Source organism: Natator depressus, chromosome 3 (assembly GCF_965152275.1).
Source record: "Natator depressus isolate rNatDep1 chromosome 3, rNatDep2.hap1, whole genome shotgun sequence".
Taxonomy (NCBI): domain Eukaryota; kingdom Metazoa; phylum Chordata; order Testudines; family Cheloniidae; genus Natator; species Natator depressus.
The window spans coordinates 145,893,349-146,420,425 of NC_134236.1; the positions used below are offsets into that span (position 1 = coordinate 145,893,349).

Sequence of the window (527,077 nt, forward strand, 5' to 3'; positions counted from 1 at the left end):
AGGCCACAGAATCTCACCCACCCACTCCTGCGATAAACCTCTCACCTATGTCTGAGCTATTGAAGTCCTCAAATCACGGTTTAAAGACTTCAAGGAGCAGAGAATCCTCCAGCAAGTGACCCATGCCCCATGCTACAGAGGAAGGCAAAAAACCTCCAGGGCCTCTTCCAATCTGCCCTGGAGGAAAATTCCTTCCTGACCCCAAATATGGCAATCAGCTGAACCCTGAGCATATGGGCAAGATTCACCAGCCAGATACCCAGGGAAGAATTCAGTCCTTACTTAGAATTTAACTCAATTTGGCCTGAGTGAGGACTGTAAGATCTCTGAATGTCGGGTTTTAAACAAAGGGTATGAAATATGTAGAATTGCAGAAAACAACCTGACTCTTCTGTCACCAACATACATCTTTCACTTTTTGGGCCAAATTGTCCATGTAGATGCGTAGGCTTGTACCCAAGAAATAGCAGAAAACAGCCCCCACCCACACCTATCTTCTCCACTCACTGCTTCAGAATCCCTCCCTGTTGAAAAGGGCCTGAAGAAGAACTCTGTGTAAACTCAAAACTTCTCACCAAAAGAAGTTGGTCCAATAAAACACTGATTTTCAACCTTTTTTCATTGGCAGACCCCTAAAAAAATTTGAATGAGGTGAAGACCCTTGGAAATCTTAGATATGGTCTGCAGACCAAGAGTCTGTGGACCACAGGTTGAAAACCACTGTTCTATGGTAACAAGAACCTTTTGCGGATCCCTTAGATATGGTCTGCAGACCATGGGTGGAAAACCACTGCAATAAAAGATATTACCTCATCCACCTAGTCTCAAAGGACTCAATCTTGCAAGTTGCAAAACACTTCCAATGAGATGGTAATTCAACTACCACTGAATTAATGGCATTTACTCCACCTCTCAGAGCAGAGTCAGGCCCTGCCAGTTTCCAGTTGTCAAGTGAATCCCCTTGAATATGGTGGAGGTGTTTCCTATAACCATATCTGACAGGGTGTGGGGGGGGACAGAGGGAAGAGAGAAGTATCGCAGTAGTTATACAATTTTAAAAAGTTATTTCCCAGTGCAAGTCCACCCTTGGGCAGCACCAATGACAGTGGGCTCAGTCTGCTATCTGTATACCACATTTCAAATCTGTTAAATCAAAACGACACACACTTTCCCCTGAAAGCAGTACAAAATGTACTTGTGTTATCATTTTGTACTGAGTTTCTCCAATATCAGCTACAAGGGAAATTTTAGGGATTGCCTGTGTTCCTTCATCCCAGTTTTGGTCATCTGTCCAGAGATATCCTCCCAGGTCTTGGTCTAACAAGAGATCCCGTTTCATGTAATATTTTGCTTGTGGCAGATGTTCATCCTTTTAAAGGGCTTAGGGCATTTCAGATAGATTCAAGGAATGAAAGCCTTACAGAATTACCTCTCAAATGTGATTGAATAAAATTCGACAGTCGGAGAAAGGTGAAGAAATGGGATCTAAGAAATGCTTCCTTCTTTTGTAAATGTATAAAAGCACAGACCTTAAAAGCCAAATACATCTGCCAGACACAGTGGGAGTTTGCAAAACACCTAGGCAGGTTTGGGAATTAGGGTCCAGAACCACCAAGGGACTAAGGCTACAAGTGTCATATCATCTAACTTTTAGGCACCTAGAAAGTTACAGGAACCAACACTGCAAGCCACACAGCCTGAGTTAGGAGCCTCAACTTCTATACAATGAGTGGGGAGAGAAAGGCAATTTGATCCAGAGCCAGCATGCTAGGTGGGAGCCACCTAAACTAGCCAATGAGAGATGCTGACCGCAGGGGTGTGTGCTAATCCTCATTCCTGTCACAGAGATAGGCACCTAAATTTGGAATCCAAATAGGGAGGCACCTAGCTCTGTTTATGATCCACCAACCAGGGGAAAATAGGCAGGCAAACACCTAAGTCATGTGCAGGGCCCAGAACAAAAAGTGGGGGAGCAGGATGACTTCCCTTTATAACCTTCAGCCTACTGGCAAGGCTATTCAGCCAGGAGGTGGGAGACCCCTAGTACCAGAGGTGACGTGTGGGGGGTGGGACATGCAAGGTCACATGCCCCCCACCCCCAGATTTGCTGCTTGGCTTGTACTGAGCATGCTCACAGACTGAGCATCTCTCAGTAACATCTGCCGAACCCTCTGCCCACAATCTGCCCTCCCCATTGGTAGGTATGGGTCATCTCTGCCTGGTACAAGTCCCCCTGCCTCCAGGAGAGACGGGATTTCAACAGGGATCAGTCACTGCTCAGGTAAGGACACTAACCATGAGGCTAGTGGTTCTAGCTCTTTCACCAGCCCAGTTTAAATTTAATTAGTAAATTTAAAGTGGAACAACTTCAACAGGAGAGATTGAGGGAGCCCCACATCAGCCTATCCCATAGCCTAGTGGTTAGGGCAATCACTGAGCAGTGCTGACCCTATTCAAATCCCTTCTCCCCCTCAAGAGGAGGGGGGGATGTGAACAGGGGGGTCTCCTACTTCAGGGGTTCTCAACATTTTTCTTTGAGCTATAAAAATTCCTCAGCCCACCTGTGCCACAACAACTGTTTTTCTGCATATCCAGTAGATTAAAAGCCAGGGCTGGCATTAGGGGGTAGCAAGCAGGGCAATTGCCCAGGGCCCCACGCCACAGGTGGCCCCGCAAAGCTAAGTTGCTCAGGCTTTGGCTTCTACCCTGGGCGGCGGGACTCGGGCTTCAGTTTTCTGCCCTGGGCTCCAGCTCTAATACTTGCCCTGCTCTCTGGTTTATTTTGGTGGACACCCTGAAACCTGCTTGCCTCCCCCCGGGACGCCCCAGAGCCCTGGCTTAGAACCATTGTCCTACATCCTGTAGGATTACCCTAACTACTAGTCTAATGGTTATAAGGGAAGTCCTCCCTCTTTCCCATCCCAGCTATGTTTTGTGTGGACTCGTCTGAGGGACCCGATCTGGGAGGTGTGCTCAGAGGATGCTTACTGGAGTGGGCACCTACATGCAACGTAGGCAGCTGAATGCCTATGTTTCCCAATTTGTGAATTGCTCTGGGGTGAAGGCAGGAGGTAGGCAGCCGGACATCTATCCTGAGGCAGCAGTGTGAATGCTCAGGCAGGAGATAGGCGCCTGAATGCCCTGAGTGAGTTTAGGCACCTACAGTGCCAGGCAGCAGCCAACAGGAGATTTTGTGGTAAACACTGCAATGGTGCCAATTGGGCAGAGGGTAAATACCCTCCCCACTGTTTTTTCGTTTTCTCAAAGTTCCATAATCCACAAAGTCAGAGGGCCATGGCCTTGACCACTTTCAAGCAGTGGTCATGTACTAATTCAGTACAACTGCCACCAGAGTAGTCTGGAGAGTCACTCTGGCTGCATGGTTGCCATGTCACTGAAATCTGACCCAGCCACCTCTCCATACAGAGAGCTAGTCGGGCCAGATTTCAGTGAGTAATGTTGTGACTTGATGTATGGGGAGTCTGTTTCTGTACAGCAGAGCACAGGGGAGTCCACAGAGAACTTGACTCCTGGTGACAGCAGCTCATGCATGGTGTGGGTAAGAGAGAGGAGACTCCTTGGCTGAGGGAGACCCAGGGTCCCTGCAGGAGGCCAGCAAGGATGAGCAGAATCTAGAACAAGGTCCCTGTGAGAGGTGAGGCAGGGACAGGAATTTGTCCCCAACCCATCAAGAAATGTCTGAATTGGCACCACTGTCATGGTGGTGTCTAAAAATGGGATTTAGATGCCTAAGTACCTTCATGGATCACATCCTAGGTGCCAGACCTGATTAGGCACTGTTGAAAATATTACAGTTAGGGCCTGATCCAAAGTTTATTAAAGGCAATAGATATGCTTCCATGATTTTAATGGGTATTGGATCAGGCCCTTAATGCCAGCTGCTCTCCATACCTTGATCAAAATGGCTGGGCTAGGTTGAAATAGAGTAATTCAAGTAGTGTTAAGAAGGATTAGAATCACCTGACTACTGATGAATAAATCAGTGGATTGTTTTAATAATCTGAAGATCTAAAGGTCCATAGATACTGTGAGTAGAAAACTGTCAGGATATTCCACTAAACCATTAGCAGAGTGGTTCAGTGACTGTGCAGTTTACTTTCTTAAACATATCTAGAATGAACTAGCCTCCTAGGATAAACCATTAAAAGACGTCTTCCAACTAAACAGGAATGAGCCATAATTTATCTTTGAGTGAATGACCTAGCAATGACAAAGGCTGTGTTTTTACACCTCAATTTTTCAGGCTGATCCTGAAGATCAGGTCAAGAGGATGTCTACCTGTATGCATAAAGCCAAAAACCACTTGGGAAAACCCCTGGTTGTCTTAAAGATCATGAAGCTCCACCAGATCCTGTGTGTCTGCAAAATTGGGCTGGACTCACTTTAGAAGGGTCTTTCCTCAAAGAATTCTGGCTTTCCTTACTTCCTTAAATACCACAAGAATAGCCTTTGTTGCAATATTTCAGATTTTCTGCTTCTGAGCCTGGCCAGAACCAGGAAGTTCAAAGCATGCAAAAATGAAAATCTATGTAAGAAAAATCTAAACATATTTAGACCTCAAAAAAGTTAGATTCAGGGGCCAATTCTCATTTCATACTGATTTGCCCAGCCCTGCTTAATGCCTATTGCTTCCTACTCATCTTTAGGAATCTGATAAGTAAGAATACAACAGAGTGGTAAAACTAGGAGTAATGGTTCAGAAAAAGTAAATTTAAGACTACTAAGGAAACTTTCCTAACAACTTGGTTGATGACAGTAGGTAGAATCCCCATGACTTTAGTCATTTAAACATATGTTCTATAGGAAATATTTTTGCTTTAGAAGATGGGTGTGCTGAATGACCCAACTGCTCATTTCTGTTTCTAATTATTTACTTCTGTGATGATTCAATGACAAGAAGCAGCTCTATTACTGTGGAAATGTTTCTATAAGCAGCATATAATAGACAAAAAGTCCTCCAAAAGTTATTAGCTATCTCTTTATATAAGCACCAAACAATGAATAGCTTTCAGTTAAAGATTCCAGTCCCCAAACATGATCTACTAGCACAGACCCTTACACAAATACAGAATCCTAATTAAAATCACATGAGCATAACTAGGATTTATATATATTATGGCAGCATTGGTGCATAAGGATGTATGTTTGTCATGCTCAAGACTTCCATGACAAAAGTGACTTTTGATATTTCAATAGAAAGTCATGATCTTTATCATAGGAGACAGCCTGCTACTGAGCAAGACTGTCGTGAATTTTTACAAATTTGGCTCTTATGTCGGATGTCATGGATTGTGGGATCATAAAGTAATTACTAGTTATATTACTATAATTTATTATAATTAATATTTAGATTGTAAAATCTTTGGCACGGGGCCATCATTTTATACACCGCCTAGTATAATCAGGTCCTAATCCATGACTGGGGATCCTAGATGCTAGCACACTACAAATATATAATAAATGGTTGTAAAGAATTAGCTAAATATCAAATGGTGCTAAAATCTTTTCAGTGTAAAATAAAGGCAATTTGACTTCTCATTTCCCTTGCCAATGAATTTCAGATTTAAAATTTTCAGTGCTCTGACTTTTCCTTCTCTTTTTTTTTTAATTTTAACTACAATTATGAAGTTTGCATTTTTGTTCCATAACAAAGCCATGTCATTTCTCATTGTTTGTCAGACTGACCAGCCAGCCTTACTAATCACACACTTAAGACTTTCTCCAGTGAGTGGCATTTGTGTTATGCTGATAACAATTTAATACTGCACATCTGGATTATGGCAAGTACTGAGGCGGAATTAGCAAGATGCAGTTATTTATCAAAGATACTTCTGGGACTAAATGAGTCAAGTTTTAGTGACAACATTTCTTATTTTCAGTTTGTTTGTTTGTTTTTAAAAAATCAATTCACTTACAAACACAGTCCTTGTATTAAAACTATGTATCATGGAAGATCCTCAGATCTCATGATGATACTTATTGATAAGTCTAGCCTTAAAATCCTAACTTTAATAGCTCTTTGCACCCCCAAAGCCTTGTTTATTGAAGGTTTCCATTTTTCTTTTGATCTTTCTTTTGAAGAAAGAGCTACTTAAATCAGAGAGACCATGTTTGCCCTTCTCATCTGCCAGGCTAACTTGTTCATCATGCTTGATATTGTGAATCATAAACTGATATTATGGCAATTCACTGCATCTTATAATTTCATGTAAATGAGCCAACTCCACAGTTTCTAGCATTATCAGTTCCCTTGACCTGAGCAAGCATCTTCGATGCAGGAGGAAGGCCAAGTAGTAGAGTCAATCCAATGTGATTGGGGCAGAAAGAGGAGGAAATGGAAGGAAAAGCTCAGCTTTCCTCCACATAAGCTATCACTGGGTTCTAGGGACCTGTGCAAATTTATTGGATTGCTTTCCCTGTTAGAACAATTGGTCAGCCATGCTTCCTTTAAAGCGCTGATTAACTTTATTGACCTTGTCTACTCCACTGGAACAATTAAAGGAGGAGAACAAAGCAAGCCATGTTTGACACCCATTGTCCAAAACTATTGAAAGTTCTAGTGTGGACAGTCTGAGTTCATCTACACTTTCATTATACCAATGTCAGCTGAAGGGGTTTCAAGTCAACACAATTTTACAATGCATCAGGAAAAATGGTTACAAGAAGTTTTTAACTAGCCAGTGTTGACAGAATCAAACAGTGTTTAAAAAAACATTTAAAAACCACCAGGAGTGGCTGGATGTACACAGAGCCCACAATCTGTGTTGGAATTAGTGCAGAGCTACACTGTCCTGGGATGAAAAGGAGAAGTGGTTAGTTTAACTCCCTTTGAAAGGTTGTAACAGATGATCCCATCCTTGTAGATCCTGGTCTGCTAACCTGTGTGGAGGTGGGGGAATGATGCCATGGCCCCCGCTCTCTTCCTGCCTCTTCCCTTTGAAGAATTTAGAACATCTGAAGTCACTAGAGTTACATGGTCCTTGAACTCCCTGAATACAAGGACTGCAATTGTACCTAGCACCTGCACCTATGTAAGAACAGAAAGGCTTCTAGTACCCCTCTCCACCCTGCACTCTCACATGTGCAGGACCAGGTATAAGCTGGCCCACAATATATATTTGTTTCTTCAAAATGTTGGTTAAAAAAAAATGTGTTACCAGAGGAACAAATATGACACAATAGCTCTGATAGTCTGAGCTCTGACATTAAACAGAGTCAAGCCTAGTCAGTAATTGCAAGGGATACCTCAATGGAACAAAGCAGCTGCTGCAAGGAGTGATGCTAGGTGTACAGCATTATAACACTCTGAAACAGTACTGAACCAAGTCCCTTACCGTCTTTCAGATGAAAGACATTCCGACTTCCAGTGGTCATGAAAGAACCTATGGCACATTTTGAATGAAAAGAGGTCTCTGTCCTGGCCAAATTCCAGATCAGGTAGTTACATTCTGAACTAAAGTGTCCATGCTTCCTTGGACAAACTTGTGTAGCAGTTTTACCATGCACTGTTAAACAATTGCTGCATTTCACCCAAAGTTGGTTACACTTCAATGATGGTGTAACAGCAGCATTCCACCGCCCCCATCCTCTTCCCTGCAGAAATCACACAGACCCCACCCTGCATGCTCTGAGTGACACTTTATTTCGATTCCCCTTCTCCAATATCACCCATGCTCCCACTGATTTACTATATTTGCTGAGCTCTAGGCCCTCTCAACAGACCTGAGGGGCACAGAGGTCTCCCTACTCTGAGGTCTCCATACGACTAGTCTCAGTAGTCCTATTCCTCCTCCTCTCTCCCTTTCACTACCTCCCGGTGCCTCTTTTATCAGCCCTCAGCTGATGGGGCCAACTGATTTTTTACCCCGACCCAGCTCACCAGCCTGATCAGATAATTACCCCCATTAGCACCTCCTGGGCCACTAATTAGCATCTAGGAAACCGGAGTGCAGGCTCACATACTCATTCCAGGCACTTTGTCACAGATGGGTAAAATAATTTTTACCTATGGAGCCTGATTGTGCCTGACCCTTCTCCAGTTGCTCATGTTGGGGAGAAACAAGGCATAAGGAATTTACCCACGGTTAATTTTTTTTAAGATGCTGTGCAAATTCCAGCACATGGAAGTGTATATTATATGCTAAGCTAGGTGTCAGAATTGTATATTTTACGTTAGCTGTTTGCTGCTACCGTTGATGGGTTTTGTTTTTTTTTCAAATGAGCTACCTAGCGGTACGTGTTCTGTAGAGTTACACTAAATAGGAATAAAATGTGACGGTGCTACTGCACGACTTGCCTTCTGCAAATAACACTTTTTCTTGCTTACTGCTGTCTGATTACTTCTTGGACATTCTGTACTTTTTCTTCAAGCCTGATCTGATTTGTAAACACACTGCGTTGTTTAGAACACTTTCTGGAATACTCTCTGAGCCAATAAGTGTTTTTATAATAATTATATTTTTGCAAAGGGCATCAGCAGTATGAACAACACTAATGAACATCTCTATTCAGCTACAGGGAGGTGAGAGGGAATCTTTATTCAAGCTAAACTCAGGCATTTTTTCCCCAATACCTTGACCCTTAGTAAAAAAGCATTTTGTCTAGAATTTCACACACACAACATGAGAAGAGTGTAAGTACAAAAGCTCCAATACAGAGGTCTTCAACCTGGGATCCACAGACTATGTCTAAGATTTCCAAAGGGGTCTGCACCTCCATTTGTAATTTTTTAGGGGTCTGCAAATGAAAAAAAGGTTGAAAACCACTAACGAGCAGAAATAATGGAGAAATGTTCTGAATAGTGTAGTTTCTCTTAAAGAAAAGGAGTACTTGTGGCACCTTAGAGACTAACCAATTTATTTGAGCATGAGCTTTCGTGAGCTACAGCTCACTTCATTGGATGCATACTGTGGAAACTGCAGAAGACATTATATACACACAGAGACCATGAAACAATACCTCCTCCCACCCCGCTCTGCTGCTGGTAATAGCTTATCTAAAGTGATCATCAAGTTGGGCCATTTCCAGCACAAATCCAGGTTTTCTCACCCTCCGCCCCCCCACACACAAACTCACTCTCCTGCTGGTAATAGCCCATCCAAAGTGACCACTCTCTTCACAATGTGTATGATAATCAAGGTGGGCCATTTCCTGCACAAATCCAGGTTCTCTCACACCCTCACCCCCCTCCAAAAACCACACACACAAACTCACTCTCCTGCTGGTAATAGCCTATCCAAAGTGACCACTCTCCTTACAACGTGCATGAAAATCAAGGTGGGACATTTCCAGCACAAATACAGGTTCTCACCCCCCCCTTTTTTTTCCCAAAACACACACACACACACAAACTCACTCTCCTGCTGGTAATAGCTTATCCAAAGTGACCACTCTCCCTACAATGTGCATGATAATCAAGGTGGGCCATTTCCAGCACAAATCCAGGTTTTCTCACACACACCCCCCAACACACACACAAACTCACTCTCCTGCTGGCAATAGCTCATCCAAACTGACCACTCTCCCCACAATGTGCATGACAATCAAGGTGGGCCATTTCCAGCATAAATGCAAGTTTAACCAGAACGTCCGGGGGGGGGGGGGGTAGGAAAAAACAAGGGGAAATAGGCTACCCTGCATAATGACTTAGCCACTCCCAGTCTCTATTTAAGCCTAAATTAATAGTATCCAATTTGCAAATGAATTCCAATTCAGCAGTTTCTCGCTGGAGTCTGGATTTGAAGTTTTTTTGTTGTAAGATAGCGACCAAGCTCATGCTCAAATAAATTGGTTAGTCTCTAAGGTGCCACAAGTACTCCTTTTCTTTTTGCGAATACAGACTAACACAGCTGTTACTCTGAAACCTGTAGTTTCTCTTGACACTTCATCTATCAAAAGTAACATTTTCTGAGTAATTTTCTGGGATAATTCTATAGGATGGTTTAAAAATTCTGTAAAATTGTATAGGATTTTCCAAAGTTAATGTGCTTGATGGTCTTTGGATAGCTCCTCATTAACATTTGTCAACAACATTCAAATTTTTCCCCATAAATTTGGGGACTTTAAGTGCTCCATGAAGAGACAATAACATGGGTTTGAACCAGGCATAAAGTAGACAGAGGAGTTGGTGAAGTTATGGTTAAATTGCAACATGGACCTACAACACTCCTGCTGTTCTAATACCTGCAACAGTCTCAAGCAGTAAGGGACTAAAAGGACTAAAATTTAATCCCATTGAAGACACAAGCAAAATTCTTACTGAAGTCATTGGAATCCAGATTTGGGCAAGAACTGTATTTTAATTTTGTGCCAAACTGTGTGTTAATTTTCTGATGCTGACAAATCTGACCTAGGAATAACATGTAGGTGTCCCGCCACACTTCACAATGGAAACATATTGTAGAATTTAATAAAGAATGTTAGCTTCTCTAGAGAATTTTTTAACCTATTTATAGAAACCTACAGCATGGATATAATTCTGTACTAAATTCTTCAAGCAGAAGGTTGTATTCCCACCCTATTCTTTCTGACACATGCAGGCTGAATATGGTCCAAATTCATCTCCCTCCTGGCATTTCCTTTATTGTTAAATTAACCAATTGCAAACATAATTGTCAACCTAAGTACAGTTGTTCCCAGCTTTCTTCCCAACCTTCCCCCTTCTGTCCCTGCCTCTAGTTTGCTCTTGCCTCAGAAAAACTCTCCAGCTTTTGTACTCTGTGGTTGGAGCCAATGAAACCCATTCCATCTGGTGACAAGAGTGAGTCAACAGAAGAGCTCTGCACCTCTAGGCAGCATTTCAGAAGTTGACTTATACTAGTCAACTAGTAGTAAAAGTTGAAAATACTATAGGATGTATTTTCTCAAATTGTATAGGCTTTTAAGACCAATTCCTATAGAACCCTATTTGTTTAATCTCTGTAGGGCTTTTCCCTAAGTAGCCCTGTGACAGGGTCACAACTCACCACCGCTGGCACCTCCTGCTCGTTGCTCTGGGAATTAGTTCCTGTCAGCTGCGGAGCACCCTCGGCGTGTGGTGTCTCGCCTGTTGTCTGCTCTGTTGCCTTGGGACCCGCATTGCTCCCCACTCGGCGGTGTCCTCTTCAGGACACTGTCCCCCGACAGTGCCCACTACTCCAGTCTCACCCCCTTCAGGGGGAGCAGGGGTTAACAGCAGTCTTTCACCTTGCACCTGCCTCAGTAGCCAGCCACAACCCCAAAGTCTAGCCCCTCAGCTCAGGGGCAAGTTGCAGTCTGTCTCGCCACACTCCTCTATGGCCAGATGCAGTATAAGGGGGGAAAGGGGGGGACCCAGACCCACCTGCTACTCTGGGTCCTGACCCAGCGACCCTCTAGCAGCAGGCTCTCCACCCTCCTTCTCTCCCCTCGTATCTGCCTATCTTCACTGGGCCACTTCCCCTTTTGGCCCTGTGCACCTTCTCAACCCTTCTTAGCAGGGCCACAGCCAGGCAGGTAACTGGGCCAGAGCTCTCCTCTGCTCCCCAGAGCTTGTCCAGCAATGCTCTGTCCAAGGTGCTAGCTCCTTTCCTCAGGAGCCAGTCCTTCTCCATTGCTAGCTAGGGAGAGACTGCCTTCTCCTCTACTAGGCAGCCCTTATATAGGGCCCAGCCCGGCCCTGCTTGGCTCTCCACAGGCCTTTGTCGATTGGCTGCTGGTCTGTGCAGCCTCTCTGGCCTGTTCTAGCTCTTTTTCTCACGGGGTGGGGCTGCTGCCCCACCACAGGCCCCAAGATAAATTTGAAGTTAAGACATGAAAAGCTATATTACTAAAACCACTATGGCACTCAGCTTCCCTTCTCCCAGTCACATGTTCTTGGAAAATTGTTGTTAATTCCCTTATTTTTCTTCGCTCTGCATCCCTGAGTTGTAGAACCTGGCAAGTAAAAATGATACATGGCAAGCATGTAGTTTGACTAATAATGGATATCTTTACAGTGTTGTGTTTTTCTCTTAGTAATCAGAAGTGCTCTTAAAGTATGAGGACTTTACAGATGTATTATATCCAGCACAATTATTTTCCAGGGTTTGACACATTATTAGGTATTGATCTAAAGAACACAGCTTGCTTTCCCCCTGCAGATGGGATTTGCAGATACTTGTAAAGAAACCTCTAGTTTCAGACCCCAGTTACAGAACAATGATGCAGTTTTCTTCAGCAACATCACTCTGAAGTATAACAATTTGATGAATTTTTAAAACCTTTCCTGCTGATTGCTGCTGCAGCTGCGTGGCAGTGGGCTTTCCGTGCACTCCTTGAAGAACTGATGTTCCACTAGAAAGCCAGCATTTTAAAAGGATGAATTGCATACATTAGGCTAAACTGGACATGCATTTTGAATCATATACCTCAATGCTATGCAGAAGACCAGTGGCTAAATGGGTTAAGAAAAACTGATTGTAACCGGCTCAAACATGGACACTGAAATATTTGAGGTAATTGTTGTGCTGTTCTGCATTGCTTTACTGCCAACTCGCAAATGACCTAGAACCTTATTATACCAATTTAGTTTGCTTTCATCTAGTATAACTGAGTAATGCACATCGGTTTCCCACGGTGAGGATAAGTGTGAGATTATTAGTCTTTTATTTACAATATCTAGGTTGCATCTCAGGACCTAATGAGTTTTTTCCCAATAGCACTTACATTTAGTAAAGCAGGAAGAAAGAATAGAAGTTTGGGGACATGTTCTCCCCAGAGTGCCAGATTGTAGCGTAGGAATAAATATAGAGTGTAGACTTTTAAAATATATGCATTTAAAAATATGAGGCTAGGTATTAGGTCCATCCAAACTCTGCTTGTTTCAGGACCTGGGAGCTGGGGAAAAGGTGATGTATACTAAAGCAGACTCAGGGCTGTTCTAATTTGCTCCTGGCTGCAATAGTTCCATGGGCCATTTAAGCAATGAAGGGTCACCAGACCACAGCAGATGTTTGGCCACACCCTTGACTTTCCCACCATGCCAACGGCTCCCAGGGGTTAGTGCAGGGCCAGCTACTGGCTAATAGAAGAGTGACAGACATGGCAATTTTCTTGCAGTATCTTTGGATACCTTATTGTATTAAGTCTGTGTATCATTGTGGGCCAGGGATTGTATGTAATTCCATGGGGGAAGCTGACCACAGCCCCTCCAGGAGCTGAGAACAGTGTAGGGTGATTAGGAAAATTCACTCCATTGTAATTCCTCCATAGAGGTACTACCTCCTGGGGATGCTCACATATACTAGTTCAACCTAGATTCTCCAGAGAACAACAGACAGAGAAAGGACTTTTGAATAAATAGCCTGAATTTAAACCAACTCAGGGCCTTCTTTCTGATTCAACAAATAGACGGGACCTTCTGTCCAAGGAGGGCCCCAATACTTTCTGGGAAGGTTGGAAGGACTTGGCTCAGTCTGTGTTCTTCTTCTAAGCAAGAGAGGGTATGAATTTGTAACCACAGAAAAACCCCTGGGTGGAGTTTGAAGGACTTTTCTCCAGCCAGAGTCTCTTTTGGAATCGGGAGTGATCTCTCATAAACTTATTAGCAGGCATGTATGTTCTTTTTATCTTTTACTGAATTTTCTCTATAATGCTTAGAAAGAGCTGTGTAGTTACTTACCTGTGACAGTTACACTGTTTACTGTCTCTGAAGGGAAAAAGTAAAGCAGGCCTGGTTAGGTAGTTTGACTTTGCTGGGGAATTCACAGTGTTGGCAGAGAGCTGTGCAGCCTAGAGAGATCCTGGTCTGGGGCAGAGAGATGTGGATCTTTGCCCAGGAAAGGTAAATGCCGAGGAGCTTTAAGCCTAGTGGCAGCGTGCAATCTAGACCAGTAAAGGGTTGTGTTACCACTTGCACTGCAAACCTTGGTGCTTTACAATGCTTTGCTGTTGTCACTCCCAGCCTGGGACACTTACAGCCAGCCTACTGCATGCAGGTTACACCCTGAGTGTCTGTGTGCTAGGTAGCCAGCCCTGTTTCAACAGCTCTAACCTCAGCAGCCTCTCTACAGTCCCACAGCCCCACTGGCTTCCATCAGCCTGGGTTACAAACCACAAGGTGACCTCAACACACTCCCAGTCCCAAATTTTCCCCAAACCATGTGTTCTGTAATGTCCAGCCTCCCCTGGAGAGTTCGGAGAAATAATAAGGTTTGTTTGTTCCTCTAACGGCACAAAAACACATCACAGCTTATTCTTAATTGGAATAAATACATGCCTCCAAACAAAGAACTGAGTTGGTTTATAGTAAAAAAAACAACAACAAATGTATTAACAACAGGACATAGTGATGCCAAGTACAAGGAATAATAAAGTTAGAAAGGATCACAAGCAAATAAAAGTGAAAACACACATCTAAGAGTCTGGCTTTGTTCAAGATGGTTTTTCTTCTCACCTATATTCAGTTCCAAAAGATTTCAATGTCCCCGCTGGTTGAAGGACTCATCTTTCACAGCTTGCAAGAGCTTTGTTCCCTTGTGTCTGTCTAGAGATGGATGCCAGAGACATAGGTGCTGATTCCATGCGTGCTCCGGGGCTGGAGCACCCACAGGAAAAAATTGATGGGTGCTCTGCACCCACCAGCAGCCAAGCTCCCCGCCCCACCGCGAGAGGGGGCGAGGCAGGGGTGGAGTTGGGGCGGGGCGGGGGGGGGGTCGAGCACCCACCGGCGCCAGGAGAAGTTGGCGCCTATGGCCAGAGACGGTTTCTGTCTTTGCTTATATCTTCCAGAGTTCAATGACTTTGTTTCAAGAGGCAGGATGACCTCATGTTGTTCTTCCCTTCCTGTGGGCTTCTCATCCCCCTGTTGATTTTTATGTAATGGAGCTCCATTGTTTCTGGTTCTTGCCTAATTTCATTGGAGACAGGTAGATAAGTACCCTCACTCCAATCCGAGAGAAAGCCTGTTTCTCCTTTTGTTTGGTCACAGACTGGAAAGCCTAATATCAATGAGTACCATAATTCCTTATGTAGTGCTAATACATACAATTCACAATGATGTTAATTACCAATGTGCCATAGGCATTCAGAAAAGACCTCATTCTATGTAATTTTATAGAATCATAATATTGTATACAATCAGTTGATTCCACTGCTTATCATTTGAGGTTCAGACCCCTTGTCTTTATAGACCAGGAAATGGATTCTTCTGAGGGTTTACCTCTCAAAGTAAAGTTTATTCAAGCTGTGAGGAAGGCGGCACTGAGTCTGGTGGTGAAGGCAGCTCCATGCTCTTTCTTCCACCACTTGTTATCTTAATAGCTTTGTTTACCTAATATGTACAAAATGGACCTTCATTGTCTTTGCATGAAGATCGGATGGGTCAGAGAATCAAATACTCATTCATTTGTCTAAGGCAGACCTGTTTACCAACTCCCCCTGGTTTAAACACACTTTAGTCATCATTCCAGCATATATCCATCACTCTTAATACCCACCACGTACATACATCACAATATTAATGATCAGTGAGTTATTAGTTTTCAATTAATACCTCACAAAGCATATTTTGTACAAAGATTACTATAATAGTGTGTAGGGTGTGAATACAGGGTGCTTAGGGTCACAGGATGCCCTTGCTGGAGCGCGGAGGGGGAAATACATAATTGCCCTGAATTATGGCAAGAGAATTTATCCATGCAAGAGGAATCCTCAGCTGATCACATCTGCTTTGCACCCCATATCAGTAGGTTTTTGTAGATAAAAATGACCTTATATGGGATCAGTCTATTGATAAATCACCAAAAGTTCTGATAGTTTGGTTTTAACTGAGTTTAATTAAAAATTATTTTTTAAATACTTGAGTCTCTCATTTTTGTTTTTCCTTGTAGTGACACCATGAGGAAAAAAAGAAAAAGGAAAAATTCTAATGTGCCTTTAAAAATCAGTTTCATCCCCTTTAGGACTACAAACACTAAACTGCTTAATCATAGAATCATAGAATCGTAGGACTGGAAGGGACCTCGAGAGGTCATCTAGTCCAGTCCCCTGCACTCATGGCAGGACTAAGTATTATCTAGACCATCCCCGACAGGTGCTCTTTAAAATCTCCAATGATAGAGATTCCACAATCTCGCTAGGCAATTTATTCCAGTGCTTAACCACCCGAACAGTTAGGAAGTCCCATGATTATTGCTTGGTGTCACTACAGGGTAGAGTTAACATTATTTGGGTGCCCTATGCATTTCCATACTTTTAAGTGTTTGAATTTGAGCTCTGAATTTCCTGGTTTGCTTTTTAAGATCTTTACTTTTGAGATTCACACATGAAAAGCACTATTTAAGAGCTAGGTATTATTTATTATAAGTATTATTATTTTTCTTTTGATAATTACAGCCCTGAATCCTGTTAATTTTTTCCCCTAAACGTAATGTATTTTCCCTAAATTACTAATAGGTACTTTCAACCTTGACTTGGCGCCTTTTTCTAATTAAGCTAATGGAACCACTGTTGGCACAATTAGGCTGTTATGCTATATGTGGGCCAGCCCCTAGAGGTGAGTAATGACATGCACTTTGCCACTGGGTTTCACAGCTGTTTTTGAGACAGCAATGGAATGATTCCTGGGTTTATTCCTGACTCTGGGAGGGAAGTGTAATCTAGTGCTTAGAGTATCGGTCAAAGGCAGGACAGCCAAACACATATATATGGCACAATTGTTCTGAAAGACAGTGTGACTGAGTGGATGAGACCTAGTTTTGCTGCAGTAAAGACCTGGGTTCTATTTCCATCTCTTGCTAAAGTGACCTTGTGCAACCCATCATTACATAAGGAGGAATGTAGATTTAGGGATATGAGGCTCTGGTCAGTTTTAAGAGCTGTAAATGTCTCCTGGCTCTAAGCCTTGTGCCTCTTCCCCTACTCCAACGGAAAAAATCCCTCTGGCCCCCTAATAAAAAATCTACTTGAGATGTGGGCAGGCACAACAGGGCTATCAAATACAAGAATGTCACATGACATGTATTACACTTGACAAGTCTGTTAACTCTATCGTGGTGGACCATGAATGTGGTTTTAAACCTCTGAGGTGGTTTTAAATACACCTGTCCTACTTTAAACTGAGTGCTAAAGTATGTTTAACCTGTGAGCAACACATTGTAATAGGATGTTATTTCCAAGTGTAGACAAGTTCTGTGAGACAACAGGATGATTTGGCAAAGAAAATTGTTATGGAGTCAGAGAGAGGCAATCACAAGCTGTGAGGGAGGCAGACATAGCATGAATTTATGCCTTGAGAATTTGTTTCCCTAGCGGATACAGAATGTATTCCTTACTGTTTCGAGGTCTAACTTTCAGGGATATTACAGATGTTTTCTTGGGTAACTGACTCTACAATTATTAGAGTCAAACATGTAATTCAACTTCTATATCATATATGTCATCCTCACATCTGTACAGATGACCTTAGTTGTCATTGAGATTTATAGATTCCGAGGCCAGAAAGGACCCTTGTGATCGTTTAGTCTGAGCTCCTGTATAACACAGGCCACAGAAACTTCTACAAAATAATTCCTAGAGCATGTCTTTTAGGAAAAACATCCAATCTTCATTTAAATATTGCTAATGATGGAGAATCCACCATGATCATTGGTAAATTATTCCAATAGTTAAGTACCCTCACTGTTATAAATGTATGCCTTATTTCTAGTCTGAATTTACCTAGCTTCAACTTCCAGCCATTGGATCATGTTATACCTTTCTCTGTTAGATTGAAGAGCCCATTATCAAATATTTGTTCCCCATGTAAGTACTTACAGACTGTGATCAAGTCACCACTTAGCCTTTCCTTTGATAAGCTAAATAAGTTGAGCTCCTTGAGTCTATCACTATGAGGCATGTTTTCTAGTCCTTTAATCATTCTCATGACTCTTCTCTGAAAATTCTCCAATTTATCCACACCATTTTGAATTGTGGACACCAGAACTGGACACTATCCCCAAGGGGTCATACCAGTACCAAATACAGAAACAAATAACCTCTCTACTCCTACTCAAGTTTCCCCTGTTTTTGCACTGAAGGATCACATTGCCAATTTTGGCCACAGCATCACGCTGGGAGCTTTTGTTTAGCTGATTATCCACCAGAACTCCCACATCTTTTTCAGGGTCACTGTTTTCCAAGATAGTCACCAATTCTGTAAGTATGGCCTGCATTCTTTGTTCTGAGATATGTACATTTACATATAGCAGCATTAAAACACATATTGTTTTCTTGCACCCAGCTTGCCAGGTGGTCCAGATCACTCTCTGTCAATGACCTGTTCTCTCCATTGTTTACCACTCCCCCAATTTTTGTATCACCTGAAAACTATATCAAGTGATTATGTTATGTTTTCTTATTGGTCACTGATAAAAATGTTAACTAGCAGAGGGCCAAGAACTGATCCCTGCCAGATGCCACTAGAAACACACCTGTCTGATGCTAATTCCCCATTTACAGTTACATTTTTGAGACCTATCAGTTAGCCAGTTTTTCATCTATTTAATGTATGCCAAGATAATTTTATATTGTTCTAGTTTTTTAATCAAAATGTTGCATGGTATCGACACCTTACAGAAGTCTAAGTATATTATATCAGCACTATTATCTTTAACTTGTAATCTCATCCAAAAAGAGGTGTGAAGTTAGTTTGACAGGATCTATTTTCCTATAAAGAGATCCTCGATAAATAGATAGATGCTCCTTTGCCCCATGCCCCACTGCAGCTTGCTGTGACCTCAATATGCCTGTCTGTGGTCCCTGCAAGAGTTCACATTTAAGAGCAGACTCACTAGACTATTTTCTCCTTCCCTCTTGGCCCATTGAGTTTTCAGCATGTATTTAAACAGCAAAATTAGCAAACAGGTCTCCTGCTGGAGTTGTGAGTATTACTGATGCAGAGGGAGAAATGTTTTTGGCCTGAGCTGTAGAAAAACTGCAGCATTTCCTTTTAAATATCCATAGCCAATTTTTAAAATGAAATGCTGTGGTTGCTGCATAACTGTCTTTGGCTCTAATTGGAAACAGCTGAGCAAAGCCAAATGCTCAGCTGTTTCTGAAAAGAGATTAGCACCTGTTGAAGATGGAATAAACTATGTGACAGAGTTTAACAGTAAATATTAAAAGATCATTACTGTAAAACTAACAGTAACACCAGTGACTGAACACATCCACACTTTCTCTTGCTACAGTGCTCCGGGGACGGAGGAAAAAGCACATTAACACATCCACACTGCATGGGCAATATGTGTACACTTACGCTGCTACTTCTCCATCAACAGCTGGGGGAACAGCTCCTTGACTCCCATCATCTACTGAAAACCCACAGAGAGTATCAGTTCAGTGTGAAATAGTGTCAACCGTTACCCACTGCATGCATCCGATGAAGTGAGCTGTAGCTCACGAAAGCTTATGCTCAGATAAATTTGTTAGTCTCTAAGATGCCACAAGTCCTCCTTTTCTCCAAGCATACAGTGTATACAAGTGATGGAGACCATTATTATAATACTTGCTGACACTCTGTTTGGCCCAGGAGGAATGTCTTTAATGGGTGATTTCCTGAATTAAATTTTCTCTGCAATGCAGGGTCTAGAAGAGTGTGTTTCAGCTATCCGTCTGTTGGTCCAACGTGAGCCTCCTACACTCCCATGCACCAGTACTACACCTTCACACCAAAGCAGATGTGAGTGGTGACTGCAGAGGATACTGGCATGCCACTTTTCCTAACAACAAAGTATCTACCCGACAAAGGCAGACAATAGAAGTGGAAGAAAAGAGAAGTCACTGGGTTGCATTGACAGGAGAGGAAAGACGCTGTCAGCTATTCTTGGTGCGGTCTCTCTAGGGTTCCCAGCTTTCTCCTAACCGGTCCCCTTCAATCCACCTACAATTAGACCGGTCCATACATTCTTAACCTGAATTGAGTCTATCAGCCCTTACACTCCAGGGCTCACAGTTATCTTTTTTCTGCTTGTCAGTTTCTTAGAGGCAGCCTTACATTGCGCTATTGTCCGTCTTCTATTCCAAGCCTTTCTGCCTCTTTTATAGCTGAGCTTATTCTCTTTATTGATCACAGCTCTGGGTGCATGCCTCCATCCCTGTCAGTTCTGGCGGTTGTGTGAGGATGTGATCAGCCTGACTGCCTGTAAAGCCCATAACTGACACTTCCACATGCTCTTTCAAGGCCTGAGCCAGCACAGCACTTAAGTGTGTGCTAATCTTTGAGCATGTGGGTAGCCCCATTGACTTTAGTCACCAGGGGTTCAGTGGGGCTACTCATGCTTAAAGTCAAGCATGTGCTTCGGTGCTTTGCTGCATCGGGACCTTACTCTTTATTAAACATTACATGCTGTGTTTGTATTTTAGACATCAATTAGAGGGTTGATTTTCATATGTGAATTTTCCCATTAGCAGGCTGAAATGCTGAGACTATTGTTTATTATATTCAAGTTCCTGGGTGCAAGGCAGTGGGGGCCAGACTCCTCCAACCCAGACCTCTAATCTAAGGGGTTAGGTTTAGCCCGTTAGCTGAAGCTCCATTGTGGCGGTTCAATGACAAGACAGAACACAGCTTTTAGCAAGCAAGCAGGCTGGTCTCTAACGGGCTTCTGCCTGTCAGCTTTCCACCTTCCCCTTTATTCTCTCTCTCTCCCCCCGCGCATTACATTCTCCAACAGATAAAAGGAATACATTGGCTTTGTTTAACATTCTTATTTACCAATTTCTATCTACCGCATTCCTTGCTCTCGGGCCTTGAGCCCAGTCCTGGGAGGCTTCCCATGGTTCATATCATCTTGGCGAGATTCCAAGGTTGATGCCCTTGAAAGGAGCTGTGTGTGCACTACTCCTACACAACACTCCGGGTGTGCCCTGAATGTTGCCAAGCGCATAAACCTTTATGAATCCTACATCCCCTCCTTTTTTGTTTATTTGTGCTCGGCCATCTCATGGTAGCCATCAATTTGCATTTGCAAGCCAATTAACTCCCGGACAGACAAGGTCATAACTCGTGGAGCCTGCCAGGGCGGGTCTCGACAAAGCCTTAACAAAAAGGAATACATTGTACACAGCAGCAACAAAAAATAAGCTTAAGAAGGTAAAGTGTGATTGGCCTGGCCCCGATTAGCCATGCTAGAGTACTGGGAAGAGAGGTTCGAGTAAGCAGCGAGCATCATCTCATTCCCAGTTTCCTCAGGGTGATGACATACTGAAATAAGGCACATACCTAACAATTCTTCAGCTGCTACAAAATCAAATAAACAAAAGTGGGTAACATTTGCTATTGAAGCCAATCTTTCCCATAGGTTATATGTCATTCGGGCCCATAACGGAGGAGGCGCTCCTGAGTCAACCCCTCCAGAAAATAGCAGGCACAAAAGGCATACAATCAATACAGAATTAGCAATAATTTGGGCGAGAATCGCCACAAACAAAGTCTCAGGAGTCTCTGGCTGTTGGTTTGCTGCCAGTCTTCGTTGAGCTGCGGCGACCAATGCTTTTACTGCTCCCCATGTCACGGGCTGGCTTGTCACGGCCTAGCTTGGGATGCTACGTCTCCTCCGTCTCCGTCTTGCCGTTGTCGACCCGGGAGGCACCGCGTTCTCCTCCAAGGTCAGCTGAAACTCCGGTATGGGGTTCGACAGCCCTGGTGCCACGCCATGCTGTTTCAGTGCCGGTCGCACACACCAGGCCGGAGCCCACAACGGTCCTGCAGGGAGAAACACAGCAGCATATCCCCGACCCCAAGTGATTAAAGGCACTGGGCCCAACCATTGCGGATCGGGCAGCTGATGGTAATAGACACGCGGTCTTTCCATTTGTGAAAATGCCGATCCGCGGGGGTCTGCTGATCTGCGTTCAGCGTTAAATTATTTAAAGTAAACAAAAGGATATGCAGTTGTTGCTGAATGTCTCCTAAAATTCGGAGACGCAGCTCCCCTTGCTTTAATTGTTTGTCAAGCAAGGTTTTTAGCGTGCGATTTGCACGTTCAACAATGGCTTGGCCTGTGGAATTATAAGGGATCCCGTGTTTGAGATGGACGTCCCATTGGGCACAAAAGGTGAAAAGTGCTGTGGAGCAATAGGCTGGGGCATTATCCGTTTTTATCTGGCTCGGGTGACCCATAACAGCAAAACAGGCTAGCAAATGGTGAATAACTTTAGCAGTGGCTTCCCCACGCCGTGGGGTTGCCCACAGAAACCCCGAATAAGTATCAACAGAAACATGTAAAAAGGAATAGGGGCGGAATTGTGGCACATGAGTGACATCCATTTGCCATAGCTGATTTGCTGCGGTACCTCTGGGGTTAACAGCATAAAAAAAGGTAGGGGCAGCAGCGGCACAGTGGGGGCAGGAACGAACAATAGAACGTGCATGATCAGCAGGAATATGAAATTGTCGGGCCAAAACAGAGGCAGACTGATGAAAAAAGGAATGGCTTTCAGTGGGGTCAGAAAAAAGGGAATTTACCTGACCACGTAACGCGCGATCGGCACGCGCATTGCCTTCAATGAGTAGCCCAAGCAGAGGGGTATGACTGCGAATATGAGCAACAAAATAAGGGAAATTACGAGTGGTGATGAAATACTGTAAGGACAAAAACAGGCCAAGAAGGTCCGCATCGACCTGAGGGGTAATGAGGGCAAGGGGTAAATAATCAATTACCTGATAAACATAATGCGTGTCCACGATCAAATTAAAGGGACAATCAGCAAAAAATTGAAAGGCCAAAATAACAGCAGCTAATTCCAAGGACTAGTAAAGCTCTCCAAGCGCTGTGCATGCAAATATTGTTGTACAAGTGAATGAAGCGCTTTCAGCTTTTCTAGAGGGAGGGGCCACTGGTCAATCCATATGGGCTCTAAGGATTGCCATACCAATGGTAATGCGGATGGCAAGGTGGGTGAGGGAGGATTTTGGGCCATTATATATTAATATCGAGGGTGGTGTCCAGCTTTGTAAGTAAATCACGGCCCCAAATATTGAGGTGGACAGGGAGTACAAAAGGGCGGATTGTAGCAAGGGCACAGCCTCCTGGTTTAGAGACCGTGACCCAAGACAAACTTTGGCGCCCGGGTTTGCTACCCCCGATCCCCCACAACTCTTTAGAAGGAACTGTTGGCCAACCGACTGGCCACTCCGGATCACGAATCACCGTAACGTCAGCTCCAGTGTCCACCAACCCTGTAAAAGGAACATTATTTAAGAGAAGTGTTAACTGAGGTTTTGAGGGGCAGACCGACATTGTCAGAGCAACAAGTGGAGAGGACGTATTGTGAGACGGTGACTGAGACAGCGTCGATCCAAAGCCGTTCCCGCCCCGGGTTCGATCCTCTGCGGCTGGCACCTGATAGGGGACTAAAATCAATTGTGCAATTGACCGTCCACGCGGGAGCGATTGCGGAAGATGGGTCCACACCTGAACCTTAATAACACCAGTGTAATCAGCATCGATGACTCCTGGGATGACAAAAAAACCCTGTTTCCCAGCGTGTGAGCGAGGGAGAACCAGACCCACAAATCCAGCAGGGAGAGGTCCCGTCACCTGTGTAGGTATGGCGCAAACCTCCCCTGGCAACTGAAAATCAGCGTCCTCCTGCATAATCAAATCAAGCCCTGCACTTCCGGCAGTCGCCGCCCTCATGGAGTCTATGGATTTTAAGGCAGAGGAACAGTTGTCTGAGTGGGAAACACCCCCGTTTGGCCCTGGGTTCGGGGGGGACCCGTTGTGCGGTTTCCCGACCCGCTACGACACTGATTAGCCCAGTGATAGCCCTTCCGACACTTGGGGCACTTCTTTGAGGGGCGGGCGGGCGCCGTCGATGAGCGGCACTCCCGCTGAAAGTGACCCTCCTTACCACAGCGGTAACAACGCTTCCCCTCCTTCCCGGTTTTTCGCAGGGCGGCAGCCAGAACTCCAGCCTTATGTGCTTGGGTTCCGATGTTTTGGCACGCCCGCAGCATGTCCGACAGCTCTAGAATTCCAGAGGCTTGTGCAGCCTGGAGAGCACGGCGGCAATCCTCGTTCGCATTTTCAACCGCCATTTTTAACAGGATCTCCTGAGCTGCCACAGGGTTATCCACCTGTCGGAGGATAGCCTCCTGCAATCTGTTGGTAAAATCCATAAAGGACTCTGATGCACCCTGACGGATACTGGCAAAGCTTTTGGTAGGCTTGCCCGAATCCGGGACCTTCCGGAAAGCATGCTGGGCGCAGGTGGAAATAATGGGGAAGACGGCCTGAGGGAGTTGAGACTGCAGCTGAACAGTAGCAAACTGGCCCTCCCCTGCCAAGTGCTCATAAATGACACCTTGCTCTCTATATACCTGGGCTTGGCGTTCCGCCATCTGCCGATACTCACTAAGCCAAATAACATACTGACTGGGCGTCAGCATCATGCGCAACAGCGCCTTCCAATCTTCAGGGATCAGGGAGTACCCACTACCTAGCCCTTCAATGAGACCACGCACATACGTGCTAGTCAGGCCGAACTCGCGAATTGCTTTCTTTACCTCTCTGATCACCGAGGAAGGCAAACTGACCCAGTCTGCAACCTGGTTGCCCTGGCCATCATCCTGCCAGGTCACAGGACAAACTGAGACCAGATCAGCCAGCTCCTCTGCTGTAAGATCTGAGCGAGTCTTCGCTGCGTGAACCATTTGTTGCACCAGCGAAAGCCTCTGAGCAGACGCAGACGACCCCCCGGGGGGCCCCGGAGCATGGGGCCCCACGGGCGGAGGGCGATCACACACCGGCTCCGGTGGGGAAGGCCAGGGAGGCGGTGGTAATAGAGGCACTGGGGGCGAAGCAGGGGGAGGGATGGTTGCAGGAGCGGACGGGGGTGGTGGGATTGGCAGTCCCTCTATTGGCGCAGGAGAGGGTCTTTCTGAGGCGACACACTGTTTCGCATTGTCAGGAGGGGGGATGGCTGCAGGAGCGGACGGGCGTGGCGAGATCACCAGCCTCGCGAGGGAGGGCCTGTCCGAGGCGACACACTGTATTGCGTTGCGGCAGAGGTGCCAGGCATGTAAAGCCTGCACGGACGCCCGAGGCTCTTTGTGCAATGTCTGGCCCAACCGCTCCCAGTCCGCTAGCTTAAGGGTTCCGGCTTCAGGGTACCACGGGCATTGGGCACTCACCTCCTGTAGCAGGAGAGTGAGTTCTCGAGTGGGGCAGTCATGATGAGCCTTATGCAGCAAATACTGTAGCTCATTGCGGTGTTGCACTTGCAAAGCAGAGAGGGAGCTTCCCATACTTACCACAACGAAAAATACTCACCGGGATCCACGAAGCGGATGAGTGACGCGTCTGAAACCCTTGCCGGGCGAGGTGAGTGCTGAGGGCCCCACGTTTGGGCGCCAGTTGTGGCGGTTCAATGACAAGACAGAACACAGCTTTTAGCAAGCAAGCAGGCTGGTCTCTAACGGGCTTCTGCCTGTCAGCTTTCCACCTTCCCCTTTATTCTCTCTCTCTCCCCCCGCGCATTACATTCTCCAACAGATAAAAGGAATACATTGGCTTTGTTTAACATTCTTATTTACCAATTTCTATCTACCGCATTCCTTGCTCTCGGGCCTTGAGCCCAGTCCTGGGAGGCTTCCCATGGTTCATATCATCTTGGCGAGATTCCAAGGTTGATGCCCTTGAAAGGAGCTGTGTGTGCACTACTCCTACACAACACTCCGGGTGTGCCCTGAATGTTGCCAAGCGCATAAACCTTTATGAATCCTACACTCCATCACTATACAAATGTCAAGTCATGTAAGAGTTAATAGAGATGAGCATTATTTTCCTCAGTTACTGTATTCAGTGTGTTATTATTGTAGACAAAAATGGCAATAAAAATATTGACCGTCCTTTGTACAGTGCTTTAGGATCTAATGATGAAAAGCACTATAGAAGACCTAGATGTTGTAATTAATGAACTGTGTCTTGTTTTTATCGTGCAGATCTATTGCTCTGCAGACTGCTTCCAGATGAATGGAGTTGTAAGTGGCTACTTCGAATGCACATTACTGTCCAGATCCTCAGTCACTGACTTCAACAGCGCTACACAGATTTATTTCAACTGAAGTTATGGCTCTATTTTCCTCCAGTGCTAATTTACTTTTATTTCAGAGCCATGAATCACAGAAAAGTCTCTTTTTGTTATGTATTTTTTAGTATTCTCTGGTCAATTAATATATCTAGGTTTATTTCTTTATTTTTAATTTCTGGACCCAGCTGTAGATTTTCATATTTGCAAATGCTGGGATCTAAATTAACTGTCACTACTCAGGAAAAAGACATCAATGTCATTGCATGTTGTTAAATAAACACCTCTGCCTAACGCACAGTGGCAGTCATAAAAGCATACAAATGTGAGATGTATAAAGAATGGGATGAAAATAAAGCTGACAATGTTATAATGTCATTATATAAATCACTGTTAGACCTGGAACGCTCTGCTTCTCGTGTTATCTCAAAAAAAAAAAAAAAAAAAGCAGAGATAGAGGAGTTCAAAAACAGATTGAAAGTATGGGAAAAAATCCATATGAAGAGAGTTTTTAAAGATTGGATCTGTTTAATTTAGAGAGGAGAGTGAATAAGAGGAGACATAAGAAGTATGTACAATAATGAATGGTAAGGAGAAGGTAAGTCAGGAATTTCTATTTACTATCTCTCAGAATGCAAAAGCAAGGAGACATTGCCACAAGACACCATGGGGGACAACAACTTAGTAGAGGATTTGGAAAAAGATTAGATGTTTGTACAGACAGTGAGAACATCCACAACGACATTATATAGGATTAAAAATAATTAAGGATACAAACCCATTTGCTTACGGCACAAGCCAATCACTAAATGATAAATTAGTTTATTAGGTCTATTTATTAAATTGTCTATTATGAGGTTTCTTGCGTCTTCTTCTGAAGTATCTGGTACTGCCCACTTTCAAAGACAAGGTACTAATCTGATAGGGTATGGCAATTCCTATTTTCCTTTGTTTGTGTTGCAATCCTGATACACAAGGAGGCAGAGTTACAGTTTTATATGTAACCTTAAATATGACATTTCCTTACTTTAGTACTTCACTTAACAAATATCATTTGAACAGTGTTTTTGTATGGAATATAATATATTCCATTTTAATGCAAATCTACAATAATAGGGAAAACAGGGATGGCACAGATAAAAAATTACAATTCTTTTCTTTCACATTAACAGCTAACAGGAAGACTGTGTAAGGGCAAACTTGATTGTTTAAATAGGCCCCCCATGTCATTTACTATAAAGTACAGTTCCAAAGGTTTTAAATCTTTGACTGCAAGGTGAATTTCCTGAGGCCTAACAATCAGGCCATGTTTGTGGTAGTTGCGTAGTGCATTACTTGCACTCACAAAGTATGTCAATCTCCGTTAAACACACAAAAAGAACAATTGGCTTCCACAGAATTAGGGCAGGATATTAAGGGAAAACCCATGCAACTTCCTCTGCCGCTGTGGGCAATGAAAAACTTATCACATGGCAGCAATCGTTAATCTTTCTAACATTAAGGATGCACTAAGTTACTTAAAAGCTAACAATAGTTTCAGATTCAGGTGTAAAATCTGTTCATAGTAGATTCAGAAGAAATATCCAATATTTATTTCAAATACTATAGTTGGTAAAATAAGTGCCTTGTCACATGGAATAAGCTATTCTCTGAAAGAGTATCCATAATCTGAGCTCTTTGAATTTTTAGTTTTTCTACATTTTTTTCAGTTTGTTCAGAGCAGAAAACAAAACTGTCAGGTCTGGTAATTATAGGTTGTGCGCTTTTGGAAGTACTATATCTCTCTCTGAATAGTGACAGCTGAATATAAAAGCCAACATGTTTAAACAATTCCCAGCCTGCTGCCAGAGAATGGATAATTTCCACCCTCTTGGGATGTTGCATATTACTCTAATTACGAAGTATTAAATAAATACAATGAAACGGTTAATAGGAACACTGTCATGTCCCATTAACTCCTGATTTTAGGGTTTGTTTCACCCAGCTTGTACAAAACAGAAGGCCAATAGAAATGTTTCCTTATAATTAAAAAATTAAGATGGAAACAGCTTTTTAAGGGAAAAGAAGAATTTGCTTGCAACGCCAGCAACCCAAGCATTGCGGCATTATGCAGGTGCATGAGATACACGTGCTATTTGTCCTCCAGGACATGTAGAGATGCCACACTTCATGTACATTCTTCACTCAGTGTTTGGGTTTCCTGGGACACACTTCCTGCTGGGGAGCAGAAACAAAGGAAACCAGGACTGGGCAGTTGCAGGCTGCAGCCAGGAAGTAGTAGGACATTTTGTTACCGTATTTCTGTACATAAACCCTTTCACTAGGAACGGAAACTGTGTTGAAACTGGTCTGTGCCGCAGCAAGATACTAAAACGTGGGGAGTGATGCTAACTTAGGGTGACCAGACAGCAACTGTGAAAAATAGGGACAGGGGATGGGGGGTAATAGGCACTGTAGCGAGGCGGTCTGATTCCCCGCCGCCCCAGAGAGGGACGAGCCTCTCTGGACGCCAAAGTGGGCGGAGCCAGCAAACCCTGCACCCGCCCCTCAGAGGTCAAGGTGCAGGACCGGAAGTATAAAAGCTCAACCCCAGAGCTCAGTTGAAACACAGCCACCGGAGAGGCCAGACACATGTGGCGGAGCTCCCATCTGGGAGACCATGGCGATCGGCGGCTGACCCGAGGACTGGCCAGACCAGACTAGCCTGATGCTAGCCCGAACCCAGAGACGCCGCCAAGCTTGCCATTCACCAGTTACCCTGAGGAGCCGCCAAGCCAACCAAGCGCCAGTTACCCCGAAGAGCCCATGGTGTGTGATCCCTTAGAGGACGCCAGCCAGACCCAGGTACCTCTGGAGGGGGAGGTAGGAGGTAGCCCGGGGGCAGCCGACCCTAGTCAGGCTGCAACACCGCCAGAGCCTTTGTCAGTGTGTTGCGGCCAGGAACCCCACTGACACAGCAGTGGGTCTTCTGCCGCTGCTAGAGTCCTGGACTGGGACGCAGTGGAGTGGGTGGGCCTGCATCCCCCCTGCCACCCATCTTGCGGGTGGCAGTCTCCCCCTCTCCCAGGCCGTTCGGAGCCAGGAGCCTGGGTTTGCTATTGAACTTTGCTCAGCCCCTGCCCGAGGGCCTTGAGCTACTGACTGTTTGTTGCCCTGCCCTGACCCAGGGCCGGGGCTTTGCTATTGAACTCTTTGCTCAGGCAGGCTAGTTCCCCGACACACCTGACAGAAGTAGCAAGGCGGTCTGGTTCCCCGCTGCCCCGGAGAGTGACGGCCCTGGCCGGACGCGCCTACAGGCGCCGATGGAAGAAAATGCCCCAAATATCAGGACAGTCCCTATACAATAGGGACATCTGATCACTCCACTCTAACTAGACACAAAAGTGAAAATAGGGCTATCTGTACCCTACAAGCCAGGCACGGAATTCCCCTGCTCATGTACAGATACTCGCATCAGCTCTCATAGTGGGAGTGGGAGTGTAAACAGCAGTACAGTCATGGGAGCATGAGTAGCAGCAGCAGAGGGGCGGCTGAGCCATGTCAAGTACCTGTCCGTGGCTTTCAGGCAGGTTTGTATCGACAGGGCTCAGCTGTGCCTCCACCGGCAGTGCCGGTGCCACCCCAGCTACTCTGCTATTTAATGAGCTATACTTTGGTAAATCGTTTGCGAAAGAAGCCTATATGTGTGCAGACGTATATGACTTCTCAAAGTCTAGCTTTGCAGATTTGTATCACAATGTTCCAGGCTTGTTGAACCCATTCAGACATGGAGGGATAGGCAGGGATTTGCCATTTTTTGGAAATAACTGGCTGAGCAGCCACCAATAAAAAACTGAGTTAGCATCCCATTATCTCTATCACCGTCGTTAAAGTTCAAATAACCCAGGAGACAAGGTTCTGAAGTATTGGGCACTGATTCCGGAGAAGAACATGTGACCTTTTGTAGATGCTTTCATTCTTGCTGTGCAGCAGGACAATGCACTAGGAGCGCAACACAAAAGGGAGGCAAAAATAAATGCTAGCACAGGCGTGACATATGCAACACATTCATCACTAGCCTGACTCTCTGACTCAGCCAGCTTGTTTTCATAGACATCAGCAGTGAGGCAAACTCAGCTATTATGTGCAGTTTTGATAATATATAATTAGCCAGTATTTTAACATCAGTGAAAAAAAATGCCAGTAATCATGCCGGGGTGAGGTGAGGGGTGAAATGCCACATAAAGCAGCTGAATTAGCCAGTGTGCCTGGTAATTTTTTGCTCTCATTGAGTAGTTTGTCAGTCTGTAACAATAGATGTAATTTTACGAATCGGAGCAGTTCATAAAGTGACAGTAGCATTCGCTGACATCTATGACCCAAACAAGAAGATGTTCATGAATTTGGTGTGTAAACTTTTCTTAAAGGGATATTGAGAAAAACCGTTGTGAGAATCTTTTGTCATTCTTTAAAATATGATCAGAAGGATCTGAGAACCATCTATATAGCATGGGATAAAATGAAGTATGAGATGACCAGACTTGCTTCACTTGTAATTCTGGGAAAGATTCAAAACAGTTTGATCAAAGGATGCTTGTCTTGAAATGCTCCTTAAACTGAATGTATAAGTAGGGGCATAGCGAGCAGATCGAGGGACGTGATCGTTCCCCTCTATTCGACACTGGTGAGGCCTCATCTGGAGTACTGTGTCCAGTTTTGGGCCCCACACTACAAGAAGGATGTGGATAAATTGGAGAGAGTCCAGCGAAGGGCAACAAAAATGATTAGGGGTCTAGAGCACATGACTTATGAGGAGAGGCTGAGGGAGCTGGGATTGTTTAGTCTACAGAAGAGAAGAATGAGGGGGGATTTGATAGCTGCTTTCAACTACCTGAAAGGGGGTTCCAAAGAGGATGGCTCTAGACTGTTCTCAATGGTAGCAGATGACAGAACGAGGAGTAATGGTCTCAAGTTGCAATGGGGGAGGTTTAGATTGGATATTAGGAAAAACTTTTTCACTAAGAGGGTGGTGAAACACTGGAATGCGTTACCTAGGGAGGTGGTAGAATCTCCTTCCTTAGAGGTTTTTAAGGTCAGGCTTGACAAAGCCCTGGCTGGGATGATTTAACTGGGAATTGGTCCTGCTTCGAGCAGGGGGTTGGACTAGATGACCTTCTGGGGTCCCTTCCAACCCTGATATTCTATGATTCTATGAATGGGGGAAGAAATATCTCAATAGTGAAAATCAAGGGCCCAATCTTGCTTCTACAGAAGTCAATAGGAGTTCTGCCATTCACTTCAATGCATCAGGCACTTGTATTGCAATAAACATCTGCAGAAATCTGGTGATTAAAATTATTGGAATTATTGTTTTGATGGAAAGAAAGCATTCTAAGTAGTCTTCACAGTCATAGGAGGCAGCTGCTATTGTGATTTAGCAGTTATTAAAACAGGTTACATAAATATAATTACAGAAAAAGAGTCTCAAATCAGTAGTTATTAGAAAATGAAAGCCTTACAAGATACCTTTTTGTTGTTGTTAGGTTACAAAAAACGTTAAAACATATTTCTTTTCAATGTGTTGCCTTTTTTATTGATCAGCAACCCCTTTATGTCACTTTGGAAAAGAGTATTACACTAATAATAACTATACATTTCCCAGAAGGTGGACAGATGATCTGGTTAATTATTATATCTATCTCTCTGTCCATTGTAGGGTTTACACTGTTACCCATCCGTGTAGTATCCAAGCATCTTCCATGTAAATTGGAAACATAAGTAAAATCCTCCTGGACTGCATGGAATTACTGGCATGTCTACTTTTTTGAGTAAAAGTCTGCTTAAAGTAGAGAGGTTGGTTGTTAGTTACATCAAAAACAGAAAAGGAAAGTTAAATAAGCAAATACAGGAACATCTCACTTTTACAACTGAATAGTCACATTTATGGAAAAGGAAAGATATGGGTGGATATAGTAAAATGTTGATGTTATATGAACTTTGTCCTATTTTGTGTGTGCATATGATATAATATAGATGCATATAACCGGGGTTGATTCTACGCCACATACTTAACAGGAAAAGTATTTTAGAGAGTTGTTTAAAAAGAGAGGATTATTTTTTGTATCCCCCTGTCTAAAAAGCCAGATTGCTTTTGTATGACAAATCCAACTGTACAGTGATCAGCGGAAGAGCAGAAATGTACCTTAATAAAAAATTGTAATACAATTTCTAATACATTTTAGAAATCTCTGAAAATAAAGTAGCTATTCTATGCATTTAAATGATATACTTTGTAAGTCCAGGTATGTTCAGAGAAGTGGAAGAAAGTGTTATGTGTTCCTTTGGAAAAGCCATAATATCCTCTGTCTAAGGGCTGAACTCACATTTCTATCCAAGAAGACACATAAGATATTGGACCTTAATCTATCACTGGAATGGGGCTGTTGTCAGGAATCTAGTCTCAAACCAAAGCCCTTTAGAAGCTCAGAAAACAGCCTTACCCATCACACCACAGCCATGCACCAGGCTATGGGGGACTTCACAGAGTTGAGTGGGTCAGCATCCAGGGTTTTGCAGCCTGCTCCCTGATTGGCCACATGATCTTGACCCTGATTGGCTAGTGACCAGATATAAACTTCCTGCTTCCTTCCTGTCCTTGTCTGACCAACAAGCCATTGCCTGCTCGTTGCTACTTGGACCCTTCTGCTGCCTTGCTGAACCATCCCCTTGGATTGGATCTCCAGGTTATCAGATCTTACATGAACTCTGACCTCTGCACTGTGCTTTGATCTGCCTCATCCATGGGAATTACAGCTGTGTAAGGCCCATCCTTGATCGTGGACCAGTGTAACTTTTGCAGAGGAGGGGGTGAAGAATCCACACTTGAGGGAAAGAGCGATGCATTTTTCTGTAAGATCTTTTTTAATCTTTGAAAGTTCCACTGTTTAATCAAACATTGTGTGAAAAAGTATTTCCTTTTATCGGTTTTAAATTTCATGTCCTTTAATTGCAGTGAATGGCTCTGTGTTCTGAGTAATGAGACTGGGAGAACAGAAGTTCCCAAATGTACCTTCTCTAAACCATTCATTGTATTATATACTTTTCTCATATTTCCTTTCTAAATAAACCATCCCAATCTTTTCAATCTCTCCACAGATGAGTTTTTCCAGGCGCTTTATTATCATTTGTCACTCTTCTCTGAACTGCCTGTAATTCTGCAACAGGAGAAATATAATCAAGAAATGATGAGCTTAAGTCTCAAATTTAACTCTTTCCCCTCAGACTTATATTTAAGTATTGTCCCTTATAGAATTCTAGTTATTTTAAAAATTAATATGATTCACAGCTGAAATTTCTTATACTTGCATACAGTAAATCACAGTGTAGTACTTATAACCTTCAGCCTTGCTTGTTTTTTCAATTATATCTACAAAACAAGCCAAATGTGAAGAAAATCAGTTCAGTACTTTTAAAGTAATGAAGTTTCAAATTGATGGCCTGGAGTTTGAGCTGGTCCCAGATTTGAGCTGGTCCATAGATTGTAATAATCTCAGAGGTTTTTTTATGTGTTCCAGTTTCAGTTGCTCTCCCACTGGAGAAGTTATTTAAATGATCCAGAGTTTGAGGCAATCCCGAATTTCAGATGTGCTAGAGTTCGAAACTGTCCAATGTTCTACCCCACACTAGTTTTGATTCAATCTTAAATGAAATTAAGCAAGTTGAAATATTTAATGTAAAATGTTCATATAATTAATGTTAGTTATATGATTTCCTTGAAGGTAGGCTTGCCTTTTACAGGCTTGACCTTAACTGAGGCATTGTCATGTGAAAATGGTAAAGTACATCTTTTTAACACTGAAAAAGGAACTTTATTAGACTGAGTGTTATTCCCTGAAACTATTCTGTCTTTCTGGTTCACTGTAGAGCTTTTCCTACAAACTTCCCAGGGCCCTTTCCTTCTGGCTTCCTGCTACAGTTTTAAAGAAACATTACACATATCCTCACTAAGATAAATTTATCATCTAATATTTTTGAATTCATTACTTTGAATGTTGTACTTGTATAGCATCTTGAATCAGAGGATTTCAGAGGGATTTGCAAATATTAAGAAAGTAAGCTTTGAAGTACGGCTGTGGATAAGTAAATATTGTTGTACTTGTTAGACAGCGAGAGGACACTGAGTCAAATATGCTAAATAACTTGCCCAACGTCAAACAGAAAGCTTGTGGCCAGAAGTATGACTATAAGCATGGTGTGGGTGGGTGTTACGTACTCCCAACGTTAGGTGTGTTGACACCTCAATCCATTGATACACAAAAATCATCCAGTCACAGAATAAAATAAATTTTAAAATTGTGTTGTACACCTTGGAATTTTTTAATCAATCTATATTTGAAGTGGTGTGTAGAATTATTATTCTGCAAACAAGAATCAGGATTATTTTTGTTTTTTCCTGTTCCTCTGACAATGACTCTGACACACACAAACTTTCTGATCAAGGGGATAAAAAATAGAGTTCCTGAAACTACAAAATGGAAAAATCACAGGACTGGAATACAGTTGTGAGAAGAATAGCTTCATGGGTATACTTACCTTAAATTTCATATAAAGGTATTTATGTTTTAGATGGGTTTCATCTTCAGAGGCTTTACAATAACTTTTATCCTTCAAGATGAAGATTGCAGAAGACAAGCTGTTTGACTTATAGCCCAGTTCTTAAATAGAAATGAGGCATTTACTCTATTCTTTCTGAGAAACTGAAGGGATGAAATTGATTTATTTGTTTGAACTTATTTTTAATTTTACTGATGGATGAATGTTGAGTGACTGTTAGGGTGTTTTGTTTTTGTTTGGTTTTTTCAGTCAAATATTTTTAAAGGATTTTGTTGTTGAACTTTCCTTAAACTGATAACACAATGTCCTCTTAAGAACTTTCACACAGATAAGACAGTGCCAGCTTATTCAAAAGTGGTCTCATGTAATTGAATTTATTATATTTTGAGGGGATGTGTCACAGACATCAGTTGAAGAGTTTGCAAAGCTTCTGTTAAGTATTTTGTTTTTCTTTTCTGAATATTTTTGTAGCTGGGAGACATAGAAGCCTTTTTATATTCTTTTTAACGTTAGAGTTTGAAAGCGTGGTTGTGTACATGTGTGGGTATGAATAAACATAAAGTCCACCTCAGAAAGGTGACAGAAAGTTCTCTGTTTAGTAGCTTAAAATATTGTCTCATAAAATTATTCACTAAAGTGTGTTCTGTGGTTGTTTGTCTTAAGAGACTTGAGATCGTCATCTGTAATTTCTGGTAAATAAGAGTTGTCTAACTTCTGCTTAAGTAGTCTGCTAAACTCTAGACCATAATATCTCTGATGGGAAGAGGGAGGAAAGGGTTACCCATCACACAGGAATAGAATTCTAAGGAAGTTTTATAATTGGCTCTGAGGTTATGCCTTAGGCCATGTCTACACTACAAAATTATGCCAACCTAATTTACATCAGCATACACCCCCTGCACTTTTAAATCACATGTGCGTGCGTGTGTGTATGTGTGCATACACTTGGCTCCTTGTGTCGGTGGTGCGTGTCCTCACTAGGAGTGCTGGTATTGATTGTATTGCCAATGTGGGGCATTGTGGGACAGCTCCTGAAAGCCAATAATAGTCAATGTAAGCAACGCAGTGTCTACACTGTCTTTGTGTTGACCTAGTTACATCAACTGGAGCTCTACACCACTTGGGGAGGTGATGTTACTAAATCAGTGCAGAGAGGCACTTACATCAATGGGAGCCAAATTTAAGTGAAGACACTTCCACAGCTAGGTTGATGCAAGGCAGCTGATGTTGACCTAACCATGTAGTGTAGACCAGGCCTTAGACATTAGATAACTTGTTTTCAGTATCAATCCTGTGACCAGCTGTAAATCATAGATTTGATTAACTTTGGTAAAATTCTTTAGTTGGGTTTTATAACTAAACAGACAGCTACCTACTTAAAATCCTCTTTAGAATTGATTATGTTGATTACATTTGGTATTAAGTGGATTAATTTTATGACTTTTATTTATATGATTATTTAATTTCAATCAAATCTTGAGACTAATTTGCCAATTTGATTTTAATTCAGTTTTTGTAATGTTCTGTTTTTACTTTAGTTTAACATTAATAATAGCTTGGTTTTGGTGATATGTTTTCTTGATTTTTATATTAGTTCAAGTGTTTTATATAAAACTGATACAGTTAGTGGGGTTTTCAAAAGTGCCTGGGCACCTCACACCCAATGGGGATTAGGTATGTAGGTGCTCTTGAAAACCCCACTATGAATCTCATTTCTTTAAATAACCAGTGTAGGGTCACAATCTTTGAAGAGTTGGGGGCAAAACAGCCAATCAACATAAAAGCGTGATTAGTCCCCTCATTAGTCTTGGTTCTCACATGATGTTTGCTGTGGAACAAGGAATTTGATAAGTATAGAAGTAAGTATAGTGAAAGTTAAAGATAACATGTGTGAAAGGCATTTTTTTAAGTTTGTTCTTTTCTCTGCAAGTGGAACACTGTTCCTCTGACATTCTCTGAGACTAAGCAGAAGCGTCTTTCCTGAGTTTGATTAAATTTTTAATTAGAACATTTGTGTTTGGAGAGTGGTTGGGGTTTTTTTGTTTTTGTTTTTGTTTTGTTTTTTTGAGTAACAATGGTATTTTTGTGACTTTTACTGAGGTGGAGAAGACAGTTTTATATTGGGCCTGGGAGGCGCTGCTCTTTCTTTGCTCCATGATGGACTTTGAAAAGTCATTGAAAGTACACATTTCTCTCTATGGTATATCAATTTTATAAGCAAAGTATGCTCACCCCCTTGTCTATGGGTGAGCTGGTAGTGGAACTCTCATTTCCTAGCTTAGTGCCACGACTTCACCAAAAGTCAATCTTTTCTCCTCTTTTGCACTTAATTCTGAAGCATCCAACAGCTAAAGTAAGACTCATTCAAACCTAAGACCTTTCACAGCCTTCAACATGCTAGGTTTCAGTAGATATTTTTAAAAAATAGCAGTTGCGAAATGTAAATGTTCATAACCTTGAGACTGTTTCAAATTTTCCCTTCCCTCAGCTCAATAGTCCTTCAGCTCTCTCCAGGCTCAACAGTCTCTTACACCCCTGAAACAAAGCTAAGCAATTCCCTCACAGGCTTAATAATCTCTTGCCCTGTGAAAGCACTGCTAAACCGTATCTTGACCCTCTCCAGGATAAACAGTTCCTTCCTTGTCCCATCCTGGGCTACAGTTTCGCTGCAATTGTTGCAGGGAGAATAACAAAGGACTTCTTCCAAACACTCTGGATAAAAAGTATCCTCACATCTTTGTCTCTAGCTGAGCTGGCAACAGAACTCTGGAAACTCCAGCCTGGTGCCCCTGAACAATCATACATGCTAACACCAGGCTTCAAGCGAGCACCATTATTGTGATGCCCCAAGATCTTTCCTTCAAGTGTTTATTACTCTTCCTTGGAGGTCCTTTTTCTTCCCCCTGCTTATCTGTAGACCTCCTCCTGAGTTTCTTCATAGGCCTTTTCACCACAGGCCCGACCCCACAGGCTGCCTTCCTTTGGAGGAGAGCCCTTTTCCTATTTTGCCTTATCCCTGATATCTCTAAAATCAGTTTTCAGAAGTGGTAGCCGTGTTAGTCTGTATCAGCAAAAACAACAAGGAGAAAATACAGTAGCAGGTATATAAACACAGTACATGAAAAGATGGGAGTTGCCTTACCAAGTGGGGGTCAGTACTAACAAGACAATTCAATTAACAGTCACACGTTCTTGTCAACTGTTTGAAATGGGCCATCCTCATTACCACTACAAAAGTGATTTTTCCTCCCTTGGTATTCTACTGTTAATTGAATTATCTCGTTAGTACTGACCCCCCACTTGGTAAGGCAACTCCCATCTTTTCATGTACTGTGTATATATACCTGCTACTGTATTTTCCACTCCATGCATCTGATGAAGTGGGTTCTAGCCCACGAAAGCTTATGCCCAAATAAATTTGTTAGTCTCTAAGGTGCCAGAAGGACTCCTCTAAAATCAGTGTTGCCACACCAACAACTTTATTTTTAGCTCCTAAGGCCAAATGATTTTGAGAACCTCAGCTTTACTTTCTTAAAAAAATAAGTTTCTAGCGCTTATGATGGCAGAGAAGCTTTAATGTGAATCAAGTGTGTACCCAAAAACTCCGGAATCAGATAGCACATAAAAAGCACCCAAACCTTTTCTTTTTTTAGTTTAAAATTGAGCTTTAAGCTTGTGGGATTTGGGGTTGGAGGGCTCGGTTTTTTTTTCAGGGCTTGAGTCATGATTTTTAAATGCTTGGGGTTGGCAATACTGCAAGTTGACCAAACAGCTTGCTTTATATGGTCTGCAACCACCTGATCTCAGTCACATACTCCTCGCACAACAATTTCCATCAGTCCCTGCAGACAGCATCCCCCAAGATACCCAAGCATCTGATCTGCACAAGCAATACATGCCTACCCTATAGGCTCTTGTAAAGAGCCAGTGTACCGTGTGAACCTTTGTCTTGCCATGGGTCTTTGGAAACGTTGATAAATATGTTGGCTTAACACAGTGGGTCCCATCGAGCTTAACACAGTGGATCATCAAGTAAGTGAGGGCATCTGGAAGTGGGAGAAAGAGGTGGGACCAAATTCATGGGTTTTTTTTCCTTGAGGGGCATGGACTCAGCCCTCCCTAGTAAAATCTTGCTTACTTGCTTTTCCTATACGAACAAACAGTTCCGGGTGCTCCTGATAACCTGGCAGTTGCGCATAACCCCAAGCTGATTTTTTTTTAAGTAAGAATGTTTTGTTGTTTCTATACATAACAGAGCCAGATTAAAGCCTTGGATAAAAGACTCCCTCATCAAAAGACTTTTGTTTTCCTGCTGAACATGACAATCCTTGCCAGCTGCTTACACCAGGGGAAGAAGTTGCAGGGGCGTTGGAAGTAGGGATACTGGAGTGATACTGGGGCAGCACCCCTTGGCATGAAGTACTAGCCATTGTATACAGGGCTTTCAGCATGCCCACTACAGAAGTTCCAACGCCACTGAGAAGGTGTCTCATGCCACTGTTAGGTTCCATTGTCATGCTCGGTGGAAGAGACTGCCTCCATTATTTTCTCTGTAGGTCCTGTAGCCACCTCATGTTTTACAGTCTCATAGACTTTTTTTCTCTCTACTCCCTGAGAAGATTATTATACTGACTTATGACCACTCCTGCCAACTGGGAAACCTCTCATATTTGTAGTGGTAAGTGTATGTTTTGTAAGCCTGCTGCAGATTCTAACTATGGAAAAATAATGGACAAGATGATGATTTATACCAGAATTCAGTGCTGGTGTTAAGAACTACATCACCATTACCCCTTGCCCTGCTTTTTATGAGAACTGCGAATGTCCTCATTCTTAATAGCTCAATTGATGACTTCAGTAGTGATGCACAAGTTGTTGCCAGGTGTTAGATAAAAATAGCTAAATATGTTTAGTCACAACAGTGCTGATCAGTGGCTCATGGTGAAGTCTTTTTAAAAAAGATTTTAAACTGTGGTCTGCTGAGTGTTAGCTGATTAACTTTCTGTGTTTTCAATCAAGTTGATCAGCAGAACAACCTGTAAATACTCAATAATATTCTTTTATTCTGCTCAGAATCTTGTAGGTTGTGATAAATAATCCATTACTGTGGGAGAAAAATATATACATAAAATTATTTATTATTCAATAGCCCAATATATCAGCACTGATGATAAAGTCCTAGAACTAGGATGTGGAGACTGCAGAGTAAAATCAGTATGAGGACTGTGGTTATGATGTTTTTGGTTGTTGGATAAATAGCAAGTTACTTTAAAACCTGCTACAGTTATCAATGAAATGGAACAGCAGCAGACCAGTAGCTCCTGGGCGCAAGTTGCTGCTGGGATGTAAGGATTGTGGGGGGTACACTTTTAAAGCAGTCCTTACCTCCTTCTCTGAACGTTGGTTGGAAGGCTCTCCCATCAGAAAGACAGGACTCTTGATCCGATCTCCAGTATTGGATGGGATGGTTCAAGTGTGCAAGTTAACCGATAATAAAAGCGCTGATAGTGCTGCTAGCACACGTGAACAATATGCTAGGTTTGTAATACTGAACAGAGTAAGCTACAAATGTGTTCCTCTGTTCTGAAATATAAACTACAGTGACTCTCTCCTGGCCTTTGCTGCTGCGGTTCTGATATGAAAGTGGGAACAAACAGAAATCTTCTCACAGCTACATGTAGGCCGCTGTTCAGCAAATCATTAAGCATCTGTGTAAGGCCCGTTGACATCAAGGAGAATTAAGCACATGCTTATGTGCTTGGCTGAATTGAGATGGAATCAGACTGAATCAGAGGCAGGCCCCTAAAGAAGGCAAAAAGCTTTAGAGAGTAATGAGACTGCAGTCTGCTCCTGATGTTGCTTGATCTCTGAAGACTGGCACGTTTGCTAGGGTTTTTAAGACTAGGATTGAAATTTAGCGATTATTGCATTTTGTCTGTCACTACTCCTTAGATTAATTACTTCACTTTTATTTCCGTATTTGAACAAATGGTGCTATCACAAGCCTCTCCTCGTAACCAATGAAGTGGTTTGTTTTGGTTGCTAACTGTACAGTATATCCCACAGGCTAGACAATAAGTCTTGAAAAGAATAAAAGCCTCTATTGTTATATGAACTGCAAAGTGAAAAGTTTATAAGCAAAACACTGCTTTCAAAACACAACTTTTGCAAAGCTTTTATTTCCTCTGTCAACATATTTGAGGCCAATATTTTCAAAAACAGGTATCTGAAGTGGCCTGACTTTTTGAAAGATTCTGAGCCCCAGCATGGACTCCAGTGGAAATGACTGGGTGTTCAGCCCTTTAGAAAATCAAGCCTAAATTTAGGCGTCCATTTTTTTAAAATCTTGGTGCGAGTTCCCAAGCAGTAAATTAATACTAATACATGAGACACCAAAACCGTACTACAAAGAATTGTCAACAAGACACTAAACTTTAGAAAGGTATATTTCAAACAATAAGGAAGCTAGTCAAAACGTCTCTATAGACAACTACAAAGAAATTAAAAGCCTTAGAATTACTATGGCGGTCACGTAAGTACTGCAAAATAGTCACAGAAGGTACATGCATACCTTTTAAAAAGAAAGGAAGCAGAAAGGCAAGAAAAAAAAGTGTAGCTGAATGGCAAAGCCCAAGTGACTGTTCTAGCCAAACAGGCTTCAGAAAATGGAAATCTAGCTTAAATGAAGGTAATAGAAAGGATCGGGTAAGAAGATGAAAAAGTATAGTACTGATGGAATTTGTGGAGCAAGAAGCCAAAGTTATAAAAATAAATAAAAAATAAAAAAAAAATGTCAGTACAATAGAAGCAGGAAAGTTGTAAGGAAACCAGTAGGTTTGCTGGACTATCCATAATTAAGGAGAATAATGGCATTGCAGGAAGATAAAGGATTTATTTGTATCCATTTTCACAACAGAGGCTACTGTTGTGGGGAATACCTTCCTCAAACCTATTCTTAGCAGTAATAAAGATGAGGTATTGTCTAAGTTGGAGGTTCTGACACAAGAGATGCTGAGAGGAAAAGATATCAATAGATTTAAGACCACAATGGACTCCTACAAAGAAAGCGTCTATAAAGAAATATTGTGACTCATCTAGGTAATTCTTTGAGCATGTCAGCAAAATAGCTAGTAAAGGAGAGTGAGATGACCTTTTATTTGAACTTTCAAAAAGCCTTTGACACAGTGCCTCACCCGCGTGAGAAAATACTAAGGAAACTAAGTAATTACAGAATGAGAGGTGAAAATATTGTGCAGATGCTAAGATAAAAAAAAGAGTAGGATTAAATGATCAACTTTCAATTTGTCCAAAGATTAACAGAGATGCCCCGAGATTCTGTACTAAAAGTGGTCTTAATGATCTGGAAAAGAGGGTTAAAAGTGAGGTGAAAAATGTTCAGTTGACCCAAAATGATTCAGGTTAGAGAAGACTGAGAAACTTCAGAGGGACCTAGCCAAGCTAAATTAAAGGACAGCATGATAGAAGCTAAAATTCTATGTTAACAAATGCAAGGTAGTTCACATTGGAAAGAATAATTTAAATAATTACTGGGTTCTACATTCATTTCAACCACTCTGGATAAAGACCAAAGTGGTGGTGTGAACAGCTAGACTAAAACCTCTGCTCAATGTGCAAGGGCTGCTGAAACAGCAAACACTATGTAAGAATTCATAAGGAACATAATACTGAAGCTATGGTAATACTGTTTTACAAATCATTAGTACACCCCCTTGAACAAATGAATGAAATCCTGGTCCCATTGAAGTCAATAATAGACTTCCCATTGATTTCAACTGGGCCAGGATTTCACCCATTATATTCATTTCTCATCACCCTGTCTTAAAAAAAATAATCAGAAATGGTGTGGGGAGGCTCAGAGATGAGCAACATAAATGATTAGAAGCTTAGAAAGATTTCAACAGGAAGAGAGCCTGAAAATCTGGATTTAAATTAAAAATTATTTTACATGAATAAGTGGATATGATAGAGGTATAAAATAATTAAATGTACAGAGAAGATAGAGTGCTTTTATTTGACTCCTCTCTAACAGAACAAGGGACACTCAATGAAATTGTAAGGGGATAAATGTAACTTTATCAAAGGAAATACGTTTTTACACCATGCAAAACTAAACTGTAAAACTCATTGCCACTAGATATCATAAGACCAAGAGTTTCAATAACATTCAGAGAGGTATATGTTACCCCATAATACTCAAGGGGTAGAGGGGAGTCCCACTCCCTGTAAGCTCTGAATGGCTGAGTTCCTGTTGGAATGGTTATTTTGATGATGCTGGGATTACTGTTGTCACAAATATAAAGAGAAGGGTAACCACCTTTCTGTATACAGTGCTATAAAATCCCTCCTGGCCAGAGGCTAAACCCTTTCACCTGTAAAGGGTTAAGAAGCTAAGGTAACCCCACTGGCACCTGACCCAAAATGGCCAATGAGGGGACAAGATTCTTTCAAATCTGGAGGAGGGGGGACAAAGGTTTTGGTCTGTCTGTGTGATGCTTTTGCCGGGAACAGATCAGGAATGCAGCCTTACAACTCCTAGAAAGTTAGTATGTAATCTAGCTAGAAAATGCATTAGATTTTCTTTTGTTTAATGGCTGATAAAATAAGCTGTGCTGGATGGAATGTATATTCCTGTTTTTGTGTCTTTTGTAACTTAAGGTTTTGCCTAGAGGGATTCTCTGTTTTGAATCTGATTACCCTGTAAGGTATTTACCATCCTGATTTTACAGAGGTAATTCTTTTACCTTTTCTTTAGTTAAAATTCTTCTTTTAGGAACCTGATTGATTTTTCATTGTTCTTAAGATCCAAGGGTTTGGATCTGTGTTCACCTGTACAAATTGGTAATGATTCTTATCAAGCCTTCCCCAGGAAAGGGGGTGTAGGGCTTGGAGGGATATTTTGGGGGGAAAACGTCTCCAAGTGGGCTCTTTCCCTTTTCTTTGTTTAAAATGCTTGGTGATGGCAGCATACGGTTCAAGGACAAGGCAAAGTTTGTACCTTGGGGAAGTTTTTAACCTAAGCTGGTAAGAATAAGCTTAGGGGGTCTTTCATGCAGGTCCCCACATCTGTACCCTAGAGTTCAGAGTGGGGAAGGAACCTTGACAACTGTATTATATAGTTAATGTGCTAAGGTGCCCAGAGTCTTAGATATGTCCTTTTTATCAGCTTATATGAAACAAATAAAAATAAATATATTTGCAATGGAAGCATCTATAATTGCATTATGTAAGGTTATTTTTAAGAGAGAAACTCTTCTACCTCCTGAGAATAAAACATCTAACTGATGGGTCTTATGAAGAAATTTCAGTAGGTAGCTTATCCCATAATTGTCCACTATGGGTTTTTTGCACCTTATTCAGAAGCATTAAGTTCTAGACTTTGCTAGAGACAGGATACAAGACTAGATGGACCAATGGTCAATCCAATAGGTTTATTACTCTGCAAGTTATTCTTTGCTAGACTCATGTCTTCAAATATGCATCCTACACAAATGTGTCGTGAGTAGGTGTTCAGTGAAAATATACAGTATTACAAATATATTGAGCTGTTTGCCTGGATTCGTTAATCTGTCACTCAATTTTGGTGACAGGATATGCCTATTCATTATTTATTTTTGAACTTTAATGAATAGTTTTCGTGGCATTTGCCATATTTCTATAGTTCTGTAAGACTGGCATATTTATAAATGTATAGTTTGATATTTATCAAGTGTTTTTTTCTATAAATACAGAAATTTAATAGCTGTTATAAACACTTACAGTTTGAAAGTGAATAGCAGTAGCTGTTTTAAATTATTTTTTAAATTCCATCTTACCCAGATAAGACCAATAGACTACATATGGGATTAGACACACATCGGTTAAGTAATTTGAATTAACCAATTATCCATATCCTAATTTTCATGGCTGTTTGTTTGGTTAATCCAATCTAAAGTACAGACTCAAAAATTCTTCTAAATTTATAAATCTTGTTAAACAAAATATTACAGTGCTAAGTTAAAGAATGGAAAATAAAAATAGTTAAATGAGTGTTTATAGAGTTTTAAAATAATGAATGGAATATGAAGTACTAGAACTTTATGTAGACTCCATAAACATTTTATCACAAACCTTTTGAGATAGCAGTACCTTCTTGCAGCTAAAACATAACCTATTCAGGTAAGTAATTTCAATATCAATATAAAATCATGGATCCTTAATACAAGTCCTTTTCTAATTTGCCACTCCAATTTAATATGCCAGTTCCAAGCTATGGCCCTTCTTTGCGCCAAGTCAGCCAAATAATTCCAAAGAAGCTTAGGTCTCCATTCTGCAATTTGGTGCACATGGGCTGACCTGTGCCCCACTGACATCAGTGGGGCTCCATGTGGGCTCCAGAATCTGCCCACAAGCAACAAGTTGAAGAACTGAGGTCTCAAGCCAATAACTTATTTACTGAAGATGCCAATTCAATTCAAAACTACCTCTCCAGAGTACAATAGTCATTGCTGACACTTATCACACAAAGTCCAATTATGGCATTGGTGATCTAAATAAATCTTTCTTATAAATATGCACAGGAATACATCTGGAAAACACTTAACTTCAATTAATTGAGCCATTACTCAAAAGAAAATGAATTAACAATGTCTCTGGTACTTATTAGGTAGATGCCTCATGGAGCTGGATTCCCCAGCTCAGTTTGACAGCTGGCAGTGACTAGGTCTTCAGATAGGGAAGGACAGTTCAAGTTTCTTCCTCAATGATATGTATAACTGTGTTGTTCCTGGATCTTGGCAGGGGAGTTCTCTTGAAACAGGCCTCTGAGAGATGGAATGTTAAATGCTTCATAGATCGTTTGGTCCTTGCAAGTTGGACAGCCTTTTATGTCCTATCTCCAATTTCTTTCTCAAACTCAGGTGTGAGTTGGCTCAGAAGTACTAGTGTGGCTGTAGACCAGATCCTAAATTCTGGTTTCGGATGCAGTGTTTTACATTGGAAGCAGCCATTCTCTATGAGGATCTGTTGCTCCTCCCACTTGCACCTCCTCCAGGGTCCCTCGATGAATCAAGCTTGAGCTCAATTTCAAGTCATTTGACACAATCAAACGCAGCCCATTTTCCTAACAGTTATGGGTCTCCCCAATTGGCAGGCCCAGTGAGCACATCTCAGTATTTCACCAGTCATGAGCGTTTGTAACATTTCTGGGGCTAGACATGATAAATATCTTCAGAAGCCCATCCTAATATTCCCAATTAAGTATTCCAGTAAATCATTAGGTTAATGTCCATTACTCCAGTAAATTGTTTGGTTTACGTTGGGGCCTATGTCTTGGTTCAACAGACAGTGTCTAGCATGGTTCTGTACCAAAGTCAATGGAACCGTTTCACTTCCCTATTTTAAATAACTTGTTACTCTAATATGCATTTTAGCTGTTCCCAAAACTGGATGAAAGATTATGCACTTTAACTCAATACTAAAAATGTGATGTTGCACATTAATAATCATTATTAATATATCCCATTTTTGGTGACACTCACCTTGTTCTTGCAGCCTTCAAGGAATCTAACCCATTTTATTAGATTGGTTTTGATGCATCTAAAATATGTAATGAAAGCGGAAATGACCCGTTTAAAGGCATTTACTTTATCAAAATAAACCTAGGGATTTATCTAAACCTAGTTTGAAAGCCAGAAAATGCCTCCTGATAAGTTCACATGAACATCAGAGGTATATTTCAGTATAAACAGCTGGTGTCAACTGTCTAGTTCCATTGACTTCAAGACAATTTACATCAGCTGAGGACCTGCACATCACAATAGAAGCATTTTTTTCCCCTTGATAGATGGTGGCTCCTGCAAGTAAGTCTTCAGTCACAAAACTGAGACATTTATGAGATAACCGGAATGACCTAGATTGTCAAATTCAAGATATCTCAGCAAAACGAGAGAAAGGCTTAATGCAATTTTATCAATATCTCCTTCAGTCATCTGGATAACATTGCTTTTAATACAGGAAAATACCCTTAAACTTGAATAATGTAATTGTACAGACTCACAACCCTCAGCTGACAGACGAAAACTATCAATTTTCTTGTTTGATTTGAATTTACCTTACATGTCCATATTCCACATTCCCTGTGTGAAACCCTAACACTTAAAAGCAAGACCTAGAAGCTACTTCAATATAGCTGTTGGTGGCTAACATAGCCCCCCTAAAATCAGAGCCCCAGGATGTAAGATTCCCCTTTTACTTGAGCTCATAAAAGCAAACAGTTGCTTGAAAGCAGATGAGGACACCTTAAACACAAGTGAAGGGCAGGCCAAACCCTGAACTTCCCCCTGACAGAAGAATTCATAAACTCCGAAGAGAACCTCGTAGTTTTCCTTTACCCTGGCTGCTGTCGGTGGGTTTTTTCACAATTGGGAACAATAAACCTAAACTGGACCTGAATTAAGGAGTTGATTTAGGGATCTCGTTTCACTCATACAAATTTAGGAAAGAGGAGAGTGGGGAAAGAGGTGGAAAGCTGTGGTTTGGCACAAGAAGCCAGCTGGCGATGAAGAGAATTGTAAGTTTTGGCAGCCTTTGTAACATTTTAAAAGGGAAACTCCCATCACCCACAAAGTTAAATGATAGTGGAAAGGAAATGGAGGGTGAGGAGAATAGAGAGAAAAATCTTTCCCCATAGTTTATTCTTTGTACCCCTTTCAGCATTCCAGGTAGAGAGATTCTTGTCTTTGTGGTGATGAGGTCCCATCTGTGCACAGCTGTGCGATCTCCAGAAAGGACCAGGAGGCCGGTATAGATTTGGATATTATGTTCTACAGACTGCAGTGGGTATTTTGCAAAATTCTACTTGCATCCCCCTCAGAAGTGAAGCACAGATAAGAGATTTTTTTTAAAGTCAATAAGTAAAAATATAGATGTTGTTCTCTAGTGCTCCGTTCCTTGTGTAGGAAATTAACCCTGTGAAAAGTTAATGTAAAATAGATATACAATACCACAAAATGAAAATGGTGGTGGTTTATACCCAATTTGAGGTCACTTTGCATAGGGGTAAATGACTACACAAAATGCAATGAAGAATCCGACCCTGTATTTTATGTTCATTCAGCCTCACCGTTGTGACAGGCATGATCCATGTTACATTCAGGAGGCAGCCATGTTGGATCCTTCTATAGTAGGCATCCTTTGAGTTACATAACACTGTCACCACTGGAGGACACTCTTGCACTAACAGAACATTGCTTTATGCTGCTTACTGTTCTATCTCTACCACTGAAGAGCAGTGTAAGAATTCAAACCAAATGTATTTTTCTTTTTTTCTTGAGTGAAAGTACCACTCTTTATATATTCACTGTAACAAAGGTATATTTAGAGAGAATACATGGTGAGATGGCATAAAGGCTTTTCTAGATGGCCAGCTTACACACATGGTGAAGGTGTGAGTTCTGCAGCTCATCCCAAATAAAGTGGTCATTGTATTAGAGTCTTTTATAGTGTGTTTGGAGGTTTTGGAAGTAGAAGATTGCTGCATTCCAACAGGGGTATGAGAGACATTGCTAATTATCCTCTGGCTTCACTTCAAAATAATTTCTTGGGCAGATTCCCTTTTGAAACCTATAGTCCTTGAGCCATACATTTCCACTGTCTTGCGGGAGACTTCATTCCTTTTAGTGTGAATTTCACTGAATAACATTAAGTTAAAAAAACCTCTTACTGCAAGTCAAGTGGAATTTCAGGGCTCCGGGGGCCTGATTTACACCAGTTTTACACTCATGAATTAGAGAAATGTAAATTAATAAATATAAATTTAAGGGCTAAAGCAGTGTTTTTCAAACTGGGAGTCCTGACCCAAAAGGTGGTCACAAACCTATTGTAGGGGGATCACGGTATTGCCACCCTTCCTTCTGTGCGGCCTTCAGAGCTGGGTGGCCAGAGAGCAGCAGCTGCTGGGCTGGGCACCCAGCTCTGAAGGCGCCGCCACCAGCAGCGGCATAGAAGCAAGGGTGGCATGGTGGTAGGGGATGTCATCACAACCCGAAACATTTTCAAAGGGGGTTCCAGCAAAACAGGCTTGAGAACCCCTGGGCTAAAGCATGTTGCTGGGGTGGGGGGTTAAGTTTTGTTTTTGTTTTCACTACTGGAATCTCACTTTGCAATTGGCTTACATTCAGTTGCTTCAGGCACTAGGCAAAATAATATGATAATTTGGGCTGGGTGGGTCTTCTGTCACCTGATTGTGAGAAGTTCTGAGCCTCAGGATCTAGCCCCTCAGGAGTTCTCCAGTCCATCTGCCTGCATTGTGATAGGAGTTATTTAATTAATCCTTAATCATCCTCAGTAGATGGTTATGAAGACTAAACTTGAATAGTCAGTGATGTTGATTCTGCAATATCCCCTGCATGACTAATATTTATACTCTTTTTTTTCTTTGTATTTAACCTAATTTGCTGCAGACTAACCCCTTTACATTTTGGTCTGTTGACAAATGAGAGACTGCTCCCTGTACGCGTTATAGCTCTCCATGGAGCCATAGATGATGATTGTCTTTTCTCCCTTTCATTAACCACTGCTGCATAAATACATCTGTTAGTCTTCTCCTTTTTAGTGAAGATAAAAGCAAATTCCAGGTGAGCAGATATTCTAGTGATAAACGCTATAGACAGGTCTTGGAACAAATTCCATATTTCCCCCTCGTCTTTCTATGCCTGGTCAAGCCCCCACTGGAGAATGAGAACGCAAGGGGTATATCTATTAATAGGTTAATATCAAGAGGTATTCTGACTCTATATTTTTAAAAATTGCTGCAACTGTATATAAAGCCTCAAGAGCAAAGATAGAGAAGAACCCAACTGCAGCGTACAAGGTACAGCACTATTTTCCCTTTCCAACAGCAGAGACCTGAGAACTTTTAAAGTAGGGGAGAGGCTTGTTTTTGTTTCAAAACTAAGTGGCACCAACTGCACTTTCTGATAGCTGTTGAACTCCATTTTAGGTCATGTGATGGAGCATCTGATTGCTTCTATTTATACCCTAATATAGCACCATCAAATGCTAGGAATGCAGCAGGAAAATGTGAAGGGGGCTTGCTGGCTGAAGCAAAACGAAGGAGTCGAGTAAGTATACAGCTAGTCTCCAGCATCTAGGAAATCAGCCTAGATGGCGATTGGAACCTTGGCTCAGGTTAGAATTTAGCTAGCTGCATTCTGCATGCTTATTAAATTGGGTCTTCTGGGTCTTCTAGAGGCAGCTCTTCTGCCAGGTGGTATCAGCAACAACAAAGGCCAGGTTCAATATTCAGAAGTTCCTCTTAACATTACAAAACAGAACTGGCTCGAGCCTCACTCAATCTGGGAAAACTTACCACCACCCTAGGCACCTCTAAGAAGTGAAAGTTCTCCACTTATAAGCACTGAATCTGTGTACAACACAAGAAAACTTGTATTAAAAGGAAGGGGGAATTCAGCATTAATTTGGGAAAACAGCACAACAATGATGCAAAAGTATGCAAACCACAAATCAACACCCCACCGTGTGTTAGTCTCCTTTGCCTCAGTTTCCCCCCCTTGTAGTACAAAAGTCTGAGGGACAAATGACCCTTTATCATACTATTCCTTTCCCCTCCACTGCGCTCTGCTCAGAGTTGGTTGTCTGTAGTCAGTGAAGTCCCAGCATTCAGGGATGTGTTCATGTGGGTTCACCTCCCACATCTCAAAGGGAAGGTCTAGCAATCCCTCTGTAGTTGCCACTGCCCACTGTCCCTGCTGCCACCTTTGCCACTGCTGGCACTGCTTGTTGCCTCTGTGATAACGTTTTCTGGGGCTCCATCACCTAGCCCTGTTCTTAGTGACTTCACCACGGAGCGGGGAACCTCTCTGCAACTGAAACCTCTGCATTCTCTTTCACTCCAACACTGTCCTCATACCAAGTCAAAGACTTAGCTCCCAGACCCGGTCACCAGTGACTTCAGCTCTAGTCATCACTGAGCAGAAACTAAGACTCTTAAATGAGTATGATCAGCTTTGTCTTTAAACATAGAGGGGGAGGTTCAAATGGTGTCTATGACTCTGTTTAAAGAGCCTACACCCCCAGGTAGGAACACCTGTCCCCAACCCCACTGCTTTGCTACCTGGTGCAATCATTAAGCACTCCAATCATTAAGAACTGGGCTAAATAGTGGAACCTCAGAACACAGCACCCTTACCCCCTGCTTAGTGAGTGAGGTTAAATTTAGGATCAACCAGGGCATGTTAAGTACCTTTACTCATACAATCAGGATAACATTTCTGTGTCCCAGGGAGCCCCTCAATGCTCACTTGCAGAGGATACCCTATAATGCTCATCAGGCCTAGCACATTCGTTGCCCCAACTCTCTGTTGTCATCTGTATCTATAACATGCCATGGAAGGTGTCCCATGCAAACTGGTAATATACTGGCCATTAATATTAGCGCATGATGTATGTACCGGAAGTGTATAAAGAATTACAGATGTGTGCTGGAAATATGTTCCTCAAATGTGTTTGGCATGCAGTATCTAAGCACAGCCTGTCCTAGGCAAAGGAATGCTTCACAGGCTTGAGTGTGGCTCCAATGTAAATTCCGTAACGTGTGACCAAAGACCATGAAAAGCACATTTATGTGCAAGGTTAGACAAAGCCATCAGGCAAGTAAGTAGGGGAACACAACCACTTAACAATGTTGGTGGGGGATGGAGACTGCACCCCCGCACCCACCTCCCCAAGGATGCTTTCCTGCTTCTTGAAACAGGGTCAATGGACTTTGGAAGATATAAGTAGAGGGGAAAAGCCATTTGTCATCGTTCCCCTGAGAAGACCAAGAAATGAAGTGTTTTAGGCTCCATGTTGGATCCTGGCTAAAGACTGGCCAGTCATGCTGGAAGAATGACTGTGGTGAGCAAACTACTTTGAATAAAAATCTAAAGTGTAAGTTAGATTTTAGCCTTAGAATCCTTATTTTTACTTGTTTGTAACCACTTCTATCCCTATTCTTTCTACTTGGTATCTCTTAAATCCAGGTTCTGTTGGTAATAAACTTGTTTTACCTTTTACAAAACTATCTCAGTGTTGTATGTTAAACTAAAGGGTAAAATCCTCAGCTAATCTAGCAGGCTGGTGTGTATTCTTTCCCTTTGGAGGCAGCTAACTGGATAACTTCTGTGAGGGTCCAGTGAGAGGGACTGGATACTACCAGGGAGATGGTTTTGGGGTAACTCGGGACTGGAGGGGCAGTTGGTGTGTTGCTGGAAGCTGCTGGGTGAGGTCATTGTACTGTGAGCAGGCTACTGTGAAGCTGCACAGCACAGAAATAGTCAGGGTTACTGAGCAGGTGGTGACACAAACTCTTACTGGTCTGGGTGAAACCCCAAAGCATCACAATTTTATTACCCCTGCACTCAATACTGAAGTGAATTTTAACCCAAAACTCATCACTCTGGCAAAGCAGGTCTGTCTGTCTGAACACCTAGGCAGAGCAGGAGTGTCTATGCAGAGTAGGAGTATCTGCTCCTGAAGTCTTTCCCCAGTTCATCACTAGATGTCAGGGGAGAGCTCATTCAGGCCCTGCTTATGTAAGGATACCAGATTTTGTTGTTGAAATTTCATATTACAAATGGATACATTTCCCATGGGCCTTTTAATTAAGAAAAAAAACCTTGTTATTTACCTCAAAAATGGACACCTGATATTTTTCTACTCTTTTTCTCTTTACCGATTGAGTCTGACTCACTTCTACCAGTATAGCAAGGCACTCTTTAATTAAAATTTCTGTGGTTTGCTTTAATTATCAACTATGGACTCCTATTGGCAGAATGATCCCAGGTATATTCTCTGCTTCCCTTTTTGTTTTTTCTCATTCACATGATTCATATTCAGGGTGTATTTTCCATTTCTTTTGTTGGCGTTAATCTAACAATGATTAAATGCATAATTAATATTTTAAAAGTAACGGAAATGATTTATGCCACGTGCTCAGTATGCCATTTCCAAACTTGGAACCTGATCCTGGACCATAATATGCCATGGATATTTGAAGTAGAATACCTCAATAAAATCAATGGGAAATTCTGTGTAACATTCAATGGCATGATGTGGCTACATGAGACGTACTGAATACCTGTAACTCCCACTGAAGCCAAAACACCTAGTAAGAGGATTTCTAGTTATATAAACCAGTGGCCTCCAACCTTTTTACTCACAAGATCACTTTTTGAATTTAAGTGCAACCCAGGATCTACCCTGCCCCGCTCACTCCCCTTTGTTTTCCCCCGCCCCCATCCTCACTCACTTTCACTGGGCTGCGGCCAAGCGGCTCAAGAGTTTGGGAGGGGGCTCCTGGCTGAGCCTGGGGTAGGGATGCAAGTTCTGGGAGGGAGTTTGGGTGCCGGAGGGGGTGCGGGGTGAAGGCTCTGGGAGGGGGCTCAGGATTAGGGTGTGGGCTCCCGCCAGGCGGCACTTACCTCAGACAGCTCCCAGGTGGTGGCACAGGGGGGCTAAGGCAGATTTCCTGCCTTCCCTGTCCCCACGCCACTCCCAGAACCAGCCAGCATGCTCCTGTGTCCCCTGGGGAAGGGTATGTAGCTCCACACGCTGCTCCTGCCTGCAAGCACCACCCCCGCAGCTCCCATTGGCCACAGTTTCAATAAGGAATTATGAGGTTGGACTGCCCAGGTGGATGGGAAAGAGAAAATCTAGGCATTGTCCAAAAACTAAATGACTACTTTGACTCAGTTTGCAATAAGGATGATAATATAGAACATGAACATGAAGGCAGGATAGCTGATGGAAATGTGCACAGAAATGGCAATGCTCACATCTGAGATGAGAAAAAAACGTAGTTTAATGTGTTCAAATAAATCGCACAATTAACACACAAATTAATGGTGATTTAAAAAATTATTTGTGATTAATTGCAGATTTAATCGCACTGTCAAACAATATAATACCAATTGAAATTTATTAAATATTTTTGGATGTTTTTCTACATTTTCAAATATGTTGATTTCAATTACAATACAGAAAATAAAGTGTACAGTGCTCACTTTATATTACAATTTAAATGTAAACTTGGGTAAACTTTACATAATACTGTAAACAGTATTGGGTCTATTAAACAATTGGGTCTACAGTATCATGTGTTACAGTTGGGTCTTTTTTTACAGTGCAAATATTTTTTATAAAAAATATAAAGTGAGCACTGTACACTTTGTATTCTGTGTTGTAACTGAAATCAATATATTTGAAAATGTAAAAAGCATCCAAAAATAATTAAATAGGTGGTATTCTATTATTGTTTAATGCCACAGTTAATCGTGATAAAAAATTTTAATTGAGTGATTAATTGCAATGTTTTTAATTGCTTGACAGCCCTAAAAAGAACCACTCTGAGCACAAGAATCACACTTTACTTCCAATACTGCAGGCTGGGAACATGCTGCTTTATTCAACTATACACAAAAAGAGTGGGGTAAAACACCCACTAACTCAACAGGAGGTAAGGGAGGGGATAGAGCGTGGCTCCAACCCATAATGCTCTGAGTAACCCAGTTAAGTCCTTGATGACCACTTAGCTACATTGCTCACCTTTCAATCTGCAGCCCTGAGTTAGTCTTCTAAAAAACTTGGGACTATTCTCTTTTACACATGGTAGTGCCTCTCCATGGCAGCCATGGCCTTTTCTAGGGGCAGAGACCCACTGCCTCCAGTCTCCTGCTCCAGCAGTTTTGCAAATACCCTCATCTTGAGATCTCCGGCATTCCTGGCAAAACTGCATCCTCTCTTGGCTTCAGCTCCTCCAGGCTCATCACCCAAGAGCAAAGGCTCTGGCACCCACATGTCACTCTGCAAACGGATATCATTCAATGCCATCTTATGACTCAAACATCACTTAAACTGACTTTAAAAGACAAGGGGGCAGTTTGCTCTAGGACAGTACCTGGAATCCATGTTGGCTGATCACTATTGAAACCTTTAGGATAGACCAGGTCCTTTGGGCCCAAGTCTCTGTCTCTGGATCATAGTCATGGTTTTGGGTTCTGAAAAGCATGGCGGACGTGGACCTGGGGAGTTTATGAAGCATTTCTCTGGATGCACCAAGACTGCCAGAGGCTCCAGAACTACAATCTAAACTGATCTGTTAGTAAGTGTTTTAATTTTAAGTACTGCCACCCTGCTTGAGCCTGTTAGAAGATGTTTGGGGGTCATTTGTCTTCATGAACAGGCTAATTTATTTTTCAATAAAAATTTTGAAATGGGGATGTACTAAAAGTGAGGAATTCAAACTTCATCTACATGGTTCTTTCTGGCCCAAAACTGTTGCTTTTCAAAGAAGTAGAGGATCATCATCAGAGACAGCAATTGCATCAATGGAGGAGTCGGTTACAGAATTTACCACGTCCCTAGAGATCAAAAGTAAATTGAAATGAACTCACAGAGAGGGAAAAAGTATGAATAGTCCCCATCTGTTAGGCATATGAGCTGCCAGATATCGTACATCTTGCAGGGAGGAGAGCTGTCTCTTGCACTTCCAGTACGTGGAATGTAAAGCTGCCAGGATTTGAGAACCCCCAGTGAGACGGGTGACACAGCAGGATCTGCCACTGGCACCAATTTTAAAAAGTGGAACCAGAGCCATCAAATTTCTACAGAGCAACAGGAGCTGCACCACCCTCTGGTGATTCCTTTAGTGTATGTCAGTACCTAGCTAATATACAGACCTTTATATAATCGAAAACACATAGAAGGTGTTCTGCCTTGATAATGATGTTGTCAAATGTTTCATCAGTTCCCCCAACACAAATACAGAAGCAAAGGCACTTAATCTTGCTCATACATCATTCTGATGATATTAGTTTGAGATGAGGTATTCCCTCAACTCCCCTGCTAGGGTGTTTCACATTCAGCCATTTGAGAATTGATCTACATGTCCCAAAAGTTGAGAGTAAAAGCTTGCAGCAAAAGATAACCCAAGTAAGTTCGTCCCAGTCACTAGACAAGCTTATGTATCCGAGTAGGGCAGACATAACAAATAAGAAGTAAACTTGTTGTAAAACAGAACTACTACTCAGTTCACTGCAGGCTATTTAAAAACATTCTGCTTCTTGGGGCTCTTGGAACAGATGCACTTTCTCACCTTGACAGGGAACTGAGCTGTAAATTTCATAAAATATTTGAGCCCTCAGTGCTTGGCAAGTACCCTTGCTCTTCTGAAGGCTGATCTCTGTTCAACCACATCTTTTGCACAATCTTGAAGAATCATTATCTTATGGTCTCCCCCAAACAGTTTTTTCCCCACAAACTAGCTGTAGTATTTTTATTCTACAGTAAATCTGAGAAAATTGACAATCTACGTGTGAGATTTGGCATTTGAGGTGGGCTTAGGAGCGAGGGACCTATGTGCTCTCTCTAAATCAAATTTAAAATCATCCGGCAGACTGAGCACTTCTGCAAGGAGATGGGAAACAAATTCTCTCTCTCTCTTTCAGGTACTTCTATAATGCCCAAATCATTGCAGCAAGACCTCTGCTCAATGTCTGCCACTTTTGATTTAAGAGAAGATTAGTCTGTGAGGCTTCTCTGCACCTGGGCAGAGAGCCCTTGTACCTGAATTTCCACCGTTGATATTCACCCTTCTGTTTCATTCATGCATCCTGTCAGCGCTTCCAGAGAGGAGTCAATTGAAGTAAGTCAGCTGTGCTATGGCCTTGATATCTGATGTGTCTGCAGTGCCCATATCAGCCATCTTGTTCGGAGGGGAGAGGGAGATAGAGTCGGGTCTCCGTTCTCCTTGTCTTTTGGCCACTTGCAAAGCTCACAGCAGTCAAATATTTATTTACTTACATTCCAGATATTTTCAGGTACTTGTTCCTTTACTGGGGGTGGTCAGTCTGGGGCCCTAGATGCCAGATGGAAATGCATATTAGTGGATGGCAGGCTGTGGAGGGCAGTGAATGTGCTCCTCCATACCGACTGGAGCTCCATGAATCCGTTCTAATCCATCCTATTACCCAGGTGCATCACTTCCGGTCTTACAAAAAAGCACTTACTTTGTTTTAAGTGAAGTCCTGTTGCCTCCAATCTGAAGCACTTTCTCTGGTGTTGACAGATGCTCAGCATCACTTCCAACTATGATGAGGATGTCATTGATCCTCACTACAACATGTGGGTTCAACAAATTTTTATAGCCCTCTGGAAAATTCCAGGTGCTGCTAATATTCCATATGATAACTGATGGTACTGATATAATCCCTTGAGTGTTTTATAGTGGTACTTTTTTTCTTTTCTTTTCTTTCTTTCTTTTTTTTTTACAGTCCTCCTTCAGCCTCATCTTCTGGTAAGCCTGCAACATTTCTAACTTACTAAATTTTTCAACCCCCACCTAACACTGCCAGTAAGTCCTCTGTCCTTGGAATGGAGTAATTGTCTAACCTGGAGACCTGATTCACCATGGCTGGTTTAGTGTGCAGTTTCTGAGTGGTGTTGGAGGTTTATGATCAATTCAGACTGAATGAGTTGGTGGCCCCTTCTGGCCTTAGGCTTTGACTCTGACAGCTAGAGTTGCTGATGTTTTTTTAAAAAATCAGGTTTTTTTAAACTTAGAAAATATCATGAGAATCCCATGCACATCCATGGTGCAAACAAGGCTGCTTGGATAGCAAGGGTAGTCCAGTGACCTCAGGAGACATTGGTTCAGTTCCCAGTTCAACCACTGACTTCCTGTGTGATCTTGGGGAAGACACTTAACCTACCCTGGGCCTTAATTCTCCATTGGTAAAATGGAGATAATACCACTCTACCTCATCGCATTGTTGTGACTATAAAATATATTAATTTTGAGGCGCTCAGATACTAGTGATGAGGGCCATGTTAATCAGTGTTAGATTTGTGAGTATTCTGAGTACAAAATGTCAAGAAAAATTAAAACAAGTTACCACATGAACTTATTTTTTCACCTTTGTTCCCCCTACCTCACATGCCAGTAATCATTTGTGTTTGCCATCTCCTACTGTCGCCATAACACAAGCCCCGATCCTGCAAACACTTAGACAAGAACATAACTTTAAGTAGTTCCATGCAGGTCAATGTGCAAACAAATGTTTGCAGGCTTGGGACTTATAAGCTTCTCAGGATAGGGGTTTCATCCTACTTTGTTTCATAAAGCATCATGCACTTCTGTTATATATGTAACACACAATCAGTATAACAAAACTTATTTCACAATCACAAAACTCAAAAATAGCTGAAAACCTATTCTGTTCAAACTTAAAAAAAAAAATCATTTCCGGGCTGAAACTAAGCATGAGAAATTTCAGCCCCAAAGTCATATTTTTAGCATTTTATTAGTACCTCATATGAAGATTTTGGATAGGATATAAATCACAATTAGAGAATTGCTATTAGGAAGGTTATTGTGCAAATTCTGTTGAAGTTAAAAGAAAAAAATAATTCAAGCCAAGCCTATTTATTTAATTTTATCCTTCTCAGCCTCAATCTTGCAATCATTTATGCATGTGAATAACCCCACTGAAGTCAACAGAATTACTCATGTGAGTAAAATAGTCACATACATCAGAGTCTACAGGATTAGACTCAATACATTCAGATTAAATGTTAGGGCCAACAGCACAAGCTGTTATTAGCATTATTGTAATAATTGCATCATTTCTTTTTAATCAGGACTAGAAATAGGAAATGTAATGGTGCCATTTTGCATGATCAGAGTTCCATATACCATGTAAATTTTTAGAACATTGCAAGTATCTTGCAAATGCAAAGAAAAAGAACAGTTTACCATCAAATTAGGGAACAAATAGTAGCATATTATAAGTCTTGCTCTACAGGGCAGAACACAACTATGTTCATCACTATATATTTAAATGTGGCAGATTTACTCTATCATAATTTAATAATTCAGAAGGCGTAAGAAGACACAGCCAATTAGCTGCAGTAATTTGCATTTTTATGCTTCTTCATTATTTTCCAAGTTCTTGTCTGCTATTATAGCACTACAAATACCATCTTTCAAAGGTGAATAGCCAACCTGTTATATTTTTTTTGAATGGTAATCAGTCCCCTTTAATTATTGAAAGACAAAACAAATTAATAAATTCCAAATAAAATGCTTTGTTGTTTTTTTAAGTTAGTCATGAAACACCCTTTGTCAATGTAGTTTGTTTTCATTTGGTGCAGAGAGCTGTGCCTGTTCTCAAGTGTTCATTAGGGCTGTGATTCATAGGAGTTCTTAAACTCATGCCTAATTTTAATCATGAGAGTAGTCCCACTAAATGCAAGGGAACTACTCACACACTTTAAGTTAATCATATGTGCAAGTACCTTCTAGATTCAAGGCCTAGGTTTGGACAAATGGCTCCACACAAGATGAGATTGCTTCCCAAGTATGGGAAGCATTCTCCCTGATGCAAGAATAATTACAAAGAGGAGTTATGAATTTTCCCAGCCTTATGCAGGAGGAAGAGTGGGATTTAATCCCCTTGCCAAAGATATCACTACTAAATACTGGATCTCCCACAGGAACTGTGCCACAAGAAGCTCTTTTACAACTGTTCCAGGAACCTTCTTCACAATGGGGATTCTAAACCACATTAGAGCCAGTGTATAAATTACTACAAACTCTGGTCCCGATCCTGCAAACAGGCACACATTTACTTAATTTTATGCACATGAAAAATGCCATTGAAGTCAATGAGCTCACTCGTAAGCATAAAGTTATGTGCATGAGTGTTTGCAGGATTGGGGCCTCTCCCACTAAATTGCTGTGCAAATAGATTATACTATGCAGGCCCCAATCTTCCTCTGCAGGGTACATGTTATGCAAGCCCAAATAGGGAAAGAACAGGTTAAAGAATATTAAGATAAGTTAAGTGTATTCAAGCTGGCAGGGCCTGATGAAATTCATCCTAGGGTACTTAGGGAAATAGCTGAAGCAATCTTGAAACCATGAGCAATTACCTTCAAGAACTCTCAGAGGACAGACGAGATCTCAGAGGACTGGATAAGGGCAGGTGTATTATCTATTTTAAAAAAAGAGAACAAAGAAGACCCAGGGAATTATAGACCAGTCAGCCTAACTTCGATACCTGGAAAGATACTGAAACAAATTATTATACAATCAATTTGTAAGCCCCTAGCAAATCAGTGTTTATGAAGAGTAGCCAGCATGGATTTGTTAAGAACAAATCATTCCAAACCAACTTAATTTCCGTCTTTGATTTATCTTGATTTTAGTAAGTCTCTGACATCATTCCACATGACATTTTCATAAGCAAACTAGGGAAATGTGGTCTAGATGAAATTACTATAAGGTAGGGATACATCTGGTTGAAAAAGTAGTTCAAAGAGTAGTTATCTCTCTGGCTGTCACAATGGGAGATGTATCAAGTGGAGTCCCAGAGGGGTCAGTCCTACGTCCAGTGCTAGTCAATATTTTCATTAATGACTTGGATAATGAAGTGGAGAGTGGAGGATGTCACCTGGGAGGGATTACAAGCACTGTGCAGGACAGGACTAGAATTCAAAATGACCTTGACAGATTAAAGAATGGGTCTGAAATTCAAGAAAGACAAATGCAAAGTATTTTACTTAGGAAGGAAAAACTAAATCCACAAATACAAAATGGGGAATAACAAACTGTATGGTAGTACTGCTGAAAAGGATCTGGGAGCTATAGTGGATAACAGGTTGAATGAGTCAACAATGGGATGCAGTTGCAAAAAAGGCTAATATTCTGCTGTGTATTATCAAGAGTGTCGTAGGTAAGATATGGGCGGAATTGTCCCGCTCTACTCAGCACTGATGAGGCCTCAGCTGGAGTACTGTGTCCAATTCTGGGCTCTCCAATTTAGGAAAGATGTGGACAAATTGAAGAGAGTTCAGAGGAGATGAACAAAAATGATAAAAGGTTTAGAAAACCTATGAGGAAATGTTAAAAACTGGGCCTATTTCGTCTTGAGAAAGGAAGACTGAGGTGGGACGTTACAAAGAGGACAGTGATCAACTGCTCTCCATGTCCACTGAAGGTAGGACAAGAAGTAATGGGCTTAATCTGCAACAAGGGCGATTTAGGTTAGATAGCATGAAAAACTTTCTAAATATAAGGACATTTAGGCTTCCAAAGGAGTTTGTAGAATCCCCATCATGGGAAGTTTTTTAACAACAGGTTGGACAAACACCTGCCAGGGATGGAGCTATACTGGAGATCCAGAGCATGATCAGAGATGCCAGAGCTGTTGATGGGCTGCTGGAGATTGAATGTACTGTTTGGACTGTGCTGGGGAATTCGGGATTATTGTTGTGGGACTTTGGTACTAGCCCCACAAAGGGCTATTTATGCTCAGAAAGTTTGCTTGGAGTGAGTGGGGGAGTCTGGAAGAAGGAAATTGAAAAAGAGGCCTCTTGCAGGGCCACCGTGAGGCCATGAGGGGTTGTCCCTGGAGGTAACCACCCTATGTTAGTCCCATAAAGTTAACAGATATTAAACCAATAGGGGTCTATAGAAATGTAAGCATTCTGTAAGAATTACTCTAAAATGGTAGTTTTCAATTTTTTTCATTTGCGGAACCCCTAAAACTATTCACATGGAGGTGCAAACCCCTTTGGAAATCTTAGACATAGTCTGTGGACCCCCAGGGGGTCCACAGATCACAAGTTGAAAACCACTGCTCTAAAAAACTATAGAATTCACATCCTTCCTATGTGTTTTCGAAACCAAACAGTACAATTTTGTAACAGGGACATCATTCTCCATTATGGTCTCCAGAATGGTTCAAGAAGCTATAGAAAGCTTATCATTTGCTATTCAATTCTTTTGGATATTTCCATAATGGTAAACTGTGGTGGTGCACCCCATTGAGGCCTCTGACTTTTCTTGCAAATCCACCACAACCCATTCCTCACTACCACTCAGTAATCTTGTGGGGTTCATTAAACTGAAGTATACAGAGTACATAGAACAACTCTGATTTTCTGGCAGCAAATTAGGGTTCAAGAGTGGGAATGATTTCTGCAATTGTACTGAAGCAGCTATAGAAACTGCACTTTGTCAGAAGTGAAAGACTGAAAATAAGAGCTTCTTGGTGTGCTGTTTTTTTAAGCCAGTCTCCCTCTTTTTTTTTTTAAGCGCTGTGTGGAGTCTGGGTGTGAAGACAAGGTTTTGAGTCTTTCTTGGTAAAGACGGGGACACAGCTGAATTAGGTATAATAGCCACAACCCAGCAACCCCTGAGAATAGCAAGAAAAATTGTCGTAGCAGGAGAAACAGAAATGGCTTGATGTTAACAAATGCCAATAAGTAGAGACATCACCTGACGTCAAAAATACCCAGAAGACTAAAGAATGGCTACTGAAAATAGTCCATTCTGCAAGAAAAGCAGTATTTCTACTGCTATATGTTGACTGGGGTGAGATTTTGTGCTGCGCTATTAGGAGTACCAAGGGCCATGCCCCTGGCTTGCCCCCTACACCAGGGCCTGCAAAGGGGTTCTCAGGACAACCTGAGGCTGCACCAGGGCAGTCCTCCCACAGCTGGATCAGAGGTTCTTAGAGCCCCATTTACTCTACTCTGGACCCTTTACCCAATGTACAGGGACCAGGGTAATAATCTCTCTTCAGGAATGCTATCTCCACTATACAGACACTGGTAGTCACATCATTGTTCAGGCAGAGTTCTGTTTGGCACCTCAATCAGAGAATTCCACCTCTTTGTTATGTCTGAGAAACCATACATTACCCTCCCCAAATTTACAGCACTTAGTCTTCGAGGGAAGAATTAATTTTCTGAGAATTCACAAATTTGTTAATTAGCCTATAAATCAAACTTAATTACAAACTGGGCCCTTTAAGAAATTGACCATGTGTTGCAGTCTTTGTATAAAATGATCTCAACAATGGAATAATGTGGACTTAATTTTTCAACTTAATTAAAATTAATTCATAAATTCATAGATTTTTTTTAAGCCCAAAGGAAACACTGTGATTGTCTAATCTGACCTCCTGTACAACAAGCTCTGGGACTCACCTGAATTAATTCCTGTCCCATGCCCAATAGCTGCGGTTGAACTAGGACATATATTTCCAAAAAAAAAAAATCCAATTTTGATTTTAAAATTTCTGGTGATGAAGAATCCACAACAACCCTTTGTAAGTTGTTTCATGGGTAAATTATCCTCACTGTTAAAAATATGAGCCTTATGTTTTGAATTTACCTAGCTTCAACTTCCAGCCATTGTATCTTGATATTCCTTTGTCTGCTAAACTAAAGAGCCCTTTACTGTCAAATTTCTGTTCTTCATCAAGGTACCTATTCATTTCAAAGGTTCACGTGGACTATAAAAGAGAGAGACAAGGTGGATGAGGTAGTATCTTTTATTGGACCAACTTCTGCTGATGAGAGAGTCAAGCTTTTAAGCTGAAGAACAGCTCTATGTAAGGTTGAAAGCTTGTCTCTCTCACCAATAGAAGTCCGTGCATCCACCTTGTCTCTCTAATATCCTGGGCTACAACAACACTGCACATAAAAGAGGGGGGCAGAAAACCTCACACAGTCTCTCTTTCACCTAAAACAACACATCTTTGGGCCTCTGGGAGAGATCCTGACCAAGGAAAGGGACAGTCATAATCTTGCCCGGAAGACTGTGACTGAGAAAGTCCCTCTTGAACAAAACCTTGAACCAAAACTTGCTATATTGTTTTAGACTTCTAGATGCATGTTTTTACTTCTATTTGCTTAAAACCATTTCTAATTTTCTCTCTTATCTGTGAGTTAATTTAAATCCTATCTTCTTTTGTTTTGTTTGTTTGTTTTTTAATCTAGACCAATCCAGTGCTGTGTTTAAACTGAACTGTTTGGCAACTCCAGTTAAAACTGTTGAATAATTACTTTGTACAAGAGCAATGAACCTTAATATCTGAACTGTTCAGGAGAGGGTTGGACATTGCAGAGCCCATGTTTTGGGGAAAATTCAGGACTGGGAGTATGGTAGGGTCACCCTGCAAGTAGTAACCAAGGCTGGTGGAAGCCGGAGTGTGGCTGGCATGTTACTGACAGGCTGTTGGGGTCAGAGATACTAGACCAGGGCTGAAGCAACATAGAAACACTCAGGGTGTGTCCTGCATGCTGGTAGGCTAGTTGAGAGCAGCCCAGTGGGGGAGCTACAACAGCAAAGCATTGTGAGGGACCCAAGGCTGCAGGGCAGGCAGTGACACAACCCCTCTCTGGTCTGGACTGCACCCTGGAATGTGACTGTATGTCTCTCAGATTAGTCTCCCAAGATATTGCAGATGCTTCTCCTATATACTATAGGTAGGCTTATCAGCTCCTTAAGCACATTCTTTTGTGTGATCAGGTAGGTAGATCACATTCTCTTGCATGATAAGGTGTGACCTCTTCACTTTCTCTTTGAGTTAAATAGATTGAGCTGCTCAAGTCTCTCACTATAAGGTATGTTTTCCAATCTTTTAATCATTCTCATGGCTCTTCTCTGAACCCTTTCCAGTTTATCAACACCCTTCGTGAATTGAGTACACCAGAACTGGACACAGTATTCCAGTAGTGGTTGCACCAATGCTAAATACAAAGGTAATATAACCTGCTTACTCTTGCTTGATGTTCCTTTGTTTAGACAGCTAAGGATCAGATTAGCCCAATTAGCCACAGCATTACACTGGGCGCTCATGTTCAGCTGATTATCCACCATGATCCGCAAGTCTTTTTCAGAGTAACTGCTTCCCACATTAGAATCCCCCATCCTATAAGTATTCCCTATGTTCTGTGTTCTGAGATGTATGAGCTCATATTTGGCCATATTAAAAACCTATTGTTTGTATCAATTTTACAGAGCAATCTGGATTGCTCTGTTCAGTGACCTATTGTCTTCATTATTCACCACTCCCCCATCTTTGTGTCCTCTGCAAATGTCATTAGTGACAATTTTGTTTTATTCCAGGTCATTATCAAAAATGTTAAATAGTGTCGGGCCAAGATCCAATCTCTGCTGGTCCCATCTAGAGAAACAAGCTCAATGGCATTGCCTTGTTTACAATTATATTTTGAAACACATAAATTAGCCAGTTTTGAATACATTTAATTTGTCATGTGGATTTTCTACTGTTCTAATTTCCTAATCAAAATGTTGTGTGGTATCAAGTCAAATGCCTTAGAAGTCTAAGTATATTACCTCAACAAAATATTAGCTTTACCAAACATATCTGAAATCTTTGACAAGATTTATTTTCCATAAACTCATGTTGGTTGGCCTTGATTATATTGCCGTCCTTTAATTCTTTATTAAGAGTCTTGTATCCACCATTTCATTATTTTATTTGGGATTAAGCACAAAATGGGGGTTCTTAATCCATTAGAACAACGATTCATAAGCATTCATAATTATTTGCTTCTGAGTTGTCAGTGACGTGGAAACAGGTAATACCACTTTTGACATAGATTGTCATTCCCCCTCCTCCTCTGCCTGTTCAGTCCTTCCTAAATAGGTTGTATTTCTTTATTTTAACATTCCAGTCATGCAAATATTCCCACCAGATTTCAGGAATACCAACTAGGTTTAATTGCTCATAAATGAGCAATTCCAATTCCAAATGAGCAAATGAAATGAGCAAATGAAATGTTGCAAGTAGGCTGTATTTGAAGACATTAGATAGTAATAAAGCTAAGGGCTTGTCTACGCTGCCCCACAATTTGGACAATGAGAGTGTGAATAGCAGTATGTGCCGAAGTGCTGTGCTGTAAATCCCCCATATGGACACTGCCATGATATAAAAGGTTCCTAGTTCACATTAATGTAATCTGGTTTGAAGAGAACTATGTTAATATGAACTAGGAACCTTTAGATATAGCCTAAGTTATGAATTATTATTGTATCTATTTGTTGTTGTCATATAGTCTATCCTCAACATCAGATCAACAGCTCGGGTAGTGGAGGCCACTGTGGCTTTAGCGGTAACTCAATCACTCCCCACCTTTCCTCTGCAGCAAATTTCCACACAACACTTCTGTTAGTTGTAATAAACCTGGGGTATAAGTGAGTCTGGAGTATGTGTCAAAGGCTCTCTTTGGTAGATTACTTGCCCTGGCTGTCAGTGGTTGTATGCTAATTTGGACAACACCAGATATCCGTGGTTCTCTGTAGCACCGTTACCTTGCCTCCACTGCACATCTCCAAGCAACCGTGAATGCAACAGTAGAAATCAATTTACTCTATTGTGGGACTACAAACATTAAAATACCCTAATCGTAATCGTATGGTTATTGCATGGCTTTACCATACGGCAGAGTTAAAGTTGTTTGGTTGCCTTACATTCACATTTCCATTCCTTATCATATTTGAATTTCTTTTAAGTGTAAACTTAACTGTTATCTTTCTAAGTTTCTAATACTTAGTTTGGGAATAACTACAGCATTCCTGTAACCTTTTTTTTCTTCTCCTTTTTTTTAACCTTTCAGATACAGATACAGCATTTTAACAGTCTTTTATCTTGGACTATGCAGAAAATTCAGACCAGTTTCATTTTGGTGAAAAAACCAAACGGTGTTGCAAAACTGCTTTCCTGGTTGTTCTCAGTGACTTAAGCTAAGTCAGATGATTCATGGAGGAAATTGCCATCAGAGACCATACAGATTGAGACCCCTGAGGGGAGAGTTATGGAAGATGCTAAAGGAAGACTAAAGAATGTGTCAATTAACAAGATTAGTAAGAACAGCAGAAGGGAAAAATTAATAGGACCATTCAGCCTAGACACATGCAATAGATATTCTGCTGGTACAAGAAAGAGGTGGTGGCAACTGAGAATAGGCTGAAGAGAAACAGTAGGTCAACAAGGGAACAAGAATAAAATGCTAAGTGGGAGAAGGAAGGAAAAGAAAACTAGTGATCCTGTTCAGTAGGGACAGCCTTTGGTGTTTTGCTGTCCAGGGTCGAAAACATTTTCATTGCCTCCTGAGCAGCCAGGTTTTAAAAAAACACAAAACAAAACTAACAAACAAAAAGCAGCCAACTGATGTGGTTCCCTCCTTGGAAGTTGGTGCCCAGGATAACCACCCTAATTGCCCACCCCGAAGGCCAGTAGGGTAAACTTACTTCATTTCCAATTAAACAGAAGGGGTATTATCCTCCTAAGTTCAAAAGCGACTAAGCTAGTTAGGTGGTAGTTACATTAGGTAGAAGAAAGGAAAGTTTTGCCTAAATTCAAATAATCACGCATGTACTTCCAACATTCAAAATAATACAAAATGGATTTTTCCTGTCAGAAAAGGATTACTCTACTATCTACACATATGCACAGAATATGAGAAATAAGCACCAAGAACTAGAAGTGTTTACTGAATAGCTATGATTATATTGAGAAACTATATAGCTACAGATTAGAGATGGGAGAAGCAGGATGTAAATTTGGTTTTAGTTTTATTTTTGCAAATACTCCATCCTAATGTTTTGGTTTTGCAAACTCAAGCCCAAAACCCCCCTGGTGTTTTAGTTTTGGATTTCAGGACTATGGGAATACAGAATCTTTTATACTTTCTCAGTTTCTTCTCTTCATTTGTCACACTTGAACAGAAATAAGCTCTTTTTCCCCTTTTAAAAGAATCTTGCTTTGCTTCAAGGATTGTGAAGAGAATAAATTTTAAAACTTACATACACAGTGTTGATATTGCCAAAATACATGCATGAGACACTATTAAACCAATTTCAATATGGACAAATAAATATATACAACGTATAGACTCATTGACTTTAAGGACAGAAGGGACCATCATGATCATCAAATTAGTGAACGATTGGAGAACCTCAAAAGGACAGCTGTGTAAAATGTTCCACTCAAAATTAAAAACACTTGGGACCTAATTCTCCTTTCACCTACTATTCATTGGTATAAACCAGGAATAACTGCATTGAAATCAATGGAGTTACAGTGCTTTAACAGTGGCATTGCTGGAATTATAATAGCACTCACCAGAATAGTTCAGGAAATATATACGAGATCTGAATACACAGGACTCCAATGAGAGAGTGGCATGAAGAGTCCCTCCCCGGCATGTATTCTGACCATGCTGATCAGTCTTTTTTCACAGCCTGTAGCTCTTTCTCCCTCCCTTTCCTTTAGACTTTAAAGTTTCAGGGATCTCTCTATAGCAAAGTCAATACAGGTATTGGTCAAACATTGCATCAAGGAGAAACCACTCAGCACAAGCTTTAAGAGGCAAACTGATGGCCGTGCTTCAACTGAAAACCAAAAGCAAAGCATCACAATCAAAATACTGTTGATCCAATCATGCTTAAGGCTTTCAGTGTAGAAGATTTGAACACCTGGTAATTATATTTTCTAATAGGCTGAGATCACACTGAAAGGATAAGTCTAGATAGTAAGGTTTGGTAAAACAATTTAGGGAGAACTTCAAATAAGCTGACTTAGGATTAATGGTCAAACAGCAATGAAGACATGAGGCAAAGTTTATTCCTGAATGCAAGTTTGACCTGCTTACAGCAAAGCTAAATTTAGTCCATGGTCCTTAAGAAGCATTTGACATTTGAACCAATAAACTGCGTGGACAGTTTATAAGTCTAGTGTGCTCCAGATAAAGATTTATGAGCTTAACTAGTGAATTCCCCCAATAAAGAAGTAAGATATCACCTTTTGTCTCATGGAAGTGAGGAAAAAATCTTCTCAGTGTAATTACCTGATCTGTAGCTTCACTTTCCCCATAACGATCTTACATGAAATATTCCTGTTGTGATTTGAAAGAGAACAGAACAAAACATCCTCAGCTGGTGAAAATTGGTTGAGCTCCATTGTAGTGTGTACTGAATAAACAGGCCCATATACAATGGAAGGACAAGTAGAGATGGATCCCTGGAAGAGATGTGTGTCTTACAGTGGGTAAGACATCTTTCTGCATCTCCCTGTCATATAGGGAAATGAGAACTTTTTTCATTCGCAAAGACCACATCTAACTGTGTGACCCAGAGTTTGAAAATAGTTAGCAGTACCATCTTTCAAAACTAAGCCTGGGATTTTCAAAAGCACCTAAGTGATTTAGGAGCACAAAGTATGGTACTTGTGCTTCTAAATCATGTAGGTGTTTTGAAAATCCCATTCTAAATTAATAGGAAACCTGTTACAATATGCAAAAGTACTGCTTACACAGTAATATGTTGCCTTTAGTAAATATAGTCTGTGAAATACAACGTTAATCATAAAGTGGTGGGGTTCAACCCCTTTGGGAGTGCCTAAGAAGTGAAGAGAGGGTTTGGGGAAAGGGTGTTTTGTTTTGTATTAATTCAACTTCTTAAAAAGAGAAGCCATATCAACACAACTATAGTGGATAAAATGCTAATATCTGAAAGCTTAAAAGAAGAAATAACCTCCTGATTAATCTACCCCAGCCCAGGATACAAAAGCATTTTACTTATGAAAGGATTGCGTTTGTTCATAGAATCTCTCAACCATTTCACAAAGAATAGCCTCAGAGATTGGGCACATATGAAAATATTTCTGCTCAGCAGTTAAAACCATATGCATATTTTGTATGGGAATCTTTTAATAAGTGTGGCTCAGAATTCATACCAGCAAAGCTGTGAAAATCTCCTCTGTACATATCTGATCTGAAGCTAAAATGTATTGTAGAATAACAGCCCCAAAGTGACTGATCCCTACAGGAAAGGGTGGATCAGCCATTAAAGTATAAAGGTCTCTTATCCTGAAGGCTGAAATGTGCCCCAAAACAAAACACACAAATTAAGATTAATCAGTGCAAAACAAAGTCCAGTAAGTCCTCTGTATAAACAGAACTGCCTGAAAGGACAGTTTCAGATGTAATATGCCCTTAAGGTTCTGAGCAGTAAGGGCTGAATAAGATTAAAAACAATGAAGAAATTAGTAAAATTTTTGTAATAGAATTTGACAAGTCAGAAACTGTGTATAGGTAACTTGTAAAGAAGGGTGTCTGTTACACATCGTAATTTTAATTACTGTATCATAATGCATTTGGGCTTGGGAGCAGAGAAATGGCTGTGTATGCATTTCCTCATTTTTGAGTGCTTAACTATGTAACTAACTTTCTGTACACATTGTGGCTGCATGCAGTTACCAGCAGGGAATTAAACTAAGGACGTTCAGCATCAAAAGCACTAGCTTTGATTGACTTTAAAGGTTCATTTATTGACTTTAAAGTCCATTAGTGCAAGTGATAGATGTCTCGGCTGGAGAGCTCAAGACTCTAGGCTTGAGCCCTGATGATGACCACTCTGGAGGGTTGTTACCATCACACATAACAGCATTTGTATTTTTTGTTTGTTTGTTTGTTTTGTTTTTAATTAGGAAATGACATACAAAAAAACCTGTCTTTAATTTGAGTTACAGAGCTCTATTTTCACACTGTTTCATAGAAGGTTAGGGTTGGAAGGGACCTCAGGAGGTCATCTAGTCCAACTGCCTGCTTGAAGCAGGACCAATCCCCAATTTTTGCCCCAGATCCCTAAATGGCCTCCTCAAGGGTTGAACTCACAACCCTGGGTTTAGCAGGCCAATGCTCAAACCACTGAGCTATCCCTCCCTCCATTTCATCTTCCATACCCCACACTCAGGGCATTTTTATGACTATAAATACTGCTGGTGAAAGAGTAAGAATCATGCCATTATGTTTTAAATCATCATTCTGTCTTATACTGTCTTGCTACATAACTACGGTATTGTATTATATCACACAGACATCGCATTCACAGTTAGTTGAAAATATTTGTTGTATTGTAATACAAATATTATCCTTATATTAGAGGTCCATATTCTGTCTACTATATCTATGTACAACTGCCACCCAATTGACCACACATCTGCAATGGCCTTAGGCCACTGTCATAAAACAACTAGCCCTCTACACTACAAGTCAAAAATCCTGAATAGGATTTGCAGAGAAGAAAATTAAGATAGTTAAAATTAGAACAATTCTTCATTAAGAAAACATAAAAAGTGCCTGTAATGCAAATGCCTATTGCTTGAACTGCGAGAATGAGTTTCTTGGGCCTACTCTGTGTAACTTTCTGCTAAATTTGCAGCATGTAGGTTTCTCTGTACATTACGTATTTGTTACACAATTTTGTTTTTATAATTGCCAACTTAGTTGTTTATAAAACAAGAATAAATGATTCTGGAAATTTTAAAGACGTCAGCATTGTCCTTTAAAGATAAGGTCCCAGGAGAACTAATTAGTCAATATTCAATCTCTCTGACCAACATTGTTTCATGCTCTCATTTTGTTCTTTGTATATTAAAACAAGATGTTTGTTTTAAAAGTTTGTTTTACCAGGAAAAAAAGCAAAATCTTTTTCTATTATTTTCCAAGTATAAAATTAGTACTGAAAATAGCCAATGTATAGGAATGCTATAGTCCTAGTCTGCTTTGGTACAAGACATATGTTTTGTATTTCTAGATTTACACTAGCAGGGTAAAAAGAAGACAACCATCAACTGCAGATATTTCCAGCTTTCATATTAATGCTGTAAGGAAGACAATTGGCCCTGTATAATTGTATAATAACTGGGAAGCATCATTACACATGACTTATATTGTATTTTATTATGAATGAACATTCAGGGAATGTTTCCATTGTTTGTTTTTCCTGAGATAAAAGGCTTGTTTGATACTGTTGTGTTCTCTCTAGGGCAGTGGTTCCCAAACTTGTTCCGCCGCTCATGCAGGGAAAGCCCCTGGTGGGCCAGGCCAATTTGTTTACCTGCCACGTCTGCAGGTTCGGCTGATCGCGGCTCCCAGTGGCCACGGTTCACTGCTCCAGGCCAACAGGAGCCGCTGGAAGCGGCGGCCAGTACATCCCTCAGCCCGCGCCGCTTCCAGCAGCTCCCATTGGCCTGGAGCAGCAAACCACGGCCACTGGGAGCCGCGATCGGCCGAACCTGTGGACTCAGCAGGTAAACAAACCAGCCCGACCCACCAGGGCCTTTCCCTGCACAAGTGGCAGAACAAGTTTGGGAACTACTGCTCTACAGCATAGCCGTACAGCAATACCAACAGGGAAGATAAATTAATTTTTAAAAGGTAGTACATTTCCTGATACAACACACAGTATATTTAGGCCACTTTTCAGCTTTCAGAGGTTTATTCTATGATGGCTGTCTTTCCCTTTATAAGACCTGACAAAGAAGCAGAGATGACTACTTTGCCTATTTATCAGTTTTTAGATGTCGCACAGCCATCTCAAATGATGGGCCTGGCCTGGCTTGCACCTTGCTTGTGTGTCATTTACCCTTGTAAAGCAGGCAGAAAATACTATCAAATCAGAACCTAAACCTAAAATCAAAGAAATTAAGTTTAATTGATCAGAAACGATAAATCTTACAATGCCCATCTGATAAACCAATTACTGACATCAAGTATAAGGTATCATGCAGCTCAACAGCCTTTACTCTTATCCCAAAAAAACGCTTTCACCAGTGATCTCAAAATATCCTTATGCTATAAAACTTATAAAAAGAAACACAAAGTTATATACATATCCAAATTAATGACACTGTGTGCGTATCATTATTTTGAACATATATGGGCTACATTTTCAAAAGTGACTAGTGATTTTGGGTTCACAAACAGAGACATCCTAAAGGAGCCCAAAATAAGTAGTGATGAATGTTCAATTAATTTTTGAAAATCTAGGCCATATCACTTGATGATTCTTTTTTGAAAGAATTTGGTATTGTGGTTATGTTTTGACATTACTGGTGAAAGAATAAATAATGCATCTCAGAGGACTTCAGAGATTGTGAGTTTAAAAAAACATATACCACTCTGATAATGTTTGATGACCATCTAGTACAGACTTTGATGCTTCAACTATGAACAACTTAAAACTCCAAAAATTTACAAAGATCTTCCAAGACCATGCCAACAATCTAAATACATGTATTGCTTAGGGACAATTACAACAAATAGTAGTGTAGAGAACAAAAGTAACTGCCTAGAAGCCAGCTGTGTACATGTTCATATCTCTAAAACAGCTGCTGCACTTGCCCATGCTGCTGAGAGAGAGATTGAGTCTCCTCATTTCCCACTGGCCACTATAATAAGTAGCTTGCTGAAATTGCTGCATAGCACTTGGCAGTTGGATACATGGTAACATTTAGTATTAATAAAAGTAGAAAGTGTTCTCACAGTTACATGTGTTAAACCTATCACGTTTAATGTGGGCAAACTGGACTTCTACAGAAAGGATTATGTGAGATCAAGATACAACAAATATTTGCAACGAAGTGTGAATGCTGTAGCCATGTGACCAATATAACACATGAAGTCAAGTGGTTATGTAGCAAGAAAACATATAGCCAGAGCGATGACTTGAAATATGGCCATGTTTCTTTCCTATTCTTTGGAAGGCCTAGTGCTTTGGTAGTAAAAATGTATAAATCTCTACAAGCCTGTGATTAATTTAAATATGAATACATTACTTGCATTTAAAATAATGAGGCCATAAATATATTTAGATGTATTTCTCTTAATATCTTCTTCTGCAGCTAGGGATTAATCGCAGCAGCTAGTATATCCTTCTATCTGTACCTGTCTAGTCCCAAAATATCAGAACAAATATTTAAGGAGCTTTTGGAGTGACAGAATTAAAGGTCAAGAGCAGCTTGTGGAGGAGGGGGATTTGTATTTCACTAAGTGATTTCTTCTTCCATTTCTTTTTTATAACCTCCAGATAAACAAACCTCTCTAATTTCAAACAAGCTTTTTTTAAATTCTGCAGCAAAGTCAGTTCTAAAAAGATATCTTCCAAAATAAATGTTTGTCTTGGCTCATACATCAGCTGTTCTATCTCTTTTCTTCTAGTATAGCTATAGAGGTGTGTGTACATAAATATATAAATCACCATAGTGCCTATTCAGCTTTTCTTATTCATGCATTGCTTAGGCAAAACTCCTATTGACTTCAAGAGTTTTGCCAGATTAAGGAGTGCTGAATAAAGAGCTAAATAAGTAAATACAGCTCTAGTAAGAGAAAAAATAATAATCATAAATCTGAATCCATGCCATTAAAATACTCATTAATAAGACCAGGGTTATTTGTTTTACCTGATCAGTTGGGTATATGGGACTAATGTAGGTAAGAGTCAATCACTCTCAACTCCCATTGATTCCAGTGGAAGCTAAGGATACTCTGCATTTTTGAAAGTCAGACCACTTATTTTGACATCCAAATGGAGGACAATTCTCCTAATTACCTCTTTTAAGTACCACTGCTATAACAGACTCTCAGGTTCTTTTAATTTATTTTTTAAAATAGGATTTAGATTATAAATTGATTAATTGGATGGGGGAGAGGACAGTCCAGCACCTATCAAGAAATCATCCTTTTCTAAGACCAAAGCAGAACCACAGATTTTTTTAAAATTTATAATGTGAAGTGTAAATTAAGTCTTTCTTACTTTTTGTATTTTGGCATGCAGTCATGTACTGGTTTCAACTGAAATACCACAATAACATTCACTCTCAGTATATATGACCCTACTAAAAACACAAGGAGCCTAATTCTCATTTTTCTTGCTCCTGGAGGAGTCAGTCACACCTGGGCAAAGTGAAGATGTACTGAGTGTAAAACACTACTGTTATGATCTAGAAGAATTTTACACCCAACTAGTACAAGTATAAATGACTGCCACACAAGCAGCAGCAGGTGGCACCAAATTCCTCTCTCCCTATGTATGATACAGACCTCAGGATAGAAACTTGACTCTCCCACAGGCAGAAGGGGGAGGGGCGGGTTCTGGTTGTGAAAGAGAGGAAGACAGAGAATTAGGCTCCTTGTGTTTTTAGTCTGGACAAATATACCAAAAGAGAGTGCTGAATGAGGAAGTAGATGAAGGAGAAAGAGTATGTAATAGGGTGGTCTGCCCCTTTATGGGGTGGGGAACAAGGGAGTAGCCAGTCCTCTACTGGAGATGAGCACAGCGGACAGGTGCTGGGAATCATCTCATACGGCTGGACAGCATCAAGCAATTAGGTCGATGCTTCCCAGATATAAATGGGGGCTCTGGGCCCATGGGGGAGGCTGGGAACAGAGAAGGCTGGGAACATGCTCTTCTAGGTTATATAGGCAGTCAGACTAGAGGATCACAATTGTCCTTTCTGACCTTGGAATCTGTTACTCTGTGGCTACAACAGAAGACTGCAAGAAAGTGAGCAGGCCATATGAGGAGCTTCCCCCCCGCCCCCCAAGCTGGGGAAGGTCCTGACCATTAAACTGCTGGAGGTCAGATGGTCCTACAGGCTAAGCTGGGAACAAAACTGTCACTTGCTGTTATTGTTTCAGATTGCTTTTGCTGTTGCATGTTGAAGAATAAACAGGGCCTTGAGGTAAGGGCTTCAAACTGAACTGAGCTTGGCTAATTGTTTGTCCCAAGCTAGTGACTAGGTCCACTACTTACACATAGCAGAGGCTGCTGGCCACCCAGGGACATGCATAGATCCCAAAGCACTAATAAAAACAAATGGGAGAGTAACAGCTGCTGTAGCAGATCTTGATGCAGCCACAGAAATGGCAGCGGCAGCAGCAGCAGTTCCAGCAAAACCAGCAGGAAAACTCTCAACAGTTTATGCTTCACCTTCTGGCCCATGATGACTAGGACCCATAGTCAGTCTGATGCTGTGGTTACCTGTGGGGAAGGAGGACTCTTTACTAAGATGGAGACAGAAGATGACCTTGAGGCCTTAGAAACCTTTGATCAGATGGACCTGGGAGGCTTAGGCCATCAAGATAGCTCCCTATCTAACAGCAGAATACCAAGCTGCATACCGTGCTCCAGGTATGACTGCAGGAAAAGACTATGGGGCACTCAAAGCCACCACACTGGATTGACTGGGCCTTAGCAAAGAAAACTACCTCCAGCAATTCAAATGGGAACCATTTACCCCAGGTTTTCAGCCTACGGCACTCTCCCAGCAGCTCCAGGACTTTTATACTCATTGAAACCAGAAACACGCAACTCAATGGAAATTGTCAAGCTGGTGACCTTAGAACAGTTCTTCTGGATCCTCCTGACAGGGTTCAAGGAGTGGGTCTATCGCCACCAGGTGATTTGCCTAGAGCAGGTAGTATATTTTATGGAAAATGTTCTAGAAGCAGAATTAGACTGTGAGCCAACAGAAGAACTTGAGAAACCAGAGTTCACTGTGTCTGGGCCCAACAGGGGGTGGATGTGGGCTACAAGACTCCCTCCAGGAAGGGTCTCAATGGGCCATGGATTATATCCGTGATCCCCCAAGAGACTAAGACCCACAACAACCTCTGTAGCAGGCTATCTATGACGAGAGGGGTTGGCAGCAGAGGGGTCCTCTAATTTGTTTCACCTGGGGACAGGAAGGCCCTGGGGACAAAGACTGCCCCCATATGTAGTGCAAATATGCCCATACCTGTGACTCAGAAGCTCAACTGGATTTCCTTGTCCTGAAAGGATATTAAATAACTTGTCCCAGTTATTAAAGATGGAAACAAGGTGTTGGATCTAGTGGATTTGGGTTAAGGACAGACATTCATGCATTAGCAATTGATAGGTCCCCAGGATTTGCAAGATGAAAACTGGGTGTAGGGGGGCTGTATTTATGAGGATGTCCGACACTACCCTACAATCAAGCTTAGTTGGTCCCAGGAGGTCAAAATAACTGTGGACATGGTCTGGCACCTAATTTACGCAGTGGGATTGAGCCAAGACTGGTGCCCTGTAGCCAATGTTTTGAGGGCAGCTGTTAAGGCAGAACCAGATCCCAACCTCAGCACCCAGGAGGATAAGCTAGAAGAAGTTTTTCCCTCTTCCAGTCTCAGACTGTTGGCTTCCTAGCCGATGTCACACTAGGAACAGCATCAAGGCAGGTGGAAGGCGCTCAGGGTCCAAGGGATACCCGGGAATTAAATCAGGAAAGGGTATTGGCATGCACTGCAACATGGGTTCCCTGTGGCATGCTCACCAGAATGGGCTCCCCATAGCCCACCTCCTGGGGAAGATATGCCAGCCTTAGCTAGGGGTCCCTATTTGATCCAAAGTCAGAGAAAGGACCCAGCATTCAGCCCATTGGTTGCCTAGGGCAAATGGGGTATTGGGTGACCCTGCCCAGGCCTCTCAGTATCCCATTTTGAACTGAAAGGTAACTTCTTGGTGAGGGTGCTCTGAGACAACACACCAGGGCCCACCAAACCCATGTCCTGGCACTAGAACCAAGTGTTAAATTGGCCCATAATGTACCATGCTTCAGCCAGTTGGGGTGAAGAAAACTCAGGAGTGTGTGCTGGTTTGATTATTGAGCCATTAAGAATTATTGTGTGTCCTGCTTGGAGTGCCAGTTGGGTCCAAGGGCTCCCTTAGACCCTCTCTGTCTAGTGGGCACCCCATTCAAGTGGATTAGGGTATACCTCCTAGGACTCCTAAAGCCTAGTGGAAGTGGGTGCCGATTTATGCTAGTGATTGTAGAATATGCCACTTGGTATCCAGTCTTGTGCTCTGTGTCAGCACATTCTGTAATAATCAATGTATAAGCACTTGGAGGCTAATAGGGTTATAAGAAATAGCTAGCATAGATTTGTCAAGAACAAATCATGCCAAACGAACCTAATTTCCTCCTTTGACAGGTTTATTGGCCTAGAGGATAGGGAGGAAGCAGTAGATTTTTAGTAAGGCTTTCGACACAGTCCCACTTGACATTATCATAAGCAAACTAGGGAAATGTGGTCTAGATGAAATTACTATAAGGTGGGTGCAGAACTGGTTGACAGATCAGTTATCAATGGTTCACTGTTAAACAGGGAGGGCCTATCTAGTGGGGTTGCACAGGGGTCAGTCCTGGGTCCAGTATTGGTTAATATTTTCATTAATGACTTGTATAATGGAGTGACTAGTATGCTTTTAACATTTGTTGACGATGCCAAGCTGGGAGGGGTTGCAAGCACATTGGAGGACAGGTTTAGAATATAAAATGATCTTGACAAATTAGGGAACTGGTCTGTAAATCAACAAGCTGAAATTCAATAAGGACAAATGCAATGTACTACACTTAGGAAGGAAAAATGAAATGCACAACTACAAACTGGGGAATAACTGGCTAGATGGTAGTACAGCTGAAAAGGATGTGGGGATTATAGTGGATCATAAATTGAATATGAGTCAACAATGTGATGCAGTTGTAAAAAAGGCTAATATTCTGGGGTGTATTAACAGGAATGTTGTATGTAAGACATTGGAGGTAACTATCCCACTCTACTCAGTACTAGTGAGGCCTCAGCTGGAGTACTGTATCCAATTCTGGGTGCCACACTTTAGGAAAGATGTGGACAAACTGGAGAGAGTCCAGAGGAGAGCAACAAAAGGTTTAGAAAACCTGATATATGAGGACAAGTTAAAAACACTGGTCATGTTTAGTTTTGAGAAGAGAAGACTGGGGGGGGGGGGCTGATAAATCTTTAAAGGTGTTAAGGGCTTCTTATAAAGAGGACAATCAATTGTTTGTTCTCCATGTCCACTGAAAGTAGGACAAGAAGTAATGGCCTTAATCTGGACAGTATCAAGTGGTTCAGTCTGATGCTTCCTAGCTAAGGGATATAAATGAGGGCTCCAGCTCCACAAAGGAGTCTGGGACCAAGAGAGGGCTAGGAGTACACAGTCCTGTGGTTGCAGCAGAAGTCTGTGAGAGGGCAAGCAGGCCCCACGGACCCCTCTGGGCTGTAGAAGGGCCTGACTATTCAGCTACCAGAGGCCATAATCTAGGTTGGAATCTAAACTGTCACTGGATGTTGTTGTTCACATTTCCATTTTTGTGTGTCGAAGAATAAACAAGGCCCTGAGGTAAGGGCTGCAAACTGAACTTGGCATGGCCAATTGTTTGTCTCATCAGGTCCACCAGTCTACGTGGTGCTGTGCACCAGATTCTTCAATGATCAGATAAGAGATGCTCTTGGACTTTGCTGATGGTCTCACCTGCTCACTATCCTGAGCTGAATTCGCTATTTGGCTGACTGGTGACTGCCACTATCCCAGTCACAGATGCTGGAGCTAGGGTGCTGGGGGAACTGCCGCACCCCCTGGCTTAAAGTGGTTTCTGTTATATACAGGCTTTATGGGTTGGTTCAATAGCTCTCAGCACCCCCCACTATACAAATTGTTCCAGCACTCCGATCCCAGTTACCTCACCTAGAGAATTAGCCTATAAAGTCTGTTTTTAAAAATAAAAATATTAAAGAACACTAATTAAACACTCTTAAAATGTAAGAATAAGGATAGGATGTCAGAGCAGATGAAGTGGGGAATATAGTGTTTGTGTGTGCCTGGTTGTGGTTAGCTAATAGGGGAAGCCTCACTCTCACTTTCTGCCCTGAGTCCCATAAATTCTGATGGTGTCTCTGCTGCTTAAGAACCATAACATGTGGTAATACAGGTCTGGTTAGTTAGTGTTGTTATATCTTTGTAAATTCATGTTCGCTCTAGTGTCAATATCATAGTCACTTTCCGCCCACTTATTTTCATCAAGACAATAAAATAGGTCACTCTATAGGTCATGGTTAACTTTTTTTTTTCCATTTTTCTTAATGGATCATCCAGATTTTTACCTCAGATCACCAGACTTAATGGATGTCACTTGTACTGGTGTAAATTAGGAGTAAGTCTGCTGAAGTCAAATGAGTCACAGTGGAGTGAAGCTGGTGAAAGAGAAGAATCAGGCCCAAGTGTTCAATGATTAAGGAAAAGATTGTTCCTGACCCATATATGAGTGCATCAAATGTGGAGAGAGTACAAACAGCCTTCTTCCACCCACACCCATCTACCCCATGTAAATACTCACTCTGTTTACTTTGTGATGGGAGAGGGAACACAGGAATGTTCCTTTTCTGTTTTCAAATTTATAAGTGAGTTTAGTACTTGTGAAACACACTGGATGGATGCCCTGGAGACTGAAGTCATCTAACAGGTACAGTGCAAGCTTCCACATACCCCCACCTTCAGACTGTCTGGAAAAATCCCTCACTAAAAACTAAGAGGGAATCTGTCTGCATGCCCATGCAACCCCTATTTTTTCTGATGACGCTATTGATAAGAATGACAGTAACAATGATGGTTTCATGAAAAGGCCCTTTATCTACTAGGAACTAGAGTAAAACCTTCAAATCTGTAAAGCCCTGGGACTGGCCTACCTGAAGGACACCTCTCACCTCAGGCCATGCTGCCACAGCTGTCATCAGCACAGGCACCCAAGAAGGATCCCTCGCATAAAAGATGGGGTAGTTGGCAGGGCGTTCTCTGGGAGGGCTCAAAGACGGTGGAACTTGCTTCCCCCCACCCCTTTGGTCTGAAATAATAAGAATTTGGTGACCTTCTGGTCACATTGCAAAAGACACCTGTATGATAGGGAGATTTGGAGAAGGCTGAGAAGGTGGAAGTCATAATGATGAAGGGCAGGAAAGGAATTTCTGTAAGTGTCTGGCTGAGTTCCTGTTGAACTGATCATTTTAATGCTGCAGAGATTTCACTGGAATGTTAATGGTGTATTAAGCCACCTAGAGCCAAGGATAGGCCTCTTTTGTTGTTGTTTAAATCTAAATAAATTAATAAACTCACTTCTACAGCTGGATCAATTATTCATATCAGTTACATTTTTGTTTCATATGTAATTTATTATTAGGGTGATTGTGAGAATGTTTCACTGCAAATCTTTGCAGATTTTTCACATCTTGAGATGCCTTGGTTTCATTGGTTAGTACTGGTTCTGGTTACCCAATTGGCTACCATATGTGGTGAAGAGAGATAGCGGAAGCCATTTTGACTCCCCTCCCCAGGAGTGAGCTCTGTTTGTGTTCTGAGACAATAAGGGGGCTGGGGGAACTATTATCAGTCACAGAGTTATTCTGCAGTGCTCCAATGGAGGGGGTGGGTGGGAAGGACTACTTAGCATGCACAAAGACTGTTCATAATTTTATGGAGGCAGTGACCCTTTCTTGCCCCTCAAAGATACTGGAGTGGAGGGAATAGTTCATCCACAAAAGACACTGGATGGGATGGGTAACAGGCCATCAGTCATCATCTGCAAGAGGATAACTCCAGATATGGTTGAAAAGTGACTGTGTGAGGACTGAATGGCATGGCAGGTACTCCATAGGTTCAGACTGACGGGATAAGCAACCAAACTTTGAACTTTCTCAGATTTCCCCAGCTCTAGATACATATATAATTTGGCCATGTTGACACTGGTTTACTACATGCAGTTTGGTTATGCCTGGTTAAATCCTTAACTGTGCGTTTAGTTAGCTGTGTGCTTTAACATGCAGTCTGCTTATGTTAAGGCTTAGGTTTGCAATTTTTTTATTTTTATTTACCGTGGAGTGGTAGGGCCAGATACTCAGCTGGAGTAAATTTCCATAGCTCCATTAGCATAAGGGGCCATAACAGTACAGAGTGCTTCTGGTACATCATGTGGAAATTGGCTGGCTTTATTCACTTCCACATCATACCAATTCCAATGGTAAATATGCTTTCAGCATCAAAAGCACTTCCTTTGCACTGATCATCCAAAATTCTTATATACAGTCCTATGTCTCTTCAGCTGCCACGAGGTGGACCCATTACAGATCCCCATTCTCCATCTGGAGATGGAGCCAGAATTTCTTGACCCCTTCAGTCTTGACTTGACTGGCCTGGATTCTTTCCTTCCCCTCCCCAAGATGGGCATGTGGAGGAAACTTACCATGTAAGGCTCTCCCCATGCTGCCATCTGAATAAGGTCAGCAGCCTCCATGGCACAATCTGAGCTCTGGCAGAGGCCACTTTGCGGGCTGGGGGAAGGAATGTATTGGCCAGGAGTGCAGCCAGAGGGGGCATCTATTATCCTCATTCTGGCCCTGTGGAGAGTCTTAAAAAAAAAAGATAAAATTTCCCCTCTGTACTATCTCTTCTAATGATCCCTTCCACCAATGGGCTGCCATGGCCTGGGGGAAACCTGGGTAGCAAAGCTTCAATGCAGCTTTGTAGCCAGGGTGAAGGTGCTGCCAGAAAGCAAACCTAATGCAGATGCATCTGACCTGAACTGATGGATCCCCACGAGGTTGCCCTAGGATTGGCATGGATCCCTGTAGATCTGCCAGGTTTAGGGGTGGTCTTCATAAGCGTTTTCCACAGCGTAGATACTGTGAGAGGATCTTTAAGTTGTCCTTCCCTAGAGCACTCTCCCACAGCTGATTTTCTGATAGAGGATGATGATTATACATCTGAAAATATATGCGTGTGTATTCTGTGGTGACTTACATTCCCCATGCTAATACTTCATGGCTTCAGCTTGTCACCCACAAGGTCAGTAAGTGATTTTTTTTTTTATCTCCCACAAGTGTATTCTGGAGGGGTTTTTTGGTCTCCTTCCTCTGAAGCGTCAGGGATGGCCATGACTGAAGATAGAACATTGGGACGGGGTGGGCCAGGGCTTTGAGGTGGCACTGAGCATTCTCTCTCTTGGGTGTTTGGCTGACTGGTTCTTGCTCACATGCTCAAGGTCTGACTGACGGTGTGGGATCAGGAAGGAATTTTCCCCAGATCCGATTGGCAATGACCTTGGAGGGTTTCTACCTTCCTCTGCAGCATGAAGTGTGGGTCACTTGCCAGGATTAGCTGGGTATATCTTACTTAGTCAATTCCCTGCCATTACTGGGGCCTCAGGCATTGATGCAGCTCAGTCCCTCCTATTCTCTGACTGTGGTACATAATAGTCTAGTTTTCTGAGGGCTGTAATACTTTGGTTTAATTTTGGTTGTTGGGTTTGGTGTGTGGCTGCTGGGTTGTGTTGGTGACCTGTGATAAAAGGGAGGTCAGACTAGATGATCTGGTGGTCCCTTCTGAGCTTAAACTCTGACCCTGTATGTTTTCTCTCTCCAAGTCATTGTCAAAGATGGCTGCTCTAGTAATTTTGTGAGAAATTGCGAATTCATGCAATTTGGGGCTAGAATTGACTTCTAATAGTTCAACTGTACATTTTTTTAAATAGGCATGGCGGGGCTTCCAATTTTCATGGAAAATGAAACTGTGAGACTCAAACATCTTAAATTATGAAATTTTTAATTATAATTTTTGCAGAAGAAATTGGTCATTAATATCAACCAACCTCATTTCATAACCTTACTTATCATATGATAATCATCTGGTGGCAGCAACTTCAAGTCATTCTTGATCTGGGTTATTTTTAAAGCTGTGATCTAAATGTGAACATTTTCTCCCAGCTCCTTAACAATTCCTGGAGCCATCCGGTTTCCTTTTTTTTTTTTTTAAATCTATTTCTTTGTCTTTGTATCATCATGTATTATTAAGGGGATACCTTCTGCGTTGTCAGCTCATTCTCCCAATTTTTTTAAAAATGTCATTCACAATACATCCAAACAATCATCACAACAGAGATATTATTGGTGGTACGTCTTACCCAGCACCCCTCCCCACTTCTTTTAATCAAAACAATTGTTTACCATAGCAACTTTTTCTGGCTACTTATTCACTCCAGTAAGTTGTGAGAAGCAAACACTGGACAAGGCTGATCAGACTGAACTGTCCCTGTGCCAAATCAAAAGCCAACTCCTTTTTTGGAACAATAAACTCAGTTGCAAAGTTACAGGATGAAGCTGTTTGAGCTCTCTCAGAAAGCTCGTACTCTTTAGGAAACTACTGAACACTGACTAGTTGGCTGTGCCAAAAACATAGACATTTTAGAAATAACTGTGGGGAGCAACTCCTCCCTATGCCTTGTGATTTGTGATAGGAAAGGAAGAGCTATAAAAATGAAAACGTCTTACAAAACTGGTAAAGGAAAACATTCAGCTCAGACAAGCATTGCAGATACGGAGCAAAAGGTGCGAAATATCGTCTTGTTTCTAACAATATATAAGTCACTGCCAGTTTGGCACTGTTGACATCAAATTTTAGAGAAAATGTGAGAATAACAGATTTTTTTGCCGGAGGAGGTTGTGAAGGCCTATAACACGGTTTAAAAGAGAACTGGATAAATTCATGGAGGTTAAGTCCATTAATGTAAGGAATGGGTAAAGAATGGTGTCCCTAGCCTCTGTTTGTCAGAGGGTGGAGATGGATGGCAGGAGAGAGATCACTTGATAATTACCTGTTAGGTTCACTCCCTCTGGGGCACTTGGCATTGGCCACTGTCGGTAGACAAGATACTGGACTGGATGGACCTTTGGTCTGATCCAGTATGCCCATTCTTATGTTCTTTTAATGAAGGTTATTACTTTAGTTATCTGGTAAAAACCTCACTGCCGTTACACATGCTTTTTCTTCGTAAAGTGTTGTAATACTATATTTTTTCCCAGCAAGTGTTTGTTCAGGAATTTATTCCAGTATTTAAGGTTCATATGCCCTCCATCATATTGGTGAAGAAAATAACATTTTAAATACTCTGGTTCATAGGTTCTCATGGAGACAGACTTCTTGAAAGTTAACCAGACAAGGAAGGAGCTTTGTGCTTTGTTGGATTATTAGAAAATGGTCAAGGGAGTATTTATCAATTAATTTTATCAAAGCAGCAGCACTGAGAAATTCAATAAGCTGCTGCTTTACTTTAAAATTAACATGTACAAAATAGTTTTCAATCAAATACACAATAGGAGACATTCTCCTAAGCATTAGTTCTATTATTCTAGGGTCACATCCCAGCAGCTTAAAAATTTCATTTTTTGAGCTTGCTACTTTATAATGTGGACAGCACATAAGAGAGAATTTGTCCCCGAGAGATTATCTGTAGTTGGTAGAATTGGGTGATGCTACTAAAATTCCAAGAATATAACATTTCAGTGAAGCCTAAAGTCTGTAGGAGTTGCTAAACACTGAGAATTTTTGAAACAGGAGTAGCTACATTGTAACTGTAAACAGCGCTACCGTGTAAACATTAAGCACCTGAGAAATAAAGCTGCAGTAATAAATTTAATTACTGGAATATTCTTAACAATTCTGTTTATCGAGTAATTTCACTAAGGTTTAACATGCTATTGGAATTCTTTTAAGACTGGATTTTGGCTCTTGTTGCCAGGGGGTCACTTGTGATGGGGAGGGGAGAAAAGCAATAGCGGCAAAGTTATATCATAAGGATGGTGCAGCAGGCATGCTCCCCCTGCCTGGCTGACACTCAAATCCCCCTTGTGGTCCTTTTATGGCAGCCTGCCTCTACACCACCCCCACATGGGTCAGCAGCTAAAAGCTTCAATTGAGCTCTAGTCCTGGACCTAAAGAGGAGCACCTATATTGTTCCTTTTCCCTTCTCCTGTCTTCTTTTTTATGTTTTTTAATCTCTGTGTTTGGTTAGGGAAACTGACAAGACAAAATCTGCAGCTTTGTAAGGAAGGTCTTGTCTAAATGGGAAGTTAGTGTGCAGTAAGCTAGGATGTGAATTTACAATGCACTAGCTACTCCACAATACTTCTGTGTGGATGCTCTTGCTGTGCACTCAAGTGTACAAAGCTAAACTGTTCGAGAGCACTTTTAGTGTTCAGCTGGAGTGGCCACAAGGGGAGTTAGTTTGGAGTAGCTAGTGTGCTATACATTCTATGTGGTTATGAAGAAGCCAGTCTCAGAAAATATGCCTCTCCATGAGAAGGTGGCTTGTGAATTTCATAATTTCTCTGAATTGTATGTAATGTGGAAAGAATGGGACTTAGATGCTTTTTTGTTGCCCATAGAAGTGGGGCCACTAACCCAAGGCAAAAGACTATACTTTGCTTTTGCAGAAATGATAAATCAATTGTGTATAATTATCTGTAGCTGTTGCTTACCCCAGATGACCAGAACTATGACCAGTACGCATGACAACCACTTTGGCTGTCAAAAACATCAAGGCAGTATGAAATGTGGTTTTGGTGGGGCTGGGTGATGGTGGTGGTTTTTTGCTTATGGATTACCTGAATAATTTTTTTGGTAACTGTCCACAATTTGCTTTGGATAAATTCCAGATATTTCTCAGGAAAAATTCAATAAAGCACACTAGAACTACTAGACCACACCACACGATCCATTGTCTACAGCCAAGCTCTACGATACGACCGCATTTGCTCCAACCCCTCAGACAGAGACAAACACCTACAAGATCTCCATCAAGGATTCTTACAACTACAATACCCACCTGCTGAAGTGAAGAAACAGATTGACAGAGCCAAAGAGTACCCAGAAGTCACCTACTACAGGAAAGGCCCAACAAAGAAAATAACAGAACGCCACTAGCCATCACCTTCAGCCCCCAACTAAAACCTCTCCAACGCATCATCAAGGATCTACAACCTATCCTGAAAGATGACCCAACACTCTCACAGATCTTGGGAGACAGGCAAGTCCTTGCCTACAGACAGCCCCCCAACCTGAAGCAAATACTCACCAGCAGCCACACACCACACAACTTAAGTGATCACTCTTGTTACAGTGTGTATGGTAACACCCACTGTTTCATGTTCTCTATGTATATAAATCTCCCCACTGTATTTTCCACTGAATGCATCCAATGAAGTGAGCTGTAGTTCACAAAAGCTTATGCTCAAATAAATTTTAGTCTCTAAGGTGCCACAAGTACTCCTTTTCTTTTTGCGAATACAGACTAACACGGCTGCTACTCTGAAACTAGAACTATTGTTTACTCCCCAGTATCAAATGGAGTAGCAGAAGGCTTTGTGCAGATGCTTGAAAGAACATTAGAAAAAAATGAAAGTAGATTCTTGTGTTGCAAATTCTGTTAGGTCTTCTACACAGTCTGCCCTCCTGAAGATTGCAATAGGGATGTTTTAAGTGTAAATTATGATTGACTGTGGTTGTGATTTATTTAGACCAGATTTAGCAAAGGAACTGGGTGAACACAATACAAAATAAGGATCTACAATATATACCTCTGAGTATTTTTGCCTGCACTAGAAGGATCTGGTATGAAATTACAGGAGAAGAAGAAAATAGGAAAATATTTTCAGGAAGGTATTGGGAGCACTGATATAGCTGGTTGAAGTAATAGGGACTATAATGAGGAAATATATTGACCAGCTGTTATCAGACAAAGGCTCAGGAAGAGAAACGTGTGGTGAAATTAAAGCTGAATGCCATGCAGTTACTAGGAAGGAAAATGATTATGCTTTTTATTGGCCTGAAGGGGACATAAATGAAAATGTTACCATAGAATGTGAATCTTTTAATACAAATGAAGAACTGAGAGAGAGCAAGTGCCATGTGCCTTTCCTGACAAGCACCTTCAGCCACAATGTAAATACAAACATCCATAAAATTAAACTTATTTAAAAACATTTAGAAACAAGAATGTGGTGCAATTAGCTATGTCACTTATGGGGGTGTCATAATATGACAGTAATGGATGCATATAAGAACCTCGCCCCTGATTCAGGAAACAGTATGTGTTTAAATTAAATGTTTTAAATTCCATTGACTTCAATAGGAATTAAACAAGTATGTAGTTAACACTAGGCACATAAGTGCTTTCCTGATGTGGGGCTTTAGGTAGGTAATCTTATTTTCTGTCATTCTTTAAAGTTCTAGGAATCCACTATCTGCAAAAGCAGCTGCCATTTTGTGAGGCAGAGTCAATACAGTATATGACAGAAGAGACACACACTGTGCTCTCTCATAGAGCCTATTTGTTTGTCCCTACATTTTGTTCCCCGACCCAATTTAAAGGTAGTTCATGCCGAAAGTACAGTCTTGGTATTCTCGTTGTGTACTGAAAACAGAACAAGAATCTATTCTTTTGATCATGAAATGATAGCTAATCGTCATTACAAGTAATGGACAATACAACCAAATTCCACTCTTCATGGTTATGCAACAGTGATCATTACTGTTTTAAAAATTTGCTGCTTGTCCTATGTTCAGTAGACATGGAGAACAACTAATCATCATCCTCCTTATAACAGCCCTTAACATTCTTCATATATGTTATCGGGTCCCCTGTGTCTTTTTTTCTCAACACTAAACTTGCCCAGTGTTTTTAACCTTTCCTCATTGGTTGTGTTTTCTAAACTTTTTATCATGCTGAGATTCTATAATAGTTGAGCACTGGATTAGGCTTCCAAGGGAGATTATAGAATTGCTATTACGGGATGCTTTTAAGAACACCTGTCAGGCATGGTCTAGGTGTACGAGGAGACATTATAGACTAGTGGTTCCCAAACTTGTTCTGCCGCTTGTGCAGGGAAAGCCCCTGGCGGGCCGGGCCGGTTTGTTTACCTGCCGTGTCCGCAGGTTCGGCTGATCGCGGCTCCCAGTGGCTGTGGTTCGCTGCTCCAGGCCAATGGGAGCTGCGGACACGGCGGGTAAACAAACCGTCCCGGCCCACCAGGGGCTTTCCCCGCACAAGCAGCGGAACAAGTTTGGGAACCAGTGCTATAGACGGTAAATGAGCACTGCCTGTGAGACACTCACAACTAACCCAGTACCAGCATCTTCCAGAATCCTTTTAGGTCATGGCATACTCAGGAGTGCCGATTGCGGGTGAAGTTCCCAGTCACCCCAGTTCTAGCATTTCACAGCAGATGGTACTGTGGGAATGGGGCGGAAACTCCCCACAAAGCCAGGGTTGTTAGCTCATCGAGGCCCAACCTCTTTGAAGAGGAATTGCTCCAGGATGCTCTTCATTGATTTTTCCCCACACCCCCCCTCTTCCCTAGGGATAACTCTTATGGAAGGCTTAACCTGGACCTGATGGAAGTGAAAGGCTTGGAAAGTTTTAACAGGCTATGGAATCTGTCCATCCCCTGTCACTCAGAGCTGAACCCCCACTTCCCCATAATGTAGGGGATATACTGAAAGGATGAAGTCAGCTGGAAGAATTACAAGGAGCAGGTGAGAAAAAGGGCATGGAGTAGCACTGCATCCTTGCCAAAAAATGTATGTCCAAAATGCTTTCAGAAAAGCTGTCTCTTTTGGACAGCCAGGGGAAGAATTGAGATGCAGAGGAGAAAAGAGACGTTTTCTCCTGAGATAGGAAATGAGATGGCAAGCCAATAAGTCAGAAGGAGAGCAGGAGACTGTTTCAGACATCAGAAGCTGCAGAAGAGAAGGCTCTGCTGTGATTATATGAATTACTTATGTGGTTACTTTTGTAGCATATGGCTGGGACCTAACTTTTCATGGTTCTTTCTCATAGTCTCAGGCATGTCTTCTCACTAACCACACATGATGTTAAAATCTTCTTACTTAATCTCAGTGTGCAAGAAATTGTAAAATGCCAGGCTATCTTTGATTTCTGAAAAAAATGGTAACAATGGAAAGTTATTCTAGTGGTCCATACTTTTCACTATTAGTGACTTCTCCTTGGTATGTTATATTCTGTACTGTGTGACAGATCCAGGCAGCATTTCAGTTCTGAATACTGCTACTGCATGGTATCTTGTTGAAGAAACACTGCTCAGGTTGATGTGATGTTTCCAAGCAGTAGAAACCTGATCAGAGCTGTTGGTATGGTGCAGGCTGTAGTGAAACATGTTATCTTTTCTGCATGTGGACTAGGCCCTTCTTCCTGCACATGGCAAATTAGCAGAGATGCTTCCTTGAATCATAGAGTATTTTCCTTTGTGTGCCCAAATACTAAGCGTGTGACTGCAGCACATGTAGACATATGCAAGCTAGCTTTGATCTAGCTCAGCAGTTCTCAAACTATGGGATGTGGCTGACCAGGGAGGACTGGGAATATGTCAAGGGAGGTGTGAGCTTTGTTTCTTTTTGTTGTTGTTGTTTTTAAGAATTCTGGCTGTCAGCCCCACATGGCTGGGGTTCATACAGAAGGGCTGTGCACACCCGCAAGGCAGGGATAAAGGGGACAGCTGAAGCCCTGCCACCCAAGCTCAGGCTCTCCTTCCCCCCCTCCCAATCCCTCCCCGGGAGGCTCTCCTCCCCCTGCTCCCTCGATCCCTCACCGGAAGGCAGCCAGGCTCGGGCTCTCCTTCTCCCCCAAGTCCCTCACCTGGAGGTGGTGGGGCTCCAGCTCTCAGAAACAGCACCACAGTAAGGATGTGACAATGAGGCACTATCACTTTTTACATTGTCTCCTTTACTTCTGTGCTGCTGGCACAGCACTGCCTCCAGAGCGGGGCATCCGGCCGGCAGCCATCGCTCTCCATTCTGCCTTCAGAGCTGGGTGGCAGTATATGTACTTGGGGAATGGGGGGCAAATGACTACAGACACAAAGAAGGGGCAGCAATCAAATAAGTTTGAGAACTACTGATCTAGCTAGCTCAGGTAACAATAGCAGTGAAGCTGCGGCAGCACAGGTGAGCGGCTCGAATACATACAACTGCCTAGGAATTAAGAGGCTTTCTCCTTCTGCTTGGTATCTTAGGTTTCATGTAGCACACTTGCTTTTGGCACTGTAATGGTGCATCTTCACCTAAAGTAGCACCCCTATGTACCAGGATGCAATGTTGCCAGGGTCCTCATCTCTGGCACACACAACCCCAGGTGGTCACTTCCTTGGCCCTGCAAGACAGCAAAGTTCTTCTGGTTCTTCTGTGGCCTGGCCTTCTGGCCAAGTCACAAATACTAGGTCCAACTGGAAAGTCCTAAACTAATAGTTCTTCCACCCCTCTCAAGCTCTCTGCTTATTGACTCTTCTCCTGGCCCCAGTAGAGCTTCTCTTATCTTGGTTCCTACCAGTAGGATTTCCCTACTGCATCCCTTTCTCAGGGACTCTGGCAGCTTCCCTTAGGGATCTCCCTGCTCCTTGTAGGTCTTATCTCAGGGCGCCTTCATAGTAGCCTACTCTGCTCTCTGAGGGTCTCTTCCATTCCGCTTCTGCAACACCAGCTTCAGGATTGTCTCCCTAGCCACCTGGCCCCTTGTTCCTGGGCCTCTTCCAAGGAATTAGATGAAGTGAGCTGTAACTCACGAAAGCTCATGCTCAAATAAATTGGTTAGTCTCTATGGTGCCACAAGTACTCCTTTTCTTTTTGCGAATACAGACTAACACGGCTGTTACTCTGAAAACAGCTCTACTTCAGTGGCTCAGCTCTCTATCTATAGCTAACCCCAAACTGCTGGGTTTTTCCCACTTTTAAGAGAGTCCTGCTTCCTCTAGACTCCCCCCATAGACTGAATTCCTAGCTCTATTTAAGTAACCCTTTTTGATTCCCAGCAGCTGGGTCATTAATTAACGTTAAGTTGCCATATCACCATCAGCTGGGGCTAATTGGTCGCTTACAGGCAAGACTGAGCCCAGCTTGCCTTAAAGGGCCAGCCAGCCTGTGACAGGCACATTGTGCTTTTTAAGCAATTCTGTTAAGTTCTCTACATTGTCTCTAATCTCTACATTGTTACTTTTCACACCAGTGTTAGAAATACTGCTTTCCCCCTACACACACACTTTTTTCAATATTCTTTGAGTGAAAATACTGGTAGTCTCCAAACATAACCTTAAAACACTATGTCATTCTAATTAAACTGCACACCTTCCATATTTCCCTAGGTTGCCATTTTATATTTTCTATTATTATATTTACTACTTTGCTGTCTCATAACTCTTTGTAGCATTTCAACGTCATCCTTTTCACTGATTTTTCTTGGTTTTACATTATACAAATAGCACAGTGTGTATTTCCACTCTAGATTAAGGAAAACAACAAACAATAAAAGATCAAATCTCTATGAAAGAGAAAAGATTGTCCCTTAGTCTAATCCTATATCTTGAGTCCCCTCACAGCCCAATCCCCAAGCAGGTAGGCAGGCAGACTTCTTGCATTTAACAGTGCAGGACACGGGGAAAAATCATAGCTGCATACAGTACAAGTATTATTTATTAATTTAGGCCTCGATTCAGCAAAGCACTTAAGGAAGTGCTTAATCTTAAACACTTCAATGAAATACTCACTTGCTTAGACATGCATAATAGCTTACATGATTCACTAAATCAAGGTCTTAATTAGCATGCTCTTTACCCCCTGTTCTACTTAATGAAAATATATAATAAGACCAAATCATATACGGATTATTGCAGTATTCTACTTACAGTCTGAGAAATGAAGTGATATGTAAAGATTTGGGAGAAAGGGAAAAAGGCTAACATATAATTTTTATATATATACCCATGTATAGAATAAAACTGGCCAAGAACAGCCACTCATGGGAGTTAGCAAAAGTGGCCTCTTATAAGAGGTGGTCTCTCTTCAAAGTTTTGCTGTAAAATTAGCACTTTTACAATGTACAGAAAGGCTACTATTGTTACTGATGTTTCATGTTTAATTTTGACCGCCTTTTAAATGAACATTACATACAGTATACAAATACAGAACTGTAATGCATTTAAAATATCTTGGTGGGTTTATTAATACAGTACAGTATTGAAATTTAGAAGTTTTAATTCTTCAGGTTACTGAGATACATAATTTTTGTTCAAAAATTTTCATTTTTTTTTGTTTCAAAAATGATTTTCAATATTTTTTTCTCTTTTATCTCTTTTTTCCTCGTTCTTCTTTCCCCATTTTCTACAGTTTGCCACTGGATAGGTTGAGGGGCAATGGAAAAAAAAGAAGGGGGAAAAATGAGAACCCAGAAAACTGAAATAAAAAAAATAAGAACAAAACCTGTTGTTCATTTTCTAATTTTGTGAGGTTTTTTTTTTTTAAAAAAAAATGAGAATTTCTGATTTGGATAAAAACAATATTTTTAAACAAAATGTACTTTACTCAAAAAGTTTCCTCAACTCTGCTATATAATAATCCAGCTAGCTAGCTAACCCCATTACCACCATGTCTCAGTCTCTGCATTTCTCCAATAGATATAAGAGGGAATGCCAGGATGGGGAAATATTCTGAGATACATTGTAGCTTTTGCACAAGTGTATAAACAGAAGTCCATACGTGCAAGTCACTTGGAATTCATTTGACACCAGGCCATTTATATTACAGTATATTTAAACATATTTCATTCTCATAAAAACAGGGAAAAGATCATGGAATTGAAGAAATAGACCACAAATACAAGGAAGCTGATGGTACTTATAATTTGATAGCTATCACTAGGCTGCCAACAGCTGGTGATTACTCTTATCATGTACGCTGCTTAAAAAGGGTAAGAGAAATGAGGCCTAATTAGGCCACAGTTATATACATGAATCGTGATTGATTCCAATGGTGGTTTGTGTATGAGAGAGTAGAATTTGGCCCTTTATAAATGCAATGTCTGACTAATCTATGATACATCGTTTGAAGTCTTCTATTTTATTTTATTTTTTGGCCAATTCTAATTTAGTACAGTAGCTATTATCACCATTCTCCAGAGAGGTTAAATGACTTGCCCAAAGGTCACACAGGAAAGCCTGGGGCAGAGCTAGAATCTCTTGACTCCAAGCCCTGTTCTTTAAATACAAAACCATCTGAGACATAGGTTTCGGGGTCTCTCAATCACTTGTATTTCATAGTAAGGGAAAGAGGGTAAGAAAGATTTATACTGAGGAAAATACAATTTCCCTCTTTTGAGGGGTCAATATCCAAACAGGATATAGTTGGAGAAGGTGAACTCCCACCTATAGCCAAGCACAATGGACACTCCAATCAGAAACTCAATCACTTTGACAGAGAAAAATCAAAGTAATCTTTGAAATGCTGGACATGGAGCCAGAAAAGTGAGGGGGACCTTGCCAGAGCTAGAAAAGGGGGATGTTGTTAGAACAAGGAAGCCAAAAATCATTCTGAGTGAACAGAGACTTTTCAGTTCTCCAAAATGTGAAACTGGGCCTAGTGGAAATGCTGATATGATGATCAACTCTAACAGCTGGGAGGTGACCTGGAACAATGGCTTGAAGAGCAGGCCGTAGAGGGACAGAGATCTCTGACACAGAGAAAGAGAGAGTCTCGGGTCGTCCTGATAAAAAGGGTGTCAGTAAATGGACATTGACGTCAAAAGATATAAGATTTTATTTTCTCTAAATTTAAAGCCTTTTCTATATGGGAAAGTTATACTGGTCAAGGCATGAATTTAAACCAATATAGTACTGCTGGTATAACATATGGACACTCTTATTCTGGAATGAATGTCCTTTTCAGTTTAGTTTATGTCACTTGGAAAAACTAAAGCAAAAAAAGCTTTTCTTTACCGGAATATGTGTATCCACACAAGGAAAAGGGTATGTATGTAGCGCTGGTATAGTTATACTGGAAGTTAGGTGCCTAGATGCTTTTGAAAAATCCCACTAGGTTCCAATCTGCTTCTTTTGGTGCAAAAACTGTGTTTAGATGCCTATCAAGTAAGCCCGCCAATAACACATGAAATCATGGCAGCAATAAAAAACCTTCTGAATGGAAAAGCACTAGATTGTGATGGAATACTGACTGAATTGTTTAAAAGTATAGAGAAGGAAGGCTTGAAAGCCCTGTCAGAAGTAATGAAGAATATGTTTGAGGCCAGGGAATTGCCAGAAGATTTTACAACCTCACTGTGTATCCAAATCCCCAAAAATGCAATCCACAGTGGTGTTCAAGACTTTAGAGAAATCAGCCTAGTATCTCATGCTCCTAAGATGTTTTTGCATGTAGCTAAAGACCAAATACAAAGAAAGATTGATAAGGAATAAGCAAACAACAATCTGGCTTCAAACACAGAAATGGAACAATAAACACCATTATGAACTTGAAGCTCATATTAGAAAGATCAATTGAAATGGAGAAAACAATATACTCGTGTTTCATTGACTTCCAAAAAGCATTTGACAATCTATCACTACAAATTGTGCAATATATTAATATCTGGAGGGACTGATGGATCTATAGTAGTAAAATAATTATACGGGAATTACAAGGCGATTATAATGGGAGATGAAAATGAAAATCTAATAGAGATCAAGAGAAGATGAGACAAGGTTGTATAATGTTACTGACTTTATTCAACATTTATAGTGAATGTTTAATTTAATTAATCAAAGAAACAGAAAAAGGTATTAAGATGAATGGAAAATATGTGAATAACATTCGCTATACAAATGACAGTGCTGTTGGCTGATTCAGAAGAAGGGCTGATGGAATTAGTGGAGATTACATACGAAAATAGTCTAGAGTTGCATGTGGACAATACAAAAACAATGGTGGTATGCAAGGATCCCGGGAAAACACACAAGATTCCAGTGGGTGACACAACTGTACAGCAAGTGAGGAACTATTGCTATAGAAGATGGAAGATTTGATGCTGACTTCAGCACCAGAATAGCAAGAGTGAAAAACACTCTGGAAGAATAAACACCTGATGAGAAGGGACAAAAATCTGAAGACTACATTCCAACTCTTAAAAAACTTACATTTGGTCTGTGTTTAAATTATGGCTGTGAAGCATGGACATTCAAATAATCTATAATAAAATGACAATCCTTCAAATTATAGTGTTATAAAAATTCTGATATCATGGCTAGATCAGGTAACTAATGAAAAAGTATTGAAAACTATTGGAACTTAGTGAATGCTCGTCAGAGATCTTCTGAAAAGAGATTTCATTTGCAGGGCCCATTTTAAGAGGCTCAGCAGGCAGTGAATATTTACATGCACTGGAAGGGAAAGTTGATGGCAGAAGAACATGAGCCAGAAAAAGATGTGGTATCTTGGCTGGATCGAAAGGACTATTCATCCACAAAGAGATTAGCAGAGGATTGACGACCATGCAAACCTTACCACATAGGAAGATACCACATAGGAAGATATTTGCATTTTTTAAAATATCATTATAATAAACCTAAAGTAAATGTTACCTATCGCTATCTTCCTCTCAATCTAGCAATCATTAATAGAAATGGCTGATTTCCTATAAGCACCATAGCAGAGGTGAGTCTTGAGGGGAGATTTGGAGAAAGAGAGAATAGTGGCCCCCTGGATCAATTCAGGGAGGGCTCTCTATGCATGCAGGGCAGCATGGAATAGAGCACAGACATTTGTGTCAGAAGCTAACAACTGAGCAAATGAGGCTGGCATTGTTGGTGGAGCAGAGAATGTCAGGCTGCTGCAACAAAAGACAAAAGGTCAAGCATGGAGTGGGGAAGTTGTGAGCGGCCTTGAAGGGGAGGACAAATAACATTACATTGATACAATGGAACAGAGGACCTAGAGGAAGAATTTGGTTGGGGGGGATGGTGAGGTGATCAGAATGATAGGCAAGGAAGATGATCTTAGCAACTTTATGCTGAATGGACTGAAGGATTATGGAATCATAGGACTGGAAGGGACCTCGAGAGGTCATCTAGTCTAGTCCCTTGCACTCAGGGCAGAACTAAGTATTATCTAGACCATCTCTGACAGGTGTTTGTCTAACCTGCTCTTAGAAATCTCCAATGATGGAGATTCCACAACCTCTTTAGGCAATTTATTTCTATGTCCAATTTATTCCTGTGCCCAATTTACTCCTGTATTAGTTTTTCCTAATGTTCAACCTAAACCGCCCTTGCTGCAATTTAAGCCCATTGCTTCCTGTCCTATCCTCAGAGGTTAAGGAGAACAATTTTTCTCCTTCTTCCTGGTAACAACTTTTTATGTACTTGAATGGATGCTAGGTAGAGGGTTCTCCCAGGCTTATACGCCTTATTGATAGGGTAGTCAGGTCCTCTTCCTCATCTATGTCAGTGCCAGCTTGGCTCTCCCTCTCTTCCTCACCTACCTTACTATATAGAAAGGAATCACATCTGTGTCTACAGTGCAACAGGTGTACTGTGCAGCAGCCCCCAGCAAGATCAGAATAACCACTCAGAAACATCCTCGGCCCTTCTTGCCTTTCCGCTAGAGGGATGCTCAAACCCCCTTCGGCAGAGTTCAAAAGCACATATAAATTCCAACTTTCTTTGTCTCTCACCCAGGCTCTCTTTCTGTCTGTCTTTTGTTTGTCTCTGTCCATCCCATGATATCCTGCATATTTGTTGGTCTTAACCAATGTGGAATAGTGTCTCTGGATCTGCTGCCTCTGTGTGAGGCAGAACACTGGTAATGTGTGTGCTGGGTTTTTTTTTTTTATTATTTGTACCTATTGAGTTAGTTGTGCCTTAGGCATAACCAGAGCAGCAGCACCTGTTTGGGTATTAGACCCAGCTTTAGGTTTTTGGAAGTGCAGATGAACAACCATGCCCCTAAGTACAGCCCACAGCCTGCCCCTCTGTTCCCCATACCTACCTGGCACTCAGACATTTAGGGCTACTTATATTCCCTTGTGGAAAATGCCAAAACCGCCTTTTAGCTAACCAAACTACTGGTGCATAATCTTTGGGAAAAATTTGCCCTAAACTTGTTCTATCCACCTTACCCCACCCCCACCCCCAAATCCAATTTGTCTGGTAAAATCTATTCTTTTTAAACTCATGCTGATTATTGCTCATGGTTCTATTCCCCTCTTGTCATTTAGGCTATACCTGCTAGCTAAGCTGCAAAGAGCTTCTACCTGTTGATTCATTCACACATCTTTGCATATCCCAGCACTGCAGGCAAACTCCTTAGTGGTCTCTCTCAAAAATTGACTTAATACCTTAGCTCTGCAGTCATACATTTGGAGCTGGCAGTGAGCTTCTTCGCTAACTTTATGCCTTTGGCTTTCTTTCTGTGTAATATATAAGTTTAACTGTTTTTAATTATGAATTTCAAACCTAGTTGCATTCGTTGTCTCTAATATCTTTGGACCTTGCCCTTTGCTTATCCAAGTTTAATGTTAAACTTGAATTTTCAAATTAGACTGAATTCCCTAGAAATTGGACTCTGTACTTAGTATTTTGTTCTCCTCTTGGATTTGAAGACAGTGGTAATGCATCTGTCATACACCCGCCTGGATCTTTTAGGGCCTGATCCAAAGCCAATGAAAGTCTTTACAGTTGACTTCAGTGGTCTTTAGATTATGCCTTTAGCAATACGGCTAACATCCTTTTCCATCCCCAAAAATCTGGCACTTCAGCTCTGCAAAGATAAAGCACAATTTGCAATTCAAAATCCATTTTTGATTAATAGTCCGCCTTAAGTCATCCTTTTTGCAAGTGTTCACACTAATACAGCTCATTCATACGAATATTCACAGAAAAGAACACAAAAAAGGGGCCAGAACACAGGGAGGCTTCACAAGGCAGGATTCGGTGGTTAGCATGCCCCAAACCCTGTTATACACTCTGGTAGAAAAAATGCTTGTAGTAGTGAGAAGGCATTCCTCAGCCATCACTAGTGCTGAGTATAAAAAAAAAAGCAAAATAACATATTTTATAGGGAACATTTTCTATATAACTGGCCACTGCAACGCATGGTTTCATAAAAGATTGCTTCTCTGTTTAACTGTAATAATTATTTGAGGGACTGTCTGAGAAAATAAAATAAAAAATCCTTTATTATAGCCGACTGGAAAGATACCACATTTATTCATGATTAAAATCATAAAGGCCACACAGACAAAGTCCTTTTCTTTTCTGGGTCTGCCATCTGCAGAAGACTCATCTACGGCTCTCCCAGTAGCTCTGAAAATAGTTCTTTGCATTTGAATATAGATGCAGGTGATTCTGGCAGGCAGGTGCAGAGCTCTTCTCAAGCAGCCATCTGCTTTGAAGTCCTCCCAGAAGCCCCTGAAGTACTTTCTTGAGTAATGTCTGCTTGCATTGCCTTAAAGCTTTCAATAAATAGTTAACTTTGAGTGGTAACGTCTTCCCTTTTGCGGAAAAGGGAACAAAGAAACACTAAATGAAGTGAGTGCATCTGATGCCTTCTAGGCCTTCAAACTGCAGAGAGAAATTAAAAAGAGGGGAGATCACTTAAGGAAAAGAGGATGGGGATCTTGTGACTATGTATGGAATCTGGATGTACAGCTTATGGATTCTGTTTGATATTGAGGGCTCTTTATATGTCTCTGTCAGACTCCATTTTGGATATTGAGGTTCTTTACCTCCCTGTTGTCCTGTTACCTCTGTTGGTCTGGAATTCCAGACACTGTTGGCAAAGGACTAACAACAGAGGTTCATCAACATAGGTGCTCTCCCATTGAAATAGAATTGCTCTAAACAACTGGCTGGCTCTTACCTAGGAGAACTGCTTTATGAGGAGAGAGATCAAGTAGCAATAAAGTCACCTGATCAGGATCTGGGATCACCTGAAGAGGCCGAGTCAGGAGGCACCTGACTAAGGGTCTGAAAGTTATAAAAGGGGAAAGACTGAGAGAGCCACACAGGAGGTTTTCGGGGCAGGAGAGGGGAATGGACTGGCCAAGGATTAGAGAAAGCAAGCTGGAGGGATAATGCTCCGTGTATCAGAACTGCAGGCACTGCAGCAGAAGGACTTGGGATGGTCCCAGAGGACCCTGACCCCAGCTCAAAAATGCTTTGGAGTGCTGAGAAACTTGAGGCAGGGTAGGGTTGTTATTATGCATGTAGGGTTTCTTATTTTTCTATAGATCTCTCTTTCTTGCACACGTGCAATTAAATAAAGAGCAATGTTTTTAGAATCCTGTGCAGGTTCTGTTTGTGAATTGCTACGCTATTCATGTGCCCCTTGAAGAAGTAAACTGTAGACTCAGAACATTCACATGGCTGAAGTTCTGGGAGAGGATGCATTTAAGCTACCAGGGGAGTCTGAGTAGTCACCGCTAGTTCCTGGGACTGGACCCTGGGCCACGTGGTTACAGCTCCCCGGAGGGGTTGCTAGATGGAAGGTCTGCACTCTGAGCATGTGTAGGGATCTCAAGGTGGCAGTAGCAGTGCCTGGACTCTGTTCAGACTCTGGAGGGTTAAAACGCCTGGGTTTTCAGCAACTAGATCCCCTCATAGCAATCTGGTGAATAGTCAAGAGGGGCGTTTGACTGGACCTGAGGTAGGTGTGGGGCTCCTGAGCAAAAGCAAGTGACTATGCCAGTAAGCAATGTATCGAGGGCTGCTGTTGGTCCAGGGCCCTGAAGGCCATACCACATTAGGTGCATGGGACATTAGCCAAAACGCTAAGTGAAGTGGTTGAGATCGTAGACTTTAAAGGCCTGTATATTTCACTGGGGACTTAAAAGAAAAGGAAAGAGATGGAAGAGAGGAGTCTAAGCAAAACTAACCCAGTACATGATTGTTCCTAGCACCATTCATCTGGATTCAGCTCTGGTAGTGTATTAGCATTTGCGGCAGCTACTCTCCCAAAACTCCTTCATGGTTTAAAACAGAGTAACTCAGACAGCAAAGTAAAACTCTGTCACAGGCTTACAGCAGGTTACAGGTGGCAGTAGCTATCCCAGCAGCTGACAAGGAGCAGCTTAATTCCTTCTCAGTATCTCCTAGGAGAGCAAAGTGAAGAGTTCATTTGGGCTTTGATCTTCCTGTCCGCTTCAATTACTTCTAGCCATCTGTGTCCTCAAATTTAGGTCTTGTCTATATTCAAGCCACTGATTTGCACCATTGCAAACCCTAAGTGTAGACCTAACACACTGATGCTGTTTCACCTATCAGGGTAATCAAGACATACCGGTATATAAATCGAACCTACACTTGGGATTTGCACTGAGGCAGCTACTGGTAGAAATCCCAGTGTGGGAAAGGCCTAATCCAGCTTGATTGTTAACATTCCTGGACAGCCTAGATCTACCCCTAATCCCATCACAGTATTGACTCAGGAGTTATAGGTTTCAGTAGAAATTAATTATTTTAGCAGTAAACAAAACATGCTTGAGAGGTCTTCCACCCGTTTCTAAGTTTATCTTGCTCTCCTGGACCAAATCCCTGTTCTGCATACTAATGTCAGGCTGTGGTCTACCTGAAGTCACTCTGCCAGTTTCAAGATGCATAGCTAGGATACTAATACAGATATTCACATTGTGTCTTAGGACATTTAATTTTTATGTAGCACTGAAGATATGTGGGAACAGCCACCTCTGATCACTCTCACAATAGCACTTGCATTCTGGAAGAGAGTACAGAGTACAGGTTTTAGAAACCATGACCACCTCAGTGCTTGAGAGATTTTGCTACACAAAAGGTTAGAAATAAATTAAACTAGACTAGCCAGTGGAAAAATCCCATAGTGGCAGGGGAATTTGCCATGATGACTTTCTTGGTCCACAAAAATGAAAGGCCAATAACATTTTCTACAGGCTATTTATGAGAGAGAGTGTTCAAATCAGAATAGTATCTTTCCCAACGTCACATATTTGAGGTACAATAAACAGGAAGACGTGCTAGTGGCTGACTCCACTCCAGTAATCAAAGGAAGTCACCAAGGTAGCACTGTCTGAGTTTGCAATAAAGGTCACATGTTTGCTCTCAGTCAATTCTGGCATGACATGCACACAGGGTTCACAATTGCCACCTAGTGGCTGCTAATAAATACATGACAGTGATAAAATTGCTTCAATAATGGAGACAGAACCTGAGGCATGTGACCGGCTACCACTGAATGAACTAATGAGTCAAAACATCAACTGGTATAAATCAGAAAAGCTCAAGTAAATTCAATAGAGCGAGGCCCATTTTCATCAGCTGAGCATGTAGCCTGATTTTTTTTTAATATTACTCCCTCTAATCTTCACAAAGCCCGTGTGAAGTAGGGATGAATGTATGTCAAACTCTCCCCATTTTACAGTTCGTGAAACTGATATAAAGAGAGTTTAACTTATCCAATGAGTCAATAAAAGTGAGGATGAAAATTCTAGAGCACCTGATTATTAGTCCTGTGCTTAGTCCACTAGACTAATGCTCCCTCAGTATATATGCTTGGGTAGCTTTTCTCTATGAAGAAAGTGGGGTTTGGTGAATTTCCAAAAGTGTAGTTGGCTAGTTTCAGACAAGGTGACTGATACACTGTCCAGTGAAATCTCTTGATGGAGTATTAATCTTATTCTGGTAGAAATCTTGTTCCAGAAATGCTGGGCTTTAACACAGTCCTACCGTACACTGTAAAAATGTACCTTGATGATATGGCACTTACTTACCATAAGGGGCATATTAAGAATTCTTATTGGAGTCCAATATACTTTATGAAGGATTTTGGCTCACATGGCCTGTGACCTCAGACCACAGAGGCTTTCAAAATATTATGTATTATTTCCTATTGTGGCTGGGAAAGTCCATATGTGATATTAATGTTGAGACCCATATGTGAGTTATTTGATTTGTATGTACTAGAGAGAGAACAGTTGGATTTAAGTAACAATATTATGTTTCCATATGAGCATGATAAGGGGTGCATTTATCTATATTTCTTTATTGGTTTCAAAGATTCCTGCTTCATATTCTGAGTAACATTCAAGAGGGTAGACAACATTGTTAGTGTGTTAATCTTAGCAATCAAATGCCAGGATAAGTTTTTAAATGATTATTTAACCCCTCGGGAGGCAGCCTGCCCCTCTTCTCTTTTAAATCCTTTTTTTACAATTCCTGATAGCCTGGATTCAGAAGGACATAGCAAAGGACACAGAACCTGCTGAAACTTTATGAACCCAGAAATGTATTCTCTGTGATAAACAAAAACAAACAAACAACAAAAACCTCTCTAAGGGCTGAGCAATTCATAAGGCTTTTACCATCTGGCACACAGTCCTTAAACCCAAGTGGTATCTCCTTTATGAACAGTAATACATAAAACCCATATGCCACAGGCTCTTGGAGGTAACCACTTTAAGTTGTGGAAAGTGCTTTGCATTAAAACACTGGAAGACTTTATATGAAGAGAAACCAATCATGACATTTGAGAAGGGAAAAGTTACATTATCTCCAAAAACATGACTGTATAGATGCCTGTCACTTAGACAGCTTTTAGTTACAGAGCCATTGCCACGGATCCACAGGATCAGTGCTATGCCCCCAGCCATCAGAGGCACATAATGGAGCCTGAGGGAGGCTAAGCCTCCACAAAGCTCGTGTCACTGGGGGGGCAGTGGCAGATTTGGGGCCCCTGGAAAAATCTCCTCCCGCCACGGCCCCAGGGCTGGAGGAGCTCCCACTCCCCACTGCAGACCCGGTACCGCAGCGGGGGGATAGAGGTTTTCTGGTCTCGGGGGCTGCAATGGGGGGTGGGGCCTCAGGGGGAAAGAGGCGAAGTGGAGGCAGAATGGGGGCAGGGCCGCAGTAGAAGGGGCAGAATGGGGTGATGCCATGGACAGGGCTATGGGCAGAAAGGGCGGAATGGGGGAAAAACTCTGGGCTCAGAGCTCCACCCAAGGCCAAGAGCTCCACCGCAATCCTGACTGAGGCTGAGAGCATGACCCCGGCTGAGGCCGGGGCCATGGGGGGTGGGGGGAGAAGTGCTCAGAGCAGCGAGAGGGGGCATGGCTTTGGCTGGAAGAGACAGGGCCTCGGCCAGAAGAGGTGGGGCAGAGGAACTGTATATTTTGCTGACCCTCGTTTTTGTAAAAAAAGTAGGGGGTCAGGATGAGAAAATGGCCAGTCCTGCTCTATTTTTTTATATCTATTTTTATGCTAATTATGGTTATTTAGGGACATCTAGTAGTCTGACTTTTTTCTTTCCTTTTCACATATAGAAGTACTTCTGCTCAGGTAGGTTTGTACATCATAGTCTATCCATCTATCCATGTGTTTGTACCAGATTCATTACCATGATGTTCTAGATATGCTTGGTACTGCCACAGCACGGGGGGATGGATTAGATGTCCTCTCGAGGTTTCATCCAGCCCTACATATCTATGATACAGAATCTGAGTGCCCAGACGTCAGGGACCAGAGCCAGCTACAGTAGTAGCAACTGGGAAAGCAGTAATCAAGAAGAAAGGGCTGCAGCTTCAAAGAATGGCAGCCTAAAGACCAATGGGAAGAGAGGAGCACCTATGTTTTCCCCAAATAAGATGAAATACAGAGGCTAGGAACCCCCTAGCCTTAGACATGGGAGACACAGCAAAGAGGAGGAAGTAGTACCTATGCCCCTCCTCCGGAAATGCTTGACAGCTCACCCAGTGAAAAATATACACATACAAAAATGTTACTGGGCTAAGGGGGTGGGGAACCAATGTGTAGTGGGAGGTGTAGGAGTGGCATTGTAGGGGAGTTCAGCTGACTGATTATAGGGAGGCTGATCCTAAATGCTGAGCTCCTTGTTTCTCCCACTATTGTCTCAATTGCTGCCAGGGGGCCCATCTTCATAGACTCAACTATTGTAATGCCACCAAGGACCATTAGATCATATAATGTGACCTATTGTATAGTGCAGGCCATACAGTTTTATCCAATTCCTGTTTGTATTTTCATTTGTACTCCATTTTCAGCAGCCCTTTGGTCCACTGCTTGGAGAATGGGGAGAGAAAACAAGGTTTGCATTGTGTCTCACCCACAATACACCACCCCCTTTTTTAAACTGGAGAAGAGATAGATATGGTGAGGGTGAATACATACAAGCTGTGTACTTCAGAACACAGATTCTCCCCCAGTCTCTCCTATGTGTGGCAATAGAAGTGTATATCTCCCAAGTCAACTCCAAAAGACTGGCCCAGATGCTTTGGGGTCACAGAGGTGTTCTTTTCTGCCCTCTCTGATGACCTTTGGTTTCCTACACTTTGAAGCACCAGCACTTCCTTCAGCTGCTGCATCTATAACCAGTTTCACCCATACTGTGATTGTTAAACCTACATGAGGGTACAGGGCTTCTACTTGTAAAAAGAAAGGGAAAGAATAGGGTCAGTTAAGTGACCTTAAACTAATATGTACATACTTGTGTGTGTGAGAGAGAGAAAGAGAGACACAAAGAGAGAGAAAAGATGATGCATTAATTGAAATCTCTCCCTAGCACAAATCCATCTAGGCAACAGCAGCTCTATCCTGTTTCTCAAGGCCACAATGATTGCAGCACCATAAATAGAAGTGACCCAGATATGTGAAACCAAAGACAGTACAAAAGGAAGGACAGACAGCAAGAGAGAGAGCACCTTTCCCTACACAACAAGCAGCACCATCTAGTGGCAATAATTGAAAAAATTTCCCAATGTATATACAATCACCACTTACATCACATCACTCATTTATAGCATTCTTGCTAGATCTTTAGGATACCTGGAGCTCCTAGGATTGTTGTAACATTTTTTCATTAGGCAAGTTAAACATATTTTTTTAATTGGAAAGCACTGGCATGTGTACAGTTCCAGTTTAACACAACAGCAATAATGGCAGAGGATAAGTGCATTTCTTGTCATTTTATTGTTGTACTAACAGAATATTATTATTATTTATTGTTTGTATTACCATAGTGTCTTGGAGCCCTACTCATGAACTGGGACCCCAATTAGGCTTGACGCTGTGCAGACAGAACAAGAAGATGGTCCTTGCCCCAAAGATCTTATAATCTAAGTATAAAACAAGAGACAACACATGGATAAAGACAGGCCAACTAGGGAGTACAAGGAAACAAAGAGATAATACTGGTCAGCATGATAAGCAGTGATCTCAGCACACCAATGGCCTAACCGTTGTCAAGTTTTTGTAGGCATCACAGCAAAGGAGAGTTTTTTAAGAAGGGATTTTAAGAAGGATGATGAGGTAGCTTTGCAGATGTTTACGGGGTGCAATACAAAAGTGTGTGGAATGGCATGAGAGAAAGTTTGAAAGTGCTTGTTGAAAATTTAACAAGTGGATGATGGAGGCTAGCATCATGGGCCACTCAGAGGTAGGAGTCAACATCTTCATAGTGAATGAGAGATTATGGGAATAGTGAAGATAGGTTGTGAAGGGTCGTGAAAGTCAAGAAAAGGACTTGATGTTTGATGAGATAAAGACGAGGGAGCCATGAAGGGATGCAAGAAAAGGGGTGCCATGGTCCAAGTCACTGGCTAAGAAAATGATCTTTTCATCAGCATTCTGAATGGATATGAGTGAAGCAAGATTGCATTTGTCAAGGGCAGAGAAAAGGATGTTGCAGTAATTGAGATGTGAAATGATGAGAGCCTGGACAAGGATTTTAGTTGTGTAGATGGCTAGGCCAGGCCATATCTTAGAGATCTTATGCAGAAAGAATAGGAAAGATTTAGACATAACCTGGATGTGAGGAACTAGAGAGGCTCAAGTTGAAGATGTCCACTCTTAGGTTACAGCCCTAAGTGACAGAGAGAATGGTGGTGGTATCCACAGTGATAAAGAAAAAGAGGTAGTAAGGAGGGCTTGGAGGAAAGATTAAGAGCTCAGTTTTAGACATGTTGAGCTTGAGTTGAAGGCTAGACATCAATGAAGAGATATCAGAGAGAATAGTGAAGATTTTAGCTTGGACAGAAGGAGACCGGTCTGGAGTAGATAGGTAGATCAACATAGAGACAGTTGTTAAATTTGTGTTTGTGGATAAGATTACTCAGAGATAAGATGTAGAGGAAAAAAGAGAAGGGGACAAAGGAAAGAGCCCCTCAGAAAGTTGGAGGGGGATTAAGAGGATCCTCCAAAGGAGGCGCTGAAGGAGCAGTTAGAGAAATAGGAGGAGAACCAGGAAAGGACAGTTACAGAAGTTAAGGAAAGACAAGATTTCAAGAAAAAGAGTATGGGCTGACAGTGTCAACGGTGGCTTAGACGAGAAGGAGGATGGAGCTTTGTCTAGGAAGAGGTCATTAGAGACTTCAGCAAGAGCAGTTTCAGTGGAGTCGCTTTCTCTAAATTGTACTGAAGTATGATTTGTGATATAAACAAGGAGAAACATACACAAGCAAAATATTGCATGGGGATATATCAGTTTCATGTTGTGATAGTCACCAATGAAATAAGATGCAGCACCTTGGCAACATGTGTTACTAGAAACAGGGGAAGCGACACAGGAAGCAACAGTTGAATATGACTCTGAAAGTTCATCTTTCGTGTATTGTGTTACTAAAGATTTAAAGGTCAAATACTAATATTTCAGGGATACTGTATACTATTCAAGGACACAGTATACTAACAGTCAAGGCTATTGTATAAAGGCCCCATTTACAGCAGGTCAAAAAATTTCAATTAAACTTTTTAAAATGTTTTGCCAATTATTGTTTTCTTACAGAGCTTATATCCATCTTATGGAGTGGTCAGCACCTTTCAAAAATTAAAAATGTTGATAATTTTTATGAAAGATTTGAAATTTTTCACAAATGTTTTTTTCTGCATTTTCCCACCAGGCCTAGCCCTGACTCCAGTGGCTTAAAGTTAGGTATGTGCTTAAGCACCTTGCTGAATCAGGGCATATCGTAGCTTTGTCTCAGCTTCCTCTAATCAAAACTGAACTAAAACATTCAGCTACCATAATACTGTTTTCCCCCTTTTCATTTATTCGCAGGAATAGTGTAACATAATATTCATCTGAAAATTTCAGTTTGATTCACATGTTCATGGTATTACAAAATCTACCAAGATACCTGAATTTATTATTAGTTCTTTTGGGGCATTTTTTTCCAATAATGATCTGATTCATGCTACTGGAAAGAAAGAAAGAAAGAAAGAAAGAAAGAAAGAAAGAATCTAGGGTAATATTGCAAAAAAACCAACAAATATTGGATCACATTTTTTTTTTAAATGTGCTTTGGCAAACATTCTCTATGAATATTCAGGCAACTGTATTTTATTGACATTAGTGTCTATGGAAAGTGCTTTTCAATATTGCATGTTTGAGGGTTTGTAGAAATGGAATTATGCTTTTGGAATCTTGCATCAGAAGTGCTTACATACTCATCTAACCATGGAACAGAAATAATACCATTTGATTTAAGTGTCCAATCACAACAAAGCAAAACTGATTATATTTTGAATATCAAGTACAGAATACTTGCCACAAACTGTTGGTGACCAATCTATAGAGGAAAAAAATGTATTTTTAAATGTGTTGGATATATTCCAGTGACATACATACCCTGGAAACTGTGATCTGCTTGGAGATAAATCTCAAGCAGAAAAAGAGTCTAAGTTTGTCAGATAAATTATTCATTGTGAATTAATTGCTCCTCTCTAGTGCAGACTCTGGTAGAGAAAGTGCCTATTGAGCCTATTATAGGTTAGATCCCTGGGCTTAATTGGGAAAGGATTGTCCTTTGAGACTTAATACATTGTCTTTGATTGTTTTTATCACTACCTCTCTATTCTTTGTTCACTTCTGTCTGTTTTCATTTCCTATCCTCTCTTTTTTTCAAGACCTGAAATTTGTTGCTCACAGTTTGCATTCCCCGTTTCATGTCAACAGATCTTAACCTGCAGAGAGAGGCTCGTATAAGCAACACTATCTAAGGGAAAAAGGCAAACTAAATCAACAAAGAAGAGTTGATAAAAGCCATCAAGTACTTTTGGAGCACTGTTTTGACTTGAAGCTGTGTAACAGGTCCATAGCTCACCTTTACAAAGTGTTGGCAGATGTTAGCGGAGGATAAATTGCCATGACATAATGATACAAAATAGATTTCTCTGTGATAGGAATCCATACACTATTGTATTTTAGATTAACACGCTTAATCCTGTTATTGACACCTCCACTGTTTACAAATGCATGTGGAATTTAATCTTTTTTAAAATGGAGTGTTCAGCCCTGAAGTAATTAAATAAATGTTCTGTGAAGCAATTAAATAAATACTCGGCAATGAAGAAAGGGGTAAAATACAGAAATACCGAAACTAAAAAGTTCAAACTTACATCAAGATGAAACATTAAAGATTGTGCCCAGCACTGTGAGGGCTCATAAGTGGTGAAGAGCGAGAGGGGGAAAAAACTAACAAATGCTGTAGAAAGACCAGGCACAATTACAGCCCTAGCATTTCCTTCATCTCAAGGATTGCATGAAAATAGCTCTGTCAGTGGTGCAAGACTCTCCAAAGGGGACAGGTAAGAATTGATCCCGGGTCCTTATTATTAATTAAGCTTATTACGGTAGTACCTAAGTACCGACCAAGAATGGGGCCCCATTGTGCTAGGCACTGTGCAAACACAGTAGCAGATGGCTCCTGCCCTGAAGAGCTTACAGTCAAAATAGACCTGACAGACACAGGATGAGGGAAGGGGTAGAACACATAAGCAGAGTGAACAATGTGATGGCAGCAAACATTATGCTAGTTTCACGGATTTTATTTTTATGTTTTGGGTGGTGTGATCGGCAGGGGTGAAAGTAATAATAGATTCTTACTGGTACGGGAGCCGGCTCTGGCCCCCAGAAGGAGCGGAGCCTCAGGCAGAAGGGGCGGGGCTGGCAGGGTCAGCCTTCCCAGCCAGCCCATCTGCGTTGCCTAGCCCCCACCACCTGGGTCTTCAGCAGCGATTTGAAAGGGCCCAGGGCTCCAGCCACTGCTGCAGTAGTGATGGCGGTGGCCGGGAGCCCCTGGCCCTTTTAAATCGCCGGCCCTGGGGCAACTGCCCTTTTGCCCCACCCTGTCGGCGTCCTGGGGGAGGGGCAAAAGGGGCAACAATGTTAAAGCCCTGTGGCAGCACTTTAACGTTGTTGCCCCGTTTGCTTCCCCTGTTGGCGGCCCTGCTGGTACGGACCCTACCAGCAGGGCCGCCGATGTGGGAGGCAAAAGGGGCAGGGACGTTAAAACGCTGCCGTGGCAACGCTTTAATGTGGGCTGCATACAGGCTGGTACTGGCTTCTTACTGGTACACCGTACCGGCCCGTACCGACTCACTTTCACCCCTGGTGATGGGGAGTAGAAACCCCACACTGTGGCAGCCGCTAAGGGGTTAATGTGCAGATAGTTACTTTCCCCAGCTGTGGCTAAGTGGCTGACCAGCAACAGCTGAGAGAGAGAGAGACAGAGAGAGGAAGAAGTCTCTAGATGAGACCTCCCATGGAATAGAGCTTAGGAAGAGACACCCAGGTGGCTGGACAAGGCGCAGCTTGCCAGGGAACCTCTGGAGACTGCATAAACTTGAAGGTAGGATGTGGTACAGGAAAACAGCAGCGAGTTTTTGGAAGCAGACTCTAGCTGCTTAATACAGGGTCCCTGGGCTGGAGCCTAGAGGAGGAGGGCCTGAGTTCCCCTACTGACATCCCCCCCCGCCCCCACACACACACACACACAAAGAAGAGAAGGTAAAAACCCCTGATGCAAAGCAGGACAAGCACTGTTGAGCCTGGGGTGTGACTGAAGGCCTGGGATAGGGTCACTAGACTCTGTTTTAGTGGACTTCTTATTAGCCTGGAAAGGGTATGTCTACATGACATTTTGGAGTGAGCAGGAATGAGCCTGTCAGCCTGGGTTGACAGATGTGGGCTAGCAGGGCTTGTGCTAGTGCTTTGAAAATAGCTTTATAGACAGCACTTTGACACTTCAGCCAGAACCACAACGTCAAAGTCCTGCCTGTACAGCTATCTGAGAGGGCTAGACCCGCACTAGTGTCAGCCCAGGTTGGGAGGCTTGCTCTTGCTCATTATCTCTTGCTCATTGTCTTATCTGTTTGGTTTATTTCAGCTGTAAGCAAGTTGAGGCAAGAACTGTCTTTACTGTGTGTATGTACAGCATCTAGCACAAGAATAATAAAACTGATTCAGAAAGGTACTTGAGCATGTGCTTAATTTTAAGCATGTGCATAGTCCCACTGAGCAATCTCCAATAGGCTCTGTTCCTGCAAAGACATAGCACGTCTCACAGCGTACAAAGATAACCATGTGCATAAGTTTTTGCATGAATTATTTTTAAGGATCCACTTTTTTGAGAAGGGACATGGTGCTAGCTCCCAACTCATCCAGTCTGCTGAATGAGCAGAACAATAGAAAAAGTTTTGTTGTACTGTACTCTGACATTCTGAATCAGGACCTAGTCTTAGATCAGTTCTAAAGTAACTTTTCCTAAACTTCAGATGTATTTCCCTTCACATGTCAATTAGACCTAATTCTGTTATATGGTTAAACATTTTGGAACTGGTAAGTCTGCCCTGGGAAGGGTTTTGTATTTATACTCATATACTTACTTAAAACAGCTATATTCTCCACCTCCAAAGAAATCTCTAGCGTCAGAAGAAAAAATCATGATTTTCCTTAGGAGTCTCCCGTACAAACCCATCAGTGCTTCCATTATCATTATTGATATATTTTATTTATCTACCAAGATTAGGGTTGCCAACCCTCCAGGATTGGCCTGAAGTCTCCAGGTAATTAAAGATTAATCTTTACTTAAAGATTGTCATGTGATGAATCCTCCAGGAATTTGTCCAAGCAGAGTTGGCAAACCAAGCTAAGATTTACATACACACACACACAGAAGAGAGCCTGTTACGAGATCTATGCACCCTTGCCCTTGATTAAAAATCTAATATAAAAATCATTACATGAATGAAAACCAAAACAGCAGCACATTATTTATTTATAAACACACATGTGCACACCAGGCAGTGAAAACATAGGCTCATATTGAAATCTCCCCACCTCTCAATGCCTAAATAAGGCCACCTCAGCCCTCCTCAAATGCCTGTAGCATGTCCTGAAGAACAAAAAATATATTTGGGCTATTTTGGACTGAAGGGGAGAGTGAATTCTAAAGTGAGGGAGCCCTTGCAGAGAACAACCTGGCAGCAGCTCTTTCTCTTATACACAGAAGTTTGAGTGTGTCTGCTGATCTCAACTAGGGCTGTGTTTTAAACTTTTCTGTTTCCCCTTTTTCATGTGACCATTTCCCCTCCCAATAAATATCTGTGAAAACACCTGTTCCACCCAGATTCCCGTAGCTTTTTCATATGCTGAAGCAGATCTGTGCATTTCATATAATAAAATGCAATTTGGCATTTTAATTTCTTGAGAAAATTAGCCCTTTTTCCTTTTAATAGTGGGGAATAAATTATACCCATTCGGTGGAGATTTCACACTGCAAGTTGAAACAATATACATTGTTGAGTTTGATTATTATGAAAATGTAATAATTCTTTTCTCATTTAAGTCAATCTTATTTCAGTGGAAGGAAAATATACCCTTGCCCCATGTAATAAATAGAGAATACGTTCAAGAGCTTTTTTTTTTTTTTAAGGCCCTTTGCCTTCTGATATATTATACTCTTAGTAGGTGGTGAGTCGTCATGGTCTTTGAATGTTTAAGGGGAGTAACAGTATCTGTCAACATTAAGTTTGACCGCAATACCAGATATGAATATAACTCTCTCACTGAGCAGGCATTAAAAGGTTGTCCTCTCTGGTTCCATCTGAACCATATGTAGGTTAGATTCTTAATAAAAATTCCATGAACTTTGGTTGAAACAAAAATAACAAAACTATATACAGTTTGTTACAGTTGCAACCAGCTTGACCTTGTCCCATTTTTAGCTTTGTTTCCTTTTTCTGTGAGGCTTCCAATTTGAGCCTATTTTGAAAAGAAATCTCTTTGGAGGATCAAATCCTACAGTTCTTACTCAGCCAAAACCTCCACAGAGTTTTGCCTGAGAAAGAGTTAATTAAAGACTGCCGAGTTTTCCCTCTCCACTTGCCCTGTGTCTTGAATGGCTTTTGTTTGCTGAAGCAATAAGAAACAGGCAGAAATAAGGCTATCTCAAACATGACCAAAGTAATGTACCAGTCAGAGACTGTTAGTGAAGAAGAGTGAGAATTGCACCAGGGAGATGCTCAAGGAAGTTGGGGGTGGGGGTGGCAGGAGAATTCTATTTTAAAAATCATAAATACATGGATTAACTCCCATGAGTTAATAACTAATAAGTCATACAGATGCAGATTTCTGTTCCCTTTTCCCCCAGCAACATTTAACTTACATTGACGCTAAGTCTGTGGTTCCAAACTCCTTCTCAGGATTACCGGGAGGTCCAGGAATAATCTCAGGCCAAACTCCCATTTAGGCTGCTAGGTAAGAAATTGTAGTCCAGGACCTCCATGGTAGCATTCTCTGAAATGCTTCCAGTTCCACGCACAGGGCCAGCTGGACAGGCAGAACTGCAGGGTCTCAATGTGTGGATGAGATGGTTTAGATTTATTAGGAACTGGGGAAACTTTTGGGAAAGGAGGAGCCTATACAGGAAGGATGGGCTCCACTTAAACCAAAATGGAACCAGATTCCTGGTGCTTAAAATTAAAAAGGTCATAGAGCAGTTTTTAAACAAAGGGACAGTGAGGAGGAGCATGTGGTTTGGACATCCCTTAGGAGAGGATCTATAAATGGAGATTCCCTATGCCCTAATAAGGAGGAGAGGATGGAAGATGATAAAATACAGGTAGGATCTGATGTGAAACAGTCAAATGAAAAAAAGTCCCATTCAATTACATCATGTAATGCCAGGCAGTTAAAAAGTGACACATTTTTAAAGTGCTTATATATCAATGCTAGAAGTCTAAATAATACGATGGGTGAACTAGAGCACCTCATATTAAATGAGGATATTGATATAATAGGCATCACAGAAACTTGGTGGAATGAGGATAATCAATAGGACACAGTAATACCAGGGTACAAAATATATCGGAAGGACAGAACAGGTCGTGCTGGTGCAGGAGTGGCAATATATGTGAAAGAAAATGTAGAATCAGATGAAGTGAAAATCTTAAATGAACCAAACTGTAATATAGAATCTCTATGGATAGTAATTCAATGCTTGAATAATAAGAATATAGCAGTAAGGATATATTACAGACCACCCGACCGGGATGGTGATAGTGACTGTGAAATGATTAGGGAGATTAGAGAGGCTATTAAAATTAAAAACTCAATAATAATGGGGGATTTAAACTATCCCCATATTGACTGGGTACATATCTCCTCAGGAAGGGATGTAGAGATACAGTTTCTTGACAGCTTAAATGACTGCTTCCTGGAACCCAGAAGAGGTGAGGCAATTCTTGATTTAGTCCTAAGTGGAGCACAGGCTCAGGTCCAAGAGGTGAATATAGCTGGACGTTTGGTAATAGTGACCATAATATAATTAAATGTAACATCCCTGTGGTGGGGAAAACACCACAGCAGCCCACCACTGTAGCATTTAATTTCAGAAAGGGGAACTACACAAAAATGAGGAGGTTAGTAAAACAGAAATTAAAAGAACAGGAGTACTTGTGGCACCTTAGAGACTAACAAATTTATTTGAGCATAAGCTTTCGTGGGCTACAGCCCACTTCATCAGATGCATAGAATGGAACATATAGTAAGAAGATATTTATACATACAGAGAACATAAAAAGGTGGAAGTACCTATACCAACTGTAAGAGGTTAATTAATTAAGAGGAGCTATTGTCAGCAGGGGAAAAAAAACTTTTGAAGTGATAATCAAGATGGCCCATTTCGGACAGTTGACACGAAGGTGTGAGGATACTTAACATGGGGAAATAGATTCAATTAGTGTAATGACCGAGCCAATCCCAGTCTCTCTTCAAACCTAAGTTAATGGTATCTAGTTTGCATATTAATTCAAGTTCAGCAGCTTCTCATTGGAGTCTGTTTTTGAAGCTTTTCTGTTGCAAAATTGCCACCTTTAAGTCTGTCAAACCGGACAGTCTCTACACAAAAGAATAAACAAATCTGACATCAGGAATCATAACATTCAAAAACCAGTAGGAGAGCACTTCAACTTCTCTAATCACTCAGTGACAGGGGTTCCCCAGGGGTCTCTACTGGGCCCAGTCCTATCTCACATATTCCTATGTCCTATTTAACATATTCATAAATGATCTGGAAAAAAGGGTAAACAGTGAAGTAGCAAAATTTGCAGATGATACAAAACTAATCAAGTTAAGTCCCAGGCAGAATGCAAAGAGCTACAAAAGGATCTCTCAAAACTGGGTGACTGGGCAACAAAACGGCAGATGAAATTCAGCATTGATAAATGCAAAGTAATGCACATTGGAAAACATAATCCCAACTATAAGGAAGTCTAAATTAGCTGTTGCCACTCAAGAAAGAGATCTTGGAGTCATTGTGGATAGCTCTCTGAAAACATCCGCTCAATGTGCAGTGACAGTCAAAAAAGCGAACAGAATGTTGGGAATCATTAAGAAAGGGATAGATAATAAGACAGAAAATATCATATTGCCTCTACAGAAATCCATGGGTATGCCCACATCTTGAACACTGCATGCAGATGTGGTCGCCCCATCTCAAAAAAGATAAATTTGACTTGGAAATGGTTCAGAAAAGGGCAACAAAAATTATTAGGGGTATGGAATGGCTGCCGTATGAGGACAGATGAATAAGACTGGGACTTTTCAGCTTGGAAAAGAGATGACTAAGAGGGGATATGATAGAGGTCTATAAAATCATGACTTGTGGAGAAAGTAAATAAGGAAGTGTTATTTACTCCTTCTCGTAACACAAGAACTAGGGGTCACCAAATGAAATTAATAGGCATTAGGTTTAAAAGAAACAAAAGGAAGTAATTTTTCACACAACGCACAGTCAACCTGTCGAACTCCTTGCCAGAGGATGTTGTGAAGGCCAAGACAATAACAGGCTTCAAAAAAGAACAAGATAAATTCATGGAGGATAGGTCCCGCAATGGCTATTAGCCAGGGTAGGCAGGGATGGTGTCCCTAGCCTCTGTTTTCCAGAAGCTGGGAATGGGCAACAGGGGATGGATCACTTGATGATTACCTGTTCTGTTCATTCGCTCTGGGGCACTTGGCATTGGCCACTGTCAGAAGACAGGATACTGGGCTAGATGGACCTTTGGTCTGACTCAATATGGCCACTCTTATGTTCTTACGTTCCCATTTTTTATTCTCGCCAAAGGCAATGTAAACACAAACGGTAATAATAAGCATAACCAAGCACGTGATCTCTCTGTGGAGTCAGAGCCATCCCTATAACTTCTGTTAAAAGGCAACTTATTTAACTAACAGGGTCCATTTTTACCAAATAATTAACTGTCATAACACAGCCTAATAGTGCTGCCATTTGAGGCATACAGCACTGTTAATAATAAATAATGCGTTATACCTCCAAAATCAAGGATTTTTTTAAAAGAAATTGATGGACAAAATAAAGTAGACCAACCTCCAACCAAGAAAGGAAAGAGCAGCCAGTCCTCTGTGGTAAAATCATAACTAGGGCCTTACCAAATTCACAGCCGTGAAAACATGTCACGGACTGTGAAATCTGGTCTCCCCCGTTAAATCTGGTATTTTTGTGTACTTTTATCCTATACTATGCAGATTTCAGGGGGAGACCAGAGTTTCTCAAACTAGGGGTCCCAATCCAAAAAATGGTTGTGGGGGACGGGGCCATGGTATTGCCACCTTTACTTCTGTGGTGCCTTCAGAGCTGGGTGGCTGGAGAGTGGCAGATTCTGGCCAACAGCCCAGATCGGAAGGCAGTGATGCAGCCAGCAGCAGTGCAGAAGTAAAGGTGGCAACACCATACTATGACACCTTCTTTCTGCGCTGCTGCTGGCTGCATCGCTGCCTTCAGAGCTGGGCTCCCAGCCAACAGTCAGAGCTTCCTGCAGCCGGGGGAAGTTCCTAGAGGTGAGTCTGACCCAGTCCTGAGAGTGGCCCCTGCAGGGGAAGAGGAAATCCTGTCCCTCACCAACCCGGCCAGGACCAGCAGTTGAAGCCTGGTGTACAGTAGGAGCCCTCAGCAAGGGCACCCCCAACCCTGCTCCTCCCCGACTCCAGGCCCAGCACCCCAGCACTCAGGAATTAAAGAGGCCTTGGACTGGCTGTGGGGGAGGAGGTGACCATGAAAACCCCTCCCGCAACTGCAATGCCCTGGGCAGTTGCCCACATTGCCCACCTGTCCCCCCCCAAAAGTGAGGACCTCCCCATACCATGCCACCCTCTCTCCTGCACTGTTGCTGGTGGCTGTGCTGCCGTCAGAGCTTGGAGCCTAGCCAGCAGCTGCTGATCTCTGGCCGCCCAGCTCTGAAGGCAGTGCCGCAGCCAGCAACAGCGCAGAAGTAAGGGTGGCAATACCCTGACCCCCTACAATAGCCTTGCGACCCCCCCATGGCCCTCTTTTGGGTTGGGACCCCCAAGGTTACAACACATGACATTTCAGATTTAAGTATCTGAAACAGAAATTTATTATTTTTAAAATCCTATGACCATGAAATTGACCAAAATCAAGGCATAAATTTGATAGGGTCCTAATCATAAAATGGGATAAGGTCTAGATTTTGCCTTTGAGGTACTGCCAATAGTAAAGAGGAATACAGTGCAGCCCCATCTCAGGGTGAGCACCAGAAGGCATTGGGTCAGAGGAAGTTGGAATGACACCCAGAGTTGCCTGCCATGCAGGGGAGTGCACATTGCTGCTACACACTGTTATAGGTGCTACACATTTGGTCCATTGATCCTGTTCTGCATGCTACTGCAGAATGGGAGCTTGCCTCCTCCCTGCCCTTTCCTCCCCTTCTGTGGTGTTGGGGACTGTGCCTGAACTTCCATGATAGAAAGTTGGGGGATGAGGGAGCGGAAGCTCATGTTGCTTTGCACTGTGAAGCCTGTTAGACTCGGAGGAGGAGCCTTAAAAAGGGGAAGCCCATTTCAGAAGGATTAGTCCTGGAGAGGTGAACAGCCCTTTCCTTACTAGCTCCCGGAAAGAGCACTGTGGAGGGTTCACATGAACGCTGCATGACAGATCTGAGGGTGCTAAACTGGGCCACAGTTCATCAGGTATCGCCTGAAAGGAGGAGGATGGGCACATTTGGACTATTTGTGTGTTATTCCTTTCCTTTGTTACCTTTCTTCTGAGGCCTGTAGAAGGCCTAGAGGCTGAGCACAGTAGGAAGAAGTCCAGGAAGGAAGCAGGAAGTCTAAAGAGGCAGACCTTAATCACCTGCTACAACGGCCTTGGGCTGGAACTCAGGGTAGAGGGTGGGATTGGGTCATCAAGGAAAGGTCTGGCGAAGGCCCCCAGATAAGGACTAGAGGGGCTAGAGTTGGGCTGGAGATTTGGCACAAGGCTGCCAGACTATTATTGGAGTGGACGCTGACTTACCCCCAAAGGGATAGGACTAAGCATGATCAGCCAGGTGAACTGAGTCACAGGTTAGAGAGGATCACCAGGAGACCTGAACTGCTAGCCGGCAGAGTGACATAAATAAAAAAAACCCACCATTGTCACTGGCTTGGCAATTCTCTCTAGAAATACCTACAGATATATCAATCCAAGCACAGTTAATAGACACGTTATTCTGATCCCTTCATCAGGAGTTCATGGGCATTATTCTGTACAAAAGCAATGTTTTTTTAAAAAGTTGTTTTTAATTACTTTTTTTTTTCATAGAGCATCTTATTTATTTATTTTTTAGATAAATTCTCCCTGATTATCTTTCAGGCTACACAGGGTCATATAGGTATAATGATCCCAGGCTGTAGGTTCAACTTTATCTTACCTCAAACTAAAACATTGGGATACCTAGAAAAAATAAAAAATGGTTATGTACTGTAATAGTCAGTACCTTAGTGCTACAACACCACATGTAGGTTCAAGAATGCTGACTACATTTTCTCCCCTATAAAATAAGATGTCTGATACAATAGGTTAACATTAAATTTTAAGAGTCTGATTCTTATTTACAACAAAGCCCTTTATGCTTCTCTGGCAGAGTTAAAGGGTCTTAAAGCTTAAAGTGTAAAATGGTATTAAGGTGGGATCCATTTTAAGAATACCCTACACTGCTGGCGCATTGTAAAGGGCTTTTAGTGTAAAACAAATGTGCATAATTTGTACATGTAATTACAATGATTGTACAAAGAAAAGGAGGACTTGTGGCACCTTAGAGACTAACCAATTTATTTGAGCATGAGCTTTCGTGAGCTACAGCTCACTTCAGAGCTGTAGCTCACGAAAGCTCATGCTCAAATAAATTGGTTAGTCTCTAAGGTGCCACAAGTACTCCTTTTCTTTTTGCGAATACAGACTAACACGGCTGTTACTCTGAAACCAATGATTGTACATAATTGGGTTAGTTCCATGTTCAAAAAGACAGACATTGATCATTTCCCCACAGAACTACCAAAATTGCATAAGCAGTCAATAATCGAGCATGCTAATTTCATATGTGCAGTTTTAACTGTTTGGAGATATATTTGCAATATTTTATTATAATTAATCTCATAAAGCCAAATCCTGGAATTCAGCTTGCTGTCAGTAACTGAGCTGTGCACTAGCGATCTCAATGCAGGCTAGTGAGGAAGCAATCCTCTACATCCAGACCAAGTAGCTGCGAAATAAGCACTTCACAGCTGTGGCCGCAGCCTGTAGCTGCATAGTGGAGAAGGCAGAATAATCTCAGATTTGCCAGCCACTCCTGCCCTTGGCTAAATTGGCTGTGTGCTGAGGTACAGCAAACCAGTGCCGGGTAGGACTCTGAACTGTGTCTGAGATGTAGAATCTATGCACAGATCCCGTCTCCATATATTTCATGGTGAAAACACATTAGTTCCAAAGGGAAAGAGTTCTCTAAGGACAAGTGGGTAGATTTTGCCTCCCTGATGACCTTGCTCACACTAGTAGTTTAATTTAATTCAGTGAAAATAATAACATGATTTAAAAAAAAGCAGGATCTGGATTCTGTATGTACTGTTCTATTTTGGTGAAGGAAGTACATTGTGTTCTTTTCTTCTGGTTAGATAGCTGTTTAAATGGTTCGAGAATGTCAACAAATTAGGGACCGGATCCTGCTCCCATTGAAATAAATGTTAATACTCCCATTAGGAGAACAGGTGCTGAGAACTAGGGAAACAGGTGCTGTCAAAAATATAGCCAAATTAGGAAGAGACTTCTGGACACCACCTACACAGGCATGACAGACCACATAGGATTGATTTCAAACTACTTAGGCATTGATGTTGTGGAAACAACATGAATTTGAGGATAGTCTGCAAAGGGATAGATACTCAGTCACAGAATTATGTGAGCTAGCAGAATATACTCCTTAGAAGAATAACGCAATTATTTTCCTTCTATGCAATTTCTTATTGTTTAGCTATCTGTCGAAGAAGAATCTGTAAAATAAACTTTAAGCCGTATTGTGTAGCCAACAAAATAAAGAGGTCCCTGACAAAAGCATTGCACATTTCAATGCCCTTCAAAGGACAATGATTAATTTATCAAATACTGTATTAATCACAAGTAAGCTACATTTTATATTAATTGAAATAGTAAGTCACGTTTTGATCATAAGGAAATAGAACACATTTATAATCTCACACAAAAATCATGTTAAAAGAATGGTAAGTTAGCAAAGCCAAGCACTCGGAAGTTAGGAAATGCAAGAATTAAGGTACTTTCATTTGTTTTCCTTGCATGTATGCATTAGGATAGCCTTGCTTAACATCATGTAGGAAACTTGTGGCAAACTAAGGGATAGAACTCCACTCTCCTAGGTCCCACTCCTATATCTTAAACACAACAGAATATCCTTACTCGTGCAACCCTCTGCCTCAGGCACCATCCATCTTGTGCACTGGAGGAGGGAGGAGGTCTTATAGAGGAAATAATGTGATCATGTAGTTAAAAGATATATCATGAATCATATACACAAGGTAGTCAAATTAATAATGTGTGGACTATTAAGTGCACAGAATTAATATAAATCATTGGATGATCTGAGGCTAGAAGTGACAGTCTCTGCCTGGCTCCCAGTATTAATTATTTTTAAAAGTTCAAAAAACTATTGCCAAATTCCTCCCTGAAGTAACTCTACTGTAGTCAACAGAGTTATGCCAGGGGCAAGTTTTGCCCACTATGCTTTATTACTATTTCCTCAACATCAGATTGTGTCCTGTCCTTTTGCAGATGCACAGTTGTGGGAGGAGGAGAAAAGCAAGATTTGGTATCATGGACCATTCCCTCCCTTTGTGTGGTTCATTTAAGGACCAGGCACAGTTGAAGCCCTTGTGATTAGGGGTAGGGTTGCCACCTGTCCAGGTTTTCCTACAATCACCCTTTTTTTGAGGTAGCTGTCCTGGGAAATCTGTCTTCCTGGGACATTAAAAGACCTGTTTTTTGTCACTTCCCATTCCGTGGCCCTCAGCCTACTTTTCCCTCCAGATTTCCCCTCCATACAAGGGACTGCTCTTGGTTTGATCCCCTGGTTAGTCTGTGCCCTGGGGGAAGGAGAGCACATGGCCTGCTTCTGAATGGGAGGAAAGGGGATGCTGCCTTGGGGGAGGACAGGGCTGAGAAGACCTGGTCATTCTCTTCAGGCCTGGCTCAAAGGAGGGATGCAGGGCCAATTGATGGCTTGGCATGCCAAACTGAGGCCCATCGATGGTTTGGTGTTCTCCCCTTAGGTTCCTCAGTGTGTTGCCATTTTAAATGGTAGAACATGTGGGTCACAGAGGGAACAAGCAGCATTGAGCTGCACCAGTCCAGACTGCCCACTCCGAAGTCCTGGTTTGTTTGTTTTTTACCTCAAAGATGGCAACACTACTCAGGAGAATGCAGTGAATGCTCCTCTGAGTGCTCCAAAAGAAAGCAGCAAAGTCATGGCCTGCTTCCGTTCTGCATTGGCCTATGGAGCAGGAGTAGTTCATGGAGGTAGAATTCTGCTTTTCAAGAAGGGATGTTGCAATATCATACCAATGTAATATACGTCCTGTGTGCTAGGGAGCTCCAGAATGCATTCTGCCTCCCTGAAACAGAATGCTTCTGGTGTTCCCCCAGAAGCAGTGCAGTTTCCTACTCTAATACTGGGCTGTGCCTTAAAGACATAATTGAGCATTCAGTGATTGTTATTAAAACTCAGGTTATTTCTTGCTCCTATTAAATCTACTCTTCCTTTGATATGTTATCAGAGTTTGAAGATACAAAGTCTGATATATGCAATCTTTTAGTTTTCAGATAATATATCACCTTGGAAATTCTTAAGTTAATACTATCCTTGACAATTTCTAGAATGTAACATTTTAAATAAAGGAATGCTAACATCTTTGGGCACTAATGTATACGAACAACAAGATGTAAGAGGAGTCTTTCCATTGACTTTAGTGGAAGTTGGATCAGGCCCATTAGGACAGAATGCACCCCTGTATTCACACCCTACACACTCTTGTAATAATCTTTGTACAAACATGCCTTGTAATGTATCATTTGAAAACTAATATGTTGCTGGTCAATAATATCATGATGAAATGTATGTAGCAACATTATATGTAAAGTTATGAACATAGGCTGAAATCATGGCTGAAGTGTGTTTACCAATCAAGTTTAGGAAGTGGGTAAACCTGTTTCTCAAAGACAATGGACAAGTTGACACCCCTAGCCAGGTGTCATCAAAGCTGATGGGCCATCACCTATCAAGTGGCCATTCTTTGGCATGGAAGGGCAGGGGAGTGGGAAGGAGGCAAGAGACAAGACAGATCTGCATTTCAGAATACACAGGTGAAAAGAAATGCCAAGGAACTTCCTCCATCAGACTCCATATCTCCTTGCTCCCAGCTAGATAGAACTTTATCTAGAGGTCACTCTCAAGAAAATGCATTTCAAAAGGTGACTATAAAAGTGAGGGCAAAAACACCCCAAGTTATCTCCCCCTACCCATCTCTTTTGTTTCTCCTAAGACAAAAGAAACAGCTGTTGAACTTTGGGATCAGATCCTGGCCTGAGAGTTTGGTCAGCAATGTAATGAAAATATGTTGGATGGGACTTCACTTTGAATGAATTTGTTAAGTTTAGAAAGCATTTTATCTTTGTTTTTCTAAAATCATTTCTGATTTTAATACCTCATTACTTGCACTCACTTAAAATCTCTCTTTCTAGTTAAGGCTGCAAGTTTGTCAAGTGACTTCTGCAGTGGCCAGTGCAGCTGGCTCCAGGGCAGAACCTGGGCCAGTCGCACCGGCTGCTGCTGGGGAAGTCTCGGGCCACCGCCGCACAGCAGCTGGAGGAGTTTGGGTGTGGGAGGGGGCTCAGGGCTGGGGGTTGGGAGGCGGGAGTGGGTGTGGGCTCTGGGTGGCACTTACCATGGGGGGGGGCTCCCCGGAAGCGGCAACATGTCCCTCCCTCAGCTCCTAGCTCTGCGTGCTGCCTCCACCTGTAGGCACTGCTCCCCCAGCTCCCATTGGCCACTGCTCCTGGCCAATGGGAGCTGCAGAGCTGGCAGCGCATGGAGCTAGGAGCTGAAGGAGGGACATGTTGCTGCTTCCAAGAAGCCGGGTGGGGAGCCTGCCAGCCCCACCATCTCCCACCCCCAGCATCCACGGGGGTCCCAGCTGCTCACACCTGAGCACCTGTGGTGCCCCCACACAGCCCCTCTGAGCATTCGCTGTGCCCCCTGGATCCCCCCATGCACTTGCAGTGCTCCCTGGACTGCCCCCCCCCAGCATGTGTGGCTGCACCCACAGCGCCCCCTGGGCCACCCCGTGAGACAGGTCATGGGCTGTGAATTTTTGTTTACTCCCCGTGACCTGTCAATGATTTTTACTAAAAATACCTATGACTAAAACATACCAACAGACCAAGTATATCTGGACTGTCCAGGAAAGGGCTGGATGCTTCAGAACAAATGTTTTTGGGGGAAAATCTGGGACTAGGAGTGTGTTGGAGTCACCCTGCGTGTAGTAACCAAGGCTGCTGGAAGTCAGAGTGTGGCGGATGTTTGCTAACAGGTTGCTGGGGTCAGAGGTCCTGGACCAGGTCTACTGCTATACACAGGCACTCAGGTTTGACCTGCATGATGTCTGGCTGTTTGTGAGGAGCCCAGGTTGGGAACTACAGCAGCAAAGCATTGTGAGGTACCCCAGGTTTAATGGCAGGGGTGACACAGCCCCTCACTGGTCTGGACTACACCCTGGAATGCATTACCCTGTATAGCATTATATACCCATGGACATTTTGTAAAAAAAACAGTATTGAAATGTATTAATAGTTATTTTTACAAAACAGTCAAAAGCAGCAGCAAAAAAGATTTTTTTTTAAATGCCTGGTAGATTAGTTTAGTACAAATAGAAGCATAATGGGAAAACATAAATGAGTGTACCATAAATGCAAGGAATGTTCACATCTTTCACTACTCCAGAAACTATTATATTTTGGAAATAAAACTTTCCATTATGCCAGTTCTTGCTCAGTCACATTCTGCTTACAGAGGCAGTTTTCACTGAAGTGCATGATGGCCAAACTTATTCTGTTGGATGGAAAAGTAATATATAAGAGGTATGGAATTCCATGACTCTTTTTAAAATATCCATTTAAATTACCATGAAAAAAAATTTGGTAGACCTGACTTTCATAGATTCAGGAAAGTTCTGCAGAGGCTTTAGTAAATATCTCTACTGAGAAAATACTTCATATCCTCCAGTACTCTGCTATTTTGAGCCACACACAATATCATTTTATAGGCTTGAGTCAACATTAAAAGCACAGTTAAGAAATCTTTATTGTCCAGATCATTCCCTGTCTAGGAAAATCCTGCACAGAGAACTAGAAATTCCATGAAATTCTTTCAAAAAGATTCTTCTGTATTGTTCCTTTAGAGCAGGGGTAGGCAAATACAGCCTGCGGGCTGTGTCCAACCTGTAAAACCTTTTAATCTGGCCCTCGAGCTCCATTGCCCTGCTCCGGTGGGAAGTAAAGTCGGGGACTTGCCCCTCTCTGGCGCTTCAGCCGGGGAGCGGAGTCAGGGACTTGCCCTGCTCTGGCACTCCAGCAGAGAGTGGGGTCGGGGGCTTGCCCCACTCCGCCCACCTGGTGCTCCTGCGTGTTCAGGACCTGCATGACAGGCGTGAGGGCACACATGTTACTCCAGCTACACAACCCAAACGCACCTCACACGCCATCGGAGCCTGCTACTTGTTGGCTTGTTGAGGATAAAACAAAGAGTAGTAGGCCAGGGAGTGCTCAGTGGCAGTTTTCACATGGGAGGAGATTTCTGAGAGCAGGGGGCTAGTGAATCTCAATTAGTTCCAGTGACTGGAAGCTGACGCCCGACAAAGTCAGGCTAGAGAGAAAGAGCATGGAAAGGGGGTAAGTTTGGTTTAATTGTTGTAATACATTGTTATGATGTTATATGTATAATATTAAGTAAGGTTTTATGTTTATTTCCACTAAAATGTATCTTTATTAAATAAAGTTTATTTGAATATATCTGAATTGTTAATTTTGTGAGCATTCATGACCTATCATACAATTTCCATACCCAGATGCGGCCCTCAGTTTAAAAAGTTTGTCCACCCCTGCTTTAGAGGGTGGAGGGAGCTTTAATCCTCACAGAGTGGGCAAGAGTTACCATTCAAATTGATCTTGGGGAATCTGCCAGAATTCAAGGTCATCTGTGAAGAACTCCTGTGCCTCCATACCGCCTGTGGGGTCCCCATCTCCTCTTGGTTAATCTCCAGTAGAACTGCATTGTCAGGGAGTCTCCTGCTAGCTGCTGCCTTCCTGGAATCACCCGTGGGTGGTCAAGGAAGTTTATTTAACATAAGTGTGCGTATGCCAAAGTTAATACCAACTCAGACATTATCAACCGTGTTGTAGAATCTCTGCTGGGAGCCTGAGTCCCTAGTCTTATTCACTCCCCACAACAGATCTATAACCCCAAAACTGAGCTTCCGGAGGAAAGGCAGGATGAGACTGCAGTCACCACACTCTCTATATGGGGTACCCATGGGGTTTTTATCCCTCTCACCCATGGAAACAGATGAAACAATTTAAGCCCATGTAAAGCTAATAATTATAGTTTCAGAATGTATGCATTTCTTACCAAATATACCTGAAGTAAAAAATCTTAAAATGCCTAAGTCCTATTTTCAAAGGTGAGTTAGGCATTTAGGATTAGATCCATAAAGGGAATTAGGTTTCTAAATGCCACTTTAGGTTCCTAAATCCAAAATATGGATCCTCATAACCCCTGCAGGTGCCTTAATTCCCAAGGCACTTAAGTTTCTATTGGTAAAGTCCCCATGGCACCTAAATTTCTTCTGGTGGGTATGAACTGAGCCGCCTCAGTGCTGATGCCCTGTTCACATCTAAGCCTTGACAGGATTCACAAACTAGGTGTTCCCCTGCCTATCTCACCTGTGACGTCTGATCCAATCAATGTTCTCGGAGCATGGCTACCAACTGGGCCCCAACAAACACAGCTCCCACCCCCGACTCTATAACTGAATAGTTAGAGCACGCCCTGAGGGCATAGGAGGCCCAGGTTCAAATCTCCACTCTCCCTGATTTGGAGCAGGGTTTTGAACCTCTTCTCTGCTAGCTGAGTGACCTAACAACCAGGCTGTGGGATATCTTAGGGTGGGTCTCTCTTTGTGTAAAATACTTAAATGTTTATTGATGCAGGAACTGAAACCCAGATTTCCCAGAAGAGTGCACTAACCACTAGACTACAGAGTCATTGTCTTTTTCTGGCCCAGTGAATATTTGTTTCATATAAACATAAGAACTCTAGCAGGAGATTCTGAGAGCAGCCCTGTCCAGAAGTTAGTGCACTCAGCAGGGGACCTGAATGCAAATCCCCATTCCATGGCAACTAGAGTAGGGATTTGAACTTAGGTCTCCTATTTGCTGGCTAAGTGCTCTAACTATCAGGCTATTAGGTATAGAGGGACTAAGGCCTTCTTCAGCTGTGTTTTTTTCCCTCCCCGTCAAGAAAGGGCTGGCATGGCTTAGGCATCTAACTCCAGGATATGGTTCACAGCTGTGAATCCAGAGTAGCGGGATGCACCTCCTGTTAGATGCCTAAGTCCCTTTGAGGCTGGGGCTTAGGCCACACCCCTCTCCTCAGCATTTCCTCTGGTTAGCTTATGTGGCTCCCCGCTCCACATGTTGGCCACATGTTGGCTTTTGTGAGCCCTACTCTTAGGCACCTAACTCAAATCATGCATTATACAGAGAGTCTGGTCACCTAATTTAGGATTGTGAATCCCACTAGGTAGCAGGGTGTCTAAAAATTAGGTGTTGCAATGCTGAGTCCAAACCCCGTTTGTGGATGTAATCCTTAGGAGTTAAGGCCCAGATTTGTAAAGCTATTTAGGTGCCTAACTTCCACTGATTTCCATGGGAGTTAGGTGCCTAAATACCTTTCAAATCTGGGTCTATGTCTCATTGAAAGTTAATGGGACTTCAGCTCCTAAGAACCTGAGACATTTTTTAATATGGGATTTAGGTGCTTTTGAACATTTTATCCATTGTTTCGTCATTTATTTATTGGGATAGTTTCATATTATACAAATTTGATACATTGGGATAGTTTCATATGATACAAACAATACATTGTTTCGTTATTTATTTATTGGGATAGTTTCATATGATACAAATGGCAGTTTTTTGAGGTTCTCAAAAGACAGCAATTACATAATCTTGGGCTCTAAATGTGCTCCCATTGACAACAATAAAGATTTTGCCATTAATTTAAATGGGAGCCAGTGTGGGCCCTAGAAACAATAAAATGCAGAATCCTCAATATAAAATAGCAGACAACATTGATCATCCACAACTTCAATTCTTATAATGACAAGGAGTCTTCTGAAAGATCAGCTTTTCCTCAAAACTAAAAAGGCTGGTTCCTGTTTTATTAAACCACAGTTTATTCTAGCTATTTAGGGCTTACATCCTGTAACAAATTTTTACTTTATACACTTTAAAATAATAAATAAATGCCATATTTGCAGCTTGGATAAGACATCTCATTTTCATACTAGAGCTAGTGAATTTACTTCTTGTCTCTTACCTTTTTTTCACTTGTACGTAACAATCTATTGTGGTGCTGAGCATTTTAAAATGATTGTCTAGGAAGTCTGAGTGCATCCTTGAAGTCCCTCCAGTTTCAAATAGAATATGATTTTTTAAAATGTGTTAACCTTAAAACTAAAACATTAAAAGATTTGTCCATACAATGCTATCTTTCACTTGGCAACCACGTTTGGATGCAGGAATGAAAGTATCAAAAATACTACATTTGTTAATTTCTTGCAGTAAAATCAAAAATTGATTTTTTTCAAAAGTTAGCCAGACAAGCTTGACTTGCAGAATGTTGTTCACTCTCAGCTCCATTGAAGGTTAGCTTCCAACCTGCTAAAAGTCAAGTGTGAAAGGTAACTGTTTTAATATTCTTTGCACCACATAAAGGAAAAAATGAGGAAATGAATGAACTGTTTCCAGACATTCCTATATGCTCTATAATGGTCCTTCTGGCTATAAATTTGTTTACTAATTTGCATACCACGGCACTCAAGTAGCTGGTATATATGTGAGACACTAATGTTCATTTCAATTTAAAATATTTACAGTCAGGTTATTTTGTTAGTCTAATATAAATTATGTATTTGGGGAGGATGTGTTGTTAAAGTGAACTGGTCACCCTAACTTGCAGAAGACTGCATGAGGATGGTGTACTGGCCAGCATTATGATAGGAAGCAGAGTATGATAGTTGGAAATAACTGAAACAGACCACATTTGACCTGAGGAGCTATGTTGGACTGGACTGGACTGGACCTGACCCGACCCGACCTGACCCGACCCACCCAAAGGCGGAAAAAGAAATTGGATCAGACTATGCCAGCTGGTTGTAGAGTAACAAAACTGCACTTGGGAAACAGAGGAAGCGACAAAGCCATGAAAGGTCTGTCCACAAGCAACTCGCAAGAAATCCATTGGGACTATCTATCTGTTTCTGAAGGAAGAGAAGAAAGCATTCATGCTGTATAATCCAATCTGATTTTGAGGTTTTATGCTTTATGGGTTCCAGTGCTGTTCTGGTTCCCACTAATACCTGTAAAAGTTGTCTTACTGTTGTAGTAAGAGAATGAACAGAATTTCTAGGGAGCTGATAGCTCGAGGAGGCTTTTGGTTTTAGGTTAGGTTGACAGATTGGTTTGTGTTAAGATGCTCTGTATATATATTAACTCTGTATCTAATAAAGATTGCTATTAGGTTACTAGTAATGATTTGTTATTAAGACTAATGGATTACTTGAATATATAACACAATAGTGAAAGGGACTTTACCAGAAATATAAGATTGTATAGCTGTAATGTTTTTGCATTGCTTCAGAAATGTATGGGCTTTAGGTTTTCTTTAAATGTCTGTTTTAGTATAAGTAATTCAGAATGTATCCATGTAGTCAGGAGTGGCTTCATGGTAAAGGATTTTGCTCTGAGTAGGGAATGATGAGGCCACCAGTACAGAAAGCCCTTGCCCAAGGGAACAGAGGTAGGCATCGCCTCCTAAGTAAACTTGATTTGAAATGGTGCTGAATATTGATTTAATGTAGTAATGTAGAAAGTTGATGTAATGTTGTAATATTTTGAATTGTCAAGAATCTGTATGATGATATAATAGTCATTTGGAGAAAAGCGAAATTTTCAGAAGTCTCATTTGTGTTGCTTCTGATATGAAAATTGCACTAGCTTCCTGTAAGTTATCCATTGACGTTTGCCCATGTATGGTCACTAAGGCACAATATGTTCATTGTAACTCTACATCTCACTATTTAGGAAAATGCTATTTCTACATTTTGTGCTTCTTGATATTAGCTTCTGCAATTCAGAGATATATGTAACTTTTTAAGCACAAATGCCTTTATTTCCAAGAATCTGGAAAAATAATTATATTGTCTACTATAATACGAGTTTCATAGCAAAAGCATAATTTAAACAAATGATTATAATTAACACTACTATTTTTGAGGCACTATAATATCTTTTTCTTCCAAACATAATCTTTCACTTTTGTCTGATGTGACATGGAGACACTTAATATCACAGGATCCTTCATTATATTCACTGTCACTTAAGTCATCTGATGACATCAATTCTGGATCTTTTCTGTCCTCTAGATGTTTGGAGTTGGAGAATGATGTGCTCCAAACTTCATCTTCAGTTTTCATAGTCTGTGCCATTGCACTCCCTTCCTCTACTCCTATGTCATATTCTATGTCCGTTGTCAGTCATTCCACGTTCTTTATTGAGGCTACAGTGAATGCTTTATGAACACATTATGCATTTTTGTACTTTGCATATCTTAAAGCTCAATTAGAGTTTGTGGCTCGGTATTCACATATACTGAAAAATCAAAAGTTCATCCAAATAAATGTATCTTTCATTGTGCTCTGAAGCTTGTAAGACTGGTGTTCTGGCAAACTTTTAAGGGAAATTAATTTCAAAGGGGTGAATGTGAAGGTGGGCATCGATTGAGAGAGCCCTACCACTGATGCTAGAGAGTTTTATCCTGTTAGTAACAGCTTCCAAGACCATTTTAACTGGCATGATGATATATAAAGGAAAAGCTGGTTCCTTAAATAGCCAGGGCCTATTGGGGGCCTTAAACGTTATCACTGGCAAAGAAAATCACATCCAGAAGTGAATTCATTTAAATATTCAGAATATCTGTGGAAAAAAATGTCTACTATTCAACCAGCTCTAATATCAATTCAACTTCAATTCCATATTATTGTCTGAACCAAGATAGAGATCTAGGAAATATGTGTAATCCATGTGCATTTAGACTCGGCCCATCACCAATCTCTTCATAACCTTTCTTAAGAAAGTGAGATTCAAGCCAAGAGTGTGAAGAAGGGTAGAGAAAGAAATTAGAGGGTTTAAGGTGGGAGGTAGAATACTAGACAGATATCATATGTGCTGGTGGGGTCACCACACCTCCTGGCTTGAAGTAATAATAACAACTCAAATACATGGTTTCTGCCTTTAGCACCCCCACGATAAAAATTGCTCCAGCACCACAGAGTGTCATGCAGCTATTTATAGACATTTCCCTGAAAGTGCAAGTCCCAGTGAGTGGGGTTTCCTTGTGCTTAGAGCGTCTCTGCCCATATTTAGTAGGGATTCCCTCAGAACATAAGAAGACTCCACCTACAGAAGGGTGGGGTTTCCCGGGGCCCTATTCAGTGAAGTGAAGTTGGAAACCATGATTTGACTCCTTTTAATACTGGCCAATTGACCTTTATATTTATAAACCTGTTGGTGGTCTTGTGTGTCAGAAGAGAGAAAGGAAGAGGAAATATAGAGGTCAGGCCTCATCTTAAGCCACAGAATGCTCAGTGCAACTGTAGGGTGCAGGGAAAGGCTGCTTTATACAATCTTGGGTAGTCGAACCCTGGCCATTGCAGGACTATTTAAAGTTGGAGCCACCAATGGAACATTTCACCAGTTGGGAATTGCCTCGACCCAAACACAAGGGGCTGCAAAGAAGAATGCTGCAGAGTCTTTCACACCAGCTCTGCGCTACCCAGGAATCCCCTGTGCCGGGGAATCCACAGGAAGTCAGCTAAGATAGCTTTATAGCCCTTTTGCATTGCTGTAGTGGCTTAAAGGGGCCAAAGATCTGATCCATAATGTGTAGGAGCAGAAAGTGATGAAAACAGGTACAGTTAAAAATAACATTTTGGAGTGAATAGTAAATTTTGCAAAAGATAGTATGCCTAATTCCCCCACTGCTTTGTACTTCATGCAATCATTTCATTTGCACAGGTGTAATGTAAATGGGTATAAAATTCTTCCAAATCAGACTGGAAGTATTTTGTCACTTACCTGTGCAAAGTGTATGTAAAATTAGGTACAAGGTAGTGGAGAATCAGTCCCAGTTGTTTTAAGTGATAAAGTCTCTTTGTGGGATTAAATACAAAATTGGAGAGAAATTTTGAGAGAGAGGATTCAAGTCCACATTATTCCCAAAGAAGCCTAAGGTCTCCCCCACCAGGAGGATTAGATTAAGATATACATTTAAGAAAAGAGAGCTTAAAAGACTGACAGTCGGGTTTAATGTCTTATACCTGGGGCATGACAGTTATGTGAATGAGCATGTCGACACACAATCTTATAAAAAGAAAAATAAGAAAGAAAAAATTGACCTCAGTTTAGTTCAGTAGAATCACTAAAGCTTGAACAGAAATATAAGTAGACTGAGGGTCTTCATATTATACACCCTTCCTAGAGTACTTTTAAATAAGGAAACAATTGCCAAGTTAATAAGTATTTGTATTATAGTAGCACCTAAAGCCCCAAATGAGATCACAACTCCATTGTGCTAGGCACTGAGCTTACACATAGTGTAAAATGCCTGCCCTTAAATGCTTACCACCTGAATAGTTAAGTCAAAGAATGAGAGGAAAAAGAGTTGAAGTGACTTGCCTAAAGTCATGCATCAGATCACTGGCAGAGCCAGGTATAATCGAGGTCTCCTGTGTCTCCACCTAATGCCCTATACATTGGACCACATTATATATTAGATTAGGGAATAGAGCTCCAATGCTACAATGTGCTACATAACTTTGAGGAGACTGAGCACCTCCAACTCCATTTGAAGTCAATGGCAACTTTGGGCACTTAGCATCTTTCAGGAAGCACTTAGAACTTCACAAGGTCATGTCTAATATCTTTCAAAATAAGAAATAAAATTAAAACTACAGCATATTGCAGGAATGTTTGTGAACTGTAAATAGCATGTTAACCATACGTAGCTTTGACAATTCCAGGTTAAATATGCAAGTGTATCTCTTTATTCTGCATAGGCATATTAATAGTGGTGTGGTTATAGTTGTGTCGAAGTGAGAATTTTCTTTAATATTGTTATGCTTATGCATGCCTCAGCTTCCCTCAGTACTTTGCATTGCTACCCAGTGGGTACAAAAGGTTTAAAAGAGTGGCTCTGGGAGCACTCCTGGAGACATGAGGTGTTTTCTCATGTACCTGTCTTTGGTGGAAAGAATGGGTCATTCAAGAAAGGAATTAATCCCATATCAACTGCCAGGATGTTCACTTGTAGGAACCAAGACAAAGAGGAAGGAGATTTTTCCCCATTTCTCGGCGAGGAAGCAGAGCAAAGGTCCTAGCTCAAGGACGATAGACCAAAAGGGGTCAGGATACTGGGATATGAGTTGGCTGTTGCAGAAAGTCAGGCGCTCTTACCTAGGACTGACAGAGATGGCAAGAAAGAGACTGAAATGGATTCCATAACAGCTTGGCTGGCTGATTGCACTGGCTTGGCCAGAATAGACCTTGTCTTAATGTCTAATTTAAGGACATTCAGATTCTGTACTCCAGATGACTAATAAATTGTTACCTTTTTTTGAAAAGGCTGCCAGGTGTCACTGCAAATACTCAATGAAAACATTATGCCCTGAAGGAGTACAGTACAAGCCTTCCACAGGAGTCTTGCTTCTCTGGATCTGCTGCAGGGAGCCATTGTGAGCGATAGAAATTGCTGGCATCTGAAGGCCCAGTTTTTCTCATTAATGAATTATGTCTCACAATATACTTGTGAGGGAGGGAAGAATTATCACCATGTAATCTGCTCCTCTCACTGCTGTTTATCTTGGTGACAGTCTTCACCTCCCACCCCTTTTTGGAGACTGCTCACCTGGTTTAATCTGTTTAGGTTAGAAGTTTTATATCAAGGATATACAGTGCTACAGGGGAGGCACAAATCATACCTCTCAGCCTGCCAAAGCATAAACATGGGATATAATATATGACAAAGACAAAATGAGGGGTACAAAAATTATTCATGCAGGAAACTTACATACGATCCATTCTGCTAATCCAAATAACTCTTTGCATACATTTATTTTCATGATCCTTTATTTCTGCTGTAAATGATAACAATAAATGAGAGGGGACCCTAAATTTGTGTGGAAAATAGGTAAATTTGGAACTAAAATGAGTGATATCCCTCAACATGAAAAGCATTTTGGAAGAATTAGATGAACCATTGATATGATATACAAGCAGAATTGGAACAAATTTTAGAATAAAAAATAACAGTTTGAGATAGATTTTATTCAGATTTTCAATAAATAATGCAATTGAAACTCAGTATTTTGTAATTAAAAAAGTGTCCTCACCAAGCCTAAACAATATATATGATAAAATCAGCTAAAATATCTCCAAAGCACTGAAAATGAATATCAGACCACTAAGAGGGCATGATTTTCTGCTCCACTCCACTGAAGTTACACTAGTGAAAAAGCAATGTCAGTGGAGAAACAAGCCCAGAAGCTTAAGCTGCTGTGAATGTGGCAGCCTATTTGTCAAAAAATGTTTTGGGCTTGTTTGGGTTTTTTGTTTGTTTGTTTGGTGATAATGTTTAGTGATCTTCATTGTGTGCTAGTCTATTTCTAGTGCAATTTAGGCGTTTGGGGTGAGATAATCTGAGACACTTGGACCAAGAGACCTCTGACTGAATCAGGTGGGGGCAAGAGGAAGTGAATTTTCAGTGAGTGGACCTGACAGTGAAATTCAGTTTCCTTTTGTAAATTAGTCAAAGTCTGAATTTGTTGACTTTCAAGTCACACCTCGGTGTCCCTTTCTACTTTAAGGATTTTCTACTTATATAATTCTTTGTTGATGGTACTCTATTATAGTAAGTTTTTTGAAAATCAAAAATAATTTTACTGTTTAAATTACCATTGCACTACAATGTCTTCTCTATGCCAGGCACTGAAACACAGCCACATTTGTATTTAAACACTTTTTATTGGCTGTCCTCCAGAGCCTGAGTTTGCTGGCCTTTAGCACCCTATGCAAGACTTGTCTTTTCAGCTAACTGTTTGCTTGACTTTATTAAACTGAGACTCTGGAGATTTTTTCTTTGATGTACTGGTGTGTTTGATTTCTCCATATATATATATATATATAAATAATATGATGGCTTGTTTATTTAATGTATGTAATGCAATCAGACACCATGGCAATGGATGCATCATACATTATTAAAATATAGATAGCTGAAGTCTTTATTTGTAATATGTACAAATCCAACCTTAGCATCTTTGACAGGGATGTGGAAGAATTTTTTTTACTACTTATCCTTCCCCAAATATAAGACACAAGTCCACCACTGAATGCATCCGATGAAGTGAGCTGTAGCTCACGAAAGCTTATGCTCAAATAAATTTGTTAGTCTCTAAGGTGCCACAAGTACTCCTTTTCTTTTTGCGAATACAGACTAACACGGCTGCTACTCTGAAAAAAGTCCATCATGATCACTCCATTTTACACAGAGTCAACCTGAGGATTTTGGAGAGATTTAGTGAGATTATTTTTTTGGAATTACTAGACTCATTGTACATTTTAAAAAAAAAAAATGTGTGCATTGGAAGTCTCCATTCCACTTTCTGCTGAAGGAATGGATCCTGGTTGCTTGGGCTGGTTTTTGTGCGCAGTTGTAATCCATTCAACAAGATTTTGAAAGGGAGAATTGCCCAAACAAAATAGGTAACTGTGACCCATGAGAACTCCAGTCATCAAAGGGTGTTGTATGTATTTTAGTAAATATTATAGCCTTTTACACAGGTCAAGATTTATGCACTTAGGGTCTAATAATAAGAATTTCCACTACAAGCTGGGGGCTCTTCAGTTGAAAGCGACAGAAGAGGAGAGTTGGGTGTGTTGACTGTTCACAAGATGAATAGGAAGCTTGCAGCTGCAAAAAGGGCAAATGCTAGGATGTATCAGATGCGGCATTTCCGGTAGACCGAGAAGGCAATGGTAAGGCCTCATTTGGAATACAGCGTACAATTCTGGTCACCCATGTTCAAGAATTCAGAATGAAACAGGCACAGAGAGGAGCTACTAGAATGACAAGGGAAATGGAGAGCCTATCTTTTGACAAAAAGAAAAGGAGTACTCCTTTTCTTTTTGCGAATACAGACTAACACGGCTGTTACTCTGAAACCTATCTTTTGACAGAAGACTGGAAAAGCTTGGCTTGTTTACCCTAGCAAAAAGGAAGCTGAGAGGATATATGAATACTCTCTGTAAATACATCAGAGGGGAAAACACCAGGGAGGGTGAAGAGCTATTTAAGCTGAATAATAATGTTGGCACAAGAAAAGGGTATGAACTGGTCATGATCAAACTCAGGCTAGAAATCAGAAGGTTTCTAACCATCAGAAGGGTGAGGTTTTGGAACAGCCTCACAATAGGAGTTGTAGGGGCAAACAATTTAATTAGTTTTGAGAGAGAGAGCTGGACAAATTTATAAATGCGATTGTATAATGGGGTTGCTTGTGATAGTGTGGGGCAGAGCTTGGCAACCTTGTGGATCTCCTTCTGGTTTATGTCTTATGTTTCTAAAATCACGTTTCAGGGCTTCAGCTGGTCACCTGCAGGGATCAGGAAGGGATCTTGCAACCCTCCTGTGCAATCTGCTTTTTTTTTCTCTCCTTACTTTGAAGCATCAGAGATGGTCATGGCTGAAAATTGGACACTGGACACCAAGGGTCAATGCGCTAATGAGGCATGGGACATTCTCTCTTTCTCTCTCTCCTGTACTTAGGTGGCTGTTTCTTGCTCATATGCCCAGGGTCTAACTGATCACCATATGGAGGGTCAAGAAGGAATTTTTCCCAGTTCAGATTGGCAGTGACTTTAAGGGTTTTTCACCTTCCTCTGTAGTACGGACTGTGGTTAACTTGCTAGAATTAAATGGGTATATTTTACTTAATCAATTCCCTTGGGCAATGAGTGCACCTTGGTTCCTCTTACTCTCTGCTTGTGGCACATAATTAGGGCCCTATCAAATTCACAGTCCATTTTGGTCTATTTTACCACCATAGGATTTTTAAAATAGTCTATTTCAGATATTTATATCTGAAATTTCAGGGTGTTGTAACTGTGGGGGTCTTGACCCAAAAGAGGGCTGGGAGGGCTCACAAAGCTGTTGTAGGGAGGGTCACAGGACTTCCATCTTCACTTCTGTGCTGTCCTCAGAGCTGGGCTGAAGGCAGTGCAGCCAAGGAGCTTCCTACAGCCAGGGGAGGTACCCAGAGGTGGGTCTGATCTTTCCCTAGAGAGCAGCTGTGCAGGGGAAGGGGCAGTCCCATCCTGGCCAGGACTAGCAGCTGGAGCCTGCTGTACAGTAGGAGCTCCAGGCTGGGGCTCCTCCAGCCCTGCCCCTCCTCCCGCAAACAGCTAGATTTCATCGTGTGGTTGATCCAGTTGTGCTGGAACAATCTGTATAGTGGGGGTGCTAAGAGGCACTGAACCAAACAGTAAACACTGTATATGATGGAAACCACTTCAAGCCAGGGGGTGAGGCCACACCCCCAGCACCCTTAGTTCCCGCACCTAATGGGAGTTTTCACCTAATGTGTTTTTCACAGCCATGAATTTGGTAGGGTCCTACACATAATAGTGTAATCTCCTGTGAGCTTTAATACTTTGACCTGTTTTGGTTGTTGGGTTTATGTGTGGGTGCTGGTTGCCATTGGTGGCCTGTGATATACAGGTCAGAGTAGATGATCTGGTGGTCCCTTCCGGCCTTACATGCTATGACTCAGTCAAGGTGCAGCCTTGTATTGTCAGTCCACCAGTACAAGGACAGCCTATTCAGAGTAGCAGTGCAGGTAAGCTATAAAGATAAACTCTCTCACTGTTTTCATGTACTCTTCCATCTGTCTGTCCTTATTCATCTGCTGTTTCTTGTCTTATATTTAGATTGTAAAATTTTTGATTTAGGGGTGGCATTTCTGTTCTGTGTTTCCTGCATAAAATGCCAATGAACGCAAGCATCTTGGGCCTGTTTCTCTTTCTGATACCAGTTTTAACATTGGCTTTAATGGAGCTACTCCTGACATATTTTGGGAAAAGAGAATCAGTCTTTCCTCTGTACAACTTCTCAACGACAGATTCATAGCTTTTTGAGGCCAGAAGGGAGCATTAGGTCATATTGTCTGACCTGTATAAGAGAAACCTAGAATTGCACCTATTACCCCTGTGTTGAGCCCAATAACTTGTTTACATAAAGCATATCTTCTAAAAAGGCATACATTCGTGATATGAAGTCAACAAGAGATGGAGAATCCACTGCTTGCTTCCATAGTTTGTTCCAGTTGCCAGTTCCAATACCCTCACTGTTAAAAATTTGTGGGTTATTTCTAATTTAAATTTTTCTGGCTTTAATATCTCTCTGTTCCCCCCATTCACAGCAAGCTTCCGTGTCTCTCCCAGATATACTTAAAACTCTTGTTCTAATTGTCCTTAACCCTGCCAGCCATGGAGTTTTCCCTGGGGTCTTTAGTCTTGAGCTTATAATTGAGATGTTAATCCCTGCTATGAAGCTGGGCTTGTATATGGAACTGGAAAAATCATAAAGGGCATATATAGACTTCTTTCTAATAACCTATATTTAGTTTTCAGAACCTTTGTCCTAGCTATAATTCCTATATCATTGGCACCAATTTGTGCAACCAAAGACTTCCCCATTTCAGCCTTGTAAGGGCTGCCACAGTCACACTCACTGACCAAGTTACCTTATTCTCACAGTCATCACATATTCTATCATCAGAAATGTACAAAGTTCAGTAACATTACAGCCTATTTAGTACCTTTAGAATGTCTTGATCTGTGCACACTGATTCTCCTTTTTTGTCACTACCGAAGGACTAATTTTTTGTAATGGACAGTGTCCCTTTGTTCCTCTTTGGTCACCTCTGTCAGGGTACAGGCTTCCTCAGTTGGAGAACTGATGCAGGTAGTTTTGAGGTGGGCTTACTGTACTATATTCCTATAAGCCACATCATTATTTTTCCCCCTTCCCCTTCATCAGGTTGGCATGCATAGCTTCATAAACACTGTACTCACCTTGTACCTGTGGCACTCTGCAACCTACTAGGTATACCAACCCCTACCCCAGTCTAAAGAGCTGCTGGCCTTCTGACTAAAGGGTTTCTGGCTTGTCAGTTAGCTGGCTACTTTCCCTACACTTTACTGAGAGCAAAGCAAACTATTTATTTATTTATTTGTAATTCCCACCTCTATTACTCAATGTTCTCTGTTCCTCCACTGGGATGTAGTTCAGCTATTTAATTCAATGAGTCCCTCGCTCCCACATACTCGGTCTCCTGCTTAATTATTTCATATCCCTGTGTTTCTTTTGAGGAATGCTCTTCTGTTTTCAGTCAGGGAAGGGCAGCCGTTTGACAGGGAGATTTACTGATAAGTGGGAAAGCTTAATATTTTTGCTCCAGGGGAGACCGATAACATGCCTGGGGTCTACATTTTAAGCGCTACACTTTACACACAAGCTGTAAGCTCTGGGTTTCTCATGTTGTTTGTAAGTGGAAGTGAAAAGCTCAGGATTTTAAACTGATGGGAGCAATGGAGGCTTTCCCCTGGGTGGGAGCGGGGGGGAAGGAAAGACCGGGATTCATCTCCTGCCCGGGATGGGAGAGCACCCAGGCCTTTTGGCGAGGTGTTGTCAGCGCTGTTACGCTTCCCAGCTCGCCAGATGTTTATATCACGCTCATCCCTGTAGGAAGCCAGAAAAGCTTAAATCGCAGCACCGCGCCGGGCACCTCCACCTCAGTCCTACAGGCAGGAGCTGCTCCTCGGTGCGTTGCTGGGAGCCCAGCAATACCCCCACGCTCGGGGCTCCGTGGGCCTGGGCTGAGGAGAGCCACTGAGCCAGCAAAGGGGGGAGAGTCTTGTCCCGGGTCCTGTGGCCCCGGGAAGAGGAGGAGGCTCCTTGAGCTCCGCCCGGGCGCGGAGCGCTGCCTGTCCCGGCTCCAGGCTGCTGCCTTCTCGGCCCGGGCGGGGCCCCACGGGCACGGAGCTCCGGCCCGCACGGCGACACGGATCGGCCCACCCCGGCCTCGCTCCGCTCCGCCTCCGCCCGGGCGAGGCAAGGGCGGAGGGAGACGGCCGTCGCCGTGGGGCCCAAGCGGCTGCCGCTGCGCCTCTAGCTCCCGGAGCTGGGGCTGAGGAGGAGGAGAAGGCGGTGGAGCCCTCGAGTCAGTTAGCCAATGAGCTGGGCGGACGGAGAGGCGGGGCGGGGCGATCGCGATCGCCGCCCAATGGGGAACTGGGAGGGGTCGCGTGCAGAGCTGGGAGAGTCGCAGGCAGCCGAAGGCTGGAGTCCGGGCTCAGGCACCGAGCGGGGTAGAGCCAAGCGCCACTGCCGCACTCGCTCCGCCAGGACCCGCCGCAGCCACAGCAGCCGCCCAGCGCGCCCGCAGCTAAGCGAGCGAGGAGCCGGCGGCGCAGGGGAAGCCGCGGAGCCCGCAGCGGGGAGGCGAGGGACGGACGGACGCTGCCTCCCGGAGGGGAGCGGGCGGAGTCGCCGCCGTTTGGAGCAGAAGTTTGGCTGGCGCCGCAGAGAGGAAACTTTTCTCCGGGGGCCGGAGGCGGGGGCGGCGGACAGGAGCCGGCGCTGGGCTGGTTCGGGCCGGACTCTGGGATCCGTGACCTAGCGCGGGGGCTTCTGCGCGGCTCCCCCGGGCCGGGCCGGGCTGCGGCGGCCGGGATGTACCTGGCAGCGGTCTTGGCGGGGAGGAGGCGCCCGGGCGGCGGCGGCGGCTGGCACCTGGGGGCGGGGTGGCTGCTCCTGGTGCTGCTGGGCGAGTCCGGGACCCGGGCGCTCGTCTGCCTCCCCTGCGACGAGTCCAAGTGTGAGGAGCCCAAGAGCTGCCCCGGCAGCATCGTGCTGGGCATCTGCGGCTGCTGTTTCATGTGCGCCCGGCAGCGCAACGAGAGCTGCGGGGGCGTCTACGGGCTGCACGGAGCCTGCGACCGCGGGCTGCGCTGTGTCATCCGGCCGCCGCTCAACGGGGACTCCATCACCGAGTACGAAGTGGGCGTCTGCGAAGGTAAGGGCAGCGCGGCCCCTTCCCTGCTCCTGTCAGGGCTGCCCTCGCCCCGCCGCCGGGCTCGCCCTGCCCGGTGCCTCCCCGCTCCCCTCCCTCTCTCTGTGAAGTTTTAGCTCCTTTGCCGGGAGCGCAAGGGTCGCTGCGGCCCCCTCTCGTTCCCCAGCTGAAGGGCTGGCCAAAGGGGTCCCGTCGCCTTCTGACTGGATTGCTTCCCCCCACTCGTCCAGTGCAGAGTCGGTGTGAGCTGCGGGGGCTTTAAATGCGAATTGCTTTGAATAGGAGCATGTCTGTCTGCTAGGTGTCAGCTCTGGCCCGGGGGAGTCGTGGGGCGACGACTCTGCACGAGCATATAAGGCTGGCTGGTGGGACCTTGTTCTCGATGGAGTTTGCCTGGGCTTTTCTGCTCCTCTTCCCTTCCCCCTCCCAGTTAAATCTCCGTGCAGCTCGAACGGGAGCAACACATGATTATTTCCCAACCCTTCCACTGATCATGGGCAGGTGCCCTCTTTTGTATTTATTTGCAGCTCTGGGGAGTTGTTACACTTATTCCCTCACCTGCGTTTGTCTAAAAATCAATTGCGATTGTTTAAATTTGAATGAGGAATTCACTAATTGTTTTGGTGGGGCACCGGGACCGAGCTCTTCCCTCCTGGCAGCGTTTGGTATCAGGTAGTAGCCTAGGCTTTCTCTTTCTGTTAGCCTTGTTGCTTTCTTCAACATTAGTCATGGTTGTGCTCCTGCCAGCCATACCACTTCTTCTTACGTGAGGCTGTCTGGTTCTCGCAATCTGGAGAGGAAAATTAGACCAGTAGTAATCGTGTTGTGGTAGCAACTAACTTTTTTTGCCTTCACGCTAACTTTCGGACAGGATTTAACTGAATGCTGCTGAGGAAAACCCATGTTTTGAAACGTTGACTTAAGTTTGGTAGTTTGAAGTAGTTTGTTATACATTCCAAAACGGTTGCAATCTCGAATCCCTTTTCATTAGTAGATCATGTTAACTAGTATCAATCAATTCGGCCAACTACTGATGTCCCTGCCAGATTTCTTGATAAGATTTAAAGCGCTTGGAACAACAGCCTGGCAGTTTGCCCTCATGCAATAAACAGATAAATAATACACGTGATGCTTATTCCGGATTCCTTCTGTGGAAGGAAACACAAAGGCTGATCGTCTGTGGCAAACTTCTCCTTCCTGTTCCTGTCACTTAACACCTTCCCCCCCCTCCCCCCCATGATGAAATGCGTCTTTTCCCCTTTCTTACACAGGAAAAATCCGTATGGCAGTAACTCTTCTCCAACCCGCCAGTCTCACTTTTCCTGCTTTATATGTGGTGAACATGACTAGATAGAGGAAATGCAGGGATATTTTCCCCTGTAGTTTACTTGCTTACAAGTGGCAGGAAGGAGTCCTGGAGTCTCTCATTTGTCAGGTTGCTGAGGAAGGGAAAGCTTAAAATGTAAGAAAGTAAAATACATCGTGATGGTAAGAGATTAGAAATAGTTCAATGTGGAAAATGCATAGTTTTATTTGGTGGGTTTTTTGAAGACCGACTGGACAATTCTGGAAAGTAAGAGGAGCGGGTGTTCTTTGCTTTAAGGCTAGAGGGCAGTAAAGAGTTCGGAAATATCTTTTGAGGAGGAGGCACTCCTCCAAAAGCTGTTTGAAAACAACACACAAACCCATTAAAATAAAACTACCATCCTGACAAAACTGCCATTCTTCTCAATATGTTCGTTGCTGGTAAACATATCATTTTAGTATCCAATACTAATTTATAACTGATATGATCCACAAGTTAACTGTAAACCACAACATAAAAATATGAGGGAAGTTGGTGTGTCCTGCTTTACAAAAACAAATAGAATAACATTCTTCCCCCAGGATTCGTTCAGTGGGGTTGCATAGGCATGGCTGAAGTGAAGAAAGCAGAACTGGGTTGAGTATTTTAATGAATTAATACATAGTTCTGAACTAATTTTTCAAGAGGCTTCCTTGATTCATTCTGTGTTGCGTTGGTTTTTCTTTCCCACATACATAGAAACAAATATACATATATAGAAAGATATCATGATTAAAATATCTTTCAGTTGTTTGGATAATGGTTCCTCTGCTTGCATGTTCTAAGTATAAACATAGCTTGATCTGGAGAGTGGAATAATGAAAGCCTACAATAATTAAATGTCTTGACAAGCCAGCTCTCTTCATGTATCACAATGTGGACTTCTCTGGCAGTTTAGACACATTTCATTCTTTTTGAAGTGATGCAGTATGAACTTTGCATGATTTCAACTAATAACCTCCCATATACTCTCTTAAAAATGGTATGAAGCTTCTGTTGGCAAGATTATATTTCAATCAGTGCTCTTTGGCTAGAAACTAGTTCCAGTTGTTCCTGTAGCAATCATCAAGGAGATAATTTAGGCGCTGTTATTCTCAAATAAAAGAAACAACTGCTTAAACTGTTACCAAATCTAGAAGATATTACTAGGATAAATGTTGGTTTATGTAAGGTTCTACCTATAATTTTCTTAAACTATGAAACTGTTCGGTATGTAACTGGCCTAATTTTATTGTTTGGGGTGGAAGAAATTTGAATGTTTTATCTCTAAACCAATAAAAGGATTTATTTTCAACTAATCAGACAGTTTAGATCTATAACTTGCAGGTAGAAGTATGACAGGGTAGGTTGTCTGCCTTATTGCTAGCTTTTAACACTATATGTAATATTCTCTTCACAGGCTAACAGGATAAAAAAAATTATTACTGTATGTCATGTTTATTGCAGTGCATGCTGCTGTTCTATAACAGATGTGCTTGAATAAAAGTGAAATTCACTAGCTAAGGAAACAGTGTATATAACTATGTGAATAGAAACTGATATCGTTTACTTTTTTCTGTCCCTTTCATTGCAATTTTTACACTGAAATGACCCCTACTGGTTACAACTATAAGTGTAGAATTTTTTTGTGTGGCTTCATAAATGGCTTAGCTGAGACAAAGCTGACATAGACCCTTTCTGACATAGAAAAAGTTAATGTTTTCAGGATCCTACGGTTCTCTTCAGAGACTGATGTTGTTTATACCTGCTGCAATTACAGCTACTTCAGTTGATGTCATTTTCTCAAAAACACAGAATCAATGTGATCTGCACTTTTGGTGGGACAAAGTAGTTTTGTGGTGTCTCTTCCAATGGAGGAATCTCTATTCAGAACTTGCCTCTAATCCTGAAGTGTGCTGCTACCAGTAGTATTGGTACTTTAGGAAGTGGATTCTTCTGTATGAATTTGTGCTGAACCAATACATCAGCATAGTGTGAAAATAACCTGTTACCTCAAGGCATCACTATTTTTGCTGGTTTAAATTTAAAAATCACACTTTTTAGGTTGAGGTTAATGCATGTTAGTTAATGCTATTTTTCCTAATGAAAGCAAAGCCTAGGGGAAGAAAATGAGAATTCTGTATTTATTTCAGAAAGGGACCAGGTATCTAAATTTAATCTTTGGACAAAAATGTCTTATGGAGAGTAATTTCTTGCATCCTCTGTAAATGATAACATTAGTCTGTTTATGGCCTTTTAGCACATAAACAAGAGATTGTAAATCTTGGTGTATAATTTTCTTATATATTACTATATCAACATATTCATATTTTAAAATACTGAGAAATTACTGTTTCTTGAGAAGTTAATTGGACACAATTCAAATATGAATTTGATCAACCCACTATAGATTCTTCAGACTGAAAAAGGGGGGAAAAAAGGTATCACCAATGAAAAATCTTATTGTAACTCTTCCTTTTGATGCCCTAAGATTAATTTGCTAGTTTAGTGAGAACAATTATTGAAAACATTTTGTAATATGTAAGGGAATGAGCAATTGTCTATTTTGATTAAACTAGAGACTCATTTGCTATACACAAGTAATGTAATTGATGCATTAATTATGTTTTCCATTTGGTGCATTTACTTTGGGGAAACAGACTTCTCATACTCTGATATTTGTTTAATATTAGAAATCTATGTAGATTGTTTGTTTTTTTTTTTTGTTTGTTTTTTGAAAGTGATCTTAGGAAATTTTTGGTCAACTCAACTCGGATTATTCTGCTCAGATTGTTATATGGTGCTCATCACTGTAGTATCTGACAGGTTTCAGAGTAGCAGCCATGTTAGTCTGTATTCACAAAAATAAAAGGAGTACTCGTGGCACCTTAGAGACTAACCAATTTATTTGAGCATAAGCTTTTGTGAGCTACAGCTCACTTCATTGGATGCATATGCTCAAATAAATTGGTTAGTCTCTAAGGTGCCACAAGTACTCCTTTTATTTTTACTGTAGTATCTGAATGCCTTCCATTAGTGCATTAAATGATGTGATTAGCGTCTGTCATGTGTTGTTCACTATCTCCCCAGTGGTAGAAATGTGTGCAATGGAGTGTCTGTTCTGGTGGTGGTTGTGGGTTTACATTTATACATGTTATGCATATATTCAAGGAAGCCAGGTCAAAGAAAAAGCCTAATGCCAACTACCCCAAACATATGTTTAAGTACTTAATTATCAAGTGGTTTGCTCTCCAGAGATGAACACCTGCAACTTCCAGTGACTTAACTGGAAGTTGTGGGTACCCTAGACTCTAAATATAAGGGTACTGCTTAAATATAAAACTAGGTGCCCAGACTTAAAACACCTGAGCTTTAAAATGTGGCCTTTGTTTTCTGACTTCAGAATTGTAAAGCATTTTTTTTTTTTTAATTTGAAGAACTTGAAAATGTTTGTCATGAAATTTTTCTCCATTTAGCTCCTAATGGAGGGGTGTTCATACCCACAAACCACTATTAAGTTTTTGTGGTAAGAGTTCAGGGTTTTTTTTATTTTTATTTTTATTTTTTAAATTTTTTTTAGCATGGTTGATTTCTGCTATTCCAAGTGAGAACACATGAGCAGCTTGGGGAAGCTTGAACTGCTGCCATTACTGAACTACTTAGTGAGTGTGCATATTCTTTCTTCCTATGGCTATCAGCCTCTCTCCTTTCATAAGGACTGCATTCACTAGCTGGATATGTGGATAGACTTATCAGGTTGTTTTGTTAACCAGAGGTGGTTGGAGTCCTCCAGTTCTGTTTTGGGACAGCTCTATGGCAGGAGTCTCTTGCAGTGAATGGAGTTTGAGTTAGGGATGAGGGAGCTGGACTACTTTCATTACTCTTGCTTATCAGTGGTCAGGGCATCTTCCCCCTCCCCCCCCCCCCATACTTTTTGCCTTTGGCTTGTAGACACCTTTTTTTCTTACAAACTTAATCTTTTGAACTTTGTCTTAACTCCCACTGTTCTCCTTCCTAGAGAGAGGTTCTGATCACTTTGAAGAAGTGTCTTAAAGTAAATAGGTGGAAACTTACGTGGCGGCAGCATACTAAATAAGTAATTTGTCTGTGGATTTGCAATTGCTTTCATGGTTTGTTTTTAGAGATGATTGTATTAACTTGTTGCAGTTGCTGAAGTGGTCTTGAAATAACCAAACTAGTGAAGTGTCTTACCATATCTTCTAGTCCTTCATAAGAATATGCCCAAGCATACCATGCCCTTTTGGTAGCCAGGGAAGTTCTGCTTAGATGATAAGGTACTGGAGCAGAAATGACAAATGGGGAATACTTCACCTTATCAATTTCGTGTCCATTAATCTGTGTTAATGATCTTTGAATCACATATGCTGAACGCTTCAGCCTGATGTGTTGTTCATTTTAACCTGTCTAGTTTTTTTACTGAATGTAGAGAAAGCTTTTGAGTGCGGTCTGTAGCTTGTTTCATATTACATGAGGTAGTGCTCTGTTGGGGTTAGGAGATGAATCTTCACCTAGGCAACTGTGTAATACATGTATAGATACAGCATGTTAATATGTACATTAGGTTATATTTTTTTTCTTTTGAGGAAGACTTTGTACAAATCTGGTACATCACCATCAGGGGTGGTGTCCTGTACCTCCTACAGGATTTAATTACATCTTTCTAGAGGCTAAGAATTACTGCCTAGTCTTCAGTCATGTTGGTCAGTTTGGCTCTTGGGAAACTGTCACGTGACTGAGCAGTAGGAAACCTATGATTCTATAAAAGTTTCATATGAAATACTGAAACTCCTTAGTTTAGAGAGAAGACATGACAGAAATGTATCATACTTCTGGTGTAGCAGAGGATAAATAAGTGTACCTGGCTTACCTGTCTCAAAATACAAGAAGGATTGTACAATACAAGAATACAATAGCAAAATTGAAATACAGCAAATCTAAAATTGATAAAGGAAATTAAATTGTATAGATTTCTGCCACAAAGTCTAAGTGACACACCACTGAGTAAGACTGAAGAAAGGATTAAACTGTGGATGTTTTTTGTTGTGTTTTTTGCTAGACTAAAACAGAGTTCTTGTTCATTTTCTTGTCTGAAATGAAGGCAGTGTTGCTTCTGGGGACTGCTTTTAGGGTTTTCTTCAGCATTATTAGTGTTACAGTTTTAATGTTGAGGGAATTTTTGTCTAAGTAGCTATACAATGTGCATCTCTTAAAGCTTTAAAGATTCCATTACTTAGCATATGGTGTAGGTGCTGCCTGTAGGAAGAGGGGTCCATGGAATCATCTTCACAAATGTAAAACTTGTTTCTGTAACTTCTAGTGGGTTTCTCTTGAGGAGCGAGCTATTTTACAGTAAAGGTGAATATCCCTGTTTCTCCTCTCTGTTCAATCCTTGTCTGTGGCATTGCTCTATCTTCAGGTGTCTATTTGGGCCCAGTGCTGTATAGTTTTCAGATAAAATGGTTACAAAAGCTTCTCAGTTATTTGGGAGCCGGAGTCCCACTTTCAAAAATGACTTGTCTCTGAAATTCCTTTGGGAAATGGCTATTGAAAATTTTACTCTTGATCTTATGGTGTTAGGTAGCTGAGTTCAGGGCATACTCAAAAATATGCACCCAGATTAGGTCTCCCCCCCCCTTTTTTTTTTTTTAAGAGTACAGATGTGGTGACGGAAACTACTGCTGTGGCACAACCGTTGCAGTTCTTGTTTGCATGAACATATTTTTTTGTGTATGTTGAACAAGTCTAAAAGTTACCATGGATGTGGGAAAGGAGCTGCCAAATTTTCCACTCCTCCCAAATTAAAGAAAGCTAACCAGGAGAAGACAGGCCATCTAACTCATCCTCTGACTTTTTTTTTTTTTTTAACAAGTACTGTACCCATCTGTAGGAATTAGGTTTTCAGTACTTCCTTTTGGAGACAAGTCCCTCTAATTACCCATATGTTAAGAAGCTTATTTTGCTGGTATCTAGCCAAAACTTTTTTGCTAAATCTTCTTACTCCGGCCTCATTTTTTTAAAATTCTCCATTATAAGAATCCGTTCAAATAACTCCAGACTAAGCAAATAGCCAAATTGTCTAGTTATCTCTGTATTTTTCCACATTCAATAATGTTTGTTTGTTCTTTAAATCCTCTTCAGCTTGTCCAGTGTGGTTGCATTGGTAACTTCTTTGTGTGTGACACTTTGTTTCTGTTGCTGAAATAGTATTTGACTTGCATGGCACCATATGAAGTTGAGATATATAGCTCATTACTGTAGACCAAAGACCTCTTACCAAGTTGTGCAGCATTGTTAATGTTGACTTTAGTTTGGGTATTCCATTTTTACCTCCCACCACCACCACCTTTTATTTTACTTAACTAAAATTTGGACTGAAGGCTTTCATTCTTGGTCTCTACCTGAAGCTAAAGAACTTAAGTTTGAACAAAATCAATTAAAACACTTCTTTAGTTGACTCTTTGAATATTTTCAAAAAGTACAAAAACTTTATTCTCTTTACACAGGATCAAAGAGGAGATTGAGTAGTGGTATTTTTCCCAAGTTCTGCCCCTTGAGGTGCCATGAAACACGAGTCACGCTAGCTTGTGAAAATTGTGTGACTAGCCCTCTCCTTTCTTGGGTATGTTGATCAGCTATGAAATACTGTAGCTAATTTCAACACTTAATGCTAATCTACTCTACAAAGCCTCCTAGTGGAGATGCAGCTTATACTGGCAAAAGGAGTTACTTTGCTAGTGTAGTTAACCCATCTCCCCAAATGACATAAGCTATATCAGCAGAAGCAATCTTTTGGTCATATAGAATCATAGAATATCAGGGTTGGAAGGGACCCCAGAAGGTCATCTAGTCCAACCCCCTGCTCGAAGCAGGACCAATTCCCAGTTAAATCATCCCAGCCAGGGCTTTGTCAAGCCTGACCTTAAAAACCTCTGAGGAAGGAGATTCTACCACCTCCCTAGGTAACGCATTCCAGTGTTTCACCACCCTCTTAGTGAAAAAGTTTTTCCTAATATCCAATCTAAACCTCCCCCATTGCAACTTGAGACCATTACTCCTCGTTCTGTCATCTGCTACCATTGAGAACAGTCTAGAGCCATCCTCTTTGGAACCCCCTTTCAGGTAGTTGAAAGCAGCTATCAAATCCCCCCTCATTCTTCTCTTCTGCAGACTAAACAATCCCAGCTCCCTCAGCCTCTCCTCATAAGTCATGTGCTCTAGACCCCTAATCATTTTTGTTGCCCTTCGCTGGACTCTCTCCAATTTATCCACATCCTTCTTGTAGTGTGGGGCCCAAAACTGGACACAGTACTCCAGATGAGGCCTCACCAGTGTCGAATAGAGGGGAACGATCACATCCCTCGATCTGCTGGCTATGCCCCTACTTATACATCCCAAAATGCCATTGGCCTTCTTGGCAACAAGGGCACACTGTTGACTCATATCCAGCTTCTCGTCCACTGTCACCCCTAGGTCCTTTTCCGCAGAACTGCTGCCTAGCCATTCGGTCCATTCGGCCATATAAGCTGTCTGCGCATGCTTTTTCATTCCTAATTGACACTATGCCAAGGAGGTAATGTATAGTGTAAACCTGGCTTTAAGGCTTGCAGGGGAGGGGTGGGGGACTAGCCTCCCGGGCCAGGTGCTCAGAGGCCAGGCAGGAGGGTCCCACACACGTGGGCCGTAGTTTGCTCACCTCTGCTCTAAGAGATGTAATTAAGCTAACCTAAGCCACAGTGTAGGCAGCACTAGGCTGACAGAAGAATTCTTCCACCGGCCTAGCTATTGCCTTTCAGAGGTGGATTTACTGCAGCAGCAGCAGAACTCCTTCTGTCACTGTAGTTAGTGTCTACACTGCAGCTGTGCTGCTTTAGCATTTCTAGTGTAGACATACCCCGTAGTTCACAAATTTGAGTGTTACTCATGACCACAGGGGCTAGAGTTTTAAGCTTTAATTAAAGGAAAAAAAAGAGCGGGGAGGGGGAAGAGTACTGGCTCATCAAGCCTCTGAGGTTCCCCTAAAACTTGACCCCCTCCTTCTGAAATGTTAAGCTTTGAATATGGCAAGCTCAAATGTAGAGATAGTGGCTCTTCTTTTTATTTTTAAATTCCACAGTGTATATCTCTAACTTAATTTTATCCATCAATCAATTTATCCATCAGGCCTTTCTGCTAGGTCACTCATCCCTAGAACAAGTGAAATATCCTGAACTTTGCCCACCCTATCAAGTTAGCAGAAAAGCTCATAAACTTGCTGTTTCTCATTGATACCTTCTGAAGGAATCTGATAGACTATGTTCAAAAGTGGGGTCATCCAAGCATAGGTTCATTAACCACACAGGATCGTGTGAAATGTTCTCTCTTAATAGAATAGAGAAGTTAGCAAAGCTGACATCCGCCTTCCTGTTAGTCTGGGGTGGGGTTGGGTTGGGACGAACAAACGTTCTCTGTTTACTTAATTTGACCTCTTGGCCTACAGTCTGCACACTACTTAATGAATTTGTCTAGGATGTATTTTGTGTGGATAATCTAGGATGTATCTTGTTTTTAATTTTAATTGTACACCCTTCTGAAGGTATGCTTTCTTTTACACTTAAACTCCAAAGGTGAATCTAAATAAGTCCTATAGCTGGTATCCTTTGTGACTGAGCACAGAAGGGAAGGCATTGCATACTTGCACAGTATGACAGACCCATATCTTCTACAAGCAATGATAGTTCATTAGCTTGATCTACTTGCACATTGCTCTGCATAGTGGTCTTCAAGACAAGTTTGCAAGGGGCATTAAGTGGGTGGTAGAAGGAGGATTCAATGGAAAAAGTACTTTTTTTTTTTTTAAAGTGAGAGTTTGCCCCAGGCAGTAAAGAAGCCGTGTACAGTAAAACCTCAGTTATGAACATCTCAGGAATGGAGGTTGTTTGTAACTGAAATGTTTGTAATTCTGAGCAAAACGTTATGGTGGTTCTTTCAAAAGTTTACAGCAGAACATTGACTTACTACAGCTTTGATACTTAACTATGCAGAAGAAAAATGCTGCTTTTCCTTTTTTTAGTAGTTTAACACGGTACTGTACTGTATTTCCTTTTTATTTATTTTCCTCTGCTGCTGCCTGATTGTGTACTTCTGTTTGCAAGTGATGGGTGTGGTTGGATGGTCAATTCGTAGCTCTGGTGTTTGTAACTTTGAGGTTCTACTGTAGATGACTTCACTCATAGAAGAATACTTATGTTTTTCACAAGGAGGAACTGTTGTATGACCCTTCTGAAAGGTTTGGGCCCAAAGGGGCTTTCAGTATAGGGCATGTACATTCTTCCCCTACCCTGCCATGCAAACCTATAGCTTCTGTGTTTAAAAAAAAAAACAAAACTGTTACTCAGTACAAAGAAAATCCTCTCCTGTTCTTTGAGGACTTCATTTGAGTATTTCAGCATACTCCATATCGCTCTCGTAGAACAACTTGATAGTATTTAGTCAATTTGCAACAATAATTCAGGGATGAAAATTGCTTGAAGATCCAGAATGTGAACTTTATTAACAGTACTGAATATTCTGATTTCTTGAGCAGTAAATCTGTGGTGCTGTGACCTTCTGTTGCTATTCTTAAGCAAAATACTAGAGACGGCAACATTTTTGGTAACAAAACTGGCAGGAAGCATGTAGGAGACTGCTAAAGTAGATTGCCTTTCATTTCACTGCAAACTAATACGGGTTAGGCTTTTGTATGTGGGTGTTTTTGTGCTTGAGTGTCATGTGTAATGTACTGTTGAGAACCAAATAAACTAGTTGGGGTTTCAGAAAAGTTAACAGTAAGAGGCATTTGTTTTGTTAGGAAGACTTCTTAACAACTTTTAAGATAACTAGGGTGTTCTGAATCCAAATATGGTTGGTACCAAGCTGTGTGTGTATAAAGGCTATATTTATTTGCAAGTTTGAGGGTCTAAACTTGAAAATTCAACTTGGTAACCATTTTTGAATTCAGCAGGTTCAGGGTGGATTTGATTTAAATCAGATTGATTTAAATCACTACTCAGACTCAATTTAATCATGGATTTCTACATAAAAGTGCATTCTTGTTGGTTGTTATAATCTTAATACATATTCTTCACAACTCAGAGGATAGGTGAGACCCAAACTGGGTCTCTTTTATGGCCTACTGCCATAGAAGGTTTTCCCTTCTACTGAGAGAATGGTATGGTAGATCTCAAATCAATGAAGGCTACACTCAGAAAGACCTCAAGACTTCTGGAATATGCTGCTCAAACAGATTCACTTTTGTTTCTACTGTCTGTCCCTCCCTTCTGACATTTATCTCCAGACTTCTTCTCCTTGTCCAGATCTATCCCATCCCCAACAATATTCTATTCATTGAACTTTTTTAAACTTTGCACTTTTAGAGAGAGGTAAGGGATTGACTCCGTGTGCACAAATTTGCAGAGGGACAATAAGGTTGAAGTCTGTTGTTTCTCACCTCTATATATTAATTTATTTTAAAACATTTTTGTTAACCAGCATGTTATGTCTGGAGACACGAATCCACAGTTTGAGAACTGCAAAACTAAGCATCTCTGATAGTATCTTCTAGACTTAGCATTGAGTCCCATTGGGTGGGTAGATAGATTTAACCTAAATCTATACAGAAGCCCCCATAAGATTGGGTCCCTAATCCATGAACTATTGGAACTCATTTACAAAACTTTTCTTAAACATTACATGCATATATTGTCTCATACTGTAAAATTAAAATTTTATAATACCTAGTCCATGATGAGATATCTTTGAGCTATAATGTATCTTTAGATAGGTTCTTCCCCTCAAAAAGCATTATCAAAAAATCTGATTTTTTTTAAATAAAAAAAAATCAGTGATTTTTATCCACCTTGAGCAGATTCAAATTATGTTTACAAATTGGTGGTAACTTTTTTTCTGACAAATTCCTCTAGACCCTTAGAAATCTCAGAATCAATCCTCTTTCTAATCTGTAAGTGACTTTAGAGTTTGAGCCCGGCTTGGAAGACTGCTCGAAAGGCTCCACTCCTTCTTACAGTTTCATCTCCCCATACATCAGTTTTCCTGGAGTTAGAGTAAGCAAGAAAAATTATTAGGGCAGTTGAAATTCCAAGCCATGTGCATTCCATGCTCCCCTCTAGTATAAGTGAGGGGTCTCATTTGCATAATGGAACACTGGAAAAGGTTCTCTTACTTGGACTGTCCTCCATGAAGGACTGGCGTAATGTAGTGCTGCCAACCCCACATAGTCAAAAAATAAATTGGTTTAAATCATGAGCTGTAAACAAAAAAAATAATTTTGGGCTCTTTATCTGACTCTGGCTTTTGAGCTTTCAAGGGTCACATTTCCAAGCTTTTCTCTGAAACCATGGGGATTAGAAACTTTATTTAAAAAAAATAGGCAAGTAGAGATTATCACATAAAGTTCCAACTCCTGGAGTCATTAAGAAATAACAAATACGAAGACCCCTCCCCCACTCCGAATTGCAGTACTATATAAGGACTAATAGGCTTGGCTTTGCACAGATCTGTCAGATGCTTGAGGACAGTGCTAGGGTTGACTTCTGTGGGGAGTCCAGCCCTGTGACGGGGGGGTGTACTTCCCCTGCACTGGAGCAGAAGGGTTTAAGGCAGCACTCTTAGGAGAGGAAACCATGGCCCCTCGATCCTGTTGGGCATGCTCCAACTGCAGCTGCAGTATAAAAGGGAGCAGCCTACCTCAGTCTGGGCTGACTGGTGAGGATGAAGGACGTACCTCGCTGTCTCCACCCAAGGAGCAGCCAAGATCCTGGACTGCTGGAGCAGGAGATGCTGAGGCCTAGGCAAGTGCCCAGTACCTGTGGAGCCCCCAAGGAGCTTGCAGTTGCCACCCGAGGAGCCCAAAGACTCCGAAGACACCCCGACTTCAACTGCAGGAGTCACGGTAGGAAGTAGCTCGGGGAGGGACTAGCCAGTTTGTGAAGAATTTCAAAAAGATCTCACAAAACTAAGTGATTGGGCAACAAAATGACAAATGAAATTTAATGTGGATAAATGTAAAGTAATGCACATTGGGGAAAAAATAACCCCAATTATACTTACAATATGATGGGGGGCTAACTTAGCTACAACTAATCAGGAGAAAGATCTTGGAGTCATCGTGGATAGTTCTCTGAAGACATCCATGCAGTATGCAGCAGCTGTCAAAAAAGCAAATGGGATGTTAGGAATCATTTAAAAAAAGGATAGAGAATAAGACGGAGAATATCTTATTGCCCTTCTATAAATCCATGGTACGCCCACATCTTGAATACTGCGTACAGATGTGGTCCCCTCATATCAAAAAAGATATACTGACATTAGAAAAGGTTCAGAAAAGGGCAACTAAAATGATTAGGGGTTTGGAACGGGTCCCATATGAGGAGAGATTAAAGGGGCTAGGACTTTTCAACTTGGAAAAGAGGAGACTAAGGGGGGATATGATCATGAGTGGTGTGGAGAAAGTGAATAAGGAAAAGTTATTTACTTGCTCCCATAATATAAGAACTAGGGGCCACCAAATGAAATTAATGGGTTACAGGTTTAAAATATCTAAAAGGAAGTTCTTCTTTACTCAGTGCACAGTCAACCTGTGGAACTCCTTGCCTGAGGAGGTTGTGAAGGCTAGGACTATAACAGGGTTTAAAAGAGAACTGGATAAATTCCTGGAGGTTAAGTCCATTAATGGCTATTAGCCAGGATGGGTAAGGAATGGTGTCCCTAGTCTCTGCTTGTCAGAGGGTGGAGATGGATGGCAGGAGACAGATCACTAATCATTACCTGTTAGGTTCACTCCCTCTGAGGCACCTGGCGTTGGCCACTGTCGGTAGACAGGATACTGGGCTGGTTGGACCTTTGATCTGACCCACTATGCCCATTCTTATGTTCAGTGTCCCTGCAGCAGTCGGTGTGTTGTGGGCAGATTCCCTGCCGACTTGGTGGCGAACCCATTCGCCACTACCAGGGCCCTGGGCTGGGACCTAGTGGAACAGGGAGGGCCTGGGTCCCCCATCCCAGCCACACCTTTTTGGGGGTGGCCCACCAAACACCCTCCTGTTGACTCTGGCTATTGGATGAGGCCGTGCTTCCCTGCATCTGAGGGAAGTCCTGTTGACTCTGGCCATTAGGCTGCACTTCCCTGCAGACAAGGGGAGTCCTATTGATGTCAGTCATTGGGCCATGCAGCCCTGAGGCTGAGGGTAGCCATATTGACTTAACTGTGGGACTACCACACCCTTGTCGCACCCCCAGGGTGACAGGTGTACTTGCCCAGTGACAAGCCCCAGCAGAAAGGCGTTCTGTCAGGCACAGTCTGACATATTTGTGACGTGGGGGCTTCCAGCAGTGAGTCCTTAGCCATGGGTGGGTAGTTGTATATAGTATGACTGTTTAGCCTCATCCCTGGTCCCTGTTGAGGGTGACTGCAGGTGTCCCAGAGGAGGCAGCACAAGCTGACAGGGCCTGGAAGTAAGCCCTGCTAGAATAGGATGCATAAGTAAGCTCTTCCGGGCCATCATCAGACATTCACTTACAGAGCAGCAGTCTAGGAATGAAAAGGAAAGAATGAGGCTATATCTACACAGCATTTTGGAGACTGAGTGTGAGCCTCCCAAGCCAGGTCAACAGATTTGCTAGACTTCAGAACCTGAGCTCCAACCAAGCTGCAACTTTGAAGCGCTGTCTACGCTGCTCTTTTTGCCAAAGTCTGTTCACCCAATGTGGGAAGCTTGCTTCTGTGGTCTCCAAAATGCTGTGTAGACATACCCCGAGTGGCATCTGGTGCTCTTTTATAGGTGTGAAGAGGTGGGACCTAGGTAATAATTCTAGGGAAGAGTCTGTCTTGAGTAAAAACCCTGCTGAACAATCTGTTCCACCTTGTATTTAGCTGTGACACTAACACTTCGTTTCCCAGATGTGAAGAAGAGCTATGTGTAAGCTTGGATCTTTTGCCAACAGAAGTTGGTCCAATAAAAGAGATTACCTCACCCACCTTGCTTCTCTAATATCTAATAGACACAGCTACAACAACGCTGCAAACAACAAATTGTAGTAATCTTTCCTGGGGCCTCTGCAGTGTGGTGTTACTGGCCCTTATCTTGACACAGCCCCTGGTAGCAAGTGCCATGTGCACCACGGATGAGGCAACTAGTGCTTTAGTTCAGCTCTGTTGGCCCTAACACTTGGTGGGTTTCAATGCAGTTCCTCAGCTCATCAAATACCATTCTCCTTTCAGGACTCCAGATATCCTGCCTTTTTGATCCACTTCTTTGAACTGCTGCAGAATCTTCTGCTTTTGGCAACTCATCACTTTCCTGAACAGAAGGAAAAGAGCCTCAGCAGATACACCAACATACACTCTGCTTATCACTCTGCTTATCTCTTGAAATTTTTGTGACACCCAACTCTTGCCCCAGCCAATAATCCAAACAACTCTAACAGGAAAAAATGACCCTCTAGCCTGGTGCTTAAGGCACTAACTGGAAATGTGGGAGGCCCAGCGTGACGGGTTGGGTCATAGAAACCCCCTTGGGACTGCCACTTGAGCCCATTTTCCCTGGCAGCTTGGGACTTTAGTACCTTGCCTGGTTGTGCCAGACACTCTAGTCTGCTACCGACACAGACCCTGGTCTGAACCACATCCCCCCAAAAGCTGCAGGCTTAACTGAAAACAGCTTAAGAAGTGCTCCTGTCTCCAACACCCAGATACCCAGTTCCCAATGGGATCCAAACCTTGAATAAATCCGTTTTACTCTGTATAAAGCTTATACAGGGTTAATTAATAAGTAAAAAGTGATTTCATTAAATATAAAAAATAGGATTTAAGTAGTTCCAAGTAATGGCAGACAGAACTAATAAATTACCAAGCAAAATAAAACAAACACGCAAGTCTAAGTCTACTGCAGTAAGAAACTAAATGCAGGTAAATCTCACCCTCAGATGTTCCAATAAGCTTCTTTTACAGACTAGACTTCCTCCTAGACTTCCTGGGTCCAGCAATCACTCACATCCCTGTAGTTACGTCCTTCGTTCCAGTTTCTTTCAGGCATCTCTTTGGGGTGGAGATGCTCTCTCTTGGGCCAGCTGAAGACAAAATGGAGGGGTTTCTAGGGGCTGGTTTAGTCTCTTTTGTGGGTGAAAACCTCTTTCCCCCTGTGTGGAATTACAGCTACAAGATGGAGTTTTGGAGTCACATGGGCAAGTCACATGTCCATGCATGACTTGGTGCTCTGCAGGTCGACGCCATTGCCCACATGTTAGCCCGAACGTTCCCAGGAAAGTTCAGATGTGGATTGGCATCTATCAAGGTTCGTTGTTAGCCAAGTACTTCCATTTACTTGAATAATCCCTTCACGCTATGTTGACCAAATCTGCCTTAGGTGCTTCTACAGCAAACACTTTAAATACAAGCATAGAGCCAATGCTCAAACTTCAGATATAAAAATGATACATGCGTATGAATAGGATGAATACATGCAGTAGAATATAACCTTTTCAAAGATATGTTACATGGCATATCTAGCATAAAACAGTTGTCATATTTGCAGTCATAAGCATATTTCTATACAGCATTATGGGGTGCAATGTCACACTCAGGTTCAAGGCTCTGCTCCAAATCAGGCAGAACAGGGACTTGAATCTGGGGTTCAACATACCAGGTGAGTGACTCAAACAATGAATTCTTGACTATTCTAGGGTGGATGGATCTCTCTGGTTTTGGCCAGAAATTTCGTCTTGGATCTGGGAAACATACCTGACTAAAGTGTAGGGGGGTGTGTGGTGTTTTTTTTCTTGTAAAACTAGATGCTTTCCTGCAGAAAGTTTGTTTCAACAAGTCAGCATTTTTCAGCAAACACTTTATTGAAAAATTAATGACTGGCTCCAATCTCTGGTTCATGACTTCAGTGGAGGTGTGCTGCTCGGGGACTACATCCAGTCTAGAAGCACAAGCTTCCTTCATGAATAGCCCTATCTTTTGTGACTTCCCTAGGTTTGGCGCTGGCCCTGCATCTACTTAAAAGGTGGATAGTAAATTCTATACCTCTCCCCATTTGACTTTCCTTTCCAGGGTGTCGTCCTCTTTTAGAGCCAGAAGCCAAAGGGCTGTCTGCAGTAGCCATTCCTTCAACCCACTTAACTTTAGAACTTCTGCAGGATCGCTTCTGTCAGTCCCAAGTGTTTTCAGTGATTCATAGCAAACTAGTGGCTATTCCAGTGCACAGCTGTATTTATTCCATTCATGTGCAGCACATTTTTCCTTAGGGCTGCACTTCGCAAGTTTAGCAATATTTAATGGCCGGTCTCAAACTTAGTTTTGATTTGACTGTTATAAGCCTTCAAAAATCTACTTCCTCTGGAACAGGACAAGGCTCCCTCAGTGAAGGCTATTTTTATGCCACTTTCTTATTCCATCCCTCGGTTCTTTCAGCTGTGGAACTGAGGGGTCAGATGAGAAAATAAGTCAAAGACTTCATTTAAAATAACACCCCCCCCCCCCCTTTTTCATGCTCAAATCACAGAATCACATTTTTTTTTTCAACTCCCTGCATGCTGCTTCTCTTCTCTTGCTCTCCCCCAGAAATCCACCTTCAGTCATCTAAAAGTCAACTCGAAGGTGACCATTTCAGAAGTACAACTTCAGCTACAGTGTTTGCTAACATTTTCACAATACACTGGAAACTCCCGTACATCTTTTATCTAAAGATAAAGTATATTAAGGAGGGTGCAAAGTTGATCTTTCAACCTTGACGCTTATTTGTAGTCACACATGCATGCGCGCACACACGTACGTTTTTCTTTTGTTAGCTTGATAGAGATTGAGTGTGGAAAAATACGACGCTGGCTATGTAGCAGTAGTGTATGTTCACAAGGATATTGTCTGAGAAGGAAAGAGGCTGGGATGTAAAAAGAGATTCAGTGGGAGGAAGGAGTGCCTGAAATAGTATGCAGGAAAAAAAGGAAAACAAAGTACAGGAAAAAGGTTTGGTGACGGGAGGAGGGGAATGGAGGGGCAGGAAGGTTAGTATCAGTGTAGTAAAGCTTTTCTTTAATCTTAGTGCACCAACTTTGAGTCAAATATTTTCATACTGTGTAACATTTCACTGTCCTTTCAGCAGCAATATATTCTTCCCTGACATAGTTACTTTCTCATCACTTGTACATTACATGCATGTGTGCCTTTTTAAAACAAAGGTGGAGCTTCAGGTTAGCGTCTAACACAATCACACTTTTTGTCTCTAGAAACAAGTGTATCTAACTCTTGTAATGCAGGGTAGTGTAATCCAGACATTTCCTATACTATAATTAGAACAAATGCTACAATGGTGTTCAGTAAAGTACCTTATTAACTGCTTTTATATTGTGAAGAGGTCAGGAAAGAGACATTTCACCATCATGTAACACTTTCCTGAGGCTGTACTTCTAGGAGTTAGTGTTCATCTCCACATGGAACTGTTCTGGAATAGATGTTCTGCTTTAAATTCACACACTACTTCAATCCAGATTGTATTTCAGGTCTAGATAAGCCCTGAAAACGAAGTACCAATTTTCAGAAAATCATCAATGATGTATCAAAGTCTTAATTACTTGGTCTGAGTAAAAGTCAATAATACAGCCGTTCTTCTGAAGACTGTCCCCCTTAATTCAAGCATTTGATGGAAATAAACTGAGGGAATAGCTCAGTGGATTTCTGTATAGTACGTGTGAATTGCTGAGCACTGCCTACTTTCCCGGACCAGCAGTAGTGTGAAAATAACTTTTGTGGAGATGGGCATACTTGTCCATGTTTGGTAATACTTATGTTGTTGCCACCGGTAGCCCGATATACAGTGTGCCACACACACTCAGTATGACACGCTCTTACTTGTTCAGATTCTGATAGCACTTCAATCTCTGTTCTGAGTTGGGGGTCTAGCACCGTCGATGGTGCTAGTTGCTCTGCTGCATGATTCTTCTGCTACCTGATTCTGCACTGTAACTGTTCCTCAGGTTCCACTCCAGAGCCACCTTGGAGTGCCTTCAGTTTCTTTGGAGAAAAGCTTGCAGGATCCTCTGAATAGCCTTTGGGGCATTGCACTCCTTTCCTGACTTGGTATCCTTCTGGAGTCTGGAGCCATGCCAGGGCTCACTCCAGCTGCTTGTGACTCTATATATAGAGCTCCATGAAGACTCTCTCTTTTGGAAGCCACAAAATCATCTCTAGTACAGAGCACTGTGCCAGGCACCATGCCTTCCCTTGACGCTGATCCCTTATCTAGTGCTGACAGATCACTGGAATCCTAGGAGAAAATCAGACCTCCCATTGGAGGGTAGCGGCTTCCCTAGTGACAAGGCGCTGTAGAATATTTAGGCTGCTGCCCACCCTCTGGAATTAACTTCCTCCGAGTTGAAGAAGAAGCCTCTCTTCTATCAGTGTTATACCTTCAGGAGCAGTCTCCCTTACAACATCAAGGGATGGAGTTTCATAGGCATCTTCTAAACCTTCTGCTGGCAAACATCCTCAGCAGTACAGAAGTAGGATTCCTCACAGTATCTTACTCCAAGCAGCAATTTTGAGGGTACAGTTGAGAGCCATATACCAATTGCACCATATCTCCAATCACCCTCTCTTCATTCCCTCCTTTCTAACCCAGTCTCTCCTATAGAACATGCAGATGCATGATTACTTCTGATTTCTGGACACCATCTGCAATGGATACAAATCTACCCAATTCTGCATCAGGCCACATGGCCATCTCCCCCTTTCCTCTCCCCCTCCTCTCTTTATATTAAAACAAACAAAAAACCATCTCACTAGAAAGGCCTGTAGGTCAAGAAGAGAGTCGTAGAGAAGGCTCTATGGGAACATTGGAAGAGCAGTTATCTGAAATCTGTCCTCAACCTCAGAAACACCAGCAGGCACATATGAGCATTCAAGTTCAGGATGCACAACCTAGGAGGCCTTATCCCTCTTTTATCCCAAGGAGACTGTTATGTGGCTCTCAACTTAAAGGACATGCTTCCTTTCATGACAGTCTCATCAAGTGCTTGAGGTTTTGCATGATGACAAAACATTACCAGTTCAGAGTACTTCCATTGTAGTCTATTCAGTCACAGTAATAGAGATCTTTGCCTCCAAACAAAACACCAAATGCCAAGTGCAGGGGGGGCAAAAGCTTCCTCCTGCATATATTTTACGGCCAGTAGCCAACACTGTCTGTATACCTTGTCTCCCAGATACCCAAGGTCATAAAGATCATGTTGGGCAGAGATGTATTAATAGCTTTAAAGTTGTCTCATGAGTACTGGTGCCCTGTGTATTCTGCAGCTGGCCAGAAAGCCACATTACCTGCTGCCTCTTTGGGCATCTTGTCTCAACAGCAAGGGGGGATTCTGTATCCAGCCTAGAGACGTTCCACCTTGCAACATGGAGGATCACCTTTTGACTAATGTGGACTCCCCCCACCCCTCAGCGTCCAAGCCATCTGACTGCAATCCAGGAAAGGTTCCAGCCTGAGTTGCTATAAAGAGAAAAGGCTATGGTTCACCATCTGGGTCACTAGTAAAGGACTAACTCAATATTAGGCTAGGATCACTGCAGTCCTGGAGTCCCATCTAAACCTTAGATTTTGGGGTTTAGGTATGGCTTCCTTAAAAGTCCACCTTGTAAGAATAGCAGCTCATTAGGTTTGTCCTTAAAATGTGTATGCCTTCTCACCCTATAGTCCTCAAGCTCCTCAACAGCACGGTAAATGTCTTCTCCTTCCCCTCTCCCCCACTATCATTGAAGCTAAATCTTGTCCTAACAAAGCTAATAAACCCTCCTTATGAGCCATCTCATTTAAGCTTTTCTAGAGCATTTATTGATCAAATCAGACTTCCTCAAAGTGATTACATCTACTAAGAAGGCAAGTGAGTTTAATACGTTGATGACCATGCCACTTTTGTACTGTGGTCTCTAAAGACACTGACCAGTGATGCCTCATTCCGGCCTAAGGTGGCCTCAGATTTTCACCTGTCCAGTGCATTTCCCTGTGTTCTTCCTGAGACCTTTCACATTCTGGGGAAACATATCTCCATATAATAGATGTGAAAAGAGTACTCCATTCATATCTGGAAAAGACCAAGCCCTTTAGAAATTCAAGCAGGCAGTTTGTATCATAGGGACATATACCTGTGAAAACACATTTCTGGACACTTTCCTGCTGGATGCGATGTTACATCTTAGCTAGGAAACCAGTACCTCCTGGTTTAAATACCCACAGCAGCACCATCAGTGGTATACATTAAACATGTTCCTCTGGTGGAGATATGTGAAGAAGTAATCTAGAATTCAGTGCACACTTTCACCAGACACTACTCTTTGGCTTTATCATCATGCTCTAACATCCAGTTAGTCCAGAAGTGACTCTTGCTCAGAGTTACTGGTGAGTAATCTCTTTAAGGGAAGAAAGTGTTTTATTTTCCATGATGTTTGAAACTCACTTGCACTTCCTTGTCCTGCTGCCTAGTCTCATTATGTCTTTTAAAGCAACTACAGTTTGCCATGATCTTTAAAACTATCTTCAACTTTATTGGAAACGGCACTGGTCCTGCAAAGCAAAGGATGCTAGTTTTGCTCTTTAGGTGCATTGGTAAAATAAGATTTTCATGAATCCTTGTTTGTGTCATTAATAGGATTTGATTGTTAACAACTTCAGACTGTTTCCTAGCAACAGAGGATTTGCCAGGCTGAATCAAACACTGTCCCCTCTAGTCCAGCATCCCACATTTGGCAGTGACTAACGTGATTTTTTTTTGTTTAATCTCTCACTACCTGTGCAACAATTGTGCATAGTGTACTAAGCCTGTTTGTATAGTTCTCTTGTGGGGGGCTTCTGGGGCATTTGTGCTTTATGGCACATGTTGATCATTATAGTATTCAGGAAAGACATGTAATTCTCCCTAGCCACATATTTAGTTAATGATAGTATCTTACACCATAGCTATGTGAACTTCAGTGACTGTGGATGGAACTTAATCTTTTTTCAAAAGTACAGTCTTATCACTAAGAGAAGCTCCTTAGCAGTTGGCAGCGAAGAGCCTGTGAGACAGTAGAGCAGTTTTTCCTAGTATAATGATGGGTGCTTGCATACACTAGAAAGGCCACTGTTGTTATCAGACCTCTCTTAAATTCACTATAGTATTTGACTCAGACCTCTTGCAGAAGTTAATTCCACAGATTGACTACATATAGGACCTACTGCACGCAATAACTTCTGTTAATTTCCAATGTCTCCTCATTATCTCACTCAGTAAAGCAATTTTACCTCTTCCCTGTATAATCCTGATTATTCAGATTCTCTCCAGCAAATCATTCTAATTTCAAGTAGTTTGCTAAAGGTATTGCAGTTTGCACAAGTGAGAGTGCTGCTTTTTTGCGTTTTTCCCATGCACTTGATCTCACTGCATGCAAATTATTTCCTCAGTATTAATACTAATATCAGAATAGGGAAATGTAACAATCTAGTATTCAGCATTCATACTGTCTGAATTAATATTTCTGAATAAATAAAATTGCTACATGTGGCCCTCATATTTTATATATACAAAAGTGGCATAAGAAGCATAGGGTGTCCAGTTTATAATAGCACTTAATTTTTTTAAATAGGGGAAAAAAACAAAGCTTGTTGAGTGCGCCTAATGTTGGCACCTTTGTGGGCAACTTTAAGTCAGTTAAGTGGACTTGAGTGAAAATACAGTAAACATAGTGACTTCATTTTTGTTTTTTCAGATGAAAATTGGGATGATGATCAGCTGCTTGGATTTGAACCTTGCAATGAAAACCTTGTAACCGGTTGCAACATAATCAATGGGAAATGTGAATGTGACACCATTCGCACTTGTAGTAATCCATTTGAGTTTCCAAGCCAGGATACTTGCCTGTCAGCTTTAAAAAGGATTGAAGGTAAGCACTTGATTTTTAGTAATTTTCAACTTGTAATTCCTTATTGTGTATCTTTCACTAGGGCCTATCACTAGATGATGATGATACTTGATCTGTAAAACAACGTAAGTGGTTTCAGGGACTAACTGCCTTTAACTTCCAAAAAGAACAGGAGTGATTTTTTTAAGTCTTAAAGAATAATATTAGCACTGTGGAGTTTAAGGAAGATGTGGTTTATCCAGTTTGACTCTCAAGACACCTCAATTTGAAAATGGATGAGACTGATATTGTCTGTCTTTGTGCTAAGTGTCTTTTTAAAAAGTGCATTTCACTGTTGACAAGGACAAAACTAACAAATTGTTTGTGTCCTCTTTTGACCTTTGTGCAGCTTCACAAATGCTTAGAGTCGTGGAAAAGCAAGTTGTTCAAAATTACATTGTTATATTTAAAGTGATAGATGAAAAAATGTTGGGACTTTAAATATCCTAAATAAAGAGCAAAAATCTTAAGGTGTTCTTGGTTGCCTTGACTCTCAATGTTTTGCATGATGATGGAATTGCTATTCCTTTTTCAGAAGTATATAACGTACAATTACTTTAATACTAGTACTTCTCAATTGCTTGTTTTCCCTTTGTTTTAGCTCACTTTAGATCAACACTTTTGTGTATACTTATCCTCATACTCACATTTGGTGTCATAGCACTTAGGACATTGCTATATTACATGCTACTTAACAAAGCAGTCCTAAATTCAGCCAAAGAGTCAGTTCAGGGATATTGTGTTGCAATCAAACCTGCATGAAGTACTTTCTTAAAAGTTCTCTGAGCTGGGATGGAAAATGTTGTGGTTCTTGACAGCTGTCTATGCAATTTTACTTTGTCATAACATTTATTTTCCAACACATCCTAAGAATTTACAAGGAGATTATTTCAGATATGTAAATGAGTGATTGGACTCAACTAAAAGTCCACAGCTGTAGCTTCACGTGGTGACTCAATGCAGTGTTAAACTTAAATGTTCTAAAAGAATACTAGTCATGTTGGTCTGAGTTATGAGGGTAGTTTAAATAAGTAAACTAACAAGTTCCCAGGAAAACAAAATGTTTTGAGACTTGCCGAAGTGTGTGTGAATCTTAATTAAGCAATGGAAAATGACAGTAATTTGAAAACCTGCTAAAGTTCTCATACAATAAACTAGAAAAATATGGAATAATAATAATAAGGTGAAAGTGAATATTCCTCTGTGCTGGGTCTGATCTGTTAGAAGCTTACCCACAGTAGGGGCTTGTACTGCTAGTTTATTGGATATCATACCCCTAACTGAAAAAGTTTAAAATTGATCTAGAAGTGTAGTAGTACCAAGGGATGTCTCTGAAGTACAAAAGGCAGTAAAGAAACTAACACTTCAAGTTTGCGCCTTGTTTTAAAATTTTTGTCTGCAGTTTTTTTCCACAGTTCATGACTTAAAGTGATAGATATGTTGTCTAATGCTGTGAGAAAGGAGTGCTGAATTCTGATCCTGACTCTGACAAAGACAGCATCTGTGGTCTTAGAGAAACAGACAGAGAAGCTGTAACTTGCCTGTCTCAGAAAATGAGTTTACAATATTGATCTGGCTCCTGAACAAGAGTGTTCTGAGGATTAATGTTGTAAAGTACTTGGATAAAAGTCAAGTACCATTACAGATATCTAATTTATAATACTGTAGGTTAGTAATGTTAGACTATTTGTGTTTCTGGGAGATAATATACTTGCTGTGTATATCTTAACGAGCTTCAAATGATGTCTGCTGTCCTGAGTAATTTATTTCTAAGTGATTTAGCCTGTACTCTTCTATCTACTTTGTACTGCTTGTGAAGCCCTTCAGTTATGAAACTATAGAAAAATTCTTTGAAGCCACATTAAACCATTAAATACTTTAACGGTCAACAGAAGATAAGTTTGGTCTTTCACTGGTTTTTGCTCTACTTGTTTTTGTTTTTCAACAGCGAATACTTTGAGAAAATAAAAATATTCAGGTTTCCTTCCTTCCTCTCCCCCTTCTCCCCCCACCCCCCAACACTGAAAGCCTAGTTAACATGTAAGTCATTGTCACTTCATGACAAAGCTCTAATACAATTTTCTTCTCTAAGAGGTTCCAGCTACACTCCTAACTATTCAAAGTATTCTACAGAACAGGACTTACAGCATCAGACTTTCCACAGATTAAACCTATTTTTCTGAATTAGTAGCAAAAGGGAAGGGAGAGAAAAGCATAACCACAACAGATTTTCTTGAATATGACAGAGGATATTTAAATTACAGCATAAAGCATACTTTTTTAGCAGAAGTGTTCCCCCATTTATAAGCAGAGAAACATTTAAAAAAACAAAATAAAAAGGACATGCACAAAAAACTCCATGTGCATTACTACCCATTACAGCAGTGAAACAAAGGCCATGTTATGTATGCTGCCAAATACACTTATGATTGAAATAAAAATGTGCTTTACCTTGTAAGTACTTATTCTCATAAATACACAGGGAGAAGCTATACTGGTATGACTACATCCACGCTGGGGAGTTGTACTTGTTAAATTGTATTGGTTTCTAAAGTGGTACAAAAACTCTGGAGACAAGCCATGTCAACACTATAAAATTGTCAACTTTATTTATGTTGGCATACAGCCACCATAGTTGTTAAATTGCTTGTGTGTCTGCCCACTTGGCTCCTGGTGTTTGGTGGTGCACCTCCTCGCCATGAACATTTGTATTGGGGGGGGGGGTATTGTGGGATGGCTTGTCAACAGTTGACAAGAAGGGATGAATATCAAGAGAGGGGAAAAGTACTTTTGTAGTGCTAACAAGGCCAATGCAATCAAGGTGGACATCTCCCATTCTCAACAGTTGACAAGAAATCTGGGAGTGGATAGGTCACTACAAAAAGTAATTTTCCCTCTGCTGATACTCACACATTCTTGTCAACTGTTGGGAATGGGACGTCCACCTTGATTACATTGGCCTTGTTAGCACTACAAAAGTAATTTTCCCTCTGATATTCACCCCTTCTTGTCAACTGTTGAGAATAGGTTTCAGAGTAACAGCCGTGTTAGTCTGTATTCTCAACAAGAAAAGGAGTACTTGTGGCACCTTAGAGACTAACCAATTTATTTGAGCATAAGCTTTCGTGAGCTACAGCTCACTTCATCGGATGCATGCTGTGGAAAATACAGAAGATGTTTGTTTTTATACACACAAATCACTACAAAAGGTTCTCTCTCCCCCCACCCCACTCTCCTGCTGGTAATAGCTTATGTAAAGTGATCACTCTCCTTATACACATTGTAAGGAGAGTGATCACTTTACATAAGCTATTACCAGCAGGAGAGTGGGGTGGGGGGAGAGAGAACCTTTTGTAGTGATTTGTGTGTGTAAAAACAAACATCTTCTGTATTTTCCACAGCATGCATCCGATGAAGTGAGCTGTAGCTCACGAAAGCTTATGCTCAAATAAATTGGTTAGTCTCTAAGGTGCCACAAGTCCTCCTTTTCTTGTTGAGAATAGGCCACTTCCATCTTAATTGAATTGGCCTCGTTAGCACTGACCCCCCCCCCACCCCCACTTGGTAAGGCAGCTCTCATCTTTTCATGTGCTGTAATATATGTACTGCTTACTGTAATTTTTCACTCCATGAATCTGATGAAGTGGGTTTTAGCCCACAAAAGCTTATGTCCAAATAAATTTGTTAGTCTCTAAGGTGTCACAAGGACTCCTTGTTTTTGCTGATACAGACTAACACGGCTACCACTCTGAAACCACTCCCAAGGAACAGGTCAGGAACACTGTGATGCACAAATAACTGTTTTCTTGATGTTTCTAACTTCAGCTGGTTAATGACATGGGAACATTTTTCTTTGTAACAATTAGGAAACTAAGTAAATAAGTACACATTAATTGAAGATTATAAAAATAAATTGCTTGCAACATTCAAGTAGCTGTTCAATATTTTGTTTTATCCTCACTGTTCAATGTGTAATCCCAGGCCTCATTTACTGGAAACCATTCAAACCCTGCTCTGAAGACAGAATTGTTAATTTTTTTTTCTCCTTGACTTTCCGATGGCACTTATCACTGAAGTATCTTAGTGTTTCACAGACATTTAATGAATTTATTTTCACAACACTCCTATGAGATAAAAGTGTAGGTATGACATGTATGCATATGGTCACGTAGACATCGAGTAGGAACTAAGTGGTTATATTTTTAATAAGTTGGTTTATTGATTTTAATAAGTAGCTTTGAACAGCTTGACTGAGCCTTGATACTGGGTGTAAGATTATTTCACTGTATCCCAGGTGTGAGAGTTTGGCAAATTTTTATTTGAGGCCTTGTGTCTCTTGAAGTTTAAATATGGGCAAGGAATTACTTTTGTAAGTCAAGACAATGGGTCTTAAGTAATGACCAGGAAGACAACAGGCCCCAATAACCAAGAAGTCATTGATGAGAGTTTCTGCTGTTGATCTCAACCCCTTGTATTTAAGTAATCTTGGTAGTCATCACTTCTTGTTATTCCATCAGTGTTGCTTGTTTGGGACAAACATAGACTTATGGGATTCTCCTTTTAGAACACTGTTTTTAGTCACATCCATAAGTGGATCAAGAGTCAGAATGGCATTGCCTGATCTGGAATGGACAATGCATTTGAGGTGAGAAACCTGGGATTTCCCCTGATTTTGATCAGAAGATCATCTGAGAGGTCGCGTGGGATGTAGTTATACTGACAGAGTTGGTAGTATAGACCAAGCCAAGGACATCAGATGTCAGCTGACCTGAGAGTGACCCCCCCCCCCCCACTAGTGTAATGGTACTTGCAATAGAAAATGTTGCCTGGTTCCCTAGACTGCAGTTCCTGAATGACTCTGAAGCTCCACAAGGCAAGCAAGGTAAAGAGCAGATACTTTTTCTCTTTGGGTATGTCTACATTGAAATTAGACACCCACAGCTGGCTTGTGCCTGCTGACTTGGACTGTGAGGCCGTTTCATTGCAGTATAGACTTCTGGGCTTGGGCTGGAGCCCAGGCTCTAGGACCCTGCAAGGTGAGAGGGACTCAGGCTTCAGCCTGAGCCCAGAGGTCTGTGCTGCCATGAATCAGCCCTGTAGCCTGAGCCCGGTGAGCCCGAGTCAGCTGGCACAGGCCACCTGCAGGTTTTTAGTTGTAGTGTAGACATACCCTGCCTATTTAACAGGACTGTGCGGGGATGCCTGCCATGAGACACCTATCCTAGCCTTGTGTGTGTGGCTGGCCAGTAACAGTAATAGCATGGGTGTTTAAGTATATAGTACACGTTTTTTTTACTTTTGGGTATTAACTAACCTAGATTTAAAGCAAATCTTATTGATCTGAGCCACCTGGATTACCTAAAGATTTAAACCTGAACCCATTTTTTCCACAAGGGAAAAATAAGTTACTAAATAAACCACATAAGAATAGAAAGATTAAATAAATCCTTTAATAATGTTAATTTTGTGATTTGATTATTGGTTGTGCTCATGCAGTAACTTCACCAATTGTTGGTCTTAAGCTGTTCTCTTTGTAGTTACTCAGTTAAGTTGTATTGTTAACTCCTTGATTTAACTCAATTTACAAGGTAATTTCATTATTATCTTGTTGTTTAATACTTCACGGAAATAGAAGAAACTATATAACTTTGTAGTTAGTGCTCTTGAACAAAAATTGTAATATACCGAAATTAGTTTTTTCTGATCAACTGGTGATGAGGTAAAAACAACCCTAAGTTAAAGGGAATTTAATTATTCTTAGAGCATTGGCCTCAGGTCCTAACAAAACCCATATTATTACAAGCTGTATTATATCCATTTTCAGATGGGTAGCTGAGGCACAGAAATTGTCAAAGTATCCAGTAATTTTAGGTGCCCAATTTGAAGCACCTAAAACCTGACTTTGTCAGAATACTTTGCGTAATATAGCATGGAATATGTTCAAAGCACAGTTCCTGTTGACTTCAGTTGCAGCTGAGGGTTCTAGGCACTTCTGCATGTCAGACCACAAGATACCAAGTTAGGCTTTCAGAAATTGAGGAACTCTCAATTAGTGATTACCTGTAAAAAGGTTGGTTTAAGTGATTTGCCCAGCATCACATAAGAACTCTGTGGCAGAGGTGGGGGGTAGAATCCAGCTCTTTTATGCCTTAACCTTAAGTTTTTCCTTTCTCTTCCTGTGATGCCCTGACTCATTCGTTACACTTCCAAGTTCTGTAACCAATGAAGCAGGGATCCTACAGGCAGGTCTCTCTGTTTATAACACAGTCCTGATTCATCCCTAAAGCAAGTCCATCTGATGTACCGAATGAGGCAGAGTTCCTGTGGGGAAAATCAGTGTTTGATCATCATAACGCATGCACAGTGGGGCTGAATAAAGCTTGATTCTGGCACTTTCTAACTTTTGATTGCTTGACTTTACAACCTTAATGTTCTTTTAATATAGGTGTGTACATGTGTAATTGCCTAGGTTTTTAAAAAGCAAACTGAAAAAAAAATACCATCATGTGGCATTATTAATACACAGGTTAGTTAATTAGTAAAGCTGGAATGTTTAGATTCTCAACCACCTGGGCTAATGGGATAACTCATAGCAATAGTAGGTTATCCCCTGTGAACCAACATGAAAGTGGGATGAGATGCTTTCTACCATTGGGTTTACCAGAGGAATGGTGAGACCTAGATCTTGGGTCCATTCCAGGCTGTGGAGGGAAGTATGCTTTAGTGGGCATACTCTCTCTTGCCCATTTTCCTGCAAGGTTGACCCTTTTTGCCCTGTCTCCCTACTAGTTCTGTCTCTTCTCCACCCCTGACTTCTTGTCACAGTCTCAATGTCTTGGTCTTCTCATCCTATTCCTAGTCTTCTCTCCAGGCTTGCTGTACAAGTTCCAGTCTGCCACTCCCCACACCCTGTTTCCCTGCCCAGCCAGTCCTTCCCAGCTCCTCATCTGGTCTGTCTCTTCCCACTTCCCCCTACTGGCTCCCAGATTTGATCTCCCTCCCTGGGCTCTTCATCCAGTCTCAATTTCCTGCCCTTCCCGCTTCCTCCCTCACTCTGTCCCGATTTCTCCCTGCAGCCCAGCTCCTTGTCAGGTGAGTCCCCCTTCCCCTCACTGGTTCCTAGTCCCAGTCTTTTTGTTCAGACAGTCACCTAGTTCCTCATCCAATCTGTGTTTCCCTTCTACTCTCTGCCAGCTGACTCCTAGCCCCAGGTTCTTTGCACAACTTCCCCTTCCCTCCAAGCCCTTCTCACCTGCTCAGTCTTTCACTAGACTCCTCCTTCTCACATTCTACCCCTTTTCTACCACCCTAGCCTGCTTTTGTCTTCTCTGCACTCAAATCTGCCTACTTTCTCCTCTTCTGAGTGCCAGCAGGGGGAGGAGCATTGAAAGCGCAGGGGAGACAGGCTCTCTAACCTCCGTTTCAGTGTCTTGTACCACCTCAGCCTGAAGCAGCTGGAAGCTGCCTTTAGCTGTAGACTTGGGCTTAAGCATGCTCATTTTGTTTTGTGGGGAAGAGACATGCAGAGTCCAGTCACAGGGAAGATTCGTGAGAGCTTTCGGAATAATTCAGCCTGCGGTTGATACCCAACATGGAAAAATTCTGTCTGAATGGTTGGCTGTGCAAAGTTATGCACAGCTGAAAACTGGATCTATCATGGGAAGTGTCTGGCAACCAGCCCAACTTTGGAGTGTTCACATTAGCTATGGTTAAACATTTAATGGTCATAAACCTTCATGTTTCAGGGCATGAGACAATGAATAAATTTGAGGCTAGGAAAAAACATATACGAGCAAGTTATGTAAATATATATTATAGGGGTTTCTTGAACCTTCCTATGAAGGAAGGAAGCATCAGATACTGGGTTATGGTAATCAGGATACAAGACTTGATGGATGACTGGCCTGCTTTGGTGCAGGAATTCCCATGTTCTTGAGCTCCAGGAAGTAAGGGTGGCTATTTTCAGCTTCTGAAGGATCTATTGATGGCAGTTTGATCCAATAACTGGGAAGTTGACAGACCTGGACCATGGGTGGGGGTTTCCAGAGGCTGAATCTGGGAAGAGTCAAGTCTGTGAGTATGAAAGCATCAGATGGCTCTCAAGAACTTTTCTAGAAGAAAAGGAGAAGTTCTTAGCAGATGGGCTAAGCTAAAGTGTAGTCCTGGAAGATTGCCTCCCCCTCCTATTTTCCTAAACATTCATGGAACTACTAATAGGGCCTAACTTTCAGAGATGCAGAAACCCTACATCTTTCACTAACTTCAAATGATATGGGTGCTCAGTACCTCAGAAAATCTGGCGTTGAGGTTATAAGTGGGGAATTTTTCAAGGCTTGTTCTCATCAGCTGCGAAAACGCATTGTAGTGTTGTCCAGCTAAAGGACTCACTAAAAATTTTGGAGAGATTCTCTGAGTTGCTGAGGGAGAGGTGTATTCTGAGTTTATCCTTCAGCAGTCTGGTGCATTCCAAAGGAGAAAAAAATCCTCAGATATTCTGATTAGACTGCAGCTCTCTGTGTCAAGCATTAATAGGCCCTGATTCTGATCTGGGCTTGAGTACTGCTGTAACACATGTACAGACTCAGGATTAGGAAGCAATGGTTTAGTAATCTACAGAGAGCAATGAGTGTGCCACCAGATGCAAAGAAATCTTTCCCAAACTCTTAACTTAAATGCTCCTAAACGCCATTTCCATCAAGCTTATAATAAAACACACACAGTGACAATTTAAATGTGAAAATTAAAACTATTTATTTTTTGCCGGTTTGGGGGCAAATTTTTGTTTAGAAATTATGTACTTGGTCAAGTAAATGTACACTATCTCTGCAGCAGACATTATGTTCTGGTAGAAAATTTGGTCAAACTGCACTCGAGAACAAATACAGTTCTTCACACAGTTTTTGGTCTGGACATAAAAATGTGTCCTTTAATTTCATAAACCTCTTATTGTGTTGAGGAAGAGGGATTCGTATTGTCTTCCTCTCTCTCTCCTCCTTCCCCACCCCATTTTTATTTTAAAGTTCCTGAGATTTGCTGATTATGAAGATGGTTGAAGTTATTTGAAACATACTTTTTGCATTCCATTATTCTTACACGTAGTTGAATAACTCTAAAGCTGGTCCAACAGGTATTACAGCATTTTCCTATATTGAACATTAAATTTGAGAAGGCAGCTTCATTCTAAATATTAGCCTTCAGTTCATAAATTTGACTTCTTTTGGGCTGAAACTTCACCTGTGTGGTCTGAAAGGTTGATAATTCATGAGAATTAGAGCTAAATAAGTTGAATTTTTATTGAATTATATTAGTGTTGGAATAAATCTTCTACTTTCAAAAAAAAATCATGTATGTTTTTGCTCCAATAACTCAAATGGTTGAACTTTAAAACTTGGCATCTATCTTCAGTCAGGAATGTGATCCTGGCAAAGGGCCAAATTTTGCCCTTGAATGTGCTTATGTTGCCTGTTACCTATGTTTGGCTCCCATTTTAGTTATTTGAAGGCAGAATTTAGCCCAAACTCTGGGGCAAATTGTTTTAGTAGTTTTAAACCTTTTATTAATGTTTGTGCATGCCAGACTTATACCTTTTAAGCTGTTCAAAAGCATGCACCATAGTCTGAGGAGAGAACAGTCTGCAGTTTAAATTGCTTCTGCCAGTATTCTCAATTTTTTGTGCAAAAAGGGAACTGGAATTAAATCAATAACAAACACGATTTAATTAAAAGTACCACCTTTGCACAAGAACCATCTGTGAGCGCAGATGACTGCACAAAATGTTTAACTGCATAATTAAAGTCTATTCTAGCCGATAAGAGTTTTGTAAATAAGTATTTAACTACGGTTCCACAAGAGAAATTAATTCTGCTCAAGGCACCCTCAGTCAGGGATTAGTGGTGTATTCCTCCTCATCTTCTCTATCTCTAGACAATGCCCTGTGTATATTGTAGCAAGTTGGTTCTAAATTCCATGGCAAAGTCTGACAGTTTGGAAATTCTGCAGCAGCTTTCAGGTAGATTAAAAAACTGAAGCTTTTATTTTATTAAACATGAAAATTGATGTTGGTACAGTATTCCTTTTTTGTTCAGTTTAACTTATTTTAATATTGTGCTTACATTCTTAGGTGTTGCAGCTGAATTTTATTGATGGTGCATAACTTCATTGTATAAGTTGTTAGGGAGGGGTGGAAAGGGAAAGCCAGAAGCTCAAGCATCTGGCTAGGGGACATTTGGAACCTTTGGTACTCAGGAAGTCATGGGGTTTGGATTGGGATTGTAGGAGAGGCACATTCTGCCAAAATAATTAGCAGTGAAATAATATTGACATTCAACTTCTCATCTTTAGATTCAGCGTTAACACCCCATGGAGACAAATGGGTGCTGATCATATCTCACTTTCAGCTATTTGAAGCTGTCATTGGCAGGCATCCATGCCATCTGATGCTTAAGGGCTTCTGTTCAGATACTATGGATTGTCCTGGACTCAGAGTGAAAACATAGGATAGCTGAGAGCAACCTATCATTACAACTTGCTGCCTGCATTATTCAAACATATCTTAATGCCTGGTCGTCGTCTTTTCCTGCCCAGCCACAACTGCGTTTCCTACCTGGACAACTTTGTCTTCTTTTTATATGTAGTGACAAGTTGCAAGTTCTAAAGCAAATGTTGTGAGACATAACAAGTTTCTCTTCCCTCAAACTGGAGCAAAACTGCATTTAAACTTTACTTTCAGGGCGGTTGCCCTGGCAAAGCCTTTTGAAGGAGGCTGTAGAAGCTACTGCTGGGATCAGAAGTTCTCACTCTCTGTGCTTTACCCCCGGGGGCGGGAGGGAGTCTGGCTGGAGTTCCTAAAGGTTGCTATTTGGCCTGAGCATTGGGATGGAGGTGTGGGCTTGCCCATGGCCACTTTTCTGGGCAAAGGCAGATAATGTAGATCTTGTATTTAAATATGTAGTAGGTAATGCTGACCGATTATCAACTTTGTCTTTTATATGAGAATTTACCATGTACAAAGTGTCAGCTATCTACTGGGCTAGAACGACAGTGAAATTAGTGTAAGTAAAAAAAAAAAAAAAGCTGCAAATTCACACTTACTGAGGGTTATAGAAGATACTGTGAATTGTAATATTGGGAAAATAACATGCTCATTTGATTGGACAGTATTGCGATTAATACTAACTAGCGAGTTTGGTTATTCAAACTGAAATCTGGAATTCTGGCTTTTGAATGTTAAAATGTGCAAGCTTTAATACTGTGTGAATGTAGGTTTGGTTTAATTTTATTTAATACTTTTAGAGGATGGTATGTAAAAATTTACATATCTATATCTATAATATGATATTTTAGAATATTTAATCACTTGAAGCTAGAACTGGGTTTCTGTTTTGTGGAGTATTTTGGAAATATTGGTTTTGTTTAGATTTGGATTGCCCTGGAGCAGCAGACCCTTGATGCCCTGGGGTCCCCAGCAGCTTGCCAGGTGAGGTGTCAGGAAATAAAGCTGGTGTCTGACATAAAGGTCTCCATGAAACATTTTGATTTTAATAAATTGACAGTTTTCAGACACAACTTTTCATCAATTGTTTGGAAAATGTAAACCATTTTTAAATATTGTGGAAACTGATTTTTCTCTGTCCATTGTTACCTGTTCTAATATGGGAGCTGTGTACATTTAACTGTAATAAAGGTGTATCCTTTTGTTGAAATATTTTGAAACTTAGAGCTACAGTATTCTCAGTGAATCTGAGCCGCTATCGCTATGGTTCCCAATCTAGTTCTTTATCTTCATTTTTCTATGAGTGGAAAAACATTGATTGCTGTGCTTAATCAGAGCAGTGACCCTTTCTACTGAAAGCTAATAAGTCTTACTATTAATGTAGGCCTAAAAATAAGAGCTGACAAGAACCATCTGGATTGTAGTGAAGCCATTTATATTGTCTCATAAAATCCTATACTCAAAATTAATTCAAATTTGGTTGGATAAAATCTGCACATGAATTGAAAACAGACTTAAGGCCTTTAGCAAAGGGTAATTGATAAATTGCTAAGTATGGTTGGGGAGACATTTAGTGGGATTTTGCAGGGATCAGTGGAGGGAGTAAACAGTAATTTAATGAAAATAGAGGATGATATTAAAGTGGGGAAGTGTTGTGACAGTTACAAATGCAAATATAGCTATGCAGTAGAAACACGAGCAAGAAATAAAATGAGAATCAACTTGAAAAAATGCAAACTAATATTGTACGTGTAAGCAATTATAATCCAGCACAGATTCAATAATTGGGTGAAACCTGAAAAACAGTGATGTCAGCATAAGCTTGCGTGTAAGGCAAATAATGATATATTGAAGAGTGGCTGGCTAGTGCAACTTTTAGCTGCATAGACACAGAACCTCAAACTGGTGTTTGTACCTGATACATTTGGAAAGATGCTGGATTCTGGTTGCAGGCTCTGGGGCCTGCAGCTAGAAGCCAGCTGGTTGTCAAAGATGGAAGATCTACAGGGGTTGCTCCCCTCCTATGTTTTGCTCAGAGACCTGGAGGAAAGGGGAAAAGGTGGGGAGAAGATGCAGGGAGACTAACAGTGTCATGCCTCAGAACTGACTATATGCTGGAGAAATTCCTCAGCTAGGGAGTAGGGAACCAGCTACGAGGCATGTACCCTTGAGCTTCCTGTCTTCTGTATGTTTGTGACTGTAATCAGTACAGAATCAGCTGTGGAAAGTTTGATTAAGAAATGTCTCAAAATACAGATATAAGGCTCACCGCTCCCTCTGGTCTTTTCTAAATCTGAGGAAGGGGCCAACGGAATACAGATTTCAAAATCTAAGTTGGAGGAGCTGCTGGGCTAATGCCCAGGACCCTCGTCAAAGTATTTTCCATGTTCCCTGAACTTCACTCTGTGTGTGTGTGTGTGTGTGTGTGTGAGAGAGAGAGAGAGAGATACTCTAAGAAAGTAGTAGGTTTCCCCTTATACAGTGTATTATTGTAGATAAATGTATTATTGGTGAGATGTTTTTGACTGGCTTCAAAGTGATCCTTCAGTTTTATGCATGGGAGTAGTTTACATTCTCCCTCAGAAGCATTTTGACATGAGGTAGTTGATTCCCTGCTCCTCCCTTCTTTCCACCTGCTGTCAGTCCATGAAGTCTCTTGACTTTAGGGCAGGGGTGGCCAACCTGTGGCTTCGGAGCCACATGCGACTCTTCAGAAGTTAATATGCGGCTCCTTGTATAGGCACCGACTCGGGGGCTGGAGCTCCAGGTGCCAACTTTCCAATGTGCTGGGGGGTGCTCACTGCTCAACCTCTGGCTCTGCCCCCACTCCACCCCTTCCTGTCCCCTCCCCTAAGCCTGCAGTGCCCTCACTCCTCCCGCCTTAGCCTCCTGCATGCCATGAAACAGCTGATTGGGAGATGTGGGGTGGGGAGGGAGGGGGAGGCGCTGATTGACAGGGCTGCTGTTGGGTGGGAGGCGCTGGGGGGGGAGCTGATTGGGGGTGCTGCTGATGTATTACTGTGGCTCTGGCTCTCTCTCAGGCTCAGGTTGGCCACCCCTGCTGTAGGGAACTACCCATGCACATAAAACTAAGCATGTAATTGTTTGCAGGATCAGCAGGTAAGTGTGTTTAAGGATTGTGTGTATATACACAAGTACATACACATAGAGTAGAATTTGATTGCCTTTAAAACATTACTCTCAATTTAATATTTTTAACTTAACCCTTACAGCTTTGTTCTTGAGTACTTATATGTTAAGGCAAGTGCTGTTTAAATTATAGTCTGTGAGGGGTTTTCCCTGGGTTAGTTACCTTGCCTCTTCATTATGACTGATTATTTATCAATATGATTATTATTAATAATCATAATCAAAATAATTTGCATTACAATGGTCCTAGAGGTTCTAATCAAGATCAGGGCCCCACTGTGCAAATCACCATACAAGAACAGTAAGAAACAGTTCTGTTCTGAAAAGTTTATAATCTAAATAGACAAGACCAACAAATCAGGATAAAACAATTATCCCCATTTTACAGATGAGGAACAGAGATAAGTGGTTTTTGCTGAAGATATCACAGAAGTAGTCTCCTGAGTCCCAAAGCAGTGCTGTAGCAAGACCATCCTTCCCCTCTAAGAACTCCATTTTGCACTCTTCCACCTATGATTTATCCCAAGACTTCTTTACTTTTTTGGGTAGCCTTGGTGCCAATATGGAATTCAGACATACCTCGTTTCAGAGATTTTTCTTTTAAAAGCAGTGCTGCTGACCAAATGTTTCCCATCTCCTTATGCACTATATATTATACTATCCAGAAAATACCTGTAGTCTTTGAGTTTTGTGCTGTACTGTCAAATAGCTAGAGTCTAGCTACGTTAGATCAGTCTGTGTTAAATCATGTTAATTTTAACTTTCAACACAGAAACTAAACAAAGCATTCCAGGTTAAGAGCTATAAAGATTCTTTGGAAGAGAACAAAATAGTGAGCTTTTATAGTCAAGTGGGTTTATGGCTGGCTTTGTAAACTTGAGTTTTATGCACATGTAAAATAGTTGTCATAGTGACAAACCAATCCACATTAATTTAAGGTGCTGGAATTTAAATGATTTGTAAAATATACATGCCAAAAATTTTAGCTTCTAAAATATTAATTAATTCGACATGTTAAATGTTAGTTAAACATGCTTGGCACTGGCACATAACTCTGGAAAGGCAAAGAAAATATTCATCCTAGGTTAAAAAATACTGAAGTTCTTAAAATGTTCATTTGACCTTTGGCTAATGGATACAGTCACATTGTAGCAAAGGAAATGCCTAACATTCTAGCATCTGGGTTTGAGTCTTCATACTACTTGGCACAGTTACATCAGTAGGTCTCTTCTCTTTTTCCACAGTAGTCACTGCAGACTTTTTGCAGAAGTGGATAAGGGACAGTAGTAATGCCAAAAGCTACATGTCTTTTCTGTCTGCTCAAGGCAGGGTTATAATTGAATGGCTTGTTTCATAGGGTGTCTTGGACAAAAAAGGAGAAGAAACAAAGCTATTGGAAGTCAGGCTGGAATTTTGTTTCAGTAGTGCACCCAGATGCTACGATTTAAAAATTTCAGTAGAGCTTCCAGATTTATTTTTGGAAAGAATAGCCCACCTTTTAAAGGAAAAAAAAAAATGTAAAGCTTTTCAATAGCCTTGTTTTTCACATATCACAGTGAATGCTGTATAAGAACAAAGATAGTAAAGAGAAAAAATCAGCATTGCATTTTCTTCAAAGTTAGATTCCCCTATCTGTCAGGGGTTTAACTGATGTCCCCTGTCTGAGGCATACTGGGTGGTATTGTTGTGACAGATTGGTGATATAGCTGTGTCAAATCCATTTTATTTTGTGAATACCATTTCTTTTCAGGGGCTCCACTTTGTATTGCAATCTTCATTGTGGGCTAGACTAAAACATCCATTCTGTGTGATGTTAACAGGTTGGGCATCTCTCAAAGAGCGCAGAGTTAAGGTTGGGTTGCAGGGCTAGCATGTACCTTAACTTTGTATTTCCTGGTTTTGAGGGATTGAAGTTAACCCCTCTCTACATTCTAGAAGGTTGAGGCACTACTGGGCAACATTCACTCCCTCTCTTAATGATGTTTGGACTCCTTATTGCTTATTAAATGCCCCCAGAGTGACCATATCCAAAGAGGCATATAAGGAGTTGGGATATTATGTGGAGGTTAGCCAAAACCTACTTAACCATCTACTTATGATCCATTGGGGAGTCTAGATTCAAAGCCTGGCACCAAAATGGTTTAAGTCCATTAAGGCCATGTGTATACCCACCAAAACAGGGTTTGTAGAACAGAAGGGAACTGCTCTAGTCATTATAGCTCCCTGCAAGCCACTACAGTCCTGCTTCTAACCCCATTATTGTAGGAGCACTGCAAGAAGAGTTTTTACCATCAGGTAGGAGACGAATCTAGCCCATAGAAAATGCAACTGGCAGTCCTGTGTGGCAGGACCATAGCTCCCAGCCAAGGGGTGGCGCTAACTGCAACAATGTAACAAGGAGAAGCAGACCTGATTTCATACTGGTGGGCACTGTGCAAAAAGGAGGTCTAGTGTCATTTGTAATTTCAACAGATCTATAGTTTATGCTAACTAGGGTGGGTTCAGTTTACTCAATATTTGTTTGTAGAAGGTATATCCCTGCACTTGGTCTATTCTTAAATACAACTTAAATGTGCAGAAATGTAACAGTAGCAGCTGGATATTCACGAGAATTTTAATAAGGATTTCATACTGTTTTTACATTGCGAAGGGTTTAAGTTTTCTCATCTCCTGGGTCTCTGAAGTTCTCTCACTGGCAGACTTATTTCTCTTGCTGAATCTCACAACCTGGCCCAGTCTACTGCTCTGGATGGACTCCAATCTATGATGCGTAGACTCCACTACTGGATCCCATGTTCTTCCAAGAACTCCAGTTTTGGGGTCCAAGTAGTGGTTAATCACTGCCAAGTGCTAGGAACTCTGGCACCAACCAAGTGTGAATCCCATGCCTGACACCCTTCTTGGGCAGCAAGACTCTGCAGCCACCTAGGCCCCAGAACCAGGGTCTCAGCCCTCCTGCACCCAAAGCTGCTTATATCCACATCTGCAGAGTTCCACCTTGCTGTGGGCACTTAGCTACTTGATTAATCTCTTCAGGGACAATGTGGTAGGCAAGTACATTAGACACAGAATTAAAGGAATTTCTTAATCACAAACAATTTACTCTTAAACAGCATCAGAGTTACAGATCTTTGAAAAACAAACAGCCCTGAGACTCACATCTATGAGTGTCGTCTCACCCTTTTCTCTGTGTGAAGTCTGGTTAGTGTTTCAGGAAAGGCAGACCCCCTCATGTCTTCTCTGTTCTTAGCATGAACTTCTGGCATGTGGCCATGAACTGGCCTCTTGCTCAAAAAAGCAACTACATTTTTTTTTAAGGTGATGGGGGGGTCTTTATCCCAAAGCTGAAGGCCCAACCAGTAGCAAACCATTTGTTCCAGCAGAAAAGAGTCTGTTAATGTTGATGGCCCTTGCTTGCTCTGTGCCAGCTTCTTAGGCATTCAAATGTGTGTCAAACACCTACCTACGCAAGAGGACTCTACCCTCACAGATACTACAGAAACCTTTGGGAATACAACACATGAGCACTGCAGGATGAAGTGTGAACACTTTCTCTGTGTGTAGACAAAACTCATGTTTAGGTCAGGGTGTTTGTAAACAGCGGTTTACCTACATCTGGTCTACATTCAAACAGAGGCTGCTCCATGCAAACCATCCTGGACTTGCTAAATGTTACCACCCCTTCCCCCTTACCCTGCGAATTCCTTCTGAGGTGTCTTCACTTACATTCATTAAGCCCTGCTACCAGTCTGACAATCTCCAGCACAAGAAGACACCCTAGTGCCCTTCTGACACAACCTACAAAACTCAGTGCTGAAATAAGGCCTACTTGATCTTCACAGGTACATTTAGCATCTGTCCTTATATTATAGTAATGGCTCTGACAAGCTGTTCTGCCTAATCCCTCTCCCATTCAATATAGCTACACCTAACACTGCGAATGTATCTGGGATGCATGAAGATAAATGCTGGAATTTAGCACAATGCTATGTTCTCTTAGGAGAGAGAACTATTTATTTACTGTAGATTTAAGGCCAAGATGAACTATAGATCATCTAGTTTGACTTCCTGTATGACACAGGCCAGAGAACTTAATTGTTCCTTCATACATTGAGCCTAATAGCTTGTGCTTGATTAAAGCAGCTTCTAATAGGGCAACCAGTCTTGAACTGAAGATATCAAGAGATGGAAAATCAGTCTCTTCTTTTGGTGGTTTGATCTTTACACCATCCTTACCCATTCCAGTGGCTGTTGCCACTCCAGTGTGGATAGAATTAAAGTTGTTTCAGGGCTTGGGGGGCATGTTTTAGCATCACATTTCCTTTTTTCCCAGAGGTTGAAGTTAGCCACTCTTCACATTCCAGAAAGCAGTGAGGGACTGCTGTATGTTAGTAACGCTATGTTAATAAAGCATTGGGGTATTTAATTTTTAATTTGCTACTTTTTTTTTTAAGTCCAACACTGCATATACTATATAGCTCAGCTTTCCTCTTTTACTGCTTTGGCAATGATTACCCTGTTCGCAGAGGGCACTGCATCATCTCCTTGGCTCCAGTCTGTCTATCCAGCAGTCTTTCTCTCCTCTCCCTCTTCCCCCACCCCCCCAATGGAGCGGTAAGCATCAGCATGGGACCTGCAGGTTGAGCTGGGGGGAGTATGCGGGGATTAACGTGGAGTCAGTATGGAAGCATTTTTTTAAAGTGAGAACCACGTGGGGTGGGAGGGCGATCAGTAGAAGGGATGATCCAGTGGTTAGGACCATGGACTTGGAAGAACTGGGTTCAACTTGCTGCTCTGCTAACAGACTTTGTGACCTTGGGCAAGTCCCTTAATCTGTCTCTCAGTTCCTGATCTGTAACAGGAGGATAATAGTACTTTCCTACCTCACAGGAGTGAGGAGTATTGAGGATAACCATCTTAAAGGTGCTCAGATGCTATGGTGATTGTGGCCACGTTAAGTAGCTGTCCTTTGCAGATATTGGGGCTTTTGGGGACAGAACAGAAGCCCCTGAACCTCTCCCACCACACAGTTCTGACCCCTGACTTTATACCCACTTTTCCCTGTTCCAAAACCCCTCGCTGCTCTGACTCCCTCCATATTTCCCTCACAGCTTAGATTCACCTGCTGCTACTCTGACAATGCTCCAGTTCCTCCAACCATCATAGAATTTAGGGTCATAAGGGACCCCCTGATGACCTAGTCTGACTTCCTGTATATCACACTCCACCAGTACACAAAACACAACAGTCATGCCAGTCATTGCCCGCACCATGCCTGTTGCTTTGACCTCTTCCACATGGCTCCACTGTGAGCGGTGAAATTGACAAGAAAGTGGCCTCTGGGCTCCCCTGCTGGGCTGCTGCCAGGTCTCCACTCCAAGCTGGGCGCTCAGCTCAGGCTGCTGCCTGGGCTCCCTGCTTCAATCTGGGCTGCTGCCTGGGTTCTTCAGCTCCCTGCTCCCCACCAAGAGCATGGTAGCTGACCAGCCTCTGAGCACGGACCTCCCCACTAGAAGCCCGGCTGCCTCCCCCACCCCGGGCTTCTCAGCTACTTGCTCTCTGCCAGGAACAGGGCAACTGCCCCAAGCTTCTCGGCTCCCCACTGGGCACAGCCATGCTCCCGATTTGGAGATCTGCACCCTCAGTCCGGTTGGCTGCTGTGCCTCTGGCAAGGAGTGGGGAGCCGAGAAGCCCGGGGCGACTGCCCCATCCCTACAGTGCCTGTAAGTCAACCTGACATAGGTCAATTTAAGTTTATAGTGTAACTTAAGTTTGTGTTTGAAACCAGAAGATTTTTTTTTTTAATGTGCATTGGACCACCTCTGCATCCCTCTCCTTTGTTCTGGGAACTGAGTGTATAAGGTGCAATGCAGACTGACTGCCTCCCTAGTTCTTTTCTACTGTCTGTGGTCTGAGATGGAACCAGCGTCTACAGCGTTAGCTAGTTTCTTGTGCTTATTATCTGTAAATAGATTTTAAATAGTAGTTTTCTTAGCCAATTAAGTGTAATCTAGTGCTGGGACCTTGGGGGGTGTCTTGCATGCCTTCTTTCCCCCTCTGCCCCCAAAATGGGGTGACAACTGTGTCCAGGGTCCTGAGATTCAAGAACTGTGTATCCTGCCCTCAGGCCTTCCCAGGCAGTGATGCTTGGTTCAAGTGCCTCTGCTTCCTCGGAGAAGATTACAGCCCCTCAAACTGAATACAGGCTTTGTAGATTCCTGATGGATTGGGCTGTGAGGCCCAGGTCTGACTCTGGTCCATCAGACCCTCCTGTACATCTGGCAGAGGTATAGAGAAGCACCCTTCTAAGCACAGTGACCTTCAGCTCTGGGATAGGAGTTAGAGCAAAGGACTCCTTCAAACAGGGGCATGAGAAGGGTGGGAAACCATTATAAAAAGCAAGAGAAATCCCCCTTCATCCAAGAAGAAGGCCACTTCTCTGACAGTCTCTAAGTCTGGTGAGAGACTGGGAGCAGCAGGAGCTCACAAGGGATACAGTATCGTTCTCCCAGCTTTCAGGGGAAATAACGCTCTGAAACCATTGTTAATCGCAGGAACAGGATTATCCCCGGTATCAGTGAGAAAAACAAAAGCGGACACCACCTACACAGATGGTACCAACTCGACATAAGAAGTTGACTGACAAGATTGACATTGCTGGTACCACAGTACAAAAGAAGCCCAGTCTGCACCCTTGCGTTAGGGAAATAGATACGCTGCCATCTGCACAGACCCAGAATCCCTGATCCTGTCAGAATGGATTCTCACCAGGGATATTAACTACACTATTGGTCCAGGGTATGCAAAGAGTGTCACTTACCAGTACCATCTACCTGCAGGGGCGTAAGGCCCGCAGAGCTGACTGCACTACCCATGAAATTTGAAGCCACTGACACTTCTGGGTCAGATGTTAGTGGGAGGGCATAAACACTCCCATCAAGACAATAGTTCAGTCTAGACATGAGATCCAGAGTTTCCCAGGGGTCATTGGTATCAGACTGCCAGAGTACTTTTCTGTTCTCAAGCACTTCTCCAGAAGAATTGTCTGTAGGTGGTGTCGTGGATCAGTTATCCGCCCTGGAAGGCTTTTCCCATTTTAGTTGTAGGTGCTCAATCCAGCCATGTATCTAGGTATCTAGCTTTGGCACCCAAATTCAAAAATATATTACATCTGGATGCTTCAGTGGCTGAGAACACTTCCACCTACCCACAACACGTAGTCCTGGTTTAGTATCTTCTTGTTTTGCATAGGCTGTTTCCCTTTTCTGCTTGTTTGATCACATTTGAGTGAAGGTCCAAATTTGGCCCTCTTAAGCCATCTCCTTGGCTAGCAGGGGGGAGAATTTTAGCATTATTTTAACTCTGATGTTTCAGCTATATATAAATACAGATAACATGAGCTTGATTTTCAGAACCACAGTCATGTAATTTTGCACCTTCATTTCTTATATGAAAAATGGTGATAGTACTTCCCTACCTCACAGGGTGTTTAGTGTAAGGATAAAATTAAAGATTGCAAGGCGCTTAGGTACTATGATGATGGCCATATAAGTATATAAATACAGTTTTGTATCCATTTCTAAAATTGAGATTACTAGATATATCTTGGAATTTTAATAAAATCTTTGAGTTTTGTATAAGTAACAAATGAGACAAGATCACATTATATCTCTTTCAGATAGGAAGTACTGCTTCTTTCAGAAAGAAATACATACATTTAACATTTGGAGAAACAAAAGAGAAGTGAGCTGAGCTCTTTGAGAGTAGGGATGGCTAACTGGTAACCAGGTAACTTGTGATATTTAGGCTATGTCTACATTGTGCTGCAGTGCAAGTACAAGATGTGAATCGTAGAGTGCACCATTAAGTGTTGCACTCAAACTGCCCTGTGTGGGTGCTGCTGGCACAAACTAGAAGGTAACTACTTTGCATTAATGTAGTCCTTTTTGAAAGAGGACTATGTTAACAAACAAGGTATCGTTTCATTCGCACCAGTAGTGTTGTCACAGGGCAGTTAAAAGCACAACACTTTGTGCTGTGCAGTTCACACCCTTGTAAGCATTGTACTGTGGTACAGTGTAGACAAGCCCTAAGTCACTAACAGTATGTCTACACTGTAACTGGTAGTGTGCTTCCCAGCACAGGTAGACAGGCACACACTAGCGGTGCTTTAGCTTGTGCACTAAAAATACAAATGTAGCCAGGGATAGCACAAGCAATGGCTCTGGCTAGCTGCCTGAGTGTATAGCCAGATGTCTGGGTGGATTTGTACTCAGGTTGCTAGCCTCAACTGCTGCCCTTGATACCCCTGGCTACACTGAGTGTGTGTCTAGCCTCTCTGGGAAGCATGCTCACAGCTGTAGACATGCCCAAAGTCATCTGGGTTACTATGTCAATAAAGAGGAACCTTAAAAATATAAATCATGTATCTTTTGTGAGGAGCTAGAAAAACGTGTGTTGGTAACGTTCTGAAAATAGTGCAAAAAGATTCCCCCAGCTATGCAAGACCTGTGCGTTCAGGAAGGTAGTGATTGAGTTAGTTTAGTGCTTTCCCAGTACACAGGTGAGTGCAGTGGTGAGGGAGGAAAAAAAAATACCACTCTGATCATGTTTTCCCCTGGTGAGGACACTGGTAGGACTTTCATATGGTAAATTTTTATTAAGGGAGAAGAGTTGAAAACCCACAATGATGAAACGGTGCAGACTGGGAGTATCCCTGGGCTATTATTGACAGTTCTCCAAAGTAAGCTTTATACAAAATGTACTCCATGTTTGTGCGGTTGACTGAAATGTTTCTGTGAAGAGACATAGGATGGGCTTCAAACATTACATTTTGTCTTTGAGTTTCAATTTGTACAGTTTTTACTTATCAAGGCTTGGGCTTTCCTGAAAAAGCTTATTTTTGAATTTATAGAAAGTTCTTTGGGTCAGCTGAATTCCTAGAGACCTCTCTGGGGCTAAACCATTATGAAATTATAGACAAAAAGGATTTGTGGTATTCTTTGTCCTGCGTGTCAGTTGAGATGTTGGGTGTATTCCGCTACCAGTCTATGGAGATAAGAAATCAAAAGGACTTTGTGATGACACCTTTATAAGGTTTGATTTCTGCTGGGCAATCATTTTTCCCCCCAGTCCTGACTAAGCTGTACCTAGCTGTTTTAATTTTCCTTCCTGAAATACCTTTTTAAACTGCTAGGACATAGCTAGATGCTATCTACTGTCAGATCTTTTTTACCCCCCTTGTTCCAGAGAATGCTTTTGGGGGAACAGTGTGTGGTCAGCTATGTGTCATTCCCCTCCTTTTTAATGACTGGGAACACCTTGTGATGTTGCAGCTCTTTAGTTTGATTTCTCACTTGTCTTTGCCCAGCCCAGAAGCTGGAGTCTAAAGTAATGTGTGTGTTTTCTCAGTGTGCTGCTACCTCCTCCTTAAAGTGGATTATTAAACTCAGGGTATGCAGCTCATGGTTCTTACCAGCTCCAGCATGATCCTTTTTAGCAGGTGGATTAAGAATCGCCCAACTCTGCAGCCCATGGCTTCCATCAGGTTTGCTGTGGATTCGTTGACACTGGAGAAGGTAAGTCCCTGAAGGGATTTTTCTTTTGAATGAAAGCAACCACTTTCAAATATTGTCTGGGGGAATGAATTATGCCAGTATCTAGAAAGAACTTGAACTTCTTATGCCATGTGCTCTTAGTTCTTAGGAAAGATGATTTTTACCCAGGCTAGGATCTGAAGTCCCCTTTCCTTGGATGATTCTCCAATAGCCCTGTGTCTTATACCTCATGACCATGACACACACACCCTCCCCTCCACCCCCCCCCCCCAAGGTGTGTGTAATATCCAGGGTTACAAGCCTGTCTCAAGGAGCCACGGAGATGATGGCAGAATTCTTTGACTCCCTCAAGCATGAGCTCACTGAAAGTGTTAGCTTGCCTATCCCACTTGTAGTTAGCCCTCCACTTGGTCTGCGTTTGCAGCTGTCTTATTTATGAGGAAGAACTTGACATACCTTAGTTCAGGCTGTTTAGGAGAACCCCCACAAAATACCCACAATGACAGTCACTGTAGAATAGATCTTGATTTTAAAAACAGCGTGATTAAAAGGTGGAGGGACACCTATTCTCTCTCAGGCTGAAGGCTAGGTATTTGTACTTCTTCTCCAACCCTCATCCTACAAATGGTCCTTATGTTTATGGTAAGCCTACTGGTTTGGCAGCCTGCCAGGAAGAAAAGAATATAAGTGCACCAACCCACCCACTTCCTCCTCAGATTTCTTTTCCTACACCCTGGAATCATGGAGTGCAGCCATATCTTAATTTTCAGCTCCTTCTAACACTTCTGTTTTACAGCTTGAAAGAGAACATGTGAAGAAAATAATTACAGAATAAGAATTGAGGATTTTGAGATGCGGAAATGGCTGTTGAAATATTGCACTGACTGGCCTTCAAGCCATGCATAAAGAGCCTGCAGGTCTTTGCTTTTCATGGAGTTCTGTGTGCTTCTCCTCCAAAGTGTTGATTTCGCTGGATATCCTCCTTTCTGCTTGGAGAATCTATACTGAACCCTGTCCACCTGTGGGCATTGAGCTTATATAGCTCCTACTGTATTTCTGCAGAAAATATGAGATTGTCAGGATCTGTGATTTCTGTTGGCTTGGGAGAACTGACTTGGCAGTTTCGTTCCTGCCACCCAATTCAGAAATCTATTTTTCTGTCAGTAGGGGCATATCAATCTACTGCTCCTTCCCATTCTGTTTGTATTCCTTACACTTTCTCCCACTAGGTGGAGTCTTACCACCATGGGAGTGTTTGTGAAGGAATCTACCTTATCTCTCATGAGAGAGAGCTTTGTATTCTCCTGGGTACTCTTTCAAGTGATGTCAGCTGTGCTTGCCTCCCACCAGTATGGGGAGGCTCACGTTCTCCATAATTAATTCACTTTCTGTTTCTGTACTTGAAATGCCAACTTCATTCTGTTTCATGATCTCTTCCTACTGGTTTCCCTTAATGACAATGAGATGGACCCAGTTTACTGTTGTATCAGGGTTGAATTAGTCCCTATTACTGGTGGTGTGCTGCACCTGCAATGGGAACTTCTGTTGCAGTTCAGAATGCTGTTGTCACTTCTGCACTTGCCAGCTCAAGCAAGTTGCTATGTTCAACACCAGAGTTTTCTCCCAAGCAATAAATATAGGAGCATGAGGAGTCTGTCTTGTGTGCTTTTAAGTCTGTGTATGAAATGATTTTTACTAGGAAAAAATAGTGTCACCTAGTATAGCTGTGAAGAACATTTAATAGCTTATGTAAATTTCTAGTATTGGTTAAGGGTGGGGGAGAACCTATGTTGTGCACCTATATCATGCCTAGCACTATATTGTGTTTCCATCTCCTATGTAAGATGGAGACAGAGACTAAACTGTGTCTCATACCACGTACTCTGTTCTATCACAGTTGTGTTTAGTATTTCAGCTGCTGAACTGTCTGGCCTTCCACAGGACTAGTAGATTTTTATAAAATAAAAATTTTGCGTTTTCCTTACTGGCATTTTAAAGAGCTATATCGTTGTAGTTGTATAATATGCAAATAAATCACCAATGTAGTAATACACAGAACTTTGAGGCTCAAGGAGAATTTGACTTTCTCAAATACTCCTTAACCTTTTGGCATTACAGAAATTTCTGTAGTTCCAACTATTGGCACAATGGAAGGCTCATTCTGGAAGTTCCCCAGCACTTCAAAACTTTTATTAAAATCAATAAAATAAACATCAACAGTCGAGAGAGCTTGGCCAGTTTTTACATTTTGGGTGCAAGTTATCTAATCCTGCAGATTTATCTTTTTTAGCTTTAGAAGATGCTGTTTAACATCCTTCCTAGTTACTCTTGGTGTAGAAAATATTTCATTATTGCTGTAAGATATGAACACATCTTCCATATTCTTTCCAAATACAGAACTAAAATAATTTAGTGAACACTTGTCATTTGACAATTTTACCATCTCATCTAGTACACGTATAGCATTGTTAGGGTTCCTTTTGTTCCTGATATGTATTTAAAAAAAAATCCTTTTTGTCCTTACAGGTGTAAGTTCACTTAAAACAATGTGCCCCTGCTATTTTGCCATTTCTTACCTTTTTGGTACTTGATAAAGATTCTGTATTACTCAAATTGGGAATTTCCCTATTACTTTCTTCATAAACACATTTCAAATTTACCCAGTCTTTGGGAAGATCTATTGACTTGTGTGTGTTGCCAATTTCTGTTCTTGAAATAGACTTCCAAAATATAAATTTTCTTGAAAGCACACTTTAAATAGTATGTAGTGAATGGATTAAAAAAAAAATCTGTTTCCTTGCTATGTGTAGAAGGGTGCACTTGAAAGCAACATCAAACTGCTTGGGCTCTCCTTCCTGTTTGTGCAATTACTGTTTGCTAGCTCTTCATTTCAGTGCTGCTGAAGAGCTTGGGGAAGAGCATGCACATGAGCTCCCTTCAGCAATTCAGAAGGGAAGTGCAACTGACAATCTGTGAATCAGTGAAACTTGCTATACAAGTGCTGACAAATGCAGAAACATTACCGAACATTTTGTTTTAATTTTACTCTCAATTTAGTAACAGTGTAATATGGCCACAGGGTTTAGATGAAAATATAATTTTTCACATTAATGGTGTCACTTAAATCATCCTGTTTAATTTTTCTCTTCCTTTAACTTGGATCCTAAAGGTAAACTTCATCCTTTTCAAGTAAGCCAAGACATTACTTTTCCTAGGCTGCTGCTGCTTGAGTATGGCTTACTTGTGTATGGCGCAGAGCTCTTTGTGTTTTTACTTTGAATAAAACAGATCACACATCTTGCTTGCTTTATTCATGGGTCTTAAAGCACAGATTCTTTTCAGTTAGGTACTATCACCTTGTGTGCTGTATCCTTAATCTATATAATCATCATGTCTGTTACTTGCTGGCTTCCAGTATGACCTTTTTATTATGTTTGGCTTATAGGTAAGCTCTTTTTATATCATTCTAGGTTCAGGTTTACTTTTCTTTTAGTTTCACTGAAAGTATTGTAACATTAAAAGCAGAGTGGTAGTATCCATCCATCTAACTGATGCTGTCTTGTTGGACTTCTCTTATGGTACATTGTGCTTTACTATCTTTGTTGTGCCAATAAATATAAAATCTGTGCTCTCAAGCTTCCTCTTACATATGCAAAGTAGTGCAGTTCTTATTTGTTCTCTTACTAACTTCTCTCTGGAAAAGTGGGCCCTGGACTTTCATTATATTTTACATGCACTTCATCAAGTGCTGGGTGTTGCTTTGTGTCTTACTATCACAGACTGAGTCCACGTTCACCTTTTTCAAAGAGTCTTTCTGTTTCTTCAGACAAATTTTTATGGTCTTCCAGTGTTAACTCCATGTGTTTACACCTTTAAACCACATGATTGCTTATAAAATCAGGGAAGCTTTTTTTTATAATTACAGGGTCCCAATAAAACACTGAATATTCATACACTTCTGTTCTTTTAGAGAAGGGTATAGACCTGTTTTTCCATGTATGGAATCTAAACTATTCTAAACCGTCCTTTGGAAAACTCAGACATGTATGTGTATATCAATTGTATGAGCCCCTGTATTGTTAGTAAGGCCATATTTGCTCATACCAGTGGTTTTAATACATTGGCTTTTAACCTTAATAAAAATAGCTATTTGAATGTCAGTTGTCCATATTTCCTGTAACTTTCCAGGATTATTGGCATCATTTGTGTTAGCTCTGTTTATTCTTTTAACTTCTGACCTGTTGTCATTCCTTCCGTCAAAATTGCTCCAGTCTCTCTTTAAAAAGTAAGCAAAGTGAAGAACTTCTTGAAGGCAGTGAGAACTTAGAACTGGTTCTTACAGAGGCTAGTCTTAACTGGCACCCTCTGTGTGAAACAGCAGTAGAAGAATACTTTGCTTTGAAATGGCTGACCACATACAAACATGTTTCTCAGTTATGCTTGTTTTTCTTAAAACATTAATACAAAGGGATTGAAAGTAAAGTAGGGGAGGTGAGGAACCCAAAGCTGCCAACTCATAGGGAATTCTGATTTAAAAAATGTATGTCATATGACGACCCAAATTCATCTTCTTTAAGATGCAGTTGGAGCTGAAAGAGGGGAAGGGGGAATACAGAAAAAGAAAGAGGGGTGTAAAGTGACTGCTATGGGGGGGAGGAAACCAGTGAATGAGGTGAGACCATGTGAAACAGGGGAAGAGGTGGTGTTAAGTTGTCTGCAGATGACCGTTTATAAGAACAGAGAAATGGAGATGAGATGTGGAGAGTTGAAGAGGGAAGAAAAGATGGAAAATGATTTGAAGAAAGCAGTGGGTGGGAGAGAGAAACCTAGAAGTCATGGTGCTAAACTGAAATAAATCAGGGCTGACGGGAAGGCTGCAGACAGTTTGTTGCTTCCCAGGAGCATTTTGAAGGGGGTATTAGTTCACATCACTAATGATGGAAGAGAAGGCAATGTGTTTTTTTTTTTTTCCTTTGTGGAAGGATTGCTGTCAGGTATCTGAGGAGATGATGGTAGATGACTCAGTGCACAGGAGTTGGGTTGGGTGCTGTTAAGTAGAGAGCCCAGCCCATGCGTGGGAACTTCTGTCTGCTCTACTACACCAAGAACAGCTCAATGGTGCCATCCAAGAGAACTAAATGGTATCACCAGTACTTGGGGGGGATGGGTATTGCAGTGCAGTATGCCTGTGGAAGTGCTTTTGGCAGTCTAACATTTGTCAGGCGTGTCCAGAGAACATAACAGATGCTGTATGGTATTTAGTTGTCATGAAGAATCACTATTCATGTTTCTCTTTATGGGTTACATTGTCCCAAGTTCACACATCTGCTGTTAATGAATAGATGCTCGCTGATAATGTTAATGGCATGTAGCTGGTATCAGGATTTGTACGGGAAGGAGGAAAGGGAATGCCCAAAAGGGGTTGGTAATAAGGTTTTTCTTTACTAGCCTTTGAAGAATATGTTCTGTATGGCTTCTTATTGGCTGCACATACATTCTATGATCTCTGCCTGGTGCTTGTAGGATCAAACTTCCGTATATGCAGTGCTCTTTGACAGCCCTTTCTATTTGAGCATTTATAAGCATCTAGATATTTGGTTTCAATGTGCTTTCCCTTAGTTGATGTGAAACAGTCATATAAAGTATTACCTTAAGATTTTGTTTGTATGTGTTGCAGAATCACTGAGTAACTCTTCTACAATGCTTTTATTCTTGTTCATTCCATCAGCAGAGGTAAAAAATAAAGCCTAATTTCTAGCCTAGGTGAACCTGACTGGTTTTAAACATTGACCATTAGTGCACAGGACTAGAAGAGCAGATATACTTGCATGACTATAGTGGATAGTTATACCTGTGGGCTACTATCTGGCAAATTTCAGGAAGTTAAACTATTTGCCCCTCCTCCCCCTTTTCATCTATCTTTGTTCCCTTGGAGCAAATATTTCTCCATCCCAGCCTAGAGAAATGAATAGGTTGGTTAGCTGTGTTCTTAGGGTTAGTTTACAGCCTCAAGTTACTGTCATGCTGTGGAAAGACAAGAATATAATTTATCCATGAAAAGGTGCCTCTATATAGAATGCTATATGCTTGAATTATGGCTCGATGTAGCTATATGTCAAGTATAGAGACCTTTCTAAACTACAAAATCAGTTTTCCTAGGTTCCAGAATTAATAGTGATGTTCCTTTATATTGATGTCAACATAGATCCTATCCTCTGTTCATCTAAGAGATTTTGTAAGGGTCTTATCTCTGATTCCTCCGTAAGATAGTTTCTCTTTGTTGCTGTTTTTGGACAGGCTACTCTGGATAAAGACTTCCCATTGCCTGTTTGAGTTTAATGCTTCATATGTAATGCCAAATGAAATCATGTTTGCTACCTTGGAAGAGGCTCTTACCATTTTTTAAAATAAAAAAGGCTTCTGGGACACGTACATATGGATAACTGTCTTGGGGAGCTTGAGGAGGTGTTAACTCTGAAAGTTCTCAGTCTGAGGATCTTCCAGTTTCAAGGGCTCATTCCATGGTCTTTTCTGTAACCTTCGCTTCTGTTCCTGAAAGTATCCAGGCTTCTTAGGACTCCAGCATTTTTTTTAAAAGGGAGGAAGGGGGACAGTATGTTTTGTTTCTCCCCTTTCATACAGGCTAGATACCAGTTTTCTCCTTTCCAACTTAAAATTCCTCTTTGCCTTCCATTTGCAGAAAATATTGCTGGTGTAGCGCTATCTGATAAAGACTTAACTAGAGCACAGTTGGAAAGAAATGCTGTTAGTACATGTATATTCCTTTCTATTTTGTAGAGGACTTCCACTCCTTTTTCACTGGGGCTATGTTGCTCTCTCCTCCTTTTTGAGAATACTTTGAGAGCTCTCTGAGAATAACCTTCATTCCAGAAAATGTCTTTTCTGGGAATATGGTGCAATCTTTGCCATGCTTACTTCATACTTTAGTGCCACTATCAGATGTCCCAAATCCATGGTTTCCTGTGCGAACATTGCTCCATTGGAATGTTCTCTATGTTATATGGTGCCATAGCAGTTTTCTATGGTTTTTGTATACATGAATATTTTTCCATTACCTCTTTTTAACTGATGTGGCCATACCTGCCAGTCTTTGTTGGTCTACATCCCATGTTATGCTGCACAGAACAAAAATAGCAGGTGTTCAGATGCTGTTTCCTCTTGAACTTCCTGACTTGGGGGAATAGCTTCTGCATATAATACAGTTAGTAGAATGTGGCCAGTCTTGGGCATCTGAATGCCACTTTAGGTCAAAGGGATAAGTTCTGATTATCTGGTCTCTGGCAGAAAAAATTGCAAAGGGTCTTTACGGAGAAACTTCCTTGCAAGGAACAATTCCTCTCTCTCTCTCTCTCTCTCTCTCTGTGGCTATGAACCTCCGGGGATGGTGACTCTTTGCTGAGAAGAGGATCTTGTACTTGTTTTCTGTCTGCATCTTATCACTTTATGTACCATCACATCTTGCCTCTCCTCTTTAGGTAAGAGTTTTATGACCATGTATTCTGACTGAATTCAACAGAAATTCAGATTTTGATATCTGGTGATAATTTCGAGGTTGGGATGTAGGATTTCGTTTTACATCTAAGTCTTAGAATTATTGTCATTAAAACTGTTAGTTAAAGAGACACTATAAATATTCAGGATTACACTGCACTTAAGACATGAACACTTACTTTGTCCTTGTGCAATAGGTGTCTTCATTTTAGCCTGGGAAAATGAGCACAGAAGTTGTCTTGCAAAAGGTCGTACAGCGAGCCAGGAATAGTTCCCAGCTACTCTGATTCCCACAGCCTTTGTTTAACCAATAGATTATGCTTCCTCCTTTGTCAGAGACTAGGAATAAGTATCTTTTTTTTTTTTTTTACCTCAGTCCTAATTTTTGTGACGTCTTGGCTGCATGCAATTAAACTATGCACTTTATACCCAACTATGCAGGGTGAGAATAGGTCTAAATTGAGGTTTGCTATTCATGGATCCTCTGTAAAATTCTTTTTCTTTCCTCATCTGAAAATTACTTGATTGGGGGACAAACACAAAAGCTCTTTCATATCTTGGGTATGCCCTCAGGATTTCACATAACTAAACTTAAAAGTTGCTTGAGATGGTGGCATATTCTTTTATCAAAGTAGAGGAAACAGTGAGTATCTGCAACTGAGTGGAAGTCCTGTTCTCATACACTGAAACATGGTAAGCTCCTAGATAGGTTTTGGTTGCTCTCTTACTAGATATGCTACACAGATTTGGAAGCAGCCTTTAGGCAGAAGTTTGGCTTTCCAGTAACTATAGTAACTCTTCTCCTATTGATTTGCTTATAAGCTCTTTATTTTAGCCCAGGGGAAGAGATGTGTGGCAAGGAGGAAAACTACTATAACCAGCCTTTTCTCCCAAACCCTGTAACAAATCCCTGCTTTCCTTCTCTGTCACCTTATTGTGGTCCAGTGGTGAGGTTTTTCTCTAAGTATCTATCTATGTGGTGTGTAGGTATCCATGGTGTAGAAAATTTTTAACTGAATGGAAGTGGGCAGGCTGGTATGTCTGTAATGTCCTTGATTGACAATTCTTTTGCTTCCTGGTAGGTGGAGCCATAACGCTTAGTATAAGGACTCTTATAGGCTGAAGGAAGAGGAAGACTACAATAGACAGAACTGCTGGTAAGTTTTTATTCCCCCATCGCTTTCCATTGTACACATCTTGCAAAAGAATTACTGTTTCTGATTAAAAGGCACCAATTTCTAAGGTGTCTTTAGGAATTGACATGAAGTCTCCTAGGACAATTATGAGATGCTTTGTTTCTCCGGAGGTAGATTTCCAGATAGTAGGAGTAGCTGAGAGGGAGTTACAGTAAAGGACTTCTCAGGGACCCTTGGGCACCTGAGACAGTTCTGTCGAAAAACCCTAGGATTTATCTCCATAGGTCTATTGTACAGGATGCAATTTGTGGGTCATATGGGACCAGGACAACCCTAAAATGGATACAGAAGCTGTTCTAGGTGGAATGAGAAACTTGCTTTCCAGCAAGTTGTTGGACAAAATCAGTGGAAAGGATAAATCCTCCTGGCTAGCTGAAAACAGATAAGGGTACTTGTGGCCATTGCTGCAGTTTGGATGTTTTGTATTCTGACATTACACACAGTCTTGACAGAGATCATAGGTCCCACCCATCAATTGAAATGCTTATGGTATGCCTTCCTGTCTAGATCACCACCGCCATCTTACCTACACAGTACTTGAGCTGCTCTGCTTACTTCAAATTCTTGTTTTAGTGTCTTTGAGAGTGAGGGGTAATGACATTATCTGCTCTAAAGGGAGTAAGGTGGTTACCATTAGCTTATTGATTTTTGGTTAAACCCATATGGGCTTGGTGGATCTTAATGTTCAAGATGCAGTTTGAGGGCAAGGAGACTAAATGGAAAATATAATGATTTCACAGATGAGAGCTCTTGGAGAAGAACTTTCCCTATCATGACTCTCTGGATATGAGAAGAATGACTGAAGCCATCTAATATAGCTTCTGTCACCCCTGTGAAGGTCTTTGTAGAATTGGTCAGCCACACCATGCTTCCAATAAAAGTTACCAATTTTAAATCTAACATTAACAACAAAGATGTCATCCAGCGCTCATGGCTCTGAAGACAAGCACCAGTGAGGTCTCTTTGCCAAGACTCTGACCAGTTCTAATACTTGATTGGAAAGAGTGGAAGAATCTTGGATATCGGTGTTGCTGGAGTTGGGTTGCCACTAGTCCTTTCATAACCTTGCCTTAGAAATTAGTTGGCAAGATTTTATAGGAAATGATGGTACACGGGAGTGGATGTTTCACGGGTTACTACCACAGCACTAAACTTTAAATAGTAATCCAGGGTTGGTAATCTTAAAAGCAGGACACTCGGAGATCATTCACAGTAAGTGTTCACAGTACTTCAAAACTTCAGTAGCTTGTGCCCACTGTAAAGGATGCTGAAGAAAATTCTTTATCGTTCAACCTTCAAGAGCTAACTAAACATCTGGATTGTGTTGACAAGATGAGGTGAAATCTACCTGAGGAGGTAAAATTATGCCTCTTTTGGTGAAATCTGCATGATGATCAAGAAGACATTGTGGACAAAGCAAAGACACCAGTTTTCCTGAAGAATTGCAATATGCTAGTCCGGGGGTATATTTTTTATTAGAGAACAACAAAGATCTGGTTATTAAATCTGTTTCCTTTGCTATTTATACTCTGCAGCATGGTCGTATTACAGGTCTGAATCAGAAACATTGATTACGAGTAATTGTTTTGGACTTAAATTCACAAATGCAAAATAAAAGGCACTCAACATAAATTAGTTTTTGATGGGTGAAAATATCTATCTTGACTTTCAACTATATAAAATACTGAACAACATCTACCATCATAGAGCCCCTGAGGTATTTCCATTAAACGCATTGGAGTATGTGGACTCCAAGAATACTACTTGAGTAGTGTGGTGTTTGCTGTTGCCTGGTTTTGCGCATGTCTGATTTTGCCTGCAACAGTCAATGCAAAGTAACTTGCATTACCTCTTTTTTCATTCTTGTTTTCCAAAACATTCATTTTGGTGGTACTAAGACTTTCCCTGCTTAGTCTGGGGTTTTGAGGAGTATGGTCTGATGGTTGGCAAGTGTCAAATTGAACACCATGATTTCTCCTCAAGTCTCTGACTCCCTCCTGAGCTATGTGCAAATAACTTAATCTCTCTACCCCAACTTCCTTATGTAAAATGGTTAACTACCTCAGAGTGATTTGGTGAAGACCGAGCACTTTTAGCATGGAAAGCTGCTGTATGTTCTCATACTAACAGAAGTGGATGAAACCTATGGGGAAAAGGAGGTAGAAGGCTCAAATGTGTCACTCAGTGCTGGCAATGTGCAGTTTTTTTCACTTTGAATCGTGGTGGGAAATTCCATTTGAGCAAAGACCCAAAAGTGAAAAGACAATGAGCATATGCTACAGAGGAAGACTGAAGTGGGGAGTTCATGAAATAGCTCTAGAACTGTTCAAAACCACAGGGGACTGTACTTGCATGCAACTCCAGTTACCTGGATATATGTCTGACTGTATGTTACACATGTATCATAACAAAAGTTCTTCGAATAGTGTCTCTGGATACTCCACATCAGGATGTGCATGCAGAATGATGAGAGAGTTTTGTCATCAGTGTCTGTGGATCAAGGCAAACTTGTGCTGTGGTATGAGGGTATACAGGGAGCAACTCCTTGCAGCTTGAGTCAATGAAGGCCCAGTGCAAAGAGCAGAGCACTGGAATGATGTGCTTATGGATATGTGTTTTTTGTTTATAAACAGGCTGCTGTGTTGTATCTGTTGCAGCTTTTTCAGGGTATGTAGATTTATTCCTAGGTGTTAGTTTCAATAATCAAGTGTAGAAGTTACAAATGCTTGCATCTTTGTGATCTGGCCTGTCTCTTAAGACAGGGCATTTGGAGATGGAAGTGGTTGTGTTTTGCTGCCATGGCTATTTAGGTATCTGGTAGTATTGTGGAGTTCAAAATGATCCCAAGCTACAAACCAACCTAGCAATCTGTGGGTAAATAAACTCCATATTTGGGGAAGAGGCGAGGGGGGGAGAGAAAAAAGTTCAAGGAAGAAATTACTTGGGAGGGGGAAGACCCATTAATACTAAGGAGAATTAAGTTGTTGATGCAACAAAAGATAAGATCTATAGTCACACAGAAGACTGGCATAATTGGAAGATCATGAAGACTTTTGCAAAATAATTATTGATAACAGGGAAAGGTATATGAAAATATGAATGTAAACAATTCAGGGGTCCAGATTATATGCACCCTTAAATTATGTATTTACCGAGCTACCTTAGAAATCTGACAGTTTTGTCTGAGAAAACTAAATTTGAGAGGTACCCAGAGGATTTGAAAAAATACAATGTTTCAGGGAAAAGTGACCCTGAAGTCTATAATTCAGAAATCTATTTTTCAATCCCTAGTATAATATTTGAATAAATATTCAGGGAAGAAATTATGAAACACCAAAATACAAGGGAACTCCTGAGCAATAAACTGAATGGGATCATAGACGATAAAATAGTCTTGACTGTTACTGAATTCTAAAAAAAAAAAAAAAAAAAAAGTAAATGAAGGAATGCGTAGTAAACTTTATATCATAGGAGTCATATTATCATTCTGATCTTAATTCCAAAACTTAATTCGATTAGATAAGAGCATAGTCTCATGATTGGGGTGCGCAAGAGAGAAAATAATGCTAAATGTTGTGTTATGTGTAGTTGTATAAGTGCGTGTTACAAGAATCAGTAATAGTTCAAATCATGTAGAATTTTTCTGCTCATTTGGAAGAGGGTTAAAGAGCATACTAACAAAATTGTGAGGTGATGCAAAATGAGATGTGATTTGAAAGATGTAAGCTGCTACGTCTTTGGGCTAAACTACCTGTGACAAACATCTACAGAAAAGAGACACCAAGAAAGCTTTAATGCAGAAAAAGACTTGGTATTGTAGATAGAAAATCAGCATTACTAATAAGATAAACATTATATGATCTTTTTTGATACAGGAATAGAATTGGTCTCTCTCTCTCTCTCAGGATCAAACAAATAGCTGTTTGTATATACTAACTGGTTAACTAAAATCTGTTCCGTTTACTCTGCAGTAAGTGTTACAAAATCATCTTGAACCTTCTGCTTTTCTTATGAAGATTCTAGAAGGGTCGAACTGAACGTTTTTGGTGCGTAATGGGTTTGAAGTGTCTCTGAGATCTTCTTGCTGTTGAAAATCTGTTTAATGCTGATCCTGTATGTTTGAAAGTGAATGGGTGTGTAAGTCGTATTATATGGAGGATCCTCAAACACTTGAGAAACTTACAGACCATCTGGGATCCTGACAGAGCAGCTTGATGGCTGTGCCTTACGCTTGCTTTCTCAGCCAGGTAGTGGTACTGGGTTGTTTTACAGGGTCAGTAACACTTCTAAAAGGTTAATATGTATGAATAGTTCAGTTACTAAAAGCTCCATGGGACCTCCTTCCTCTCTAGTGTTTTACAATGTCTGTTGGATTTGTGGAAGATGCAGTTGAGTTGTATAAAAGATAGGGTGACTGACACTTTCATGGCTAAAATTGCTTTCCAAGCTCTGTCAAATTCTAAGAGAAGCTATTCTTGCCAGAAATGCTGTGTTGCTAGCTTAACTAGTAATATGAATGAATGCAACCAGATTGGTTTGACTGTGTGATTCAGTTGAACCAAATGGCTTGTCTAGTTTTAATTTTATATTATATTTTTTTAAAAACCTACAGTGAGACTAATTATGAGAGGTGCTTAATATGTTCTAGGCATATGTTAATTTATGTATGAACTTTGATGGCTGTTAGTAAAAATATAATGCTGTAGTACACCACTGCTCCTTTCAGTATAGAAAAATAGAGTCCATTTGTGTACTGGATATCTGCATGCTTGTTGTGGTGGTAGTGGTGTCTCTGACAGCTTTGCAGGGTGTACAGGCAAGATATTTAGTAGTTCAGTTCCTAATAAATTTCTATATTTGCTCCAGACTGATTCAACAAATTCTAATGATATGTTTAAAATCCTTATCCTGACTGATAACTATTCTGGCTATACTTACCATGTAGGGATTTCCCCATTTTCTTCAGGTCATAGGGTGTGGCAATCAGGCAAGGTACTAACAAACTTCAACAGGACTTTAAAAAATAAAGTGGAAACCTCTTTACCAAGCTGCTGCTGCACCCTCGGTAGCTCTCACTCTGCCTCCTCAACTCCCCCCCACCCTTCCTGTTTCCTGTCCTTTCAGACTCTCAACAGTCAGTGCTCCCAGTTCTAATAATTACAAGCAGCATCTAAACACCACATTCCCCCCTCTCTTAAGAAACTCTCCCAATTAAAATAAACGTTCTAACCACAGGAACAAATATGAAACAAGACACTATACAGTTGGCAGAAATATTACACTGAAAACACTGTAGATACTACATATCATAGTCTCTAGTCCAGACAGATGGTCGTCTGGGTCTGACAGGCTGTCTCTCAAGCCCCGGTTCCAGTGCAATGTCTTGTTGTGTTGATACTACGGTGAAGTCATCCAATGCAGACTGGGTGTTGGCATAATCTCCTCTTGGTGCATAGGCAGGTGCAAGATAAGAAGCATTCCGTACCTGCCCATCAGAAAGTCGATAGGTATAAGGTCCCTTCTTCTCTATGATTTTAAGAGGAGCTGTGAATTTATGGTCCCCTTTGCATAAAATTCCAGGTTTTTGTATCCTAACGAAGGAACCACACTGAAACTTTGGTTCCTTAGCACCCCACCGCTTGTCTGTGAAATCCTTATACTTTGCTTGGTTCTGTTCAACTGTTTTTCTCACATCATCCTCGTTTGAGGCATCAGGTCGTGCCTTTAACAATCCAGCAAAGTTCAGTTTAGTATTCATCTGTTTCCCATGCAGTAACTCTGCGGATGATCTTTGTGTTGTGGCATGTCGTGTAGCCTGGTATACTTGCAAGAAATCAGTAGTGAAGGTTATCCACAATTGCCCTTCCAGTTTAGCCGTTTGCAAACTCTCTTTCAAACTTCTGTTAAACCGTTCAGTTTCCCCATTGGCTTGAAGGTAATATAGGGATGACCACTGTGTAAAATGTTCCTCTCTGCTAGAAAAGTTTCAAACTCCAGGGAAGCAAATTGACTACCATTATCTGAAACCAGTTCTTTCGAGTTACCTTCCCTGCTAAAAACTGAAGAAAGGAGCTTAATTACTGTAGCAGACCGTAACTTCTGTCGTACAGGCATCACATTATTCTGCATTTTAACTTTATGCAGAAACCCATAAGCACAGCCGAGTTTCTCCTCAACCTGGTGTTGGGTCCCAGCTGAAACTGGTGTGTACCGCAAGAGTGCTTTGCTGAGGAAGATCAATTAGTCCATTTAACTACCCTGAGATTTAAAGCAGCAAATAAATCTCTGCCAAGGATAGGAGTGCCTTTGTGGACAACGTAGAACTCTGCAGTTACACAGCAATCACCAAAAGTAACTATTGCTGGCAGGCAGCCATGTACTAGAATATGGTTTTTTCAAATAGCACACCAAGTGAAATTTGCGTTCAGTAAGAGGCACATCTTTAAAGTAATACAAATAGGTGGAATCAGGTAGTATAGATACTGCTGAGCCAGTGTCCAACATTAGCTGAATAGAGTGTGGTTTGCCTGAGGGTATGGCTGAAATGTTTACAGTGCACTTTATTTGTTCTGGAATATGTGCAGTAGTGATTTTGTCCATGCTCAGCACAGTTACATCTGGTATTGTAACTGCATGCACCTGTTGATTGAACTGGCTGCTGCGACATACTTTAGCAAAATGCCCAATCTTTTTGCAATGATTGCACTGAGCTACTTTTGCCGGACATTCTGTGTAGCTTGCAAGGTGGTGTGGGGATCCACAGAGAAAGCATGCTTTTACTGTATTTTGAATTTGCTGATTTGGTAGTTTTTTCCATTAGTTTTCCTCTTGTAATCGTTTGTCTGCAGCGATAGTGAGCTTTTCTGCAAAGGAGTCACAGCCTGGACTGTGCCTCCTGTATCCATGCTCATTATTTTGGCTTCAGCTGTAGCTGACTCAGTCTGAGTAGCAATGGTTATTGCTTTTTCTAGTGTAAATTGTGGTTCTCTTACACGAAGCATGGTGGTTTTCTCAATGAGCTGGTCTCTAATCATCTCATCTGACATATTCCCAAAGTCACAAGTTACAATCAGACTCCTCAGGGAAGCAATATACTGCATTATAGTCTCCCCTGTTTTCTGCTCACGCTGGCAAAATCTGTAGTGATTAGCTACTACGTTCACTTTTGGCACAAAAAAGTTCTTTAGTGCAGTGAGTGCAGTCTCATATTTATTATCTGTAAGGGGAAAAGTGTAAAATATACTCTGCCCTTCTGCTCCAAGGCAGTGGATTAGCAGAGCACGCTTTCTTACTTCAGAAATCTCTGTAGCAGTGATTGCAAGGAGATAAGTCTCAAATGTATGGATCCAGACAGTAAAAGCAATTGGAGGCTCACCTGGGCTTTGCAGAAAGGGTGCAGGTGGGTTCAGAGGCAGAAGATCCATCCTTGTTGCCAAAATGTTGTAGCAACCAGGCAAGGTACTAACAAACTTCAACAGGACTTTATTTTTTAAAGTGGAAACCTCTTTACCAAGCTGCTGCTGCACCCTGGGTAGCTCTCACTCTGCCTCCTCAACTCCCCCCCCCCCTTCCTGTTTCCTGTCCTTTCAGACTCCCAATAGTCAGTGCTCCCAGTTCTAATAATTACAAGCAGCATCTAAACACCACATTGGGTCTATGTGTTGGTGGCATATAAGAGAGTGAAAGTCATTTTCCTTTGACATCTGCGTCAGTAACTCTCCCTGACTGTAGATGGTTCTTGAAAAGCCCCTTGGAAAAGATACTTTTTGCATATATGAAGATAATACAACTTTTTATATTCTCCCTTTCTCACAGATAGTATCTCTGTTTGCCTGTTTCTTGCTCTAAAGGGTTGTTTTTAATTATTTTGGTATTTTTTGTTGGCTATACTTTGGGAAGGATGTGTGTGTGTGTACTTGAAAAATGTTTAACTTTAAAATATATTCATTGTTAAACTGTCAGACTCGGTAACTTTTTTTTGTCCTCATTGCTTCTCCTAGATTTTTAACTCATTTGCATGTATTGTTCATGGGGTAAAAAATAGGAGAATGTTAGAAAAGGAGCCTGTTTGGAATGAGGTGTTGTGCATCAGAAATGTTAGTTATCTAGGAGTTTCTGTGGTCTAGTTTCTTCAGGTCAAGACACAAAGAATCCATGAGTATTACCATGTTGTTTCCTTCGAATGCTCTAACAAGTCCTTTTGATGTGCTTGGGATATGGATCTTTGTGCTAGCCTCACTTTCAGCCACAGACATATTCTTAAAATTTGAGCAGGCCCAGTGAAGTTGACTGGTCCTGACCTCTTTAAAAATAAATTTACATTTTATATTTTGTTTTTGTTCTTTTGTTTTTGTTTGTAGGTCTTCTCCCCTCCCCAACTTCCTGGTTTCAGAGTGGGGTTTCTCCCACTCTGCTGATGACGTCTGAGCTGGATCCGCTGGGGGAGGAGCAACATCAACAGTTCTGAGGGTGAGTAGAGGCCGTCAGGGCTGGGGCCTGGACACCAGTGCCTCTCTTCCCCCTGCTCTTCCTCCATCCTTCCCAGGAAGTGCGTGCCTCCCCTCAGTGCGTTAAAAAAAATGGCATGCAGCCATGTTCAGTATTTCCCTCATCCTTGTAAGCACAGTAGAGGACACTGACACTTGTCTCTGTCAGGAAAGAAATGTGTAGTGGCCTTTCGATTCTGTGGCAAGTGAGCAGTACCCCTTCTGCAACTAATGGTTAGTCTGGTAGTTGCTTTGTTCTCCTCGGCACCAACAAAAGGAGCCTCCATTAGTATCCCCATTGACCTTTTTTCCCTGACCTATCAGTCCCCCATTGATCCTGATCGCAAAGATGGGAGCCCTTTGAATGTTTCAGACTGTTGCTGGAACATATTCTCGAATATGCTCATCTCGCTTCCTGTTCTCAGCGGATCCGGCTCAGATGTCATCAGCAGAGTGGGCAAGGTCTTTCTTTGCAACTAGGAATTAGAGGGTGGGGATACAGTTTAATACACTTAAATTTACCTTTTAAAAAAAAAGGTAACTTTTTTTTTCTTTGAAATTGATTGATTTCTTACAGTACTTCACAGGGCTCTCTCAAAGTTTGTATGGTTAGGAGGGCTACCTACACTGTGAATCATGGAATAAAATAGATTGCTCTATGTATATTTTTTCCTTCCTTGTAGCCTACAGCACCACCTACTCTTTATCTCTGATATCTGAAGACCAACATGGTGCTTCTTGATTGGTCATGCAGTTTTTTCAGTTTTTTTCTGCTAGTTGGAAGTACTGCTTGAGATATAATGGATAGCTCTTGGACCACCAGAATTCAGCAATTCAGAAACTACTTTCCCATGCATAAACAAGAGTCCCCTGCTTCCTTATCAAGTGGGATTCACAGAATCCTCACATTGAGCTATCCTTAGTTCTGTGGTAGTTCCACTTGCTATTCACATGTTTTAATTAGGGAAGGGACAAAGCCTTTAAACAAAACAACCCCCCCAAAAAACCCCCACAAAAAACATTGGATCAAATATGAGAGAGTAGCCACCAGTAGTTGCTGAATGTCCTGCGAGCCCAATAAAATCATGATCCAACAACAATTTTAGTGTTGCAGTCATCAATAAATGGGTCCTCAGGTACGCGGAGTCTGTGATGTGCATGTGGTCCATAACATTTGCACGTGGCTGTAAAAATGCCTAGATCAGAGTCTGGATAGCAGTAATTGAAAAAGACCATCCTTAATCACCTCCACCAAAGACTTAGAACGTAGCACCTTATGCCGGAGAAGAGCAGTGGAAGTCTGAAGTTTTACAGGAGGGTGTTATTCTAAACATGTCAGAATGTTTGAAAAATGTTTTTAGTTTGTGTGAGAATAGGGTTCGATGAAGGAAGGTTTGGTGGGAATTTTGAGATGGGGAAAGGGTTGGTATCTATTATAATAGGGTTTGGGCATAACCAAACACTGTGGGGTGGTTTGTATATTCTGTGGAGGTTTTATCTTGTGGCAGGGATCGGTGTGTATTTTTGGTAATTTTAAGATTGGCTGTTTTTGTTCGATTCATTTTTCCTCAATTGTGTAAGATAATCTAATTGCTGGATTCTGAATTTGATGGCATACCATGTTATAAATGCGGTAAATTCTTTGAAGGGGCATTCTAAATTAATTTGTCTTAGTCTTTTGATTTAAAAACAAATACTGGGTTTAAAAATAATTGTACAGATTTAAATTCAGGGTGAACTGAGGGTTTGTCTCATTCTTAGTTGTAATTGTGAAAAAGGCCTTAGGTTCACAGCTTCATATAGCATACATCTTTTCTTCAATTCCATATCAAAATGACATTTGAAGTCAAAATGAAAATTTCATTTAGAAAATTTCTATATTAAAATTTTTTTTCATTCTTGTAGACATTTCCAAGGTAGGGGGAGGGAGGGTGGGGGGGGGGGTAAATCTCATTTTGCAACTGCCTCTACCTAATGTCTTTACTGCTATCTTATTCATGATCAGACTTTCTATTTCTTAGGTAATTGATCCAATTAGTCACCTTTATCTTTTTTTCTCTTCAGCATAGGCCCATCAATCTTAAAATTGCAGCTCTACGATTTAACCTAACAAGTTTCAGCTGTACCATCAGGTCTTTCATACCATCATTTAGTATTTTCCATTTTCAGTGTGTATAGAAGCACATTAATTTTAATATTTACATTCTTTTATCGAAAATCTTCTTTATTCCCAAAACTTAATATAAAAATTGCTCCTCTACCGCATCCTTTCCAAAGAAAGTTAATAAGCTGGGGTAGTTTTGAACCCAGGAATCATAGAAATGTAGGGCTGGAAGGGACATTGAGAGGTCATCAAGTCTACCTCCCTGTGTAGAGACAGAACCAAGTATAGACCATCCCTGACAAGTGTTTGTCCAGCCTGTTGTTAAAAATCTCCAATGATGGTGATTTCACAACCTCCCATGGAAGCCTATTCCAGACCTTATCTACTCTTTCACTTAGAAAGTTTTTTGTAATAGCTAACCTAAATCTTCCTGTCTGCAGATGAAGCCCATTACTATTTGTCCCACCTTCAATGGACATGGAGAACAATTCATTCCTGTCCTCTTTATAATAGCCCTTAACATATTTGGAGACTGTTATCAGGTCCCCCTTCAATTTTTTTCTCAAGACTAGACATTCCCAGATTTTAAACCTTTTTTTCATAAGTCAGGTCTGATCTGCCAGAGTAGAATATCTAATTGAAATAACTGCCTCCCAAGAAGAGCACTATGTAAGCTTGAAAGCTTCTCTTTCACCCCCAGAAGTTGGTCCAATAAAATATATTACCTCACCCATCTTGTCTCTCTGATGTTTTGGGACCAACATGGCTACACCAGCACTGCAGACTTCAATCAGAGAGCATTACAGCGTCTCATAATTCTGTATTCTTTATTGGCCCCATCTATCACATGATTACCAATGCCAGTCCTTTACTTTCTGCACTTATGCTTGGCACTAGAAGAAGTGCTAAGATGACTTTCATTGGCCCAGTCTTAGTTTTCTTTCTCAGTCCTTGAAGCAAATCACAACTCACTTTGTTAAATCTTGCTTCACTTGTTACTAATTCAAATTAAGCAATTGATTACATTTTTGAGAGCGAAAGAGCACTTCAGGTAAGAGTGTGTGCTGCAACTGGTTCAGCTTACAATTGAATTGAGAATTCTTGAATCTAAAGGCAAAAACTGTTCAAATTAGAGAAAAAGAAATGTAATTTTTTTTTTACATTTTTAGAGGGAAATTCCACATCATTACCATCTAAAAACAATATCTCGAACATTGCCATAAATAGAAATGTTCAAGCTATTTCAGAGGATAAGGAAATAGATTTTATTTTTATTCTTCTCTGATTTACCAAGGTAGAATTTCTTGTAGCTGGGGGAACCTTTTTTCCACCTTAGAGAGTCGTAGGTTTGGCGAAACCTTCGGTAGGCTATATTTCTTTTTGTTGTGGGCCGATATCTTCAGGAAGAATAATTTTCCCACTGACACTATATATTGTTTAAAAAAAAAAAAAAAAAAAAAAAAAAAAAAGCCCTGTGTGGAAACCAGGGCATAAACATTGAAAGGCTAAAAAATATTGGCTGAGATTGCTTAGCTAAAGTAATTTGACAAAGTAGTTTTCTTAAGTGTTTCTTCCTGAAGAGGAATAAAATGCACAATAAAACTGGCCCTGTTATACTATTGTTGTTGTTGAATACATAATATGTTGTTGAACCAAGCTGGCATGATTTCAATTTTGAATACAAAATGTTTTGCATAAATGGGTGGAATTTATTTTGTTTCTGCTGTGTGATTTGAATATAAATTTTTTTTAGCAGTGGTATTGTTGACACGCAAAGACACAAAGTTTTCACTATTAGCTATTTACAAATTACTGCCTCTAATACTGTGCTATCGTTCTGTTTCTTTCCTGACACCTCTGGATATGTCTTTGTCACCATTGTTACTTGCATTCATTGGAGTTTGGGTATTATATTATGTCTGTCTTAAGCCACAGACCCTCATACTTTTTTTATTTTTTTTCCTTGAAATTTTTGGATGGTACTATTCTCAGGCAGTTATGAAAACTTTCCCTTGTTATAATGAATTTTTTTTTCAGGATATGAAGTTTATGCTTAATCATATTCCTAATAAGATTGTCCATTAATTCTGATTATAAATTCATCTCCTAGAATAGTTTTCAAAAATAATGTATAACACAAAATACTTAGTTGCTTATGTTAATAGCTGTAATTTTTAAAAAGTTCTTCTATGTTCACAAACACTTCTGCTTGTTGTTTTCATAGCTAACAAACTGTGACAACTAGTCACTGTAGTTTAAAAGAAATTCACCAGTTCTACAAGTCTGTAGAAGTTGTACTGAAAATGTTCAAATTTTGCAATGAACACATGTTGTACTAACATGGGGTTTCTTTTTTGAGAAAGGCATGCTGCGTTCTTTTGTGTGGTGTTTGTCTGATGCCAAAAATCTTAATTGGGTGAATCTTAAGCCTAGGACTGTGCTTTCTGAACCTTCTATACTTGTGAGTTTTATAGTCTATGAAATCTAGAATTTCATATTTGTTATTGAAGTGTTCTTGTTTGACTGTGGAGGTTGGAAAAGTTATTAAGCCAAATGATGTCAGCTGTATAAATATAAACACCACCGGTATCTCTGTTGCAGATTTCTGTAATTACTACATAGTCTCTGCATCCAGTATTAAAACTCAATGGACTCATACTAAAACATTTGGGTGGAAACTGTTAGTCATAAAATTAGCTAATTTATAGTGGCTTTAATGGTTTGTACAAATATCTTATCTATTTTTAGAGCAAATTAATGGCCCTTTTCACTTTGTGTATGTTATACTGGCTGGACAAAGTTGGTGGCTTCATTAAATAATTGAAGAAAATTTAGTTTTGTGAAATGCACTTGTACTTACGCAGTTGTTAAAACTCAAGTTTTCCTTGAATTGCTCCAGTCATATATTCTCCAGTCAGATTTATGAATATTGCCACCAATCAAGATAGGTGTTCAAGTTTTGCTGAGTTTGTTTTCCTTTTTAAATATGATTTTAGCAGTCCGATTTTGTTACAAGAGTATTTGAAAGAATGATCTGTTGGTTTCTTCTCATCCCTAAACCCTCCTCAGACAACTTTAATAGATTATTCAGCTTCTCTCAACAAGCCTACTGTATAAAGATTCTTCTATCACTTAAGCAGGGACACTGATAGGTATTTTCCCAGTGGACTGTAATCTCATTAGTAAAATCAAAAGTGTTTCATAAATATTCTCAATAAACAGCTCACTGCTTTAACACTGCTTATTTTAAAAAATGCATGATCTTAGAAGGGTGGTACATTTCTTGTCTTCAGACAAGTTTGAGAAGAATTACTACTTTCAGAAAAAAAATTGATGGTACTCTTGCTGTTTCAGGAAACAGTTTTTATAAAATGTCTGGATGAAATTAAGGGCTTAATAGAGTATATAAAAATAGACTTAAATACATATTACGTTGAAGCCATTTGATAACACCATACTTGGCTATGTGAATCACCATGTAAAAGAGAACAGTCCCCCATAACTAATAAGGCCCCAGTCATGCAAACATTTACATATGTGAGCAATATTACTAATTAGAGTAATTCCAATGAAGTATAAGGGACTAGTAATGTGACTAAAGTTAATGACATAACTATTACAGGATTGGGCCATTAAGACAGAATTCCAGGCAGTCTGTATAACACACATTGCCAGTACTGAAAACTGTATATACATGGGCATTTAATTACCATTTAATGTATGCTATAATGAAGTCTGGGCCATACTTCTGTCAATTTCTGTAGGTTCAACTTTTAAATTAACAACATGGAGAGAATTCATATGAATTGAATTAAAATTCTTTCAGATTAATTGAGGCCTTACCAACCATATCAAGCTATGGTTGATATTTGGCTCCTTTGCTCGTTGGTTTTGAGCGCTTTTTTGGGGGGGGGGGTAGACTGATGTCATGCTTGCTCCTTTGCATATATGCTTTTAAAAATGAGTAAATACACCACTTATGGCATCATGTTAACAAAGTTGACCTTTTCTGTCCTATAGTAAACTTACAAAGGTTATCAAAATCTGCTTTGGCAGAATAGTAGCTGCCATATTTTATCTTGGTTTCCTTATTTTATTGTGTCGTATAGGACAGGTAGCACTGGTTATTGTGAAGATTATCGAACACTTCCCATTATAAAACCCTGTATTTACTTGCTTAATGTTTGGTAAAGTTAGAATTGTCCAGGCTAAAATTTTCCATACAGGATATCTACCTCTGGTCGAATATTTTCAGCCCAAACTGTTCCACTATTTCTGAAAATAAGCATAAGGAAAAAACGCATGGTCTTTCCCACATTAACAAATTCTGGCAACATTTTCGTTGAAAAGCTCTGGCCCAGGGACTTGAAATTTGGCAGGGGGTGGCTCTTATATTAGGGATGTGCCTTTCACTGACCCATGAAAATCTGCCCAAATTTGTCCTAGTCATAAGGCTTTTACAAATGACAGTTTGCACATGCTCAATAGATACTTCTTTGAAGTAGCTTAATTGCCTGAAGATTCCTTCAACCACAGGGTTGCAGGGTCCTGAACTGGACTTTGCCTCCAATTGTAGCTCTGGGCTGCTGAGGGCTGTACTAAGTTTGGGTCCAGGCACTGGAAATGTTAGCTGGGAGACTCTCTTCTGTGCTCTGACTGCTCCCTCTGGAGGCACCCCGGAAGCCTGGAGGCACCCAGGAAGCATGGCTAGGAAGCTGTCTGAATCAAATGCCAAAGGGGATAATGGTTGAACTAGGGGTGGGCAGAGATTGGATTGGGACAAGGAGCCTGGAGTGCAGGGAGGAGTGGGATTGGCTGGGCAAGGATCCTGCAATGGGAGCCAGTAGGCAGGTGAGGAAATAGATGGAAGGGAAAGGGGAGACAGATCTGGCAAGGAGCCAGAGTATGGAGCAAGAATTGGGACTGGGACTGGGGAGAAAAAGTATGAGACACGGAGCCATGTGTGCATGCAGCAGTGGCATTGAGGAGCATGGGAGGGAAGGGTGACTGGGATTTGGAGCCAAAGAGTACAAGGAATGTGGGATGACTGTGTGGGTGGTGGAGGGGCACAGATTAAACAAGCAGGGAACTGGGAATGGCTGGGAAGGGGATTGATATTGGGATGAGAAGTCTGAGGAGTGGAGACTGACTGGGTAGGTGAGGAGAAGGAGACTGGGATTATGAGTTGATGATACAGGAGTAGGGATGCCAACCCTCCAGGACTGGTCTGGAGTCTCCAGGAATTAAAGATTGTCATGTGATGAAATCTCCAGGAATTCATCCAACCAAAGTTGGCAGCCCTAGTCAGGAATGGGGAAGTGACAGGACTGGAACAGGTTAGAGAGAGGGGGGCAAATGGGATCAAGCTTGGGGGAAATGGGCAGAAGTCTGTGCTCACTACAGCACACTCCTCCTCAGTGCTAAACCAGAGATTCCTGAATCTCACTATTCCTTTGCTGTAAACCTTTATCTGTGAAACCCACTGGTAATGTGTCTTGTCCCCATCTAGTGCCAGCCCACATAAGGAATTAATAATACGTCTGTTATTTACTGTATAAGATCAATTGGCAGAGGTCTGTGCAATGGATCTAAAAGTTCTATCCGTGCTAATGAACAGTTTGTGGGGTATGATGCCATATGCTAGAAATTGTTTTTCACTTTGCTTTTTAAAAAAAATCTTGGGAATTACACACACACACAGTATTAAGGTTACAAAGTTTAGCACTCAAAAGTTATGAAATGGCACAATTAAGGTTGACTAATATTATGGGAAGTTGGGGGAAGTTGCTACTTGGATCTCCTTTCAAGAAGTGGGAGTTTAGTTCTGCAGGACCAAAATTTATTCTAGAGTTTGAACCACTACAGGAGTGACAATACAGAATAGTGACTGAAGGTATAGCCTTTTAAAAGCCATCTCTTGGGATGAAAATGCTGACTATGTAGAGGTCCAGCAAAACTTAAATTCTGCTTAAGACCTGTTTTGAGGACTTAAATGATGGATTTAAGGCTGTCTGCATGGGGGTGAATTTCACCTTGAACTAGTAATGGCCTGTGTTCAAAGACCTGCCACCTTTTCTGTTTTCCTCATCTCTATCTCTGGTTATTTATTTATTTTAAGGCCCCAGTTGCATTTGTGCTAGGCCCTGGTATCTGGCGTGTGTTTTCAGTGGTTTTGTGCTCCTGAGTCTAGAGCACTGTAAATCATGAGCTCTGACCTCTTTTATCAGACAGTGATTCTCAAAAAGTTTAATCACCCTTTAGCACGATATGTACTAAAAAATAACCTGCACATTTTAACAATGCTGTTACTTACCTGTACCTCTTTAAGGGACACCTGTATGTATTAGATTTTGCTTGCCATGCAAAGTAGTTCTTTTAATTCAACAGGATTCTAGTGTCCTGACAGTCTGTACTGAGTGCATTACCTAGTCAAACACAAATTCTTCAGCTTATGTGATATTTCAAGTCAGTAATGCCAGGAAAAAGGTACTATGTCCATTTTTATTGTAGAGGTTCCACGGCTTTATTTTTCTTTAGGAGAAAAATACATTTAATTAATATTCTTGCTTGGTGAGCAGATTTTAATTTGCACATTTTATATTGCATGTGTTTTTTTTAAAATCATGACTAAATTAATCTCTTCAAGAAACAGACTTGTTGTTTTGCAAATGACTTTCTGGAAAGTTATTTTCATCTTCCACCGTATGCAAAGCAGGTCTTTGGTTTTATTTAACTTTAACATGATTGAGATCCTGGAGCACAGACGTTAGAGTTATTACTCTGTTTGAGCCATGATGGCACAATAAATACTGCTCAGTTACCTTGGGCTACAAAGTGCTTAAATGACTTAAATTCACGTTTACAAACACAGGGATTTATCTCCATACGTGTCTCAAAAGGTCAGTGAACTGATGTCTTGTGTATTCAACAATATTCCTTCCTGGAAAATGCCGTAACGTGATAAATGTCACAGGAAAAAATCAGAACTGTGTGGTCTTTGGCAGGGGAGCAGCTAGTTTTATAGTTCAGTGAAAGCAAAACAGTTGGATAATAAAAGCCAATGCTTCAAGACAGAAGTAATTGACTTCTTACTGTACCAAATACGGGATTTTAGGCCTGCGGGTGTCTTAGCTTCAGCCCAGGCATTGTAAAACATTAATAGGTAAGTGATAAGCATGCATATAAGTAATTATTCAGTTGAAAGCATCTGGCACTATTACCTGGCAGTAGTACATATGGCAAAATCACCAGCTCAACTTGAAGGAAGGCTTCTGTTAAATTAACTCTGGTTGGTAGTTAGTTATAAGTGGGTGTGTATGTGAAAGAATGTAACCTGTTACGTCAGGGATTGGTATGTTAGGACATGCCTTATACTTGACCTGTGTAAACAAGGTCTGTAGTGTTTCAGATTTCTCTGAACAAGGTGCTTTCCTTAAAGAGGGGTTAAACTGACCTGGAATAAGACTGATTTGTTAGGGCTAGTTGCTTGGAGCTGTGTGGTTTCTTGCTGATTTTAAAATTATAGAAACATAGGGACAGAAATTGGCACCTAGACTAACAAGGAGTAACCACTCCTAATCTGTAGTAATCTGTATATATAAAAACCCCACAGATATTAGAAACAGAAACATCAGGATGGAAACAAAGGTCCACCTTGTTCAACCCAAGACTTCTGGCAGAATCATCTCCTACTCATTTGATATCTGTAATTGATGATGGAAATGTATCAGCTTTTTAGACTGGAAGATTATTTGCACATTTGTATCCTTATGGCCCCACTTTACCTAAACAACTAGGGCTGCCAACTTTCTACTCACATAAAACTGAACACCCTTGACAGGCCCTCCTCAGAGGCCCCTCCCCTTGCCCTGCCCCTTCTGAGGCCCTGTCCCGACTCATTCCACCACCACCACCACTACCCCCCCCCCCCCGGTCACTTGCTCTCCCCATGCTCACTCACTTGCTCATTTTCACTGGGCTGGCTCAGGGCACTGGGGTGCGGGAGGGGGTGAGGGTTCCAGCTGGAGATGCGGGCTCTGGGGTGGGGCCAGAGATGAGGAGTTGAGAGTGCGGGAGGGGGCTCCAGGCTGAGGCAGTGGATTGAGATATGAGAAGGGGTGAGAGCTCCAGCTGGGGGTGCAGGAGGGATTGAGGGCTATGGTTGGGGGTGTGGGCTCTGGGGTAGGGCTAGGGATGAGGGGTTTGGGGTGCAGGAGGGGGCACTTCTGGTAAACATTAATATTTATTTGCATTGTGGTGGTGCCTAGAGCTGTAACTGGCTTGAATATTCTTTAAACATTATGAAAATGTTTTTTCTTGTCTTCAGAGCAAATCTGTTGATTTTAAAACTAAACCAATTTTCCAAACAAAAGACTTGTGTGGGTCATAAAACAAGACTTTCTAATGGGAGGTGACTGCAACCCTAATTGTGGAGAGGCTGCTGCCTTTCTTTAATATATTATGTTTTAATTGTTATGGTTTCTTGATAGCTACATAAAAATATAACACTTAGTTCATGGATCCATCTTTCATCAAAGGGAGTTAATATAATATCACAAGTGCCCTATAAAATTAAGCTTAATTACATAATCAAGTAGAATCCATTAAGATTTGTATCTGCATCCTAAGATTTATTAAAGTGAAGAAAAGTCTGAGGGGGGGAAAAAGCTGTATTTTAAAAAGGGGTGGGAAAGTTAATTTACAAATACATTTATTATGCAAGATCATACAAAAAGCAATTACTTCAGTTGCAGTTTTATGCAAAATCAGTAAGCTGTGCTCCTGGCTCAGTTTTCTAGCTGAGGTACACCCAATATACACATGACCTTTTTAAAGTTCTATTAATTATAAAGATAAACAATGTGCTTTGTTTTGCAATCTACATTCTTAAGCATTTTTTGTGACTAATTTAAAGTAACGTATTAAAAGCCTAACCCTGTTCCCATTGATGTCCGTGCGAAAACTCCCATCATAGCTATTGGCCCAGTAATTAATTAGTAAATCATTGTTTGATAGCACTTATAACTCCAGCTTTTAAACTGTAAGTTTAAAGGTCATTTAAGTTTGTCATATTTCCTTCTCTTCTGCAGACTCTAAGGCCGTCTGTCTTGTTGCATAATCATGTGATGTCAGCTGTGGCCTGTATATAGGATTGTGAGTCAGGAGGTATGGGTTACATTTAGGCCTGGCAGAATTCAGTTTTAGAAGTTTATTTTAGCTTATAATGTTTACTTTTAAGCACTTTTTTAGATGTGTAATTTAAATTTTTATAATGGTGAAATTATGGAGGGGTGTTTCACACAATAGGGGATGAGACAATAAATACAGTAGACACTGAGATTCAAAAAGTTAAAGCATTATAACCATTAAAATACAAATTGTCAAGATCACATGTCAAAATATTCAAAGTAAATATCTTTAAATCACATGGAGTTTCTTGAGCATTATTTTTCTTTCTTTGCCTATCTGAATTTTGATAATTATTGATGGAAATGTTATTTTGTCGGTTTGTATATGTGTGGGGAAATGTATCAACATTTACTGATAAAAATCTAATCCTTCCAAGCGTAGCGATATTCCTAGATCAGCCACTGATTAACCTTGTGCAAATCACTGAATTTCTCTGTGCTCACTTACTCTAAAATAAATAGTGCTTATCTACTCTTGTAGAGCACTTTGAGATCTACAGTATAGTTGAAAAGAGAATTGTATTTAAGATAATATTTAAGCACCTGTTTCACAAGGGTGTTGGGAGTGTTTATTGGAAGTAAAGTTAATATCTATGTAGTGCTTTAAACATATGAACTCTCTATAAATGCTTATTATTAGGCCTATTCTTGAGCACATAAGTTTTGAAGGAAAAATAAAGGGGAAGGGAGAACAAATGAAGAATGCAAAGTAGCTGACCTTTCTCTGCTGAAATAGGTGACAGGTTTCAGAGTAGCAGCCGTGTTAGTCTGTATCCGCAAAAAGAAAAGGAGTACTTGTGGCACCTTAGAGACTAACAAATTTATTTGAGCATAATGCATCCGATGAAGTGAGCTGTAGCTCACGAAAGGTTATGCTCAAATAAATTTGTTAGTCTCTAAGGTGCCACAAGTACTCCTTTTCTTTTTTTGAAATAGGTGAAGATGTCTTTCATTGTGTTCTTTTGTTAATCAGTATAACTAAGAAAGTGACCTTCAGAGGAGTTAGTTTAAAACTGGATGAAGGCTTTTCATGTTATCAAAAATCTTACTTAATTTAACCATTTAGTTGCTACATAAGGATAAATATTGCAGAGATTTGGTCTTGATCCAGAGTTCTGTGAAAGCAGGTATTAAAAGTCTTTTGGGAAACTCCATACATAACACATCTTATTGGAAATACTGAGGCAGAATGATTAGACTATTCGTCAGCAAAAATATAGAGATGGCATGTTGTATAACTTTTTTACATTGTCTTTTTAATAGCACAATGACATGCTTTCTTAAAATATCTATTTTATGCTTTTCTGAGGACTCCATGTTTAAAGTTTTGATATGTTCTTACTCCACCAGCGCCAGTGCCATCTACTCCATTCTTTCTGCCTGTTTTTATTTGCAGATTTGAGGTGGATTACACTAGCTGTTTGAAATATGTAAATTTTAAAAAACTGGATAATACATTTTTATTTGCTCACCCTTTCCTATGATTTTTTGTTTTTTTATTTTAAAAATTCCCCTTGCCGAGGTGTAAGGATTTTTATTTTAAAAGGTTGATCTCCTCCAGACCATTTTCTAACTTTGAAAATTTGCATCTAGTAGACTTTTGAAATTAAGATCAAAGATTGTAAATTGATATCTAATAATAGGGTCATTGTGTTTGATCAAAATAAACTAAATTTCCTTACTTGGAATTATGGTGGATATTGTGTAACAATCTAATGTTTTAAATTAGAGAGAAAGGTGTACAGTAGGTAAGGCATATTACTAAACTTGTTTAGGTATAGGTAGCTAATGTGAGCATGCATAATATTTTACAGTAAAAAAGAAACAATTTTTTTCCCATGTAAAATCCTATTTTGTTGAAGCATTTGTTGTGCTCTTTGACAATAATTGCTGACCGGATGCAGAAGAATTTATCTTACCAAAAGAAATGTAGGTGCTGTCAGAAAATAATTTGAAAAAATTCTTTGCAAGAGTCTGTTTGCCTATTTAGTTTCTAAGGATCGTTCTCTTTGCTCTGAATGCCCGTTCTACTTCAGTTGCTGTTGGTTTGTGTGTGGAATGTGTGGATTGCTCTTTAATGACAGGTGTGTGGTGGGGGAGGGATTTTAAGGAACACCTGAGGTACCTTGTCTTGGTCTAAACTTGCAAAATACCAAAGTTATCCTCTCTCTTTTTCTAGCCATCTGAAAAAAATGAGTGCTTGTTAAAATGTGACACAGATTACTACAAAATAGCATAGATTGGCTTTTTCAAACATTTAACCCATTTTCAATATGACTGGCCATTTAGTGTTGATCTAAACTCCTGCTGAAGTCAATGGAAAAGGTACCACCGACTTCAGTGGAAGTTGGATCAAGCTTAGAGTACACCTCAGCAAAATGGCTTTGTATATGTTTTTATTGTTCATTGTGATCAAAATATCTCAAACCAAAAAGCCAATAAATCACAGTTTATTCCTCTTATCGGATTTGGAGTGAAAATGCAAAACAGTTTAAAATGGCCCAGTAATGCAGACGCTGCATTTAGTGTTGGACTGGGGAGGTCAGGGCCTCTGGGTAAAGAAGAGGGGGTCTTTGATGGTAATCTCTGTAATGGTGGTTTATGCTGTCTGAACACCACATCTCTAGGACCCAGTGGATGGGGGATAGTATGTATGGATGGATGCATATATTTATTTTTATTTCAGAGGAGCAGGTTAGAAACAGGATTCTTGCTACTCCATGTTATGATTACCTAGTTGGACCAAATGCTTCCATGCTTGTCTGTCATGCTCATTCCCTGTTGCTACTTACTTGTGTGTAAAGTTGATGCTACCATGCCATGTATTAAGCATCTTACTTTGTGCCTCAATACATAACATGGTCATGTGCTCATTTGAAATGCAAGAGGCAAATGGGAGCAAGGATCAAAGTCAATCATAGAATCATAGAATATCAGGGTTGGAAGGGACCTCAGGAGGTCATCTAGTCCAACCCCCTGCTCAAAGCAGGACCAATCCCCAATTAAATCATCCCAGCCAGGGCTTTGTCAAGCCTGACCTTAAAAACTTCTAAGGAAGGAGATTCTACCACCTCCCTAGGTAACGCATTCCAGTGTTTCACCACCCTCCTAGTGAAAAAGTTTTTCCTAATATCCAACCTAAACCTCCCCCACTGCAACTTGAGACCATTACTCCTTGTCCTGTCATCTTCTACCACTGAGAATAGTCTAGAACCATCCTCTCTGGAACCACCTCTCAGGTAGTTAAAAGCAGCTATCAAATCCCCCCTCATTCTTCTCTTCTGCAGACTAAACAATCCCAGTTCCCTCAGCCTCTCCTCATAAGTCACGTGTTCCAGACCCCTAATCATTTTTGTTGCCCTTCGCTGGACTCTCTCCAATTTATCCACATCCTTCTTGTAGTGTGGGGCCCAAAACTGGACACAGTACTCCAGATGAGGCCTCACCAATGTCGAATAGAGGGGAACGATCACGTCCCCTGATCTGCTGGCTAGGCCCCTACTTATACATCCCAAAATGCCATTGGCCTTCTTGGCAACAAGGGGACACTGCTGACTCATATCCAGCTTCTCGTCCACTGTAACCCCTAGGTCCTTTTCCGCAGAACTGCTGCCTAGCCATTCGGTCCCTAGTCTGTAGCTGTGCATTGGGTTCTTCCGTCTTAAGTGCAGGACCCTGCACTTATCCTTATTGAACCTCATCAGGTTTCTTTTGGCCCAATCCTCCAATTTGTCTAGGTCCTTCTGTATCCTATCCCTCCCCTCTAGCGTATCTACCACTCCTCCCAGTTTAGTATCATCCGCAAATTTGCTGAGAGTGCAATCCACACCATCCTCCAGATCATTTATGAAGATATTGAACAAAACTGGCCCCAGGACCGACCCCTGGGGCACTCCACTTGACACCGGCTGCCAACTAGACATGGAGCCATTGATCACTACCCGTTGAGCCCGACAACCTAGCCAACTTTCTACCCACCTTATAGTGCATTCATCCAGCCCATACTTCTTTAACTTGCTGACAAGAATACTATGGGAGACCATGTCAAAAGCTTTGCTAAAGTCAAGAAACAATACATCCACTGCTTTCCCTTCACACAGAATCAGTAATCTCATCATAGAAGGCGATTAGATTAGTCAGGCATGACCTTCCCTTGGTGAATCCATGCTGACTGTTCCTGATCACTTTACTCTCGTGTAAGTGCTTCAGGATTGATTCCTTGAGGACCTGCTCCATGATTTTTCCGGGGACTGAGGTGAGGCTGACTGGCCTGTAGTTCCCAGGATCCTCCTTCCCTTTTTTAAAGATTGGCACTACATTAGCCTTTTTCCAGTCATCTGGGACTTCCCCCGTTCGCCACGAGTTTTCAAAGATAATGGCCAATGGCTCTGCAATCACATCCGCCAATTCCTTTAGCACTCTCGGATGCAACTCGTCCGGCCCCATGGACTTGTGCACGTCCAGCTTTTCTAAATAGTCCCTAACCACCTCTTTCTCCACAGGGGGCTGGCCATCTACTCCCCATGTTGCGATGCCCAGCGCAGCAGTCTGGGAGCTGTCCTTGTTAGTGAAGACAGAGGCAAAAAAGGCATTGAGCACATTAGCTTTTTCCACATCCTCTGTCACTAGGTTGCCTCCCTCATTCAGTAAGGGGCCCACACTTTCCTTGGCTTTCTTCTTGTTGCCAACATACCTGAAGAAACCCTTCTTGTTACTCTTGACATCTCTTGCTAGCTGCAGCTCCAGGTGCGATTTGGCCCTCCTGATTTCATTCCTACATGCCCGAGCAATATTTTTATACTTTTCCCTGGTCATATGTCCAACCTTCCACTTCTTGTGAGCTTCTTTTTTATGTTTAAGATCCGCTAGGATTTCACCATTAAGCCAAGCTGGTCGCCTGCCATATTTACTATTCTTTCGACTCATCGGGATGGTTTGTCCCTGTAACCTCAACAGGGATTCCTTGAAATACAGCCAGCTCTCCTGGACTCCTTTCCCCTTCATGTTAGTCCCCCAGGGGATCCTACCCATCCGCTCCCTGAGGGAGTCGAAGTCTGCTTTCCTGAAGTCCAGGGTCCGTATCCTTTCTTCCCTGTGTCAGGATCCTGAACTCGACCATCTCATGGTCACTGCCTCCCAGATTCCCATCCACTTTTGCTTCCCCCACTAATTCTTCCCTGTTTGTGAGCAGCAAGTCAAGAAAAGCTCCCCCCCAGTTGGCTCGTCTAGCACTTGCACCAGGAAATTGTCCCCTACGCTTTCCAAAAACTTCCTGGATTGTCTATGCACCGCTGTATTGCTCTCCCAGCAAATATCAGGAAAATTAAAGTCACCCATGAGAACCAGGGCGTGCGATCTAGTAGCTTCTGCGAGTTGCCGGAAGAAAGCCTCATCCACCTCATCCCCCTGGTCCGGTGGTCTGTAGCAGACTCCCACCACTACATCACTCTTATTACTCACACTTCTAAACTTAATCCAGAGACACTCAGGTTTTTCTGCAGTTTCGTACCGGAGCTCTGAGCAGTCATACTGCTCCCTTACGTACAGTGCTACTCCCCCACCTTTTCTGCCCTGCCTGTCCTTCCTGATCAGTTTATAACCATCCATGACAGTACTCCAGTCATGTGAGTTATCCCACCAAGTCTCTGTTATTCCAATCACGTCATAATTCCCTGACATCACCAGGACCTCCAGTTCTCCCTGCTTGTTTCCAAGGCTTTGTGCATTCGTATATAAGCACTTGAGAGAACCTGCTGATCACCCCTCATTCTCAGTATGAGGCAGGAGCCCTCCCCTCACAGACGTTCCTGCCTGTGCTTCCTCCCGGTATCCCATTTTCCCACTTACCTCAGGGCTTTGGTCTCCTTCCCCCGGTGAACCTAGTTTAAAGCCCTCCTTACTAGGTTAGCCAGCCTGCTCGCAAAGATGCTCTTCCCTCTCTTCATAAGATGGAGCCCGTCTCTGCCCAGCACTCCTCCTTCATGGAACACCATCCCATGGAGAAAGAATCCAAAGCCTTCTCTCCGACACCACCTGCGTAGCCATTTGTTGACTTCCACGATTCGACGGTCCCTGCCCTGGCCTTTTCCTTCCACGGGGAGGATGGACGAGAACACCACTTGCGCCTCAAACTCCTTTATCCTTCTTCCCAGAGCCACGTAGTCCCCATCTGAATCGCCAACTATTGTACCTTGTGACCCCACTCTTCTTCAGCCATGGTCCCTTTCAGATGGATTAATGGTTTGAAGATGTGTTTGGCCTTCTATCAGACACTACTATGATCCATGGATGGGATCTGTGTTTAATTTGCAGCTGTTTAGAGGCGTTTTGGGGGGCTTCCAAGACAGAGATTTCTGGGGATCTTCCCCGTGGTGCTTGAGGCCAGTCTGGGTCTGAATATTTATATAGTACATGGAGACATACTTGTTTCTTATGACTTTTTAAGTATACACTCTTCCTGGTTTGCAGTATGTGTGTGTTCTGACTCTCTTTCCCAATGGTTTTTATTATCATCTTTCTATTTTTATTTTCATTATCTGTTTAATCATTGGGTTTTTGCATAATCTCCAGTATGCTGGAGGGCTTGCCAAATGGCTTACATCAATAATGAAGAGTCTTCCACAGAAATTGAGACTTGTTATACATTTTCTGCTGTCACTCTAATTCCTAACAGTAGCCTAACTCATTAAATACTAACTGATGCCTATTTAGTGCACAGAGCACTAATATTCTCAACACAAAGTGAAAAAACTGTCTTAGATGTCTTTTTTCACTAAATTTATTTTGAAAAAGGAAATTCTTTTTACTTCCTTTCCAGTTCAGTGCTCATTTGTATTAGGAAAAGTGAGCTGTTTGCTATTTGACATAAGCACAGGAATTCATGTTTAGACGTAATGCTGCCTGGAAGTACTGAGCCCATTTTCATACTAATGAGGGGAAAAAAAAAAGTAAGACAGTCCATTAATGAGGCTTCTCCAGTTTGATGCTTTTCATGCTCACAAGTCTCCAATTATTCTGTTCCTATTCTATTAATTTTTAAGTTAGTCTCGCATAGTACTTACACTATTTTCGTAGTATTATGCCATTATGTTGGTTACTGTTATGCAATGAAAAATGTAGTATTTGAACTGTACTGATACTTAAAAATGCATTTGATATTATGTATATAGTCTATATAATGGGAAGTGTTGGACAGTGTACCAGCCTTGCCTGTAATACACATGTGGAGATAATATCCAAGAGACCTATACATTGCAGAATCATGTCATTAGTGTATTACTTACCTTGACTATGTCCGTTTCCCCTCATCCCATTAATTATATTCCTGCTATTTATTTTAGTATTTCAAACCACTGAGCAGCTTCATACAGCTGCTTTTTCTTAATTTTTTCCTGCCGGAGATGAGCTTATTTTCCTGCCCAAGTCCCAGGATAGGTAAGAGTCAGTGAGAGACTTTCAATATCAAAGGATATTGTTGTGTTAAACTTCAATTTCTCTTGTTCTCACAGGAATAGAGTTTTATACCATTGGGAAGGAGAAATTGTTAACTTCCTGATGCTACATAAATGGTATTCCCTTGTGTGTAGAAGGGCAAGAGATATAAATACCATTTAGGCCATTTTTAAAGTATCGTACGTGTATTTAATTTCTCTTCTGTTGAGGCATTGTGCAGCTGGATTCAGAGTAGCTAATGCAAATGCCCTTGCAGACAGAGGAATACGAGAAATAGTCTCATATTTTATAAAACCCTCTCAAAATATTTCTAAAATAGTTTTCTGTAAAATCTTATTTTATGCAACAAATGATGTGATGCGCCACATAGGTTAAACTAGCATTCTTTTGGGTTGATCTCCATAATGTACCTTTGTCTTCACCAGTAGTGAACAGTATGATCATCACAATCTCTTGGTGGGGGGGAAACCCACACATAGTCATGAATCTAGATCTAAAATTATATTACAAAAATAAAATACATTAAGAGAACATTAAGGTTACAAAATTAAGCACTCAAATTAGGAAATGCCAGAATAAAGGCTGCCTGTGCATATGTATTAGGATTTAGTCTTTAATTACATGACCACATACTGTTTTTCCCACAAGGTCCCTGCCTCATTCAGTGCTCAGGTTGGACTGTGTTCACTGAATGAGCATCTGTTAAATATCTTGTATTATCTTCATTGTTCAGTGTGCGACCCCATAGTTTTATTTATTACACACTATTCAAGTCCTTCTCTTAGTACAGAATTATTTTCTTCATGGGGTTTTCTATGGCTCTTACCCCTATATTATATTTATATCTGGGTGCTTCAGAAACACGAATGAATTTATTTTCACAACACCTGGTGAGGCTAGGCAGTATTATCCCCATTTTTAAAGACGAGGAACTGAGGCACAGAAATGAAGATTTTAAAAAAATAATCCCCTTATTTTCGGTGTCCAGATGCCCTGTCGTTTGATTTTTTTGGAGAACTTATCATTATACAGTACTTCTATATGTTCAAACTACAGCTCCCTTTGACTTCAGTTGCAGCCGTGAGTGCTCAGCCCTTCTATAAATCAGATCCAGGGGTCTCTAATGCTAACAAATCTCAACCGAGCATGTGCAAAGTAATATTTTTTTCCAAAGACTTATAACGTGACCAATCTGGGGAGTTTTGCACAGTAACAACAAAAAAGCATATCCCTTGACACCAAGGCTACATTCCTTTTGAATTTTAAGTCCCTGCTCCAAAGCGTGCAAGAGATTCCCTTTTAAAATGGACAAAAGTGTCCCCCACCCCATCTCTAAAGCAGCTGAAACATTTTTTTTTTTCTGGAACTTTCAGAAGCATCAGAGTGAAGCAGGTACCTGACATGGGTGAAACTCTGAACTCAAGGGCATTTTGAATGTGGAACATCCATTAAGTTATGTGTACCAGCAGAAAACATGATCAGCCAAATTATTCTTCAGCACTGGAGAGGAAGGGGTAGTCTGAAATTTTTTTAAAGCAAAATATACACATGAATAACATGTATCAACATAGAACATACTCATGGAAGTAAATGGCATACAAGACAGCAAGTTGGAGGGGAAAGGGCTGCTGCTCTGATTTTATAAGAAGGGCAAGCTATTTGTTTTTTAAAAAGGGGGAAATAAGCAATGAGAAGATTAAATGGATTTGAAGAAACGAGAGAGAAGGACACTGAAGTAGAGAAGAATAAAGAAAAAGGTTAAAGAAGTCAAAGCTTTGAATTAGTGAATTCTTAACACATTTCCTTTTGTTTTATTTGATTTCCCTGTCAGACCAACAATGTTGTAAGTTTGGGGAAGAATGTCACTAATGGCAAAATCTTTCTGCTTATTATAGCTACTCAGCATATAACTAGGTTAATGGAGCACATATGCCTTTTAAATATATATGTCACAGGCGGGACTTTTTTTTTTTTTTTTTTTGCAGACTACAGTTCATGGTTTCCCATGGAAAACTTAGCATCCTAGCTGGTTTGTATTGTGCTGCATAGTTCAAACAGTAGTGTAGAAATGAAGTCTACAATTAAATAAAAGTAGCAGCCAAAAACATTGTTGAGGTATTTGATAGTTGGGCATAGGAACATTGTTCTCTTTCAGGCCCACTGCCTTTTGTTCTGTGTAAAAGCTGTTGGTGTCCACATACAGGGGTCCAAATTTAATGACTGTACTCCAGACTCAGCAAAATTCTTGCATTAGTGTTTACAGAAACTCAGTGCTGTGTAAGCTCTAACTCCCTGCTTTTGTGCGATTATGGCCTTTAATTCCCTCTTCATATGATGATACATCTTTTCTTGCTTTGAGATAGAGTAAAGAATTCCATGAGATGGCATGTTAAATCCAGGGGCACATTACACATGGTGCAGTGTTAAAAAATTTTTTTTTTTTTTTTTTGCTTTAATTAGATTGGTTTGACAGAAACAGAGCATGGAGCGACCCATCTCCCCCGTGTCACTCTCAAGGCACAATAATACTTTCCTTGTATGATGTATTGCTGTGCTATAATTGGTTACTTTTTTTTGTCAGAAGCCTTTGTGATCATGTCTGAATGTACATATGTTTGGAGTGCATACTGCTGCAGCTATGAGTGTGTGGAGATTCGATACATGCTCACATTTCTGGCAATGTAATGTCTATATTTCAATTTGTTAACAGAAGAGTGTGTGTAAATAACTGGACCGATCCCTTTTCCAGTTTGTTACTTAAGGCAATTCTAATTCTACGCTAAGCACTGTTTCTATGACATAACTATAGTGCAGTAACTTATCTTGATCAAACAGCTTTTTGGAAAATGTCTTCTGTACTATTCTTAGGAAGCTTAAAAATTGGAGAGGGCTTATTGAGTAAATTAAAGTATTGGTGGTGCTTCTTCCAGTAGCTTGTATTTTTGAGAATGTGCCATGATAAACGCATATTGGCCACTACTAAAAACAAACTTTGAATCTAATAATGAGACCCTAGGGCCTTGTCTACACCTATGGGGTAAGTTGACCTAAGTTACACAACGTGAATAATGTAGCTGAAGTCAACATAGCTTAGGTCGATTTACTGTGGTGTCTATGGGAGACACTCTCCCGTCAACTTACTGTATGCTTCTCGTTCTGGTGGAGTATCAGAGTCGACGGGAGAGCAAGCTGCAGTCAGTTTAGTGGATCTTCACTAGACCTGCAAAATCGATCCCCGGTGCATCGATCGCCGCAGCTAAATCCCCATTGATCCCTTGTAAGTGTAGACATGCCCTAAGAGAGTAAACAGTGCTTATGGGCCATTTCAAATGCTTCCTTTTTGCACTAGAGTTTCACAAGTGTGCTTATTTCTGTCTTCAGCATGGCCGGCACCCATAATTATTTTTTTTAAATTCTACCTCCTTTTTATAACATTCGGTACAGGAAACTGCTTGTTATATAAGATATCAGGTTACCAGTTAGAACATGTTATTGCCTTTGTGTTTCTAGGGTACAGCTTTTCTTGTACAAATATATTGTGCTCATAGTACAGGTGTCAATGATAAAATAAAATTAATTGTGATTAATCACGAGATTAAAAAATTGTGATAAATCAGTTTTAATCGCACTGTTAATAGAACATCATTTATTTAAATATTTTTGGATGTTTTCTAAATTTTCAAATCTATTGATTTCAGTTTCAACACAGAATAGAACATGTACAGCGCTCTTTCTATTTTTGATTTTTTTACAGTGCAAATATTTGTAAACAAGTATTTTTCAATTCACCTCATACAAGTACTGTAGTGCAATCTCTTTCTCGTGAAAGTGCAACTTACAAATGTAGAATTGTTTTTTACATAACTGCACTCAAAACAATGTAAAACTTTAGGGCCTTCAAGTCCACTCAGTCCTACTTCTTGTTCAGCCAATTGCTAAGACATACACGTTTGTTTGCATTCATGGGAGATAATGCTGCTTATTTCTTTTATACATTGTCACCTGAAAATGAAAACAGGCATTCACAAGGTTACATGCCAGATACACCGTATGCCCCTTCATACTTTGACCATCATTCCAGAGGACATGCTTCCACGCTGATGATGCTAGTTATTAAAAAAAAAAAAAAAAAGTGTTTAATTGAAATTATGACTGAACTCCTTGGGGAAGAATTGTATGTGTCCCGCATTCTGCCATATATTTTGTGTTATGGCAATCTCAGATGACCCAGCATGCATTGTTTGATTTAAGAATATTTTCAGTGCAGATTTGACACAATGCAAAGAAGATACCAATGTGAGATTTCTAAAGATAGCTACAGCACTTTCAACCCAAGGTGTAAGTATCTGAAGTGCTTTCCAAGGGACATACTTTGTCCCTCTCAAATGGTATGTATCCAGTTGTCATGAAGGAACTTCAGAATGATGCAGATGAGCGGCTAACAAATGTAATTTCCAATTGTCAATTTTTCGAGTCCTTGAAATCCCAACATCAGAATTGGTGGAAGTCGTAATTAACTTTTCAAAAGGAATTTAGGTGTGACACAAAGGCCCGTTGGTGCCAACTGGTAAAAGGTTTACTATTCTTTACAAACAACTTCTGTCTCAGGCCTGACAGACTCATACACATAATACATCACTTCATGGTATTTATCCATGAAGGGTAGCATGTGACATGTCTACAGAAGGCTTGTAACTTATCAATAGTCGTCATTATTGTGAGATGTGTGTACAGATAGTATTTAAGGAATAATTTAACTATTTCAAACTATGCTATATTGACTTAGAGTAAAAGTTAGTCACCGGGGAATCGTATGTCTCAGTGATGGCCCATTCAAATGGGAATTGTCATGACTCCATGGTCAGCCTGTGGTGTAACGCAAGATTTGATAGTCTTACCCTTACCCCATCCCAGAAAATTCAATGGATAACCATCAAAGACAACTGCAGACAGCCAAAACCGCTTGGAGGTAAAAAGAAACATTATCCGAGACAAGGGAATAAAGACAGAAGACTGAGTCAGTATGTCAGAGAGTGGAGAAAGATACTCTGTATCCATTCACAGAGGAGACATTTTGTTGAGCAGGTGTATTTCATGAAAGATTGGGTCCTGGTTCCTGTCAAGCCACTCCCCTCTGCAACAGACTGAATCTTTGGGTGGGGGAAATCTATTTTATTAGATAGGAAGGGTAACTATTAAGTGTAGGCCCTAGTTCACGTTTTATTATTCTGTTTTGTATTGTAAACATTTGTGTCCATCACTCTTGTTTCTCGTGGAATCTTTTTCTTAAATAAGTCTATGGTTTTATTAAAAGCACTTAAGTGCTGTGCATTCTAAAGAAGCAGTGATTTAGGGGAAAACTGGTAAACAGTTCCTTTGGAAGCAGAGGTTCTGGGATTTTTGTGAATAGGCAGTGTCGGGTTGTATATCACAGCGGAACATTTCAAAGGGACTCTGGGACTGGGGTGCACCTCTTTTTAATCTACAAGGCAAAGACAGGGCTGGCATAGCCAGAGGAGACTGCTTGAGTGGTAGAGAGACTCGTGGTGTTAAGGAGCTAACACCTAGCTACTATGGGTGGCAAAACTCCCTCTCGCTGAGATGGAGGCTAACAAGGTGACTCCTAGTCCTGGGTATCCTGAGAACAGTCACAGTAGGCTCCAAAGTCACTTAAGCACTTGACATTTTTACCACAATTGCAAAACCAAAAAAAAAAAAAAAATCGAAGTGAAGGGGTTCAGAGGCTGGTGATGAAAATTAGACTTGGGAAGAATTCCATATGAAGAGACTGAAAAGCTTGCATTGTTTTAGTTCAGGAAAAAGTAAAGTGGGGACATAAAAATAAAAAACAAATGATATAAGGAAGGTAATTGGGCACTCCTGTTTGCCCTTAATCCTAATACAAGAACAAGTGGTTATTTAATGAAATAGAAGGCCAACAAATTAAACTGATACAAGGTTTTTACATAGCACCCAACGTAGGTATAGAAAAAGAGGTATAGAAACCTAGGATGCTATAATTAAGGTGAAGTGGAGAACTGTTCCACTGGAAAAGAAGAATGAAAGAAGCAACAAGCAGTGTGGCCTCACTGGCATGTTTATCTGCTGAAACCAAAGATTATGTGAATGGAGTAAAAAGAGAATAATCCCAATTTATGCTCAAGTGCTGCTGAGTTGTGCCAAAACATTTTCTCATTTGCACACTTATCTGGGAAAATCTGATCTCTTCAAAATTTGGGATAAGTTTTTATTCCTGTGATGCTGGAGCTGTGTTTTAACAGGAGATGCAGATTGATTAATGCCGTTCGACCTGTCAAATCAGTACCTTTTTCTGTAGGCAGTTGTGTACTAATTCAGAAATGTGGTTTGGGTGCACTTGCAATATGGATTTCTCAGCAATTGAGAGTACCAGGAAATCTAATACAAGAGATTATAGGCCTCTTGGTGGTATTAGAATTCTTTCAGTGTCTAATGTTATCTAATTAATGTCCTTTGTTCTTCATTGCTTTATTTAAGAAGATACAATGTAGTGCTGATGGATCTGTGTACAGTGGAATCTGTTACCATCTTGTTTTTCTACATATTTGTATTCTCATTTCTTTTTAATTTTTAATGCAGATTTATTGAGTTTCTGACTAGTATGCACATTTTATTCTGGGTAATTAGATTTATTTTTGGAAGATGGTCATCAGGACCCAACATGAGGACTTCAGAAACACCATTGTGGGTATAGTTTTATGCTAGAATAAATAGCTTTGTAGTCTTTACAGTCCTAAATTGCCTTGTTTTCTTCTTTTGCTAGTGCATTAGTTGGATGGTCCAATCAAATTCCCTTTTCCCTATCACCTTACTAGGTAGTTTTTTACATTGATACTTTAAAAATATATTTAATTAAAAGGATATTTGCTTCAGATTCATTCTCCATATGCATATTAACTTGCATTTTTCTTAAAGTACACACAGATTTGTTCCAGTTACCCTTTATTATCAGTTTGTTACACCTACAGAATTCCCTTTTGGATCTCAGTTACTTACTGCTTTGCAATAAAGGCTACTTTCTGCTCCATCAGTTTCCTTTAGTCAAATGTACTACTGGTGTAAATTGATGCAACTCCATTGAAGTGAATACAGTAGTGCCCACTTAATCAGTGATGAATTTAACCTCTTAATTCTTGGTATATTTCCATGTTTTCTGACATACCTTAGTTAAGGTCTTCAGCTGTCTAGCTGCGACAGATTAACCGCTATATACACACTCCCTTTTGGCTATGAGACTTGCAGACTGATTGCTCCTGACAGTAGCAGCTGTTGCCCAAAATTTCTCCAATGTAGAGGAATTGGCACCCACTGTACCCTCCTAATTCTTTATAGTAGGTAAGATACATTATATTATAGTAGAGAAACCCAGATGATGATGATTCTTCACTGTTCCTCATACACATTCGTAGGTGCAATTTTTACTATGTCTTTTAATACAAGACCATGTATAAAGTAGTGATCCACCTGGAATGGTAACTTAGCTACAAATTTAGGTGGTCTGTGGTGGCTAAGTTTATTTGGGCTTCTTAACCCCTTACAGGTAAAGCGATTTAATACAGCTGCCAAGGAGGGATTTTATGCTACCCTTCTCTTTATATTTATGACAACTCTGTTGCAAGATAATGCAAGGTCTGGCAAGCCCCAAACTTGTACTGCTGTTTGCACCTGGGGGACACTTACATGTGCAGATGTAATGTTTTACAGACAGTTGTCAATGTGGGTTCACTTTGGGGGGAACAGTCTCCAATTTGCACAGTAGTAATGTTTCAGGGTGTCAACCATAAAATAAAAACTCTCTATGCTGGTAATAACAAGTACTATGTGGTGGCTAAAAAAGGACCACTTCTGGTATGAACCCAGGGAATGTTATTTTAATGAGGCTGTGGTCTTTCACACCTAAATTTCCTGTAATAATAGATAACAGGGCTGTCAATCGCTGTTAACTCATGCGATTAACTCAAACATTAATCGCGATTAAAAACCATCATGATTTTAATTGCACTGTTACATTTCGATTGGTGTTCTATTTGTTAAATATTTTTGGATGTTTTCTGCATTTTCAAATATATTGATTTCAGTTACAACACAGAATACTAAGTGTACAGTGCTCACTTTATATTATTTTTTCTTACAAATATTTGCACTGTAAAAATGACAAAAGCTGTTTGGAAAACAATCAAATTGAGTGTTTCAGTAATCTTCATGACTTCCTGGCAGAACATAAACTTCAGTTGGATCAGTGCACTAAAACCAATATAATTGCACACCTAAAAGGACTTTGCACAACTTTTAGGGAACACTTTCCAGTTATGTCAGGCACTAATGACTGGGTTTGCAACCCTTTTGATGATACTACTTTCTCAACGCAGATATTGAACACAGAGGAAAAAGAGAAATTGATTGAGATCTGTGATTATGAACTGAAAAGGAGTTTCAGAAATCTGTCATTGATCAACTTTTGGCTGAGTTTAAGAAACGAGTACCTCCTTGTGGCAGAAAAAGCTGCTGCAGTTTTGTTACCATTTTCAACAACATACTTATGTGAGAAAGCGTTTTGCTCATATGCACATCTGAAAACCAAATACAGAAACAGACTTGATGTCGAACCAGACCTGAGACTTTCTTTCTCCAGTGGTTCCGGACTTCCAAGAGCCATGTAGAGCAAAGCAAGCGCATCCATCACACTGAGGAAATTTAAACTTAAATCCCTGGAAATATTCATTTTTTTTAGGAGGGGGTTCATGAGATATCACAATTTAGTGAAAGGGGTTCGTGGGCTGTTAAAGTTTGGGAACCACTGCTCTAAAGTTTTCCATTGTTTTGGTTTTGAATGTAGTTATTTTTTGTACATAATTCCTGATTTGTAAGTTCAACTTTCGTGATAGAGATTGCCCTACAGTACTTGTATTAGGTGAATTGAAAAATACTATCTTTGTTTTTTACAGTGCAAATATTTGTAATAAAAAATATAAAGTGAGCACTGTACACTTTGTATTCTGTGTTGTAATTGAAATCAATATATTTGAAAATGTAGAAAACATTCAAAAGTATTTAAATAAATGGTATTCTATTATTAACAGCACAATTAATCACAATTTTTTTAATCGTGCGAAAGCCCCAATAAATATTTAGGTACTTTGTACCAGTTTTAATGATATAATTGAAGTAAAAGCAAATGTAAAATTACAGAAGGATGCCTTAAAGGAAGGCAAGCTTATAATATGCATAAGTGCCTTCATTTTCCGTTTTAATCCATTTTTACCAAAAAATATCCTGGGTTTTACAAAAAGTATTATTCATTTTATCTGGTTTTCACGCTACTTTTGTATCATTCAACTATGTACAAATAACTTGTTTTATTAGAAAAATATAATAGATTGCATGAGCTATATATATTACAATAATGTTAGTCTGTGTATATGCAAAGCTGCCTGTTGAAGTAAAAGATACATGCAATAAAGAGGCACGCAAGCTCTGAAGTGCATGTGCATCTGAAAGTACTGATGAATCGCATGCCCACCATTTACACATTTCAAGCTGTTAGCAGATAACGGTTTAAAGATCTGACACACTAAAATTGGAAGAAAGCAAAAATCTGTATCAGAATACATTTCAGAACACAAGGATTTTAAAGTTTTTAAAAAACTGGAGAAGAGATTAAGTTGAGTATATGCGCTGTAAATGGTGTGGACCAATTATTAAATCGAACTATTAGCCTATAAATATTTTCAAGTCCAAAACAGTAAACGGTTTATTCAAATGAAAAGTTTTATTTGGGGATTAGAGATATATTGTTTTCTTAGACTCAGAAGTGGCATTGTGTTTTGAGTTCTGTTTTATTTCTGCAGCAAACGACACTGAATTCTATTAATCAAAGTATTAATCTACTGATTACTTTTTCCCCTGTCCTTCCATCCACCAAAATAAATGCTGATATTTAGCCGAAAAATGTTTTCCACTGATTTTTCACCTGTTTTTGTTGTAGTAATAAACACCAGTAAATTCCCAGGAAAAATTAAAATAAAAACTGACAAACAAAGGGCCCTACATATGAAGTAACACCTGGGTGGGCTGTACCATAGGAGGTGATCTTGCATCCCCCCCCTGCCTTGTTCATACGTTAAGCCTAGTATTTTTGGTGGTTCAAATAATTACAACTACTGTGGTCTTGAAAATATGTTGCTAGATAATAAACCTAAAAAGAAGGCACAACACCCCCCCTGCAAAAAAAATAAAATAATGGAAATAAAACATAAGTATGTAGAAAAGAAAAAAGAGGGGGCTGGCTTGACATGTGTAATAAACACGGGGGAGGCTTCCTTCTTGGAAGATAGGGCTAGGGAGGTAACTTATTCATCAGGCTGAGAACAGAAGTTTGTGCTAAGTAAGATAAGTAAAACTTCTGTTCTCAGCCTGATGATTCGTGTGTGCAGTGTATCATAAATGCAATAAGATGTGTAATATACATAAAGGGACAGGGTTTCTGTCTAACTTTGCAACTGTGATGTACCATGCATCCACCCTCCTGCATTTGTATTTAATCTACAAAATGTAGCATTGCTGTATGCCAAATAATACCTAAGTAAAAAATCTAAAGTCAAACTAAGTTCTTGGGAAGCCAAGTGAAAAGAAGTCATGGGTGCAATCTCAATACTCCTCTGTCATTCACATCCAGATACCAATCGGCAGTCGCTCCTCTATTTGTGGATCTCCAGAATCCTGTCTGTCATCTTATTTATAGGCTGTATGAACCTATTGAGCTAAATAACATCTAGCTCTACAGCTTTTACATAAAATTTGAACAGCACCACTTCCACGCCCTCTGCATTTTTATCCAAAATTAGCACATGGATGAAGAGCAGATGATTGAAGCTGTACTGTAGACAGATAGAGTTGATGTTGATGTGAAGAGGAAGGAGCTTTGAAGAACTAACTTTCTGCATAACCTGTCCACTTTTTTGAGAGCAGTGCCCTCAGATTGTCAGTTTTTTCAGCCTTGGATTCCTTTTCAACTCATCACTGCTGTTGAATGTCCAAATAGCCACAGCTGCAAATTTCTTATTCTGCAGCTGACCGGAAGACTCTGCCCTATACTGTTGAACACAGATCTGACCATGATGGTCCATGCGTTCATGATCTCTAGTCTTGATGATTACCTGGGTTTTTTATTAAATAATTCATACATAAAATGAACCTGCACATTCCCAAAAAAGCTCCAGGTTTTACAGACTACAGCATCAAGGCTCCTGAGAAACACAAGTCGTTAGGAGGATTTTGCACTGGTGCTCTGATCTCTACTAATAGGACCAAAGTCCTATTCTAGGTCTTTGGCAGGCCTTGAATACTGAGACAGGGGTTTGTCCAAGATGCTTGAGATTGCCTCTCCCTCTGTGACCATGATTATCAATTACAACAATGCTCCATTGGAATGGTAACATTTGTTCTTCGGTGGGGGAAATGGAAGTTCCACAAACTTTTGAGTTTCTGTTAATGGGCATCTTCCCATCGCCAGTGATTAAATTACTTAAGGGCCCAGTTCTGCTTTCCCATCTCACATTGAGTTAGTGCCTTACTTCAATGAGACTCCCAAGAGATTCCCCTATAAATGATCTTTAAAAGATTTTTTTTTTTAGTTTGTCAAAAAAAATCCACTCTTGTTCCCACTGTGAGTAAGCGTGTATAAAATAAGAAAATGAGAACTTTTTTTACCAGTCCCATCATGCTAAGTCCTCAATGGCCAGATCTTTAAGCCTTGCTGAAAGGAGTCTGTTCAACTCCATGAATATCCTGTCTATAATTAGGCCTTTGTGGGTGTTTCAGTGGTGTTAATTCCTTCTGAAGTTAGATGAGGAGATGAGCTGATAGCCACTTAAAGCCAGATTTACAAAGGTATTTAGGTGCCTCAAGATGCAAGTAGGTGCCTGGTGGGATTTACAAAAGCATCTAAAGATCATAATTTTTTGCTTTTAGAAAACTCTAGGTTACATCAAATAGAACCTACTGTTAAAACCTGGAGCTGGGTGGGAAAGTGTTTTACCATCACGAGAACTTTTGAGATTTTGACAAAATATTTCATCCTGAATCATGATGAAAAGTTGAAATCTTGAAATTTTTCATGAATGATAATCCAAAAAAAAAGCTTTTGATTGGATCAATCAAAACATTGTTTCAAACTTTTGAAATGTTTGTTTCACTTAGATTTTGACCTTTTATGTTTATAAACTTTTAATGTTAATTTAACTACATTTTAAAAAGTTTTGAACCAAAAGAATGAAGTTTTTCATTTTGAAATTGTTGAAATGGAACATTTGATCTCTTTTTTCCAAAAAATTTTGAATTCGAAAATTCATCGAAATTTACCCTTTCTTGTGAAAAAAGTTTTGGTTTTGACAAATTGGGATTTTCCAGCAGAAAAAAGTTTTGGCAAAAAATTCTGTCCCAGCTCTGTCAAAATCCTCTCCTGGGAGAAAATATCCTTGGACCTAGACCAGGCTGGATCTCCCTTCTTCTCTTTTTCTGTTTTGAACACTTTGCTGTTCTGTTTTATATTTTTTTCCTATACTGAGTATGTTAAGATTCAAGCAATCTCACATAATGGACTAATGAGAGCTGGGTGATTTAAATCTGTAAACTTTTTTTGGTGAAAAATGCGGATTTGGATTGACTGGAACATTTCATGAATTTGTGTAGGAAATCAGAAAAAATCTAAATTTTTTGTTTTTGAAACAATTTTGATTTTCTGATACAAAAATTTTAGCTTTAAAATTGTCCTTAACTTTATTTAGAAAAACTAAAAAAACATTAAGCTTGAAATCAAAATGAAAAATTCAGTTTGAAACTTTTTTATTTACTTTTTGATTTGAATTTTTAAAACTTTTTTTAACTTCTTTAAAATTTTTTTTCAAAACTGCCACAGACCCAACTAACTAATACATGTGCTTACAAAGTGTCATTATTGTCTTCCTTAGTTATGACTTGGATTCTGTGTTAATTGGGAAGACAGGTGACTCTCCACAGTGATGTGATACATATTTTTTCCTGTGCTGGTACACGCAGTTGTTCCTAACTTCAAAATCAAAATGTTGACAAGTCTGTAGATATGTCAGGCAGGAGGATTTTGATTTCTGCTGCCCTGCGTGTATTTTGACAGGATAGATCTTCAGTAGTATGACTCGTAGCATGACTGTCTTTCCTTTGCCCTGTCAGTTCTGTAAATGGCAGGCTGCAACACACATGCAACAAGAAAATCGGGCTTCAAAAATAGCCCAGACATTTTCTTTATTATATGGGATGTAAACCCAGGAGTGTCAACATGGTATTGGAGAGCCATGTGAAAGATCATTTAAAAAAGCAGATCTGAATGTAAATAAAGTTCAAGTTTAGTCTGAGGTTTAGGTGAAGGTTCAGGCTCTAGTTCCTTTATTCTCTGAACCAGTTCAACTGTATACAATACTGTACATACTGTGTGTGTAAGATAATCTCATTTTTGAAGCTATTAAAAACTGTCCTTTTGATTCTTGAAAATCCTTTTGAGTATTTTGCATTCCTGTATGGATCCCTGTCTGTCTGACTGCTTCAGCTGGGTAATCATTTTTCTTGTTTATTCTTAATCCTTTTAATATTTCCTTCCTGCCACTGTATAACTGTACAGTATGCCTATTGTTTGGAGTCTGTTTCAATGACAGCTGTAAGATTGTCAAGTGAAAGGAAAGTAGCTGTATTTTAGTCTGGATTTCACAAAAGTGATATAAAACCAACTGAAAATCTAAAACTGCATAGCATGCATTTTAAAAGCCATGATTACAAAGAATACTGTCATAATTTTGTTGGTACTCTTAAAATCTGTGTGACAAAGCAAAATGATGTAATAAAAGAGCACACTAAATGAACCGTACTCTAGTTTGAACAAGAACCATTTTTTTCTGTGACATGTATGGACTCTAATTTAGGCATCTTTAAAATTGTTCTCATTCACAGTATTGTTCTTGGGGTATGAAGGGAAAAATACATATATCACTTAAACATGTTTTTAAAAGAGCAGCTGTAGAATAGTTTAAGTATCTCCACGGAAACATTAGGACCTGGGTCTTCTATAGTTCACTTTAACCTTTTACTTTCATGAAAACAGTCTGTCCTTTGTTTCTATGGAAACCAAGTAAAGGCATCTCTGGCCGCATCTGAGGTTCTGACAGGATGACAAGTCATTCTTCAGAAAAGTTTCCAAAGCAGTAGAGATCTTTTCATTTGTAGGTAAAAGGCAGAATCATATAAAGCTCCAGTTCCCAACTCTTTCCTCTGTGTACACATACGCTGTTTTATATCCTGAGATAGCTGCACTGTACTAACCAAGCTTCAGCTGTTCTGCTTTTCTCATTAGCTAAACTTGGCATATACTTTCTCTACGTGACAATGCAAAGCATGCAAAACATAATGAAGGAAAAGAGCTTGATGTGGAGGTGAAAACTACATTTTTAATATGTACTTAAAATAAAAATGAACTTGCATAAACCACTCTGATTTCCATGCAGATATAGTACTAGTCAAGACACTCTTATTACCGCTTTTGTGTTTTAAGAAGGAATGAAAACTACATTGGGCCCAAGATCTAGGGCCATGTCTACACTACCACTTATATCAGCAAAACGTTTGTTGCTTAGGGGTGTGAAAAAAACACCCCTCCCCCCCGAGAAACGTAAGTTTTGCAGGCATAAGTGGTAGTGTGCACAGCGCTATGTTGGTGGGAGAACTTCTCCTGCCAACCTAGTGACAGCCACTCATTGGGGGTGATTTAATTATGTCTGTGGGAGAGCTCTTTCCCATTGGCATAGAGCAACTACACGCGAGAACTTACTGCAGCATAGCTGCATTGGTACAGCTCTGCTGCTGTAATGTCTCCAGTGCAGACATAGCCTAGGACTTTCTATGTTCAGTCCTGAACCAAAGCTGAAGAAGCACTGGTAAACCAAGGGACCAGTGACAATGTAATGTGCAGTGTCACGTGAGCCATTGGGGAACCTAAGAAAACAAATACCCAGAAAATGCCATAAATACCATTTAAAAAAACATGGATTTTTTTTTTTTAAAAATTGCAACTTCCTTTAATATGTGGAATCTGTATTAAACTAAAATAGTTCTGGCCTCCAGCTTATTTTCTTATCCCAAAAACCTCTAGCCCCGTCTCGATAACATTAGTGTAACACTTTTTTAAAAAAAAGCAGTTATCTTATTTTCTTGATTTTTTTCGCCATGTCCCCTACTCTCCTCCATTTTCATACACTTTAATATAAATTTGCAGTGTTTTCCATTAAAAAGCCAGTTTGCAAAGCCATCATGCTATTGGAGATAACATAGCTTTATTTTATACTTTTAAAAAGAGATTATTTTAGTAAATGTGTGCTCTTTGTTAGCAAATGCTGACTTTTTAAACGATGAACTATCTCTGTACGTGGTTTCTTGAAGATGTGTTTTAATTCAAGGCCCTCAGTTATCCTTGATATTTACATAATTTATTAGTGCACATGCTGTCCCTGTACAGTGGCATGTTTCTTTGGGGGCTAACTGCCAAGTATCCACTCGCAAGTAATATGCTACATACATTAGTAATATGCATTATGTATAATATATAGGTCCAATGTTCTACTGGTTTAGCTTAAACTTTAAATCTATGGAACTGATAGCCAGTCAAACACACTATCAGCCATTATTTGTCTTTCTGTAGTAATGATCACTGAAGTCAGAACTTCAAGGCGACAACTGTGTAGTCATCATTGTTTATGCACGTAGCTCCAGTTCATCACCTAGAGAAGCCTAGGGCTACATGAGTAAAGTTACTCAAGTGTGTTTGCAAGGATTTGATGCCTATATAGATTTTTTTTCAAAATGAGGCTGAAATTGTCCTGTTTAAAGTTTGCTCATTTCATTAAAATAGACTGAATAACTTCTGTTCAAATTTCTAAAATACATTGATCATAAATAAGGCCCTACTTAACTTGCAATACTGCGAAGATTGCAGATTCCTCAATATTAGGCTTCTACTGAAATTTTGACAGAGTCCCGGGCTTCCACTCTCAGCCACAGGCCGTTGACAGCGAAAAATTGCAGAAAATTAATAATGGATGTTATTACTGCAAATAAAAAGGTTTATTATTACTTTTCTGTAATTTTCCATGGCTTGCCCGCAACTCAGCTGCAATTTTTTTAACAATCATCCTGCAATTCAAGTAGGGACTTATTTATACATGTTAATCCTGTGGTGGGAAGAAGAGCTCAACACTGGCATTTAATTTCAGAAAGGGGAACTGTGCAAAAATAAGGAGGTTAGTTAAACAGAAATTAAAAGGTGTACAGTGACTAGAGTGAAATCCCTGCAAGCTGCATGGACGCTTTTCAAAGACACCATAATAGAGGCTCAACTTAAATGTATACCCCAAATTAAAAAACACAGTAAAAGAACTAAAAAAGAGCAGCCGTGTCTTAACCATGTAAAAGAACCAGTGAGAGATAAAAAGGCATCTTTTAAAAAGTGGAAGTCAAATCCTAGTGAGGTAAATAGAAAGAAACAGAAACATAAACACTGCCAAAGTGTAAAAAATGTAATAAGAAAAGCCAAAAAGGAGTTTGAAGAACAGCTAGCCAAAAACTCAAAAGGTAATAAACATTTTGTTAAGTACCTCAGAAGCAGGAAGCCTGCTAAACAACCAGTGGGGCCCCTGGACAATCAAGATACAAAAGGAGCACTTAAAGACGATAAAGTCATTGAGGAGAAACTCAATTAATTCTTTGCTTCAGTCTTCATGGCTGCAGATGTTAGGGAAATTCCCAAACCCGAGCAGTCTTTTGTAGCTGACAAATCTGAGGAATTGTCACAGATTGAAGTGTCACGAGAGGTGGTTTTGGAATTAATTGAGAAACTTAACAGTAACAAGTCACTGGAACGAGATGGCATTCACCCAAGAGTTCTGAAAACTCAAATGTGAAATTGCGGAACTATTAACTATGGTTTGTTACCTGTCCTTTAAATCAGCTTCTGTACCCAGTGACTGGAAGATAGTTAATGTAACACCAATATTTAAAAATGACTCTAGAGGTGATCGTGGCAATTAAAGACCGGTAAGTGTAATGTTAGTACCGGGCAAATTAGTTGAAACAGTCGTAAAGAATAAAATTGTGAGACACATAGAAGAACATAAATTGTTGGGCAAAAGTCAGCATGGTTTCTGTAAAGGGAAATCGTGTCTTACTAATCTATTATGTTTGTTGGCCCCCCTCAAAGAACTCTGTGGACAAGGGGGATCCAGTGGACATAGTGCACTTAGATTTCCAGAAAGCCTTTGGCAAGGTCCCTCACCAAAGTCTCTTACTAAATTAAGTTGTCATGGGATATGAGGGAAGATCCTTTCATGGATTGAGAACTGGTTAAAAGACCGGGAACAAAGGGTCGGAATAAATGGTAAATTTTCAGAATGGAGAGGGATAACTAATGGTATTCCCCAAAGGTCAGTCAGAGGACCAGTCCTATTCAACTTATTCATAAATGATCTGGAGAAAGGGGTAAACGGTGAGGTGGCAAAGTTTGCAGGTGATACTAAACTGCTCAAGATAGTTAAGACCAAAGCAGACTGTGCAGAACTTCAAAAAGATCTCACAAAACTAAGTGATTGGGCAACAAAATGGCAAATGAAATTTAATGTGGATAAATGTAAAGTAATGCACATTGGAGGAAAAATAACCCCAACTATACATACAATATAATGGGGGCTAATTTAGCTACATCTAATCAGGAGAAAGATCTTGGCGTTACCCTGGACAGTTCTCTGAAGACGTCTACGCAGTGTGCAGCAGCAATCAAAAAAGCAAATGGGATGTTAGGAATCATTAAAAAAGGGACAGAGAATAAGACAGAGAATATCTTATTTCCCTTCTATAAATCCATGGTACGCCCACATCTTGAATACTGTATACAGATGTGGTCCCCTCATCTCAAAAAAAATATACTGGCATTCGAAAAGGTTGAGAAAAGGGCAACTAAAATGATTAGGGGTTTGGAACGGGTCCCATATGAGGAGAGATTAAAGAGGCTAGGACTTTTCACCTTGGAAAAGAGGAGACTAAGGGGGGATATGATAGTGGTATATAAAATCATGAGTAGTGTGGAGAAAGTGAATAAGGAAAAGTTATTTACTTGTTCCCATAATATAATAACTAGGGGCCACCAAATGAAATTAATGGGCAGCACGTTTAAAATAAATAAAAGGAAGTTCTTCACTCAGTGCACAGTCAACCTGTAGAACTCCTTGCCTGAGGAGGTTGTGACAGGTAGGACTATAACAGGGTTTAAAAAAGAACTGGATAAATTCCTGGAGGTTAAGTCCATTAATGGCTATTAGCCAGGATGGGTAAGGAATGGTGTCTCTAGCCTCTGCTTGTCAGAGGATGGAGATGGATGGCAGGAGAGAGAGAGATCACTTGATCATGACCTGTTAGGTTCACCCCCTCTGGGGCATCTGGCATTGGCCACTGTTGGTAGACAGGATACTGGGCTGGATGGACCTTTGGCTTGACCCAGTATGGCCATTCTTATGTTCTTATATTCACATTAGTTCTGTCTGCATGTATGTTCCTGACTGGAACCACGAATAAATATTTCTTCTCTCCCAAAGATATCCCAGTCATACTGAGAAGATTCATTGGGCCTGGATAGTCTAGTAAACTCAAGTGGCTTCCAGATTGTTTCACAGTCTTCTAATCTTGATCTTTCTATTCTTGTCTCTGCCAAAGACTTCCTGTCTGACCTGGGGCAAGTCACATATCCCAATAGACATTCGGAGATGTTGAGCACTTGCAGTGCCCATTAACTTCCAAGAGAGTTTACAGACACTCAACAGCTCTGAAAAATCAGGCCCAGTATGTGTTCTTGGCAAGATCTGCAGAAGGGACTTAAACTCAGCATTGCAATGCCTAGCATTTAGGCACCCTCCTGCCTAGTGGAATCTATAGCTCCAGGTTAGGTACCCAGCCTACTTAAGAGTTAGGCATCCGATGAAGTGAGCTGTAGCTCACGAAAGCTTATGCTCAAATTGGTTAGTGTCTAAGGTGCCACTAGTACTCCTTTTCTTTTTGCGAATACAGACTAACACAGCTGCTACTCTGAAACCTGCACTTAAGAATGGGATTCACAAAAGCCAGCAAGATGAGTGGGGAGCTGCTTAAGCTATCCAGTTGGAAATGCGAAAGAGAGGTGTATGGCCTCAGTTTTGCCCTCAAGGTTTGTTAGACACCTAACTCCGGGATGGGGAGAGGTGCCTTCGTCCACTTGGAATTCACAGCTGTGGGCCTCTCTTTTTGTTAGCTGCCTAAACCAGGTCAGCCCTTCTTCATGACAAACCATGATAGAAGTGTTGGGTGCTGCATCTTTGTGGATCTAATCCCTCTGTTCTTCAAATTCCTCTCACATAAAAGGGAAATAATGCTTATATCATGACTTTGAGACTTTAAGGATAAATTGAAATGTTGTTGTTATTGAGGGAGCTTCCTGCAAGCTCAGGTCTTCTCCACTCTCTAGCTGCCTACAGATTTCTCAAAATACTCTTCTAGTATACCCCTGCAAGAACTCATTCCAGGTGTCTGACCCTATCTTGAAAGCTCACATTTATCTGCTTATCTAATTGTTTTATCATTCTTTCCGTACCATCAGGTATAGAAGGCAGAAGTGAAATGCGACCAGTCATCTCTGTTGTTGGCTCATTTTTTCAGGTCTCTTATATTCAGATGTAATAATGCTGCTTCAGCCATTATTGTGCTATGGAGTGTGCCTCCAGGCCAGATTCTCTGTCGCTTGCAGTGGAGTTGCCCCCCCCCCCCCCCCCCAAAAAAAATGCTTGTTTAGGTGGCCTATTATCGGGCATTCTTAAAAGAGGCCCCAAACAGGTCTCCTCTTCTGTACTATTACTGTTGTAGGTAGTTGTGATCATTCTAGGACCTGTTTGTTCCTTATTCTATCAGTCCATTTTACTATGAAAAGTCTATGTAGACCTCTGCTTTGAAAGCTGTTCTATTTGCATTGTGTGGACTTACTGTTTTTTCAGGGCTCCGCTTCTGATAGAAGGACTCTTAGGTGGTCGTTTCTAAAATCTTAAGTTTGGTGTTTTTGCTAACGTTGAACTTCCATACTGTTTTAAGTTTTTGAAATACAGCACTTGCTTTATCTATTCTCGACTTTACATCAAATATGTCATCGCCAGTATTGTGAAATGATGCTACCTAGATAAGTAAATTTAAGTACTATCAAGGATTCATCTTCCAAGTAGATAAAAGCATTGTTAGGTAAATTAATTTTCATAACTCCCATCTTTGATTTAATGATTAGACCTATTTGCTTGGTAGAAATTGCAAATTGTCTTTGCTGCTTATTTTCAACAGATTATTTATAAAACAGTTGTCTCCAGAATCTGTCTCCAACTTCACCATCTGTCCATCCAATGCCCATTTCCATACTTAACCGTCTGTCACATAAAAGTCAGTAGCAACTCCAGACAAGATGGAGGGATCGAGTAACAATCTTGCATGATGTCAGTATTAACATTAAACTGGTCCATTAGCTCCTGGTTTCTCTTAACTGCACACTTTGCATTCTGATGCAAATTTTTAATACGTTGTATAATTTTGTTGGGGACTTCATGAATTTGTATTTTCAGACACAGTAATTCATCATCTATGCTATCAAGTGGATGCCTTTTGGAAATCCATAACATTCAGAACCACTGGCAGCCACCATTTATTGCTTTGCTCTACAATATTATGCAGGATGATGATCTGATCTACACAAAATGAGTTTGGGTGAAAACCAACTTGTTCTCAGATCTATTTAGGGTGGTTATACAGAAGATTTCTCCTGGGATAAAAAGAAGCATAATCCTGTGCCAGTTGTTACAATCACTCAAATCTTTTTTGTGGAATTGGATTATAATCCCTCTTTCCCATTCTTCAGGGGTGTACTAAATTTAAGAACCATAGCAAGGTTTTCGTGTTGCCCTCTCTACTTTCTTTGACTAGTTCTGCTGTGACTTGATCTTCATATGTTTATTGTTCTTTAATCTTTCAGCGGGTACTTTAAATTCATCTAGAGTAAATTCCTCATAGAAAACATCAATGTAATTGTTTACTTTACCAAAAAATACAAATTAAAAATTCTATGAAATAGCTAATTTACAATATAGAAGTATTTCTGCAACATCATTTATTCAAGAATCCTCAAATTTACCTACCTCAGAATGGGTGTTGTGAAGGTAAATTAACATTTGTAAAGGTCTTTGGGATCTTTAGTACTACAGAAATGTAAAGTATTACTTATTAACTTAAACTTGGAAATCCTGTCTTGAAACTGACTTTTTAAATTGCTTCTCTGTTAGTATTAGAAAATTAAAATATGGTAGGACGAAATGTGCAACAGCTAACTTGTATTCGTGCATGTAAAGGAATGCTCAGCTATTTATCGTATCATTCTTGCATATTTTTAGAAGTATGAGACTTGTGTATAGACTGGAACACCAGTTTCTTCAAATCTTTTTTGCTGGTCTTCCCGACATGAAGCTCCTGGCATGCAGAACCGGCTCTAGGCACCAGCAAAGCAAGCATATGCTTGGGGCTGCACAATTCCAAGGGTGGCATTCCGGCTATCCTTTTTTTTCCCCCCATCGACAGTTGCGCTCTTGGAACTTGTGGCAGCAAAAAACCTAGAGCCGGCCTTGCTGGCATGTATTGCTGCTCAACCTGCGGATCATACTGTGCTTTCCCTTTCCATCTTCTTTCTTTTTTAATTTCAAAAAAAATGTAATTGCTGCCTCTTAATTCTAAAACGTTGGCAGCGAATAATGGCATTGTTAAGAAAGTGGCATCACGTGCAGTTATAATGTTTGTTAGTCCCTAGTACTGGTTCTGACATTTTCTTCTTTAAAAAGTACAATCCAGTCTTCAGCACTGGCAAAAACAAACGGACAAACAAAAAAAGGCAGCTTGTATGCCTCTCGAGTCTGCCATGATGGAGAAAGCGTTTTGAGTATTGTGGAATTTAATGTGAAGAGTATTGTAGGGGTCTTACACTAAATACCACTTTCATTTTTTTTCATTGTCTAGAATATGCTACAATTACAGCTCCTATTCTAACTTGAGGAATAACAGTAAAAGTCTGAAGTGATTACTGAAACATTGCTATCTATCACAAGAACAGACTGGAGGCATTCGAGCAGAAATCTCCCTGGGTTTATTGGATGTAGTTGCTACATGGTTTATATGAGAGAGAGGTCACTGAAACTGACCTGGTGCCTGCCAGGTATCTGCCTTATTTAATGAGACCAGGTGGGTGAGGTAATATCTTTTATTGGACCAACTTCTGTTGGTGAGAGAGAGAAGCTTTTGAGCTACATAGAGCTCTCTACTATCCAGGGACCAACACAGCTATAACAACACTACATTCTTTAATGATTTTCACCAGACAATGTCTCATTATTGCCTGTGGAATAATTTTGTGCATTTTTATCTCAGAAGAAACTATTCATTATAGTATGTAGTCATGAAGAGCAATAGCTACAAATTAAAGAAAGAAATGTTATTAGGGCTGTTGCTTTCACAGGTGATTTTGATTCTTCTAACTTTTAGACAGTGCTCTGTCTATAGATGTCATCCTCCTGAACCTTCTTGTGGGGGGGAGGGGAAATATCCCCTGCAAGCCAACTGATAGTTTCTCATTTGTGTGGTCATTATAACCACTGATTTCTCTTTAAGTACAGGTTCTTCTTCGAGTAGTATCCCAATGGGTGCTCCATTGTCGGTGTATGTGTGCCCCTGTGCCTCTAATTGGAGATTTTTGGTAGCAGTGTACATTGAGCCCGCACATGTGCTCTCCCTCCCTCGTGGTCTGCCTTGAAGCTATTTAACGCTGTGCGGGCGAAACCATCTCTTCCCCCTCCCCCCCCCCCCGCAGTTCCTTCTCTACCACAGAGCCCTTATGGAGAACTCCAAAGTAGAGGGGAGATGGGCGGGTTGTGGCGCACCCATAGGGGTACACATCTCGAAGAATTATCATTACTGCACAAGGTGAGTAACTTCCTTTTCTTCTTCGAGTAGTGTACCTATGGGTGTTCCACTGTGGGTGACTCCCGAGCAGTACCCACCACTGGAGGCTGGGACTTCGGAGTGGAGTCTGTTACTAGAGAGAGTACCATGTACTCAAAAATGGCATCAGAGGCTGAATTTCCAGTGATCGCATAATGCCAGGTGTCTGGTTTTTAACTGGAACACCTGGTTAAAAGTCTGGTTGGTGCAGGGCTGGCAGGCTCCCTACCTGGCTCCGTGCAGCTCCCCAGAAGCGGCAACAGGTCTCTCGGACCCTAGGTGGAGGGACAACCATGGGGCTTCTGCACAGTGCCCCACCCTGTCCTGAGCACTGGCTCTGCAGCTACCAGTGCCCTCACCCCAACCTCCTTCCCCAGCCCTGAGCCCCCTCCTGCACCCAAACTCCCTCCCGGAATCTGCACACTGTACTCCCTCCTGCACTCCAGTCCCCTGCCTCAGCCCTTAGCCCCCTCCTGCACCCAAATTCCCTCCTGGAGCCCATCTCCTGCCCCAGCTTGGAACTCCCTCCTGCGTTCCGAACCCCTCAACCCCAGTCTGGAGCACCCTGCTGCTCCCCAAATACCCCCTGTGTCGGCCTAGAGCCTCCTCCCACACTCTGAACCCCTCAGCCCCAACCACCAGCCCGGAGCTCCCTCCTGCACCCAAAACTCCTCATCTCCAGCCTTACCCCAGAGCCTGCACCTCTGGCCCCAGCCCAGTGAAAATTAATTAGTGAGGTGGGGAAGAGCAAGCAACAGAGGGACAGGGATGGAGTGAGCAGGGGTGGGGCCTTGCAGAAGGGGCAAGGGTGTTTGGTTTTGTGCAATTAGAAAATTGGCAACCCTAATGTGTGGATATGGTAAACCAGTAATTGAGCTTCTAGTGGCTCATCTCTGGTCTGGCAGATGGAGAAAACCATCTTAGAACACAGTATACATTGAGCATGTACACACACATTTGGGTACATAACAAGGGGAGTGTATTTGTTTTGTGCTTCATAGCAAAAACGTAGCACTGAGCCGGTTTAGTAACAGTTTAGTAACCGTTATTGCTCAGCAGTGAAGTCTGCCATTGTTAATTATACTTTCCTTCCCTTCAAGTCTTTGAAGGTGCCAAGTTGATTACCAGACCTTTAATTATTCTGCCCTAGGAGGTGTTTACAATTTACTACTTTCATAAATCACTTTGGTCTGGTTATTTATAAAAATGAGACGCAAGAGACCCATTTTGTCTTGGCAGCTGATTTACACAAAAAATATTCTACCTTGTTGCCCTTTTTTGGAGCGAACAGTGGAAAGGTCAACAGTTAGGTTTTGTATACTAACTCTTAGAAATATTATTTTTCTACAGAATGTGAGATTCCTGTAAATCAGAAAAAGTAAATACCAGTGCAAATGTCAAATCAGCTGGGGGTAAAAATAAGGCTCTTAACCAATATTTTTTAAAAATCGGTGACTAAAGGTGGGCTTAAGTCCATATTTAGGCACTTAATTAAATGGCCTGATCTTCAAAAGTTCTGAGCACCCACCAGTTCTCATTGATGTGCAATAGGTTCTTGCTAGCCCATGCTGTCATATGGATTTAATTTGTAAAGTGTAAAAAAGCAGAGTATGGCTGAAAACTTAAAAACTGGATGATAAAAACTGCCAATCCTGGTGGTGATTGAATATGGTGATATCCTAAAGAAAAAGAGCTTTCAGCTGTTCTTGTATCTGTTTCCATTGTTTCACTCTGAATCCACAGACATTCTAAGCTTCAGAGTGAGAAATAGACAATTCTATAATCTTATTATGCATTATAGTAGCATCAGGATATTGTATTAACATATAACAGAGATAGTTTATGTATTTTAGTTAACACTTCAGTGGCTTTATTTTCAGAAATGGTGGGTATGGATTCAAGAGTATAACTTCAGGTGTCCATTTTTAATTATGGTGGCTCATATCACCTAGGCCTTCTATATCAATATAGGAAAACTGCATCAAAGTCAATGACTGTGATCTGATAATCTGAACAAAACAATAGTAATTATTACCTTCATTTCTAGTGTGATCTAGAGTTAGGGCACGTGACCAGCTGCTGATTTACTGACCTGGTACTGACTTGCTGTATGACCTTGAGCAGTCTAACTTTCCTATCACTCAGTTCTCTCAGCTGTAGAATGGCTATGGTTGCAAGTGCTGGACTCAGTGCTGGTTGCTTCGCCAGTTCTGGTTCTGGGACTGGATCCATTATGGCTGTTGCAGTCATTGGCGGGGATCCGGTTCCATCACCTCCATCGGGATCTCTGGTAACACCCATGGGGCCCTGGTGGAAGGCTCAGGAACAGGGATAGGTGTAAAAGCTTGCTTAGCCCAGCTGTGGGTGACAATTCCCACCCTCTGGGCTAGCTTCACATGGTTGGCCAAGTCTTCCCCCAGCAGCATGGGAAAATTCACAAGCTAAAACCAAAAAATAATCTAACGTGCCTTGCCTTATTTACTTACTCTTTTTGCAATATTGAGACTCATTTTAGGAGGAGTTTTCTGACTTGATGCTTCTCTCCTTCCCCCAAGAAGACAGAGCACAAACAAAGCCTTCCCACCCCTTCCTCCTGATTTGAAAGGATCTTCTTTCCCCATTGGTCCTTTTGGTCAGGTGCCAACCAGGTTATTTCAGCATCTTAACCCCTTACAGATAAGGAAGAATTCTAGGTTACCCTTAGCTGTATGTTTATGACAGTGGCTATAATAATTAACCACTTTTGTCTATCACTTGAGATCCTTGGATGGAAAATATTATTAATGTAGTAGTAGGTCTCCCTCCAGTCCATGAAGTCCAACCACAGAAGTGAATCCTGCACAGTAAACCATTCTCCCTGTTGAGTGAAATCTCTTTTGGTGACCATTAACTCCCTGTTCAAGATAGGGATGTAAAATATTAAATGGTTAACTGATAAGTATTAGTCTTACCGTTAATATATTGCAGTTAATGTTTAAAACAGATTGCCCCTTTCCCCACATCCGAGCACACTATGTGTATTAGCAAATCTCCCTCTTACCTATCTGTATCCTGCTCCCTACTCAGCGGCAGCGCCCAGGGCAGGACAAGCTGAAATTCCCTTGCACGGCGCTGGCTCGGGAGCCTGGAACAGTGGGGACTGGGGGCGGTTGAAAGATGATGTGCTCTCAGGCTGTCAGTGCTGGCTCCCAGGGCTGGGTGCCTCGCTCCCCACCAGGAGCCAGCACAGGGACCCTGGCCAGGCACATACCCTCCCCCATAGACAAGGATCCCCTGTCTGGGGAGCAGCTGCCCCAGCCCCATGGGAGACTGGGCCGAGCCCCTGCACAGACTCCTACCATGAGGGCAGCCGCTTGGGGCCCAGGCTGCGGCAGCAGGTGGCGTTGGTCACTAAGTCCAGCCACTGCTGGATTGCTATTAGGGTGGTCTTGCTGCCTCCTGGCCCATGGGGCAACCAGGGAGCTGGGAAGCAAGGGGCACATGACTGGAGCTAGCCAAAGTCCTGCAAGGCACTGAAGGAGACTGGGTCATGTGACGGGGGAGACTTGTGTTGCTATGACACCTCCCAGTCATATGATAGGTTCTCCTGACCACCATAACTCTCCCCCACCCCTCCCGTTGCCATAATAGTGTGCAGGAGGGGGTGTTGATGGGGTACCAACTAGGGATATAAAATAGTAAACAGTTAACCAATATAATTTTAATAGTTTAAACACACAATTTTTTAAAATTATATTTACATCCCTAGTTCAGGACCTAACTCTAAAAATTGGTGCGATGATGGCTGTTTATGATAAACCATTTTCATCTTGTGTCAAATACAGACTTTCAACAGGCTCCAGTGCTTGGAGCCCATGTATATGCAATCATTTTTAACCATACTCTATTCCTTCCACTTATAAGGCTTTAATAAGGGAAAAGAATGAACAAAGGTTAATGATAAAGCATTGTTTAATACATTTTGCAAAATATATGGACTAACATCAGTATAAAACATAGATTAATGTCTCTTAGTGCGTGGGAAGTAAGTGCTAGCAGAGGTGAGTGATAGTGCATTGGGGCTTTATTACGTGTGTGTGTTTATATAAAGGCCATACTTTAAAAAAAATTCAGACTATAAACACCCCAGGATTCTAGTGGTACAAGCATTTCATCATTATAATTGCTTTTCTGTGAATTTGACTCATTTCATAACTGATTCATCTCAACTAATTCTCTGCACAGTTGATCTATAGCATAATTAACTCTTGGGATAATTTTCATACAATAGAAGATGATTAATCATGTCCAGGAAGTACTTACCTGTGCTTCTCGCTATATCCATTCCCCTGAGTCTTCCTCTCCACCACTTCTTCTAAGTGTATTTTATGCTCACTTACTCCCTTTTCTCCAATTCCTGTATCTGTCGTTCACAACTTCTTCTGTCTCCTCTTCGTTGCTTTTGGTGACATCTGTCCTAGCCCTTCTACCCTGTTGTACACTTGCTCACAAATCTCATGAGCATCTGTATGCTTCCCATTTCCCTTCTTGTGCTTCCTCTGGAATGCCCACTCTATCTCAAAGTTTTTGTTCTCTGCTATTGATGATCTCCTGCTCCTTCTATAGCAATAGTGGGCAACCTGCGGCCCATCAGGGTAATCTGATGGCGGGCCATAAGACATTTTGCTGACTTTGGCCCCTCACAGCTCCCAATAGCCGCGGTTTGCTGTTCCCAGCCAATGGAAGCTGTAGGAAGCGGCAGCCGGCACATCCCTACGGCCCGTCACTTCCCACAGCTCCCATTGGCCAGGAATGGCAAACCACGTCTACTGGGAGCAGCGGGAGGCTCTGCCTGTGGATGGTCAAAATCAGCCAAATGTCTCATGACCCACAATCAGATAACCCTGCTGGGCTGCAGGTTACCCACCACTGGTTTAGAAGTTTAGCTATGTTTGTTTTTGAAAAAGAAATGCCAAAAAAAAAATTGGGTCAAAATACTTTATTCAGTACAGAATAATCTCTTTAGTTTTTCATTTTGCTGAGGGGGGAAAAAAGAATTTCAGGTATAGTTTGAAATGAGCCAGTTTTTTCCCAAAATTTTCAGTACCTCCACCAAACTGAAAGATCAATTATTTGCTCAGCTCTAGTTCTCTGTTGACCCAGGGCTCCTGGAGGAGCCTTTCTATTCCCTACAGCTCTCCAGCTCAGTTAAACTATTTGTTGGGTTTTTTTTTTGAGGGCCGAGTGATCTTCAAGCTTTCACTGGCTCCTGTGACAGTGTTTCTTTTGGAAGGTTCTCCTCCTCCCCTTTTCCCATTACTTGTGAGGGGATCACAGATTTACTTCTTGACTCTTGAACAATCTCTTGCTATCCAGTCCCACATCTTGATCTGTGTGTCTAACATCTTGCAGTTAAACGTAAATTTAGCATGGTTGGAACAGTCATTAGGATGTTACGAGGCTCTTACTAACACCTGTGCCCAGCCTCTTCAGTCATTGACATTCTGTATGATAAAAACTTATGTTCAATGTCATATTTAAATCACTAATGTGATACAAGTTGCAGTCAGCATGATAAAAGGAACTAGGGTAAGCATGACAATGGTGGGGGGGATAGGTGACAGAAACAGTCACTTATGTGGTTGTCAGTGGGCAACTGAACCACTTAGAGTGGCAAAAGGAAAGTATATGCTTGAGTTAATCTACAATTAGTGTTTAGATTGTAGTTGTATTTCCACAAGACAGGATCTCCATCAAATACCAAAACTAGTATATTGACTCGCAAATAAGGCTGTTCACAATATATGCCTTTTTGTAATTTGTCCTGGTCACTCACTAATGTTCAATATGACCATGTGTTTAGTATAAGGGGTTATATAAGATTAGACATGCAGGTTCAGTTTGAAGGACTTTCATTACTAAATAGTTGGAGGTAATATTTGAATGTGCAGTAACAGCAGTTTTGTCAGACATTATCTGTCTTTTATTTTGGGGGGGGGGGGGGGGGCAAAAGACTATCAAATGAGACATTACATTTTTTCTTGTTTACAGAAAAAAATTCATAAAATGTGAATGTTGTTCTAGTCTGGCAAAGTGCATTATTGCCTCTGCTTTGCTTCATTTTGACAATTTAAAAAAAGCTTTGTATGTCATCATTTTTCAAATACTGATACTAGACCTAAGTAAAAATTTTAAAGGTAACTAAATGACTTTAGAACCTAAGTCATGTTGCCTTTTGGTGAGACTTAGAATCCTAAAATCACGTAGGCAATTTTGAAAATTGAATCCTTGTACACTCTGTCACCGTGACTCCATGTATCAAAGCTGAGAATACCAAATTCAGGACAAACTGTTGAGAAATAGGGCAGATGCCTCAAAAACTGGTAGTTATTCTCAATAAGATGTACCAAGCCAGCAACAAAAGTAAAGTTCTGTTTGAAACGGGAAGTCAGAAAAAGCAGTTTTCATAGGCATTCCAGTCCTTGTATCACCACTAAAAACACTAGAGATTTACAGAGGAGTAGTTCTTTAAGACCAATATCAAATAAAATGTTGTTCTGACCCCAAAGGATCACACACCCAGGTCAATATATAACTCAGACCTTACCCATTAATCACACTGTTGCCAATCATTTAGTATCTAAAAGTTTATTTAGAAAAACGAAAGGTGAGACTTAAAGCTGGTTAAAGGAATCAAATACAATAAATGCAAAGTTGTTGGATCAGGCTTGTAGCAGGGATTAAATAAATTGCTGTCTTAAGTCAAGTCTGTTTGCTTCTAACTCACTGGAAGGTTCTCAGTACCTTGGTTAGAATGCTCCCATTAGTGTAAATCCATAGTCCAGAGGCTGGAGCAGGAAAGAGGCAAAATGGAGATATTTCCAGTGCCTTCTATAGCTTCTGCCCTGTGGAGGGAAATCCATGGTTTCAAACAAAGCCCTCAGCACAGCTAGTGGAAAATTACAGGTAGCAAGATGGTGTTTGGAGTCACATGGGCAAGTCATATGTCCATGCATGACTTCATTTAGTTCTAGCAAGAAAGTCCATTATCACAGGAGTCTCCCATGGTCCATTGTGAGGTAAGTGTCCTTGATGAGCCACTTAATTTGAGTAGTCCCTCCACAATGTGCAGGCTAAATATGTTGTGGGCATCACCTCTGGAACAAACATTTGAAATCCAGGTATAGAGCCAGTACTCATAACTTCAAATACAAAAATGATACATGCATACAAATGCATAATCATCTCGCAAATTATAACCTTTCCATAGACATCTTACATGGTACATTTTGTACAAGATTTGTTGCAATTATACAACTGGTAGCAACAATGATCTTCATGGTCATAGTTTAATCAGATAATGTCACATAACCAAAACAATGTTAGTTGAGCTTCAACACTTCATGGGGACACTAAAATCCAAACTATTGTCACTAAAATTAAAATATGAAAACAAGGTTGCAAATCTTTTAAAATTTATACCCATTCAAACCATATACCTCAATCAATTTTTAGGCAAAATGACAAAAAAGAAACAATGGAAAGGAAATCCAGCTAATAAACCAGATATACAGTTTAACTGGTACATCAGTCAGGTTTCCTCTATTCTCCAGTCATCTCTTTTTTTCATCTTCTTTGGCATCTGGTAAAACCCAGTTGAGTCTTCAGGTTCGCTGATACAATTATTTCTACTTGCATTGCATTGTTGCCGATAAAGGAAAGGTAAAGTAGTTTAGTTTATAAAATGTTTCAAGCCTATTGAATTAACTGTAGTTTTTTCAGAGAAATACTAGTGTTCTCTGAATCCACAAATGGAAGAGAATTTTCTAAAGCTTCAAGGGCAGCCTGTAGCCATGGTGTTTTTGTTAAAAAGGAAAAGAATAAAGATAAAAAGGGAGGACAGAGAGCAGAATGGAAGTGACTTTTGTGGAACCTTGGGAAAGAATATATACATTGAACTACAGGGGTGCAGGGATAGTTTCGGTAGTGGAGGTGCTGAGAGCTTTGAACCAAACTGTAAACCCTGTATATGATGGAAACCACTTCAAGCCAGGGGGTTCAGCTGTCCCCCTAGCATCCCTATTTCCAGCACCTATATCAAACTGTTTATTTACATGATTTAGGCTGTATTACAAGCTTGTTTATCTTTCGCTATTCACAGATAGAACACTAACACAGAGTTAGTTAATGTTACCTCATAGTATCTCAAACTTCTGAAAACCAGGAAATGAAGAGTTACAATACATTCCTATCCAGTCTTACCTCCTGAAGCTGGTAATAGTCTCTGGGGATTATCTGCATACATACCAGCTGTGTTCACTGTATTCTATGTAGCTGTATTGAATGATGGCGGTGTAGCGAAGCGAGGACTCACCAGAGCGGAGCCTCCTGCTGGTCATCTGGGAATTAGCTCTTTTCAGCCTTGGAGTGCCCCCAGCTGGCCCATGTCTCGCCTGCCTCAGGCCGTGTCCCTCCTGGACCCCGGTGCCCTTTAACTTTGGGGTTCTGCCCCAGCAGTACCCCCACACTCTGGGTCTCCCCTCCTAGGGGAACCCCCAACCCTCTAAACCCATCTTGCCTCAGTGGTTACTGCCAGTCATCATCTTGCCCCCGCTCACTGGGGCAGACTGAAGGAATTGGCGGCTGTGATTGCAGAGCCCTTGGCCATTATCTTTGAAAACTCGTGGCGAACGGGGGAAGTCCCGGATGACTGGAAAAAGGCTAATGTAGTGCCAATCTTTAAAAAAGGGAAGAAGGAGGATCCTGGGAACTACAGGCCGGTCAGCCTCACCTCAGTCCCTGGAAAAATCATGGAGCAGGTCCTCAAAGAATCAATCCTGAAGCACTTACATGAGAGGAAAGTGATCAGGAACAGTCAGCATGGATTCACCAAGGGAAGGTCATGCCTGACTAATCTAATCGCCTTTTATGATGAGATTACTGGTTCTGTGGATGAAGGGAAAGCAGTGGATGTATTGTTTCTTGACTTTAGCAAAGCTTTTGACACGGTCTCCCACAGTATTCTTGTCAGCAAGTTAAAGAAGTATGGGCTGGATGAATGCACTATAAGGTGGGTAGAAAGCTGGCTAGATTGTCGGGCTCAACGGGTAGTGATAAATGGCTCCATGTCTAGATGGCAGCCGGTGTCAAGTGGAGTGCCCCAGGGGTCGGTCCTGGGGCCGATTTTGTTCAATATCTTCATAAATGATCTGGAGGATGGTGTGGATTGCACTCTCAGCAAATTTGCAGATGATACTAAACTGGGAGGAGTGGTAGATACGCTGGAGGGGAGGGATAGGATACAGAAGGACCTAGACAAATTGGAGGATTGGGCCAAAAGAAATCTGATGAGGTTCAATAAGGATAAGTGCAGGGTCCTGCACTTAGGATGGAAGAATCCAATGCACCGCTACAGACTAGGGACCGAATGGCTAGGCAGCAGTTCTGCGGAAAAGGACCTAGGGGTGACAGTGGACGAGAAGCTGGATATGAGTCAACAGTGTGCCCTTGTTGCCAAGAAGGCCAATGGCATTTTGGGATGTATAAGTAGGGGCATAGCCAGCAGATCGAGGGATGTGATCGTTCCCCTCTATTCGACACTGGTGAGGCCTCATCTGGAGTACTGTGTCCAGTTTTGGGCCCCACACTACAAGAAGGATGTGGATAAATTGGAGAGAGTCCAGCGAAGGGCAACAAAAATGATTAGGGGTCTAGAGCACATGACTTATGAGGAGAGGCTGAGGGAGCTGGGATTGTTTAGTCTGCAGAAGAGAAGAATGAGGGGGGATTTGATAGCTGCTTTCAACTACCTGAAAGGGGGTTCCAAAGAGGATGGCTCTAGACTGTTCTCAATGGTAGCAGATGACAGAACGAGGAGTAATGGTCTCAAGTTGCAATGGGGGAGGTTTAGATTGGATATTAGGAAAAACTTTTTCACTAAGAGGGTGGTGAAACACTGGAATGCGTTACCTAGGGAGGTGGTGGAATCTCCTTCCTTAGAGGTTTTTAAGGTCAGGCTTGACAAAGCCCTGGCTGGGATGATTTAACTGGGAATTGGTCCTGCTTCGAGCAGGGGGTTGGACTAGATGACCTTCTGGGGTCCCTTCCAACCCTGATATTCTATGATTCTATGGCCACTCATCATTGGCATGGGGTTAGGACCTGCTGCCTTTGCCTAGCCTCAGGCTGCCCCTCTACAGCCCCAGGACCTTTTCATAGGCCTTCCTTAAGGCCTGCAGCCTGGGGGTTTACCAGGCTTGCGCTGCGCTGAGGCAGCTAGCCCTTCCCACTCTAGGGCTAGCATGAGACTCCCTTCTCACAGCCCTTTTATAGTGCCAGCTGTGGCCTAATTGGGCGTGGCCCCAGCTGTGACTGCTTCCCCACTCAGCCTAGCTTTTCCCAGCTGCAACCCTCTCCAGGGCTGCTTTTATCCCCTGTTCTGCAGGAGTGGGGAAGCCACCCCACTACAGAGGGATTAGTTGGAGCAATTTGGCAGAGCTGTGATTGTGATATGAGGTAATCTGAGAGGGAGGTGTGTGTGTGAGAGAGAGGGTATCTTGAGAGTTCCAGTATGATTCATTTCTGTGCTGGTTTGTGGGAGTTACATCAGTAGCAGGGCACAGAAGACTTCTTGCCATGGGGATTATGGAACTGAGTATGGTCTGTGGGTGTAATGAAGGGAAAGTGAAAGTATAGATGGCATCGGGTGCATAAAGATGAAAGGGTTGCAGATGTGGTCTTCTTTCTGTGGATTAGGTTAAGTTTTTGAGTTTTGGGTAGGTAAGGTAGCTCCTGTAGGGTACAGTGCACAGGCAGTGTGTGAGGAAGTTCATTATGAGCATATTGAAGCATCATTCAAAGATAACGATTCAGTGGCTGTACACCTTAACTCTGTATTTCCTTGTTTTCGGAAGTTTGAGTTTTGCAGAATTTAACATTCTGAAAGGGCATGAGATATCAGTGGGCAACAACCTTAACTCTGCTTGAATCAATTTTTTTTAATCGCAAAGAGAAATGGTGTTAGTAGAAGTAAGTGCTTATTTAGGCAGTTGTATTTATCTCGAAGGTTTGCAGTTGAGATTATATGGGCAGATAATTATAATAATACCGAGCTCTTACATAGCACTCTTCAGCAGTAGATCTCAGAGCATTTTACTAAGGAGGAAAACATCATCCCCATTATACTGATAGGGAAAATGAGGCACAGATAGGTGAAGTGACTTGGCTAGTGTCACCTGGAAGATCAGTAGCAGAGCTGGGAATAGAGCCCAGATTTTCTGAGTCCTAGTCTACTGTTCTTTCCACTTAGGCCATTAGGTTGTTCTGAGATTTCCAAGTGCTCCCTCGCACCTGGTATACTTTGTTACAGTGGAATAGGGATAATGGTCATGCTTTGAAATGTTTGAAGTTGCTCCCAGGGCCACTGAGGGAAATCTCAGCATAATCTAGGCCCCCAAATCTTGACAGTTTTATTTCACGATGGTTTCAGTAACTTTGAGCATCTGAAGAAGACCCAGCCTGCAAATCACCCACCTCCTCCACCATCCTCCAACATGTACCCTCCTCCTCAGTGACCAGTCCCATTAACCATTTAGCATGTTAGGAGCCAGATTTGCACAAAAACAGTTGAATCTGTAAACTTTAAGAAAAACTGTTTGGTTTTTTCCCCCAGGGGGCTGTATCTTGGGAACCCCCCTGGTCAGTCCCCCTCAGAGTTACAGGGCCATATCCTGGCTTATGTTGGGTGTAGGGAGAGAGGCTCAGATATCCCACAGGGACAGCCTCTCCCTGGATCCTGTCACATGAACAGAATGTAGAGAGAGGGGTTCAGATCCACCCAGAAGGCAAGGACCCCCCAGATTCTACATTGGGGGTGGGGGGGAAGAAGGGCTTAGACATCCTGAGGGGGTGAGGTCCCACAGAATCCAGCTCATGTGAGGGGGACTGAGAGAATGGCCCAGACCCTTGAGTAGGGCAAGGATCCCCCTGGATCCAATGTGGGAGCAGGAAAAGGAGGTTCAGACCTTCCCTAAGGACAGGGCCTCCTAGATGCCATATGGGGGAGCAGGAAGAGAGGCTGAAATCTCAAAAGTCAGGAAATACTACTATCCCAGGTAACCATAACTTTCTTTCAATGTACTGTTAAATATATAATTGCCTAGTTTCAATTTAAAAAACCCACTGAAATACCAGTGTCTGGAATGATACTGAGTCATCAGCAAAGTTGGATTCACAGTATAGACTTCTTCCGCTTGAGTTAATGGAGTAACTGATCTAAGTAGCAGGCTGTTAGTCTCTTTGTAGACCAGCCATTACAGGTGGGTGAGATGCAGGCTTTGCCAGTGGGTTTCATTATTTTCTAGACAGCAGAAAAGTGTTGAGACTCTGGAATCTTTGCTTCCCAGGTTTTGGGAAAGGGTGTGCGCTACTGGTTAAAGACCCGTCTGTATCCACCCAGCTTGCCCCTAGGAGCGCTCACAGTCTATCTTTGTCTTACTCCTCTACCCTCATAATCTTTTTCAGCCATTCACCTTCCCCTACCAAGCTTATATTTGTCTCCTTTCTAGCCCATTTCCTCTAGCTTGTATCTGCCTCACTTTTTGTTACCCCCTCAACCCCACATTTTTCCCTACCTCACCTTCCAAGATTGTCTGTGCCTTCTGCCCCTCACCTCTCTGCATTCCACTGAGGCCGCTTCCTCTTCCTGGGCACTAGCAGGGGTACTGTTGCGGGTGCAGGAGGGTCTCCATGGCCCTAGCTGTGTTAGGAAGAGTGGATGCAGGACGAGTCCTTCTCATATACTGCAGCCCGGGGTGGAAGCAGGTCTAATGCAGAAGGAATCTTCAGAGAACATAGCTGCCAAACTCTACAAGTCTCTTCTGAACATTTATGAATTGCTGTTTTTTGGAGGCTTATAACTTGGCTAAATGTGAGTGGATTTTCATGGGGACAGCAAAAGGCACATCCCTGATACCAGAATGACCCCTCTTCCCCCAGCCAAATTTCAGGTCTCTGCTCCAAAGCATGTAGGCTTCAGAGCTTCTTAATGAAACAGTCTGTACAAATTTTTTAAAATTTTCCCTATCTCATTCTTGGAAATAGCTGAACTGGTTTTGCTGAAACTTAAAAATTAACCTGAGACAGACACCAGCATGGGAAATTTCAGTTCAAACAGCTGAAATTTACAGAGTTATAAGCTACTGAATACCAGCTTTTAGTATGGAAAGACTTAGACAACATTAAAGCCAGGCATTTTTACCAGGTTCATCTATAGTTAGAGAGAGAGGGGTTGTATTTTTTTTTAAAAGCAGAGCCAAATAAACATTTAGCTTCACTACATTCTGCAGTACTAAAGAATTTTAAAAAAGGCAAATAAAGTTTTAGTAAAATATATTGAACATACATTTATCATCTTCTCTCTATCTATATTACTACTTTTGTAGATCCCAGTGCTGCTGTTAAGCTTGGTTGATGTTAGCCAATCCTTATTTTTCTTGTGGCACATCACCTGCAAGGGTAATAGCCTCCAGGCTTGTCAAAGCAGTGTTGTGGAGCTTAAACATCCGGACAGTGTTTTACTAACATACGCAGTATGCTGATTTCTCTCTCCTTTTCAGAAGAGAAACCTGACTGCTCCAAGGCCCGCTGTGAGGTCCAGTTTTCTCCTCGCTGTCCAGAAGATTCCATTTTGATTGAAGGTTATGCTCCTCCAGGGGAATGCTGTCCACTTCCAAGCCGCTGTGTGTGCAACCCTGCAGGTTGCTTGAGGAAAGTTTGCCAGCCAGGCTACTTGAATATATTGGTTTCTAAAGCATCAGGGAAGCCAGGGGAGTGCTGTGATCTCTACGAATGTAAACCAGGTAAAAATGGGTGCCATTTTTTTTGTTGAAATTTTCCCCGTCACCTATCTCTAAGAAGCACAATGTATAATAAAATAATTTCCAGTACAGACTATACTGTAAGCAATGTAAAATCTTCTGAATATCCTATTACAGGTATTATTATCATCAGTAACTGTGTACTGCACATCACTGGAACAACATCCATTTAAAACCCCCCAAAACTTATTTAAACAAATATTTTTCTTGGCTGAGATAAACTTAAATGGGGGCAGGGGGGCTATAAGAGAGGGTGATGTATACGACCATAGATATTTTTGCAAAAACAACTTATCTGATATTCAGGGTAAGCGGAACATGTGCAACTTCCAAGAAGTTCCTTTCTTACTGGGAGGACTGCACTTACTATTTAATTAAGCCATCAATTTGCAGACAGCTAGAAGAGAATAAGGTGATAAGTAACAGTCAGCATGGATTTGTCAAGAACAAATCATGTCAAACCAACCTAATAGCTGTCTTTGACAGGGTAAAAAGCCTTGTGGATGTGGGGACGCGGTAGATGTGATAATCTTGACTTTAGTGAGGCTTTTGATACTGTCTCACATGACCTTCTCATAAACAAACTAGGGAAATACAACCTAGATGGAGCTACTAGAAGGTGGGTGCATAACTTGGAAAACCATTCCCACAGAGTAGTTATCAGTGGTTCACATTCATGCTGGAAGGGCAAATTGAGTGGGGTCCCACAGGAATCAGTTCTGAGTCCAATTCTGTTAAATATCTTCAACAATGATTTAGATAATGGTATAGAGAGTACACTTATAAAGTTTGCGGACAATACCAAGCTGGGAGGGGTTGCGAGAGTTTTGGAACATAAGATTAAAATTCAAAACGATCTGGACAAACTGGAGAAATGGTCTGAAGTAAATAGGATGAAATTCAATAAGGACAAATGCAAAGTACTCCACTTAGGAAGGAAGGAACAATCAATTGCACACACAAAATGGGAAATGACTGCTTAGGAAGGGGTACTGCAGAAAAGGATCTGGGGGTCATTGATTACAAACTAAATATGAGTCAACAGTGTAACACTTGCAAAAAAAGCAAACATCAATCTGGGATGTATTAGCAGGAGTGTTGTAAGCAAGACACAAGAAATAATTCTTCTGCTCTACTCCACATTGATTAGGCCTCAACTGGAGTATTGTGTCCAGTTCTGGGTGCCACATTGCAAGAAAGATGTGGACAAATTGAAGAAAGTCCAGAGAAGAAAAACAAAAAAGATTTAAAGGTCTAGAAAACATGACCTATAAGAGAAGATGTGGCGGGGGAGGGGAAATGGGTTTGTTTAGTCTGGAGAAGAGAACACTGAAAGGGGATATAAGTTTTCAAATACATAAAAGGTTGTTACAAGGAGGAGGGAGAAAAATTGTTCTCTTTAACCTCTGAGGATAGGACAAGAAGCAATGGACTTAAATTGCAGCAAGGGTGATTTAGGTTGGACATTAGGAAAAAATTCCTAAGTGTCAGGGTGGTTAAGCACTGGAATAAATTTCCTAGAGAGGTTGTGGAATCTCCATCATTGGAGATTTTTTAAGAGAGTTTAGACACGTGTCAGGGATGTTCTTATACTTAGTTCTGCCTTGCGTGTAAGGGTCTGGACTAGGTACCCTCTCGAGTTCCCTTCCAGTCCTACGAGTCTATGATTCTGTATATAGCAAGGGGTAAGAAAGATACTTCCTAAGTGTGAAGATTTTCAGAGGCCATAAAATGAGGATCTGGCAAACTTAAAAGAAGTACACAATCATTACATATGAGTCAAAGGAACACTCAGAGAGCTGGGCAACATGTTCAACCTTTGTCCATTTCCCACTTCGTATGAACACACAAATAACTCTCACTTATGAGGTGCTACTCCCATTGAAATCAAAGGTGAAACTCAGCACCCTGCATCATCAGTACTTGGAATAGGCTCAACAGCCGTGGGGCTGACTTCTAGTTTATGTCCTGTGATCCCAAAGCTCATGCTTTAGGGTTTCAGCCAGCCACCGACAGGTCAGGAGGGGATTCCCTCCCTCCCCACCTTGTATTCTGAGAGGATTTGTTTTTAATGTCCTTCCTCTGAATAATCAGGAGATGGCCATGGCTTCAGATGGGACATTGGAAGGGTGGGCCAGGGCTCTGAGGTGGCACTGTGCATTTTCTCTCTCGGGTGTGTGGCTGGCCAGTTCTTGCTCGCATGCTCAGGGTCTAATTAATTGTCTTATGAGTGGTCGGGAAGAAATTTCCCCCCAGATCAGATTTGCAGTGAGCTCTGTGGGTTTTCGCCTTCTTGTGCAGCAGGTGAGTGTGCATCATTTGCTATGTAGCCTTTTATTTTTATTTAAAGTAAGTTTAGTGATCTTGTATTACAATAGCTGTGGTTTCAGCTCTGGTGTCTACAGTATCAAATTCAACAGAGTTACCTCTGCCTGTTGTTTCAAATCTAGAGCACATAGGAACACATGGAGGCCAAGGAAAGTAGCATATACAATCACAAGAACAAGTGCTAATATCTCATCAGTTTTATTAAAGTTACCAGCACAGTTATGAGTATCACATCATATATAAATCCTACATATATCCACCCACAAATTCTAGCTACAGTCATACTCACATCCTCCTAGTTACTTTTAGGGTCTGATGGGTCTTTCATGGATTGGTCATCAGCAGAGGGATAGTTCCTGCTGGAGTTTCCCATAGGGAGCTGAGTTTTCCCAATCTGGGCACCCCCTTTTTATAATGTGATTTTTTTTTTTTTTTACTATACCTGTGCTCTGCAGATGTATAGGAAAGTGTCAACCCTCTTTTTCCTTATTGGTCTGGTGTCCCCAAAACTTGAGGTACCCCGTTTTCTATAGGTTGTGTATAGTTCCTTTTATTCTCATTAGCATTGATGCAAAACCTGTACCCTGTGGTTAAGGCAGGTGTTAGAGAGAAATGTGACTCTACAGCATTTTTGCCATCTAAAATTAATCTTTCTAATTTTTCACGATTTCACCTGTTGGTACATCTTTTCCCATAATCTTATGGTATAGGTTATTCTTTGGTCACTTACTTATGTCAATATTTCTTATCTCTAAGGCCTAAAATAGCTAAGCTAAAATCTTATAGGCCTTTGCCTGGAGGTCTTGCACTTCAGCCCTACTTACTTAGATACCTAATACATAATCATCCCTTCTAACTACTGATCAGTCTCAGGCTTGGTCTACGCTACAGAGTTAGGTTGATCTAACTTATGTCGACTTAACTATGTCAGTGTCTATACTAGAGTCTTGCTTCCGCTGATGTAAGTGCCCTACTACACCGGCATAACGCCATTTCCACAAGAGATGTAGGGCTTATCTCGGTATATTTAGGACAACACAGTGTCCATGTAGACATTGCGTTACTTACTTTGGCTGTTGATTAAAATTCTTGTCAATTTCACAGCTCCAGTGTGGATCTGTGAAATTGACAAGAAAGGCTAGTAGGTTTCCTACTGTGAAATCTGCACTTGGTTCACTGGGGCTGTCACCCCAAGGCAAGTGTGGGGCTCCAACTAGAGCCTGGTTGCCTGGTTCCCGGCTACTTGCTCCCAGCAGTCTGCTGCCTTGGCTCTCCTTTCCTTGCTGGGAGCCCCACTGCTGTCCAGGCTCCCTTTTCTGAGCCCAGCTGCCCTTCCTTGAGAGCCTGGGCTCCCAGCTCCTCCCAGAGCTGTCAGAGTGGGCATGCTCTGAGCAGAGCCAATGGCAGAATGAAATTGGCAAGAATGTCAATTTCACTCTTGCTAGGCTCTGTGCTGTGAAATTGAGTTTGTGTGGGGCTCACAGCTGGGGCTGTCAACCCAGGGTGGATCAGGGGCTTCAGCTGTGAGCCCTGCGTAGCTATCAGTGCCCCACATTTGGCTGTCAGTGCCCCACAATGCCCCACTTCAGTTAGTTTAAGTGCTTCTGGTGAGGATGCATTTCACAGGCAGAAGGAGGGTAGTATAGACACCAACAGCCAATTGAATTACTGCAGTGGCTGTAGGTTGACCTAAATTAAGTTGACCTAATTTTGTAGTGTAAACAAGTCCTTATACTTCTATAATCCTACAATTTAACTCTATTTAGGATACAATGGTTATATAGAACATAGCATTATACAATAAATTAAAATCATTGGCTAAAACTAGGATCATCTGGGTATATCTCACTTAATCATTTCCCTGCTTGTGCAGGGTCCTCAGGCATTGGTGTGCCTCGGGCCCTTCTATTCTCTGCTGTTGCTCATAATAGTCTAGTCTTTTGTGCGTTGTAATACTTTGGTCTCATTTCAGTTGTTGGGTTAGTGTGTGGGTGGTGGTGGTGGTCTCTGCTATAAAGGAGGTCAGACCAGATAATCTAGTGGTCTCTCGAGACTTAAATTCTATGACTCTGTCACTATTTGACAGGGTAGGCAATCACAGAGGAAACTACTAGGTGGGGCCAAATACATCAATACAAGACTTACGAACAGGGAAATGACCAAACCATTGTTGTGATACATGGGCAAAATATATATTCAGTATAGGGCAGATACTTTATTTCTTTGTGGCTTACACGTGCTGATAAGTGATTGTGTATTTCAAATGGAAATTGTATGGGGCCTGTAGTTTGGGGATTTTCAGAGGGACCCGACATTGAAAGATTCTGGAAGTTACATTTACAGAAACAACACAATGTGCACTAACAATCTATACAAAAACAGTAGGAGATTTGGGGGTAAAAGTAGACCTCACTGTCACAAAGGCATCAGGTCTGTTGTTGCTGTGCTATGCTTGGTACACACATGCCTATATTGGTAGAATCAATGCTAGATCAGACCAGTGGTCCCTGTAGTCCAGTATCCTGTTGCTCACAGTGGCCAGTACCAGAAGCTGTGGAAGAAACCCCACAGTGGACATGTTGGTTTTTTTTTTTTTAAATGAGGGTATATCTTCCTTCTCATTTTTTTTTCTCGTATTTAATATACTATAGTTTTTTTTTCATTATCCCTATAAATGTCTAATCCTTTCTTGAATCCTAAGGTCTTGGCTTCAATACTATCAAGCGGCAAAGAGTTTCACAGGTTAATTACATGTTAAATAAAAAAGCAAATGTTTTCTTCTATCAATTTCAAATTTTTGCCTTTCAGTTTTATTGAATGTCCCCTTGTGAAGAGCCTGATTTTGTGTTCTGTATACTATTCATTATGTTGAATTTCAATCTAGATTGGCCTCTTAATAAAGATAATCATAATGGTCCCTTCTGAGCGTAAAATGTATGATTTCTCATAGGTTGTACTGGGGTAGAATGGCAAGAATAGCTCCCCATTGTGCTGGATACTGTACAGGCACATAAGAAGAGAGAGTCCCTGACCTAAAGAGCTTAAAACTTAAATAGACAAGGTGATAAAAGGGTCAAAGTGTTATCCTCTTTCATAGAGGGGGAGCTGAGAAGGAGCAAAAGTGCTTTACCCAAAGTTGCACTCTGTGGTAGAGTCAGGAATTGAACCCAGATCTTTGGAGTCCAGCTCAAGGTGTTAACCACAGGACTATTCTCCTAGAGACTATCCCTTCGCCTTTTATTTATCTCCTCTTTGAACAGTTTCACTGTACTCTGTATCTTTTTATACAGTAGTCTTTCTATGCCTATAATTATTTTTATCACTTATCTCTGAACTCCTGTTCCTTATAATGTACGCTGCCCTGTATTTGTACCTCAGAAGTTCTCCTTCAAGTGATTGTGTACATATACATTCCATTGTAGATGCATATGCTCCCAATGCACTTGAGTTGGAAACTTTTGCCAGTAATACCATTAGGCAACGTCCATGCTTTCCGTGTGTGTCAACCCAAGGGCATAAAAGGGGCCTCCCTCTCCATTCCTTCTCACCACCCGTGGCAAGAGTTGGAGCTTCCCATAGCTGTTTAGCTTTGGTTTTTCAGTGTCTGCAAAGAGTTCATCTTACTGTATATGGTTTTTAATTCTAGTTTATTTTTAGTATAGTTAAATAGTATAGTTCAAGATCTGGTGGATTTAACATGAAAAAATTCTCAGGGTTTAAGCAGTGTGCCACGGTCGCTGTTATGGATAGACACAAAAGCTGTTTGAATTGTCTAGATTAGTTATAGGTTCGATTTTTACCTCTTTTCCTATCAGCACAAATAAACGAGGGATTTTCACCTCTAAGTCTACCTTTCGGAGGAGGAAATGTGTCCCTCTTTAGAACTGGATCCCAATCACGAGAAGGCAGACTTTTTGTCCATGAAGAGCACCCGCCCCAGCTCCAAAGCCCAAATCGAGAATGAAACACCCCTTCTCATTGTCCCCGATAGCCATCTCAAAGAACTCAAAGCCCTCCTCCTCCTCCAAATCTCAGAAACGGTCAAAGTCCCATTCTTTGCATCACAAAGAAAGCTCTGTGATATCAAGTTGAGGTCTGGTCTCAGGCACCAATGCTCACCAGCCTCATCAGATGTGGCATCGTGGACTCCTGTTCCTCCAGGACCATCAAGAGTGGTGTCTTCATAATTACCGGGTCCTTCCTTTCCAGTACTGTTAACTCCACAGGGCTTCTGTGCAGTGAGGGACCTAGTGTGTCTGCCAGTACCAGACTTTTCTTTGTTACACCATCTAGCACTGATGGTGTTGGTGATTCCAGCATGGCTTTCCTTAGCTTCTTCGTTTTGGACATTGACCAGTTCCCTCAACACCAACCTATCTGTTGGCATTTTAGCTGCCTTGCCCACTGCTGCTACCTCACTTCAATGCTTCTTTTATGTCAGTGACATTAGGGCAGTACCAGTTTTCTCTAACACTGAAACTCCAAACACCAACTGGAACTGCTCCTCCATTTACTGAGGAGAATTGTATCTCCTCTTCAGACTCAGACCATGAGAGACCAGTTTCCCTTCCAAGGTCTTTTAGGTCATCTCACGGACCTCATTCCAGGGATACCGAATCTAAAAATCATGTCTGGTATTCTTACAAGGAATCCTCAGAATGGGGCCCACCACTTTTGGCAGTTCAAAGGGTAGAATACTCCCCCCATGGCCTTTACCGGTCATCTTGGACTGACTGCTCTGAGATTTTCAAGATTTCCTAAAGTCCCAGTCTAGAAGGAGGTTGCCTTCATCCATAGCAGGGATCTTTAGGGAAGACTCTTCTGTCATCCCACATCATCTTTGTCTCCCCTTCGTCTGTAGTCTCCAACAATGGGGGAACCTGTAGGTGCCGCCCTTGCCATATTTCATCATCTTCTGTTGAAGCCTGAAGTTAAAATCTCCTCCAGAAGAGTGTAAAGTGTTTCAGGACCTTATGAGAAGGGTTGCCACATCTCTGGGAGTGCAGGCGGAGGTTGTACAAGATAGGAAACACTTGAAACAAGTATTTTTGCCAGGATCATGAGTACAAGTTGAGCAATCCTGTCTTTTGCAAGATGTCTCACGCAGATCCCCCCAGCAATAGATCTATTTGCAACAGCTTGAAGCACAAAATGCTATCACTTCTGATGAAGGAGGGGACTGAGAACTCCTTGGGAGATGCCCACCTTATTCTTTGGCCTTGGTTTGTCTGTATGTCTACTCTCCAACGCCATTGCTCTTCAGAGTCCTGAACAAGCTGAAACATGAGAAAGCAGTACTTGTCCTCATAGCTCCAACATGGCTGAGACAGGTATGGTTCCCAGACCTGATATGTCCGAGGCCACCTCTTATCCCTTCTTTGGTGTCCGACCTTATGACACAGGGGTCAGGCAGACAATCTCACTCTTACACACCTCTATTCATGGCTCCTTGATAGCTCTTGGACTTGAAGCAAGGTTGTTCTCTCAAGGTACAGTCTGTGCTGCGAAACAGTAGGAAACATACCTTCAAAAGTGGAAGGCTTTCCAGCTGTGATGCACACAGTGGTCGTTGTCTCCTTTGGAGGCCCACTTCTCCATCGGACTTGATTATCTGTTAAATTTTGAAAAGCCTACACTTATCATTCATCTCTGTTAAAGTCCACTTAGCTGCCCCTACAGCCTTTCACCAATCAGCCCAAGGTCATCAGTTTTTACAAACACTACCACTAAAAGATTCTTAAAGGGAGTAACCAACCTCTTCCCTCACGTAAGACAACCCACTATACCTTGGCACCTTAATTTAGTTCAGTGCCTTGAGAAAACCACCCTTTGAGCCCTTGGGGAGCTATTTCCTTCTTCGCTTATCCTACAAAACTGTGTTTTTTGTAGCCATGACTTCAGACAGAACAATAATTGAGCTGAGAGTGCTTGTAGCTGATCTATCATACACTGTGTTCTACTGAGACAAAATATCTCTTCATCCTCCATCCTACCTAAAGTCTCTTCAGATTTTCACCTCAACCAGGACATTCAAATTCCATTTTTTCACCCCAATCCTCAAGCTTCTTCAAGGGAAGAGGTCAGTCTTAATACTCTAGGCATAAGAGCCTTTGCCTTCTAGCTCAATGGGACCAAACCCTTCAGACCCTCTCCTCGACTCTTAGTCCTTTCAGTTTCTCTGCAATGGAGACATTCTCTTTCCATACAAAGACTACCTAAATGGGTTTCAGGATGCATTTTAGCACGTTAAGAAGCGCTGGGGTGCACCCTGTGCCTAGAGTGATGGCTCATTCCACCAGAGCTCAACCATTTATGTAGCACTGCTCAAAAATGCATCTCTTTTAGACATTTGCAAGGCCGCAACCTTGGTTGTTAATGCTCACCGCTTTCATGGCATTATGCTGTCATTCATGCCTCCAAATCAGATGCTGCTGTTGGTGAGACTCTCCTAACCATTCTGAACTTCTCTCTTCAGCACCATCCTCCATAATTTGGGTACTGTTCAGGAGTCCTCTAATGTGGAACACCCACAGGAACAATCACTTGAAGAAGGAGAAGTAACTCGCCTTTGTGTATAGTAACTGGAGTTTTGAGATGTTTTGTCCCTGTGCATTCTCCACTATCCATCCTCCTTCCCCTCTGCTTCTGAGTTCTTGCGATTAGACTTTGTTGTTGAGAAGGAGCTGAAATGATGGTGGGTCTGCCTCTCCCTATATAACCTCGGTCCAAAACATGAGGGTGTGTAGGGCTCAGCCACAGATCCACAGGCACTGCTGAAGAAAAATGTCTGGTTAAAGGTGCATGGGTGCACATGTGCCTAACATGGAGGACCCATCAGGACAGAACATCTTGAGAAACTCTGCTGCTGTCTGAGGGTTTAATGTCAGCAAGGAATCCAGGAGCACTCTTAAACTGTGGACTGACTTGTCCAGTTGTGTTTGAGTATCTTCAGCTACAGGAGACTTCACTATATCTCCACATTTCTTAGTGTTTTCTTCTACCAACAAGCATAATGTCCATTTAACTCACCTTTAGCTTCAAGCGACTCTTATTCAATTCATGAGCTGAACTTGGCAAAACACTGAACTCACTGGCTGACAGTTGTGGTAATGTATATTTTGAAGGATAGATAGAACTGAGTGTCATCTGCATACTGTTGGCACTTGTGCCTATTATGTCTTACCTCCTAGTTGTTGCATGAGAATATTGAATAGTAACAAAGGGGGTTGGTATTTGAGAAACTCCATAGGTGCAGAGATGGTGGAAGTGCTGTTTCCCATCATTACCACTGGATGAGTCTCTCCAGGAAGGAGTCAGACCATTTGAGTGTATTCCTTTGGAATCCTGCCATGTCCCTCAGCTGTGACATTTGACTTTTTTTCAAATACTGCAGAGAGCTCCCAGAGTATAAGACCTTTTTCTTCCCCTTAGCTGTGCTAATGGAATGTATGGGAGATGCACCAATTTGCTGTAGCCATTGAAAGACATGAAAACCAGTTAGCCAGAAAGGATTCTCAGAAGTGCTGGGTGAGGTCATTGCTTTGTGAATTCCCTGTTTTCCTTCTCCATGAATGTGATCGGATATGGGAAGATTTTGTGACCATTTTTGAGATGGAAAAGCTTCTTGGAATAGCTTGGAATAGCTCAGTGGCTGCTGGACTTCAGGAAATATGGCTAGTTGAAGACCAAGATATTAGACACTGATTGTTGTTTAGTGTAACAGAAACAGAGAAATATCATCATTTTACATTAGCTATTATGGGACAAAATGGTTAAATTTAGGTTCTTATTGGATACATTGGAAAGTCAGCCATTAGTATTGTAGTGGAAGAAATAAACATATGATTCATTAAAATACCTAAAACATTTAATTTGAGTGATAACTCTGCTTTTTTAAAAAAAAAAATCTTAATGTTAAAGATATTCAAAAAAATCTGACCGGTATCTTACTGTCTGTATTACAAAGTGATATGCAAACTTTGAGGTGAATTGTAGTTTTATAAGTTCATCCTGTAATGCTGTAATTAAGTGTAGATTAGTAAATGGAATTTTTTCCTTTAAATTCAGAATTGCTCATATTTTAAAGATTTCTGTAGATTGTTTAACTCCATACTGTGTAGCTAATTCTGTGTATTTGTCAATAAAATTCTGCTTATATGTGGCTGGCTGCTGTGCTGGTTATTTATAGTGGCTTAAAGCTTCTGCTTCCATTTGTTCCCCACATAAATTGGAAATACATTCTGAATTTCCATTACAACGAATAGCCATGTGGATACTACGCAAGTTAATAGTTTAAGCACTGGATTAGAGGACAAGAATTTCTGAATTCTAAACCTAGTTCTGTTGGTGCTAGATGTGGCTTGGGGCAAGTCACTTGCCCCCAAAATATTTAAAGGGTCCATTAAACTTGATTACAGCAATTTCTAGGCATCCTTCTTGAAATACTCAGGGTGTCATTTTTTTCTGAGACTGAGAGCTTGCAGCTCCTTGAAGTCAATTGGAGCTGTTAGTGCTCAACATTTCTGAAGATCATGCCATAGGGAATGCAAAAATGAAGCTTCAGACATTTAGAATTTAATCTCACTGTCTGTTCTCTTATAATTGAAGAAGGCATTATGAATAATGAATTATCACACACCCTTATAAGCAGCCACTTCAGGTGATACCAACCCAGTTTTATCAAGCATTGCTTGTTGTTTTGTGTAATGGTCAGTACTGTAAAATTCTACTCACCTTATCGTTTATATGAGCATTTTTTTAAAAAACAGGCAACTAAATTTCATTAGGCTTTTCATTACTATACTGGTAGTAAGGAAGAACAAATAGGTTTTTGTCTAGACTGGTAACTTTCATGACAGTTTTGTAAGGCTGCAATAAAATTTACTTAGACATAGTATATTTAGGATTAAATAAGAAAAAGCAGATTTCAACTTCTTGACCATATATTATAGGGCTAACCACATTTCAACATACATTTTGCTTCCTCAGTCATCTGACACTCCGTAAAAAGAAGTTGTTTATTTTTGTTTGTCCAAAGGAGGAAAAGCAGCAGTAATAGGCAGCTGAACTATCTGTCATGTTCAAACCCCTGAACATCACAGCTTGATGGAATGTCCATTAAAAATACAACTGATGATGGACATCAGGTATTTCCAGGCATAAACATAAGTACCTCTATTTCATTTTTTCACTAGTTTAACCCCAGACATTTTAACTTTTAATACATAGGCTTCACTTTTCACCAATAAAATAAAATAGGTTTATTAGGTTCTTATTTTAATACAGTTTTTTTAGAAAAAACTACTGTTTCTAAATATACTTTTATACTCCAAAAATGTCAGGCATTTGCGTTTTCAGCTTTCAGTATTCTCAATGTCCTACCACCCATGTTCATGTAATGATTATTCCCCTTTGTATGAATTTTCAAACTTGAATTTAAGAGTTGTCTGGGTGGCTTTATTAATTTTTAATTGAGTAATATTTGGTCAGTCAGTTCTTGACCCTGCAGATGCAACAGAAGTCAGAGTTAGTATCATTATTTTTTAGTATGTTAATTAGTGAAGCAACTTTTCTGACCTTGATAAAGAGTTAATAAGTTGGCTCTTCACCATGGTGTCTTTCACACAAGACTTTCTGTAGCAAGAGTAAAGCAAAGTTTAATTTTTTTCTTTTTTTCCTCCTCCCTCTTCAGTTTTCAGTGTGGATTGCAGCACAGTGGAATGCCCTCCCCTTCAACAAGTTGTTTGTCCATTGGATAGCTATGAAACCCAAGTCAGGCTGACAGCTGATGGCTGCTGTACTCTTCCCACAAGGTTTGTTTCTGGTTTTGATTTGTTAAATATTTTTTCAATGTCTCATTTTATACAGTGTGTGGCATGAAATTCTCAACTTCCGAAATGTAGGAAGAGACTGAAGTTACTGTAGGTACCTAGGTGGTGAATGTTTAGTACAATGGCCACAGTATATATGTATCTTATGCCAGTTAGGGGAAACCGTTTAAAAAGTTAAATCATCACTTTTATGAAACAGCTAACATCTAATCAACTTTCTGAAACTGAAAATTCTTCTCAAATGTGCACAAATACATAAAATGGAGTGTTGTTAGATGTATTAATTTGTTTTCATACCTGTCAGAATTTTCAGATTGACGGTCTAGTCAGAATTTGGTTGACAAAGGACAAATCATTTTGTGAAACTGTGGAAAAATTCCCTGATCAGATGATGGGGAAGTAGTGTGCTTGGGACATCCCTATATGTGCTGTTAAAGAATAAATCCAGTCCTATTAATGAATGAAAATTATATGTGTACTGAGTTATGCAGGTATTGTTAACTATACAACCCCGTGGTCAGACAAAAGTAGGGAGGATGTCAGGAGCTGAGACAGCAGAGGTTTTTTTCTTTTGGAAATGTTCAGATATGAGGTGCAATTTACTACCTTTTAGAATATTGAAGTATTTCAGAACAAACAGTTCATGCAGAACAGTTATCTGGCATTTTCCTGGAATTCTGTACTATATGATATTGTCTGCATCAAGTTATATCCCATTAAAATACTGATACAGATACCAGAAAAACAGGATCCCAAACGTACTCACCAATTTTCCACTCAAAAAGCCAGTATCAAACTCTGTTTAAAAAACCAAAACACAAAGCAGGTAATTCTCCCCGTAAGCATAGGATCTTTTCAATATTAAGCCAAGCTAACGAAGCTCTCATACCGTACTACATTGACATATGCCAAAACATATTCTGAGATTGTAAATAAAATTAAATCTTATTTTGTGGGGATAGAGAGTAATCTGTAAAAATTTTGGCACCAAAAGTTCTACGAAAAATGCTCCTTACAAAAAATTGCATTAAGGGAATTTAAGATTACTAAGTGAACCACTCAGAAGTTAGGAAATGCCAGAGGTAAGGTTACACAAGCAACCATAACTCTTACCCTTAGATACGTATGTTAAAATCCATTATTTAATTATGTAACCATGTACTATTCTGTCCATGGGACACCAGCCTCGCTCATTGTGCCAATGAATAAGAAAAAGGTATAACATTTTTTAGAGGAAACTTGTGAAAACACAAATGAAGAGGAAGACTGTAGTACCGTTACTATTGGTCTACCAAAAATTTGTTTTAAAGTATTTTCTGGAAAATTTATTAATTATGCTTTCATAAGCTGAGTTGGAGGGTGAGATTTCATGGCCTGTGCTGTGCAGGAGGTCAGACCAGACGATCATAATGGTCCCTTCTGACCTTAAAGTCTATGATTCTATGATAAGCCATTTAAAATAAATATCAAATGAATTATTTGTAAATGTTATTTTTTTAATAAATTATTTTATCCTCATATCTGATTATTTTGCTAGCCTCAAAACTGAGGGCCAAATTTGGTTATAAGAGTGTGAACTTGAATCGTGCACTTATGCTGGATTTACATTATTACAATTACAAACAGATTTTGGCCCACATTAAAATTTGGATTCACAGGACTGTGCTCCTTTAGGCTGTGTGGCATAATACATAGAGCACTGCACTGGGATTCAGGAGATCTGGGTTCTGTTCCTGACTACCATTGGCCTACTGGGCAAGTCATTTCACTTCTGTGTCTCAGCTTCCCCATCTGTAAAATGGGATGCTGACACCTGACCTCCTTTGAGATCTATGATGAGAAATGCTCTATAAAAGCCAGGTATTATTATTATTTATTAACAGCCTTCCTACCTGCTATGCACAGACCAGAACACACCAAAGCAAAACTAGACTTTAGCAGAACAATAGATGCAAAACCTGTGGACATATCTCCACTGCTACCGTGATCAACACCCCTCACAACACATCTTTCAAGATCCATGGGTCCTACACATGCCTATCACAGCATTTGGTGTACCTCATTCAGTGCATTAAATGCCCCAATAACAACTTTGTGGGTAAAACCGGTCACTACACTCTCTCAACTAAACTCACACAGGAAAATGATAAAAGATAAAAACACGGTATCACCTGTGAGTGAACACTTTTCACAACACGACCATTCTGTCTGTTCTGTCAGTCCTCATCCTCAAAGAAAACATGCATAACATTTTCAAAAGACAAGCCTGGAAACTTAAATTTGTAACTTTGCTAGATACAAAAAATCATGAACTGAATAGACACTGGATTTGACTTCTTACAACAACCTGCAACCCACTAATAATCCCTCCAGTGGCCTTTCTCTACATACCCTCTTTCCTTTCTCCCCTACAACAGGAAGGGTGTTAACTGGCCACTTCACCTTGAATGGTACCTTGAAATATGTGTTGACTACTTATGCTATACAATCTAATCCACCTTGAATTTAACTTTGACTCACTGAGTACATTTCCCAGACATGAAGAGGAGCTCTGTAAGCTCGAAAGCTTGTCTCGCACCAACAGAAGTTGGTACAATAAAAGAGATTACCTCAACCACCTTGTCTGTCAACCTGCTGTGCAGTTATTTTCAACATCACTACCTTGAGTGTGGGGGAATTATACAATAACCTCCATAGAGGAGTGCCCCAGCTGCTCCACGTCTGGGATGGGGCAGGATTTGACCCCCTTCCAAATCAACCAAGTGCCTGTTGTGCTGTGTTTGTCAGTTTTGCTAGATGACAAACACCAGACAAATAAAGTGAAGTGATTTTTTGTGAACAAAACCTTATGTAACCCGTGTATCAAGTTGTCAGTGATGCATGTTTCAATACTTACATGTAAAAAGTTGTGAAGACAAGGGCCTGATTAGTGAAGCACCTGTAGAGGTTTGCCAGAGAGAGGCCCAGCCTCAAAAACCTTTTCAATCCATTGGACTAATACTCCTGCTACAGAAGCTTAATGTGCCCAAAGCAGCTAGGATGAGATGCTGTCAAGGGCTGTAATCAAGGAAGTAGCATGTGCAGAGGCTGCGGAGCCTGCCTGGACAGTGGAACCACGGAGGCAACATCCGAGAGTGGAAGTTCTCTTAGATAGTCCAGTACTCTGTCAGCCCTTCTAGCAAAAAGAAATAATACAGTTGTAGTGCTTAATCTAATAAAACACATGCTTAACTTGCATGGAAGTCTGTGGGATGTAACTACAGGGATAGAGTTAAGCTTGTGTTTTGGTTTGCTGGGAGCCATGGTGAAGAGGCCAAGTATCTTTCTTTATTTGTTTGTTTTATTGTGTTTTTCTTAAAAATGCTGTGTTTGGATTTTCTGTAGGCTTAATCTGTATGCAAAATTTTGTGTATGATTTATGTAATTGTGATATTTTAGGAGCTTGAAAAAAACCTTATTTCTGTGGAATTCTCAAGAAGGAATTACTTAAAATATAGAATTTTATCAAGAAATGCCAAAGGTACCTAGAAAACAAAGTGTTCATTTTCTTCTAAGGTCTTGTCTATACAGGCCCATTAGTGCATGATAGACTGGTGCAGATTACAATTTACACCCCACTGGTGTGGACTAATGTACCATGTAGACTAGCCCTAAGTGATTATTACACCATGCTTTAAATGGAACACTCAATACAAACGGTGTAACTGGTATCGGTTTGAGCCTGCAGACAGCCTGAAATGATAGCTCCAAAGTGTTTGAGCTACCCTTTACATTTTAACTCTGAAACCTTCTGCCACTGGGATGAGGGTGGGGGTGGGGCCATGAGGATCCTCAGGGGGAATAAAAAAATAACAAGAAAGGAAAAGATAAACTGGAGTAAAATTATGAAGTCTTTGAAAGTAAAAAAAATAAGGAGCTTGATTTTGAAATACAAGTTGAGAAAGGGATTTGAAAAGGCATGGGAGATGACTTCAAACATTTTTTTCAGCTTCTCAGAATATCCTATATAAAGATTTTTGCATTACAAAATCCAGGAAGAAGGAAGAGCAACATGCAGAGATTTCTCTATGTAGGCATGAACATATATTCGGGGCAGAGGAGGTAGTTTCCACAGGTTTGCAATTTTTTAATAAAATCACAAACAAATATTAGCAATAAGTCAGCTGCAGTTCACCTTAGATTGCCATGATCCATTTCAAAATTAGCCAACTTTTGTGTCAAGTTTATCAGTTTCAAAAAATCTGATATTTTAATGGAACTAGTAATTTCTTTTTGATTTCTAGAAGCCAATACATATCATTCATTCCCCCCCCCCCAAAAAAAAAGCCTTAATGTTTTAGCAACAATTAATAAATGCTAAGTAACAGTACAGCTATAAGGGCACTTGGGAGTACTGAACCTAGGGAATTAATAGAGAGATGAATTCTAAGTTACTGACTTCACAGACAGCTGACACATTATGTGGAAGGAGAGAGGCTTCAGTTTCGCATGTGATTTTTTTCAGTTGGTCAGAAAAGGTTTATGGCCTGCTTTTTTGGGAACCAGAAACCTGTCTGCCTCCCAGGAGCACTGTTAGTCTATTTCAGGAGAGGAGATGGCACGCATCTCAAAGCTGTACTTAAGAGTACCTTTTGACATTTGTTAACTGATTGTGCGTGCCTGCAAAGTAACTAAATGAAGGGGATCTCTTTACCTTCCTGACATACAGCAAAAACTACCAGTAGTTAACATCTCTCTTTATTCCATCTAAAATAGTCTTCAGACACATCCCTTGGAAAAGCAGTTAATGGTAGACAATTATCTGAATAAAGAATAAGAGAATGTTTGTAAACCTTGTGCTTGATATCATATTAATTTATAGTGAGAAACCACAAACATAGTTGCCAATTGTGAATTGGATCAGCATTAGTATTGAAATGGAAAGTAGCGTCAGTTTTTCCACCCTGGAATGAAATACCCAGTGTGACTCTCTAGATATTTTATTTAAGCGATACTTTGAGCTCTGTGAGACACAGGTAAGGACAGTCTCTTCTCTGAAGACCTTGTTGAATAAGAATATATGTTAAAGAAAAAACTTACAGGGAACACATTCTTATTAGGATAACTTGATTTTCTTTCATTAGCAAGATAAGTGAAATAAATTAGGACTGTGGGAGCAAGTTGAGGAAGATCTAATGTTTGCAGCTTTATCTCCCCTATTAGCTGGGAATATTTTCTCCACGCTTGCCGATCTCTCAGAAAGGTTTTTGTATGGATGTGGGATACTTGGCCAGTGTTTTTGTGCGATTCTAGCAGGAGGCAGAACGGAATGTGAGGAGTGCTGGTTTCTTTCTTTGCAATTCACAGGTTTGGGAAGGCAAAGTCCCTTCATTCTTCTGCACGTTCTCCTTGAGGTGAGAATTTGAGGGTAAAACAACATGTCAAAAATGCAAACAAAGTGGAAGGAAAGAAATTAACAAAATATAATACTATTAAAACCAAAAATGATTTATGTCCCCTGCATCTGCTTAATGAGTTGCATTGTCACAAATCCAATGTGGGGAATACTCTGACTTAGATCAGTCATAGGCGTAAAGTTCAGTATCTCATGACACTTCAGGACTACAGGTGGAGCTTTGTATCACCGGAAAGACTTCAAATTTTCCAGTGGGATCACCTGCCTTCAGCAGTAGTGAGTGTTCTTATGCCTGCTTTTACAATGGCTATCTATCAAAAGCCATGTAGACTGTAAATTGATACTGTTGACTTTTAAAACCATTAACAGTGCAGACTCCATCTACATTCATATCCACCTCCAAGAGCCTTGTCCTGATGTGTCTGTTTTTGAACATCACCTGCTTTTGCAGAATCCTATAATTATACATTAGAGCAGCTGATCCATCATGCTTTGCTTTGCTGAGCACCGGGTGTGGAACTTGCTCCTCTTTGAATAGTCTCTTTTCTCTTTATATTTTAGAAAAATACCTAAAACTTTTTCCCCCTAAAAAAGGTATTTTTGGAATGACTACCTTTGGCTTCATATTAAATGTTTTGAAAACATATTAGTTGCTGGATGCCCAGTGGTGGTATGTAGAGCTATGCAGGAACTGAGATTTTTGTTTTACGGGAAATTCTGTGATTTCAAAATTTTGTTTTTGTTCTGAATTGGAATGAAAATAAAGAATTTTGAATGTTTCCTTAAAACAATTTTTTGGGGAAAAAATTGGTTCGTATCTATGGAAATGTTTTGATTTTGACTTTAATTTCCCATTTCACAGTGACTGTTTGTAAGGAGAGTGATCACTTTACATAAGCTATTCCCAGCAGGAGAGTGGGGTCGGGGGAGAGAGAACCTTTTGTAGTGATAAACACCCATTTTTTCATGATTTGTGTGTATAAAAACAAACATCTTCTGCATTTTCCACAGTATGCATCTGATGAAGTGAGCTGTAGCTCACGAAAGCTTATGCTCAAATGAATTGGTTAGTCTCTAAGGTGCCACAAGTACTCCTTTTCTTTTTGCGAATACAGACTAACACGGCTGTTACTCTGAAAAATGACTGTTTAGAAATTTATTTTATATTGTATTTTTTTTAAAAAAGTAAACAGTCTGTTCCAAAAGCAGCCACATGCTTTTTTCAGTTATTTTTCAAACTCAACACATTTCCTCAAAATTTGTTTTAACAGAGCAGCATTTTCCAGCTGAAAATGTTGGATGAGCTCTAGATCGGTGATGTTCTGTTGAGAGATCTTGTTCCATTGCTGTCATCACATGGCTGTCATTTGACAGAGCTGACACCCAAATAATAAATGCTTTATTTAAACAGTCCAGTGGGTCTGCGTTGACTGTTTTGTGAAGTCCTTTCATTCCTCTCTACATTCACCTAGTTGCTCTAGGGCAGGGGTTCTCAAACTTCATTGCACTGCAACCGCCTTCTGACAACAAAAATTACTATATGACCCCAGGCGTGGGGTACTGAATCCTGAGCCAAAGTCCGATCCCTGCTGCCCCAGGTGGGTGGCCAAAGCCCAACCCCCACTGCCCCGGGCGGGGAGGCCAAAGCTGAAGCCCAAGGGCTTCAGCCCCAGTAGGGAGCCTGTAACCTGAGCCCTGCCACTCAGGGCTGAAGCCCTCAGGCTTCGGCTCTGGATGGTGGGTTTCGGCTCTGGCTCCGGACTCCAGCAAGCCTAAACCAGCCCTGGTGACCCACTACTCTAGGGTACTCTCTCATACTTCACTTTTGGTGGCTCTGAGTATTTTCATTTGCTCTAGTCTTCACTCTTGCCTTGCTGTCCCTTCTTACAACTCTGGTATCTCCACACCTCCTTCTGTTATCTTGACTCTTTGAGCTCTCTCACTGCTTTTGAGCTTTCATCTCATTTACCATTCCAATCTTTCCTCTCTCACCTTTGATCCTATCTCACAAAATGGCATCTCTTGTTTTATACTACCTCTCACAGGGTTAACATAGATCAATGGAAATTTGTCTTCATCCTAAATATATGTAATATTAAGGAAAACTATTTTCCTTGTCTTTTCTCCAGTATCTGTAGGAAAGTAAAGTCACAAAGGTAGTGCTGGGTCAATATCCAACTCCTTTATCTACTTAATAGCTCCTGCAGTGTCTGCTCACTGACAAACATCCTGCTGATAAAGTAGCTGTAACATTGGAAGGGATATAGATAAGAAGCTAGTCAGTACATTTCAGTGTATCTCAGAAAACAATAATTTGCTTGATTCATTATTTTTAAAAAGAATATGAGAGGAAGCAGTGTCTGGCCTGAAGAAGGACTCAGAAATAGCTACTAGACACCCGTACACTGAACCCTGTACTATCTTGTTCTGTACACTGAACCAAGGTACTGTCTTGTTCTACAGAATCTCAACTTTCATTTAAAAAAGAAAAAAGAAAAGCAAGTTTCTAGCTCTTAAGAGTGAAAAGAAAACCTCTAAAAATGTGAACCAAGTGCAATCAAAGTAGATGGGAGCCTGGAATTTTAGCACTGAAAGGTGTGAACTGGCCCACTAATCCCAGTGCAGGATATCTGTTTCCCAGTGGTGATGATTTAGATGTCAACATTATCTGTTTAATTTTTCATATAAGAGAGAAGAGTGTGACAGATCTGCACAACTTATTTTGAGTGATGTCTCATTTTTCTGCCACAAGTAGTGTGATATTTGGGAGATGCCATCCCTACTTTCTTTTCCCCAGTCAAGAAGGAGCCAACACCAAGTAGCCCTGCAAAGCCCATAGTCTTATTCAAGTCCCAGGGAGGAGTAGCCAAGCTAAAGGAGCCCTGTGGAGTCAAACAGTACTTGTAACCATATTTTGAATATCTGCATAGTTTAAAGTTTGCATTGATTTGGATTGGGGGAATTTATTTTGTGATACCATGCCTAACTACCATTGAAAATCTGGTCCCGTGATGTTCTTCAGGTTTTTAGAATGGGTAGATTTCATGCTCTGTCGCCTGGTTTTTATTCCTATATTGGAGGAGGAAGACAAGCTTTCCTACTTTCTCAACTTTGTATGACCTATTCCAAGAGAAGAAAATATTCTCTCAGCATCATCTAGCTAAACTGAAATCAAAATAATTACGTCAAAAGCATTTCTGCACAACCAAAATGGAAAATATTTATGTTTGGAAAAATATAAATACCAGAGTTCGCTCCATGGTAAAGACTGAAAGTAAAAGATATTTAATGAAGTACATGACATTGACATATTTATAAAGCTTGAGAGGACCTCAAAAGTTAGATGTTCCCCTTGAATCTGTATATAATTACAGTAGCTTTTTTTTAACTCTCTAAAATTTGATTAGGGCTTATTGATGCAACATATTTTATTTATTTCCACCTAATTTCCTTCTTTGACAGGGTTAGTGGCCTAGTGGAGGGGGGAACCTGTAGATATGTCTCGATTTAAGTAAGGCTTCCAAGTTCCATTTTCATAAGCAAATTAGAGAAATGTGGGTCTATATCAATAAGCAAATTAGAGAAATGTGGGTCTGTATGAATAAGATGGGTGCACTACTGGTTGAAAGACCATACTCAGAATAGTTATCAAAGGTTGGCTGTCAAACTAGGAGGATATATCTAGTGGGGTCCCACAGGGGTCTGTCCTTGGTCCAGTACTACTCAGTGTTTTCACTAGTGAATTGGATAATGAAGTGGTGAGTAGGCTGATAAATTTGTGTGACAAGCTGAGTGAGGTATTATATTTTAGTGAACCAAATCCTGTTGATGAGAGACAAGCTCTCGAGATTTATTTTTTTTTAAGATATTATCCCACCCACCTTGTCTCTCTAATATCCTGGGACAAACTATAGAATCGTAAGACTGGAAGAGGGATCTCGAGAGGTCATCTAGTCCAATCCTCTGCACTATTGGCAGGACTAAGTATTATCTAGACCATCACTGACAGGTGTTTGTCTAATCTGCTCTTAAAAATCTCCAATGGTGGAGATTCCACAACTTCCCTGAGCAATTTATTCCAGTGCTTAATCACCCAGCCAGTTAGGAAATTTTTTCTTATGTCCAACCTAAACCGCCCTTGCTGCAATTTAAGCCTATTGCTTCTTGTCCTATCCTCAGAGGTTAAGGAGAACAATTTTTCTCCCTCCTCCTTGTAACAACCTTTTATGTACTTGAGAACGGTTATCAGGTCCCCTCTGTCTTCTCTTCTGCTGACTAAACATACCCAATTTTTTCAATCTTCCCTCAAAGTCATAGGACATGTTTTCTAGACCTTTAATCACCTTTTGCTCCTCTCTAGACTTTCTCCAGTTTTTCCACATCTTTTATGAAATGTGGCGCCCTGAACTGGACACAATGCCTAATCAGCGTGGAGTAGAGCATTTCTTGCTTACAGCATTTCTGTTAATACGTCCCAGAATGATGCTTGCATATCTACCACAACTCTCTGTATAAACTTTTCAGAAGATATCAAGCTGGGAGGAGTTGCAAGCACTTTGGACATTCGTATTAGAATTCAAAACAACCTTGATGAATTGGAGAAATGATCTGAAATGAACAAAATGAAATTCAGTAAAGACAAGTACAAAGTACCACACTTAGAAAGGAAAATTAAATACACAACTACAAAATGGGAACCTTAGGCAGTAGTACAGCTGAAAAGGATCTGGGAGTTATAGGGATCACAAACTGAATATGAATCAACAACATGATGCAGTTGTGAAAAAGCTAAATTCATTTTGGGATGTACTACCAAGAGTGTTGTATATAAGACACAGGAGGTAATTGTCCTGCTCTACTTGGCACCGGTAATGTCTCTGTTGGAGTACTGTGGCCGGTTCTGCAGGCCTTGCTTCAAGAAAGAATTGGACAACTTGGAAAGAGTCCAGAGAAGAGCTACAAAAATAATTTAAAAAAAAATTAGAAAACCTGACCTCTGAGGAAAGGTTAAAACAACTGGCACTATTTAGTATTGAGAAAAAAAGACTGAGGAGGGACCTGATAGGCTTCAAATATAGAATAGTAGAATCATACAAAGTTAGGGCTGAAAGGGAATTTGAGAAGTTATCAAGTCCAACACCTTATGTTGAGGTTGGTCCAAGAAAATCTAGACCATCGCTGACAGGTGTTTGTCCAGATGTTCTTAAATCCACCAGTGATGGCGATTGCACAACCTCCTTTGGAAGCCTAGTCCAGATTAACAGATTAAAATATATGAAATATTGTCACCTTGAGCCATCACCAGCACTTTTTCTTCTTTTTATACCTGATTTTAGAAAGGTTCCAGATTCCAATAATACTAATGAGTGTTTTAGTCTGGAAAAGCCTGAGATGAGAGAGAGTCCTGAAAGTATACTTAATGATATGCTGCAGTTTCTCTAGTTTCTCACTTTCCCTTAAATCAGTGATTACAGGAATATCGTAATGAGCTTAACCTTTGGAGGAATCATTTATAACACTCAGTTTTGTGAGTAATTTCTGGGTAGACAAGCATGTTGGAGCTGGGATCCATTTGGGTGAAGATTAGATTTCATACTACTTGATAAGAAGGACTTCATGTGGGAAATAATAAATTATTCCTCATGAAAAAGGAAAGGAAATGGACACCTGAGATATAGCTATATAATATTTTGTATACCTGTGTGATGTCCTTGTACAATATTTTAATCTTTAGTTCTGAAACATAGTTTTCCCATAAGACTGTATATGGGAAGCTGAGAAGGTCAAAAATGGCAAGGAAAAGCTGAATGACACCATGTGGGGGCAAGCAGTAGAGACTTCTTCAAGGAATAGAAAGATTGAAGCAGGTGGGGGGAAAATACAAAGCATGGCAAAAAAAAAAAAGTTGTAATTGTTTCTAATTTAAACCAGCCAAGTTAATGAACAGGCTGTTGGGATTCCGCTGAAACCTCTTCTACTTGGCTCCCTGAGACCTTGGTTCGACTCCACTCTTGTCACTTGGGTTGTTTGCAAGCATTAGGGGGTGGGTATAGGGCATACGATAAATCCACATTTCAGAGTGGTAGCCATGTTAGTCTGTATCAGCAAAAACAACGAGGAGTCCTTGTGGCACCTTAGAGACTAACAAATTTATTTGGGCATAAGCTTTCGTGGGCTAAAACCCACTTCATCAGATGCATGGAGTGAAAAATTCAGTAAGCAAGTGAGTAAATAATTACAGTATTATAATAATACAGTAAGCAGTAGAGTAAGCTGTACTGTTTATATTGTTTACTGTATTTTTCACTCCATGCATCTGATGAAGTGGGTTTTAGCCCACGAAAGCTTATGCCCAAATAAATTTGTTAGTCTCTAAAGTGCCACAAGGACTCCTCGTTTATACATCCAGAGTTACGCAGCAAACCTCTTCCTTTATATAATTTACATGTTATGTTGCATCACATGTTTTGGGATTGGCTTGGTTACTTTGTAGGACCAAGTCCCTGCACAGCATGCTCACTCTGTCCATACACTTTTTATGTACGACTTACTCTTTACCTCATCTTTATGTTCCCAGTTTATCTTATCCATTGTTATATTGTCCACTGTAAATGGTTCCCTGGCTGTTCCACCTTGTCTTAGCCGGGGAATAAGGGGTAGTGGGAGAGCCAGCCACCCTTTCCTCTTTAAGACTTACAGTCTGAAAGAGCCAGATTTTTCACTACTCCTCTGGGAGTACTGTCTTCTCACTACATAGGTGGGTTGATTTGGGGCAGGGAATTCATTGTATGCCTATTTTAAAATATATTATAAAGGCAACCAGGAGATTTTCAATCCTCAGTTGCTTTAAAATGTATTTATAGGGCCTGTTCCCTCTGCTTTGAAATTCATGTTCATCCATGAGGTGGTAAATTAATCTATACATCTTTCATAAAACTTGTATCTACACACTCAGAAAAAGAAATATCTTTTGAAGAAATATCTTTTCTGTGAAGCTTCTCAGCTGTAATAACCACTATCCTCTGTGTGTTCATTTTGTCTTGTATTTTATTGTATTCTGACTGCTCACACCTTAAAATGTAAGCTCTTCTGGGCGCAAGCTGCTAAATGTCTGGCACACATGATCTTTTGCACAGCTCAGTGTGTGTTGATATCACTGTATAAACAATATTAATAATGTCTTTACATTCCATGCATCACAAATAAATGGAACTCCCCTTTCTCTGAGTTTTTTTTTAAGCAGGGAAATTAGGTAGAAACCATCTCAGACTCCTACTTATCAGGATTTTATGCTTTCCATCTCTAAACTTTTCTCTAAAAATCACCCTATGCTTTGTGAAAAAGACTGTGCCTATGGTAGTGATCCACTATCCAAACCTAAACAAAACATTTCATACACTGGGAGTCCAGTTTTTCCACTGCCTTTGCTCCTCATGTAATCATTTGCACCTCTGCAAAATGCGAATAAACCACTAACAAGTCAGAATGGTACTGTTTTGTACTTAGTTTGCACAGGTATAAATAACTACCCAAGATGTCAAGGCAGTAGATATCAAGCATGATTTCTCTTCCTTTCTCCCCATATAACCCAGTTAAGATAGATCTGGAGAGTGAATGGTGAGGGACTACAGTGTTCCATATATTGAGTAGGGGTGGGTGCTGCTGTTAGTTTTTACCAATCTACATTATTCTCAAACACGTTTTGAGGGTAAACCCATGTTAGACAATCTTAAAATTATTCTGTGTCTGCTGCTTTCTGAACCTGAACCTGTACCTGTATGTATATTGCTTGGAAAAGTTATGGGTGTAGCACAGGATCTGAAAACCCTCCACCTGTCCCTCCTTCTGATTGCATGACTACCTAGCATTTAAGCCCCTAGCACAAAAGCTCAGAGAGTTAATTCATCTAAATAATAGTTTTTGTTAAACCTGATAGTGTGTTAATAAAAGGTCATTTAAAAATATTTGTATAATTCCTTAACAGCAGGAATTCTGTTGTTGCAGCACGCTATTTCACCTTGCTATGCTTTCCTCTGATATGTGGCTTCATTTACTTATGGAGTTTCCCCTTTCTTGTCTTTGGTTTCAGATGCGAGTGTCTCTCTGGTTTATGTGGTTTCCCCATGTGTGAGGCAGGCTCCATTCCCCAAATAGTCTCACGTGGAGACGGAACACCCGGCAAGTGCTGTGATGTCTTTGAATGTGTCAACGGTATGTGAAGTTATTATTGTACCTGGAGAGGATGATTTTATGTGTCTGTGGGAGGTGTGGGTGTTTGAACATGCTGTCCAGGGATTTGGAAAATAATTGCCTTAAGTATTGCTCAAGATAAAAACTCATCTGGAAACTTTGAAGATGCTGTAATGGAGCAAAATGACAATAGAAAGATGTCAGTTTCTTATCCTTTCAAACTCACTGCACTCCTTCCCCATCCCAAATTTGCTGGGATCTTTTACATGTAGATTTAGCACACAATTTGAATTGACATTCAAGCTCTTCTTTGCCAGCATTAAATACTACACTTTATTAAAAAAAAAAAAATAGGGGGTTTTGCTACTCACAATCCTAGATTTTGCAAGATGATTCTAAGGACAAATATGCTCTTTGAGCAGTTTGAAGAAACATTTTAAGAAACATATATTTCTAAAGCAGCTTAGACCAACTCTCATTCTCATTCTTTGCAATTACTAATGCTTTGAGAAAACATTGTTTGAATAAGTTAAACATTTTATACTTGAGCTACTGTACTTCACAATTGTTATAAATTATAAGTGGGAATAGACACTTTTCAATTGATGGTGGTGCTGTGGAAGAGGAGTGGGTCACAAGTTGGGGTGTATCTCAGGTGAATGCTAAAATGGGTATTGACACAGTGGTGTCTCTAAAAGTACGTTGTCCCATATTCATCTGCACATCTGGTATATACTTGGGACAGCCGTTATTTCTGAATTTTTGTGCCATGTACGCATACAAAAAATGTTTTGAGTCGTTGCATGTTGCGATATTACAAACAGCTTAAATGTTGATTATTTAATTAAAATGTAGTACTTGGCACATAATTAGCATCTTTACTCTGATAATAGTAGGGAAAGAGAATATATGAGATATAAAAGCTGGGTTTCTTTGTGTCAATGAAAAAGTTTACCATTGAAAGTAACTGATACAAAAAAATCGCAACTGTTGGGGATAAAACTGTATAGTCTGAAGTGTTACATGGAACCTATCTAATTTATTTGCTGCCTCAGACATACCTGTTGCAGAGTCACCTGGCTTACAGTTCCATAATCCTTAAAACAACTGTCTCATTTTTGAAAACCTGAGTACTTGATTTAACCATAAGGCAGTGTTTGATTCATCATTCGCTATAACACCTACATGACTAAGAAATATTGAGCCAGTTTCAGACATGTGTTCACTGGTTTAATTTATAGATTCTCTTACATAATCTGCTAAGGCTTTATAACATTTTGTGACTACCTTGGAAGTATTTATATCTAATATTCAATGTGTAAGAGAGTCTGAGTTGGTGCAACATATGTTCCATGGAGCTGGAAACTAGGTATAAGAAGGTGCAAGTTATTAGCAGCTGTTTCTGTTGCATCAGGTGTTCCTACTTTATTCTGACATGTATGTCCATTGTACTTGACTTCTCGAGAGAGGCAGGATTTTCTTTGGATGCTACTTTAAAATGTTTGTTGTGCTGCTCTCATGCAGTTGACAGTGGTCTTGGGATTGTACTATTACTTCCTTATTTGTATTATTGTGTTACTGTTTACCCTAAGATATTTCAAAGATTTGGCTCTTCTTTTTTCTTAGCCCTCAGATTCACCCATTGCAGTCTCACCTTGGTAGGTTATTGAACTTTGGTTTTCACATACTATATTAGTGAAGGTTTAATTTACTTGAATCATCTTCTTATTAGCATTGGAGATGCACCTCTATCTACTACTTTATTTTGATAATTTAGCATCTGATTAGTGGGGTTCAGTCTGTTCTTATGTGGTTTAATTAGAATTTGTTAGCCTACTTGCACACATTCTTCTACTATATCTTGACTGGATCGTATGATTGCTAAAAAAAATTGTATAAAATCCCAGTTTACTGAAAAATTTTAAAGTTCATAGCACTGTGGGCCTTTGTCTAAGTCAACCTCATCGCAAAACATCTGCTCAGAGAAGGTGGCTTTAAGGAAGTAGAAGTCAACTTCAGTGAGCTGGAGAATTACTTTGCTAAGGGAACAAAATTACTATGTAGCAGCATATCTCATACATGGCCCACTGTCATCAAGGGAGGGGAACAGAAAGTGAGTCACCCAGGCCAGGAGCAGATGGAACAGGAGCCACCAAGGAAAGAAAGAGATGAGGTCTGAGGGGAAGTAGCTGCTGGAGGAGTGGAGAGGAAAGAGAAATTTTCCAGTGGAAGAGAAAACACAGAAGTGGTGAAAATAGTCTTGTCAAGCAAAGCTGGTGTAATTGTTTGACAGGGTTACAAGCTTGTTTTAGAATGGTAACTGCTCTAGATGTAATATACTTTGGTAGGGCATTTCACTTAGTACTGCATGACATTCTGATTAAAAAATTAGCATTATACAATATCAATAAAACATGCATTAAAGGGTCAAGAACTGACTAGCTAATTGATAGCTCTCTATAAGTGGTTGTCAGTGAGGAATCCTCACTGAAATGGGGTGTTTTTAGTGGTGTTCCAGAGGGATCAGTTTTAGGCTTATCACTATTGAACATTTTTATTAATGATCTGGAAGTAAATATAAAATCACCGCTGATTAAAATTTGTGGATGACACAAAGACTGGTGGAGTTGTAAATAATGACAGAGCACTCACACAGAATGATCTTGATTGCTTTGTAAGCTGTGCCCATTCAAATAAAATGCTTTTTAATATAGCCACATGCAAGATCATACATCTCAGGACAAAGAATGCATGCCGTGCCAACAGAATGGAGGATTGTATGCTGAAAAACAGTGGTTTCATCATAACTCAACATGAGGTCCCAGTGTTCTACTGTGGCAAAAATTAAATAAAACAAAACAAAACAACCAAACAGCAACAAAACTGTGATTCTTGGATGTACAAATAGGGGAGTTGATTTTACCCATGTAAGGCATTTGTGAAACTGAGACTTGAAGATTGCATGCAATTCTGGTGCCCACATGTTAAAAATCATTTGAAAAATTAGATAGGGTGTGGAAAAGATCAATGTAGGGGCTGGAGGAAATACATTGCAGTGAGAGAATTAAAAAGCTCAATCTTTTTATCTTATTAAAAAGAAGATTGAGAGGAGACTTAATTATAGTGTAGCATTACCCCCACAGGGAAAAAATACCGGGTAGCAGAAGACTCTATAATGTCGCAGAGAAAGGTATAACAAGAACTCATGAGAAGCTGAAGCCAGACAAATTTAAATTAGAAATAAAGAACAAATGTGTAAAAGTGAGGGTGATTAAACATTGGAACAAACTACCAAGGGAGCTGGTAGATTTTCCATCTCTTGATGTCTTCAGATCAAGATGTCTTTATGTAGCTTTTAGTCAAACACAAGTTATTGGGCTCAATAGAGGTAGCTGGATGAAATTCTCTGACTTATGTAGGAGGTCAGATTGGATGATATAATGGCTCCTTCTGACCTTAAAATCTATAAAAGCTATCATGGAGTTTCAAGTATGGCAAGTGGGACATAAGTAGAGTTCCATCACTGTATTTTTCCCCATTTCATGACACCAGTTGGTGGTAGCATGTGGGGAGAGGAAAGAACAAATACTGAACTTGTCAACAGTGCACATAAAAAATTCTGTATCACAACTTGCAGTATGTTGACCTTGTGAGTTGTCCCAATGCTCCAGGAATCTGCAAAGGCTATGAGGGCACATGGACAGCAGAAGGTTTTCTTCATGATACTGCTGTGTCCTAGTGATCACGAATAGCCTGTGTACTATTGAAGCAATCCAGCCTTCTCTAGTATCTACTCCAAGCATGTGCTAATGCGACTGATTTGAAACTTTCATCTCGCTGGGGAGTAGGGAGAGGCTCCCCTTAATCAAAATGAATGGTATCTGGTGTCTCAAAGCTGCTGTGAGTGTGAGAACATGGCCAATAATGAGAAGATACCTAGTGCTAAGAATAGGCAAGATGAATACAATGTGGAAGGCATAATCCAATATGAAGACACTGTTCATGGTGTGCACTGCATTGTTTATCAGACGGTGGTTTTTTTTTTGTTATAACCACTTAGGCGAGCAGTAAATACCACCAATTTGGTCAACTTAATGGATGCTACAGACCTACCTGCGCGCGCGCACACACATAGACATAATAAGCTTTCAAATGATATTTTAAGATGAGGCATTAGTGGATATTTGCATTTGTTTTTCTTAGTCATTAAACTGTTATTTCAAGACCTAAAATTGGATTTCTTTGTGATCTCAGTGTCTCACATCAACAATCTAACGGGTAAATCAAAATATAACTTTCTACAGGTATCATTGAACTATAATAGTGCTGGTGACATTTCTAGTCAACATCATTATCATCATGTTGTTCATCATTATGATCTCTGTCGAGAGTGAGTGGGTTACCACAGTGTTCATTGCTTTTGGCATGTGTACAGCGTTATGCAGGGAAGATTGTTCTGACTACAGACATGGCTGTGCAATGATCCCTACTGGTACAGGCACAGATGAGGTCTTGTACAAGCTCAGATGCCAATGGGCCCTAGAAAAATACAGGAACTAGTTCATCATCACGCTTTTCCATCCATGTTGCAATGGTGATCCAATATCTGATGTACCTATGTGCTAAGATATCCTAATCTTTGTTTACCAAGATGCTCTTTTGACATGCTCGTCAAAACTGTCCTCACATGGTGGGAGTCTGGCTAGTGACTTGTGCTTTTTGATGACTAGATTGAGGGCCAAGCAATTCAGGTCTCTGTGGGTGTCTCTTCTTTCTTCCTCTGATCATATAGCACTGCTACCAACTTACTGACTGCAGAAAATTCGGCTTGTCTGTCACTGTCTCCCAATTTGGCAAGATCTCTGAAGCAGTAAATTCCCTTTGTTTTCACAACATTGAACACATCTTTTTTCCAATACCAAATAAGGATGGCACAAAGTCACATCATGTTAATGCTTGTACAGCAGGAAATAAGTTGCAGAAGGCAGGAGTGAGTACTCACAAATTGTATGCTCAGGTATGTAGCGGCACTTGTCAGTTGTTCTGGTAAAGGTGCCTGTTTCATTCCACATGTTCCATTTTTGGAAAGTAATGAATAGCAAGGACCCAAACATCTGTGTCAGGTGACCTAATTATTATAGTTCCTTTGACACTAAGGGACCCAAATGCCATATTGGCACATACAGTATGCAGAAGCATCCTTGTCTGCTTACTTTTGAGTACTGTACAAGTCTTGGGCTTCTTCCAAATTTCCGACTAGTGATGGACTTTGCTACTTCACCATTGGAAAAGCCTACAGCAAGGAGTGTTTGTGTTGGATGTGCTCCTACACTCTTAGGTGCATTTTGAACCACATATTCAAAGAAGAATTTTAGAAGTGCCTGCTTGTTGGATGCCACATTTAAAAACTATTTCCATGGAGACACAGGGCTTCCACCAATCAGCTGGTATTTCTTGCATCTAGACTTAGATCCGGTCTGGTACTTTTTCTGCAGGATTCAGTTACTGTTGTCATATCTGTCAAAGACTTCAATTACAGAATTAGCTTTGCATCAGATCCTTCTAGGACCTGCCTCAAGTACTCGGTAGCCGATTCATCAAAGGTGAGGAATTTGTCTCCAGACATCATTTGTATGACAACCACAGCATCTGTGGTGTACACTGTGCTTTCTTTGTTCCATGCACTTACCTCAAGGATTCTTTCAGACTGACCTTCCAGCTGATACCCTAATTCAGTCTTTCATCAGCCTGGAAGAGGGACATAGGCACAGCTCCACTTGGGTGACTCAAGAACAGTTGCCATTGAAATGTCATGTCAACATCTTTCTAAGTACAGGGCTCTGCGGAAAACAGTTTCTGGACTGATAGCTGCTATGACTGTCGCTCCCTTGCCCATGGAGCTGCCTGGCCACTCTTCTGCCTAGCAGCTGAGCGAGGGGGATGTCACCGCTTCCGTGGAGACCCCCAGGTAAATGCTGCTAGAGCCTGCCTCACCCTGTCCGGTGCCCCAACCCCCTGCTCCCTCCCACACCCAAACTCCTCGGTGGTGTGGGGATGCGGTGGCCCGAGACTGCCCCAGCAGCAGCAGGTGCGCCTGGTGCAGGGGCTGCCTGAGCTGCCCCTGCGCCGGGCGCACCGGCTGCTGCAGAAGTCACAGAGGTCATGGAAAGTCACGGAATCCATGACTTCCGTGACCTCAGTGACAAACTCGCAGTCTTATTATGAGATACTTTGACGATTAAAAATGTGATGTGAAAACATTTCATTTTAGTATAGTGCAAAATGTTGATAGTCACCTTTTTGCCTTATGCTAAACTGCTTCATCATTTCTGAAAAAAATATTTCCCTATGCAAAACAATGTCTTTTTAATACATTGTTGTTTGGTAGCTATAATCAACAAGCACCACATTAAGTTGTAGAAATTTAAACAGTAAAAACTGTAGTGTTTCTGGAAACTACAAAAAATGACACTTTCTCATTTTGGTACTGTTGTTTCACCTTGCCTACAGCCTTACATCTCCACATCATACTTCACTTAAATGTACATAAAATAAGCTTTCAAATGATAAATGATCTGGGCGTGTACGTAGGGTGGGTACATTAAACTCCAAGAAATATGGCTCTGTTTGGAGAATTGCCAGATGCCTAAATAGTGTCTGTCTTTGCTCTGTGAATATTTTTTTGTGAATTTAATTTAGGTATGATTTGGAGGGCCTGTGGTCACAAAGGTGTTGTGCCTTTCTCTTGTCAACTGGATCTGATTTTGCCTTAGCTATGCTGCTTTCATTATGGGGGATAATCTGCTAGTCATAGTTCTTCGCAAATATTTATAGCAGTCTAGATTTTGTTTTGTCTAGACTAATAAAGCAGCTGTTTTTGGCTTAACATACCTTAGGGGAGTATGGCCTTATTTTTCCCCATAATGTTCACGCTGTTATTTCTTTATGAACTATAATAATAGATAATTGAAAAGTACTTTCTTATGACAGAAATAACTCTTGATTCCTGTTGAGGATCATGCTGAGTACTACTTAACTCTAATGCTGTAACTGGTGCTACTGGATCATGTTGTTTTCATGTTCCGTGTTTGGTCTTCATGTAGTAGACCTCTTTGTTGTTTCTGGGTTCAAATTACAGCAAATACTTAAGTTAGCAAGTGGTTAGAGCCACATGACAGCAGGAAACTTAAGAAAAGAGAACATTTGTCTTGGAGATAGCATGGTGCTTTTCTAACGACTGTGTGTTTGTAATGTTGTCATCATCATCAACATCCATGGGTATATGTAGAGGTCAGTAAATGTTCTGTGTAAAATTGGTATATTAATTGGGAGCATATTATAGGATGCTTTCTAAAATGTTGTACTGTAGTGGTTAAGATAATTCAGTATATGTGTTATACAAAGAATAATCTCAGTGGAATATGGCTCTTCTCCCTCCTCAAAGCCTTTTACTTAAGTGATCAGAACTCATTCTTTGAAGGTGGTAAGTGTCAAGCTCAAGCTGATGTGTCCGTGTAAAGTTCCCCTGCCCTGGATCATTCACCAAGAATGCTGTGTCTTGGCTTTTCCAAGGTATACCCTGAGCTCTGTCAACTCGAGGGACCTCCACCAATTTCTACTTCCCCAGAGGTTCTGAAGATTGACTGTCAAATGCTGGAGATATATTGGTTCCATTCTGTTCAAGGCTTTGTAAATGAGGACCTTGAATATGCCCTAGAATTACTGACAAACATTTCAGAGTACAAAGCAGCAGAGAGATGTGATGATCTTGTCTTCCCTGTTTAGCAGGTAGGCTGCTGCATGCTGTACCAACCTTAATTTTTCGGTGGTCTTTTGGCTAAACCATAGATAATGAATATTACAGTAGCCTGGAGATGACAGAAGCATGGATTGCAGTGACTTTGTCTGTGGTGAGAGGAAATGGAACAGATTCTTAGCTACTCTAGATCTGTGAAGGCATTTTTTGCCTCCTGGAAGTTTAATGATTAGTCTAGCAGTTTGTTTAGCTGAAAGTGCTTGGTGCTGTAACAGACCCAGATCAAAGACCATCTGCCCTGAAGAGTTTACAGTCTACAAAGTAGACCTAGAAAAAACAGTAGACACTAGAAATTCTAGATAAAAATAACTTCATAAGTTTAAAAAAAACATGAAAATCAAATATTCCCTCTCCTAGTTCCCAGTGTATTAAAGCGGAGCACCAGATCCACTGTAGTTAAGGTTGAACATTGCTTTTTATTTGAAGTTGAACTCTTAAGTGCTCTATAATCTGCATGTTTACTCAGATTGTCTTGAAATTGTTGTACCACATGAGGGTTCTGGGTAGTTTTCATGGTATGAATTTGGGGTCATTTGAGCAAGGGGTTCCGAAGATACAAACCTATTAAAAAACGCATTTTACAAAATTGACTAATTTTTCTAGTCCGCATCTGGAGCTGAGAATACAACTCTGATCCACCCCAAACTGATCTCAGTTGTTAAGGATTTATCTGAGGTAGTGAATTGCACCTACTGCCCCTTTGTCAGGTTTAGTTTGGAAAAGTTACTACAGGGTAAGTTAGGAACTTACTGTCAGTAGCTGCAGTCAGAGAGAATAAAATGTTCATGTGCAGCAGGATTAGGGCTCTTCGGAAGCAAGAGGGATTCCAGGCAGCCTGTTCTCTCAGTGATTTGCTGTCTCAAGGGGACACTGCTGTGGCTGTTGAACCTTGGGTTTGTGTGATTAGACAGTTGACAACCCTAACACTCTTTCCCTGCCCCTTCTTCAAGGCCTTCCCCGCTCACTCCATCCCCCTTCCCTCCGTCGCTCGCTCTCCCCCACCTTCACTCACCTTCTCTAGGCTAGGCTAGGGGGTTGGGGAGCGGGAGGGGTGCAGGTTCTGGGAGGGAGTTTGAGTGCAGGAAGGGGCTCAAGTCTGGGGCAGGGGGCTGGGGTGTGGGAGGGGATGAGGGATGTGGGCTAGGGCCAGGCGGTTCTTACCTCAGGCGGCTCCCGGGTGGCGGTGCAGTGGGGCTAAGGCAGGCTCCCTGCCTGCCCTGGCGTCGCTCCTGGAAGTGGCCAGCACGTCCCTGCAGCCAATGGGAGCTGTGGAGTCAGCGCTCAGTGCGCGGGCAGCATGCAGAGACCCCTGCCCCCCAGGGGCTTCAGGGATGTGCTGTCTGCTTCCAGGAGCGGCGTTGGGCCAGGGCAGGCAGGGAGCCTGCCTTAGCCCTGCTGTGCCGCCAGACTTTTAGCGGCTTGAAATCTCCTGGTTTGGCTTCAGTAGCCTCTGGGAGATAGAGCCCGATTCCGGGAGACTCACGGCAAAACCGGGAGGGTTGGCAACCCTAGTTGAACATGAGCTGTGCCTGTCACTCTGAGTTTGAGCCCTGTCTTTGGCAGAAATCTGATAATGATTGGCGAGCATGTGCTCAGTTCCTAGTGTGTTTTTGTAGTATCTGTCAGGGTAGAGTCCTAGATTTGTGGTGTTGGTATGCTGGAGCATCTCTCAAAGAGGGCAGAGCAAAGGTTGAGATATAGGGGTGTTATGTACCTTAACTTTGCATCCTGGTTTTCAGGTGTGTAAGTTTAGCCATGCTCCACATTCTGGAGTGGCATAAGCTACCACTGGGCAAGTGTAATTCTGTGTTAATGACCTTTTTAGGCATGTAATATGAGAACACCTTAGTTCAGGGATGCTTTATAAATGAATTATAGCCTCAATCCTCGAAATCATTCAGGAGGTGTTTAACTTTACTGTTCTGAATAGGCCAATTGGCTTTATTTAAAACCCTGTGTAAATGTTAGCAGGATTGGAGCCTATTGCCAAGAATTTCAAAAGGGACTAGTGATTTTGGGTGCCTCAGTTTTTGGGTGCTCAATCTTGTGATACTTTAAAACAGTTTGATTCTCAGAGGCTGTTTGGCACGTTTCATAATTAGGCCTGCTCTGAGTCAAAACCACTTACTACTTTTGAAAATCCTGGTCTGTATTTTATCCAAGACAAATGGCTTTGTTTTAACAATGTTACATATTTAATAATTTAATATAATATTATAATTTAATAACTCAAATGTTAAGATTCACACAGGTTTATTTGAGTTATAGAGTGCCTATCACCTAATGGATAGGTACTCCTAAAATTAGCAGACATACCATTGTGGAGCTGTAACATTCCATTTATCCTGCATGAAAAGCATGTTGTCTTCACCAGGGCTCAGTATTATTCAATGGAATTTACTCGGTAGGGCTAGAAATTCCTGTGCAGAACAGATGGAATTGTAGTGCTCAAAGACAATAATGTGCATAAAGCTACCAAAAAAGCAAAGCATTGCAGGACCACCGCTGCTCTCTACAAAAATCTGGAAGCAAGGAGATGGCAGTGGCATGCTTGTGGGAGAGTTATTTTAAGGAAAAATGTACAAAAGACAAAAATATATTCCCTAGTTTGTCCAAAGCCTAAGATTTCGGGGGAGGGGGAAGCATGTAGTAGCATGATACAGCAGAGTCTGTGTCCATAAAAGAGTCAGTCTGTGAGAGAGACTTTGGCTGAACTATTATTCTCTTTCAAAAACTGTGAAAATCAGCTGGGATTTTTCAGAGTGTCAATTCTAGAACAGCAGAGGAAGGAGATTATATATATATAGACACACACTCACACTCTTTCTCCTCCTTAAATGGTAACTTGAGGGGGAAGGGAAGGAGAGGTTTTTATTTCCTTTGGAGTTCTCTAAAGAGAGAGGGAGAGAGAAAAAGTTCCCAAATCTAAGGACCACAAATTTCAATTTAACTTAAAGCAAGATTTATTTGATTCAGAAAATACAGAGAAAATCAAAAGTAAATAAAAGTTAAGTAGGATAAAACATGATGAATAGAGAATAACAATTTAGCTAGCCAGACCTAATCTTAAATTTGCAGTCTATTGATTGAGCAGGCTTATAAATCAACAATTATGTTGCTCCTGCCAGCTATACATTGTCATCCCCGCCTCCATTTCCAGATTCAAAGACTCTCTTCTAGCTACTCCATACAGAGCTTGTGAAGTCAAGTATTGAGTTTTAATTAGCATGCTAAACTTTGCAAGGCCTCACACTAAACAGCTTCATATAGTTCACATTGACTGTACGTTTCCCTATTTAGACTTTGGGTTGTAGTGAGCATATAATGATATTCTTGTTTCCATCAGAATTTTTCAGTGTATTGTCACCTTTCCACCTCACCATTGTTAGGAAAAGTATTTTCAAGGGTTTGTTATTTTCTGACCATAGGTGGCTGCCTTATTTTTTCTCAGCCAGAACTACTGGCTGGCAAGACTTATTATCTATAATATATAATAGGTAAATCATTCACTATTATTTATATATCCAGTACAGTTAGCCTTGGATTGCAATTTAGACAGTCATGCTGGCCCAATACCTTCTGCTTATGGCTCTTCCTGAGTGTTATAGTCTCTTTATTTATTCTGAGCACATCTCACCTCCGCGCCGCATGCAGCCCTCTGTACATTGCATACTGCATCAAGGGTGAAGTGTCCCATATCCTTGAACACACTCTGCTCTGTCCCTTGATGCCATCACTTCCATCTGCCATTGCTACCGTGTTGAACATCCTCATTGTTTTTCCTGAGTTCTTGAGCATTGTAAAAATGTGTATTATTAAAAGTCTGTCTCCAAAACCAAACTCTCCTTGCCAAACTTCAGCCCACAAAACAGAATTGCCCAATTGGGCTGATGTACCTCATCTGGTACAGGTAGAGCTCTAATGGTTTTATGAACTTAGCTCGAACTGAACACTTCCATTAAGTTTTGCTTTTTCTATTTTTTATTAAAGATAAAGGAAAAACTTTTAACAGTGATCTCTGTAATGTTAAAACAGAATGTGCGACAATCTAATGTGCTGATCTGTTGCTATAATTCATATAAAAGCATATGAGGTTACTCTTAAAGTTTTATGCTTGATTGCAAGTTTGATGAAGTTGAGATAAGTATTGCTTTTTGGTGTCTGTTATAGATGGAAGAAAACATTATGGAGTATTGGAGTGCATTAATCCGTGGTATTGTAGGCATTGTGGAGGTCTTATTTCTGTGCTCTTAATGTTTCGGATGGATAAGTTGTGTCCTGATGCAATCTTAACATCGCTAAATGTAATTTTCATTTGTTAATTATACTATGTATGCTTGTGTTCATAATATGTATATATGCGTCTTGCTATATATATAAACATTTTTTAAAATGGGAAACAGTGTGTGTGTATATATGGCAAACATAAAAAAAGGATTTTGCTTAGACTTTCAGAAAATACTTATAGGCTGAAACAACACATGGGAAGTCACAGCCTGAAACGAGAACTTTTGCGAATGTTAATAGCATAGTGAAAACTGGATTTATTATTAAAGTTGCAATTCTATAGTCCAGTGCCCTTAAAATTCCACATGTCCTTCTAGAACGGAGTGATTTTGTGTCTTTTTGTTTTTGTTTTTACTAGCGTTCAGTGTTTGATAAAATTCACCTGCACTACATGGTGAATTCTAAGTCTAACTACAGTGGTTTCCGTTAAAATAGTTATACTTAATGTTTGTAAGTAATTAGCTTACTCTTTTCTAAGTGTAAGGAATGGTGTAAATACCATGGTACCATAAACTAGGCAAGAGGCGAAACTGTAAATACTTTCACAGGGACCACTGTATAAAGCCTTTGCTACTGTAAAAGATATAGAAAAGCAATATTTGGAATATGCAGAGATCAGGATATTAAGTTAGGGACTCTAGCGTGATGACATAGGCTTCCCCCAGTACCAACTTGGCAGTATGCAAAACAAGAAGTAAAGAGGGGAAGAAGCCATTTTGTTATAAAATACTATATGTAAATGGTAGAACACCAAATCTTAGTTCTAAGTTCCCCTTCCTCTCTTCCATTCCCTTTGACAGATTCTATTTTTCCCATAATTCTTCATTTTTCAACTCTCTTTACACTGTAAATCCCTCAGGATAGGTTAGGGGCTGTTTCTTTAATATCTGTGTAAAGCACCATACATTTATGGTGCTTAATACATTTTTATTAGCAGTAACAGTAATATTGCATCTGTAAATTACAGTTTTGTTTTAGTCCAAGCCTTTGTTTCATTTTTGTGGATAAATCTTTAGCAGATACAGAACTAAATGACTTACAGGTAGCTTCAACAATTGTCATCATAGGGAGTATACAGTATGACCAACAGTGATAACGCAGTAGTCTGTATTCCACATAGCTTTTTATTTGTGTGGATATGCTTGCAAGTCAACTAAAACATATAGTATTATGATCTTCAAAATTGCTAAGGGCTAATGCCCCAAGCATATATCACGTTCATGTTTCTTCACTCACTGAATAGCAGAGTAGTTGTACATACAAAGAACACACTGTATGCTTTTCAGTACTATTGTTTATACCAACATACAATTTTAAGTAGGGTTGTCAAGCAATTAAAAAAATTAATCGTGATTAATTGCATGATTAATTGAACTGTTAATAATAGAATACAATTTATTTAAATATTTTGGATGTTTTCTACATTTTCAAATATATTGATTTTCAATTACAACACAGAATACCAAATATACACTGCTCACTTTATTTTTTATTACAAATATTTGCACTGTAAAAAACAAAATAAATAATATTTTCAATTCACCTAATATAAGTAGTGCAATCTCTTTATCATAAAAGTTGAACTTACAAATGTCAAATTATGTACAAAAAATAACTGCATTCAAAAATAAAACGTAAAACTTTAGAGCCTACAAGTCCACTCAGTCCTACTTCAGCCAATCGCTCAGACAGTATTGCAAGATAGTTACGTGCCAGATGTACTAAAGATTCATATGTCCCATCATGCTTCAACTACCATTCCAGAAGTTATGCATCCATGCTGATGACGGGTTGTCATAAAAATAAAGGGAAGGGTAACCACCTTTCTGTTTACAGTGCTATAAAATCCCTCCTGGCCAGAGGCAAAACCCTTTCACCTGTAAAGGGTTAAGAAGCTAAGATAACCTCGCTGGCACCTGACCAAAATGACCAATGAGGAGACAAGATACTTTCAAATCTGGAGTGGGGGGAAACAAAGGGTCTGTCTGACTGTGTGATGCTTTTGCCGGGAACAGATCAGGAATGCAGTCTCAGAACTTCTGTTAATAAGTAATCTAGCTAGAAATGCGTTAGATTTCCTTTTGTTTAATGAAAAAAGAAAAGGAGTACTTGTGGCACCTTAGAGACTAACCAATTTATTTGAGCATAAGCTTTCGTGAGCTACAGCTCACTTCATTGGATGCATACTGTGGAAAATACAGAAGATGTTGTTTGCATCCGATGAAGTGAGCTGTAGCTCATGAAAGCTTATGCTCAAATAAATTGGTTAGTCTCTAAGGTGCCACAAGTACTCCTTTTCTTTTTGCGAATACAGACTAACACGGCTGTTACTCTGAAACCTTTTGTTTAATGGCTGGTAAAATACACTGTGCTGAATGGAATGTATATTCCTGTTTTTGTGTCTTTTTGTAACTTAAAGTTTTGCCTAGAGGGATTCTCTATGTTTTGAATCTGAATACCCTGTAAGGTATTTACCATCCTGAGTTTACAGAGGTGATTCTTTTATCTTTTCTTTAATTAAAATTCTTCTTTTAAGAACCTGATAGATTTTTCATTGTTCTTAAGATCCAAGGGTTTCGGTCTGTGTTCACCTGTACAAATTGGTGAGGATTTTTATCAAGCCTTCCCCAGGAAAGGGGGTGTAGGGCTTGGAGGGATATTTTGGGGGAAGACGTCTCCAAGTGGGCTCTTTTCCTGATGTTTGTTTAAAACGCTTGGTGGTGGCAGCACAGGGTTCAAGGACAAAGCAAAGTTTGTACCTTGGGCAAGTTTTTAACCTAAGCTGGTAAGAATAAGCTTAGGGGATCTTTCATGCAGGTCCCCACATCTGTACCCTAGAGTTCAGAGTGGGGAAGGAACCGTGACACGGGTTCTCCTCAATAACGATCCAAAGCAGAGCGGACCGATACATGTTCATTTTCATCATCTGAGTCAGATACCACCAGCAGAAGGTTGATTTTCTTTTTTTGGTGGTTTGGGTTCTGTAGTTTTCGCATATGAATGTTGCTCTTTAAGACTTCTGAAAGCATGCTCCACACCTCGTCCCTCTCAGATTTTGGACAGCACTTCAGATTCTTAAACCTTGGGTTGAGTGCTATAGCTATTTTTAGAAATCTGACATTGATACCTTCTTTGCATTTTGTCAAATCTGCAGTGACAGTGTTCGTAAATCAAACAATATGTGCTGGGTCATCATCTGAGACTGCTATAACATGAAATATATGGCAGAATGCAGGTAAAACAGAGCAGGGGACATACAATTCTCCCCCAACGAGTTCAGTCACAAATTTAATTAACGCACTGTTTTTTTAACAAACATCAGCATGGAAGCATGTCCTCCAGAATGGTGTCTTTAGAATGAAGGGGCATATGAATGTTTAGCATATCTGACACATAAATACCTTACAGTGCCAACTACAAAAGTGCCATGCTAATGCCTGTTGTCACTTTCAGGTGACATTGTAAATAAGAAGCACGCAGCAGTATGTCCCGTAAATGTAAACAAACTTGTTTGTCTTAGCAATTGGCTGAACAAGAAGTAGGACTGAGTGGACTTGTAGGCGCTAAAGTTTTACATTGTTTTGTTTTTGAGTTAAGTTATGTAACAAAAAAAATCTACATTTGTAAGTTACACTTTTATGATAGAGATTGCACTATTGTACTTGTATGAGATTAATTGAAAAATACTATTTCTTTTGTTTTTTACAGTGCAAATATTTGAAATAAAAATGAATATAAAGTGAGCACTGTACATTTGGTATTCTGTGTTTTAAATGAAATAAATATATTTGAAAATGTAGAAAAACATCCAAAAATATTTTGTAAATTTCAGTTGGTATTCTATTGTTTAACAGTGCGATTAATCACAGTTAATTTTTCTGAGTTAAGTGTGTGAATTAACTGCGATTAATCGACAGCCCTAATTTTAAGTTAATCAGCTTCCTTCCTTTTCATTTTAATTAAGGTTCATATTAATTGCAGCAGTTTCTTCCAGGAGTCTGATATGATCTATCCTGCTGCATAGTGAAGGAATTCTGTCATTGGAGGTTGTTGGGATCCTGTAACCTTTAATCATTTTAACAACAGACAGCTGTCTTGAGTTTCACTTCCCTTCTGCTGGCTGGGAGCCCATTGATACTGCTACAGAAAGTGCCAAAACTTGTCTATAAACAGACACTGAAACTCCTCGTATAGCTAGAGTTACTGTGGAAAATGACTGCCTAGTGAGGATATGGATTGCAAACTAAATGCATCTCTAATCTTTTCCATGGCCTTAATCAAAGACAGCCATCAGCTAAGGGCAGCTTGAGAAATCGCAGTAATTCAGATCTCATTGTGGGCTGGTGCAGCCTACTGCTCAAAACAAGGTAATGACTGACACTGACCATTTACATGAATGTTTAATTAATGTGGAATACAGTTGCTCCTAATATGGAGTGCTACTCATATCATAGACAACAACTGCAGCAGGTTAGGTAAGGCAAGGCCAAGTAGGAAACAAACCCAGAAGTATGTGGTACAAATAATTGAAGGAAAAAAGAACTTCCTGCAGATAGTCTGCTAAATTAAATGAAAAAAGGCAGCCGAGGTTCAAAAGGCAATTCAAAATCCTCTTTGCAGTCAGAGTCTGCAAAAGAAAACTGCAAACACTTTTCATAGTCAGGGTTTTTCCTTTCCACTGAGTGGCTCTGGCTTCTAAATCAATTCTGCCTGTAGTAGGAGATTCTCAAGAGCTCACTTCTCTTTCAGGGCCTGATCCAACCCCCTATAAAATCAATGCAAAGATGCGCATTGACATCCATGGGAATTGAATCAGGCCCAAAATTCATCCAGATAGTTATTCACACCATCTAACTTTGCACATTTCCTGAGTTGAGAAAATACCACAAATGAGAGGGATTAAAGAAGTAGCTCAGTTAAAAAGGGAATGTGTATTAACAGAGCCTCTCCTCCTCTACCATCATACCTGCCTCCTCCCTAAATCTTGTACCGTCTGTAATCCTCATTCCACCTATTTTCTTTTAAAAAGTGAGAAAAACATGATCATTTCATCTCCCACCCTCTCCACTTTAGTCTCTGAGGCCTGAATTTTCCCTTCTGACACAGTTGCTGCTGCTGCCATCATTCTCTTGTGCAGTGGTCTCACCTTCTCCCACTTCCCCTGCTCTAGAGTTACTTCCAAAGATCACAGTGAAGGCAGTAGGCTTTTTTCTCCTGATCTTGCCACTTCTAGTCCATCCCTCCTCTTCCACTTACTCTCTTTCTTTGAATACCTCATCTGACTTTTCTCTTCTCCCCCTCCATGTTATCTGTTGACCACTTGACTCTTCTGTTTTCCACCTTCCTCTTTGACTTCACCTCTTGGAGCACTGTCTTCCTCACATCGCAATCCCACCCCCATCCTCCTTGATTATTTTTCTTTCTACACTGATATCCCATCTTATCCCCTAGCTCCCTGCCTTCTTGCTCTCACCTCCTTACTTCACCTGCAAATATGGATCAACCCTCCCACTTCCTAAAATGGTTGCTCATTTTGTCTTCACCAAGTTCTGATTCCTCTCTTATCTCTCCGTCACTGGTTTCCCTTTGACCACCACCTTGTCTCCTTCAACTTTGCTCATTGGCCCTCTTTTCCTCACTTTGCCACCTGTTCCTTCCATGACTTTCAAATTATCAGCATCCACAAATTCTCTTCTGCTCTTAGCCCTCTCTCTCCTTTTCCCACTTCTTTCTCCTCCCGCAATTCAGCTGTTGATCATCTCCTCTACACACCCTTTTGCTTTCTATCACAAGGTCCATCCATCCAGTCCCCAGTGCTGGCTTATCATAGAATATCAGGGTTGGAAGGGACCTCAGGAGGTTATCTAGTCCAAACTCGTTGCTCAAAGCAGGACCAATCCCCAATATCCCTAAATGGCCCCCTCAAGGGTTGAGCTCACAACCCTGGGTTTAGCAGGCCAATGCTCAAACCTCCCCCCAACATCCAACTCTTTTTACTGTGATGCTGAGTGTTTCTGGCAGAAGTCCAGTGACCTTGCTCACTTTCTCCAGTACCACCTAACTCTGTCCTTCTTTAATTCTGTCATCTTCTCAGCCAAACAGCTCTACTTCTACTCCCTTTTCAAGTCCTACACTCACAAACACAGCTAACTCTTTACTACTTTGATTCCCTCCTCAAGCCCCCCCCTCCTGTCCCCTACTCCCTTTCTGCATAGCATCTTGCTGATTTCTTCAAAGCAAAAAAATCAGCAAGATTTAGTGTGACCACCTTCCTCCACTTTCCCCTTTTTCTTTTTACTCTCTACTCACTATTTCTTCTTGCTGTTCTCCTCCTCCTGCCCAAGTGATGCCATCCCCTCTTGCTTTCTAATCTCCCACAACCTTTCTCTCACCCCCCCTTTCACCCTTCTCAACATCTCATTCTCATCAGATTCCTTGCCCTCCCAATATAAGCATGTTTTGGCCTTCCCTATATTATTAAAAAGGGAGAGAAAAAATCCCCCCTCCTCTTCTCCTCAGCACCTATATGTAGGTGCTGTTACCTGCAAACATGACTTTAACTGCCATCAAATTGTACTACAGAATCTCTATGGAAAGAAATTCCATGCTTGAATAATAAGAATATAGTACTAGGAATAAACTGCCCACTACCTGATTGGGATGGTGATGGTATTGTGAAATGCTCAGGAAGATTAGAGAGGCTACAAAACAGAATACCCAATTATAATGGGGGTTTTTAATTATCCTCAGATTGACCAAGTACATGCAGAGATATAATTTTTAGACAATGAATGGCTGCTTGTTGGAGCAGCAAGTCCTGCTACTCACAAGGGGAGAGACCATTCTTGGTTTAGTCCTACATGGAGCACAGGATCTGCTCCACAAGGTGAATATAGCTGAACCACTCAGTAATAGCACCCATAATGTAATTAAATTTAACATCCTTGTGGGGGGAAAATACCTAAGAACCCACCACAATAGCATTTAATTCAAAAAGGGAAAGTACACAAAAGGAGAGAGCTAGTTAAATGGAAATGAAAAGGAATAGTCACAAGAGTATAAAAGTATTGCTCAGGCATGCAGGAGTGAAATCAGGAAGGCCAAATCACACTTGGAGTTGCAGCTAGCAAGAGATGTTAAGAGTAACAGGAAGGGTTTCTTCAGGTATGTTAGCAACAAGAAGAAAGTCAAGGAAAGTGTGGGCCCCTTACTGAATGAGGGAGGCAACCTAGTGACAGAGGATCTGGGAAAAGCTAATGTATTCAGTGCTTTTTTTGCCTCTGTCTTCGCGAACAAGGTCAGCACCCAGACTACAGCACTGAGCAGCACAACATGGGGAGGAGGTGAGCAGCCCTCTGCGGAGAAAAGTGGTTCGGGAGTATTTAGAAAAGCTGGACGAGCACAAGTCCATGGGACTGGATGCGCTGCATCCGAGGGTGCTAAAGAAGTTGGCGCATGTGATTGCAGAGCCATTATCTTTGAAAACTCATGACGATTGGGGGAGGTCCTGGATGACTCAAAAAAGGCTAATGTAGTGCCCATCTTTAGAAAAGGGAAGGAGGAGGATCTGGGGAACTACAGGTCAGTCAGCCCTACCTCAGTCCCTGGAAAAATCATGGAGCAGGTCCTCAAGGAATCAATTCTGAAGCACTTAACGGAGAGGAAAGTGATCAGGAGCAGTCAGCATGGATTCACCAAGGGCAAGTCATGCCTGACTAATCTAATTGCCTTCTATGACGAGGTAACTGGCTCTGTGGATGAAGAGAAAGCAGTGGAGGACGTGTTCCTTGATTTTAGCAAAGCTTTTGATACAGTCTCCCGCAGTATTCTTGCCAGCAAGTTAAAGAAGTATGGGCTGGATGAATGGACTATAAGGTGGATAGAAAGCTGGCTAGATCGTTGAGCTCAACAGGTAGTGATCAATGGCTCCATGTCTAGTTGGCAGCTGGTATCAAGCGGAGTGCCCCAAGGGTCGGTCCTGGGGCTGGTTTTGTTCAATATCTTCATAAATGATCTGGAGGATGATGTGGATTGCATCCTCAGCAAGTTTGCAGATGACATTAAACTCGGAGGAGAGGTAGATACACTGGAGGGTCGGGATAGGTTACAGAGGGACCTAGACAAATTAGAGGATTGGGCCAAAAGAAATCTGATGAGGTTCAGCAAACACAAGTGCAGTGTCCTGTGCTTAGGATGGAAGAATCCCATGCACTGCTACAGACTAGGGACCGAACGACTAGGCAGCAGTTCTGCAGAAAAGGACCTAGGATTACAGTGGATGAGAAGCTGGATATGAGTCAACAGTGTGCCCTTGTTGCCAAGAAGGCCCATGGCATTTTGGGCTGTATAAGTAGGGGCATTGCCAGCAGATCGAGGGACGTGATCATTCACCTCTATTCGACATTGGTGAGGCTTCAACTGGAGTACTGTGTCCAGTTTTGGGCCCCACACTACAAGAAGGATGTGGAAAAATTGGAAAATGTCCAGCGGAGGGCAACATAAAATGATTAGGGGACTGGAGCACATGACTTATGAGGAGAGGCTGAGGGAACTGGGATTGTTTGGTCTGCAGAAGAGAAGAATGAGGGGGGATTTGATAGCTGCTTTCAACTACCTAAAAGGGGGTTCCAAAGATGATGGATCTAGACTGTTCTCAGTGGTAGCAGATGACAGAACGAGGAGTAATGGTCTCAAGTTGCAGTGGGGGAGGTTTAGGTTGGATATTAGGAAAAACTTTTTCACTAGGAGGGTGGTGAAGCACTGGAATGCGTTACCTAGGGAGGTGGTGGAATCTTCTTCCTTAGAGATTTTTAAGGTCAGGCTTGATAAAGCCCTGGCTGGGATGATTTAGTTGGGGATTGATCCTGTTTTGAGCAGGGGCTTGTACTAGATGACTTCCTGAGGTCCCTTCCAACCCTGATATTCTGTGATTCTATGAGTGAATACCTACAAGCTTCATGGAAGCTATTTAAATGTACCATAATACAGGCTCAAACTAAGTGTAAACCCCTAATTAAAAAAACGCCCAGTGATGGGACCAAAAAAAAAAAAATACCCACCATGGCTAAACAATAGAATAAGAGGCAGTTGGAGACAAAAAGACATCCTTTAAAAACTGAAAGTCAGATTCTAGTGAAGAAAATATAGGAAGGGGCATAAACACCAGGAACTTAAGTATATAAGTATGATGAGGCAGGGCAAAAAAGAATTTAAAGAGCAATCATCAAAAGACTAAAAAAATGTTGCTGTTAGTTTTTGTAAGTATCTCAGAAGGAGGAAGTCTGCCAATTAGTGTGGCCCCTGGACGATCAATCTGCTAAAGAAGCACTCAGGGAATACAAGGCTGTTGTGGAGAAGCTAAATGAATTTGCATCGGTCTTCACTGCAGAGGATGTCGGGAGATTCCCACATGTGAGCCATTTGTTTTTTGGTGAAATATCTGAGGAACTGCCCCAGATTGTGGTGTCATTAGAGGTGGTTTTGGAACAAATTCATAAATTAAACAATAAGTTACCAGGACCAGATGGTATTCACCCAGGAATTCTGAAGGAACCCAAATATGAAATTGCAGAACTACTAACTGTGATATGTAACCTGTTGCTTAAATCAACCTCTGTACCAGACAACTGGAGGATAGCTAATATAGTGCTGATTTTTAAAAAAAGGCTTTCTGAAAGTCCAAGTATACTGTATTAATGGTAGGGATAAATGGTCACTTTTCACAATGGAGTGAGGTAAATAGCAGGGTCCTTCAAGGATCTGTGCTGTTCAGCATATTCATAAATGATCTGAAAAAAGGGGTGAACAGTGAGATGGCAAAATTTGCAGATAATTCGAAATTACTCAAGATTGTTAACTCCGAAGCTGACCTGAAAGAGTTACAAAGGGATCTCGCAAGACTGGGTGACTGGGCAACAAAAAGGCAGATGAAATTCGGTATTGATAAGTGCAAAGTAATGCATAGTGGAAAACATCCCACCTATATGTACAAAATAATAGGGTCTAAATTAGCTGTTACAACTCAAGAAAGATGTTGGAGTCATTGTGGTTAATTCTCTGAAAACACCTGCTCCATGTGCAGCGGCAGTCAAAAAGCTAACAATGTTAAGAACCATTACGAAAGGGCTAGATAATAAGACAGGAAATATGATAATGCCACTATATAAATCCATGGTACACCCACAGCTTGAATACTGTGTGCAGTTCTGGTTGCCCCATCTCAAAAAAGATACATTAAAATTGGAAAAGTACAGAGAAGGGCAGCAAAAATTATTAGGGGTATGGAACAGCCTCCATATGAAGAGATTTTCAAAATACTGGGACTGTTCAGCCTGGAAAAGAGATGACTAAGTGGGGATATGATCTACATCTAGAAAATCATGAATGGTGTGGAGACAGTGAATTAGGAAGTGTTGTTTACCCTTTCTCATAACACAAAAACCAGGGAGCACCCAAAGAAATAGGGGTGAAATAATAGGCAGGAGGTTTAAAACTAAGATTAGGAAGTACTTCTTCACACAACTCTGTCTACCTGTGGAACTCATTGCCAGAGATTGTTGTAAAGGCCAACATTATAACTGAGTTCAAAAAAGAATTAGATAAGTTCATGAAGGACCCCATGCTCTGGGGTCCTGATCCATGACTACGACTCGTAGGTATTATGGTAATGCAACTCATAATAGATGCTGTTGCCACCTCATTGTGGCTGAGGTATCATGGCAGTGAAGGGCACAGTGATATATTTGAAACTGAATATTTTAAGTACATTTTTAATTTAAAGAAAATGCTTGCCCTATTCAAATCATTCTGTCTCTCCATCTTAATTACTTCATGATAAACATATTATGGCAAACTCAGAGCCTTGAGAATTATATACGCATAAATCCTGTCAAATCCTGATGATGCAAAGATGCAGATTCATAGTGAGATATTTATTCCAATTTTTTTTCATTAAGGACATTTACTATCTTTTTCAAGATTACAATTATTGTTGTTTGATATAGTTTTATTTTTTTTTGCCTTTTAACAGTAAGTAGACATTCTCGACAGGGAATTTCTCTGCTGTCCTAGTCAGGCATAGATTCAGGGCTACACTCAAAATCAGTGAAATAATGAACAAATGGATTAAAGACCTTTTTTATTAGCACTTTCTCCTTTTTAAGAAACTGTTTTTAAATGCTCAAATAAATTTGTTAGTCTCTAAGGTGCCACAAGTACTCCTTTTGTTTTTAAACTAACAACTCAGGGTACATACAATTGTAATATTTCACAAATCTTTATGTGAATCGCTTTCTAATGAGGTCATAGCTAGTTTCCTGGACACAATAGCTCTTATGGCATTTCCTCTTCTGGTCTCTCCCTTTCTCTGTTTTTTATAATATGCCTTAAAGACAGAGAAACAGACCTATATAAATTAAACATCAGAATTGCTAAGAGAGAACCAGCTTCAACCTCCAAGTTTCACAGTAGCAGTCCTACTGCATACCTTGAGATTGGAGTTGAACATAGACACCTGAGTTGGGGATATTTAAAAATGTCATTGAAATGCAGTAAAATCTTAAAGAAAACTTATCTTAATGTTAGAGACGCACGAAGGGAAAAAAATCTCTAACCTCACAATTTAAGATGTTTCGTTAATTTTACTGCTTTCTACAAAAACCTGCTAATTCTAAATTTTAATTTAATTATATGATACACACGCATGCACACACACACACACAAGTTCTAACAATCATCTCACAGCCAACAAAATCTTGGGCCAAAACTTACCTTCAGTTTGTCCCAGGGGGCAGTCTTGTGAACAAAGCTGGGTGATGTGATCTTGGTGGCTAAGGAGATGTGCTTGCTGTATTCTGGACTAATTGAAGCCCTTTTAAAACTTGACGTGATTACCTATTTAGGATTCCAGGATTGTCACCTGTCTGTGTCACTGCAGCCTAGAATGTCTGAGTCAATGTGAAGCGATGGAAACAGCTACAAGTATGGTTGAGAGCTCTTTTTGTTTAGAATATCACAAGGTTCAAGAATCACTGGGATTCATGATCTGTTACCATCCGTTGTTTTAAGTTCTCAGCTATTTTGACTTAGCAAATTACACCAATGCAGTGTACAGCTACGGTAAGGCATTTATATTTGCCATCCCAAGAGCTCTAAACCATTGTTACATCAGAAGTAACACAATGAATTGCCACCATTACTGTATAGCGAAGTTGCATGCAACAATTTAATTGGTTGGATGAAGGAGAGACTACAGATTATGGATTACTTGGCCCAAATGCCACACCCATGTGATAGTATGGGCTTCCATCTACTAGTGCTTTATATATGTTAAATTGAAATAGTACATCTTGTAGATAATGAAGCTGTACATCATTCTATCCAGGTTCATGTATGGTAAGATGGGGAAATTATAGATAGAAGAGTGTGTGTGTGTGTGGTGTGTCCAGAAGACGTGAGGAATGCTGAAGGACCCCAAGACTGTGAACCAGTTTGACGAGCTAAAGACATATGCCTTCAACTAAGAATGAAGTGATAGTGGTTGCTAGATATGCACCCTCTTCATGAAATAGTCCCAGTTTTTAAAAACTCTCTAAAATGTTAATTAAAAAGTTCTACTGTAACATGTATGGCACATACAGAATATGTGATAATGTAAAGTGGTGCAGTGGTTTTGTTTATATGACTTTGGGATCACAGCATTATTCATGAATTAGTGGGTCATTTCAGATTATCACCATTCATATTGTGGTATTACACCATACAGTCACACATATAGAAAAACTATATTTTAGCAAAGTTTTTAGAAGTTGTTAGTTAATTTGTATTTTTATATCCATCCACCTGTAAACTTAGGCTGCAAGTTATACTGGGAAACTAACTTAGGGCAGGTCTCTGATAGAAAGGAATGTTACAGCTCATACATTTTAGAAATTTCTACATGGTATCTAAAATTAAACAACATTATGGATCAGGTGTTGCAAATTAAAGTCCAATAGCACTTCCTTCCCCTGGCTGCTCAGAGAGATTCCCCTTGCCTACCATGCGCCTCTCCCCAGCTGGGGGAACTGTCATTTTATCCCCTCTATCTCCCATCCCATCACTATCCTTGGACCCCTCAGCCTCCCTGCAACCTTTAAATCTACCTCTTGTTCCCCCTCAGTCTTCTGACCCACCATTCATAGTGTCCCTGATGCTCCACACAGGCCTGTGTCCTGTCCAGCCCCTGAACCATAAAGTGGCAGCAATTTTGGCTGTGAGCATGGCGTCAATCTCATTGAAAACAGTGGGAGGTGGCAGCCAACTTTATTATGTGCAGCCTCACTTCCACATGCAGATAGACTGCAAGGAAAAAGCAGCCAACTTGTTGACAGTAATGGGAAATGGTGGTCATTTTAAATAAAGGAAAATTTGTCAGTTGGCAGCCTTTCATGTTTTCATAAGCAGAGTTGTGATTAAAATCATGAGAGGTGGTAGTACTGATAACTTGTAACTAAGCAAGACTAGAAAAAACTGATCAACACCATTGTAGAGGGATAAGTAAATTTTAATTCTAGTCAATACTCAAATTGTAAAGGTGCAGAATTATGTTTATATATAATCTTGCTGCCCTGGGAATGTTTTTGAATAGTATTTAACTGTCTTCCCACTGAAGAAACAGACCCTCGAATATATTATGTATTTGAAAGATCACAAACTCTAGGGAAAAATAATTGCTTTGGGAAAAAAATACAAAGCTTTGTTTAAAAAAAAGACACTTTCTCTCACTGTCTCTGTATCACTTTGTGTCACCGGCAGCATGAGTTTGTTAAACTTCATAGTGGACTGCAGAGCTCATCTTTTCTCCCTAGCCTATAATGAGTTGAGTGATGGGTAGTAGTGGCATTGGTTCTCGTGGAGATTCTGCTGCGGGCAAGGTTAAATTAAATGTAGTTGCTGGTATTTTTGGTCTTTGGATAATTGTTGGGCATATGCTTGTTTTTTAAAAGGGTTCTCAAGAGCTTCAAAACCTTTGAATGGGTGCTTTTTCATTGTAACGTAATAAGAATAAATGGATGGCCATATTTGGAATTCACATTTTAAAATTACTTTAAGATAGTAATTTCCTTTTTTCAGCGCAGCCTTTCATCAGGGATTTTTGGTATTTTTGCTAGGGGCAGATATTCTTATGAGAGAGAATTCTTCTTTGTTTATAAAATTATTTAAAACTACAAAATCCACTTTTTTTCTTTTTATTTCTTTCAGAAGTGAAGCCAGCTTGCATATTTAACAGTGTGGAGTATTATGATGGAGACATGTTTCGAATGGATGCCTGTCGTTTCTGTCGATGTCAAGGTGGTGTCTCGATTTGTTTCTCAGCCCAGTGTGGTGAGCTGCACTGTGACAGGTACTATGTGCCAGAAGGAGAGTGCTGTCCAGTCTGTGAAGGTAATTTCTTTCTTAATATTCACTTATTATAGCTGCTCTCTCTTATTTGTCTTTTAAGTGGTGATTAGCACTCTGAGCCAGTGTGCGTTATCACATTTTGTCATTCTAAAGTTTTGGCAAAATATAGATAGTGTTTTTTTTAATCCAAATTATTTTCTACAGTTGCTGGCTGGTATGTTTGGTGCACTGTTTCCACTCTAGCCACAGCTATCTCATGCCAGGTACAAGCACAACCGTAATAATTAAAAAATGGCCTAATTCCTCCTGAAGGCCTTGTATTGCGGAGGCTGCTCCTTGATTCTGTATCCACACAACTAGATGGACTGCTCTGTTGCACAAGTCTCCCATTAATTAACACCCTGCCAAAAAAAAACCCCAGACTTCCTTCTGCCTTCCATCAACATGACACGGATTTCTCTACTTTGCATTTATGGCAGTTTATTTCCAAAATGCGTAGGCATATGGAATGCTTGTGGTTCCAGTCTGAGAGTGGGTTGTTCGTTTTTTCTCTCCCTCCCTCCTTGATAGCCTTCTTCTCTATGTGCCATGCTGCTGTGATCTCTCTCATTTTGGGTGGCTCTCTCATTGGCCTAAAAAGGATTATATAGGAAGTCTCACATTAATCTTTGGCTTGCACCAACACTGAGACAAGAAATTATTTGATGCATCCTTTGCCAGCCATGTCTCCAAGGACGACTACCACTCTTAGGTGGCTGCCAAAACTTGAGTTTGTTGAGATCAGGAAGCAGAGAGAGAGCTCTTTGAGTTATTGGGTGGGGCGGGTTGCTCCAACTTTGTTCCTTTTCCATTACGCTTTTAGAGGAGTTGATCCAGATGAGTTCTGAATTGCCTAGCTTGAGCAGCTGCTCCTTAGCTAAAGTGTTCAGTATATTCAATATGTATTGGTTTGATCCTGTAAAGTCCCTTAGGGTTTAGGTCTTGTGTTTCTTTCAGATCACTTGTGAGCAGGTGAGATAAGCCAGGATACTTAATCTAACCATGTCCAGATTTGTACCTGAGGAAGCTGGAGACAGAGCATCCTCAGTGGAGGGCCTTCAACAAGGAGATGGCGCTCTCCCGTTGATCTGACAAACTCATGTTTGTTGAACATCAGAGCATGCTGTGAGACTCCTTGGTTTGTCCGGCTCGTATTGGTGGGCTCGTTTTGGCTTGTTTGAGGGGTTTTTCATGGTTGTAGGATGTGAATGTATATTGTCGTGGTCTTTTGTGACATGTTCTTATTTTGTAATTTATTAATACACATGCATATGACTAAGGGCAGGTCTACACTAAAAGCACTACATTGGCGCAGTTGCACTGTGTCTGGTGAAGAGACGATGTGCTGACGGGAGAGCGTCTCCTGCCAACATAGCGCCAGTGTGGACAGCGCTTAGGTCTCTGTAATTTGCATCGCTCAGGGGGTGTCTTTTTCACACTCCTGAGTGACATAAGTTAGATTGATTTAAGCATTAGTGTAGACGTGCCCTAAGAGTCGAGATCTGAGTTCTGTTCCTAGCTCAGCTGCAAAATTAGTGTGTGATATTTGGCAAGTCCCTTAAACTTTCCTAGCCTCGATTTTTCCATCTGTAAATATGGATTTTTCAGTTTCCTACCTCACACTAGTCATGTAAGGATGAATTCAGTAAAGTTTCTAAGGTACATTAAGATCTATAGAAGAAAAGGGCTATACAAGTTAAATGTTGCTGTTACTTAGGTAGAAATATTTAACTGACTACAGCCTGGAGAGTACTAAATGTGGCATGTGACAATATACTCTTTCAATGTTAACTCTGGATCCAGTCATGTAACCGTTTCTCACCTGAGTGTGTGTTTCTTACTCACATGAGTAGTTCTCTTGAGTCAGTGGTTCTCAATCAGGAGTACGCAGAGGTCAACTGGGGGTAGGTCAACTCATCTAGATATTTGCCTTATTCACTGTTTCTCAACCTGGGGGTCATGACCCCGATGGGCTTCGTGGAACAGTCACGAGTTCAGGTTCGGGGAGTCACAAGTTCAGGGCTGGCGTTAGGGGGTGGCAAGCAGGACAATTTCCTGGGGCCGCATGCCACAGGGGGCCCTATAAAGATAAGTTACATGTTTCAGCCCCAGGTGGCAGGGCTCAGGCATAAAGTACACTGAAATATAAGTGCAATATTTATCTTCCAATAATTTATTTTATAATTATATGGTAAAAATGAGAAAGTAAGCAATTTTTCAGTAACCGTGTGCTGTGGCACTTTTGTATATTTATATCTAATTTTTGTAAGGAAATAGTTTTTAATTGAGGTGACTCTTGAGGTATGCGAGACAAATCAGATTCCTGAAAGGGGTATAGTAGTCTGGAAAGACTGAGAACCACTGCCTTAATTGGATGGGGTTTTTGCTTCAATGGGACTGTTTGTATGCATAAAATTTCCAGGATCAGACCTTATAAGCATAAACATATATATGTCAATTAAAATTAAACAATATTTGATTAATGGTGTGGAAACCTCTCTCTCTTTCTGATGATTGTATGGTATGTTCACTGTTGTATCTAAATGACTTTCATACACTCAAACATAGGGGCAACTTCTCTGCCAGAGTTACAACACAAAGAAGGTGGCCCATGATCTCTCATGTTTACTGAAAAGTTGGTACTACGTCATTTGTCAGCAACTTATTCTGACAAATGGTTCGCAACTATGTTAGACTGCTTTTAAAAAAATCAGATTTACCTTTCCTCATCTGAGACACTGCAAATGGGACTGCCAAGTTAATTAGTTTTTATTCTCTCTTAGACGTTGCGAGTTAGGATATCAGAGACTTCAAATGGAATTCTCTTGGCGTGACTGGTTCCTGGTAGACAGGATACAATAGATAATGATTAGACAGTTGTCAGCAGAACCCCATCTCTCAGATCTGGTTTTTAGTCTCAGCTGTTTTTTAATTTGGCCTTGTCTGATACAACAGTCAGACTCTTGCTTCGTTTGCCTGGTTGTCTGACATTGGTCTTGCGTGCTGCTTATATGCCTCCTTTTCTGGTATGGCTTCCCATATCTTCACGTCAGGGAAGTATGGTCTCTGGCTTTTCAGTAACTGGCAAGCAAAATACTTGTTCCCTTCTTCTGTAAATCCCTTTTGACTCAGTTGTGTCCTTTTGGGTGAGGTTAGGTGTTTGGCTCTCTCTAAGGGATTATAATTTTACTACTTCTCTTGGTGTGATAGGGCATGCCCTGCTCCTGTCATTTTTGCTGTCATACATTGTTCATTGATCTTCCTTTTGGAGATATCACCCAGTGCTTTGTCTCACCACCTTTTACATACTCATGTGGCCATACTATTTACACAGACATTCAGCATAACTACCTTTTTTTTATTCCCAGGTGGTAGAAGTGGGAAAAGGTCTCTCCACACAGAGAGCTCCCTTTATCAGGCCTAGCTAGCCTTTCTCTCTCTCTTGATTCTCCTCCACTGTGCACTTCCTTCTGGTGCTCTTTTATCCAATTTCCTTGTCAATAGGCTAATTAGCTTATAATTTACCTGGCCCCAATCTGATCTGGTAATCAGGAACTTCCTTAATCAGGCTCTCTGGGGGGGACTAATGGTTTAAACAGTGACCAGAGTGCTAGTTCAGTGGCTGATTTCCAGCACTCTGTTGCAATTTGGTATAAAACCTCTTACAACCCCTATCTTAATCAATCAAATTCTGTCCACAGGACACCTATCAAAGTTTGCTGTCTCAGCTCCTTGTATGATAACATTTTTCTTTTTGAATTTCCAAAGTGGTCTCTGCTAAACAGAAGCTATAAAGACATCAGTTAATCCTCAATTGGTGCAGATGTTACACATCATTACTTACTTCTATTCTGAGTGTTGGGGATTTTTGGTGGACTTTCTTTTCCTCAATGTTTTGTTTTCTTGTTACAGTTGCTAATTTTGTCTACTTACAATTTTCCTGATTATTTGAATTGTGTTTCTTGATGGATCCTCCGTGCTCTTTTCCTTTACTTTTGAGCTCACAAATAGTGGTACAGGCATCTACCAATCTTTCAAGACAGAAATCTTTCTGCAGCTTCTGCAATTCCTCCAGAATTTCTTGACAGCAAGGAGGAGTGTGGCCATTGTTACACCCCTTCAAGGAGTGTAATCTACTGTCCCTGAGTAAGCAAGACTTGCTCTATACATCCATGACAATATGCATTGCTTGTGGAAGATCTCTCAGTGCTCTCCTGCATTTGTATAAAGGCTAGTCACAGTCCCGCCCATAGAGTTTTATGAGAAGAGATATCTCCTTATTCTTTTCCAATGAGTATGGCTTGTATTGGTTTGGGGTAAGAAAAATTAAATAATTACATAAAAATCCCGTAAGTTTAAAGAACATTATGGTTGCAAAGACAAGACCTCAAAAGTTAAGAATTACCGGAATTAAGCTGGTCTGTGCAGCCTTAATTTTGCCTCCTTGTGTTTGTGCATTTTGATAGTATTGGCCATCATTGTATAAAAAGTTTGTGGCAGAAGGCGGTAAAGAGCTTAGCAGTCCTGAGTTTCCAGTCCAGTGCCTTGACCAAAAGAGAACATCTTTATTTCTTTTAAAGAATTTTGCTTATTTACCATCTTGTGCACTGAATGAAACAGATGTCCGTAAAAAAAGTACTGTGTGATCATGTCACTCAGTTGCATCCAGTTTTATCGCAATCAATACCCACACAAAGTGGAAAAAATCTGATAAGTTCAATAACTTTTGGGTGCTTGACTTTGCAGTCTTGATGTTCTTTTAATGTCATGTTTTTAGTATAATTTCCTAGGATTTTGGGGAAAAAAAGAAAAGAAAAATACATCATATGAGACCATAATGATCCCCATATAAGTCATTGGTGTTTTAGATTATTTTTACACAGAACCTTTAGTTGCACAGCTCATATCTCATATCTTTAGTTGCACAGTTACAGGAGTAAGCAATAGGAGTAGTTAACTGTTGTTATTTGTGAACTAGCCATGAGAGGGAAATGGGAAAGCTACTTTATCAGTGGTGTACACAAGCATTTGCTGGAGAGTGGTGAAATGGCGAGTCAGGGTTTGTGAAACTCTTTGTATGTTCTGGTGGTTATAGATGGCACAGCCAAGCATATAAGTTTGGCACATTCATTCTGCAAGGTAGTGTGATTATAAGTGAGACTTGGGCATACCACATTAGAGAGAAGGTTCTATTTTTGGCTCTGCCAGAAGAGATCACCTACAACCTACTTTTTAGAACATATTTAATATATGTTTAAATATAATATATATTTAAAATATGTAAAATGTGGGGAATGATATCTGACTGTCACTTAATTTAGGGGTATGAAGACTTGTTCAATAATAAGGGGTATGAAGTGAACAGAATTATTAATACTAGTAAGTGGAATAGGTGAGACTAGAACTCGCAGTCTCCTGGTTCCCAGACCAGCTGTTTTCCCAAAGGGATAGTTACTGTTACTCTGTTCCATTAGAACTCACGCTTTGTGGGGCTGTGGAGCATCCTCAGTGCAGATGGAAGGTAGTGTGGACGTGGCATATTTTCAGTGCAGATAAAATGTCAGTGGGGCCCCTAAGCATGCTCAGTGAAGAACCAGTATTCAGCGATTTGAACTTTTTAGAGGCTTGCTGTTAAACTTTTGTAAATGGTGAGATGTGCAAATGGTTATTTTTCAGATCTACAATTTAGCCAAATCCAGGTAGATTTTCATGGGTACAAAAAAAGGCAGCTGTCTGACTCCAGTGTTATCTCCTGCCAACATTAAAGTTCTTGTTCCAAACCAGAGAAGCACTAGAGCTCTTCAAAGGACAAGTGGGATAACATTAACATTATCAAAACTCCCTATTTTCCCGTAACCTCTGTTTTGGAAATGGCTTAACAATTTTCACTGACACATAAAGGGGGAGAGGGGAATCACAAACCTAGCATACAAATTTTCAGTCTAAATGGTTACAATTTGGCAAAGTTATGAGCAACTGAAAACGGGGGCTTATAATGGGAAGTGCTAGGAAACCTTAACTATAGGCATTGCTATAGCTCTCCCTGTAATGAAACCAAAGGGTTAGTCTTCTGAATACAGCTGTTTGTATCTTTATAAGGGCAGCCGATGAAACTTCAAGAAATAACCCAACTTTCTCATTGTTGGTGGTATCACTCATTTCGACTCCTTTGTTCTTGGAGATAAGACTGTTTTCTCTTCAAATCCTTGAAGCGCATCTATAGTCTGGAATTTAACCTAGGGGAGAGGAAAGTTTATCTCTGCACAGTATTTGGGATTTGCTCCTGTTAGTCGCTAGTGTTAACTATTAAAATGTTGGCTATGTCTCAAATGTAGTGCTAGTTTGAGTTATTGTTTGTTTTGTAATCTAGAATTACTGCTTGTTTTTTATATCTAATGTAAAAAATTGTAATAGAGATACATATGTTTCCTTTTTGTGTTTGTGAACAAAATACATCAGCACCGTTGCTAATTTGGATGAGTTGAGTACATTCCTGAAGATCAAAATATACTTTTCTTTGTAGTCGTGGGAAAGCATATGTAGAATAGCATTATTCATTTGCATGAATATTGAAGAGAAATCTCAGTATGAAGAGGTATGTTCCCAAACATAAGCATGATGATTACAGTAACATGCCCTGAGGCACACGTATCTCATTTTCTTTAGTAACAAGGAAGCAGGTCTTGGAGTTTTAAATTCCAAGAGATGAAACTGTGTTGTACAGAGTAATGCAAATAACTGTTAAAGCTTTGAACTTGACCTGATAGAGCAAAGTAATGTCATTGTGGCATGTATGTCTCTGTATTATGCAAAAACCGGGGGGACACAGGGAGAAAAAAGGATTTTTCCACAAAAGACACTAAGCACGCAATCTGCTGTCAATGCTAAGTCCCAAGAAGTATAGGGGAAGGCTTACTTTTTATGTCCTAAGGTCACCGGGTGTTAATAACAACATAACCAGGTGGTTTATAGGGTGAACTTGTCTCACCAATGTAAATTCATGGCCTTTCAACAGTTAGAAAACAAAGTGCAGTCTGTTTGCTAATTATACACATATAATATACAAAAGTATTAAAAAAATAGAGTTAGGTCCTGAAGTATGAAATCTAAGTTTGTATTTTTGTGTATGCTTATTCTACATGCAGTTTAATGTAGAAGGTCACACTGTTTTGGAACCTAACTGATTTGTTAGCAATCCTACATAGTATATAAATTGGAATCATCTGGAAATGAGTCTCTTAACATGATGTTTTTAATATTCTAGCATTCACTTGCTAGTGTCCACTTTACTCTAGTTAAGGGTGCAAAATAGTTTGTTATAACCCTGTTTTCTCTTCCTTGTAAGTTTTTTACCAAAAAAAAAAAAAATCTTTTCAGCCAGAGGTGCCAACTTTCTGGTTTCCCCAGGGGTGATCATCCCCTGCTCCACCCCAGACCCCAGCGCACCTCTTCCCTTGCCTGCACCACCCCACCTCTTCCTGCCCTGTTCTGCCCCCTCCCCTAAGTGTGCCCTTCCCTTGCTTCACCTCTTCCTGCCCCAGCTCCTCCCCCTAGCACCTCCTGCGTGCTGCTGAACAGCTGATCACCAATGGGTGGGAGCCGCTGTGGGGGAGGGGGAGGGTCTGATCAGCAGGGCCACTGGAGGGTGCTGAGCATCCACTGTTTTTTTTCCTATGGGTGTTTCAGCCCCAGAGCACCCACAGAGTCAGCGCCTATATTTTCTGCTGAATTTGTCTAAATTGGTTGTATTTGAAAGTTGGGGCAAAAATCCCTACACCATTTTTGTATTTAGAGTACACAGAGGTGCTAGGTAGGTGAAGAGTATGTCCAGTGGAATATTTCAAACGAGTCTAAGAATTTCCACTTCTGTAAGGATTATCTGTATATGCATAGATGCAACTACTGGGAAATAGCCACTCCCTCACGTTTGTCTATTCTTTTGATATCCCCTCTCATAGTGACTGCAGAACTATATTATGCATTTGAACATCCAGTCTCCTATCCATTTTTTTAATATAATTACACCAATGTGCACTCACAGTATGTATGTGTTCTTCACAAGTGCACACTTTTCAACACTTGTTACTAGGCTCTAATCAGCCTTAGGCTTACCCTGGGCCTTCCTACCCCAGGCTGGATCTGCAGGACCTCTGATTGTCACCTCAATAATTGTTCTTATATTTGAATTTGAGATTTGATTCAAATTACGTGCTGTCAAGCGTTGTGCCTCTAAATGTACTAGGATCACCAGAGGCCAAAAGACTTGAAAGATTGGTTTTATTTAGTTTTATTTTAAAATATACATCCATCTAACATTCTGGGCAAGTAAAATTTTTATAAAAACAATTACAGTTCAAACCAGCTAACTAAAACAATAGACGCATCTGATACCACCAACTCCGATTTGTGTACGCTGCTTCACCGATGACCGTCATTTCTTCACTTCAGGAAAAAAAAATGGTAGAACAAACTATCCTTGCAATGTGACTTAAAGGTCATGCATCTGGGCTCTGGGGGAGGTAGCAGTTTCCATAATCAAGGAGCTCTAATGGAGAATATCCTACCTCCAGCTTTCTGTGAGACTATGCCCAGACACAAAAATCAAGGCAAAAGTGGTGTGAGTTCAATTGTGTGAGCTCAGTCGAGCTAGCTTAACATGGCTGAAAAACTTTAAAAAGCATTGAATGGGCTCTTCAGTTACGTTAAACTAATGAGATTGAGCTAGCACAATTTAAATTGAAATCCATATTTCTTGTCTGTCAAAACAAGGCTTGAACTGGGTCTCACCTTTCATGGTATCACATGGAAGAGAAGTGGTCTCTGAGGTAACCATGATCTAACCCATTTAAGGTGTTGCATAGTTTAAAACCAATACCTTAAAATACACTCGGAAATTTACTGTAAGTTGTGTGCATTCTGGAGCAATTTGATTCCTGTCATAAACACCCTTTCCAATCAGGATGCTGCATTTTGTACCAGCTGAATTTCCAAGTGGCTGTAATATGCAGAGCATATTACAGTAGCCTAATCTGAAGATGACTAAAGCATGGATCATAGTGACAAGGTTAGCCCCTGAAAGAAAAGGGCTCAATCTTCTCGCCAAGTGTAAATGAAAAAGGAGTTACCTGGGTCTCCAGACCAGGGATTCTCAAATTACATTGCACCATGACCTCCTTGTGACACAACAAAAATCATTACATGACCCTAGGAGCGGGGACCGAAACCTGAGCCTGCCTGAATCTCGCTGTCCCGGTTGCGGGGGGGGGCAAAGCCCCTGCCCCACAGCCCTGGGGGAAGGGCAAAGCCGAAGCCCAAGAACTTCAGCCCCAGGCAGGGGGGCCTGTGACCCGAACCCTACCACCCAGGTCTGAAGCCCTTAGGCTTCAGCCCCGTGTGGTGGGGCTTGGGCTTCGGCCCTGGGCTCCAGCAAGTCTAACGCCAGCCGTGGCGACCCCCTTAAAATGGGGTTGTGGCCCACTTTAGGGTCCCAACCCACAGTTTGAGAACCGCTGCTCCAGACCCATCACCTGGCTGAGGACCAAGTCCTCAGGAATGCGTTGGGCTCTTTTCCAGAAAGGGAAAAGGGTCTTAAGGCCAGCCTCCATAACAGTGATATCAAATTGCATGTTTATAAATATCTTCGAGGCATAACAGGGAGAATAAACTGTCTCTTCTTACTGTAATTTATCTTGATTTAGATCCAGTATATCCAGTTAATAACCCTGCTGGCTGCTATGCCAATGGTCAGATCCAAGCACATGGAGATCGATGGAGAGAAGATGACTGCACTTTCTGCCAGTGTATCAATGGAGACCCTCACTGTGTGGCAACAGCCTGTGGACAGAGTTGCCTGAATCCTGTTAAGGTACCTGGGGAATGCTGCCCAGTGTGTGAGGGTAAGATATATTCATTTCAAATGCTGTCTCCCAGTAGAAGCCTCCCTGTAAGGGCTTGTCTTCATTAGATAACATTATCACTTTGAGTCATAATTGTGATAAGGTGACCATTACTGACTTGTGTAGGTCAGGACAAATTCTGCTAGACACTCATGCTTAAGGCTACGTTTGTGTCATGGAAATTGCGGAATCCATGACTTCCAGAGACCTCCGTGACATTCTCTGCTTCAGCCCCAGGGGCTGCGGGACTCTGGCGCTGGCAACCAGTGGGGCCTGGCAGGGTTCCAGTGACAGGCGACAGGGGACCCCCTGCAAGGTTCCAGTGACAGATTCCTGAGGGGGCCCTCTTCATGGTGACTGTCTCATGCCGGAGGGTGGGGGGTGAGCAACTGGGGGTGTCCCATTTTCTCCAGAGTACAGAAGTTAATGTTTTGTATGAGGAAATGGTGGCAGAGATGCATTTTTTGGCCCTGACCCTGCAAAGGCTTAAGCAGATGCTTAACATTATGTTGAGACTATTCATAGGCTGGCATTTTCAAAGGAGTCTAAGGCTGCTGGGCATCCAGTCCCCATTGTGTAAGTCTTTTGGAGGCTGAGCAATTTGTATCTTCTTAGCAATATTTATAGTGTGTTAGTGTGTATGCTGAGGTTGTTAAAGGATATACAGTATTCAACTGAGTTGGGCTCACTCAAAACTTGAATATGTTTGGGATGGCAAGGAAAAGTTCACAGAATTTTCAAGATACTGTCATTCTGCTGATTTTCAAAACTAACTGGTAATTTACTTTTCAAAAATTTAGTAGAATATTTGTTAATATTTTTCACTTTCAAATATATTTTTATTGTGAGATATTTGAAAAACTGAAGTTTTTAATCTTAACATTTGATTAAGGCGACCAGTTAATATTGAAGTGGAAAAGATAAACAAGTACAAATAAAACAATGAACATTCAACAAAAATGGAAAAAGAAAAAAACTTAGGTTGAAAATAATTAAAACATTAAGAAAATCAAAATGCTTTAATTAAAATATCCATTTTTGGAAATATTGCCAAAAATTGGATGAAAACTTTTTCCAACAAGATAATTTGACCAGCGTTACATAAAACCTGCATCAATTATCTATATAAATTAGTCTTTCCTTTTTGGAAAATTAATGTATAAATTTTGGGGGTTTTGTGTTTTTTTTTAAATTATTAAATTGCTATGTATGCATATTTTAAAAAATACACTATTTCATGAATAAAATGTGTGAATTTAAATGATGTTCCTCACTTTAAGCTGCCTTTGGTTTGCTTCTGTTACCTCATACACTTAAATATTTGAGTTCACTGAGGGGTAGATACAAATCTCATTAAAGTCAATGGAATTTTTTCCAGGAGCTATAAAAACTTTGATCTTTGAAAGTTTCCAGAAAATATTCTGTATTTATGAGTTGGAGCCAATGTTTCCAACAACTGTCTGGACTTCAGTAAGGATGCACTGTGTAAGCCTCAGAGATTCAGTTGTATACTAATCTTCTGAAACCAGTAAAGGAACACAATAAGCGTGACAGTGGTATTTACTATAATCAGTGCTTTTCTGTAATGGATGTGGAATTACCCCTCAGTGCATGGCCCTGTGGAGAACCATCCCTACTCAGCCCAGTGGCGGATTAATGATTTTGCCTCCCCTAGGCCCTGAAATAATTGCCGCCCCACCCCCCAGCAGCTCCCGGCCCCCCCGCCGCAGCTCACCTCCACTCAGCCTCCGACTCCTCCCCTGAGTGCACCGCCAGGTCCTGCTCCTCCCCGCTCCCTGCCAATGCTTGTGCGTGAAACAGCTTCGTGCAGGAGGGGGGAAGAGGAGGGAACGCAGCGCGCTCAGGAGAGGAGGCAGGGATGGGGCGGGGATTTGGGGAAGGGGACCAATAGGGGCAGGGAGGGGACGGGGAATGGGGGGCAGGGAAGGGGTGGAGTTGGGGCGGGGCCGGGGGCAGAGGGCATGAACCGGCACCGGGGGAAACAGCCTCTGGCTGCTATTATAAATTTGCCGCCTTAGGCCTTGTCAGTGTAGACATTAATATGCCGCTGACTCAGCCCGGCAGCATACTGGCCACAAGAGAGGTATCACACTAATTAAAGAAGAGCACAGATGCACCATCTCATAATGCTGGAATTGCAAGGTCCCTCTCCAATCTACCCTCTCCACATGAAGAGGAAAGGAGAAGAAACTAAATGTTCTCACCCCTAAACACATCATGGAACAGGGTGGAAGAAGAGGAAACATTTGTATAAAATTTCACCATTATTCTTTCTCTGCTTTTATATATTATAGAATTAAGAAAATATCTGAAATTGAAGGAAACAAAACAATGGGATTCAAAATCATGGACTGCTACCCTAAAAATAAGAGATTCCTCAAAGACATTTTATTTATCTTCTGACTTCCTGGATCCATTTTTGATTAAACATTTATACTCAAGCCAGAATCTGAATGAGCTAGCTGCCTTACTTTCCATGGATTTCATTTTTTTTACAGTCTCAGCTGCTAGCTTTCATTTCCTCATGGAAATAGCTCTCTTTTACATAATTGGCTGAGTTTTTAAATTAGCTCCAGGCAGATACCTGCCCAGAACAGCATTTTATAATCAACAGGCACTGAAGCAAAAGTATAAACATCTGCTGACTTGCAAATCTAGAAAATGGGAGGTTTCTATATTGTCCATTTGTTTTAGATCACAGTTGCTCCTCTTGAACAATAAGAAGCAGAAGTATGTTGTTAGAGCATATGAATTTTATAAACGGATTATTAGATGTCCTGTTGCATAAGACTAGAAATGATGAGAATCAGTTTCCTATGGGATTTTTTTTTTTTAAATTGGGGAATAACAGGATCCCTTCTCTTTTAAATTTAGAGTAAAAAAGAGGAACTGGGTGGATAAAGGGGTCGATTATAGGATATTAGAAGCTTATATTGAGTGGTCTCTGCATATTCCCCTTGGGACTGGCAACTCCTAGTGTTGAGCTCTGGAATCTTCTGAAGAGTATTGTCCCTTTGGGGGTCACTTGCCTCTCCTTCACTTTCCCCTGACAGATGATTCCAAGGGTATAGAAGGAGCAGTGTCCCCAATTGCCCCTCAGTTCCTTCTTACCTGCCAAAGGTGTTCTGAGCTTTTAATGCACAGTATCCTTGATTCTTTCCTCATCAGTTTTTGCTTTTCTCTTGCCCTCTCAGGGCTGTTTTTGTTTAGATTGTCAGTTACTACAGATTTCTTTTAACAAAAGTAAAATTATCCCCATCTGGCATGGATATCATCTGGACCTATATGGAGTGAGAGAGGTGCTTCTCACTTTGCTGATGGGAAGGCTTCTCAAGCTCAGTCGAATAAATCTGGCAACTTGTAAGTGCACCTCTGGCTTTGGAGCCTTTGCCTGGTTTAAATGGTCCCCAGTCTTAACTGGCTGCCCAAGCCTATTGTCAAGGTCCCAGCACGATCAACACACAACGGAGGTCCCAGGACCACTGACATAACACCTAGATCCCTACAGGTTCACCTAAGTTTGTGTGTAGGATCTGGCACCATAGGCTGTAGTGAACCAGGGGTGGCTAGGTGCCCGCTATAAATTGCACTAATTCATGCGCGTTCAACTGAATCCAGTGCCTACAATCCAGTACTGCGGACTCTGGTGAACTTCTTGAGGAAGTGGCCCAATGTTAATTATGCACAGCATTAACATCCCCAACAGAGACTGGATCATCTGAATTTGATGCCAAGGTTTCAGCACCGTTGACTTGCTTGAAGTAATCCAGAACCAATATAAGTGACATTAAGTTGACATTCAGGTTGATGAGGTCTAGTGGTGCTGATGTAGTATAATTGAGTCTTTTGAGCCACTTGCTTGAAGTGGTTTGGCACACAGCATAAGAAGTGCTAAGGTCCCTGGTTCCACCAGTTCCAAAGATATATCACCAGTGGCTTTGGTGAACCACTAGTTGGAAGTCATTCTGTACGCACTTGAAATGGCAGTCAGGACCTAAGATCTGTTCTAAGTCGTCATAATTTGGTGCTAAAGATCCAGCACTGTTAATTTGGGCAAACTGCTTGTCAAAGGGGGTACGTACTCAGAATCAGCAATACCCAGGTCCCAGGGTTTGTCCAAATCAGCTGAGTCCAATGTCAGTGCTGTTGACTCTCTCTGAAATTCCACTTACTAAATGGGTGCTGTAGCCTCAATAAATTTGTCAAGATTTGTCAGGGTCTGCTGACTGTACGGTACCAGCAGTGCACCACCCTTCATTTTCTGGTGCCATCAACTCTATACTTAGCAGTCCATTGCTCAAGACACAGCTCTGCAGGTTCAAGAGAATCCTATGCAGTGAGACTATATGTCCGGTATAAATGGTTCAGAGGTCCTCAGACCTTTCTCTAGATTGGCTGAATCTAGTGCCCAGAACATTCATCCTCCGTTTTAGCAAACAATTTGTTTCAGGTGCAGATGCCTAAGAAGTGTTCTCATATTGATTGTACCAAACTGACCTGAAAATGAGCATGCAGATAGTGACAGCGCCTAATGATAAAGCACTTAACTTATAATTTGCAATTCTCAGATGAGATTTAGGGCTTGTCTACGTGGTGCATTAGTCTGGACCAATGGGTGTAAATTCTAGTCTGTACCATTTATCATGTGTTAATTGGCCTGTTTGGACTTTGGCATACACAGAGTTTCCGACTGTGCATGAATGTAGTTCCATCTTTCAAACAGTACTACATTAATGCATGCTTGGGAAGTTTGAGTGCGTGCTAGTAGGGTCCACGCAGGCCAGTTAGTGTGTGAGATGCTGGTGTAGACTAGAATTTACTGGAATGACCTGAAGAAGAGCCCTGAATAAGCGTGAAGGCTTGTCTCTCTGCTCTCTCACCAGCAGAAGTTGGTCCAATAAAAGATATTAACTCACTCGCCTTGTCTATCTAGTTAGATCTCATTTTGACATTATCTGTTATGCCAGGGTAGGCTCTGTAGGTAGATCTCATTATTATCAAGGATAACATCCATTGTGTTTAGTTCTGTGTCAGGGTCAAACAAAATCCCATGTCATTGGCAGATTCCACTTTCTTGGATTGGAATCAGGAACTCTTCTTCATATTCCCTCTGATTCACTTGGTTCAGGAGATCCGCCTCCAGGTAAGTGAGGATGGAACCAAGATGACGCCAGTAGCCCTATTCAGATCTTGGCAGTTTTGTCTTCAAACATCATAGGTCTGTTTAACTTTGCTTTCCAGTTCACTGGAGAGTTGTCTTCATATTGGGTTACGAGCACAAACGTGAGCCTGGGTTCTACCCTGAATTCTGGGTACATTCTTTGGAAGTTTAGTGGCTGCTATTTTAAAGCAATAGCTTTTGACCAATAAAACCTCTCTTGCCTCTTCATGTTGCTATAAATACTGTGTTTGAATTCTGCCAGGCTGCATAGGTTGTGATTGCAGCTTTCGTTCTCATATGTTGGGTGGCAACGGTCCTCCTTTATCTTGTAGTACCTTAATTTATAGAAGTGTTACTCCATGTGCTGCTCGAATTACTTCAGGTAGTTGCTTTGTCTTGATGGCCACGCCAAAGGAAATTTAAATTTTTTATTAACAACGCACTTTGTTGCACTGGGAATACCATAGGATGGACACATTCATCTAGTTTCCCCAGGGTAATTTCCCCTGGAACATGTATCTTTTGTTTTTGGGTTGGAGCCTTGTTTGAAAAAGCTCTGGGGATCTCTAGTCTGTTATTGGTCAGATGATCATCTGTATCATAAACCTATGAAGAGGTAATTCCTCGTGGCCATAGCTACAGTCCAGATTGTCAGATACAGGCCAAATTGCCAATCATCTAAACTATAATCCATATGGAAAATGTGGTTTGGTTGATGTCCTTATCCCCGTTTATAGTCTGTATCTCCCCAAGTCTTTTTTTACAGGCTTGTTATAGCTCGCTGGGTATTCATTCTTCTGGAGATACCAGATGGTATTCAACTGATACAAAGTTAGTATCCGCAACATACCTCCAAATTACCTTTTTTTTTTTTTTTTTTTTTTTTTTTTGAAGAATTTGCAAAGCTGGTAATTGAAGCTCTCTAGGTGCTTGGAGCAAATATTTGTTTTTCATGGAGGTCTGATCTGGGTGAGTAAAATTGCACTTCCTCCTACTACTCTCTTTAGCTGCCATCCAGAGTTGATGTTTATTTTGGCACCTTTGCAGCCCTTGTTCACCTAGTGCTCCTTAACCAACCTTCCTAAGGTGTACTGTTTGCGAATCTCCTCCAAGTGGGAATATGCAGAGGCCACTTGAAGAGGAGAGAGGTTACTTACCAGCAACTGTTGTTTGAGACTGCAGCCTCTGCAAATTCACACTTGCTATTCGACTTCTTCGGAGTCTCAGATCAAGAATCCAAAATTAGGGCTGGTTTGGACACACTGCTTTTAATTATCATCATCTCTCACTACTGCATCATGGGGAAGTTTGGGGTTTTTTTAAACATAAAGCCTTCACAACATACCAGAACTATAAGCTTAAAAAGGGAAAAGCTACCGTTTAAAAGTTTTATCCCTGTGACTCACCAATAAATCCTGACCATGAACTGACTCTGTAGGTTTGTGTAGTCAGGAGTTTTATTAAACCTTCCACAGAATTCCTGCATTGTAGGTGCTCAGGTGCACTGGTTGTCTTGACTCGTGTTAAAATTTTTATAGTGCCTAAGAGGGCGCTCTTCTGGAGGTCAATGTTATACCTTGCACTCCTAACATGTTCTTGAGGTGCTCATTCAAATCCTTAGGGATCTCTCCGAATGCTCCAGAAATCACAGGGATTGTCTTTATTCTAGTTTTCCATAATCGTTCCACTCTGTGGCATAGTTCTTCATACTTTGCTGTCTTATCTTTTCATTTTTTTTATGTTTCTGTCTGCTGGTGTAGCAATATTAGTAAACATAGTCTTATTTGTCATCTTTTCTACAATAATTATGTCCGACCTGCTTGCCTGCACCGTTCAGTCTATGACAATTGCCTCTTCATTCTTTAGAGTGCTTTCCATTCGGTGGTTTTTATACTGCATGGTTCATTTACATCTGCACTTGATGAAGAGACTCCAATGCAGACACTTGGCAGCCTTATTGTCTCTTCAGATATGCTCTCCCAGCCAGGCTCCTGCAAGTGCTTAACACATGATCCCCTGTTTCTTCCTTTTTGGAACATATTCTGCAGTTCAGGGAGCAGTTCTATAGGTCAGTTTTGTTCCAAGTGTAATTAAGCCTTAAGGATTGCTCTTGTGTTGTTCATAATGAGTCTGTCTGATAGTCTCTCTCTTTTGAGCTGTTCCTCTACAAGCTATGAGTTTGTTAATCTTCTATCGCTAATGAGTTTGGTGTGTCTCCATCACTGTCTGTGCTTTGATTTCTGAGTAAAGCTTTCCAAGTCTTTTCTCTGGCAATTTGCTTTCTCCTTTCTTTTATGCTTTTTAGGGCTGAGATGCATGCTTGGCTGTCACTTGTTATCACAACCAGATGATCTTTTACTCTGGCTAATTCCACATATATTTTGATGTTATAGTCCTCATTGTAAATTGCTTTCTCCACAAAAAGCAGACCTTTCCGTCCATTACATTGTCGAATGTACATCATGTCCACATTTTGATTGACATTAATTACTCTGTCTCTTCAGGAACTTTCTTGTTTGGGTGTCAAATTTTATCTTCTCCTCTTGATGCCACTTGATCACTCTGGCTGTTTACTGTACAACTGGTATCATCCGCATATTAGTGGCTCGGATCAAATTCTTCAAGTTGAGTTTTGTCTTTAGGGTATTTCTTATTTGCCTGTAATATTCTTTTCTCACTTCTTTGACCTGCATGTTATAACTCAGACATTTCCCTGAGACCAAGGTATTTGAAGATGCCATGCTGAGAGAGATCTTGGATAGTAACTTGTATGCAATCTGATTTTCCCCCTGACCCTCTTTACAGATGCTGGCACACATTTAGCCGTGCCAACCCATAGCTTTATATCTTTGCCAAACTTTTCTACGCATCATCATTCTCTGTATCTCCTTTTGTGAATGTCTGTATAGTTTCAGATAATCCATTTATAACAAATGGTTAACTGGTTTTTCTCTTTGCTGATATGATAAATTGTGATTATCTCTCAGAGCATCCATGTCAGCAGCAGCATTACTTCCACAAACAGCACTGATGATAAGGAATCCCTTTAAAAATTCCTCTCTTAATTGTGACCTCATCAATGAGAGTCCCTTCCAGGTAGTCGAGTGTTCCAGTTAACCATAGGCTGCTATAGAAAGGAAATGATCTTTGCACGAACCTTGTCCCTTTTCAGTGTCTTAAAGATCCACGAATGTGGGGATGCTATCGTATGCTTTTTGGTAATCTGTCTATATCTCTACATGTGTGTTTTTTTTATTTTGCATCTTCTGTGATCTTGCTGCTCAGCTTGAAGTGATCTTTTTATCCCTTTTGTGTTTACTATGCAGCCTTTTTGCTCAGGAGACAGCATTGCCTTGCAAGCTACTACTATCTGGATCTTCTTTGCCAGAAATGCTGTTAGAAGTTTCCACATGTTGATTAAACATGTGATTGGACTATAATTCATAGGATCACTGAAGCCTTTTTTGGTTTGAGGATGGTTCTACTTGTCATCATCCGTCTTGGACATCTGTTCCTCAAATATGTGTTCTTCAAAGATTTATTAAATTGTTCAAGGAAACAATCATGGAGAGTTGTTAGGCATTTCAGCCGGAATCCACAAACCCTATCTGGTCCAGGTATTTTCCAATTTTTCATTCCTTTCGGTATCTCATCTATTTCTTTCTTGTGTATTCCTCTGTTTGATTTTTAAACTTTTCACTCATGTTTTTAATCCAGTTCACTGACTGATTATTTTGAACATCCTCATACCAGATTTCCTTCTAGTAGCGTGGAAATTCTTCCACATTATTTATTGGCTTTCTGTTTTTTTACTGTTTTGCTTTAACGTTGATCTGATCAAAGACTCTCTTTTAGGGTCTCTCAGGAAGAGTCTGTTCTCTTGATACTCATGGCTTCATGCTTAAAATCTTTCAAGCCTATGACTCAATGGATCAGCTTCTGTCCATATTGTTTCTTCACAACTCATCCCTTTCATTCAGCTGATATTTCATCTCCAGGGCCATTTACTTCTGTTTTCTCGTCAAATGAGTTTTCTCAAATTCATCCAATAGGCTGATATATCATAGTAAAAGTCTTTTTTGTTATTTTTATTATCATTGAAGTGCGTAGGCACCTCAGTCACGCAAACCTAAGTCAGTCATTGACAGCCAAACAAGGCAATTATCTTCTGTTGAGCTTGCCTTCCCTTGGGGAAACTTTTATAGGCAGCAGTCTTCCTTGGTTCCTGGCCCCCAGCCATCTCCTTTCCTGATAGCAGAGCTGAAAGTCTGCTCTCCCACCCGGACAGACACCAGCTCAGCTGGGGTCTCAACATTTAGCTCCTCCCTCATAACCAAGCAACTGCTGCCCATTTACTCTCTTCTGGTCTATGTAGGATTTTTACATTCAGTTACATTGACCATACTCACATATAGTTAGAACTTGATCCAAGATGGGGAAATTGCTGATCTTACAGTGGAAGAATTTATTGGTTAGTTCTATATAAGGAACTTATCTGTCTGGAAGCATCACCTAGGCACCTTACATTAGTAAAAACAGACATTTGCAAAGAAATAAATTATGCATAATTTAAGATTTAATAACAGAACACCTGCTCCCTGTAGTTAATCAGTGTTAAGAATTAAAGACTTGACCCAACAAATAAATCTTTCACTGTGATTAGAAACTTATGCTTGGTTCTAATTGACTCTTAGAGGGACCAGATTCTAGAGGTCTGCGCACTCCACTGAGAGCATTCTGCCCGTTATCTTGGTGTGTTTAATACCAGAAACAACTCCCCAATCAGATTTCAGAGTAACAGCCGTGTTAGTCTGTATTCGCAAAAAGAAAAGGAGTACTTGTGGCACCTTAGAGACTAACCAATTTATTTGAGCATGAGCTTTCGTGAGCTACAGCTCTGAAGTGAGCTGTAGCTCACGAAAGCTCATGCTCAAATAAATTGGTTAGTCTCTAAGGTGCCACAAGTACTCCTTTTCTTTTTCCCCAATCAGACTTTCTCTTCCCCATCCTCCATTGCTCCCTCCCAATCTCCACTGGCTCCCAGTCCCGGCTTTCAGATCCAGTTTCCCCTCCCCAAGTATTTGTGTTCTTGCTTCATCTGGCTACTTGTTCTGGCCCGAACAGTTAAAGTTTAGTAAAATTATAGGCAACTTGTAATGGGAAATGTCAGGTAACCTTAAGAATAGGTAGAGCTACCAGTCCTGGCTACAGTGTTCTAGTGATCTTAAATAGATCCTTAAGCTTGAATTTTATAATAGCCATAAACTAGCTTAAAAACTCAGTAGTTATTATCATTGTTTATGCTTTGCACTACCATAGAATCTAGCAGCCCTATGTGCTATGCGCTGTACAAACACAGAACAAAAAGATGGTCCATACTCTGAGAGGCTTAAAGGTGAAGTTGCTTTATGATTGCCAATTTTCAAGACTAATAATCCCAGTTTGGTCAATGTCTCCATCTGTATCCTCCATTCAATTTATCATCTCAGTTGCTGTAGGCTGAATGTTCAGTGTAGGCATTTGTTGCAGAATTACCCGATCTAGAGGAGAGTAACAATGAAGAATTTCTGGACCCAATTTTATGGTATTTTACTCCAGAGAACACCATACTATCCAGCAAATGTTCTTCATCAAGGGATTCGTAAGTGACACAGAAATGATCCAGAAATCAGAAACTCCAACTAGAAATTCTGAATCTGTTACTAATAGGGAGAAACTATTGAAAATATAAAGGCAAATTTGGGAGACACAATCTCAGGCTACTTTAATTCATCATAGTAAGGAATGAATTACCAGACTGCATCAGTTCAAGGGTATTTGATTTCAGGAATTAAGAAATCTAGAGAGGTGCAAGGAGAAGTAGTATTAAAATGCACCAATGAGGAGTCCTCCAATAAAATATAACGAAGATGCAGCAGACTACAATTCTTTAAAATTTTTCAGACTTAACAAAAACAAAGTGTACTTTAAATAAAAAGTTGTGGGTGGTAGGGCAAGTTAAGATTTGCAGAGTAAAAAGAGTAGAGGTAAGGTATCAAGCAAGCAGAATAAATTAATGCAGAATAAGAGGAGTGTTAACAAATGTAAGGGGGGAAAGCAGTTCTAGAATGATGACTCAAATGGCTGTGATACTGAACTTTTAAATCTTTTTTTTTTTTAAACAGTAACATTGCAGGGAACTTTAAAGGAGGACAGGTCCTATTATACCTAGACCGTCTTCTTGCCAATGCAGGGCACTTTGTCTACAGTTCCTTTTTTAGTTTTGTCCAAACTAGTTTTAAGTGTCCCAAGTGATGGAGGTTGTGAGATTTGTGCCTCATTCAGGAGTGAGAGGGACCTAGTTACATAGATTTGGTGTGCAAGAAAAGGTGTTAGTTATTGATTAGGTTGATGAAACCTTTTAGAAAAAACTCAAGGTTGCTTGTGGGATTAGAGAAGCATACAAAAGTCAAGCTATTCCATTCAAAAATCTAAATGGATCAAATGTATAGGTTGGAAGACCTTTTTGTTCCAGTAAGACACAGAACCCATTGTACTACATGGACAGTGCCATCTGCTTGATGTTTACGATCTCTGTATCAGAAATTTGCAGTGATTCTACTTGGAGTTCAAATGATACTCGTACAAAGTTAGGTTCTCTTGTTTGAGAATGATACAGGTGCTCTACCCGGTCCTCAGTATACAAGGGGTTGACTCACGCTTCCCTTTCCCATTCCCTTCCATTGGTGCTCGTGCTAAAATGAAGGGTGTGACGGGTTGGATCACAGAAAATCCCTTGGGAACTGCCAACTGATGTGCTGAGACTATCCCTGAGCCTGTTTCCCCTGGCAGCTTGGGACTTCAGTGTGCTGCCTGGTTTGAGCCAGACATGCTAGCCTGCTGCAAATCCAGACCCAGGTCTGAACCACTTCCCCTAAAAGCTGCAGGCGTAACTGAAAACAGCTTAAGAAGTGTTTGTCTCTGACACTCAGATGCCCAGCTCCCAATGGGGTCCAAACCCCAAGTAAATCCGTTTTACCCTGTATAAAGCTTATGCAGGGTAAACTCATAAATTGTTTGTCCTCTATAGCACTGATAGAGAGAGATGCACAGCTGTTTGCCCCCTATCCCCCCAGGTATCAATACATACTCTGGGTTAATTAGTAAGTAAAAAGTGATTTTATTAAATACAAAAAGTAGGATTTAAGTGGTTCCAAGTAATGACAGAACAAAGTAAATTACCAAATAAAATAAAACATGCAAGTCTATGCCTAATACAGTAAGAACGTGATTACAGATGAAATCTCACTCTCAGAGGTGTTCCAGTAAACTTCTTTTTACAGACTAGCCTCCTTCTAGTCTGGGTCCAGCAATCACTCCCATCCCTGTGGTTACTGTCCTTTGTTTCAGTCTCTTTCAGGTAACCTTTAGGGGTGGAGAGTCTATCTCTTGAGCCAGCCGAAGACAAAATGGAGGGGTCTCCCAGGAGTCTAAATAGACTTTCTCTTGTGGGTGGACACCCCTCCCTCCCCCTGTGTAGAATCCCAGCTACAAGATGGAGTTTTGGATTCACATGGGCAAGTCACATGTCCATGCATGACTCAGAACTTATAGGTAGCAGCCATTGTTCACATGCTACCTTGAGTGTCCTCAGGTAGACTTCTTATGTGGATTGGAGCCTTCCAAGATCCATTGTCCGCTAAGTGTTTCTTGATTGGGCACTTCATTTTTAAATTCCTTTCTAAAGAAGCTGCCCAAATGCCTTACTTAAAATCAAACAAGTAGACAGCCAATATTTATAACTTTGAATACAAAAATGATACATGCATACAAATAGGATGAATATATTCAGTAGATCATAACCTTTGCAGAGGTATGTTACATGGTATATGTAGCATAAAACATATTCCAGTTATGTCATATTTACATTCATAAGCATATTTCCATAAAGCATTATGGGGTGCAATGTCACAAAGGGATGGAAGAATGCCCCTAGGAAGTTGGAGCTCCATAGCCAGGCTCTAAGAGCTGATTCAGTCCTCCACACTAAGGGTGGTTTTTGTTGTTTCCTTCTCTTGTTTTGATTTATGATTATACAGATTTTTTTCCCTCCTGAACAGACCTTTCTGATATGCTGTGCTTTCTGTTTCTGCTGCATCATCTCACCAGCTGACATGTTGATTCTCAGGCCAGAGAGATTGTAGAGATCAGTGCTTCATTCTCTTTTTAAGACCTGCCATTCTCTTGAGGGTTATTGCTGCTTACTAGTATCTTCTAGTGCTGTTTACTCTAGTGGTGATCTTCAGAGGCAATGTAATAAAGGAAATGTAATGAAGTATGCTTATTTATCAGTAGCTGGAGTTCTCTGAATATATTGCCTCTTCAGATCTACCTTGACCCTTCCTTCTTCTGCAGAGAATATTGGAATTGGGTCTGTATGCAGCAGAATGGAATAGGGATGTGGTTATGAGGTGTGGTATTTTATACTCCTTGCTTTGTAATGTTTTGGTGGAGTGGCAGACAAATCTACTGCTTAAGTGCTTTTAATACTACTAAGGAGTCTGTGGCTCAGGAGGTACAGCCCACGATTTCCTCAAATGGAGATCTACAGAAGCAATAAAATTTTTCAAGTGCACTTGTGCCAGAGATGCACAGAGAGAATAAATTTTACTTCCATTCAGTAATGCAGTGTTTTTTGCATAGGCAGCCCAAAATGCCACTCGTCATTTTTGCTGTCATATTACATTGCAAACTTATGATTAAGCTATGGGATGGAGATCAAAAGTGTTTTATTGAATTGCAGTCCAAAAATATTGTCACTGCATCATTTGACCCCAGGAGATTACACCACAGTGAAAATAAATGTTCTTTTTTTCAATTGTGCTTAGATTTACCATGTATAGTAATTCTGACATGAGCAAGCTGTGTTACTGTAGGTCATCCAAAATGAGTACACCACATATGATTTCTTCTTTTTATTATATAGTACATTTATCTGCTACTTAAGAGAAATGTTCTGTTCCTTCTAGTATAGATTCCTTACTTCACTTTTTTTGAAAGAGATAAATTTCAGGAAATAGTGATTTTCCGTCAGTCTTGTATTCTCCCACTGTGGAGGGGGGACACTAATTCCTGTGGAGCAATTTCTGTCCTTAATTTTGTCAATCCTTTTTCACAACTGATGGACCAGTTCTCACTTATGTTGTGTTCCACTACAAAATAGGCATCAGATCTGTAATGTATGGCATTATTTTAAAAGTATGTATTTTAATATAGTATTTTTAGTCTTATTTTTTCTGATCCAACTTATATTTGCATGCTAGAGAAATCAGGAATGCTTTCCAGTAGTCAGTATTAGATTGGGAGAACCTATTCGTAGATTTCAGATGCTATCTATTGGCAGAGATGACTTTTCAAAAACTAGTTATAGACGTGAAAAGCATTAAAGACTTTTTCTCTACTGTATTACCCCTTTTGGATGGCAGAATGATTTGTAGGAGATGAAACTAACTAACAAGTCCTGTTCAGTTCAATTATGTTAGATTCCTGCACACTTATATCTTATACCTGATTGGCCATTATCTTTGAAAACTCGTGGCGAACGGGGGAAGTCCCAGATGACTGGAAAAAGGCTAATGTAGTGCCAATCTTAAAAAAGGGAAGGAGGAGGATCCTGGGAACTACAGGCCAGTCAGCCTCACCTCAGTCCCCGGAAAAATCATGGAGCAGGTCCTCAAGGAATCAATCCTGAAGCACTTACACGAGAGTAAAGTGATCAGGAACAGTCAGCATGGATTCACCAAGGGAAGTTCATGCTTGACTAATCTAATCGCCTTCTATGATGAGATTACTGAGTCTGTGGATGAAGGGAAAGCAGTGGATGTATTGTTTCTTGACTTTAGCAAAGCTTTTGACACGGTCTCCCACAGTATTCTTGTCAGCAAGTTAAAGAAGTATGGGCTGGATGAATGTACTATAAGGTGGGTAGAAAGTTGGCTAGATTGTCGGGCTCAACGGGTAGTGATCAATGGCTCCATGTCTAGTTGGCAGCCGGTGTCAAGTGGAGTGCCCCAGGGGTCGGTCCTGGGGCTGGTTTTGTTCAATATCTTCATAAATGATCTGGAGGATGGTGTGGATTGCACTCTCAGCAAATTTGCGGATGATACTAAACTGGGAGGAGTGGTAGATACATTGGAGGGCAGAGATAGGATACAGAGGGACCTAGACAAATTGGAGGATTGGGCCAAAAAAAACCTGATGAGGTTCAATAAGGATAAGTGCAGGGTCCTGCACTTAGGACGGAAGAACCCAATGCACAGCTACAGACTAGGGACCGAATGGCTAGGCAGCAGTTCTGCGGAAAAGGACCTAGGGGTTACAGTGGACGAGAAGCTGGATATGAGTCAGCAGTGTGCCCTTGTTGCCAAGAAGGCCAATGGCATTTTGGGATGTATAAGTAGGGGCATAGCGAGCAGATCGAGGGACATGATCGTTCCCCTCTACTCGACATTGGTGAGGCCTCATCTGGAGTACTGTGTCCAGTTTTGGGCCCCACACTACAAGAAGGATGTGGATAAATTGGAGAGAGTCCAGCGAAGGGCAACAAAAATGATTAGGGGTCTGGAACACGTGACTTATGAGGAGAGGCTGAGGGAACTGGGATTGTTTAGTCTGCAGAAGAGAAGAATGAGGGGGGATTTGATAGCTGCTTTCAACTACCTGAGAGGTGGTTCCAAAGAGGATGGTTCTAGACTATTCTCAGTGGTAGAAGATGACAGGACAAGGAGTAATGGTCTCAAGTTGCAGTGGGGGAGGTTTAGGTTGGATATTGGGAAAAACTTTTTCACTAGGAGGGTGGTGAAACACTGGAATGCGTTACCTAGGGAGGTGGTAGAATCTCCTTCCTTAGAAGTTTTTAAGGTCAGGCTTGACAAAGCCCTGGCTGGGATGATTTAATTGGGGATTGGTCCTGCTTTGAGCAGGGGGTTGGACTAGATGACCTCCTGAGGTCCCTTCCAACCCTGATATTCTATGATTCTATGATTCTTTTAAAGATAAAGCTGAGATAACACTGACATTCTAAATTCCTGTTTTAATTACTGGTATCTTCCATTCAAAAAGTCTTTTTTAAAGAAATGTTTTTGACAAGTTTCACTGGTGTATTTGGCTACTGTGGAGTTATCCACATATGGGAAAAAGAAAAGGGTTTTCATTATTTATAATGGAAAAAAGTTTAGGTTATTTTTTTTTCATACTCTGATAACTGAAGAAAGTTTTGTCTTAAACTCCAGACCTGAATCCAGACCAATGTGTTTGCCTTGAGAAGTATGGTTTATAGGACTCAAGTTCCAGAGATTTGTAAACCTCCAGAAAAAGTAAACGTTATTTTCTTTAACTCCCACTACGTTCTTCTACTGACGCCAGCCTTGATAATCCATTTGTCCATTTCTCCCACAAACATGCCTGCGCTTGATTCCATGTAGCACCTTGTGAACCAAATGCCCTTCTTTAACTCATCCTCAGAGCCATTACCCTCTTCTCAGTCAAATCCCTCCTTAAAACACACATTTTCTATGCTGCCTGCAAGAAGTTATCCAACTAAGGACATTATTCATTTTGCTGTAATTAATGTTTTAAAATAAACCCTAAACCCATCCCTCTTCTATATTCCACCATGAACGCTAGCCATTGCTGATTAACTCTGTAATCTTACTTATGTTATTCTGTCTTCCTTTTCTCTCAGAACTCTCTATGCTTTTGTGACCTTTCCCCACTTTGTTGAGTCAAGTCTGAAATTGGTTTGTAAACTCTTTGGCGCATAGATTGTGTATTTTCATTTGTATTATGAGTTGCCTGGGACACTCTTAAGTGCTATAAAATAATTGATGATATATTTAAAATTGAGTACTGAAGCACATCTTTCCAAATATTCACACCTATGCCTATCTGAAAGGCTATACAAATAAACAGTAGGGATGGGATGAATCTTTACCCAAGTAGCTGGATAGTGTTAATGTGTATGGGGTAAGCAGGTTGCTGGATAACTATGACTCAGTTTTCTGGTTTTATTTCACCATCTCTGTTGGAATTTCTTGACTGGAATTCTTCAGTAAAGCCATGTATAGCATCTTCGACATTTTTATTGTTTAACTTGGAGCTTGATGTAGGGATTTCATGGACAAAACATAATATAGCTCTCTTAGGCTTATGTGGCTGAATCACTCTGATAGACTTCACTTCATGGCTTAGATGTGTTTCTTTGGCTCATCAGAGCTGAGGTGAATTGTCAATGATCTGACAACTGTTAGGATAGTAGCAATAGCATAATCTCTGGAATTTCTCTCTTGAATCAAATTTTTCAATAACTCCAGGATTTGACAGACACTGTAAGAATGTTGGTATTTAGGTTTTCAGAGCAGAAAGTAGAAAAGCCCGTTTGCTCTCCAGCAGGCATTGTAAAATTTGGGTCACAGTGTCCTTGGCTGGCTAATTCTCTTGGTTAGATGTTTGGGACAGGTAGACTTTTTGAATACAGGAAGCACAAAACAATCTTCTGAAGGAAATGGTCTCACTTACATTGGGAGAAGAATGGTCTAGATAAGGTAACTGGTAATTTTCCATCACTAATTTCCGTCATTTTGTGATTTGGTTTGTGGATATCTTTAAAATTATTAAGGTGCCTGACTACAGTATTGTCTTTTGGCTGTGATAGGACGTGTAGATACTGTATTATCCTTGGAAATTTCATTTTTACAAAAATGTACACACAGCTTTGACTGGGTTGCAATCACAGACTAAAATGTTCCCAAACAATTCCTCCCTGGCCCCTTCTCTCTCACTCATATTAATTCTGGTACTCACCAGGTCATAAAGGAGGCTGTAGTATCCTTCATGATAAAGACAGGACTCCAGTGTAGCAAAGACAGTGGAGATTTAGGGAATGGGAAGAGACATGGTAGTTCCCTGAATCTTTAGTTTATAGACTGAGGAACAGGCTGTGCTGCATAGTGTGGCCACACAGTCTGCCTAAATCAATTGCTTGGGATTTTTACTTCGCTGTTTTGTTGTGTTTTCTAAATAATCTATATGTGCCTTTTTATGACAGGTGCATTTTAATAAATTTGAAAATAAAGTTTAAATAAATAAAAGTAATGGACACAGAAGCTTACCATAAGCATATCTATGTGACTACGCAACATTTGCCAAATGATGCAGCGCAAAAGGACAGTAGACTGGAAAAAGCTCTGTTCAATAAGAGCTACATTTCTTGAAAGAGGGATTGGACAGAGGTCTATAGGTCTACGTAGATATGTCCATAAGAAGTTGAATACTAGGGTAGGTTAATGGGGAAAATATTGAAAGTTCTGAAAACAAAAATATCCAGTCACCCTGGAAACAGATTCTGAGGCTATAATCTGGTTTGATTAATTCTTATTCAAACCTGTAAACACTTACATTCTTCTTAAGTCAAACCTACTTTTCTGATGAAATATGTTTGGATCATTGGTATAGTGAGCTTCTGGAAACTTCAGGAACTTGCCTTTCAGGATCTTCATAAGGGCAGTATTCTTCAACCTGCCAGGTATAAATTCATCGTTAAAGTGAAGGCAAATTTTCATAGCATTCAGGAAATAATGCTATCTTTAGCCTGTCCAAATTCAGAATTGCTAAATGAACTGGAGTTTCACTGTCTAGATACTAGAAACTACTAGTTTATTTATACAATTCTGCCGATTTTAGAGAGAGTTTTTGATTTTTTTTTTCAGAGCAGCCTTGAAAGTATTGGCTGTCATCCATAATAATATGGATAGTGCATTCCACTAAAAAGGCTTAAGAAATGTAAGGACTTTCTCATCCTAGAAGGCATTAGGGTTCATCCCACAATAGTGTTGAAAACCTTGTGAAGCTTGAAAATGAAGCCTCAGCTAATGACTTTATGTAGAGTGGCAACCTGGAGTTCATATTTTTACTGTATACTGTACTCTGGGTTTTACACCACTGACATTCCAGTTTTGGGGTTGTTTTGGTTTTGATTACACCATTGAACTTGAATTTACACCAGTGTGAGATCAGAATCAGTACCTTGATGCACAGTCGCCATCTGAGCTATTGTTCAGAAAGAGTTCTATATATCATAGTACAGTTAAGCTATCCTTTGGGTAAAACAGTGTACTTTATAGTCTCCGATACTAAATTGGTGTAGAAAAGAGATTTTTGTCCTACCTGAAGAATGATTTTCAGTTAATTGTTCCTCACTAATGTGTAAAACCCACTTCTGAGCATGTTCCCCCACTGTTGCAGGGGATAGATCGTGTAGTGGCTTGTCCCACATAGATGGGCTGCTGTATACTAATTAGCCAGATATTCCTGTTGCTTTACTTAGGGTAGTTCCAAGTAGACTACATTATGTACTTTTTTGTCTTGAGGTTAAAAAGGCATGGATTACTGTGGTGAAATAGATGGGAAAAGGCAGGATGTACCACAAATGACTCCAGGGATTCCATACTGGTAAAGATTAGATGTATACCTCCCATAGACTGTGCACCTATCCCTAAACAGTTTTCCCCCATACAGGTCAACATTATTTCCATGTTACTCTTATTGAGGATAAGCCAATTAGCTCCCATGCATTTCCCTACATTGGTCAGACATTGGGAGAACGCAGAAAAATGCAGTGTCTGGATTAGAAGAAAAGAGGTGTTTGGTGTCATTGCTGACCAGAGTCTCATAGTCTCATATCCGATCTTGGTAACTACCTCTTAGAGAAGAAATAAAAGTACCGAAGAGAGCTCTCGCAGGCAAGTCACAAAACATCATGGTGGACGGTACTGAAGGCTGCTGTTAAAGTTAACAGAATCAGCAAGTACAGTTGACTTGTATCTGTCATCAAGAGATTGTCAACGTAGCTAATCTGCTCTCCATCCTTAAACCCATATATGAAACCAGGTATTTGAGTTCCAGAAAACTAAGTTGTTCCAGCATAAACTTACCAGTAACCTCCTTTCAGAATTGCAAATGAGAGACTGGTAATTGGAAAAGTTATTGTTACAAGAGAGGTTTTCATAAGCAGAACCTTCACCACTTCCTCTTTAAGTGTGCCTAGCACGCACCCTGCCTTCATAAAGGGAAACTTGAACAATTGTCATCAATAATGGGCTCCAGAAACCCAGCTGAAGTGCAGTTGGGTTCAGTTATTTTAGCATATCCAAGACTTCATTAGGTAAAAATGGGCACAATTCAATCGTGGAAGACTGGAAGAAGTTCTCTGTTGCTGTAAATTGATGCAGCCCTATTGAAGTCAATAATGCTGTGCCAGTTTACACTAGCAGAGAATTTGGCCCTGTGAATTTATTTGGCCCTGTACCAGTTCAGTTAACAGCTAGTTTGTCCTAAATCTCTCTTCTTCAAAGTGAATCGAGAGAATGCAAACACAATTCTGTAAGGTTTCAGAGTAGCAGCCGTGTTAGTCTGTGTCCGCAAAAAGAACAGGAGTACTTGTGGCACCTTGGAGACTAACAAATTTATTAGAGTCAAGTTAAGTTGGTTTTGCCTGACTGCCCCTTTGAGCTAATACCTGTTCCCAGCTCATCCGGGAGAATATTTGAACCACACACCCCAGAGCATAAGGTACCCAGGGCCAGTGAAACCTTTGTCCAATTTCAAGAAGAGTCAGGAAGATTGTGCTACTAAGGTGCAACCTTTCTTTAACTCTGAGATTCAGAATGCATTGTAGGGGAGAGTTCTGAATGCATGCATTATCAAGGTACCTGGAAGAACTATCTATGACACTGCAATAGAGAGAGATTTAGCTGGTAAAGAGCTTTTTCAATGATCTGTTTCATTCCTCTAGAACATTATATATTCATAGGTTTCTGCCAAATACCTACTAAATTACTCTCTAGTCTTTTGCCTTAACACATTCTAGTAATGATGATAGTGTGATCTGCCTTGTCAGAATATCCCATTATCTATTGAATTTGCCATTACAAATAGGCTTAATCAGATTTGATTTCAGTTGATAAAGATCAATATTTGTCAGTATCACCCCAGTCAAAAAATTTTGGAAACAAAACCCTATTTGTATTAAGCTAAATTTGAACAGGAAGCTGCATGTGTATTGGTGTAGCAGCTCAGGTACAAAATACTTTGATTATGACATGTTGGTCTGAAGGAAGATCTTTGTTTTCAATACCACAGAAGCAGGGGATAGCTTTTTTCGGGTGGTAACAATCAAAATAATGTTCTTTGGATAAATGATTAAAAGTAGTTATTTGGATACAAAATTATATTAAGTAATTAAAATTTGGCATCAAATCTGAAATAAATGATTTCTTTCAACCCCAATTAGAGCATACCTTGTAATATTTAGTGTACATATTTTCTTAGTTCTACCCTATTTATCTTTGTACATGCAGTGACTACCAAAAATAATCCCCAATAACCTCTTGTTTTTAATACCATGTAAAAACTTATAAACAGTTACTTGAAGTTGAATTAAAGGAGATAGTTAAATGATGAAAAATTATCATTAACTGTAAGGCTTGCTAATTCTGTATTAGGTATGTTGGCACCAGGAAGGAAATTCTGTTGCTTCGAACTTGGGACTGGTATTTTCCATGTAATGAACTCGGGCTAGGGGGGAGAGGTCTGGAATGCTAACTATGAGGATGGAAAACATTTAGTCACTCTTGGAATTATATGAATGTTTTTCCAGGAAGCTTAAGTAAACACACACTGTGCCGCTTAGAAGGCAGCATTTAAAGTTTTTTGGACAGCAGACAACATTCAAACAAGTATGTAGATCTAATGCAAGATTTTTAAGCAGCACACCCTTTGGGGCAAATCTGGGCTATTTGTCAGATTAGGTGCTACAACAAATTTGTATTTCAGACTACTATTCACTTTTGTGTATGAAGTATATTGCAATAACCTTGGTAATAAATACTAAAATAGATGGAGTTTTCATCTCTGTAGGTCTCTGCAGTGCTGGTTTTCTTAAAAAGTAAAATCCATTAGGCCTTCTACACTGGAGACCTAGATCACATTAGAAAGGTGCAGAAGGAAGAGTTATTTTGCTTTACCAAACACAGGGACATTCTACCTAACTCAGGCTAGAGGACTCTCTTCATAGCTACATTAAAGTATTTAATTCTATTTCTCCATTCCTTAATAGATACTTTCTGCCCTCAAAAATAGAATTTATTTTATATTTCATTACTTACATGTTTTAGGGGCCCGAAATTAAGCATAGATCTTTTTCTATTGAATTATGTCGCTGTACACGGTTAACACTTTCTCAAGGAATCCCAAGGACATATATCTGGATTCCTCATCAGTATAGGATTGTTCACCACATAATTCTTTGATTGTAAACATGTTAACTTCAAGGGCATGTTTTATTTTATATATGCATTACTGAGTGCAGTAATATCTTCCATTGATCTTCAGCTGATTGAAATTACTTCTCACAGTACAGCCTTAAAGTTTGTTTGTAAATTGTCAACCATTGTTAAAAATACTGGAAACAGAAATAAAGATAGTGATGAACTCATCAAGGGAATCAGTGTAAAATTGTTTTTCTAGTTCCATACTCTGACTACTATTTTGGTAAAAAATGGCAGCCTTTCCTTTATGAAAGATCTTATAAAGCCTCACTGTTAAAGATTATCTTTACAAAATATTGCTATATTGTACTGACAAAATCTGAGTTCGCAAATTAGTCATAACTTCCTTACTCCTAATTACTTTGCATTACAGTAACTCAGGCAATAGTCCATATTCACAGTACCTGATGCAACATTTCAGTTGTAGTAATATCATTTATTTCAGGTCTTGAAAACAGCAACAAACTGAAGTTACAAACCTTAAAAGAGGGTATGCACCTACCAAGTATAACCCAGGAAAGCATTCTGTGGTGTGTTTTCATCTGCTGCTATTTGGTCAGAGTGCACTACAGAACTTTTAGTGCATGCTAGCAGGGTCCAAATGGCCATAATAGTGCATGGCAGGCAGGTGTGCTATAGATTTAAACCCCAGTGTACCAGGTGCTAAATCAACATACTGACAAACCCTAAGGTTACATATTTACTTATTTACCATAAGGTTACAGATTTACTTAACATGTGAATATCTATAAATGAAATTATCAAGATAAGGCCTGTGATATGAAATTAGCAAGTCCTGAGGGTTTCTTCAATGTATTTTTCAATATATATGGTTTTTATAAAATAAAGAAATCTTGGCCCAGATGCTCCTTTCTGGTGTATGGTGTAAAAGGCAGCAAAGAAGGGCAAAGGGACTGGAAAACTGGTTGCTGCTTTGAGCCCATCCATAACAACTGTTTTTTTAATTTTGCACCATTTTTGACTTCTGTTTTTAAAAAAAAAAAAAAAAAAAATTTGTCAGTTGGAAGCCATCATTTGAATCAGAGCTAAGGTTTGAGTGTGCCACCATATTGGAGAAAGAAGGTGAACCACTAATTGGAAGCAGTTGCTTAGCTTGATTCAACATGTTCTCAAAGCCCTTGAGATTTTCATGAAGTTGAGTTGGAAGAGTGTTGCAGCCTCCTTTGCTAATAACAGGTGAAAGTGTGCATATGCTCTGTCATTCAGTAGTTATCCTTAAGGAAACTAAAGTAGTTATCTGTTCACATGGAACATCTGTTTAGAACTGTAAGCAATCAAAAGATTACAGGTAACCGCATAAGAAATATGTCTGTTGAATTACATAATTTGTTAGGAAAATTGTATAGTAGTTTATGCTGGAAGCCAAAAGAGGTGCTCTGTCAGTTGTAGATCTGTGGAACACTAACTTTGGCAAGATTTTTCCTTCCCTTGCCTCAGACTATCAGAGCAGCCAGGTGAAACAATAAACCTCAGAGAGATTTATAGCTGGGGGGGGGGGCAAGGGAGACTACTATATGTGTTGGGTGAGAGAAGCAATCAATAGGGCTTGCCAGCAGCAACATATAAATGATCAGAAATCGCAGTCATTTGCCACAGATTTCACTTCCCTGAGTGGACAAAAGTTTTGCTTCTCTTTCTTGAAACTTCCCTAAATTGTATCTAATGAACTTTTGGTGCATCCAGGGCCGGTGTAACCACTAGGTGAACTAGGCGGCTGCCTAGGGCGCCAAAAAGCAGTGCCCAAAAGTATTTTTGCTTCATCCAAAACGGGATGGGGCACAGTTCGGTCCTTTCCCCAAGCCACCTTCCCCTGTACCCGGGTGACCCTCGCTCTCTGTCTCTTCCACACACTACGTTGGGCAGCTCTGTCCCATTCTGTGTGCAGGTTGCATTATGGCAACTCAGCTGGGCATGCACGGAGGGTTCATCTTTGTTCCTTTCTCCTGCCTGGGGCAAATAAATCAGAGGGCTTGTGAATCACCCCCATCGGAAACTTCCAGCCTCTCTCTGCCGGGGAGAGGTCCGCAGCAAGTCGTGGCTGCTTGCACTTTATCACAAGCCCGTGCCTTGGACCCGAGGCAGGGCACATCTTCTCACAGGCGAGTGGGACTGGCTCTCCAGCGACCTGCCTCGGTTGCATTTCCCAGGCACTTCCCTTGTCTCTGGGGAGGGAGCGAGGGAGCAAACTGCTGGAGAGGAGGAGGAGGGAAGGAAACACAGCGATGGAGGGAAGGCAGGAGAGGACGCAGGGGACAGGGAACGCGGGGTCAGAGGGGACAGGTGCAGAGCCCAAGGCTGACCCTCCAGGGTGTGCCTCTGTCCCACCCCTCCGCCTTCCTTCCCTCTGGCGCTCTACTTCTCTCCATTCTGGCGGCGCTTCTGTGTCTCCCCCCACCCACACCCCCCACCTTCTGGAGCTCCCCAACGTGCGGGGAAGAGCCTCTCCAAAGCAAGCGAGCTGCTGAGGTCCCTGCGCCTCGCCGCAGGCTTCCCCTCTCTCCACCAGGGTGCTCCATCCAATTCCACTTTGCATCCAGCTCGGCCTCGCTGCAGCTGCAATCTTCCTGGGAGAGAGAGGTGTGTGTGTGAGAGAGATTGCCTGCCTGCCTGGGCTCCTCACCATGATGACACTTGAATTTGGTGATTTATGTGTCATCAACAGCACAAGGACTAACCACCACTGCCTCTCCCCGCGACCCCTCTCCCGCTTCACCTCCCGGCTCCCTGGCGGAGCAAAGTTCTCCGGAGAGGCTGCGCTGCGCGGTTCTGAGCACTCCCTTTGCTACTGCAGCTCTCCGGGGCGCAAGGTGGAAGTTTCGCCGAGGGCGCAAAATATCCTTGCACCGGCCCTGGGTGCATCTTCATTCTGGTAGTATATGCAGCATTGTAATAATGGATATGATTACACTGGCTCCCTCTTCTTTTGGTGAGGATTCGTTGACCAGTCTACATTACAGTTATTAACAGTTAAGAGCACTTGAGGGTGAAAGGGTATGGCTTTGCATTTTATCATCAGCCTTTGAGGATATCTTCTATGCTTTATAAGTAAGATTAACTGAAGAACTGCATAAACAGTTGTCCAGAGTAGTGGAAAGAAGGTGAGACATTTAGTGAATTGTTTGTTTTGAACAACGTATCTGTTAGGAATGGCTATTAATAGAACTATTATGTGCTTTTCAGAGGGTAAACAATCATCAATAAGCTTTGTTTTTTCTTTGTTACCCTCACTTGATTTCTGTGTTGCCCCTGCACTGTGTGTATGTAAACTCCCAGGCCCTAAAAACATCTTCTTTTCGTTTTGTTTTCATAATGAGAAGTGGGTGTTTCAGTCTCACTCAAATTTTGCTGAAAGCAGTCTTTCATTTTCATCTGAACCCACTCTGTCTTTCTGCTGTATTTGTTTCCCAGACCTCATGTTTCAGCAGGGTACACAATTATACCTGGATAGAAAAGTTATTCTGTTGTATGATTGATTTATTTTTTGCATTTAATTTCCTTGTTTGCATTTAAGTAGGAAAAATCTGCCTCTTTGATAATGTTATCATGTAATCGGCCAATGTAGGCTATGAGGCTCATATCTATCTTAGGCAAATGGATTAATTTCATAGGTTTGCTGCTGCTGTTTGATAAGAGACAGTTTTCTGGGCAGGGCAGCAGCACTTTGGTATTTTATTAAAAGTATCTTTCCCTCGGGGGAAAAAATGAAAATTTAGGTTTTTTCTGCATTGGTGGTTTGCCCTTGTTACAGCTATTTGTTAGCTATCGGTGTGGTTGCACTGTTGCAAACCCCTAGTGTAGCCAAGCCTATAGACAAGAAAAGCCAATATAAGATGTGATTTGCACCGTTGCATCCCACCCTGATTTCAAGCTGCGTTGAGCTGTATCAGCACAGATCATGGCTTAGAGAGTTTGACTGTGTACGTTAGGGTTCTACATTGGTGCCTTTACCTTGGTGGTTGACCATCCATGGCTGAAATCTCCATTGTAGACAAGGCCTAAGACTGTGTAGAACTTGCAGAAAAACTTGCAAAGTGACCTTAAAAAAATAAAATTGCAAATTCTTGACTTTCTTGTATCCACTCTTATTTTCTGTTGTGAATTTTGCTGTGTGGTTCAAGAAAAATATTTACACCATCCTTCAGCCTGGGAGAAGCAGCCACTGTCTTGATGAGCAGGGAGATTCTGTAGTGATTTCACATGAGGGTGGGGGATGGAGAAGGACTTAGTTAGGTGCTGCATAAATCTTAGGACATACCTACTGAGTGTTCTCAAAGACTTTTTTCCAATTATTTTATTTTTATTTTTTGCAAACTTACTCTAACCAAAAAAAAATCCTTCATGAAAGGGTAGCCAGATGCCTGGTTTGGAGCTTTTTTTCCTAAACTCTTTCAGTTACTGTACAAAAAGTGACCTGTTTTTTTAAAGTGAAGAATGTATGAATGTCAGTCTCCCATAAATCAAAAATGGATTAACAGATTTTTCTCATATTTAAAAAAAAAAAAAAGCTGCTGAGATGAAGCATGGAAAGTTTTAGCCTCCGAGGAGAATTTTTTCAGACAGTTATGAGCATGTGAAAACAAGAGGATATGGTGGATGTAACCTTAACTAGAGCATTTCATGGCAGTGAAACCTATATTATGAGGAATCCTTTTCACCCTAGCCACTCCCTCTTTTTCCTTTCTGTCCCCCCTTTTTCATTGCTTCTATCTACCATTTAGTTCCACTTCTAAAATATACAGACTACACAGTTTTCCCATCCATTGTTCATCTGTGCGCTCTATCTTTCTTCTGCAGTTTCTACCAAGTGCAGCAGTGAAAGGCTAACCCAGATCATATGACCTTCTGTGCTTTTTCAAGCTTAACTACTGTTTGCCTATTCAAATAGCCAGAAGACTGGCAGCAGCAGAGCTGGCTTTATTTGTTGAGTCTTGTCTAGTGAAGTGAAAAGGGCTGATACTTTTTTCTAGCTGCATTTTTGTGGGGGGAGTGGGGAATGAAATTATTTCTTTTGTCCTCTGTTTGCAGCTCATTGAGAATCAGGCATGCATATAAAATTACTGTATCTCAGGGCTTACCTTTTTGGACGGGAGGGGGGAAAAACAGATTTGTAAGCTTGTCTGGAAATATTTGGGATGCTTAGGGCAGGCACAAAAGTGGGAGATAATAGAATAATAAAACACAACAAATGAAGGATTAGCAGAAGTCGTTTTAACTAGTGTAGCAGTAGTTTTGTTGTGTCATGTGTAAGAAATAACATGCTACTGAATGTTTCAGAGTGGCAGTGGTAATTTTTCAAAAGTATGTACCAGTTTACAACAGAATCAGAAAGCAAACCTATTGTAACTTTCAAGGGCTACAAAATACAAAGTATAGAATTGATTTTTCATAGATTTTACTTTATATGTAGGTGTAATTTAAGTGTTTTAGGGATGAATTCAAAAGGAGGGCATGAAATCCTCCCCTGCCCACAGTCCATTCTTTTATGTCTGCGTGGTGCAGGTGATACAAAAGTTTCCATGATAATTTTCAGTGAATTCCTACTTTCAGTTGTATTGATTAGTTGTGGCATTTATAAAGGTCTGAAACAATAGATGTTCTTCTAGCACAACACACTCACTTTAATATTTGTTTTCTGTTCCATAAATGAGCATTTCACTCATAAGAAAAATAAATACAAAACTAAATGGTATGTGTAAAGGATCAAATTGAGAACAGTAGTGTGTGGCAACTAACTTTATCCTGCACCATTCGAGTTAAGACAAAGTTCTGTGTAAATGAGATATTCTGTTGTTTAAATAGCATTACCCTCTTGTCAGCCACTCTTTCTAAAATTTCCAGTATTCCCTAAAATGGGTGACCACTGTGTGGCCCTATAACACTTCTAATCTACTCCTAACCCAGTATTCTAAACCACAGTAGAAATGTTCTCAGACAGCTCTCTGTGCAAGACCCATTACACAGTGTAGCAGCTTCATTTATTTGCTTTTGTTGTGCTATGAGTTTATACAAAGGCAGGAGATGAACCCAGCACAAAGCATAAACAACATTCTTTTGGCACAAAATGAAATATTGTCAAGAACAACAATGGATGGACAACATTAAGGCTTTAAATAAATACTCGTTAATTTACAAGAACATTATTAGATTACTGTATTTATAAATACCCTTAAAAGATGGAAAATTCATAAATTAAGATCCTTCAATCAGTCTTTAACTCTTGCATGAGATCAACAAATGAGTTTACAATATCCTTCAGTCACTTGACAGAGATTGTAGCTTCTGAGAGATCACCAGCTAAATTTACAGATTTCTTCATACACCTAGCTGAGATTATCTTGCATTAATTCTGCAGCAAACAGTCTATTTCAGGCACTTTATACAGATTGTACCTACCACAGAAGCCTTCTCAAAACTTCCAACTAGTATAAGCATGGTGAATAGAAGTCTGTGGTCCATAGGTGCCGACTCTGTGGGTGCTCTGGGGCTGGAGCACCCACAGGGAAAAATTGGTGGGTGCTCTGCAGCCACCGGCAGCTCCCCAGCCCCAGCTCACCTCTGCCTCCTCCCCTGAGTGCACCGCTGCGTCCTGCTTCTCTCACCACCACCACCACCCCCCATGCTTGTGCCACGAAACTTCGCACGGCAAGCGCTGGGAGAAAGGTGGGGAGGAGAGGGAATGTGGCACACTCGGGGAAGAGGCGGGGCCGGGGCCAGGATTTGGTAGGGGTGTGCTGTGGTCTAGAAAATAGGACATTAGATTGGGAATGAGGAGAGTGGAGTTCAGTTCCTCACCCTGTTGTTGACCTGCTGCATGTGGTCTTAAGTCACTCCATGACTCTCTGCTTTGGTTTCCTCTTCCAGTCTTGTCTGCCTGGTCAATTTGGATTATGAACTGTTTGGGTCGAGAAATTTCCCTTACTGTGTGTTTGCACATCCCCTAGCCCAATGATACCCCCATTCTCAATTAGTGCCCCTAGAGCTAATACAATAATAATAATGACAATACTTGAGTAATTTCAGTGAATGCTAGCTATTTTTCTCACTGAATTTACAAGATGTGCCAGCAAAGCTTGAAAATTTCTAGGATGATAGCTACTGGTTTCACAGAAATTGCAAGCTGTAGCAGTTTCACCATTCATGCTTGTAATTTTTATGAACTGTAGCTATAAGTTTCATAGAATTCACAGGCTTTGCTAGGTGTGTTAGTAAAGTTGATAAATTCCATTAACCTTAGTTATTTTTGCTATTGGATTTACAAGTGTCACTGACTCTTCAGAGTTTTTTTGCATGGATTCAAAGATAGAAGTTACAAGAAGAACTGTCAGCATAGGTGAACATAAGAACATGATAGCATTGTCTGAAATGCTTCCAGTTCCACGGGCAGGGCCAGTTAGACAGGCAGAACTGCAGGGTCTCAATGCGTGAGATGATAGGGAGGAGGGGTTTACATTTATTAGCAACTGGGGAAACTTTTGGGAAAGAGGGAACCTATACAGGAAAGATGGGCTCCACCTAAATCAAAATGGAACCAGATTTCTGGTATTTTAAATTAGGCCGTAGAGCAGTTTTTATACTAAGGGCTGGGGGAAAGCCACAGGTGTGGAGGAGCACATGGTTCGGAGAAAGACATCCCTTAGGGGAGGATCTGTTAACAGGGATTCTGTGTCCTAGTAAGGAGGAGAGGATGGAAGACGATAAAATATCAGTAGGATCTGATGAGATACAGTCAAATGAAAGTGTCCCATTCAATTACATCATGTAATGGCAGACAGCTAAAAAGTGGCAAGTTTTTAAAGTACTTGTATACAAATGCAAGAAGTCTAAATAATAAGATGGGTTCATTAGAGTGCCTCATTTTAAATTAGGATATTGGTATAATAGGCATCACAGAAACTTGGTGCAATGAGGATAATTAATGGGACACAGTAATACCAGGGTACAAAATATATTGGAAGGACAGAACAGGTTGTGCTGATTTGGGAGTGGCACTATATGTGAAAGAAAGCGTAGAATCAAATGAAGTAAAAATCTTAAATGAACCAAACTGTACCATAGAATCTCTATGGATAGTAATTCCATGCTCAAATAATATGAATATAGTAGTAGGGATATGTTACCAATCATCTGACCAGGATGGTTATAATGATTGCAAAATGCTCAGGGAGATTAGAGAGGCTATAAAAATAAAAAGCTCAATAATAATGGGAGATTTCAACTATCTGCATATTGACTGGGTACATGTCACCTCAGGATGGGATGCAGAGAGAAAGTTTCTTGACATCTTAAATGACTGCTTCTTGGAGCAGCTAGTCCTGGAACCCACAAGAGGAGAGGCAATTCTTGATTTAGTCCTAAGTGGAGCACAGTATCTGGTCCAAGAGATGAATATAGCTGGACTTCTTGGTAACAGTGACCATAATATAATTAAATTTAACATCCCTGTGGCAGGGAAAACACCACAGCAGCCCAACATGGTCGTATTTACTTTCACAAAGGGAACTACACAAAAATAAGGAAGTTAGTTAAACAGAAATTAAAAGGACCACTCAAAGACTATAAGGCCATTGCGGAGAAACTAAATTAATTCTTTGCGTCGGTCTTCACGGCTGAGGATGTGAGGGAGATTCACAAACCTGAGCCATTCTTTTTAATATCTGAGGAAATATCTGAGGAACTGTTCCAGATTGAGGTGTCTTTAGAGAAGGTTTTGGAACAAACTGATAAATTAAACAGTAGTAAGTCACCAGGACTACCCAAGAGTTCTAAAGGAGCTCAAATGTGAAATTGCAGAACTACTAACTGTGATTTGTAACCTATCATTTAAATCCGCTTCTGTACCAAATGACTGGAGGATAGCTAATGTGAAGAAAAAGGACACTAAACTTTCTAAACTACTACAGGCTACAAGGGGCCACAGCAATGGTCCCCTCAACCCACCCAGCAATATTGTTAACCTATCCAACTATACTCTCAGCCCAGCAGAAGCAGCTGTCCTATCTCGGGGTCTCTCCTTCTGCCCCTCCACCCCCTCGAACATGATACAGTTCTGTGGTGACCTAGAATCCTATTTTCGACGTCTCCGACTCAAGGAATATTTCCAAGATACCTCTGAACAACATAATGATCCACAGAGGCCTGCCTACCAACATTACAAAAAGAAGGATTCTAGGTGGACTCCTCCTGAAGGTTGAAACAGCAGACTGGACTTCTACATAGAGTGCTTCCGCCGACGTGCACGGGCTGAAATTGTGGAAAAGCAGCATCACTTGCCCCATAACCTCAGCCGTGCAGAACACAATGCCATCCACAGCCTCAGAAACAACTCTGACATCATAATCAAAAAGGCTGACAAAGGAGGTGCTGTTGTCATCATGAATAGGTCGGAATATGAACAAGAGGCTGCTCGGCAGCTCTCCAACACCACTTTCTACAAGCCATTACCCTCTGATCCCACTGAGAGTTACCAAAAGCATCTACAGCATTTGCTCAAGAAACTTCCTGAAAAAGCGCAAGATCAAATCCGCACAGACACACCCCTGGAACCCTGACCTGGGATATTCTATCTACTACCCAAGATCCATAAACCTGGAAATCCTGGACGCCCCATCATCTCAGGCATTGGCACCCTGACAGCAGGATTGTCCGGCTATGTAGACTCACTCCTCAGGCCCTACGCTACCAGCACTCCCAGCTACCTTCGAGACACCACTGACTTCCTGAGGAAACTACAATCCATTGGTGATCTTCCTGATAACACCATCCTGGCCACTATGGATGTAGAAGCCCTCTACACCAACATTCCACACAAAGATGGACTACAAGCCATCAAGAACACTATCCCCGATAATGTCACGGCTAACCTGGTGGCTGAACTTTTGTGACTTTGTCCTTACCCATAACTATTTTACATTTGGGGACAATGTATACCTTCAGATCAGCGGCACTGCTATGGGTACCCGCATGGCCCCACAGTATGCCAACATTCTTATGGCTGATTTAGAACAACGCTTCCTCAGCTCTCGTCCCCTAATGCCCCTACTTTACTTGCGCTATATTGATGACATCTTCATCATCTGGACCCATGGAAAAGAAGCCCTTGAGGAATTCCACCATGATTTCAACAATTTCCATCCCACCATCAACCTCAGCCTGGTCCAGTCCACACATGAGATCCACTTCCTGGACACTACAGTGCTAATAAACGATGGTCACATCAACACCACCCTATACCGGAAACCTACTGACCGCTATTCCTACCTACATGCCTCCAGCTTTCACCCTGACCACACCACACGATCCATCGTCTACAGCCAAGCTCTGCGATACAACCGCATTTGCTCCAACCCCTCAGACAGAGACAAACACCTACAAGATCTCTATCAAGCATTCTTACAACTACAATACCCACCTGCGGAAGTGAAGAAACAGATGGATAGAGCCAGAAGAGTTCCCAGAAATCACCTACTACAGGACAGGCCTAACAAAGAAAATAACAGAACGCCACTAGCCGTCACCTTCAGCCCCCAACTAAAACCCCTCCAACGCATTATTAAGGATCTACAACCTATCCTGAAGGATGACCCAACACTCTCACAAATCTTGGGAGAAAGGCCAGTCCTTGCCTACAGACAGCCCCCCAACCTGAAGCGAATACTCACCAACAACCACATACCACACAACAGAACCACTAACCCAGGAACCTATCCTTGCAACAAAGCCCGTTGCCAACTGTGCCCACATATCTATTCAGGGAACACCATCACAGGGCCTAACAACATCAGCCACACTATCAGAGGCTCGTTCACCTGCACATCCACCAATGTGATATATGCCATCATGTGCCAGCAATGCCCCTCTGCCATGTACATTGGTCAAACTGGACAGTCTCTACGTAAAAGAATAAATGGACACAAATCAGATGTTAAGAATTATAACATTCATAAACCAGTCAGAGAACACTTCAATCTCTCTGGTCACGCAATCACAGACATGAGGGTCGCTATCTTAAAGCAAAAAAACTTCAAATCCAGACTCCAGCGAGAAACTGCTGAATTGGAATTCATTTGCAAATTGGATACTATTAATTTGGGCTTGAATAGAGACTGGGAGTGGCTAAGTCATTATGCAAGGTAGCCTATCTCCCCTTGTTTTTTTCCTACAACCCCCCCCCCCCCCCAAGACGTTCTGGTTAAACTTGGATTATTGCTGTGCACATTGTAAGATGAGCTATTGCCAGCAGGAGAGTGAGTTTGTGTGTGTGGTTTTTGGAGGGGGGGTGTGTGTGGGGGGGGGGGTGAGAAAACCTGGATTAGTGCTGGAAATGACCCACCTTGATTATCATGCGCATTATAAAGAGAGGTTTCAAAGAGGGATGGGCTATTACCAGCAGGAGAGTGAGTTTGTATGTGTGTCTGTGTGTGTGTGTGGGGGGGGGGGAAGAGTGAGAAAACCTTGATTTGTGCTGGAAATGGCCTTCCTTGATGATCACTTGATGATCACTTTAGATAAGCTGTTAGCAGCAGGACAGTGGGGTGGGAGGAAGTTTTGTTTCATGGTCTCTGTGTGTATATAATGTCTTCTGCAGTTTCCACGATATGCTATGCATCCGATGAAGTGAGCTGTAGCTCACGAAAGCTCATGCTCAAATAAACTGGTTAGTCTCTAAGGTGCCACAAGTACTCCTTTTCTTCTTTCTTTTTACAATTTTTTAAAAGGGTTCCAGAGGTGGTTCCAACAATTACAGGCTGATAAGCCTGACTTCGGTACTGGGCAAATTGGTTGAAACTATAGTAAAGAACAGAATTCTCAGACACATAGATGAACATAATTTGTTGGGGAAGCGTCAACATGTTTTTTGTAAATGGTGAAGCATGATTTCCCATCTGTTAGAATTCTTTGAGAGGGGTCAACAAACATGTGGACAAGGGGGATCCAGTGGATATAGTGTACTTAGATTTTCAGGAAGATTTTGACAAGGTCCCTCACCAAAGGCGTCTTAAGCAAAGAACTGTCATGGGATAAAAGGGAAGGTCCTCTCATGGATTGGTAACTGGTTAAAAGATAGGAAACAAAGGATAGGCATAAATGGTCAGTTTTCAGAATGAAGAGAGGTAAATAGTGGTGTCCCCCAGGGGTCTGTAATCAACGTATTCATAAATGATCTGGAAAAGGGATAAACAGTGAGGTGGCAAAATTTGCAGATGATACAAAACCACTCAGATAGTTAAGTCCAAAGCAGACTATGAAGAGCTACAAAGGGATCTTATAAAACTGGGTGACTGAAATTCATCTGCCATTTTGTTGCTCAGTGTTGATAAATGGAAAGTAGTGTACATTGGAAAACATAATCCCAATATATACATATAAAATGATAGGATCTAAATGAACTGTTACCACTCGAGAGAGATCTTGGCGTCATTATGGATAGTTCTCTGAAAATATCCACTCAATGTGCAGCGGCAGTCAAAAAAGCTAACTGAATGTTGGGAATCATTAAGAAAGGGATAGATAATAAGACAGAAAGTATCATATTGCCTCTATATAAATCCATGGTACACCCACATCTTGAATATTGCATGCAGATGCAGTTGCCTTCATCTCAAAAAAGATGCATTGGAATTGGAAAAGGGTCAGAAAAAGGCAACAAAAATTATTAGGGGCATGGGATAGCTTCTGTGTGAGGAGAGATTAATAAGATTAGGACTTTTCACCTTGGAAAAGAGACGGCTAAGGGGGGATATGATAGAGGTCTATAAAATCATGACTGGTATAGAGAAAGTAAATAAGGAAGTGTTATTTACTCCTTCTCATAACACACAAACTACGGGTTACCAAATGAAATTAATAGGCAGCAGGTTTAAAGCAAACAAAAGGAAGTATTTCTTCACAAAATGCACAGTCAACCTATGGAACTCCTTGCCAGAGGATGTTGTGAAAGCCAAGACTATAACAAGGTTCAAAAAAGATCTAGATAAATTAATGGAGGATAGGTCCATCCTGTTAGCCAGGATGGGTAGGGTTGGTGTTCCTTGCCTCCCAGAAGCTGGGAATGGGCGACAGGATGAATCACTTGGTTACCTGTTCCGTTCATTCCCTCTGGGGCACCTGGCATTGGCCACTGCTGGAAGACAGGAAACTGGGCTAGATTATCTTTGGTCTGACCCAGTGTGGCTGTTCTTAAGCTCTTAATTTAAGAGGTCCACAGACACTCAAGAGTATGCTTACACTGCATCTGGGAGTGAGGCCTCCCAGCCTGAGTAGACAGGCTTGTGCTATCAGGGCTTGAGCTCGTGGATTAAAAAGAGCTGAGTGGATGTTGCCATTCAAATGCAGACTTGGGCTAGCCACCTGAGGTCAAGCCTACTGGATAAGGTTGGCTTGATCTTGGGTAGCTATCGCGAGCCACTGGAGCCACAACGTCCATACAGTTTTTTTCGCGCACTAGCTTGAGCCCTGTGAGCACGAGTATGTCTTCCCAAGCTGGGAGGGACAGTTCTGGAAAGCAGAATGGGAGGATAGAAGTAAATGCTTCTATTTTACACATTTTAAACCAAATGAGCCAGAACACTAGTAGTTTTTGAGCTGTTTGTTTTTGAGAGACTGGTGATATTTCTGGGTTTTCCTTTCCACTTTCACTTTGTTTTAATTTCAACTTGCTTAGATTTTTATATGCTGTTTCATCTGCTGAGATGAAACTGCAGTTTAATTTAAGGCCCCATTCCTACAAAGAGTGACTCTCATGGCTCACTTTATGCACTGTGAGTAGTTCCCTTGAATTCACTGGGCTACATATGATGCAAAAAGTTAAACATATTCATAGGTCTTTTCAGGCTCGAGGTCTAATTCTGTAGTTAAAGTTGCTAAGTGGTTTTGATGCAATCTTCTAATGGACACTGGAGGGAGAGTAAAAGATGGCAAACTTTTGCCTATGATTTCATTGGAACTGCTGCTTGAAATAAGGGTTTACAGGATCAAGACTGGTTTAATAATTGGTGGTTTTTATATATATAATCAGTATTTCTAGTTTAAACTTGGGATACAAATACTTTACTACTATCTGGGCTGTTGTGAAAACTATTAAATATTTTAAAATGCAATCGAAATACTAAGTATTGCTAAAAGATTAAAAAAAAGTTCTGGAGTGGCTGGTTGCAATCCCATTATTACTGTTGTTATTTTTCACTTCAGACAGGGATTTTCAACCTCTTTGTTCTGTATGAAAAATGCAGCATATCTTTCCCAAAAATACAACATTTTATCCTCTGAGTACAGAATGAATTTTCTGAGAATGTACAAGTACTGTAGATCCATTCATTTGAATCAGATCCCCACCCCCGTATTATCTTAACAAAAGAGTGTCCCTATATAGTTTAAATTTACTGAAATTTTGTGCATTGGCTATATTTGAAAAAAATAGGAATAAGTCATTTTTTGTTATTCTTCATAACTGAAAGTTTCGCCTTCAGCAAGAGCTGAAGAATAATCTCCGTCAGACTTCCCCAATCCACACATCTTTGTCTGTGCCCTGTAGTGACATCATAAGGGAGGGAGGAAAAAACTCTAATGGTTCTGGAAAAATCAGTTTAGTGTGATCTGGGACTAGGAACACTAAAAAGTGCCTTAATCGTAATCATTATGTTTCTATGTGGTTTGTCACAGGGCAGACTTAAGGTTCTTTATGTTCCCTAACTGTGCGTTTCCATACCTTTAACACGTTGATATTAAATTTAAAAGAAACCCGAATTCTGAATTTCATGGGTTTATAAAGCTTGTTTTTTTGTGCTAATTGCAACATTCCTGTAATATATTTACCTTAAATCGTTGATATGTACTCTCAGCCGTAGCAATCTTGAAGAAGTTTTTGCCTGATAATATGATAAAGCTTTCTATTTTAAAAATATTGCAAGAAGGGAGTGGTTATTTCTAACCAATTATACTTACTTGTATTTATTTCTTTTTCTTATTTATTAGAACCAACATACATCACAATAGGTCCACCCACATGTGAGATTTTGGTGAACTGCACATTGACTGAGAAAGACTGTATGTACAGTTTCAGACTGGACCAAAACGGTTGCCGCATTTGTCAGTGCAAAACTAGTGAGTACAGAAATCATTGTGGTTCATACTGTTTTTTGTCAAGATGTGGTAAAATCCTTTGTTTATTTGAATGTTGAGTAAAATCTTGGAAGTTTGAAATGGAAATCAGTACACAGGTACATTACAATAATTCACTGTTTTAGGATTGATCATTTCCTTTGATAATTATTTTGTTTGTAAAAATACAATTGAAGCATTTGTTTGGAGAAAAAACATTAAGTATTACATGGGCTTAACTAACAGCTAAGGAAAAAAGGTAGGTAAGGTTTTGGGCTGCTCCTTGAAAATATCCCCTTGGGAATTCTCTTAGAACTTTGATATTTCATTTTTTCTCTACTTTAAAAAAAAATGGGTTAACTTTGATAGAAATAAAAGTGTTTATTCAGGTGTGTAATCTTTATAATTTTTTGCTCTTTGAAAAAAATCATTATAAATGCAGTGTTCATATTTTCTTGGGTTTAGTATTTGGATGCCTACCACTTCATATTTATATCACAGATTCTCATCTGGCATGTGACTTTTACAAGAAAGATATAACTATGTGTCTTGGGAGCACTGTCCATATGTCAGTCATGTTAGCATCCTCATAGGGAAACAGCAGAACTTGATTCTCGGTACACATTTCATTGAGAGTTTGTAGCATACAACTGAAAAATAAAATTTGAATCACTCCACAGGGGACGTACTATTTAAACCTCTGCACGCACAAGGAGAGAGAGTTTGCAGGGTAGCTGTCAGTCTACCTTAGGAGCTCTGCCAAGGAGAGAAACTTTAAGCCAGTGATGGACAAACTTTTTGGCCAGAGGGGCACATCAGGGAATAGAAATTGTATGGTGGCCAATGAATGCTCACAAAATTGGGGTTGGGGTGTGAGAGGGGGTGAGGGCTCTGATGTGGGGCTGGGGATGAAGAGTTTGGGGTGTAAGAGGGTGCTCTAAGCTGGGACTGAGGGGATCAGAGCACGGGAGGGGGCTCAGGGCTGGGGCAGGGATGCAGAAAGGGGTGCAGGTTCTGACTGGTGGTGCAGGCTCTGGGGTGGGGCTGGGGATGAGAGATTTGGGGTGCAGGAGGGTGCTCTGTGCTGCGATTGAGGGGTTTGGAGAGCAGGAGGGGGAGCAGAGCTGGGGCAGGGGGTTGGGGCATGGGGAGAGGCTCAGGGGTGCAGGCTCTGACCAGCGCTTACGTCAAGCGGCTCCCAGACGCAGTGGCATGTCCCTTCTCAAGCTCCTACACGGAGGCACGGCCAGGTGACTCTGCACGCTGCCCCATCCGCAGGCACCGCCCCTGCAGCTGCCATTGGAGTGTCGGAGGAGGCCATTGGCGCACCTAGGAGCCAGAGCGGGGCCATGCTGCGGCTTCCGGAAGCCACGTGGAGCGGCCCCCAACCCAGTACCCTGGCAGGAGCGCCAGAACAGGGCCAAGCCACATGGTGTGGCTCCCAACCTGGTGCCCCGGCTGGAGCAGGGCAAGCCCCAGACCCTGCTCCTCAGCGGGAGCTTGCAGGCTGGCTTAAAACAGCTCGCGGGCTGGATCTGGCCTGCGGGCTGTAGTTTGCCCACCCCTGCTTTAAGCTCTATTGGTGTCATCACTGGAATCCTGACAGTGGAGACTGTCAGAGATGTTCTGAATTAGTGCATCACTCTGGTCCCCTGCCCCTGTTTCCATTCTAACTGACTCCACTCACCTTCTAGGCTGAGCTGGATGATTTCAGGTGCCCCAGCAGATCAAGGATTATGAGGGACTTGTGCTCTTGGACGTCCTGCAACTTCCAGGTGGAATTTTCCACCACAAGGATAGAGGTGTACTTGTAGACTGGGTTTTGCGAGCAGAAGCCAAAAGAACCAGTGGGCTGATTGAAGCCCAAGGAGGTTATTTAGAGGAGTTTGTTTATTTCTCTGGTGGTGGTAGAGTGTAAGAGATTCTAACAAAGAATAATATGTAAAGTAAACAATAATAGTGGTAGCTCTGTTTACTTTTTTTTTTTTGAGAACCAGTTGTATTAACAATAAAGAAAAGCTCCCATTGACTTCAACAGCAGCAAGGGTGGATTGCATATCTATTTCCTGCCTTTTGAAATCTGGACAGAAGTTTCCCTTTGCTTCTTAAAGCAGAACAAATCACTTGCCTCTGCCAAATCTTGCATTGGCTGGTGCAGTGAGAAGAAGCAGAAACACTCCTGGAGTAGCTCCCTAGGGAGACCTTTTGCTCAAAACAGGAGCAAATGTGCACCTTGCATAGTGCTTGCTGAGTGCAGCAGCTATGGGTTCGAGTCTGAAAGCTCTTTCTAAACAGCAGACCATGCCTCTTTGAGACTTTGGAGTACAAGTCAGCACATTTTTGACTTCTATCATCCCCATACTACGTGCATGGGAAAGAATAGGGGTCCCTAAGTCCACATCTACACTTACAAGCGTAAAGCGGCACAGCTATACCGATCAACTGTCCCGCTGTAAGATCACTCGTATAGCCACTCTATGCCGACGGGAGAAAGCTCTCCTGTCGACATAATAAAACTATTTACTTGAGCAGTGGTAGGAATGTCGGTGGGAGAGCATCTCCTGCTGACATAGCGCTGTGTACATGAGTGCTTATGCTGGCGAAACTTCTGTCAGTGGTTTTTTCACACTCATGAGCAACCAAAGTTTTGCCGAAGTATGGGATAGTGTAGACGTGGCCTAAGTCCTCCCCACTACTTCTTGCACAGTAGTGCAGTAGAACATAGGATTTTACCTCTAATGAAGTATAAAGAAAATGTTGCTAAAGGTCAACCAAATGCTCTAGCGTTTTTTACCTTTTGAAATCAAATCTGTGTTCTGAATTAGAGAACTGTTGCCAGTTTTGAAGCCCGGTGATGCATGCAGAATATTCAAGTATGTCATGCAATCCTGTCACTGCTAGAATGCTTCTGGGAGATTGCATTGTGGCAGGCTGAGAATTGAGACCTGCTTTCCTTGCAAATGACATGAAGCTCAGTTCCCACTCATGAAAGCAGAGAAGAGCTGTGCTGCGGTATTTATATTATACTATAGATTTTAGTTGCTCTTAAAACCAAAGTGTGAAGTCTAGTATTCTGAAATAAGAAGTGTTGCTGTATAACTTACTGGCAGGGCTTTTTTGATCAGACAAAAATCAACTCATTTATGTAGATATATCTCTGGTACTGTTTTAGTGTATTTTCCCTGGGTAAAAGAAAAAAATGATTCCACCACAGAAGTTAAATAATAAGAAAATGTATACACTAGTATGTTTGTAGCTATACACACACGAAAAAAACGAGTGTGGAAAAAATGTGGCTGTTCAGCACTTCTGCAAATTAGGCCCCAGGTTGAGCACCCAGCGAATAAAGCAACGTATAATTAGTAGCCAGTGTGAAAAGTTTTGGTTAAAGTGACTTTTGCCCAGCATCACCTAGCATGTTAATGGCAAAGGCAAGGATAGAACTGAGTTCTCCTGGGTAGCAGTCACCTGCCTTTAAGTAGAAGATCATCCTCTCTTTTCCTATAGTCCCCTACCACTTTATTGACATGGTTTACAACTTCCAGACAAAATGAGGCAGGAATCCTATAAGCAGCCTAATTCATTCCACACCCTGATTAATTTCTTGAACATCATCCATCTTGAATGAATGAGGTAGGGGTATTGTAGAAAAAATAGTATCTGGTCATGTAATTAAAGACTATCATATGGATATGCACAGTGGTGCTAAAATAGGTTGAACCTTAAACCTAGGATTTCGTTTTTTTTGTAGGTGCTTGATTTTGCTATCTCAATAACATTATTTTAACATAGTGTTTTTAAGGGCAAAAATACATTCTGTTATGTGCAACAGTAACAATTTATCCTTGGCATGACTGGGCTTAGTGGTCACAGTGGGAGCTTGGAGTCAGGAGGCCAGCTGGGTCTGGATACCAGGAGACCAGAATCTGAGACAGGCCAGAGGGCAGACCAGGTGTCAGGAGACAGGCAGAGTCAGGAGGTCAGTCTAAGACAGGCCAGTGGGCAGGCTGGCAGTCAGGATACCAGGAGGTCAGTCAGGTAGCACAGGGGAGGCAGTCCTAACCAGGGAAAGACCAAGTTGCAGGCATGACTTCCTGTTCCTCTGCTTGGTTTAAAGAGAAGCCTTGGAGTTTCGCCCACCAGATCCCTTGACTAGAGTCCTCTGCCAAATCTGAGCTTCAAGTTCTGGTGACTGTTTACAGGTCACTGGGTGGCGGTTTGGAATGTACGGGCTCTTAAAAGTGCTGTGTCCTGGGATTCGAGACCCATGGCCCCTGAGAATCTCAAATCTCTGAACAGCAGGGTTTGAATCCTGAATCTTTAGCACTGCAATTGAGACAACTTCCCCTGGAACGAAAGGACTAATTTCTTGAGTTGGCAGCAGGAGAAGGCAGTGTTCATCTATGGACCCAGAATCGCTGGGTTACATATGCAGGAGTAGCCCTATCTAACAGATGGCATGGCTAAGAACAACTATTTGCTAATGTTGTTAAGTGTCTGAGACTTGGATCTGCCATGTAAGATTTGGGTTCTGTTTCTGGCTTGTCTAACTTGTGAGACCTTGCTCAATGATAGAGGTTTGCAAAAGGCACAGAATTATCATCACCAATTTACTGAAGTGAGTCTAGAAATCAGGGTTTCCTGGTCCTTAGCACAATGCATGTTCTCATAATCCTAAGGGTATTTTGGCTTGCTGAAAAGTAGACGAGTCCTGGCAGAAATAGGGTACCCTTATCCTTCAGTATAAATGTCATTGGTTAACAAAGGAATTGAACCTCTGACAATTAATTATGAAAGATCATGAAAAAATGGGGAAATACCAGAATGCTGGAAAAAACATAATGAGATAAATTCTTAGAACTAGAAAAGAGTGATCCCGACAGTAAATGTATGGTAAATTTCTAAATCAATCCCTAGTAAAATAAAATACAAATATTATCTTTAAATAAACACCTAGAGAATAATGAAAATATACACATTCAACAGGATGGGTTTGTATTATGGTGAACAAATCATACCGGAGAAACTTGATCTCTTTTCTTAGTATAATTACAAAAATACCCTAAGGGGGAGGAGGAAGAACAATAGGTGGTAACACTATACTGATTTTAGTAAAGAATATATGCCTCATGAAATCAAACTAGCAAAATTCATTCAAACTGGCTTGGATGTGTGAGGATTGTCACATGGAACAAAAACTGTAAGAAGGACTACAAAAGCCAGGTTACTTGCTAATAAATATTTCTTCAAGATATTGCTGGTACATGTCCACATTCCTGGAGCCATATGTACTATGTAAATCCCAGAACTGTTTAAAGCAATTACTTATTAGGGCCATTTGCACTCAGTATACTCATGAAACATTTTATTTAAGCAGGGTTTTCAAGAGTCTCAACACTCCAACCCTCTGTTTTCATCCATGTATTGGAAATCAGTAGAGAAGGAGGAAGGGTTAGTGTGGATCTGTAGAGGCAATATATTCAGAAAATTCCGGTTACTGTTAAGTACCCTAGTTTTCTCCTTCATAAATTTGCCTCCCAGTTCCCCACCCCTGCAGATGAACCAGCAGTAGCAATCCACACCAAGAGGATGGCTGAGGAGTGCTTAATTAAAAAGGTACTGAAAACAGCTCTCTAGAAATATGATCTAGTCTCAACATCAAGAGAATAATAATGGGTAAAGATATGTAGGTAGCTGCTTGTAGCTACACTACAAATCTCAGAAATGGACACTATACAAAGGCATGCTTTAAATGCTGCCATAGCTCTTGTTTAATTAACATTAGGACCATCTGGTATCTGAAACTTTGTCTGCAAATTAGAAGACAAAATACAAAACAAAAGCTTTTACACCTCTTGGATTTCTCTTCGAAAGACATAAGTAGCCTGGATGATTTATAAAAAGAATGGCTGTGTCTAGGTAATGGATGAGAGCCTGCTTCACATCAAAATTATGGAATAAATGTCTGTCCATGAATAAAGGGATCAGGAAAAGAAACATGGAAAGAAATGCACTATCTATAAGAAGAAATTCTGTGACCACTTCAGAATTTTAGATTGGCCAGAGCACCAAAGTGTCTGTGTGAAAAATAGTAAATGGAAGATAAGCTTATATCTAAGTTTAAGAACACATACCAGAGGAGACAGCAATTAAGAAGTCAATTCACAAGGCTAAATAATAAAACTAGGATAGAGGTTCAAGTGGAAGGTCCTTTATGGATTAAATTCCTTTATGGAATTTCTGAATTAAGGTCCTTTATGGAATTCTTTGTGGACTAAATTGAATCTCCTTTAGGCCTGATTCTGAGAGTATTGAACACCCTCCCAAATCTTGTTGAATTCAGTGGAAGCTGGGCATGCTCAACACACCTTAGGGTCATGCATCGGCCATTTGTTTGAAGTTCTGTCTGACAAGCTATGATCCATTGAGGTGCCATGCCTGTGGGGGGAAAAAAGATTCCATGCTGATAACTATTGCAGCTAAAATAGCACTTGTCACTGTTACAGGGTTAGCTGCACTGCTGTCCCCTTTCAGGTCTCTCTGAGTGTCCCCCTGTAGGTGTTTATACCATATGCCTTTACCTATCAGTGGGCGGAATTCCACTGTTCTCCCACTCTTAGACCGGGCTCTGGGCTACAGTACCACGTGTATCAACCATTCTTGCCCTGCATGTCCAACTGAGTTTGGGCACCTGCAGTTCTTCCCTTTAGGAGGCTGACCAGTAATACAGTGATCAGACAGCCTTCTTAAAACAAAAGTATTGTTTATTTTAGCAGTGGGAACAAAGCAGATTTGAAAAGAGTAAACTCTCTCCGTGTGTGTATCTTACCTAAATGTTTAGCATCCATTGATGGCAGACTAGGCTGTCCCAACTTTTCAGACACTCCTCAGCAGGGTCCTGGACCTTGGTCTAGTTCCCTTTAAATGACTACTGCCCTCTGTTGAGAGAGGGTCCCTTTTTAAATCCCTGCTACAGTTCTTTTGTTCTGTCCTCATGGGCCTTTTCCTGTCCTATTTAAAATCAGTTGTTCTTCATATGCTGGTCCCTGTGTGTATTCTAGTCTGGGTACTCCTGTGCTCCATGTGCCTAAGAAGATTTTTGCTAGTAGTGTCTGGTGGTCTGCACTCTTTCCCTTCTTGTGCTTTGATCTGTGAGTGTAAGGCGCAGTTCAGATTGACCGCCTCTCCGGTTCCTTCTTACTGCTCCGTGGTCAAAGATAGAACCCTCCAGTGTCCACAGAGTTGATTCTCCTACATTGAACATGCAAGTATTATAAATTCTAAATAACATATATAAAAAAAGTCTTAGTTTAGTTTAAGTAGTTAGATTTCAGGGAACACCCACACCACATGCACACAGTCTTCCCAGTATGGGACTCCAATTATGCCTGGGACTCTGGGCATCAAGAACTGCATCTCCTGCCCTGTTTCTTCCCAGTCAGCAGCAACCATCAGAGGTGCCTCTGCCTCAGAGAAGCTTATATATCTGCTAAATGTAGCATCTGTCACTCCTACCTACCCTGAACCCATCAAGTGTAGGAGGTTCAGGGTTAGGAAATACCTCATGGAACAGGCTCTGAGGTCCCAGTTGGATCTGGGCTGGGCAGACCCCTCCCCCCCATACAGCTGGCTGAGATATTGAACGCATTACCCAGCACTGCCACTTTGGATGGAGGGACAGGCAAAGGTAGAGGCAAGTACTCCTCATCTCAGGCTCACCACAAGGGCAAGAAACCCTCTCTAGGGTTTACAGAAAAATACCGCTCTATTTCCACTTCTGAGAGGGGATCTGATTTGCCCATGTGCTATTGAGGTCAAGTGACTCTTCGCGCCTGGTTCAGGGAAGCTCAAAAACCCATTAAGGTTGTGGCTAAGAGACCCTCCTCTTCAGCACTTTCTGTACTGAGTAAAAAGAGGCATGAGCATAGATAGAGCCCTGCTAATCCGCTTTATATCCATGGACCATTTTTGCAGATTGCAGATCAGATGCAGATAAAAATTTTGTATGTAGAGCCCTGCAAGTCTGCAGATATCCGCGGGTCATTTTGCAGATCAGATGCAGATACAAATTTTGTTTCCATGTAGGGTTCTGAGCATAGACTGATATGACCATTGGTAACGGCAAAGAACTGACCACCATCCATACATCATCAGCACTGACACGCACTTGTGAGCTGACACCAAAAGTTCAAAGGGAGTAGACACTTTGTGGTGATTACACAGCTTTGGAGAACATCAGCATCTTTTCAGATCTGAATCTGAGCTGTCTGTCAGAACTGATTCTTACAAGGAAGATCATGACGCTATCAGTCCATGAGCTTTATGAAAGAAGCTGGTCTGCTATTCTCGCTTGTGGTTGGGATATTTCCTCAGTGGTTTTGACAGCACTGTCTTTGGCGATGGAAGCCCACATTTTCTTCGGCAGTTCTGCTATGGGAAAAGGACAGTGTCACAGGGTGGGCTGTTGCTGCATCCACCTCCAACCATGTGCTGCCATGCCATACTTAGTTACGGGGGGTTATTCTTTTAAGGCACTGGTTAACAAACAGAAGGCAGTCTTAAGTCAAAACCTGGCCCCCAGGCTTTAGGGCCACCCCTCCCAAGGGTCTCCGGCTTCTGGCAACTTTCTTGCCTCCTCCAGCTCTGCTCCCCTCTTGGAACTGCAGCTGTGGGATTGCTTCCTTGATTCCCTGGCCCCATTAGCTCCAGGGACTCACCACAGGACTTAACTCCCCTCCAGTGTGGCCTTTGCTGCTCAGGACTCAGCCTGCCTCAGTCCTTCCTCCCCCTAGCTGCCTAATAGCAGCCCTGTATAGGCCCAGGTATAGCCAAGTCCACTGTAATTAGCTGGATTGAGCCCAGCTGCTCCAGTCCAGGAGAGCTGGGCTCAAGCTGTTCAGAGACCAGCTACCCTGTGACACTCATCACCTTCTCCAAGAGACATCAACCATGATGGATCTCAGGAGATTCTAGAACCTCTGACACAACCTGTGTAAGATGGGGTATCCTCTTTAGAACTGATGGTAACCTGTGCCTTGGAGTCCACTTCAACCCACACTGGATCCTTCTCCATACTATCCACTTTGGTTACACTATAAAGTTCCTCTTCCTTCACCCTCCAAAAGCCCTTTCCCCATCCCTTTTCAAGGACCACTCTCATGAGATGATACTTTATAGGAGGTAGACTTGCTACTTCTAAGGAGAGTCATAGAGCCAATACCATCTCAACATTGATGAAAGGGATTTTATTCCAAATATTTCGTAATCCCCAAGAAGAAAGGAGGATGGAGACCCATATTAGATCTCCAGTACCCTCAGTCCCTTTATCAAGTGTGACTTCCTGCATAAACAACACAGGCCATAAGACTTCCATGAATTAATTCCTGCTTCAATTCCAATAGATGTGGGTGAGCTAGAGCATATCTCTTAGGGGGGAGAAATCTATCACAGCTATCATCAAGCTCCCCCTGCTGGACACTCACCAGGCTGCTGTGTTTGGAGTCCACATGTTAGATTCATGTACTTTTAAGCTTTCCTGAGCCTGGATCTCTAGGCGCACACTCTTAGTGCAGATTCTTTTTCTAGAACCCACTTCTGAGACTGCTGTGGTTCAACTGCCTAGGTCCTGTGACTAGAGTCCACTCTCTCCACCCCCTCCTAGTTGCTTAAGCACATCCTTCAGATTTCCAACCTTGTGGGCACTCCTGTTCACAATTAACTTCTTCAGGGACATGTGATAGTTGAAGTAAACAGACACAGGTTTTACAAAGGTTTCTAACACAATTACTCTTTACTTTAAACAGCACAAGAGATATGTAGATCTAGGTTTAAAAAAACCCACCTATATGCTCTTTCCTGTCTGTTTCCTCATTACTCTTGAGCATTCTTTGTGATTTCATTAGTTTTCTAAGGCATTCAGGATCCCCTCCAGAACATGGAGTCTCTCACTCTGACCACTGCAGGCAGATTCCTTCAGTCTCTGTTGGTCCTACAGTCAAAAAGGTTCCCTCTGCTATGAAAGCATGCCCCTTTGTTCTCTCTCCTATCCCCAAAGCATCCTTTTTTTCTTTTCGTTTTTTTTAAAAGAGTCCCATTGACGACAGGTTATTGTTTCCTTGACCTGTTTCTGGGGAAATTCTATTCAATCAAACTATAGCCCCTGCAGAGAAGCTGAAGAAAACTAGTTCTCCTATGGCTTCAGCCAACCCATTGTCCTAAATAGTTCCCATTTGAATGGGAGCTATTCAGGTTAACTATTTGTTTTGTTCCATTTCTTCTTCCATAAAGGGTGTGTGATACATGATGGTGTCCTTGTCAGCCCATGGCTGACTTACTACATAGCTGAGGGTTACAAATGTACATAGAATTCATAATCTCAAACAGAATTCATAAATTTTACATATACAGTATAGGTGTAGCTGTGTTGGTTCCAGGATATTAGAGAGACAAGGTGGGTGAAGTAACTTCTGTTGGTGAGAGATGCACATGTCAGAAGTTGGTCCAATAAAAGATATTACCTCACCCAACTTGTCTCTCTAAGTTGTACATAGACAGATCCCCCAAATCATCACAACATCCAATCCTGATTTAAAGATTTCCAGTGATGACGAATCCACCACAACCTTTGGTAACTTGTTCCAACTGTGAATTACCCTCACTGTTGAAAATTTTCACCCTGTTTCTAGTCTAAATGTGTTTAGCTTCAGCTTCCAGCCGTTGGATCTTGTTGTATCGTTGTCTGCTAGATTGAAGAGCCCTCTTACCAGATTTCTGTTCCCCATGAAAGTACTTACGGACCGTGATCAAGTCACCCTTTAGTCTCATGGATAGTCTACATAGACTGAGCCCCTGCTGTCTGTTGCTATAAGACTTGTTTTTCAATCTTTTATTCATTCTTCTGGCTCTTCTCTGAACCCTCTCTAATTTATCAATATTCTTCTTGAATTGTGGACACCATAACTGGACGCAATATTCCGATAGCGGTTATACAATGCCAAATACAGAGATAATATAACCTTCCTACTCCTCTTTGATATTTTCCTGTTTTCGTGACAAGGATCAGATTACCCCTTTTTGCCAGAGTCTAACACTGGAGGCTTATACTCAGCTGATTATCCACCGTGACCCTGTGGTCTTTTTCAGAATCACTGCTTCCCAGGATAGTCCTCCATCCTGTAAGTATGTCCTACATTCTTTGATGTTTGACCTTACATTTGGCTGTAATGAAACACATATATGCTTTCTTGCACCCAGCTTACCAAGTGATCCAAATTGTTCTGTATCAGTAACCTGTCCTCTTCATTATTCACCACTCCCCCAGTCTTTGTATCATCTGCAAATTTTATCAGTAAATTGTGTAGCGCCAAGGACTGAACCCTGCAGGACCTTCTAGAAACACAGTTGCTCAATGATGATTTCCCATGTAGAGTTCAATTTTGAGATGATCAAGTAGCCAATTTTAACCCATTTAATGCATGCTGTGTGGATTTTGTATCGTTTTAGTGTCTTAATCAAAATGTTGTGTGGTACCAAGTCAAATGCTTACAGAAGTCTAAGTATATTACATTAACACTATTACCTTTATCAACCAAACTTGTAATCTTGTCCAAAAAAGGTATCATTAGTTTGACCAGATTTATTTTCCATAAACCCATGATGGTTGCCATTAGTTATATTACCCTCCTTTAATTTTTTATTTATCAAATTCCTTATCAGCCATTCCTTTATTTTTTCTGGGATCGATGTCAGACTGACAGACCTATAATTATTTGATTCATTCAGTTTACCCTTTTTAAATATTGGCACAATATTAGGCCTCTTCGAGTCCTCTGGAACTTCCCCAGTATTTCAAGATTTGCTGAAAATCAACATTAATCTTTTAATAACACCATGCCTAGTCAATATTTAGAAGCATCTGTAAACACTGGTTTCCTTACTCAGGTTGAAAAAGGCTAACACTGGCCTTGTAACTATTATTTAATTAATTTGATTTCACTCCTTATGATCTAGAAGCCACGTCTGTCCAGCATTGGCATGTTCTAAAGGCAACTGTTGTAGCTGTCAGACTAGGTATAAACTTGTCCTTGAAGTATGTTATATCCAAGGCTCCCTATAAGGATTTTTTGAAAAATATTCTGGTTTTATCATTTCTTGTACTGCTTGTGTTTTAGTCAGTCCCAGCTGTATTCCAGCTGCTGCTAACGTTTGTCACAATTACATCAGCTCCTGTTTAGCAAATGAGCTTCATTTATATTGATGCATTTTTCTTAATTCTCCAACAGCCTGTGATATGGTCTTTCTAAGACTTAGCCACATCACCGCATTGTTAATGTAGACTCTGACTCTGTCTCTTTCCATCATCCTTTATGAAACATTTCTAGACCAGAACTTTTTCCAATATGGAAGCCAAAGTATGTGTTACTTGTGGAAGTGGGCCCAGGTAGTGAAATTTGGATATGAAACCATATTCAATTCCACACTTTTCAAAGTTCAGGCATATTCATATTCATGGTTCTAGTATGCCCATTACATCAACAGTATTACAAAGTTTGGATCTGGGTCCCCATTTTCCCAAAGTTAAGGTGTTTTGGTTCAGGCCAATCTGAAGTTGAATGTACGCATTTTTTTTATTTTTGTTACTTAATTGTGTGTGTCTAAATTCATCTGATTAATCCAGTTTTGTAAAATATTGTGCCTCATATCTCATTATTTTTCTCAGTAATGCTCCTACATTATATTCTCACCGTGTTCTTTGGTATCCACGCACATTCTGAGTGTCCTGATACCTTTATTACACATGCTATTGAATTCACCGAGTCTGTGGGCTACATTTGGCTATTACTTTAGTTCACCACTATCATTCTTATAGACTAACAAACGTATTGGAGCATAAGCTTTCGTGGGTGAATACCCACTTTGTCGGATGCGTGTAGTGGAAATTTCCAGAGGCAGGTTTAAATATGCAAGCAAGAAATCAGGCTAGGAATAACGAGGTTAGTTCAATCAGGGAGGATGAGGCCCGCTTCTAGCAGTTGAGGTGTGAACCAAGGGAGGAGAAACTGCTTTTGCAGTTGGCTAGCCATTCACAGTCTTTGTTTAATCCTGAGCTGATGGTGTCAAATTTGCAGGTATAAATACTTGAAAAGATGCGAATTGCCTTACCAAGTGTGAGGTTAGTCTAACGAGACTAACACACTTGGTAAGGCAATTCACATCTTTTCATGTATTTATACCTGCTCCTGTATTTTCCACTCCATGCATCTGATGAAGTGGGTTCTAACCCACGAAAGCTTATGCCCAAATAAATTTGTTAGTCACTAAGGTGCCACAAGGACTCCTCATTGTTTTTGCTGATACAGACTAACACGGCTACCACTCTGAAACCTGTCACCATTTATAATGAGTTCACTGTGACTGCTTACCATGAGTAAGGATTACATGGGCAGCCCTGAGTAAGCACTTTTGTACCTTGTTGATGCTATGGATCACCTAGTCTCTTATAAAAGAGGTTTGTGTGATCACATACTTGCAAAATAATACTTTTAATCTCAAATCTATAATAGAATTGTCAGTGACATAAATGGGCTGCTGTACTCAATAATGAAACACATGGCCCGCTTGTACTGTATATCCGATACCTTTTCATTTAGAGAACACTATGGAACAAAATTGATTTTGATGCCTAAACTATCCAGTTTTTTCACTAACAGTTCAAATACATTGTACTTTCAATTGCTTGAACCACTGCCATCATTAACATGGCAACTTTTTGCTCATCTGTGGTTTTTTTAGTTTGTTTTGGTTTGGGGGTTTTTTGTGCTCATTGACTTTTAAGTGGAGTAAAAAGTCTATCTCAATATTTACCATTTGCTATCCATGTTTCCTGTAATTTTCAGAGCTTTTAGGGTTTTAATTACTTCTACTGTGCTCTGTTTTTTGCTCTTCTGTTGATTGTTTGCATGGGATTGCTCTCATACAAACACACTCTTGCAACACATGTGTAGTCAGTGCTGTTAGACATTGAGCTATGGGAATATGTAGAACATTCCTTTTGCTGAGTGAAATACATTTTTTGAGCTAACCCAGAAGACTTATTAGTTCAAAGCCACAGTCAAGGCCAGATTTCTCATAAGAGCTACTTTTGGGTGTACAGGTGCGAGCAGATTCTTTAGCAACATTCTATCTGAACCATAGGAAGGTAGAGACCAGTGCACCTGCCTGGAGGTGCGTTCCTTGCACCAGTGGTATCTCTGTCATTAAGTTTGCCATTCAACCATTAGGGGGGTAATCATTTTACCGGAGCACAGATTCATCACAGGAATCAGAATTAAAGCTAGTAGTCAATATTGCATTTAGAAGAAGACTATCATCCAGACATATAGGTATGCCTACAGACTCAAAGATGATCTGCCACTACAGCAAGGCATTTGTTAAATAATTTTGGTGCTGTGGCTTTGACTGGAATGGAAAATTAGTGATCTGAAATAAACAAAAAGGGTATTTCATTTATAAAAGCAGGAAATTAGTGGTATGAATGCTTGCTTTTGAAGAAACTGCTAGAAATGTAACAAAAAAGAAGCTGAGAGCTGGAATCATTACAAAGGAAATATTTAATTTAAGGAATGTTACTCAGATCTTTATTATTGTAAATCAGAAATAACACATTGCACACTTACGGGTTTCCTCATGCAATTTGTGCATCTACATGCATCAATTTATAAGGCTATTCTCAGAATAATATATTCAGTCAGAGAGCTGGGAAGATGTTAAGTGTGAAAATCATTGGGATCAAATCCATTGTCTTTTTGGGCATCAGATGTTTGTTAGGGGATATTTTACCTAAAATTACAAAGTTAATTCCAGAATATCATGCTGTTAGAAAATGTAAATATTTTGAAATTCAGATTTTAAATATTTATTCAAAAACATAATCCTTTATTGTAGTGTACAATAAAACATTTAAAACTTGTTCCAACCTTTTCTTTTCCCTTACACACAAAGTATGTTTAATAAAAATGCTGATTTACAAAAATTTGACTAATGGGAGTGTTTGAAATACATAGAATTCTCAGAAGGTTTTTCCATAGATTTTAATTTATCTATTTCAGTATTTTCGATCAATAATATCCTTCCTGTCAGTATGAAAGCCTTTTGATGACCTGATTTATGTTAATATTAAATGGCAGTTCAATAACAATTATTGAATTGCTGATTAATATTGACTGAGCCCTTACCTTAAGTGGTGTTGGAACGTCCCAAACTTTTCTGCACTGATGACTTCTATGTGAGGTCAGGATATCTAGGCCACTGGGTAAATATGGAACTATCCCAGGAAGGTTTGAGTTCAGCACATAAAAGCATATACTCATTGTTTAGAAAGCGATCAGATTTGTGGACAGGGTAGTTTGAGATCTGTGTGGTTCCTCTGATCTCTTGGAGGCCCTAGCAATTTGGTGTGATGCCTGTGTATGGTATAGAGACAGCATTAGTAATTTTGGTGATGAACTTTTTAGTGATGGACAATGGTCACGTGTCCATATTATTTTTGTTAAATACATCAACGATGTTTGATATAGCTCAGCATGAGGCGTTTTAGGTACTGTTATAAGATATGATAATGATGGACAGGGCTAATCCTTCCATGGCTCTATTTCTGAGAGGCAACAGGGCAGCTGGGTAGCTGCTCACCCATCACAATAGCCCTCTGATGCAGGAAGTATCCCTTACATCTTTTCCATTTTGCCACTCCTCTTGTTCAAAATGTATATTAGTTTGTTACAGGCAGTTAGGCATTTTTTACTACAGCGTTGTCCACATTCTGATGGAACTGGACTATATGTTTCCTGTATATCAAATTGCAACATTGTTTTTCTTGCTTTCCCAGTGTTTGACTAAGATATAGGATCTTAACTTTTCGAGACTGAATCTTGAAAAGATTGAGACAATGGTTGGCATGGAAAGCAACTTGAGGAAATGGTAATGGCTGTGACTTCCCTCAATTAATGGATTCATAAGCAGCTTGGGGTATTTTTGAAGCCCTGATCACTCTTTGATTCTCAGGTTACAGCAGTGGCTCATGCCATTACTTTTTGTTTTTATCTACAATATCTAGGAGAAGGTGGCCTTTCTATGATAATGTGGAGTTCACTGCAGTCAATCACACTATTTTAATTTTCGTGTCTGGAGTACTGCAGTGTTCTCTGCTTCTTTGCATCTTTGAAGACCTTTGGAAGCCTCAGCTAGTACAGAATATGGTAGCTCACCTGTTAGTTCAAGTTTGGAATAAGTGCATTACACCCATGTTCTGCAGAGTGCACTGATTTCCTATCTGCTTTCAGATGACGTCTGTTCTAATATATACAGCCATACATGATTTCTGATCCAGTTAGCTTAAAAGCTGCTGCTTTCTCTTGGTACTACCATAATGGCTGAGGTCAAATGAGGCACTTTTGCAGACCATCCTTAGATGTGCACTTTTAGGGATAGTAGAGTATTTATAGTGGAGAGTCGTTGGCTGTGGTTCTTGCTCCTTCTGCTCTTTGCCAGAGCTCATCGTCACTTATCTGCAGAGCATGGCAGATAGGACAACTTTCTAGTAAAGTATATACATATATTTGTATGAACAATAATAGTAAATGGGCAATATGAACATAATAAATGTCTTAAAAGAGCTACATAGTGTACAAATTCATTGAGTAATCAATTAGTAGTAATATCAAATAGCACTTACAAATGAAAAGCCTTTCAATAATAAATCACCACTAAAATTATTAACTAAGAAAATCTGCACTGTCTTGACACTGGATCTTCCAGTCTATACATCAGATGGCATATAATATGTTTTTAGATTATAAACTTATTGGGGCAGGATGTTGTCATCCTCTGTGTATGTTACTGCGTTGAGTACGTTGATGATGCTGTACAAAATAGTATAATAGACATCTCTACTAGCATGTGCTGAGTTAAGATATAAAATGCTAATCTAACACTGCTGTCTAAAAGTGATACAATGAACTAATCAAAGCAAAACATAAGAAGGAAATTGTTTGCGCATCTCCAGTCCCAAATCATGGCTGAGGTTAAGCATAATGGTGTCTTAGGGCCTGATTCAAAGCTTATTGATGTTAATGGAGGCTCCAAGAAAGAATTCTTTTGCCCTCCTTCGCCACATTTCATGCAAGATCTGCAGTATGTTTAAAAAAATTAAAAGTAACAGTGAAAAAAATAAAATAATAAATGACATCCTTAAAAGATGACTGGGATAATATGTTTGAATAAATTAAGAAAGTGTACAAACCACAATATTGTATTTTCTTTCTGCTTCCGTTTCTTTGTTCCTCTCTCTCTTTTTTTTTTCTCCCACATTCTTTTTGGCTATATATTCCATTTTCTTTCTCATGTGTCAATTTCAAATTTCTCATGCTTACCCTAGGCTCACTCCCTGCCTCCTTATTCCTGCCAAGACAGGTTTGGGGCTCAAAAATTGATTTACAAGATGCTTATGTTCACATGTGAATCAGATCTTCCCATCCAAAATATCTACAGTTTGTGATGGGAGGAGATCAATACCAATTCAAGGTCCTCTTTTGGACTCTCTATGGTAGATGGAGTATTCACAAACTGTTTTTGAGCAGTAGCAACATATATGAGATGTCCTAATATCTATGTACCCTTACTTGAACAATTGGCTTATCACGGTGTCCTTACAGGAGGACCTAGCAAAAGCTACATCACAGATATGTACCTTGTTCCAAACACTGAGGTTCAAGAAACCAGGTCAAGTATTGTATTGGGGCAGTTCTGCATTCTCAGAAAGGCAGAGCTTTTCTTCCAGAAGAGAAGCATTTCAAAATCTTTACAGCAATAGCAGTAATACAGGAGAACTTTTGTCAAGCAGTGATGTTTTTCCTCAAGTTGATGGGCTTTATAGCGTCAGCCACGCAATTTAACTCTGTACAAATCTCTTAAGATGAGGCCTCTACAACATTGGTTAGCAAGATGCTGTATTCCAAATACAGACCGCATGTTTATGACATTGACACTACCCAGAGATGCCTTCCTGTCACTCATATGGTGGACTCAATGTTGCGATGCCCTCAAAGGGATTGCATTCAACCCCTAGCTGCGTCAGCTACAGTCACCTCCACTGCTTCCAGTTGAGGCTTATTAAATGAATCTAACAAGTGACTGGCATTCCAGGGAGAAAAAATTGCTATCAACATTTTAAAATTTAGAGCATTATATTGGGCTCATAAGTACTTTCTCGCTCATCTGCATGGCAGCGTGGTTCAGGTAACGCCTTAGAATATTACAGCAGTATTTTACATGAAGAAGTGGATGGGGGTTGTGGAGAGAGACATGTTATAGCCACCTGTGCAGAGACTGTAGCTCTATAGGAGTGGTGCACAGTACACCAATTTTTATTCTGTAACTCTCCGTCTTGCTGACAAGGACAGTATGCGGGCAGACCAGCTGAGCAGAGACTTATATGATCAGCACAAGGGATCACTCAAGAATTTAGTAGTAAACATCATCATCTTTCTATGAGTGTATCCAGAGAGAGACCTATTTTCAACAAGACACAACTCCAAAGGTTTTATTCCAGAGCAAAAGCAGACAACCAGTCTATCTCAGCAGTACTTCTTCAGGGCTGGTGGTAGGGATATCCTCTATGCATTCCCCACAATTCGTCTAATGCAGGAAGTTCTCAGGAAAATCAAGCAAGACAAAGCCTGGGTTATTCTAATAGCCCTGGTCTGGACAAGACAATAGTGGTTTTGGATCTCCTGCAACTATCATAAGGGATTTCTGTCTTTGCCTGCAATTCCAGAGCTGTTGACCAGAAGAGAGGTTAGATTTGCTATCCAGACCCAGATTCTTTCCATTTAACACCATGGGCCACAGGACTTCGGAAAATCTGGAACTGTTCAGAAACAGTACAGGAGATATAGTTGTCCTGCAGGAAACAGTCAACTCACCTATGTTGTCATAAATGGAAAAGGTCCTCTTTTTGGAGAACCAGCTATAACAGAAATCCATTTTCAGCTTCTGTTCAATCCATACTGGAGTACTGTATTTCAAATCCTTGGGGCTCTCCATGTCATTGGTAAAAGTATATCTCACAGCCATCTCTGCTCATCACAGCTTAATTGAGAAAAAGACTATATTTAGCCATGATACAGTAAAAAGGTTCTTGAAGGGGCTAATGAATGTCTGCCCTGTGGTTAGAGAACCTCACCTGCATGGTCTAGTCCTTATTCATGTTCTAGTCCTCATTCAGCTCATGAATCCTCCCTTCAAACCCATGGGAGAATGTTCCCTATTTCAGCTCTCAATTGAGACAGCCTTTTCTATACCAATTATATCCTCTAGAAAACTGAGCAAGCTATAGGCTGTCATGGCTGGACTCTGCCTCTCTCCCCTTCTTCCCCTCCCTCCCCCTCAAAAGTTATTCACAAAGATAAAGTGATCCTTTAGCCAACCTGAAATTTCTCTCAAAGGTGGCAACAGAGTTCAATCTTAACTTACCAATATCTTTCCCTAGGCCTCACTGTCACTCAGTGGAGGTTAAGCAACACTACTCAGATGCTAAGAGAGCATTAATCTTTTATTTGAGTATGGCTAAGGAATACAAAAAATCACCTAGACTGTTTGTCTCTTATAGGGAAAAGAGTAAAGCTCGGGCAGTCACATGCCAGTGCCTTTCTAAGTGTCTGACTCTCTACTGAAGAGTGTTTATGAACACACACCTGTGCCTCTTCCAGAAGGGCTTAGAACACACTCAAAGTGAAGACCACTTCCCTGGCCTGCCTGAGGGCTTGTCTACACAGCAAGTTACTGCGTGGCAAGCCAGGATGTGACTCTACAATGCTTCAGTTTGCCACACAGTAACTTCCTATGTGAATACTGCTACAGTGCAGTGAAAATTTTCAGATCATGGAGGCCGTACTCCAGGATTTTCACTGTGCGGTAACAGTGTCCACATGATGAGTTATTGCTCAGTAAGTTGGGGTGCTGTAGATACAACCCCTGCTTGCCACTCAGTGATTTGCCATGCAGACAAGCCTTCATTTGTCTTCCCATATTCAAACTCTGTAGAACTGCCATTTAGAGCTCAATTTTTTCACAAAATATTGCTGTTTACATCTGGAATCTAAATCTGATAAACAATTTAGTAAAGTAGCATTACAGTATCTATTTAGCTAGGTTTTTTTGGTCCCACAATCCAGAGGGAGAAGTGCTGATTGCCCAACTCCCAAGTGGGAATATGCAGAGGACTCGCAAAGAAAAAATTAAGGTTACTCACCTGTAACCAGAGTTCTTCACGATTACCTCTGCACATTCATATTTCCCATCCTCCTTCCCCTCTTCCTTAGAGTCCTAATTTCAGTTTTGCCTTTGAAGACATGGTGAAAGGAACTTATCTGGCTGGCAAACCACACTCCCTTTTTATAACCCCATCCTCTGAATGAGGAATAGGTGACACAAGAGCTCTGCAACAGGCACTGCTACTAGAAAGTTGTACTGGTCCAAGCTGCACAATTCATGTATTCCAAGAGTGTGAATGTGCAGAGGTCGTCTCGAAGAACTTCAGTGTAGGTGAGTAACCTTCATTTCTGTTCTCTTTGTGTATGTCTGCATTGACTTGCCATCTGGTCCATTCTTCTCTTTCTGATTCCTCTCTTCCTATATTTCTCTTGTCCTCTTTTTCATTATTGCTTTCTCTGTGGCTAGTCATTTCCCAGGTCTCTTCCTCTGTTTTACCCTCTCTAAATTAATAAATATTGTGCATTCCTGTTTTCTCACACACACACCCCCAACCAATATATAAAATGTATATTTCACCATTATGCCACACTTTTAAGTGTTAGGAAATTAGTAAAGGATGTGCTATTCTCCATACCATGGAATCATGCCTAAAAATATATAACAGCACAGAAAAGGAAAACTGATTATATATGGATTCATACACCTGATGGCTTGGCAATGTCTTAGTGTTTTAAACTGCTTTTCCCCCCATGAAGAAAAGCAAACTTGTTATTCTCAAAGTAATAAAGGTTTGCTGAAAGTGAACATAAAAGTCACACCCTCTTCCTGACATCACTACACTAGATGTAATCAGATTCCTTCAATCCGCTATCTTTTTTTTATTGCTCCCACAAGAGGCTATTTAATCATGCTATTGGACTCCATCTTCAAGCTCTTTTACTGTGACTTAATCCAACAGGTGTATTTAAGATTAAGTCACCTCTTTGGCACTGTAGTAATGTGCTTTTAGTAGGGAGGTCTTAATACTCAAACAGGTGACAGTCAACAGTGTAAATAACAAATAGAGATCCTTAATAAATAATAGCTCATCCAATTTTATTTTGGATTAATACTGTTCAAAATAAAATACATTATACTGCACATGAATCTGTTAAACACAAATAAAACATAGACGGTATGTGGTATTACTGACTTTTTGTGGACATGAATTTAATGTGGCATGACTCATGAATGTTGGACTCAGTTGGAATGTTTACCTCTCCCTAGCAACTCCTTAAATATAAGGTGCCTACTCCCAAGTTTTTGTTTGGAACCAATAATTATTTAAAAAACAAACACTCACTATGGTATTCTGTAATAAAGGTCCAAAACACAGTAGTAACACTGATGCAAACTGCAGTGTTTGGGGTCATAACTATAGAATTGTAGAGGAATATTAGGGCAGTCGAGGTAAAAATGTTAGTAGTCTTAACAGTTAAACCAGTAAAAAGTCAAAAGGAGGAATGTATATAGATACATTTTTTCTGATATGAACAACACATTTTCATTTTGTGCTAAGCTGCATGTGTTCTTCACAGGAGAGGAGCTGTGTACTGGCCTCATATCAGGGTGTTCCTTGGACTGTTCCTTCGGTTTCCAGACTGATGTCCACAACTGTGAGATCTGTCAGTGCCGTCCAAGGCCTAAGAAATGCAAACCCATAGTATGTGACAAGTACTGTCCATTTGGATACTTGTACGTATTTTTATTCTGAAAGCATATTTATCATAATCCATGTGCATATAAAATATGCAAAATCCATGAATATTTATTTATATATGTTTATGTTCTGTATGAAAAATGGGAGGTATGCAGAGAGGCAGGAATGTACTTATTTGATAAGTGTATAGTATTCCTCAAACAGACTTGGACGAAGTTGTGAAAATGGATTTTGATCACCAGACCAAAAGAAAATTCAAATAATCAAAATAATGTCTAACAAAATTATAAAAGCAGAAAAGTATCTTTTAAAATAGTTTTAAACAGTCTTTGAGAGAAAATTTGAAGTACTGCATAAAATTTACCGTTCATGTTACTTTTTAAAAATTTTATGCACTAACATTTCTGATATCCCCTCCATCTTGTAACTTGCTTCTTTTACTCAGTTGATCCCGTTGTATTCGGAGTTGATCTTTTTATTATGACATAACAGTAGCTTACCTGAGCAATCATCTGCTCTAGTCCTCCATTTCTTTTCTGCCAGTTATCTCCTGTGGAACACTGATGGAAAGTCAGTCTGTCTTCTGTCATAGGTGTCAGTGACACTTAAAAACACTTATAATGTTATCAGACACCCTCTTCCTTAAAAAGAAGTAATGGTGGGTATATTTTTTTTCATCAGGAAAAAGGGATCCTGCAGCAAATAGGGCAATTATTTTGTCATAGGTAGAGATTTCTTTAGAATCCATAGATATGCAGACATTCGATGTCCTCAGTGAAGGTTTAACCAACGTGCTCCAGCCCTTCAAAAAAGACATAACACCAATTTATAGGAACCAACATAAATTTCACCTTCTCCCTTGCTTAAAGTTGGTAGTTTTAACCCACAATATCTAACCTTCAGATACCGTACTTAGCTAACTCCACTACTGTTACTGCCCTTGGCAGTTTATACTTGCATTTCTTTAGTTCCTGACTTATTCCTTTTTTCTCCTTTTACTGAATTTGGCACTGTATAATCTCTTAATAATCTTATACACTGCACTATAGTTCCTTCTTATTTCATATTTTCTTTAATCTTTTTGAATAATCAAAATATGGTGCAGCCTAAATCATCCAAACATTTGAGACACATCACAGACTTTAAGAAAAATGGAGATCCAGCTCTGTCATGATCTGACAGCAGAGAATTTAACCAATGCTAGAATTGCAGAGGGGGTGGGAGGGTGTACAAATGAGTGGGTCAAACTCACAATACTTAGTGCTGTCAGATGAAAAAATCTGGAGCAGACAACCCTCCTGCCTCCTTTTTTTAAATATATATTATGGGCTTGCTTCTCCCACTCCCTAATTCAGCCATTGAGTTGTATTGTACTTATGTGAATGTATCAGTGCAGTTGCCCTCTTTTATTGTTTATATAGCACTATGCAGGTACATAGTGTTGTATAAATGGTGAAATATGATAAACATAAAACAGATCCCTACCCTGAGGACCATGCATTGTAAAAGCACAGGAGGTACAATATTTTATAATATTGGGGGGGACTCCTAAAACCTCCACAAAATAGTGAATGTGCGTTTAAAACAATATTTATTTTATTTCTTTGCATTTCTAATCACACTAAAACAGGATGCCTTTCCATGTGCTTTACGTCCTCCCTGACAGGATTTAAAAGTATCAACATAAAAAACCACTCCAGTATAATTAATGTGCAGCAGTACTATTTAATATAACCCATAAAGCATTGCTTTAAAATGTTATTGGATTTAGCTGTTTTTCAAGGAGGGTAGGAATGAAACAGAACACAGCGCAGATTATGCGAGTGGCTGTTCCAAGCATTTAGCAGCAAAAATAGGATTTATCAAGTCTCCACTGGATGAAGAAGACAAAGAGAGTAGGTAGACAGGCAATGTGGGTAATCTGTGGGTAGAAGGAGGGGGTGTAAAAGAAGATTATGGAAGAGATGTAGTTGGGGCAAAATTCTTTTTGAAATTGAAAATTACCAGATGTGATCATATATTCCACATGTTCTCACCACTTATGGAGAACAAGAATAATTTTCACTAGTTGATATTTGAATCCTCTGTTTATTTTAATGTTGATAATGCAAAAGTACAAACTGAAATAATATTCCACTAGTGTAAAGAAATGTAAAAAATAACTTAATGTTACTATTAACAATGAAAACCAATAGGTTGTTAAACTTGTGTTTCATTGCAATTTGTAGCAAAACACGGAATCTGACTTTGTTTATGGTATAGAACATGTCTTAATTGTGACATTCAGGTGCGCAGCAACACTTAAACTTTGGCACGGAATAAATGAAATTTTTATTTACATTTTCAGATGCTGTGTTTAAATACTGTTATCCCTGATAGTATTCAGTAATTAGCAGTTATTTTTAGCTTTCTAATCAATAATGAACTATACAGAATAATCTAATATGCTGTCACTATAAAAAGGACTCTGTCAAGATGGTTAGATCTTGCTTTAACAGCTTCCCCATGTTACAGCTCTTAAATTAAGGACTGTAACATTGTTGCAAAAAAGATAAATCCACAGTTTACTGTTACTTGAGCTATACATATAATGGACGTGTCTGTGTGCACACATACATTCTCACATAGTTCAACATAAAACAGCATACTTACATGTGCAGTTTACATAGTTTGTTTAAAGGGCAGCTCTCAATTTTTTAAAAAATTCAGTACTCCACCAATAATACTTTTTAAAAGTATATGATTCCAGTTCTTAATATAAAAGCTACAGTGTGGAATAATTGTTAAAATATGGTCATTTTAAAGGCATGTCATTGTCTCTTAAGGCCCTGCTGCAGGAAAGCACTTACACATGAGCTATAAGTGCTTTCCTGAGCCAAGGCCTTAATGTTCTCTCTCCCCCAGCCTTCAGTTGACTCTTTCTTGATTTTGCTGTGGAGTATCTAAGGCAATCAAGCTAGCTTCTCTTTATACTTTTTTCCTTTATAAAATACTTCTACCTTCAATTTAATTTATTTTATTTCACTTGTAATCCTAACCTTGGATCATATATTGCAGTGTTTAAAACTGTGTACTATTCTGAGTTCTGGAGATGCTTATCGTAATTGTTCTGAAATGCCACATATTGTGCTTTTTATTCATTGATGTGTGTTTTATTTATTTACTTTTTATTTATTATTCATATTAATTTGCTAGTTTTACTGTTCTGTTCTTTTTATTATAATTGTATAATACATTTTTCCTCTAAAATGAATTTGTGAAAAACTCATGCTTTCTTAATGAGCACTTTATGGGATTAAAAGTTTTATTTGATCCAGTATTTTTTTCCTTACTCTATTTTGTTTTGTTTTATAAACAGTAATTATGAGGGGGGAGGGGAAAAGGATACTTTATTTCAGTTTTGAGTGAAATACAGTAGGGACAGAAACCCACAATGAACATATTTATGCAACTTCTAAATGTTGGACCTTGGGTATTTAGGAAGAATTAATGTTGTCCTAAGGTAAGTAAATGCAGTAGATTTCCATTCATGATTCTTTACTCCCAGTGTGTGACTGGCGGTAACTTCCTTAACCAGAATCCACAGCACCAGTGAGTGGAATATGTGTAGCTGCTAAGAATAATAGCCAGCCATCCCTCAGTCCATTTTTTCTTCCTGCTTAGGACAGAGAAACATCTTTTGACTTTGCTGCTATGTGAACATGTACATCCTTACTCTGTGAGAGATTATCCATTTTTTAAAAAGTGAAGGTCCTCTCTTTATTCTTATTGTCTCTACTGCTTCTTACTGTTCCATTGGTTTACATACAAATTAGATATTTGTCTGTGAGATGAGTCTTTGATACCTGACTACTTTATATTTGATTGAGATGCCTCTTTGCTAAGGCTGAGTTTCATGGCAGGTCTCTGGCTCGTTCCTTCTTTTTCTTCTGGGTTGTGATTTGTTTGTTTGTTTTTTTGAGGCACAGACCAATGACTTCAGGAAGAGCCTAAAGTGTGATTAGCAGATGTCCATCATAATGGTAATGTCTTCTCCCTGTGGTGTCTGAGTACACACCTGGACACTCATTGATTCAGAGTCTCTAGAATGTGTTTTTAAATTGCAGGGACTTAGAGAGATCATCTCAGGTCTGACCGGCTTTCCCTAAAGTAGCCTGGAAGTCCTTAAAAATACTAGTTAAATACCTCAGATGGAAATTGAGACTCTTCAGATTTGCCTGTTTAAAAGTAAGACCAGCTGAATAGACCCTACAGTGCCACTTTACCATTTGCAAAGCATTTAAATTAAGTCTGACGTTAAGGGGTATATAAAGGCATTAGATCTGTTGGAGCATCGACATAATTTCCTTGTGGCAGTCAACAATGACGTGAAGTTAAAATGGGAGCCTGCCCCCAAGAACCGGTCTACTTCTTTAGTTGAATATTTTGGCATATATGATACATCCCTCATGTATCCTCAGCATCTTGGATTTCCTGGGGTCTCTGCTCACTCCAGATCCACACTGTCATAGCAGAGAGAGCCCAGCGTCAAAGACTGTGGATTGGCCTCCTGTAAATTTTTAATGAATGCTTTCTTCCTGCATATTTGCAGCCCTATTGACCATATGCAACCTGTCAAGGCATCTTGCACACCAAAAATCAGGTGGAGCACCTGGCTCTGGCCACACAAAATCTGCTGATGTATGTGCCTTAGCCATTAGGTCTGTCAACATGTTCAGCCCGAATGATTGTGTACCGAAGGTACATTATATAAATGTTAAACAGTAATTGATTCCATCAGAGAGGTTGGCATTCTCAGCACCATCTTTCCTCAGTCCACGCCTTCACCTCTCCAACTAGCTGACTCAAGAGACTGAGGCAGAAAAAGATTCATCAGGTCAGTGCTATCTGAAGAAATCTTAACATCATACATTTCTTTGGAGTCTCTTTTCTGGAAGGACACAGATTCCTCCTCTTTCTAGAGAGACAGGAGGAAAGCCTATGAATTTGCTAATTTTCTCCCCTTCACCCCACCATGTGCAGAAAGGATGCTTTGAGAACATAATAAAAGAGGATTTGCATCTGGTTAGTGTGTCTCTTTATGCCTATCTTGCAACAACAAAAACAGCTTCTTCAGAGATAGAAATTTGCAGGCATGCATCATTGTTGTCTTATGGTCTCCTGCAGGAAGTGCAGCAAAATATGAGGACCTGTCACATAGAGGTAGAGAAATTTAGGGAAAGGGGTAGAAATTGAATGGATGGAAGAGAACAAGAGTAAGGCCACCGTCAATTCCCTGAGTTTCCATCATCTAGCATTCATATTTTTCATACCAGAGGAGGAATAAACAAAAAGCAGTGGCTAATAAACCAGGCAATGCCAGCAAGCCCAGCTTCAAAGATCCCCAAGACCACAAGCAGAGTATAAAGCCACCCAAAAGCCAGAGGACTTAGTGTCTTCAGCATTATCCATCTCAGAAACAAGAATTTTACGGATTTTTAAAGGTTTGTTTAATCAGCCAGTTTTTACCATGGAAGATCGCCCTGTAAGAAGAAGAAGAATACCTCCCACAACTCCCAGTAACCTTTAGTCGTGGATCATCAAAATTATGTTGTAGGACAGCTCGCTAATTTCCTCCTTCAAGCATGCACTCGAGTACAGCTCTGTCAAAAAGAATTCACATGAAAATCCAGTCCCTCTTTGACAAAAATGCCATTAAACCCATATCATCAATTGCAAAAGGATATTTTATTCTAGGTACTTCTTTGTCAGAATTGGTGTAATGTAGGTTAGGGCCAAATAAATCAGCTGAACACTTGATGAAAAGAAAAAAGTAAGTCCCTTGATTGATTTTGCTATGAAATTTCCCAGAGCCTCAAATTTTTCTCATCTAGACTTTGTTATTCACTATCTCTTGGCAGAACATTTTAGTATTCAGGTACAGGTGATAGTATTTTTGTCATGACTAGAGAAGGTATTTTCTGACTTTGCCCAATTCCATGCAGATACACAGAGGAGGAGGAGGAGGAGGAGGCCAGGAGGAGTCTTCCACACGTTTTGCACCCTGTGCCGGAGCTGTGTCTAACTGTTGCACTTCCCCAAACATAAACACTGTGACTCCAGTGTCCACAGTGGCATAGGACATAGGACAACTCAAAGGGAATGGGGAAGGGCAGGATTATGGCCCCCATTTGCCTCTTCACAAGTCGTGGTGCTAACTCCACAAGGGAGAGCACAAGTTGTACCCTAAAGAAGGATGGGTCAGTGGAGGAAGGATTATCTCAGAGTTAAGAGAATGAACTGGGACTCAGGAGATCTGGATTCAGTTCCCACCTGTTGCAAACTTCCTGTGTGACCTTATGCAAATCACTTAATCTTTCTCAATTCTTCATTTGAAAAATACTTCCCTCCCTCACAAAGATCTAGTGAGGATAAAAGTGTTGATGATGTTGTATGAGGCACAGAGATACTACACTGATGAGAGCCATAGAAGTACCTTGACAGACACATCAGTAGTGTCTGTGCGCCATTGATACTCCAGGAGACAATGTGTTTGCCTGAGGCACAAAGTCTCCTAGAATACTTGCTGCAACAGTGCACTTCTGCACTGCCTCTATGCATTTGTCTGTACTGCGGCTGGCAGCATGTTTTCTACTACGGGTAGACAGACACATGCTAGCTCTGCTTGAGCTGGCACTCTAAAAATAGTGTAGCTGAAGCAGCGTCTCAGGCTAGCCACCTGAGTACAGACCCATCTGGTCCTTATAGATACATACTCAGGTAGTTATGCTGAACCGCCACCCATGCTGCCCCCTGGCTGTGCTGCTATTGGTAGCGTGCTGTAGCTTGAATAGAGCTAGCACGTCTGTCTACTCAAGCTGGGAAGCATGCTCCCAGCTGCAGTGTAGACATCTTACAAAAGGCACTATTGAGCCCTGTACATGCAGCTCTGCTGTTTAAATGCTATAGTTTTGCAGGTATTTTATTCATTTATTTTTATTCCTAGTCATTAGATTGTTAGCTTTGTCCTTTCTTTTGTTCTTGGATAGTAAATTAAAATTGCATCCATCCTTTTGTTTAGCAGTTCCAGGCTTGGCATTCCATGTTTAATGTGGGTATTTCTTATATTGTTTCCTTTACAACGGTAACCTTTTGTTTGGTTGGTTGGGTTTTTTGTTTTGGTTTTGGTTTTCTTTTTTTTAACTTGGATACACTTTAATTGTGCCCTTCAGGGTTTTTTTCCCCTGAAACGAGGCCTAGATTTGCTCTGCTTAAACCAATGGCTTTTCTAATGCTGCTGCTGTTTTTCTGTATATGCAGATAACAGTTTACTATTACAAACTCTCCAGTTAAAACCACCATATTTTATAATTAATCACTGAGAAGTATTTTTTCCATTTAGCTGTGTAAACCATAAGCCATGACTCAAATTAATTAGCATTAGAAAATGCTAGATTAAGGATGTCCAATCTGAGGTTATATCAAACAATTTTAAATGTTACACATACAATTTTGCTATGGAAGCTAGATTGGAAGTTAATGTCTCGGGTTGTGATAAAAATCCTTTTCACAAAAGCTACCAATACAGGGGACGATGTGTCTCTTCAAAATATCAAAATACTTAAAACTAAGGTTCCACTCTAAATAGTGCTTGTAATCATTGTGCGAATCCCTTATGATGCCAGTGACTTGCAGATCAAATGTGCTCATTATACAAGTAAAAGTATCCTTTTTTCTAATTGCCAGACCTGTCCATTCAAACTGGAATCTGAGCTATGCTGGGTTCTTTCCTGCTACTGCATCATCAGCAATAATAAAAGTTTTGCAGGACAGTTTATGCTCTTAGGCACCTTTGTAATTCATCTTCAGTGGGTTTGCGCATATGTAACTTACTGTAACTTAGGGAACAATTGTGTTAACAAAGCACAAGAAGGAATAGAATCCATCACATTTTCTTTTAGCAGTATTTCCTTATGTGAGTTTGCAAATAATACATCTGTGTCTGTCTTCTGAATATACACAGATCTCTCTAGCAAGAAATATAGTGCATTTTCAGAGTAGAACTACACTTAAAATTAGTTAACCCACTAATAATACATTCTTGGAAAATCAGAGTAGATACGTATTTCATATTAATAGTCAATCCAAGGAAATCAACTGAAGCTCATGCAGTATCTGGGGAAATTCAGTATTCAGAATAAAAGGTCAAATGTTAAATTGGAAGAATTGGCTGGAAAATGGTATTCTCAAACTTTGGATCTCTAAAATAAAGGAATTTTCATGAGTTTTGCAGAGTTAAAGACCAAATCAGGTTAACACAAGAATGCACACTGGCAATATCTAATGCTAAGGGACTGCCTAAAAAAAGATTTTTGGTAAATAACTTCAAGCACGAGATCAGAAATCTGTGGAATTTTTTATTGAAAAGAATAATACAAAATAGCTTCTGAAGTATGTAAATTTCTATTAAAACAGGTGAGGAGAGCTTCCATTTTTTCTCTCTCTTCCTCCCCTCCCCCTCCCTGGCATTTGAAATTCCATTGTTTAGAACATAGTTTTTCTCTAATCAAGGATAAAGTAGCAATGCAAAAGAGATGTTGATTTACAGGTGATGTGGCCTAAGATTCCCCATAAAGTTTTCTGAACCGCTTTTCATCTGAACAGGGTAGACTTGAAAGACAATAACAAATACTAGAGGTGTTCAATAAGCTCTGGTAGCTATGATTCAAATCCTGTTTTGCCCTTGAGAGGGCAAACAAAGCCCAAAACACAGTGGAAGCAGTGCAAATTGACTGCACAGAGGGAAATAGCAGGGAAACTTTGCATGGCCTGTGCATCACGGGGCCGTTAAATGGAATAACTTGAGCGCTCACTGAAATGAGCAACGGTTGCACAATCTGTTCCTTATAAACTTATCACATTATGACTTCATCACTGAATTCAAAAAAAGATGGAATATATTCTTGATAAGGGCTTCTGCATGTTCCAGTGATTGTGGTACTCGTTCATCTAGGGGGTTAAAGGTCATATGAGGAATAGAGTACTGGGTGTCATAAATTGAGTAGTTAAGTGTGCTTAGATACTTGCATGATCAGGCCCTAATTCATTAGTGCTATTAAAGAACTATAGCTCCTTACATGAAGAGTGCTATAGAAGTACAAGGTATTGTATGAGGCCTGTGTCTAGAGGTATGTAGGGAGCAGTAGTTTCTACTCTATACATATAGTGTGGATGAGGTAGTTTGGGTTCATTAGTTTGTAGGGGAAAGATAGATTGGGATTATAGGTTTTCTGTACTGGATATGAGTAAGAGGTGAGATGTTGTCTTCCACTGTGAACAGTCATGTGAAATGGAGAGGGGTCTGTAGCTTATAGGAAGTGAATAGGAATTGGTTCTTTGATTTACATATGAACTATGTGAATTCAGGTATTGTGTTAACTATTGGAAATATTAATGGGACAGAGTGAAGGCAGAGAGTAAGGTGGGTTCTGATAAATATCGATAACGTTTTCTATATTAGTTGATCAAGTAAAGTTGACACAACTACATTTTTTTAGTAACCTTATCTCTAAATTCCTACTATATGCCTTTCTTGTAATGTTAATTACAGCCATAGTGTTATCTTAACCATTTTTGTCTCAGAGCTGTCTTGAAGTTTAAGTAATTATTTTCAATAAGATGGGGTGATTTAAATTGTTGATCTAAATCACTTGGGTTTAGTTTGTTGTTTAAATCAACTTGAGGCTTTCTAAAAATAATTTTAAAATTTGTACTTTTGCAACTTTAGATTAAATAAAGTATAACGAACTGAACTATAAACACTGGGTTGGTTGGGGTTTTTTTTAAAGTGCCACTCAGTAATTTCTTTTATTTGAATTTTACAAAACTGCTGGAGGCAAAAACAAAATACTGAAAATTAAAATCCTGATCCTGCAAACAGTTACGCAGGTATGCAGCATTACTCACATGAATAGCCCCAAACTCAATGAGACTACTCATGCTTAAAGTTAAGCTAAAACTGTAGTTTAACAAAAAATTTAGTGGCATAACATCTGTCATTTCAAAACAAAATTGCTTCAGTGTTAACAATGAAAAGTTATTTCGACTTTTGATATATTAGCCAAGTTATTGTGGACTTCTTTAGACATGCCGAACAAAATTTTTAAAAATAGGAACCTTAAATTAGGCTCCTAAGCCCATATTTAGGCAAAAAGCACTGAGGAAAGCCAGTCTCATTGACTTCAGACTGCAAAATCTGGTAGACCAGTATAGCCTAGTCAAAGCACTTCCGCTTTTTTGACTTGTGGAAGTTCAACATATTGGAAGGTGGTGTTGGTTGCAGATATAGCACAGCCTATGTTCTAATCAATGTGTTTGAGTGTGCATGGTTCTCAGAGTAAGGATGTTAATGAAACCCTGGAACTGTCTTTTTCATCAAAGATTAGAGCATTTTCAAGGTAAAGTTTCTTAGTAGAAATACTCCCTATGTAAAAACTGAAATTCTGCTAACAGGAAACTAAAGAAACAAGTAAACATATTTGACTATAAAATGGGAATTCAGCATAGTTGTAGCTGTGTGAGTCCCAGGATATTAGAGACACAAGGTGGGTGGGGTAATATCTATTTTTGGACCAGCTTCAGTTGATGAGAGAGACAAGCTTTCGAGCAACACAGGGCTCTTCTTCAGATATGGGAAAGGAACTTCCTGCATCACAGCAAAATGCAAGGTGGAACAGATAGTTTACCACAAGTAGTTAGCACATATTGTAAGGGACCATCCAAGGTAGAGTGCCTCACCACAGAACCTGATATCATACCAACATGTGAAGAATTAGAAGAATTCTTCCACTATCTCCACTTCAAAAAATTGTCACAACAATGATGACACCACTCACAACTACCATGTTCCCACCTACAATCATAAGAAAAAAGAATCCTCTGAGTGGACACTACAGAGCGGGCAAAACCACACTCTTGATCATTACATTGCTTCAGGAAAAAAAACTGTCTGGAAAATTCTTAACAAACGTCACATCCACCATTATCTCTTCACTGCCAAGAAGACAGCCATACAGTCCCAGAAATCTAACCATCACATAGTGCTCAAACCAGCAGACATTGCACTTGGGGATACATGGAAAAGAGGTGTTACTGTGGCACAGAAACAGTTCCATTTATGGGGAAATGAATGGGTGGGGGGCATAAGTGCTGCCTGTCCATGTTCTCCTCTAGGATGGTTTTAGTGGAAGAAAAATTTACCTCTATTCCCCAACCTTATGGTTTACCTTTTCCTCAACGCTTCACTTTGCCCTGCATGCCTGCCTTCCCTGCATACCTTCTCTGCATCAATTTCCTCATCACACAGTCTCTCTCTCCCACTTTTTTACCATTCCATGTCTTTCAGGCCCCTTGGTAGGGGTACTGAATCAAAGATTGAGCACTCAAGGGGGAAGGCATTGGGGCGGTTAAGATTCCAGCAACCACAACTATCCTTCCTGGAATGAGGTGTGCCTATGAAAAGATGCTGACCCTCAAGATGTTTTGATAACCAATGGCTTTGAGGCTGCAAGGTGAATAAAAAATACAAATGGTGTGGGATGTCTGAGAAAAAGACCATTATAAATACTCTGATTTTTAAGAAAATAAAAACAATAGCTTTTAAAATGAGAGTAAAATAGTATCTTTGCACCATAAAGCTTAAAAACTTACACTTTTAATGAAAACTTAAATTAATACTGTATATTTATTTTTAATGTAATATTACTTAAAATCTTACCAAGTCTTACCCAAAAGATTCAAAGGCAACAGTCATCAGCACTCCTTACCAAGGGTAAGGGTTGTGGATTTTCCATCACCGGCCAAAAAAATAATAATACTCAAGATTAGATGTTTTTCTAAAATATATGCTGTAGTTCAAACAGGAATTATTTCAGGGAGGTTCTATGATCTGTTTTATGCAGGTGATCAGACTAGATTATCACAATGGTTCCTTCTAACCTTGAAATCTAAAAATCTCTGAATTGTTGAGGATAATAATGTTAACACTACTTGAGGATCAATACTGTTCTTTAAATATAATGTTCCAAAAAAGTTAGACCAGTTTTACAAAAGTGAAATAGATTTGATTTTTCAGACTTTCATATTTCACTTACATCCTGTCCAGTTATCCCCAAAACATTATTTATAGACTCTCATTTCTTAGATGATCACCTTTAGGAAATTTCAGGTGTATTGATTTAGTTTTGGCAAAGTTAGTGGGCTGAGATTGGTTAGTTCCAGTGTTATCTATGGAGCGGTTACCATCTCACTGTAATACTATGAGACCATAACTTCTGTTTGAGCTGTAGTATATCTGTTAGAAAGATAGCTAGTCTTCATTTAAAGACCCCAAGTGATGGGGAATTCACCAAATCCCAAGGTAAATTGTTCCAATTTATTCAAATTTTTTGCAATCTATCCGTTAACCAGTTTTTAATCCACTTAATGTAGGCTGCATTGATTGTGTGTAATATAAATAGATTTAATAATAAAACACGATCTAATCAAAAATCAGTAATAAGTTTGTTTGACAAGAACTATTTTTCATAACACCATATTGATTAACATTACCAGTGTTACAGGACTCGGTTGGTGATTATAAAAACCCTCAATTCTCTTGCTTGTTTCAATGTATTTATCTGGAAGGTGGGAAAATGTTTCTGTACTTAGCTTCTATCTTGGGTATCTTTGTGAAGATCCATTATCTTTCTGTATTAAAAAATGTGTAACTATGCATTCACTGCCTTTGCCGCTTGGTTATTGGCATTCCTCATCTTATATTTCAAAGAAGTTTTCTGTTACTTATTTAACATTTTCGGTTACATCCCTGGAGCATTTTACGTGAGTGGAGATCTACTGTATATTACTTATTGGAGAAAAAAAAATTACTTGTAATTTTTGTTCTCAGAAGATAGTGATTATAATAGATCCCCACTTACCCTTCTATCTTCTTTGCAGATTTGGAGATGTTCTATTATATCTACTCTTTTATTCTTTCACCTGAAAAAAGAACTGATTGTCAAAAGCAGTGCTGGCTCATCAGCGCTTACGTGTACCAGGTAAATGAGGTGGTCTAATAGCTTGAAATTTAAATAGGGTGTTTCTGCCAGTCACACAGAGGGAGCACAAGCCAAGAGTGGAGATCTATTTACCCCTTACCACCTCTGAGTACAAGAATTACAATTCAGGAAATTTTCTTTACTTAGTCACTTCAGGGGAAACCTTTGCTCTGAAGATCATGGGCATTTTTTAATCAGACATTTAAAGTGATCTGCTGACCTTTGACAAATTATTTCGGTCATCTAGGAAGAACAAGCATGGCTGTGATATCTGTCGCTGTAAGAAATGCCCAGAACTTCCTTGTGGTAAGATCTGTCCAATGGGCTTCCAGCAGAATAATCATGGTTGTCTTCTCTGCAAGTGCAGAGGTAGGTGTGAATGCATTACCTCCATATCTGTGTTTGCTTTAAAGCAATTAGAAGCTAGGAGAAATGGAAAGGAGTAGTACATTATATTAATAAGACTTGCAACTTGGTAACTCAAATGGTGGTAGTCAACTTCATTTTCTGTAGGGGAGGACACTGTATAGTAGGGTTTTGTTATCATTTGTAGTTTTTGTGTTTTTAATGTCAGCCTAGTAAAGGTACACAACACACAGTTCTTTTGGCATTTTAGACCGCAGTCCATTCTTCCATTGAGAAGTCAGTGAGAGTCAGTTGATTAACTTTAGTAGGATTTCGATCAGGCCCTTAATAAGCCTGAGAAAATGGATTGCTTTGCTTCCTTCACTGGAATATGTTTTCTTTAAATCTATATTTAAAATTTTTTAAATATTTCATTTGACTTCCACCCGACCCAATTCGCTGTACATAATTGCATCAGTATTTGTACATTGCTTTGACTGTATAAAACATTATATAAGTGCTAAGTATTATTATTTCAACTGAGCTGTAGGTTGCTTAGTAGCTAGGTGAATATTATTTTTTTCTGATCCTGTTTAAATACATTTACTCTTAAGTGTTATCGAAATAATTTGCTACTTCTTCCCTCTGCATCCAACAAGTTCTTAGAGACTTTTGGTTGGTTAAGTAAAATTAACAAATAACTATTTGTTTTGTTAAAATATATGATTCTTAAAAGCTTTTACTTTTTTAAGTTTACTTCTCATGTCTGTAGAAGAAAACTAAAGGAAAACAATTGGTCTATGGAATACTTCAGTCTTCCTTCCAGTCACAATGAACAGTGTCAAAGCTTGGCAATAATGCACAAGCTTTGACTTAACTTTTGGGGGCTTATTTTACGTTCCTTCCTATTGGCTATGTACAGTATGATCCATATAGTTTTATAATAGCTAAACAGTTCTATATTTATAAACAGCTGGGATTTATTTCAACAATATTAACACATAATATCCCTAATCATCTAATAATAATTTTGCAAAATGCAACTTTTGAGATAAGATATTTAAACTTCTATTCTTTAATGAACAATACAAATGTTCACCAGTGTTAAACAATGCTACTAACCTCGTGTACTCCCATGGTCTTCTATCACCCCTATTCTGACACCTCTTACATGCCTCTCCACCTCCTCTCTAGGTGTGCATCACTTCCTGTCTCTTATATCTCTTCAAGAATGTCCTGCAGTTTCTTAAACTAAACGTGTTAACACTAAACTATACTACTTATATATCCTCCTAATGACTTCTCTGTGGTCACTTTCTCCATCACCATTAAAAACTCCATTTCCTCGAAGTTACATTTTTGGGGTTATCGATAACTCCATTCTATCTTCCTCTCCTATATCAAAGCACTCACTATATCTTACTGATTTTCATTCAATAACATTTCTAAAATCTACTCTTCCCTTTCCCTCTCCACTGTCAAGTCCATGTTTTTATCTTGCCTCGACTACTATAACTTCTTTCTTTCCCATCTTTAATATGTCCAGTATTCAGCAGCTAAGATGGTAACCATTTCTCACTCCTTCAAAATGAGGCTGTGGAGTTTCAGTTTTATGCAGATAGAGACAGGAAGTTGGTGAAAAGAAATGAGCTGAGGCTGGCATGGTGAAATGGCTGACTCTCACTGTTGAGGCTCTGCAAGAGCTCTGCCCCTGCCTACATCTCATCTCCTGTGACACTACAACTTTCCTCCTGGTTTCTGCCCACTCTTCTCTAAGATGCCACAAGTCCTCCTGTTCTTTTTGTGGATACAGACTAACACGGCTGCTACTCTAAAACCTCTTCACACCTCATTACTCTACTTTTCACCTCTTACTACTCTCACCGTTATGACGTTTTCCCCACTGATTTCTCTGTACAACATCCCTCTTCTTTTGCACCAGCATCCTCATGCTTTCCAATCCCTCCTCAAAACCTATTTCTACTCTACCATTCTCGTCCTATCTCAAATACTGTTTAAATATATTAGAACATATATTATTCATTCACTGTGAATATGTATATAGAATAATAGGACTCTGATTATTTTAGTTTGTTTTATTCGTTGTCCTTCCTTTCCCTATACTTTTTATCGGTCTTTATATTTTGTCATATGTTTGGCTAATTTAGGCTGCAAATTCTTTGAGCGTGGACCATGCACTTTTCAAATTTCCATAAAGCACCATCCAGACCTATGGCTTAATTTTCTGTTGCCACATATGGCCACTGCCTCAGTTTTCTTACCTCATCTGGGTAATTTACTTAGCTTTATGCATAGGTGCTTTGTCAGCTGTGGCTTGCTTACTATTCTGTTCACCTGTCTCTTATCCCTACTCTTAGGCCTGTCTGAAATTTTCTTCCATGACTTCCATCTGCTGGACTCCCTACCCCCTTACAAACTCCCTCAGTAGTGAAAACCACTGCCAATTTTGCCTCTTTGCTGATCTGTATTACTGGGGCTTTTCTACAGCCCTTTCCCAGCATGCACTTCTGCCCAGATTACAATGATCAATGTTATTCTGGGGCTCAACCTGTGAACAGTCCTTAGTGGCCATGTGATCTTCTTTCTTGAGGGCCAGCACATGCTGATACAGGGTCTTTATCAGTGATTATTAATAAATAAATGTCAACAGTAAAAATGTAAATGTCCTACAGTCTGTACTTTTCTCCCAGCATCTCGCTCTACACGTGAGTATATGCATGTATGCATGCTGCTCTAACGAACTGTGTTAAATAGTTGTACTTTTCATCAATTGTTAGCTTTTGTTCAGGCTGCATTCACACAACCCTGAAGTATGAGTGTTAGTCACAAAGCAGTTTTTACTTGGGGATGTACATGTGCACAAAATTTACTTTTATATTAACTGTCTTAACGTTGTAACAGCTGCAAGAGTTACATATAGGTTTAAACTGTTTTAGCACTTAAATAAAGGCTACTTTGTGCAATTAAATTTCCCATGTCCTTCCAGGCCATTCCTTCAGCTGTAAAAGTATAGCTTATACTATACCAGTCCTGAGCACAATCTCATTTATTTAAAGGACTTGGGGACATCAGAAATCTTCAGATAAACAGGATTTTATATGAAACTGTGGAGGTAGTTGGCCAGCTAGCTTTAAAGGAACTGTGATCTCAGGCATCCCAGACTACCTGCACAACCTGGTGAGACACAGTAAAACCATTCTTTTGTTAATCAGGTCTTTTGGTTAAATGAAGATTGCTTAAACAAGGAAGTACAGTTACACAGCTGTATATGTTCATGTGTACTTGTTCAGCTACATTTTCTAATACAAACATGTCCATGTATGTCAAGTTTTTTTGACCCTTGTAATTATCAGATGCAGTAGAGTCATAGAAATTCGGGATGGCAAACACCTAGAAGGACGCTCAGCCTCTCTCTGTGCCAATGTAGAATAGAGCTTGAGCCTGGGGTAACTCTGTCCAACATGTCCCCTTTTAATAGGCTACCTTTAGTGAGGCAGGCAATAGTTCTTGAGTGGTCTGTAGGCCTTGTACTATGCCATGTAGCATGTGGATTAACCATTGTTACCCTTTTGTAGCATCCTTACATGGTGATGTAACGTTACTCTAGGCAGCAAGCACTATGTAATGGAACATATCACCTTATGATAGACAAGTTTTTGAAAAGATGAATTCTAAACTTAGTTTTAGTTAGTTGGGAATTGGTCCTGCTTTGAGCAGAGGGTTGGACTAGATGACCTCCTGAGGTCCCTTCCAACCCTGATATTCTATGATTCTATGATAAACTGCTTGCGTATTTTCCTTTTTTTTTCAATGATACCAATTCCATGTTTCTTGGATGATTAAGAGCCCTGCATACTCTATAGCAAACTAGGCTTAAATTATTCAGCACTCCGGTGCAGCAGACTAAAATACCTGTGCCTACTTCAAGTACATTTAATAATAGAGGGTTTTATTGCATTCACTGTGGAAAATGAATAATAACAATCATTGAAGTATTTCTTGTGCTATTTAATTATGTTAAATTCCATTTTCATGCTGCTCCTAGATGTTTAATGTGCCACATGATTTTTATTTGTAATGCATCTCTGTACTGTAAACATTGTACTGGGAAATACGTAGACTTTGGCAGCTGTGCAAGAGACAGTTTGGGTTTTGGCTCGAAGGTAGGCATGGGAAGCACTTTGGTTTTGGAGCACCAAGAGTTAGTTGCAGCTTTTGCCACAGAGGACGACTTGATTTCTTCTTTCCCCATCCTAGCAACCTTTGACAGCAACCAGCTGCACCACTAGTCCCTATTCCTGTATCTGCCAATGCATCTAAAATTATAGATAAGACCATTAGTGTAGCTGATTGTTTAAGCCAAAATGATGGGCCATGAAAGAGTAACAGTGTTAATTATTATTGTTTCAGATGATGTCATTAGGTCTCAGAGTCAACACCTCTCTGAGATAATCAGGAGTCTTTTAGAGTTATTGTTTGACTGCTTGCATACGCATGTAGACACTTCGTCAGCTAAAACTTAGGTTTCCAAATGGGAACTATCTTCACAACTATAGGAGTTAAAACTTTTTTCTTTGTAAAAAGTTAGATTCTGGAGTACAATTCTGACAAATTCCTAGGGCATAGGATTCCAGGATACTTGGAGACTTATCTTTAAAAAAACAGCCCTATGATCAACTTCACAAATCTGGAACTAGAAATTGTAGATTTTCTGTTTTTATTTACCATGTATGAGATCTAATCTTGTTAAATAGTTAAGTGGCCTAAAATACAAAATAATGGACTGTCCTGTAGGTTATAACTTGAGTATTGAGTGTCTGTTTCATTTGCTGTTTTTTCTTGATATCACACAACTTTGAAAAGAATGTCATTATATCTTTCTTTTTTTTAACAAAAACTACCATAGAATTCTACTCTAGTAATTTTTTCTTTGCTAAAAGAGCAAGTTTACATGCGCAGATCATAATCATCTCATGTATGATTATACACTTCTACCCCGATATAACGCGACCCGATATAACATGAATTCAGATATAACGTGGTAAAGCAGCGCTCTGGGGGGCAGGGCTGTGCACTCCGGCAGATCAGCACGTCATCATGTCTGGCTCCGACATGCTGCTCTGAGCGGCGTGTTAAGGGTGCCAGGCCGGGGCGGAGGGGTTGGATAAGGGGCAGAAGGTCTTGGAAGGCAGTCAGGGGACAGGGAGCAGGGGGAGTTGGATCGTTCGGAGGTTCTGGGGAGGGGGACAGGATAGGGCATGGGAGTTCCCGGGGGGCCTGTCAGGGGACAGGGGTGTGATAGGAGTAGGGGCAGTCAGGGAGCAGGGGGGTTGGGTAGGGGGTGGGGTCCTGGGGGTGATTAGGGACGGGGGGGTCTCTGGAGGGGGTGGCCAGGGGACAAGGAGCAGGGGGCTTAGATAGGGAGTGAGTCTTGGGAGGGGTGGTTAGGGGCGGGGGGTCTCTGGAGGGGGTAGTCAGGGGACAAGGAGCTGGGTGGGGTTTGGATGGGGCAGGGGTTCTGAGGGGCTAGTCTGGGGGCGGGAAGTGACTATTAATAACAGAAATGCTCGAGGCCAAAGCAAGTTCGATATAACCCAGTTTCACCTATAATGTGGTAAGATTTTTTGGCTCTCGAGGACCGCGTTATATCAGGGTATAGGTGTAGTTCACTCAGAAAAGTTGAATAATACATATTCACTTTCAGTGGCCGAGTTCATTAAATAGAATACTGCTGCTATTGATCTTCTTGGAATTAAATCACTTTAACAATATAGCTAGTTTAATGGCAATCCCTAGTTAGGGAAAATAGATACAAGAAACATAATGTTTATTTGATTTTCTGTTTTTTCAGACAAGACATTGAATAACAAAATACAGATGTGAAAAACTTGAGCTTATTTCACTCATTATTTTTATGTGCCTTTTTCAGAGAAAACCATGCAAAAATGTATGTAATATATTTCAAATAACCACCTGTCACCGGAAGAGATTTCTATAGAAGAGGGGTGTGTGGGTGGGTGTGTGTGTGTGTGTGCATGTGCAGATGCAAAAGAAGTCTATTTTCACCATTTTCAGAGACAGAGATCACATGAAACATGATCCTGTAGTACTTAGAGCAATTTCATGACAAAGATAGGCAAAATGTAGACAAAGTATTTGCCCCACTTTGTTACATGGTGCTAACTAGTGATGGAAGTATTAGCCGTTGACGTAAAAAATGTCACAGCAAAAGGCTGATTAGAGCAAGAATGTCACAACAGACATTTTTTTTAAGGGAGAAAGATGCCCTATTTGGATTTTCAGTTATTCTGATCCATGTTGTACAATATGCAGTTTGAATAAGGCATCAGTCAGTATGATGGAGACAGCAAGACCACCTTAATACTTCTGCTTTATATGTCCTCTTATTTGAGTCCGTATAAATCATATATTACTCCAAAGGAGGGCAGGGGATGGTACAGCAAATGAGTGGTTTGATGGTGCTTCTGGCCAATACACTAAATCATTCTTTACCAATCAAGCACATATTGGAGGATGCCTACTGAAGCCTCAGATGCTGGCAGATGTAGTGTCACTGACACTATATCTTATGACAGGTTTCAGGGTAGCAGCCATGTTAGTCTGTATTCGCAAAAAGAAGAGTACTAGTGGCACCTTAGAGACTAACAAATTTATTTAAGCATAAGCTTTCGTGAGCTACAAATCACTTCATCAGATGCATTCAGTGGAAAATACAGTGGGGAGATTTATATACATAGAGAACGTGAAACAATGGGTGTTACGATACACACTGTAACAAGAGAGTGATCACTTAAGGTGAGCTATTACCAGCAGGAGAGCGGGGGACCTTTTGTAGTGATAATCAAGGTGGGCCATTTCCAGCAGTTGACAAGAAAGTCTGAGGAACAGTTGGGGTCGAGGGGGGGAATAAACATGGGGAAATAGTTTCACTTTGTGTAATGACCCATCCACTCCCAGTCTCTATTCAAGACTAAGTTAATTGTATGCACTTTGCAAATTAATTCCAATTCAGCAGTCTCTCGTTGGAGTCTGTTTTTGGAGTTGTTTTGTTGAAGAACTGCAACTTTTAGGTCTGTAATCGAGTGACCAAAGAGATTGAAGTGTTCTCCAACTGGTTTTTGAATGTTATAATTCTTGACGTCTGATTTGTGTCCATTTATTCTTTTACATAGAGACTGTCCACTTTGACCAATGTACATGGCAGAGGGACATTGCTGGCACATGATGGCATATATCACATTGGTAGATGTGCAGGTGAACGAGCCTCTGACAGTGTGGCTGATGTGATTAGGCCCTATGATGGTGTCCCCTGAATAGATATGTGGACACAGTTGGCAGCTGGCTTTGTTGCAAGGATAGGTTCCTGGGTTAGTGGTTCTGTTGTGTGGTGTGTGGTTGCTGGTGAGTATTTGCTTCAGATTGGGGGGCTGTCTGTAAGCAAGGACTGGCCTGTCTCCCAAGATCTGTAAGAGTGATGGGTAGTCCTTCAGGGTAGGTTGTAGATCCTTGATGATGTGTTGGGGACTGAAGGTGATGGCTAGTGGCGTTCTGATTTAAAGGCATACATTGTCCCCAAATGTGAAATAGTTATGGGTGAGGACAAAGTCACAAAGTTCAGCCACCAGGTTTGCTGTGACATTATCTGGGATACTGTTCCTGATGGCTTGTAGTCCATCTTTGTGTGGAATGTTGGTGTAGAGGGCTTCTACATCCATAGTGGCCAGGATGGTGTTTTCAGGAAGATCACCGATGGATTGTAGTTTCCTCAGGAAGTCAGTGATGTCTCGAAGATAGCTGGGAGTGCTGGTAGCATAGGGCCTGAGGAGGGAGTCTACATAGCCAGACAATCCTGCTGTCAGGGTGCCAATGCCTGAGATGATGGGGCATCCAGGATTTCCAGGTTTATGGATCTTGGGTAGCAGATAGAATACCCCAGGTCGGGGTTCCAGGGGTGTGTCTGTGCGGATTTGATCTTGTGCTTTTTCAGGGAGTTTCTTGAGCAAATGCTGTAGTTTCTTTTGGTAACCTCAGTGGGATCAGAGGGTAATGACCTGTAGAAAGTGGTGTTGGAGAGCTGCCAAGCAGCCTCTTGTTCATATTCCGACCTATTCATGATGACGACAGCACCTCCTTTGTCAGCCTTTTTGATTATGATGTCAGAGTTGTTTCTGAGGCTGTGGGTGGCATTGTGTTCTGCACGGCTGAGGTTATGGGGCAAGTGATGCTGCTTTTCCACAATTTCAGCCAGTGCATGTCGGCGGAAGCACTCTATATAGAAGTCCAGTCTGTTGTTTTGACCTTCAGGAGGAGTCCACCCAGAATCCTTCTTTTTGTAGTCTTGGTAGGAAGGTCTCTGTGGGTTAGTATGTTGTTCAGAGGTGTGTTGGAAATATTCCTTGAGTCGGAGACGTCGAAAATAGGATTCTAGGTCACCACAGAACTGTATCATGCTTGTGGGGGTGGAGGGGCAGAAGGAGAGGCCCCGAGATAGGACAGATTCTTCTGCTGGGCTAAGTGTATAGTTGGATAGATTAACAATATTGCTGGGTGGGTTAAGGGAACCACTGTTGTGGCCCCTTGTGGCATGTAGTAGTTTAGTGTCCTTTTTCTTTTGTAGAGAAGCAAAGTGTGTGTTGTAAATGGCTTGTCTAGTTTTTGTAAAGTCCAGCCACGAGGAAGTTTGTGTGAAAGGTTGGTTTTTTATGAGAGTATCCAGTTTTGAGAGCTCATTCTTAATCTTTCCCTGTTTGCTGTAGAGGATGTCGATCAGATGGTTCCGCAGATTCTTTGAGAGCGTGTGGCATAAGCTGTCAGCATAGTCTGTGTGGTATGTAGATTGTAATGGATTTTTTACCTTCAGTCCTTTTGGTATGATGTCCATCTGTTTGTATTGATTATCACTACAAAAGGTGTCGTTGTCGTGTGTCCCTCCCCCCTGCTCTACTGCTGGTAATAGCTCACCTTAAGTGATCACTCTCGTTACAGTGTGTATGGTAACACCCATTGTTTCATGTTCTCTATGTATATAAATCTCCCCACTGTATTTTCCACTGAATGCATCCGATGAAGTGAGCTGTAGCTCACGATAGCTTATGCTCAAATAAATTTGTTAGTCTCTAAGGTGCCACAAGTCCTCCTGTTCTTTTTACTATATCTTATGGTACTATTTATTACCCAGGCACCCCAAGCTAACTGACAGCCCTATAGTGTGTCATTCAACAAAATATGTTGCCTTTATCTCCAAAGCCAGATAGCAGTTAACTCAGCAGTTGATAACAAGGGAAAGGAAGCTTGTTCCAATCTACCCTTACACAAAGCAAATTACTCCTGCCATTGCTGCTATGATTACTCTAGATTTGTGTCCATTTTCTGCCTGTTGAAGCCTCTGGCTTCCATACATATTGCAAATTACTATACCTGGATAACAGGGTTCACCAGACAACATTGCTCAACTAAAGCAATCCCAAAACTGTACACAGAGCCAGGGTAAATATAGCCATGTACCCGTCTAAAGATCTGTTGGATTCCAAGCAAAAGATGCTTTAATTTCTTAAGAGTAAATTTGAGTAATTAAGTGTAAGTTTGAGGAAGGGAACATGTTGGGGTAATAATTTCAGTCCTGTTACCTGCAAAGAAGCTAAGTGACTTAAACACAATAAAGAAGTTACTGTGCATTTTAAAGTGTGATGCAGATATCACAGGTGTGGATTTATAGGACACTAGAACAGGTTTTGGTGTAATTGTGAGCTATAGTGAGCTGGGGGTTACAGTTATCCCAGAGGTGTGCCAGCAAATTTGCAGCAAGATTCAATGGGATTTTTAAAGTTTAAAAGTTTTATTTTCTGGAGGGGTTACTCAAAATTTTAATAATTTGGCAAAAAAAAGTTAAAAATGCACAACAGTACATCATACAAAAATTTGTGATATATAATCTGTAAGGATCCAATTGTAAATATACTGTAAATCAAAATAAATTTACTAGAGTTCTCAGCAGTCATTACTGAGATACAGCAATGTACAAGGAGAAGTAGTTATATAGATTTGAGTTTGATATGACAGACCACTCAGAAGAGTTGTCTTCACTGCAACAGTCAGTACACTGGAGCTAGCCTAGCTCAAGAGAGAGTGAATGACCACACTGGAGCTACATGGAGCAATTGGATTAGCAGCTGGTGAGTTGTAATTTTAGCTGCTGCATCCTCAGGGTATTCCTATCTCCAGCATCAGCAGCACTGGAGCATCAGCCCACACGCCCTGACAAGCTAGGTATATGAAGCTTTTAGGGATGTAAAAGTTTAACTGGTTAACCGATAAGCATCAGTCTTACTGGTTTCAGTTAATGATTAAACTCCACTGCCGGGTCTGAGTCCTCTGCTGCCCTGTGTGTGTGTGTGGGGGGGGTCCCTGAGTGCGGGGGCCAGCAGCTGGGGCCCTGCATAAAACGTGGGGGTGCTGCAGCACCCCTAATTCCCCAGTTAAACATTTAACCATGTTGTGACAGGTTAGACCCCCCCCTTCCCGGATGCCGCCTGATGTTCTGGGGTTTAACTAAGCCTCTCCTGCTCAATCAGCCTGGGTTCCCTCTCCCTGCTTTGCTGAATTAGGCTCTCCGGCCTCTTGCAGCGCGCGCGCACACACACACACACACAGGCAGGGCCACACCCCGCTGCAGACAGACTGACGTCAGCTCTGTGTGAGAGGACTCCCCCAGCAGTCCCATGCACACCCCTTTTTGGGAGATAAACCCAAAATAATACTGTCTTGTGCTATATAGAAAAATCTGCACAGCGCAAGCTCATAAAAATCCGCCCTCTTCCTCAATGTGAAGAGAAATGTGCAAACTTTTTGCCCACCCAGTTAGAAATTGCATAAACTGAGTTTTATTATAAACAAGAAATAAGTGTATTAACTACACTTAATAAAGGTATATTTTAAGTGAAAATAAGAGATAACAGACAGAACAAAGCAGATTACTAAGCAAATGAAACCAAACACTCAAACTAAGCTAGGTTCATTAAAGAAATTGGTTACAAATCGAATTTCTCACCCTAGATATTGCTGCAGGCAGATTACAGAAGGTCTTGAAAGACAGCTGCACTGGTCTCCCTCTTGAGACCTCAGGTATTATTACTTACAAGGTAGATGCCGTTCCAGCTTGGGTTCTATCCTTTCCCCCTTAGTTCAGTTTTTGCTTCCAAGTGTTTTTTCAGTGTCTCTTTGGGTGGGGAGGCAGAGGAGGACCATGATGATGTCACTCCCCTGCCTTATATAGCTCTTGTGTAAGGCGGGAACCCTTTGTCTTCTAGTGGGAAACCACTGGCATTCCAAAAGGGGAGGGGGGTATCCAGTACCAGGTGACTCGGACCCATGTCTCTTCATGGCTGTGGCAGCCATTGCTCCTAAACTGTCTCCAGAGTCCACAGGAAGCCTAAGCTCTTTCACAGTCCATTGTCTCTGCTAATGGCCCATAAGGCCTGTCTGGCTTTTCCATTGTTGTACCTGAAGTACAAGTTGGGGGAGACACCCAAATTAACACATTTGAAATACAGGTACATAGTTAATATTCCTAACTGCAGATACAGAAATGATACAGGTGTACAAATTGGATAATCACATTCAGTAAATCATAACCTTTCCAATGATATCTTACATAAACCATCTTGCATAAAGTATATCTGAGTTACGTCATATTCATATCATAAGCATACTTTCATAAACAATATGAAGTGAAACGTGTCACATGTAACTGATAAAATTTTAATTGGTTACATGGTTACTTTTTTTAACCGCTATTTATATCCCTAGAATATTTAAAACACCACTTAACTCAAGCCAGAGATTTGTGTGTGTGGATGGGAATCAAGTTATGGGCAAAACTTGCATTATAGCATGTGCCAACAGTGCACTGAAGACAAGCCCAGAGTGGTGGTTGGTTCAGTAAAGGACTCAATTGCTTTGGTGAGATATAAACTCATTTTATTATATTGGCTACTGGGCTATTGTAAAACAAACCCAAATATCAACAGCGTCCTCCCCTTACCTGTAGTCCAAAATAAAGTTTTGGAGGAATGTCTAACTTTGGGCAAATCTAAGAGATGAAGAGAAACTGTTAGCTCTCTTCTTTCAGGCCAGTTCAACTATCCGATGTCCATTTTTCCTTTATCGGTCTATCCTTTTTAATATAGTTATAGCTGTGTTAGTCCCAGGATATTAGAGAGGCAAGGTGGGTGAGGTAATATCTTTTATTGAACCAATGTCTGTTGATGAATTCCCGTTTTCCTTGCCTGGAATTGGGGCTACAGCAAAGGTCTGAATGATCCAGGATAAGATATTAGAAGTGTATGCGTACACTCCTCTATTTTTTCACCAACACAGACATCCAAGAGCAACTGTTTTCCCCATAAATAAATCACATATTGTAATAACCAAAACAACCCAAATAAATATAAATAAATGTAAAACAGATTCATGGTATCGGGCAGTGTTATGTGAGATATTTTCATTCACTAGCATGACCCGTCATAAGTCTCTTGTGGCTTCTTTTCAGCCTATCACTTGTAAAGTATGTAAGGTCATACCTCTTTCATGGAAATACTTCTCATGTCACTTTATCCACTACCATGAATTCACATAATGTATAGGAAATTATATTCCTTGTAACATTTTATATTATATTTTCTGCTAATAAATTTGCTTGTTTTCTGCCATTGCTTTTCTTTCTGCCTTCATTTTTCATTTTCCCTGTATTACTTAGCCTGTCATACCATTTGCTCCATCAAGAAAAAGGGTTGAGATGAAGTGTTTTCCTACAGCCATTTTCCCCTTTAATGTTTATTAATCCTTCTCTTTCATTCTTTTATGCCAGCTCTCCTTTCCCTTGCCCCTCTTCCTTTTTTCCTTCCTCCTCTCCAAGGTTTTCTTCAGTCACTCAATCCTCCACTCAGTCTCTCCCTCTTTTTCTCCACTTCCTCTTTATTCTCTTTACCCCTGTTGCCTCCCCTGCTTCCACCCTATGTTACTCACTTTACTGAGTGTCAGCATACTCCAGTGGAGAAAGGAGACAGGTGGTACTTTGGGGAGACTAGAGTCTTGAGGGTAGAGGAAGTATGCCAGGATTCTGTAACTGTTTCTCTTCTATCTCTGAGGAGAATGGCGGACCCAGTCCCCAGCTCCTGTGAAAGTGCTTTGGAATCACATCTTCCTATAGACCAGGGGTGGCCAAAACTTACATGCCCTCCGAGCCGCATACGATGGTCTTCAGAAGTTCGAGAGCCAGAGCACACCTGCCGGGAGCCGGGGCTCGGGGTTTCACCCCCTCTCCTGCTGAAGCCCTGAGCCCTGGCAGGTGCACCCTGCAGGGCTGAAGCCCCGAGACCCTCCTCCCCGCTGGACAGAAGCTCCTACCCTACCAGCCCACTGCAAGGCAGAGAACCTGAGTTTACCCCTCTCCCCCCGCCCCCAAGTCTGGTAGGTAGAGAACAGGGGAGGGGGGCAGAGGCGGCTTGCGAGCCACACTTCAATGGTAAAAGAGCGCATGGTTTGGCCGCCCCTGCTATAGACCAGAAGAAGGGAAGCTGAAGATCTTCCCTTTTCATCCCTGGAGGTACTGGAAGAGAAAGTGGTGTCTCTGATGTGATGGTCTTGTGCTCACCTCCCTCCTAATGGGAGGGTAGAGGCTGAGGGTTAAGGGGGTCAACCCAGTAGCTCAGAATGCAGAAATGGACCAGACTCATCTCTGATGTAACTTCATTTAAATTAATGGAGTTACACCAGGGATTAATTTAACCTTTTGAGCATTGCTCTGTGATATTGCCCTCACTCTGCTTGGGTAATCTTATATTTGTTGTCACTGCTGTATGAGCAGCAATAGATGCCTACCTCGGAAGCCCGAGCAAGTGACCACCAACCCATTGCAATCCAACTATAAAGATATTCCAAGCAAAGCACATTGTCTCCTGGTCATAAGGGTGTGCAAAGTTGTTTTTATCAGTATTGACATGCCAAACCAAAATTCAGTTTCTATGTGATTTATGACCAGTGCATTATGAGTAAATGGAAGTGAATACTGGCTTTCTTGTGGAAGATGCATCTAACCACAGCATACATGATCGTTTCACCTTGGTACACCATGCAGAGGCTTGTTTCAAGTGCTCGTGAGGCTGACCCTATTTCTAAGTCTAGGTGAAAGAAAGAAAGAATAGCTAATAATAATAATTAAAAAATAAACCCTCTAAAAACAAATCTAATGAAGGTATGCACTATTTTTTTTCTAAGCAACACTCTTACCAGGGCACGTATTTTCTGATCATTTTATGCAGAGATACCAGATTCTGTTATGCCACCAGTTAAAACAGGCTCTTGCCTGTCAATGGATGGGCGTCGTCATGAGAAAGAGGAGAGCTGGCATGATGGTTGCCGAGAATGTTATTGTCACAATGGACGGGAGATGTGTGCCTTGATCACCTGCCCTGTGCCTAATTGTGGCAATCCTACCATACATCCAGGACAATGTTGTCCATTATGTCCAGGTAAAATGTTGTATTCTACATTATATAATTAATCAACCCTGCTCCCACTTGTGTGCAAAATTTCCTCACCCAAAGTTAAAGCACAAGTACAAGTCAAGAGACCAGGTTTTGATGCCCAGCTATACCAGAAACTAACGTGGGTGACTTTTGTTATGTTTTCTATGGTTCAGTTTCCCCAGCTATAAAATAAAGGTATGAATACTTATTTCACATGGCTGTTGTGAGGCTTAATTCATTAATATTTGTACAATGTGTTGCAATTCTAAAATATTATGATGTTTCCAGTTTATTAGCTGTGATGTCATATGATTTGATAAGCTATTACAAAATATTCATCATTTTTATTGAGTTAAGAATGAGATTTCATTAATGGTCACCTATTGATGACAGTGTTTCAGTGGGTCTGATGGGAATATTCATTCAATCAGATTTCTTGATTAATTGAATATTCTCATTGCATGTTGCAGAACAGAAATGTTTGCTCCTGTAATGGAAGATTATTGAGTTCTCTTTTTGGGTAGGAAGGCTAAGTACAAATAATGTAGAATTACTATGTTTTTAATTATAACAGAATATACACATTAAAAGTACTTGAAAGATCTTTCCTTGTAGCCACCATCTAACTTAGTATAAAACTATTTCATTTTTAGTCTCAATGAAATTGCTCACAGGAGGCTGTTTTATATAATAAGCAATAATTATTACCTTAATAGATATTAATATATCATTAATTAATATCTGAGTTACTGGATGGTAGGTGGCATTGCGTAGTAAACGTCAAAGTTGTAATAATGATATTTATAGTAATAAAATGCTAAATTGGTAGAAAATAAGTAATAAAAAGGATTCAGGTAATATTTTATTTTCTTGTAAGATAAAACAAAAGTGAAACAAAACAACAGGTGTGGAAATTAATATTTAAATTAGTATCTTAAAATTAGTTAAAACAATGTTTAGTTAAAGCTTATGTTAGTATTAGGGACTTACCTAGTACTGGGATTTAGCTTCTATGACTGAAGCAAAGTCCCCAGGGCTCTAAATTCATCCCCGCTGTGATGGGTATTCTGCTAATACTCAAGAAACCTTTTGTGCCCTGAAGAGATGCATAGCCCTGATGAAAGCTCATTCTGTCACTCCCTCTCCAAGAGGACACAGAAGGTGAGAGAGGCCTGTCTTAAAATTCTTTTTCTAGAGTGCTCTCTGAGAGCCTCCTCAGAACTGCAGAAAAAGGGGCCTACCGGGTATAAGTAGGCATCATCAATCAATACTCCAGTAAGCTGTGTCTCAGCTTGAGCTCCCATTGCTCACTCATTGAAGAGACCTAAACCTCCATCTACTGAGGCTAGTAAAACAGCTCAGTTCATCTCCACCAGTGATTTGAAAGTGATAGGACGGAACATCATTCCCTCAGTGAGCACAGACCTATGTTGCCCTCCCTGGGACCTAATGAAATCAAGACATATATCACCTCCAAATATTCAGCCAAAGGCTAGGTCGCAGTCCATACCAGGTCCCTCTGATACCCTGACCAAATATGGTCACAAGCACACAATACTGTCTCAGGAAGTAGCCTGTACTTTACCTGATACTGCTTTCTTGATACTGAGATTGGTGCACGTGATGCAAATGACCTCCGTGCCCATTACTCTGGTGCTGATCTTTGCAGTGCAGATGGTCCCAGCATCAACTTTTTCAGCACTGAAGTTCTGTCCATTACTGAGCACTCTTATGGTCACAGTGAAGCCTGAATCACCATTCTTCTCCTCAACTGTTAGTGTCCTGTTTCTCAGTACCAACTACCACAGCTGTTGTGGTACCAGTAAGCTCTTCAGCTCCAGTGCTGGGGGAAGACTCAAGGTCATCCCTAGAACTCCAGATAGGGAAGTCCCACTGTTAGAGGAGGTGTATTCATTTTCTTCCTTCCCTTCAGAGCACAGTAGGGGGAGCACCTCCTACTCACCCACCTTGTTCCTATACATAAGATCCCTATTTGACATACAGGGAATCTACAAGCTATCACTGCAAATGCAGACCTCTGGGATCTCAGGGAGAATATTCACCTTGGCATCCACGACCCCAGCCTCTTACCCCTACCGTATGCAGTATTGGCTCTTGTGAGCCACTTGGGGTATGCATCCAGTGAGGAAGCCTGCCTCTGGTGACCCCCTTCCCTCGTTAGAGTTCGCCCTCCCTCTCCTATGAAACTTCATAGCTTGGCTTAAGAGAGGTAGCTGGTACACACTTGCACTGTGTGCCAGGAAGAAAAGGAAAGTGAGGAAGAATTACATGCTGACTGAAGTGCATCCTATCCCAGCAGCAATCTCCTCTTCCTCAGCAGACCAGAGAGTAGAGCCCTTCTCTCCCACTGAGCCGTTGCATGGCGCACATTTTAGAAATTCCTGTGGAGTTGTGCGATTTTTCCTGCACTATTTACTGGACATTCTGCTGTGCCCATTAACAAAGTCCTTTTAGAACCAGGCAAAAACATGGCAGACCCTAGCATCTGTGGTACCCAAGTCCCTTCCAATGGGTGTGAATATTTTCACACTCACCAAGTTCCTGAGTGCATGAAAGGTCCAAAATTCCAGGACCACCCCATAAAATTACTCAAAAAATCAAAGATAAAAAAACAGTTTCTTTGGCAGGAAAAATTGCCCATTAGCAAGCCTGCAGATGCGCACTGCAAATTACTAGCTGCTCCTGTCAAAGTGTGGTTACTTTAATGGAACAAGGTGTCACAATTTATCGAGAAACTCCCTCAAGAACACAGGGAGGAATTGAAGTCTGTGGTACCTGAGGGACAGTTGGTAGCTCATCCATCACTGAGGTGGCATTAGATGTGTTTTACACAAGAGCATGGTCAGTGGCTACCCCCATTGCCACGTGCAGGGCTTCATGGCTACAATATTCAGTAATACCGAAGGAGGTTCAGGGAGCAATTGAGGATCTTGGATTTGAAGTCTGTGACTGCTCAACACAAGAACTGAGGAAGCCCTGAGCTCTCTTAAAAATCAGAGAGAGACTCCATTCTTTGGGAGTCCATGTGACAGCCCCTAGGAGAAAGCAGGCCAGGTCACAAAGCTACTCTAGACAAAGGCCCTCCACTGTTACTACAACCCACAAAGATCATATGAGTCACCAAGGAAGAAGCAGAGGTTGCAATGCAGAAGGCCTTCAGCTTTTTTCTCTTCTACTACACACCTTGTGTCCACCTTACAGCAGTAAGTTTGATGCCATAATTGAGAGCCCAGTGCATACACTGCTGTTGTTAACCCAACAGTCCAAACCCAACGAGCCCGAGTCAATTGGCCTGGTCTCTGGGACTCACTGCAAGGCTCTTTTTTTGCTGTGTAGATGTACCCTCAGAATTGTGGGTTTTATGGCCTTGTGCATTATATCACGCAGCATGTCAGACTTCATCTACTCTCCATGCAAGGGTGGTTGAAATCAATGTATCTTCCCAGCAAACATCACATGCACATGAGAGTGCAGTTCACTCAAGAAGTCCTCTCATCACTAAATTGGTGGAAGGACCCCCTACCAAGGTCTTTGACCTTTTCTCCACCTCTGCCTACCAAGATGCTGGTGACCGATTCCTACATGCTTGATTGAGGAGCTCACCTAGACACTCACAAGCCTAAGATCTCTGGACTCACAAAGAGACTTCCGCACATAAACATCCTAGAGCTGAGAGCTGTTTGTCTAACATGCACAGCATTTCTTCCCATGCTAGGTGGGCTAATAGTTCAGGTAATGACAAACAACACAATAGCATTGTTTTATGTCAGCAGACAGGCAGGTGCATGATCATCCCCCACCTTTGTGAAGAAACTTTTAGCTTCGGGAACACGTGCATTTGTTACCAAATCACACCACTAGGTCTTAATCGGCTAGGTATACAGAATGTCATAGCAGACCAGCTCAGCAGGCAATTCACAGGTGACCACAAATGGACTACCGATGACTCGGTCCTGCAAAGCATCTTACGTGGGTGGGGATACCCAGCCAACAGTAAACTTGTTTGTTTCAGATTAGTACAAGTAATGCTAAATATTCTGTTAAAAGGGGAGATCTGAGCCCAGGCTCCTTGTCCAATGCTCTTCTCCGCTCATGGATTCCAGGGATGATGTATGCCTATCCACCAGGTCCTAAGGAAATTCAGACAGGTTTCAGCAGATCATGTGAGCCACAACTTGGCTCAGGCAGTTTTGGTATTGAGACCTAAATGAGCCTGTCAGTTCAGCGCCCAGTAACATTACCTGTTTTACTTGATGTGATCTCCCAAAACAGAGGTCAGATCGTATATCCAGACCCTAGCATCATTGCATCTGACAGTGTGGATGCTAGCTGATTAACTATGATCAAAAGAAGCTGTTCAGCTGAAGTCCAGAATATATTGGTGCATAGTAGGAAAGATTCTACTAGACTGACCCCTGCAGTCAGGTGGAAGCAGGTCCCAATCTGAAAAGGAGAGTGTCACTTGTCTCCCATAGAAGCCCCGATGTGTGCTATTCTGAGCTATCTGCTATCCCTAAGCATTCAGGGCTGTTCCTTAAGCTCTATAAGAGTACAGTAAGCAGAAGTATCAGCACATCATCCTTGTGTCCAAGGTCATAGCATATTTTCTCATCCTACAAATTGCTAGATTCCTCAAGTGCCTCATTCATGTGTTCCTCACAGTCTGGGTCCCCGTTCCCCCCCCCCCCCCCCGCACTTTCTGGGACCTTAATATAGTTTTAGCCTGGTTAATGGGACTTCATTTTGAGCCCCTAGCAACTTGCTCCATATACTATCTATGAAAACAGCTTTTTTTAGAAGCTATATCATCACCTTGAAGGGTGGGGGAAATTCAGGCCTTCGTGGCTGGTCCACCTCACCAGTAATCCATAAAGACAAAGTGGAGCTTGCAGCCCCGCCACACAGAGCATTGCGCTGGCGGCGCAGTGAGCTGAGGCTGTGGGGAAGGGGGAACAGCAGGGGAGGGGCTGGGGGCTAGCGTCTCAGGCCAGGAGCTCAGGGGCCAGGCAGGAGGGTCCCGCGGGCCATAGTTTGCCCACCTCTACTCTAGGCCCTACTCTGTTTTTACAAAAAAAGGCTCAAATGTTCATTTAAATCAGATGGTTCACCTGCAAGATTTCTTTCCCAAGCCCCACTCCAACTAAAGGCAAGCCAAACTGCACACTGTTGGCGTACTTAGGGCTCTCTCATATTACCTTGGCAGAACAAGACGATTCAGGAGTCTTGTAGCATTTGTAGCTACAAGGATGCAAGAATCAGGCAATATCTACCCAAAGCTGGTCTAAATGGATATCTAATTGTATTAAAACATGGCGTAAATTAGCTAGATTAGATCCACTCATGCAAGTTAGATCCCATTTCACCAGCTCACAGGCAGCTTCTGAGGGGTTTTTTAAGAAGCGTACAAATTTCAGAAATGTACAGGGCAGCTACATGGGATCAGTCCCCATTTTTACCCAGCACTGTTCCTTAGTTGTGGCCTCAAGATCTGACACTCACTTTGTTAGAGCTGTGCTGCAGTCACTATTTAAATAAGACGCCTAGCACCCACCTCCTGACTGTGAGGTCACCATTTGCTCATCACCAGCAGTGCAAACAGTGTGGACAGTCACACAAAGAGGAAAGAACAATTACTTAACCTGCAGCAACTGTGGTTCTTCAAGATGTGTTGTCCACAGGGATTCCATGAACCACCCTCCTCCTCCACTGCTGTGGCATCCTGTACCATATGGATTCTGTTTTGGCAAAGGAGCTGAGGGATGGTTGGGCCTGTTCTGACTTTTATACCTTTCAGTTGATGAGGGGGAGGACATCCAGAGTGTAGGTATGGCCCCAACAGCACTGCTGGCCAAAAGAAACCAGCCTCATGCACATGGGACAAGTCTCTAAGAACTACAGTTACTGTAGGGTAAGTAACTGTCATTTCCCATGTACTTGATGGCAGGTTGGACCTAGATTCTGGGATACTTGGTAAAAATTCTTGCAAGTCTCTGGCAGTTTCAGATAAATTTTAAAAACGGATGATTTTATTGTATGAAAATGAATAATACAATCAAATCAGTAGATGTTGCTTTGTTTTTATATTAATTTCAGTTTACATTAGAGTACCCCCATATTTTCAGTTTTTGATACGCTACAGATTTTTGTATGGACAAAGTGTTACTACATCGCAGAAGATGTTGGGAGAAAGCAGGTTAGGCAGCTGGGTCAGTTCGGAATTATGGGATAAGCACATTAGCTGAATGTGTCTGCCAAAATGGTCACCAGTGAAATAGTTAACAAGATTGAGCCTTACGTTGTCAGTTTTAAATTTCAGCATTAACAATTTACGGATATGAATGAGGCAGCTCATCAGAGTTGCTGTTTTTCAGGCTGTTCGCGAATATTGTATTGGTTTATGCTCAGTTTCATGTTTTGGTTATTTTGGCAACCATGAGGAATAAAAGAAACATTTTTTCAGAATGAAGGCTTAGATTCTGGAGTACAGTTCTTTGCAAAGGACAGATTCTGTGGCACATTCCACTGCCACAGAATCACAGAAAACACAGTGCCCTGAACATTATGAGTTTGTCTCCTTTGATTCTTTGTACTCTCAGCTTGGGGCTAGCTACACACTCTGCCCTGTGCACTTCCTGCTTTTCTTGGAAGGCTGCACATAAGTCAGAATGCAGCAGGGCCACCCACATTTCAACTGCCAATAGTTTACTCCTTTGCTGTATCCACATTTTTACATGTTAATGTTGAGAACAAACTAAACAGCAGAAGTACTACAGAACACTGTAGGTTTCAGTAGGGAGTCAGAGGAAAGGAGTCATTACGTAGCATTGCTGGAGTGTTGGCTGACTAGGAGAGTAACAGGGGTGTCACCCTTCTCTGTGTGTGTGGCAGAAAGGCTTATAAAATGATCAGGTATTCAGGAACCAATTCTAGAGCACATTTGACGAGCCAGGTACTGGTTCAGGAACATTATAAGCCTTGTCTTGTCATAAATTTTGCAGTAACTCAATTGCAAGAGTTGTTTCCATGCTAAGGGAGTGAGAAACAAAATCTGATGTTGAGCAGTGTTACCTGGTTATGCTATTTTGACTATAAGCCCTGGGTAAGTTGCTGTGTATTAGATTGGTTTGCGGTTTTGCAGAATGCCCAGATGTAAAATAGGCTACTTGCTGAGACAAATAGCTTTATTCAGATATGCTATTAGTCATAAGCCATGGATAAAATAAGATAATGCTGATGTAATGCAGTCATGTACCATTACCAGAAGTTCCTACCATTAACTCTTTTCTTGGAGGATGATGTCCTCATGGAAAAATTATTAGCATCCCCAGTGAAGGCAGCTGGTATATGGAAATGGGCACAGACTGATCATGTGCTATTCCATATGCTCCAATTTTTCTACAGGGCTGGCTTGAAAATTAAATGAAGAGGAAATATCCCCTTCTTGGGATGCAGCTGCTTGTGGGACAGCTGGCATGGGGCTATCTGCAGCATTGCACTGCTTGTGAGCTAATAAACTGACTTATCTTCTGTGTCCAAGTTATTACAATCACCCTGAACACTTTCTGTCCCTTTCACATTTATACTCTTCTTCTTGTAGATATCCATTCAGCCTCCTTAATCATTTTAGATGTTCTAAGAATTCCTTCCAAATTCCTGATATCAGACTCTAACACCATTTTATGTACAATACCCTGGAGAAGGAATATAGCCTCCCACTTCTGTGCACATAGATCAAATTTGCATTGATATTTTTGGCTTCAGGTTTCCCTGCAAGCTCATATCTAAATTTTCTGCCCACCAGTACTTAGTATTTATATATAAATCACTGACTTCCATGTTCTATAGCAGAGGCTCTCAAGCAGGGGAGCAAACTTCTAATAATTCAGTAAGACAGAGGGCCATCCAGGCCAAGTTTGAGTGAGTAGCATTGAGAGCCCAAATGCCAGGCTGTATCCTTCTCACTGTTGTAACCAGGCAGGAGGAGAGGGTGTGGCTCCAAGTTTAAGAAAACTGCTAAAGCAGGGTGTGATTCAAAAAAGGTTGAGAACTCCTGTTCTGCAGCTATTTCATTAAGTGTGCCCATGTTTAATTGGTTTCTCAGATATATATTAGCTAGCATTTTTTGTAAGTGGAGTCTCATATTACTTTTTCTGATGTCTCATTTCTCCCACCTTTTGCCATAATGATATGCACATAATCTCATTTATTTATACAGCTGCTTTCTCAGCTAACTTTACTTGACTTTGTTACTGTTGTTCTTATATTATCAATAATAACAGTCAGAAAGTAATACACCTTGGTTGTATTTTATTGACAATACTCCCAACATATTTTCATTTGTTTGCCTTTTAATTCTCTTTTCCTAGATGAATCAATTGTGCAGAAGCCAGAGCTCAGCAGTCCATCTATCTGCCATGCTCCAGGAGGAGAGTATTTTGTAGAAGGAGAGACATGGAATATTGATTCCTGCACGCAGTGTACATGTCATAGTGGACGCGTTCTGTGTGAGACTGAAGTCTGCCCACCTCTTCTTTGTCAAAACCCCATCCGTACACAGGATTCCTGCTGTCCACAGTGCCCAGGTAAGCATGACCTACCAGTTATCAGCATGGGCCTTTCTGGATCTTCTGCAAAATCCTGTGAAATTGGCAATAAATATTTAGACTTGAATAGAGTCAACTGCTGGTTCTGTGATTGCATAGGAGCAATCCCTGTATCCATCATCCATGACAGTTTCTGGAGAAGGATGTCCAAAACCTTCAGTAACAATACCTGCTTAAATCATTTGTGAACATTTAAAAAAAAATGAATAGATACTGTAAGGAGCAGTGCTATCAATAGCACTCACTTAATGTGAGAGTAAGCACCAGAGGATTGGAAAAGTGCAAATGTTGTCCCAGTCTTCAGAAGGATTGGATGGGGATGAGGAAGTAATCCTGACAAATACTGTCTCGCAAATCCAACTTCTATCCCTATTAAAACAATGAAGAAAATATTAAGAAACATTGAAACTAATTGAAAGGAATTCAGCGAAGAGCAAGGAAAATGGCTAAGGGACCAGAGAGACTGATTTATGAAGAACGATTAAAAGAGCTAAATATGCATAGCTTGGCCAAACCATGAGTTTAGGTTAGCTGTCTACAAGTATAGAAGACTAAAAGTGCCAAAAAGGGAAAATAGAATAGACTTGAGTAAAGGAAGTGTAGCTGGATAGGAAACATTTTTCTAACAGTAATATCTATTAGATTGGTATTGCCTCTCATAGGAAGTAATGGAAGCCCCATTGCTTGAGTCATTTAAAACGAACAGAACAGAACACTCACAAATACACTGTAGATAACAATACTGTGTTGGCAGGGGGATAACCTAATAGATCTCTTTAATCAATAATTTATGAAAAGAGAGAGGTGTGTAAGTATCTAGAGGCTAATGGAACCAATAAGTCAAATGAGTTTATAAAGAACAAATCATGCTGGATAAATTTGATGAAGTTTTTGAAGTTTTCCTATACTAGTGGATAAATGGAGCACAGTAAACATAATATATGGATTTTAGTAAAGAGTATTCTATAATGCCTTATTAAACTTTATTTGAAATATTAAGCCAAATTAGTTTAAATAAGATCATTGTAACACTCATTAAAATTGGCTGTAGAACAGCTGATAGAGTATAACCTAAGGTTAATGATAAACAGCAGTATTTCAGATGAGGGGAAAATGGCCATTGACATTACAGAGAGTTAGCTTAGGTAGGCCTAGTTTTATTTGATACCCATATCAAAGATAAGGAAGAGAGAATAAGATAAACAGCAGATTACATACAGACCAGATTGTGGTTGACTATACATGGGTGTGGAAGAGAAGGAAAGAGGTCACAAGGAGCCTCCCTTCCCTCAAATCCTTGTGTCCTTACACAGGAACCAGCCACAGTGCAACTGAAAAACAGAGCCACTGCTCTATGCTGGTAGTGCCACCATCCTTCCTTCACTATGTGGAGTGAGGGGCTGTAATCCTCTGTAGCAGCCAGAAAAGTGGGCCAGAGATAGCGGAAACACATACTGCACCTGTTTTAAAGGTGACCGAGTTGCTACTACAGGGCATCAGCCTGATTGAGAAGTCAGCAAGAATTCCTCCAGGAATCCAACTGCAGTGCAGCCCCTCCCATCCTCCTCCTTCCCCAAGTTCATGGCTGGCTCTTTATAGCACAATCCAGCCTGAAGTCTGCCAATACTAGTAAATTTTGAGATGTTGCAAAAAAGAAGAGTATTAAGATAAAAGAATGTAGGGAGTTTAGAAATAGGTAAACTTCAAAAGTTTTGGTTCAAATAGTGCAGCAGTTCTCAAACTGTGTGTCGGGACCCCAAAGTAGATTGCAACCTAATTTTAATGGGGTCACCAGGGCCAACATTAGACTTGCTGGGACCCAGGGCAGAAGCTGAAGCCCTAGTTCCAACCTCACCTGGGACTCAGGCTGCAGACCCCCTATCCCCCCACCCACTCAGGGTGGCAGGGGTCCTGCAGTCATGCAGTAACTTTGTTGTCAGAAGGATTCAATGAAGTTTGAGAACCCCTGAAACAGTGGTCCTGTAGCTCTCATTGTCCAAGATGTATCAAATTACTCAAACCTCCATTGGCCAAGATTTTTAAAAAACGGTGCCTACATTTATCCTCCTAAGTCTGTATATGGACAGCTCAATAGGTGTCCTGATTTTTAAAAGAGCTGAACACCTACCAGCTCTCATTGACATCGCTGGGGCACTTCTGGGTTTCTTTGCACATCTGAAAATCAGGTCACTTAGCTGCCCATATATGGACTTAAGAGACTATCTTTAAGTTCCCATGGGGAGATTTTCATAGGCACAGAGGCCAGGAAAGTCCACCACCTGGATTCCTCCATGAACAAATACGAGTTCCAGTTTCACAGAGCAAACTCAGGGTTTGTCAGAGACTGAAGACCTGGGCAGTCACGCCTCGTGCTTGAAGCCGGAGTCAGTAGACAGGAATCGGAGTGAGAGGTCAGAGCTGGGTTACCTGGAATGAGGTAAGGCAGGGGCAAGACTGAGTCTGAGGAAGGAACAAGACAGGAGCAAGGCTGGGAAACCAGCAGGGACAGGAACTATTTCAACCATTGGCAAATATTTTGAACAGCCACTGAACTGCTGCTGGGCTTAAGAGCTGGTCTGCTGACTCTTCCTATCTATCGGTGGTATAGCCTATCAGGCCACATACAGAAAGTTAGCTGTGCTCATCAGGCTGCCCAGAGACTAGCTCTGCTGCAGGCCCTGATTCCTGACAGGGTTCTTACATACATTTGAGTTTCTACAGAGAATATTTGTTACAGGTTAGGGAAGGAGAAGATCACCCCAGCAGGTGACCAACTCGACTCAAATAACCTTTGCCAAAATGGACCTCAAAGTCAGTAGAAAAAAATCCTCACTTACTCTACATGGAACTCAGGCCACACATTTTGCAGAGGCTTGCAGATAGGATATCTGTTGTGATAGGGCTGTCCTGTAGTCTTTATTGAAGTAGCACTAGGAGCACCCACCCCTGAGCAAAAAAACAACTGCCGGTTAGTCATCAGACAGACATCCATGTGGACAAGTACTCAAAGCAGAAAGAATGGTTATTTACCTTATGGTAATTGTGGTTCTTCAAAATGTGTTCTCCAAATGGATCCCATGACCTGCCTTCCTTCCCTGCGACTATGGAGTCCTACTGTTCCGGAATTCTGTATTGGTGAAGGAACTAAGCAACAGTTAGGCCCACTCCATCCTATATGTTTTCAGGTGGGGAGAGGCAAGGACATCTAGGGCGCAGGTGCAGCCCCATTGGACCCTGCTGGCCAAAAGAATCCAATCTCATGCATGGAATGCATGCACACCACGTGTGGAATTATGTGGACAAAAGATCTGAAAAGAACCACCGTAACTGTAAGGTTTCAGAGTAGCAGCCATGTTAGTCTGTATCCGCAAAAAGAACAGGAGTACTTGTGGCACCTTGGAGACTAACAAATTTATTTGAGCATAAGCTTTCGTGGGCTACAGCCCACTTCATCGGATGCATGCAGTGGAAAATACAATAGGACGATTTCATATACACAGAGAACATGAAACAATGGGTGTTACCATACACACTATAACTGTTATTTCCCCCCCTACTGTTCCTCACACGTTCTTGTCAACTGCTGGAAATGGCCCATCTTGATTATCACTACAAAAGGTTTTTTTTCTCTCCTGCTGGTAATAGCTCACCTTAACTGATCACTCTCGTTATAGTGTGTATGGTAACACCCATTGTTTCATGTTGTCTGTGTATATAAAATCATCCTACTGTATTTTCCACTGCAGGCATCCGATGAAGTGGGCTGTAGCCCATGAAAGCTTATGCTCAAATAAATTTGTTAGTCTCTAAGGTGCCACAAGTACTCCTGTTCTTTTTAGTAACTGTAAGGTAAGTAACAGTTCTTTACTTCTGCTGATCTCTCTATTCATATTTCTAGATGAACCTCGTCAGCCTTCCTCATCGAGCAACGAGAGCATGCCCAATTACTGCAAAAATGATGAAGGAGATATTTTCCTGACAGCTGAGTCCTGGAAACCCAATGTCTGTACTAGTTGTATTTGCATGAATGGTGTGATTAGCTGCTACTCTGAATCTTGCCCACCAGTATCCTGTGAGAGACCCGTTTTGAGAAAAGGACAGTGTTGTCCTTATTGTATAGGTAAGCAAATAAACAAAATAGTTTGCTCTTCCCTACTTGGGAATAAGAATAAAGAGGTATATTTTCAATCAGTCGGAGAATGTACAGTCTCCTTTTGTGTTGGTGCAGTTTGTACCTGCAATTGAATTGTAGGCAAAAATCTGCATATTTGAATCTCTAGCTACCTGATTTGCACCTACAATGAGGTAATTAGTAGGGCAAAAATGCAGATGCAGTTTGCAGCCAAAAATGGGAGGCCACCCTTCTGAAAATTTACAACTTGGTTACTTATAACCGTTGATGAAAACATTAAAGAGAAATTCATCCTCGTTGTATTTAATGTTCTGTAATGATATGTAAGAGGATATAAATAGCATATTAAATACAACTGTAGATAATGCTAAATTGGAAGGTATTGTGAAAACTCGTAGAGAATAGAGACATTTTATGAAGAAATATAAGTAGGTTAGAAATATAGCTAGAAAAATGAGTCAACATGGAAAAATGCAAGTTGTATCTGGAGAAAAATATTAAACATAATCAGTGGAAAGGAGATTTTGGACAGCAATAATACTTTAAAAATACTGGTGATAGTGAACACAAATTGGATTTGAACTTGCAATTAAGTATATGAAGGTTGCCATTAGAAAGTGAACATTTGCCAACAGTTACCCACAGTAGTATCAGCGATTGCCCCAGTCTTTCACTAAACTTAGAATAAATATCTTTGGTAGCAGATGGCAAAGGATGATTTTGTAAATGCCTCTGCTTTAGCTGCAAAAAACTACAATTTGGAGGCACCTACACAGAAATATCATGCCATGAACAAGGTAAAGTAATACAGTCCTTTGTCTGTCTGGCATTCATTAGAAGGGACTTATGATATTTTAGTCAGTTTTGTGACCCTCATTGCCAGGAAGAAGTGGAGAAAAATATGGAGGGAATTCAAAGAAATGCAACAAAAAATTGAGTGGCTGTAGGAACTGATGTTTCAGCAGATATGGTTCATTTTACCCATCTATATAAGAGGTATAATAATATTTATCTCCATCATAAGGGCATGTTGAGTGTGGTTTTGAAATATTTTGAGATACTTAATAACAATACTATTAATATAGCACTTCACTTCTTCAATTTGCTGTAGAACATTAGGTAATCCTTGAATATAAGGTGCTATAATGTTTTATAACATACAAAAATTAACTACAGCAAAAGTATGTTATTTAGGTTGCAAAGTCAAGCACTGAAAAGTTAGGAAATGTCAAGTTTACAGTTGCTCTTAGATTTCTAGTGCTTGAGTTATAGATCTTCTTACCTTGGCTAGCAGCAGGAGAAAGCTGTTATTTGGAGGGGAGGGATGGGCTGCTAGGACCAGATACTGGGTCTTGGAGGGTGCTGGTGGGAAGCCTGGCCCATCTCTCTCTCCCCTCTTCTGCTTTCCCCATTTACCACACGGAGTTAAGGGATAGCCACCCACATCTGGTTTTCCCCAAAGTAGGGGATGGCCCCAGGAAGCCATTTGCCGGGTCTAAGGGATAGCTGGAGGGAGCCTAGCCTGACTCTCCCTTGCCCACAGTTGGTCCAGCAGCTTCCAAGCATTCCCAGTATAATGTCATCTGCTGCTGCTGTTTTGGCAGCAGCATGATTGTAACACTAAGAATGTTTATGTTCAGCTGTTATTTTGGCATGCTGCCAATGTTTTTTTTTTTTTTTCCTGAGGACAACAATGGAGAGAAGGGAAATGGTGATTTTCAAAACTTTTGATCTTGGTAAAAACAGAACAGAATTTCCTGGGATAAAGAAAAGGCGCTTATCTAGCCCAAGGTCATTCCCCTTCTAAGTATCTTAAGTCTGGCTACTGCAAACAATTAAGGTGTTAGTTTCTCAATAAAAGGTCACAAGAATCTGTAATAATGGAAAGCTCTAAGCAACCTAAACATGGGTGTCACTGTCATCTTCCCACACAATAAAATATAGTTACAAAATAGTTAATGTTGAAATGGTGTTAAGAGTCAACCAACACAAAGATACTTTTAAATCTCTCTCGTGTACTTTTTTTAAAAATGAAAAACAAACCCTAATTACTAGAAAGTCTGGAAATTAAGCACAGTTAAGGTCTGCATGCTATCCCCTATTGCCATGTGTAATAACTGACCATCATCATCCCAACCAGTTTCTGTCACACACTCAGCCTTAGTTTTGTCCTTCACACACACACAGTAATATAAGAATCTAGTATTAAAACGCACAGACATTTTTTTCTTAAATACATTTTCAGCGTAGTACATCAAAAACACAGTATTCCGAATTTTTCACTATGAAACAAAACTACACAAAATTGGAATAGAATTTGTTCTCTTGAAACCATAGCACTTGTGGCCACGTAAAGAAGGGACATCAGTTGCACAACCTGAATACATATGCAAAAGTGCTGGAGTCTTCCTTGACTCATCACTGGGGGGATCTCATCTGGAGTCATAGAGTTGGGGAAGTCTTAGGGCATGTCTACACTGCACTGCAGTTTGGACTACGGAAGCATAAATAGCAGTGCGCACCAAAGTGCTGCTCTGTAACTCATGTGTGGATGCTGCGGACACAAACTAAAAGGTTCCTAGTTTGAATTAACGTAGTCCTCTTCAAACAGGATTACATTAATGCAAGTAGGAATCTTTTCGTTTGCACCTACAGTGTCCACACATGGGAGTTACAGTGGAGCACTTTGGTGCACACTGCTATTTACACCCTTGTAGTCCAACTGTGGGGCACTGTAGACATGCCCTTTGACTAAGTTTGATTGAACTGGTTGAAGTTGCTTGAGGAATACAGGATGGGAATAAGAAAGGTCCAATTCCCATCATGAGTTCCAGAGGCCATGTTTTCTCCATCCTAATGGTTTTATTGAAGGGGTTCTGAGAACTAGAATTCCTCTCTCATTACATCCTCCAATGCTCAGTACTCTACTTAAGACCTGAGCTCTTTGAACCCCCACAGACACTTCAGCAGAATGTCTGTCTTTGAATGACTGTGTTTCAATACCATGCAAAATAAGCTATCATTCTTCTGTGCTCTGTTGTGGTCTACTTCCTTTCTCTCATGTCCACTTCTGATATCAAGTTGCAGCCTCTGTAGCCATGTGACAAAGGCACAAGACCCCAGTAAGATACTTTGTATTCCACCCTTCTTCCAAGATCTACTTAGAATTTAAGTTCGAGACTGCTCCACAGAGCCCTCATTATGGAGGAATATCTCTGCCATATCACTGACTCCTTCACTACCTTTCCATTCTGTAGCAGCCAGAAGTCTTTGGACCATACCAAATATTTGTACATCAGACTACGTCACACTTATTTTGCCAGCTGGTGGATTCTTCTGCAGTTCTGACTGCATTTTTCACCACACCTTTATTTTTAATCCATCCCTTTTGTTGCTCCATGGAGCTGCAGAATGTCCTTAGTGGCATTTTCTAAGTTGTCTTTAAGTTCAGGAAGGAGAAGCTGTTTAGATAGGGTCTCCTGGATTGTGAAGCTGTGTTCTGAACAGTATTTAAAGCATAATCAAGGTAGAGTTCCATTGGATAGTTCTGCTGTTTTCCTGGAGTCCTTTGTGGACCAAAGTAGAAGGATTTCTGTTCAGTGTTCCTTAACACAGGCAGCCTGTAAGTTCTGAACACCTTCTCCTTCCTTTTACCATCTATTTCTATAATTTTTGTTTGTGCTTATTTTGGTTCCAGTTTCTGGGCTTAATGAAGCAAGGTGCTCAACATTTCAACTCCCATTAAAATGGGCAGGAGTTAAGAACACTGAACATCTTGAAGGAACAGGTCGCATATCTGGCCCTTCTCCTTTGACTGAGTAGAACAGTGAATGTTGCATGTTGGCTGTCTTGCCTTATTGTACAATACCCAAAGGGCTACTACCATAGACAGTTAATGAGGATACTAGAACAGTTTGATAGGTAATTTGGGATCTGGAGGTTCCAGTTCAAAATGAGTAGGCAAAATTGTTTAAATTTTATAAAAGATACTTGTTATCCAAAAATGATAGAAGAACATTTATTAAATGCAACACATATGTGGCTTTCAGATAAATAACCTCCTAGTAGGGAAGAGAAAGGAAACCAGAAATTTGATGTGTCTGATGTTACAGAAAAGTCCCAGTGATACAGGTGTCATCATAATGCATCTATTATTGATGTTTTTTTAATTCAACCAAACATTCTGTGCAGCTTGACCTCTGACATAAGAAGGAAATTAAAAATCATAATACCATAACTACACATCTGTGTCATCACATTAATTTCATGTTAACAGAATTTGTCAAACAGCCATGGTATTTTATAAATTAAAGAGGAATAGAATACTCAGATTAAAAATCACAGTTTAATTCTTGTTTACTCCAGTGAAAATCTATTGACTTCAGTAGAGTTAAACCTGATTTACACCTTTTGTAAGAGAGAGGAGAATTGGACCATACATAGTGTTTAAAGACCTCACCTACTCAGTAAGAACATCTTAGATTATTAAAATGGAAAGATTTTTAAATATCTAAATTACTCTTTGCTATATATAATCTAGCTAGTTTTATTTTAATTTGTCACTTCATAGTCGATTTTACTTTCAAATTCCTATGTACTAACACAGTGTTGCTCTGTTTCGGTTGCAAATACCTACATTTGAGAGCAGTTGTGACCTGCTAATTTTCCCTTTTGTAACAACAATTCAATCCAGAACATAAAAGCAAGATTTCAATTACTGCTCAAACAGTCTCCTAATGATGACTTATTTTCTCATACCAACTTACTTATAGTATATTTTCAGTCAGAAAGTGTTTTTATGGAAACTGTAGATAAGTATATTTCTATTGTTTTCCATTATTTTGTGTTCTTTGCACTCTGTGTGCAATTAATTACTTGGTCTCACTGACTCTAGGAGCATGTTCACTAACATAAAGTTCCCTAATATGAAAGTCTGGTTATATAAAAGACTGTATAGAAACTTTTTTGTTCCTTTTGTCTCCAAATTCCTTCCTCACTACTACTAGTATGAATGGTGGGGCAGACATCTGGGAAAAACAAAAACCTGGAACATTTATAAAATATGTCTTGCTCTTTTTGGCAGCTTTAAGTAGCTTTTCTTTGTTTATATTTGAAAATGTGGCTTTCACATGCTTCCTGTTATTCTGCTTTTAGATGACTTCCTGAGCACTTCTCTAAAGCATCTCTTGCTGTATAATCCTCCTTAATATTTTTATACCACAGTTGAGAGAGAATTTGGTAGGCAAAATCTGCAGGGCTAGTATCTTCCTCAATAGTATAGTTACAAGTTCAGCAAGTCCTGTTTTGCAGGCCCTGCATCCTTTCCTCTGACTTTTCTATTACTTTTTCCATACATCTTCACTTTTTCCCTTAACTTGCATGTTAAGCATTCTCCTTTCTTATGTAGAGAGACTGTTATTTCACATTGAGAACCTCTCTCTTGCTTATAGGAGAGAAATAGAGAGGTATATGATGAGAGTGAAGATAAATAAGATTGTCTTGTGCTTATTTTTGGCATGGTTTTTTGCATTTGATTAATGGCTGGTTCAGACAAATGTCTTTTACTGGGGCCAATGGAAGCTGTGAGAAGAAGTAGTTGGAGCTGTGCACCCCATCTTTCATGACCGCTCCTGCTGTACTTTCATCAGGGGAAGGTAGGGTTGCACTTTTGTACATGGATCCCCTACTGCTTCTTTCTTCCCAGCTCCTACTGCATTGAAGACTCCTGTCCTAGGAGCAATGGCCTCCATCTGTCTCCTCCTGGTTCAAGTTTCAGTTGAGATGGAATCCACATGAATGAAAAAAACATTTGAGGCTAATCCTTCATTAGGACTTCTACTCACTCATTTACTTTACCAATTCATGAGCTGCAGCATCACTACTCTTCAAGATTTTCTTTATGTTAATTCCATGAAATGGGATCCACTCTGACGCCTTTCCCTCCAAAGGACTTTGTGCAATGCCATATCCTTTGGTTTTGTTTAGCAAAATTCAATTTTTATTTTTATCATTTTGCTGGATAATATTGATCTTTTTATTTTTGAGCATTTTTTTTAATTTTTATCCATTTTAAATTTTAACAGTGTGTGAAAAATCTTAAAAAAATAAAAACGGTACCTAAACTCATAAGCTTCTGATGCATATCAAGTGAAACCTATTCTTAAAGGGAACCTGGAAAGTCATCTGTATTTTCATATGCTCTATTTCTCTCACAAAGTGGGGAAAAAAAACACTCATATCACTGAAAATGGAGCAATTCTTTTATTGTGAAAATATTAATACTGTTAAATATTTTATAAGCAAAACACTGTTTTGTCTATAACATTGCACTGTGTTAGTGTCAAAATGGCTCTGATTCATACACGCAAGATAATTGAAAGAGGAATGGGGCTATATTGAATCTAATTAACACAATAGTTAGATTGCATTTTTTTTAAACAGAAAAACACTTGTTAAGTTTTATGCTCCTCTTTGTTTTGCTTGTACATATGAAATTGGACTGGTAACGAAACTGCAAAATGTTTGCAAAGCATCTGGTATTTTCACATTTTACTGTTGTAACATGTGTTACATAGTCAATGGATATGGGTATAAATTATTAAGAAATTAGGCTCGTGCCCTTTTTTAATTTGTTCCTCGTTGGATTTTTTTTTAATATGTTTATATTATGCCCTATCAAGTCATCATAGCAAATTTTTTTTCAACAGAAGATACAATACCAAAGAAGGTGGTGTGTCACTTTAGTGGAAAAACATATGCAGATGAGGAACGTTGGGACATTGACAGCTGCACACACTGCTACTGCCTGCAGGGTCAGACCCTTTGCTCCACTGTCAGTTGCCCCCCTCTCCCCTGTGTAGAACCCATCAACGTTGAGGGAAGTTGCTGTCCCATGTGTCCAGGTAATAAAACCATTGTCCTAAATTTTACAAGTTATACCGTTGTCAGAGGCTATAATCAGGCACAGATTATTGGACTCGATTTGAATGTTGATTCACATTGAGCAACATATGCAAAGGATAACAGGAGTTGTTGCTTATATCACAAGAAACAGACACACACAGGAGAGCAACTCAGGAAACTGCATACTCACCACAGATAAGAAAGTAGTACACAACAGTATAGTTCAAATCTCATGTTCTGAGGAAGGACTGTTAACTCAAAGATTAACTCTTTTGCCATTGTTCTCTCTGAATGACCTTTCATTAAATTATTAGATAAGTGAAGTGTGAGAGGAAATACTTTGATTCCTCTGTAGACTCCACTGTTGCCTAATGTTTCTGTTGCTCCACGAGTCTGGGATATTGTTTCAAATTATTTATATTAATAACATTTTAAATTGCTTATATGAGTACTTTTAATTGTGACTTACATGTAATGAGACAGTTTCTCAGCTATGCACAGAATGGAACCAAAGGAGTTTGGTACAGCTTCCTGAATCTGGCCTGGCTTCTTATAGCAGTTTATTACAGCTGTTCTTACCTATGCAAGCTGTTAACCTCCAAGAGGCTATCTGCCAGTCAGAGAACTTCAGCCATGCCCCTACACGGGGAGCTGCAAAAAAGTTGGTAATAGGAGCCAGTCATGCCAATCCTACACCAGCTGCAGAGATCCAGCTGCTTTCTTGGCCTTTTATGCCACTAGAGCAGCACAAAGGGACCAGATTGTGCTAGAGAATCTTACCAAGTATATTGTGTATTATGAAAAGATATTTTACTTGAAAAATTTAATACAGGACTGTCCCATTCAGTTTACATTGGCATAGTAGTACTGGTAGCAACCATTGGTATTCTGTACTTTATGAAATGAATTAAAAGATAAGAAAATTCATTGCACAAACAATAACTTTCTAAATATACTCAGTAAATAAATACATTATAGCAGATAAAAAATTCTATAACCGTAATGATGAGAACTCCAGAACCACCAATAAGATCCACAGGGCAACAATCCACAAGAAATATTTTCTGAATTAAGAGCCCAGCATCCATTGATGGGTACCGCAAAGTGCTGATTCTATGGATTGTGAAAAATATTTATCTCATCTTGCAGAGATGTATGTACCTGAGCCCACCAACATCCCCATTGAGAAGACAAATCGTCGAGGAGATACTGAACTAGAAGCACCAATTTGGCCTACACCCAGTGAAAACGACATTGTCCATCTCCACAGAGGTGAGATCTGGCAGAGATTGTTAATTGTTCTCTATTAGGTCTGTGATTACTCCACATGTCTCAGCACATTGTCCTGGGAAGAAAGTAAAGGTGTAAATGAGCCATCTTTTTGATAGGCTTGCAGAATATTTAGATAAGATCTAGACATAATTTCTGTAGGATAAAAACCAGAAACAATTCAATCTAGGCTTCTGAATTAGAAGCAGAATGCCTGAAATGTTTCATTATGGCAGGAATGCATGCCCATCCTTCAATTTTTTTTTCTTTTAAAGCAGCAAAATAAACATCTAAAATGAGTTCCAGTGTGTAATATTAAAGAGATTCGAATATACGTAACACTTGGTTACAAAACAAAGTAAATCAATAAAAATAGTTTTGAAGTGTCTTCTTAAATACTATCAGTCTGATTCTACCACCCTTGTTCACATTAAGGAGGATTTACTCATAAGATTAGTAATTAATAAATTCAGTGGCAGTATCCTCTTGGGAAGTGTACACAACTGGGACCTTAATAACCAAAAATAGCTGGTTGTCTAGGTTTTTGCAACCATCATCATAGTGCCAGCACCTTACAAATGTATTAATATGAACAGATCTCTCTACTGTATCTCTCTCCTTCCCCCATTATGGTGGGAGATTTTTTTATTTTTAAATATGTGGTTTTAATGATCAGTATGTGATGGATGTTCTGAGAGAGAGGTTAAATTACCAATGTAATTTAAGTGAGTTGTTTAGCTTTCCAGGAAGCCATGTGATGTGTACATAGCATTTGCTGCATTGAATGCTGAAGAGTATGTGTTCAGCAGCGTACACAAGACACTTTTTCCATTAGACTGTTGGCATTTGTCTCCCCCAGGCACTACGCTGCTACAACAGAGGCAGATAATCCAATGGAACAAGTGTCTAGTGTGATGAACAGTGTTTGGAATGAAAAGTCAAATGAGTGTAGACACTATTAAAGCTGTTCTTTTGCTCAAGTTGTTTTGGTGCTTTATGATAAACAGAATTCTGAACCCTAAATCACTGGAATAAACCTCCACTCTAAGAAATATACACATGTTACTGTTCAGTCAGAAACTGGCAATAGCAACATCTGCATTTAAGGTGTACTTTCTCTTTAGGGCCATGCAATACTCATGCAAAATGTTGCCACAAGAGTGTCCTTGTTTTGTACCATGATAAAAAGTCATTTTAGACCCATATCATCTTTGGCTGGGAAAGTTCAGCAGGGAGACACTGGATTTGTTGTCAGAGGAGATCATCAATATTTATTTTCAGGAGAACATGATATCAGTATACCTTAAAGAAGCATCTGTTGAGCTTAGAATCTCTCCAATTATCTCACTTTCTAGTGGTTTTTATTTTTGTTTGTTTGTTTTGTTTTAGTAGTAGCAGAGCAACTCTGGTGATATCTGGAGCCCTCAGATTTTCTTGACTATGTCAGCATCATTTTAGACTTGTGTATAGTATCGAGGCTGCGGTGTTTGCATTGGTCAATCATCTCCCTTTTGCAGTAAAGATGTCCATACTAATTCTTTGAGACATATCAGCTCTGTCTTGGATTGTTGTTGACTCTGAGCTATTGTTACTCATGTGTGGATCTGGCAAGCTCAGGAGTAGCTCTTGAGTGACTTCACTCTTTTCTGTTTGAGACGATCAAGAGCTGTTGTTCATCAGCCCTAAAAGTTCTCTTGCCTAGGGTCATACACAAGTGTTGTCACCCCATCTGTTCGATATGTATCTGAAGCCATTAAAAATAATTGTAAAGAGTCCTGGAAGACAGGATCTTGTTTGCAGATGACACTCATCTCTATATGTCTTTTCATCATACCTAGATGGTAGAGCTGGTCAGCTTTTCCAGTGTCTTCACTATGGTTAGGCCTGGATGAGAGCTAGCATGCTGAAATACAACACCAATAATGTAGAGGGAACACTGGTAGGCTGGGGAAAACAGCAAAAGGAAATAGCAAAGGCAAAATTTATTTGCTCCCTCATCTGAGAGATTTTGTCTCCCTTTTGATACTTGGGGATACTGTGGGATTGTGAGCTGCTTTTCCATATTCAGATAGCAATAATTAACCATGCCTTCTTATCTCCAGATTGGATTTCTGAAATGCTGTCTACTTGGAGTTACTACTTTATTAGATATTACTTCTGCCCATAGAGTTACTGAAATCCAATGTAGAACTCTCCATACACTGTTTCTCATGCTGATAGTCTCATTCAGACCATGTCCTAAATTCATTCCAAAGATGGTTTGGCCTTTTCATAATAACCAGTATATTCACCTACCAGTTTTCTCCCGTAGACCCCGTAATTTCAGCAGAAATAAAGCTTAATACCTTAGATCTAAGGTATTAGAGCCCTTTTATACTCCTTGAACAGAATGAGACATTTTAGGTCAGTTCTTAGATTGTTTATAGAATATAGTGGCAGAGCTAAGGGCAAATCTGCATCTTCCAGAGTCTAACTGGATTGTGTGAGCTCTATGAGAGCAGCGTATGAGATTGATAAATTGAATCCTCCTTCAAACATTTCAGCTCATTCTGCGAGAGCACTGACTTCATCAATGACATGTTCCCTCTCATAGAAATATGTACAGCAGCTATATGGTCTTCAGTTCATATGCTTACTAGACACTACTCATTACAGGCATCATCAAGAGTGGACACTCGAATTGGAAGAGCAGTTCTACAATCTTTGTTCCAGTAAATTCCTCGCTCCCACCCCAAGGTGTTGAACTGCTTGCTAGACACCATTAGTGGGATCCACATGTATAGGATCTTGAAGAAGAAGAAACAACAATGGTTACTCGCCTTTATAGTAACTGTGGTTCTTCTAGATGGTCTGTATATGTGGATCCCACAACCTACCCTCCATCCCTGCAAATTGAAAATTTATTAACAACACTCAGAGCAATAAAAAATGGGTTGGTATTTGGGGTCGTTCTGTTCTTGGGAGGAGGAGCACGAGAGCATGAGGGATATGCATGTGCGACCCCCTAGAGGACACTGCTAGAGAAAAAATGTCTGATCCCCTGCACAGGGGCACCAGCATGTCATGAGTGGAATCCACATGCACAGACCATCTTGAAGAATCACAGTTACTGTAAGGAAAGTAACCATTTTTTCCAGTATGTGCCCAGATTTGAACGAATGCACCTGAGGTGAGCCTCAAGGCTGCTTCAGTAAAAATCCTGCTAAATAAACATCCCAGAGTCTGTGAAGGTACCAAGATTTTAATCAACCCAGAGGAAAGGGATGTCAAGGAGCAAAAATCATTTAAGGAAAAAACAGCATAAATTAATTTTTTGCCTTAAAAGTACAGTAGGAAAATTGGAGGAAAATGGCCACAAAAGACATAGATGCAGTGTCTGAAGATACTGAAGTGATGCAAGGAACAAGTGCTGGCATTACTGTAACTCAGGTCCTCAAAGATATAAAAAGGAAATGAAAGAAGATACAATATTAGAAGAAATAAATATCGGTGTCTTATGTACATGTATGTTCCATATTACTGTAAAACCAGAGCACCTTGCAATCTTTAATGTGTTTATACTTGCAGCACTACTGTGAGGTAGTTTTACAGTATGATAAAAAATAGGTAATTAAGCTGGAATCTCATGTAGGAGAAGCAGAGAAAATAATCAGCTTTTGGAGAACATCCACCACATTGAAAGGAGAAATCAAGACACTGAAAGAGCTACTATAAATAAACATGATCATAGAAAAATGATAGCTTTATAATCACACCTGGTAGAACGACGTAGTATTAATAGGACCACCAAAAGATTAAAAATCCACTTCATATGGAATAGTTACTTGAAAATATGCAGAAATCATTATTCCAGCCACAAAAACTGTGGCTAATAACAAATGAGAACACACACAAGTGTGACCCTCTCCCTAAGTATCAACAGGGTAAAAATTCAGGATACGGTTAACCAAAAAAAATAAATACAAGGCCACAGTACTGACACTGGTACTTCCATAATTCTATTCTTGTTTATGGTCAAGACAGAAAAGGAGCACTTACATTTTTTTTTACTACTAACAAATGTTCACTCTTTCAGACATGAGTCATCTTCAAGGAGATTTCAGAGAAGGCATTGGACTGCACTCCAGTGAAGATACATCTCTCAACTCTGTTGCCTGGGTGACAGTTCCCATCATGACAGCCCTGGTTCTTATAATAGCCCTTCTGCTTGTAAATCAGAAAAAGCAGTGGATACCAGTGTCCTGCTACAGAGCCCCAACAAAGGTATAGTGTTAAAACTTCTATATCTAGATTTCTGCTTTTCTGGAAAGTAGGGGGGTCTCCTGAAATGTATTGTAGGATACAGTTGAGTCCACTTAATGTCAACTCATTTAAATTATTTTTTTCCATGTCTCAAACCGTTTGCACTAATTCAGAACAGTTATGCAATGTCAAATTAATATCACCAGTTACCTACTCCATATACTACTGTATTTTTGGGAGGTAAAACCAAGCCAATCTCAAGTGAGACTGTAAGAAAACACAGGCAGACACCCCAAACTAGTGGTATAGTCTATAATTAGATTTCATGAAGCCAATAACAAATGTGCACTCCTGGATCACTATACCAGTATTACCATGGAGTCACAGACAGTCCCCAGAGACCCTCCAGCCTGTCTTGCCACCCAGGCAAACTGAACCTAGTGATAAAAGGTTATTAAAACCAAAAATCAGACCACATCAGATTACTGCCAACCCCAAAGGGTCAGTCACTTACCCCAGTCAATGGATACTCTGTCTCACACCAAAGACAACTCTGGCAGCCAATTGTTCTAGTAAACTAACTAAAGGTTTATTAGCTAAGAAAAAGAAGTGAGTTATTGAGAGGTTAAAGCGGGTAAAATACATTAACAGGTGAGTCGAAGTTTGTAAATCCAAAATGATAGCAGAGATGTTGTAATCTGCTAGTTTTCCATAAATCTCTCAGGGTTACCCAAAATAACTTTGGAGATCTGTCTTGCATCTGGAATGCTTCCCTATGAATGTTCAAATAGTTCAGAGATGCTAGATCCTTTTTTGAATCATATTTATAGCTTTTCCACACACAAAACAATGTGAAAAGTGTCTTTACTCCTCCACCATGTCTTGCATTGAAATGAACATTTCCAAGATTCCAGTCATATTTGATGAATTTAGTTTCAGAGATCTACACAATATAAAAGGCAATGTAATAGCAAATAACAATCCTTCATTAGTTTCCATGAAGTTTATATATCAAGTACATTCTTACCACACCTTTGATGTAGGGTTATTTAATTACCAAGGTATACATAATGTAAACGTAATTACAGGGGTATATGCAATGCAAATATAATTTAATAACAGACAATTGGTTACAGATAAGTGAATACACTAACATTAGCATCTCTTTTTATATCTAGTAGCATATGAGTGAATTAGTCTGAATGCATACTAATACTTCTTTGATATTCATACAAAAGCGAACTGGCCTACTGCTCCAATCTAAACTGGTCTATCAGCGTCACAGCCCCTTCTTCCGAAATGGCCACACTCTCTCACGAAAGCTTATGCTCAAATAAATTTGTTAGTCTCTAATGTGCCACAAGTCCTCCTTTTCTTTTTGCGAATACAGACTAACACGGCTGCTACTCTGAAAACTCTCTCATCATTCTCACTGGGAGCAAAACCAAGAACATCATCTTGACTGAGGACAGCCTGTTTTCTCACTCCCATTGAGAACAATAGTAGATGACAGACATTTTGAAAAGGGGCAATTCCTGGTGAAACTTTCTGCAGAAGAATATTATTCTTCAATCACTGCTGAAGAAGCAACTTTCAGTTAAGAAGGATAATGTCAAAAAATGGCCACTAAACTGTTTAAAACATCAAATTTAGCCAATGCACAAACTTTCAGAGACTTTTCATTATATCACAGGTTTGAAGAGTCTGCATTATTCCATTAAGATCATTTGAGATTTAAAAAGGTGCTAAATTTCTTAAGTGGCCCTTTTAAAAATTAATTTTAATTCATAAATGGATTTATTTGTAAATTCTCAGAAAATTCATTTTCTGCCCAAAAAATAAGTCTATAATTTTGGAGAGGTTACACTGTGTTCTTCCTATATAAGTGATTGAGTCTCTGCTTTAAGTACAAAATTGTGGAACTACGTCCAGTGCTTCTATAATAATAAAAGCCTGAATAGTACTTCTGCTTGTTATCTCACCAGCACCCAGGTAAGAGGAACAGACTTTTACTCGCTGATTGAAATCACAGTCAGAACAATCCCTGAAAGTACCTTTTTTGTCAGTCTTCATCATTCACATTTACCATAGTCATTACAGGAACTAATTATCCATTTCCATTTAGTTTATCATTCATATAAATTGATATTTGAGAAGACACATGTTGCTGGGCCAACTAATTCCCAACCTTTTTTGTCTGGGGCGAACTCCTCCCATGGATTGGTCCCTGGGGTGTCTAGGACCTATCACACCATGCCCTCAACCTGCTTGTCACATCTCACGTATTCTGTCTTGCTGTGCTTTTTACACTTTTTTTCTTTTCTAGTAATTTTTCTTGTTACTTTTTGTTGTTTATTCTTGTTACTCCCACCAGGCCCTCCTCTTGCTCCTCAGTAGTCCCACCACTGTGTCCCACTCAGCAGCTGCATGTTCCTCCTCTCTTACAGTCATGCTACAAAGCAGTTTGTATAAACACAGTGTAGCACCACCTAGTGGAAGAGTACATACCACACAGCCGGAAGTAGCAACAGATTAAGGAAGAGAACATACAACCAGTGCCCAAATCCCTGTAAAAAAGGATTGGTTTGCCCCCACAGAGAAATTTGGGTAGGAACAGCTGCACTATACCTTCTCTTAATTTACCATAGAAGCAGATAAGTGGGACAATAGCAGATCTTTACTAATTTTCTGCTGTCATATCACATGAGATGTCCCCTAAATGTTGTAAAACGTTACTTTTTGGATTGTTTTGACAGAAGAAAAATCAAAGTTGTTTAGGGACATATTCTGACCCTTTCCTCACAATGAGTAGAACCTTACTCTGCAAGTGGTCCTACTGACTTGAGTGGGACGACCCTTGAAGTAAGGGGCTACTCAGTATAGCATAAGTCCCAGAATCTGGCATTTAAGTTGAAAGGGCTATATCTAGGTTTATTTGTATGAACAAGTGAATAAGGGTTTGCTGGATCAGGCCCTAGATTTGCTAAGTAGTTGAAATCTACCAGAAACCTTGTTTTTGGTATTGCGACTAAATTTAGGAAAATCTATTACCTTATCCAGTCTTGTTACAGAAGCATCTTTGTTTCAATCTCTAGCACCAACATAGTGTAACACATTGGCTTAGATGCATGCAGTTTTTCCTCACAGTTATAGGCTAGTTCTCTTTGAAGACTTGTGAATATGCAAACAGTCAAATTTTATTTAATACTTCACCTTTTCTTTTTTTTTTGACAGTTACTTCCTCCAGATACCCCTAATTCTTTTGTACCTCTGTCTGCTGGGTGGGAAATACTTCCTAGTAAGTTTTAACAACTGGGAAATGTCTCAGGGTCCAACTGTACATATTCATTAGCCTTCCTGCCACCCTCACTCCTCTGTGTGTTCTTTAGGGAGTGTATCAAGAACAGCGCTTAAATCCCACTATTGTTTGCCATCCACTTTTCTGCTCTTATATAATCATTCTTAATTATCATTTCTTAATTTATTTATATTGTTTCTGTATATAATGCAAATAATACAAGAATGAAAATAAGGTCTCTGGTCTAGAAAGGTTACAGTCATTTGTGTGCTTGAGATTTCTCCTATTCCTTATAATAACTTTCTTTATAGACAGTCTGGAGCAGCCAGGTCTCTTTGGGTCATTAGTATTCCAATAGTATTCCATTACAATTCTGTTGTGGGACAGGATTTTCCTAGCTTCATGGACACATTGAGCATGTGGCTTCTCATTCTTAAGAAAAGCAAATGAATAATTCTCACAGTATAACTACATTAGAAATCATACTTAGAGATAACTCAATTAGGAAGCCCTTTATAATAGTAACAAACCAGATCGCTGAGACTGACACAAGCCTTTGATCTGTTATTCTTTTTGAAGTCTCGCCATCAATGCATTAGTCACTTCAGCCACATAGCCCTGAATCACTGCAAAATCCAATAAACATGATGGGTTTTTCCCCAAACACGGAATGTTTTCAGCTAGAAACCACAAGCCTCTCATTTGAACTACTGGCAGCTTGTATGAGAGAAAACAAAAACAGAAGGAAATGTCAGCCATAAAATTTCATCCTACACAAGTGATGACATTTTACTTTATATCCAGAGCAAACAAATCTATAGTAACTTCAAAAAATAAAACATTACTGCTTAATATTAGGATACAGTTCACACCACCAGAACAGAAGCCCTGATGCTAACTAATGATCCAAAAGAATAAATGGACATATTTAACTGTAACCAAAAAGGCTTATATTACCTCAAATTTGAAAAACAAAATTGATTACTATAAGGCAAATTATGTGAAGTCATTCCAAAACCCCAAAGATCTAAATATTTGGGAATATTTTTGCTCTTTAATACATGAAATGGGAACTGTACAAATTAATCTTACCAACAATTTTATTCCTACATATTGAAAGAAGAGGCAACTATCTCTCTTGACAGGGAGGTTAATGACATGGCATTACTAGTATAAATCAGTGCCAAATGATGTAAATCTGTCTTTATACATTAAAATCTCAAATTGATTTTCTGTGACAACCTATTTGTAGACTTATTTGGTAGTGGTCTAAGCACAGATTCAAACGCAATCGTTTCTTATATCATCACTAGTAAACATCTTTTTCTAATATTTTTCATGAGTAACAGCAATTATGTGTGGTTAAGAGTATTAGACCCACTGTAAATAGCTTTCAGATCTGGTAAATGTTGTAGCGTCTCTTCAACATTTATCTGACTTGGCAAACGTTTATTGTGTACTTACACTTCACTCTCCCACACATCATGAGTTAAGTAGTTTCATCTAATCCAGGATTCTCTTATCTAATTTATGAGAGAGTCATGCGGAACTGTATCAAAGACCTTACTAAGGTTAAGAAGCACTATGACCACTACATTTCATTTGTCCACCAAGCATTTTATCTTATTAAAGACAAAGCACCGGGTAGTGATGAGTTACATCCTCCTGTATAATATAAGAGTAGGGAATCAGGTAGGTGAGCCGTTATTTTTAAGACTTTTTAATGCCAAAGAAGTACAATACTAAGTGTGATAGGACAAGAGTGAGTTTACTGTTATTCCAATATAGAAAATAAAGGTTGTAAAAAGAGGCTTTACAGAGAAGTGGAATGTTTATGGTACTGATCCTACAAAATGATCTGTGGACTGGACCTTCAGACCAACACTGAGTCGTGCTAAAGTTAATGGGACTCAGCACAGGCATAAAAGTGTCAGTTCAAGCAGATCCTTTTGCAGGAACGGGGCAGAAATTAGGAAAGATTTTTAAAAATAATTTAAGGACTATTTGAGGTACATCTGGAAAAGAAAAGATGATTTGATATGAGTAGGCCCGGATTACTGAATACAAATCTTTGATCAATAAATCCCTTTATGATTTGGATCCTCAGAGAGAGAGACTGTGCACCCTTAACTCTATCCCCCTTGCACATGTGCATTATGTTAGTCTAATTACATGATCATATATTATTTTTCCCACAGAACTCCTGCCTCATTCAATGCGCAGGTTAAACAGTGAGGCAGGATGTGTAATGAACAAGGCACTTGTCTGTAGGACCCCTGATTCATTCAGTGCAGAAGCTAAAAGTCATATAATAAATGAGAGGAGGAACTGCAGGTACAGAAAGGATGGTCTTATGATTAAGGCATTGGAGGGGACCCAGGAGAGATTAATTCTATCCCTGGCTTGGTCACAGACTTACTATATGGTATTGGACAAGTCATTTTAAATTTTTCAGAGGCACTCGCAGATTGTATGTTCCGTATTTTTGGATGCCTAACTTGAGATGAACGTGGCTTAACTTTCAGGAGTGCTGAGCACTAACAAATTCAGATGAATGCAGTGCAGTTATAGTGTAGTGTACTCTGCTAGATACCAAAAATCGTGGAAGGAACAGAAACACTGGATATATGGCTTATTACAACAATCTGTAAACCACTAACCCCCTCTTTTTCCACTATGACTACAGAGGCGTTAATGGACCACTCTGCCTTGAATGGGTCCTTACAGTAAGTGCTAACTACTTATGCTAAACAATCTGTTCCACCTTGAATTTTGCTGAGATGCTGGGAATTCCTCTTCCAGACCTGAAGAAGAACTCTGTGTGGCTCAAAAGCTGGTCTCTCTTACCAACAGAAGTTGATCCAATAAAAGATATTACCTTGTCTCACCCACCTTGTCTCTCTCAAATCCAGATGAAGTCATTGAAACTGTGGGTTCTCAGCACCTTTGAAGAATCAAGTACTAACTGTCTCAAATTAGGCACCCGATCACTGAGGAACCCAAAATTAGTGTATAGTTTTGCAAATTTCAAGTGAGCACAGAGTCTGTGCCATCCTTAATCCATTGGCAGTGCCTAACATCAGCCCTGTCCCTACCAATTATGGTGCCCTATGCAGCCTGAGCACCTGCTTCCCCACCCCGCACGGAGGGTCTGCTCTGCACTTAAGGCTTGTGGGGCCGCGGAGGCAGGAGCTGTGGGGAGCCGCTTTGGGGGGCTCCACAGGCCCAGAGTGGCCCGGGGATTAGCGGGGGGGCCTGGCGCCAGCAGCAGGAAGCAGAATGACCTAGCCCACTCTGCTCCCCCAGCCCCAGCTGTGTCGCTCGGGGGGAGGGGGCTTGGGGAAAGGAGTCCGCCCCTCCCTCCCCCCCAACCCCTGCACTCACTGGCGGCGGGAGGTGGACCGACACAGTGGGGAGCCAACAGAGTGGAGCGGGCTGGGGCTGGGTTGTTCTGCTTCCCCTCCCCCTGCTGCCAGCGCCAGCCCCCCTGCTAATCCCCCAGGCCGCGTTTGTCGCTGGGGGAGGGGGCTTGGGAGAAGGCATGGAAAATGGGGGTGGGAAGAGGTGGGGCAGGGGCTGAGGGAGTTGTCCCGGGCCCCACAGTCCCTAGGAATCTCCCTGCCCCGTGATGTGGGTGCACCCCATAAGGGGGCCAGCTGGGGGATGGGGCTGGCTGCCGGCACTGCCGCATATGAAGCATGCACCTGCGTAGGGCACCATGAAATTTAGGGCAATTTGGTGCCCCAAATTTCGTGGTGCCCTACGCAGCTGCGTATTCTGCATATGCCCAAGGACGGCCCTGCCTGGCATCCCAAAGAGGGCAGGTAGCCCTCTCTGGCCCACAGAGCAAGAGACGTGTAGGAGGAAGACTGCACTTTGTAAAGAGTTGTAATAGAATAGCAGACGTGCTGCCTGTGCCTATCAGAGAATTCTGGGAAGCAGAATACCAGTGCTCCCCCAAGAGTCATAGCTCCATAGCTATTTGTAAGCTGTATTGTATCTAACAGGCACAATCCAGCCTGAAATTATAAAGTTTCCATTAAATGTAGAATGTAAAATGCTTTAAAATATATATAGTAAAGGTAGCAGAGTTGTCACCAGATCTTTCCAGATGAAAAGGATTCATTTGCCAGCTTCTGGTCCTACACGATTATATACCTGTGGACCAAATATCGCAGTCCTAACTCAGTCCATGGGAGTCTTGACTTAGCAAGGACTGCAAAAGTTGGACCTTTGTAACAAAGAAAAATAAATAGTTTAGTATGATTTTGTTTTTGTGACCTGTGTGTCAAACATTTCCCATACCTATTGTGGAGAGAAGACAACAATGAGGTATCAACTGGATTTTTATGGGTTTTTTTTCTTTTCCAACAGCCTTCTTGCCTAAACAATCAGCTGGTATACGTGGACTGCAAGAAAGGTACCATGGTCCAGGTGGACAGTTCTCAGAGAATGCTAAGAATTGCTGACCCAGATTCAAGATACAGTGGATTCTACAGCATGCAGAAACAGAACAACCTACAGGCAGATAATTTCTATCAAACAGTTTGAAGAATTGCACCTTTGCCAAGGATTTGAGAGAGAGAGAGAAAGAAGGAGAGCGAGAGACTAATAAGTCTGCTATTAAAATAAAACTAGAATTGTGCACTTGCTTAGTGGATTGTATTGGATTTGTGACTTCATGTACAGCTCTAAGACCTTACTGGGATGGGCTCTGACTCCTGCAATGTGCCAGAACAAGCATTCCCACTTTTCCTTGTGATAACTGACCAAGAGTTTTCTTAGAACCAAAGTTTTAAAACTTGTTAAGATGTATTTGCTTGTAACATAGCTATAGAGATTGTTTGGGTGGGTGAATTTGGGGTTGGGTGGTGAAATGAGAGAAAGCTTCAAAGAAGAAAAGCTGGTCAAGCTTGGCTCGGGGAGAAAACAAATAAAGAATATTGCCAAGCATCAGGATGGTGGCTTTTCTTGTTGCTCTGAAACTGCATTTGTTGCAGCAAAGCCTAACCCCACATGGAAACAGAAAACAAAGAGGTGATTTTTTCCCCAGCTGTTGCTACAAAAGTATATTCCTAGAACAGAACCTGTCATGTCACAGGTGTGGTGTAGCTGCATATATTTTTCTATATGACAAGAAGCTGCAGTAGTTAATGATATAGCAAGGAAAAGGTTATAGCAGAATATAAAGAGTGGGTTTATTAAGGATGTATAAAATTATACCTTGTGCTGCTTTTTGTTTAAATTTTGTTTTCTGCTAAGCTGATTGGCCAGATTTTGGCAGAGTTAGCAAATGACTGAGGCCTAAATAATTCCTGATATGAGCACTGGATCTTTTGACGGCAGTATTGAAGGAAGGGAAAGTCAAGAACACCATGCAGTTCCAGGGGCTTTTGTTTGTTGTGTTTTTGTTGTTTTGCATTATTCTCTGGTGGTTCATACAGTTTCAGTGGAGGAGTAGGAAAAAAATATTTTTGTTGGACAAAGCTCTTGCTTAAATGAAAGAGTAAAAAAGAGACTGTTTTAAGGTTTTTCCTGTTGTTTTTATTTACTGGTTATGCAGATTAGAAACTACTTCCATGCTAGGAAGCTACTTAATTTTAATTGTATATTATTCAAGCACCTTTTTTGAAGCTCAGAAAAAGGAGATCATGCTTCTTTAAATGTTAGCATTATAGGAATATTTATGTAAATATAATTATGCTAAAAACAACAAAGTATTTGTATGTCTGTGTGTATATATGTGCATATATATATAATGTGTGTGTGCATACACACAAACACACTATATATGTATATATACAGTATATATATAGTATCTATCTGTATATATACAGTATATATATATATAATTTTCTATTTTTTTCTTGTTGAATGTATTTTTATCTGAGAGATTTTACCCAGAGCAGAAACAGATAAAACAGGCATTCCATAGCAGTGCGTAATTGCTTGTGAGTTTAGGAAAGACAAGAGGAGCATCTCATTCTACCTACAGTTTTATTTGATTTGAAAGTGTTTAGCGTGTGTGTGTGTGCGTGCGCGCGCACACATGTGCGTGTATGTATGCGTGTGTACACTCTTGTGTTTGCGTATATGTGTGTATGGTATGTGCACGATTATAGCAGTAAGCGTTGCTCTTGCTACTTGCTACATTTCAGGGTGTTTCTTATTTTCTTTTCCTGCTTAGCCTTAAAAAGGCTTTTAATGAATGCATCCGCTAGAGACACTGATGGCAATATACATGCAGCACTAATCAGCTCCGTAGAATAACACCATCAGCTCCTGGATTTTTTTTAATTCAAACAATTGTTTGAAACAACTACTGGAATATTGTCCACATTAAGCTGGAAGTTTGTTGTAGCTTGCCTCATTGATAACTCTGACTGTGTAATACAAAGTTAACTTTCCAGACAGGTCTTGGCACTTTTATACTAATTACCCATTTGTGCATTGCCTTTTTTTCTTTTACAAATGCTTGTCGTAAAAGACACAGATACCCAGTATGCTTAATGTGAAAAGAAAATGTATTTTTTTGTAAAGGAACTCTCAAGTATTGTTGTAAATACTTGGTCAGAGGTTGCTGAACTTTAAAACTGAAAAAAAAAACCTAATTTATTATTATAATGACCTAATTTATTAATCTGAAGATTAACAATTTTTTGTTTTAGAATATCAGAAAGGTGTTCTAGCTGTTTGCATCAAAGAAAAAAATAGGTGTATCATTAAGGGTCATCATATTTTCTATTTATATATTACTTCAGTTTCCAAAAACAAGTAAGAAAAAATGTAGTCCTCCCAGCATTTTGTACTCAATATATTGAAACAGAGATGTTTCTGTCCAGTTATTACAAATATTCTGTCAAGACAAATCATCCATTCCTTGCATAAGAGTAAGCAGTCTTTATCCAGAAATTGTAAAAGCTTGCTTTTGTTTTACAATCAAGGCCATATTCTGAAAATATTAGCAGGATATAGGACATGGTGTAAAATGTTTTTTATTATTATTTTATTATTATTATTATTTTAAAGATATGATTTATCCTATGTGCTGTATCCATTACACTCTTTTACTTTGGTTCCTGTTGTGCTCTTGTAAGAGAAATGCAGATATAATTTTCTGAAAAATAAAATAGACGCATATGTGGCACTCGGAGTGCACTGCAGTTCAGCAGATTGCTTGTTTACTTTTTTTAACTGTAAGGCGGTTTCTTGTAATTTGGCTCTTGGCAGCACAATAAAAATTTTAAACCTAACGGTGCACTTTTTTAAAAATGTTCATATGTATGACTACCATAGAATGTTTGAGACATTAGTTTATAAATTATTTATTCTATGGTGATTTATTTCCTTGAGATTTGAATTTGCACATTCTTTTTGCCCAACATTGTTCTAAAGTAATTTTGAACCAAGACAGGTCAACTAGAGCCCTTCCGATGAGGGACAGTTTTTGTCACACACATGAGGTTTGAACTGAAGAATTTTCACAGGGTCATTAGAAAATGTTTGTGGAGTTTTAACAATAAAATTATGGACTATACCAAACTTCACCTCATCCCATAGACTGAAATGACTCAAATCTTAAACTTTAAATTAATACATCTTAACATAAGAACTACTATACTGGGTCAAACCAATGTTCCAGGTAGCCCAATATCCAGTGGCCAGAACCAGAGCTTCAGTGGATGTGTACAGAAAAGGGCAACTGGAGTGATCCTCCCATCTTCCCTGCCCAGCTTCTGTCAGTCAGAGGTTTAGGGTTGTACCAAGCATGGGGTTGCATCTCTGACCATCTCAGCTAATAGCTATTAATGGACCTATCCTCCATGAACTTATCTAGTTCTTATTTGAACTGTTCCACGTTTGGCCATCACATCCCATATGGGAATGAGTTTCACAAGTTAATTATGCACGGTGTGAAAAAATACTTCCTCTTGTTTGTATTAAACCTTCTGCCTATTAATTACATAGGGTGACCCCCTGTTTTTTGTATTGTGGGAATGGGTAAATAACACTACCTTGTTCACTTTTACCTCACCATTTGTGATTTTATAGCTCTCTACCATATTCCTCCTTAGTCGTCAATTTTCTAAGATGAACACCAGTAACCTTTTTAGTCTCTCCTTGTATGGAAACCGTTCAATACCTTTGATCCTCTTTGTTGCCCTTCTCTGAACCTTTTCCAGTTCCACTATAGCCTTTTTGAGATGGGGCAACCAGAACTGAACGCTATTCAAGTTGTGGGGATATCATGGATTTATATAGTGGCATGATATTTTCTGTCACATTTTATACTCCTTTCCTAGTAGTTCCTAACATTGTTAGCCTTTTTGACCATTGCTGCACATTGAGCTGAAGTATCCCTGGTGACTCTGAGATCTCTTTCCTGAGTGGTAACGGTTAATTTAGAACCCATCATTTTGTGTATATATACAGAGAAAATGCATGGGGGGGCGGGGAAGGAGACGCAAGGTCATGTGCTTCCCCTTCCCCCAGATTTCTGCCAAGGTTTGCTGGCTGGGCCCTGTGCAACAGCTCCCCACTCAGCAGGTACCAGTCATCTCTGCATGTATAGTTGGATTTTATATTTTTCCAATGTGCGTTATTTTGCATTTATTAACACTGAATTTCATCTGTTATTTTGTGAGATCCCCCTATAACCAGGGCCAGATTAATGCAGGGGCTTTAAGAGCTGCAGTCCAGCACCCCAGGCTAAGTGGGGACCAGCGCAGCAGGGCTCAGGCAGGCTACCTACATGCTGTGGCCCCACACCACTCCTGGAAGCAGCTGGCTGCTGGCATGTCTCTGTGGGCCCTAGTGGGGGGAGGAGGCGGTTCCACGCACTGCCCCTGCCCTCAGCACTGTCCCCAATGGGGAGCTGTGGGGGCGGCGCTTGCGGGCATGGGCAGCGCGCAGAGACACACTCTCGCCCTCCCCCAGGGGTATGCAGAGATGTGCCAGCAGCTGGCCGCTTCCAGGAGCAGCATGGGGCTATGGCAGGCAGCCTGCATGAGCCCTGCTGCACCGCTGGCCAGGAGCCACCTGTGGTAAGTGCCTCCCGGCTGGAGCCTACACCTCACACCCCTTCCTGCACCCCAACCCTCTGCTGCAGGTCAGAATTCCCTCCTGAACCAAACTCCCTCCCAGAGCCCGTGCCCCTCGCCCTCTCCTGTACCCCAACACTCTGTCCCAGGCTGGAGCCCCCTCCTGCACCCAAACTCCCTCCCAGAAAGAAACTAATATAATAGCTGGTCTAAGGAAAGACTTAGGCTATTTTGAATTAACTTCACTATATTCTACATGTTTTAAGACTGAAATGTAACCACAGAATTGCTTTGTTAATTAAAAGGTAAGTTTAGCATAGCGTTAATAGCTTCAATGCCACAATTGTGATCATTTTGTTTTAAATTGGGAAAAAGACTTGCATACAGGGAACCCACAAAATCTAATAGCCCTGGGCCCAGAGGAGAGTTAATCCGGCCCTGCCTGTAACTCTTTGCAGTTGGCTTTGGACTTAACATCTTGAGTAATTTTGTATCATCTGCAAACTTTGTCATTTCACTGTTCACTCCCTTTTCCAGCTCATTAATGAATATGTTGAACAGCACAATACAGATCCTTGGGGGACTCTGCTGTTGACCTCTCTCCATTTTGAAAACTGACCGTTTATTCCTACTCTGTTTCCTTTCTTTTAACTGGTTACTGATCCATGAAAAGGACCTCCCCTGTTATACCATGACTAATTTGTTTCCTTAAGACACTTTGGTACAGGACCTTGTCAAATGCTTTCTGAAAATCCAACTATTATGTATCAACTGGATCACCCTTATCTATGTGCTTGTTGACATCCTCAATTCTAATTGATGGGTGAGGCATGACTTACCTTTACAAAAGGTGTGTTGACTCTTCTCCCAAAAAAAGGGTCCATCTACGTGTCTGAGAGTCTGTTCTGTAGGATAGTTTCAAACAATTTCCCTGGTACTGAAGTTAGGCTTACTGAGCTGTGACACGTAACCCAGAGTACAATCTGGACTGTTGAACAGTTGTGTCCCCCTCAATTCTCCAACCTGGGGTCCTTTATACACTACTTTGCTGTGAGAGCAGCCACTCCTGGCCTGCTCTCCCACAGCCTCCAGCATGTAAATTACTCCAAGGTGAGTATAAAAGAGCTCTTAGCAAGCCACTCCTGAATTATATTGCAGAATGACACCAGCAAATTCCCAGGCCCAGGGTTGTCCCCAGAAATATGCATCTTGTACTGCCCAGCTCTTTCATTCTGGACAATACAAGCTTATATAAAATGATATGCACAAACCCTGCTATCTGAAATGGAGTTCCTTAAAGCAATTCAATTCAAACACACACTGGTTTAGATAAAATAATAAAACAAGTTTATTAACTACAGATAGATTTTAAGTGATTACAAGTAATGTGGCATAAAATTCAGAATTGGTTACAGAGAAATTAAAAGGTAAGATGCAAACTAACACCTAACTTAACAAGCTAAGTGAACTTAAAGCAAAGGATCGCTCTCACCATATGTTCTAGCAGTCTTACTGGCTGAATCTTTCAGCCAGGATCACTTCCCTGTCCAATGATGCTTCATTTGTCTTTCAAGCATTTTTTTGCCATGAGTAAAGATGAAGGGAGTGATAATTTGTGTCCTCTAGTCTCACTTCTTCGTCATTTTCATCTTTTGAAAATCACCTCCAGCTGAGGTTCAGGCCACAGAAAGTCTATTGAATGGAAACCTCCACCTGTTCCATTGCCAAGATGTAAATTTCTCACTTACACCCATCTTCCTGCCAAAGAATGGCCACTTACCCAGGTGATAGTCCATTTGATTTTCTTGACACCTGACTGAGGCATCAGTTTGCCTTTTGTCTCTCAGAACTTGGTTTGGGCTACTTCCCCAGATTTGAAATATGCCTAACATCATGCAGTATTGTGTTGCCACACATTTTACCAGGACAATAATGCTTTACGAGTTATGAGTTTTCAAATGATACATTTTGTACAAAGTATGTCTTGTGAGGAATCAGACTGTACCCTTATGTTCAGCCTTTTTACAAGACTATCACAGCCTGTAATTGCTGGGATCGCCTCTGGAGCCTTTTTAAAAAATTGGCATCATATTAGCTACCCTCCAGTCATCTGGTACAGAAGCTGATTTAAATGATATGTTACATACCACAGTTAGTAGTTCTGCAATTTCTTATTTAAGTTCTTGGGTGAATACAATCTGGTCCTGGTGACGTATTACTGTTTATCAATTTGTTCCAAAATCTCTGCATCCTCTGCAATGAAGACCAATGCAAAGAATTAATTTCGCTTCTCTACAGTGGCCTTGTCTTCCTTGAGTGCTCCTTTAACACCGTGGTCATCTAGTGGCCCCACTACCTGTTTGGCAGCTTCCTGCTTCTGCTGTACTTTGTCTTTAGCAAGTTGCTTCTCAAATTCTTTCTTGGCCTGCCTGCCTTATACTTTTATACCCAACCTGCCAGTGTGTGTGCACTTTCTTACTATCCTCACTAGAATTTTACTTCAAAATTTTAAAGGATGCCTTTTGCTTCTAATCGCCTCCATTACATGGCTGTTTAGCCATTGTTCCATTCATTTGGTCCTCTGTCTTTTCTGATTTGGGGTATAGATTTAGGCCTGAGCCTCTATTATGGTGTTTTTAAACAGCCCCATGCTCCTTGCAGGCATTTAATTCTTGTGACAGTTCCTTTTAATTTCCATCTGACATGCATCCTCATTCTTATGTAATTTCCCTTTTTAAAGTTAAATGTTACCGAGGTGGGTTTTTTTGGCATTATCCACTCCACAAAGATGTTAAATTTAATTACATTATTATCACTATTACTGAGAGGCTCAGCTATTTATTGGATGAGCTCCTGTATTTCACTTGACTGAATCAAGAATTGCCTCTCCCTTTGTGATTCCAGGACTAGCTGCTCCAAGCAGTCATCACTACTGATGTCTAGAAATTTTATTTCTGCGTCATGCCCTGAGGTGACATTTTCCCAGTCCATATGATGATTGAAATCACCCATTATTATTGTGCTTTCTGCTTCCTTAGCCTCTCTAACCTCCCTTGGCATTTCACAAGCAGTGTCACCATCCTGGTCAGGTGATCTTTTTGTTCGTTTTTTTTTCCCTCTAGGGCTTTCCCCCTCTACCCCCACCCCATTCTTAGAGCGTTCGATACACAAGGATTGTATCAAACTTGGGAATGTCTTAAACTCGTAGCCATTTAGCCATAAATGTCCAGTACTTTGAAAAAATCATTGCAATAGCTTTAAACATGGCTTGTTTGCAGATACCATTGAGACAAACATTAAACCATGTGTACAAAATAATAATCTCGTGCCTTAATTTCTGTACGGACATACAAAAGAATCTAGTTTGCATTATATAGTATTATGTTTCATAATTTATATTTTAAAATGCTGCATTAAAGGCATAAGCACAGTGGGACAGTGTTTGACCATAACAATTTATTTCCTGACTTTTGAAGTTGATGTTGCTAAGCACACCTTGCTCACTGTGGCTCTTGTATAGCAGGGCTTCTCAACTGTCAGCGCCAACAAGAATATCAAGTGCAAAGGGGGAAGCAGTGCTGTAGACATTAACGCTACTGAATCTACAATAACTTACACTCTTGTTACCCTCCTGCTTTGAGGGTATTGGAGAGAATCTGTCAAATCCCCAAAGACCCTTCACTGTCCCTCAACCCACAATGCCAATCCCTTTCCTAGAACCAGATCTGAAACCATACTGTTCCTTCTGTTCATGGAAGTGGAGGGAAGTATGGAGAGGGTCTTATTTAAGAACTGAGATCAAGGAAAGCTTAGCTGTTAAACTCTGATTCTCCTGTTTTTCTTATAGGAAGGGGAGCTCAAGGGAGTGGTAGGAGTAGGAGATATTACTGCAATTTCATCAGTTCATATCCAGCTACTTCAAAGCTGAGACATCTGCCTGCATCTTCAAATCCAATCAGCTCTGGGCAATCTAACAGCAGACGAACAACCAGCAGTGAATGTTTTCTCTTTCATCTGGCCAGTATGACATTTTTGGAATAATTTAATTTTATTCTGACTTGACACTGGTAATTCCCTGGGCCCTGTGTGTCTTGTGCAAAGAAAACTGGAGTACTGTGAGTAGAAGGGGGGAGCTGCCCCTACAAAGCCCAGAGGAACAGGTAACAAGATATCAGCCTCTGTAAGCCTTTCGTTGAAGACCTTATCAGTTCCTAGAATCATGAACTGAGAATGTAATGTATTTGTTCACAATATTGTAGATCGTGTTGGTATTATAAATAAAAATTGCTTAGTTTCACATGACTAAGTGCTGCCTATTCTTGGCCTGTATCCTTAAATACTTGCCTTTGAATAGGTGGTGGATGAAGGCAGTGCTACCCTGAGGGATACTGTTATCTGAAAACTGATGCTGTAGGAGTGTGCAGGCCACAGATTTAACCATTAAGTGTTAGGCACTAGTTCTTTCATCTGAAGTGATGGCAGAGAGCCCCCCACCGTTCCCAATTTGTCGTGTGTGAGCTTTCTAGTCCATGGGAGATCCAGGAAAAAATGAAAAACAGAGCTAATGCCAAGAATAAGCTCAAAACACTGGTGTTTCATTTAACAGGAAAGTACGCTGGTCCATTGCGCAAGAGACCCATATATGCAGGTTCTCTCTTAAAATAAGTTCTCTCCTGCCATGTAAATCCAAAGTAGACAGCCTAAAAACAGCCTCTATATCTCCACTGCAAAAAGAGGTGTGTCTTTACATTGATATAGCTATCTCAAGTTAGCTACCTCAACGTTAAATCCTAGTGGAGACAAAGCACAGGTAGTTTGTATCTCAATATGGTAATCATGGTCAACTCTATACCCCCAACTGGAATTTACCTGGACTAACTACATTGAGGTAGAAACCACAGTATCTTGTCTCCACTAGGATTTTACATCGATATACCTAACTCAGTTTTTTTTCTACTCTACAATTGTAGCTGAAGCTTCTGGTAGTGGAAGGGCTCTTCCTTGACTGGCTTGTTGCATGGGCCGAAAAGAACGCAAAGTGATTGCTACTACCACAGAAAAGCAGCATGCCAACGCAGGAGGAGACATCAGAAGGGTTGGACGGACATGGACAATGGACTATATGTGAGTGCTATTGCCCTGTGTGCTGCATGGGTACCACCCCACCCAGCCCCAATGGGAAGAGCTGACACTGGAGGCACAGGAGCTGGAGTATACTGGGGCCAAGTACTAAGGATCTCCTCAACTGACGTTTCTGTGGATCTGAAGTGCAATAAGTACCTTTTAATTCAGCCTGTCTACTCATCTAATAATAAAGTAATGCTGATACTTCATTTTTAAGGCACTTTCTCCTACCTATAAAGTAGCTCCATATTTATTCCCATTTTATAGATGAGAAAATTGAAGAACAGAGGTGTGATAGGATTTTTTCAAAGTTGCATGGTGAGTCAGTGGCAAAGCTGGAAATAGATGCCAGGAGTCCTGATTCTCCAGTTCTGTGCATTAGCCACAAGACCAACCTTCCCATTTGTAGTGCAATGTTTTCTTTCCTCCCTTTCCCTCTCTGTTACAAGCTCTCTCTCACTATTGTCTTTCTGATTCTCTGCCACCTGGCCCTATGTCCTTTCTACCTGTCCACTTCCCTTTCACCATGTCTATCATTTGGAGGATGGAACATGCTGCTGCTGAGGTCCAGAAAGCAACATTGTTGGTCACCTGTCTCTGCTGAATTGAGTGGCACAATAGGGACAAGGGAGCCAGCAGAGAAGCAGTAGTTGGAGAAGAAAAATCATTTAGGGCTGTAAAGGACATCAAGAGATCAAGTCCAGCCCCCTGATGCTGAGGCAGGACCAGGAAAAGCTAGATCAATCCTCACAGCTGTTTGTCCAACCTGTTCTTAAAAACCTCCCATGATAGGGATTCCATATCTATTCTATTCCAGACCATATCGATCCTTACAGTTAGTGCAGATTAAGCCCTATCCTACCTTCAGCAGACGGAGAACAACTGATCACAGTCCTCTTTATAAGTCCTTAACATATCTGATGACTTCTCAGGTCCCCCTTCAATCTTTTCTCAAGATTAAACATGCCCTGTTTTTTTTTAAACCATTCTCATAAATCAAGTGTTCTAAACCATTTATCATTGTTTTTGTTCTCCTTTGGATTCTCTCCAATTTGTCCACATCTTTCTTAACATATGGCACTGGACCCAGGCCTCACTAGTGCTGAGTAGAGCGGGACAATTACCTCCCATGTCTCACATATGACACTCTTGTTAACACAGCGCAGCATATTAGCCTTCTTCACAACTGAATCATAACGCCCAGTTGCTTTTTAGCAGTACTACCATCTTAACAATTATTCCCTGTTTTGTAGTTGTAAATTTGATTTTTTTTTCTCTCTAAAGAAAATACAATATAGTCCTCATTGTCTGAATACCAGGGGCCACATGGATTTTTTTTTCAGATAAGCGGGAGTTTGGATAAGTGTGAGGACAGGAGCCATTCAGCAGCCGGGTAGCCTCCCCCACAGCCAGGGGCTCATCCTCCTCCTGGCAGTCCTGGCCCAGGGTCTCTGCTTAGCCCTGCTCATTCACCCCCAGGACTCCAGAGCTGCAGAGGGCTCCCTGGTCTGCTACAGCGCCAATGACCCCCAATCCCTGAAAGCACACAGTGTGGGCTCTAGTTTGCTGTTCCGGCAGATCATAGTAGAGAGAGGGACACACTGCAGCCTCCCTCGTGCCTGCAGGGATCAGGTACCAACAGCCCCCAGCAAAGCAGGGTGACCTGTACAACTCCACTATCACAGCCCCGTTCACTCCTGCTTGGGGTGGCTGGGCTACCAAGAGCTCCCTGCACGGCCCCAAGAGCCATTCCGCAGCAGGCTAGCCTGCCCCCGAGCCGGGGGTTTGTCCTCACCGTCCTGGCCATAGGTCTCTGTGCCACGCGCTGTGGAGAGAAGGGGTTCGGGTTACTTGGCAGTTCCGATCTCAGGGTTTTCGCCACCGGGATCACGCGGCACTGCGCACTGGGCTGCACTGAATTTCATCTCCGTGATTCCAGAGCAATTCTCCAGCCTGCCCTCCCAAGTGCTACGCCCCCTCCCGGCTGAGGGTCAGCGGCAAACCTCACCAGCGCGCCCTGCCCACCTGCATCCCAGGCCTGACTGAAAACACACGGACCAGGAGCGGCGCGAGGTGCCCCCAGCCCGACAGGGAACCTCTGCCCTCCCAAGCCGCGGCCGAGTCGGGGCCCAAGCAGCGCCGGCCGGAGGGAGAGCGGTGGCAGAGGAAGGGGGCGCCGCCTAGAGGAGGCCGGGGGCAGGGCCACGTCCTGGGGCTAGGAGGCTCGCGGCGCGGGGCTGCTGGGGTTACCTGCCTGCCGCAGCTCAGCCAACGGCCCCCGGGGCTGCGAGTGCCTCGCGCTCTGCGCGGCGCCGCCGCCTCACAGCCCGCCAGGACAGGCGTCAGGCGGGGCGCGCGGGGGGGGCTCAGGGACTCGCCCAACGGTCACTCGGGGTGGGGGCGGAGCTGGCCCCTTTCCGCTCTCTCCCCACTCCTAGGACCCCAGCGCCGGCTCTGGCCTATGCCGGTTCCGCGGTTTGCAGGCGGCTTCTTTGGACGCCAAGGCCCCCAGCGGGCCCCTTCGGCCCGGGACCGGCCCCGCCCCGTCTCCGCTACAGCGGGAGGAGCCCCGCGAACGCGCTCCGCCGAGCGCGCCGCCCGGTGTCTCGGTGGCGGCCATGGCGGCTGCCTCGCAGCGGGACCCCGGGGACTGGCAGGATTTCTCCGGCTTCCAGCCCCCCGCAGGGAGCAGCCCCGAGCCGGCCCGGGACGGGGGCACCTGGGGGTCCGGAGACCTGGGGGACAAGCTGCTCCTCTGCTTCAAGACCCCCCCACCTCGGGACGGCGGCAGCGAGAGCCGGGTCCCGCTGCGGCCCCTCAGCGAGCAGAGCGCCCTACAGGAAGACGAGTGAGCGAGGGCGGGGCGCCGGGAGGGGGGTGATCGGCACCCGCGGGGGCCCCCGTGGGGGGCCAGCAGCGCGTAGGTGGCAGAGGGCGGCGCATGAAGGGTCCGCTGAGGTGGGACGGCCTGGGCTGGGGAGTCCTTTGAGGGGGCAAACGGGTGGGGGTGTGCCCCTGGGGCGGGGGGAGGGGCTAACGGGCGGGGCGGGGGTCCCCGTTCGTTGGAGGCGGGGAGGGCGCTAGGCTGACCGGGCTGTGGCTGTGCTGGCCTGTGCGTGCTGGGCCTGGCCACACTGCGGTCAGCCCACAGAGCAGCTGGGTGGGCACAGCGCAACTTGGCTGTGAACTCAAGTTCGCACCCGAGGCCGCCCTGTGGGCGCGGGCTAACCAGAGCTGCTGCCAATAGTTGTCCTCATCTTTCGTATGGCCACTTAATAGCAACGTTAAAGGTCGACATCCTAGTTTGTCAGCGTCTCTGTGGTTTCTCCCTGGGGTGATGAACCCCCCTGTGTGTTACTGTTGTAACCCAGGTCAGCCAAGGTGAGCTAATGCCACACCTTTTCCACTGGGTAGGCAGACTGTCCGTGAGCACCAGCAGGGCTTTCCTCCTAAGCTGATCCCATTGAGCTAAAATGGTTGAAAAATGCCTCTCTTGCCCTTTTGCTCTTTTGACAGGGTCTTAGTTTCATAAGCTGATCCCATTGAGCTAAAATGGTTGAAAAATGCCTCTTTTGCTCTTTTGACAGGGTCTTTTGCCCTTTTGCTCTTTTGACAGGGTCTTAGTTTCATAATTGTCTGTGACAAAAAAGAACTAGATAAATTCGTGGGCAGCAGGTTTGAAACAAACAAAAGAAAGTATTTCTTCACAAAACACAGAGTCAACCTGTGGAACTCCTAGCCTTCACAACATCCTCTGGCAATAACAGGGTTCAAAAAAGAACTAGATAAGTTCATGGAGGATAGGTCCGTCAATGGCTGTTAGCCAGCATGGGCAGGGATGGTGTCCCTCGCCTCTGCCAGAAGCTGGGAATGGGCGACAGGGGCTGTATCTCTTGATGATTACCTGTTCCGTTCATTCCCTCTGGGGCACCTGGCACTGGCCACTGTTGGAAGACAGGATACTGGGCTAGATGGACCTTTGGTCTGACCCAGAATGGCCGTCTTATGTTCTTATGACATGTATTGAACATTACCACAAGTCCTGTGGAGAGTTTTCTTTGATTTGTTGGGGATCCAGCAGCCTGTTCCTCTCCCATGGGATGAAGTTGAAGATCAGATGGATCTGAAACACTACAATAAAAATCTCATAATGAGCATGCACAATAACCAGTTTTAAATTTTTAAACTTTTTTAGTTGTATGTGGCGGTTTTTTTAATTAGGAAATGACAGCTCTTCACTGAGGTTTAGCCACATATAAAATCTGAAGGTTTTTTTAGTCATTTTTTAGTCTCTCACTGTATTTTTTTTAGATGAGGGGAGGGAAATATTTTTCTCTTTAACTCAAATGACTAAATAAACTTATCTGAAAAAGCCAGGGGTGAAAGTAACTTAAAGGACTTACCAGTACGCTGGAGTCCTGAGTTCAGGCGTGGCCTCAACCGGAAGAGGCCATTTAAAGGCCCCGGGGCTCTGGCTGGGAGCCCTGGCTGGGAGCCCTGGGGCCTTTAAATCACTCCAGAGCTCCCAGCTGCAGAGGCAGCTGGGAGCCCCAGGGCTCAGGGGTGAATTAAAGGGCCCGGGGCTCCGGCCGCAGCAGAGCTCCGAGCATTTTAAATCCCTGCTGGAGCCTGGCTGCCAGAGCGCTGGGGCTCCGGCAGCCAGGCTCAGGCGGGGATTTAAAGGACCTAGTGCTCCTGCCACTGCGGTGATCCCCGGGCCCTTTAAAGCACCGCCCAAGCTCCACTGCCAGAGCTCCGGAGTTGATTTAAAGGGCCCGGGGCTCCCCGCAGTGGCAGGAGCACCGGGCCCTTTAAATCACCACTGGCGAAGCCAGTCCAGTCTGGCAAGGTGTACTAGCTCTTGCTGGTACGCCGGACTGGACCGGCTTACTTTCACCTCTGGAAAAAGCCCAGATCTTCATCCTTGGTCTGAAACGAAGCATGGATAGTTCTAGACACACAGCAGAATTTTAGAAAAAGTCGAGTATTGCAAACGGATTTATAACAAAGTTAAGTTTTAACCTTTCTTTCTTAATCTTTCACTTCCATAAACATTAGAGACTTTCTTGACTAGTGCATTTTTATTTATACATTCCTTTATAGTTGTGCAGTCTTCACTGAAATAAAGTGAAGTTTTGGCTTGGGAGTTGCTGCTCAATACTTGCTAATTCCTGGTTTTGAGATGCATGAGGCAAGGGAAATTAGAAAAACATAGAAAAGAAGTAGGAAAGAGGGTACAGAGCATTGTCTGGCTAACGTTTCAACAAAGGGAAAACTCATTTATCCCCAAAATTTATGACCCATCAGGAAGCCTAGTTCTTTTTCAGTTTTCTTTTTATTTCTCTGCTGTGCAAGCATCAGCAAATGATTCCCCTTTTTGCATTTCAGGAGGATACATAAATAAAACCAAACTTTTGCAGCATTTATTTCTTTGACTGTAAAAACATTAAAAATATTTTTAATTGAATACCTGAGAGAATTTCTGATTGATACCGGTGTTGAAAAAAGATATTTTTTGTTTTTGTTTTGTAGCCGATCAGTTGCTATTCATTTCAATATCAGTTTGTTTCTTTAATCCTTTTGTCCAGGATTTGGAATGCTTTGACTGATAATTATGGTAATGTAATGCCAGTTGATTGGAAGTCCTCCCACACCAGAGCTTTGCATATGCCAACACTGAATCTCTCAGAAAGAGGGGTAAGTTCTGACTGTAGCCAAAAACCTTTTGGGGCCTTTTCCTCTCGGTACAGAAACAATATAGGATGTAATTCTTATTAAAATAGTTATTTGTGATCACTTTAAAATATTTTTCTTTTTAATGCGTAGTATTGGCATTAGCAGCAAGGGTTGTCTTTTAACACTGACAGATCTGATATATTTGTTTCTGCTCCTTGCTTTCAATAAAGTGTTATGATGTGGATGCCTTCTAAACTGACTGACAGGTCAACAAATGGACCAATTTGCATAACAGAGGGGCAAGGGAAAGACAGTAACATACTGTGGAAGTCGTCTTGTTCACTTTCAGTCTTGTGTATTGAATGGTATCCGAAAATGTTGGTAAATTGTGTCTTGGTAAATTCATTATGAACTTTTTCCCACCAAGGCCATATCCTGCAATGAGATAGATACAGGATCCAACAATAGTGTGGATCCAATTGCAGGATCAGAGCCCAAATATACTTCCTTGCTCTACAAATACGTGCGACTGAAATATAGCAACACTTGCCCCTCCCTACTAATAGAGAAAATTGGCACTACTAGCATTGCTTAGCCAAGAAGTGTAATTTTAATAATACAATGCACTGAAGCATATTGTGAAAGTTTGGACATTCTTTTGCAGCCTAATAGCTGGGTGATTAAAAAAAGAGGATTGATACCCCAGATTTCCAATGATGCTTGGTGAGCTATTTGGGAAGATTGCCTGAATATTTGCATCCAACCACAAGCATGATGAAATTTGCACTGAGCATCAAAAAGACTTTAATGAAAACATAGCACATGTTTTACACAACAGGATACTCAGTAGACACTAAATTTAAAGATAGTTTGGGATGGATTTGACAGAATGCAGGTAGTTGACAGTCTCAGTGAAAATCTTGTTCTAGTTAACAAAACTGGAATCGCACAGTAGAAAATCAAAAACTGGTTTAAATGAGGCAATGGATTTTTCCTATTGTGTAGCCAATATGATTGATCCTAGATGCAAAGGTCATATACTGAGCCCAGGGTATGAAAAATCAAGTAAATGTGAGAGGGCAGCTAAAGTCAGAATTCTGGCAATTTTTAAGAGACCTACATTCCCATCTAGCCAATTCAGCATTAGTCAAGTGTATTCTGCACGTTCAGATTGGTTTGTTTGTATTGTTTTACAATAAATGTTGTAATATACAAGGTGGTGAAAATGCAAATAATATGGTAAAAGTATATCCGTATATAACGGCATAATGGTAGGCCTAACATTATTAGTCTGGGGACTTGATTTTTGTGTCCCCCCTGTTTAATTGTGGAACTGTAAGGTTTTACGAGAATGTGTGCCTTTTTGTTTGAGGAACAAATGCTTATGAAATGAATCCCATATTATGTGTGTGGTTTTTTTTTCCAGAAAATAAGTAGCTTTGTTTTATGGTTGGAAAATCACAACCTTGAATTGTCTGTCCACCCTGGCTTCTAATTGTAACTTTTTTAGACATGACTTAATGTATATTGTATTTAAAGTAAGTGATTAAATGCACTGCTGATTCTTGCATATGTCAAAAATTCTGATGACTTTCTCAGATGTAAATAGCAGTAATCTATGTAATTTTATATAATCCTTTGTAAAAGTCAGGATATGCAACAGATTTATACTTATCTGTCATTGATATATCTATTTTGGTATCTTGCTTCTATCTGAAGGAGTACAGGGTGAGCTACGTGAGTCTGATGGACTGATTGGCTAGTCTACAAATGTTTGCATGTCATAGATTGAGTGGTGTGTTTAAAGTCATCTTTTTTTTTTTTCCCCCTTTTGGGAAAGTAAAGAATATGCTAATATTCTTGTCAAAACAAAAAGATGATAAAATTAATAAAATATGCTTCAGTTACAGATTCATTTTCACTTTTGTTGAGGTGTATTAGGTTTTATGGTATAAGAATTATTTATATCTTTTAGATTCTTGATTATTAGCAAGAATCTAATTTTTGGTTCCATTATTGCTGACACCAAGACTTTCTTCTTATAATTTAACTTTTTGCTCTTTCACTTTTTCTGTGTGCGCTTCCAGTTAAATGAAAATTTGAACCTTGACCTATCAGATGATGAAGAGCTTAGAGAACAGCTGGATATGCACTCTATCATAGTTTCCTGCATCAGTGATGAACCACTGTTCACAGCAGAGCAGGTAAAGAAAAATATTCAACAAAAAGATAGTGTTACAGCTTAATATTATATCTTAGTTCTATACCTTTTGTTCTTCCTAGTTAGTGGATGCTAAAGAGATTTGGAGACAAGCTGATCGCTTTTTGTTAGAGTTACAGCAGCAGTGTCTATACTATGATCTAAGGGGGTAATTCCCCTGCTTATGTACACATAGTAGTGCTAGCATAAATAGCAGTATAGCTGCGGTAACACAGGTAGCAGTAGTGGAGACACAGCTGAGCTGTGTCACGTACATACCCACCAGTTTCAAGTAGGTTTGTACTCGGTACAGCTCAGCCATGCCTTCACTGTCACTACCCCTACTATTCTAACTACACTGCTATTTATACACTCCCTAGCTTGATGAGAGCTAGCACAAGTATCTGTACATAAGCAGGGGAATCCCGCCCCTCACTTGCAGTGTAGATATAGCCAAAGAGATGCATTGGGTACTTTTTCATCTTTCAAATTGCCCTCTGTTTCAGCTTTGGGTTTTCCATATGGGTCCTTGAAATTCTCATACTTCAGTTTCCTGGCATGATCCAACAGGAATCTGAGGGAAGAAGATGTAGACAAAAATGCTCCTAAATTAAGTATATATGGCACGAGGCTGGATGTCTTATTTTCAAATGTCTTAGCATTAATATACAATTTGTTACTTCCAAAAATGACAGTGAAGACAAATGTAATTTTTATTTATTTTTTTTTTTTTAGGTCAGTATGAGCTCGGTTTAGATGTTACATATTACAGAGCAGCAGCTCTTCTATTGTTAAGGTTGAGAATTGCTTACTGTTTAACGGTCTTTTCTAAGAGCTCTAAAATCCACAAGCTTACATTCTATTCTATTATATTCATTTATACCGTGCTCATCACTGTAGTGTCTGAGCACCTTCCAGTAGTGCAATCAGCAGTGTGACTACATATCTGCTACATGATGGTTGTTCTCTTATCCTCTCCCCAGAGGGAGGAACATCTTGAGTGGAGTATCTTGTTTTGGTAGGGTGTTTTTTGTTACAAACACATAGCAAGAGGTATATTTAAGTCAAAGAAATGCGCCTTGCACTAGAAGTGGAAAATGGTGAGGTTCGTGTTCCTGGGGAGTTCATTCCACAGTCTGACTGCCTCAGAAAATAGTTCTCTCTTACATAGGCAAACTTTACTCTTATTGTTGAGATTTCCATTGTGTCAAAGGAGCAAAGTTGTCGACCACGGTCTTTGTTCCAGAGGTTTAAGTATCTTGGGCCGAGGCCATGGAGCACTTTGAAAATAAGGTCACAGTAAGTGGGGGGGGGGCTTAAGGTGACCCGCTGTAGCCATTAAATGTGAGTAGCACTTACGCACTGAGAGTTTGAGCCCTACTCCTGGCAGCTTTCACAGAATGTGCACATTCCTTGCTCTCTGCCTCTATCCTGCAGGGGATCCTTTGTAAATTTTGCTCTGAGACCAACATTGGATTTGAGTGGTATTTGAAAGTGCTAAAAAAAAACATAAGCACACTCTGATTTTACTTTAGAAATATTGTCAAGGAAATTAGCATTAAATAGCAGGAAGATGGAAAAATTATTTAGAAAGCAGTTAGGGTAATCTAATCATGATTCATGCTCGTCAACCATTTCCTAAATAATGAGACAACTCTAAAAGACAATCTGCTGTGTTCTTTTCTTAATAAACCCAATATCCCATATGTGGTGTACCCATCTCAAAAAAGTATTGGGTTATAAATACATAGTTGAGTAGTGCCAAAAGCTGGACATGGGCTCTTCATAAGCTTACTGTAAAATATGACTTTTGAAAATTGATGGATAACTAGGAAAATCTTGAAAAATTGTAGGTAAACGAATATGCAGGACCAGTTGTCATCTGGGAGAGAGCAATTCTGTCAATTATTGTCCTGGTACGTCTAACTTCTATCTATACTAAAGTAATCAAGTAAGAGAAGGGAAACAGGTGAAAGTAATAAGAACAAATAATAATAAAGCATGGATTTATAAAGAACAAAGGTTGGCAGAAAAACTTGATTGCTCTTTAAAATAAAACTACAAATTTGGTAAATGAAGGGAATGGAGTTGATGTACATTTAGATTTTAGTGGAGGGTTTGATATTTTCTGATAATCTCAAAAAATTAATCCAAACTGACTTGCTAAAAACACTGCCATGTGAAGTAAAAACTGGATAAAAGTTAATGATAAATTGTAGCGGTATTGAATTTGGGGAGAGTTGAACAGGGCAATGCAGTGCCTGGTTTTAACATCTTCATTAATGATCTGGAATCCTAAATAAAACAGAACACTAAATTCACCTGTGTTAGTAAACTGCAGAGGATTAATCAACAATCAGTACAGAGAAATATTACTGTAAAAGGAACCAAAAGAGAGAAGAAATATGGCCAAAAAAACCCTGATATACAATTTGGAAAAAGGAAATAGCATAAAATGCAGATTCTCAATATGGTGGAGGGAAATGCATAGATTGCAAGACCAGAAGGAACCATTGTGATCATCCGGTCTGAGCTCCTGTTTGACACAGGCCATAGAACTTCCCCAAAATTATTTCTAGAGCATAACTTTTTGAAGAACATCCAATCTTGATTAAAATTCTCAGTGATCTACCAGTGATGTTCCAATAATTAATTTCCCTCACTGTCAAAAATGTATTCCTAAATTCCAGTCTGAATTTGTCTAGCTTCAACTTCCAGCCATTGGATTATGTTATACCTTTCACTGCTAGATTGAAGAGCCCATTATTAAATATTTGTTGCCTATGTAGATACTTATCAACTGTCGTCGTCACCCTTTAACCTTCTCTTTGTTAAGATAAATAGATGGAACTCTTTGAGTCTGTTGCTATAAGGCATGTTTTCATATGCTTTAATCATGCTCGTGACTCCTCTCTGAACCCTTTATTTTTTTTATAACTGTCTTCACTTTCCGTTTAAACCAGGCTTGTTTTTTTTAACCGGCCTGGCCTTCTTCCTTGATTGTGGATTTTTGGGCATCTAGTAATGTGTTCTTAAATTATTCCCAATTACCATTCACATTTCTTTGGTTAAATTCTTCCTCCCAGCTGATTTGGCTCATAATTTTTTTTTAATGTGAAAATGACCCTATAAAGGCACCAGGTGTGTGTGTATGTATCTATAATATGTTACTGTTCTAGACTTAATTCTGCTTGCACATTATAAAGGTGATCAAGTCATGATCACTTGTTCCTAATCTACCATTAAATTTTAGTGCTGTGATCAGTTCTACTTTATCTGTTAGGACCAGGTCTAATAAAAAATTCACCTGTGTTGGCTGTAAGACTTTTTGGGTTAGAAAATTGTCATCTGTAAAGTTTAGAAATTCCAAGGATGTTTTAGAACTGGTAGCTTGAGACCTCTAGCATATGTCACTCAAATGGAAGTCTTCCATGATCACAGAGGTTTATTTTCCCTGACCCATTATAGATATGTGCAAAAGGAGGCAGTGATCTTGTTCCTACTGTGATCTGGTGGTCTGTAGTAGACACCAATTAATACTTCATTGTGTGCTTTATCTTTAGGACATTGATCCATAAGCATTCAGATCATTTTCTTCCAAGTTATCAGTTACTCGGAAACAAGTAATGCCTTTTTTGACACAGATTGCCACTCCCCTACTCCTCTTGCCCACTCAGTCTTTCTTAAATAGGTTAGAACCATTTATTTTTAACATGCTAATCGTGTGAATTAACCCACCAGGTTTCAGTAATACAACTAGATTTTATTTATGCCTATAAGTCAGCAATTCCAGTTCCTCTTGTTTGTTATCCGGGCTCCTATCATTGATGTATAAGCAAATAAATAATTTCTTCTCTTCATGAGACACATCTGGAAATTAGTAACACTGAAAGACAAATAAATAAATTAAACATAAATGTGCAATATACAATATAAATGTGACATGGTGTTTAAAAAAAAATGTGATTTTGGCTTACAGAACCAGGAGGTTGTAGTTCCTTTTTTTTTTTTTTTTTTTTTTTTTTTTTTTTGACAAGCCTGGTGTTACCACAACTGAAATTTTGCATTCACTTTGGGGTGCCTAATTAACAGGAAGATATTGACAAATTGTGGGATGGCAAGAGACAGCAATAAAAATGATTAAAGGGCTGTAGAGGGTATGCTTATCTGGAAAGAATAAAGTAACTAAAATATACTGTAGTTTTGCTATGGATGACTAAGGGGAGAATACCTGTTTACAACTGTTTGAAGGATGTACATATCAAGGACTGAGAAAAAATATTTATGGCGGTATAAAGTGGTTTAACTTGGAGGAATGGGATAAAATTAAGAAAATAAAACTTAGACTGAATATCAGAAAAAGATATACAAACTCATCCTGCCAAATCATCAGTGGTCTTGAAGCAGAGAGACAGAGGACCTATGTATGTATGGCTGCAAACTTTATTTCTTAGCCATTATGAGACAGTATGTATAGATTAATGAATAAAATTGTTATGAAAAGACCAATTTGTGCAGAGTCCCATTTTCTATTTTTTAAAGAAATTTCCCTTTATACTGATATGCCTGATTCCCAGTCTCAACAGTGGCTTTACCTTGTCAGTACCACCTAATATGCATTTATTGGAAGAAAAATTATCTGGAAATAGAAAATTTTAAAAGTAAAAAAGTTGATGAGCTGTCAAGAGAACATATACAAATTCTAAGTTGTTGCTCATTACCAGTGATTCTCTTCCCTAAGACTATGCGTATGCATCTTTATTAAAGGTGATTGAAGAAATAGAGGAAATGATGCAGGAATCACCTGACCCAGAAGACGAAGAAACACCCACGCAGTCAGACCGGCTCTCCATACTTTCCCAGGAAATTCAAACACTCAAGAGGTCAAGTACAAACAACAGTTATGAAGAGAGTAAGGGATACTTACTTAATATCTTGACTATATTTTTAACTTCTTGAAAATAGCTAATGGTTTAAATTGCCCTATACTTGATCTATAATCATTTCCATCTGTGAAATCATCTGCCTTTGAAAATGCAGTCAGAAAATCTTGAAAGGCAAAGTAAACTATAATGTATATCTAGATATCTGGGAAACATAATTGATTTCAGTAAATAAATGTTGTAAACTGCTAAGAATGTTTTTGCCGAGAATTGAATATAAAACCTTAACTTTACAGTATTTAAAACAAAAGCAGCTGTATTAAAGTTTGACATGATGGATTTGACTCCTTTTACAGAGTACGTAATCTTTGTTAAATTATTAAGATATTAAACGTTAGGTAGGATGATAGGTGTCTGACAGATGCACATGAAGGCAAGCGTACTGTATTCTTCATTTAGAGAAATGAACTAAGGTTAGAAGTTGCAAGCTTTGAAGAAGATTAAGAAAAAGTTCGTCCATGATGTTGCTTCAGTTACTGTGGTTTCTCTGTTCTGGTATAAACAGAAGAATCAGATGAACAGTTATTTTCTGTGCTTCTGCAACTGCATAATGAGGTTGACTAATGCAGTTTCTGTTGAGGGTGGTTGTGAGAGTTTCACCTTTACTTTCAAAGACTCCTTTTAAAAAAGATTTTGGGCATTTTTGGTTCTTCAAGTAGATGCCAACATGTATTTTTACTTAGGTGTGCGCACCCAGCACTGGAGTTTTTTGCCTAGCGGTACCCATAGAGGGCTGATGCTTGTGACTGTGGCCTCTCTCCTGGCTATATGAGGCAGTGCCACCCTGACCCTCTCCCCAGTTCCTTCTAACTGGAGTCAGTTATGTGTGGTTGTAGTCTCACAGCCTTGCCTTTAGTCTTAGCTTGGTTTATTGTATATAGTTAGTTAATTACTGTTAGGTGGTAGTGTTCCAGTGTGATGTCCTCACCAGGGTTTGAACATTGACCTTTGTGTGGAGGGGCTATCCCCAACTGTGACCCAACTTGTTTAGGCAAGGCCCACCTTAAAGAGCATTGTTTGATCTGTAGATAGTTTAAAAAGCAGACTCAGGTGGTCAAGACCTTCATCTCAGACAGCACCTGCTTGAACAGTCCAAGCGACCTGATCCAGTACCAAAGCCCTCTTTGGGCTAAAGATTGCCTTCTGGCTCAGAGAGCATCACTGCCTCTTGTTCTGAGACAGATGCCTCTCCGAAGAGGCAGAGGAGCTGTTCTCAGTCATTGGTGCTGAGGAAGAGGTCTCATAAGACCATCGGGACCACTCCAGGTCTCAGGGCAACTCCTCTGCCTTCTACTGGAAAAGTGTGGACTGGCACACGACTGGTTCTGGCACACGGGATAGCGTGGGTACCTCTGACCGTTCCCTGGTATTCAGTAGGAAGGGCAGAAACCCCATACCATTGACACCAGTTCTGGTCTCCGGATGTCCATTGAGTCTGGAACCGATGAGGGGGATGCCAGTACCGACCGTATCTGCTGTGTTGATGTACCAGGTTGTGGCGGATCCGCTCTGCCTTTCCATTCCATCCTCTCCGCTGGTACGGAATTTTCCAAGGCTTGCACCTTCAGCAACCCCTCCAAAGGACCACCCCACTGAATCTTGATGCCCCTTGGCACTGCACTCAGACATTCCCTTCCCCACAGTGGGCATGGAACTGGTACCAGAATCAGTATGGGGACCCTCTTCAGCTCAGCAGCATTTGACACCACAGATGATCCCATGGCAAATTTCACCACCCTGGACGTCAAAGCATTCCTGCGCTCTGATACTGCTGTTTGTGTCAGGACCAATGACTGCAGCACTGGCACGCTCAGTAGCAATGGTACTGCCTTCATCAGGGGCAATGGTCTCTCCCTTGTTCTGGGTGATCGATGAATCTGACCACCGGTTGGTTCACTTGGGCATTGCTCTGCCCTTATCGCCGAGATCCCAGGGCTCTTCTGATTCTGAGTCGGGCTGGTTGTCATCCTGCTCCACATCACCCAACAAGCTCTGAGGGCTGCCAATGGACCAGTATGATTCCCAGGATTGGCTGTGCACCATGGCTGGGACGGAGGTCCTTGTTCCAACCCCTGTTGTCCACCAATACCTTACTTGTATCAATGGGCTTCTTGGACTCAGTGGGACGCTCCTCACTTGTGGAGATCCTGCTCTTTGTCCTGATCAAAGCCGAAGTCACCTGTTGGATCAACGGTGGTGACTGAAGAACAGTCATATGCCTAGGCATTGATGGCCTTTCTCCCTGTGGAGCTACTGGAGTCCTTCCTTCTGGGCACAGTGTGCTGCCGGGTTCATCCTCTCCTTCTATCCAACAGGATTTTAAGTTGTACCAGGACCTTTTACACTGCATAGCCAGATCGCTTGGCATCCTGGTACAGTTTCTCCAAGAGAACACACACAAACTGGTAGACATTCTACAGCTTGCATCCCTGGGAGAACAGCCCTGCTGACTGGTGGTGGGCTCCTGGAGCTGACGAGAGCTCTGTGGAGTACACCGGCCTCGGTACTGCTGGTGGCTAAGCTACTTCATTCCGATACAGGGATTTGAAGGGTTCTATTCCCATTGGGCCAAAACTCCCTGGTTGTGATGGCAGTGAACGACAGGGCGAGGCAGGGGAGTTTCAAGTCTACCCCCACGGACAGAGACTCCAAGCATTTGGAGTCTTTTGGGCAGAAATATCTATACCTCATTGTCCTTACAGATGAATATTGTGAATCAACAAGCTTTGCTGTCCAAGTATGATTTCTTCTATTGGTCAGTCATGTCCAAAGTCAAGGACCAGTTTCCCAAAGCCTTGTTCAAGGATTTTGGGTGTTCATTGCGGAAGGCTGTTCAGTGGCCAAAGCGTCCCTGGAGTCTGCCCTTGACATTGGAGACACCTCGGCCACGGTGATGATCTCTAATTATGGGGAGGGCTTCATGGTTTCAAAACTCTGGGATCACTTTGGACGTCCAGCAAGCCATAGAGGACTTGCCCTTAGGCTCAGTCTTGTTCTTGGACAAGACTGATGGTACTTAGCACTGGAATCCTTAAAGGAGTGAATCTTGCGGTCCTTGGGAGTGTACATGTTATTGCAAAGACGCCGCTATGGGACTCGCTAGCAGCAACAGTATCCCCTGCAGCAGTCCTGTGTGCAGCCTTTCCCCCCTAGAAAGAAAGATAGATCCCACAAGAGGAAGCAATCAGGCACAGGCTTCAGACAATCCACACACACTCCTCCAGAGCCTGGTAAGTGCCCATTTTGACTCCTTAGTCCACAGCATTACTCCACCCTCTTATTCCAACCCCTTTGGGAACAGACTGGCCCATTTTAACAGTGCTTGGGACTCAATTACCTCTGACAGCTGAGTCCTAGATACTGTTAAATTGAGCTACGCAGTCCAGTTCCTCTCCACACCCCTTTCACATACCCCTCCCCATCCTCCTTCAGGGACCCCTCTCTCGAGAAATTGCTCATCAAGCATGTCAGCTCTCTGCTGACGTTGGGAGTGGTGGAGGAAGTTCTGCCGCAACACCAGGTCCATGGCTTTTACTCCCGATATTTCCTGATACCAAAATCCAAGGGCTGGATGAGACCCATCCTCGACCTTCATGGCCTCAACAAGGTAATAAAATAGAGTGACCATGTAGAGCCTCATCTATCGGCTATCCTCCCTGCACTGTCTCAGAATGATGTATTCTTTGCTTTGGATCTCCAGGACACTTACTTTCATGTGGTGATTCTACCAAGCCACAGGAAGTTTCTTCATTCTGTGGTAGGAGAGTGCCACTTCCAGTATACGGTTCTCCCCTTCAGTCTCTCATCTGTTACCCTAGTCTTCAATAAATACATAGAATCATAGAATCGTAGGACTGGAAGGGACCTTGAGAGGTCATCAAGTCCAGTGCCCTGCACTCATGGCTGACTAAGGATTATCTAGACCATCGCAGAGAGGTGTTTGTCTAACCTGTTCTTAAACATCTCCAATAATGGAGATTCCACAGCCTCTCTAGGCAATTTACTCCAGTGCTTAACTACCCTGACAGTTAGGAATTTTTTCCTAATGTTCAACCTAAACCGCCCTTTCTGCAGTTGAAGCCCATTGCTTCTTGTCCCATCCGCAGATGTCAATGAGAACAATTTACCTCCCTCCTCCTTTTAACAACCTTTTATGTACTTGATAGCTGTTATCATGTCCTCCCTCCATCTTCTCTTCTCCGGACTAAACAAACCCAATTTTTAAATGGCTGTGGATCATGGCATATCTCAGGAGGAAAGGAATTCACATCTTTCCGTAACTCAGGGATTGGTTGCTGAAGGGGCGGCTCAAGAGAGGAGGTTCTTGCCCATGTCAACAGCACATTGTGTTTGCTTGGCCATCTGGGACTCATTGTAAACACTGGAAAGTTAACCTTGGCTCCCACTCAAAAAATGAAGTTCCTTGGAGCCCTGTTAGATTCCATGAGGACAAGACCATTCCTGCCAGCCGACTGCTTCCAGGCAATTCAACAGCTCTGTCTCAGCCTGCAAACTCAGCCCTCCACGACAGTCCGGGTATGTCTTAGCCTGCTGGGGCACATGTCCACTAGTACGCAGGGGGACCAGTTTGCCAGGCTTCGCCTTCGCCCTCTTCAGCTGTGGCTCAGGACAGTGTATCGCCCTGCCCTGTATTCTCTGGACAGATTAGTTCGCCTTCCCCCTCTAGTCCTAGACTCCTTACATTGGTGAGCATTCCCATGCAATGTGTGCTAGGGGAGCCCCCTTTGCTCAGCACTCTCCAACAAAGTCAGCAGTTACTGACACTTTACTTCTCGGGGGTAAGTAACCCTGGACTTGCTGAGGGTGCAGGACTTAGGATCAGAACAGGAAGCCTCACTCCATAGCAACATGCTGGAGCTTCGGGCCATTCACCACGCATGTCATGCCTTCCGGGACTGTATCAGGCACTCAGTAGTTCACCTACGCACAGACAGTGCCACTGCAAAATACTATGTGAACAAACAGTGGGGGCGCACATTCCAGGTTACTCTGCCTAGAGGTGATCACCTGTGGCAGTTTTTCATCAAAGATGACCTCACTGTGGTAGCACTTGCCGGGGTGTAAAATCATCCAGCGGACCATGTCAGCCGGGTTTTCTTTCTGAGCCACGGGTGGTCCCTGAAGGCCAGCATCCTCTGGGTCATCTTCGCAATGTGGGGCATCCCCACGATCAGCCTGTTTGTGATGAGGGAAAACAGAAAGTGTTGCCTATTCTGTTCTATTCTGGGGGGCATTGGTCCAGACTCCCTCTCCAAAGCCTTCAGTTGCAGCTGGCAGTCAGCTCTTCTGTATGCCTTTCTCCCTACTCTGATCATTCCTCAAGCTCAAGACGGATCAGGCCAAGCTCATCCTAATTGCCCCAGCGTGGCCCAGACCTCCTTGCTTTGTCAGTTCAGTCTCCCATACTGCTTCTTCTCCACCCCGATATGCTCACTCAGAGCTACGGCCATACCCTCCATCCTGTGATCAGCTCCCTGCACCTTTGGGTGTGGCTTTTATTTGGCTGAATGAAGAGGAAGAACAGTGCTCAGTGGCTGGCCAGCAAGCCCTACTCAGTAGCAGGATGTTCTCCACAAGGATATCCTACTTAGTTAAGGAGGTTCTTGGTCTGTGGGACCCAAACTGACTCTGGTTTCCATCCAGGACATCTTAGTGTACCTACTACATCTTCAGAAATTGGGCCTTGCGCTCAGTTCACTGAAATTGCATTTGGCATCAATATCTGCATTTCATCCCCTTATTTAAGGGAAGTCAGTTTTTTCCAATGCCATGATGTCAAGATTTCTGAAAGGGCTTCTCCACTTCCATCCTCCAGGTCGGGATCTGGTTCCCATGTGGGACCTAAACACGATTCTGGTGGCTCTAACTGGCCTTCCATTCAAGCCCCTTGCATCCTATCCACTGCCCCTCCTGTCTCAGAAAACCGCATTCTTGATACCCATCATGTTGGCAGGAAGGATGTGTGAGTTGCAGGCTCTAATGGCTGAGCTGCCTTACGCTCACTAGTCCAAGCAAAAGGTAACGTTGTGACCACCCTTTAAATTTTTATCTAGGGTGGTCTCAGTTTCATCTGAATCAGGAGGTGTATTTATCTGTGTTTTTTCCCTAAACTGCATTCCTCCCCAAAGAAACAGCATCTCCATGCTCTGGATGTCAGGCACCTCCATACTCTAGCTTTAGACAGGACTAGACTGTTTGGTGCTTCGCCTCGCGTGTTCATGTCATATGCAAACCGCATGAAAGGGCGAGCGGTCTCAGCACAGACCATCTCTAGATGGATAACATCCTGTATTAAGAATGCGTATGACAAAGGTTCGGCTATGCCTCCTCATCAGGGCTCGCTCCACAACGGCACAAGCGACGTCAATAGTGTTCCTCAGTGACCTTTCCAAACTGGACATTTGCAGGGCAGCCACATAGTCATCCATATATACGATTACGGACTATTATGCTATTTTACTGCATCTTCCAGAGCAGACCCAGGCCTTGCAAGGGTGGTTCTGTGATCCCTATTTCAGTAGACTCAAAGCCCTGCCTCTGGATTGGGATACTACCTGTGAGTCACCTAAGTGGAATACACATCTGCATCTACTCGAAGAATAAACTGTTACTTTAATTCTTTGAGATGTGATGCAGTTGTGTATTCCACAACCCTCCCTCCTTCCCCTCTGCATAGGAGTCTCCTCTCATGGGATTTCGGTTTGAAGGAACTGGCAGGGGTCGGGGTGGCACTGCCTCATATAGCCAGGAGAGGGACCACGAGGCATGAGCCCCACCACTCTGAGTACTTCAAGGCAAAAGGCTCCAGCATGCTAGGGGCGCAAACACCTAAGTGGAATACATGTCTGCATCACACCACAAAGAACCACAGTTACAGTAAGTAACTGTTTCTTTTATTCTGTGCCAAAGGAAAATACTTAATTCCCATCTTTGTCTTGCAAAAAAGGAAGACTTAGGAGAGTTCACATTTATAGTGTGACCATGATATACTGAATGGCAGTTAAAGGAAACTCTTGGCTAAACAGAGTTAAGTTATGCCCCTGAAGATTGTGCTCTTCTGGCTTGTACTTCAAAACTGCCCTCTGGGAAAAGACATGGACCCAAAAAGTGGCTGTCACCACATCATTCTGGTTTTGGTTGGATTTAGAATGCTTTGACAGCATTCTCACTTCTGCTTTCTGGGTCTGTATTGTCCAAAGCCTCTCCACAAAACTACCTGGCATTTGGCAAGATGACTTGCTGTCTTTAGTGTAAACTTAGGCTGCAAACGGTACTGTCCTGGCTGGTCCCTGGGAATCCCAGGCAGCGTTCTCTAAGGCAGCGGTTCTCAAACATTTTAATGGGTTGCCAGGGCTGGCATTATACTTGCTGGGGTCCAAGCCCAAAGCCGAAGCCTGAGCCCCACCGCCTGGGGCCGAAGCCCTTCGGCTTTGGGCCCCCACTGCCCAGGACAGCAGGGCTTGGGTGGGCTCAGGCTTCGCTCCCCCTGCCTCCCACATTCTGGGGTCATGTAGGAATTTTTATTGTCAGAAGGGGGTTGTGGTACAATGAAGTTTGAGAATCACTGTTCTAAGGCTTCAAAATATGCATTTCAGAGATGGGAAATCCAAGGTATAGACTTCAAAGCCTATTGAGTAAGGTTTCCACATTTTCTAAAAGATTCAGGTGTTCTCAGAGACCTTCTGATATTCAGCATTGTTTTGTATTTCATATGCTATTCATTTTGCTCTTCCTTATCAGTTATTCCTGTCATTCATTTTTTTTTATGGATGAACAGTCAGCTTTGACCAACTGATGCTTTGGTTTGCATGAAAAAATCATTTAGTTTTGCTTTGCCAGTGCCTCAGAATTTACTCTGACATCTTCTAAGGTCATTGCCCCACAGAAAGTGGTGGTTACCTCAGTTTCTTTTGTTGCAAAGAAGTTTCAGAATTAATCTGCATATGAGAACTTCACTCTCTTCTAATTGCCAGTTACGTCATCAGAATGTCTTTACCTAGGTTGGCATGTTTGTTTTGCCAGCACTGACAATCAGAGTTGATTTTACTGAATGTTAACAGCCCTGCAATTTTTTGGACACATTGGGGCACCAAGTTATTCAGAAACTGATTGACCATGACATAACCAAGATGCTATACTACAAGACAGGGATGGTCTGTAATACTTAGTCCTGCGATGAGTGCAGGGGACTGGACTAGATGATCTCTCAAGGTCTCTTCCAGTCCTACAATTCTATGATTCTAAGTAGAGGCTACAGCCAACATGCTGAAAATATAGAGTGGCGTAAGCATCTTAAACAGTTTTAAAGGCCTTCGGCAGTTTGAACCACATTAATGCTTTCTAAGGGTTTAAGCCTAAACTGTTTTAAGCTTTTAAAGTGGGTTGAGGCTTAAGCTGCTCTGAGGATGTAAAGATTGCCCTTTAGTCCCTTGCCAGAATGAAGAACCATCTACAGTAATGCTACTGATTTCCCCCTTAGCAAAGGAGTGAAGAAGAGCTAGCTCCAGTATAATTTTCCCAGTGGGTAGTTGAAGAAATTAAATCATGTTTCAGTTATATCCTCTGCTACTTGCAGGAGTTGTATTGTGTTGTACTTGTAGATATATTTAATTTTTTCAGCACCTATCTATGGGGTAGGCAGTTTAACATCCTTAAAACAATTTCGCAACAATATAAAATCTACAAAATACTTGCTAATTGAACCTGACCACACAATAATATCCATCTCATTCATCACGTTATATGTATCATATTCTTCAGGTCCCCTCTTTGACCTGCTCCCCAAATGCCAGTGAGAAAAAATGGGCTTTGTGGCATGCCTAGATGGTAACAAATTCCAACTCTGGCAAACTTAGGTGCAGGAGTGAATTCTACAGCCACAGAGCTCATGAAGAACATTCCTTGATCAGCATCTTCCCTTTTAAATCAAGCAAGCTTTAACTTGAACATGTCTGCTGATTCCTGTTTGTCACACCTACTATCTGAGCCACTTGGGAGCTGATAATACACTAAAAGGCAAAGTTGTGTTGCAAATGGTGGACATACCTGACAAAGGGAGTATCCCATGTAACTTTCACTATTGTATTTTGATGCGCCCCATAGCTGACCCAACATCACTTCTTTCTTGTCTGATTTGCATGTCAGCTAGTCTTCATCTAGTCCCTATTTCAGAGACATGAGGTCATCCATTCCCTACCACACCAGCCTGAACAGAGAAGAAAGAGACATAGAGCTGTGTATTGTTGTCATGCAAAATATATCACAACCCTATTTTCTCACTAACCTTCCACTGACCTGATTGTCACCCCTCCTGTTCAGGGTGAACAAATAGGCTGTTGTACCACCCCTTGTGAGAGTCCTTGGAGGAAATGAGCAGTTACCCAAAACTACTGTGTGGGATCTGTAAGAAAGGAGCAAAACCAGCTGAGTGACACATCCACTCTTCCTACGATTTGCGGATGTCAGCAGCATTTTGTGATCACTGGTTACAAAAGCTTCTCATGGATTTAAAAGAATCAGCAACAGTATCCATAGTTATAATTTCATCGCCCAATGGAACTCTTGATCATACCAGGCCTGAAATATGCAGACTCCAGAAATGACCATGGGTTGTCCTGCCATAACTTTTTCAATAGCTTTTCAGAGAGAAAGAGAGAGAGGAAAAAATAGACATAAACTGATAGATAGCAGGATTGTCATGTCAGGAGATGATTCTTGTGCAGTTTCACCACACTTTCTTTAGGGAGAGCTGCCATCCTATATTTGAAGATTATGTATAACTTTTCACCAAGTTCTGGGGTAATCAAAAAGCTGTGGTTATTTTCTTATTTTCATATTTTAATAGCGAACCTAAAAAAAGCTCATGGTGAACTTGTATCCCCAAGAAGGACATAGTGTGTTTGTGTTAGAATTATTTATGGCATCTTTTTGGTGGTGGAAGTATAAATTATCAAAACTTTTGGGATAATTAAAAATCGTTTTTGTTGATAATCTCCCCATGCCTAAAAAACTGACACCGCTTTTTATACATTATGCAGAATATACTCTCACTTTCTTTCTTTTTTTAATAGGAGTACAAAAACTGTCTGTTGCTGAACTAAATGAACTACTAGAAGAAATTGAGACTGCCATTAAGGATTATTCTGAGGAGCTGGTGCAGCAGTTGGCTCTAAGGGATGAGCTGGAGTTTGAAAAGGAAGTGAAAAATAGCTTCATTTCTGTCCTCATCGAAGTACAAAACAAACAGAGAGAACACAAAGAAACAGTGAAGAAGAAGAAAAAGCTGAAAAATGGTAGTCCTCAGAATGGCAAACAAGAAAGAGGTCATATGCCTGGAACAGTAAGAGAGTCTTTGTGATACTTATATGGAGATTCATGCAGAATTCTGGGGTTTTTTAAGTGTTAATTCATAGTGTACATTTATATAATAAGGAAGTAGTCATAAATATCTCTCACACCTAGTAACTGATGTAGATTTACCCCTTATCTTCAAGCATAAGCAATGTTCAGTTCTTTCCCTTGAGACTTACATTGCTTTTCATGGTTCCTACCAGACTTTTAGCTTTTTCCCAGCTTTTGAGCAGCAACTTTATCACTTGCACTCTGGCTCAAAATCAGTTGTGCATTGCTCATCGGAGAGGTGGTCATTGCTTGTACATGCTTCATGATTTTGACTGTGTAGGTGGTAAAACACGTATCACTGCTAGACATGCAGGAAGTACAGTATTGTCATTGATATAGCTGTACAAATCTTAATTAATCTGATGGAGTCTAGTATGCAGAATTTATGCATAGTGAAATGTAGACCCCGTGCTGGTTCCACTGAAGTCGGTGACAAAGTTCCTGTTAACTGATATGAGAGTAGGATTGGGATCAAAGTTTAATGTACAAAGACAGATAAATTTGGTTTGCTCTCTATAAACTATGCGATCAACCTAAGGAAAAAAGTCTCTGACAGGATTAAAATAACAGGAGTTAGAGATGGAAAAGACCTATTACGTCATCCAGTCTAGATTCCTCCCAGTGCAGTTGTTTTCTTTACAGTATTCTTTTCGAACACTTTGTCCAGTCTAGTGTTAAAAGATCCAATTTGACATTACTAGATTGCCACTGTTATGTGATCCAAACAGAAATTTCACATTACTTCATTATTTTAATTTTTTGGGTGCTAATATACAGGTAATACTGATGTTTTGTGTGCTCCTTATAGTTTGTTTAGATCAAAATGCAGTGTATGATTTATCTCTGCAAGCTTTAAATAGAGAGTAGAATGTAACCGTGTGGTTAATTGTCATAGTTCCTGCCATGCATTCTAGTGTTTGTACCTAAATAATTCTCTTTATTTCTGTAACTCATTCCACTGGGAAAGAAAAGGTGCATACCCATTTCACACTGCAATGTTATCAAACTGATATGATGACGGAAGCAGTACAGTTAACCCCTGTATTTGTGAGAAGTTGTGCATAATACGGTTCGTTAATGAGAGAGGAGGAAGGAGAACATAAGAAATATTCTTCAGTTGTTTAGCACACCATAAAATAATGGAAACTGAATGTAAATGGTGGTAGTATAATTTTTTAGTAGAAAGTGTTTGCTGTCAGATCAAAATTACTGTACATCTGAAAGTTGTTAAGCAAAAGTACCACTTAAGTTATGCTCAGACAGTTTACAGGATCATGTAAAAATCACACTTTTATTTGATTCAAAACAGGGCAAGTAACACCTACCCTGAGGAAGCTAGACTGTTTGACAAACTTTTTTTTGTTTTTTAATTCTGAAAATGCTAAATAGGAATATTACTTTGTTTCTGCTGGGTTTACTGTGTAAGTAGTAGCAAATCTAAGTATACCAGGTAACAGAAAATACATTGAATAATACATTAGAGAATATTTTTTTTTAAATTAATACGCTGATATGGTGCCTGTGATGAGGCAACTAAGCAACCTACATTAAAATTAAAGATTAACCTGCCAAAATGTATATCTAAATCAAACCAAATTTTCTTCTGGCCATTTACAAACCAGATGAAAGGGATTAATTCCCAGTGAATATAGTGAAAGCCATTAAGAAGTCAGTACTGATTAAGCTGCTACTGCACCTACTATATCCTTGCAAAAGCAGAGGAAAAACTATAGTAGTGTGACATCACTGTTTGGTAATAGTTGACAAATGCAGACTTTTTATATGGCAACCCTCTACAAAGAATAGGAGCGAAAAGAGGGTTACAAACAGAAAAGAGAACAAGGTCGAGGGTGCTGAAAATAATGGGACTTGTATCATGCCATTGACTGAAAATTGTCTGGCCTTTACTGCGTACAAGGACAGAAAACAATTGTAACTACTGGGAAGGTTCATAGGGTTCAACTGCTTTACTACTTAGGTCATAGATTATGAAGGCTTTCATATCAAAATAATGGTAGACACTGTAAAGAAGAACAGGGTAAATAATAATAATGTTGGCGCACTGACCCTTTAACTGAACACAAATTTAAAGCAGCACACTTGTGAACTCTGTTGGCACTGGATAAGGGATTCACCTTCCATCAAGGGATTTATTAATTTTTCATTGAGCAGTAAACTATTTCAGAGGCAACCAGCATAAGTGAGTATATATTTTTTGTAGCCTTCCTTGAAGGAAGTTAGATATCTAGATCCACTCTTCTGGGTTTTATCCTCGGGAATGAGATTCAGCAGCTGAACCGCAAATGAAATTATTTGGATACCTCCCAAGAATCAATCGTGTGACCTGTGGGTGCACCGTGCACTATCTTGCCTCTAATTCTCAAATCTCTTTCTTCCCAGGGGATATGGAGCTGGGTTATTTGGTCACATGTCTCCTGTTGCTTTTAAGTGATATAAATTGTTGTGTGTGATATTAGTACATGGTGTCTCTCTTCTTCAAACAATTATTTTATTTGTCTAGACAAGATATTCTTTAACGCTGAAACAGCTTAATTTAAAAATATTGAAAAGTGGTAGTTCTTAAGCTTTGTTGTACTGACAAGCATGGGATTGCATGTGCATATCACACGCTCAGTAGCTTGTCTACATTTTTAGACCTTGTAAGTGTCTTAGTTAGGATTCAGCTAACATATGTGAGATGAATGCGGAGCAGGTCACATCTTTCTTGAAGTTCTTGTTTCAGTTCTAGAAAGAGTTACTTATGTTTGAATTGAGAAGACTGTCTTCCAAGCATAAAGGATAGAACTTCTTTTTTAATGAAACCTTGGACTGTCTAGAACAGGGGTGAGCAAACTAAGGCCCACAGGCCGAATCTGGACCGCCAGCCATTTTAATCTGGCCCTCGAGCTCCCGCTGGGGAGCAGGGTCTAGGGCTTGCTCTGCTCTGGCGCTCCAGCCAGGGAACAGGGTTGGAGGCTGCTCTGCGCAGCTCCCAGAAGCAGCGGCATGTCCCGCCTCCGGCTCCTATGCATAGGGGCAGCCAAGAGGCTCCGCTCTGCATGCTGCCCCCCGCCCCAAAGGCCGCCCCCGCAGCTCCCATTGGCCGGCGCCTGCAGACAGGGCAGTGCACAACACAGCCGCTTGGCTGCTCCATGTAGGAGCCAGACGGTGGACATACCACTACTTCCGGGAGCCACTTGAGGTAAGCGCCCCCCCCCCCGGAGCCTGCATCCCTGAGAGACACACACCCCTCCACTTCCTAACCCCCTGCCCCAGCCCTGATCCCCCTCCCACCCTCCAAACCCCTCAAACCCTCCTGCACCCCAAACTCCTCATTCCCAGCCCCACCCCAAAGCCCGCCAGCCAGAGCCCTCACTTCCCCCAGCCCGGAGCCCCCTCCTGCACCCCAACCCCAATTTTGTTAGCATTCATGGCCTGCCATACAATTTCTATACCCAGATGTGGCCCTCGGGCCAAAAAGTTTGCCCACCCCTGGTCTAGAAATCTGAATGTCTGCAGATTTACCAAAATAAGTTATAATTAATATAAATACTCTTATCAGCATAGCTATATCCACTTTAAGAGTTGCACAGATTTTAACTATATCAGTAGCTAAACAGGTATAGTTAAATCAATACAAAAATTGTGTAGACAAACCCTTAGAGGTGAATAGCTGAAGCTAAAGGGAAAGAATTGCTTGTCTTTGTGACATAAGCAAGACAGATCAGGGGCTGAACATTATCATTGTTTTTAAGCAAGGGTATTAAGAGAATTGTATGTAAATGACTAAAATTTGAAAGACTATACCAAACATAATTAAAAGGCACTCTCTTTAGACACCAGTAAATTTAGGAAAACTCTAATCTCAAAAAGAAACAGAATGTGTAAGGATTAAATTCCTTGTATAAACTAGGTTTAGCTTGTTTTTACTGAGTGTGATATTGGAAATTCAGTTAAAAACTTATATAAAATGCACTCCTTATTGGTTTTTTATCATGGGATAGCAAAAGGTGGTATTTTAAATTAACGTAGGAAGAGAAAAATAATGACATAGAGTGGCTCAAATTTGAGGAAAGTGATTCAGACCCATTCTGAAACGATTCAATTTTGGAGTTTCAAATAAATGGACTTGACACTTCCACATGTAGGTATGCAACCCCTGATATAGGACATTTTCAGACCAGGTTGCTTAAAGTTAGGCTCCTAAATACATATTTAGACATCTACATAAAATTGGCCTTCTTTTTCAGAGATGTTGAGCAACCCCAGATTCCACTGATGGTAATGAAGACTGCAGGAGCTAAGCACCTTTGAAAAACCTACTATGGTTCAGATATTTAAATATAGATTGTTACATAAGTCAAGGAACCTAGGCCTAGGTTTAAATGGTTACATAAAGCTAGTCACCTAACTTTTTTTATAGACAGCTAAACAAATAGGTCAGTTTTCAAAAGTGTGTTTTCAAATTGCAAGTTCAAGCAATTTTGTGTGGAAAGCAAAGAAGTGTCCAGTATTGTTAAAAAGCAAAAGCCTTCAGTAGTGCAATGGTATTTTATATGGAAAGACAAAAACTGGAATATTAAGTCTCTCTTACTGTAGCAAGAATAATTCCATTGCAGATGTGTTTGAAACCAAATATTTAACAAGATAAGAAATAATCAAATATTCTAATTCCCATTCTGCCCTTTACTTATGGATAGACTTTTTGGGCAAATCGCTTTGCTCTTTGTTTTCTTGAACTGTAAAATGAAGATAGAGTTTTTTAACCTACTTAACAAAAGTACTGTGAGGATTAGTTTAATGTTAGTTCAGGACTTTGAAGATGTAAAATTGTGATGTTCTGGGGTTCACACGGGCTCAGTCACCATCTGCCATGTAATCCTGGGTTCATTGTGGCTGTGTAGCTTTGATCTAGGTTAGGCCTCTGACCCCAGCAGCCCACAAGCCTCACCTTAGCTTTGCCCAACCTGACTGCTCCTTGCAAGCTGACCTTAGTACCCTTTTAGTCCTATATTTGCCCCAAAATCATCCTACTGCAGAGATCAGTCTATTTCACTTGACCCTCCCAGAGAAGTGATAGGTTCATTGCCTTTACAGAGGCAGTAAAACACTTCAACCTGTTAGCTTTCTAGAAGCACACACTTTAGTGAACTACACAACATTGATGATTTATAATGAAAGAAAACAAGTTTATTACAAATGAGCAATGGATTAAGGGATACCAGTTAAAAGGGACAAAGGTAGAAATGGTTACAAGAAAATAAAAGTGAAACCACACATCTAAAAGACTAATACTTAATGTAGCATGATGCAGTCTTTGTTCAAGATGGTTTCTCTCACCCACAGTCTCCTTTTCTGTTTTTCCTGGCTGGGCTGGCCAGGACCCATCACGGAGATCATATGGCTTAGTTCCTTTGTCTCCTAAGGTGAAGGATAAAGATGGAGTCTGTGTCTGTTCCTTATATCTCCAAAGGAATGTCTTTGTCGCTCAAGTCAGGAAGCCCTTCTGGGGATTCAGTTTCCTGTGTTTTTCTGGGGTGAAGGAGCCATATTAATTGAATGCCTCTCAAGTTCAGGATCAGAATAACCCCCACCAGTTTGGCTTGATGGCTTTATTTACTGCCAGTATGTATATTGAGGTAAACCCACATTTCTTTGTCTATGACAGACATGTTTATCACCTTCACCTAGGCTAAGCTGTCTTGTCTTAAACATGTTTTAGAAACATCAGACAAAGGGATTCATAACTTCACGTATGAGATTAACATGGATTTCAAAATGATATTAATAACCAGCTTGTTATTAACTTTCATGTGATACCTCACAAGACGTATTTTGTACAAATATTATTGTAGTAGTCTGTGTGGTGTAGACACAGGGGTGCCTAGAGTCACAAAAATATTTTAGTATATTCCAAGAAAGCGCATTAAGGTGCCTTTGAGAGCCTTCACTTTTTCATTTCCTGAATGTTGTGTGTGAAATTTACAAACTTAACATTGTTTTAACATCGCATTTAATTCTTCCTTTAAAAAAATTAAATGCAGGGAAATGTGCATGAGTAACATTATATATGCATACTTATATAAAATCACAGCTCTCTACGATTATCCTGGGGTTGGTTACTTTTTAGTTTGTTAGTCAGCTTCTGAATTTCATGTGTGAGACTGACTCTCAGAAGTATGGATCTGTTAAACTTCTTTCCTTGAGTGAACAAGAGTGGAATGAAAATAACGAAAGGACAGATTTGGTAGGATACATTTTGATTATTTTTACTTGGCTTCCACTTGTTTCTAATGGACCTTGAAATTAATATAGCTGCTTAGTTAACTAACTTTGTGCATTTTTGATATCAGCATAATTATGGGAATACAGTTAATTATTACTGTGGTTAATTGTTGCTGTTATTGTAGCAGAGGAAATACAAAAGCATAAAATTCTTTGTAGGATAATGTAAAAGTAATTTTTATAAAATATTTTTAATTGGTAGTACATACTCCATCGGACTTCATAAAAATATTAAATGTCAGCAGTGTACCTTTAAATATGATAGTGTTTGAATAATAACTTTATAAGAGGGGCTGTCTCTGAAGTAAACTTTGAAGATCTTTATCAGCCTATTTACAATATTTCAGATACTCTTAATATATTTTAAAATCTTAGTCTAGATTTAAACATTTTTTAAATAAGAACGAAGTGGCAAGGTGTACTTACGTATAAACAAGTGGTCTGCCATATAAAGATTTTTTCCTCCGACTCTGTGCAGAAAATTTTCTGCACAATCAGGTCATTTTTAAAATGTTTATGGTGGTTCATATTTATTAATCATAAACCCCTCTGTCAAAGCTTTCTTCTGCATATGAACAGCAAACAAAGATGTTAAAATATATTGTAACACATTCTAACAGCTTGTCTCTGGCATTCATCTTACTTATGTTGTCTGGGTAAATGCTCACTAATAGTCTTTGAACTTCTTTCTCTGTCCCCTTCTTTTTCTGCCATGTTTTTGCTATCTTTAGCGCTTCAGCATGGAAGGGATCTCAAATGTCATTCAGAATGGCTTCCGCCACACGTTTGGAAACTCGGGTGGAGAGAAACAGGTGCTGGGTTATCCTCTCACTTTTCCTCATTCTTTGCTTGGTGCTACTGTAGAAATCGAGGTCTTGAAAGATGGCAACTAAAGCATATTTAGTGCTCAGATTGAAAAAATAACTGCTGTATGCTCACCACATCCTGTCCTGCTTTCAGGGTGGCAGTAGGCCTATAGTGTTTTTTTCTCTCCTCAGTGGTTAAAGACCACTCAAGTCTTGATGTGTATGAAATAATGCACTGAAATTACAGCCTCCTCCAAGGCTTTATGTCACATCTGAAAATAAAAATAAATATTAGCATAATGCATGCTTGAAATGTTTTGCATGTCTATAAAACCCACTTTAGAAAGATGCATTAAATTAGAAACTTCACTCCAGTCTTAAGCCTTAAGGAGGTAGGTAACAGATAGTAAGGAGAATAAAGAAGAAGCAAACCCCAATGTTCAGAGCTCATTCTTCTGAATAACAGAATTGCCTCTACAAAATTGCATTTATATCTTTACACCTTTGACAGTTGCATTATGTTAAAAGCAGCCAGTTGTATGGAATACAAATATTCTGGATATAATAATATATCCAAAGGTAAGTTTTTTTGTTTTTATTGATTTAAATATTAATAAAGAAAATACATGGCATAGAATACCACTATTTAGGATAATGGTTAATATTTCATGTCATTGTTAAATATAGAACTTTTATCCTTTATTTCAAAGTAGTATTTAATTACCATATTTTAATTTAGATTCTGAACTGTAATGGTACAAAAATTGTATGTGTAATATATCTTTCATATAGTACTTATGATATTGATAAACAGCAAGATTCTTAAAATGTAGTCAAGTTGAGGGTGTGACCCCGGTGGTACTTGGGGCAGCCCTCACTGGAAATGCCAAGTTCTGGGCAGGCTGCAAAAGGGAGAGCAAATCCTCCCAAGACTGGTGGGTAACACTGAAGTTAAACTCGCCAACCAGTCACAAACTCTGTTTCTGATCCTCCACACTGGTTATCAAGAACCAAAAAAAAAAAAAAATCCCTCAGCTCCCTTTATTTCATTCCAGTCTCTGGCTCCCAATCAGCACCTAGGTCCAGTACAGTGAGAAGTTATTTTAAAACTCCACTCACATATACAAAATGTTCTTCTGACCCCAAAGGGTCAGCCACGTTACCAGGTCAGTATAGGTTTATATCTTACCCAAAATACTACACTGCCAGCCAATTCTTTAGTATCTAAAACTAAAGGTTTATTATAAAGAAAAAAGAGAGAACAAGAAGAGAGATGTTAAATGGTAAAATAGTCACATACATACAAGGACTTCAAAGTCCATATATCAGGATCCTTGCAGTATTAGTGAGTTTGTTGCCTTGAAAGTGCCTCTGGAATACATCCACAGCTTGGATGGGTCATTCAGTCCTTTATTCAGAGCTTCAGTTTGTAACAAAGTTCCTCCAGAGGTAAGAAGGAGGATTGAAGACAAAATGGAGAAGATGCAGCTGCCTTTTATAGTCTTTTTGCCATGAGGCCTGTGCTTCCTTTGTTTCAAACACAAGCTGCCCAGCACATGTCCTGAAAGCCTTTAGAGTTCTGTCCATAGGCATGCCCCTGCATGCCTTGCTGAGTCATAAGGTGTATCTGCCTTCTCTCAGTGGGTCCATTGTATAGCTGATGGTCTTAATGGGCCATCAAGCAGACTAGGCAGAGCTGATACCCAAACTGTCTGGGAGTGTCCCCCAGAAGCATAGCCCAAGTTTGAAATACAGATAGTCATACATATCTATAACTGATAATACAAAGATGATACAAACACATAAATGAGATTATCATATCTGGCAAATTATAACATTTTTGCAGATACCTTACATGGCCTATCTGGCATAACTCATTACAGTTTTACAATATTGATATTCATAATATCCTCAAGCCCTGGCTGGGATGATTTAGTTGGGGATTGGTCCTGCTTTGAGCAGGGGATTGGACTAGATGACCTCCTGAGGTCCCTTCCAACCCTGATATTCTATGATTCTAAGTGTCCCCCAGATTCCATACAGCATCACAGAGGGTTTACTTCTCTGGATTATTTCTCAAGATCAACTAATTTAGGGCCCATTCTATCCTCCTCTGTGAAGGGGGGAAAGTCCAATGGCTATGTGGAAGGTTGATTTTTATGGAATTTCCTTCCCATTCTCCATTCAAAGGGGAGGGATACCTAACTAAGCTGTGATGTCATGGAATCCTGGACTTTGGAGAAACCAGGCTTCAGTCCCATAGAACTTGGCGTACAGACAGCAAGCTGTTCCTTGGTGCTTCCTGTAGTTTACTTAAACAGCAGCAGAAAAAGAGTTTGGGTTTGGAATCAGCCCCCACACAACCTAAGATCCCTAGTGGCTATAGCAGCATGTCCATACAGAATGTGCGTGCATGTATTTCTTTGTATTGGCAACTTAGTCAAGAGCAACATCTTGAAAGAGCAAATATTGATCCATGCCACAAATAAGGTGCTTAAGTCTCAAAAGCTTAAAGTAAATAGCTAAAACTATATATCATTGCTTGTCTTCAAGAGAGAGTAGGAGCCCTGTAAGACATGAAAGCCTTCATTCTCTTTGCAAGGACTTGACAGGATCATTTACCAAAGCCTCACTGTACTGCAGGTAGAGCCAGAAGATGGCCATTGGACTGTGGTGTGGTATTTGTGAGATACCACCACGCGAGGCAACCTGGGTTCAGCCTGATATCCAGTTGATAAATCTCAGTCTCTCGCCACATCTGAGTAATAAACACCCTGAGATACTCTGACATAGTGGCATTGCAAGAACAATTTATAATTAAAAGAGATCCACATTTCTTCAATGCATATTGTATTAGCTGTATACGAATCCACTGTGTGAAGGGTAGTGTGTAAAGAAGAAGGTTCCACACTCAGGTCATTGCCTCCCTAGAAATCTAAACTATATTAGTGTCCTGAAGACGAGGGTAACCCTGTTTGTGTCTGAAGCATTGTTGACTAAATGTACCAAAATACATCAGAAATCAGTCTGTGATCATTTATGTAGGAGGAGTGGGTCAGGTTATCTCTGTCAGGGTCTAAATGATGAGGACCTGGGCAATGCCCCATAAGATATGCTAAGCTGCCTTTACCTGGGAGAAAAGGAGATGAAAATGGCACAAGTTCAGCAAACTGAAAATAGTCCTTCACAAGTGATTCTTAGGTCTGGACTTACAAAGTAAATCTAAGAGAAGTCTGTTTGCCACACACAATTACCAGTTTTTTTGCAAAATGGTAGTGTGCAGATCACAGAAGCAATGCACAAATTCTCTCTCCTTTGATGAAGAACTCGCATGGTCCTTTTATTCCACTTTGTAAAGTAGTAATGGTTCTAACCAAGTACAGGAGTCACCAAAGTTTCAAGGATATTTTTCAGAGCTTCCTTTTTGGGTGAGACAGCATGCTCCAAACTGGGGGTGGCAGTAGGCAGTCCTATTAGACTGAGGTTCTTGCCTCCTTTGATCACCTGGAACTAGAGCATCTTTCTCAATCTGGAATCTTTGTCCCCAACAGGTTGGCTCTTGAGATGATGGAGAATGTTTTGATGTCTCACTTTCTCCTTGTCACTCTGAAGGAATTTAGGAAAATGCTTCTTGATTAATATGCACAAGGCTCATGTTGATCCTTCCTTCTCTTGTCTGCATGCACTTAACTGATCAATTTCCACACTTCTGAATCTGGTTTACAGACATATTTGCTTAGTTTTTGTGGATACTGTTTGTTTTCTGTTAATAGAATTTAGGTCAGGGTGGATTGATTTAAATCAGTGATTTTAATTTTGATTTAAAGAGGCATACAGGAAACCTTGATTTAAATAATCTAATCTTGTGCTGCATTAGTACTTTTTAGTTATTTTCCTCAATAAAGATACATTTTCATTGGTTGGTAACCATTAAAACATGTTGATTTGCAACTAAATATAGCCTTTACACTAAATTTGGTACTTTTTGCAAACCAGGTGGATTCACTTTATCTATACACTGAAGCAGTTATATAGCTTAACATACATTTATTTAAATTCTTAATTTCGTATTTTTATGTTAGACAATTGTAGTGATGCATTTACTATTTACAAGTTGGTTGGTTTTTTGGTTTTTTTGAACTCGTGACTTGTGTTGATCTGCATTTGAATGGAAATTGGAATTCATTAAAAAAATGCACAAAAACAGGATTTTAAAACTGTTAGAATTACTTTAAATAAGGTCGATACCTAAGAGAAAAATTTGATTAAAACATGTTTTGCATTTGAAACTGACTGACTTATTAAACAAAGTAAGTATTATCTTTGGTTAGTGAATTGAACTGATTGTTTCTCGTCACCGTGATTTTAGAACTAGTAGATATCTATCTCTCTCACCTCATTCTTATTCATAGAATGGAAGAGAAAAACACGTTTTCCTGCTTTTTTCCACTCTCGTTCAGTTTCTCAGCTTTGAATAAATTAATGAACTGCCCTTTTTGAAAAAACTGAAATTAAGGAAATATTCTCTCTGCCCCTACAGAAGAGGTTACCGCTGTCAAAACTCTGGTTCCAGGTGCTTAGCCATTGACTTCCTTCAATTAAGTGGTTTGACTTTCTTTAAAACTTTGGAATGAACACACATTAAAAGAATAATAATAGTTAAATGTAGGTCAGAATATCAGTTGTCATAATTTCAAAATTAATTTTAAATGTTTATTTTTAAACATAAACATTTATTTAAATTTAAAATCAATTTTTTAAAATCATAAATTTTTATCCTCATGGAGTTAGACCAATTTCTTCTTCACTCCTGGTTACCTGATTTATGAGGATCTTATATATGAAAATCTACGGTCTTGTGGAACAACTGTGATTTTTACTGAGCTGATGAGTCCTTTTATTGAACCACTAGATGTCTCTAAGCTTAGGTTTCTAATACGGAAAATTTTATTCTTGATAGCACATTAATCCATCAGTATTACTTTTATTGTTCCAGAACTTTTATTCTCATAGCACAGACTCTTCTTCACAAATTAATTAAGGCTTAAGTAGATACCTTTTCAAACTTGAGCTGACAAAAGCCTGTAGATCTGTTTTGGAGTTAATAGTTGAATCATAGAAAATAGAGATGGAAAAGACCAGTTAGACTGTATAAAATTACATGCAGGAGTTGGAATTAAATGTGTAAACTCCTATTCTCTCTTTGATCATCTGCATCTGTCCAGGCACGTGGATTGTAGTTCTTCCCAACCTGTGGCTTCATTGCTCCGGGTCCTGAGCTAGCTTTGATCTAGCTAGCTCAGGTATGTTTATGTGAGTTACAATGACAACCCGTGATTGCAGTGTAAACATACCATAAGACTTTTGATTGTCATACCCTCCTATATAAGGGTCAGGCCACCTTTCAGCCTTCAGTTGTTTCTGTCTCCAGCAGATAGAGAACATAGTCCCGACCAACACCCACCTCTTCCGACTCCCCTTCCCCGTTCCTTTTGTACTGCAGACCATTTAGTTTGTGAAACTCCAAAGTAGAGGGGAGAAGGGAGGGTAGTGGAGCACCCATAGAGGGCACGTCTCTATGAACCACAGTTACTGCACACGGTGAGTAACCCTCTCCTCTTCTTCGAGTGATGTCCATATGTGTGCTCCACTTTAGATGACTTCAGAGCAGTGCCCTCCTATGGAAGGAAGGGGCTTCGGAGTTGAAGTCATGGCAGATGATAATACAGTGAGTCCCAAGTAGTGCATCCGAAGTTGCATACTGTTCTACTGCATAATGTGTAAATGTATGGGCAGAAGCCCAGGTTGCTGCTCTTCAGATGTCTGTAATGGGAACTTTGTTCAAAAATGCTGTTCGAGTCGATATTGCTCTGGTGGAATGTGTGCAAATCCCCGTAGGGGGTTGCAGGTTATGTTGGTGATAACACAGCTTGATGAAATCCATTTGGATATGGTCGTTCAATGATTGAAACAAGTAATTTCTGAGAACCCAAGAATGGATGCTGCCTTGTCGGGGTTAGTGAAAAGGGCAGCATAGACTGTGGAATGAGGCGCGGCTCTCAAGGATTTCCTTGACAGAAAAAATGAGGTACCTCTTTGAATAGAATCTTTGTGACCTTAAGCCTGTCCCTACAATCTTCAATTTATGCAGCATATGTTTCCCAGGGACAGTGAACTGGTCACAGAAGCTTAGCAGATCTCCAAAGGCCAAAGATAAAAACTGTGAAGTGACCAAGACTCTCCCATTTCTGGTCACCACTGTCTTCAATGTGAGTTCACATGTGACATGAGTCTGCTACTTCATTGAGACTGCCATGGCTCCAGGAGAGAGGCCCTGTAGCTAAAACAGTGGCTAGTGTTTGTTTTCTTTCTTCCAGAGCCAGGCTAACAGACATGCCTTTTAAAGGCCAGTTTCCTTTCTGTAAGACTTGGAGAAAGTCAACAGTCCTTGGCTGCTTCAAAGAGCAAAGTCCTATCCCAGGAGATGCCAAGCTGAACCTTGAATTCATGTTCAAACAGGAGTGGATGCTGGGAGACTAGAAACTATAATCCAGTGAAAGGAGGCATAACCATTTAGAGAAGCAGTTGGCCTTAACAATGTACAGCCTTTCATTGACAAAGGAGGAAGTAACAATTATCAGAGGAGTTCCTTCAAATTTTAACCAGTCAGCCTGAAGTTTCTAGAGTCTGGACATAAAGTCCCAACATTGGGGGAAAGTTGAGGAACTGTTTCCATACCTGGGCCTAAATAACATCAAAGGGGTCCTGGACCATACTATATGGATATGCAGTCAATTCAGTATGAGATCTATTCTACTACAACAACTCCGTTCTACTACACAGTGCCACATTGGCCCAGCAAAAAGGCAACTGAGGTATCCTAAACAATTTCCTAAAAATACAGCCCATTGCCCTGGTCCTGGAGGGACATTGGGATCTATTTCACTGTCCAAAAAACAAGGAGACTGTGTCCAGTTCTTGACTTGAAATGTGTCTATCCTTCCTCGGTATCTCATGTTTGTAGGATGAGAGTCTCTAAAATATTTTATTCAAGATGTGAAGACAAGCAAATTCTTATGCTCCCTGGATCTCAAGGTTGTCTACCTACCTACATGTGCCTATCCTGCAGTCTATAAAGAAGTATCTGTGACTTACTGTCCTGGACCAATGCTACCAGTCCAAACCCTCCCTTGCAGTCCCAAGAAGAAAGGATATTCTTTTAATCGCTTGATTAATCACACTGCTAAACAATAATAGAATACCATTTATTTAAATATTTGTGGATGTTTTCTACATTTTCAAATATATTGATTTCAATTATAACACAGAATACAAAGTGTACAGTGCTCACTTTATATTTATTTTTTATTACAAATATTTATACTGTGAAAAACAAAAGAAATAGTATTTTTCAATTCACCTAATACAAGTACTGTTGTGCAATCTCTTTATCATAAAAGTTGAACTTACAAATGTAGAATGATGTACAAAACTGGCTGCATTCAAAAATAAAACAATGTAAAACTTTAGAGTCTACAAGTCCACTCAGTCCTGTTTCTTGTTCAGCCAATCGCTCAGACAAACAAGTTTGTTTAAATTTGCAGGAAATAATGCTGCCCACTTCTTCACAATGTCACCTGAAAGTGAGAACACCGTTCCAGAGGATGTGTGTCCGTGCTGATGATGGGTTCTGCTCGATAACAATCCAAAGCAGTGCAGACCGACAATGTTCATTTTCATCATCTGAGTCAGGTGCCACCAGCAGAAGGTTGATTTTCATTTTTGGTGGTTCGGGTTCTGTAGTTTCCGCATCGGAGTGTTGATCTTTTAAGACTTCTGAAAGCATGCTCCACACCTCATTCCTCTCAGATTTGGAAGGCACTTCAGATTCTTAAACCTTTGTTCGAGAGCTGTAGCTATCTTTAGAAATCTCACATTGGTACCTTCTTTGTGTTTTGTGACATCTGCAGTGAAAGTGTTCTTAAAATGAACAGCATGTGCTGAGTCGTCATCCGGGACTACTAGAACATGAAACATATGATAGAATGTGAGTAAAAAAGAGCTGGAGACATACAATTCTCCCTCAAGGAGTTCAGTCACACATTTAATTAACACATTTTTTTAACAAGCATCATCAGCATGGAAGCACATCCTCTGGAATGGTGGCCAAAGCATGAAGGGGCATACAAATGTTTCGCGTATCTGGCATGTAAATACCTTGCAGTGCTGGCTACAAAAGTCCCATGTGAATGCCTATTCTCACTTTTTGGTAACATTGTAAACAAGAAGTGGGCAGCATTATCTCCCGTAAATGAAAACAAAGTTGTTTGTCTTAGCGATTGGCTGAACGAGAAGTAGGACTGAGTGGACTGGTAGGCTCTAAAGTTTTTTGCATTGTTTTGTTTCTGAGTGCAGCTATGTAACAAAAAAGAAATCTATGTTTGTAAGTTGCTCTTTCATGATAAAGAGATTGCACTACAATACTTGTATGAGTAGAATTGAAAAATACGATTTCTTTTGTTTATCATTTTTACAGTGCAAATATTTGTAATAAAAAAATATACAAAGGAATCAATGTACACTTTTTGTATTCTGTGTTGTAATTGAAATCAATATATTTGAAAATGTAGAAAAACATCCAAAAATATTTAATAAATTTCAATTCTTGTTTAATTTAATTATTGTTTAACAATGCAATTAATTGCGATTAATTTTTTTGATTTAATCCCATGAGTTAACTGTGATTAATCGACAGCCCTAATTTAAACCTTCTATTCTCCCCTTGGGGTGTCTGGACCCTGGTTTTCACAAGAAAGTATTATTGTTTTGTGTTATCTGTACTGCCTTGTGCTTTACGTAATTAAACATAAAGAGCATAACGTCAGTAGATTGAACAAAGTGTTTGTGTTGACTGCTTCAAACTATTGTGTGCCCCTGAGGGACTTAAACTCTAAACCAGAAGTTTCACACCTTTGGGGTTGAGTTCTGGCTGAGGGGGTATGTTTAAATACTGGGCAGTCTGAAGTGTCCAGAGGGGCTAGGTAGCTGGACAGTGGGTTCTGACACTCGGAGGGCAGTGACAGATAGAAGGTCTGCACCCTGAGCATGTGCATAGGAACCCTGAGATTGGGACAGTGGCTAGACTTAGTTCAGACTACAGGAACTTAAAGCACCCTTGGGATCTGGGTCACTGAGGCCTGAATTCCCCTCACCGTAGTGTTAGTGGGTGGCCAGGAAGGGACTCTCAGTAGGATCCATGACATGGGATACAAGGAACTTGTTAGAGTAAGGAACTTTAAATGATACACAGTTATTTTCTTAAATGTTTAATACACCTTCATGTTTGTGTTTTTTATGTAATTTATGGCAAAATTCAAAACTGACATTTGTGACAGAGGTAGATTTAGGACAGTTGAAATAGAAACTTGTTTCTTGCAAAATATCTGATCTTATTAAATAACATCTTGTAATTCTACAAAATAAATAAGATTTTTTTAGTTCAAGCAGGGTAAATTATAAGCAAAGTAATTGCTGAATAATCATGTTTTTCACTCGACAGTACTTAACAACAGTCATTCCTTATGAGAAGAAAAGTGGACCACCCAGTGTTGAAGATCTACAAACATTAACCAAAAGTGAGTAAATATTTAAAACTCTCCTGCTGATCTCATGTCCTATACCTAGTGTTGCCAAAAACAAGTGTTCAAAAATCATGAGTCAGACCCTCCAAAATCATATTACTATTTTTAAGCCATAATAAATTTTGGGTGGTTCTTGTTTGTCTTCTGGTTTTTGAGCCTCTAGAATGCACTTGGATCATGTTTTCAGGCTGGTCTCTGAAACCCTGAGGGCTAGAAACTTTTTATTTTAACTAAAAGCTGATATTCTCATGTAATGACTGGACTTCAGGAGCAGGAGCTGTAAGAAAAATACCAAATATCATGAATGTTGGCAACACTGCTTCCCCGCTCCCTCAAAATATGCTATGTGTACTAATGGGTTTATCAGCAAATTCATGTTGAGTTGAGACAACCATTTATGTAGTGACGTTAGAACTTTTGAGAATGAGAGTACCTGGGGGAGCTATTTAATTATAGTTGTCAAACAACTGCTGTTCAGAGAGTTTCAAATTTTCTACTTTTCTTGGCCTAACTTTTCATGTGAGAGTTACTTTGGTGTGTCCAAATTAGGACACCCTAAAGGTATCTGATTTTCACAATGTCTAAAGTGCCCACCCTCTTAAAAGCAGGTCCTTTCAGGGTGTCTGAATTTGAGTACCCAGAATTACTAAACACTTCTGAAAATGTAAGATCTTATGTGCATTTCTGCTGACAGGAGACGTATAAAATTTTTAAGTAATAGAACATTTAAACAAAAGGAACTTAGGTACACATTCTTTTCCTGCAGTATGCTCCCTTGGCTAGTACTTAAGTTTTGTGTTTCAACTAGCGCTTTCTCACAGTTAACTTCATTTTCTGTTTAACCCTGTAATGAGATCATAATCCTTTACTTATGACTAAAGCATAGTTCAAAATGTCAATATTCCAGTATTAGTCAAGGGGGGAAAAGCCAAAAGTCTCAGCAAAATAACTTTTTTTTTTTTTGTTAACAACAAAAACATTTATACAAATGTGTATTGTAAAGAGTTAAGTGTTTTCTACGGACTGGTTGAAACCTGATTGTGTTACTCAGGCTTGGTCTACACTACAGAGTTAGGTTGAGGTAAGGCAGCTTATATCTAATTACAGGTATGTCAGTGTAAGCACTACAGCCTTGCTCCCGCTGATGTAAGTGCCCTACTACACCAACATAACTCCATTTCTAAGAAAGGAATAGGACTTATTTTCGTGTAACTAAGGCAATGCAGTGTCCATACAGACAGTTTTCAGAGTAGCAGCCGTGTTAGTCTGTATTCGCAAAAAGAAAAGGAGTAGTCCTTTTCTTTTTGCATATAGACAGTGTTACTTACATCTGCTGTTGGCTGTCGTTCTTGTCAATTTCATGGCTCCTTGCTGGAGCCGTGAAATTGACAAGAAAGCCAGGCTGACACAGGGTGGGTGGTGGGACTCCAGCTTGAGACGGCTGCCTCCTGGGCTCCCCCTTCCCAGTTGTGCTGTGCCTGCCCTGCTCGGAGTTCAGCTACCCCATGGCTCCCCACTCCCAGCCCAGCTGCTGCCCGGACTCCTCACTCAGAGTTGGGCTGTGCCTGCCCGGCTCCCTGCAGGGAGCCCTGGTACTGCACGGAGGCTCCCTGCTGCCCGGAGTCTGGCTGCACTCCCAGGCTCTTGGCTCCCTGCTCCTTGCCGCAGCCAGGGTCCCAGCAGGGAGCTCCGTGCCTGAAGTCCTCGAGCCTCCTGGGGCAGCCAGGCTCCAGGTGCCAGGGAGACATGTGCCCAGTGTGGGGAGGGCGGGAGAGTGGCCGGGCTCCCGATGGTGGGGAGCTACATGTGGAGCTGAGAGCCCAGATTCTTAGCCTCCCACACTGCCCCTCTTAAATCGGTGGAAGCGCTCCTGGTGAGGGGACACACCACCAACAAAAGGAGGATAGTGTGGGCATTAACCACGGCAGTAATTACTGTGATGGTTGTAAGTCGACCTACCATAGGTTGATGTATGTTTCTAGTGTAGACATGCCCTCGGTAGCAGATTTCTTGGCTTACTTCTCCTGGCTTGTGCAGTTGTGAGGCAAATATTGAACAGGTTATTTAAAGCTACGAACACTGAATATTTTATTTCAACATAAAGATAAATATAGTATTTTGGAATAGTCATATGGTATTCAGATTCTTACATGAGCGTTCTGGAGTTTATCAAATGCTGCTTGTCGCTAAATGCTGTGCTTCTGATTCTTTCATTCCTCTCGTGTTGCGAACACTTACAGAGGGATATACATCGCAACGTTCTTTAGTTGAATATGGAACAACAGACAAGCATAAGTAATCCAGGGCAGTTAACAGAGGTTTTTCCTATAGTTAACGTTCCACTGCTCCAGGGACCAGCAATGGAAATATCTGTTCTGTGTTATAAGCCTCACAGCTGCCTATTTCAAAACATAAAACAAGCATTGCATGTAGAAGTAGAATCTTCTCATTAATGGTTTGATCTCTTTCGGATCCAACTCTAAATGCTTGCAAAAAAGTTCTACAGTTGGCAAGTTAACTAAATTGGTTCCTTTTGCCAGTGGATTGTTTAGTCTACTGTGGTTGATGGTAGTTGTCCGGCTTCTCAGTGTTATTTTCTTTTCAAATACTATTTTTTTTAGAATTCATTTCTCAATAATTATTGGTTTTCATAATCGACAGCTAACACTGTGAGCCAGCTTATATAGAATGAAATTTTTGCACAAGCTGAGTGAGAAAGCACTTTGCATTCCTCAAACCATGTGAATGTTCCCAAGAGATCTGAAACATTTTCAGAAATAAATGTAGTATCCTCTTGGATGGTAGGAGTTGCAAAAGTTTTTCTAACGTTTTTAGTACTTAAGTAGTACGATGCTTATTCAGTCTGCATAAATTAAATCCCTGTAGGTATGAATTTCTTTCACATTCCAAGAGTTCCTTCTTGTAATAACTGCCACCGGCTGGAAAAAAAATGAGTGAAATCCTGATTGCTGAAATAGTTCTTATATATGAGTTGACTTTCAGTATTACTAAACTAAACGTGGGATCTTCACAGTAGTGTTTTGCTTTCTAATATTGTTAAGTGATTAGTTAAAACCGTTGAAATTAATCTGTCAGACTGTTTAACTTTTAACTGAATATTTTGAGTAACTGGAAACCACAAAGACAGCATTTGAACTCCAATATATTGAAGTACCTTATTAAAAAAATTAATATATTAAAATATCTTAGTTTTAGCCAATATTCTGCTATGTCAGGCTTTGCCATATGGGAGGCTCTGAAAGCTGGGAGTTTGTCTTTATATATGCAAAGAAAAGGTCAGAATATTTAATATAAGAAATTAAAGTGTAATACGTGTTACTCTGAAACACACAGACCCCATAGCAAACAGGGAGTTTCCGACCCAATTCATGGTGTTGGTTTGTACACTTTGGATCAGGAAATTTTTCAACGGGACAAAGGGTAGTTAGGCACCTAACTTCCATTGATATTAACTGCTGTTTGTGTCATTGAAAGTTTCTTCCCAATCTTTACTATGGAATTTGAAATTGTAGGCATTCTTTTTTTTACTTACTTTCACCTTCTTGGTCATCTCTCTCTACCTTTTTACCCTAAACTATAGTGTGATTCTTACAACTGTTCACCCTTTCTGCTTCTTTAGATCAAAAACTTGTGGCTTCATCTTAGTGTTTTTTTTAACTAAATGTTTTGAAGACTTGCCCTTTTTTGGGCAAGAGGAGTGTTCACAGCCACAACTACAGATTCTTTATTCCAGCTGAACATCTTGTCCATATGCAAATTTGAATGTTTACCCTCTGCAGAAAACTTGTCTCAAAATTGTCCATACTTGGTTATAAGATTTGTCTTATAAATGGCATTGTTGTAAAGAATTCTGTCAAAATCCATTCCAAATGCAGTCAGGTGTTTGGTATCCTCCCTGGGCCATGGTTGTTGCGTTCATTGTTTCCAAATACACATTTTCATTGGTGTATTGTGTGTTTCAGTGGAAAGGAGTCTGTTGTTCTCCTGCATTACCGCTGTTTGAGTGGAGACCCAGTGGAAAAATCAGTTGACGGAACTTTCTCTTCCTTTCTAATGGCTCCAACCCTAATAAGTTATTAGCTGGGATAGTTTAATTTTAGCATGTGCCCCTACAGGGATCTTTTCATGTCTAGACTGTCAGAGAGGAGAACCACCACATTCTAGGAATGTCAGTATGCTCTCTTATCTTCTCCTTGTTTCCCAAATGCTTAATTGCTGTGAATGGAGTCTCAGATTCTTCCCCAGTAGATGGGGAAAGGTGAAGGGGGAGTGTAATGGCACAATTATTTCTCTGTAGCCATATCTGAGGGTGAAATAATACAGAATAATACATAATCTGGTGAAATTTACAGAACTTCTGTAGCTTCACAACAGACGGTAAATTTGGCCTACTAAAACGCAGTGCTAGGGGGGAATAACATGAAAAAATACTGAAACATTAAAGGATTTATAATTTCAATATCCTGTTAGAAAGTTTTTCCCCATTGTAAAGATCCTGTTTTAAAACTCCAAAACAATATTGATAGCTGCTAAGTGGAATGAGAAATGTTGATACCATGTTTTAGTGTTTTCTTTACTGTTTATATTGATTTTTATAATAAAAGTGCATTGAAATACATGACAAACAAAAACACCGAAGTCTGATATGATCACTCATGTTAAAGAAAAAAAACTTGAAAAATTCAGTGTGGTTTTAAGAGAGTCTTATTATATGGTACTCCTTGACCAAATTCCTCAGCTCTTATGTGCATACACTATAGATTTGAGTTAGAATTATGCATATGAAAGGGGTGTGGAGCAGTCCCCATGTATCTGCCATTCATTTTTTCAGTATTCCAATTACATATTTTCTAATTGATATGGATGCAATATCTAGATGAGTAGTTAAAGTATCTTCAGTGTGGTTGTTCGAGTAACATCTTTAATTTAAGACTAATTATCTGAATTTTTGCTTTTTCTCATCCACCCTTCCTCTCCCATACTTTTCAGTCCTTTATGCTATGAAAGAGGACAGCGAGAAAGTGCCAAGCTTATTAACAGACTACATTTTAAAGGGTGAGTATGCCTGTTAGTATGCTTGCATTAGCTGGGATCTTTTATTGTAAGTTAATATGAGGTATATTAAATATATGTTTTAAAATGCTGTTCTTGTGGCATTCATGAATTAATAGGTCTGTTATCTTCTAATTAAGCTAGGCTTTAATTTTATTTTATGTGCCCAGAAGACCCTAAGCATGTCACACCATAAATAAAACATTGTGACGGTAATTTCTTTTGTGATGGTCTAAAATACATTACAAGATTGCCATAGGACGTCATAGTATCAAAACTAAATAATTTAAGGTCTAGTATACAAAGTAAAATATGAATAGTTCAAAATGTATTTATTAGATAGATTTTTCTGAAACAATGAACTACTTAAATAATCTGGAAATAATGCACATTGCTGATACAGGGCTTGTAGACTTCTATAAATTTGAAATTTTCCTTCTGGTCACTAGTAAATATAAGAACGGCCATACTGGGTCAGTATGGAGCCATTTGGAGCCATTTGCTGCTATCATTAACCATTCTTGTATAAGAATTCCAACTTCATCCCTGAATTTCAGGGTAAAATGTTTTACCTGCTTTTTTGAAGGTAGTCTCTCTTCATTGGAAATGTTGAGGATTTCTTGATCAAGATCAAGACCAGAACAACAGTGAGGATTTTGGGGCAGCATGCCACTTTCTAGAAGCACAGATGTGTGTTTAGTGATAACTGACCTGATTTCCTATAATTGGTTCTAGTCTTAGCTATTTTGATAAATACAAGACAGATTACTTGTTGTTAAGGTTGAGTCAAGAAATGAAATACAGAAAAAAAAGTGTTAATTGCATCATGAAGGCATTGAAGTATGTTAAAATCAAATGACTTTTTTGTTTCGCTAGGGACCTATATTTTCCCTAAAAGAGTGGGCAGGGCTGTTATGTGATGATGGCACGTTGTGCAGCTCTGTGTGAAGTCTTGATAAAACTGAATCTTGTCAATATAATTAGCTGACTCCTGAATACTGTTTCTCAAGCAGAAAAATAGTTCTCTACTAAAAGTCCTTATTAAGTGGCTATCATCTTCAGTGAACCCTTGTATCCAGGCACAATTTGCACTCTTGATAAAAAGCAGAGAAGGGAATACTTAAAAAATATGAAAGTATTCAGGCCCGCACATCTGGCCGATATGCATATTAAGGGAATTAGATAACATGAGAAAGCTCTGGCAGTTATTGTTGAGAAGTTGTTTAGAACTAAGGATTGGAGGAGAAAATAAAATATAACAATTTTAGCAATGCCATTTTCAGTTCCTCATGGTATAATGGAACAAACATTGAGAGAGAGGTGTTCATCTATAGGTAAATGGAATACTGAGCAACAAACAGCATATGTTTTGTAAAGAACAGATCTTGCCAAGTGTCATTGCTTTTTTGGTAGAATCAAAAAATTAGTTGAGGTGAACAGAGAGATTCGCTGGATGTCATTAAAGCATTTTTATACGAAGTGTCAAGTTCTCTCAAATATGGTTGAGCATTGACATTTTGATTATCAACTTTGTGGAGGACTAAACACAGGTAATAACTACTGCATTGAGTTGGGATGTGTGGTAGGGTTTTGTTGAACTTATTGTATTCTTTGGTCTTCAATAGCTTCATCACTGGTATGGTTGAGTGGGTAGAACAACATGCTAATGAATTGGGAAAGACAGCTTAGTCTACTGCCTGTGGCACTGGGCAAGGACTTGGGCAATCTGATTTCTGTTGCCAGCTCTGCCGCTGATCTTCTGTGTGACCTAGGGCCAGGTCACTTCTCTTTTCTATGCCTTTGTTTCTCTTTTTCCCCTTTGCCTGTCTTGGTTAAATAAACTGAGGTCTTCAGGGCAGGTACTCTTATCTGCTTGTGTATGTGTACAGCACTTAGTACAATAGGACCTGATTTTGGATAGGACCTCTAGGCACTATAATGCTACAAATGATAAATAAGAAATTTGAAGTTGGTACTAAATTAGGTGTTGAGAACTAATAAAGCAGAAAGGCTAAAAACGGTATGAAATAGAGGGAGGAATTAATAAATTGAGCTCTAACTGGTAAAAATGCCAGGTAACGCATCTAAGTGAGTGAATGGGAAGATCCTCAAAGGTACCAATGCCAAAAGAGACCTAGAACAAATTGGATGTGAATGTGTAATGAAGTAAAATAGCTAAAAAGGCCAGCCAACTTGGGGCTGTTTCCACTGAGGCATCACATTATGCAGGGGGGGAAGGGATGATTTAGTGGATCTCTGTGTTTGGTATCAAAATACTTTGCATTGTGTTTGCCATTCAAAAAAGTCTTTAAAACTGATGTTAAAAATAAACTTACTTTAAAAATATGACTTCAGCTCATCCTCATAGCCAAGACCCTTCATTCCAGTGATCAATTATGTAGTTCTTCTTCGAATCCTCTCTAAAATGTGTACCTCTTCAGAGGCAAGTTACCCAAAACTAGACCCACAGTTCCAGACAGGGTCTTTTCATGGTATTGCACAATAGAATAATTATTTCCCTTGTTTTGTTCATACTATTTTTGATGCAGTCTAAAATCCTTTTGTTCTTCTTTGTCACAATTCACCATTGTTTCCATCCTTATGTAGTTGGTAATGAAAGGGGCTTAGTGATTTATATTTAGTACATTGTAATTCATTATCCAGCAAGATATGGGTCAATGTATGCTTTTTAGATTGGAAATACTTACTAACGTGAAATTCAGTCAGGCATTGTCTAGGCTGCATTCCAGATGTGTTTAAATCTTTCTGAATATGATTGAGAGACAAGGTGGATGAAGTAATTTATTATTTTGAACCATTTTCTATTGGTGAAAGAGACAAGCTTTCAAGCTTACACAGAGCTGCTCTTCAGGTCTGGGACAGATACTCTTAAGTATATCTGCCCTGCAGTAGACACCTGCAGCTGGGCCATGCCAGGCTTGTGGGTCTCAAGCTAAGGGGTTGTTTAATTGTGGCGTAGAAGTCCAGGCTTGGACTGGACCCCAGGTTCTAAGATCCTGTGAGATGGGAGGATCCCAGAGCTTGGGCTGCAGCCTGGGCCCACACATCTGCACCATAGTTAAATAGGCCCTTAGCCCTAGCCCTGCAAACCCAAGTCGGCTGGCATGGCCAGGCATGGTTGTCTAATTGCGATGTAGACATACCCAAAGTGTCACAGCTAAATACAAAGTGGAACAGATTGTTTAGCATACGTAGTTAACACATATGGTAAGAGAAGTGATGAAGTGGCCAGTTAACACCCCTGCAATCATAAAGCAAAAAAGGTGGTTTTAGTGGGTTACAGAGTGTTCTAACAAGCCATAAATACTATGTCTTTATTAAGCCCATGATTTTCAGTGTGTAGCAAAGTTATGAATATAAGCTCCCAGGCTTGTCGTTTGAAGGTGGTGTGCAGATGTTGTGAATATGTTTGGCACTTGAAAACCATTATAGCCATGTTTCAATCCCAAGCCAGAATGGAGGAAGCAGAAGTCTGAGATGTTAGTGATCTGAAGGAGAGGGATGTGTTTAGTGTCAGGAAAAATCTATATTAATGAATCAAGGCCAAGATTTTAAATTTTTCAGTTAAATAAAAGTATTCCATCAGTTTGAAATTGGAAATTTCAAATAATGAGTTAAAAGTATTTTTGGGTGGTATACCTTCTCCAGTTAATCTCCCAATTTTTGTGGTTTTACAAAATTTTTCTTTTAAAAAAAATTCTTATATTATCATGTGAAAGACCAACAAAAGCAGGGGAAATAATGAAAATAACTGTTTAGTTTGTGCATTTTACAGCACTTCGTGCAAACTGCAGAGCAGAGATTAATGTATTTTCTGTAATCTCTGCTAGTGAGTGTTCTTGGGTGTTACCTGCAATAATAGTAGGTACAAAATGTTCAGATAAGTATGATTAAATTAATCATGTCCCTTTAATATTCTCACAGCAGCCTTCACTCTGCCTACTTACATACACAGTATGCATTACAATACTGTAATCTCATTGCATGATCACATAATGGGATGCTATTCAGTAAATATTACATCATTATACACAAAGGAATAAAACTTATTTGTAATTGGTGAGAATATAGTATGTAGTATTTTTCATTATTGTGTGGCATGATTATATATAGACTTTGTTGAAATACATGAATACAAAGGGCCAAAGATAAATTTGCTGATGGCCATGTGTAAAAAACCTAAATAGATATCTATAGCTTGAATCTTTTGATTTGTTAAATTAAATCTCTAGCCTTAACAATACATTACAGTAGGTTTTTTGCATGCGTTATATATTACCATTATGATAAACTCATCTATGAAAGCCAATTAGGTTTGCTTATTCTTGACACACAGACTTTTATAAATATAGATAATACTTTCCTATTTGAAAAACTACTTTATTAAGTCCATATGGATGCTTAACCAGAGTAAGCTCCTTTTTAAAATGTTCCATTCTTACAGTAACACAAACTGACTGGCTTAAAACTTGTAACTAATCTGAGTATTCTTGCCTCGTTGCCCATAAATGAAAAAATAGTGGTTATGACTTAAGGTAGTTCAAGAAAAATATTGCTACACATACCGCCAAGTAAAATGGAAGAAAATGTGTGTATTTGTCTTTCTGGCAATTTAAATAGTTTTTAATTATTCTTCTGACCCCCGACTATTTAGATTGTGGAAGTGGTATGATTTCCCATCTTTGAACTTGTTTATTTTATCCCACACCTGATCTTCTAAGTTACCAATAAGGACTGAAACTGATTTTTTGTTTTATATTAAAAGGCAAAAATGTAACTGTCAGTGTTTTTATTTTTAAATTTTGAAAGTGTTTCTGATCATGAGAATTTATTTTCTTGTCTTTATTATTTAAAGTTTTTGTTTCTTTGTTACACCTGACTTCTTTATTTGCTTTTGTATTGTGCTAGCATTGGTTTGAAAGCTGGATTGCTCTGAGGTTTGTCTCTTAGATGTGAAACAGGAATGAGAAACATGTGAAGGACATGTCTTCCCACTTTACATGATTCACAGGGTACACACATCAAGCTTAGAATTGTCATCTGAAATTTTCAGTACATATTTTAATATTTCATTTCATGGTAGCACTTCCACTTTTTCTTGAATGTTCCATGAAATTATAGTTAATTCCTCAGGATAGAAAGCTTGTAAAATGTAAAGTGTATAAACACCATTGTTAAGACATGATCTTTAGTTAACTCATTTCTGTGTAATATTAGTTAGTGATAGCATTTTTTTGTCATAAAGTTTTCTTTTGGGAAGAGGGTTGCAGTTTAATCATCTGTTTCAATTCTGGATTTTATTGACTGCTTTTAAAGTATAGAACTAAGCATTCTTCATGTTTGTTTACTGTACCCTGCAATCTGTTTATGCACACTGTGTTTAATGAGGTTTATGCCTGTATATTTGTGGTTCTTTTGCAGTTCTGTGTCCGACATGAAAAGTGCTGCTTTACTTCAGAAGTAACCATGCTCCTTCCTGTGACAAGAAGCTTTCAAGAGATAGTTCATAGTATTTTCTTTTCATTTGGCACTGTATCTAAACCTGTATGTATTTACTTTCCATGTCTGTTTGGATTTTTGGATCGTACAGTAGGCCTTTTAGGCATGATAGAACGTATGCACTTTTCATTTGATGGTGCAATGTGCTTGAGCGTAGAACAAACATTGTAAAGTTTTACTCACAAGCTTTGGTTTGGCTTTTTAAAATCTATTTTACATTGTGTAACATGTAGTAATCCCTCCCACATATTTCACTGTTGGGGAAAGAAAACTAAACTTTAAATACTGTAAATAAAATAAGCCTATAATTTTAACTAATCTGCAGTTAAAAAAAAAAAAACCAAAAAACAAAAAAACCCTCTGTTCTTATCTCAAACATGCAAAAGGGATCATAGCCAAGCCTGCCCTGAAGAATTCCATTGAAGTTCTTCAGTGGACGCTCCAAAACAGTGATAGTGGAAACTGGCACTGAACACTTTTTTTTTAAAAGCAGTAACTTAGATTAAAACTATAATACTGTATTGTTCAGACATTGAACAAATGTTCTGATGCTCTTCAGGAAGAAGAATCCATGTGTCTGCTCCCTTTACTTGCTACCTGATTTACGTAAACATGAAAATATTAGAAAATTCTTCAGTTCATCACTCTTATTTTTTCTGTTGGTTCAGTTTTTAATAATTAATGTCTGTTGAGACCTGATATGTTCCCTCATTACTTCTATCATTTTAGTACTCATGTTAAATATTTGGTCTTAGGATAATATTTTATAGGCTGCAGTATGTAAACAAATATTTTAAGATGCTGAGTGTCCTTTAAATTATGTGTAGTGTTTGAGAAATGGTCATTCTCGTTTCCAAGAATGTTATATTGAAACTTTAATTGTCATGTACTTATAAAAGGCATCCTACAGATCTGGCTCTTGTAACTCCCTGTCTGTCATGATGTTATACCTGTACCTAGATGTCGTTGATGGGAACATATTTTATAAATCACATTAAATATCTTTGCTAGTCTTAGAGTAAGTCTAGTGGTGTGAAAAGAGAAGTAAATGCCAATAGAAAGAAAGAAAGAAAAAGACTGTTTTTAGGTTTGATTCCTTATTTATTATATATTTATACTTATAGAAGCCCCCAGAGCCAGCCACTATACCAATACGTAGGAAGATACAATCCTGAAGAGCTTATAATCAAACATTTTTCTCAAGAATTTTTCTGTTCCTTTATCTTAAAATCTTAGTGATGAAGAATCTGTTCGAGAATAATTTCCACAATGTAATAATTTTAAGAATCTGCTTATTAGTAGCAGATACTATGAGTTCTTCCACTTGATTAGCAGAGCACATTAATTATGAACCTGGCACTCTGTCACTCAGTAATGCACTTTTCCTCTAGATTCAGTTACGGTATTATAATTGAACTTCAGTATTATGTGTCCGTTGTGCCTGTCTTTTTTTTTTTTTTTTCCCAGAATATTCAGAACTCAGAATTTATAGCCATTACACCACTTGGTGAGCAGTGAACACCCTGCTTGTGCTAATGGCTAAGTATTATTTCACCTGTCAATGAGATGCTCCTTCTGATCTGCTTAAATGGTTACGTTTCTGTGAAGAGATTCTTGCCTGTATTATTCTTTTTCTTTAATAGTTCCTCTATAAAGAAAAACATTGTTTCCTCTGCTGATATGTTGTGAATTCAACATGGCATTCCTTGTGTTTTTTTGCTGAATGTGTTATTTTTCTGTAGAATTTTTTTAACCTATTGTCTTCTAGTTTTCAACTAAGAAATAATCCTATTCCATTATTTCAGTATAGAAACTGAGAAACAACAGATCAGTGGCTTCAAACCTGGTGAGAACCATTATTTATCTTCAAGCCAGCTCTATTCAAAGGTGCTTCCTGGTGCTATCTAGTTCTAAAATGAATGCCTGACAATAAGGTTCAGTCCTGCAGGGTACTGAGCATTCTGGCCTTGATCTCGCAAAGAACTTAAGACAGTGATTTCTGTGGGACTACTTAAGTCCTTAAAGTTACACAGGCTTAAGTGGACCAGGGCCAGAGTGCTCAGCATCTTGCAGTAATAGAACCCATTAGTGCTTGGCATTCCTCTGTGCATTCAGTGAGACCAACTCCAGAACAGTGCTGCTTTTTCAAGGAAGAAGTTTTCAAAAACAGTAGAATTGAATGGTGGCCGTACTGGGAGCTGTAATTTTTGGTAGAGCTGAATTATCACATACAGTTCAGACTTGAGTTCCACATTGCCTCATCAGTCTCAAAGGCATGAAGTCCAATGCATTGGAGTCAAGGTGCCAGGTAGATCTTTCAGTATGCTCCCTGCATGTCATTCATCAACATTCAGATGCAGGCAAAATTTCCCTCAAAGCAAATGTGTAGATTTGTATGTAATGTAGGGATGTTCAAATCTATGTACAATTATTATTATTTCCATACTTTTTAAAATAGTTTGTTTTGGGGGAGGCTTATGGAATTTTCCACTGTAGCCATCACTTTGCCATTTGTGATGCCAAGTGATTGCAGAGTATCCTATTTCTAACATTTCTTTGGGACACTTAAGCTAAATTACATTGTAGGCTTTTTTAACTAATATTTTGGTATTTTTGTATTGTTTTCTTTCTTTATTGTAGCAACTGAAAGTTTAGTGAAGTTATTTGTCTGAGAATTGAGGTGATTGTTTAATATAGTCATGATTCTGGGGATTGCAACTACTGGGCTTGTTTTCCTGAATACAATATTGGGAGCCACTACAGAGATCTGTGTGTCTGATCCTGAACCACTGAAGTCAGTGGTTGCAGGATCAAGCTCTATAAGGGGGAGAAGCGAAGAGGACTTTTAGCTGGAAAGGCAGGGACAGAGGTGTCTCCTGATTTACTGCCTTTCTCCTTGAATGAGAAAGGGAGATTCAGAGAACCACAATACTCTACCCATCTCCTTTACCACAAACAGGGAAAGGTTTCCCCATGACTTGACCATTCCCTGGCCCTCTGCTGAGTTAGGAATGGGGGGAGAAATGTCCCCATGAGCTTTTCCTCCTCTTTAAATAGGTAGAAGAAACAAATGCTCTCAAGTTACCCTGTGTACCCCTACTCCTGGGGTAGGAAAGGGAGGTAAGAGATGATAGATGGAGAGGATTAGCTAAGAAGAATGTGTTAGGGAGAGTGGAGGCAGAACAGGAAATGCAGGGTGCTAGGAAACATGGGAGAAGAGGAGAAAAGAAATGAAACACGGGTAGTGGAAAAATCAAAAAAGCATTGGGGGAAAAAAATAGAATTGAAATAAGTCTTAGCATTTAACACTGTAGGAAAACAGACATTGCCAAAAAAGTGCAAAGGATATACCAAAATATACTATGTAGTCTGAAATTCCTAAAAATTTCCTTAGCTGTGGATAAGTTCCTGACAAAAATTGTCTGCCCTACCGGACTGAATTGAATTTTTTTAAGTATTCTATATGCAGTGTTGTTGTAGCCATATTTGTCCCTGTGTAAGTATTCTCTGTAAACCTCGCCTATAAAAGCCTGGCACTGAGCAACAAAAGCTGAAAATAGTTAATGTGCACCCAAACCAGCAAATAAATTTGCAGTCTGCAAGTAACTTTTTTCTGCAACTTTTACGCACTTAAGGTTCTCTGTGCGGTTGGGCCTTGAAGCAATACTATGTCTTGTGCTTTTTCAAAGAGCCAGAATTCCCTAGCTCCTGGATATTTCGAGAGCACTGAGTGTGTGACGTCGGAGAGCAGTTGCTGACAATTTCAGTGTACTAGCAAGGATTCCCTGAACTCATGAGGATAGGCCCCTACTAAGCATGTTTAATTTGGGGCAAGTCAGGGAGCAAGACATCTTTAAAAACTAAATGGTATTAAATAACCAAAAATCAGTGTTCACCAAAGAAAGCTGATATACAGTTGTCCTCTCCCCATTTCATGGAATTAGATGGTTCATTTTATAGATTTACCCATTGACTGGCTGGAATAAGAGGGCAAACTAGTTGAGATTCAGTCCACGTAGGAAGCATGCTCATTGGCTGGGGCAAACTACCAGAAAAACATCAACAATAATATCAGCTCTCTTCTACTGAAGAGAGTCTTGGTCTCATTGGATCCTCAGCTGTTTCTAGTAGTGTTTCAAGAATATTTTGTATCATCAATGCTAGGTCAGGAAGTTGTGACCTTTTCTTTGGGATGTCACCACCGTAATTCATGCCTTTGTCACCTCCAGATCGTATTACCTCAACATCCTATATGCCTTAATGCCACCCGGAAATTACAGCTAGTGCAGAATGTGGCAGCTTGTGTGCTTGGCAACAGTGCAGAGCACTTCACATCTGTGTTGATCATCAATCTACACTAGCTTCCTATTAATTTCCAGATTAATTTAAGATGTTATTTTTAATTTATAAAGCCCTAAAATGGTGTAGGTCATAGGTAGCTCTGGGACTGCCTCTCCAACTATGACTCCAACTATGACAGCTACAATCCACTGAAGCACTTTAACCTAACATCCCTCTAATTCTGTCAGGAAGGGACTGAAAGCTTCCTTGGTTTGTTTGGGTTGGTTTGTTAAAACATAAAGCACCAGTTTCTGATCTCTCCAGTTTTACTGCAGTGAAATTAGTCCCTTTTTAATTGTTGTAAGATTATAATCAAGCTCATGGTTTGATAATACACAGACGTCTGTAATCTAGTGATACAACCAGATTTCCCAGATGCTGCAATATCCGTAGATGTCAAAAGGCAATTGCCCAGCTCACTTGGAATTGCAGAATATATGTCTAGCAATTGCATGGTTTCAATTAAGACAGAAAATGTCCTGTCATCTAATGTGCTGCTAAAATTTCAGGTAATTTTGTATCTTCAGACAAATTCCTTGTATCTAGGGGTACCCTGAGGAATGTCCTCTCATTCTTTTTATTACTGCTATTATCCAACATATAGAACTTTGTACTAAATGTTTTACGTGCAAACAATGCTGTGCTTGACTTAGAGTACCACTATTCAGTGGAAAAACAGTTTTTAGGGACACTCTCTAAAATACCTGAATAAATAACAGACAGCGAAATCCATTATTTCTAATTCTCTTTTTTTAATCTTCTCAGTAGGTAAAAAATCTTGGTATCCATTATTGTACAACAATTTGAAGATACCATGATATGCAACAGGAAAACAATAATGGCATTAAAAGAAGATTCTTTAATTTGGTCTTTAAACCTACCATGGAAAGTGCAGATGATTAGCCATAATTAAAATAATTGACGAGTAAACATCTGAAATCCTTTTTGTTTTCTGGTCAATATCTTGTAATGGGTTCTCAGTTTGGGACTTTCATTTCAGAAACTTAACAGAAAATGTTGTTTACAAAGTGGAGAGAGGAGGAGTGGGGAGAACATAATAACTTGCCTCAAAAACTTCCTAGGAATATTTTGAGTTTGTCAAAATTTGGAAGCTCCTTATATACTGTGTTTAAAGTCTTTGTGAGAGCCAACCTCCAAATATGAAGCACTCAGATAACATTGTGCTGTGGACAATATAAGAACCAAACGGAAAAGAATGAGTAACTAGGTGTAAAGAATCAGCCCTTTGACAAATTAGCCGCATGTAAAGTGACCTTTGGCTCCTTTTCTGATTCCTGCTGCTACCTCAAGTTTACCTAAGCTTTGGAGCAAGATAGAGAGGTAAGGCTTTCTGAAGGACATTAACAGTTGGCCCTTGCCCTGAGGTCCCCTTTCCTAGCTTCATATTTTCTCATGTTGAAACACACAAAATCAAGGATTGTGGACAAAATTGGCATAATATGTGGAGTTAGGCTATATTTCTACATACCACAGAAAAGCACTCTTCAGTGGCAGTGAACTATCTGCCTGTGTTATACTCAGGACCTTGATATCTCAGACTCTGCTGAAAGAAACTCTGTGCAGCAAAATAGCTAACTGCTAAACTAAAGATTTGCTTCAGCTACGAGCTTAGCCAGTAGGTAAAAAGATCCAGCCTTAGAGGTGTCACTTCCTTTTGGATGAGAGAGATGATTTTGGTCATGATGGTTCAGTCACCAGAACACAGAGCGTGGGGAGTTCCAGCCTGCTGCTATACTGAATAGCCCAGGAATATGCTCTGCAAGTACAGCGATTTGGTGCAGAAGGAAGTATTCCCAGTACACCTTCACTAGAGCTGGCTTTTTCTGTTGCCTCAGAACCCCAGCTTGTTTATATATTTGATAACACAGGATAATACTGTCTTTCATGAGCCTCTATAGCACACGCTTTGGCGATGACTCTAGGCAGTTTGTGTGCAGGTAATACTCCTCTCTTCCATATCTGGCTCACCATCTTAAACTGAAGACTTACTGGCACTTTAGAGACTAATAAATTTATTTGAGTATAAGCTTTCGTGAGCTACAGCTCACTTCATCGGATGCATCTTAAACTGGTGTGTGATTCTGGGACTAAATACTGCCTTACTGATCTGGGATTACATATACTGGAGTCAGAATGGAAAAAAAATAAACTGGCTCTTCTTTGAGTGTCCCCTGCATATTCCCCATGCTTGGGATGTGCACTGACTGGTCCCATTGAATGGTGCAGCCTTCTACTAGCAGTCCTAGCCCTTCCTGCCCTGCCCCCAAGCTCCAAACACATTCCGACGGTGTGACTTTAAATAGGATGCTTGCAGTTACAGCCTCAGTTCCTCTGACATGGATGGATGATAATCTTCTATGGATCAAGATCATTTAAATAGTTGGGATAAGTGTCCAGTTGCTTTTTATATAGTTAGCATTAGAGTTAGTTTAAGTGTTAGTATTAGGTTTTTTAGGTTATTATGGCAGATCCAAAGATCAGAACACAATGATCAAAAAGATGTGCATTGTTATGGATTCTGATGCCCATGCGCTCTGCCTAAAATGCTTGGAGGAAGGACATTTTCTTTCATGTTGCTCTATTTGCAGCACTTTCACACCATGAGCTAGAAAAGAGAGGCAAAACACTCCAAGCTCTTCTGCAAGAAGCCTTATCTACCGTATCCTCCAGGTTTGAGGTTCCTAAGGCATTATGTGGTTAAAAACCAAGAGGCTTGGTTCAGCTCAGAGCCCTTCCAGTTCCAGGAAAACTTTGGTACTTAGACCAACAGTCTCCGCACCAAGTTCCACTTCAAAAGAGACTGAGCATTCGGTACCAAAGTCATCTGATCTGACACCACAGAAGGCCACCGGTGTTGAGGAAATCCAGAAGTGACTATAGATTCTCTATGCCGGGCATTTCCACAGAACCAGGGCCCTCAGTTCCAAGACAGAAGACAAAACATTTATTCTGGAGATTCATTGGAACTGATGGATCATGGCTGGACAGATCAGAGACACAAAGAGAACACCTAAATTAGGGTTGATTAAAATAACCCCAATTAATTGTATGATTAAAAAAATGAATTGTGATTGCATAATAGATTACCATTTATTTAAATATTGGATGTTTTCTACATATTCAAATATATTGATTTCAATTACAACACAGAATACAAAGTGTACAGTGCTCACTTTATATTTTTGATTACAAATGTTTACACTGTAAAAAACAAAAGAAATAGTATTTTTCAAATCACCTAATACAAGTACTGTATTGCAATCTCTTTATCATAAAAGTTTAAATATTCATGGTAAATAGGCCCAATGGCTTGTGATGGGATGTTAGATGGGGTGGGATCTGAGTTACTACAGAGAATTCTTTCCTGGGTATCTGGCTGGTGAATCTTGCCCATATGCTCAGGGTTCAGCTGATCACCATATTTGGGGTCGGGAAGGAATTTTCCTCCAGGGCAGATAGGAAGAGGCCCTGGAGGGTTTTTGCCTTCCTCTGTAGCATGGGGAACGGGTCACTTGCTGGAGGATTCTCTGCTTCTTGAAGTCTTTAAACCATGATTTGAGGACTTCAATAGCTCAGACATAGGTAAGCAGTTTATTGCAGGAGTGGGTAGGTGAGATTCTGTGGCCTGCATTGTGCAGGAGGTCAGACTAGATGATCCTAATGGTCCCTTCTGTCCTTAATATCTAAGAATCTATGAAAGTTGAACTCACAAATGTAGAATTATGTACAAAAAATAACTGTATTCAAAAATAAAACAAAGTCCACTCAGTCCTATTTCTTATTCAGCCAATCATTCAGACAAACAAGTTTGTTTACATTTGCAGGAGATTATGTTGCCTGCTTCTTGTTCCCAACATCACCTGAAAGTGAGAACAGGCATTCACATGGCACTGTTGCAGCCGGTGTGTCGCAAGATATTTACGTGCTAGATGCACTAAAGATTCATATGTCCCTTCATGCTTCATCCACCATTCTAGAGGTCATGTGCCCATGCTGATAACGGGTTCTGCTCTATAACGATCCAAAGCAGTGCGGACCGACACATGTTCATTTTCATAATCTGAGTCAGATGTCACCAACAGAAGCTTGATTTTCTTTTTTGGTGGTTTGGGTTCTGTCGTTTCTTCATTGGAGTGTTGCTCTTTTAAGACTTCTGGAAAAATGCTCAATCTCATCCCTCTCAGATTTTGGGAGACATTTCAGATTCTTAAACCTTGGGTCAAGTGCTGTAGCTATCTTTAGAAATCTTCCATTGGTGGTACCTTCTTTGCGTTTTGTCAGATCTGCAGCAAAAGTGTTCTTAAAATGAACAGCATGTACGGAGTCATCATCCAAGACTACTATAACATGAAATATATGGCAGAATGCAGGTAAAACAGAGCAGGAGATGTACCGTTCTCCCCCAAGGAGAATTTAATTAATGCATTTTTTTTTAACTAGCATCATCAGCATGTCCTCTGGAAAGGTGGCCGAAGTATGAAGAGTCATACAAATGTTTAGCATATCTGGCATGTAAATGCCTTGCAATGCCACCTACAAAAGTCCCATGTTCTCACTTTCTGGTGACATTGTAAATAAGAAGTGGGCAGCATTATCTCCCGTAAATGTAAACAAACTTGTTTGTCTTAGTGATTGGCTTAACAAGAAGAAGGACTGAGTGGACTTGTAGGCTCTAAAGTTTTGCATTGTTTTGTTTTGAGTGCAGTTATGTAACAAACCTAAATTTGTAAGTCGCATTTTCACGATAAAAAGATTTCACTACAGTATGTGTATTAGGTGAATTGAAAAATACTATTTTTTTATCATTTTTACAGTCCAAATATTTGTAATAAAAAGAATATAAAGTGAGCAGTGCACACTTTGTATTCTGTGTTGTAATTGAAATCAATATAGTTGAAAATGTAGAAAAACACCCAAAAATGTTTAATAAATTTTAATTGGTATTCTGTTGTTTAACAGTGCAATTAAAACTGCAGTTAGTTGTGATTAATTTTTGGAGTTAATCAACAGCCCTACTCTAAATCTTTTTCTTTGAGTTCCAAAGAATTCTGTGAGTCTGGGTGTTTATATAGGCACCAATGGCAGCTAATACTGAGGACATACAAGTGTCTGTGGAATAGCAGGTTTTGGTTCTGGTTAATTTGGCAACAGTGAAGAGGAAATTGGGTACAGAACCACAATCTCAAAGATCTCCAGTGGACGCAAACTATTACAAACACAAGTATCTCAGCTCTGACATGTTACTGGACTGGCCAAATTGGTAAGAATGGCAAATGCTGTGGAATCCTTGGCCTTACTGGTCAACTCTGACATTTCCTTACCAGCCTCCTTCCGGGTAACCTGTCCAACAAAGAACTGAAGAAAGTTTTCCAGATCCATGACATCCAGGTCCAAGCTATGGACTGGATGTCATGGATCTGGGAAATTACAGATGAATTACAGATACTTAGTGTCAATGGACCTTTTGACTCAACAGCAAAGAAAAGTGTACCATCCAGACCCATGGCCATATCTGATAGCATGGGCAATAAGTCTTTAATGAAGTTGGAGATGTCTTTCTCTATAATTATTCAACCTAGTCTACTAAATGTTAGAAGAGAATCGACTAGAAAAATGTAATCAATTAAAATGGAAAAGATTTTTGCTATGGATATTTAATAAGGGTATAGATTCTATGTCAGTGCCTATTCATTCTGTACCAGAGTAGAGTTTATATTTGAAGCATTAAGATTTATCTGTTGCTTCACTGAAGGTACATTTGGTCACGCTAGCAGTTTATTCCATACTGTGACAAAGTTCTGTCCTTGCCTCCGTGGGGCCCACGTTTCCTGGTGGATTTCACTAGCCTCAGAGGCTCACTGTGACCCCCCACATAACCCTTCTCTCTCTAGAGACAAGGGTCACAGTCTACTGAGCCTTTTTCATCATAAGCCAGCAAGGGAGGTGAGGAGAAGTTATCCTTCCTTGCACAGTCTCTGTTGTCTCCCAGTCTCAGTGATTAATCAGGGGCAAAGGTGGGGTGGGGGAGCCTGGGCCCACCCTCTACTCCGGGCTCCAGCCCAAGGACCCTAATAGTAGCGGCTATGGTAGCTGACCTTTTAGAAACATAACATGTACAATTCCCTGGGCTACTTCCCCCACAGCAGCCCTCACTTCCTCAAGCTCCACTTCACCCTTACCTCAGGGCCTCCTTCCTTGTGCCTGATATGGTGTGTACTACTCAGCCTCTCCAACAATGCAACTTCCTCCCACAGCTCCTGGCATGCACACCCACCTGACTAACTGGGAGGCTTTTAACTAGTTTCAGCCAGCCCCTGATTGGCTTCAGGTGTCCCAATCAACCTAGCCCTCTCCCTGCCTTCTGGAAAGTTCTTAATTGGTCCCAGGTGTCTTAATTGACCTGGAGCAGCTGCCATTTCACTTATCCTGGTACTAGGGATTTGTTTAGCCTGGAGCTAATATATTGATCTCCCACTACTTTTCCATAGCCATCTGGCCTTGCCCCGTCACAATACTAATATATAAGATAGCAAATCAATTTTCTCACATGAGATTGTAAAGAAGTTTTTTAAAGGGTTACTAAATTTGTGCCCTCTGGTAAGAGATCCTGTGGTGTCATGGGACATAAATTTAGTGCTTCTGTCACCACTGTTTGAGCCCTTGTCTTTATGTTCTTCATTTCATCTATCAATTAAGACCGCGATATCAGGCAGGAGGATTGGTGAACTTCATGCATTAATGGCTGATCCTCCATTTATGACCTTTTATAAGGACAAAGTAGTGTTTCATCCACATCCTAGATTTGTACCAAAAGTCATTTGAGTTTAATGTCAGTCTATTACTTAGCCAGTGTTTTTCCCAGGCCTCATTTGGAGAAAGGTGAATAAAAACTACGCTGTTTGGATGCAAAGAGAGTTTTATCATTCTATTTGGGGAGGACTAAATACTTTAGATCTTCACATAAATAGTTTGTGTCATATGCTGGTAACTGTAAAGGAAACCCTGTTTCCACACAAACATTGTCGAGGTGGGTCAGATGGTGTATAGTGGAAACTTATAAGGGGGTATCACAATCTCCCCCTGTCCAACTGAAAGCACATTCCACTAGGGTTCTGGCAGCCTTGGTGGCAGGTTTGAAGCGTGTTCTGATAGTAGAGATTTGTAGAGCAGCCCTGTATAGTTCTATACACATATTCACAAAACATACCTTGTTAGATATTTCAGCCAGGTCAAATGCAGAGTTTGGTAGATCGGTGCCACAGTCCTTATTTAGTTAGGACTCCTTACCTATAGTCCTAGTTAATATGCAGACTACTGACTAAACTGTCTCAAGAGCGGGAATGTGCAAAAGATACTGGAAGAAGAAAAGAAGGTGGTTACTTGTAACCAAGTTCTTGGAAATGGACTCTGCATATTCACAGTCCCTGTCCTCCTTCCCCTCTTTTACAGAGTCCTATCTTCTACTGCTCTGTATTAGGAGTCGAAGGAACTGAGGCAGTAACCACTAGTGACCTCCTATTTATAGCCAGACCCTCAAAATGTACTTATAGCCTGGGGGCAGAAAGGGCATAGAATCATAGGACTGGAAGGAACCTCAAGAGGACATCTAGTCCAGTCCCCTACACTCACAGCAGGACTAAGTATTATCTAGATCATTCCTGACAGGTTTGTCTAATCTGCTCTTAAAAATCTTCAGTGATGGAGATTACAACCTCCCTAAACAATTTATTCCAGTGCTTAACCACCCTGACAGGAAGTTTTTCCTAATGTCCAACCTAAACCTCCCTTGCTGCAATTAAGCCCATTGCTTCTTGTCCTATCCTCAGAGCTTAGGCAGAACAATTTTTCTCCTTCCTCCTTCTAACAACCTTTTATGTACTTGTAAACTCTTATCAGGTCCCCTCTCAGTCTTCTCTTCTCCAGACTAGACAAACCCAATTATTTCAATCTTCCCTGATAATTCATGTTTTCTAGACCTTTTAAATCTTTTTTTTTTTTTTACTTTTCTTGGGATTTTCTCCAGTTTGTCCACATCTTTCCTGAAATGTGGCACCTAGAACTGGACACAATACTCCAGTGGAGGCCTAATCAGCGTAGAGTAGAGCAGAAGAATTATTTCTCGTGCCTCCTGCTAATACATCCCAGAATGATGATTGCTTTTTCTGCAGCAGTGTTACACTGTTGCTTCATATTTAGCTTGTGATCCATGCTGTCCCCCAAATCCCTTTCTGCAGTACTTCTTCTTAGGCAGTCATTTCCCATTGTGTATGTGTGCAACTGATTGTTCCCTCCAAAGTGGAGTACTTTGCATTTGTCCTTATCGAATTTCTTGTGAGCAGTTGACTCGGCACTCGTTCAATGGCACCTGTCGGTGCATGTCAAACCTTGATTACAAGTAAGTAACGTTCATTGTCCTAAGCTCTGCCCACAGTCCTATATCCATCTATTTGTTGCCAAAATATATTCATAATATGAGTATCTTCGCTCATTCAGTAGTGGAATAGTTATCAATACTAATATTTATATTTGCTCACACTACAGAATAAACACTACTCCCAGACTCAAAGACATTACTGCATCAGTTTACAAATGGTTTATATTATAGCGGTTACATTTTCAACCATAAGAGTTAAACTTGATTATCTGTAAATGGAAGCTTAGATTCTTAATTACAAAATGAAGCCACATAGGGAGCTGCTACGAGCCAGACCAGTGACTTCCTGAGGAATTCAAATGCATGGTTCCTATTTCTCTCCTGAGGTCCTGATAGCTTGGTTTACAGTTTACAGTAATGCAGGGGGACTGGATGTAGAATGAAGTCTTGTTATCCAAGCCAAATCCCCGCTGTTACATCCTCTGCCCTGGTAAGTTGTGAATGAAAAGATTGTGTGGTTAAAGGCTCTAGGGAGGGGCCTTGTCCTGTTTTAGTGATCCTGCCTAGTTTAAAACCATGATGTAAAGGGCTCTTTAATATATAGATTGGGCCTTACCAATGAGGTAAATGTATTGACATGTTCCTCACACCTCCACCTTGATTTATTTAATGAACAGATCCCTAAAGAGAAAGCTGTCATCTTCTGGACCATTTGTTTCTAATTAAAGGTCAACCTTTATTTGTGCTGCCTTATAGTGTTTGTCATCAGAGCTGCACTGTATTATAGAATGGGGATCAATGAGTTCTCCAGACTTCAAAGAATGTTCTGCTAATTTGAACTCAAAATGGCATTTTCAGTACCTGCTGCCAACATTTTGGTTTACTAATTCTTCAAAAAGTTAGAATTCTTCCTCTGAGTATATCTATCAGCCCCATTACTCTGTATCATGCTCTAACACTAGCTGCTTCTGCATTAGCATTTTGCAGTCAACAGACTTTAAGTTTCAGAGTAGCAGCCGTGTTAGTCTGTATTCGCAAAAAGAAAAGGAGTACTTGTGGCACCTTAGAGACTAACCAATTTATTTGAGCATAAGCTTTCGTGAGCTACAGCTCACTTCATCGGATGCATTCAGTGGAAAATACAGTGAGGAGATTTATATACACACAGAACATGAAAAAATGGGTGTTATCATACACACTGTAAGGAGAGTGATCACTTAAGATGAGCTATTACCAGCAGGAGAGCGGGGCGGGGGCGGGAGGGGGAGGAAGGGGAAGAAAACCTTTTGTAGTGATAATCAAGGTGGGCCATTTCCAGCAGTTGACAAGAACGTCTGAGGAACAGTGGGGGGGTGGGGGTGGGGAATAAACATGGGGAAATAGTTTTACTTTGTGTAATGACCCATCCACTCCCAGTCTCTATTCAAGCCTAAGTTAATTGTATCCAGTTTGCAAATTAATTCCAATTCAGCAGTCTCTCGTTGGAGTCTGTTTTTGAAGTCTTTTTGTTGAAGAATTGCAACTTTTAGGTCTGTAATCAAGTGACCAGAGAGATTGAAGTGTTCTCCGACTGGTTTATGAATGTTATAATTCTTGACATCTGATTTGTGTCCATTACCATTACCCTCTGATCCCACTGAGGGTTACCAAAAGAAACTACACCATTCGCTCAAGAAACTCCCTGAAAAAGCACAAGAACAAATCCGCACAGGCACACCCCTGGAACCCCGACCTGGGGTATTCTATCTACTACCCAAGATCCATAAACCTGGAAATCCTGGATGCCCCATCATCTCAGGCATTAGCACTCTGACGACAGGATTGTCTGGCTATGTAGACTCCCTCCTCAGGCTCTACGCTACCAGCACTCCCAGCTATCTTCGAGACACCACTGACTTCCTGAGGAAACTACAATCCATCGGTGATCTTCCTGAAAACACCATCCTGGCCACTATGGATGTAGAAGCCCTCTACACCAACATTCCACACAAAGATGGATTACAAGCCGTCAGGAACAGTACCCCCGATAATGTCACGGCAAACCTGATGGCTGAACTTTGTGACTTTGTCCTCACCCATAACTATTTCACATTTGGGGGCAATGTATACCTTCAAATCAGCGGCACTGCTATGGGTACCCGCATGGCCCCACAGTCTGCCAACATTTTTATGGCTGATCTAGAACAACGCTTCCTCAGCTCTCGTCCCCTAACGCCCCTACTCTACTTGCACTATATTGATGACATCTTCATCATCTGGACCCACGGAAAAGAAGCCCTTGAGGAATTCCACCATGATTTCAACAACTTCCATCCCATCATCAACCTCAGCCTGGACCAGTCCACACAAGAGATCCACTTCCTGGACACTACGGTGCTAATAAGCGATGGTCACATAAACACCACCCTATACTGGAAACCTACTGACCGCTATTCCTACCTACATGCCTCCAGCTTTCACCCAGACCACACCACACGATCCATTGTCTACAGCCAAGCTCTACGATACAACCGCATTTGCTCCAACCCCTCAGACAGAGACAAACACCTACAAGATCTCTCAAGCATTCTTACAACTACAATATCCACCTGCTGAAGTGAAGAAACAGATTGACAGAGCCAGAAGAGTACCCAGAAGTCACCTACTACAGGACAGGCCCAACAAAGACAATAACAGAACACCACTAGCCATCACCTTCAGCCACCAACTAAAACCTCTCCAACGCATCATCAAGGATCTACAACCTATCCTGAAGGACGACCCATCACTCTCACAAATCTTGGGAGACAGGCCAGTCCTTGCTTACAGACAGCCCCCCAACCAGAAGCAAATACTCAGCAGCAGCCACACAACAGAACCACTAGCCTAGGAACCTATCCTTGCAACAAAGCCCGTTGCCAACTGTGCCCACATATCTATTCAGGGGACACCATCATAGGGCCTAATCACATCAGCCACACTATCAGAGGCTTGTTCACCTGCACATCTACCAATGTGATATATGCCATCATGTGCCAGCAATGCCCCTCTGCCATGTACATTAGTCAAACTGGACAGTCTCTACGTAAAAGAATAAATGGACACAAATCAGATGTCAAGAATTATAACATTCATAAACCAGTCGGAGAACACTTCAATCTGTCTGGTCACTCGATTACAGACCTAAAAGTCACAATATTACAACAAAAAGACTTCAAAAACAGACTCCAACGAGAGACTGCTGAATTGGAATTAATTTGCAAACTGGATACAATTAACTAGGCTTGAATAGAGACTGGGAGTGGATGGGTCATTACACAAAGTAAAACTATTTCCCCGTGTTTATTCCTCCCCCCCACCCCCCACTGTTCCTCAGACGTTCTTGTCAACTGCTGGAAATGGCCCACCTTGATTATCACTACAAAAGGTTTTCTTCCCCTTCCTCCCCCTCCCCACCCCCCCGCTCTCCTGCTGGTAATAGCTCATCTTAAGTGATCACTCTCCTTACAGTGTGTATGATAACACCCATTTTTTCATGTTCTGTGCGTATATAAATCTCCTCACAGTATTTTCCACTGAATGCATCCAATGAAGTGAGCTGTAGCTCACAAAAGCTTATGCTCAAATAAATTGGTTAGTCTCTAAGGTGCCACAAGTACTCCTTTTCTTTTAACAGACTTTAAGGTTCTGCTTGAAGAACTTCACTTACGTGTGAGAAACTCTTCCTTGTTTAGCTTTTATCAGTTTTTACTACTGGAATTGTGTTCTTGGAAAATTTCCCCAACATATGCATCGACTCTGTGGGTGTTCCAGGGCTTCAAGCACCCACTGAAAAAAAACGGAGGGTGCTCAGCACCCACAGGGCTGGATTAATCTTTTATGGGCCCAGACTGTGGCCAGGCCCTGAGGCCCCTCCCCATTTGGCATCTCCCCCCAAGGCCTCACCCACCACCTACACAGGGGTGTGGGGGGCAGAGAAGAGTGAGCAGGGAGAGGGAGTGGAGAGGAGCGAGTGGCGGGTGAGTCCTTGGAGGAAGAGGCTGAGTGGGGGTGGGGTGAGGGCAGGCAAGGCCATGGTCCAGGCCCTGGATCTCCTCCTGTGTGTGGGCCCAGCACCATTGGTGCCATTTTAAACCCAGTACTGAGCACCCCTGAGCCACAGTGTTGCTGACAGTTTCATCCAGAAGCTACAGTGAGACATAATGTCTTTAAACTGATACAAAGGTGGAGACACCGTGTAGGTGAGTGCAATGATTTTAATATACTGTAATTCATGATAATGTAATTATGTAGTTCATTACTATTTTAATAATGAGTAAAGTAAGACACCAATGATAGGCACATATTCAATAACTAGAAATGTATAAATATGATGAAAATAGCCTCTCCCCCAAAACTGGCAGAGCCCCCCCCCCCCCAACACACACATCTCTTTAAGAGCACCCACTGGCAAAAACAAAAATCAATGCCTGTGCTCACCACCTAAGTTCCCTCTAAACTGTGCGGCCATGCAGCTGCCTATTAAGCGCCACACAGGTGCTCAGGGCTGCAGTGGGGAGAGATGCCTCTCCCCCGGCCCTGTCCCAGCCCAGCCCCACCCCTGACCTGCCATGCCGGGGACAGGTGCCCCAGCCCCGGACCTGCCGTGGCTGGGGGACAGGTGCCCCTTGCCCTCCCAACCCAGGTGCTGCTTCGGGGGAGAGCTGAGGGGGGGGGATGTTCTCTCCCCATTGTACCCCAAACCCCTCATCCCCATCCCAGAGCTTGCACCCCCTGCTGGAGTCCTTCCCCACCCCTGCACCCCAACCCTCTGCCCGAGCCCTGAGCCCCTCATCCCTGGCCCCATCCCGGAGCCCGCACCCCCAGCCAGAGCCCTCCCCTGCATCCCAACCTTCTGCCCCAGCCCTAAGCCCCCTCCCACACTCTGAACCCCTTGGCCCTACACCACCACATGAATTTTATGTGCACCAATATGGAGGTGATGTATAACAAAATTCATTCTGCACATGTGTGGGAAAAATTGGAGGGAACACAGCTCACCACTAAGGGATGGATACCTGCTGACTTCGTGTTTTTGTCCAACTATTAAATACTTCTCTAAAATACATATACATATACATGGCCACATGATGGCACTATTCACCCACATTTGAAACAGAAGAGCCCATGTCTGGCAAGGGAAAAATGAAATCCATTTATGACAGAATAGTCTAGTACATTATGGAATGAAAAATTATAGACACCTGTGTGCATGTTTAAATATATAGATTTACAAAACAGTAATTTATCAGATTTTTATCATATGTTCTTATTTATTATAAGTATCTGTTTAGCAACCAGTTTTCTCTGTACAAAACATCATCATTGAGGAATTTATAACATGTATGGTTCAAAGCTCATAGTCTAGTGCAGAGGTTCTCAAACTGTGCTCTGCGGTTCACTGGTGGTCCACCAGCTCCATTCAGGTGGTCTGCAGATAGTTCCCTCTGAGGTGTGCGCCGGGGTGGCCGCACACGAGAGAATGAAGGGCCACCCACCTAATTAGTGGATCCGTGCTTTCACCTTAGATATAAGCTGCTGTTAGCTTAGGGTCCTAGTAAGGGGCCCGACACTTCAAGGTGTTAAGGCTGTGCTGCCAGGTGCTGAGTGCTTTTATTTCCCATGGACTTCAGTGGGAGTTGAGGACATCAGCATCTTGCATAACAGTCACAGTCCCTTTTGAAGGTTTAGGCCTAATAATTAGGCTAATTGTTGACACTGATTATAAATTAGCTATCACTTCATCTCCTAGCAGCCTTAGCATCATTTTTTAAAATTGATTCCTACACCCATTAATTTCCTTTAATTGCTTTAAGTGGTCCATAATTGTCAAACATCTCTGAGAGCTTATAATCCTTTCAGTCAGGTGTGGATAAGGTAGTAAACCAGATCCCCAATTAGTGTAAACTGGTGTTGTCCATAGGACTTCACATGAGGAATAGGAATTTGCCTGTGTAGATCATACTGAAGAAGCAAGGTCTGTCTTCTAGATTGCAAGTTTTTTGGGGTAGAGTCTCTTTTGTGTTGTATATAGCAGAAAGCACACTGTTTACACTAAACAAGGAATACATAATTCTGTGTTTTGTCTGTAAGGGCTGATGAAAAGCAGAGAATTCTCTTTTGCTCATTCAAATGTTAGTGATGTTATTAATAATTGGCCAGGTATCACAGAATTATGAACTTAGAACGTCAGAAGTAAGTGAAGTAAGGTTTGGTTTACACTCCCCTTAGCCTGTCATTTTTTCTGAACGTGGACTAATTCAGATCAGATTGAGACTTTTAAAAAAATAATCACACATCATTTCATGATAGCATGTTAAAAGGGTAAAACTACTTATAAATAACTGCTCCTCCCCCAAACAAATAAAATAAAAGCATGTGCCCACATCAAGAGAAATATATTTCTTTTAAAACATGTAATTGGATACTTGGGGTACTCAATGCAGCAAACTCTTAAGCATATGTAACTATATGTGAATAAACTTTACCCACATAATGTAAGTATCTGTAGGATTGAACTTTTAGATTGTAATCTCAGCAGGGCAGGGATCCTGTTCCATCTCTGTGTTTTCAGAGCATGCTCAACAGGGCATCAAGACCTCTATACTAAATAAGAAAGGTCAGTTAGTAGAGAGAGCCTATTGCTACACTGTTATACACCACTCAAATGATACAATTCCCACCACTCATCTGATACAATTTGGTGCATGAATGTTGGGTTGATTGGGTTTTTCCTTTTCTCTGTTTTCCATAGGTTTAACTGATTAGCTCTTCCTGTATTTTTTTCAAAACATAGTCAAGAGACAAACAAACAGAACACTTGGTCTCTTCCTCCATATTTTTTCGTATTCACACATTTGGGGTCAGATTCTGCCTCCCTCTACTTGCATTGAGAGGACCTTATTCCACCACTAAATTCTACTGAGGAAAATGAGAATACTAATAGAGTATGGTGGTATTCAACCTGGGTAAGGGAGGCAGCATTTATTTTGTAAATGCATCTTCTTCACCCCCTACCTCCCTGTCAGCTTCTGGGAAATGGCATGATCAATAACAAACTATTCATATTTTAAAAGAGAAACACTGCTTATGTAAGGAGGAAACTTGGGAAGGTTTGGCCCATATGATTGTGTTTCTACAGTGCAAAGCACAATAGGGTCATGGCCCATGATGGGCTCCTAGGCGCTAGCACAATACAAATAATTAATATATAGTTGTTGAGGCTTTCAAACTGTACCAGACTGATTGATTTGTTAGCCCCTCCCTGACCCTGCCCAACTCCCAAACCTTGTATACTCAGTGCCATTGGGTTTCATGCTCCTTTTACATTGGTTTTACACCAGTAACCCCACTGACTTCAATGGAGTGAGAGGAGAGTTAAGTGACTACCAGAAGAATCTGTTAAACAAGCCTTGTAGCTGATCTCCTAGCAACAGTATGGTAGTCCATTATGACCTGTCCTGACAATGGATAAGTCACTGGCATTCAGTTGGTTGCATGGGTAGACACTGGATATTCTTATATTTGTTCCAGTGAACTCTGCTTTGAAAAACCTAAAGATCTAATGAATATTTAGGGCCAGAGCCTCAGCTGGTGTAAATTGGTGTCGCTCCTTTAGGGTTAAGGGAGCTATGCTGATTTACACCAGCTGAGGACCTGCCTCAAACTGTTTTCTCCTTCAAGTAAGAAATGATCATCCTTCAGTTTACCTCAGAAGTGTCTGTACTGTATGTGGAGCCTGATATTAGTGCAGTCTGCAAGAGGGAGGGGAAGGTTTACTGAGTAGGAGAGACTCAGATAGACATTTTGAGAAAGAATAACGGTAAGCATTTTAAGAGCTAGTTACATTCACTTCTCCTAAATTACAAATATACTTTGTGTCTTTTAGGTTCTAGAAGTACAGAACATGGTGATGTACAAGTTCATCTTAACCAATAAACAGAATGAATTAACAAAAGTACAGTTTCACTGAGCTAGAAGCAACCAAATCTGGGGAGAAGTTTGAACAGAACTTTGTATGGTTTTATTAGTAATTTATAACACCAGGAAGAGAGTGAGTCTGAGTTCTATGTAGCATATGGTCTGTGTTAGAAGGCAGGTTGAATGAGCTCATAAAACCAGCCCTTTCCCAGTTACCTTCCTCAATATGAGTTTCTTAGGAGTTCAGCAATGTTCAGATTCAAGGTTTCTGTTTGGCTACCATGGATAAGATGGCCCAGCCTCAAACTCTGAATCTGGCTCCTAACTATACTTCAAAACCTGAGCATCTTTGGATCCAGGGCTTTTTCATGCTCATCTCTACTTTTCATCATTTACACTGTTTATTTACTCCTTTGCATTTCACTCACCTTGGGAAATGAAGCTAGATAAGTCATTTTCACTTGCTGATTCTCATGCCTTGATACAACAGAATAATGTTTGGGTTGCAAACACTGGAAGAAAATGGTTAAATCCACACAATAAATTGTGTTCATTGAAATAAATAAATAATGAAAACATTTCTGCTCATGCAGAATGGGTCTTGGATGCAAAATGGCTCATGCAGAGTAGTTCTTGCCAGGAGCTATTGTAGCCTGCTGCTCAATATATATCAGGCATCTCTGGCTGACATAATTTCTAAACAAAGGATTACAATATCTGATGTAATGCTGCAGCTATATCTTGCCCAAGAAAGCCTGCAAATTGAATCACTTCTGTTCTCCCTGTCTCATAACATAAGACCCAAACGGATATTCAATACAAGGTGGTAAACTCAAAACTGATAAAAGGAAATATTTTTTTCTCACATAGCACACAGTTAGACTGTAGAACTCATTGTCACAGGATGTCACTGAAGCCGAAAACTGAGCAAGATTAAAAAAGGAACTGAACATTTGTATGGATAATAAGAATAGCCAGAGTTGCTATAGTTAATGCTAATATACATTTTGGAGATGATATTAAGCTTCATGCTTCAAGGCTTAAGCCAGTCTTTACTGGCAGTTAAGAGGTTTTTTGCACCTTTGTAGGAAACATCTGGTACTGATCACAGTGGGACATTACATGGAGCATGGATCTGATCCTGGATGGCAATTTCCATTATATTCCTTTGTTCCTCTGCTTGTATGTCTGGAGGAATGTCTAGATGACATTGACAACTGGATGTATTGGAGCTTTTAAATAAAGAGTTGATAAAAAGTCAACATTTACACACAGTAACCTAAAAGAGAGAATAAATGTGATTCTTGGAGTGGCTCTGCATATTCCCACATATGAGTAATGAACCAACCAGTGCATCTTAACAATAGAACCTTCTCTGAGCAGTGCCTGTCGCTGCACACATCTTCCTCCTCTTATCCCTCCCCTCAGTGTCTTCAAACATTCTGAGGATGAGGCTATATCAGGGTATGCTGTGCCTTTTACCAACTCAGTTCCCTCCAACCAGTTATGCCAGATGGAAGTGAACCTCTCCAGTGCATCAGGTCTGGGTTTTTCGACTATATTTTAATGCCTTTAGATAATTGTTGTTGTTGTTGTTGGGTTTTAGTTTTAGGTTTAGTTCCCTGTGATGACGTAACTGAAGAAGAAGAAGCCAGGATTGAAGAGATGCTCTTCTTGCCCAGCTAGCTTCCTGGAATTGGACGACCACATTAGGTGCTCTAAATGCCTCAGAGAAAGTCACTCTCCTTCTTTTGATGTTCTATGGGTTAGACTTACACACCCAGAGTGGGTAAGGAGAGGCAGAATAGTCTGTATGTGCTCCTAAGCCAATGGTTTCTGGGAGATTGTTGGATCCGAAGACCAAGAGGCCTGTTTCATCTCCAACTGCCTTGTCTGGTAAGAGTAAAGTTCCTAAAGGATCCCACTGGTCTGGGTCGTCATTGGTTCCCACTCCTGTTCCTGTTTTGTTGGACCATCCTGTTAAAACTGCTAGGGTGTCAAAGGCATTGTCAGGTCAGCTGGTGGCTAAAGACCCCACGTTTAAGCTGCTGGTTCTGAAGAAAAAGATGAGAGAGAAGACTGCCACTGTTAGCTGTGCCAGATCCCATAGGTCAGACTTACTGGATCTGTCCGATTCTCTCATGTCCTCTGCAATTCTGACACTGAAATCTAAACCATTTCCACATTTGGCTTCACAGCACACAGTTACGGAGCTGAAACTCTTTCCAGAGCTGCTGATGCCTAAACCCATAATATTGGTACTGTTGTTCATTCCCAATTCAGTGCCACTTTTGATTCTGAAAAGGGCTATTACTGAGGTGGCTGATGTTCCCCGTTAAGCTTCTGAGCATTCATCGGATCTGAGTGAGAGACTGTTGGGGAAGAGGAAGAGAGAGGCTTTGATAGATCTAAATCTGCTTCATCTGAAAAGGGGGTAGATTAGAAAATTATTGTGACTGTCTCCAGATCCATCTTTGCCGCCTCCTCTGCCTACTCCTAGAAGTTCACCAGGCTGATCCTTCTGACCTTTTATGTCTCTACACCCGCTGTTGCTTTCTGTGACGATAGCTGTAATGGGATCTGAGATTGGATCCTCAGAAGAGGATAGAGGAAGAGTTAAAAGATTTGAACCATCCAAATTTTTGCCACCTAAGTCTGGGTTTCCTCAGTCTTTTGGAGCGTTCCTCCTATGGATATGTTCCTGGATCCCAATGATTGGAGAGACTGACAGTCCTGGTCTCCGTGGTCTAATCTACCCCCAGAATTTTTGAATCATCCACCTTATGGCTGTAAAAATGAGGTTCTGACTGATAAGGATCTGGTAGCTGAGGATTACGTGGATCCAATCTGCCAGATCCGTCTGCAGCTCAAATGGTGGTTCCTGACATTTTGTCGGAAGAAGAAGAAGAGGTGGTCATGCCTCTTTTTGAGCAGGGTCAGGTGGATACTGACTTTGATCCTGATTTGTCACCTGATGAGCATATGGACATTGGTGCTGCATCATCTTTCTGAGCATCCTTTGCAATTCCACAAATCAGCGGGTTGTATGGCACCCACTTTGGACTTACCTTGTTCCTGTGGAAGAGGTGTCACACCCTGTATTCAACACTGTAGGTCCTCCTTCAAGGAATAGGACATCTTTACCCATACTGTTTGCAACCTGCTAAGACTGTGTATTTTGTCAGCCTATCTAAGATACCAGACAAATGCTATCAGATACCTCATGAGTGTTTTTCATATTTTCATACTCACTGTGTTTACTGTTCCTCTAACAAGAGCCAGAGGATGAGCAAATTACATGTCTTGATAGCCAAGCTTCCATTTACACTTTTTTCACAAAGACAATGTGGTTCTTACACCTGATCCCAGGTTTTTACCAAAAATAGTGTCGCAGTTTCACATCAGTTAATTTACCAGTGTTTCCCCACCCCCACCCCAAAGACTCATGCTAATAAAGGGGAAAGTGCTTTACATACTTAAGATGCTAGAAGAGCTTTGGTATCTTATTTAAATAGAACTAAGCATTTTAGGAACTCTTCTAAGTTATTTCTTATGCTGAGAGTGATGAATTGTCATGTATCTGCTCAGACTATTTCCAGATGCGTTAAGCAGTATGCAATTGAATGTTACAAGTTAGCAGTAATACCTGTGCCCACTGTTGTGAGATCTCATTCCACTAGGGCAGTAGCAGCATCATTTGTTTATTCCTACTGGGGCAATATGTAATGTAAGGCTACTACTTGGAAGTCAGTCCATATGTTTACTAAACATTATGCGCTGGATTTGGCTTCAAGAGAAAATATTAGGTTTGGTGGAGCAGTGCTGCAATCATTAATTAGGACACTGTTTCATCTCCTGAGTTTTTACCACTGCTTGCCAAATTACACATAAGTGGGAATATGCAGAGCCATTTGAAGAAGAAATGAGGTTTGGTTACTTGTAACCAAAGTTCTTTGAGAGGCCTCTGCCTACGCTCACTTATTGCTCTTCTTTCCCCTTTTCTCAGAGTCCTGTTTT

At 40.8% G+C, this 527,077-nt stretch overlaps 2 protein-coding genes across 9 annotated transcripts; both read left to right on the forward strand.

Moving 5' to 3' along the window:
* The first annotated feature begins 139,605 nt into the window (after positions 1 to 139,605).
* Positions 139,606 to 444,878, forward strand: CRIM1 (cysteine rich transmembrane BMP regulator 1). 6 transcript variants are annotated; one of them, XM_074948984.1, is made up of 18 exons: positions 139,606 to 139,963; positions 163,075 to 163,248; positions 259,147 to 259,389; positions 271,427 to 271,547; positions 285,050 to 285,171; positions 311,495 to 311,677; positions 321,373 to 321,570; positions 359,107 to 359,235; positions 381,078 to 381,234; positions 394,523 to 394,644; positions 408,981 to 409,190; positions 417,575 to 417,790; positions 421,710 to 421,931; positions 428,651 to 428,845; positions 429,996 to 430,118; positions 434,191 to 434,378; positions 440,342 to 440,381; positions 442,030 to 442,161. In XM_074948984.1, exons 1-17 carry the CDS (start codon positions 139,621 to 139,623, stop codon positions 440,348 to 440,350), a joined length of 2,955 nt encoding a protein of 984 aa, XP_074805085.1. In that variant the 5' UTR covers positions 139,606 to 139,620; the 3' UTR covers positions 440,351 to 440,381; positions 442,030 to 442,161. The 6 variants fall into 6 exon arrangements, with proteins under 6 accessions (XP_074805085.1, XP_074805084.1, XP_074805086.1 ...); XM_074948983.1 differs by lacking the exon at positions 440,342 to 440,381 and having other exon boundaries at positions 442,030 to 444,875; XM_074948985.1 differs by lacking the exons at positions 259,147 to 259,389; positions 440,342 to 440,381 and having other exon boundaries at positions 442,030 to 444,875.
* A 9,476-nt stretch (positions 444,879 to 454,354) lies between these two features.
* FEZ2 (fasciculation and elongation protein zeta 2) lies at positions 454,355 to 503,851 on the forward strand. Of its 3 annotated transcripts, none has more exons than XM_074948989.1 (9): positions 454,355 to 454,668; positions 457,409 to 457,517; positions 459,584 to 459,700; positions 464,464 to 464,608; positions 474,731 to 474,999; positions 482,078 to 482,158; positions 491,712 to 491,787; positions 496,804 to 496,869; positions 502,309 to 503,851. In XM_074948989.1, the coding sequence occupies exons 1-9, from the start codon at positions 454,439 to 454,441 to the stop codon at positions 502,323 to 502,325; spliced, it is 1,110 nt and encodes a 369-aa protein (XP_074805090.1). In that variant the 5' UTR covers positions 454,355 to 454,438; the 3' UTR covers positions 502,326 to 503,851. The 3 variants fall into 3 exon arrangements, with proteins under 3 accessions (XP_074805090.1, XP_074805092.1, XP_074805093.1); XM_074948992.1 differs by lacking the exon at positions 454,355 to 454,668 and adding an exon at positions 454,747 to 454,778; XM_074948991.1 differs by lacking the exon at positions 482,078 to 482,158 and having other exon boundaries at positions 454,357 to 454,668.
* Positions 503,852 to 527,077: the final 23,226 nt, after the last annotated feature.

What these genes read in the sequence shown, in the direction of transcription:
- CRIM1 (XM_074948983.1), top strand. Translation starts at nt 139,621, where the DNA reads ATGTACCTGGCAGCGGTCTTGGCGGGGAGGAGGCGCCCGGGCGGCGGC. An exon ending in TGCTGTACTCTTCCCACAAG is followed by an intron (nt 271,548 to 285,049) that starts GTTTGTTTCTGG and finishes CTTTGGTTTCAG; the next exon opens with ATGCGAGTGTCTCTCTGGTT. An exon ending in TACTGTCCATTTGGATACTT is followed by an intron (nt 381,235 to 394,522) that starts GTACGTATTTTT and finishes TCGGTCATCTAG; the next exon opens with GAAGAACAAGCATGGCTGTG.
- FEZ2 (XM_074948989.1), top strand. Translation starts at nt 454,439, where the DNA reads ATGGCGGCTGCCTCGCAGCGGGACCCCGGGGACTGGCAGGATTTCTCC. An exon ending in TGAATCTCTCAGAAAGAGGG is followed by an intron (nt 457,518 to 459,583) that starts GTAAGTTCTGAC and finishes GTGCGCTTCCAG; the next exon opens with TTAAATGAAAATTTGAACCT. An exon ending in CACTGTTCACAGCAGAGCAG is followed by an intron (nt 459,701 to 464,463) that starts GTAAAGAAAAAT and finishes TCTTTATTAAAG; the next exon opens with GTGATTGAAGAAATAGAGGA.